The sequence below is a fragment of the Delphinus delphis genome, chromosome 3, assembly GCF_949987515.2.
Source record: "Delphinus delphis chromosome 3, mDelDel1.2, whole genome shotgun sequence".
Classification (NCBI taxonomy): Eukaryota; Metazoa; Chordata; class Mammalia; order Artiodactyla; family Delphinidae; genus Delphinus; species Delphinus delphis.
The window spans coordinates 26,216,658-26,771,071 of NC_082685.1; the positions used below are offsets into that span (position 1 = coordinate 26,216,658).

The 554,414-nt window shown below is 40.5% G+C and overlaps 5 protein-coding genes across 10 annotated transcripts; all 5 read right to left on the minus strand.

The window, feature by feature from the left end:
- Positions 1 to 15,838: 15,838 nt before the first annotated feature.
- On the minus strand, positions 15,839 to 50,035 carry FGF18 (fibroblast growth factor 18). Its single transcript, XM_060006795.2, has 5 exons — positions 49,854 to 50,035; positions 49,642 to 49,678; positions 35,051 to 35,231; positions 23,131 to 23,237; positions 15,839 to 16,347 (listed from the first exon to the last, which is right to left on the minus strand). Exons 1-5 carry the CDS (start codon positions 49,883 to 49,885, stop codon positions 16,081 to 16,083), a joined length of 624 nt encoding a protein of 207 aa, XP_059862778.1. The 5' UTR covers positions 49,886 to 50,035; the 3' UTR covers positions 15,839 to 16,080.
- Positions 50,036 to 57,409: 7,374 nt separating this feature from the next.
- Positions 57,410 to 73,512, minus strand: NPM1 (nucleophosmin 1). Of its 3 annotated transcripts, none has more exons than XM_060008402.2 (11): positions 73,494 to 73,512; positions 70,956 to 71,035; positions 70,344 to 70,463; positions 69,920 to 70,013; positions 69,256 to 69,362; positions 69,089 to 69,156; positions 64,604 to 64,661; positions 64,166 to 64,249; positions 63,215 to 63,316; positions 61,014 to 61,088; positions 57,410 to 57,760 (listed from the first exon to the last, which is right to left on the minus strand). In XM_060008402.2, exons 3-11 carry the CDS (start codon positions 70,407 to 70,409, stop codon positions 57,722 to 57,724), a joined length of 693 nt encoding a protein of 230 aa, XP_059864385.1. In that variant the 5' UTR covers positions 70,410 to 70,463; positions 70,956 to 71,035; positions 73,494 to 73,512; the 3' UTR covers positions 57,410 to 57,721. The 3 variants fall into 3 exon arrangements, with proteins under 3 accessions (XP_059864385.1, XP_059864383.1, XP_059864384.1); XM_060008400.1 differs by lacking the exon at positions 73,494 to 73,512 and adding an exon at positions 73,080 to 73,306; XM_060008401.1 differs by lacking the exons at positions 57,410 to 57,760; positions 61,014 to 61,088; positions 73,494 to 73,512 and adding exons at positions 61,100 to 62,181; positions 73,080 to 73,311.
- A 41,146-nt stretch (positions 73,513 to 114,658) lies between these two features.
- Positions 114,659 to 116,957, minus strand: TLX3 (T cell leukemia homeobox 3). The gene is made up of 3 exons (XM_060006796.1): positions 116,396 to 116,957; positions 115,797 to 116,040; positions 114,659 to 114,869 (listed from the first exon to the last, which is right to left on the minus strand). Exons 1-3 carry the CDS (start codon positions 116,955 to 116,957, stop codon positions 114,659 to 114,661), a joined length of 1,017 nt encoding a protein of 338 aa, XP_059862779.1.
- Positions 116,958 to 125,575: 8,618 nt separating this feature from the next.
- RANBP17 (RAN binding protein 17) lies at positions 125,576 to 441,300 on the minus strand. 3 transcript variants are annotated; one of them, XM_060008404.1, is made up of 28 exons: positions 441,185 to 441,300; positions 431,036 to 431,182; positions 426,579 to 426,669; positions 418,505 to 418,671; positions 415,000 to 415,065; positions 409,999 to 410,103; positions 408,442 to 408,607; positions 405,366 to 405,439; positions 403,025 to 403,144; positions 401,098 to 401,244; positions 400,392 to 400,564; positions 398,173 to 398,366; positions 369,567 to 369,672; positions 360,243 to 360,378; positions 221,715 to 221,788; positions 220,613 to 220,693; positions 211,675 to 211,738; positions 211,475 to 211,583; positions 198,151 to 198,254; positions 192,339 to 192,427; positions 184,915 to 185,022; positions 182,280 to 182,362; positions 168,321 to 168,535; positions 166,755 to 166,893; positions 154,780 to 154,946; positions 131,479 to 131,577; positions 129,454 to 129,581; positions 125,576 to 127,443 (listed from the first exon to the last, which is right to left on the minus strand). In XM_060008404.1, the coding sequence occupies exons 1-28, from the start codon at positions 441,200 to 441,202 to the stop codon at positions 127,347 to 127,349; spliced, it is 3,267 nt and encodes a 1,088-aa protein (XP_059864387.1). In that variant the 5' UTR covers positions 441,203 to 441,300; the 3' UTR covers positions 125,576 to 127,346. The 3 variants fall into 3 exon arrangements, with proteins under 3 accessions (XP_059864387.1, XP_059864386.1, XP_059864389.1); XM_060008403.1 differs by lacking the exon at positions 441,185 to 441,300 and having other exon boundaries at positions 431,036 to 432,531; XM_060008406.1 differs by lacking the exons at positions 405,366 to 405,439; positions 408,442 to 408,607; positions 409,999 to 410,103; positions 441,185 to 441,300 and having other exon boundaries at positions 431,036 to 432,536.
- Positions 441,301 to 483,096: 41,796 nt separating this feature from the next.
- GABRP (gamma-aminobutyric acid type A receptor subunit pi) lies at positions 483,097 to 505,293 on the minus strand. 2 transcript variants are annotated; one of them, XM_060006797.1, is made up of 9 exons: positions 505,241 to 505,293; positions 504,650 to 504,768; positions 500,147 to 500,214; positions 499,163 to 499,380; positions 497,451 to 497,533; positions 493,913 to 494,050; positions 493,284 to 493,436; positions 492,600 to 492,787; positions 483,097 to 483,399 (listed from the first exon to the last, which is right to left on the minus strand). In XM_060006797.1, exons 1-9 carry the CDS (start codon positions 505,291 to 505,293, stop codon positions 483,097 to 483,099), a joined length of 1,323 nt encoding a protein of 440 aa, XP_059862780.1. The 2 variants fall into 2 exon arrangements, with proteins under 2 accessions (XP_059862780.1, XP_059862781.1); XM_060006798.1 differs by lacking the exon at positions 492,600 to 492,787 and having other exon boundaries at positions 483,362 to 483,399.
- Between the last annotated feature and the right edge of the window lie 49,121 nt (positions 505,294 to 554,414).

Here is a 554,414-nt window from a genome sequence, read left to right on the forward strand (position 1 = left end):
TTCTGTTTACATTGTAGAAAACTCCCTGTGGCTGCAGGAAAGATGGAAGGAGGAGACGGGAATAAAGGAGGCCAGAGATGAGGCTGTTGCTGTGGCCCAGGTGAGAGGCGATGGAGGCCCGGATGGAATCGTGGTGAAGTAGCGCTGAAGTCCAAGGACCTGAGAAGCGGTAATAAAGGGGAATGAATAGGATGTGGGGGGAGACTGGATATGGTAAAAGAGTCAAGAATTATCTGCAAGTTCCGAGCAGGGCAGCTAGCGTTCACTGAAATGGGGGATGTGGAGAGAGAATGCCTTCGCCCCACCGCGCCTTGAGTGGGGATGGTACGGCCGGCGCCATTTGTCCTGCAGAAGGCCTAGCCCAGGCAGCCTGCCCAGAGAACTGGCCAAAGAGAGATGGGCTAGTGGAGGGTGCCCAGTTTGGTACCGGACGTCAGGGTAATTCCAAGCTCTTTTTGGGTACAGAGATGGGCCCCCAGAGCCAAGTTCTGGGATGCTCTCTGCCTCTGGCTTCCCGCCACAGGCATCATCTGCAGAGAATATTCAAAGATGTAAACATGATGATTTCATCAAGGTCCGCGTGTCAGGGGACACATGTGCAGGCGATGGCAGCCCATCAAACCGTGGAAATTCTGACCCGGGAGGTTCAGACAAAACAATGTGGAGGCTTCCCTCCCCCGCATCCCCTCTGGCCTGTGCCCAGTTCTCAAACATGGTTAATTAATGTAATGAATTATGACAAACGTGTATGGTGCCTCTGATTTGCTGACAGCTGATACAAACAGAGGCCGTGGCCAAGAATCTCAATGCATACATTGCGCGTGCGCACGCACGCACACACACGCACACACACACACACACACACACACACACACACACCACAATTCCACCAAAAATAGCTTGCAACTGGGTTTGTAATTCAGTGACTTTTCCATCTGTACTGGAACATGGCAAGAAGTGACTGCTGCTGCTAAGGGTAAAAGGAAGAGTTGGAAATATGCTGCTACCTATTTTTTTTATTATAAAGCCCTTTTTTCTTAACCACTGTCTCTCCCTAGGACACACGTTCATTGGTTACCTTTAGCCAACCCTGCATTCTATGAGGGAAGGGACCCACATTCACTGAGGGCCTACTATGTGCCAAGGGCTTTATATACTAAGTCTGAACTCTTGGTTGCAAGCAACGGAACACCAACTGAATCAGCTTAGGGTAAAACAAAAAGGGGTGGGGTGTAGAAAGGACCTTGAAATATCTCATACAATCAAACAAAATTGAACATTCAAGGCATAAGAAGGGCAGGGAATGGGACTTCCCTGGTGGCTCAGTGGTTAAGAATCCACCTACCAATGCAGGGGACACAGGTTTGATTCCTGGTCTGGGAAGATCCCATGTGCCACGGAGCAACAAAGCCTGTGCACCGCAGCTACTGAGCCTGCGCTCTGGAGCCCATGAGCCACAACTACTGAACCCACATGCTGCAACTACCGAGCCCGAGCGCTGCAACTACTGAAGCCCACCTCATGCCTAGAGCCCGTGCTCCGCAACAAGAGAAGCCACTGCAATGAGAAGCCTGTGCACCGCAACGAAGAGTAGCCCCTGCTCACTGCAACTAGAGAAAGCCTGTGCACAGCAATGAAGACCCAACACAGCCAAAAAATAAATTTAAAAAAAAATTCAAAAAAAAAAAAAAGGGCAGGGAAGTAGCTAGAGCCAGTGACTCAAATTCCAGCAGAGCTGAGCAAGCACTCTCTCCTTCTCTCTCTCATAATCAATTCTCATTTTTCATGGATTCTGTATTTGTAAATTTGTCTACTTGCTAAAATTTATTTGCAAACCCTAGATCAATATTTGTGGCATTTTCACAGTCATTTGTGGACATTCACAGAGTGGAGAAAAACTTGAGTCATCCGACACACATGTTCCCAGCTAAGGTCAAACTAGGAGACACTCTGTTTTCTGGTCTCAGCTCCCATGTTATGAAAAAGTGTCCTTTTTGTAAGTCTATTTAATGCCATATTTTTTCTCATTTTAGTGCTTTTTGTTGGTGATTTCACTGTTGAAAACGACCCCCCAAGCATAGCGCTGAGGTGCTGTCTCGTGCTCCTAAGTGCAAGAAGGCTGTGATGTGACTTATGGAGAAAACATGTGCGTTAGATAAGGTTCGTTCAGGAGTGAGTTACAGCGCTGCTGGCTGTGAGTTTAATGGTAATGAATCAACAATGTATGTTAAATAAGGTGTCTTTAAACAGGAACACAAGTAAAACAAAGTTATACACTGATCAGTTGATGAAAATGTTGTGACCAGGGGCTCACAGGAACCTACCCTGTATTTCCGCTAGGAGCAATGGTTGGATATTCACTAGTTCAGTTTGTGGTCACTTTATAGAACATAACTACCATGAATAACAAGAATGAATTGTATCTTCTGTTTCTCCTTCTCTTTTCCTTCCTTCCTCCCTCACTCCAGGTCAGGGTCCTTGGTAGGGCAAGGAACAGGCCAACAGTTCCTAAGTCTCATGTCTCGTAGCTTCTGCCACTAGAAAGAGAATTTTCATGGTTTGACAAATCCTGAGAGAAAATCCTGGGCCAATTGAATATGGTGGGAGTAGGAATAGTCATATATGTACATGGCATCTCCCAGTGAAACCACATAAAACACAGAAGTTCCTGAAAGAACAGAAGTCTATTCTCAAATGACTAGAAAAAACAAAACTGAGCAGACTAACACACACGCACATGCACACGTGTGCATGTACATGTTATTCAATTCTCATTGCACAAGTTTTACCACATTCCCATACTGCCTGTAACATTACCAACTAGTTTTCCTTAAATTGACCCTTTTTTTCCTTTGTTTTAACATATCTGAAAGGAAAATGTATATTTCTGCCATGTATAGAAATTGATCATTAAAATAAATTCATAACTGTTCAAATAAAAAAAAATATTAGCCCATGAACCAATCTAAAACTGATCACATGTTTAGAAACATAGGTTTACGTTTTTGTCTCTGTCCCTGGACTAGGCAATCTGTTCAGAGGGACCATTTCAGCCCAGCACAAGGCCTAGCACAGAGTGAATACTCAGTAAACACTTTATATCTAGGCTAAGATTGCTGCTACCTGCATCTCCCTCCCGTGTATCTTTGGAGAGGAGACTGGCTGAAGAGGAGGAACCACTCAGGAGGAATGGAGGAAAAGAGGGAGGCAGAGAGAGGGGGAATGGGACGCTGCCTAACCTGGCTGAAGCCTATCTGACCTCACCTCTCAGAACTAAGGCTCCATGCACTTAAAATGTACATTTCCTATTGTCTCAGCACCTTTGTCTGGGCTGTATCCCCTTCCCGAAATGCTCTTTTCTTTCTCATGACTCATTCTTCAAATTCTATCTCCTTTTCTGTATTATTAGTTGGGAAGCTTTCAGCAACACGTAACAGAAAACCCGACTGAAACAGACTTACATACAAGAACATTTTGTTATCTCAGACAGTGAGAAGTCTCAAGGCAGGAAGGACCCATGTTGCTTTATTCAGTAGCTGAACAATGGCATCAAGGACCCAGGTTCCTGCCTTCTCTTTTCTCTACCACCCTCAGTATAACAGCTGGTTCTCCTCATGGTTGCAAGAAGGCTACAACAGCTCCAGCCATCACATCCTCACCAAAATCCAGACTCAGAGAAGTGATCATAATTTCCTTGTGTCTGTTTTTAAGGGTTAAGAAACTTCCACAGAAACATGCCCCCACCACCACCACCCCAGACTTCCCCTCATAGCTCATTGGCCAGAATAGAGTCATATGCACCTGTCTTAAGCCAATCACTGGCAAGAGAAGTGCAGTTAGCATGACGGGCTTTGATGAATCAAGACTCACCCCGAGGATGAGATTGGCACAAGCCTTCTCTAAAGTACATGACACCATAGAGAAGCAGGGAACCCGAACAAAATCTGTGTTCTGTACTGCCACATTCTTTTAAATAACTACCCTCAAGTCACTTGGATAAAATCCCTCTTTGGTCCATGGAAGCCTCACGTCTAATGGTTCAAATGTCTCCAGTCTTGTCTCCCTTCTAGATTCTGCACAAAGACTCCTCCACACCATCTATCAAATTCTTTGTCTAGACTTGTTGAATTACTTTGCACTTATCACACCACAGTATAATTTATAATTTATCTGTTTATGTGTCTGTCTTTGTCACTAGGCTGTGAGATCCTTCTGGGGTGGCCCAGAATTGTACTGGGATCTAAGGGCCTGGCCTGCCTAATGCCTAAACCTAACAGGGGAGGCTCAGTGTGAATGCTAGTTACATTGAATTGTGAGGGCAAAGGGGAGGGGTAGGAGAGAGAAGCAAGGAAAAAGGAGAAAAGAGGACAAAGCAGTCAGTGAAATACAGGCTTTGGTTGCAGACAAAACATAGGATGCCTGGAAGAGCCAATTCGCTAACTGGGATGGAGGTTCTATTGTGGGAAATAATCATTTGTTAGCTTAAATAAACCCTTTTGCCTCAATTACATGTAATAGAATACAAAGGTATTGACTTAGCCCGGGAGGAAGGCAGAAGTTCAAACCCACCACTACTTCACTTGCAGGTACTAATTGCCCCAAGGCTTAGGTCAAAGGTTATTGCAGGATTAAAACTGACAGTGAAGACAAAAGCAAGGCCTTGACTCCTGAATTAGCTAATTTGCCCCTCTCTTCTGCTGGCTTACCCTGGCTTCTAATAGACGTGCACTCTTGGCTGGCAGGTCCCTCTGTCCAACAGAGCCACTGTTTGCAGCCCTCTCTGGCTAACCTGAACCTTCATTACTCTCAGGACCTGCCCCAGACCGTCTGGAGGTACAGAAAGCAAGTGTCAGAATGCCCTGGGGGTTGAGGGAAAGCAACTTGGAGGAGCTGATTTCTGGCCTCACAATAATCACAGCATTAGATGAGCACTCATTATGTCCCAGGCACTGTGCCAAGAGCTTTAAAACGTACAAGATGAACCAGGGACAACTTGTCACACCAGGAAGCAAAGAAGCTATCAGAACACTAGGGCAGTGACAAAAGGACGCAAGGGCCAACCTAAGGAGTCCTCACTGGCCAAAGATGGAGGAATCTGACCTTCACAAAGATTAATCACGTCTATGGATTGCAAGACATTAAGTTCCTTAAAATTCTCATGGAGATACTAAAAAAGTGCATTGGTCATCTTTGGAGAATGCTAGTTGATGAATTATTCTGAAAACTGGTAAATAAAGAATCAAGTACTTGTCTTTCCTGTGTGAATTACCTCTTGGGGTAACTGAATAGTTGATGGGGAAGAGTTCTTGTTTACAGAAGAATCCCAGTCAATCACTGCAGAAGAAATGATAGAAGTAGAGAATCACCATTTTGCCGCTCTCCTGAAAAATGGATCTGGGCCAAGGTTTTCCAGCCTCAGCACAATTGACACTTTGGACCAAATAATTCTTTGTGATAGGGCCTGTTCTGTACATGGTATGATGTTTAGCAGCATCCCCAGACTCTACCTACTAGACGCCAGTAGCTGCCCCCCAGTTGTGACAACCAAAACATCCCCACACACCGCCGAGTGTCCTGAAGTCACCCCGGTTGGGAACCACTGATGCAGGCCATGACCCTCTGAGGAACGGAGCCACATCTGACTCGAAAGCAGTCCCCAGAGGTGCCTGAGGAAGGTGTGGTACCCACGAACATCATTCTTGTCCATCAGCCCAAGCCCCAGCCTCCCCAACAAAACAGAAACCCGAGGAGAGTCCTCTAGTAACATCCCCTCCCCCATTTTTGCCAACCAAGTTGCCACTCTTGTGTTGAAATCATAAATCCTCCCCTGGCCTCCTTTCTGTGTTTTCCTGGAGGCTGTGCTCTCTTAGCCAGGTCTTTGCAAATGCTGCTTCTTCTACCTAGAATGTTTCACCCCTCCCACCCACTTCTATTCTTGCCAATGCTTCCTCATTCTTTCAGCTCTCAGCTTCCAGGACCCTTCCTCCAGGAAGTCCTCACTGACTCCCCCTTTGTACTATCCTGGCCCACTGTGTCACTAATCACAGTGTGTGGTCATTTTTAACTGTCTGTCACCTCAGTAAGCCTCTGGGAGGCAGAGATTGCAGAGATTTACTGCTTTATCTCCAAGGAATCCAGCATAGAGTGGGCACTCAGAAAATGTTACAGGCAGGAAAGAAGGGGAAAAGAGGGCAGGAGGGAGGCATGACCCTGCGCTATCTTAGTGCTGGTGTGTACACTTGACTGAGCGTCAGAGTGTGACTGACTGTTCCTGTGTGTGCAGAGCAGGGTGCGTGTGAACTTGGACATATGTGCACCATGCAGGAGTGGCGTGCAAAAATAGGGGCTATGAAAGCCACAGCCTTGACTGTCTCTCTCTCTCTCCCATCCCAGCTGCATCTCCCATCGCTCCACCTTGCGCTTCCTAGCTCCTGCCCTGCCATATTCTGTAAATCTTCATATATTTTTGCTTCTTTCCACCTTCTCCTTGCTGTTCCTTCTGCCTGGACTGCCCTTCCCCGATTTCTCCTTGCAGTTAAATTTCATTCAGCCTTCCTAAGTCTCCTGACCCCTCACCTTTTTCCCAGTTAGTCCTCTGTGCATCCAGAGTTTTGGGGCTCCTATCTACATGCTCTTCTCTTACTGTCTTATAGTCCATCTGTTCACAACGTTCAACTTTGTGCGAGCTCCCCAAGGGCTGCCTCTTGGGGTCTCCCCATGAGACCAAGTTGAGGTACCTCTGTGGTCCCAGCTGCGGAAGGCAGGCAAGCAGCCAGTGCCCTGGGGAATGTTTTCTGATTGTGTAGCTGTGCCTGACTGTAGAGTGTACGGATGCCCGAATTGAACCAGACTGGGGTCTTCACACTTTTTTCTCATGAACCGCCTTAAATAATTTTGAAGAGAATATCTTTTCAGTAGAAACCATGCCATTCACAATTAAGTTCATCTAATTCTAATAAATACACAATAAGAATGAATAAATGAGCAGTGATAAGTGACAGCATATAAGAGATTTCCACCCAAGTGAAAAATGAATGTGAATTTAGGGTAGCCAGTCATCTTTTGGCAAAAGTTAAATGAAAGTATTTCCCCTGCAAGTCTTAATAAATGTTCAAGAAAAGATAAAACACTAACTTTCCTCTGCTACAAGATCTTTTACTCAAATATGACCTGTAGGAAGTAATTTTGGAAGGTTTCATCTCCTCCTTCTTGAAACTGGGCAAAATATTCCACAGAGACATGGACCAAGGAATGGATGGATGAGAAACACACCAGGCTCTTTCTCATCTCAGAGGATGGTGACAGTGCAGCAGGACCCAGACTGGTATTTCAAAGAATGCATTTTCAAAATCTTGAATATCGTCATTCCAAGATGGTTTGATAGGTAGGTAGGTAGGTAGACAGATGGATAGGTAAAGCATGGAATTTAGCCATGTTTGTGTCCCCCAAATAAAATAAATTACTCCCACCATTGATACTTCTTTTGTTTTCATAAGACCATCCCTTAGTAGTGAATGCATTCCAGGTAACATTGGGGGAATGAATCAAAGAGACGAGGTAATTAAAGAAAAATTGCCAATACTCCCACAGCACCTGAATTCAGAATAACCCCACCTGGACCAAAACAGGATCCACATTTTGCCCTTACAGAACAGATCGATATCAAGACAAGGGAAAGCCTGAGGCCTTACGGTAGATTCATGGCGCCATGATTAAAGGGAGCTCCCCACACTGATATCATCCCTTCATTCCATGAGCTAGAGTTTTCTACATCCCAGGCAATGCCTGCAGTGAGATGCAGGGAGGGCAAGAGGCGTACCTCTCTGCTGTACATTGGAGGAGGAACTGTGGAATGTGCGGCAGGAAAGGAGCCAGGGACCATAGGGAAGTTCTCTAGCAGATCAGTTTAGGAAAGAGTACTCAGGAAAGCTGAGGATCTGTCCATCGATTCCTGATTCCTATAAGATTATTGTACCCATGGGCCTCTCAGAAAGACCTCACATAGCACAAGGTATATATATCCCCAGTCTGAAGGTCCTGGATGGGTACAGATGCCCTTACACGGTAGGACAAGATGAGGGAGAAAAGAATGAGGGTAAGAGAAAGGTACAGATCAGTGGTTCTCTAAGTGTGGCCCCCAGAGCAGCAGCAGCAGTATCCACTGGGAACTTGCACATTCTTGGGCCCTCCCCAGACCTATCGAAGCAGAACGTGTAGGGCTGAAGCCTGGCAGTCTGTGTGTTAACAAGCCCTTCTGGAGCTTCTGATGCACACCCAAGTGGAGAACACTGGAGCAGACTTCTATTGCTTTTGCCCCTTTATTCTGGTAATAACACTTCCATATTCCTTTGGGAAACCACCCCTGTGCCCCTTTCAGACCTTACAGTTGGTGGAACTGGCCAATGGTCGCCCCCCAACTCCAGCTCCAAGGAGGACTTGCCCATGACGTAGGTCTTGTCACTGAAAGATTCTGTCTCCCTGATCACAGTGATTGGCTCAAGAATAGAAAGAACTGATCCAATCAGAATCAGCCCTGGGACTTTTACTGAAGCCTCTGAAAAAGGTATGTTCCGTTTTCTCTGAAGTTATTAAGTCAGTAAGATGTAAGGAACTACAGGGAAAATCTTCCTGAGAATGAAGCCAATGTAGCAGAAACTGGGAGAGGAGCCTGGGCAGCTGGATCCAGCTTTGCCTGAAGCCAGTGCCTATGTACTTTTCTGTTCTACAAGCCAATACATTTCCTTATAAGCTTAAGTCAGATTTCATGTGTTTCTGTCCATTGTAGCCAAAGAACCCAGAAACAGAGACAGAAGTGGAGATTTGGCGGGAGTAGAGAGGTAAGATTCTCAAACCCGATGGACCTAGTTTCAAATCCTGGCTTCACTGCTTACTAACTGAGTGATTTTGAGCATATCACTTTGCCTCTTTGATCCTCTGTCCTTGGCTAGAACAGGTTAAGACCAACTCCCTGGGGGGCTGCTTTGTGGTAATAAGAGTCATGTGCAAGATTCCAGGAGTCTGATGGATGACTTTAACCAAGCCTTGACCTACTTGACCTTGACCTTTTCAGAGCCTCAGTTTCCTCAGTTGGTAGGAAGCAGATAAAAATAACTACCTCAGAGGATTATGGTGAGACTTAAAAAAGAGAACTGGATAAAATGCCCACACAGAGCTGGTGCTCGGTAGGTGACAGTTAGCCCTGCCTGGCTTAGGTAAATGAAATTTCAGTCTGACAGTCTTTCAAAATGAGTCAGCACCTCTGACCCACCCTAGGGGCCACAACAGGTCCTGCAGCTGCAGTGGTCAGTCCGGCAGACCGGAACATTCAAAGACTTTCTCCTTCCACAAGTGGAGGAGCTGGGCAGAAATTCTAGCAAGTGCTAAATAGGTCCGTGAAGCCGCCCAAGGGACGGGAGGAATGCCTGGTTCATTAACGGCCTGCTCTGCAGGGGTCCACGCACCGGGGCTTCCCGCCGTCTTCTCTCCTTGCCAGAGCTGGAAACCTCAGCCAGGGGGCCAGGCAGTTCCAGACAGGATAGCAAGGGTGAGCCTCGCCACCATCTGGTCCCCAACTCCCCACCTAATGTTTGTAACAGACCCGCTACCTAATTGCATGGTTGGGGGGCAGCCTTCACATCTTTAGCACTTCATTCACTACTGTTTCTTTGGAAGCCCCAATCCTGGGGCTGTGGAGGGAGGCCTCTGCCCATTTATGAGGCTTTCAAGCCCCAAGCATCCCAGCCCAGTCTTGTTAGGCTCCAGCTGGGCAGGCAGCCAGGAGAGCATTTCATTCCCACACTCAGCCTGGGGCTATACCCGCTGCCCCGCCCCTCAGTTTACCTGGTTGGTAGGAAAACCCCCAGACCCAGCCTCTCCTTGTTGTCATGTCCTCCCCACCCACCCAGTAGGGACACTCTACTTCTCTTGCCCCAGACTTTGGTGCTTTATTCCCCTCTCCAACCCCAACAAAAGCAGGGACGAGGAGGAATGGTGGGGAAGTGGAAAGGAGAAACAGGGAAGCCTGGATTCAAATCCGGCTCTGTCACTTTCTATCATGAAACCTACGGCCAGTTGCATCCTTCTGTGGGTCTCAGTTTCCCTATCTACAAAATGGGCCTTCTAACACCTATCTTGCAATGTCCTTGTGCCAATCAAATGTTATGATAGTAATAGCTAAGGTACCACCAAGAGCTTACTCTGCACCAGGAACCATCCTGAACAAGGTGTGTGTCCATCACTGTCATCATAAGGATCAGTCTAGAATAGGTGCCTGATAGATGTCACTTCCCTCTCCTACGCCAGTGGCCAGGGGAGGGGTGGCCATAGAGGGAGGAGACTAAATCCAAACAATGCCCAAGGGTGGGGTGGGTAGGTAGAAAGCTCGCTCTCGTCTCCAAACCCACTTCTCTCCCGATGTGGGGACAGATCCTACTCTTCTTGCTTACTAGCCCCTTGAAATGCTAGGCAAGGGTCCATCTCTATTCACTTCTGGCACAGAGCACAGAGTAGGGGTGAGGGGCAAGAGGGTGAGGGTCTGGGATAAAGAGACCTCAACCATCTCCTTCCGCCCTCTACTTTTTTGGGTCAGAGAAGCAAATTTTGGAAGGATGCTAAGAGGGACCTGGCTGGCCACTGAAGGGGCCCTCTGACCCTTGACCTCCCTGGAAGAGCACCGACTCACCTCCCTTTGCTATATACCCTGCTGTTTTATTATCAGCATCATCTCTATTCATTGGTCATCTAATGGGCTCTGTCATTAACTTGCTGGGTGCCCTGGAGCGAGTAACTTCCCCTGTCTGAGTCGTGGTTCCTTCCTCTCTAAAGTGATGAGGTTGGGACTTCCCTGGTGGTCCAGTGGTTAAGACTCTGCGCTTCCACTGCAGGGGCCATGGGTTTGATCCCTGGTCAGGGAACTAAGGTCCCGCATGCTGCTGGGGCCACGGACAAAAAAAAAAAAAAAAAAAAAAAAAGTTGAAGGGAGGTGGAGAGAAAAGACTGAGGATAAAATACTTGCATGGGTGCCTTCCAGCTCTTACTAGGCAGGAATAATCCCCAATAATTTGCTCTCCTATCTCTTTTGAACATTACATGTGCCCTGCAACGTAAAAACAGTTGGATTAATGAAGGATATTGCCTCACAGAAAAGACACGATGTGCCCAGTGTCATACAGCTGGCCAAGTGGCCAAGAGGAAAACAAACTCAGGTACCTTAGGTCCCAGATATCTGTGACCTCTGGGACACTGATATCTTGGGGAGGATCCAGAGGGTCAGGGATGGGCCAAAATTAGGCACCTGAAAATGTGGTTTATATCTGCCTCCTTCCTCCGGGGAGCGGGGGGGGGGATGGGAGATGATGGACATAGAGGCAGGATCAGGGGGCTAGGGGGAAAGACTGAAACTCTGGACAGATGCTGAGTGCTCCAAGCATCCAGGCTGGCGTCAAGCCATAGCTCTAGGAACAGACGGACTTGGGTTCAAATCCCAGCTCCTCTACTGACTATCTATGTGACCTCAGGCAAGTGACTTCACCTCTCTGAGCCTGCTCTATAAAGTGAAGCTAAAAATGCCCACCCCAGGGAATTCCCTCGCTGTTCATTGGTTAGGACTCCACAATTTCATTGCCAAGGGCTGGGGTTCCATCCCCGGTTGGGGAACTAAGATCCCACACCCTGCAAGCCACGCAGCGTGGCAAAAATAAATAAACAATAATTTTAAAAAATTAAAATGCCCACCCCAAAGGCTGCTTGGGTGGATTCAATAAGATCATGCTTGGTACATAGTAGGTGTTTCAAAAGCGATGGCTGTTATTACTGGGGCTCTACTCAGTTGGACTGTGGAAACACTCATTCAGTTCTTCCCTTAAGCAAGCATCCTAAGACATCATCCTTGGCTGAGAAATCTTCTTGCCAGTCCACTGCACTTATCATTAACATATTTCTCATAGCTCAGGAAATATCCAGAAAGCTCTGTCCCCATCTTCCAAAGTCAGACCCCGAGAGGGGAGGTGACTCGCTCCAGGGCACGCAGCAAGTCTCTACGTCAGGGCTCTCCAAACCCCAGGCCATGGACCAGTAGCGATCCATGGAGTGTTAGGAACTGGGCCTCAGAGCACGAGGTGAGCAGAGGGCAGGCGAGTGAGTGAAGCTTCCTCTGTATTTACAGCCGCTCCCCATCGCTCACATTACCGCCTGAGCTCTGCCTCCCGTCAGATCAGCGGCTCATAGGAGCGCGAACCCTACTCTGAACTGCACACGCGAGGGATTTAGGTTGCACACTCCTTGTGAGAATCTAATGCCTGATGATCTGAGGTGGAGCCAAGGCGGTGACGCAAGTGCTGGGGAGCGGCTGCAAATACACATTATCATCAGCAGAGAGGTTTGACTGCACAGAGACCATAATCAATCAATTGCTTGCAGGCATATCAAAACCCTATCAGTGAGTGGCAAGTGACAGTTAAGCTGCATCTTACGGAGTAGACTGGACGTAAGCAACACACTTCGGGTGTCACTGTCTCCCATCACCCCCAGAAGGGCCCATCTAGTTGTACAAGCTCAGGGCTCCCACCGATCCTGCATTATGGTGAGTTGTATAATTATTTCAATATATATTATAATGTAATAATAATAGAAATATAGTGCACAATAAATGTAATGCACTTGAATCATCCCAAAACCATACCCCCTCCCCCATCACTGGTCCATGAGAACAATCGTCTTCCATGAAACCGGTCCCTGGTGCCAGAAAGGGTGGGGACCACTGCTCTAGAGGGCCAAGGAAAGGAAATCATCAGGGGCCCCATGGCCCCTGAGAGGGAGCAAAGGCAAGGCGTTGGGTGTGGGAGGTACCAGCAGCCTGTGGGATGAGGATGGAGGCCTGAGGATGTGCTGGGGGGAAGAGGCAGGCATAGCCAGCAGCGGGAGGTAGGGCAGGGTCCTTATGGCCTCAGGCAGCCCCAGGCTGGAGTCTGCCCGCCCTTCTCCATGCAGTAGCCAGAGGAGTCCCTTTCAAGTGTAAGGCACATCACATGTGGCTCCCCATCTCGCTCCAAATAAAAAAGTTCAAGTCTGGCCCCCTCCAAAACTCAGCCTCCCTCGTCCATTCTGCAGTAGCCCCACCGGGCCCTCCTTATTCCGTTGACAGGCCTCCAGGCCTTAGCACTCTCTCTTCCCTCTGCCCGGAATGCTCTTCCCCTCAGTGTTTGCATGGGTACCCCCTCCAGAGCCTTCCCTGACCGTTCTGTCTAAAATAGTAGCCCCATCGCCTCCAACCCCTCACCCTATTTTCTTTTTCCTTACGATTTACCACTACCTGACATATTTTATATTTATTTGGCTTACTGTATCTTCCCCAATGGAATGTAAGCTCCATGAGGGCAAGGGCTCTGCTCAGCTCACTGCGGTATCTCCAGCATCTGGCACAGAGTAAACAGTACATATTTAACAGATGAATGAATGACTGGTTGATTGAACTCCGGTGCCACGATTTTCTAGCTTGGATTGCTTTGGGCAGGTCATTTCACTTCTCTGAAACCTCCAATGCAAAAGATAGTACATATCCATCTCATAGGGTTATTGTTTCAATAAGATAATAGAGGGTGAAAGGGACTGGCACATAATAGGTGCCCAATAAATAACAACCACAATCATTATCACCAAGGATCTCAAACTCAGTCACCCGCTCCCTGAGGTCTTGGGCATGTCAGTGATCTCTCCGAGCCCCAGTCTGTTCACCTGTCAAACTCTGTCCCACACAAGGGATGTTTGCTGGATGCCTGGGCGGTGGACATGAAGCACATAGCGGGGGTCTGACACCCAGTAAGCACTCACCAAGTGGCAGGTACTTCAGTCCTAGAGGGTCTAGGATTTGGATACCGGCCCCACCACTTTTTCCATGACCTCGGGGAAGCAGACAAACTTTTCCTCATCTATAAAATGGGGATAATGATAGTACCTTCTTCGCAAGTGATGAGGAGGTCACAGTGAGATTGTGCACCTGAAAGGGCTTCACGAAGCCCTCAGGAGATGTGATGTGACAGGCAGGAGGGCGAGCCACAGACACACAGGACGCAGGATGCGGCCCAGGGATAAAGAAAGATAGAACCAAGCATTGTGCTTGGCCTGAGCTCAGAGGCGGGTCATAGAGGGAGCTTGGAAGAAGCCAAGCTCCATCCCTGTCCCGGAGCTCTCCGCAGAGAAGGTGCTACTGTCCCCCACGCCACCCCCCAGGCCTGCCCCTTCCTTCTCCGTAGGGCCTCACGGGGGACCTCTTCTGGCCATTCTTGGCAAGCGGCGTTTTCAAGGGAGGCAGGTGACAACAGCAGGACCCTTATAAGAGGCACCTTTGCCTCAATCAACCTCAAGCCCGATCTGCTTTCCACCTCCACATCCTGGGGCAGGCCCTAGGAAAGAAGACGTAGGAGAAAAGGCCCCTGGAAGTTCACGATGCCAAACACACTTCTCGTGCTCCAGCCCGCGAAAGCCTGAGGAGAGAAACACCAGGTCCCCTCCTGACCTGGGCCCTCTGACCCCCTCCACCACCCGAAGGAGAGTGGGGACCACCACTGCCTTTTTCAGCCTGTGCCTGGCAAAACCCAGGTGTCAACTCCACAAATGACTCAGTCAGTAATCCCTAGACTGCAAATTCCATGAAGCATGATTTTTTTTTTGTCTGTTTTGTTCTTTGATGAATTTTCAATACCTAAAAGAGTGCCTGGCATTTAGTAAGGGCTAAATAAATATATGTTGAATAAGTGATTCCACTAATAAGTCAGTGAATGAAGCAGAGAATCATTGCTAGCAAGAGAATTACTATAAGTGAAGTTCCCTGCGGGCTGGGATTTTTTTTTCTTGTGTTCTTTGATAAGTCCCCAGGGCCTTGAAAGGCCTTGGAACATAGGAGGTGCAGAGTAAATGTATGTGAGAGCATATGCATGTGAACATATGACTGAGTAAACCACTGAATCATGACTCGCTAGAATTTAATCTTTCTGGAGGCAAGGGTTTCCATCTGCTTTGTTTAAGGCTGCATTCTCAGCGCCTACAACAGTGCCTGGAGCATAGCCCGTGTCGAATGAATGAGTGAATGAATGAATGAGTAAGCAAGGCCCCAGCTCTCAGCCCAATGACCTCAGACTGAGAAGAATGAAACACAAAGGGCACCTGAGCCCTGCCCCCGGCCACCACTCGCCTCATGGTTTTTTAAATAATTTGTCGATTGTTTTTAATTGTTGAGGCAGTAATACTTGGTTCATGAAACTGCAATATACAGAGAGGTGAAATAAATAGCTTATATATATATAATATATATAATATAGCTGGTTTTAAAATATTCCCTTATTCATTGGTGTACTAGGTCACGTGAGTCATGGAAGGTTGATAGCAGCATCCTCCAGAACTGTGAGCAATGCAGGGTCACCATGATTGGACGAGGCCGTCTGTCGTCGGAAGTCGAGGCGCCGAGAATTCCGAGGGGCACACCTTCCCTGCGCGGTGTCTCAGGGCAGCTTGCAGCAGACAATAAATAAATGACTGCAAACCAGAGAGCGATTTTTGTTGGGAGTCTGGGGCAGGGACAGGGGATTGGGAAAGAGGGGGGAGTATGTTGGGGGTGAGGGGATACTACTTTCTCTTTGTTTTTCTCTCTCTCTTTTTTGTTGTTTTTTTTTTTGCTTTTTTTGTCTTTTTTTTGTCTTTCTTTCTTTTTTTTTTTTTTTTTTTTTTTGCTTTCAGAACCTTTGGGAAAAAGGACTTTGGTTTCTCAGAGTGTCGTTTTCCTCATTCAAGTCCTCCTCTGGGGACAAGTTTAGAGTTGTCTGTTCCTAGAGAGACACAAGCACCTGTGTGTTGACAACAGTCCCTTGGTGTGAGTCTTTTGTCATAGGGAGTTTCAAGTCAACAATAAAATCCTTATCGCTCCCCTCCCCCAAGAATTTTGGTTCAGTTTTTTGTCTTCTTTTAAACACAATATACAAAAATAGAAATTCTTCCTTATTTTTCATGTAAAAATATTCCTCTGATTGCAGTTCTCTGTGAGTGTGAGTGTGGGCTGGGGAAGCCTGGCGGGGCCACAGCGGGGCCAGCCTAGCCGGGGTGTGTGGGGCGGATCCGCCGGGACCGCTTGGTCACTGTGGTGTACTTGAAGGGCTTCTGCAGCTCTGCCTGTCCCTTGGGGTAGCGCTTCATGAAGTGGACGTCCTGCTGGTTCTCCCGGGTCTTGGGGCCCTTCCGTGGCCGCCCCTTCTTGGTGAAGCCCACGTACCAGCCAGAGTACTTGGCCGACATCAGGGCTGTGTAGTTGTTCTCCAGGACCTTCTCGATGAACACACACTCTTTGCTGGTGCCATCGGGCTGCGGGAAGAGAGAGGAGGAGGTGAGAAGGGGGAGGGCGGGCACAAGGGACAGGGCTATGTAGAGAGGGCATGAGCAGGTGGCCAAGGCTTGGGGTCGTGGAGTAGAGAGGGCCTGACCCAAGCTTTGGCCTCAGCAATTTCACTCCCTGGATCTATGGAGTGGATTTGTCATACTAGCCCCTGCATCCTTCCCTGCTCACCAGTTAGGTAACATCCTCCCATTACCACTCAGGGATCCATCTCTTCCACTCTCCGCACTGTAACCAGGGGCTTCCGCCTCAGCTCTACTAGAACAAGAGGCCTAGACCTGACCACTCAAAACGTTATTTCCCATGACCAGTGCAGAGCACAGCACGTGGCCTGAGCCATCCAATCAGCGTTCCTCGAGACCCTTGTGTACGTAATCCCCAAAAATCACAGGCCGATTTACACTTGGGAAACACGTAATGCTGAAGCTAAGGCAGCCATTGTACCACGATGAGGGGAAATTCTGTCTGACGACAAAGCCAGCTTGGAGCAAGGAAAGCCGAGAGGAAGAGAATGACAGAAACCGCGTCCTCCTCACATCTTTTAGCTTCTGGACCGAGCTGCATCTGGGGTTCAAGTTACCTCACTGTTATGTGGGCTAACAATATCTCATGTCCTTTAAAAACAGTTGAGAGTGTCCTACCACATGCAACAGAAAGGAGTCCCAAGTGATGTGCGCTAAACCTGAGATGAAGCCAACTACTCAACTGCCAATCAACTCCACTGTTATATAGTTAAATATAAATTCCATTACATGTGGGATGCGGGACATCTTACTGTTTGGTGTGAAGAGTGGTGGGAGCCTCTAAAAATAAGAGTTTGGGCATGGCCAAACTTCAAAGCCTGTAGCCGTGGTTCTGAGATTTCAGGGTCCCAGGTGAGCTCCCTGGGAGACTATGCTAGGCAAGGAGCACTAGATTCAGAGTCAGAAGTTGAATCCACTCTAGCACTTCCTTATGTGACCTCAGGCTAGTTAATTCCACTCTAAACTTTGGATTCCTCGCCTGGATCAAAGAGGGAAAACGACTCCTGCGCCATAGAGATGTTATGAGGAATGACGCTTATAAACGAGCCTGGCACACAGTAGGAACATGTTAAATTATTCCTGAAGAGCAGGTGGTTCGGACAGTCTGGCCTCCCTCCTTGGATCTGGACAAAGAGTGGTGCGAAGCAGGCTTTCAATCTCCTCCTTGAGAAAGTCGAGTTGCTCTGTGTGGAAGAGTGGGAAACACACAAAGTTGGAAGGCCTGAATTAGCAGCACTTGAGTTTCCAGCTAACATCTCCAAATTTAGGCCGGGCCCACTCCTCGTTACAGACGGATGCCAGGCCAAGTTGGAAGCCCAGCGGTCTGGCTGTGCGTGGAGACTGAGGTGCGAGTTCCAGCCTTTTGTTTGAAGTGGAAAACGGGCCGGAGCTTCCAGGAACGTTCACCTTTGAGCAGAGGGCAAGCTTGGGCCCTGCAGACAAAGTGCTGAACTTCGCAGAACGGGACAGGCAGGGTAAGAAAACATTCTCTGGAGGAGAGATCTTTTGAGGAGGCTGCAGAGTGGGCAGGGGGGTAGGGCCTGGGAGACACACACAGGACCCAGAGGACATTAGGGACTGGGTGAGGAGTGAGGGACTATTGTGAGGGAAGCCGGGCATATGTGCAAGGCTGATAGGAAGGAGTGGTCTCTGGGCTCTGGGCCCCCCATGAATAATTCTGGAAGCTGCCTATCCAACCTGAGTCCAGGTCCCTTGGCTGGTTTCCATGGAACAGTCAGAGAAAACTGAATAAAGGCTACACCGTGGCTGTTTTCCCACCCTAGAACATCTGCCTGGAAAACTGCTTTCAACCTTCAAGGCTCAGTTCAGTAACCACCTCCCCTGGGAAGCCTTCCCTGACTGCCATCTAGCTCCCTGGGTATTTCCTCCTCTTCCTTCAAGGCTCCATTTAAGCACCAGCCTTTACTGAGCTCACATACTCCATCTTCCGAAACCCCTCGACACCCATTCCTTCTCCCGCCGCCCCCCAAGAGAGCAATTCTGTATCTGCCTGCCTCTTCATCAGCCCAAGAGCTTCAGGAGGTCAGGACTGCTTCTCAGTTGCTCTCCTGGCTCAGCACAAATCTTAGCCCAAGACAGGGGTGCCCAGAGCATCTGTGGTTAAATGGATGAGAGCTCTGCTGGGATAGAAATGGTGGGGTTGACACATGAATGGGTTTTCCTCCAAAAGAAAACGGACTCTGCCTCCTGGATCTCTTACGAATGTTCCAGAGACAGTCATGAGCTATGAGAGGCCCCTCCTCTGCGGGATGTGCCGAGAAGAGTGAGCAGAGGGCTGGAGCTCTCTGCCTGCCAGCCTTGGTCTCCCTCCTCGTCCATTCACTCAATCATTCAGAATTTATTGATCGCCAACTACAGGCCAGACATTTCCACATGCATTGTCTCACTTAATCCTCATAACTTGCTAAGGTAGACTCTACCCGGTAGAAGAAAACAGTTCAAAGAGGCAAAAATGGCTTTCCCGAGGTCACGGAGCTTGTTAAGTAGCAGAGCCAGGATTTGAACCTGCGTTTGCCACACGTAGCTCGCGTCTCTGCTGTCTAGCGCCAGACAGGCCCATGAGGAGAAAGGGTATGGAAGAGTGGGCGCTGCCCATCAAAACACCTGCCCTCCCCCAGGCCCACAGAGCCACCGCGGGCATGAAGCAAGAACTCGGAGTTTCAAGGGCCAGCACACTGCCTGGCACACGTGCTCATTCACGTCTGGGTTGAGGATCTGGGCTTCAGGCTGAGATTCCCGACACTCCAGAGGTCAGCAGCCCCTTGGGAGGAGCCATGGGGCCTATGATGGTCACAAGTTCCCCACCACGAACTCAGACCCAGTGGATAAGAAACTAACAGTAGGCTGTCCCGGGGCTTGACCCTCACCTCTGCTGAGTACCTCTATAACCCTGCTTACGGCCTGCAGAGATTTTAAAAAACACATATGCATGGGCCTCACCTCTGAAAATGCTGACTCAATCAGTCCAGGCAAGGCAGATCATCAATATTTAGAGAGTAAGTGAAGAGCCCATCCCAGAACCTTGGTGATTTAGTAGAATTTGATCATCTCTCCTCCTCTGCCACCTCCAACCTCCTTCTTTCCAAACTGGAGTCCTATTCCTTCTATTTGACCTGAAGACTGAATCCTGATCACATCATTTGGCCCCTAGATCTAGTCTTCCTTGAAACTAGAACTACCCCCTGGACGTTTTTAGTTACATAGGCAAAAAAGTCCTTTTATGCTTAAAGGCATTTTGAATTGGGTTTCAGTCACTTCCAACCAAAGCAGTCTTCACAAAGATACAGTGGTAGGCAGGGTACCCTCTGCCCTGAAAGGGTCTGGGGCCCTATGTTGCCCCAAAGAGGACACACCAGTAATCACACAGGAGGGGGCAGATGAGAAAAATCCGTCTGGGTTGAATCTCCACAAATGGGGAAAAACTGCCTAGTACATAGTGTTTGACACTCAACAACTCTTTATGGAATGAAAGGAAGTACTATCTCCTAGGTCAGGTGGACGTGGGGTCCAGAGAGGTGGCAAGGAGAAGCGGGGGAGAAGAGCTCTGGTATATGATGGGTACAATGCAGCAGAGTGAGTAGCACAGCCAAGGGTCTGGAACATTGGCAAAGGCTCTGCTGGGGGCTCAGCAGATGCATCCAGCTGTGGCCAGATATGTAGAAGATTGACACCCAGGGTCAAGACCATCCAAGGAAGCTATCCTCTTGAGCCAAAGGAGCCAGAGCCTAAGCTGAGGTCAAGGAGTCCCACAGGTGAAGGACCCGGCTTCAAAGAGGAAGGTAACTCATGTTCAACAAGTAAGTGCCTACTAAGTGCCAGTGGTATCTTCCCATTTTACAGGTGAGGACACTGAGGCTCAGGGAGGTCAGGGCACTTGGATTCCTGGGCCTCAGGTGGCTAATTCTGGCCGTAGGTTAAGAGTCCATCCTCAGAAAGCAAGCACCCGCATTTCTATTTCTTTGGTGCCCCTGCAGCCCTTCGGGCAGGTCCAAGAAGCATGATGGATGGACCCACAATTGGATGCAGTGGGGGGTGCAGGCACGAAGACAGACAGTGACAACCCAGGTTAGCAGAACGGAGAGACAGCTGTGTGACGGGCTCTGGGCTTCAGGGCGGGTGCGCTGACTGAGCAGTCAGTGAAGCCAGAGGCTACGGCAGGATGAGCCAGAACTCGGGCGGACGGTCAAGGGAAGGGCAGTCCTGGCAGAGGGTACGGCACGCACAAAGCCTGAAGGCCCCCTCAGGGAGTAGAGGCGGGCAGTGCCGTGAGTCCGTGACATGAGGACCATGAGGGCGGGGAAGCTCTCCCCGAGGAGTGTAGCCTTTCTCGGGTAGGTGGTGAGGACCCAGGGGCTGGTTCTGAGCTGAGCTGGGGGCAGAGGGTGGGGAAGACCTGATCCCTTTTGTGCTTTAGAAAGCTGAGGGTGGGCACCGGGGAAAGGCCTGGAGGTGGAGCCTGAGGCCGCTGAGGGACATTATTCCCCAGAAGGTATGAGGCCAGAACAGAGGCAGGAGTTAGGGAAGCAGCAGACACACCAGCTATCAAGAGTAATTCCAGGACCGGGGTCTGACTGGCTGGGGCGTCTGTGATGAAACAGCAACCCAAGGGCCTGGGGTTCCAGCTGCAGGAGCCAGAGAGTGAGGGGCGCTAGGCTAGGCAGAGGCCAACAGGGGGACCTGCCCAGGGCAAAGTCAGGACTAGGGTGCGGTGGGTTGGTGGGGCGCCCTTGGAGCCTCCCAGGTCAGCCCAGAAGACCGGAAAGGGATGATGGGGGGAAATGCAGCAAGCGGGGCGGAGCGAGGGGAGGGGAGAGGAGGGGGCGGGCGGGGGCGAGCCTCCCTGGGCTACGCGGAGCCTCGCCGCCAGCTGAACCATCCCCAATATTAATGACGGGAGAGAGGGCGAGGGGGCAGGAAATCGGAGCCGGCTCCTGTGGAAGCGGTGACTCAGCGGCCAGCCGGCGGGCGGGCGGAGGGCGGCCGGCGGCGGGGAGCAGCCCGAAGGGACGGGGCTGTTCTTTTGACCCCAAGACGGCCCTCCTGGGGTCAAGATGCCGGGAACCGCGTAGACGGGGAGGGAGGGGCGCGCAGGCACTGGGCACGGCGGGCTGCAGCGCGGCCCCTCCTTTAAACAGAAAAAAAAAAAAGGTTGGGGGGAGAAAGCCGGGCCCACAACTGCAAGCAGGTTGGGCCTGGGAGGCGGCCCAGGCGGGCAGGAGAACAAAGCGCCTGACGCGGTGCTTGCCGCGCCGCCACAGGAAACGCACGGCCAGGCCAGGGCACCCGGCGCCCGGCCTGCCCGCCGCCCCTGCCCCGGACCCCCTCGCTGGCCGGCGGGCCGGCCTCGGGACGCGGAAAGTGAATCACTAATTAAAACCACTCCTTGGCATCCCGGGGCGGCGCTACATGGATTACTATTATTTTGCTCTTTGAGAAGCTCCAGTCGGTGTGGGCAGTGCTGCTGGATTCCTTTGCCTTCCAAACCGGGCTTTGAAGCCCGCCTACCTCTAGCGTGGGACCTGGGACAAGTGCCCGGATGTGGCCAAGCCTCAGCTTTCTCATCTGGGAAATGGGGATGGTGGCGGTACCAACCCCTTGGGATTATTTTGGAGCATTTTTGCTCAGTGCCCGGCAGAAAGCAGGTGCTCAATTAACAGAGGCTATTGGTACCGTTGTTATTAACAAATAATAAGCAACAATACCCTGGCTCTGTCCAGCCAGGTAACAGGTCCCTGGCCTGTTACCTCCTCTACAGGCACTTGGGAATGGGGGAGGGGAGACGGATAAGAATTGAGGGATTCAGGAAGTCAAAACCATGGCTTAAACAGGAGTTGAGGTTATGCTTCCTTCCCCCCAACAAGGTGTAATAAATGCAAGTAGAAGAAGCCATCCTCCTTGGAATCTGGGTCTACCCTCCACCCCGCACTCCACCTGTCCAGCAGAAGCCACAGCCCCCTCCAATATACAAACTGGATAGGGGGTGAGTCGGGTCCCTGCAGAGCGAAGGGAACATGGAGCGTGCCACTATAGAGCTACCACCAGTAATGCTTTCCACTGGAACATCCAAAGGAAGCAAGTGTATGAACTTCACAAACAGACACTAGGAAAAAGGGGGGCAGCATCAAAACGCAGCATCAGTGGAGGCTCAGAACCCCTGGCACGTGGGTCCACACCCCACCCCTGCCCTAATTTGTTACATGCAGCTCTCTTGCCTATTCCAAAGTAATAAAATCTTCCTGAAATGCTAGAATCATGAGGCGAGCTGACGACGCTGCTGGGTTCCAGAGGCGCTGCTTTGAGGAGTCGTAAAACCCCTGGTGATTGTTAAAACAGTGCTGCAGCCCCTGCCCTTGGCCTAATGGTTCCCTGTTCCCAGACATCAGGTACATTCAGGCAGGGAGCCTCAGAACCCCTCGAGGATTCTCCCGCTACCAAGCAAGCCAGAGCTCCACATCCACCAGGAGAGATCAGGGCCCTGCGTGCTCACCAAAGTCACAGCCACAGATACCTCGGCCTGGCAGGCTGCAGGTGCGGGGACAGAGAAGTCCCTGGGACTTCTCTCACACACACACACACACACACGCGCGCGCACACACACACACACATTCATGGGGCCTGTTTTCCACTTGGGAATGATAGGGCCCTGGACGCACTGTTCCAGCTACCCAGAGCTGCCGGGGGACCCACCCAATCTAGACCATCACTTACCTTCCCCACAAGCTTGCCTTTCCGGTTCATACACAGGTAGAATTCCGTCTCCTTGCCCTTGATCCGGACTTGACTACCGAAGGTATCTGTCTCCACTAGGAGCTGGGCTTCGAAAGGCAGAAGGAGAACAAGACACATTTTTTTACCAGGGGCAATGGCTGGCCTAAAGACTCAGTGACATGATCCCTGACCCTGTCCCTGGACCTCCCACTGCCCCAAAATCAGGCATGGGGGATGCCTCTGACAGGTCTCTCGGGAGCACCCTGCCCCTTAGGCAGGGAGAGAAGCTGTCTGACACCTGTTCCCCGACTCCCAGCCTCTCTTGACTCCACTTGGGACCCAGATCGCCCCTTGTGGCTGAAGACCAGTGTGCCTTCTCCTCCCCTCATCATCCACTTCCCCTCCTCCGCCAATACCCTTCCCCAAGGCAGGACAGACAGCCACACAAATAACCCCAGAAAAGCAGCAGTCTCTGGACTAAGGGGTCAGACATTCAGAGGCACGTGAGCTCACACAGGCATGCACACCACACACACACACGCACACACACATGCACACAAAACACACACACACACACCTTGCCTTGTGGAATGCCAAGCTGCTTCCTCCAAAATTTAGGTCACAGGCCCCTTCCTCCAGGGAAAACAACAGCTGGAGAGTCCCCTCCCCTCTGGGGATATGGGTGAGGGAGTGCCCTGGCCACTTGAAGTGGGGAAGGGTCAGGGAGGGGTATTTTGAGTCCCTGGGGAAAGGAGGCTATCTGCATAATATTTCACCTTCCTCAATCAAGGCCACCAAGGCTGAAGAATAACTACCTCCCAGGAGCCCGGAAGTCCCAACCAGGACCCAGTACCCCCTGGTGAGGAGTGGGAGGCCCCATGCTAAACCATCTATGCTCCACAGAGCCTCCCTCAGGATGGGGGTGTCCAGAGCTGATCCCCAAAGGCCTGACTAAACAAGGACCTCAAGTGGCCAAAGGGTGACTGCCTCTTGATTAGGCATACTGTGAGACCCCTCCCTGTCCCTCTGCCAGTCCACATTTTCTCCCCAGTAAGGTGCTGTGTGACTTTGGCAGGTCATGTGCCCTCTCTGAACCTGAATCCCTGCGCCTGGATTTCCCACCGCTACCACCCACTTCTTTGCCTATGAGGCACTCCCCATTCTCACCCTCCCTCCCCTGACTCTTTGCTTCCCAGCACCTGCCCCTCCCTCACCCACAAAATTTTTATTTCAGTGACAAGGGACTTGCTTCTCAATAACAAAAATCATAGCCCTAAACACAGTATCCTTGGAGCCACAAAGAGTGTACCTCAGTGCCCCTAAAATACACTAGGTATGATTTTAATAAAAAAAAAAGTTTAAATATATACCCTGGTGCCCTGCTGTGAAAATTAAAACCACCTGGAACTCAGGATTTCCAATAATTAATCTAGCCTTCCTTTGACACCACTACTAATTAAAATATGATACCCACCTTTCCAAGGAAAAAAAGAAGAATTTACATAAAATTTAAAGATCTAACAAGAATTTAGTAATTCTAGGAACAAGGGTGGGGGGCACATTCTTCTCTCCACCTTCCCCCATCCCTAGTAAACCACTGAGTTGAGAATATTAACCAACACTGAGATAGGGGGTTACAAGCCCTTCATGTTCCCTGTTCCCCTTAACTCAAATTCCCCATTAACTCTCCTCTTAGCTTGGTCCCTGGGAACCAAGGGCCAAACATCACAGCAGCTCTGGGACATGCTTTCTGTATCTCCTCACAAAGCTCAGGCCCCACACGGGATGGGGGTTGTTGGGGGGTCAGGAGGGTCCCCAACTCTAGGAGCTTCTGACGAAGGTAGCATGTATAAGGGGATAGGTGAGAGCTTTGAAATGCACAGACATGGATAGGAATCCCTGGCCCCACTGGTCACTGTATGACCTTGGGCCTCAGTTTCTTCATCTGTGAAATGGGAATAGTCATCTCCAATCTTCAACAGTTATGGTGACGATTATATAAAATGATGCTGTAAAGGGCCTAGCACCCTGTTCTCAGAGGCTGGGGAGGGGAAGCTCAGTAATTATTGTTTAAGTTTCCTAATAACTGCAAAACAAAACTGTTTTCCCAGACAAAAAAAAAAAAAAAAAGTAGTGGAAAAAAAATCAGACGTGTGTAAAAGGGCAGAGGTGGAACAAAACTTGCCTCCCCAAAGTGTGCCCTCTGTCCTGAACTTCCTCAGCATCCTCCAGGGGCGCAGGCACCCCACACTGTGAGTGCATCAGAAAATGCCTTAGACTGGGATTCATGGGGTCTGATTCCATTTCTGGAATTGCCATCCTGGGGGTGTGACCTTGAGTAAGCCACACACCCCTCTGAGCCCCAGTTTCCTTACCCACGCCGTGGGAATGGGGCTTGACCCTATCCTGAATGTCTCTGGCATTGGAGAGGGGCAGGCATGGGAAACCCTAAGAAGAGGGTGAGGCCACAGGGCTGGGGCCCAGGCAACTCCAAGTGAGTCCAAGGAGAAAACTGCTCTGTCTGCCCTCCCCCAGCACATGGCTGGGCCTCTGTCCTCAGAAGAGCTCCTACTACACGCTGGATCTGGCTCCCATGTGAGCCTGCTAACGTCACATATGCCCACGAGCTTGGGTACCTTTGTCCCCTTTTTACAGTGTAGGAAACTGAGGTTCAGAGAAGCAACCCAGCAGGAAGGGCTGACGTCAGGTCTGCCTGGCTCCCCCTGCTGGGGCCTGGGTCCCAGAGGAGGGCCCCCAGCTCTGGGGAGACTTGGCTCAAAGCACAACCCCCAGCTCTCATTAACCACAGCCCATCTCAGGAAGCCCTGGCCTCTGCCTAAGCCATCCAAAGGGCCTGGGGCTGGGGCTGGACCGCACCTCCACCCCTGCGAGCCAGTCTCCCTCACCCCAGCGAGGGCAGGGTCTGCACCAGCCTCTGTGCCCAGGGAGCCAGAAGTCTGTTCTTCCCCGACTGCAACAAGCCATGGAGTGACCTAGACTCCACTCAGCACATGACATAATGAGGAGCAAGCCGGGCCAGGATTATGTAAAGTCTTTGGGGAGTAATAGCAGCAGCATTTCTCAGAAAGACAGAAAGAGAGGCTCCGCCCGCTCAGACCAGGTTTGCCCCAGAGCCTGCCTGGTCCTCAGCATCACGCTCCCCCTTCTCTTGACTCAAGCCCCAAGCCCCCAGGATGCAGCTCTCAGGAGCTAGCGACCTCATCTCCGGTCAGTTCCGTGCTCGTGTCTGTCCCAGGCCAGGCAGAAGGGGTTGAGGATGGTATCTCGTCCCTCACCACCCTGGCATGCCCCCATCCTCTCTCTGCCACTCTTGTCCCCAGCAGTCTCTTCTCTACACAGCAGCCAGAAGGATCCTTTTAAAATATAAAATTAATTGTGCCTCGTCCCTGCTAAAGCCTCCTGTGGATCTCCAACCCACTAAAAATCCAGACTCTTTACGGGGACCGGAAGGGGCACGTGGTCTGGCCCCTGCTGCCTGCTCCCACCTCCCTCCCTCCCTCACCGCCCTCCAGCCACACAAGCCTCCTTACTGTTCCTGCTCTAAGACACTAAGCACACTCCCACCTCAGGGCCTTTGCACTTTTCCTCTGCCTGGAGATTGCTTTGCCCAGAGCTTCCCATAGTGGCTTCTCACTTCCTAGGTTGACATCTCAGCTCAGATGCCACCTCCTCAGAGAGGCCTTCCCTGGCCATGCTGTCCCATGTTGTACTATCCTCCCAGCTCAGCTCTAGCCACCCCCTGCTCCATTTTCTTTCTTTTTTTTTTTTTTTTTTTTTTTTTTTTGCGGCACGCGGGCCTCTCACTGTTGTGGCCTCTCCCGCTGAGGAGCACAGGCTCCGGACGCGCAGGCTCAGCGGCCACAGCTCACGGGCCCAGCCGCTCCGCGGCATGTGGGATCCTCCCGGACCAGGTCACGAACCCGCGTCCCTTGCATCGGCAGGCAAACTCCCAACCACTGCACCACCAGGGAAGCCCCCAGCCCCGCTCCATTTTCCTCAGAGCTCTTCCCCAAGTTGTTTTATTTGCTACCTTTTCTATTGTCTGTCTCTATCCACTGGAAGGTAAGCTCCATGAAGGCAGGCCCTTAACTGTCTCATTCACCACTGTGGTTTCTAGCACCTAGCCCATACCTGGCTCACAGCAAATGAACAATAAGTAAATTTTAGTAAGTGCATAAAGGGCTTGGTGAGGTAGGTATGAATAAAGCTACTTAAAAGTTAAAGCAAATGAGATTCAGGGAGGTAAAGGGACTTGCCTAATGGTACACAGGTAGTAAAAGCAGGGTAGAAGTTCAAACCAAGTCTCTGATTCCAGGTCAATGCCCTTAGCAACTCTTCCCTCTACCCACCCACCCCACCATGTTACTCCTGCCACTCACTAGAACTCTGAGCTCCTACCCACCCATCCTTACAACAATTCCAGGAGATTAGAACTATTTTTTTATTATCCCCATTTTACAGGTGAGAAAATTAAGTCCCAAGGTCAGACAGGGATGAAGTTAAAACGCAGGCAGGATTCAAACCCAGGCAGGCTAACACGGAAGTCTGGGTCTTAGCCTGTCTCCCCCACCGGTCACTTCTCCTCCACGCCAGTCCCTTTCCTGGGGGAGTTAGTGAGTGAACGAACACCAAAGGCAGGCAGAGAAGGTCTTCACTTGACCTCACCTTCTTGAGGCAGAGGTCTGTGGGTTGGGGTGCCCAAAGAGCCAAAGGTTGGGGCCCATCCCTCCTCAGCTCCGCTTCCAAATGACCTTGAGGGAGGAAGGGGTGCCAACGGTCACCCTGAGGAAAATACCTTCGAGCTGATTCTGGGAGGTGGGGGTGCCCATAGGAGCACCCAAGTCTGGGTTCAAACCGCAGCCAGAGAGGCATGAAATGACTTCAGATCTGGTTTTGACTAGAAGGAAAGGCTGCACGCACCAGAGGGTGAGTGAGTGCAGGATGCGGGGGCGGGGGTTCCACAACCCAGCTCCCCTGAAGGCAAAGTCCACAGAGCCAGTCTTACCAGGGCCCAGCACAGAGCAGAAGCCCAGCGCCTGCCCATGGCTGGGGGCCAGGAGCTCGAAGGACCCAATCCCTTCTCCAGCATTGAGAGAGGAAAGCAGAAAAGGAAAAAGAGAAAGTGGAAGAAAAAGGAGCCGGAAAGAAAGCCCTTTCAATAAGAACTCATGCTGTCTTTTTTTCCCTGTTTCTTTTAAATGCATGGAGTAACAATGACAATTAAAAAAACAAAACAAAACAAAAACTGTTAATACTTATTTGAGCATTTACCATCTGTCAGGCACTGTGCTTGGAGTCTGAATGTGGAATGTCTCATTAGATCCTCACAACAACCCCATGAGGTAGGCACGATTACACCCATTTTACAGATGAAGAAACTGAGGCCCTGAGCAGTCAAGTTACTTGCCAGAGTCACGCAGTAGGACCAGGATTTGAACACAGGCAGAGTAACTCTGGAGCTAGCCTGAGACAGAGAGATTCAGACAGAGGTGAGCAGAGCAGGACAGACATCAGGCAGGTCAGCCATGGCAGAGAAAAAAGAAATGACTTTGATGGATGGATTGATTGACTGATTCCAGTGTGATTCCCTAGCTGGGCTTCCCTGCGGGCAATCCATAGCGTCACTTTAAGGACTTTTGGTTTGAAGGGTAGGAAACGACAGGGAAAGACCAAGAGGCAGACAGAGAGCCAGACAGACACATACAAAGAGGGACACAGAAGACCCAGAGAAAGGGAACTGGAAAAAGCTAAGCAGGAGAATTGGTTTCTTTTCCCCCCAAGCCTCGGGGTTAAATCCCCAAGACCTGAGAGAGCAGTGGGGGAGCTGGGAGCCAGCGAGAGGCTGGGCAGAGCTGGCCGTACCCAGACCCTGCACGGGGTGGCCAGAAGCCGGCCAGCCGGCCGCTACAATTCCAGCGCTGACAAGGCTGCTGGCCACTCTCCAGGCATCATCCTGCGGCGAGGAAACGTCCTTGCCACAAAAGGCACTGGGAGGTCACACCAAACCATACTCCCTTCCTCCCCTCTGAAGGTGGACCAGGTCGAGGGGAGGGGAAGGGAAAGGAGTGGGGGTGGGGGGAAGGAGCCCTTTCTGGAGATGTTTCAGCATCGCTATCCTCCCACACCCACACACACCCACTGTGGCCTTTCCCCAAAGATGCCCACGGTTCCCCTTCTCCTAAAGTCCCCCAAGGAGGTTCGCAGGCCACGTGGGCGAGCTGGAAAGGAAGAGAGAAAGAATCAATAGGATCGATCGGGAGCTATATTTAATCCTAGCTGTATCTCTCATGTGGCCACTTGAGCTGCAGAGTCAGCGACGTGTGGGTGGCCACTCCTCACTGGGGACAGAAGTCGTGGAACATGAGCTCAGAGGGCAGGGGGTTCAGACAGAGATATTAATGCCCCTTCCCAGCTGGGAGCGCCCCTCGGGGAAGCTGGTCCTGTCGCTCACTGTATCCTTGTTGCAAGATGCAAGGCTGGCTGGAAGGAAGGATGGGAGAGGAGGACAGGAGAAGAGGAAGGGAGCACGGATTGCCCAAGTACCTACTGTGTGCTGGGCTCTGTGCCAGGCACTTGCCCCCGCCCCGGGGAAGTGGTCCCATCTACATTCCCGGACGCACACATGGGTCAGCCATGTATTCACTGGCCCAAGCATGTACTGAACCGTTGTTTGTGGCTGGCTCTGTGCAGGGGATACGGCAGTGAACACAATAGACTGAAGCGGCCTAGCCTTAGAGTTTACACTATAACAGGAGACACAGAGAGCGAATAACTAAATACTTACCAGAACCTCAGGTAGCAATAAGTGCTAGGAAGAGAAACATACCCACGAGAGGACAGAGACAGGAATTCCCTGATAAGGGGACAACTGAACGGCGAGGGAGCAAAAGCCATGGGGACATCTGGGAGAAGGGCGTCCCCAGGCTGAGGACACAGCAAAGGCCCTTAGCTGGGGACATGCTTGGCGTGTTCCAAGGGCAGCAGGAAGCTCGCTGGGGCTGGAGCAGAGCGGGCAAGGACGGGGCAGTAGAGCCCAAGGTTAGTGTGCGAGTCAGGAGCCAGGCTACACCAGGCCTTGCTGCCGAGCCAGGGACTTGGACTGCATTCTAAATGAGCTGAGAGCCTTTGACTAACAGAGTGACACAGTCTCACGTTTTGGACTGTGGTACGGAGAAGGGACTATGGGCCGTCAGACTCAGAGAAGAGAGTCTCTGCTGCCTCAGCCACACCAGCCAGCCCAAAGGACCTGGCTCCTTGCTCCAGCACAGCCCTGCAGCAGGTACCAGAATGAGAGACATGGGGACCAGAGGGCCCCCTCCCACTTCCAGCAAAAGCCCTGGAAGACCCCACATACTTTCCTAGGTGAGTCACGCAAGTCAGCCCCTGATCGTGCTTTGCGTGGCCCCGTAATTATTTTATTCATTTATCCAGTAACCTTTAAGGGGGGCCTGCTCTCAGGACATGTACTGGACATGCAGACAGGCAGAAAGGTCACTGCTTTCAAGGAGCTCACGTTCTCAGAGGGGCAAGGGTGAACGGGGGAGCTGCCTCGAGGGGCAGAGCCCATGCTGGGGCAGGCTGACTCCCTGTGACCCTGAGCAGTGGTGACACAGCTGGAATCACAGACTAATCCATGCCTAACTGGAACAAGCCCACACAGTACACACTCGGTGCCCTGCCCATGCCTTCCCACAATTGTGAGGAAACTCACTGATGCAGGGACGGGATGGAAAGTGCCCAAGGGGACACCGAGAGTGAGGGACCCAGGCTCTTCCTACTCAGAGTCAGCCCCTAGAAAGGAGAAGGGGCTCTCGCCTGGGAGCTCCTTGAGGGTTGGGCCTGGGTGGTCTCACTCACCGCTGTACCGCCCAGTGAGGGAGGGATCCAGGTGTGAACTGAGAGACCGGACCGCACGCAACAGAAGGGTCGAGATACCCTTCCGCATCCAGCCTGAGACGGCAGCCAGAGCGTGGCCAGTCCGCCCTGCTGCTTGGAATCATGCTGAAGAAGCCTCTTCTAAACCGCAGCTGACATGCCAGGGCCCCACTAAGGGGAGGGAAGCAGTATCCCTTCTGGAAGCCGCATGAATCCGTTCTCGAGAGGGGAAACCTTCACCTGAGCCTATGACGGTACCCCCCTGCCGCCATACAACAGCACGGAGTTCAGGTGGTTATTATGAATATTCTTGCTTTAATAATCATATACTCTTTGAGAATAAGATATTCTCTCATTTCAATTACCCCATTTTACAAAAGAGTAAACAGGACCAGAAAGGCTAACACACACCTAAGGTCTCCAGCTCGTAAGTGGTGGAACTGAGATTCCAATTCCATTCGACTCCAGAGTCCACATGCCCACCCTCTCAAAAGACCACCTCCCTGGCTATCACAGCCCCTCCGGAGGCCTGCTCGGGGATGTTCTGGGCACTGTCAGTCCTGGGAGGCTGGCCTACTGCAAAACCTTGGGTGTTCTGGCCTTTTTTTCTTAATCAGGTAGAGAAGCCCTTTTCTGCAAATGAAAATAGGCAGGAATATCCAACCATGTGGCTTATAAAAGCAGAGTTGCTCCCACACCACCATCCCTGGTGCTGGGGCCCCTCCCACTCCCTGAGGGCTGGCTCAGCTGACCCCAGGTGCTCCTCTGCTGAGACTCAAGTCCCACCACCCAGCAGCCCTGCTTCCTGTAGCCAGGGGGTGCTGACACCTCCACATCCCAGCTGAAGGGCATCAACCTTGGAGGCAGGTAGAGTGGGGCCTTCTCATCCTTGCTTGGCAGGTGAAGAAACCAGGCCCAGAGCCAGACATGCTTGTCCCCCGCACTGGGGGCTGCTCAGCGACCGAGCTGCCACTGGAACCCAGGGGTCCTGCCTCCTGGCCCAGTGCTGTTTCTTCAAGGTGGCAACTACCTGCAGGCCAAAGGTGACCAGGACCAAGGGCAGGAAGGGGAGGGGCTGATGTAATAATCCCGGGTGGGCAGGGTGGCCCTCCCCCAGTTCCTGGCCTGCCAGGTGTCCCACTACCTAAGCCTTTAGCCCCCTGGGCAGCATACCTCTCCCTCCAGAGCCGAACCTAAAGCTAAGAAAGTCCTGCATTCCTGGAACAGCCAACCTCAGGGCCCTCAGAGTGCTCCGGGAAAGCTTCAGGGAGCCATGGGGAGAAACTCTTGCAGAAGAGCCTGGTGTAGAAGCCTGGCTGACATCTATGCAGGTTTCACCGAAGACTGCCCACTCTGCAAAGTCGGCCAAGAGCTCCCGGGCGGGGCACCCAGACAAAGGTGGGCCTGCATCTTGCACCTACCTGCCTATGGGGTCTAGCGCCTCGGGACGCTGTCAAATCTGAGATTCTGAGTGTTGTACAGACTCAGATCTGAGACTCCGGGCGTTTCTGGGGATTCCAGATTCCAGGCATTTATAGGCATTGTTTATACTTGGTGTTTGCTGAAATTCCCAGACTGCATTCTAACTGTGTATGAATGCAAGTCTCAGAAGACACCATTCTTTCAGCTGGATGGAGCCCTGAGAAGGAGGGAGCAGGTTCTCAGACCATCCTGGGCCCCCTGGCCTGACTGAGGACTACTGGCTGCCCCTCCCCCACAGGCAGGGCAAGCCTCTAACACAGCCCCATCCTCCTGCCCGGCTTGGCCACATAAATCACCCTCCCAATAATATTTGTATTGATTATCTAGATTGGAAGCCTCAATTGGCTCCATTGTCTCACTTCCTCTCCCAGGGCTCGCAGATGGGATCCCTTCGCCTCATCTGCGTTTCTAATGCGACATTTAAATAGAGCAGCCTCAGCGGCCAGCAAGGCCCCTGGCTGCCCTGGGTGTTGGGGGATTGGAGGAATGATAAACATATTCCCTGACAGAGAATCATTAAATCTAGAGTTTGTGGAGCTGGAGGAGAAGCCAAGGCGGGCGAGTCCCTGGATACTCCAGGGGTGGTCCCCCAGCACCACCAGGGCGCTTGTTAGACATGCAGAGCTCAAGGCCCCAACCCAGACTCTCTGAATCAACATCAGCATTGTAATAAGAACCCTCAGTGATTCCGATGCACGTTAGTGTTTAAGAAGCACTGCTCTGGTACAGCCCTTGTAATGTACAGAGGGAAACTGAGGCTCAGAGAAGGCAAGGTTACACAGCAGGTGAGATCCCCCCAGTCTCCAGTCCAGGCAGAGGAAATGAGAGGACAAGTGGCTTCTGGAGGGAGGGGCCGGCCATTTCCGGCCTCCTCTCCCTCCCAAGCTCTTGACTCCTATCTCAGAGCCTGGACAGATGGTTCAGACCAGAGTCTGACCCCCCTGTACTCTCCCAGCCTGGAGGGGCCAGCCAGAGCTCCGGGGACTCCCCAGGAGGGCACCTCCCTCCCGCCCCAGCCAGCCAGCTGCCCCTTCCCTGGCAGCAACTGGACAGCAGATCCCAGGGAAAACCAGCACCTGGGTCTGCCCAGCACAGCCAGGCGTCCACGGAGGGGGGGCACAGAGAGACGAGGCCCCAGAGAGGCGGCCAGCAGAGGGCCTGGGAGAGGTGGGGAGGAGGGATGGAAAGCTGTGGTCGGAGAGAGGGAAGCAGGGAGAAAGACAGAGATGGTGAGGAGGGGGGAGCCAGAGAAATGGACAGAAACAGCCAGAAGGAAGGGAGAAGGACTCAGAGAGAGAGTTGCCCAGATAAAAGGAGAAGCAGCCAGACTGAGAAAGGAAGAAGGGGGACGAGGGAGGGAGGGATGGAGGCAGTAAAGAGTGATGGGGCAGGAGAAGGGAGGGGAGGCAGCTGGCCTGGAGAAGCAGGAGCCCAGCGTGGCCCAGCCCTGCCCAGCCCGGCCTGGCCCAGCCCCCAGTGACGGTGCAGCTGCCACACTTGGGCCCTACCATGAGGTCAGTCCTGCCCCGGGGCTGAGGGAAAATAAATGGTGTCCAAGATAAAAGATCCAAGAAATTATTTGTCTTGTTGTCATGTCTTGACTGCAATGGGCAGGGGCTGGCGGGCAGACGGAGCATCATCTCGGAGAAACCCAGGCCGGCAGGCTCGGCCGCAGGCACGCACGTACCGTGGCCACCTACAGCCCCGGCTCCCCCCCACCCAAGGCTGGGGCCTGGGACACCTCCCAGAACCTGGGCCTGAGAAGGTAGGAAGCGATGGAGGTGTGGTCAGTATTTGCTCAGTGTCTGGCCCCTAAATCCCCTCCAGGCTCTGGGAGGGAGGAGTCCTGCCTGCTTCACTCACTGCGGAGGGTCTTTGTGGGTTGGGGGCTTAGGGAGGGAAGGGAGTCAGGGTTATTTCACTCCTCCCAGCCCCTCTGCAGAGGCAGCTTGGGGCAGGTGATGCTTCCTAAACACCCCAGAAGAGAGCTGGGCAGTTCCAGGGTCAAGGGCAGGTCATGGGGACCATGGCCCAAGGTGCTGTGAGTGCCCACGCCTCACAGGTGCACAAGCTCAGGCCCGCAGAGCACACACACACAGGCCTGTGCACATGCACACACACTGTCACACACATATGCACATATGCGCACACACACTCACGCCGGGCCAATTTCCACCACCACCACCAGCATCCAAAAAGCGTGCCCCAGAGGCTCCCACCCCTCCGAGCATCTGAACCTGGGGAAGCAATGCCGTGGGGAGCAGGTTGCCACGGATACCCATGACGACTGGCATTTATGGGGCATTTACCAGCAAGAGCATGCTTTATTCATGTCTTCAGTTACTACTCCCAATAAGGCTCTCAGGGATGCACTACTGCATCCCCATTTTATAGATGAGGAAACTGAGGCCCAGAAAGGCTCAGCGCCAGGCGCAAGATCACACAGCCAGGACACGGCAGAGCTGGGATTTGAACCTGAGGTCTCAGAGGCCGGGAAGAATGTGTACACGGTCGAGGGGGGGGGGAGGGGGTTGACACTTACCATACTTGTCCCCGTCCTCGCCGCGGGCGCTGATCCTACGGCCCAGGACCTGAATGTGCTTCCCGCTGGTCCGGCTGTAGAGCTGGTACAGCCGCAGCTGCTTACGGCTCACATCGTCCCGAGCCCGCGTCTGGTTCTCCACGTGGATGCGGAAGTCCACGTTCTCCTCGGCCACCAGCACCTGAGCAGGGAAAGGGGAGATGGTGAGCTACTCTGGAAGTCCAGAGTCCCTGTGTGCAGGAACCACATTCACAACAAAGAGCCAGGGTCTCCTCTATGTCAGCTCTGGGTCAGGCATCAGCACACGCTCGTAATTGCCCTGTTACCACCCCCATTTCACAGATGAGGCAACTGAGGCTCAGAGAGATGAGGTAAGTTGCCCAAGGTGGCCCAGCCAGGAAGCAGCAAAGCTAAGAATCAGGTTTAGGTCTATTTGACAGCAACATTTGCTATCTTTCCAACACACCCCCAAATTAAAGCAAGAAGGATGGAGTGGAGTTTCCCATGTGACCTTGGGCCCATGGTTTGTTCCGCCTCAGGTTCTTCCCCAGTAAAACAGGGGAGCAGAGCCTCCAGCCTGACTACACCCCAGGGTGGCTGTTAGGATACAGTGAGCAAATGGGAAGAAAAGTACCAAAATCAATATGGAGATGGGAAATGGATGGGGGCAGTTAATTCCTGTTTAGGTCCTCAGCAGGGAAGGAAGGAGACCTGGCAAATTTCTTCCTGGGAACGAATGAACCAGAGCCCAATGTCATTTCTCCCCCTGGAGCTGATGCTGGGGGCGGTCTCCTCTCCACATCCCAAGTGTCCTATGCTCGCCTCCACCACCAAGCATTTGACCACATCCCTAGCCCCTCGTGGAGAAGCCTTTGCTTAGCATCTCTCATCAAAATTCCCTGTATCCCTGGAGGTTTAGCTCATGTCCGACCACACTCTCCAGGAAGCCACCTCTGGCTACGCCAGCACGTATCTCTCCCGTCTTCTTTCCCTGAACACGGCCTCTCACGTAGACAATTTGCACCCACCTCCTCACCAGCCTCCTGCTTCTACTCTTTCCCCCTGGTAGTCCATCTTCCCAAACCCAATCACCTTGTGCAACCCTCCCCTCCAAACTCTCCGGGGCTTCCCATCGCATTTAGATAAATGTCCCCACCAGGGCCTCAGGGCCCTGCAAGATGAGCCCCCAGACTTCCCTGGTGGTGCAGTGGTTAAGAGTCCGCCTGCCGATGCAGGGGACACGGGTTCGTGCCCCGGTCCGGGAAGATCCCACATGCCGCGGAGCGGCTGGGCCCGTGAGCCATGGCCACTGAGCCTGCGCGTCCGGAGCCTGTGCTCCGCAACGGGAGAGGCCACAACAGTGAGAGGCCCGCGTACCGCAAAAAAAAAAAAAAAAGATGAGCCCCCAACTGCTTTCCACCTTCATCTTTTACCACTCCTTCCCCACCAGTTACACTGGCTGTCTTATTAGGGCTCTGAGCATTCCAAACACAAAATACACACATGCCTCAGGGCCTTTGCACTTGCTCTTCCCTCTGCTTCAGTGCTCTTTCCCAGATTTTTGCACTCTGGCTCCTCTAATTCATTCTGCTCACATGTCACGTCCTGAGACAGGACTTCCTTGACTGCTTCTCTGAGGCAGCCCCCACTTCTGTCACTCCTCATCTCTCTACCATGCTTTGATTTTCTTTCTAGCATTGATCAACCTCACATAACATCTATTTATCTAGTTTTTGTCTGTCTCCCCCACTTGTTTTCTGCTCTATCTCCAGCACACAGCATAGTAGGAACTCAAACATTTGTCAAATGTATGAATGAACAAGTGAACATTGAAAAGATGTGGAGTCTGTCATCCCATTCAGCATTGAATTAGGTTTTCCTACGCCCTGATAATTGTATGCCTGTCCCAGCCCATCTTAACCAGAAAGCTGAACAATTCTTGAAGTCCAGACAGCGTTCTGCGTTTGTTCTAGGCACGCTAGGCTTGCAGGACCCCGTTCCCACAAGAGCGTGACCCCACTCAGCCCATGATGGGGCTCTTGGAATTGGGGCTGCCCAAGCATCTGTCTCAGCTCTCAGTTGTGAGCTCTCCAGGGTAGGGACCATGTTTTCCTCATTGCAGGGTCTCTGTTCCCCTGCTGACCTGCACATGTCCTCCAATCCCAGCCTAGGCTCCACAGACACTTCACCTGGACGACATTATTGAACTTTCACTATCATCCTCAGGGTGGAAACATTAGGTCACATTACAGATGAGGAAACTGAGGCTCCGAAGCTGAACCAACAAGGTCACAGAGCAAGCAATGGCAGAGTTAGCCCCAGGCCATGTGGCCCCAAAGTGTTGCTTTCAGCTCCACCTCAGTGGGCCCCACCAGTACAGTGGTGAGCAGGATCCGGGTTCAAAATCCAGTCCTGAGCATACATCCAGAGAAGGCCATAATTCGAAGTGACATTTGCACCCCAGCATTCACTGCAGCACTATCTACAACAGCCAGGACATGGAAGCAACCTAAATGTCCATCAACAGAGGAATGAATAAAGAAGATGTGGTTCATATATATACAATGGACTATTACTCAGCCATAAAAAAGAATGAAATAATACCATTTGCAGCAACATGGATGGACCTGGAGACTGTCATACTGAGTGAAATAAGTCAGACAGAGAAAGACAAATATCATATGATATCACTTATACGTGGAATCTAAAAAAACGGTACAGAGGGACTTGTTTACAAAGGATAAATAGAGTCACAGGTATAGAAAACAAACTTATGGTTACCGGGGGGAAAGGGGTGGGGGGATAAATTGGGAGACCAGGATGACATATACACACCACTATATATAAAATAGATAACTAATAAGGACCTACTGTATAGCACAGGGAACTCTTCTCAATACTCTGTAATGACCTATATGGGAAAAGAATCTAAAAAAGGGTGGATATATGTGTATGTATAACTGATACACTTTGTTGTACAGCAGAAATTAATGCAACATTGTAAATCAACTATACTCTTAAAAAACACAAAAAACCCCAGGGTTAGCCACTCCCTAGCTAAGGGTCCCCAGGCAACTTACTGAGAGTGGTGACAATGGCATCCACCTTGTGGGTTGCTCTGAATATTAAACATACAGTCTTAGAACAGTTGCCTGGTACAGATTTAAGCGCTCAGCAGACACAAATAACTGCTGAGAGGATACAAGGGAGCCCTTTAAGAGGCTCTTGGTGAAGCCCTGCTAACAGAAGCCTCCCCAGGACACAAGGGGATCACACTCTCACGTCCTTTGAGACGAGGAACTTCTGCCGCTCAGATTACGGTTTGGGAAGATGTTATTGCTTTTGATCATCCCGACAACCCCAGGACGTGGGAATGCTTATCACCCCCATTTAACAGATGTAGAAACTAAGGCTCAGGAGAGTTAAGTCAGTTGCTTTGAGCTGCACAGCCCGGTGGTGCAGGGCCTGGCCGCTGGTGCACCCAGAGTGCACACTCTTCACTTCCACTACCCTAAACGGCCAGCCCGTTCACAGCCCAATCTCACACCTGGGACTTGCCTCATTTCACATCCTAATGCTTAGGGAGGATAGAGCTCCAGTGCCCCCTGAGGCCCACACCTGGTGGGCATGTGTCCTGAAGAACCCCCGCCCGTGGCCCTCAACCTTCCTGGAAGGACTTCCCGAGGTGGCCTGGCCCTGTCCCCTCCCCCAAGGCCAGGCCTCCGGCCTCCCTCCCTGTCCTCCAGATCTCCTCCTGCTCACAGGAGACCTTATTGACCAGAGGTCAAACCAATCTCCTCACCCCAGGTCCCCTAGGGGAACTGCCCTGCCCCAGAAGCCAGCCTCCCATTAATGATTTTCTCCCTGGCCCACTGGACAGAGGCAGCATGGGTGACCCAGGGTCAGCAGGGGCTCTCCAGCGGCCCTTCCCCAGGATGCGGGGGAACAATCCATCTTGCCCAGCTTCCACCATTTAAGCCGTACTCTGTGGCCACATCAATCCCGAGGGCGGTAACAGGGGCGGCATCGGACATGGAAACAGAGTCCGTCCTTTTGAAAAGGCAGGAAGACCCCTGGGCTTCCTGCGCAAGGCCTCTGGGGGGCTCCAGGTCTTTGCACAGCCCTTCTGCCCGGATGACACCTGCCCTCAGGTACCTCCTCTGGAAGTATTTCCTGCCCTCCGGCCTCAGGCTGGCTTACAGCCTCTGGACACTACTGTAATGGCTTACTGTCCCCAGAGTCCAGTTTCCCTGGTTCATCCCTGAACCTCCAGGTCTGCCCCCAGAAGGCACCTGGCAAATGTCTGCTAAATCACTGTGGCCAGGAAGAGGAAAACCTGGCAGCCAAAATCAGCCCCATCACTTACTACCCAGATGAGCAAGTGTCCCAGAGAGGGTTTTTAAAGCCATCAATTGCTAAGCTTTCCTCTGTTCCAGGCACTCTGCTAAGAAGCCCTCAAGACATGGTACCTCGTCAAATTCCTTAAGCACCCGTGGAGGTAGGCACCAGTTAGAGTCCATCTCACAGACTGGACCTCTGAGGCACCTCTCCGGGGCCACAGAGCTCCAGGGCCTGCCTGCAGAGCGCATGCAGAGCGGGGCCACTCAGGAACATCCTCTCGCTCCTCCTTTCCTGCTACTCGGCCTCGCCGCCCAAGAGGGGGCCTGTCTTCCAGGACTTCCTAGAACAGTCAGAGCTGCTCTCTAAACCCATCCAGGTGCATAATCATCAGGGGCACTGAAAAGCTGCAGTGTGACAAAAATCAAAATGCTGCGGCTCTCGCAAGGCGAGCACGGCTGGCACAGACAGGGTGTCTCCTGGGGCAGAGCAAGGTGCCTTACCAAAGGCTCTCCTTCCCCCACCCCATACTCACGGATTATCTTTGAGGTCGAGATAGCTTTTCCCGCAGCAGGGTAGCCTACCGTGGGGTCCCCCTGCAGCCTGGCTGAGACCCTTGTTACCCCCCAGGGCGACCCACCCCTTCTCTGAGGGGCTTGCGCTCTGGTGGAAATATTCACTCCCCGATCCGGGAATTGCACAGGGGCTGCAACCCGAGATCCCAGCACGGACGCGGTGCTTAGTGGGACAGAGCCCGCCACCTTCCGCCTGCAGTCTCAGGCTCTAGTGCACGAGGTGAGGGGTTTTCCTGCTCCCAAATCTGCCTGGCTCCCCACTACCCATTGCACAGCGCTCGCATGTAGTCCTTTACCATCCAGCCCCCGCCTAGCTTCCAAGCCTCCTCTCTTAGGCACCTCGGGGGGAAACTACCATGGGGTGAAAAGAGGTTGGGGTGAGCCCCACTCCAACCCCAGGGCCAGCTTACAGACGTCAACCCAGGTTCCCCCTCCCGCCAGGGAATCCGATAACCACAGTTGCTCCCTCTGACCGAAGGTTTCAACCTCACCCATCCACTCCTGGCTCTGAAGTCATGTCTGAAGCGGCTTCCTATTTCTTCCTGGGCTCGCCTCACACCAACATCTGCCACATCACACATCAGCTAATACACACGTTACATCAGCACACCCACATCACACACGTTCAACAATAGCACTCACTGACCTCGGGTGTGACCTGGCTCCACCCCAAAATCACCAACTTACTTGATCTCTTTAACCCTCAGTTTTCTCATCAGCAGAATGAGATTGCTTACAATTATTTACCTCAGAAAAACATAAGTAAGGAGAGTCACCTTTTTTTTTCTTTTTTCTTATTTTCTAAACAGTCACTACTTATGGAGCATGTTCTCCATACTAAGAAGTACTTTAACTAACTTATCTTACGTCATCCCCAGAGCAGCCCTATGAGTTGGTACGGTTATCATCCCCATTTTACAGATGAGGAAACTGAGGCTCAGAGAGGTTACATTGCTTGTCCAAAGGCACAAAATTGGTGCAAAAAAGAATCAAGATTTGAATCCAGTCCAGCCTAGAACCTCCGCTCCCCGTCTCTTCACCCTCTCCTGCTCTATTCTCCTTTCTCTCTGTCACCCACCTCCTTTCTCCCATTCAGGAAAGCAATTGGCTCCAGCCACAAGCCATATGTGGGGCAGGGACTGAGGTGGAGGATTAAACATGAAAGGACTGAGGCCTTGAGCTCACCCCCTACCCGAGAGAGAAGGAAGGGGTCAGACTGCCCCTCCCGCCCAGGTACCCATCCTCCAGGCCTCAGAGAATCCGCGCCCCTGTCTCCAGGCAGCCTGCCCAGAAAGGGAGGGTCTCCCTGGTCCCAGGAGAGGCAGCCCACAGACTTGCGGCCACATTCCACCACTGCCTGCCTCCCCCTCCAGAAGCAGCCCTGGGGCCAGCCATGCCAAGGGCTTTCGGAGCTTCTCCAAATTCTGGATTCAAACCTGAGACCTGCACCCCATTCCAGGAGTGGCCCCTTGTAGAGTCAGCACCCCCTCCACCCTGAGATGCAGCTCCCAAACTCTTCCTCAAGAGCAAGCCTGGACTCAGGCCCAGGAGTTGATGCCAGTCATAGCGCTCCGGGGGTTATCATCGTCGTTGAGCACGAAACTAACGCCGGCTCCCACTTAGTGGGCGTTCGCTCAGTGCCAGGGTCCAAGCTAAGCACTTTCCAGGCACGGTCTCCTCGCTCCTCGCAGGACCTGGGCAGGTCAGAACGATTACCATCCCCATGATAAAGGGAGAAACAGAGAGGCTAAGGGATTTGCCTCAGTTGTACAGAAACTGATGCAGCCAAAACTGAACCCACCTCTGGCTCTGGAGTCCATCAGTTTCCCCTCGCTGACACCCCTGGACAGAAAGCGGAGGAGGGAGGCTGGGCCCACCCCTGAATTGGAGCTTGGTTCACTCAGACTGATGCCTGCAGTCACCCCTTAGCCCCAGGTTTCTCCCCTCTCTCCTGTCACACTCCCCACATCCATCCCAGCCAGGACACAGGGATGTTCCAAAGGGCCCTTCCCTACCCCCAACCTGTCCATTAAGCTCCTGGGGCTGTCAATGTATTGATTGGCAGGGCTGAGCCGCCAGCACGGGAGGGGGGTGCTGCCACCCAAGGTGCTGACCGGGAGCTCCTCTTCCCCATACATCAGCCTGCTCTGTACAGATTGTCAATATGGGTGCCGCGGCCCGTCAACCCTGCAGCCAGCCTGAGGCGGCGGCGGGGGGGGGGGGGGGGGGGCCGGGGGACTCCTAAAGACCCATGCTCCCTTCTTTCCTCCTTTTCTCCTTCCTTCCAGTCTCTCTCCCTTGAAGCCCCTGGGTGGGGAGAGGGGTCATGCATGTCAAAGAGGTAATAAACAAGCCCTTTATTCTGGCATTCGATGCCCACCACGGCCTTTTATATCACCTCCATTCCTGAACTTGATGCGACAGCCATTCCAAACAGCTTGGAGTCCCCTGAGCAAGGTATTCCCTGCTCCGTGTAGAAATGGGCCATGTGCCTGCAAAGGCTTTTTCGCACACACGCACGCACGCACGCACGCACGCACACAGAGAGAGACACTCAAAGAATCTTCTTCACCCAGCTTGTTCCTATTTCAAGATTCAAATGGCGCACCTTCCCAGGCGAGATCCTCCTGCCCTGAGTCTGGTTTCAGGGCCCTTCGTCAGAACACCCTCTGCACCCTTGGGCCCCTGCCCCCTGCACAGATCCCTCAGATTTCTCTCAAATCCCTGCGGGCTGGGACAGGTCCTGAGCACCCCGTGCCCCACACCTGGTACAGGGTTGGGGGGCTCCATACAGATGCCTGGCCCTCAGAGAAGCTGTTCTCCCCACCCCTCCACTTGCTGACATTCATGCTGCATGCCAGGTCCGTGCCAGGTGCCACAGGGCCCACGGGATGGGCCAGGCCTCCTGTGACTTCCAGGAACCAGGAGCTGGTGGACAAGCAGGCCTCTAGGCACCCCAGAGTCAAATGTATAACTGCAGCTCACATTTACTCAGCACTTATAATGAGCCATGTGCTGGGCCAAGTGCTTCCCCCAAGTGACCACCGTTCACCCGCTATAGCAACCCCAGGAGGGAGGGTCCACCCTGATGCCTATATTAAAGATGAACCACAGAGAAGCTGAGAATTCACTCAATCATGCAGCTACCAAGTGGCCGAGGTGGGGTATGACCCAGGTGGGTTGTGTCCAGAGCCTGAGCCCCTCTACATCCCTGTGAGCCCCAGCAGAGAACGCACTGGGTCACAGAGCAATGACAAAGGGCTAAGAGGTTCCAAGGCAGAGGTGGGATGGGGAGCTGCCAAAGCACCTGCCATCTCTTCACAGGGATCACGGAGGAAAAAAGCTGAAGCCTTAGATGTCTTCTTCACCCCGCTCAAAACCCAGTCCGGGGCCAGCCATGTTTGCTGATTGGTAATGAGGAGCAGCGCCATAATTGAATGACTACCGCATACCAGGTCCGAGACATGGTTTCAATTAATCCTCCCCACAGGCCCTAGGAATGGTATTATTATTCCTATTTCTCAACTGACGAGGAGGTAGAGACTCAGAGAGGTTAAGGATCTTTCCCACGGGCACACAGCCTGTGAGTGGTGCAATGAGGATAAAATTCAGACCTAAATCCAAGACCTATGCTCAGACTAGAGGGGGCCTGATGTCACCGATGCAAGCAGCACAGCCTTCCTAGCTTTCTTCAGCACGCTGCAGCATGTTAACACACACACAGGGCATACAATTGATCGAGCAATTACTATTACTCAATTATTTACTGAGGGTCAGCCACAGTGCTAGCTACTCTGTGTACATTATCCTATTCAGTCCTCACCATAACCCTTGAGAAGTAGGTACCTTTCGTTACCCCATTATACGGATGGGGAAAACCAAGGTGCAGAGGGTGCAAGGTTAAGAAATTTGCTGAACAGTGGCTCAGCAGCACAGATAGGATTCAAACCAAGGTCTTTCCTATGCCAAAGCCCACACATTCAAGCAACACAGAAGCCGCCTAGCTCACTTCACTGATCCCCAGGTGGAGAAACTGAGGCACACAATGAGCCAGCGACAGAGCCAGGACTCCATCCCAGGCATCCTGAGAGTCCTTCCGCCCTGTGGCCTATGGGGGGCTTGTCTTTGGCCCCATCCTGGGCACAGCAGCATTTCAAATGGGCCTGAGGCCTTATGCGGTTTAGATGTCGGAACAAACAAAACCCAGTCATCTTCCAGGCCCTACCAGCAAGACTGACTAAAGCCCGAGGGGCCCGCTTACGCACTGCTGTTCCAGAACAAATCCCTACTGTCAGACCCAAGGTGCCAACAGCAGGCCTCAGCCCTTCCGGAGGCCCAGTGGCTCTCCTCCAGCCTGGGCCACACTGACAGGGCCCTTGGCGTTGCCCTTCCCTAAGTGCTCAGACATGGGTCCTTGTGAGTAGGGGGGAGACCCAACCCAGCACAAAATATGGGGCACACAGATGTTCATCAGACGATCCCGGCCCTCAGAAAGGAAACAACACCTTCCCTCTCCCCAGTCACCAGGAGGTGGCAGTGCCATGGGCGAGGGGAGCTTAATCCACTGACAGAGGGGTGGAAACAAGGGAGTCCTCCCAGAACAAGAGACGCAGGGACTAGGTCTTGAAAGGCAGACAAGATTTCAGAGCCCTGGGTTCTGCACTCTCCCCTGCTCCACACCCTTAGTAAGTAGGAGTTGTCTTGTTGGTTGTTTTCTTCCCATTTTATGCGTGCAGAAGCTGAGACCCAGGGAGGTTAAGTAACTTGTCCAGGGTCACACAGCAAAGACAAGGCAGAGCAACTCTTTGAACCAGCCTGGCAGATTCCAGAGCCTTTAAAGTGCTGTTTAATAAGCCTGGGTCCTAGAGTGGGCAAGCTAGAGTTGAATCCCACTCTGCCTCTCTCTCCTGCTGTGCAAACAAAGGCAGATTATTTTATGTCTCTGAGCCTCACTTTCTTCATCTGTAGAATTCCCTAATTCCAGGCTGGTTGTGAGGCACAGCCTAGATGCTGTGAGAAAGCGTCAGCCACGGAACGAGCCCGCAATACCCAGCGGCATCTACCAGTATAGTTGTTACCCTGATGGGCCTACACCCTGATTTCCCACACCAACAACTTTCCTGCTCCAGGACGAGGTCAGAACCAAAAGATCCTACTGAGGACAGAAACTCTTCTTCCTGTCCCCAGCCATCTCCCTTTGGGGGTCCAATGTGCCCTCCCAGCCACCCAGGGCTACGAGGAGGCAACGCTGTGGCCCTGACACGCTGCCCAGAGCCTGCTGGACACTGGCTGCACCAACCACAAGAAATATTCCAAATCCACCTCCTTGCCTCAGAGCAGGTGACACTCCTGGGCTGCAGGAAGGCTGGCAGGGTGCCCCCATCTCCCTCCATGCTGGGAAAGAAGCTGGAAGGAGACTGCTGAATCCCCCAGGCCCTGCTACCCCCAAAAACCAAACCCACCTCTGGCTCTGAAACCCTCTTAGACCAGAACATTCCAGGAAGATCAGGGCTTGCAGACACCAAGTCAGATGCCCTCAACCACAGAGACGCCCACCTGGCCTCTGATCATCCCCTGATAAGGGATCCTATCAGGGGGATCCAACCGGATCTCTCACTAAGGGCCCCTAGCATGCCTCTTGAGACTCCATTTCCCTATCAGTATTCCTTCCGAACAACTGCAGTGTTTCTGAAAAAGTCTGCCTGGTGTGCTGGAAGGGATACAAGGTCTCGATTTCACAGTCTTGGGTCTTAGCCATGGCCTTGAAAAATCCTTTCCCCACCCTGTGCCTCAGTTTCTCCATCTGTGAGGTAGGAATATGATAATATTCCTCCTACTCCAGTCTCCCTTGCAGAATGGTAGAAAGGATGAAAGGAACTTCCTGATGCAAGAGCCACTTGGAAATTCATACAAGTAGCACCTTCTCACCAAACGCAGGTCACTTCTCCCAGGCCTTGGTTTCCCCCCTCCCGCCCCACCCCCTCCCCTGCCCCCACCCCCATCAGGCTGGAGGATGCTCTCTACCTCTCAACACTTCACAGCGTGGGACAGGAGGGGTGGGGTTGAAGGAACTCCTGTTTATCCGGCACTCTCCCTCTCTAGACTGGGAGCTCCTTGAGGCCAGGAACGGATTAGTCATGTTCCAGGGGCAGCAAGAAGCAGGCTGCCAGCAAGTATTTGATGAAGAGATACCTGACTGGATGGACGAATGGACGGATGAGGCTGCTTCTTCAAGAAATTAAAAGTACAATCCAATAGGACAGCGTCCCATCCTCTTCGAGTCCCAGAGGACTCTGTCTCTGGCTTCCCCATCCTAGCAAGCTTGAAGAGAGGTTCTACACCCCACTGAAGAGGCCATGCATGGGGGTGGTTATCCTTAGAGAAGGCATGGAAGGAAACTTCCAAACTTGAGCAAGTGCGGTGAGAGAGGAAGCAGCGCTGTGGGAGGGAGGGACCGAGGGGCCAGTGGAAGGCCCCCCTGCCCTGGCCCGCCTCACGCCCGGCCTGTCTGGGGAAGGCCAGGACCTAGCCGAGCCTGGCGGCAGGAACAATGTCAGGCAGGTGCCGGCCGAGCTGCGTGAAAGGCCCAGCCCGGTGTCATTGTCAGCGCTCAGCCAAGTGCAGAAAAGCAATTTACTGGTCACGCCGCTTGCTCCCCTTGGAAATTTTTAAAATTCTTCCGATTTGAGCTATCCACGGTGTCCCAAGTCGTGTGGAGAAGGGATTTTATTAAATTCCCAGCTTCCCGCTCCCAGGGTTGCTGGCAGGGGAGGGCGGGGCTCACCACATTGTCAGGGGGGTGAGGGGGGGGCAGTGCGGGCAGTGTCTGGCATTGCCTGTGTTCACAGAGATGTGGCTGGGGGCAAGGGGCCCATTTGGGGTTTGGTGGCTGATGATGGATGGAAAGAGAGGAGGAGCCCAGAAACTCTGTTGCTAGGACTGGACCAGTTCCCCAAAACATGGAGGCGGGGGAAGGAAGGGCATAGGTGTATAGAGTTCCCAGCAGAGCAACGTGCTCCTGGGGGATGAGAATTCGCAAAACCTCTTCCACGCCTATCATATACCATTCATCCTCGGGGCCACCCATGTCACAAAGGATGAAGCTAAGTCTCGCAGAGGTCTACATATAGGGAAAGATGGAGCTGGGGTTCAGGTGCAGTCCACAGGATGGCAAAGCCCTGAGCCCTTCCCACGGTGCAGGGAGCCTCCCCTGGGCCCTGCTCACCAAGGGTGCTCTCATTACCACCCTCCAAATGCACCCTGTCCAGGAAGCAGCTGCTCTCCCGGTGTCGGCCCATCACCTCAGTGGGGAGCAGACTCCAGACTCCCGCAACTAGCACAAGGGTCCCACCTCTCATCTTTACCTCTAACTAACACTCCACCTTGTCCCTCGAGCATAAAGGAGGATGTGAGCCTGCCAACTTTGTCTATAACTCCCTAGGGTAGTGTTGCTTTATCTTTCAGCAATCATGGGTGCTTTCAAAAATCTGTGGGGAGCTGAGAACCGTCTCCCATACGCTGCGTATATGGGCACCGTTTTGCACAGTGTTTCAGGGACCACCCCTCCCCCATAATCCCATCCTTAGATATCCTAAGGGTACATGCATCATGGGTTAAAAACATCAGTCAGTCCTAAGGCAGTTTGCAACGGGAAAGGCTGCAAAGGAAGGGGGAGGTGGGGCGGGGGGGAGAGGAGGCTCCCTCACCTGCTTGAAGGCGTAACCCCAATGGACCTAACCCAGACGGCCCACCCAGCTTTCCCCTCCCCGCCCCTCCCTGCCACAGGCTGGCTCTAGCTCTGGCCAGGACTCGGAGGTGGGACGCAGAGTCCAGGTTCCCTCCCTCACATTCCCCCCCACCCAGAACACAAAGACCACACAGCAGCCCCTCCTGGGCCCCACTTCAAGGACCAAGAGGCAGCAGGCAATAAGACGCCTGGGCCACAAAGTCTGAAACAGTCTCTCTACTTTATGCCCATTTCATCGTCCCCGGCCCCAAGCTCAGCGCTCAGGAAAAGAGCTGTCCCCCAGGTCAGACAGGCAGTCCCCCGGGGTGACCCTGGGGCCTGCCCTCTGCTTGGGGACTCAGATGCAAACCAAGCAGGCTACGCCTGGCACTGGCCTCTCTCTCTGACACCAGCCATTCCCCACCCTGCCCCCTGCAACCACACAGGGTCACATCTGCTTTGGCAAACGGCCAGCCTTAAGTTACTGACTCCAGTTGTATTGATTCAAGGAGTCACCAGGGACCCCAGCCTGGCCAACAGAAGGAAAGAACCCATCAGTCTGTCCATCCATCCTTCCAGCCCCCAGTCCCAACTAGTTGCCCTCACCTCAATGTCCATCCCGATGGTAACAGCTCTCTCTTAGGAGTGGGAGGGGAGATAAGCAGTCCCACCACCACCGCAGCTGCCCTCCGCAAGAGACCCGTGAGTCTCAACAGCGCTCAGCACACACACCTGGGAGAACCCCCACTTTGCCTGCTCGGTGCTCTCCCTGGGCACCTCGGGAATCCAGAAAGCTAAGGCCCAATCATCCTCTGGAACCCTGTGAGGACACCTGCCTTCAACCCAGAGGGGGAAGGGGCTCTTTTGGCCCATAATCTCTTTGGGCCCCAGCCCAGCTCCTCCTAGGGCGCCTCCGTCAGAGCACTAGGTGGCGGAGGGCTAGGGCAGCTGGTACTTCCTATTCCCTTTCCCTTTGCGCCCCCCCTCCAAGCTGAGGCAGCCTGGTCTGGTTCTAATCGGGGCTGAAGTCAGCTCCCTCAGTCCCTCTTCTCTTTCCCTCCCCCCGCCCCCCAACCCTTTTCCTTCATTTCCACGGCTTTGGAAGCCCCAGTGTTCCAACTGTCTGCGTGCCAAGACCTTCCCGAGTCTGAAAGCTGCTGAAGTAACAGATCAGATTTTAGCAAGTGCTTTCCAGGCTGAGCGCCAAGCCCTCTTCTGATTCAGGAGAGCGAGCGAGCGGGAAGCTAGGCGGGGAACCAGCTGAGGGCTGCACTACCTTGGGCAAGGGTGTGCGTTGCGGAGCGCGGCCCGTTCCGGAGCCGCCTCGCAGGCAGTGGTCCCTCGGCCCAGGCGCCCCGCTCTGCTCGCTCTCACCCCAGTCTCCCCTCCTAGCACAACATCTCTCTCTCTCCCTCTCTGTCTTTCTCTCAATGCTGCAAACGCCTTTGAAACCACAGAGTAATTTACAACTGAAGCTTTCTCCCTGGACTCCAAATCCACTCGGTTGAAAGGAGCCTTTTTGTTTGGAAGAGCGAACGGAGATGTTAAGGGACGGTTGGCAGAGAAAATCCCTACGTCCTGACTCCTCACCGGCTACGGGCCGGGCGGGGAAGCGGGGCGGGGGGGGAAGGGGGGGGGGCTTGGAGCCGGGCACATTGTAGCGGCTGAGGCCGCCGGCTCCGAGCATCTTCTCCCAGCCGAAGCCGACAGGGGCCGTGGCAGCCCGCGCCAGCCTGAGTCCCGCAACAGAGCCCCTTGCCCTTGGCCGGTCCCCCGCCCGCGCTGGGCGCATTTGGAGCCACCCTTCCGCGCCCTGGGAACAGGTGCACTGGGCTCGGCGCCCAGGAGGGGTGGGGCACAGGGAGGGGGCGCGGCCCGGGGGAGGGGGGGTAGACACGTACCGGGAGACAGGGGCTGGTGGGGGGGGAGGTCAGAGTCAGAAGCCCACGTACCTGTACCTGGAAGCACAGCAGCAGGAAGTGTAAACACCTGCGGGAGAGAGAGATGGAGAGGCAGTCAGTGGGACTGGAGGGAGGGGAACCCGCGTATAGACAGACAGATACGCAGTCGGAAAGTCAGAAGAACGGCCGGGCGGGTAGACAGAGCCACAGGCACACGGACAGACGTCCAGGCAGGGTGGGCAGCCCCGCACGCGGGCGCTTACAGGCAAGTGCAGGCGGAGGGCGCTGAATACATCGCTGGGCGGGGGGGGAGGCGGCGGCTCCTAGCCCAGCCTGCACATGTCCCCTTCGCGCGGCCGGGACCGGGCGCCTCCGCCGCCGCCGCCGCCGCCGCCGCCGCTGCTGCTGCTCCCTCCTCGCCGGCTGCTGCTGCTGCAGACTCTGCTGCTCCGGGGCGCTCCGCGGCGCGCCCTGCGGCATCAGCGCCCCGCGCGGCTCCTCCCGAGCGCTGCGCCCTCCGGGCTGGAGCGGGGGCTGCGGGGCGGCCGCCGCTGTGCAGGAGGCACCGGCCGGTGCGAGAAAGCTTGCTCACTGTCGGCCGGCCGTCCGGCCGTCCGGGCGTCTGCGGGCGGCTGGCTGCCCTGCTTACTCCGGGGGCAGCATGCGTGGCGGGGCTGGAACCTGGGGCGCGCTCTCCAGGCGAGGCGCGGGGCTGCGCGGGGCCAGGGGTCAGCGCTCCGGGGCCGGGGCGCGCGGCTGCAGCACGAACGCGTCACGGCCGCTCCGTCTGAGCGCCCGCCGGCTCATGTCTCCTCCTCCGCGTCTCTCCGGCCGTGCGCATCGCCACCTCCCACCACTGGCGGCGGCCGGGGCGTTTTCTACGCGCGGGCGGCGAGGGGGCGGGGGGCCGGGGGCGGGCCCGGGCCCGAGCCGGCACAATGAGGATGCGGGGCCCGGGGGCTCCCCCCTCGGGGCGCGGCCGGACGGGCGCTCAGCTAGCCTGGGTGCGCCGCGCCCACATCAAAGGCGGCCCTGCCTGCTTGCCTGCCTGCCGCAGCCTCTCCACTGCCTCCTCCTCCTTCTCCTGGCGGCTCCGGGCTGGAGGGAGGCGCTCAGACTCTCGGCGACGGGACCGGCAGCTCCGAAGGGGCAGAGCCAGCTAGGCTGGAGCTGGTGAGCGCTCGAAGCCGTCGGAATTCTGCGCCTGGGCGCAATGACCCCGCGCCACGGCGCAAACGCTGCCAGAACTGGACAGGCTGCGGTCCCCAAGAACGCAGTTAGGTGCGGAACGTCCTTGCTCGCCCACATTCGCTACTCGCACTCACACCCACCAGCGCTTGAGTGGGGAGCAGGGAAGGGGCGGGTCAGGCCCAGCCCTCGGGGCGGCTCCACTTAAGGGGGTCGCTTTTACCCGCTCTGTGAGTTCACGCAGGATCGTGGCATGTCCCAGGCGCCCTCTCGGACGGCTGGCCACCCTATGTGAGCCCCCTTTCAATCTCCGTCCCTGCCGTTGAGGGGAGGGGATCTCGAGGGCGTCTCTTAAGCCCCCCACCCACCCCCACCGCCCCCCTTCCAGGGCTCCCGGGTCGGTTCCCGAGATCCCAGCTGGGCTCTCCGGTAGGTGAGCCAGCTTTGGAAACGCACGGCTGCCACCTAGCGTCCCCAAGGCTTCACTGCAGCCCAGCCCGGTCAGGCTATACAGGCCCGGGAGGAGCCAGCAGGACTATGGTCAGCGACCACTCTAGGCCCTTTGCCGGCCTCCAGGCTGAGATTTGCCACTCTTTGCACACTAAGCAGTTTGACTCTTTTAACCAGGTCCCTTCTAAGGGCATCTCTTCTAACCCCCTCCGCCCCTTCAGAGGAATCACTCCTGTCCTTGCCACCAACCTCAAAATGTAGGTGTTCTTGTCACACGTTAACTGTCTCACACTGTCCAGACCTCCAGACAGCTAGGCTCTGCTTTGGCCTGATGCTAAGGGTTTGTCATAGAGGGAAAGAAACTGAACAAGCTCAAAAAGCAAAACTCAGGAATCCGGACTATTTGGTTAAAAACTTCCTGTGTCACTGGCTATGGCTGATATCCCCATTTCACGTATAGTGAAACTGAGGTAGACACTGTCAAACAGTGCTACTTCCTAGTCATGGAATATGAACTATCAGCAATTGTTCCGATTATCAGGCTTCCCTGCAAGCTATTTTATTTAAGTTCCCTTTCAAAGCTGAGGCCATCTTAAACAGCCTCTGTTTCAGCACTGGACACAAGTGCAGAAAACCTTTACAAAGCTAGGTGCTGAGCAATGGAGAAAGTTCTTGTGTGAAGAGCTAGGCTGAATTTACTTAGCCATTCTCATTGCCAGAACCAGCAAATCCCAAGACAGTATGCAATGCCCAACCACAAAACATATGCTTCCCTTGGGTCCTGTGACATCACCATGCTTGATCTTGCTTTATAAAGACCTCTGACAGCCCAGTCAAGAGGTGGGTTTGGCCTACTACCTGCTAAAGTGGGGTGTTTGAAGTTATCTCCTGGCCAATAATCAGACTTACAATTTTCTGTACTGTTTTTCCTATTACTTTTGAATGAAATGGGTCCATAATGATATTCTAAAATGCCTGCAATTGTTTTCAAGGCTCAGATAGTGTTTGTTGATTTCACAAATAAAGCTATCACCCAAGTAAGATTCACCCAGAAGTCCCGTCAAGTGAAGTCCTTATTAAGAGCATAAACTCAACTTAGAGGTCCTGGATTTGAATATTGCCTCCAACATTTACTTATAAATTGCAGCAAGTGTTAAGATGCTGCGAGACAGCAAATGAGATCAGTCTGGCTCACAAGGAAGGCTCCAAAGATTTTAGCTATTATTAATAATCCTAATTATGGTTTTCAGGTTATCACATTATATTTTTCTTCACCCATTTCATGAAGTAGGGAAGCAGGATCATCCTTTATTATTTTTTTTTTTTTGTGGTGCGCGGGCCTCTCACTGTTGCGGCCTCTCCCGTTGTGGAGCACAGGCTCCGGACGCGCAGGCTCAGCGGCCATGGCTCACACGCTCCGCGGCATGTGGGATCTTCCTGGACCGGGGCATGAACCCGTGTCCCCTGCATCGGCAGGCGGACTCTCAACCACTGCGCCACCAGGGAAGCCCCCTACGTACAACTTTTAAATGCCTGGAGCTTGACAAATGTTTATACTTCTGTAAACACCTTTCTCAGGCAACCTCCCACCACACCCATCACTAGTCTCAAGTTACCATTAGTCTGCTGGCACTAGGTTCTAGTTTCACAGAAATGGAACCATCTATGTGCTCTTTTGTGTCTGGCTTCTTTTGCTCAGCATGTTTGAAATTCAGCCTCATCCCTTGTTGCTTTTATCATTGTTCCTTTTTATTGTCAAGTAGCACTCAGTGTGGATATACCCATTTGTTTGGCAATTTATCAAAGGCTTTGAAACTAAGGGTCAAAATCCAGTTTGTTTTTAAAGTTTACTGCAGCTGGTAAGAATACATTGGAATGGTGCGACAGTGGCAGTAAGGAGGCCAGCAAAAAAGCTGTTACCAGTCCAGGCTCAAGTATGGTAGTTGGGGCCAGGTGGCTATGTGCCAGTTTGGTGTTGGGAGTCGGACACACAACTACATTCGATTCCTAGCTCTCGGCTGGCAAATTCACAATTTTTTGAGCAAATTCTCATCTGTAAAATTCCTGGTTGTCTGAAGGGTAGCTGAGAATGTATGTTGACTGCTTCCCCAATGGAATGCAAGCCCTGAAGGGCAGTTACCTGTTTTGCTTGCTGATTAATCCTAAGCCTTAAATACATACTTTGGGACACAGTACTTACATGTTTAGATTCTTCCTACCTCATTTTCAAGTGAAAGTACACTAACAGCACTGCAATCTGACACTCGTTTTCCACCTCTCTCCAATCTTAAGAATCACAAAATTCAGGGAGTCTATAGAATACAAATATTTTGGAGAAGGATGAGAGAACCTCCAGCCTAAGAACATAGGAAAATGCAGCCTCAAGTCTTCAATCGGATGAAGTAGCTTAATCAGAAAAGTAGACACAAAGTAGCACAAAATCAGCTCTTGGAACTTTCAGATTAAAAAGGGATGTCTACTGCCAAGTTCAGGAGTCAAGGAGCAACTGGCTCTTCGTTAAGATCCGGCTGGAAGGTGGCCTTACACTTTCTGAAATAACTTTAACCCTGCATCTCCACAGTGCAGACTACTAACCCTTAATAGGGTATTTTCTGTGACCCTCAACCTTTTTCCTCGGATAATTTCAAAGAAAAACACCCCCGCAGGCAATGTAAACATAACCTCCCCACCCCACCCCCATCATCCAGTTAATAGCTTCCGGCAAGCTTTAGGACACACCACTATAAACCTCATTTTAACATCATGTGCATGAGCCCGTAATTTCAGCCTGATCTGCTCTCCCCAAATGGCCTTACTTTATTAACCTATTTTGTCCTCTGGTTCAGGTTGAAGGTAACTCTGTTAAGTTCTCACCCACAACCTAACCATATGTGATAAAGATACTAAGATACCAAATGAAAAGAAGCTTCCTGCAGACAGCCAGCAAGTGTGTCTCTGCCCTCCTAGTGTTCAAAATGTTCCCCTTGCTTTCCCAAAGGGTCTGATATGATCATCCAGGTTAAGTCTTCGAAACAATACTGGGTTCAGTATTAATGAGTATCACTCCCACCAAGGCTGCGGTCTCTAAACGCCATTCTTTTTAAATAAGGAACCAGAGCTCCTTGGAAAAATGGATCATTCCAGGTCTAGAAAGAAAAGCTGTTTATCTTGTTCAAGATAAGCCTGGAACATTCTGTCACACTAGAAAGCGAAAAAGAAGTCGTATCAAAGACTACTTACTGGAGTCAGTGATGGTAGGAACAAGCTTGAAAAGGATTCCGTTGGCCAAAAAGATACAACACAGTGGATTGAAATACAAATATATAAAAATATGACTTCAGTGGCCATCATTAAAAAAAGTCTACAAATAACAAATGCTGCAGAGGGTGGAGAAAAGGGAACCCTCCTACACTGTTGATGGGAATGTAAATTGGTGCAGCGACTATGGAAAAGTGGAGGTTCTGAAGAAAACTAAAAAGTTACCTGACAAAACTATAATTCAAAAAGATACATGCACCCCTATGTTCACAGCAGCACTATTCACATGGAAGCAACCTAAACATTCATGAACAGATGAATGGATAAAGATGTGGTTCATGTATACAATGAAATAGTACTCAGCCATAAAAAGAATGAAATAATGCCATTTGCAGCAACATGGATGGACCTAGAGATTATCATACTAAGTGAAGTCAGAGAAAGACAAATACCATATGATATCACTTACATGTGGAACCTAAAATATGGCACAAATGAACTTATTTACAAAACAGAAACAGGCTCACATAGAGAACAGACTTGCGGCTGCTGAGGGGGAGGGGGGAGAGAAGGACAGAGAGTTTGGGATTAGCAGAGGTCAACTATTATATATAGGATGGATAAACAACAAGGTCCTACTGTATAGCACAGCAAACTATATTCAATATCCTGTGATAAACCAAATGGAAAATAAAAAAGAATGTCTATATGTGTATAACTGAGTCACTCTTATGTACAGCAGAGATTAACACTGTAAATCAACTATACTTCAATTAAAAAAAATTTTTTTAAATACTGTAAAAAAAACTGAATTCAGGACACTCACTTTTTACTTTCAGGAAGTCAGCTTCTTTAGAAGAGGAATTCCCTAAGTCACAAACCTAGAGTAGTAGTTCAACTTTCAGATTACTACCATGTTTAGTTAGCTGATGTCTAATAACTAGTACTATTGGTGACTTCTGAGGCACAGGGAAATCTTTAATTCCTGCGCTTCCAAAACAGAAGCCCTATCTGGATCTGATGAGCTCTATTTAATGAGCTGGGAACAGGACAACCAGTAAGGCCGACTGCTTTCCCTCAGAATGGTGAGAAGTCCTTTTGGGTTTCCTGCCACATAAAAGTGCCCATCAGGTAAACCAAAGTTAAGGTTTAACTTCTACACAAAGCAACTCAAATATTAAAAATTTCAGACTTACTATTTGTTTAAGACAGTATTATGCAGCAAGTATATTTCTACTTCTGAACATGTTAAGGGACTAATACTAATAATTACCACACTCCTACATCACACAGTATAATAAAAAACACTATCTAGGGAATGAATGACTCAACTTTAATGTACTTGCATTATTTGAACACCAATAACTTTTCAAATTAATGTATAGGATGGTTAAGTGATTTGGGATTGTTCTATCAATTTAAAGCAGATGATCTTCTATATCTGAAGTACATAAAAACAAAGAACACTGAGTATTTACCATCTCCTACTGTGCCTCCATTAAAATAAAGACATTAAGAGATAAGCTACAAGGACAGACATGGCCTGGAGAAAAGAAACTGAATAATCAATGAAGAAAACCACAATGTAAATGAGTAGAAGAACCCAACACCTGGAAACTTGAGATTAGACCAGACAGTACTGCACCAGTATTTTCCCCCACCCTCCAAAACTAGTTTACTCTGGAAAACCACCCCAGAAATAGAAAGGCTTAAAATCTGCAGACCCCCATCAAAATATCTGAAACTAGAGCCCAGTCAACAAGTACCACCCTCCTAATCAATATAAAAGATAAAATAAACAGGCTGGTGCGGGAGGGAAACAAGCAAACAATGCAAGGAATGAGAAAAAGTTTCTTCAGACTCTACATACCGCATCCCAAGAACCAAGCAAGAGCATTTGGAAGTTAAAAAAAATAAAAGCAACACAAATTTGAAGACAGAAAATAAAGTCTCTCTCCTAAAGTTTAAACAAAAAGGAATGAAGAAAAACATCCAAGAGAATCAAACAGAAGGCCTAAGAATGGATGGGAGTTAAGTAGAAGGGTAAAATCTCCCCAGTAAAAGGCCCAGACCAGAGAACTTTATCTCTGGAGAACAGACCCACAGTCCACCAGGGCCCAAGAACAAGTCTACAAGACACATAAAATTCCAGAACACCAGCAATAAAGCAATCTTAATTAGCTCTCAGAAAAACCGGTCATATACAAAGAATACCCAAAAATGGAATAGACTAGGCCAACAAAGGCAGCTCACACCCAAAATTCAGAGAAAAAGATTCGGCTTACAAGGCAGCATGTAATTTGATGTCAAAAATCAAGATGTTTTCAGGTATGCAAAAAAAAATCAGAATACTTCCCCCATCTATTGGGTAACTACTGGAGGATATACCACAGCAAAACAAGCAGAACAGGAATCTAGCCCTGACCATCATGCAATTGAATCTTGGTCTAACAGATGAAGGGGTCCCAAGGTTTAGTCCCTGAATGTCCTCACATAACCACCACATGCAATAAATTAACTTCCCCTATGGATCTCAAATATGTACTATTTTGGATAAATTAAGAAAATAGTCACAGAAATAATTTTGTGTTCTGGTTCAGATAAAGAACCCAGGTTGAGAAAGGCTGCTGCAGGCTATTTAACATGCCAGATTTTCTTTGGGAGTGAAAAGGCTAGGACAGGTGGATAAGAAGGTCTGATGAACATTTGATTATAATTAACTATTAAGAGGTGGTAAGGTAAAAGCACTAAGCCCTCTTGATGAAAAATAGATTGGTTAACTCTGAGAAGCAGAACTATTTGGAGGGGTAGGGCAGGATACTATTTTAGAGATTTTGGAATACTATTTGACACTTTTACTATGTACACGTATTTCTTTGACAAAGTACAAAGAGGATAACAGAAAGAGAAACAGTGCTACTGTATTAAAATACTGAGTTTATTTCACATGTATATTTTTGTCTCCCCACCATTTCCATTTGTCTGACCACCACTACTACTATGTCCTATCATAACATTCCATACATACTTAAAACCAAGCAAAGGGTGGAGTTCCATCTTTAAAAACTAAACAGGCATTTTGGACAACACATTCTTGGCAATGGAACCTGGACAACATTTATCAGACACGGTAGGGAAAGTTCTCACTCTGCATTATAAAAAGGACAGCCAGATATCAACTGTTACAGAAATGAAATAAGACGGAAAATTTTAACAAACTGTTTAAACTATTTTCTTAAAGAGACTTCCTCCACTGCCAGAGATCTTGAATAGCCTGGAAAAAAAAAAGAGAAAAGAAATGTGGTTAAAAAACCACAACACTTCATACACACCAATAAATTAAACCACGTCTCTGTACAATTCAACATATCTATTTTTCATTCTACCACCAAAAAGGTTCACTCTAGATAATTAAGAACTGATTTCAAGGAAATTTATACTTAGGCATAATTTAATTTCAAATACTTCGATTCAGGCATAAAATCATGTGATTTTTGTACGCAAAGTCACTTTTATACTAATATACATTTAACAACTTAGATATCTAGTTAAGGAAACAAAGACCAGTTAGGCCAATGTTGCCTCCATGTTATCTGCTTTCAGGCTGCCAGATTTAGAGAAAAACATGCACCTGTACACGGCACACATAAAAGTAAGTACACTTATCTGAAATAAACTATATAAATATACCAAAGTTACATCTTTTTTTTACCTCTAGTTATATTTCCCTGATGATGTGGGATCTCAACAGTTCCTTATTTTGCATAATAAAATTCCTTAATTACAGTCTTATATTTTGTTTACATTTTAAGTTTATACAGTGGTCACATCCAAATTATTTCATTAATGAGAACACATACTAGCATTAGCATTATGAGACACTATATATATTTAACATGTTCTGCCATATTAGCTACTCAGACAAGCTCTTCTGGTTTGCTGAAACACAGAACACCATCTTCCATGACTAACTTGCTTTTCCATTCTTCAAGTCTAATGATTTAAAATATTATCCAGGTCTTCCCTGGTGGCACAGTGGTTGAGTCGCCTGCGGACGCAGGGGACACGGGTCCGGGAAGATCCCACATGCTGTGGAGTGGCTGGGCCCATGAGCCATGGCCGCTGAGCCTGCATGTCCGGAGCCTGTGCTCCGCAACGGGAGAGACCACAGCAGTGAGAGGCCCGCGTACCGCAAAAAAAATAATAATAAAAAATAAAAATTAAAATAAAAAAATATTGTCCAATGACCAAAAAGAAGAGATCCCTCATCAATTTCTACATCCCTCTTCAACATATAATTCATTCTACTTGTTCTCATGCTGGTATTTAGTAACATCCATGTAAAAGAGCCAAAATCTTCAAGTGATAAAAAACATTTCAAATGACAATCATGTAAGTGCAGTATTAATTATCTACTTCAAGTTGGTGTTTCTTTTCCTATTCATGAATAATGCCTCTTAAAAAAAAAACAGTCTTGATGTTTTTGTCAACCGTTCAAAGGATTCAACAAGTTCTTTTAAAGCAATGGAGAACTTCAATGACTTTTCTCTTCTTTTAATTTACGTGGTCCTACTGCTGAAGAGACATTTAAATAAGCAGGTTTCACTCAATGGATTATTTAAAAGAACTTTGGGGGCCTTTTCTTCAAAGTGTTTCAGTGCTTCAAATAAATAGGATTTTCTTAAATACTGTTTTTAAACACAGCCATTGGATTTCAAATGCAAGAGAACTGAATACCATGTCAACAAATATCAGTCATTCACTAATCATTACGTTGAATACAAATACTGAAGAACATTTTCATGACACTCTAATGTAAAAAAAAAAAAAAAAGCCAGATGCTACTTGACTTACGTATTATATAGAATATTGAATGGGACAGAAAACACCTTCGAATACATCATGTTTTGCTTCAACTTCGAGTAAATACTGCTTGCACCTTTATATAAACATTCAGCAAGGTTTTTATCTGTAGTCTTTCCACAAAAGGCAGTACAGTTTTTTTCATTAACTCTTTAAATTCAAGAGTTTCTGCAAAAATTTGCTATTATTTCTCAGGTTCCATCTGGATTTTATTAGCCAAATCCTCATAAACAACTCTTTTGCAGAAGATAAACTGCACAAGTAATGGGAAGGTATTTTACACATTGTGATTACTTACATCTGCAGCTATGCCATAAAAATGTGACATATTCAGTGTTTTGATAATTTCATAATAGTAAACTGAGATATATTTTTTATTATTGCAGAAATTTCATCCTGGCACTTGAAAACAGCTTTCAGTTTTTAAGTCAGAAAATATTTCTGATAGCAGTGAATTCAGTCATTTTCAGCTGCAAGACTGACGTTACGCTGTTTGGAAGGCCCTTGCAACTTTAGTTACTTTATCTTCACCTGAATTTTTCTTAATCAAAAATTTTATTTTACCACTTCCTTTGGTATTAGCTGAAAAAATTATATAGCTCTTATGCTTACCTGTTATAGATGATGGTTTATATATCTCACTTTCTACCATTTTCAATACTGAATTGACAATTACACACTGCATAGTTTTAAAAGGACTTTTATGTTTACTAAATGTCCGCAGAAAATTCACATAATTTACACTGGCTTTTTGGGATTCAAATATACACAAAAACAGAATAGCAACGAAAAGAATCGAAAAGATTGAAACTGGTCATCTCGTGACCACAACAAGGCAGGCTGAATTCACAATAAACAAGTAAAGAGTATTAAACCACTGAAAGGGTTTCAAACTGAGAAAAATAGCGCTGCCATTTTAAGTCATTTAAGTACTAAATACTGTGGTAGAAAAAGATCTCTAAATAACAAATTTAATTTATTGAAGAAAGCTGAATACAGGAGACTTAGGGAGCGCTGACAAAAACCATTAAACACAGAATATGTCCTGTATGTACATGATGCCTAGCAACCCTGTGTAACTGCTTTTACATTTTCCTTTACAATCTGCGAGTCAGCAACTATAAATAAGACAGTAAAAATAAAATTTATTTTTAGAATAAATAGAATATTTATTTAGAAAATAAAAATTTTCTTCTATTGACAAAATACCTTCTTCACATTAAGAAATACAAGATCTAACTCAACTGATTTTACACTTCGGTTGATTTCAGCAAAATGTGCTTCTCATAACATCTATGGAGAAAATCATCTCTGCCAACTCACAAGAAAGCAAAGAACAGACTGACCCAAGTAGCCAAATGGAGCAGCAAGGAAAACCGCAGCTCATTTCCTTAGCCAACATAGTACCAAAAGCAAAACTGAGTTCAGTAACCAAGAGATAATTTACCAACTGTATAAAAGCTGGGAAAAATGTACTAAAAAAGTTATCTCCTCAGTCTCTGCCAACTAAATTCTTAAGAGTTTCCATGTATTTAATCTGAAGTATTGTCTGTGGTTAGGAACATTTTAAAAGAAGCCAACACCTAAAGAGACTAAACAAATAGCCATAATAAGTCACAATAAAAATTCTGGATTTGATCATGTCTCCAACAAAGTTCAGTTACCTCCTGGTCAGTCATCCGGAAACAATTCTTCACATAATTGATGAATTTGGCTTCCACTTTGGGAAGGGAACCACCCTATTGAGACAAAAGCATTATTAAGGGTAAGTATAGAAACATTGTTTTTGAGGGAGATTGTGAGAAATTCCTCAAAGATTTGAGTGCTGTTTATTATATGGATCATTGTGATTCATTCCTTGTCTCTTCAACTCCTTCATTTTAATACTGAATAAATCCTTTTTTAGGCCTAGAAAGACATGTTTGTATAACATATTAGGACCTAGGTCTTCCACAAGTACTCTCGTACTGAATAAGGTTTGTCCAAGTTTCAAATTCCCTGCCCCCACCCAGCCACTCTAAAAACACGAAGTATAAGCTGTGCTTGTGATTCTTCAGGAACTCAACCATCAACTTGACTACCTACTGTATTTATCTAACAAGTCGGCTTTATCACCATCCTCTACCACCCAGGACCAAATACATTTCACTAAACTCTAAACTTCGCCATTCCTTTCAATTATGGACACAGGGAAGAAAGCACAATAGTAGTAACACCAAATTATTTTCAAAGTATATGTCACCAAATATTTTCAAAAATCTTGAAATGTTTATACTTATCTCTGCTCTGGAATTACCTTAACGCACTAATTTTTTCACTTTTGTTTCCTATTTTGATAACTAAATTTTGATTTTCCTTGTAACCTGAATCTTCTGTGCATTTTAAAAGGATCAAGAAGGCTTCAGGTATGGTGTAAGATACTTAACTGCCTCATCACCTAGAAAATAAACCTCACTATAATTTACACTTTTAAATTATTGTCACATACATTCTTATTTGATTCAAATATTTATTGAGCAGCTAGGGAGATACAAAGGTGATTAAAATATGGTCAAAGAGGTGAGGCAAATGCACAAGTAATAGAAAGCAAAGTATAAGGTTCACTGGATCACAGCAGTCAAAAGAAAGTGTTTTAGGAGATCAAGAGATTGCTTCCAGCCTGGAAGGGGGGCATGGGTGGGTGGCAAATCAGGAAAGGGGATTGAGTTAAAATAGAAGACTTCAGTCTGGATTGTTGATGATACTCAGTTTGGACTATATTTGTCTCTCCTTTTCCTCTCTCCCCATCTTTGGGCTTAATTTACCAGTAGTGCCCAGGATTGTTCAATGCGCCTGCAATTAAACCAAGGAGATAGGACCACATTAAAATTAGGGGGAGGGGTATCTAAAATGTCATTTTAGAACGGTACGCAAGGGATAAAAATAAAGCAGCGATACCAGGAAGGCTAAAAGGTTTACAGTTGTACTAAAGCAAAATCAAGAAATACATTCTGGTTCTAAAATGTTAGTTTTCCAACTGACTCATAACTGCACAATGAAAGGAAATCTACGAAGCCATGTAGAACCTAGTGAGCACAGAAAAAACATAGGGAAAGGGAGTCAGTAACTTTTCCTCACCATCCCGCATTTATTCTCAATAATTGGGGTCTGAGAATATTCACAGAATTTTAAAGTTTCTCTCAAATGTGTTTCAAGGCATTAAAACCAATTACTCCATACTCCAGAGTTCACTAAAGTTTACTAAGTACATCCCCCCCACCCCAAATCAAGCAAGGCAAGTAGGACAAAAGCTAATCCTCTTTTCACACATTTCCACTAAGACAAAAGGAGACTAAATGTAAACACGTTAGTCACTCAAAAATTCAAGATATTATCACACGTATTGCCTGGTGACATCTTGGTGCAAATGGCAAATAGAAATGACTCAATTTGTTGGAGAATGTTTCTGACTACAGTCAAACACGAGTAATTTTTTAAAAAACTACAACACCAAGCGGCCAAAGACTACTTTTCCAGCTGTTTGCAATTTTAGAAGACTCAAACGCCCTCTGCTGGTACTGTGGCATCTCATGACCAGAACAGGTGAGGGAAATGCTCTCATTTTAACATCTAAGGTAAGAATATATCTTACAATCAACTTACTTGTATTCCTTTTATAATGGAAAATAAAGCATATGTCACTTCAAATATGCAAAAAAATCAACAGAGACTATAAATTAATGTAAGTAACCAGTAATTCATTTTTGAGATAATTTCACACAAGGGCAAGTATATTAACTATAAAAAATGAGGAAGAGTCCTGTTCTAAACCCCAGAAAGGTAAAATTACCAATTTAGTTCCTTCAAGGAAGACAATTTTACTCACTTTTTCTATACTTGCTTGCATTTTTGCTTTAATGTCTTCTACAGAGCTAGGTCCTTTCGGTGTTTTAGGAGTTTTTTCCTGTTTTTTGAAAGATTCTTGACCCTGGGAAAAAAGGCGAATTTTAACATCATAAGAACTCTTAAGACCCACACTCTACCTGGATTTTCTCAACAAAATTCTTACAGTCCTTTGTAAAAACAAGTATACACCAGAATTGAGTTAAATGAATTCGTGTCTCAACAATTATTTTTAAATTATTGCTTAAGAAAGGAATAGGAAATAGTTTGAGCCTGCATTTATATTCAACACAAGGTCAGTTCTACACTTAAAGTATATTATCAAAAAAAGAAACCAGAAGGTCCCCAAGAATGAAGCAACAAAGTTAACGCAGCTTGATGCCTGGGGCCCATTCCATAGCATTTAAATGATAATCTCCCAACATGCGGCCAGCACCAGAAACTGCACTATGCGATAAACATACCTTTCAACAAGCAAGAACCCTTATATGACACAACTGTTTGTACCACAATAAAAATCTTTCTGTCGGCTTTCTCCCCCATTAGAAAGCCACGGCAATATACAGTTGACCCTTGAATGTCAACAGGTGACGCCAGCCCTCCACGTGGCCAAAAATCTGTGTATAACTTGTCGGCCCTCCACATCTGTGGTTCCTCTGCATCCAGATTCAACCAAACGTGGATATGCAGTACTGTAGCATTTACAAAAAAAAAAAAAACCGTGATAAATGGACCCATGCAGTTTAAACCTATGTTGTTCAAGGGTCAACTGTCTAACTATACGACAGTGATTACCAATAAAATAATCACATCTTAGCTCTTCGACACCAGCTACAGGCGTTCTCCAAAGACCTACCAAATTTTTAAAAGTAGATTCTTCCACAGAAGAACCTAACTACTTCAATGGACCTTGTATTTGTATGCTACCACTTACTTTTGATCTTGGTGTTGATGGTTTTGAGTCTTTTCCATTCTGGTTTGATTTTTGTGCATTTTTGGCTGGAGTATCTCGTACAGACTGCAATTACAAATTAATCTTAGTCAGTGCCCCTCCCTACATAACAGACATATTAGTACAAATAAAACTGCCCCAAACCATGGCAAAAGCAGCAGTCACGCTAAGAGAAACAATCATTTCGACAAAAGATTACAAAAGGGTTAACAAACAGACAGAAGGCTATATAAAGAAAATAAGTAATTCCCCACTATTAGAAAAGTTTCCAGGATAGCCCTACTCAAGAAAAATTTAAAGTATGAGATCATCTTCTCCTAAGACAATTTTCAATAACCACAAAACAAGCCAATGGCAAAAATTCCCATCATTTTGTTATTAGCTATTTCTGATAATCTTATACTACTGTATCTTACTTACTTTCTTTACTGGAGCTTTTTCTTCAGCTTCCTCATCATCAAAGTCATCATCATCATCACTACAAATGAAATAAGTACTTATTACTGATTCAATGCACTCAACAAATCTAGAAAGCTTATCCAGAAAGTGGATGAACCTACAAGTTTAGTCATTCAAAGCATGAAGAGCTTTCAAACTTTTGTGGGTTGACAAAAGAACTGACAGCACAATCTTGAACACAAATTCATTTTCACTGCAACATTATTCACAATTACCAAGTGGTAGAAGCAACCCAGGGAATTCCCTGGCAGTCCAGTGGTCAGGACTCCGCACTTCCACTGCAGCGGGGCACAGGTTCAATCCCTGGTTGGGGAACTAAGAGATCCCGCATGCAGCTCTGTGTGAGCCAACCCGCCCCCCGTCCCCAAAAAAGCAGCAACCCAAATGTTCATAAACAAATTGTAGGGAAAATGTCATATACGTATATATATCAGGGAATATGCAGTCTTAGGGAAATCCTCAAATGTAGCACATGGATGAACCTTAAGGACATTATGCTAAGTGAAAGAACAGTCACAAAAAGACAAATACTGTATGATTCCACTTATATGAGGTATCTAAAGGAATCAGTCTTTATAGAAACCAAAAGTAGACTGGTGGCTGGCAGGGGAGAGGTGGAAATGGGGACTTTTTGTTCAATGGTTATGGTTTTCAGTGTAACTAGATGAGCTTGAGATGTTACACAACAATGTGATTATGATTAACGCTACCGAACTGCACACTTAAAAAACAGTTAAGATGGGAAATATGGTGTTATGTTTTTTACAACTGAAAATAAATTTTTGAAAATGAAGTTATTTAAAGAAATTAAAATAAATAGAAACATTCCAAATTCATGGACCAGTAAATATTAAGGTGGCAACTCTCCAAATTAATCTACAGATTTAACACAACCCCTAAAAGAATCCTAGCTGGTATCTCCATAGAAACTGATCCTAAAACTCACACTGAAACTCTAGGAACCCAAAGTAGCCAAAATCAATCTTGAAAAAGAACAAAGGTGAAGCATTCACATTAAGTAATTACAAACTAAAATCTATAAAAAGTACAAAGCAACAGAAATCAGAATAATGTTTCACCGGCGGAAGGATAGACATGGAACTGAAGAGTCCAAAAGTAAATATACATTTATGGTAACTATTTTCAAAAAGGGGGCAAAGACCATTCAATGGGGAAAAGTCTTTTACAAATGGTGCTGGGACTACTGGATATCCACAATCAAAAAAAAAAATAAAACTGCCTCCTACCTCACAATAGATACAAAAATCAATTCAAAACGGATAAAAGGTAAGAGCTGAAACTATAAAACTTTCTGAAGATTTGGCAATGGTTTCTTAGGTCTGACACCGAAAACAATAAAAGAAATAAACCAAACTTTATGAAATTTAAGTTTTTCTGTAAAGGACCACCAACAGAGTATAAAGACAACCCATGGAATGGGAGAAAATGTTTGTAAATTCTACCTGATAAGGGATTTGTTTCCAAAATATATAAAAAGTTCTTACAGTTCAATAATACAAAACGAGTAAAAGTACTGCTACATGCTACAAGGATGAATCTTAAACACTGTAATAGGGCTTCCCTGGTGGCACAGCGGTTGAGAGTCCGCCTGCCGATGCAGGGGACACGGGTTCGTGCCCCAGTCCGGGAAGATCCCACATGCCGCGGAGCGGCTGGGCCCGTGAGCCATGGCCACTGAGCCTGCACATCCGGAGCCTGCGCTCTGCAACGGGAGAGGCCACAACAGTGAGAGGCCCTCGTACCGCAAAAAAAAAAAAAAAAAAAAATTGTGATAAGTTAAACAAACCAGCCACAAAAGAGCACATATTGTATGATTCCATTTACATGAAATATCCAAAACAGGCAAATCTATAAAATACAAAAAGTACATTAGTGGTTGACTAGAGCTGGGGAAGATGAGGGGTTATAGCATAGTTTCTTTCTGAGGTGATGAAATGTTCTGAAATTGGCTGCACAACTGTGCATATACACTATAAAGCACCAAACTGTACACTCTAAATGGAGGAACTGGGGGGAAAAAATCCAATCACTGGAGAAGTCCACGAATAAGTACGAGTCAGCAAATGGTGGAATTGGTTTAAATTGTAATTACTTCACAAACCAAACATTATATACTGGCCAAAATGGTTTCTCTTCCACACTACATAGTCTAAATAAAAAACAAGAGTAACTTCACCCATGTGCAACCAAAGAAACACTTCTTTCCAATACAGGGGTAAAAATCTGCTATGTTAACTGGATAAAATACCATGTAGTATACATTTAAAGGCATATAACGTCTTCTAAGTAATTTTTAACAGTGATTTGTCAATTTTGGCCCTAGCACCCAATACCTGCATGGGCTACCCCACACTAAAAAAAAGATGACAATGGTTTCTATAAAACCACTACTGTAAGCAGTTTTATTAGGATATTCCCTAATAAAATAGGGGAAAAGGGTGTTTATGGAGAACCACCCTTTGTTTTATTTTTTAAGTAACAGATATTTTCCTGGGTGGCACCTAGGCAAATCCCATTGCCACCTCAATGAAAAACGTGGAACACTCTCCACCACCCCCTCACCTGATCTGGCCCCTGTGGAAACAACACTGAATTTGTAAGAAAGCACAGCCCATGCTGCCCCAGGACCCAGCCATAACCATGAGCCACTTGGGGAATGGCCACTCTGGCCCCACGGGGGCCCCATGCCAGCCATGCTTGAACGCCTAACATTTTCAGGGCCCCTAAAAACTGTCCTCCTAAGTCACCCCTCATAGCTCCCTGGCCACCCAGAATAATCCACCCAGGATGTATCTGTAAGCCATGCTAACTTTTTTTTTTAACTTTTTATTTTATATTGGAGTATAGTTGATTAACAATGTTGTGTTGGTCATACTAACTTTTAATGTACTACATGGTCTTCAGCTTTTCTTGCTTACATCAACAGCAGTCAACCAACCCCATACCATACCCCTTCCATCCCCAGAACAGAACCAACTGATCTGCCTTTTATTTTGTGGGTTCCAAGCCTTCTTGGATTATGGCTTACAATTTCCACATAATAACTACTTTTAACTAACAAACCTTGGGGCTCCTCTTAACGTTTTCATTGCCCCCTAACCAATGGAATCTTCTAAGACTTGTTATCCTCAAGGGATCCATTAACTGCCTCTACTTATACATGTATCTGACTACCCTTTTTTCCCTTTTATGAAAACTTACCGATTTGGACCTTGTCACCATCTACATTTTTCATTCCTCCCTCACCACCTAACTTAAAAGACAGCTTAGAGAAGACATGGAAGACAAGAACGTAAACTATTTACACTGTAGCTACATCAGGAATTATCCCCATTTTAAAGACAGAAAATCTTCCAAAGCTCAGGCATACTCAAGTAGTAACAAACACCAACTATACTGAGTTTGTTTATAAGTTTAACATGCAGGTAATTTTGAATTTTGTGTGTGTGTGTGTGTGGTATGCGGGCCTCTCACTGTTGTGGCCTCTCCCTTTGCGGAGCATAGGCTCTAGACGCACAGGCTCAGTGGCCATGGCTCACGGGCCCAGCCACTCCGCGGCATGTGGGATCCTCCCAGACGGGGGCACGAACCCGTGTCCCCTGCATTGGCAGGTGGACTCCCAACCACTGTGCCACCAGGGAAGCCCCCTGAATTTTTTAAGCATTCAACTCTTTCCTATTTTCTGCTTCCACTGTCATGCTCAAAGGCCTTTTTAAAGGGCTACCAGCTTGGCTAGTTGAGGTCACTGAAAACCTACTTTGCAGATCTGATCTTCAAATTAGTGCATGTTCTCTCAGAGTCTTAAGATTCCATTTCAATTGTTTTCAGTAAATATATATTGGACCAACCTGAGAACTCAAGAACAAAGCTGACAAGCAATTAAAAATTCAATATTAATAAATTTCTGATATGGCTGCATATAGGAAAGACTAATTATGAGGAGCATTTTATTCCATAGCGTGTTTGTAACTTTACCATAGCCTGACCTAGTTTAACAAACATATCAAATCTTGTTTACAACCAAATTTTAAGTTCTCCAGCAAAATCCTATTCTCTTTTAGAATCTAATTTTCTCATAAGGACCAGGACAACCATATGCCAAAATCCTTTGTGGGGAAAAAAAATCCTCAAGTGACAACTTACAAAATGAATATAGCTGGAACTATTCAGATTCTCTTTATGCCCAACCCATTTATTATAAACTGTTCAGCGTAAAATACACCAGACTTAGCATACAGTAATGTGTCCACTAAACCTTCCTCAGAAAAAAGGCACCTAGTCAAATACACCTGGGAAGTGCTGCATATTCCATCCTTTAACTCAGCTCATTTAACACAAACTGACAACCACTAATCATGATTTTGGTAAATCATTTTCATAACCCCCCATACAACAATGTCAGGTTTCTAAGGGCACACTACTTACTCTTCATCATCATCATCGTCGTCATCATCATCATCTTCATCTTCATCAGCAGCAAGTTTTACTTTTTTCTTAAAAAAATAATTGGACACACACTCGTAAGTAAGTACTAATCCAAACTACCAAACTAAAGGCCAGAATAAATTATGTATAGTAAATTGCATCTGTACCTGTGGAACCTTGCTACCACTTCCAGGGGCAGAACGCTTTCCAGATATACTTAGGAGCTTCACATCCTCCTCCTCTTCATCTTCTGACTCTGCATCTTCCTCCACAGCTAAAATAAAATTCTTTATTAGCCACTATTAAAATTCAACCAACAGCAAGAACTCAGAAAAAAGGGCACTGATAAGACACAGTAATGAGTATTTTAAAACTCAGATTCTATTAGAAAAACAGTAAAAATAAAAAAAAAAACAAAATTTTTTAAAAGGAATTTGGTGGACTAATACTCATTACTAGGTTTTACATGCAAAACACCAGGCTTTTCTAGTTATAAATTACTAGATTCTCTCTTTTTTTTTTTTTTTTTTGGTGGTATGCGGGCCTCTCACTGTTGTGGCCTCCCCCATTGCGGAGCACAGGCTCCGGACACGCAGGCTCGTGGGCCTAGCCGCTACACAGCATGTGGGATCTTCCCTGACCGGGGCACGAACCCGTGTCTCCTGCATCGGCAGGCGGACTCTCAACCACTGCGCCACCAGGGAAGCCCCTAGATTCCCACTTGAACCTATTACAGACAGCCGTACTAGAACTAAGCATACTTTATAAAGTCCAAATTGGGAACAAAGTAACTGCATTAAAAATAAGCATCATAACATAAAAATAACATACCTACTAAGTGCTGTCCGCTAATATGCACAGGCCCTGAACCACACTTCAACCGTAAGACCACAGGTGGTGTTATTTCAAAGCCCCCAAGGGAAACCTAAAAAGAAGAAATTATAAATCACTAAATATTGTGGGGGAAAAAAATGGTTACATGTTAGGTATAAAATCTGTTCATAACTTAAAAATGTTTCTGAACAAGCAAACCCATAAGCCAAATGAACAAATCAGTGAACCTGTTTTTTCCACCTGATAAACAAGCAGCTACCACCGCGATGATCAGTCAACACCAGTGACAGAATATGCAGCTGTGACTACTAGGAAAAAACCAAACCAAATTCCCCAATCTCCCTGTAACCTAAATGACGCTCACCTTAGGGCAACAGAATTAGAATTTGACATAAAATCCAAAGTGTAAATGTGCCCTTACCGTTGGCTGCACAGACATTTTCAAAGTTGCCAGTGTTACTTTAATTGGACTGCCTTCATAATTCATTGCCTCTGCTTCGACAATGTGCAATTCATCCTTTGCACCAGCCCCTAAACTGACCTGTGAATAGAAGAACAGTACTTCAACTTAAGTTTCCACCATTTTACAACCCCCCCAACCAGTTGTTTTAAAAAATCAGAACAATTATAAACCTTTCATTATTACCACTGATGGGAAACTGACTTGAGCACAATGTTGTTTTCAAGTTTTATGTGACTTTGACAATTTCTCATATTTGGTAAATCTTAACAATTACATAAAAATGCATTTGATGACAAAGATGTTTACGTCATCACCCACGCCTAAGTACAAACCACCTTTTACTGGCCACCTAGAAGTTAAGTAGTAGGCTATAGGCTAGTGTCTGTGGAGAACAAATAAGATTTATATTTATCACTACCCTGAAGGGCATTTTAATACAACTGTAGAAGCGAAGAACATAAATAAGGAAAGAAAAATACTGCTGTAAAATAAGTATTAATCCACACGAATAGGAACTAAGAGACTGAAATCAAGAAATGTTAAGTAGTTTATTTTGAAAAGTTTAAGTACCGTTCTTAAAGATAACTGGTGCTCATTTTCATCATTATCCACCTTAAAGTGATAATCTTTGTCGGCCTTTAGTTCACAACCTGTAAATGAAGAAAAAATTCAACTATAACAAGGAGAAAAATAACACTAAAAATTCAGTGTGTGTAACCAAAAAGTTAACTTGTGAACTAATTTTTACTATTCTAGCTACCAAAAGGCAAGGCAGAAGTACCTCTTCCTGGATTTCTTGAACACAAAATATGAACAGCAAATAACATCCATACAGAGCTTTATAAATTCCACTACATTATTTTATGCTCAACTACACTACTATTCTCATGTAGAAACAGAATGAAAAATTTAGTAAACCTAGAACTGAAACCAACCCTAACATACAATGTTGATAAAATCCCATATATATTTTATATATATATATTATATATATATATATTATTTTAAAGTTGAATTACCTACCAAAACTCCCAGGTGCCAAATTTAGAAAATGACAATGGTTACACAAACACCTACATCAACAGCTTGCATTTACAACAGAAAAACTACAAATGTAAAAGAACTAAAACTCATTACAGGGGTCAACATTCCATCTTCGAAGTAACAGAAATGATGTACATTAAATTCTGTTCAGAAATTATGTTTAAGACAATAGAAATATCCTAGGGATACTTACAATAGCAAGAGTTAACGCAAAAATTTTGATATAAATTTTGATGTAAACTGATCAGAAACGCCAGCTTTTCAAAATGCTAGAAATAAAAGCCTTAATGCATAGTGCATGTTACTACTACCATTCATGAAAAAGCAAATTGTCTTAAATACCATGAGAATTAAACTTTATTTAATTTAAATAGTCCCATTTAGTTGTCACCTAATAGTTACTGGAATAGATGCTTAACTGTTATTGCTCAATTAACAAATCTCAGCATAGTATATAAGGAAACAAAATTAATTTGGGGCAGGATTTGCACTTACTTTAAATTAAAGCCTGACACAAAGGCTTCAACAATTCAGTTTAGTGAGACTGAAAAACCAACGAAGGCCCCTTAGTATGGTACTTGGTGTGCTCGAGGGGGGAAATTCCAAAACCCTGGCATAGAATTACAAGTTTAATTGTAATTCTGGCCTCCGCCAGTCTCCCTCCCTAGCCAGCCCCCACCCCAAATCATTTGTAATGCATCAGATCTGGAGGCAAGGGTCATGGGGTTAGATGTAGTCTCTTCCTACAAGTGCAACCTTCGTTAAGCCACTTCGGTTCTCTGAGCGGCAGTACCTCCTCTGCGAGGTGGACGCGGTGAAACAGAAAGAGGATTCTCTAAATGAGAACTACCAGCATAGATGTTAAGCACCGAACAAAAGACTTCCAAGAGTCCTGGAGCTACCAACCACTTCACCTAACATTTCCGGCTCACCAGCCTCAATGAAGCCCCAGGACCCCAGGCTCGGGGGTGACAAGACACCAGTGAGCCCCGGATGCAGCGCCCACACCCCCCTCCTTCCCCCAACCACGTGGCAACCACGTGCTCCCCAGCGGTCGCGGCCTCCTCACGCCGGGCCGGGCCGGGTCGCACCTCCCTTGCCCCCAGCAACCAGCCGAGGCACTGGGGCCGAAGCTCGGTCGAGAGCTCCTGACCCTGAGGCCTGAGGACAACGCCATGCTCAATTGTTCCTCTCGTCCAGAAAGGAGGCCCAAGCCTCCTCACACCACGAACCCACAAAACCTCCTACACCACCAACGCGGAGCTCAGCCTCAGGCACCCGCCCGGAATGAGAAGCCTACCAACTCACAAAACCCCAGAAAATAATTGTGCCCGGAGCTCCATCATGGGCCCCGCGTAACGGCCGAACCCTCAGCCGGTCGGTTCCACGTTACCTCAGGCCCTGGGCCTCGGACCGCTGACGCCTCAGCCTTCAGGCCGCCCCTCCTTCCCACCCCCCCTCCGTGCTTCCGGCTCGCCCCTCCTGGGTCCCCATCCTGTAGGCGGCAGGACCCCGTCTGCTCGCTTCCCACTCCCTCAGGCCTCCAGCCTGCTTAGCTTTCCTCGCTAACCCAGGCCTCAGTGGGATCCCGCCCCCCCCACCAAAGCCTGCAGGCCCTGCTCGGCCTCGCTCCAACCCCCCAGCAGTTACCGAAAAGATAGTTCTGGGGCCTCAGGGGGCTCATGTCCATGTCCATCGAATCTTCCATGGGTTGGTGGCACGCACTTCGGTGGGAGAGAAAGTGGACGGAGATAAAAGACTACCGTTCGAAGGAACAGTCACGCAGGACGGAATCAGACCAGGGAAAGGACGCGGGCTCCCTGCGCACATATATAGCAACCTGGAGATCTCGCGAGACCTCCTTAAGTCCCGTCTCCGCGCCTGTGCTCCGGAGCCCCCCTCCCCGCACGGTCGCCCTCTCGCGCAAGCGCTCTTCAACCTCACTCCTTTCTACCTCGTCCCCCACCTCCTCCAGGTACTTCGCGGGCTCCCACCGAGCACGCGCACTCGTACCCCGGCCCCACCCCTCCGCCGCAGCCGCCGCCTGTGCGCACGCGTGCTTACCCCCGGTAGCGCGCGTTCCCCGCCTTCTAGCCTTCCACGTCCTCTCTGGCTCAGGCGCGCGGGCCTTGCTAGAGGAGACTGCGCAGCCCACCCTGCAAAATGGCGACGGTAACAGTTAGCTGTGTTAGGTACGGAGGGCGAGCCGGTTGTGAGTCAGAGAGCAGCTCGATTCACTTTTCTCCGTCTCCTCGTGCCTCGCAGGCCTCCAAACAAGCATAACCACTTCGGGTTTTTTGACTCGCCTGAAGGCCTGGGCGCAGAATTCATTGTTTCCCCAAAGTTAAAGCTTGAGGTGCCAGAGACAGTGGACCGTACGCAGTATTATCTGTTGGAGAGAAAAGATGTAGCTGCTGGCCAGACTTATTCAACTCTGTTTTTATCGTTCTGTCGTTTCTGAGCAAACATCTTCGAAGTTGAAATCCTTCCTCATTATGTCATTTGGGGACAAAAGGGGACTAAGTCGGCCTCTTCCACATGAGCAGGGCAGGAACCAAGCCTGGGTGATTTCTCCAGACAGAAGGTTTTAACAGGGCTATATAGCCACAACATGTCCCCACATAACGTCCTGTGAGGCACACACGACTATCCCCGCTTTGCAGACAAGGAAACGGACCGCTAGGAAGGTGCCCAAACAGATGAAGTGATTATAGACAGGGTTCTCTAGTTCGAAGTCGAATACTAACATCCAACTGAAAGAGCTCAGAGGATTATATGAGGGTCCAGTGTCTAAGGCAGTGCAGTTCTGAATCCTCAGGATTTCTAAGAATGTTCTGACCTGTAAAGAAGGCATATGACTTGTAAGAAATGCATAGACCTTAATTAGACTATTTGGAAGTGAGCCTGGAAATGAGCAACTTAAGCTACACTTTGACAAACTGAGGACCATCCCTCCCCCAACCGCAGCCCCGGGGCCCTGGTGCCCAGGATTCCCCTAGGTATCTTTTTTACATCAATGGCCCAAACAATAAATTAAAGAAGTACTGTAAGGAATAAAAATAGTGACAGTAATTCCCTACCCGAATACAATCTACCTGAGATAAATCATAATACACATGACCCAATTATTAGTTAACAGAATGACAGTTCTGAATTTGGAGAAATCAATGCTTGCAATATGTGAATAGACTAAGCTGTTCCTCACCTTTTCCCTTCCCCCAATTGAAGAAAAGTCTTCACCAGCCTGGTTCTTGGATCTTTTAAAACGCAGAGTGTGACCGATTGCTAGAGAAAAATTGAGTCTTGCAAGGATATCTATTTAAAGGAACTGAGGAAGGCTGATAAAAAAAAGAGGACAGGACTGTGGCTGAGGAGGATTTAGACGTTTAGAATGAGAAAGTCTCAAGAGAGGAGCTACAGGATAGTGGAGAAGGGGCTAATGTTCTTTGAGCCCATGCAAGTAAAAGTTGGGACTACTTTGTAATATGTTTCTGGATTCTGGACCGTGATTATTCGATGCAGCTCTGCACAGTGCCGCAATCATTTGAGAGGCATAGCTCATGTTATATAAACACGTTTGCTGTTTTAATATTTCAGGCACTTAGATATCTCATGGAATCAAGTGGTTTAAAAAACCACTTTTTGCATTTTTCAGATTTACAAATGTAATGAATGCCCATTATCTTTTAAATAAATTAGAAGTATTTAGGCTTATACAAGTGAAAAAGTTAAATGCCCCTCTTTTCATATCCCCATTCCTATTCCCTAAGGTTAATCACTGTTAGTAGTTGAATGACTATACTTCCAGACTATATATAACGGGGGTGGGGGGGGATGGATTATATAGTTAGGGGGTTTTTTGGGTATTTTTTTAATGTGTGTGATTCATATATTGTTCAACTTGCTTTTTATACTCAAAAATATATTTTGGACATTTGTCCAAACTAGTCATAATATGGATATGTTATAATTTAACTATCCATTTCTCCATAGATGGACACAAAAATTGTCTCCATAATTTTGCTATAAGAAATAATGCTTTCGTAAATGTTATGGACTGAATATTTGTGTTCCCCCCAAAATCATAGTTGAAAACCTAATCTTCAATGTGACTGTTTGGAGATAGAACATGGAAAAGGTGATAAAGGTTAAATGAGGTCACAAGGATGGGCCTTAATCTATAAGCTAGGGCCCTTATAAGAAGAGGAAGAGACACACCAGAGCTTTCTCTGTCTCCACTGTGTGAAGACATAGTGAGAAGGAGGCCATCTGCAAGCCAGAAGAAAGCCCTCACCAGGAGTCGAATCCACTGACTTTCATCTTGGACTTCCCAGCCTCCAAAACTGTGAGAAATTTTGGTTGTTTAAGCCACCCAGTCTGTGGTATTTCGTTATGGCAGCCCAAGCAGACCACTACAGTTAAGTATCTGTACATATATCCTTTTGGATGTCTAAAAATAATTTTGTAAATATGTTCTAAGAAATGGACTTCTACGTTAAAGGGCAGGTATTTACTTACAAATATATGTACATATAAATGCATCTTTTTACTGTTTATATAAATAGGATCATACTTTCTATATTGCTGTCTTAGTCCATTCAGACTGCTATCAAAAAACACTGGGTAGCTTATACACAACAGAAATTTATTTCTCACAATTCTGGAGGCTGGTAGTCCAAGATCAGACTGCCAGAATGGTCAAGTGAAGACTCTCTTCCAGGTTGCAAACCTCTTACTGTATCCTCACATCGTTGGAAAGGGCTAGGGGGAGCTCTGCAGAATCTCATAGAAGCACTAATCCCATTCACAAGGGCTCCACCTTCATGACCTAATCACTTCCCAAAGGCCCCACCTACTAATATTACTACTATTGGGGCTTAAGATTTCAACATGAATTTGGGGTAGGGGATACAAACTTTCAGACCATAGTAATTGTTATGCAACTTCCCTTCATCTCATGTGGTTTAGCCTTCTTTCCATGGTATAATATATAGAGGCCCATTAAATTCTTTTTAGGAGTTGTATAATATTCCATAGGATAAAATACATACTATTCTTTTAATTCTAGGTTTTATTTATCTCTTCATTTGTTAACACATTCTGCGATGGAAATTTTCAAACATGCACAGAAATAGAAAGAATATGATGATGAACACCATATACCCAACACCAAGCTTCAACAGTTATCAACATATAGCTAATCTTGTTTCATGTATACCCTCCCACCACCCTTCCCCCTCCACCTCCGCTGGATTCTTTTTTTTAAAAATAAATTTACTTATTTATTTATTTATGTATTTATATTTTTGGCTGCGTTGGGTCTTCGTTACTGCGCGTGGGCTTTCCCTAGTTGCAGCGAGCAGGGGCTACTCTTCATTGCAGTGTGCGGGCTTCTCATTGTGGTGGCTTCGCTTGTTGCAGAGCACGGGCTCTAGGGCTTCAGTAGTTGTGGCTCGCGGGCTCTAGAGCGCAGGCACAGTAGTTGTGGCACACGGCCTTAGTTGCTCCGTGGCATGTGGGATCTTCCCAGACCAGGGCTCAAACCCATGCCCCCTGCATTGGCAGATGGATTCTTAACCACTGTGCCACCAGGGGAGTCCCTCTGATGGATTCTTTAAAGAAAATCCCAGACATATACATTTTCATCTTATATACTAAAGTATGAATCTTGGAGAAAGAACAATTTTTTAAAGCTTAAACATAATATCATTGATACAAGTAAAAATTTTAAATAATTCCTAATATTATGAATTATCCAGTTCAGATTTCCCCAGTTGTCTCTTATGTTTGGTTTGTTTGAATAAGGATCCAAACAAGGTCTACACGTTATACACTGAGATGTGTTATCATTTAACGTGTCCCTTTATCCCCTATCCTTTCTATAAATTAGTAGACCTACAGCTGCTCTGTCAAGTGTGGTTGCCACTAACTACATGTGGCTACTTAAATTTAAATTTCAGTAAGTCCCCTACATATGAACCTTCAAGTTGCAAACTTTCAAAGATGCGAACTGTGTTCACATGTCCAGTCACGTTAGTTCATGTGTTTCACGTACATTGTCATGTGTGTGCATCCTCTACAAGTGGTTGTGCTTTTGTGTACTTTACTGTATAGAGTACAGTAGTACAGTATCTTTATTTCAAGCCCAGGATGTCCAGAAACAAGCGTAAAAGCAGAGGTGATGTAGCTGGTACAGCTAAGAGGCGCCAGCTGTTGTACTCTACTACTGTACTTTTCAAGGTACTGTAAGATTAAAAATGCTTTCTTGGGCTTCCCTGGTGGCGCAGTGGTTGAGAGTCCGCCTGCCGATGCAGGGGACGCGGGTTTGTGCCCCGGTCCGGGAAGATCCCACATGCCACGGAGCGGCTGGGCCCGTGAGCCACGGCCGCTGAGCCTGCGCGTCCGGAGCCTGTGCTCCGCAACGGGAGAGGCCACAACACTCAGAGGCCCGCGTACCACAAAAAAAAAAAAAAAAAAAAAATGCTTTCTTTATGTTTTGTGATTTTTAATGTATCATTTGTGTGAAAAGTATTATAAACCTATTACACTACAGTACTATATAGCCGATTGTGTTAGTTGGGTACCTAGGCTAACATTGTTGGACTTACAAACAAATTGGACTTACAAACATGCTCTCAGAAGGGAATTTGTTTGTAGGGGACTTACTGTAATTAAAATTAACTAAAATTTAAAAGTCAATTTCTCAGTCTCACAGGTTAAGTGCTTAATAGCTAAGTGGCTATTGGCTAATGGCTATGGTATTAGATGTAGTATTGGATAGCACACAAAAACATTTCCATCATTGCAGAAATTTGTGTTGGACAGTTCTGATGTAGCGGCTTCACCAAGGTCATGTTCACTTTCTTGACAAGAACACTTCATACATAGGTGCGTAGAATACCTCATGTTGTGTCAGGGTGCGCATAATGTCTGGTTGTCTCTCTTTTTGTGATGTCAAGTTCAGGTATTATCAGCTGGATTCTTCCTTTATAAAGTCTTCCATTCACCTAAGAGTTTTAACTGACCATTGCTTCCTTCCATTTTTCTAAGCTGCTTCCTTCCTTCTAATTTATCATTCCCTCTACAATTATTGGCTGAAGTTCTTCTGTAAAGGAGACTTCTCCCTTATCAACTATTTGGTTACCCTGAAAACTAGAAAAATAGTTCATAAATGATTGCACCTCTCCTTTTATTTACTTGTTTTCAGAATAATAGGTGGTACCCTGTATTTTTTCTTTTTTTAGTATCTTTATGTGCACATGAATTTAAACATAACCAGTGTTTCAATCTTCCTTCCCTTTTTTGGGGGGGAAGGGATGCTCATAATGGCCCAGTTTGGGCAGTGAGAGTCCCTTCAAGTTGGCTTTGATTCTTCGTGAAATGACTCCAATAGTCTTTGATAGCTTTCCTACTTTCTGGTATGATAGTGATCTTGGGTGGCCTTGGCCTGCAGTGGCTTGAAGCAGGATTTCGAATTCCGGCCAGAGATTGAGTTCGGGCAGTGGCAGTGAGAGCGCTGAATCCTAGCCACCAGACCACCAGGAACCAGTGACCAGTGACAAGGCCCTGGCCCGTCAGCTGTGTAGAAATGAATTTCCACGTAGAGACAGAAAGTAGTGAAGCAAGTAAAGCGTTTGTTAGGAGGAAAAAGAGTACAGTACGTGTGGATAGACACACGGGTGGGCTCAGAGAGAGAGTTGCACCCTCATGGTAGTTTGAATTACTTTTATGGGGTATTTCTTCCAGGTTTCCTTTGACCAGTCATCTTGCTTTGCCTGGTTCTGAGCCCGTATTTAGTATATCTCAAGGTCCTCCCCTGTGTGTGTGCACATCGCTTAGCTAAGATGGATTCTAGCAAAGAGGCCTATGGGTAGTTGACATCACTTACTATGGGGTGGCGCCCCCTCCATTTTGACCTCCAAGGAGCCTTTCTGCGCATGTGTAATCGGGAAGGTCTCCTTGACTTCGAGAATGAGGAATATGTGGTCTTTTATCTCTTATCTGGGCAGAGACCAGCCTCTTCCATCATCCTGCTTTTATGGAGTGTCTGCTATTATGGAGTTTCTGGCCACAGGGGACGAACTATGAACTTCAGCTGTTTGACCTGGGCCCATCTATCTCCCGCCTCAATAGAATATCCCAGGCTAACATTATACATTTCCTGTCCTGGAGATAGATTCAGCCATTTCTTTAAGGACCCACTGAATCCTTTAGTGGGAAGTGTTAGATGCAGCATTCTGCTTGTGAAAGGTGCTCATTGCTATTTAGTTAGTTGTTTTTCTAGGACTTTTTAATAGACAGAGCTAGGAAATACTCCCTTAGATGAAAGATAATATACTATGCTCATTGTTTTGCATCTTCCTTCTTCTTTTTCCCTCACTTAGCAATATATCTTAGACATCACTCCATGGCAGCATATAAAAACTTTTTTTTCACATCCGATTTTACAGCTGCACAGTGTAGATGTACCCTAGTTTATTTATCTAGTTCCCTATTAATGGACATCTGGGTTGTTTCCAGTCTTGTGCTATTACAATCAGTACAGCAATGAACAGCCCCGTGCATGCATCACTTTGTGTTTTTACTAGCTTTGGGTAGTATTATAAGGGGTCAACTTGGCTAGGCTGAACTTTCCTCTGCGTTTATTTTGGTTAGGTTGGTTGACAAGAGATATTTTCACATGAAATTTGGTAGGCAGAAGAGAAGAAGCAGGCATTTTGGGTTTTATGCCTAGAAGATTGGGGCCAGTACTCTTGTGGCTCACGCTCACGGTGGCTTATTTGCTGGCTCACCAGTTTGCCATGGGGCAAAGTCCAGGCCTGCAACTGCTCCACCTGTGATTTATGTATCACATTTTCTTTATGCATTTATCTGTTGATAGATACTTACGTTGCTTCCATGTCTTGGCTATTCCTGGAATGAACATGGGGGTGCAGATATCTTTTCGACTTAGTGTTTTCATTTTCTTCAGATAAATACCCAGAAGTAGAAGTGCTGAATCATATGGTAGTTCTATTTTTAATTTTTTGAGGAACCTCCATAAATAGCTATAGCAATTTACATCCCCACCAATAGTGCACAAGTGCTCCCTTTTCTCCATAACCTCTCCTAAACTTGTTATTTCTTGTCTTTTTGATGTTAGCCATTCTAACAGGTGTGAAATGATATCTCATTGTGGTTTTGATTTCCATTCCCCTGATGATTCGTGATGTTGAGCATCTTTTCATGTGTCTGTTGGCCATCTGTCTGTGTTCTTTGGAAAAATATCTATTCAGACCCTCTGCCCATTTTTTAATCGGATTGTTTGTGTTTGTGTTTGTGTTTTGCTGTTGAGTCATATGAGTTCTTTATGTATTTTGGGTATTAACCCCTTATAAGATATATGATTTGCAAATATTTTCTCCCATTTCATACAGTCTGTTGCTTTTTAACCTAAGGTTTGAAGCTGCAGTTTCCACTAAAATTTTTCAGTGGAGCAAAAACACCCGTTTATTGTATTGTTATTATTTTAAAAGCCACTTTTCATTGGCCATTATAATATGGATAATTCTTTACACATTTGTTCTATGTACATAATTTTATTAAATGACAAGTATATGCAAAGCACCCATGTCAGACACTGTAATTTTACTTACTCAGCACCCAGTCCTGACCCCCTTGCCCTTCTCCTCTACAGAATGGAAAGCTAATACTCTAAATCCCAGCCTCCCTCATGGTTAGCAGTAGCTCTGTGATATATTCTGGGTAAGACAAGTAATTAGGAATCTGATGAGGAGAGAGACGTACAAAATCCCCTCACCCTATCTCTTTTTTTCCTACCTGGAATAAGATTTCTGGACTTGGAGTAGATATTTTATGTCCAGAAGACAAAAATGATAAGGATGAAAGCTAATATGTTAAAGATGACAGAGTTAAAAATAGAAAGAGCTGGTTCTCCATGGTGTTGTAGAGCCGCTGAACCAATGTAAGCAATGCCTCCTCTGAACTTATTATATGAGAAAGAAGAAGACCCCATCTGCTCCTTGGCCACTTTCAGTAAGCTTAACACATTCCTAAATGATACAGAACTGTATTAAGTAGTACAATGATACAGTGATGTTTAATATCTTATATAGAACCTCTTCTTTTAGGTAAATTATTTGATTGCAAAATGCTTTCTTAAGTAAGATGCTGTTTCTTGTCTACCTTGCTGAAATTCACTGTCTAGTGTTTCTAATCAAGAGGCAGCTGGTAGGCAGCTCAGCAGCTCCATTTACTTTCAGGGGTATTTGCACTAATCTCTTACAAGGGTGCCATTGAGTCTCTTCAAACAAAACAAAAGAAAGGTTTGGTAGGGAATGTCACCATTTCTTTTTCATTTGAAAATGTTTGGGAATGTTTTTAGTTGCAGGTGTTACAAGATGTTAAATGGGATTTTAATCATTTGCTCAGGCTTTGGGTTCAGCCTCCAGTCAGATGAAAAAGTGTATTATTGTCCATGTCAAACTTACTAGGAGGTAGCTAAACCAGTCCTATGGACTACAGCCCATCAGACATCTCCAGACTAGAGAAAAGCAACCAAGAAAGTCCTCGAGGAGAGGGGAGAGAGGATTTCTTTGAAAGGAGCTGTTGGCCTAGAGTGAGGGTTATTCTCTGCCTTTACCTCAAGCCAAGTCAGGAAGTTCCACTAGCCCCATGGATTGGAGCAAAGTGTGGTGGAGAGTTCTGAAAAACTTGACCTATGTCCCCCAGACGTTAGGTGACTCCAGAGACTGCTGCCTGACTCTTGCCTGGAAAAGTATGACGGCTAGAACCTGGCTTGAGCTGCCTATGATGGCAAAGCAAAGAGACTTGTGGTGGGCTTGGCTTACCCTTCTAGAAGTTGGCACATCCAGAAGTAGCCAAGCTAGAGAAGTCTTTTCTTTTTTTCTTTTTTTTCTTTATCTATTTTCTTATTAGTCATCCATTTTATACACATCAGTGTATACATGTCAATCCCAATCTCCCAGTTCATCCCACCCCCACCCGCCCACCGCTTTCCCCCCTTGGTGTCCATACGTTTGTCTTCTACATCTGTGTCTCTATTTCTGCCTTGCAAACCGGTTCATCTGTACCATTTTTCTAGGTTCCACATATATGCGTTAATATACGATATTTGTTTTTCTCTTTCTAACTTACTTCACTCTGTATGACAGTCTCTAGATCCATCCACATCTCTACAAATGACCCAATTTCATTCCTTTTTATGGCTGAGTAATATTCCATTGTATATATGTACCACATCTTCTTTATCCATTCATCTGTCGATGGGCATAGAGAAGTCTTTAAAGGACTTTTCCAAGAGGACTTTGCCTGCTGTGGTGAGGCAACCCCAGACTACAAAGGCTGATATTTTTTCCAGATTCAAATACATGGCAAAACTAGTACAAAGAATTTTTGCATACCTTTCATCTAGCTTCCTCAAATGTTAACATCTTACATAACTGCACTATAATTGTCAAAGCCAGGAGATTAGCAGGGGTACAATACTATTATCTAATCTAGAGGCCTTATACACATTTCACCAATTGTCCTGCTAATATCACTTTTCTGGTCCAGGGTTCAATGCAGAATCACACTGCATATTTAGATGTCATATCTCCTCATTCTCCTTCAATGTGAAACAGTTCCTCAGACCAGCTATCTTGTAGAATATTCTTTGTCTGGAGTGGGGCTGAGATTTCCTCATGATTAAATTTAAGTTATGCATTCTTGTTAAGAATATCACAGAAGCAATGCTGTGTCCTTCTCAGTGCATCATATCAGAAGCCACATGATGTTTTTCCCATTTCTGATGATGTTCACTTTGATCACTTGATGAGAGTGATGTTTGCCAGGTCCTTCCACTAAAGTTACTCTTTTTTCCTTTGTAATTAATAAATATCCTGTGGGGAGATCTTTGAGACTAAGTAAACATACCGTTTTTCTAATTTCACCTACTCATTCTAGCTTCCATTCATGAATTTTACCTAAAAAGTTACTACCAAAGTGTTTGCCAAATAATGTTTATCTATTTCCATTTACTAGTTGGAATTCTGTAAAAAAAAGAGCTTTTCCTTTTCATCTACGTATTTATTTATTCAATTATTTATATCAGTATGGACTCATGATTCTTATTTTATGCTATGGGTTATAATCCATTACTCTTAATATTTATTTTCTTACTCAGATTGTACCACATTTGGACATTGGAGCCTCTTCAAATGAACTCCTGTGTCCTTTTGTTTATCCCATCATTTTTTATGTGTGCAGTTCCTATTTTACATTCATCTTGTACTTTCCTGCCCCACCTCTGGAGTCACCCATACCATTAGTTCGTATCTCCAATTCCAAACCAACAGCATAGATTTCATTCAGCCTTTCCCTTTATTTTAACTGCTTTCTCTGACAGTGAAAACCCTGGGTCTCATTATCCACAGTATATTTACTTATTGGCTCCAATACACATAAAGTAGTTTCAGAAGTGCTAATCCATATCTGTGAGAAAAACAAACTAGTAAGTAAAGTGCAATATTTGTGCTCATTTTTTTCTTTGCCCTTTCAGTATATAGTCAAAGTACTATTTTCCAAAGTTGCTTGGGCTGGTTCTTTTCTGCTCCCACTCCAGTATGGTTATGTTGTTCATTTGTGAAGCAGTCCAGTTCATCTGTTTTAGTGTATATTCAATTTGGGGCTCTATCCCATCCCTGTTGATTATATTTTGTTCATTTTTTTAGTATGTGAAACATTTGCATGACTCTAAAAGTCAAAAATATATGAAAAGGATTGCTCAGAAAGGTGTCAGTCCCCTTTATCCTTTCTACCCTCATTTCATCCACTGCCTGTAGATAATCAATCGTATTAGTTCTGGTTTGTCATTTTTATGTTTCTTTTTGCACAGTTAAGCTGCAAGGACCAGATTAGCATGAGTGTGAGGAGTTCACCCTGGGCACAAAAAAGGGAGGAAGGTGCACAAAAAAATCAGTAGTTAATATTTTAATGCAATATTTTAAAAATAAAAATTAATACAAAAATCTGTAATGACAAAATATCAAATTTTTAAATAACCATGATTGTAAGGCTGAGCCATATTGGAACCTGAGGCAATAAAAATGAGCACCCTATGTACCTGTTTTGTTTTTGTTTTGTTTTGTTTTTGCGGTACGCGGGCCTCTCACTGCTGTGGCCTCTCCCGCTGTGGAACACAGGCTCCGGACGCGCAGGCTCAGCGGCCATGGCTCACAGGCCCAGCCGCTCCGCGGCATGTGGGATCCTCCCAGACCGGGGCACGAACCCATGTCCCCTGCATCGGCAGGCGGACTCTCAGCCACTGCGCCACCAGGGAAGCCCAATGTACCTGTTTTTAAGTAGTTTTTAATGGCAAATTTTCTCCTAGGACTGTAAGGCAGTTGGAAAAAATTGAAAAGTAGGTAGGTTAATACTCTTGACATTATTTTAAATTTAAATATTTTATTTATCCTAAAACAGACTACTATAATTTTCCTTCAGCTTAATTAAAAATTATTTAAGATCGCCTCTTGGTCAAAAGAAATGAACAAACATGGTAATTGTCTCAACTGAAAACAATATAAGCAAAGAAGTAGATATTGAAAATATTATTCATGACTTTGCTTCCATTAGAGCCAAGGGTGTCTATGGCTCACAGAGCACTGTTGAGCAGATACCACACGTGTAGTTTCTTATTTCCTCTTCTTTATTATACAAAAGGTAGCATACTATGGGCACGCTTTTCACACTATGCATTTTTCATCCTGGAAATTACTCCATGTCAGTTCATAGAGAAGTTCAGAGATGCTGAAGGTAATGATCTCTGAAAGGTCAGCCATAGGGCACAATGCCCAACCTAGCAATTGTGCCCTGTCAGAGGCATGTTTGTGAAGAGGTCATGGAAATATCCCATGAGACTGAAGGCCAGCATTTGGACATCAGCCACAGGAGAGCACTGATGCTGGATTAAACCATCACCATCAAGTTAGACCCTATATTTTTCCTCCCATTTCTCCTTTCCATCCTGACCCTGGGGCACCAAAAAGCAGCAGGATGCATAAAGGAGGAGGTGAAAACAAGGTAAAGGAATAGAAGCTTTCAACTACGCCAGAAATGGAAGCTCTTACTTAAATCAACCTGGACTTTTGGCACCTGAAAACAGGACTATTCGAATACCTTGAAAATGACAGAAAAGCTAAGTTGTCTGCTCAATATACTGCGATGGATAGAGAAGGGAGAATTGACCAGGTAAATTTAAAGAGCAGTAGTGAAAAAGTGTTTCCCGCTTTTCTCCTACGAAGTCCTGCCTGCTAAATATGCCACATTCACAACTCAAACTCAAACTAGCTGGAAAAAGGTAAGGCTGATGGGATTTGCTATACAGTGGTTGTAGGGTGTCACCAGGGCCACGGTGACTCTGAAATTCTCTCACCTCTACCCTCATCAGCTCTGTTCCCAGTTTGAATTCCCTCAAAGGACCAATATTTACATTCTTTCTGTTCATTTCCAAGCCTGAAGGGTAGGAGGGGTGGGAGACCTATCTTTCTTCAAACTGTCAAAGTAAAATCTAGAGATTCTCCCTGATTGAATTATCTTCTGTCATAGGTTACCTCAGGGCCCCCCATCTATGATTTTACTGTTGTCTTTATTTTGAAGATAAATATGGTTAATAGACATGGGGTGAACTGTGGTAGTTTTTAATATGACTCAGCTTATCTTTAAACATTTCAAACACACATATTGAAAGTCTATTGTTTCTGAAACTTAAATTTAACTGGATGTCTGTATTTTTATTTGCTAAATCTGGCAGTTTTAATTGAGGAATAACAAGCAGTGATGTCTCCTATATTATATTACATAGGATTATATATATAAGTACCTGGTCATTCATCCTGCCTAGAAAAAGAGGTGACCTGGGGTACAGACCTACAATGATTCATGGATATCTAGTTGTTCGGTAGAATTAGAAAAATTATCAATTTTTGATCCCTAATGAAGTAAGAGATCCAGGTCATAATCTCAAAGGACACTCATATCATTAGGTGAAAAGTTAGTGAGAATCTTTATAACAGAGGGACCAGGGCCACACCACCTGAACCCACTGATCAATCTTAGATTCTCTGAAAGTAGATAACAGACATTGTATGCATCACAATGTGATGCAATAGTACACAAAGATGCCCATGAGCTCCCATCGCCAACACACAAACAGAGCCTGAATCTAATCAGGTCTTTAGAATAGCTACCAGTTTTCAGGAAACATAGGGAATAGTGGAACAAGTTAGATGATATCAAGAGAAAGCAACCAACCAAATCCATTCTACACTTAAAAAGTAATTTGGTTTCTCCAACAAATCAAAGCATGAAAACGAAAGGTGGGGAACGTGTTGAATCAGAGACTCTTACGAGACAAAAACAACCCAATATGTGGGCCTTGTTTGGATTCTGAATCAAATAAACCAGCTGTAAAACAGCATCTTTGACTATTGGCTGGTATTGGATACCTTATGACTAACTGAAGAAATGAGATCCATGATCACAAGTTTTATACATAATGCTATTTCTTTTTTTCTCCTTCTCTCTTTCACCTACTATACTATATAGAGTAAGTTAAGATATCTGATACAGAGTTGTGGTAAACTTTATAATTTAGCACCTAGATTGCAGGGTATCAATATGTGGTTACACTAGAAGAAGAATGAACATCACTTAGAGATGAATGCAGTGAGATCTGGGTCTCCTTTTTAGGATAAGCTCATTTTTCTTTGTACGAGGTATGAGTCCATTAGGAGAGTATGTTGGTTTTGGCTATTATTTTTGTTTGCAAGACTTATTGACAGAAGACTCTATATGGATGCTGCATTACCAAAGGGGTAGATTGTAGTAGGTATTACAGATTGGCTCATTCAGCTCCATTCCAACCACTTTGTATTATGTCTTGCTGCCTGCTAAAAGCTGGAAAGCAAAACATTACATTTCCCAGGCTCCCTTGCAGCTGGAATTTTTCAGATGATCTATCTAGCAATGTGCCCATATGAAATTTGGACGGTGGAAATATTATGAGGCACAAGTCGTAATTCTGCTGTTTGTGCTAGCAAGCAAGGTCATAAGAGGTATTTGGAGTGGGGTCCAGTTCCAGTTTCATGGGGTTGCAAGGCATCCACTTTGACAGTGTAAGTCATGACAAAGGCACTGTGAGCTTAGAGCCTGCAATTGTGATGACAACTTTCTTATTCCCAGCTTCCCCACTGTGCCAGAGGCTGCTCCCTTGGTGAGCCAGCTCTGCAGTGTGGCTCAGAATTCATTCCTGGGAGCTCAATCAGCTCTTCCAAATCTTCTAATGATTTCATAATAACTGGTAATAACTCTTCTGCTTCCAGCTAGAGTGGATTCTGCTATCTTCAATGAAACATTGACCCATACGATTGGTAATACCCAGAGTCAGTAGGGGTTCAAAGAAACAGACCTTTTCACATTCCACTGATTGGAGTATAAATTGATTAATCATTTCTGATGTTTTTTGTATCTTTAAAATTCTTACCCTTTGATCCTGTAATTTACTTCTAGAGATGTTTCCTAAAGAAATAATCAGAGATGCACTCAAAGGTTTGTAATACGTATAAACAATGACAATATTTGGCAGTTGTTAAAAACAATGTTTCAAACCATAGTGAATGATGTGGGAAATATTCATGATGTCATGTTAAGTGAAAAAGGCAGTCTATGTAATATTTCTGTATTATGGATGAAATGACATGATACCTTGAATTTGTTGAAGATACTTCAGCAAAAAAAGAAATAAAAGCAGTTGGGGGAGACAGATGAAACACAACAGGCAAAAATATTGATAATCACTGAAGCCTGGTGCTGGGCACACGGAGATTCATGACAGTTTTTACTCTACTTCTTATGTACACTTGAGAATTTCCATAACATGAAGTGTTTAAACTTTAAAATGAAAAAAAAAAACAGAAAATAAAATGATATGCATAGTATGTGCCCAGTTTTATAATATTAATATACACGTACATATAGAAAAGAGACATCTATATGAAAAGATCAGTGGTTGCTAGGCATTAAGGGGGGAGGAAGGGATGACTAGGCCTAGCGCATAAGATTTTTAGGGTAGTGAAACCATTCTGTGTGTGATACTGTTATGATAGATACTTGGCTTTATACATTTGTCCAAACTTATAGAATGTACAACACCAAGAATAAATCATAATGTAAACCATGGACTGTGGGTGATGGTGTGCCAGTGTAGGTTCATTGATTATAAGAAATGTCCCACTCTCGATGTGTATGATGCACGTGTGAGGGCAGGGTGTACATGGGAAATCTCTGTATTTCTTATTCAATTTTGCTGTGAACCTAAAACTTCTCTAAAAAATAAACTCTATTTTTTTAAAAAAATACATCAAAATGTTAATAGAAGTTACCTCTGGGTTGTGGGATTAGCCTGATGTTAATTTTTTGAATTATATATGTGTTATCAAATTGTGTATTATATTTATTAAAGCAAAGGGTCTCGGTTTAAATCAAACTAACCAATTTAGAAAATACTTTGATTTGCAAGAATGCCAAATTCTGTTTATCAAGTTTGACTGATAAAGATCAATGGCCAAAGGGGACACATAAGGGTCTCCCAGAACAAGGAAAAAGTTATTCTCAGCAGTTGACAAGAGTAAGACTCCACACATGATGGTGCAGCTATCTGAGGGAGAGAAACACGAGATGGCTTGTTAACAGACTGGCGGGTTTAGCAGCAATCCAGTTCCACTCCAAGGAACTAGGACCAGTGCACAGTTTCAGAGAGTAAGGAAGGAATGTGATTATAACCTAGAAACCTAAAGTCAGATCCTTTATTCCCTGCCCTGCCTGATGGCAGCTGTGGGAATCAAAAGGCATTCTATATCCTGCCTAGGTAGGGATGGCCCGGGAAATATAAACTGGTGGTAGCCTCTCTCCGTGGAGGGAGATCTGGAAGTAACGTGTTGATCTTATTGATGTTTTCATAGATGCTTTTCTATAAATTAATACCTTGATGTTCTGTTTCCTTGTTCAATTAATTCAGCAGATATTTATGAAGGCCTTACTACGTGCCGGGTGTGAGAGAAACCACAGACAACTCCTAGGTTTGAGGGCGATTGAGTGAGTGGTGGTCCACGGACAGAGATGAGACCTGGGGGTAAGTCCTGTTCGGACTGGGAGTGCTGAAACAAGAGCTCTGTTTGGAGATGCAAAATGTGCAATGCCCATTGGATGTCGGGAGGCGGCCAGATGTAGGAGCTTTGGAGCTTGGGGGAGAGGACGGGGATGGAAAGAGAATACCTGGGGGCTCAGTCAGGGCACATTGGTTGCCTGAGCTTGCTCGGATTTGGGTTCACCATCAGTATGCAAGTTCTGAAACCCGAAGACTGACGCTTTGACTCCAACCTGCGATGAGCCTTCCCGGAGGAGTGAGTGGTGCTCTCTCAGTGAGTTAGAAGAGTGATAAACTTACAGAGCAACAACAGAGGGCGCTGTGAAACTAAACTGCTCCTAAAGCCCAGTAAACGTTTATGATCTACCGGATCCATTTCAGCTTACGACATATTAAAATAATTGAGAAAGGGTCTCTACCATTTCTTGGCTTGCAACCTAAAAGAAATCAGAATCTGTAATAGTTTACCTTGAAATAGCACGAACTTTGTCCTGAAATGCAAATAATACAATTAACAAATATTAAAGAACAAATTTATTTACATGATGTAGTTTATCTTAGAAGTTTTCTTTAAAATTGGCCATGATTAGCAAAGAGCAGGTATTTCAGGGTGGATCTATTTTATGCCTAACTATACACAGAGTAAAATTCTGATCAAGTATTCTCTAAGCAAGAGCTGAGAATAAAATATGGACACTAATTGTGGTAAACATGTTCATTGACAAGTGATATTAGTAATCTTTCCCTCCCAATGTGGTGTGAAGTAGTTCTGATGATACAAACTATTTGTAGGACTTAAATGACATTAAACCAAAGGACAACAAAGGACAAAATAGTAAATATGTGTGCAATTCAGAATTTAAAAATAAACTTATTTCTTCATTTGTTTTGCAGTTTTCTGTAGGATTAAATGAGATAGCCTGCTAGTATTTGTGAAATACATAACACAGAGCCTGGCTCACAGCAGGCGCTCAATAAATGCTAGTTCCTTCTTCCTTTGCTCCCTTTATTGATTTCCTTCTCAATTTACTCCTTATAAAAATATTGCTTCCCACATAGATTAGTAACGTTAAATATTCTCTGCTATTGACTTGGGATGTTAGGAATGCATAAGATAAGATGCAGGAGCTCATGGCAGAGAGAAAGTAAATTTACAATTGAGAAATCATCCTGCGGGTTTGTTGTTGCTGTTTGTTTTTGATAACGTGTAATTATAGAAATTTACCAAGATCCTTTTAAGTGGGCCATGTCCTGCTTTCAGAGTCAGTTTGCTCAGGCATAGATCAACTCAGAGACTGACTGTCGCCTTGTTATTGAATTAGAGCTATATTTCTGACAAGTATGGCAGCCACATCATCACTCTAATCACCCAATAATCCACTGTGTCTCTTTATGCTAATAAATAAAACATCCTTCGTTAAATATTTCCTAGTAAGCAATAGCAGATCTGTAATCTCCACCCCTGTATGTTACAAAGTAAAATGATGTAACAGTAATCAAATCAAATCATGTCTAGGAGTTTTATAGACAACTAATAGCTGCGATTGCAAAGAGCACATCAGATACCCATTGCAGGGTGCTTTTCTCTTTAATATAATGGACTATGCATATTTCAGTAACTGTCTCATGATATCAAATAAATTTAACAAGATGATTTTGTAGGTCAAATTACTTAGTAAGTTCTTTCAAGAATGGCTTTTAGACCTATTATGACTTTTAATGGTGCAATTTGTTAAATGATTGGAATTTCTAGAATCCTGCCTTCAAGTGCCTGTCAGAGACACTTGCTCTGCCCTGGTGATCTATTTTTAAAACCTACTTCTCGCTTGTGGCAATTGAAACAAAAACGACCACCGAAGAGTGACTTCTCCCAGCTCAATTCCTCATTTTCAATTATTTAAACTACTTCCTTATTGCCAAATTATAATTTGAATATTCTACTTTTTCAAATAGCCTTCTGACAAAATTTCTTTCAACTTGTTATGAAGATGTCCTGAGAGTTCTTTTTCCCCTCCCAAATATTAAATGTGACCCTGCTTAATTTATGTCAGGAACTATAGACAAAATATTGCCAAAGTTTAAACTTTTAAAAATGGTGGGTTAGTTCTTTTATTGTACATCTGTGATGGTAAATTTAAAGGGAAAACTAATGAAATATGATAGAAATATTCAGTCCTTGCCCTGGGAGTATTGTCTTTGTCTAGACTGTATCTGTAGATATTTCGATTTTACTCAGTTTAAGAAAACCTACTATTCAAGCTAAGTTTTTAAAAATTGCCGACCAAAAATCATGTGGTATTCTTTTTATTTCCTGTCTTTAAAAATTATTTTATAAAGTAACTTGAAAATGCCTCTGTGTAATAATTAGTCTTAGAAGTCAACATCCTTTTAAAACTAATCTTCCACGTCTGGCTCCTTCACACCTTACATTGAAATTCCCCTAAAAACTTCAAGTAGCCTTAAAATCTTGGTGCTTCCTGGAACTTCTGCTCGGTAACAGAAGGCTTCACATCCCAAAGTGTGACATTCTTCTTACTGTAGAGCAGAGAGCGTTCTGGGGCAGAAGAACTTCCAGATGCAGTTGGAAGATGGTGGTTCTGTTCCTTCTCCACCCCTGGACTCAAGAGATGATCCTCTGAGAGTGCCCTGGCCCCTCGGAGCCTCTGGTCGCAGCTTGGAAATGAGGCTGACAACTCCTGATTCCTGCGCTTCGGGGTCATTCCAAGGCTTAACGAGGTCATCGTGCTCATTCTCCTTTTCTCTCTCATGTCATCAGTGAGTCTTAGGTAGGGGGCAGAGTAAAAGCAAGATATGTAAGACTGCTTGTATGTCTGGGGGAAAGTCACTATAGAACAGTGTTATTTAATTTTTCTACTTCTTTCAGCTCAGTGGATGCAACATTCGCAATCCTCTCTAAGCCCATCAACTACAAAAACTTAATTAGATATTAGATCTCCTTGGTTTAAAATAGTATTTAATTTTACATAATGTGTTCGGCCAAAATATTAGGATTCCCTAAACAGAAATGTTCTCTCTATTTTTTTCCCCTCGTGCTTTTATTTCAATTTTTTTTGCAGCTTAAAAAAAAATTATTCTCCTTAAAGTATGATTTCGGCAATTTCCCTCTGTGAAATATCACAAACTCCCCCGCTACCACTACTTAATTGAAGATGTAATCCCCACTTAGTGACTGTGCAGCCTCGCAGACACCAAGTGCACCAATGGGTAAATATTAACATTCTGGTTAAATGTGCGCTGCCTCTTATTCCTTTCCCCCCACAAATTGTCTTCCTGCTCCTTCGAGTGTCATCTAAAGTGAGATGATATTAACTGAGACTTACATGCAGCCTGGAACACTGGAGTTGAAATTAATGGGCAAATATCCTTCTTGCTCACAGAGTAAATGAGCATTCGATCTTTGGGCCATACCCAGGTGTTCCAGAGAGGCTCAGACAGAGCGGGCACATCCAGTGAAGAATGCCACACTCCAGACCAAATTCAAGCCCTTTCCTTGCTTGATGGACATAAAATAAAATGAAAGGAAAATTTTAAATGAATAAACAACCCTCAGAACACAGCGGCTTGGGGCTGCATCAGATCCGGCACATATGAGCCTCTTACTGATCTCTCCAAAACACTTTGGTGCTCTGTTTTAGTCCCTGGGAATCCTTGAGTTCGGGTTCGGTCAGTTTGCTTTTCTGTCCCAAGACATCCGAGTTCCATCTTTGGGATGAACACTGAGGCTGATGTAACAGGACACCCCAGGCTCTGTGGGGGACACCTAGCCTCCAACCCAAATAGCTCAGAACAGAGCCAAATTCAAGTGGAAACTTCTGAGCAGGTGAGAGTAGCCGGTTTCCTTCCTTGCGGTAGACATTGAAGGCTCCCCGAAGAAACGTTTATTTCCCAAATGACAGCAAGAGGGCACCAGAGTCTACCGCAAGGCCGAGTCAGGCCGTCTCTTAACTGCCCTCGCCCTCTCACCACAGATGGGTGGCATCCAAAGGTCAGGAACATCTCGATTCTTTTTTTTTAATTTTGAAAAGATTTTTATCCCGCAGTCATTTTGTTTGTGCAAACTGGTGCTGTGAGGGAGTCTGGCTGGGGGACACCCTCCTTGCATTCTGATCTCTGTGGAGCGGATTCTGGTGCGCATGTCCCGTCAGCATTGACACATTTGTTGTACATAGATGGACATATATCATTTTTAATCAAAACTAGAAGGAAAGATTATTACATAACAACAACCTCAGTCCCACTGAGGGCCCTGTGCCGGTGATCCTAAGGGCATTTGTGAACACCTGGTCAGCATCAGTCCCCCACGAAGAAATTATTCTTATGCTCATTTGAAAGACAGGTAAACTAACGGTCAGACTGCCAAGATGACTTGCTCCAGATGACAAGAGCAGTCTCCATCAGTGAAATAATAAAGCATGGGAGTGCGGTGAGCAAAGGCTCTCAGAGTCAGACAAGCATTCATTTGTTATTCTGAACAGCATTTAAAGCTGACATTAGTTGTGAAGGCCAAAAACCATGGTTAAAAGGCCGCTTCTTTCCTGAAGCACCTGGGAAGCTTCCAGGCCATTAACTGTGCTCAGTGGCAGCTCCAGTTTATTCCAAAAGCATTTGTTACAGAGGAAGATGTAAGAAGTGAGTCAGGTCCCTTCCCGGTCCATCAAAATGTGCGAGACGGATCTAGTTGTGTCCCGAGCACGGAAATACTATCTTTATCAGAGGGGCCATCCCAGGACTCATAGGGGGCAGTCTGTCCTGAGGATCCTCTTATAGAAGGGTCTGGAAAGAATTAGTTTTAGGATAGGGCTCTTTACTGCTTACTTCATTTGTTTCTCCTTTGCATTCCACTGAGGGGCTCAGGGGATGGACATTTTGCTAGCTCAGGTTTATAAGATATATAACCGTTTCTTTTATGAGCACCATTTTGCCATATGGCAGAAAGTTCATCGCAGTCACATCATGGTTTCTGTGGGTTGCTCTCAATTTGGGGAGGCTACAGAGCACCAAGGCAAGGTGGGCACTTGTCCTCATCCCCTGTCCATGCATTCTGGCACCTGGGGTGATGACTTTGGTCCTGGGTCCACGAAGGATGTTGCCACAGTGTCATTCTCAACCACGAGGCCCCTCCGGATATGTCTCTGAGCTCTCCCAGACATCCCACTCCTGTGGCATATGGGAGTCATCTTACATAGCTCCTGTGCCCTCTGGGGTGCAGGACACTCTGGGAGGTGGTCTCAGGCCCATCTGTCTACTACACAGCTGTTTGTGCCACAGGGCTTGTACTTTCTCTATACTTTAAATGGGAAGCAGGGCACAGGTTTCCCTGGGACAGATTTCTCCCAGCACTCTGGGTTTTGTGCTGTTCCCTTATTCTTAATTTCCTTTTGCTCCATTCTTCCCCAGCCTGTGAAGTTTCAGCCAGCTTTGTTCTATGTGGCTCTTCACCTCCTCTCCCAAATTACTGCTCAGGTCCCTAGTCCCTCAGAGCTTGGGCTTTGCAACTCAAAAGATTTTTCTCATCCTTCTATTGTGACATCCCTTCCCTGAGGCAAGGATGCCACCTGGTCTTGTTGACTGAATGAAGGAGGGAGGAAGACAGGGTACAAGGAAATACAGGGAGGAAAAAACCTCAGTTGAAAATTCAAATTATTATCTTAGTTCACATACAATAAAATCATTAAAATATAAAGAATCAGGGACAAAGAAAATGTAATTCAAGTAGAAAATCAAGGCCAGAGGAAAGAAAAGAATTTAACCTACAGCTCACGTGGATAACATATAATTGAGCTTAGAATTTGCCTCTGAGATTCCTGGCAGCCAAAGTGAAAAAAAAAAGAGACACAGTTACTTTATTTCAAAACAGAGAAAATATACAAATTCATCAAGAAAATAAAGAGGATTTCTTTTGCTCCAGATTTTAAAAGAATTGTCACTCAGGACGTTGCAAAGGCAGCCCCAGGGGAAAGATGGTGTGGAATTGATTTTTTAAAAAATATACTGGGGGGCTTCCCTGGTGGCGCAGCAGTTGAGAGTCCGCCTGCCAATGCAGGGGACACGGGTTCGTGCCCTGGTCCGGGAAGATCCCACGTGCCGCAGAGTGGCTGGGCCTGTGAGCCATGGCCACTGAGCCTGCGCGTCCGGAGCCTGTGCTCCGCAACGGGAGAGGCCACAACAGTGAAAGCCCCGCGTACTGCAAAAAGTAAATAAATAAATAAATAAAAAATAAAAAATATACTGGGGAAGAAAAACAAGAAAATTCAAACACCAAAAGAGCACAGTGGTGAAAAATCTGTCGCCCTCCATCCTTGTCTCCCAACCTCCAACTCTCCTCCCTACAGCAGTCTTGAAGCCGGTTCCTCCACCCTCCCTTCCAGAGTTGATCTGTGCGTGAGTTAAGAGTCTTTAGCCCACCTCATGTGTTTTTTTATACAAATGTAAGTTACTATGCACACCATTCTGTGCCTTGCTTTTTCACTTTGCAATCGATCTGGACACTGTTACATGTCAGTCTATTTTTTTAATGGTTGCATAGTATTCCACGACATAGTTGTTCTCTGTGTTATTGGAAGTCCCCTATTGATATTCATTTAGGTTATTTTAAATGGATTGCTTTTTTAAGAGGTACTGCAATGAATTACCTTGATGGCAACAACAGAGCATTAAACCAAGTGCAGGACTTTTCAGAATGTGAGGCCCTGTGCAGCTATACAAGTGACACACCCACAAATCTGGTCCTGCGTATGGGTAGAACGGAACAATGGAATATCAGGTAATCATTAAAAAATGACAAGCCTGAGACATCCATCAGGACAGGAAAGCTTATGTGAACAAGAAAATATCAGACTGTTCTTACACGTAGCCTGTAGCTTCACAGACACGGATGTGCCTGAGTTTACAGAGACCAGACGTGTTGTTTTGGCATCTCAGGAAACACAGCTGAGGCACCAAGAATTGTTAGTTAAACCACACGAACTCGCTCTGTTTAGAGGTGGCAATTTCATAGGGTTCTATGTAGCTAACCCACCTTGCTCTGTTCAGGTTCCCCCAAAAGCAGACACTGAGACAGGGATTCGGGTGGAAGTAGTTATTTGGCAGTCATCCCAGGAGGCAACGGCATGAGAGTGGGTAAGGGAGACAGAAGAGAGGGCGGCCAATAAAAAGTGTGTTTTCAAGCTGGCTCCCACTGTGGGCAACTGGAATTCATTGTCTAGGAGCTGTGAGAATACACCTCTCCACCCAGGACCAGGCAGCTGGAGGACTAATTCGCCAGCTCCCTGCCCATCACGGGTTGAGGGCAATAAGCAATACCTCTCTGCTTGGAAGGCAACAGAGCATGTGCTCCCATGGCCGGGGGAAAAGCCCACAGGCGAAGAGGCACAGGTGTGGACCCCAAGGAGAAGGATGCTACAGCGCAGCTGTTGGTGTCCCCACGCCAAGTGCAGTCTCCTGGGTACTCACCTCCTTGTGCCCACAACCATAGTCACTTGAAAGGTCCAGCCAACGTGGGTACACATAAGCTCACAAAGGCGGCAGCTTCCACATTAGCACTGACTCAAGGAACAGAAGCACAGTGTCGTAAGTCATCAGAGTAAGCATCCTTTGGGTTGACTGCCCCCGAAGCTAAGTTTACGGTAAACACAGTTGGTGCTGCCTTAGGAAAGGGAGACTCAGAATGTGCCTGCTGCTGCTGGCCAAGGCAGGGGGTGCCGTGCCGGGGGAGCCTGTACACAGGACCAAGGAAGGAAGGAGCAGCCTGGGGACCAGGGAATCCGGGAGTCTCTGCCAGAATTCTTGTGCGGTATTTTGCAAGTAGGCCACGTATTACACAGAGCTTGGTCGGTGCAGACACGAGGATTTACCCCTTTCTAACTGTTAAGTTAAAACAAGATGCTGTCGTCTCCCACTCACACAAAGCCCCTGTTTCTCAGAGTGTTAGTCAACTGACCTCTCGGTGAGTAATCCGCCCATAATAATGGCCCTTGCATCCTCTCCACGGTGCCTGCAGGCTCATTCATTCGGAGGTAGTGTGTCATCCCTCCGCAAGCCCCCACTATTCCCCACTTCTGGTGGAAAGCAAGAAATTCTTTGGCTTTTTCCTCAAAGGAAGTATTTGGATGCTAGAATTCGTTTTAAATGTATTTTTTTTTAATTGGCAAAAATCTTTCTAAGGATATTTGAGCACTGAGCGCGTTTTTAAATGAATCAAACAGATATACGTCTTTAACGTGTCAGCAAGGCTGCTTTTAAAAAGATTTTTTTTCTTTAGGTTGGATCAGCGTTAGCCCTGTTCGTCCTTGGGAGCTGAAAACTTGCTACCTTTCAAGAATGGGTCCCCTTTTCCAAAGTTATCCACCGGCTCCTTCCCTGATGGCGATCTCCTCCCGGTAGCCTGTCGCCTCTCTGGAGTCAGCTGGCAGTATCAAAGCCAAGACGGAATGAAAGAGGCCAGAGGGAGACAGACAGAGAGAACAGCGGGGGCGGGCGGGCAAATGCATCTGTGGTCTCGGGTATTTCTGCCAGAACCGACACTCTGCCGCCTTTTTTTTTTTTTTTTTTCCTTGACAAGAGTCTGCTTGGAAATGAATGCACCCACACCGGTCTGTGGCTCTCTCTTCCCCTTGTTCAAAGGTGTCCTCATTCAGGAAGGCTCCATGCTGAACTCCCCGGGGCCCCAGCCCACACTCAGTTTCTTGCGCCCAGGGCTGTGAGTCAGTGCGCCTCTGGGTGTGCTCCCTCTTGCAAGGACACTTGTGGTTGGCCCATTCCACTCCTAGCTAATAATCGGCCCTGCTATTATCGAGCAGCTAGGATGTGGTGGGTAGATACAAGTGAAGCAGATACCATTATGCCCAAATAATAGGGAAGGAATCTGCTTCAGAGAGGTTGAGTAACTTACCCCAGGTCACAGAGCTACCAGGCAGAGGCACTGGGATTGGAACTTGCCAGGTCTCATTCTCACCCCTGCCTCCCTGTCAGGGGTGACTTAAGCATTCTGGGAGGCATATTGCCCTCTTCAGTCCCCTGGTCCCTGTCACCCAGGCCACCACCCCTCCCTTCTTCTACAGCCCAGCACCATCCCCCCTCACCCTTCTGGGAACCCCTCTCTTACACCCTGAATCTTTAGTCCTGCTTCTCGTCTCCCTTCGGGACCCTCCTCCTCCGTGTGGGACTTCCCTAAAATTCAGCATCAACCCCCCCCACCACAGGCTTGCATAAAGCCTTTCAGTGCCCCAGCATCACCACAGGATGACAGCTGAGCTCCTCGAAAAGGAATTCAACCCCCAAGGAGTGGGCCCTCATCCATGAGGCTGCTCTGCCATCTATCTAAACCTCTCACATGCTGTCCTCCCGCCCCAGCGTCTGTCCCTCTCCCCATTCTTGGTGTGACTTCTCCATTGGGAAGCCTTTCCTCCTCCCGCCCCTGACCCCAGCCTCACCTGCACAGTCAGCACAGGCCCCTGAGATGGACTGTCCCTCCTCCCCTGGCCCCTCTGCGCCCGATTCCTGCACCTGCCTCCCTGTAGGTAGACAACCATCTGCTCAGTGCCCTGTGTGAGTTCCTCCAGCACAGGCAGCCTTTTACTGCAGTGTCCCCGGCACCAGCCATGGAGTAGGGCCCATGATAGGCGATGAGAGAGAGTCTGTTGGACCCAAAGGTGAGTGAACTGACTTTGATGTTTGTAAGAAGGTAACCACACCTGGAAGGCTTCCAACGACCCCTCTCTCCTTGGCAGGGAAGGGTTTGATAGGTTTTCATCAAGGAAAGGGGCAGCCAGGAGATGTCACTAAGAAGGTGAGAGACGGAGAGGACATTAGGGTTGGCAGAAAAGACAAAGAAAACTCAGCAGATTCCAAACGGGACTAAGCACGTCTCCAGACTTCCTGCCCTATGTTGCCTTTCTGTGCCTGGCTCACCTGCTTGTCCAAGGTGCACCTTGGGGCCAGGCAGGGTCTTTTGCCCAGGTAATCTCCCAGGCTCCCATCCTTCCTGCTCTCTTGTCATCTCCACTGAGACCGGCTTGTGTCCCCCACCAGCCCCCATTCCCCACCCACACACTCTGCACTGCAACCCATCAGGGGAGTAAATATAGCCTGTACTTAGCGTGTATCTAAATTCACTCATTACTGGAAAAGCTATCGGTGTTGACGTGTCCAGACATCCATTTTAATTACGGAAAGGGACCTCCTTATCAATTATTTAGAACCCACAGAAAATAATCCACTGAAAATAAGAGAGAAAAATTAGTTCTGTCTTCTGCCTTGAAAATTTGACTCAGGCCCTGTCACAGAATATGTACACTCACACACTCACACAAAATCACACACACACACACACACACACACACACACACACACACAGAAACACACAAATACTTAGGTCCACTCATCACTTTGATTCCGTTCTTCCAGCTTCTAAGAATGCTCCCTTTTGAAAAGGGATAAAACAGCAGAAATTAAAATGTTGGTTATGGGACTTCCCTGGTGGCTCAGTGGTTAAGAATCTGCCTGCCAATGCAGGGGACATGGGTTCGAGTCCTGGCCCGGGAAGATCCCACATGCTGCAGAGCAACGAAGCCCATGCACCACAACTACTGAGCCTGTGCTCTAGAGCCTGCGAGCCACAACTACTGAGCCCACGTGCCACAACTACTGAAGCCCATTTGCCTAGAGCCCGTGCTCCGCAACGAGAGAAGCCACCGCAACGAGAAGCCCATGCACCGCAACTTAGACCCAACGGAACCAAAAATAAATAAATTAAATTAAAAAAAAAATGTTGGCTGTGTTTGAGAAAAGCCATTGAAAAACAAAAAAACTCATGGGTTGGCATCATGAATTTGAAAGAATATTTAGTTGAAGAAACTGATACCCTTCCTGAATTCAAACCAGTCTGCAGAGCTAGTCAAAACAAAGTGAAATATTGAGATAATTATCCAAATCATTCAGGGTAAAAATACCTCTGAAGCGTCCCAATAATTGAGATCAAAAGGTTTCCCTTGGCGTTCGTCCTCTAGAGTTGCTTAGCTAAAAAATGCCCTTGCGTTTTGCACACATAACAGCCATTTTGTCTTATAAACCTATTAGGTTCAACGTCTCCATGCTGGATACGGAGAACTGTAGGAAAATGCAGTACGTTTTACAATCCTTAAGAAAGCGGGTGTTGAGAACTTAGTTCCTATCCTTTCCAAGGTATGGTGCTGGGCAGCGGAAGAAACACAAAGCAGTCGAAGTAAGGACCTGCTTAGTCTACAGTTTCATCTTTCAATGTCTTAACAGAATTTTTTAGCGCTGTTGTTTCTTTTTAATGTTGGTGTCCTATGTGTTAAAAAAAATTTTTTTTTGAGTCGTGTACACTACATTGGTGGCAGGACTATGGACCACTTTCTTTTTCCCTTCACTCCTCTACCACATCTTAAACGTTATTATAACTTTTGCCTTAATTCAAAACATATTCATTTATTTAAAAAAATGTTTAATTTTGCAAATGACACAGTAAAAAGTGAAGGCCTCCACTCACTGCAGCATTCTTTTCTCAGCAGTAACCTGAGCAAATCATTTGGTTGCTGTCTATGCTTTCTGTGTCTTGTCCTATGACAGAACAAGGCACACGTGTGTGTGTGTGGGATATGAGATTTATATGTGTGTGTGTGTGTGTGTGTGTGTGTGTGTGTATCTTTGCAAGTAAATTGTTTTACTCAATAATGCATCGAGGACATCGTTCCACGGACTGAACCCTGGCCCCAGCAGTGAAAGCGCCGAGGCCTAGCCACTGGACTGCCAGGGAATTCCCACCCCCATTCTTTTTTTTTTTTTTTTCATTCAAAATTATTTAATTACAAGGCTGGATAACTGAAAAGGAATTTTCCATTTAAAACAGTTTCAGAGCTAGAAAGTATCAATAATATACTGGCTAACAGGTTATGACTCTAGGGCAGTGACGTGATTAAACAGAAATGGCTGGAACCATAAGGATGCATTCATCTAGATTCGATGTTGGCTCAGAAATCTATTCACAAATGCAATTTCAAAATTAAAAAAACATAATCTGTCTTGAGTTTTGTTTTCTTTCTGTGTCCGTAAAATGAAGAGCTTTTCCTGATCACCAGTTTTTCAGACAACAGACAAGTAAATCTCATGGCACTAGCCAGAATGTTTACATCTTAGGAACTTCATAGCAAACTGGCCTCTTTCAATAGGCAGACAGTGACTCCTCATTTAAAATGAAGCTGTTCATCAGTCAGTGACATTCATAGCTTCATTAGTATTCATCAGCCTGCAGGATGCTGGTTAAGATTGTCAGGTTTTAACCAAGTCATTTTCCAGCAAACATTTTCCCATATGTTTTGGAACTTTTCTTTGCATCTAAAAAAAAGAAGCTTGGGGCTTCCCTGGTGGCGCAGTGGTTGAGAGTCCACCTGCCGATGCAGGGGACACGGGTTCGTGCCCCGGTCCGGGAAGATCCCACATGCCGCGGAGCGGCTGAGCCCGTGAGCCATGGCTGCTGAGCCTGCGCGTCCAGAGCCTGTGCTCTGCAACGGGAGAGGCCACAACACTGAGAGGCCCGCGTACTGAAAAACATAAAAAATAAATAAAATAAAATAAAAATAAAAAAAGAAGCTTAGCCTCTCCACATAACAGCTCCGTTACACTGAAAGCCATTGTTCCTAGCACCGCAGAGCAGCTCCCAAGTCCTGACGTCCCACTCCCATTCTTTTGGATGGTTACTTTTCACTCCATTGTATGAATGGTTTTATTTCATGAGACCAATCTCTAAATGTTGGACAGACTGTTATCTCCAATTTTTCCTTCTTATAGCCACTGCTGCGATGAACACCCAGGTGTATGTAGCTTTGGACACTTATGCTAGTATTCCTAAAATGCCTTTTTAAAAAATTGAGGTGAAATTCACATAACATATAATTAACTGTCTTAATATGTACAATTCAGTGGCATTTAGTGTATCCACCATGTTGTGCAACCACCAGATCTTAGTTTCGAAACCTTTTCATCACCCCAGAAAAACACCCCAAATTCCTCCCTTACCTTGTCCCCTAGGACTATTCATCTCTCTTCTGTCTCTGCGGGTTTACCTTTTCTGGACATTTCATGTAAATGGAATCATACAATATGTGGCCTTTTGTGCCTGGCTTCTTTCACTTAGCATCATGTCTTTGAGGCTCATCCCAGTTGTATGTAGGTATGGGTACTTCCTTACTTTTTACGGCTGAATAATATTCCATTGTATGTACAGACCACAATTTGTTTATCCATTCATCCCCTGAAGGACTAAAGTTCCTTCTCGGAGGGCACAGTCAGGAAGAGCAAGGTGTTCAGAGAGCAGCAAAGGTGGCCCTGGTCACAGGCACTACTTTTGTTCTTCAAGAAGCAGCCCGGCCATTTTGCCGCATATCCTGGAGATCTTCAGTCCAAGAACTTTTGTTAGTTTTGCTTTTTTCTTTTACCTTTTAATCAAGAGTAGGATAAAAGAGTCATCAGCCCTCAAGTGCCTCACGATATGGAGTTTCTCAAATTGGAGAGAAATTGAGAAAGTAACTGGCTTGGTCAGTTTTTATTACACATGTCAGGAAAAAATCAGCTCACGGTACAAAGGATTCCTGCTGCTCCTAAGACCTGGCCCTTGGGGGCTAGAAAAGATGGCAATAATAATAACCTTATACTTCAGCCAGGGTTGTGTGGGCTTGGTGGCGGGGAGGGGGATGACTTCCTACAAACAAAATGTATCTATGTAGGGTCAGTTTTTCTCCGGAACACTGCAAACAGAAGCTGTATTTGTCTTTCCTTTTCACTTCCTTGTTCCTTGGTCTTTTAAATCTTTTAAAAAGGGCCTACTCTGTGCCAGGCACCAAGGATCTAAAGAAGGTAAGAAATGACCCTGCCCTTGTGAGTTCATGTCACAGAAGGAAGATGGACACATAAAGAAAGAACGTTACGCCTTTGGGACAAGCAGGACAGTGGAAGGATGGGAATGCACCAACCCAACCAGAGGAGAATGGAAGCATCAAAATGCTTGTCTGAGTGCCTACTTGGCCTGACATCATGGACAAGGGTCAGGTCAATAATGGGGTTGCTTGTTTTCTCTTCACATCGGTACTGCCTTGCAGGAGACAATGCTCTGAGGTTTCCACAGACTTGGGTTCAAATTCTGCTCCACTCACTAGCTGCATAAGCTCAGGCAAGGGCCTTACCCTTCCAAGGGCTTCACTTCCTGACCTGCAGAATGAGGACAGTGCTAGCTCTCCGCTGTGCAGATTAAAATAGATGTGTGTAAGCAAATGGCGCATAATAAATACTCAGTGAATATGCATTCTTTCCCCAGTTCCATGTCGATCCATTGTCCCCATGGCTTCTGAGTTAACAGCAGTCCAGACTCTCAAAGTCCAGTTCTCATCTGGGACTGAAGACCAGTGGTGCCTCTGGAAATGTCTCAGCGGGGCCTCAGACTGGCCTGTGTTCCTCTCCTACCTTGCAGAAACCTTGGTATCTTTTGAGTTAGAATTGGCAGTCTACATCTATGTCCCCAATTTTCCTTCCTTGGTGTGAACTCTCTATTCAGCACCCAGCAAACCCCTTCTAGAGGCAGAGCCTCTCACCTCCAGCCCGTGCTCCCAGGAGCCCCAGAAGCTCTTGAGAATCACCCAAACTGGCCTCCCACAAAAGGTCGCACCACGGTCGCCCTCTCCTGATAAATTGAGCCCCAAGCTGTTAAGATCTCTTCCGTTAGAATTTTTCAACGGTGTCATAAATCTTTTATTAATATTTGGTATTATACTAATTAAAACTGTTCTCTGTATGTATTATTAATTTCCCTAGCACTTCTTGCTGGGGTGATGTTTTCAGCCAGCTAAGCAGAATGTAGCACAGTAAATAAGAAGAAACTCATTTCCAGACAATTAGCCTTGCAGAAAAATAAGTTGGTTAATGGAAGGCATGATGATTACAAATTTTACCTAAATAAACAGGGTATCTTAATGGTAACTCTTCAAGCTAAGTAAACAGATTGGGGTGGTAATGTCCTAAGCAATACTTAAATGTAACTGTTTAATAAATTGGTAAATTACTCATTTCATCTTAGAACAAAATGGTAATACTGTAGTAATAACCTAGTATATATTCCGTAAATATGAAGCATTATCACTTTAGCTCTGTAGAAATCACCACAGTGATATGTCAGCATTGATCTAAAACTGCAGCATTTTATCTCAAGTTTATTACCCATTTTTGAGAATCGCTGAGATTTTCAGAGCATAATGGCAATAAAAGAAGAATTTAAAAAGCGCTTTAATGTGCATAAGTTAATCAGAGGTATCCTCAGGGGGAAAAGGAAATTTGGTAAAACATGAATTATAAGCATCATTTAAACTTACTTTGGACACTAGAGATAATAAATGGCACATAATTTAGAAATAGCTTTTAACATCAATGACGGTAAGTACCACTTTACTGTTCATAAGAATTGCAGAGCAATGGTGCTGAGGCCAATTTTATTAACCATTTTTTTCTTTATAAAAGCAATCCAGCCCTTTCCACAACTGAGGAGACAGGAACAAGAGTTACGTGCTAATATGCGAAATGCATTTAAGTTTTTTGAAATAGAGAATAATAAATTGTGCCAAAAGATAGAGTCTGGAGACAAATGAATGATCATTTAAAAAGAATAAGGTGCTCTCGGAGTTTACATATTTGGGGAAACTTGATAAAAAAAAAAAAAGGCCAACAAATTGTTCATACATTTTCTCATTTGCCAGAGCGTGCGGGTGTGCTTTCAAATCCGAGAGATGAAGCCATAAATCCCAGCGATTGGAAGATGCCGCAACAGAAATATATTTTTGTAAATTGTCGCCATTGACAAATCATTTTTAAACTATACAGAGTGCAGGTTCAGTCTTCTCTTCAGGGAGCCCAAGCAACCCGCCTGCAGAGAAGCCTCAGACCCTGACCTCTACTTACCAAGCACAGCCCGACAGGGTAGCGTGGCTGGCAGCTGCAGAGCTCAAGCCTGTAGGTCGGACAGTCACCAGGACTCACTGAACCACCTACTAAGCGCTCAGCGCGCTAAGCATCATGGGGCCCAGCAGAAGCTCGTCTGCTGCAGCGCATGGCCAGGCTGGCAAAACCTGGCTTCTGTCGGGGAACAAATCCAAGACGTCACCCCACACCCTGCCCTTCAGGATTCAGTAACTCCAGGTTCAAGGTCTGCTTTTCATCTGATGGATTTGAGGACAAACAAAACAATCCACCTTACTTCATCTTCAAGTCTTAGATGCAACTGAGTAACACAGATGTCCACCCTCTCCTCCTTTGGAACATGAATGTATAACAGGCATGCGGTCTTCATCAAAAGCAGCTCCTTCTGGAGGTAGGTGGGGACGGACTTCAGTAGTGCAGCAGGGAAGGAGGCAAGGAGAGGAGTTACTTCCTGGGCTCTCTCTGAGGGAGGGAGGCCAGGCTCTTTCCTGCGTGCTTGCAGGCAGAGAGCAGGCTTGCACGCCTTCTGACCATCTCAACGCTGGTTTATCTCTTTGTGTTCATCTTACCTGCAGACACATCATTGTCCTCTCACTAAATATCACTGATGTTCCCCTCCCTCAGAGAGACCAGGAGATATCAAGTATGTCTGGCCTCCTCATGGGAGAAGTCACATTTTGTGTGCAAACTCACCTCCCATAACCACGTCTGCCCCGTCTCTGCAGAGCTACCCCAACCTTGGTTGAAGAGCTCAGCTTTGGAAGCAGATTGGAGCACCCTGGGCTGGTAGATGGAGAACTGTTGTCTTCATACATCTATGGAAACTTGGGCAAATTACACTTTAAAGTTGCCGAGGCTTAGTGTTTTCTTTCAAAACTGTTTTATGGGCTTCCCTGTGGTGCAGTGGTTAAGAATCCGCCTGCCAATGCAGGGGACACGGGTTCGAGCCCTGGTCTGGGAAGATCCCACAAGCCGCGGAGCAACTAAGCCCAGATGCCACAAGTACAGAGCCTGCATTCTAGAGCCCACGCTTTAGAGGCCACAAGCCATAACTACTGAACCCGCGTGCCACAACTACTGAAGCCCGCGCGCCTAGAGCCCGTGCTCTGCAATAAGAGAAGCCACTGCCTACGCACCTCAACGAAGAGTAGCCCCCGCTCACTGCAACTAGAGAAAGCCCGCGCGCAGCAACGAAGACCCAGCGCAGCCCAAAATAAATAAATTAAATAAATAAATTTTTTAAAAATTAAAAAAAAACTGTTTTATAAGATTAAGAGGACTGAGCGAGAAAATATACATAATGTCCCAAGTACAGTGCTCAGCTCATATTAGGTTTTCCCCTCTCTGGAGTCAGAACATCTAGATTCCAATTCATACCCTGTGTTGCTATGTTATTTAAAGTCCCCAAACCTCAAATTTCTCATCTTCAAAATGAGATCTACTTCCTAGGATTGTTTTAAGGGTTAAATGCGATCACTTGGGTAAAACCTCTGGTCCACCGTCACTGTCTAGCCCACAGCAGATGTTCTAGAAATGCTACTTAGTATTATTTTTATTTAATAAACAGGTTCTTAGCAGTGGCAGTGTGCCACACATCAGCAACCAAAGTAAATGGAAGCCCCAGAAGGCAACAGAGCACCTGGTTCCACTGACTTAGAATAATCTAGATTTTCCACGCCTAGTCAACAGCCATTTCTAGAAGATTCTCTACGGCGGAGACAGTGCAGACGGAGGTAAATCGGGACTCTAAACTCTGACATAACTGGGTTTGAATTTCTGCTCTACCACTTACTGTCTGACTGTGAGCAAGTTACTCATCTTCTCTGGGTTTGCTTCCTTCTCTCTATGAGGAGAACCAGAACAATTTATCTTGTGAAAATTAATCTACCACTAATAAGAGCAGTAAATGTATCATAGTGCTTATCGTGTGTCAGGCTCCTGGTGAAGTGCACAAAGGATTATGTCATTTAATCCTCCGACAACCCTGTGAGGAAGATCTGTCCTTACAGAGTACAGATGAGGACACAAAGCCTCAGAGAGGCAAAGTGACTTTTCCAAGGCTACACAGCTGGTGAGTGGTGAAGCTGGATTTTAACCCAGGCCTCTTTACACTCCATTCATGTTGCGGGCATTCTGGCCTCGAGGCAAGCAGCGTTTAAGTACTATCTTCCTGCCCTGAACTGAAAATCCTAAGGGTCTGGAGGTTGAGGGCTCCACCATGGCTCATCAGTACCCACAGGGGCTCACTAGAGCCTGTTCGTTAGCTTGGGTGCTCTGCAATAAGAGCAGAGCATCATGGGGCCCAGCAGAAGCTGGGCTTGGGCTGGGGGAGAGGGCAGGAGAAGACCCCTGAATCCCTTAGATAGAGCGCAAGGCCAAGCACCTTCCAACCACCTTCAGGGGTCTCAGAAGAGAAATAACAGGGGACAGTAATGGTAGCAGCAGCAACAACAATAATGTTGTAGATACAACCCAAGATGTTCTGGTTTGTGTCTGAAGTTGTTTGGGGATGATAATCTCCAAACCATTCAGAATTCCCTCTGGCAGTCACAGAAGGACACTGGCTTTACTAATAAGTAGGTCTGAGGAGCCTCGATGGGTAAAAACCCATGAGGCAGAGTCAGTGCACTTGGGTTGAAGTCCTGGCCTTTCAAGTCAGATGGCCTTGGGGATATTGTGTCACATCTCAGAGCCTCAGTCTCCTCATCTGTAAAATGGGGATTGCAATAGTACCTACCTCTGAGATAGCCCTCGTGAGGATTACATAAGATTGTGCAGATGCTCTCAACACATGGTAACTGCTTTGCTGCCAGAGCCTGGGCTCTGGGCTACAGATCCACTGGGAGCTGGGGACTGGGTGCACAAACCCATCCCTGCCCATAGGGGCTCCTCCAACAAACGAACTTGAAACTGCAGGTGATTGATAATAAGCAGGACCCCCTCCCAGGGCCCTCTCACTCTGATTTCTCGGGGTTGAGTTTCCTCTCTGCTCTCCGCAACCCCCTCCTCCTTAGTCCCACTACTTCCGAAGAACAAAAGTGTCCCAGCTGTGGCGGCCCAGACAGCAGATGCGAGTGCGTACTGTTTAGCATACTGGCTATTCACTGGCGCCCCTCTGAGCCCAGCACCACCTTCTCTAGCCCCAGGGTCTCAGCAGGCCTTGCCCACTATTACCCCTGAGGGCAGACCTTCCTGAGAGGGTTGGTCTTTTCCTTGAGCACTGCTCCTTCTCACTCCCGCTGGCTGAGTTTCTGCTGGCTGGTCTACGCCGGCAGGAGGGAGTGGCTTTTTCCTGGATGGGGGATGAAGCGGCAAAGGATGTGCTGCCGACCCAGGTTGCAAGTTTTCGAGAGTTTCAGTGCGTCCCAGATAAATCCATCCATCAATAGGGCTTGATAGCAAAGCCAGTACATTCCAGGGAGCGGGCCACCACGGGAGCTGCTCAGGGGCTGGAGACTTTTAAAGCCAGTCTAAGACTCTGCTCCATTTGAAGATTTGGTTTCTTTAAAATCGGGGGAGTCTGGGTCAGCACAAATTTCTCTAATGATCCCGCGGCCGGCGGAGCTTTTGCTGTCTGCGATCTGTGGTTGGGTGGGGACACACAGGGAGCCCAGCCGGCAGACTAGGAGTTTGAGTCGGAGCTCAGTTAAGGCGCGGGTTGAACCTGTGCAGGTCAGCTGCCTTTTCTGCTCCCCAGTTTCCTTATTTAGAATGGGAACACGAGACTCTTTGGGGATTCAATGGGATGGTGGAGGCTGTGAAAACCTCTGAACAAATATTCTGTTCAAATAATGGCTTTTCTTCTTCCTCTCCACACCAGTTGGGAGCATATTTAAAGCGTTGAATAAGTAACTCATTAATTGGCAGCCCATCTGACACTTACAAGAACAACTTTGTCCAGTCATTTCAACTAAAGTGAGAGGCAGATATGGCCACGGATCTCAGGGTAACACCAGGATACTGCAACCTCTAACCAGATCAACCCAGGCCGTTTCCCAGATGACTTCTCCACCAACTCTCTACCTTCAGTGACTGCAGGAGAAGTGACCTCAATGGGGTCCTGCCCCATTCCTGCCCTTTCGTCCAAAATAGCAACAACTATGAATAAACCCCTACGCAGTTAGGTGTTTAATTAGATTCCTCATCCATAAGTATATTTTAAATGCTTCTATTCTCATAATAAGCGGAAGATCAGCTGTACCATAAGCCATGGGTTTTTTTCATTTTCCCTGGAAGACTCCTTAATGACTATGTAGCCCTAATTTTACAGATGCAGAAACCAAAGCCACGTTCGCAGGGCCACACAGCAAGGGAGTGACAAAACTGAGCAGAGAAATCCGTGCCACCACCGGCTGGGTGGCACGAGGGACGGCACGGATCACTGTGGCAATTCCGGGAGGATTTTGCGAGTGTCTGAACCAAGAAAGTGCGCTACTGAGTCGGGGCTTCGCTGAGAGGAACCGCTCATAACCGAGCAGATGCTTGGAAACGTGGGGGACCTCGCCGCCGCGAGTCGGAAGATTTCGTAAAAGGAAAGTCGCCTTCGGTGTTAAGAAACCTTCGCTCTCCAGAATGCGGGCCCCTGCACCACGCCTGCCCTTCTCCGGCCTTGTTCTGCTTGCGTTTGCGCTGAGGCTGAGACTGGGATTTTGGCGGAGGTGCCCTTCAGCGCTCTCGCAACCTAGGCCCGGTCCTTGGCCTGGAGGTCTCGGCGGGCAGTCCGAGGCCACATCCCGAGGTCCCTAACCGGAGCGCCTAGCTGCGCGGCGAACAGATGCGCACCGCCTGCTGCTGCCCAGGGCCGGCCGCTGAAACGGCGCAGTTGGTGGCCGGACCCTCCTGGGCCAGGCTGCGCGTCCTTAGGCCTCAAGTCCGAGACGAGGGCCGCAAGGCCCCAACTGCTCGAGGAACTGCCGAGGCAGGCAGGCGGGCGGGCGGGCGGGCAGAGGTTGCCCGGCTCAAGGGCGCAGTGTGGACTCCGGTCTTACCGATGAGCGGAGGCGACCTCATCTCGTCTCGCCGCTCCTGCTTGGACGGCAAACGCGGGGAAGCTCGCAAGCCTGGGAGGCGATAGGCGCTGGCGCCCTTGGAACTCAGAGCCCGAGTCCACCACCCAAGACGGAGCAGGAAGGCCCTTCTGCCGCACTGTGACCGCTGGGCCTGGTGTCAGGGTGGCTGCAGGTGTCCCCTAGGCCGCCTCCCTATCCCTTTGCTAAGCAAAGTCCTCCCAAAAGTCTTCCCAAGTATAAGAGCGCTGTGTTTGGGAGGGAGCGCCAGTCCGCCGGCGATGCGCGACCCAGAACTAATTTCTGACTTCTTTGAGCCTTAGTTTTTTCAACTGCAAAATGGGGAGGGGCATCCAAACCTCTTAGAGACTGGGTGCGGGTCATCGTCAACCACACACTGCGTGCAAAGCTCGCGGTCCGCGGTCGGTGTTGTACAGGGAGCTGCTGAAGGGGAATCACTCCCTCTTTCGGGAAGCGAGCGGCCAGCCCCAGAGTTTCTCTCTCTCTCTCTCTCCCTTTCTCTCTTTCCCTCCCTCCCTCCCCTTCCCACCCCCCTCCCTCCCTGGCTCTGACCCGCCCGGGTCCCCACTGCATCGCCTAACCCCAGACTCCACCGTCTGCGGAGCATCCCAGAGAGCTGAGCTCGGGCCTAACTCCGCGTGCCTGGGCGGGGCAGCCTCGCCGGTCTTTGCGGACGCCTGGGGCCCAACCCCCCGCCCCCACCCTGCCCGCGGGTGGAGCCCAGCAACCGGCGCTCGGGGAGAGCTCCCGCGACCAGTCCGCCTGGGTCGCGAAGCTGCCTCGTGCCTCCTTGTCCGGCATCTGTAAAATGGGTGCAACTTCAGACACTCTCCAAACGAGACTACGGAAGGCCGCGGGGAAGGGCCACGAGGCGAAGTCTCCAGCCCTTGCCCAGAGGCCGGCTGCTTCTTGTCCTCAATCCCCTCCGGGGACGTTGGCCTGGCTGAACGTCCACACTCACCCGCCTACCTCCAGAGCCTCAGGCGCTTCCTCCGGCCGAGGTGGGGCCTCATGTTGGGAGACGATCCAGAAGGAGACGCCCATGTGGGCCTCCCAGCCTACTCCAGATTCCCGTTCTCCTAAACTCAGCTTCAGGGGCGCGTGCCTGGTCCGGGTATTTCCGCGCCGCGACTGTGCCTCACAGTCCTCCCGGTGTGGGGACTGGGAGCTGTGTCCCTTAGCTGGGCGTCCTCGGGCTCTCATCCGGCGCAGCCGCAGTGGAAATGGCGGCGACCTCCAGGCTTTGCACAGCGGGAGGAGGGCGTTAGGCGCTAAAAGCCCTGGCTTGGCTCAGCAATTCCTCCCACCTGTTGGGGGCGCCCACACTGCCCTGGGTGCGCGTGGTTGGGTGACGGTCGCCACCCGGCCCCACACAAGTGGGCTGAGCCCCCCTAGCTTGAAGAGACCCCCTAGCCGTTCTCTGGCTGGGCAAGGCTTCGCTGGGACAAAGCGCTCAGGGAGAGCAAACGCCCGCGAAGTCACTGGTTGGGGAAAAACTGCCCCCTCTCCCCTAGGGCCGCAGCGGCACTGGGTCCCTGTCCCCGGGCCTGCCTGAAAGCCCAGCCCGGCTGGCCTCTCGTTCAGAGACCTTTTGCGCAAAGTCAGGCACCGGAGAGGGAAAAAGATGTGTGTGCGTTCCCCAAAAAGGCCCGAGAATCGAGGGTCCCTCTGGTAGAACAACAAACATAATTTAGAAAAAAAACAAAAACCACTAAGCCCTGTTATGGAGGAATAGAATAAAAGCGAGGAAAAATAGAAAGCGATGCCAGTGCCCGACGGGGGGCCTGCTTGTTCAGCAAAGGCAAAGACGGTCGCTCTGGTTTTTAGATATTCAAGTCCCCAGCCGAAGGGCCAACCTTTCCCATCCTGATGACGGCGTTTACTACGATTTTTTTTTTTTTTAAGCGGAGAAAATAGAAGCATTTCAGGAAAACACCCAAGGAAGAGACCCGAAGCTCTGAGTCACCCTAGTTCTTCTCTGAGGTGTCTGGGAGTCCCCAGGGCTTGGAGGTGGGGATGAGGGCAGAAACGCTGCAGCTCCAGCTCTTTCTTAGACTCCCTCCCCTTCCTAGAGGCCTGCAGTGCAGACAATACCGCTGCCCGCCTGCAACGAAGGCGCCCAATATACCCGAGCCTGCAGGGTGCCGCGACGCCCCGAGGGAGGCTGGGCGATGAGGCTGGCGGGGCTGCTACAGGGCCTCTGGGACCGCACCCAGAAGGGTTTAGCCTTAAGGAGACCCGGGGAGCCCGGGCTGGAGGAGGGAAGGAGAGAGACAGAGACCGGGACTGAGAGAGGTAGAGGCAAAGAGATTTTGGAAGACAAGAAGGGGAAAACAAGGACAAAAAGAGAGGAGGGAAGTAAGGAGACAGAACGCGAGAGTTGGAAATGGGAGAAAGGATAGGACAAAGAAAGATGAAAAACTGAAAGCAATAGAGAACGAACTATACAGAGGAACATAAAACTGTAGAGAAAAGTTAAAAAGATATAGTAACAGAGACCAAGAGTAACAGAGGAGGAAACACAATATTGTGGAGAAAGAAATGGAGAGGCCAGAAAATAAGAAAAGTTTTTAAAAGACCGAAAGGGAGAATGATAAAAGGAGAAAAAATCAACGAGCAAGATGAAATGTTCACGGACGCTGCGAGTGTGTGTTTGTCGTTGTTATAAGGGGCCACCTGCTCCAGATCTCGTGATCCCGAAACTTCTAGCTTTTGAGCCGAGGTAAAGCGGGTGGACTGGGCCATGCCGCTTTCACACCTGGGCTTGGGGTCCTGGACGTTCCGGGCGCCCCGCCCCCTCCTGTCTAGTGACGCCACCACGGCTTCAGTGAAGTCACGTGACATCACGCTCCACCGGCAGTCCCACGCAACCCAGAAGGGCGAGGGTGTCCCGGGGTTGTGCGCTACACTTGCTCCCCAGACGCCGAGCGTTTGGAGAGCCAGGCAGCGCGCCTGCTCTGCGCAGTGCGCCCAGATCCTCTCAAACCTGTCGGAGGGGCCCGCCCAGGGCCTCTCTAGAGAAAGAGAGAGGACAGTGGCTTGTGGGTTGTGGGAGGGAGGGGGCGTGGGCTTCGCGTCCCCGGAAGTTCGAGGTCACCGTGCCTCCCACCCCTTAGGTGGGTTTGACTTGGGACGGCCTAAGTACCTGTCCAGGCGGGGCCTTTCACTCCCCAACTCTGCCTGGCGCTGCTCTGCGACCTCTGAGCCTAGAGTGCCCTTCCCACGTCCACCCCATCCCGCGGGCACCCGGACTGCGGGCGGCCGGCACGCACTGACCTGCACCGCGGATCCTCCGCGGGGCCCCGAGCCGGGGTTCGAGGTGAGGCGAATACCGACGAGGCTCGGAGAAGTGGACGCTCGCCCGCACACCGCCGCTCGGCCTCTACCGCCGCAGGGGGTGGGGCGCAGGGTCGGGGGCCGCCGAGCATTATTGGAACGAAAACGAAATAAAAGCGGCGTTAAGTGAAATAGCTAACTTTTTTATTAAATAAAACGACTTAAATAAAAGGAACGGAAAAGGAGAAGGGTGGACCCAGCCTCAACGCAGGGTGCCCCAGCCCCTGGCGCTTCCCCCAGTCGCCTGATCGGCCGCCCCTCCTCCAGTGGCCCCCGCGGGGGAAGCAGGTGGCCGGTTTCTAAAGAAAAAAGCCAAAACTTTTATTATTTACACGTTTGGGCAAAAGTACAAAGTATAATACAGGCGCCCGGCCCGGGGGCTGCGGGCGAGGGGCGGAGAAACGTAAGGCGCTTTCTTTGTCAGGCCCGGGCCTCGGGCGGGACTGGGCGCGGGGCGGGGGCTCGGATTGTGCAGTCGCGCGGAGCCCGGGCCCAGCCCCCCTCCGCAGGCGGCGGGGATGCGGCCGCGCCCCGGGGCCTACTTGAGCTTGGCTGGCCCTTCCCGTCTCGGCCTCGATTCCCCCCCCAGACCGGCTGGGGGGCCGGGGCGCCCCGCCGGGTCGGGGCGGCGATACTTGGTGACGGTGCGCGCTGGCGGCTCACACCAGAGAGGTGACGGCGGGGACCTTGGAGCTATCCTCCTCCCAGGGCTGCAGATTCTGCAGAGCAAACAGCGAAGAGTTGTGCAGACAGAGCGGGTCGGGCTGGATAGAGTCGTTGAGGCTCTTTTGGAAGGCGTCGTGTTGCAGCTGCAGCATGAGCCGACTCGCCTGCTGCCGCTCCGCCTCCCGCTCCTCCGCCGTCTGCCGCCTGCACCGGGGGAGGGAGAGGGACAGCACCGTCAGGCACCCGGCACCGCGGGGCCGCCGGCGGGGCCCCCACCCGCCCGGGAGCCAAGGCCAGCCGGGAGCCTCGAGGCGCAGAGTCAGTCTGCTTCCCCGCCGGCCTTGTGCGCCGGGGACCCGCGGGTCCGCGGAGTGGGTTGGGATCGTTTGTTTTTGTTGTGCGCGGGGAGATCGCCGGGAGGAAACTCCGCCCGCCGCCCACTTGCACACCCGGGTATTGTGGCTTCGCCAACAACAAAGATTGTTTCTTTGCGGGGTAACAAGGGCAGGGCGTGTGTGTAACTGACTAGGCCCTACAGGCAGCCGGGTCACTGGGGTCCGCGGGTGGGCGGGCAGGCTCTGCACCTCGCGGTGTCCCCGGGTCCGGTCTGCCTCATCCGGTTCTCCCAGGCTGTCTCAAACCCCTCTTGCAGGACGCGATCGCTTCGCCGTTCACGGGTTGGATCGAAAGAGCGATTGGATAAAAACAGGGCTGGAGTCGGGATGGGGAGCTAGAGCGGGAACCCGGAGCCCCGCGCGGATTGTCGGGAATCGGAAGGGCAGGGGGCAAGCGGGAGGGTTTAGCGGAGCGCGAGAGGCCCGGGATGGGGTAGGGTGTTGGGGGGGGGGCAGGTGAGAGGAAACCGAGCGAGCGCAGGAGACCGAATAAAACATCGAGACAGCTGGAGAGGCTCAAGAAAGCGACACAGGGATGGGAATGGAGGAGAATTCCAGACACGGATGAGGACAGGCGCGCGGGAGGGCGAGCTGGGAGATAAAACCTGGGAAGGAGCGGGGAGGTGCAGCCCTAGGAGGGCGAGTAGGGGGTAGCGCAGGGTGGGGAGAACGCGAGGCTCGGGCACGGAGCGGGCGAAGGGCCGGTGCAAGGTGGGCCGGGCCAGGCCTCTCTCACCGCCACTTGGTCCTCCGGTTTTGGAACCAGGTCTTGACCTGCGCGTCCGTCATTTTGAGGGACTTAGCGAGCGCCGCCCTCTCGGCCGAAGCCAGATACTTCTGGCGGTGGAAGCGCTTTTCCAGCTCGCAGATCTGCACCCGAGAAAAGGACGTGCGCGGCTTCTTACGCTTGGGCGGCGTCCTGTTCTGGTAAGGGTGTCCGATGCGCCGGGTCACGGTGAAGGGCGTGAGCGCCGCCGCCGCTGCGGAGACACACGAGGCCCCCTGAAGCCCGGCCCAGCTCGACTGCCGTTCAGGCACCATGCGGACCCGGTGCCGCCCGGTGGGGCGCAGAGTACTACGCTATTTCGTTGGTCCCGAGTGTCCCCAGCGGCACCAAGCCGGTTGGGAGATGTCCCCCTCTTTCCCCGGGCACAGGCTTATTTCCCCCAAACTCTCTGATTTTTCTCCCCTCTATGGTTGCCCGGGGCCCTGAGCGCTGAGGCCTCCACCGCACTTGGGCCTCCGGAACCGTTTCCCCGAGTGAAGCACGTAGGGCGCGGCGCCTCTGGCCCCGGGAGGGCCGAGGCCCGGCGTCTTTTTGGACACCCTGCTCACCTGTGAAACGGTCTTTTACGAAGCGGCGGCTGCTCTCCATCCAGGGGAAATTGAGGCCGCCCAGGCTGGAGACCGTGGGCACGGAGGGCATGGCAGGCAGCGCGCTAGGCAGAGGCGGCGGCACGGCCCCGGGCAGCGGCCTGTGCGCTGGCACTCGGATCACGCCGGCGGGCGCCAGGCTCAGGTTGACACTGTAAGATCCCGCGTCCTCGAAGGGCGCGCCGAGGCCGGCAAAGGAGGTGGGCAGAGACGGGTATGTGGCGCCCGGACGGCCCCCGGGGGGCCCTCCCAGGTAGTTGGCGCCGTCGGGGCCCCGCGGGGCTGGTGCGCTGTCCTGGTCCGGGCTGTTGAGGATCTGGTCGATGCCGAAGCTGATGGGCTCGTGCGGGTGCGGGGTCTGCGCGCTGGCTGGCGCCTCCATCCTGGGCGGGCGGAAGGGCTGGGCTGGGCTGGGCGGGGAGGCGGCTGGGTCCCCGTTACGGCGCGGCCATGGAGCGCCCGGCGCCTCTCGTCGCACTGAAACTTTGCCAAGAGTGCGCGGGCCCGACAGGCTCTGTGTCATCTTTCTTGAACCGAACCTGGAGTTTCCGCTGCTAATTCCTCTCCCGCCGCAACCATTGGCTGCGATCAACAAGCCTCTCTCCTCCCATTGGCTCCTGGCTTTCAATAAAGGCCTAATTCATGGAAATAGGAGCTTAGGGACTGTTCCAAGGTGACATCATTTTAACAAACGAACAATAGGTCAAATTTATTAGCCGGGATAATGGGCGGCGGATATTAACGCCCGAACCACAGCCTCCCAAACCCGAAATCTAACGAAGCTGCAATTAGGAGACGTTCCCCGCTCCTCCCGGCTGGGGCAGCTTCCCCGCCGCCGAGCGGGGCGGGCAGGGCGCTCTGCTGGTGAAATTGTCATTTGCTGAGGGGGGTTTTGTTTTCTTCCAAATTTTTTTTTTTCATCCGAGCAAAACCCAAACAATATGAATCCTTTCAATTACAATGGAGTTGCAACTCCGGAACGACCCTGCGGAATCCGCGGCAGCGTCCTGGACACCCCACCGCCTCGGGAGCAACGAAAGGGGCGCACCGTGGGGCGCAAGCTGTGCGCTGCCTGCGCGCGGGGTAAGGACAGCACCGGAGCATGCCCCGCGCTCCCGAGGACACCGACCCGCGTGGGGAGAATTCACCCCCGCCCGGGCTTCGGCCGCGGCGTCGCGGCCACTTTAGAGACGCTCCCTGGCACCCACCCGGCAAGCAGACCGAGGCGAGACTCTCAGGTGCCCACGCGTGCCAGGCCCGGCTGAACGGGACCCGGGGTCGCCCGGTAGGGAGCGAGATCCGGTCCCTCGAAATTCGTTGCAGGATGGACGGGACTGTGGACCCGCGGGGAGACCTGCCCGAGGCGCGGCAGGTGTCGAGACCTGGGGTTACCGAGGGGCAAGGGCGGGGGAGGGTCATATTTAGAGCAAATAGCGGGGTTTCTTTGGGTAACCCTGGGCGCTGAGACCACTCCTTGCTTTGCCCGCGCCCTCGGAGGCTGTGCGGCGGGCCAAGGGGCACCGGTGACAGGAAGGCGTGCAGGGCGGTCAACCCCCCTTGCCCCCCCCCCCCCAGTCTCATCTGTCTCCCCAGGGGAGGTTTACAGAATCGTTTTCTACCTGCTAATTCTAAAATCGTTAGGTGCAAACTGACTGCTGACCGCTTGGCAGGGCCTCCCTTGCGCTCCCCATCTTGCCGACGCGGTGAGAGCTGGGATGCTCCATTCGCCAGAAGGGGGTTTGTATTTGGGCCAGGTCACATCCTAGCCGAGTGACCTTGAGCAAGGGACTCATAGCTTTAGGCTTTGGTTTCCTCGTTTGTAAAACGGAATGCGTGAATTGCGAGATGGTCTCGAGCAGCGAGTGAGATGTGGAGAGCGCACGGGGTTAGGGCCTGGCAGGTAGCAGGAAACAGGAAGCTGCGGCTGCCCTCCCCACCCGCCCAGCGTGACAGTTGATGTGTTATTCTGAAGATTCCTGTTTATTTGTTTGGGGTTTTATTTTATTTGCGGAGGCTCAGTATCTTGGAGAGAGAGGTGTATTTGTCTACGGTGGGGTCAGTCTCAGGGGGCCAGGAAGGGCAGGGGGCAGCAGAATTACTAGATTCTTCCTAGTAATCTGCCCCCAACAAGGAGAGGCCTCAGGACTTACAATCTTAAGGCCTGGAAGCCTGAGTCAACACCCCCTCTGTGACCTTGGGCAAGTCTCTGGCCCTGGCAGAACCTCAGTGTTGGGTGGGGAGAATGAGGCGTCTGGGCAGGGAGGGGTGAGGAGAGCAGGGCTCCTGGGCCCTGGGCAAGCCCTCCTCCACTGCCCTCTGCAGACCAGGACCTTCAGATGGAGTCTCGCTGTTGCTCTGGGCTGGGGGCCTCCTGCTTCTAACTCAGGCTCTGCCACTGGGGGGCCTGGGGGTTGTGGGGTCCCTCTTGCATCTCCTGGAGCCTCATTTTCCTTATTTGTAAAACAGAAAGGGTAATAGCTACCCCCAGGGTGGCTGTGAGAAGTAAATGAGAGAAGGTCTGTGGAATTGCCTGGGAGACACTCTGGAGGTTATGTAATAATAACTTTAATGGCAACAGTAGAGCAACTGTGAGTTGAGAACTTAGCACGTGCCAGGCAAGGGCTGGGGCACTTATTTATTCCTCACGACAACCCTGTGTGGAAAGGGCTGCTCTCAACCCCATCTTGTACCTGATGAGCGGACTGAGGCTGAGTTCTGAGACTCACGCTGACTCAGAGGCCAGTGAAGGCTCTCCACCAGCAGCTCCACTTCCTTCCTGGCTTCCAGATCCCTGGATCCCAGGCCTGTCTTTGCTGCTTCCTGGCTCTGTTACACGGAATAGCAAGGCCCACGCTGCACATGTAGGTGGGCAGGCACAGAGATAGGGAGAAGATGTGGGTGGTGTGGCCAACATTGCTCCCAGGGCACGGTGAGTGGCCCAGTGCTTAAGAGTTGGATTCCTACCTCTGTTTATCAGCTGTGGGCTAGGGAATTCTCTTTGTGCCTCAGTTTCCCCATCTGGTAAAGCACCAGTACCAACATCGTGGGATTGAATGAGCTCATTCAAGTAAGCATTCGGCACAGCGCCTGGGGTAGGGAAGGGCTCCACCTCACTGTGCCCCGCTGCCTGGGACCCTGGGCTTCTCAGGCATCCAGCAGTAGGCGCTTTGGACCACTGGGCACAAACCCCCCTTCTTTCCCAACCCAGACAGAACAGAGCTGTTAGGCAGCTCAGGAAAAGGAGTAAATGGCGCGGGTAGCAGTTTCTGGGACAGCGTTTTCCATGTGTGTTCCGACGAGCGGCATCAGCCTCACCTGGGAATTCGTTAGGAATGCGCATTCTTGGACCCTAGCCCAGACCTACTGAATCAGAAACCCTGGGGTTGGGTTCAGCACTCTGTGTTTAACAAGCCCCCCAGGTGATTGAGACGCCTGCTCAAATTCAGAAGCCGGTGCCCAGAATATTGCCCATTTCATCCAAGTTTTCAAATTCATTGTTGTAACACTGTGGGAAGATTCTCTCCTATTTTGAAACTCCCATGTTGAATCTGTGTTGACATCCTCTGCATTTCGTTCTCACTGTTACTCAGTTGTGCCTTTTGATCATATTTGCCAAAGGTTTGTCTGTTTTACTGGTCTTAAAGAAAAGACTTTTATTTCATTATCCTCTTTTAAAATATCATCTCCTTCAGGAATGGTTTGTTTTATTTTTATTTGTTAATTTCTTCTTTGTTTGTTGAGGTGAAATTTTAGTTCCTTTTGGTCATTCTTCCTTGTTTTTTATTAAATACATTTAAGGCCAGACATTCTCCTGTGAGCACTGTTTTGGCCAAATATTGTTTGATATGTATTTAGTGTTCCTGAAATTGTAATTTTTTGCTGTCCATTCTTACCTGCTATCAACTGAACAATGACAGAGATGGAGATACACACACACGCGCGCGCGCGCGCACACACACACACACACACACACACACACACAGAGATGAGAAAATCTCTAAGAACTGGGAGCTGGTGGCCCAGACTCATGAGGCCAGAAAGACTTCCAGGATGCAGTGCATCCTGTCCTCCTCCCGATGGAGAAGATGGGAGAAGGGATAGCACTGCTGGAGGTCTTGCTGGGTGTCATATAGGAGACAGAGGGGGGATTTAGGGATGAGAGTCAGGATGTCGGCATTTCCAGTTGTCCACATGCAGGAGGACCCATTTCGGGCTCACTCTACCGCCGACTTCCTGTGTAAACTGGGAATCAATTTCCCTGTCTGTAAAATGGGGTAGGGTTTGAATCAGGGCTCTTAAACATATTTGGGTCAGCAACCGAATTTGCAAGATAGATGGAAATATTATGGACCACTTCCATAGACAAAGACACAAACACATCAATTTGGCACACACGCCATGTCCCAGGTTGCTTACCTGCCCACCCTCCATCCTTAGTTCACACCCCCTAGTTTGGAGTCTCTAGGGGCCCTTCTATTTCTCATGATGGAAGGCTCTAAAGACACCTGCCCAAACTTATTCACTCATCCATTCATTTATTCAAGTATTTACTGAGCACATACTCCAATTTTCTGGACCATGTCCCAACTTTGGGTCTCCATTTCCCCATCTGATAGTGGGAGTAATACAGTCTGAGCGCTTCATCGCTGCCTCCCCCGATGGGGAGGACTAGAGGGCGTGCGGTGGGGAAGGGCTGGAGCTGGGATTGGAACCCAGGACTGTCTTGACTCCAAAGCCCGTGCTTTTCCCTTTACCTCATACCCCCATTTTTGCTGTGGGAGCAGGTAGTAAGGATTCGAAGTCATAGGAAATCAGTGGGTGGTCTAGGGGAAGGATCCCAGGAGCGGCGTGAGGGCGGCCACAGTGGGCTCACTTCTGTGTCCCCCACTGTTCCAGGAGTACCTCCAGGGCAGAATGGTGTCGGTGGCGTTCAAGTTCATGTCCTGGGGCTGGCCCAGGGCCCACTGGATGGTCATTAAGAGTTTGCGGTATTAAACTGAATAGCACACAGCAAGGTCAGACGAGGGATAGGGAAGAAGGGGTCAGAAGTGTGTCCAGTAATTCGCCTGTACTCAGTTCAGCACTCGCCTCCCCCAGCTCCGCCCACGGCTGGTGCCTTTCCACCTTTTTTGTTTGTTTTTGTTTTTGTTCTTGCGGTATGCGGGCCTCTCACTGTTGTGGCCTCTCCCATTGCGGAGCACAGGCTCCGGACGCGCAGGCTCAGCGGCCATGGCTCACGGGCCCAGCCGCTTCGCGGCACGTGGGATCTTCCCAGACCGGGGCACGAACCCGTGTCCCCTGCATCGGCAGGCGGACCCTCAACCACTGCGTCACCAGGGAAGCCCTGCCTTTCCACCTTTTAGGGCCCAGGCCACCTCTTGCCTCTCTGCCCATCCTCTAAAGCAGCCCTCCTCTCCCCCAGCCACTGTCTATCCCTGTTTATTTTCATCATTGCCTCGTTGCCTTTGGAACCCATCTTATTTCCCCTGCTCACCAGCTCTCTGAAGGCAGAGACTCTGCCTCGTTCACTGCTTTATCTGTGGTAGGTGAATGAATGAGAGAACGAATGATCTCCAGGATCCTTGTGCTGAGTCAGACCCAGGCCCTGGCCTTGAGGATGGCCCAGCCTGGCAGGGAGGCTGGCAGCAGCCTGAGGGAGCTGCCAAAGGGCTGGGGGTTAGGAGAGAGGGTATAAGACAGGAAGCGGGAGGGGAGGGGAGATTCCTTCCCTTGTGTGGGCTGGTGACATATGCGCCTGTGGGTAGCAGGGCTTGCTGGGAGCACGCGGGCTCAGGGGGCGAGGGCAGGCACAGCCGTGGCCTTCTGAGGTGCCTTCACACCCGATCTCATGCCCTTGTTTGTTCCCACCCCATCAGCCATTGTCCCCATTTTGTGTTTTACAACTTTCCTTTCTTCCTGACAGATTTCTCTACTAAATTCGACTTCGTTTCAACACTTTTCTTGGGCAAATTACATTAAGATGGATGTTGCAGGTACCCTTATGGTTTATTTATCGTGATACTGTTTGTATCTCACGCTTATAAATAACTTATGTTATAGCTTTTGTTTGTGGGAATGTAACTTACATATTTTATTACGCTTTCTGTAAACCTCAAAAAGAATCTTGTCAAGGAAGCACTCTTAGCAGCAATCCAACCTATGGGATGTAAAAACCCACACTAACATTATTTTTTAATACGCCAAGGAGGCAGGTTACTCTTGCTGTAGTTTGAAAGGTTTGCTGTCATTGTAAACTTACACCTCAATAAAACATTAAAAAGTCTCAAGAATGATTTTATAAAGTTCAGGGAGGAGGATGAATCCGTGGCAGAAGCCACAGACACAGCACACAAGGGGCCCTGTGGGACTGGCCTTTCTTGGGGAGTGATCAGCCCCATCTGGGGGTCCCGGCGGGTCCATAGGCACCTCCCTACCCAACTGTCTCCAAAGCCCAGTGGTGAAGTACCTAGCTTAAGGGATGTTAGTGGAAAAGAAACAGGAGTTTTGGAGTCAGGCTGACCTGACTTTGAATCCTGGCTCGTCCACTTTTTAGCTGTGTGGCTCGGGTCAGTCTTTTAGTCTGTTTCTTCATCTCTAAAATGAGGATAATATCAATACTTACTTGACTTTCTTATTGGTAAGCATTACATTTAAATGAGATCATGATTTGCAGTGCCTCGTGGGTGCTCATTAAATGATGGTGGTTCCAGTTGTTTAATGCTCATCTTGGGACTTTCACTGTCTCCCTCTGTACTCTGCCCCGCCCTGCTCTCCAGGCGCTCTTTGCCTCCTCGCCATAAGGTGCTGGGTTCTCTCAAAGGCTGCCTCGCCTACACTGCTGGACTGGCCTCCATTTGGACAAGGCTCCCGTGTGCCAGCTCTTCCACTTTCCCCAGTTTCTCTCACCAGACCTACCCTGTTCTTTGTTCTCACGCTCAGCTCTGTTGGTAGTTAACTCAGTCACTGAGCTCAGCTCACAGCCAGTGCCAGGTCAGTTGCGCACGTCGACAGGGGCTTCCAGTACCATAACCCAAAGGCACTTCTAGGTTGGCAGGGCCGGTGGAAGGGAGGCCAGGGGCCAACAGGGCTTTTCTGGCTGCTCCGATCATCACACGGTGCAGCACCCCCATCCCCTGTTCTAGAGAAGCCTGATTGGAAAGCACAGAAAACACAGAAACATCTAGACCACAAGCAGGATACAGCTCTCAGGCGTCAGGTTCTCAAGCCAGTGGAGAAGGCAAAAGTCGTGCGGTCATAATACCTTCAAACTGTTTCTTGCTTGACTATCAGCTGAAGCTGTTGGCTTGACCTAGAGCCCCGCACAGTGTGGACCAGACCTGTTCGCCTGCTAGAAGCTCATCAGAAGGGCGAGGTGCGCCGGCAGCGGCCCGCGCGTTCCTCTCCTCCTCACTCTGGGCCAGAGGCTGCGGGTAGGTGGTAGACCCCGAGGAACTGCCAGGATCATTTTTTCCTGTTGCTGTGTGTAAGTCACATTCACCTGCGATCTGATTGGAGCATGTAACACAGGGGTCCCCATCCCCCAGGCCACGGACCAATACCGGTCCGGGCCACAGCCTGTTAGGAACCGGGCCGCACAGCAGGAGGTGAGCGGCGGGGGAGCGAGCGAAGCTTCCTCTGCCGCCCCGCATCGCTCGTGTTACCTCCTGAAACATCCTCCCGCGCCCCCCACACCCCCCCAGCCCGCAACCGCCGACGGTGGAAAAACCGTCTTCCATGAAACCAGTCCCTGGTGCCAAAAAGGTTGGGGACCACTCTGTAACAGATCCAACTAGCTCTCTTTTGTGCAGGCTCCGCAAGATTGGGTGTGCCCTGGAATGCCTGTTTTACCCTTGGGATAGGATGGCCCTGCAGAGAACTCCCACGGGGGACCCCAGCTTCCCCTGGAGCCCCCGCAATCCCTCACCAAGGCCGGCTCTGGCGAGGCTGGCCTGAGCGGTGGGGCGCAGTTCCAAACCAGGACCCACTGGGTCAGGCGGTGAGTGTGCAGTGTGATGTGCTCTGCAAACACCCCAGCTTCCCCACTCCCTCCTCCTCCCTCAGAAAGGGCACAGATCGGAACTTAGCTCTCCAAGGAGAATCAGGATTCCTTTCCAGGTCTCAGGGGAGAAACCTGTAGCCAAACTCAACCTCTCCAGCAAAGGCCAGGTAAGAGTCCTGGCAGGTGGCTTTGAACATGGCTCCCGAAGACCCCTGCCTCCCGCCTTTGTGTAACCCCTCCCCTTGGGTGTGGGCTGGTCCAGTGATTTACTTCCAATGAAGAGAACACAGGAAAAATGATGCGTGGCCCCTCTGCGATTAGGTTATGAGAGGCTGAGACTTCCAGACTGCTGTGCTTCTCTCTCTCTCTTGCTCTGGTAAAGCGAGATGCCAAGTTGTGAGCCGCCCCGTGCAAAGGCCACTTGGCGAGGAGCTGGGGCTCGGTCCACCAACCCGCGAGGAGCCGACTCCTGCCAACAGCCACGAGGGGGCTGGAAGCAGGTCCTTTCCGGGCAAGCCTGGTGACGATCAGGGCCCTGGCCCACCATGCTGGCTGCAGCCTGGGACACCCTCACAGGAACTGTGAGATGAGCAGCGTTGCTCTAAGCCACTACATGTTGGGGTCGTTTGTTACACAGCAACAGAGTTCTGAAAAACACATGGAAATGGATGTAAACAGTAACTGGTTTCAACTCACCATTCTCAAATACAGGTCTTGGAGAGGCCAGGAATTCCTTTGAGGTGACACAGACCTGGGGTCAAATCCTGCCCGTGTGACCAGTGTAAGCTGTGTACCACCTTTGCGCCTCAGCTTCCTCATCTGAAAAGTGGGAGTATGCTGTCCACCTTCACAGGGCTATTGTGAGGACTAAGTGAGAGGTCAGATGAGGAGGGCACGGCAGACGTTCCATCGTTTTGCTGAGTCTGCTCCCTGCTGCGCGCGCTGCCTCTCCGTATGCTCTGCACACCCCGGCGCCATGAGCAGGCCCTGCTCAAGTGGGGCTGGGGCAGGCCTGACAAGTCCTCCTCCCCAGCAGCTCTCCAAGGCCAAGACAGAGCCTTTCCTGGCTGGGGAGAAACCACCAGGCGACCTTTGGCGATGTGGTCAAGAAAAGCAAGTACACATGGTGATTTTCTTGTGAGCATTTTAATGCAAATAATACGGTGCTTTTAGGCCTTGGACCTTTTTATTTATTTATTTATTTTGGCCACGCCACGCGGCTTGCGGGATCTTAGTTCCCCGACCAGGGGTTGAAGCCGGGCCATGGCAGTGAGAGCCCGGAATCCTGACCACTAGGCCACTAGGGAACTCCCAGGTCTTGGACCCTTTTCAAAAACAAAAACAAAAAACAAACAAACCAAAAAACAGTGTCAGAAGGGCATAGGTCTTCTATGAAGGATTTTTTTGGGGATGAGTAGTGTACAGTAATAAGCCCATGAGAAAGAGAAATTCTCAAGTCAGACTTCTCTAAACAGTTGAGGTTTTATGAAGTTCAGAATTTGCCTTCTTGTGGAAATTCATCCCACTGCTAATGAAACATAGTGTAAGGCTGAGGCTTCCTCCTCCATCAGATACCAGAAGTAACCCTACCTAGAACACACTTTTCCCTGATTTCCTGGGTTCACACACGGAAGACAAACATTTTGAGATAAACTTGGGTGACTTTGCTTTTCTGGGACAAGCCTGTTGTAAAACTCAGCTATCAAGAAAGTTTTCAAGAAATACTAGTCTGAGAAACAAGATTATAACAGGAGCTTGTAGATTTACTTCTTCTTCAACAGTAAGGCCAACCTTTCGTGTCTTATCAGAAATAAAGGGAACAATATTTACTACAAGCCTGAGCCATGAAGACGGAGCAGTGAGACACCAAAGCCATCTGACAGTGGCAATCTCAAATTAATAGCTTAGCTCCAGTCCCTCACAAACTGTAAAGGCTTCCTCCTTGTCCTGGGTTTGGGCCGAGCTGCAATCCCCACAGTAGTAAGAGTTTTTGTGGAAGGATGAAAACCAGCTGATCCTCATCCTCTGAAAATCTGTACTTTAGCACCTGGAACTGTTTTGGGTGGCCCAAGAAGGCAGAGCTGCTTTGAATCTGTATTTTGACTGGACACCCTCAGCTTCTCCTAAAAATTAAATGGAGGCAGGCCTGGGAGCTGGTAGCACCCAGGGCTACATGCTGGGGCCACCTACTCCTTCTGCAGAAATATCTCTGCAGGCAGAAATATCTCTGCAGGCAATTAATCTCTGCAGCTTCATTCTTCTAGACTAAACCACTTCAGATTTATGCCAGTGAAGAGCAAACGTTGTTTGTAAGTCATTTAATTGTGTTACCGTCTCTCAACTTTATCAGTCGCTGCTGAGGCGGAGAGGGCTGTGTGCAGTCCTGTGGGGCGCTCTGGAGGGCTCCCAGGCTCGTTCTAAGTGCCCACAGCTCAGAGCCCCCAGTGCTGCTTTTTCCAGACTCATAACAAACTACTAATTTAACAGGTTCAAATGGTATATTTGTCTCAATCCGGGATCTATGTTGAAGGTTGCATCTCTCACAAATTCACAACCTTGACTGCAGAACCATTAACTAGTACACACTTAGGCGTAAACCTGGTTTATTATATTCTTTGGTTAAATATTGTCTCTACACCCTTTCAGAGCATTATAAGAACAAAGATAAATGATATTTTATAGAAAGACTGAAAACACATCTTTTGCTTTTTCAGTGCAAAGACTGAATTTACATTGTTTGTGCGCTATTATAAATTCTTACAATTAGGCCAGGCTTATAAAAAGGTAGGACTCTTGTTGTTGTTTGTTTGTTTTGAAAAATAGATTCCCCTGGGCTAGCCAACATCACTGTCCTGGGATCCAGACCCACAAGTCTCTTGATAAAAGCTGCTCGGCACACGGTCAGAAGTCGGGTCAGCTCATCATGTCCAGACTGCACGGTTCGGTGCTGCCATCACTGCGCAGGGCCTCTGCCACATCTCTTCTGAAGACCGAGAGGTTCTGGGTGAACCTGTGGAAGGAGTAAGAAAGGGCTGAGGGCAGTGGCAAGGCTGAGGCTGTGTGAAGCTCTGGTGGCGGAGTTCAGGACCCTGGAGACGGCCTAGGTGCTGGCTGAGCTCCTTCCTCCTATTTCACCGACTACTACTGCTCTGCCAGCAGCATGCCCTCCTCCTTCCCCTCCCGGAAGACAAGGGTTACCAGCAAATACACTCTGACCATTTCGAGGGGTGCATTCTGTGGTTATACTATTTAAAAAAGTCAAATTACATTATAGATGGTAAGGAATATAAAGAAAAGAACAAAAGCTTATGTGCCTGGCACTGGTTGAGTTTACATATAAATTCGTTTCATCATCACAAGTCTTCTCCAAAGTAGGCGTCAGTATCCTCATTTGCAGATAAGGAAACCAAACTAAGTGCTTCACAAAGAGGGGGCACTGGGTACGACTACCTGGGCTCGCATCCTGGCCCCATCACTTCTCAGCTGGGTGATCTCTTGTCTTGATGCCCCACATGAGTGGCTAGCTTACGGGATTGCGGGAAGGGAGAGTTTACTGAGTCAAGTGAGATGATGCCTGTAAGCGCGCGACATCCTGCCCGGCACATGGAAAACACGCAGTCCTTGCTAGCTAGTACTCACTAAACGAGGAGCTTGTCTGACACCATTTCACAGAGCCGCTCAGGAGGCAATACTCAAATTCCCAAGCCTCAGGTGAAGCAATTTCCCCCCGAGGCATGTAGGGAAGGGTCCCCTCTTCCTTCACGCAGTCTCTTCTCCTGCTAGCCCTGGAGGCTGCCCCTTTTTGCCTGATAGAGGATCTTGGCTCAGAACAAGCAGTCAAGGGAACACGTCCACAGAGCCCATCCGACTTGGCCTTGTATTACCAGAGCCCAGGTTTTGGCTTGTGGCTATCGGGATGATTAATAATATACATTTCAAATGGTGCAGTGTTTGAATGCTACCGCTTTGATAAAAGGATGAGGCAAGTATTACTATTTTTTTTTTTTCTGAAAACATTTTCTCTCTCCATCATTCATTATGCCTGTCTCTTCCACTAGAAGCTCCGTGAGGGCAAAAACCCGGAACAATTAGTTCCTCAGTGGTATCCCCAGTGCCTGGCACATAGCAGATTCTTGATAAAATTTTATGAACTAAATGAATGAATGAATGAGTGAATTCAGGCATAGGTGGTAAGTTTGGCTTCCTCATCAGGATCTCACTGGCAACTTACCTGTCTCTGTTCTTGCAAAACCAACCACTTTTAAAGGTCAGAAAGAGGAAAGAACTACTTACTGTGCATCATATGTCCTGGGTACCATGTTTACTATATTCTGTCATTTAAAGGTCACAATCAATTATCATCATCTCTGTTTTACTGGTGAGAAAACTGAGGATCAGAGAACTTGACTGCCTTACTCACTGCCACACAGCCTATAAAGGGCAGGGATAAAATTTAAATTGGAGTCTGTCTGACCTCAAAGCCTATGCTTGTTCAAATGCCAGGAGGCCTTTCTTTGTCCTTCATAGCAGATCTAAACTTTCCTTCTTTTAACCTTTTCAATTAGTTACTTTTTCTCTCTCTCTCCTGTTGGATTATAAACTGCTTAAGGGCAAAGGCTGCATTTTATTCATCTCTGCATCCTCTATAGCAGGGGTCCCCAACCCCTGGGCCGCGCGGGCAACTGAAGCTTCATCCGCCGATTCCCATCGCTCATCCCCATTATCCCCATTGCTCGCATTACCGCCTGAACCACGCCCCCCGCCCCGCCCCACCGGAAAAATTGTCTTCCACGAAACTGGTCCCTGGTGCCAAAAAGGTTGGGGACCGCTGCTCTACAGTGCCTAGTGTGATGCTTGGAAGAAAGCAACTACCCAGTCATATTTACTGCATGGAACTAAATTGAGTCTAGGATTACAAGGCGTGATAAAAAAGCCATATCAGTATGTCGTGAGCTGTGTTAAGCGCAATCCCGGAACGTCCACCTACCCCAGAGATGCTAAACTATGGGGCGCTGCTTACCTGTCTCTGTTCTTGACAGACAGGTTCTGCTCCACTCCTTCCATTAGGTTCCTGAAGCACTGGGCAAGGACCTCCTGCTTGGGGAGAGGCTGGCTGTTTATCAGACTTGCCCTCAGTTCACTGAAATACTGTTGGGAGACAGAACAAGTGTCAGAATTCTGGCTCCACACTGGGGCCTGAGAAGAGCTGTAGGGGAGGGCTAGACCACCTCCAAAGTGCTCAGGGCTCCTAACTCTCAAAGGCGCTTTGGTCCAGGTCCCCTCTGAACTTTAAGCCTTTAGAGAAAACCAAAGCAACAGGGACATTCCTGAGTATAAACTGTATTATCCCTTCTCATAAAAATCTCTTCCTATAGCTGCTTTATTGTCATGGAACAATTTAGGCTGATGGAGTTCTCGCCTCCTCTGTGGGGGACCAAGCACATAAAGGTCTTCCTGAGTCTTCATCAACAATAATCACAGAAAGGCTGAAAGAGGAAGGACCTCTTAGGCTGAGGGGAAGAAATGAACTAAAAATGCCCAAGGAGCACTTTGGGCGACCAAGTCCAGGGTCCCTCCTCAGGCCTCTTGGTCTTCGGTGGCTTCAGTGAACTACCCCTCAAACGACCCCAGGCTTTGTTCCAAGTCCTTGTCCTCCTGAGTTAGGATGGGTCTGTTCTGCTGAGGTGGGGTACTACAGGGACTTGCTTAGTCCTGGGAGAGCTTCCTGGCACTAAGAAGAACACCTGTCACACCTGGTCACAAAGAACTGCACAGCCCTTTCTTCTCTGCTGATGTCTGTCGGCTTTTATACACACAAACTCTTATGCTAAAAGCAGCTCCTAATCATTGGAAACAGCCTAATTTCAGCACAAAGACAACATTTTGCCAGTCGTGTTTATCCTTCCAAGCCCAAACAGCATGATATTTAATTTCCATCATACATTAAAACAGCTCACATCAAAAACACACATAATTAATATGTAGTCAGACTAATACTTAAATACTATATATCAGAGGCATTACACTTAAACCACAATGTCTTCCCGAACAAGACTGGGAATGCACAAAACTACTTATTTTTCCCTTTTATAATGATGCAGTGACTCACACCAAATAGAAAATTATTAGTTTTTCATCCCAAACCATGAAATATTACCTCCATCAGTAAAGTATAATATTGTGATGTCATAAGCTTTTTCTAAACACTGAATTTGCCCTTATTCCCTCTCAATCATTTTAAAAGAACTGCTCTCTTTTATAGAGCTTGGATTTAAATCACAATAACACTGAGGGAAGATGAATGACAGTGCTATTGAATGTGGCTAAAATTGGATACTTCAGCACAGGTGAATGATGAGACAGCTCTTCTCTTTTTGATATATTTTCTTCTTCTATTAGTTTCCTTCCAAGGCTGGGATTTCAGTTTGAATTTTAATGTATGCGGCTGCCTCTAAACTCACTGTCTTTTTCCCCAGTACTCTCTTATTGTATAGACAATTCATTCTCCCGAGCAGTAATGTACTGTTCCTACTGACTGCTGGGGAGACAGGGGTGGGTTCAAGGGGAAGCTGGAGAACTTGGGAGGCAGCCCAGAGTGCTGCGTGCACTTAAGGACTGGAGACTTGTGCTCCGGATGAAGGGTGCTGCCTCTGTGTTTGGCCCTGAGGGGCTACTGCTACCACTGAGGGCAGTGGGGATCCAACAAAGGAAGGGAGGCCTAGGAAGGGGCAAGAGGCGTGGTTGCCCACAGTCTGCCGGAACAGGGAGGGGAGTGAGGGTGTGCTGGAAGCAATGCTGAGCAAACCACCTGTCCAGTGCAGGGCTCCGGATGCCAGAAAAGCTAGTGTGAGGCCTCTACTTAACTGAAGGAGATCTGAGGCCTCTGGGGAAGGGCCTTCTGGGGGAATATGGCCTTGTCCCGCGTGCTCAAGGTCCCAGCTCAAGCTCGGTTGGTTTCCCTGTCTTTGTCACAGCTTGGCCTGGTGTACAGTGCTCCCTCTTCCCAGTGGTCGCCTCCTGCGGACCTTCCTGCAACCGCACTCACCTTCTCGTTGAGCAGGATGAGCCCCAGGAGAGGCCTGGATACCGACCACTGGTTCCGACAGTCTTCGAAGACAATGGTATTCATGAGGACAGACATCATCTAGAAGACAGAGTCACATGAAGACACTGATGCGCTGGCTCAGAGTCCCCCCCCAGTCCCAGGCCTTCTATGTGCTCACCTTCTATCCCCACATCTTGCCACCAGACATGAAGGTGCTTCCTGGACAAACAAACAGCTTTGACTCTGGAAGCCTATGATGCTGCTGTAGGAACTCCTGGCAAAGACTCTCAGCTCCCTGAGGAAGAGTTCCCACCACTGAAACCTTTGGTGAGAACCTTCTGGGTGGGCAGAAGTCAGGGGCCACAGAGCCAAGAGGATCAGTCCCTGCCTCTCAACCCTGATGTGTTTTCCTCTATACTAGGTCACCAGGCAAAAGCCCAGCTCACCTTTCTTTCTGCCTCTCATTTCACCAAAGACGCCAAGCTGTGGAGGGGTAATCTCTCTCCATGACTCCTCTCAGACAAGAGGGAGAAATGGGGCACATGCCCGGTAATGCTGGAAGTCACGTTTCCTGCTGGCTCAGGCTGTTAAAAGTCTTCTCATTCACTCCTCATACACTAATTCACTCATTTACTCACTTCACTCCTACATTTCACACTCATTCGTTTTCTTAAGTTCCAATTCTTCAAGACACCTGGGAGGCGGTAAGAGAACACAGGCATCTACCACAACCTCCATCCTTGAGGAGCTAAAAACTCCCTGGGGCAGACTACTCAGCACAGAGATAACAGGCACTAGGCTGGGCTAAGTTGCTGTGGGCATGCAGTGGAAAGAGGGATGCTTCTGGGTCCCTGAGAATCAGGGAAGGCTCCACAGAGAAGGTCATGTTTATGGAGTTCACCATAAATGTGTTCTAAGCAGAGACGGTGGCAAAAAAAGGAGTCTGGGAAAGAACACAGTGGGTTCTACAGTGGTGAGGAATGCAGTGTGGCAGGAGAGAGGCAGGCCAGAAGCAAGACCCCAGTGTAGGCTGGAAGACCGCGATGAAGAATCTGGCAGTGGGAGCCAATGATGGGTTTGCAGCAAAGGAGAGACATGCTCAGATTTGTACTTAAGAAATCTCTCTCTGGGGACATTTGGAACGTGTACTGTGCAGGTGACAGTCGAGGAGGGAGGCCGGAGATGAGGCTGCTGCAACAGTCCAGGCAAAGAGCAGTGAAGCCAGTTGTGGCCATCCATATGGAGCTGACGCTACAGTTTCTGCTTCTTGCACTCTTTACCTCCCATCTCTAGCCCTTCCTGTTTTCACCACTTCAGAGCTCCTTTCCTCAAAGGAGGGCAGGGGAAGATGGCAATTATGTGGCAAAGTCTACTACACACACCACCCTGACTAGGCTCTGGTGACATCTGGCTTTGTCCTCTAGCATCTTTGCAATCCAATTTACCCTGTTCTCAGGCAAGTCACTGAACCTTTCTCTCTGTGTCTCAGTTTCATTAGCTATAAAGAGGGAGATGATAACCCAGTACAAGGAAGCTCAGAGAATCAAATGAGACGGTGGATATAAAAACTGCTCCAAAAAGTGTTATAAACATTTAAGGTATATAAGAGCAACAGTAATGCGCTTAAACATCTGCCGTTTCACACATCATCATCATCCTAACAGTTAGGCTGGTTGCAAATGAAATCTGCCAACACACATTTACTGCATGTCCAGTGTCTCTGGGGAGAAACTAGGTCTTAAGCCTGGCATGTTGAACATCATTTGCAGATCACATGTTTCCATGTACAATTTAACAAGCCACCCAAAGTCACAGAGCCACAAATTAAATTAGTCTGACAAGCAAAACTAACAGATCCACGGAGACAGCCTAAAATATTATGGGTTTCACAATCTGAAGGCAGAATGGATATTTTAATGGAAAAGATTAAAGTCAGAGGCACCAAAGTCCTCCACTAACTGACAAAGCATGCTGAAGTGATGTGCCAATTACTTTATACGGTTCTCTCGTGGATTCATTTGTCTGAATGCATGTATTTATGTCTGTAATAAGTAAGGGGATGTTTGAATAAAATACTTTTCTAAAAATAAAGTTGGCTAAAATGGATGATTTTTTTTTTTCTCTTTTACTCTTCCGGAAAAATGGAAATTAGTGAGCAAATCCGTTCAAAGGGTATTGACGTGTCAACTCATTTCCAGAGTTCTTGTTTCTAACACTCCTAGAGGATATGGGGAAACAGTTCAATCAGTATGGCAAGTCCCTTTGGAGAAAGTCCCCCCCCATATGGAAGAATACTGGGTGAAAGGCCTGAGTACAGAATCCTGTTGCAGGTAATGTGAAATCTCTGGCGGTTATCGATGCGAACAAGTCAAAACTGAAAGGAGAGCGCCCTTGGCAACTCTGCAGTGGCCCGCCCCAGCCTGCACTGAGTCACAAAGCACCATCAGCGTTCAGTATAAGGAACTCCTCCAACCTCTGCTCACTTCCTGCACTGTTACAGGCATGGCTGGAATGGCCGTTTCAGATTTGCCCAACCCAGGCTACAGTTTCCAGAGCCTATGTCCAAAAAAACACACACATTACCCACTGTATTATCCTAAGCAGTTATTCTGCCCAACCAGGGAATGGACCACTTGGGAAGGGGAGTCATGAGGCTTAGTCCGCTTAGGAAAACCAGACACCACACTGTCTCAGGTGGTGCTTCCTTGTTCTCCTTCCTCCTTCCCAAAGGGCTTTGGCATGAGTTTGTAGAAAATTTCTCTCAGTGAAGCAAAACCAACATGGTTTGACAAGAACAGACTTTGGAGCCAGTCAGAACTAAGGCCAAATCTGGCCCTGCCACTTACGTAACCTGGGACGCTGGGCAAGTTGTTTCACTTCTCTGAGCCTTTATTTCTTTACATATAAAATGAAGGATTATGGCAACTATTTTGAAGGGCTGCTGTGAGGACTGACTTCTTCCCCAGGCACTCAAATCCTTACTAGCGTTCCTTTACTCCAACTATGGTTACCCTGCCTGATCTGGCCCAGTGGAATCTCATGGCTCCAGGAAGCACCCCATTTCATGTCTTGCTTATGGACAGATAAACGAGATTATATTCTCACTATCAGTTACCCTCACTGGGAGTTGCAATACGCAAACAAACAAACAAGCAAAAAAACCCTAAAATAGAAAACAGTCCAAAAATCAGTCCTATGTGGTCTGGCACATGTATTAGTATGGATTTTGAATGACAGTGTTTCTGTTGTTCTGAAATCTTGTAATCTTCTAAATAAAACATGAAGCTATGCTACAAATATCTGATCTGGAAAAATAAGACAAAGCAATGCTGTGCTACACGGATCTCTGTTCACTCCTCAGCTCCGCTCCTGTTTCTACCCTAAAATGGCATGTAAAGCACAAGCACAAAGCACAGTGGACCTTCCCACTCCAATGTGCTGGGTCACTCTTCCCCTACAGCAAGGTGGTAACTACATGCTCTCACTTCAGGTGCTTCCTGTTCTATCTTCTACCTGTGCAGAATAAGCAAAGATGTGGTTGGTGGCTGGGTGCTTTACTGCTACACGGTGAGTATGTACTCTTTCTAAGGAGGCTGGAGGCTCAATGGGTCTAGAAGCTGAGTGGAGAAGGATGGCTGGAGAGGTGTGGCTTGAGTGCGTACAGGGTGGTGACTGCAATGGGGTGGGGTCGGGAGACTGGTCTGCAAACTTCTGCGGGGCTGGGACCATGGGGGACTTTTCTCTGTATCCCTAGTGCTTAGTATGGCATCTGGCACCTATCAGAGGCTCAGGAAATAGCTACTGGATGACAGAATGAATACATAAATGAATAAATGAATGAATGGGAAAGGATGAGTGAAATATCAACTAAAGCATAACGAGCTAAAGAGCCGAAAGGGGACTGTACAGAAAACAGAGGAGTTCTGGCCTCAGTCTACGGCTAAAACCTGAAATGGGTAAATATGTAAATTAATACATTGTTCATTTCCAAGGATCCTGCTTTTGTGTGCAGAGCCTGAGAACTCTTCTAAGCCACTGTTGCCTCTCTAGCCAGCAGCTGCCGGGAAGAGCTCTCTAGGTCCTTTCAGGTCACCAAGGCCAAAGGCTGAGGCACCATCTTTTCTAATGACAAGCACTTCCACCTAAGCATAAGCTGTGCCTGATGAGTTTTCTCACTGCCCAGCAGGGAATGACACGTTTACGGAGAGCCCTTGGGTGCTCAGCACTCTGTTAGGCACACACTGTCTGGAACTCTCAGCTAACCCTGAGGTAGGTATTATCCCCATTTCATAGACTAAGGATCTGAAGTGCTGAGCAAGTCAGTCACTTGCTCAAGGCATCACAGCCACCAGCTACCACGAGGTGAAGTGGAACCAGGACATGTGCACAGGCCCGCCTGAGTCCGGAGGCTGCTGCCTGAGGGTGAGGACCAGGACTGCCGCAGTGGTGGTTGCGGCACAGTGTGTCTGGCCCTCACTGTAGACTGCTAGCGGATTCATGGTGTGAAAGGAAAGGCTCGCTTCTGGGCGTGGCTCACTCTTCCACCTGCAGTGAGCCTCCCAGCTATGCTGCCCATGTGTATCTCCTCTGTTTGGCCACTCTGCCACCTGATCAAGAGCCGGGCAGCTCCTGAAATCCCTGTGATTGGAATCCAGGGCAGAGGTTCCTGGTGAGTTTGCAGCAGACCTTCTTGCCTCCCACCTACAGCTTTTATAAATTTGGTTAACATATTTTCAGCCTCCCAAGGTGAACAGCAGTAGACATAATTAATAGATTGTCTCTGGAACACGGTCCACTGAACCACTGGTTTCCCTCCCACCAAAAGTATACGGCAATTTAAATTAACATCATAGAAAACATTAGTAAATTAAGCTAATTTTCTTCGAGTTACAATACTCCCAATAAAGTGAGCACTTTTCATTGTTCATGTTCTTCGAACATATTGATTAATAAAACTAAAAAATATTCCACAAAGTCTAAGAAATAGGTGAAAAAAAATTCAAACTCCTCCCTTCTGCTCCCCCTCTGATTCAGAAAGACAAAACTGAATCTGAAGTGATGATATGAACTCTGATCTATGGGGATCAAATCCTTAACATATTTAGGGAACTTCAGCTCTTCTCTCTCTATCCTGGCCTCTTTGCTCAGGGCTGAATGACCTTTTAGTTACACTGCAACTTTGCTCCCTGTTGACCAGGGAAATGGAAAATGGGAATGGGGCAAGAGTAATCTGTCTTCTCCAAAAGGTGGTGCAAGGAGGGGCTGAGAAGGAGGCTTTGGTTTATATAAAAGAAGGATGGACCAAAGAAGAGATGAGAGACCAAAGACAAAGCGTCCCTGTACCTAGATCCAGACAGAGGTGGGGAGAGGAGGACAAAGCAAGGATGATCAGGGCTGTGCCCAAGAGGGTGTGTCTGCGGAATGGGGTGCCTTAATCTGCTTGGGCCCTCAATGAGAAGAGGGGGTAGGATACACAATTATATGTACTGCTGACCAAGCTAGATTGCCTTTGATTTTGATGCAGTGAGTTGCTGATGTTTTGAGAACAACCGATAAATGCACCAAACACTTGAGAGATGCTTCTGAGTCTCAAGAAGCCTCTGGCACCTGTAACTGGCTTTTCAGAAGGCCAGTTAGGAGAGGAGGAGGAAGGCTGGCCCTAGCAACAGCAATAAAAACAACAAAACAAAAACGATAGTGTAGTAGAGCCTGAAAAAGCAGAGAGACCTTCTACCCATCTCCACGGCAATTTCTCCAGAGCCCCATGCCCTGGTTGAAGATCTATGACCTGGAAGAACCTGAATGCTGCCAAAGGAGGAAAAGCTTCCAGATTTTCAGTGCTTGTGGAGGTTAGCGAGTTGCTGTCATTACCAAGCGCTGTTCTTAGGCCACGTGCATAGCAAATATTGAAATGTGATCCTCCTCAAATTAGATACTGGTCATCTTTGGGGAAAAGGAATCAACTGTTTCTTTGTCTGCTGTCTAGCAATGTGGTATTAGTGGAATGTTATGAAAAATGAAAGTAATGGACAAATAAGCAAGTACTTTTCTGCCTGGACTAAGCCCCACCACCTAAGTTATATTAAATCTTTTAATATCTGTACATATTAAGCACATTCCTAAGTTCTCATAGTGTCTTTGCAGTCTCATAACAGAAGCAACTATTTAGCACTTTAAATCAAAAAAAAAATCAAATGAAATGCATGAGGTGAGCCTCTTTTTAGAAGAAACAAGATTGCAATCAATTACAGGTGACCCATTCGCCTCTGAAAAATCATTTGGGAGTCCTGCCTCTTGGCCTTTGTACAATGCTAAGTTTGCTTTAAAAAAAAAAAAAAAAGGCAAAAAACTTCTTACCAATAAAGGTACTGCAGGACTGGTTAACTCAGCTGGCTTTGGCCATATATTAGCATTGCACGGTTCCACATCTAAACTAAGAGTACCCTCCTCTTCCACCCACTCCTTACAAAAAGTTAAGGGAGAAAAAGTTTTCCTCCAAGTGATAAATTGCCTAGAATATCTAAAAACCCTTCCAATCCACTGTAAAATCTAAGGAAATACACAACCTAGTGTTGCTGCTGTTTCAATTTTCTCCATTACCAACATTACCCCTAGTTCTCAAAACATTCATTTTAATCATAGTTTATTGGGGAAAGAATTACCTGCCAGTCTCATAGCTTATAATAAAGAAGATAAAGTTGGAATGAAACTTCAGAATTAATTAATTGAGAGTACTGCATGTGATGTGTCTTTTCTGAATGTTACAGTGCACATCACAATGAAAACAGTTTTATTTTCCATGGTTGAAATAAATTACAATAAATAATTCATTTCAATGGCAGAGATGTACTGGAAAGCAGCAGCAACAAAATTGACTGCACTACACTGTGAGTCTCATTCTTGAATCTTCATTATCCACTTGAAACTTTTTACGAGTAGTAACTCATATTTCAAGTGGCTGCAGATCTCATAAAGCGGCTCGCTGCATTAAAAGAAAACCAGAAAACCTGGGGTACTGGGAGGCTGAAGGATTTGCCACTCAGCACTGTTTGGGAAACCCTTTCTCACTCTTCTCTGGCCAACATCAAACGGAACAGTATTCGATTTGATGTAAAAATTAAGCATCCCTTGTCAAAAACATTATCTAAGTTTCCTCTAGGCAGGAATGTTGGGAAAACTTGTATGTAAAGGAATGGCTTTCAAGGCCAAAGCCATTTTCCTCTCATTTTTTTCAAGTGACACTGTAATTTCTAGTTCATGGTATACTGCCCAAATGACTGCCATACAATCAGGTTCTAGAACCTCAAATGTCCTACACTAGCCTCTGGGGGCCCCAAGTTAGAAAATGTGTGTAAGCTCAAGAGAGACTAACAAAGGCATATGCGCTACGTTTTCTGTCTAAAAAAATCAGCCTATCCACAGGACAGCTAATATTTAATGTGAATCTTAAAAGACACATATAGCATCACTGGGAAAGGATACATTAGGAAGAGACAATAAAATGAGAAAAGGCACAGGGGACAGGGCTTGGCATATATGAGGAATAATCAGCCTCTGTATAGGAGGCTTTTAAGAGAGACCTTCTTTTGAGTGGAAAGGAGTAGAGCTGAGGGTGAGGAGAAGACTGGGCTGAGTCCAGGCTATAAAAGGTCTTTCATGTCAGGCTGAATGCAGAAATGAGTTCGGGCCAGTACACAAAGGGTAGCCTTCAAAGGACTTCTGAATAATGATGAGATCGGTGATTTAGAACAAAACTTATGGGAAACTGCAGAATGGCAATGACGGGTAGGTACTGGAGGCAAGGCAACATGTTTAGGTACTACTGCACGAGTCCAGAGGAGAAATGACGAGGGCCTCCGCAAGTCTGTGGTAGCAGAGACAGAGAGAAATGGTCAGAATCCTTGACTGCGTATCCCATTTTCTTCCCAGTTAAAGAAATCTTTTGAAGAACAACAACCTGATACTGAAGCTACAGGTAAATTCAGAGCTTTAAGAACATGGCCTCAACTTCAAGACTGCCAATGAGAGAAGGGGCTGGATGCTAGGCGGCCCCAGCAGCGCTGCACGTGGTGGAGGGCGGCTGCTGTCTAGCAGGCCCACAGTCCCAGTGAGCTCGGGGGATAAGGAGCAGTGAAATGAACCCCACCCAGTGTACATATACATGCATGACAGAGGCGACTACAAGCACATGTTTATATTAAATATTCAGTGATAAAGTAAACTCTTAACTGAGGCCATTCAAAATCAAGGAAGGGAGTGGGAAACAGCATGCTACTTTATTGAACAGTCATCACAACATTTTGCAATGAATATCATATTTCACAACAGAACAACATAAGGCATAATGGCATGGGGGCATCTCACGCGGTCCTCAGAGCAGAGTGCAATGAATATTGTATTTCATAATAAACATATTATCCTTACAGTAGGAGGTTCAAAGTTTCATTGCCTATCATCTGTCACTATATTCTCCCTGACTTCCCGAAGGGATTTGGTTAGACGGACCTAAAAATCTTCATAACCAACAGAGGAGGATTATTTTACTTATCATGTTCGAATGATTTTGTGTGAGGAGAAAAAAATATTTTTTGGAAAATTCACTCGGCCCTCAGAAGCACTTTCCATTAAAGAGCAGTCTCGAGTTTAACCACAGAGGATGGCATGCTGCCTTTCAGATTTGAGCGTTTTTATTTATAGCTATCTAAATGGCATAGAGAGTGCTGGCCAAGCGGTTGGGGAGATGATTCAAAGATGTTACTGAGATTTGGAAGCTCTTTCACCCTGATATTTACATAGGGAGCCTAAGGAATGATAGTGACTGAAAGTGCTGGGAATAGAACCTCGTTCCTTGACTTATTCAGACTTTACTGCCACCTACTTTGTGCCAGGCTCTGTGTTAGACCCTGAGGACATACCAATGAATGAGGCACAGTCCCAGCCCTCCAAGAACTCAGGTAGGGGAGGCAGTACACTGTTTACATGACCACACACTCTAGCAAGCGCCACAAACAGAAGCCTGCACGGGAGGCTCTGAGAGACCACAGGAGGCTGACTAACGCTGTCGAGGGGCGGGGGGCAGGCAGGGAAGGCTTCACAGGTGACACCCGGATCTGTTGTAGAGAACAAGCAAAGTCTGACAGGGAGTAAGGCAGGAAAAGGAGCAAGCAGGTGCCAAGGTTTGGAGAAGTGTCTGGGGAATGACGGGCAGCTCTGTGGGACCTGAGAGGGTGCGCGGGCAGTGGTGGTGGCGGAGGAGGCTGATTAGGTAGGCAGAGGCCCCGTCTTGTGAAGGGCCTACTACTGCGTGCTAGAGAATGTGGGCTTTACCTTGGAGGAAATGGGGTACCATTTTAGGTGGATGACTTCTTTTGGGCAGTGGCGTGGGAGGGCGAACGATTGGCATAACCATTCTCCACAGGGTCTGACCCTTTAGGAGGCTGAGCCGTCTGAGTTCTCCCAAGAAGATGCAGCCTTTTTCCTGTTTCTAGGATTCGGAGGCCGCAGACACAGGTTACTTGCTTGGCTCCTGTGCCTCAGTCAGGACATATCTCGGGCCCCGTCCTGCTGGCTCTGTTGCCAGTACCCTGAGAAATGGCACTGCCATTACTTCCCTTGGCGCACAGCGCGTAACTTAATAGTGTCCTCTGTCAGGAATGGTTCTCTTTGTCAGGAAGCTTTTTATTGATGCTCAACCTTCATTTTCCCTTTCTTAATATTATCCCATTACGCCAATACTCCACTGTGCCATGCTAAGTAATTCCCTTTCCTCCTTGGCGTTTACATCTTCCACGTATTTATAGACTTATCAAACGCCCCATTTAGTTGTCACTTAGGCAGGCTATACATATTTAGCTTCTTTAATCTGGCCCCATAAGCCAGCCCTTCCATTCTCCTAAATCACTTGAGTTACTTTTCTCCAGGTTTCTGTCAGTTTGTTTCCAGCCTCTCAGTAATGCAAGGGGCTCAGGAGAAAGATGGGGTTGGGGAGGGAGGGCTTGCTCCTTCTGTGGGATAAGAAGAGGCCATCGTGTGCTGAGGGTGGAACTTCTCCCTTCAAGTACAGATTCCAAAACAGGCCAGGCCCCTAGAGAAGCTCTAAAGCCCTCTTGTTATCTACTTGTTTCACCTGCACACATTTCAAGTCAATAATATTCTATTATCAACTCTTACGTGCTAGGGGCACACACGCAACACATCCGTGATGAGTGCCTGCGATGTGTCAGGTACTGTGCTAGGGACTTCTCCTTCCTTCCTTTCTCCCTCCCTCTTCATTTCTTAGACTTATTCTTTGCTCAAAGAATTACTGAACTCCTACTATGTGTCAGGCACTGTGGTACAGAATTGAATAAAATGTGGTCCCTGTGGCCTAAAAGAGCCCATGCAGCCTAAGTATTTACTAATCTCTTATTGCGCACCCATCAAGTTGTTTCCTTCCAATCTTAAGGGTCTCAGAGAAATCATCCCTAAATGCACTTAACTCTAATTGACGCTTTTAGTTCCCTGAGTGGAACTTCTTTGTCTCATCTAAAACGAGACGCCACATTAAGTATGGGGATTAACACAGAGCTCTTGCTTAGTGTTTTCTTTCTGGTGGGTCTCTTTGGGGCCTAAGAGATTTCTCTTCAGGCCTTGAGCTTCCCATCGCTCCTTCTTAGCATTCTATGTTCACATGACCTCAACTAAACATGCACTTGAATGTTTTTCTTTTCCATGATACCAATGTTCCAAGTTATGGGGTAACCGGCTGAGGGAGTGATGGAATGGGAGACATCTAGGTCTTGGTTAGTCTTGGGGAGTCTGGGCATGAGACCACAGGAGGGAGCAGTTCAGCCACCTGATCCCAGGCGCCAGTTCAAGTAATGTAAAGAACTCCCCCTGTTGAAGGGCTGCTAACCTCAAAGAGGTGAGGTAAGTATTCCAAGGACACAGGAAGTAGCATAACTGGTATGTCAAAACCAGGTATGTTGACTGTAAAATCTGTCAGCTCTGATTGTTGTAAGTAGAAAGTCCTCCACAAATAGAGAATTTGCAATTAAACAACTATGAAAGGAGGATAGAATTTCATCAGTCTGAAAGCACTTACGTCTGTATTTTCCTAAGCATGACAAGGGATACAGAATTAGCACGCAAGAGTTCTTCTGGGTTGCAAAGCATACAAAGCAGCATCAACTCATGAAAGGTCAGAGGATGAGGGAACCTTTACCTTGTTCCTCAAGTAGTGATTAGACTGCAACCAAATAAGAAGTCTTCCTCAACACACTATATGAGCTCACAGCTGCACGAATGGCTACTGCTAGTTAAAATTTCCAAGGGTCAAGACAAATGAATATGAAGGTGGAAGTCACATCTCCAGACCTTAATATACTTTGGGAAAATTTCACATAATTTACCCTTCAAGTACTACGTGAAAAATCAGTAATAACTGCGAAATGAATAAATCATGCCATCATGAAACCAACCCTCACTTTATCCTGTGCCATTCTTTCAAGAAACTCAAAGAGCTTCTTATACCATCCACAGTGCCACTAAGAGAAATGAAGGCAGGGGAACCCTGTCATTTATCTTGCTGTCTCCCTTGAACAGGGATGAACGGAGAAGAAGAAATGCCAGGAAGGAAGGGCAGGGTAAGGCCCTGGGGAGCCTTGGTATGTTAAAATCTAGAGACAAGAAAACTGTAAAATCTAGGGACAAGGAAGCCTTCGTTATATTCTAGGCACTGCTACTTAGTGGCTCTGTGTCTCTGGGCAAGTTATTTCACCCCTCTGAACCTCTGCGTACTTTACCCATACAGGTACTGTGGGATTAAACGTGTTGATGTACCCATACTCTCAAGTTAAAAAAATATTCACATTGGCCCTGTCTACCCATCAGGGTTGTTGTGAGAGTCAGAAGAGACAGAAGGTATGAAGACATTATACAAATGGAAAGAGTTATGGCGTTTACTTTCATTCTTGCCATTGCAAGGTAATGCCTGGAGTATGCAGGAAGAATAAGTGAGAAAAAGTCAGTTTGGGCCCCAGAATAAAATCACACCATGCCCCATCCAGTCCAGTGAGTGAGTGTGATATTAAGAATGCTTGTCACAGAAGGAACTCTAAGAAAGGCAGAACACATGGATGGGACCAGGTAGACATAAGTAATCCGGCTGAAGTCACGGCAAAAGCAAATCATCTTGTGAAATGAAGTCTTGGGCCTGGGATTTCCTGGACAGGATACTTTTCTCACATTTATACTTATGAACAGCAGGGATATGGACAAGGACAGGGACATCGAAAAGTGGTAGCTGCATATTGTTTTTCAAAGTGAAGGCTACTTTTACACATTGATTGAATACCTTCTCTGGGCTAGGTGAGTCTATACTCATTGGCTCACTGGGTCCTCACAGCTTCCCTGAGTCAAGAATCCTTTGGCTAGGAGGACGGCAACTATCGCAGGCAAAACTTAGGCCTAAAAGGGGTGGCTTCAGGACCCCTACACTAGGCAGCACGGTCAGGCCTCTCAAGGGCTTAGAACCAGCGGCAAGAACGCTGGTGGGATCCTTCTCAGTCTCCCTCTGTGGGCCTGCCTGGTCTCTCGAGATCCTTTTAGCACGTCTGCTGCTCTTTTCTCTCGCTGCAGACTGGCTACTTCTCTGAGCATGTGGCAGGGAATGGCTGCCCCATGGCTCTTGATTTTTCAAGTCTTCAATTCAGATGAGGCTGACCAGTATCTTTTAAATGCTCGTTTCTAAATCTAGGGAAGAAAAGCCAGCTTAGGTCAAGCGTTTCCTCTTGTCCAATCAGTTCTCAAAGAAAGGGGCCCCTGGCTCAGTCGAGGATTTATGAGTGAATGAATGGCATGTGTCTCCCCTTGCTTAGCCTCCATCTAGCCCATTTAAAAGTTGCACTGTATTTTGGTGAAGAGCATGGGTTCTGCTACTTACTAGCTGTACGGTATTGGGTGAGTTACTATCTTACTAGAGCTGCAATTACAGTATTTTGATCATAAAATGGAGATAAAAATATCTGCCCCACAGAGTACTGAGACTTAAACAGAAATATATATATATATGTACACACACACACACACACACACACACACACACACACACACTGGAATATATGTCTGTGTACATATATATAAAGCACTTAGCACACAAGCCTAGCATATAATAATTATTTCTACTTCTTTTTCATCATTATCATTCATCATAAAAATTCTGTTTGAACCTGAGATCGCCCTTTTATAGTGACTTCTTAGGTCCTAGCAACCCTACAGTAAATAAGGCTTCTGTTACAGGATGGAGGAAAAGTCTAGATCTTTAAGAAGGAGGTGTAAAGGCTCTTCCAGTTCGGAGTGTAAGGATGTGGAAATACTCCTAACCCAATCTTTTCTGGTCAAGGTAGTCTGCTCCTTTGTGACACCCATGCAAGTTTAGGATCCTTCTGGTGAGCCCTGGGCTGGCTTGGATGTGACACAGGGAGGTGATCTCAGGTGTCATCTTCACATGTCACAGAAACACTGCTCAGAGTAGAAAGACTGAACTTGTGTTAAAACTTGGGAGTGCAAATGAAATCCCAGACGCCTTCCCTTTGTGAAATATGGATAAATGCTACTACCTGTGCTGTGTTAGCATGAAAAAGGCAGATGTCATCTGCTATGCTTTTTCTGAGAATTCTTAAAAGAACAAAAACAAAAAATCACTGAGAGTCAGCAGAAAAGAGTTGTCCTTTTAGAAGGCAGATTGCTAAACACGTTCCCAGAGTTGGTGTCAGTATTTTGTCTATGGATTAGAAATTTTCCTTGCAGAGGCTTTAAAAAAGAACGCATGAAAGGGAACTCTTTTTACCCCTAATTTATAATGATAAATTAAGCTAACTGCGCCAATCACTATTAATGAAGAGGCTAAAAACCATCTTGTTTGCCACTTGCCATACCGGGTGAGAGACTGTTATAAAGCATGCCTAATTATCATTGGGCTAAACCTGTGTAAAACCGTGCGTTTTCTTCCTCATGAAGCGCTCTTTATCTGCCCTACATGAGTGCGAAGGAAAAGGTACGGCTGTTGTTTTTTACTACTCCTTTGCTATTCTGAGAACATTTGCTGCAGAGTGATAGCAAAACTGACTGTCCTAAACTGTAGATAAAAGAACAATGACGGATTGCGGTCACTTTAATTCATAAAGAAAACACTTGGAGCCCCTGGGAATGCCAAATCAAGCCACTGGCACCCAATGACTCTACGTTAAGTCGCAAACTACATCATACTTTTTAGTCTAAACACAAAGGCTAATGGACACCTAACTTATTTATTTCAAATTCTTCTTTATGAAGCCGGCTCTTTTTTTTTTTAGCTCCTTGGAAAACATTATAATTCCCCTATTCTATAAACACACAAATATAATTGTAAAATGACATCATTCTGTTTTCATTTAATTACCCCTGAAATGCTTTCTATTTAATATTCATTACTCAAAAGCTAATTTAAAAGAGAAAGAGATGCGACTTATTCAAAAAGATGTACTGTCATTCATAGCAATAGTTATCTAATATACAGAAGTTAATAAAGCAGATTAATCTACAAGTCCCTTTAAGCCATTCTTGAGTTTTGAACAACTGCCTCTTTGCCCTTTCACCTTCACGCTGTGCACCAGCAGCAGGTGCCAGCTGTACAGAAATCATGGCTGTGCATTTGAACGCAAAATCTTTTCTTATTTTGCTTCTGACCAGCAGCTGACCCTGTAGGAGTGATTGTTTCTGCTGCCGGCCTAAAGGCTACATAAACCAGTAGCAGATAAACAAAAGGCTACATATACCAGCTGCCTCGCCTAAGGGTACCATCCTAGGCTGACACCTCCACTCCTTCTCCAGCGTCCCAAATTGCTCCTTGTTTGTTTCCACACATGCGTTTCGTCCTTGTTATTTTGTGCGAGGGGTGGGTATAGGAGAAAACCCCCAAAACAACAACAACAACAAAACCCATCCCTTCCCTCGAACTTGACTTTTGAGTATTCCATGTCAAACTGTGCCATTATGATGTTAATCCAGGCCTGGTTTAGCAACTTTAATAAGAGGCTAAACCCTCTTATAATTAGATAATAAAATTTTATTATGTATTTTAATATTAAAAGTCTTAAAATCAAACTCTTGAAATCATATACTGGTACAGAACTAAGGTACTTAAATATCACAGCCCCAGAAAATGGGAGCCTGAAAAAGCAAACTGTGGCTAATTTTTCATTCTCAGAAATGTAAACATGGAATTCCTATGTGGTAGCAGTGAAAGCTCCAACACTCTTAATTATGTGCAGGGAAGAATGAATCTATTCAAGTATGAAGCACACTGTACCATTTCCAGCAACAGCATGAGATGGTTTTGACAGTTATTTCTTGGATACAAATTACACAAGTATAAAAACAATCCCCATAATGATTAAATGCAGTTATGTACATAGGAGAATACCAGTGCAAATGGTAACATATTTAAATGGTTTTCCTTCATTAAAAAAATTATATATGATATTAAACCATCAATCACTGCTGAGGCACAGGAGTTTAAATGTATTGTCACCGGTTGAAATAAATGACTTGGAGACCGAAATCTGGCTCACTCAATATGGTGTCTTTGCTGTTGCTTAGTCACCTAACTCTCTGCTGGTTTGGGCTACATCTGGTGGATTCCATCCCTTTCAATTAATAAGGCAAGTTACACTATCAATGGATTACATCTTTAAACTGTGCTTAGAGGTAGAAAAACACATGTCCCAGTGGAAAAAACAAACAAACAAACAGACAAAAAAAAAAAAAAAACCCCACCACAAACCTTCTCTGTTCTGTTAACCATTTGAAACAGTATTTGCAGTACTTATTTCTTTCTTCATCCATGTTTAGAATAAAATTTTCTTATGGAATTTCAGCAGGGTTATTATATAGTATATGACGATATAATCTTATCTTGGCATTATCATTTATTTTATCATGTATTAGTCTATGACCATGTTAGATTTGATACCTAAAGTCACTGCCTGTAGATTGCACTTTTAAAAATTAATTTTTTTGGTTTGTTTCGCAGACATTCATTGACCATCACAAGGTTTCAGGCTCTGCTAGGTGCTGGGACAAGTATCAAGATGGAGGTGATCTTTGGGGAAAAAAAGGTACTGTGTAAAGATAGGTGATAGGGTTATAACACTAATTTGATGATTTATAAACCAAGAATAGGTTTCTTTTTAAAAGGGTTTTGTTTTAAAATACCATTTTTTGTTACAGCTGAAACAGTCATTCAACAAATATCTCTATAACAAAAATGAAATCAAAATGGCAAAGATATGGAATATAACAAAGGATTTGGACAAGAATCATCCTTCTAAAGATGGATAAATGATTTTATTATATCACAGATAAAAGCCATTTTAATTAAAAATTAGTGTTTTTCCATTTTTAAAATTATATATTTTAACTTTCTAAGCTGATCTTTAGGGGTGGTGGTCACACACTGATCGTTCTTAAGAGTTTTACTCCCTTTTGGACTTTTGTTACCTGGCTATTAACTAGATACTTTTGTGCAGCCCTGGTCCTCTTAGATACTCTGATATGATCCTTAGTAATTAGATCTCTCTCACACACACACACACACACACTTGACCAAAGTGAGCTTTATTTCTGCCTCAAACAAACCTTATTATTTTGAAAATTAAAAAAAAAAATGTTTGGGAGATGTTAACTGAGTTTCATTGCCTGTTTACTGCACCCCTTCTGTATGCAAAGACACAACCCAAATGTGATAAAACGCCCTCTTTAAGTTTCATTAAAGACCTAAGTATAGAGTCATATGTAAAAGCAAAATATTGGCATCTTCTTAAAACAGCAAATTAAAAAAGTGTGCTTTAAGAATTATCAAAACATCAGAGACAAATAAAAATATCACTGTTGCAAGGCCACATGGGATGGCTATGAGAAATGCAAGGGATCATGCATTAAGAGATCTGAGTTCTGAAATTCTCTAAGAGTACAGAATACAGAGGTGGGAAACTGATAACCAGACATACAGTGCTGACCTGCAGAGTATTTTTATTTTAATTTTTCAATCAGTTGCCAACATTTACAAAACTGTATTTCTGGCTTCTCTCCGTGGGGAAATCTCAATATATCTGGCAACACTGGGTCTTACCACTTTACAGGGCAACAATTAGCTGGAGCCCTTTGGAGGCTGCCCCCTTTAGATAGGGATGTATACTGAACACAGTTTGTCGTTCCTGTCTACCTCAGTCAAGTTCCCTACTTGGCTCTATAGGCACCTTAGTCTGTGGTACCTTACAGAATGAAAAGGAGGAGGAGAGGGATGCTCAAAGGAGCCAGTTTCAGACTTGCCCATGTGAGAGGCCCTTAAGAAGGACCTTCAGTAGAGCTAATGGTACTCAGTAGTAGAAGCCTCTTAAAAAACAGAAGCTGTTTACAATCAGAAAGAGGTGAAAAATGACATTCAACACTGATGAATCAGTAGTGAGAGTCAGGACAAAGCCTAGAGACGTGCAGGGTATGGGGGATGGATGCAAAGCACTTGTTGCTTCCCCAACTTCATTTCACAGCTTCTATATTGATTCTATCCTAGAAAAGTCAGGTTAGAGTAAACCTCAAGAGCTACCTCAGAGGAACTGAAGGATAGTCACAAAGGAACATCATGAGACAGTTACACTATTAGACTCTGACCTTCTCAAGGATACATGTCCTGCTAAATTTTATACCTTCAACGTCTGGCTACAGAATTAATGATTGGGTATGGGTGTAGAATAAGAGAGAGGAAGCTCTGTTAGCTCTGTCAGTGATGGTGGGAGCCACAGGGCTTTTCTATACCAGCTGGCAAAGCAACCTCCCTCTCCCTTGCCCATTGCCTCTTTGGGTCACTGCCCATCTGTTTCATTCCGGCTGCAGCACAAAGTTGGGGTATAGGATGACTGCTCTAAATCATTCTACCTTAAGGATGGCCCCAGTGGGACTTACTGGAAGCTCAACTTGCCTCATTGTAAGTGCTCAAAACATACATACTACTTCAAATTAGCAGCCGCCAACAAATTATAGCTTTGTGGTTAAGCATGTGAACGCTGGAGCTAAACACATCAAGGTAGAATTTTAGTCTTTCCGCTTATGGACTACATGATCTTATTGACCACTAGTAACTTGGGAAAGTTACTTAATCTTTTTTTTTTCTTTTTTTTTTTTTGCGGTATGCGGGCCTCTCACTGTTGTGGCCTCTCCCATTGCGGAGCACAGGCTCCGGACGCGCAGGCTCAGCGGCCATGGCTCACGGGCCCAGCCGCTCCGCGGCATGTGGGGTCTTCCCGGACCCGGGCACGAACCTGTGTCCCCTGCATCGGCAGGTGGACTCTCAACCACTGCGCCACCAGGGAAGCCCCTACTTAATCTTTTTATGCCTTGGTTTCTATATCTGTAAAATGGTGCTCATAATACTACAGCTTCACAGAGATACTGTGGTGATTAAATCAGATTAAATGCATATGAAAAAGCTTAAGCTACTGTCTGCAATATTTTTCCAGTATTATTTTTTTCCTAGAAATAAATACAAAGTACATACACATGTTGCTGTGAAGAAGACCAAGACTGCAGCAGCATGTGCAAAAACCAATTCTATTATTCTTATTTTTTACTTGCCATGTCTGATGACCTATCCCTGGCTTCCCTTTAAATCCATGTTATCCTCTGATCCAGTTGTGAATGTTCCTTCAGCATGTGTTTTTGACATCAATCTACTGCCATACTTTTGATAACAGCTGCAAATTAACCAGACTGAGCTAGTGGGTCATGAGCATACTTTCTATTTAGGGTTCACTAGAAATGTCTACAATAACATTAGAAAGTCTGGTTAATTTTTTTAAGAGCATAAGAGACATGAATATATTTCATCTGCTAAAGTGTTTCCCACTGTGAGAGTCTTGCTGAGGTTCTATAGGCCAAAATCTCAACATCAGTTAAATATGTGACTGCACTTTCTCCTACGTAGTACTATAGGATGGTATCTTAAGTAAGAAAGATGTCTTGTATAGTATGTCAAAATGTTGAGCAATATCCTTTCAATCTAAACACAGAAATGAAAAAAGAGCAGATGATTTCCCTTTTGCTGTAATTCACTTTGGGATGCATGTCACGAAGAGCACTGTACAAAAGCAATTTTCATTGATTGACTGACTGATTGAGGAAAAGGGTGAATGTTCTTTCCAGCTTACGTCCCTACTGAAGTATGATTCTTATAACTCCTGACAGCTCTTTACAATTTGTAGTTAAATGTCAGGTTAGCACAAAGTGGGAGGGAGGGGGAGAGAGAGCGAGGGAGAAAGAATTATAATTAGAACTTTTTCTGGTTTTTAGTACAGCTCACTTGAGCCAAATAGTTAAATAGAAGAGGTTAAGATAAATTAAAACCTAAATGTTCTAATTCCTCCATTCAGTGTATTTAAATTTTAGAGAACATAATTGCTAAAAATACCTTGTTAATAAGTTAATTGCATAATCTAATCAGTAATACTGACCATCACATAATTCTTGTTCTACTTCTATGGAAGTTGCTACTCTTTCGAGAGCAGGTAGTTTTAATAGAAGTTATGATTTAGAGAAGCATTCAGCCTCAGTGTCCTATTCTTATAATCTGAAAGAGAATGAGTCTCATCTTTGAAATGCCCTTCTACTCTTATAAAACACACTCTTTCATGTACCTAATTTAGGTAGATCCTTCTTTCATTCTGTGATATAACTAAATGTATGCTGACCTTTGAGTTATAGATACAAACACTTAACATGACCAGGGATAAAACTGAAAACGTTTCCCGTAGAAATTTTATCTTCCAAATTACTGTAGCAGATCCATGCCTAATCACTGTTACTACTGGCCTGTTCTTAAAACTTTAGTTTATCTCTCTAATGACATAAAAACATGGGAACTTTTTTTTTTTTTGCTTAATATACGTAAACTGGGTTTTTCTCAGTTAAGTTAAAGCAGTGCTGGTTAGACAATAATTCTTACTTAAAATAGATTTACTTAATTATAACAGATCTTCAAATGGATTAAATGTAATGCTTTGCAAATTTAGGTTTGTTTGCAAAATATGGAAGATGGCTTATTTGGAGAATGTTTTTAAAAACACTGAAGATCTAAAGCCACATAGCAGGTCATAATAAACACATTTTCAGGTGAGAGGCACTTAAAATGTCTTATAGGAAAGGCCTATAAGAATGTCAGAAGACCCTTTATGTGGGTTCATGCTTCATTTGCTGTGGAAGCTTGAGGAGATAACTTTTGCAATTTAGAATTGACACTCTTCATGCAACTATGCTTCCAGGTTGGTGGTGCAGGGGGAGAACAGTTCAAACTAGTAAATAATTGCAGTATCATTGCATCAGTTTAGTTTAAAGAGCTGACAAACCCTCTCTAAACTCCAAGCACAATTAGTCATTAGGGTCTAGTTTTTCAGCACTGTTAAGCAATTTGTAACCCATTCCTTTTAATAGGGTTAGGCATTACTTAACTGACACAGATGCCTTGAAAACTGAAACCTTGAGTTATGAAGCAGCAACCTTGTTCATTATCTTCTCTGATAGGTAAATCATCTATAAAAACAGCATTTGATGGGCAACCAATGAATAATCAATGGCTCACTTTTCATCTGAGTGTGAAAATGAGAATAATCTAATATAAATTCCCTCTGGAAAGAGGCTGAAATCTTGGATTCTGCTGCTCTTCAGGGTTGATTTATAAGGTCTTGGAAAGCTGATGCAAACAGATGATCAATGGGACCCATCCTTGCTCATAATAACCCCCAACTGGCCCACTCCCTCTTTTCCAAGTCTATCCCTTCAGGCTATTAGCTGTGTCCAGCTAATTCTTCCCACTACTCCTGCCTGCTGCTTTTACTCTGGCCATCCGTTCAGTCCAGCCGACTCAGAAGTAATTTTATACGCGGCAGAGAGCGGGTGGAATTGATTTTTCACTCAGTGCTCAGTTCCCATCTGAATAATTATCAATTTTACTGCCTCATAAAGGGAAGAGTCAAAATTTCAAATCAATTCAAAAGAGCTTTTGAGACGACAGAAACTGTGCATAAGAATAGAGGTCAAAGTTGTCAGTGACCTAAGGAGATGATGTCAGATACTACTATACCCAATCATTGACATCAGAGGCACTCAAGATGATATAACCCAGTGCTAATGCAAATCATATTTATGCTGACTACCAGAGACCGGTCATTAATATTTAAAATGCTATCTGAAAGCCTACCTTCCAAATAAATAGAATGTATTCCACTGTTAATAAAGATATATCACTACTTAGTCATATGCTATAAAGTAAAGGATTACCAAGTACTATTAACATATAGAAATTACTTAAACCAACAAACACATGGTAATTCTGAGTAAAGACAAACTTGAATGCCTTCTGCACAACCACATTACTTGTTCTGCACAGTCGGATGGTATTTGTCTAGGACCATAGCCTATTGATTTTTGCTAAAATTTTCTACCCACTTAAAAGTTCCTGCCGAAGTTTACGGGACAATATTGTGATCATGGTTGAGCAATGGCAGGTGGCAGACCTGTCACTTGCCACGGTGGGGTGAGCGCTGGGTCTGATTGCTGGCCAATCCATGGTTATTTATTTTCTCCACTGCCTACATGCTCTAATTCTGTGGTTCTCAGCCTTCTTGTTGCAAAACACCTGAGGGCTACGCCACACTCCCAGCAGTACCAGTGGCTACTGCAGAAGGATGGGTGAGGAGCAGTGCATCCAAATCTTGATAGAATGTGTTATTCTGAAAAGGCATTCCAGGTGAATCTGAGATCTTATCCAGCAACTAGTCTCCTGAGAATCAATGGTGTAAGTAAGTGGTAAGGACTTGGGCTTTTAAGCCAAACAGACCTTGGTTCACATTCCACTTTCCAGTTTCCCTCTGTGCTTCAATTTATTCATTTGAAAAATGGGGATGGTTATATCCACATTGCAGGGTTGTTGTGGGGTCTAAATGAGGAGATGTCTCTGCAAGTCCTCTCCTCCTGTCATCACTATGTTAATCCAATTATCACATAATTAGTTAGTTACTTGTCTCTCCTTCCCACCTGGCAGGACACACTTATTTAAGGAGAGAAATTATGTCTCATGGGTCTTAGTGGCTCTCGCACCTTGTACATACTCAATAAATGTGAGTTACCTTCCTCCTGTTTAATCACCAACATGTTGTAACAATTCCAGGGTCATACCAAATAGTTACAGGCCCAGAACCCTTTGCTTATTTACACAAAATCTTAATCACACACCTCCCTGCCAGGAAAATAACTGGTTAACTGAAACATCACCACAAATAAAGTTTACATAATGTCATTTAAATATCAGCAAAAAAATGACAGCTAGGAAGAAAACCTCTTCCATGGCTGTCTTATTCATTTTCATCATTTATTTACTCAGACTGACACTTTTTTGCTGATTGCAGGTGACTTATTTGCTGGCTAATGACCAGGTTAAAGTGTTTATATTTGCAAACCACAGACTATTATGGAGATAGATAATTTGGCAAAAGAAGACAACTGGAAGCAGTACAAAGATATCACTTTCCAAATGTAGTAGAACTGGAATATATCATAGTGATGCTATCTCCACAGTAAAATGGTATTATTCTCTTTGAAACATTTCTGGCATATATTATTTAATTTTATGCATGCTGTTACTGTGATTTGCAGAAGTTTTTAAAAAATATTAAACTTGGACCTAATTCATATTAGCTAGTCAGAAAACATTTGAAAATAAACAAATCGTAGCTTTATTACTTATTATTTAAATGTTCGTGGGAATATGACCTATGTGAACCTTGATTTCTCATCTTAAAATGGGGAAAATGATATGATGAAGGGAAAGTTCCCAGCAAGCTGCCTGGCACAGACTAGGAGCCCAGAAAATGGTAGTTTCTCAACATACCAGAGTATTCACAAGGCAAACCTAAGACAACGTTATTAGAGGCTCTGGGAAAGAAATCAGAGGTTGACTGTTTCTAGTTCCAGCTTTGACTTTTATTTCTCTTGTCGCTGGAAGAGCTATCCTCTTTTTGAATTCTAGCTTCACTGAGGTGAGATGAATGACTTAGAGATTTCTGGAGGGTGGGTAATCCTGAGGCCAGTGTACTATCCTCCCTACAGGGAAAATACTCCTAGAGAAGACCCAGTAAAGAGTCTCGGCAAGACCAGTTGCTCTAAGGGATATTCAGAGACCAGATCGGCTTTTGGGAAACTCTTCTCTCTTAAGCTAGATAAGCAACCACCAGTTACCTGCTGCAGGACCTCTGGATTTTGCTGCATAAAATGTAATAGTCTCTGACCAGCCTGGGCAGCCTCTCTGCATCGAAGTGGCTTCCTGCCCTCTTTTGCTATGTGCTTGAAGAGGTAGGTGACGATGTAGTCTAAACTGGTACAGCAGCTGGAGGAGACAACTGTATCTGTGTGAACAACAAATGAGAATTCATTTGTATTACTAAAGTGTTTGTTTCATCTCACTATAATGCCTAAATTAAAAAGAAAACCATCTTTCTGGTTTCAAAGCACTTTAATCAAACTGTAAACTCCTTGAGGGCAGGGATTTTTGCTTTGCTTTTATCTCTTTAAACCCAATGTCTACTACAGGACCTGGAATAGAGACATGTTAGTAAGTAAATGATTCCTGGATTGCACTGGACAGAATTTTCCATATGTGACCTTAATGACCCTCTGTTCAATTGAAGTGACTTTATTAAATATCTACTTGGTGCAAACTGCTCTGCTTCAGGGGAAACAGGGTGTAAACTTGCTGCAAAGTACTTTGTTTCAGGGGAAACACTCACCCTGGCGTCATGATTTGGTACGTAAGTCACTAGCACAGTGCTGCGCAAAAATGAGTGACACACTGCTGTGAGAAATTTGAGGGTGATATTGTATTTGGATGAGGATTAAGGACAGTTTGGTGAAGGAGGTAGCACCTGAGATGGGCTTGGAAAACTAATTCCAGTTAAACATAAGGAAGGACATTTTTCACATTTTGCACAATGTACATAGTAGGGTGAAAAGGTATGGATTTTGAAGCCAGACAGCTCTGGTTTCAAATTCCATCTTTTCCAGTTATTTGCTGTGTTGTTACTGCGAAGGAGCCAATTAACCTTTCTCATCACTTATAAAATATGCTGCAGAGTTGAATGAGGAGAAAAATAACTAGAAATTCTCACAGTAAAAATAACTGACCTAGAGGGTATTATGCTAAGTGAAATAAGTCAGACAGAGAAAGCCAAACACCATATGATTTCACTTATACGTGAAATCTAAAACAAAAAACAAATGAACAAACGTAACAAGAGAGAAACAGTCATAGATACAGAGAACAAACAGGTGGTTGCCAGAGGAGAGGAGTTGGGGGCGGGGGCGAAGATGAGAGAAATAGGTGAGGGAGATGAAGAGGTACAAACTTCCAGTTACAAAATAAATGAGTCATGGGGACAAACTGTACAGTGTGGGGAATATAGCCAATAATAATATCTTAGTATGGTGACAGATGGTAACTAGACTTACCACAGTATTTTATCATTATCTAACGTACAGAAATATTGAATGACTATGTTGGGCACCAGGGACTAACTTAGTGTTGTAGGTCAATTATACTTTAAAAACAAACAAACAAACAAACAAACGAACAAACTCACAGAAGAAGAGATCATATTTGTGGTTATCAGAGGCAGGGGTTAGCAGGAGGGGGAACTGGATGAAGGTGGTCAAAAGGTATAAAGCTCTCATTATAAGATAAATAAGTACTAGGAGTGTAATGTACAACATGATTATTATACTAACACTGCTGTATATTATGTATGAAAGTTAAGAGAGTAAATTCTAAGAATACTCATCACAAGGAAAATATTTTTTTTCTTTTTCTTTTATTTTGTACCTATATGCAGTGATGGATGTTCACTAAACTTTACTACGGTAATCATTTCGGGATGTACGTAAGCCAAATCATTATGTTGTACACCTTAAATTTGTATAGTGTCGATTGTGTCTCAATAAAACTGGAAGGAAAAAAATATGGTAGTTACTACTAATTTTCCCTCATAGTGAAAAAAGGGGAGCAGGACCTTTTGGTGTGAGTGAAAGAGTGTGTAGAGGAATCATAAGAGAGAAGGCTGACAAAATAGTTGGGATCTTGAGGGCATCCAGTAGTAGGTCGAGACATTTACATGTAATTTGAGAGGCAACAGAGGTGTTATTGAAGGTTTTTTTTTTAGCAAGTAAGTGACATGATTCCTTTGTACACTAAATATCATTTCATATACCTCTAATGACCACTTCTGTATACAGTAGGTACTGCTGTTTGCATTTTTCAAATGAGAAAAATGAAGCTCAGAGATAATTAGTTTATCCAAAGCTCATGGTTTTGATTCAGAGCATGACAGTGCCCAGATTTTTTGGCTAATGGTAACATACGGACACAATTCTGGGGAGTTTATGATTAATAACAGAAACAACAAGACAAACAAAAACGTGATGGGCACTCAAAAACCGGCAAATTCAGTAGATTCAGAAAAGAAGTAGATTGGGAGAGTAGGGCTGGGAAGCAGATTATAAACTTCCTAGGGGAATAGTTACTTTCTTATTCATTTTACTCATCTCTAAGGTTCTGAGACATATGTGTGCTTGTCATAGATTAGAGGTGAAATATTAGTTGATTTAATTAAAGAATGGGTAGGCAAAGCTAATCGGAGAAAGTTTTTTTAAAAAAGTCTTGAGTTTTGTTTAGTAATAATACTAGAATTGATATAACACTACAATTTAAAAACTCTCACATACGTTGTTTTAGAGAGGAATGACATAGTAAATAGAGGTAGGTTTGGGGACAGGTTTTGAAATATAGAAGTATGCATTTAAAATAGATGATAATGGTAGCTGACACAGGGGTTGAATGAAGGTCTAAAAGATGGGCATGGACAATAGTTTTGGGAAACTGTGGAGCTATAGGCTTTTGAGAAAGGAGCTTTTATTTCCTTCTAAAGCTATGGCAGTTGATTGATTGACTGATTGATTGATTACCTCTCCCCACTAACTGGGTTGCTTTGCAGAAAAGGAAGCTTTGGTTTTATAACCCCGGGAGGTAGTATATAATGTAGTAGAAAACATTTAGGCCTAAGAATCAGGCACAGACTGTTGAACCTGTTTGCTTTTCTCTTTTCCTTCACATTTCTACCTCTGAAGTCCCAATCATGAAAGTAAATGGATTAAGTAACTTAACATGTACAAAGGAAGCAAGCGGGAAATAGATATGGTTCCCCTCACCAGTGAAGAGCAATATGCTATCAATCATACAAAAATGATAAAGACTTCACATAGATTTGGTGACCACATGCCATGAAGGTTGCGTTAAAAGGTTCCAATCTACTGAGTCAGCTATGAAAAAGCCAGGTAAACACTTTAGACATGAAGGTTGGAGCATATATCCTTGCAGTAAAAGCAAGAAGAAGAGCTTTCATTATGGCTGATTTATTGTTGGGGGCTTTGAAAAGGATAAATGTTATTTCAGGGTAGACTGAAAAGTGTGGAATCATAAGGATCATGGGCCATTTGATCAAAAACAGAATGAATAGTGATGAGGACTACGTATTATTTTTAGTTTTCTCTATTTGCAGTTCAAGCTATTGTGTGAGATTCAAACAATGAAACTCTCCTGAAATAAAAGAATGAGCAGAAGTCATGAATTTTCATATTTTCCTAGCTCTTGGTGTTTATCATCCATGATTTAGACAATTTTGGACAGATTTTTTAAGCCCAACAGGCACTTTGTCCTCTCTAGCAACTTACTGTTTGGGACTGCAACAACCAAATGCCCCTTTTCTTCTGCAACTAGTCTCTATGGGAAGCATATGCATCATTAATAGCCCTCTTGTTCACTAAGACCCATCGTAGAAAGCTGTTCTGTAAAGTTAACTGTACAGGAAAGAGTTGCTTAACTGAGAGTCAGAAGAATGATAATGGGGTTGAAATTACATTTGGCTTTGACTCAAAATTTCTCACCATAGCAGAGGGGAGGATGAAGGTCTTGGAAAAATATAGTGTGAAAGGCAATTTCAGAAACAAAGGCCTATTTGGATGGTGCAGCAGTTTAGGGTTGAATCTGTATCTTCTAGATGTTTGACTATAGGAAGATTCAACTCCCACCTCTGTAAAATGCGTTTAATACCACCTACTTTGAGAAATTAAAGATTAAAGACAGAAAGTGTGTAAAGACTGTAACATAGCGCCCAACGCTTGTAGGTTTCCCCCTTTTCACTTCCCATTTGTTTTTCTGGCTATTTCAATTCCTGAAACACCAAGCCTGTCATTCTATTTAGCCAATCCATAGCTTTCTTCTCTCTTTAGCATGTTTCTGGTGGGAGAAACTAATGAACAAGGTCTCTAAGTTTCTACGTATTTCCTGAATGTTTTATTTCCATATTACATTTATAATATTTACTCCATCCAATTCAAGAATGTGTTTCATGACAATAACATACACCCTTTATTAATAATGAAAATTTTATTAATAATGACCTTGATGGGGAAATTTCTGGTGGTTTCCAGTTGGTTCAACTTTTAGCTTGCCCCCACCTTCCCTTGCCTTGTCTTCTGTGCCATCCTTTGCTTTCCTGGAAGGCACCCCCATTCCTGCCAGGGCTCATCTTCAGAGGCCTTCCCTGATCACTTCTAAAAAAGCCATACAATCATTCCTTCTTCATGATCCTATTTTAAGTCTTTGTTTAGCGCTTATCATGACTTGACATTTTCTTGTGTATGTGTGTGTGTGTGTGTGTGTGTGTGTGTGTGTGTGTGTGTGTGTTTACTGTTATATCTCCTCACTAGAATATAAACTGCACATGAGCAGAGACCTTATCTATCTTGTTCTCTACAGCACTCTCAAGGTCTAGAATGGAACCTGGTACACAGCATGTGCACAGCTGATGTTTACTAAATGAATGAGTTGAGAGTCATTATTAGAAGCAGCTTTTTGTAAGCCCCGTGCTTGGTCTCTGTATGTAAGAGTATGGGGGGTAGGCGGTGGTGGTGGTGGTGGGTGATTAAAAACATGGAAAATATAATATATAAATACAATCACTTTTCCTTTTCACAAATTATAGCTGGCCTGAAACTAAAAATGCTAGTAAATGATTAACTAAAAAAATTTAATATCGTGTTAAGCATATTATCTATCATTGGTTCAACTTTTCTGTACCTCCCTCTCATTTTTCCCACTGAGGCGATAGTAGAACTGAAGGCTGCCTGTAACCCAATTAATGCCTCTTTGCAAATTTTTCATTGTTGGAAAAGGAGAAACCCAAGTGGTTACGTTCAACAGTCTAAATAATCCTCTTTCTTGAAGACACAGGGCACAATTCACCTGCCAAATTGTGACCTTTTGGATCACAGCAGGATCCAGCAGGGTGGTGAGGTGAAGAGGAATGGGTTTTAGAGTTAGAAAGACTCCTAGATGACGCACTCATTAGTTGTATGACCTTAGGCAAGTTGTTTCACCTCTCTGGGCAGCAGCTTACTCATCTGTATAGTGAAAATAATATTACCTAATTAATTCATTCAACATATACTTATTGAGCACTTACCACATGGTAGGCACTGGGAAAAAATTCGTGATTAAGACACACTGTTCCTATCAAGTAGGAAGCCTACAATCAAGCAGGAAATAAGGACAAACAGTGCTATTAGCATATTTAACCCAGTTTTGGTATGCAGAGTGGTTCTGAGAATGAAATGAGTGAAGTACACATATGAAAACACCTATGGCAGCGTCAGGCACAGAGTCCATGTCCATGGTCATACATTCGTAAGTGGCAGCACTGGGACTTAAATTCAAGTTCAGTATTCCCTGCATTATGCCACTTTGTCAAGATTCCTTTGGAGACTTGTTAAAATGCTGATTTCGGGCCTAAGATCACATGTTGAGAACAACACAGCCATCCGCAACTAATTTAAAATCTTCAAGTATTACTATAATATGAGATAAAAGAATGTCAAGACAAACTGTAATAATAAAAGACTTCGGTTTCTATCCATGAAGGATTGACCGCTATGAGAATTTTTCCTTCTGCCATAAACAACTAGAAAACAGGACAAAATATATGAAACAACGGTTTTCAATCGCACAAGAAGCAGTATAGGACTATGAAACCAGAGAGGAGGGAAACAAATGAGGTAATACCTACCCAACTGCTCAAGCTTACTGCACAAAGCAGTTTCCAGGCTACTGGCCAGGAAAGGGGAACCCAAACAAAGCCAAGTGGTCTCACTGAGTTGAATTTGGGGAGGCTGAGGCAGCTAGAACTTGTGGGACAGAGTGTCAGAGAGTGGGAACTATATAAGAAGAGAGCTCTGGAGATCTGCAGAGGAGTTCTCTCCAGTCTTTGAACAATATAACAGATATACATAACATATGTATAACTGGAGTTCCAGAAGGAATGGAGATGGAGAGAGGCAGACTGTAATTATTTGAATGCAAACTATGATTATATTATTTGATGGTGTAGATGGTAAACCTTAGAGTACCACTAAAAATTAAAAAGTATGACTAATAAACCCACAGGGGATATAAAATGAACTCATTAGAAAAACATTTAATTAATCCAAACCAAAAGAAGGCAGGAAAAAGAAACAAAGCCCAGATAGGATAAAGAAAAAACAAACAGCAATATTATAAATTTAAACTCAAATATACTGGTAGTTATATTAAATGTAAATGGCTGAAACACTATTTAGAAGGTAGAGACAGTCAGATTTGATATAAAAATATGACTCAATTATATGCTGTATGTTAGGCAAATATGTCCATATCCTAATCCCCAGAACCTATTAATGTGTTAGGTTACACAGAAAAGAATAACTATGGTTGCAGATGGATTAAGGTTGCTAATCAGTTGAACCAAAAATAGGAAGATCATCCTTGATTATCTGGGTAGGTCCAAGGTAATTCCAAGGGTCCTTAAAAGTGAAAGAGAGAGGCAGAAGACATCAGAATCAATGGGACATGTATCTATGGAAGAATGGTCAGAGATATTCAATGTTGCTAGCTTTGAAGATGGAGGACAGAAGCCATGAGCCAAGGGATGTAGGTGATCTCTAGAGGCTGGAGGAGGAAAGGAAATAGATTTGCTCCTAGAAAGAAAAATTGTTCCACTGACACCTTGATTTTAGTCTGGTGAGACCCATGTCAGATTTATGACCTAAAGAACTATATGACAGTAAATTTACATTGTTTTAAGTCACCAAGTTTGTAAGAATTTGTTAAAACAGCAATAGAAAATACCTGCTGTCTTCAAGAAACCAACTTTAAATATAAAGACACAGAAAGAATAAAAGTGAAATGATGGAAAAAGAGGCTAATTCTAATCAAAAGAATGCTGGAGAGGCAAGTAATATCAGACAAAGTAGATTTCAGAGGAAAGAATATTACCAGAAATAAAGAGCATCACTTCACAAGGATAAAGGGGTAAATTAATCAAGGGGACATAACAATCCTAAATATATATTTACTTGATAACAGAGCTTCAAAATAATTTATGCACAGACGGATAGAAGGAGAAACGGACAAATCTATAATTATAGTTAGAGGCTTCAGCACTTCTCTCTTGATAATTCATAGGGCAAGCAGAAAACAAACAGACAAAAAACCAGTAAAAATATATAAAATGCGAACATTATCAAGCAATTAGACCTGACACTTAAGAGAACATTCTTCCCAACAACCATGGAATATACATTCATTTCAAGTGCCCATGGAACATTCACCATATTTTGGACCAAAAAAAGATTCAACAAATACAAAAGTTATAACAACCACTAATATGATTACGATGGAATTAAACTAGACTCAATAACAGAAAGATCAGAAATTAAACAATGTGCTTCTAAGTAATAACTCACTGGTAAAAGAAGAAATCACTAAGGCAATAAGAAAATATTTTAAAACTGAATAGAAAAAGTCCCCAGGACTTCCCTGGTGGCACAGTGGATAAGAATCCGCCTGCCAATGCAGGGGACACAGGTTTGATCCCTGGTGGAAGATCCCACTTGCCGTGGAGCAACTAAACCCATGCGCCAGAACTACTGAGCCTGTGCTCTAGAGCCCGCAAGCCACAACTACTGAAGCCCGCATGCCTAGAGCCCATGCTCCACAACAAAAGAAGCCACCGCAATGAGAAGCCTGTGCACCGCAACTAAGAGTAGCCCCCGCTCGCCTCAAAGAGAAAGCCCGCGCGCAGCAACAAAGACCCAACGCAGCCAAAAATAAATAAAATTAAATCTTTTAAAAAAAAAGCCCCCAATATATAAAAATTTTATCAGTTATAGCCACAGTAGTGCTTAGATAAAAGCATTAAATGTGTACATTAGAAAAGAAGAAAGGTCTAAGATCCACAACCTAAGCTTCTGCCTGAAAAAACTAGAAGAGGAAAAGCAAATAAACTGAAGGAAGGAAGCTATGAAGATCATACCTTAAGTCAATGAAATAAAAATATGGAAAAACAATAGAGAAATCAATGAAAACTGAAAGCTGGTTCTCTGCATAAAATTGATAAACCAAAAAAAAAAAAGGATAAACCTGGACCCAGAATAATAAAGAAAAAAAAAACAACACAAATTGCCAATGTCAGGGATGAAAGAGGGAACACTACTAGAGATCCTACAGAAATCAAAGTTGTATAACAAGAGGATATTATGAACAATTTTATGTCAGTAATGTCAGATGAACTTCAGATGAAATGGACAATTTCCTTTAAAGACACAAACTATCAAATGCTACTTAAGATGTAATAGGAGGGACTTCCCTGGTGGTGCAGTGGTTAAGACTCCGCACTCCCAATGCAGGGGGCCTGGGTTCGATCCCTGGTCAGGGAACTAGATCTCACATGCATGCCGCAAGTAAGAGTACACATGCCCACAACTAAGGAGCTGGCGAGCCACAACTAAGGAGCCCGTGAGCCACAACTAAGGAGCACATAAGCCGCAACTAAGGAGCAGGCGAGCCACAACTAAGGAGCCCGCCTGCCGCGACTAAGACCCAGCGCAACCAAATTAATTAATTAATTAATTAAAGAAAGAAAGATGTAATAGGAGGCTGGAATAGTCCTATATCCACTAAAGAAATTTAATTTATAGTTAAAAACCTTCTAACAAAGAAAAAATCTAGGCCTAGTGGTTTCACTAGGGAATTCTATCAAACATTTCACGAAGAACTGATAACAATTCTACACAAACTCTTTAAGAAAATAAGAGAGGAGGGAACATTTCCCAACTCATTTCATGAGGGCCCTAGACCAACACTAAAACAAGGCAAAGATATGAGAAGAACAGAAAACTATAAAAGAAGAACCATAGAAGAATACATCGATAGCTGTCATGAACATAGATGTAAAAATCTGTATCAAAATTACAGCAAGTTGAATCTAGTAATATATAAGAAGGACAATACATCGTAACCAAGTGTGGAATGCAAAGTTGTTTTAACATTCAAATATCCACCAATGTGGTGATTAATATCATGTAATGCATTAACAGACCAAAAAAGAAAAACCATATGATTATCTCAGTATATGTAGAAAAAGAATTTGATAAAATTCAACACCCATTCATGATAATACTCTCAGAAAACTACAAAAGAAGAGAATTTCCTTAACAAGATAAAGAGCCTCTACAGAAAACCTAGAGCTAATATACTGAATGGTGAAAAAGAATGAATGTTTGCTCCATAACACTGGAGACAAGGAAAGAATGCTCGCTACCATCACTTCCATTCAACGTTGTACTGTAGGTTCTAGCCAGTGTGATAGGGTGAGAAAAATAAAAAAAGCCATATAGGGACTTCCCTCGTGGTCCAGTGGTTAAGACTCCACACTTCGAATGCAGGAAGCATGGGTTCGATCCCTGGTTGGGAAGTTCTGCATGCCGTGCGGCCAAAAAAAGGCCATACAGATTGGAAAGAAAGAGGTAAAACTACCTTTATTTGCAGACACATCTATGCAGAATATCTTAAGAAATCTACAAAAGGCTACCAGAATTAATAAGTCAGTTTAGCAAAGTTACAGGATACATGGTCAGCATACAAAGAAATCAACTGCAATTATACATGGTAGCAAAAACAATAGAAATTGAACTAAATATCATTTACAACAGCATAAAAACAGAAAATAGTTATAAATACAACAACATATGGATAAGACTTATATATTCAAAACTTCAAAAATGCTGTTGAGAAAAGGTAAAGAAGATCTAAATAAATGGAAAGATATGCCATTGCCAGGAATTGAACACTCAATATTGCTAAGATGTCAGTTTTCCCCAAACTGGGCTAGAGATTCAATGTAACCCAATAATAATTCCCCTGCTCATTTTTTTTCTAACATGAGAAACTGACAAGTTGACGCTACATTTATAAAAAAGGCAAAGGACCCAGAATAGCCAAGACAATTTAAAAAGGGAAAAACAAAATCAGAGGGCTATACTATCTGATTTTAAGACTTACTATAAAATTAGGACAGTATAGAAATGGCACAAAGTAGTCTAACAAATAAAGGATATTCTTCAACAAAAGATGCTAGAACAACTGAATATCTACATGTTAAAAAAGGAATCCCAGCTTTTACCTCATAATACTACGTACAAAAATTAAATTGAAATGGATCATAGACCTAACCATAAGAGCTAAAACTATAAAACTTTTAGAAGAAAACACAGAAAAAGCCTTTATGGCCTTGGGTTAATAAGCAAAGATTTCTTAGGATAGGACCAAAAAGACATGAACTGTAAGAGAAAAAAATAATTGGACTTCCTCAAAACTGAAAACTTTTATTCTTCAGAAGATACTGTTAAGAAAATAAAAAAGACAAGCCAAGGCTGAAAAAATACGTGCAAAACATAGATCTGATAAAAGATTTGTATCCAGAATATATAACAACTCTTCCAAGACAAAACAACCCAATTAAAGAAATTGGGTTGAAGATTTGAACAAATATTTTACCAAGAAGACAGATGAATGGCAAATAAGCAAGAAAAGATGCTGAAATCATCAGTCATTAGTGAAATGCAAATTAAAAACTCAAGGAGATTCCACTTCACACCCACGAGGATGGCTAAGATTAAAAAGACTGATAACAGCAAGTGTTAGGGAAGATACAGGACAACTGGAGTCCTCATACATTGCTTGGGGGAGTAAAATGGTACAATCACTTTGGGAAACAGTTCGGCAGTTTTTTGTTTTAACATCTTTATTGGAGTATAATTGCTTTACAATGGTGCGCTAGTTTCTGCTTTATAACAAAGTGAATCAGCTATATGTATACATATATCCCCATATCTCCTCCCCCTTGCGTCTCCCTCCCACCCTCCCAATCCCACCCCTCTAGGTGGTCACAAAGCACCGAGCTGATCTCCCTGTGCTATGTGGCTGCTTCCCACTAGCTATCTATTTTACATTTGGTAGTGTATGTATCCATGAGTTTGGCAGTTTTTAATAATGTTAAATATACACTTAGCATACAACCCAGAAATTCCATTCTGGTATTTACTCAAGAGAAATACCTGTCCACAGAAAGACTTGTACATGAATGTTCATAGTAGCATTATTCAAAACAACCAAATAATGGAAACAACCCAAATGTTACTGGTTGGTGAACATATTAACAAACGTGGTAATCCATACCATAGAAAAATACTCAGCAATAGAAAGATAAAAGCTGTTCCGCAAAACGTGGATAAATCTCAAAGGCATTATGCTAAACGAAAGAAGTCAGACACAAAGGACTACAGGTTATATGATTTCACTTATATGAAATTCTGGAAAAGGCAAACTACAGTGAGAGAAAGTAGATAGTGGTTCCTTGGGGCTGGGACTAGGGGAAAGGGATTGATTAGAAGGGGTCAGGAGGGAGCTTTTTGCGGTGATGAAGATGTTCTGTATCTTGGCTGTGGTGGTTCATGACTGTGTATATGTTTGTAAGGACTCATTGAAATGTTCACTTAAAATCAGTAATTTTTACTGTGTGTAAATTATACTTTAATTAAGCTGATTAAAAAATAAACTATATCAAAATACGAAAAAGGGCATTTTCTCTCTCGCAGGCAATAGTTATAAAATAATCTTTCAGTTTGGGTAAATAATCTTTCCCCCTTTGTAGGATGATCATCTCAAAAGCACATACATTAAGAGACCACAATCAAGTCTTTCCTCTGAAAACAATGTTCTCCATGATACTTACCAAGAGTACTGAGTCCCTCTGAGATAGATGTGAGAACATATAGGAGTACAGGAGTCTCTAAGTTGGTGACGAAGCTCATGTGGTCCTGGGTGAGACATTCCAGGAGTGGATAATAAGACTGGCTCAGCTTCCGATATTGCTATAACAGAAATACTAAATGTCAAGCCACAGGGAAGCAAAAGACGTGTCACAGTTCAGTGAAAATTGCCATTTATAGTATTAGAAATTGTGACCTTACACATAAATACATAAAATAAACATAAATATAAATACATGGAACAAATGACATAATGATTCTCAATTCAGTATTTAAAGGGGTTCTAATACAAATCTCTTGATCTCTAGAAATCCTAATTTGAAGCTACAGCATACCCTAGTAAGTAATTTCAATTTTGCCTTATGTGGTTAACACTTAAGTGCAATTAAAATCGCTGCAGTATAGAAGACTGAATGATTTTTCTGGGCTGGAATATTGTAACACTGAACAGTGCTTAATAGTGGCTAGGGAACCTTCTTTTTTAACACAAAGAAATTTGTGTTATAATAGCATTCGGCGTCATAGTCTGCTATATTTACACAATGCCAACCCATCTAATTAAATCATAACTTGGTAAATGGCTTAATATTTACCATATACAACAGGCAAAGGATAAGTGCATGAGAAAGATACCTGGAAAGCCTCAAATGAAACCCAAACCAGTATCAAAGAAGCGCAACACTTATAAGAGAAATAAACCATATCAATATTTATTATAAAGTAAAATTGACTATCTCCATAAGAATCACATGGGGTGCTTGTTAGTAATCAGGCTGAGATATTTAAAAAAAAGTCTGATAACGACTCAGACTCAGCTCAGTGGAGGAGTCTGGAAATCTGAATTCCAACAAGCACCCCAGGTGATTCTGAGGGGCAAAGTTTGAAAACAACTGACATAAATCACAGAGACTAGATGGTAGAGTAGAAGAGGGACCTAGAGATCACTTTGTTTAATTTACTGATTTTAAAGGTGAGGAAATTGAAGCCTGGAGAAATAGAGAAGGTGATTTATTCAAGGTAAATGACCAGCAAGTGGCAGAGTTGAGACTACATACCAGGCTGCTCAACTTCCAGTTTAGCACTCTGTCCACCACACCTGAATTTTAATGGAAAGCAAGGCCAAACAGCAAGGGGAGTACACAGAGTAGAAATGAAGGAAGGAGAAGATCCTATAGTCATTCTGCATTTTCTGCTCCAGGAAACACAGATCTTCTCTGAATTATGAGTACAGTTGTAAGCAATTAGTTGAAATTGCTAATTACATTTTCTCTAGACACAGAACCTGGAATGCCTGAGATGACCAATTTATCAGAAGATGGTAGCTGCAGTTCTCAAAACTGCACATTTAATTATATAAATACAGCCACTATAGTTATTCAAATCCTGTAAGTTAAATCAAGAAGTTGTCCTAAAACATAAAATGATCTGGTGCTATTCTAACTCCTTGGGCTTCATTATAACAATTCCAACCCTGTGGTGGTGTTACTTCACGTTTCATACAAAGACTCCCATGACGCATGATTGCTTACTAGCAAGTCACTGTGGGACACTGACAGCAGCATTTTGACAAAGGCCTGGAGTACATTGTCAAAATGGTTGTCCCCATACAACTTGAAGACGCCAAAGCTGACATAATTTCCACACAAGGCAGACTTGAGAGCTGAATAGCAGATGGAGATGCCCTTGAGTTTCATTGGATAAATCTGATCTTTTGAGAGGCTCCCAAGGGACAGGATCTGATTACCTGTTTTAGGGTAAAAGCAGAATGAGAAAGTGACATAAGTAGATGTAATTCAAAGCAGTTATGAGGCACATTATTCAACATTTTCACTTTACTGCTACTGTTCACTTCCCCCTACCATTGTTCCAAGAATTACATCATCCATATAATGAAAAATATAAATACATAAGGCAGTTTACCTGGGAAGTGCAAATGGCCCGAGGAAAATCAATCACGGGGTACCGGAAAAGTTTGATATTTTTATCTGGATGGTGATTACATGAATATATATGTGGATGCACAAAAATTCATTGAGTTGTACTCCTAAGATTATTTCACTTTATGTACTTTAATATATATGTTATCTCTTCTTCAATAAGAAGTTAAAAAAAAGTAGGAGTAAATAACAAACTAAGTCAAGAGAAAAAGATAACTTAGACATATAAATTACTCTGAATTGTGGGATGAATTTTCAACCTTTTCACATGCACTTGATATTGAGTTACTTCACTCTTAGGAGCCTCACAGGTTTGATACATGAGTTAAATGAAATAAAGACACAAGAAATTCTTGGCACAGTGCACAATAAATGTTACTTCCTTTTTCTTCTTAGACATTTTTTCAGAAGATCTAAAGAGACGATTGTTTAAAAACCGTACTTATATTCTATGTCTGACCATCGAAAGATGAAGAAATGTTTATATGATCACCTTACAGTTTTTTATAGTTAGCATTTACAACTAATAGTTTCTCTTTCTGAAATGTGTGCTAGTAAGGTTTGTTACCAGGCAATATCTAAGAATGCTTTGTAAAGAATTATAAAGTCATACATGTTTCTTAGCTCTGCTTTTTCCTGTTCAAGTGAGTACTGCTTCTAAAATTGAAACTAAATTCAATTTACAAAATTTAGAGGCATTACTGTTGTGGTTTTGTACTGTGTCTATTGGGCTAAATAAGAATTAAGTTTCCCAGAACTCATTTCCCTGTACTGTTGTGGGCTAGAATTGAGCAAAACAGAAATCTATATGAGATTTAGAAGGTGGAAGTGAAGTAGCAGCCATGACTTTCTGAAGGTTGTTGTGATTAGAGGTGTGAGAAAAAGATGTAGAAATACCGCTGGGTTTTAGTTTCTCCTTGTTCTTTCCTGCTCTGTGTCTAGAACTACAAGCCCTGTTGACCAATGACTCCAAGCCTACCACCAAGTGCTTGGCAGCACAGGTACAGAGCAGGAGCTGTGCAGAGGCAACAGTCTTCCATTGCTTCTTTACCACTACTCAAGTCCCCCCTCTCACCCCACATCCTTTCAGGGTCCCACCCCAGCAGCTGGATGTCTCTAGCTTTTAGCTTTCCCTGCAAGCTCCAACTTGTCCATCCATGCCATTATCTCAGGAGGGCCTATTAATGATTTTTCTCCTGAACTTCCAACTCTCCCCCTTGGACCTATTTTCCCATCTTCACCCAAGATTGTACAAGGTCTAATTCCTAAAATAAATTCCCTATTCCATCAATGTCACAGTGTTTGTTTTTCCTTGTTTGAATCCTGACTGATAGGTATATTATGAAAACCACATGTTTACTAAAGAGGTTAAGAAGGACCAATAATTCTAGCAGAGCATGAAACAGGACTCGCCCAGGGTGAAGGTTCCCTCCCCTTTCTCTGCCTTACTGAAACATTTCCACACACAGATTTTCTTCTGTGCATCCTTTGAAGCCCATGTGGCTTTGCTTATAATTTGTACATTAGAATGACAACACCACTGTGTCGGCTGAAGCATATCTTGGAATTTACTCCGTACCACATTCTGTACTCTCTCTCATGATCTCATCCTAACTTACCTTAGAAAGATATTGTAAGTTTCATAAAGATTCAACTCAGTACGACAGCGTTCACTTAATAGCTACCCTGTGTGAGGTGCTAGGATAAACAAATGAAACAAAATCTTTGCTCTGAAGGAGTTCAGTCTGCTGGGAGAAGTAGATTTGTAAATAAATAATTCCGTACAATGTGACAAACACTATCAGAGAAGTCTGTCAAGATTTTATGGGAATAGAAGAGACTGACTTTGCTTGGGCAGGAGAGCAGTGTGGGAAAGGCTTCACAGAGCAGGCTACTTCTCAAGGATCAATCACAGTTTCTCAGGTGGACTTGAAGGGAGAGAAGAGTATTCCAGAAAGGTTATGTGCACAGGCATGAAGGTCTGAAAAAGCAGGGTACTGCAGGAGAGGGTAGTTTTCAACCACTGCTTTTCTACCTTTGCCTCCAATTCAATATAAATCAAGGTAGACATTTCCCCCCACTTCCCTTTCCCAGGAAAGAAAAGCACTGCTTACATGTGATGGAAAAAGCTAGGGTAATTTGGTGGTAGTGGTGGTGGTTTACACATTTTGGGTCTGTTAAGGAGGCCAGGGGCAAACGGAGAAAACTGGGTCATCTTTCAGGGACTTCTTACGCTGATGTCCTTATGGGGGAAGTAAAGATCCTGTATTCTTCAGCACAAGATTGACTAGGAAGACGAAGAATTGTGATGGGGAAAATTTTTGATTCTAAAGGACTGGATAACCTATCATCAAGAAGGATTAATTATTTAGAATCACAACTTTTATCGCTGTGTTAAAGCTGCAATCTGGCACACTTGTTTTTTTGGACTGCTTCAGACACATCTGTGTTAATTAAAACAGTAATTAGTATACCATTATGACCTTGAAAAAGTAATACTTTTGAAAGAGGAAACTATATTTAATTGTGCTCAAGTGGCTCCGCATTCCGTGGTGGCTGTAAGACTATGGAAGAGAAGACGTGGCCGCATCGTTATTCACTCCAATCAGCTTTATTCAATCTATGTTATTCAACAACATTTACTAAAATTGGAGGCCCTGCCCTCCAAAAGCTTAAAATCTAGCAGTTAGACTCACATTGCTGTAAACAAAAGTGACTGAGCTGAGGTTTGGTTTTGATGTTCCTCTATAGGTATGACAACCCTCCTTGCCTTCCTTATTCCACCCCACACCCATAAAGTCCCATCTCCTTCCTTCCCAGAATTTCCTTCCTAAGAGGGAGATCTTTATTACACTGATGGACCGCTGGGAGATGAAGGCATTGCCAGGCTGGCAGCCACTGAAGCCAGTAGCAGTTGCCACTTGTACAAAAGGAAATGATACTTTCTTTAATGAAATAAGAGACTTCCAAAGTTTAGAATCAAAAGGAAAATCTCTGATTGTTTCCCACTGATTATATCTGCCATAACTGGGAGCAGGGGAATGAGATGCTGTTACAACCTTAACATCAGACCTGGGTAAGACAGATGTTGAGGCTATGCTGGGGCTCCGGAAAAGGATGCTGTGAATTGAGTGGTTTACCTGGCTAAGGGCAATGACTGAGGAAGGGAAGCACAAGTGTCATGGAACTGCCAGTCTTACTGTTGTATATGCTATAACAGGAAAAGAATCGCACTCAATAATAAGGGGAAAAAACCTGGGAAATAAGCATAGAAGACTCCTGCTATCATTTTGCTTATTACATATATTTCCCTCATTATTAGCTTACATTAACTGCTTGGGTTCCTCTTTCTTAACCTCTATTCTATCTTTTTTGGAGAAGCCCCCCTTTTGTGTGTGTGTGTGTGTGTGTGTGTGTGTTTGGTTAGCTTCCAGCATTCAGAAGTACCCTTCTAGACCACTCTCAATAACTAGATTTAGAGAAGGATATATAAGAAGATGCAAAATCTCCTTTTCTGTTTATCTGATATCTACTTTCAGACCTACTTTTTAAACAACTTTTTCCCCTTCTGAGACCCTATCTCTTCCCTGATGACTGCCTCCATGATGTCCTCTACAGAAGAGGCTCCCTACACCCAAAAAGAAGTAGCCTTCCTTCAAAGGCCTCAGCTGGAGAACTGTATAACAAGATAGCAGTCTAACAGAAAACAAACATACAGTGCGTAAGGTAGTGATGAACCAGGTGGGCTTCTGAGTCATACCGACCTGGGGTTTGAATCCTACTTCTTTGCTCACTACCTGGGTGTCTGAACAGATTATTAATCTCTGTAAGTCAGTTTCCTCATCTGTAAAATGAGGACAATAACAGTACTTATAACTCACAAGGCTCTTATGTGGAGTAAAAGAGACAGCATACGTAATGTGCTTACCACAGTAACTGGTACAGTGCTCATGTAATCTATAACAATACACAGCACTAGGTGTTCCTTTCTTTCTCCAGTCTACTAGCCTGTAAATTCATACATGGGGAGCTATGGCCTGAAAAAGAGGAGGAGGTAAGGCTGGGTGTGTTTGGTGTAGAATAATGTCCCTTCCTTCTAACACATAATTCAAAGTAAGGTCAATACTAGATCTTTGACCACTCTCCCTTTATTCCTTCAAAAGAGAACTGGCTGCAGGGGGTCTTTGGCCCACAATCTACCAGTTCTCTGTGCCCTCAAAAGAATACTTTTTAAAAAAGGTACAAGGGATAAGATATACTATAGCTGTATTTTATACCAGGAAGAACTAACAGTATGAACAATGTCACTTCCCGGTTTATAAAGCAATCCATTACATTGATTTACCTTTTCTTTTTCCCTTTTAATCTCTAAAATTTTAAAGTGAATTTGATATTTAGCTGACAGCTCTACAGGTGGAATGTCTTCATTCGTCATCAGAACAATTATGGGAAGAGAAGTGCAAGCTTCCTGACATTCCTTTACTTCAGGTCACTCAACCTACTCTGTCTCTGTGCAAACCAGCTGAGGCCCCTGGACGTAAATGGTCTGGGACAGAAATGAAGCTGTGGAGACTGGAAAGGAATATAACATTTCCCTTTCAGGTTGAAAAAGATTAAAACAATGCAGCACTGACAAGCATGTGGGAAATTAAGGAAATTGTTGGGAATGTGAATTAGTATAACGATTCTAGAGGGTAATTTGGTAAATTTTATTAAAAATATTAAAAATGCGTAAATCCACTTTTGGGAATATATTCTAATTCCAAATGTTCACTACCATATCTACCTATCTCCTAGCATTTGCACTTACACACTGTCTTCTAAAAAGCCAGCCCCTCAGTATGTTGAACTAGCTCCCATCTCCTCTTATGTGCTTGAGAAGAAAGCACAGCAATTTCCCCCTTTCTCTCCTATGCAATCTTTTTTATTTTAAAAAAGACTTTCTCTTGGCCCTACTTCCCTGCCTGATATTACTCCCCTTTGTAACAAAACTCCTTAAAAGAACTGTGACCTTCACTGTCTTCATTTTTTCTCCTCTGATTCTCTTTTACACCCACTCCACTGAAAGTGCTCTTTTCAAAGTTCCCAATGACCTCCTTGTCCCTAAACGTAATGGTCGACTCTTAGTCCACGTCTTATTTGATTCATTGGCAGCTTTTGACACAGCTGACTACCTCTTCTTCCTTGCCTTCCAAGACACACACTCTCCTGATTTTCCCTTACTTCAGTGTTTGCTCATTCTCTCCTTTGCTGGTTCCTCCTCTTCTCCCTTTCCTCCTAACACAGAATACCCCTGAACTCAAAGCTAAATCTTTTATATTTAAATTCATACCCCACCCCGGTGATCTTATCTAGTTTTGCAGCTTTAAATGCCATCTTAGAGTTAATGACTCCCATATTTGTTTCTCTAGGCCAGACCTCTTCCAATCCTCAGACTTGTATATCCAACTCCCTATTCAACACCTCCACTTGAATGTCTAATCAACACCTCAAGCTCAACACAACCAAAATGGAACTTTTGAGTCCCTCTCACACCCATTCTCAGCCTTTTCCATCTCAGTTAATGGTAACTTCATCCTTCCAGTTGTTTATGCCAAAATCCCTTGATTACATTTTCTCTCTCATACCATATATCCAATCCATCAAGAAATTGGATTTACCTTCAAGATATATCCAGGATCTAACCACTTCTCACTACTCCCACTGCTATCACCTTGGTCAAAGCCAAAGGCAAATCATGTCAGCCCTCCGCTCAAAAGTCCTTCTCCTTCACTCGGAGTTAAAGTCAAAGTCCTGATAATCTTTACAGGATATGACGTTACATGACATTGCTTTTGTTATTACTCTCTTTTGTTCACTCTGTTCCAGCAAACAATGTCCTTGCTGTTCTTCAGACATGCCAGATACACTCTTGCCTTAGGACCCTAAAACTTGGTGTTCCTTCAGCCTGGAATACTTTTCCCCAAGATATCTGCATAATTAACTCCCTTATTTACTGCAAGTCTTTGCTCAAATGTCATTTTCTCAATGAGGCCTACCTCGATCACTTTACTTAAAAATGCAACATGTTTCCCAATCCCTGGTACTTCTAATGCTCCCATCTTTTTTTTTTTTTTTTGCGGTATGCAGGCCTCTCACTGTTGTGGCCTCTCGCGTTGCGGAGCATAGGCTCCGGACACGCAGGCTCAGCGGCCATGGCTCACGGGCCCAGCCGCTCCGCGGCATGTGGGATCTTCCCGGACCGGGCACGAACCCGTGTCCCCTGCATCGGCAGGCGGACTCTCAACCACTGCACCACCAGGGAAGCCCCTAATGCTCCCATCTTGATTTGCTTTCTTTCTTTTTTTTTTCCCCATAGCACTTATTACCTTCTGACATACAAAATAATTTCTTTTTCAGTTTTGCTAACTGAGTTTCCAAAGTAATAACATTTATTACACTGCATGCAACATTTTAACCAAAAGTCTAGAACATTTTAACCAGAGTCTAGAACAGCACCTGCTGCTCTCAATATATATACTTGTTGACTGAGTGAAGCTCATGAAGCTGAATGTACAGTGTATGTACTTGCTGCAACAGTGTATTACAGTGAAAATTACATGTTTATAAAAATTACATTTATCAAAAGGTGAAAAATTAAATTATAGTATGACGATAAAATGGAATGCTTTACCTCTATTTTAAAAGATATGGTAGAAAAAATTATGAAAAACCAAAGGAAAAAAAGAGATATGGTAGATTTAGATATGTATTAATATAAAGTGATGGCCATGATATAAGTAAAAAATAGCAAATTGCAGATTAGCAAGTATATTATAATACCACTTTTGGAATAATATATGTATATGCACACATAAAAAAGTATGAATGAGCACACACTAAACTGTTAATGATGGTTATCTTTGAGTGATGAGATAATCAGGAATTTTCACTTTCTACTTTCTCCAGCAATTCTGAAATCCTTCAGTTTACTGATAGACCATGCTAACGTTTTATATTTATATGATTTTGTAAAAGCTATTGCCTGCTTGAAATGCCCTCCTCAAATTTCCAGGCCCTATTCTTATTTCCTTCTCTGGCTCCTCAGTTTTGAGTTAGAAACTTCTGGGCTCCCATAGCACTCTGTATGCTTCTTAAGCATAAAAGTGAGCACAACACATTATAATTCTTTATTTACTTGTCTGAATACACTGCTGGACTCCACTAAGAGAAGAATCAGTAAGATTATTTTTGTGTGTCTTATTTCTCTTCCTATCCCTTGTAACTCTCAAACACATAGTAAATGCTCAATAAACGTTAGCTGCATGGATGAAAGACTCTACTGAACTCTAAGCCACTTGTTTGGAGATCACGCTTACTTATTTAACAGCTTGTTTAGCAGTTTTTGCTTGTGTGCAGAAGTGGCCAAGTCCAACACGTGTGGATTCACTGTGAAATGTATTCCTCAAGGCCTGGGATCCTCAAGGTGCTGATCATTCCATCGCCTTAAGAAGATTTTTGTGAGCTTACTCTACTACTTTGTTGTCCTATGTCCCCGACCACGTTTCTGATACAACTCTCTGTCCCTGACCACGTTTCTGATACAATCTAAGGTTATGTCCATGGTTCTTGGATGATCTGTTTTCCAGAAGTGTTATTTCCTGATTACATTTTTTTTTTAAATTTATTTATTTATTTATTTATGGCAGTGTTGGGTCTTCGTTTCTGTGCGAGGGCTTTCTCCAGTTGCGGCAAGTGGGGGCCACTCCTCATCGCGGTGCGCGGGCCTCTCACTATCGTGGCCTCTCTTGTTGCAGAGCACAGGCTCCAGACGTGCAGGCTCAGTAATTATGGCTCACGGGGCTAGTTGCTCCACGGTATGTGGGATCTTCCCAGACCAGGGCTCGAACCCGTGTCCCCTGCATTGGCAGGCAGACTCTCAACCACTGCGCCACCAGGGAAGCCCCTGATTACATTTTAAGTCTCTAATTATTTCAAGTCCAACACATTGTTCAGCTATCTTTTTTTTTTTTTTTTTTTTTTTTTTGCGGTACGCGGGTCTCTCACTGCTGTGGCCTCTCCCTTTGCGGAGCACAGGCTCCTGACGCACAGGCTCAGTGGCCATGGCTCACGGGCCTAGCCGCTCCACGGCATGTGGGATCTTCCCGGACCGGGGCACGAACCCGTGTCCCCTGCATCAGCAGGCGGACTCTCAACCACTGTGCCACCAGAGAAGCCCTGTCCAGCTATCTTTCTGTAATCATTTAAACATAAATAGAAATCATAATCCTTCATTCTTACAATGCTTCTAATAGTATCAATACATACCAGTAATTTTCAAGCTCTTTTATTAAAAAAAAATCTTTAAGCAGGTGACCCCTATTACAAATAAATCTAGTGCAACTATATATAGCTGGGTGGTTCTGGTCAAAGTGGCAGTAGGGTCCCCTTCTCCCCCCTCTCTGGAGAGGCTCTGTGGTACTTTCACAGATCTCTAGGGCTCTGAAAAACCCAGTTGGAAAACCACTGGTTTGTTTTCTAGGTCACAGTAAATAACAGCGGCTTGTGTATCAGTTTACAAATTCAATTTAAGCATATTATTAGATCGTACCTTAAATGCACCTGGAGCATATATTGCTCAAAAGAACCCTGATGTAAATTCTTATGTACAGTGAATAATTATAGTTGTTCTATCCACTATTAAAGTTTAGATTTTTCACACACCGAGCTTTCTTTAAATCAGGTACCTAAGGAAGGAATAAAAAAGCAGCTCCATTTTTGCCAGTCGTATAAAAACAACCACTATTTCTCCCTTCTGCGCACTCTTTAACCAACAGATGTCACTAAAGATACCATTACCCAGAGGCAAAGGGAAGAAAAGATTAGACAAATGGAAATTGAGCATAAAAACCACCCAGTTCTTAAAACTGAGAAGTAGGTTTCCAAAGTAATGACATTTATTACACTGCATGCAACATTTTAACCAAAAATTTAAGAAAGAAATTTCTTTTATTAAGTTGCTCAGGCTGAACGGATCATAGCACTAAATTTTGAAATACATGTTCTTGAAGCAATTTAAAACTCATTAGAAATAATAGGCTTGGGCTAGTAGAAAATGCGGTAAAATCTAATCCTCATCCAAATGTTACCTGGGCTGCACAAACAGGAAATTGTTTTGTGCTACTGTGGCTAACCTCATTGCTGACCCTGAGCTGTAACGGCGAGAGCAGCTGAGAGCTGAGGCAAAATTAAAAACTTACATCAAAGTATATCATGACAGAATGTAGATAAATAAAACAGCATATCGAAAGTATTATTTTTCTGCCAGTCTCATTGAGTAGCGAGGTGGAGGTATTCCATAAAATATATAACGAATCAGGTGCTTGTGGAAATGAGTTCTTCCCCCCTCTGAACTGCCCCAATCATCGATTACACAAATACTGCCCATGACAGGTGAGCAGAGAAGGAACCCAGCGAGGATGGGAACAGAAGGGATCAGAGAATGTTCTGGCCCCTTTCTTCTATGGGCTCTCCCTTCCTTCACCTTGGCTTACCACAGAAATAAATAATGTTGGCTCTTCTGTACCCTCCTAGTCATTCTTTTCCTCATCTTCTAGACTCCTGGATGGCAACCATAGGATCTCCCTTCAGTGAGCATATTAGAATCTCCAGAGGTAAAAGCATGGGTAATAAAACATTACACAGGTAAAGACAGACAAAATCAGCTCGGCTGATTGAGGCCAGCATGTGGAATCAGTGAAGGCTGAGAAAGAGTTTTCTATCATTCTATGTAAAGCGATGTGTCAAAGTCACTGGTGACAAAGTTGAAGGACATTTTTCCATTGAGCCTTCATTTTCCTTAAGTTTTAGGATAGAAATCACCATACTTAAAGAACAGTACTTCATCAAAAGTACCCAACTTTGTGTGGCAACTCTCAAGTGGCAGAAAGGAACATGGAAAGACTACTGTCTGAAGTTATACAGACTTTGAATGAAATTCCAATTTGACTATTTGCTAACTATGTAATATTGGGCAACTCTTTAACTTCTATGAGCTTCAATTTCTTCATAACAGTAATCACAGTAGCTAAGTGATCTAAGGGCTTTCCATGCACTATGTAATTGAATCCTCACAACCACCCTATGAAGTAGGTATTATTTTCTCTGTTTAACAAGAAAGTGAAGCAAGAGAGGCTTAGCAACTTAACCAAGGCCAAGTGACTAGTGAGTGGCAGATAATAATACTTACCTTAAGGATTCAATGGGCTAAAGTATGATTAATGGTCTAGTATAGGAGCAGGCACATAATAGTTGATTAAAAAGTGGAAGCAACCATTATTATTAGTCCCAACTAAGGAGAAGAACCTTACCCTAATCTCCTAGTCTTTCTTCAGAGTAAGAAAACTCCTTATTGGCTTTTCTTCTCAAGAATGCTTTGAAGGTTTTCTCTTTTCTTTTTTCTGCTTTTCTTTCTCTTTTCTTCCTCTCTCTCCTTCTGCCTCCTCCTCTTCTTCTTCCTCCAATATAATCCTCACAGTTTTCTTTCTCAACTTTTGCTGCAATGCTTTTGTCTATGTCAAACAACCTGACAGAGGACTGAATAGCTTTTGAAGCCCATAGACTTGGCGATGTTCTGAGATTCCTTTTGGTATCAATTGCTGGACAAACATTCTGTCCTATACTAGAGATTCAGTGATCCTGGACGAGGAGGAAGTTGCTGCTCTTGTCAGCCCTACTGTAAGAGTGAGTAAGCCTCAGTAAAAGAAACTGGATCCAGAAAAGGGGGAAGGAAAGATACAACTGTGGTTGGTAACAGGAAACAAACATTTGTATAGTTAAAGGTCTATTGACTACTAAGAAATTCTTATACGTGCATTGTTTCATAATGGGGAAGTATTTCTTTTTAAAAAGTGAGGAAATAGACGCTTAGCACTTGTTACAGGCAGAAGGAAGCAGGACAGCATGGTCCAAACAGAAGGCATTCCTGAATAAAAAAGTGATGAGGTCAGTGAACCCCTATCCAAAGGAGGCTGGTTCTGTGAGTGTAAGAGAATGGCTTTGGATCAAGGAAAGGCATTTTCACTGAGTACCTAAGCCATGTTACAACCTGTGCCAAGCCCTTTACCCAGAGTAGCTCAATTAACCACCTCTAATCCTAACTAGACAGGTAGGTCAGTAGGTATTCATTATTTCTAATTTTACATATGAGAAAAGTAGGCCAAAGAGGTGTAGTGTCTTAGCTGAATGTCACGGAGTTGACATGGGTTGGTACTAGAATTGGTACTCAGATCTTTTAATTGCCAAAATCTATGTTTTTTTAAAGATATCATTCTTTTGGAAAAAGCTCCAGTCATATGTCTTTTATGATAAGACACTGAAAGGAATTAGATATACCCTGGAAACACAACAAACTGTACTGAGAATATTCAAAAAGGGGTCCATTTTTACCTTTGGGAGGCAAAGCATTTCTACTTTATATGATTCTAATGTGTCCATTTTCAACAGATGCAAAAGTTGTGGCAATATAGTTGCTGGTACAGATGAAAATAGGAGAGTTTAAGTTTACGGTCTTAAATAGGTGCTTTCTGTAGTTTCTATACACTTATGACCTCAAACTCTAAAAATCAAATGTACAATTAAAACTAAGCATTTTTAACAGAGGCCTACAGTGCATACAGAACTGAGTCCCAGAATATTTTGAGTTCAAGTAAAAACAATTTAAAAGAACTTTTTCTACTTTTTAAAATAAGTTTTACTTTTTAAAAAGTAATATGTTTTAATTTTTTTAAATTGGAGTACAGTTGCTTTACAATGTTGTGTTAGTTTCTGCTGTAGAAAATACCTAGGAATAAACCTACCTAAGGAGACAAAAGACCTGTATGCAGAAAACTATCAGAAAACTATAAGACACTGATGAAAGAAATTAAAGATGATACAAACAGATGGAGAGATATACCATGTTCTTGGATTGGAAGAATCAACACTGTGAAAATGACTATACTACCCAAAGCAATCTACAGATTCAATGCAATCCCTATCAAACTACCAATGGCATTTTTCACAGAACTAGAACAAAAAAATTTCACAATTTATATGGAAACACAAAAGACCCTGAATGGCCAAAGCAATCTTGAGAAGGAAAAACGGAACTGGAGGAATCAGGCTCCCTGACTTCAGACTATACTACAAAGCTACAGTAATCAAGACAGTATGGTACTGGCACAAAAACAGAAATACAGATCAATGGAACAGGATAGAAAGCCCAGAGATAAACCCATGCACCTACGGTCACCTTATCTTTGATAAAGGAGGCAAGAATATACAATGGAGAAAAGACAGCCTCTTCAATAAGTGGTGCTGGGAAAACTGGACAGCTACATGTAAAAGAATGAAATTAGAACACTCCCTAACACCATACACAAAATAAACGAATACACTTTTAATGGCTGTTCCTACATACACACACTCACTTAAAGAAGCTTTACAAAATTCTGTAAAATCTGTTTCTAGGTACTCCAAAAGAAGTATGAGAATCACAGGCAATTTTTGAGGCCAAACATAGAGTTGGCTGTTGATTTGGGAAAGTAAGACCAGACAGGCAAAAAAGAAGAGGACAAAGGAACGGAGGACACAGAGAGACATCTCTCAAGAAGAACCATGCAAAGTGTCCAGCCTGTAGTTAGTATTCAGTCAGTTTGTGGCGAACTAACAGAGGATTCTTATCTGTTGTATCGTATCCTCATTCCCTGGCTACATAAAGGTCTCAGAGAGTTGAGAATTTCATTGACGAAGCTGTCAGAAGTGGCAAATATTAGGGTTTATGGTAGTTCTAACGCTCATTTCTAACTACTAACCACATTTTTTTTTTTTTTTCGGTACGCGGGCCTCTCACTGTTGTGGCCTCCCCCGTTGCGGAGCACAGGCTCCGGACGTGCAGGCTCAGTGGCCATGGCTCACGGGCCTAGCTGCTGCACGGCATGTGGGATCTTCCCAGACCGGGGCACGAACCCATGTCCCCTGCATCGGCAGGCGGACTCTCAACCACTGCGCCACCAGGGAAGCCCCTAACCACATTTTTTTGTACTGTAATTGAATAGAACAATCATTACTGTAGAACTCTGATTCTTAGGATGCAGTGCCCCCAAATTTCCTACAATAAAATATTTACTGCTCTTTACCAGGATATTTTTCCAAAATTCAGTGCCGGTGACATACTGATTTAAGCATCCTTTGACGCAACACACTAAACTCCCTGATGTAACTTTTAGCAATTTTCAATATGCTATAACTTTTCAATATTCTATCTATAGTGTATTCCCTTTGCCTACTGACACTGCAATTTCATCTAAAAGAAATTCATCAAGCTGGTCAGGCATGATCTGTAGTCAAAGGCATGTTGCTTATTTCTCTTGATGTCAATATGATAGCTACCTGGCTTTTTGCACCCCTATTACCCACTTCACAAATTCATACAGATATGAAGGTTCAAAAGAACAAAATAACTAACATCATTCTTTCCTCCAAAGAGATAAAAGTTATATTGCAGAGACAAATATGGAAAAGGATACTCACCATAAGTGCAAATCATTTTACTAGCTTCTCTGAAGAGAAGAATTCCATTAGGAGATGATACATCAAAGTTCAAACGCTGGGATCTAAGAAATACAGCAAAAATTTAGACTATATGTGCAGATAAAAAAAACAAATATAGGTTTAAAATACCCAGAATTTTCATTTATTAGAAGTAGCAACAGTACAATTATCCCTTTTTTAAAGTGTCATTCCATTAAACAAGTATTGATAAAATGTGTGTGCTAATTCTCTCACTATAAAGATACTAGAACGATAAAATTATTTTCATTTATTTGCTGATTCAAAGAATTCACTTTTTATCTGTCAAAACAATATCCTGACATCCTATATCACCGACCTCTTACACCCCTCTCCTTTCATGCAAAGTGGTTGACAGATAATAATAAAGGAAACCCCAAGTATGTATAAGTTTATATAGTTACTTGGATAGAGATTTACACTTGAGATCTCCTGTAGTGCCTAGTACACATCTTTAAAACAAATTATAAAATAACAGGAAATCTAAGTACCTTTAATACTGCTCATATGCATAATGAATCACTTGATACTTCAAGCATATTTCAAATACATTAAATTACATACAGACTATAGTTTCCATTGAACATAGCTCAAGTAAAGAGAAACAAATCCCAGAAGTTCTAAATAAGAACAGTTCTACTTTCCTAGTTCCTAACAGGTTGGGGAACAGTCTGAAAAGTGTAAAGGACTGACATGCCATCCTGACATAATATTTGCTTTTTTAACATCACTTTGGCTTTAGTTGGCTCCAATATACCTTTTTGCTCTGCTTTTAAGAAATAATGGTATATTTTTAAAAGGATCAGCAAAAATATGAAATAGGTCATAGCAAAGAAACACCAAAAAGCAAAGATATTTGCCAAGGAACAGAATAAACTGCTCGGAATAGAATAAATTGCTGCTTCTCTAGGCTTTTTCAAAATGCTTCGGAATTAAGTGCAATTATAACTTATTAGAAATACTACTGGAAACATTTGATTGTTGGCATAGAATTCCGATTAAAGAAATGTATATACATAGTACACATTAGGTTCCAGAGAAATATAGACAAGATAACATTTTCTGGGATTACAAATTTTTACCAGGTAGTTCTTTGGACAACTGTGCGAGATATGAATTATCCACCTATGGCAGATATAAAATACTTTACAATATACAACGTAATGAGTTTTTCCTTTAGCATTAAATGTTATATCAGTAATATGAACTATTAATTACCTAGCTGAAAAAACTGTAATTTAATAAAAACTAAATTTCTAATATAAAGTATATAGCCACCCTTCGTTTAGTATTTAAGGCACCTAGAGAACAGTTTTAAAAAAACTAACAGCTTTCAAAAGAATACTCACATTTATTTATTTGCCAGGTCTTTTCCCACCTCTTGTTTTAAAAATTTTAAATTACTGCTGTGAAAAACTCAGCACCATAGATCAAATTAGAGTTGCAACCCATACTCCTTCCCTGTCTGGATATCTCCCTTCCAACACGCAATTTACAAAGAGGAACTGATGAAACAGTATGACTAAGTGACAGGTAATTTGGTGCTAAGCCATATTCATAATGACATATCTTAAAGAGGTAAAACTAATTATCTTATTGCAGTTTTTCTCTTTTAGCTACACCTCTGTTAATATTTATATACAAAGAACCTGAACCTCTGCTTGTCTATGCAAATTATAAGGTCACCTAGGCAATTTCTGAGAAGTGTGGTAGTTGCTATTTAAATAAAAATTGTGAGTGCATAAATCATCCACATATGTGCATCTTGGCACAGAGGAAGAAGGATAACTTAGAAGTCAAGGCAGGAACAATCCCCAGGGCTTGAGACAAACTATGTGTCCACGAATTGCTCTGGGACTCAGTTCCCTTATCCATAAAATAAAGCATCTCAACTCAGAGACCTCTAAACTCCTTTCCTCCTCTACGGAACTGCAGTTAAGCAATGAGACAGTTAAAACTGCCCTGGGACTTTCCTGGTGGCACAGTGGTTAAGAATCCGCCTGCCAATGCAGGAGACACGCGTTCGAGCCCTGGTCCAGGAAGATCCCACATGCTGCGGAGCAACTAAGCCCGTGTGCCACAACTACTGAGCCTGCGATCTAGAGCCCGCAAGCCACAACTACTGAAGCCCACATACCTAGAGCCCGTGGTCTGCAACAACAGAAGCTACCGCAATGAGAAGCCCGTGCACCGCACTGAAGGGTAGCCCCCACTCGCTGCAACTAGAGAAAGCCTGCGCGCAGCAACGAAGACCCAACACAGCCAAAAATAAATAAATTTATAAACAAAACAAAACAAAAACCTACCTTCCTCCATCTTGTGCTTTTGAATCTTTTAAATAATGGTGGCTGTAGTCTTCCAATTTTTTTCCCAGTTCCCATAGTCCCCGTATACACCTAAGTATACTAAATTCTTTCTCGCCCAAAGTCTCAACCTTATATCTCTAATTCTACTGCCTTCAACTGATCATCTTAAGCTTTGGTTCCCGGGTTCTTGCTAAGTCTTAAATATACAGGCACGAGGCAGGAAAGTCTGACCTCTGAAGAGTGCTACCAAATAGTAAATGACCTTTTCACTTGCCTATGCTACCTCTTACCTGTTTTGCATCAGTTCTGCCATAAGTTTTAAGATGGGAGTTGTACACGCTGGCTCTCCATACCACTGCTCAACAGCCCTCTGAAGGATGGGAATATAGGTTGGGTACCTTTTATAAAGCCTGTTAAAGAATTTAAGGGTCAAAAGAAATATTGTTTCTGAAAATTGGTGCCACTTAAAAAGAAAACAAAGGAATCCACATTTGTTCTATGTTTAGCATACTTATGAAGTATCATGTAACATAGTTAAAGAATTATGCTTAATATTGCAGGAAAGGAAAATAAGTTAATGAGGGGTAAAAAATGTGAACTGCTATTATCAGAGTTTGTTGGGCATCAAACTACTTAAGAAAAAAATGTTGTTTATTATGTAACTTTTAAAATACATAAAAGTAGAGGGAAAGAGTAAAGCCTATGCATTTATCTCCCAGCTTAGAAATTATCTACATTCTTTTATTTTAAGTTGTTGACTTAACTCTGCTTAGTTCCACTATAGCCCCAAGGAACGCTAGGGATGACAGCTTGAAGAAAAGCTTTGGGTAATTTTTAATCTCAACTCAAGGTCAGTTTGCTAAAAGGTAGTCCCTTGTACGCTCAAGGAGAAATTCTCAAACACCCTCATCAATACTAAGGACTGCATGTCTCTGTTAAGTCAATGGCTGAGACCACCAGAACCTGGAAAACTCTGACTCAGCTCCACTGACCCTTTAACCCGTAACTGGCCTCCTCCTAACAAATGGACACAGAAATATAAAATTAAGGCCTAAAACTGCAGCAGAAAAACCCCTTCCTATAGCACTACCTTCATTTCCTTTTTCTTTTCCTAATCCCTAAATCTGTCTCTTTCTGATGTTTTTCAATGTACTTGTCTTTTTGTTTCAGATGGAAGTGCTGAACGGAATCACCTCATGTTGTTCCTTTCCTGTGTGGTATGGGTAGTGACCTCCATGGTGAGAAAAGATCACAATTTTCTTCCCTGCTCTTAGAATAAATTTCAAGTTCCTTAGCATGGCAAACAAGGTCCTTAATATCTGGTCCCTGCCTACCTCCAGTCTCGTCTCTTAGTGCTCCTGCCCTTATCTATGGTTTGGCCATTCTTAATTCTCTGCAAACCCACTGATGCCGACTCTCTCTTGTCTCTATTCCTCTATATGCTGCTTTGTCTGCCTAACACATTCCAAACTGTATTTCAACATCTAGCTCAAGTTTTACTTCCCCTGGAACGGTGAAATTTTCCCTTTTTTGTCAAAAGGAATCAATCTCCTCCTCATCTAAGTTCAATGAGCACTTTGACCACGTCTCTCTTATAACAAACTGTATTACGGTTCGTTGCTTGTGTTACCCATCTGCCCCATTAGATAGTGAGTTTCTCAAGGGCAAAGACCTGTGCTTCCCTACTATGACCTTGTTAATTCCTATTTGTCCCTCATATTTCGATATACATGTCAATTATTCCAAGAAGCCTCCGTGACACCTCCCCTAATCCCCCATGACTAAGTGTGTCTCCTATGTAAGGCTCTGGTACCCTGTGTTCGTGCTATCATAGCACCTTATCTCTCCTATTATATGCTTTTTGAGAGCACAGCATAGGTACTTATTGTATGCATGGACCTGGCACAAAATAGATTTCAATAAACATTTGTTGTGGTAAACCTGCCAACCTAAAAATGAGGTGTAGCATACTTAATTAGACCTACCTATTTGATTCTTTTAAGCTGTGCATTTCACTTTGAAGCTTCAGGAAATAATTCACATAACATTTAGTGAAAATAAGCCCTTAAATACCTTAAGAGTGTCAGGCTCCCTAAAAGTGCAAAAAGCAATACTTTTGTCCCCCTAGATATACATGTTAAGGCTGTATTTGAATATATACGAACAATTTACTTAAGTACTTATTGAAGGCCTATTCTATAAATGTCTTCTCACTGTTACAGACTCTCTGGAGCCATCAGTGAATCAAACATTAAAAAAATCCCTGCCCTCGTGGAATTTATATTCTAATAAGACAGAAAATAAAATAGATATATGATCCTTTAGAAAGTGCTACAAAGGAAATAAGGCAGAGAGAGGAGATGAGAAGTGAGTGTATATGTGTGAATGAGGTTTCAGTTGGATGAAAATGAGAAATATAAAATCAATAAACTTGATTATTAACTCTATTTTGTCAGATAACTTACTGTTTTATTTTTTTCTATGGACTAGAAAATCTGTTATTTTTGATAGACGGTAGATACTCTGTGCTATGTACTGTGCCAGGGATCCAGTGGTAAGTAAGACATGGCTTTTGTTCTTGGTGAATTCATGCTTGAGTCTGGGTGCTGCACACAGAACAGTAATGCTCTGAGTACCAAAATCCTGAAACAGTGCCACAGGAGTACAGGTGAGAAAATATTCCACCCAGAGATCTGAGTACAAACTCAGCGATCACGAGTGGGAAAGCATCTGGAAGACTCATCAGGAGACTGAAAAGACACAAATCTCAGAATCTAAGGATATCATAAGCACACAGATGCCCCTTTGCAAGGCATTCTAAAGACATCAGGACCATTATACTTTTCAGAGCACACTGTATTCACTATGGGATAAGGCCCGGGATATGAGGGGATGCTCCCTTTTCTGTGTGGAATGAGAGTGGTGCCAACTCTAATATGCTTCTGACAGAGGTGACTGCCACGGAGAAAATGAGTGATTACTGGAAAGCAGAGTAAAGGTCTACCAAGCAGGAGGTTAAAAGGGTTTCAGAGTGAGAGTGCCAGACTCAGATTACACGGTGAGAATCAGAACCTACCCTAGGAGTTTAATTTTCCAGTGGCCTTGTGAGAACTATGTATACATGGATAGGAGGAAGACAGTGGGAGACCTTAGGTAGAAGTGGCACAGATCTAACTGCTTTCACCTAGATCTCCCCAATGGATTCCTAAGGTCAGCACCAGATAAATAAAAAATAAAAAAATTAATGATATGCTATTGCCTTATAAGATGCTAAATATGAAAAACTGAAAAGAATGAGGTTTGCTTCTTGATGACATCCATCCATCCATCCATCCATCCATCCAATAGTTACTTACTATGGGCTGGACCCCAAGAAAGCATAAATGAGTAAAAAAGTAATCCTTTTCCTCTGAGATTTCACAGTAGAGAAAGCATTCTAATACACCAGAAGGCAACAAAAGAGGTTTTTGTTAAAAATTTTAGGAGGTAAGAGTGTGAGCATGTGGTTCCAGAACAGAAATAGCCTGCTAGTTCAGAGCTTAACTGAAAGGTATTCCTTGAACGTGAAACATCTATACCTTTGTTCATGGAGGCAAACGCTGCTGGGAAGCCGTCTCTCTTTCGGTCTGGCAAATGCCTATCCATCTTTCAACACCTATAGCTCAACTTTGACTTCCCTGGGAAGCCTACTTTTTGCCCCAAATACCAAGCTCTTCCTCTTAAATGTTCATATGGTCTTTTGCATGCATCTTTGTTACAATACATTGATGGTTTATTAGTTATTTGTTATGGCCACTAGATTATGAGCTTCTAAGGAACGATCCATTTTATTCATTCTTATAAAAAGCAATCATTTTATTCATTTCTCATGCCTGGCACAATGCACTCAACATATGCTTGTTGAACAGCAATTTTTCAGGTTTACTTTCTTCCCTATTTCAGTTTGTCTAACATACTGCTGACTATTCTCTTCTTGAAATACAATTCTCGTTCTGTTAGTCAGTCAAAATCATCAATTGCTTTATACCAGCTATGGAATAAGGGTCTCAGTTCCTTAGCCTGATATTCAAGGGTCCCAGACAACCTGCGTGTCCAACCATAAAATAAGTGTATCTTTAACAAAATATCTTCTCTACTACTCTCCTTCCTAAACCTGTGCTTAGACCAACTGAAAACCTCTTACTTCACAGTTCCAATAGTCCAATCCTACTTATGTGATATGACCCAAAGAAATACCTTCACCTTTACAGAGCCTTTCCTGATGCGCCAGCTAAATGCAATCACTTTATTTCTATCTTTGTTATGGCACTTATCACCTTCTGTATTTTATTACAGTTGTTTAGGTAGATACCTAACTGACTCTATTAAACTGTAACATCATTTTGGGGTGGGATTTGAGGGTAAGAAATCTACATCCCTCATGAATCCTCGGACAGTCCTTAGCCAAATCTGCTGAATAAGTGAGCAAATCGGATTCCTTTGTCTCATTCCATATTAGGGAAAGGAACTAACAACAGTGGAGGGGTATATTTACTTTGTGCCAGACACTGTACTAGGCCCTTTATATATGTCAGTTCACTCACTTCTTACAACATACCTGTGATACAAGTATTATTAGCCCTGTTTCATGGAGGAGAAAACTGTGATTCTGAGACATTAAGTAATTTACCCAAAACCCCACAGGTTGTTAAGTGGTGAACCCAGGACTGGAACCTGAGACTGTCCTATTCCAAAGTTCTTTTTTTCTCCCTACAAATCTCATTGTCTTGCCTTGTCTTTGTAAAATGTGTTTATTCATATTAAACGACAGCACTGACTGCGTGACTGAAAAACAGTGTACTCAAAGATCAGGATTATGACAATTAAAAGAATGAGTGTGAGGAAATAGCATCCTACACATTCTTTTATTTTTTTCAATTTCCCGCTGGGTTTTTGATACTTAAGTTTAAGTATGATCTGGAAAAAGTTTAAACAAGGGGACTAAATACAGTGCAAGGTAAGGTGCTTTTATATTGTTGCATTCTCACTACAGGGGCAAAGAAATAGCAGTGATTCTTCTCCTGTTCTCCAGTAGTGGGACAATTTATCAACATGGTTGCTGTGTAGTTTCAGGCAATTTAGGTTTGGAAGGACAGAGTGATAAGTAATGTAGTCCGTGTACCAGTTAATGCAGTCAGTGTTTATAGAAATGTTTTTAAATTAAATAGCTAACCACTAAAATAGCATTTTATCAAATAATCACGATAAATAAAATGCATTTTGACTTTAAGATGACATGTGCTCTTATAGGATGTTTCTTCCGTATGCCAAGGACTATACAGCAAATTAAAGCACACACCTTTATGTGGATAAAAGGCAAATAAACTTTCTCCAGCAGTAATATTAGAATCATCACTGACGGTTTGACATATCAATATTTTAGGAAGAATAAATGACTTTCATATCCATGTTCTTTTTTTAATCATACACTTGCTCATTTTTACATTACTAGAATACTTTGGAAAGAATCTGTACTCTATCACCTGAAACTGCTTAAAGTATTTTGAAATATTTTAATAAAGCTCTTTGAATTATCAAATAATATAACTTTTAAACAAATTTTACTATTATTATAAATATTTGCTCTTTTATCCCTTGCTCAAAGGAAAACTATAAATCTTGCCTCAACTGAATGAACACCATTTATCATATTCATTTTGTTGTCAATACAATTATGAAAAGCCTTTGGCCTTTTCCCAAGGAAGCTGATTTGCTACTGAAACTCAATTATTATAAGCAAGGCCGGTACCAAGCCATCCCGTTTGGCAATCTAACATAACTTCCTGCATAACTGACACTTGGCCCTCTGTCCCTGACCCTAATAACATCAACGTCTACAGTCAGATGGAGGAGACAGTGGTTTCTAGTCCAAAACAAAAGTTAAGTCCCAAGGTTTTCCGTTTGCTATTTTCTGCCATCTGCTGGACAAAAGTTTCATTTCAGATAGGTGCCCAAAAGAAGGAGCAAACTGAGGAAATGGAAAACAGACTTAATTAAAAACTTAAATTACAATATGTTCTATAAATTTTAGGCAGTATCAATTACGACAGATATTTCTATTCTTTGATGCTAAGGGGAAAGTTCTTATCTGAACTCTTAGTTAAGACTGTTGCTGAGGAAAACGTGAAGCATTAATTGCTGGACCTCCTAGAGTTGTAGGTTGGCTTCAAGATCACCGTCAATTTTAAAGCGCTAAAATTAGGTTTTTACAATATTTCAAATAAATGAAAGTTTTTGCTTTGTGAGCTTGTATTTACGTTTAGAGAAATGAAAGGGTCATATGTAATTCCAGTTTGTTCTGCACAGTTAAAAGAGTTGTATGACTTTGCAGGTTAAAATCTACAATCTCTGTACATGTACTTTGTATGCTGATATAAAGACATACATGATTTCTAAACGGCATGGAAAATTCTTATCTCTAACCCTTCTATGGGCACATAAATCTGATGAGGTAGGTTTTAATAGTAAGTAAAAATGTAAGTAAGTATTCAAAATTAATGCTAAACGATTTCTTTAATGTGTAGCGTTCTCCCTGAAACATGCCCAGATCCTGTTCGTTATGTTTTCGGTCATAACTGTGTCATCAGTACTTGAAGACTGCCTTTAAGAAGTTTCTTTTGTAATTTAATTTATGAGGGAAGTTTCTTTTGTAATTCAATTCATGAGGGAAGTTCTTATTTATGATAAAAAGGGTCTGAAAAGAGCAACAGACAAATAATGTAACTTAAAAAATAACTTTAAGGTTACAGAATTTTCTTACGTGCTCTGATGGTTTCATGTATAAAGGCATGAAAACATATGTTACACTTACATGACTTGCATAAACTATCACTTTCTGTTAGGATCAAAGAGGATTCGTACAATATTGCTAAAACAATATGAATAGTAACCATTTACGACTACCTATTATGTTCTAGACATTATACAAAGTGCGTTACCTATTTCAATGGTTACAATAGGCCATGACACTGGATGTCTCCTTTTATAGATGAGGAAACTCAGAGAGGTGAAAAGACTTGCCAAAGTTTACACAGCAAATGGAGAGTTAGGAATTCAAGCCAGGTCTGCCTAACACCAAATCTTTTTACTATTAATGATGAGGCATTTCTGTGGGGGGATGTTTGTTTCCTTGCCTATTTATTTTGCTGTCTGTACTAAGCCTTGGCAAAGGTAAGTTCAAATTTTATATCAAATGAAAATCCTAACGATTTATTTCCCCCTTTTCATGTCCATTAATATTTTCATGATGATGAAAAACTACAGCATGATAAACTGAGCCTCAAAGAGATAAAGTGACCTCAGCTCTGCTGTTTGAGATAGAGTGGGAATCCAAATCTCCTCGAAAATGACAAATGGTAGGATCCATTGATCTTGAGTTAGAGACGTCAGCCCAATTACCCCTGCAACCCCAACATAAACCATCATTTGGGGATGTGATTTTTTAAGGTGTCGATATTTAATGGCACCAAAGAAGTGACCTCTCTGAGCTGGGTCTCCAAATGCTGTGCTCAGTTATCTGTACTGCTGCCACTGTGCTGTAATTTTTAGCTGATTACACATTAGTTCATTTAGCTTTGTTTCCTCTTCCCTACTGTGCCATACTATTAAACGAAAGCCAGGGGCCTGGCATCCCTCTGTGCACAGAGCTGGTATTGTCACAGTGTAATAAGGATACATCCAGTCAAACAGCATGGTGTAGCTGGTCTTTGTGTTCAGTGCAAAGGCAATCCCTCGAAGATCTCTTGCCAGCCCGATCAACAGACGCTGTCAGTGGGAAAGAGACACAGTAATTGATTTTCACGTTAGCACAGAGCAGATGGAGTAATAATCAGGCAATAATGACCACATATCTGATTTTGATTCATTAGCTAAAATGTCTCGCTCAGATCTCTTTCTATAGAAAGTCATAGACTTTTTAAGCAAACAGACCATCAAATCTGCTGACCAACTCTGCTTCTTATAAATTGAGCTGAGTCATAATTCCAATAGCTTAGAAACATTTAGATTCCTAACATACTTTGTTTCTGAATAACGCCAAATTAGAAAAAAAAAAGAGTATTGATAATTCCACGAAACAGAAATGTACAGGGTATAGACATTATTTAATAACAACAAATCTTAACCACACTGGCTTGCAAGAAATCAGTCCTACTATGCAATTTGGAGTCTAACCTGAAAGCACACTGGCATTTAAAGATCCCTAAGGAATATCTTTAGTAACTTAGGAAAAAATGAAACTGGCCAGATGACCTATTGGTACTGTGGCATACCCAGAATGGCATTCACATTCCCCAAGCAAGGAAAAGATATAAGGAAAAGAGTTCTTCTACACTCAATATCAGAAGACTTGAATTTAAACCCAGCTTTACTTCTTAACTGTAAGACTTAAGGCAAGGCAAATTATCAGTCTCAGTTTTCTCATCTCTGAAAGGGGCTAATAATGCCTCTCTCACAGAGGCACTGTCAGGAATAAATTTAATAAATTTATATAAAAATGCCTAACAAGAGCCTGATACATACATAAGTGTTCCATAAATACTTAGTTTTAGAGAAAACAAAACAAAACAAAATGAAAACTTGACTCTTAAATAGAAGAGATCTGACTCGTACTCTGGACCCTTAATTAAGCTGTCCTTAGGAAGATGCTTGGGAAGTGAAAAAGAAAACCCATGAACAGATGCTAGAATGTCAGAACAAAGACTACAAATAAACATAATTGCAGAACAAGGGGGTGGGATAATTGAGATATGCAACTGTGATTTCTGAAGATACTGTTTTCAGTGGAAATATTCTGCCAGAAAATGGTCTCTGAACTATTTCATCAGATTTTCTTTTCCGCACACTTTGGTAATAAATGAAAGTCTCTTTAGCAAGGCGTTTAAATTATCATTAAGGACTTGGAAGTGAATGCTGACCCTCATCTTAATGACTACAAAAATTTCAAAGTAGGAAACAGTTTATGTCACAAGTATCTGTAATTTTTGATCCCCCTTCCCCAATGCCCCATACCTAAAAGGTGACTCAATATAACTGGAAGCTGTTTATAAGAATATTCAGTTTCTATACTGTGTAACAGCTTATAGAATGATGGTAATCTGAATTTCTGAATGTGAACCCTGAACTTTTGTTTCTGCTTCTTTAAATAACTTATTCTTTTTCCTTTCATAATCTCACCGGTCCTTGTTTTTCTATAATCGGCCAGTCTCTCTGTGTAGTTCTCTTCTGTGACTGCTATTTTTCTTTAAACCATTTTGCCTTTTATGTAACCTGTTTTCATCACCTGGAACCTATTCTCCTCTTTCTCAGCTTTCCACGTTTCTTGCAGTTTCCAGAACAGAATATGTCTTCTAAGAAGTCTTTGAACAATTCTATTCTGACTAATTCTCTTTGTAGTCTTTCTATTAAAGTGGCCTTTTTTGATGCTATTTTTGTTATGTACACTTACAAATTACAGGCTACTCTTCAAATAATCTTCAGTTTTCACATATACATAAGGTACTCATCACCATTCAACTCTAAATCGGTCAACAGGAGCAATAAGTTTTACTTTGTGTCTAGTGCAAAAGGCTCTTAAAATATTTTAGACTATCCTTATTACGCAAAAAGGTTAATATTTATTTCATCACAAATTTTTTTCTTAAGAGACACCAAGTTAACAGAAGGGCTCTAACTGACTCAAATCTATGAAATTATATCCATTTTAGAAAATGTTACTCCAAAGCAGAGGAAGCATATGACAATATAATAACTAAATATGTTTTCAAAAGATTCGACTGAGCAGGAAAATGCAGTGTTAATGTGAGAAACAGATCTCTCATGCTCAAACAATCTTTTATCTCAAAGCAGCAAGAGTACTGTCATAATCCATACAGACACTCAAACAACACTAAGTAAGCACTTTCTTGACAGTCAAAAGATACCCAGTTCTGGTACGAGACCAGGAAAACTGTTAACAAGGAGCTCAACCAGGCTATCAAACAATCTCAGAGATCAAGGGATGATCTGAAATTTAGGGGAGGAAGAGCCACAATTTACCATCTCACTTAAAACAGTACAAAGAGGTTTATTTAAAAAGTTGCCTTTCTCCTACAGTTAGTCAACACTTGACTGACCTGACAAATGAGAGGTCCTTATAAAGTGAGGCTGTCTGGGGGAGTGGGCAGGTCTGGCGTATCTAATCCTAAGGATTCCTTTTTTGGATAGTTCAAGGAGAAACTGCTCGGTGCTGCAGTCTCCTGCATGGTGAACGGCCGTCTGTGTGCCAAGTGTGAGACGGATGGGCTGGGAAACAGTTGAAATGCGGCTCCTTCCACCCTGACCTCCAAAACAGGGTTTCTAATGGAAAGTCTGACAGACCCTTTACTGTAGTGGCACTACTGGGGGCAGCTATAATATTATCCTCATAATTCTACTATATAATAACAACAAAGAAAAAGAAGGTGAAGGGTCATTGTGCTTTGTCTTTAGAATTAAGATGGCTGTCTTCATCCTTACAGCATACTCTTAATTCTGAAGACACATCTTAATAACCTCTAAATAGTTCCAACAAAAGAGCCGTGTCAGAGGAATGAGCAGGCCCCAAGGTGTTTCAACTGGAGTGTTTTCATCTGCCTTTATTGCTCTATCCCTCTCCAGAATTAAGGCAATAACCTGTGATAAATTATTCAGGAACTGCTACAGGGATCAAAGCAAAATCATTCTGTTAAAGTGCTGTTTGCAACATTTGGCACTTAGTGCGAAAACTTTTAATGTGCGCATGCTGAAAATCTAGGATTTTAAATAATTTAACATTGTGGAGTTTTTACGAAGGGACTAAAGATAGCAGGTTCCTATTTAACTGCTCCTCTTCCTCCTAGAAGTTTTCATTCATTTCCCTTAAAACTGATGACGTCATGGCCAAAACAAAAATGATGCATGGGGAGTCAGAGTACTGGACTATATTTTACTGTGGGTACAATCACAGGGGGGAAACACGTACTGTGAACTAACGTTTTAGAGCCAGGGTTTGTCAGAGCAATTTCTTTCCTTTTCCCTTTCCTTTGAAAAGAGAAACCCAAGACAAAAATTCAATGTTCTCTTCAATTTTATTAGGACTAAGTAAGAAAACAAAGCTATAAATTTAAGAGTTTTACAGCATTTCCTTCTCTCACAACCATATTTCAGTTTGGCAGTGTAGGTCCTTAATGCTTATGTTTATCCTGAAACCCGCATTTGAAAAATATCTATCAATAAATAGGCAGTTAGAAAATCCTGGTAAGGGTTGCAAATTAAATGAATTTGGCAGTCCTGCAGCATTTTCATAGAGATCTTTTAACGGCATCACCTCCTGTGGATTGGAATACTGAATACTTTATTGAAGAACAAAACAGAACTGTTTTTATCTCTAGTATTTGCAAAATGAAGTACCTGAAAGCACTTCTGCATGTATTATTTATTCATCATGATAGAAAAATAGGCTTAACCTAATAAATTACATTTAAAAGCATTTACTGCAAAAGTTTTGTTTATGATAAAGCAACAGATTTAGTTCTTTATCGGTAGCTTAAAGCACCAAGTTTTCTTTATACAAATTAGACAGATGGTGCTTACAGTAGAATTTACTAAAGGTCTGTCACAACAAATGCAGCCAAGCTGCATATTTAATCACTGCAGAATCTTGTCTACCTGCAGCTGCCAACTGCTAATCCAATTTCCCTGATAAATGTGGCAAGAGACACGATCAGCAATAAAGAGCATCTAACTCCATTTTCCTGCAGGGCGTCTTTTGATGAACATTTAGGACGGAAGCACGGAGTGCACTGTGTGGCCTTGGTTCGTGGCAGCTGCATGCATTCTGAGGCACAGTTCTCAGGTTACTCACTTAATTCTGCCACTATCATTACGTTGCTATTGATCTCAGTAGCTGTTGCCTACACAGCATTACTCTAGATGAAGCTGAATCAGGCAGTTATCATGCATCAAACTTGCTCAAAAGCCTGGAGATTTCCCCTTAATTACTTGTGATTTTATTTGCAAATACCGTTAAAGTGTAATCAAGCAGTCACTTTCCAGGGTCGTTAAGAACTTGCTGGTTTAGGGATATATCACAGGAACTCCATTAAAAATGACTCTAGGAAGATGGTTTCTATCAAACTAGACGGGATTACATCAAAACGGGTTTGGAGTATAATGAAATCTTCAAATGAGACAAATGTAATTTTTATAAAGATAGTGTTTTTCAACCTCATGGCTTCTTTCTGATATAAAGGGCAGCAATAACCACCTTAAAGTTGCAAAGATTTTTCTGGTCATTAAAAATATTTGGGAGACATCTAAAAAATATAGCTAACCTGAGTAGAAACTCTGGTGAAGAATTTCAGCAACACTATAAACACAAAGACAATCTCTAAGATCCTTTTTTGGTTTTAAAAATTCTATGACTATTGCATGTTGATAAACATGCATTTCAAAAACTCTATGTCAAAATAGAAGGTACAGTATTTGGTTAATTATTTTTTAGTACAAGAATTACACTGAATAATCACCAAAGGCCATCATTCTTCTATTTGGCTTCTTACTGCTAATTTTTTTTTTTTTTTTTTTGGTAGAGAGAAGAGGAGCCATGCAAAATGACTGTCAATATTTTCAACACATTTCAAATAACAATAAAACATGACTCAAGTATCACCAACAAAGGTGCCTACATTTTCGGTATATATTTATTAGTCTTTTAAGAATAATAACCAGTGTCAATCAATTTAACACAGCCCTGATACATCAGAATTTCAGAAGATGTTATTCCTATTTAGCAGATCTTGTGCTCCCCATCCCCCGTATTAAAATACGGGGCTGTTTTGTCACAAACAGCTTGCTACACTTAAGGATTTTACTAATAAAACATAATGTTGTCTTAGATATTATGACTGTTGCCACAGCTGAACTGACTTGTCAAATCAATCCTAATATGGCTCCCACAGGCACATAAAAACCTTATTTAGCTATCAGTTACCCTAATCACTTTGTTCAGTTTAAGAATGCAATACTTCAAGACCAGCTCCTATTTATACATATATGCCTAGCCATTTAATAAAGTCTTGATTTATACAAATTCTTGTTTAAAAATATTTAGAGATGTAGTATTTTAGCATGTGTACATTTGTGCATTCCTCCATATAAATATGTTGAAACATAGAGTGTGGGGTAGATGAGGGAATAGGGACGTTTAAAGTGGTGTACCCACGAGAAATGTTCTTTTAAAAGATATTGCCACGAGAGACAAATGCATCATCTAATCATAAGCTCTCTGAAATCATTCGATAACCTCAAAGTCCATTTGTATAAGAAACTAGAAAAGTACTTGTATGAAAAGTACAACTCAAAGACACATGCAATTGGGAAATTAAGATTGATGAAGCACAAAGCACACACAAATATGCAGACCTTTTTCTGAATCTATACATCCTAGAATGAACAAAATCATCTTTCCTCATGTTCGGAAACAAACCCACCTTTACATCTTCTTGTTTAAAGTTGTTATTGAATATCTGTAACACTGTTTCAAAAGAGACTGTAAGAGGCAGCATGAAATTCTCAAATTCGTCCTCATCTTCGCCTATCAGAAAAACAAAAGGGTCATTGCGCTTTAAGATGCATGCTATTGTCCATTAGCCTCCACAGTGAGTGCTTCATTCAGGCTTAGAAATGTTCTTGAGAAGGGGTCAGCCTGCATTCACCTCCGTACCACATTTTGTGCTTTGGCTCATTGAATATTCTGGTGTTTTGCCTTCTCTTTTGCACCAAATGAAATAGCAAACTTACTTACCAGCCATTTTTTTTCCTGGCTCTTTATTGGATCAAATAGACTCATGCCCCAGGCTTCTCAGCCCTTCAGCTCTTAGGGCCCCCAGAGCTTCCCTAATGCCTCAAGGAAAGGCACTTTCAAAGCCTCAGAGAACTGGATCTTTTTTCCCTTTCTCTTTAGGTGCCAAGGCCCTAAAGGGCTCACAGACTCAGGTGCCCAGATAGCCCTAAGTTATTATTCTCTTTTATTTATGTTCTTTTTTATTAATTTGTTAAATGGATGTCAGGGAAACTTTTATCTCCAAACGGGATGGGGTCCCTCATGGGTCATTTGGATTTTAAGTACATTCTCCATTGAGTATACTTCCTTTTGCAATAAGCTTCTTTTTCTTTATATAAAAAAGGGAAAAGAGACATTTTCTATTGTTTTTTCACTTTGAAGGTAGAATCTTCATTTAACAAATGGATATGTTACACAATTGGTAATTTATCCTTTTCAAAAGGGGTTTCCTTCAAATGAGAAAGTTTTCTCATTCATCCTGTGCCACAGGGAATTGTGAGTCCCACTTTACTGATGAAGAAACAGGCAGAGAAACGTTAAGCGACTGCTCAAGGTAGCATACTTAGTTGGAGGTGTAACTATACTGTCCAGACCTCCTGATTTCTATGCTAGCAGTTTTTAAGTAGAGAATTAGAGAGGAAATAAGATCTCAGAGCAGAGATCAGTGGTTCTCAAAGTTTGGTCCTTGACCTAGCGGCATCAGCATTACCTGGGAACATGTTAGATATAAAAACCCAGGTTTCATCCCAGATCCAGCAATTTTTGTTTTAAGAAGTCTTCCAGGTAACTCAGATGCATGCAAATGTTTGAGAAACACTGGCCTATATATTATTCTACAGATAAGGAGAGCGAGGTCCAAGGCCACATACACAGAAAATCAATGGCAGATTCAGGATCTTTTGACTCTTAAGGAGTGGCTGATCTGGCTGACCCTGATCTTTTGTGACTTCTCTTTTCCCTTTAACCTTACATACTTTGTTTCTGGAGTCCAACAGATTCAGGGACTCAGCTTTCTTCAGAAAGAGATGTCAAAAGGCCAATGAGTCTTTCCTAGTATGCTGTTCGACACAAGGATCAGGGTGCTAGGTGAAGGGGAAGGTAAACCAAATTATAGTGACCTCGTGGTGCAATGGTAGTACGTCTGACTCCAAGTTATAAGCCCTGCCCTGTCAACTAGCTATGCGACCAAGTTACTCCTCTTAGATACACCCTCTGTCAACTGGGGATAACATGAGACCTTTATAGGAGCCAGTTTTATTTTTCAAAGCCCAGGTCAAATGATAGCTTTCTTAATGTCTGAGCTAAGCTCCCCTTCAAGTACTAAGATCCTACTGCAAGTATTCCCCTTCCCCCTTTGGGTTCTCACAGCATTCTGTCTGATTCTTCCCCTTTGTCTGATCCTTTAGACAGCATGTATCAGTCTGCTGTGAATGGCAGATATTTTAGCAGATAGCTAATACTAACACTTAATAATACCACCTATATCATTCTACTACTACCACCATTTGATGAAGGTTACTGTGGAGATTAAATGAGATAAAATTTGTAACATGTATATGTAAATTATTAGATTTATCAGCCTACACTGATAGTATCTTTGGCTTTGCTTCTGGAGAACCAAGACTGCACCTTTTCATTTCTCTGTGAAGGAGAATGATGTAGGTTAAGCCCCTGCAATAAACAGACCCAGTGTCTGGCTCCATCATGTACTGTTTAACTTTGGATACTCAGCTGATCACTTTGTGTCTCAGTTTTCTCATCTATAAAATAAGGATAAATACTTATCTTTTGAGGATTATTGTGTATATTAAATGTATATACAGGAAAAATAGATGATGCACCTAGAACAGTGCCTGGTACATATTAGGGAAATACTGTATTTGAATGAAAAGTAGATGTTCAATTAAAGGTAAATTTTAAAATTACCTTATTTTCTTAATACCTAATATAGAAAAATTACTAACTGAAGCAAACGTCAAATCCTCAAATATATAATACATTATATTTTAAACCATGTAATCTTACTCTTCTAGTATGGAATTAATGAGAACAGTGATAATGATCACTGCAGGCAGGTAAGGGTGCTAGAGAGAGTGGATGCTTTGAAAGTTCTATGCTTGAATCCTGGTTCTGCTACTATTAGCTGTCTGCTTTTGGATAAAGTCTCTTCACTCATCTGTAATTAAGAGACATAATATTTACTTCATAAAGTCAGCTGTGAGGATTAAATGACAAAACACTTGTAAGCCCCCTTGCTCGGTGTCTGGCACTTAATAAATGATAGCCAGGAGCATTTTTGTTGTTTTGAGTTTAACATGAACTTAACAGAGGTGATTATGGTGGTCAAATAAAATGTGACCACGAGGTTGCCAGCCCAATACCCTTCCTCTGGGAGCAAGGTAAGGATATTTACTCAGAACAAAGACAAACTCAGAACCTGAACATTTAAACCCTTCCTTAGTATACTGAGCTACAGATCAAAAAAACTTCCTGATTCCATCTCTTTCCTCAATCAAATTTTGAGGCAAATAGGGACATCAGGAGCACAAGAGAAAGCCACCAAAATGTGAAATGTGAAGGGAGAAGTCAAGGAGCAAATACTAAAGAAAGCAAGGTGAGCGGCAATGCTACTTAAATGTCACTTCCTCAGAAAGGACTTCACTGACCACTCTAAAACAGTACCACAGTGTGTGCCCTCCCCCCTCACCTAATTTCCCACCCCATAAACACTTCACTGTTCTTATGGGACTTACTATGACTGGCTATTAATTTACATATTTATGCATTGTCTTTCCTACTAGAATGTAAGCTCCTTGGAGAAGGAACTTCGTCTGTCTTGATCATGACTGTATCCCCAGTGCCTAGAGGAGGGTCTGGTGGTCAAGTAATATTTGTGTAGTGACTGAATAACAGTAGTTATTTCTTGAGTACTTGCTATGTGCGGTCAATGAATGTGGTACTTAGTTTACTTAACAAACACCTATGTAGCTCTTACTACCTTCAAAGCACTGTTGTAAGTCATTACCAGTCACAACAATCCTGTAAACTAGTATGATGATTTCCTTCATTTTACATGTGAACTGAGAGGTTGAAGGAGTTAAGCAGTTTGTCCAACATCCTCTGCCTGGTAAATGTCAGTGAACCAGGGTCTCCAATTAGTTCTGCTTTACCCCCCAACTTCATGTTCCTCCCCCCATGTCTCTGATGAGGTGGAAGGTGTCAGAGGTAGGGACGGAAGTCAGGGTCACAAAATCTCGACTTTGCAGTTGCATGAAGTCAGAAGAGGGTGAAGAACAATTAGCTTGGTTCTGGTGAGGAGAAAGGAATTCCTCAGCAATCACTTGAGTTTAAGGTAGGCAAACGAAGAGACACTGGTGCATTATTCCTATAGAAACGTTTATGTTTCAGTTAGCACTGTTCCTATTATTGCAATGTGATATGTTGTATCATCTAGGCTAGAAAACTGGTCATTTTTTTTTACCTCATGCAACTTTATACAACATCTATGAAGGATTTTTTCCTCATTTGTATTACCCATGGAGGTATCACTTACTGTTTCTGATACGAAAAGAGAAAACATGCGCTCTTACGACTTTACATTCAAGTATGCAGTCATATATTATGTTTAGTATGCCAAATCTACATGTGATCTTTTTATGAATAATAATGGACGCTGCCAGTTTTTTTTTCTAACAAGACAAGGGCCCAGACACCAGTATAATTTGAGGGTGAAGTGCCAATTTATAGGCTACTATTTTCATTGGCATCAGAAAGTAAATACTAACGTAACATCCTAAGTTCTCAGTCATGCATAGATAAAAATAATATTCCTCGGTGTCGACTTAAAAAAATGCACAACATGAGAATTGCGAGTTATGTTTTATTTGGGGCAAAATGAGGACTGTAGTCTGGGGGACAGCATTTCAGACAGCTCTGAGAAACTGCCCTGAAGAGGTGGGGGAGAAGGTCAGTATACATGTGATTCTGGTGAAGGGGGAGTACATGCAATCAAGCGCATTTTTTTAAATGTTTGTTTATTTGGCTGCACCGAGTCTCCGTTGCGGCACGCGGGGTCTTTAGTTGGGCCATGCAGGCTCTTAGTTGCGGCATGTGGGATCTAGTTTCCTGACCAGGGATCGAACCCGGGCCCCCTGCATTGGGAACACAGAGTCTTAACCGCTGGACCACCAGGGAAGTCCCAAGTGCATATTTTTTGCAGAAGGTTTCTGCTAGTCTTGTGAAGGTTACTGCTAGTCACAAGGAGCAGACGTCACCACGAAGGATCTTACTGCTTTTCTAGATATGAGGAGATACAAGAATTGGGCTCATAAAGTCGGCTCCTGAAAATATCTAACGATCTGAAGATCTGTTCTGCCAGTTTTTCCCAGAGCGCCTCATCTCTGCTCTCCACCCTGAACTCCTTTCAGGGACTGCTGAAAGTCAGCAGCTGCAGCAGCTCATGATTTGATCCTTGTAGAGGTAGATGGCAAGTGGCAAGGGCAAGTGCCAATCTGTAAGTGACATCAGCTTTTAGGGAAAACCCAAAGCTAAATCCCCTCTACTGGATTTCTGAGGATCTGATTCAACAGAAAAGTTACTCATTTTATGAATTTCAATTTTTTTTCCTTCAGAGAAGTCACATTAAAATACAAATAGTAACTATTTTAGTATGTTGGCTCTCAGATATTTTATTTGTAGGCCACTTCATTTGTTATTTTGTATAACTTAAAATCTAGATTGGTGGGAATGTATAATGGTGAAGCCAATATAATATGATGCAGCCACTGTGGAAAACAGCTTGGTAGTTAGTCAAAAAGTTAAACACAGAGTTGTCACATGACCCAGCAATTTTATTCCTAGGTATATGCCCAAGAGAACTGAAAGCATATGTCCATACAAAAACTTAGCATACGAACGCTCAGAGCACCATTATCATAATAGCCAAAAGGTGGAAACAACCCAACTGTTCATCAACTGATAAATGGATAAACAAAATGTGGTATATCCGTACAATGGAATATTAGTCAGCCAAAAAACGGAATGAAGTTCTGATGCATGCTAAAATATGGATAAGCCTCAAAAACATTATGGTACATGAAAGAAGCCAGATACAAAGGTCACATATTGTATGATTCCACTCACACTAAATGTCTAGAATGGGCAAATCCATAGAGAAGATAGTAGATTAGTGGCTGCCAGGAGCTGGGGGTAGGGGTAATGAGCGACTACTTTAAGGTACAGGCTTTCTTTCCAGGGTGATGAACATATTATGGAATCAGATAATGGTGACGGTTGCACACCCTGTGAATATTCTAAATATCACTGAATTATACACTTTCACAGGATGAATTTTATGGTATGAGAATGTCACCACCCCCACAAAACCACCACCACCAAAAATCTGGGTTTGCTTCCCACCTCCCCCCCTTAAATGTAAACAGTGCAATTTCTCATTTCTTCAAATTCAAATGCAAATTGCAGCTGGGTTACTGGGGGGTTTGGGGAGTGGCCAAGGAGAAGCAAGTAGTAATAAATGATGGTAGCCAACAGTTACTGAGGAATTATTGTATGATATATATTGTGTGAAATAGTTTGGTATTAGTGATAGGTAGTAGTAGGCTGAATAATGTAGTAGGCTGAATAACGTAGTAGGCCGAATAATGGCCCCCCAAAGATGTCTACATCCTAATCCTTGGAATCTGTGAGTATGCTAGGTTATATGACAAAGGAGAATTAAGGTTGCAATCAACTGACTTAAAAATAGAAGATTATTCTGGGTTATCAAGGTGGGGCCAATGTAATCTCAAGGTCTGTGAAAGTGTTAGAGAGAAGCAGAAGGGGAAACTCAGAGATGGCAGCATGAGAAGAATTTGACCAATCTTGGAAAAGGGGGCCATGAGCCAAGGAAAGCAGGTAAGCTCTAAGTTGCAAAAGGCAAGCGAACAGATTCTTCCTCAGAGCCTCCAGAAAGGAACACTGCCCTGCTAATACCTTGATTTTAGCCCAATGAGACCCATTTGGGACTTCTGACCTCCAGAATTACAAAATAATAAATCTGTAATACTTAAGCCATTAAGTTTGTGGTAATTTGTTAAAATAGTAATAGGAAACTAATACATCAATAAAGATCAGGTCTACTGCCATGAAGCTCTTAATGAGAATTAAGAGGAGAGGCAAACAAGGAGATACACAGACAGTGAGTGAAGAAAATACAGCTGACCCTCCATATCCATAAGTTCCACATCCTCAGATTCAACCTACCAGAGACCAGAAATATTTAGGAAAAAAAATTCTAGGAAGTTCCAAAAAGCAAAACTTGAATCTGCCATGGCTGGCAACTATTTACCTAGCATTTACATGGTATTAGGTATTATAATTAATCTAGAGATGACTGAAAGTATACGGGAGGGATGTGTGTAGGTTATTTGCAAAACTATGACATTTTACATAAGGACTTGAGCAAGTGCAACTTTTGGTATGGGGGGGTGGGGTGTCCTGGAACTAAGCCCCTGTGTATACTGAGGGACAACTGTAACCCGTTTAAAACCAAGTACCAGTGGGTAATCTCGTAAGAGCCAGTGACTTCTGCAGGTCTAGGCCCATATCATCTGCTGTTCCCCAGCACTTTATTAGGATAGCACTTCTAAAGTTCTATTAGAGGGGCTTCCCTGGTGGTGCAGTGGTTAAGAATCCACCTGCTAATGCAGGGGACACGGGTTCGAGCCCTGGTCCGGGAAGATCCCACATGCCGTGGTGTGGCTGGGCCCGTGAGCCATGGCCGCTGAGCCTGCGCATCCGGAGCCTGTGCTCTGCAACAAGAGAAGCCACCACAATGAGAAACCTGCGCACCGCAACAAAGAGTAGCCCCCGCTCGCCGCAAGTAGAGAAAGCCCAAGCTCAGCAACAAAGACCCAACGCAGCCAAAAATAAAAATAAATAAAGTTCTATTAGAAAAAGGCTTGATAAGTGTGCATAGCTAGATTTAACTTGGGCCCAAATTTGGTTTTCATTTCAGTTTCCCTCTAAACTGCCTAGGAGTTTTAGCTGGCTTTGAAATAACTTATGGTTTTGGGCAGGGCAAGATGTTTTAGTATCAGTCAGGAAGTGTCATCAGCTCTTGCTTCTATAGGAAAATAATAGCCCAAGTTCTAAAGGTAGAGTAGCTGCATAAAGGGTATTGGATTTGCCTCATTTTGAGGACCCAGTGTCAGCCAGTGCCCCTAACAGTGCATTTAATAAAATATCTGTCATGATTAACACATACTGAGTACTTGTTTTGTGAAAGGAATTGTTCCAGGCCCTTTCACATATGTTTATCGTATTTAAGCCACATGACAGCTCTTCAAAGTAGATATCTCCATTTAACAGATGAGAAAACTGAGGCACCCTTTAATTCCTCTCCCTAGGGAACCAGAATGTTTATTTTAGTTCCCAAAAGAAAAATACACTGCCTACTGCAGACTACTCACTCTTTTTCTAGCAAACCTATCCTCAAAGTTTCATCCCTGAAGCATCTCATTCCTGGGGGTGCTCTGGACTCTCTACCCTCAAAACCAGGTGAGTTATTAACACTGGATCTGGACTTAATGGGCTGCTTTCTGCCTACAGGGCCAGCTAATTAGTCTTAATTATCTCATTATAGATTCTAAGTATTTCCAGCTGCTTTTTAACCCCTATTGCCCACTTCCCCTCCTCCCACCAAATGTCTATTTTCCAGATAGTCTGTGCCAAGTCATGGACACAGGTGATACATTGATGTATTCTTCCTATTTATCAGAACATCAGCTATTTCTGAGCAAGCTTCTCACTTTCTAAATCCTCCTGGGATATCTACCTCTGTGTTATTTTTTCCATGAGAAGAAATATGCTTTAGCCAATTATTAGACATAAGAACAAATTTCAAAAACTACATTTGACTTTCACTGACCACAGAAATGTAATATACAAATAATAAACATGAATCTTATCTGTTTGATAGAAGTTTGGAAAGTAATCCCTTCTCCCTTCTTCTCACTGCCCCCGAACCTCAAATCAATCATTCAGTCCAAATAGTTCAAATAAAAATGAAGAAGAAAAAGTTACACTGCCTAATTGACTGAGAATGTGAAAGGCAAAGTAACAGTTTAGCAAAAGTGAATGAGAATATGTGGTCAGAGGGCTACAAGTTATATGACTGACCTTGGGCAAGTCATTTAATCTCTCTGTACCTCACTTTTCTAACAGATAAACAATGCAATAATACCTATTTCATGTGGGCTGTCCTGAAGATCAAATAGGAAAATGTATGTCAAAGTGGTCTGCAAACTATAACTTTGTAAACAAACGTTATTATTAATAAAGAAAAGGAAAAGTTTCTTTCCTCAGTACATTTTTACTTCTATCTTTAGTAGCTATTTCTAGAATACTCTTCCCTTTCTATTCAAGTCATTTACTTGCTATTTAAGATTTTTCAAATTTAAGCTAGATATCTTCAGGTGCCAATTACCAATTATAAGCCACAAAGGTAGATGGATACTATGCTACCTTCATCCCTAACGAGAGAACTCTCTCTTAATGTCTATAAACACCATTTTAATATTAGTATCCCCGTGATCATTAAAAGTATGACTGCTTGTTAGAGTTTGAATATCTGAGGAAGGTACTACTCAGATCCCATCAACATGCTTCTCATCTGAGTAGTTCAAGATAAGGTGCAATCATAAAATGTCCAAGGAAAATAAACTATGACACCGAGCAATTCTAAATCTGTGGTTGCTAAAAACTTAATTTGCAACTAACAATATTTAGTTCTCTACAAAACAAAATCCTTTGTTGTATCTCTTTCCCACACTTCCCCTCTGCAATATTTGTCAGCTGAATTCACCTCCATTCAAATTAAACAAAATAGAAGGTTTTTATTTATTCAAGTATTTTACACTGAGCAGCTCCCTGGAGGTTCGCCATTTACTGACTTGGGTAATATTATCTTTCCTTTAGTTTATTAGATTGACAAAGTTAACTTAAAAATAACCTTGGGAACTTTAAGTGATTCTTGGTCAGTTACTATTTTCTACTGTACGTATGCTGCTATCTCATGAAGGGAGTTTTTTGCATTAATTTTTTTTCTTTCACTCTCTCTCTTTTTTAAAAAATTTATTTATTTATTTTTATTTTTGGCTGCGTTGGGTCTTTGTTTCTGCGTGCAGGCTCTTCTCTAGTTGCGGTGAGCGGGGGCTGCTCTTCGTTGCGGTGCGCGGGCTTCTCATTGCGGTGGCTTCTCTTGCTGCAGAGCATGGGCTCTAGGCACGTGGGCTTCAGTAGTTGTGGCTCGCGGGCTCTACAGCGCAGGCTCAGTAGTTGTCGCGCACGGCCTTAGCTGCTCCGCGGCATGTGGGATCTCCCCGGACCAGGGCTCGAACCCGTGGCCCCTGCATTGGCAGGTGGATTCTTAACTACTGCGCCACCAGGGAAGCCCTGCATTAATTTTTATAATTTCTTAAAATACATGGCCAACATGAAACATCACCATTCTGACGATGAAATGCTTTCAATTCTGTTCTTTATACAAGTGAACATTTTGTCTAGTTTAGCCAAGGAGCAATTTGATAAAGTGGTACAACTGTTTATTGTCAACACCCTCCCCCCCATTTTAATCTGAAATACAACCTGGGGCACATAGCCCCTAATTAAATTCATACAAAGTACAAATTATTGAATAGAAACCAAAATGCATTTCAAAGTAAATATCAATTAATGTGACACCCAATTTCTTCACCTTTTTTAATCACTCCAATTGCAAGGGCTTATACACAAAGCATATCAATTTCTTTTGTAGGATTCAATTAGAATATGCTTTATATTTCAATCTAAGAATCACATCCAATGCTTTGCAAGCAGGTTGGTTAGGCGTTTTTTCTATGTGATTCTTACCCCCCCCCAAAAATCACTGATATAAAAAGTTCCTCTTCAAATTTTTCTGTTTAATTTGAAAAGAATTCTCATGATCTAGTATTTCTCTCACTTAATACATGGATCTGTGCTTCTTTTGACAACATCACTACCTCTTCTTTCCTTGTTTCCATGACAGTCAACACCCAATAGAAAAGTACAGAGCCATCTATATAGGAATTCTGACAGCAACATCCAGTCAATCTAGTTTGTGAGACAAGGCTTCAAATAATAAAACTGTGTTCAGCAGCACTCAACAAATGATTGTCTGTAAAGTAATAACTTGAACAGAGAGCAACAAGTGACTAATCGAGCACAAGAGTGTCCAAGTGTAGCTAATCACTTGCGAAAGTAATCAGCCACTTGGTTTGTTTTGTCTTGGAGAGCCCAATGATCAAACTACTCCCAGAGACAACACAGCAGGCTGAGCTGATTTCAGGAGCCATGATTATGGCATTCCGGTTACAGTATACTTGTGTGTCATTCATTCGCCAAATACTAACTGAGCACGAACAATGTAGAGATACTGAGATTGGTACTAGAAAATATGAAGAAGGCAAAGTCTATACCCTAAAGGAGCTCAACATATTTTGGGAAGAAGAGCAACTCTGGTTTGTAACAGGGGAAGGAAGCTCTCTGATAATATATACCACAAATCATCACTTGATGCTTGTCATACACGTTTAATTATTTTTAAAAGTGAAAAACACTAATAAATAAAAAAGTTTCTTTTCAAACTATGTACAAGTTCCATGAGTGTAGCTGCTATTGTTTTTCATTTTATCTATTCCCAGATTCGATTTACTTACATTGAGCATCTACCATGTACCAGGTACTCCCACACAGCCTGTCTTTCCTTTTCCCCAAGGTATCTAAAAACTGCTTTCAGTGTAAACAGATGTTTACCTTTAAAAAAACCCTCTGAACCAAAAAATTTCAATTTATACTTTATATGTCCTTGGGTTAAATATTTCAAAGGAATCCAATCGTGTGAAACCTAATAAGACCCTATTATTCAAGTATATATTTGTACTTCAGTTTTCTCATACCTCACAGTTTGCATTAAGCAATACTAAATAAATGTAGTCTTCAAAAAGGCAGCGTGCAATGCAGGGTCTTTCTGGGCATCATCATGACTATCAATTATCAATGCAAAGATAAGCGCAGTAGTGCTGTGAATACTGACAGTGCTATCCTGTTGTTTAAGCTACCACAGATTTATGAGGGGTTCTTTTGTCCATAACGGCCGTACAAAAAAGGATCTTGACTCATTCCATTTCCAGGTCCTGAAGATGTGCGTGACATGAACCTCCTTCTAGGAAATTTCCTTTAGCTAGTTCTGTTTAACTTTGGTCTCCCTGCTTCTTTCATTCTGTTTGACAGGTCATTAAAAGAGCATTTTTAAGGCTTAGGAAACAAATTAAGTCTAGACAAGGGTGTTACTATCTCCTTTAATGCTTGGACAACAGGGAAAGCAAGAAGGCTAGCTCCTTGAGGGCAGGGGCCAGTATGCCTGACTGGTCTTTGTCTTGCCCTCAGACCTCAGCACAGGGTGCTCTCTAAATGATTATGGAGGACGATGACAAAGAGTCTGGGCTGCTCTTCTGCTCTTCTGCTCAAGGCAGCAGCTGAGAGGTAATACAGGCCAGTGTGCAGCATGCAAAGCTGTCACTCAGATCCTCCATTTGCCTAAGGTAGCAGATGATTGGGTTTTGCATGCCTGGTTTACACTCTTCAAATATTTATAGACAGTTTTCTTTGCCTCAAGCCCTACTTGTCACTTGGCCAAGTTTTACATACATGGTTCTTTTAATCTTTCTTTAGAAATCAATCCCACTAAGCTCCTTAGTCATTCTTGTTGTATTTTTCAGAACTTTTGGCTGTTTGTCTTTCTGGTAATTTATTCTGTTGAAATGCATGAAAATAACATACATATGGAGCAGAGAAGGGTTTAGTCACCTTTCCATTACAAGGGTCAATGCCTTTTACATACAAAATGAAATTATTTATCCCTTTTCCTTATGTATGATCATGTTTAAAAAAAATTCATGTTTAAGTTGATAGATCAGTTAATACATTGCAAGAGAAAGGAAGAAAAAGTATCATCAGTCTTACATTTTCTAAGGATGATATCATATCGTCATTGATTGAATTCTCTCATATGTCTATAAACCGATTAATTTAACCTGCAGTATCCAAACATGGGGGAAAATGGGAATTCAGAATAACGTGCTCAACACAGAGAGGCCTAAGTGCCCATCTTAAGGTAGCTCGCTATCTACCTGTGGACACTTCTGGCTAACTTCAGCTTTTCAATGAAACAAAAACAAGTTAATTTTTCCCATTAGAAAAGTAATACAGTCAGGAAAATTTCAAATAACCAGAAATGAGGAAAAGTCACCTATAGTGCACTACTCAAAGACAACATTTAACATTTTTGAAGAATTTCATTTGAGCTTTTTTTTTGACGCACTGTTTTTTCCCTCCCAATGGGCATGCTCATAATCATTTGCACAGTTCAATACCTTACGTTTTTGCTTAATATTATATCATAAAACTTCATGTATTACTTTGTCTTCAAGCCATAATTTTTAATGACTACAGACTATTCCATCAAGTAAGTAGATATGCCATAATTTTATAATTCCCTGTTGTTGGACATTTACATCATTGCCATTTTTTTTTCTAGATTAAACGCCATGACAAAGAAAATCCTTGTTTATAAAGGTTTTCTGTATTTACGATTATTCTTTGATTTTGTAGCAGTAAAATTAATGGATCAAAGGATACCCAGAAAATCAGTTTTGAAGTAAAGAGTTAATACAAGTACTATTTGAAGTGAAAAATACCACCTTATATACAAAAATTTGCCTTTTGGCTCTGATGCTAACAAGTGAATGCTCAAATCTCGGAAAGTTGTAGAAAACTGTCAAAGATGGCAAATTCCAATAAGTTAAATGTGGTACTCACAAATACGACACTTCTTTATTCACACAAGTATACTGTTGACCCCTTATTAATTAAGCTTAAATTCTTAACCTTACCTAGATCTACCATCAGAAGACGAGTGAGGGCTGTGTAGAAGGTTGTTCGGCACCTGAAGTCACTGAGACTGTAACTGTCACTGATGCCAAGAAAGGGGAAGTGTTCACTCTGATGAAAGCAAGAGAGCATCCAAAGTTACTAAGCTTTACCTAAACTACCCGGAAAACTCTAGTCATTAATTAAAGGAAATAAGACTCACCGTGTGATTTTTTAACATGAATTTCACGGCATCTATCTTCACAAGTTTTTTTAAAAGGATATAGGTAATAGAAGTTAAGGAATCTGGGGAAATACAATTGTCTCATCAATAAGTAATAGATCACAAAATAACACTGAACTATAATGGCATCAGTTTCTATTTATGAAGAATAAATATTTTTTTCTAAAGAGTATTATTCCTATAGAAATGCCTTCCATTCTGTTAAGAATGATAATCCATTATTAACCAGTGCAATTACTTTTCCTATCTTATACATTTTCTAGTTATGGAAAGGGAGAATGACTTTTATAATTAAGACAAAAAGTTTTTTACTATTAAAGCCTTGAGAGTGGAAAATTAAAACTGACCCTTTTTACATTTTGGGTGTAACATGGAACTTCTTTTCACTTAATATTATTTCATAAAAAATAATTATGAAAGACCCATAATAGGCTATCAAGAAAGAGAAAATTATTCAATTCTAAGAAACATGAGCTCAGTTAGTAGAAATCTAAGGAAGTTCTGCTTTAGATGAAGAAAATCAGAATACAATTAGGAGGATGTAGCAGATTGTATGTCCTCAAGTATTGAAGGCCAGGTTTAAAGGACCTCATATTTCTCAAGTGCCTACTAGGTGTAAGGCATTTTATATTTGTTAACCCACCAAATCTTCATAATTACATTGTTAAATATTACTTATTATGTCTAATCTGTGGATAAGAAAACAGAAGCTCAGAGAAATTAAGTTACTTGCCCAAGATTATACATCTGTGGACTGAGAGTGCTGACATTTGACCTGAGGTTTGATTACAAAGGCTGTGTTCTTTCTACTGTACCACATTATCACCTGAACAGTTCAACTCAGAATGAGAAGAGAGTTGAAAAGTCACAAACATGATCACAAAGCCTAAATAATTTCTGTTTAATGCCATCATCAAAGAAGGGCTGAAGTGGGTTCTAAGAACATCTATTCAGGACACAGACACCCTCTCCTCTTACTTAGGGTTTACCCTAAGTGTTTTCTAGTCATGTGTCTCCTACTCTAGCTAGGGCACCTCTTGGGCATTCCCTACATACTTACTCACACCTTTCTTCAAGCCGTAATAATCTTACATGGTTCCATTTATGTCCCAATGAAAACACTGGCTCTTTTCCTTCACATCATTCCCAAATGCAGATGTATATTAACTCTGTACAGTGGGGCTGATTAGCCTAATTTAAAATTTTAGGCACTCAGGTGTGGGTGTAAAAGAGTAGAAAATGCACTGGAACGAAAGTTAGGAAACCTGGGCTTTCAGCCTGACTACACCATTCAATCAGCAGGATGACAGTCTGAGTACTATACTCAGCGATTCTTAGCCTTAGTTTTCCTCTTCAACAAATGAGGATATACCCAAGCTATCTTGGGTTGTGAGGGCTGTTGTAAGGATCAGATGATGCAAATGTCTTTGCTAAATGTAAATTAGAGAGAAAATACAAAGAAGCAGAGAATGAACCTTTACAGAATGCTTACTACTTGCAAGGTTAATTCTCACAATCCCATGAGATAGATTCTATTTTTCAAATGAGGAAACAAACTCAAACAATGAAATAAAACTTACCAAAAGACAGGCAATTAGGATGATTTACACTCAAGCCCCTCTGACTCTAAGGCAACCCATTCCAGTTGCATATTAAGCAACTGTATAGTTTGCTTATCTGTATATTATACTGTAAACTTTCTAAGGGCAGTGGCCGCATGTATGCATTTTCCTCAGCACATCGCTCTCAGCGGGTGCTCCATGCACTATGTGTTTCTGGAAGGTTGAAACAAGATCAGGGCTGATAGGTAGCAAGTCTTTCCCTGCTTACAAAGATGCAGATTTGATGATTTTTTCCAGTGTAAATCACTGAGTAGAAGAACTGCCACTCAAACTTCACTCGGTTAAACAGGGGTGGGGATCAATAAGCTAAGAAATATCTTAAGTAATTACCAAATACAATTCTCTTACAATTGCGAAGTTGAAAGTGACAGGGTCTATGGGTAATAAGAATGCTGCCATTAATAGGAATCTTCCTGTCAGTGCTGCTAATAAACAGCAAGTCATGTTTTGACAACAGAATATTTATGGTAGCAATAAACAGAACATTCACAGGAAGAATCTCATATGCCAAAGACACACTTTCTGCAGAACTGCATCTGTGCACTTTGTACCAAGGCCAGCCTCACGGCCTTTTAATTACCTTCTAAAGAAAAAAAAAAAAGGTTAAGAGTGAATTTTTAAACTTTTTCAATAAAGAAAAAAATGAGCGTTCATCTGAATATTTATATTCCCCTATAGGAATTCAATTCAAAGCTAGTTATGGTCCTTAAGAGGATCTGTAATTTTTTTTAAAAAGGTAAATAGATACATCATCATTATAATCTTCATTCTTCTCTAAGAGACTAGGGTTCTTGTAAGTTGCACCATTTTAGTCGGGTGGCAGTACTAGGTTAGATTTCAGAGGCCTGCTGACAACAGTTTATAACAGTACACGTGGTAATGGTGGTTAACAGTAACAACGGTAGTAGAAGTCCAGTAGAGTTAGAGAACTTAATAAAGGTCTCACATGGAACTTATAAATGGTAGAGCCAAGATTCAAATCCAAAGTTCAAAGGTCTGTGTGACTTGAAAGTATAAGCTCTTTTCACTAGGCTATCTCATATCCATTTAATTTTAAAGATGCCACATGATTCTACAGAGATCACTAGCTTCTTGAGATACAACTGAAACTGGAACTAGGTCCTAGAAGCGACAGGGAAACTGTTCTTTTAGGAGGCATCAACTCATTAGTGAGCCTTCATCACATCCAGGACTGAGCAAACTCCATAACCTGGCTGATACTAACTTACAAACAAAATGCTCATAAAATTTCTGTCTATAACCATGTTGTTATGAAACCACTGACAAAGGTGAAGATGGCCTTACTGATAGTTAGCATGACAAATGGAGAAAGGCAAGAAAAAGTTGAAAGAATGGTGTATCTTAGAGATGGTCAAAATTTTGAAAATCTGCATCCTTTGTAAAGAAGGATAACCAAATTGAGAATGCCCTGGTTTCTTAAGTTACAGGTACCACACACTTCAGCAGCTAAGGGGCACAGGAGCACCAAGTATGACTTCAATTCATGCTATCAAGTCTTTACTGAGCAACACCATACTTCATCAATCCTAAAACACCACTGATTATAAAAAAACATTCGTATTATATGAGCTACTATGAAAGAAAAGGTATTTTAAAGTATCATCAACTATAGAACATTTTATTTACAGAAGTGTTAAAATGTGACAAAATTTGTTTTAGAATCAAAGAAGTAGTATATTAGATGCATGATATTCACTAAGCACAAGAGGGTGGATAATGGTATTGACCTCGGCAATTATGTAAAAGCCATACATATTTACAAATATTACAGATAGAATTAGATCCTGATGATAGAAGAAAGTTCACAGATAAGAAAATTACCTGTTGGAAATTACTGTAGGTAATATAGTATAAATATACTGTAGGTATATAGTATAATTACTGAAATATTAGTTTAGTTATTTCAAAAGTAGAATTATGCTCATGAACCCTACTAGACTAAAAAAATCCAAACAGGTATAACCAAAATGAAACATCTTAAGGGATACTAATAACTACTTATAAGGACTAAGAGTTAAGGTTTAGTATCTCAGTAGGAGAGGTAACAGTATGTTCAAAAGGCCTGCTATGTGATGAAGTTTTGAAACTATAGAGAAAGGAAACAAGAGTCCTAATCCCTAATAATTTACAACTTAATAGGAGAGAGGACTAGCCAATACTAGGCTATATTATATTCATCACCAGAAATATAGATAAGAACTAGGTGTCCAAGAACATTAAGAAAAAGAAAAGGAATGAAAATGAAGTATTTAGTAGCACCTACTATGTGACTGGATCAGTAGAACCAGGTGCTTTATTATTGTAAGATGACATAGATATATTGTTATGTATTTACTATCTTATCTAATCCTTACAAAATCCTACGAGATAGGTAATATTCCCTTTCTACAGATGAAGAAACTGAGTCTCAGAGAAATTAAATGACTCATTCATGTTCTTTCAGTTAACATAGTGACTAAGGATTATAACTACTTCAGGATGGCTCTACCAAGTTTTTAGCTAAACCTGAAAATTAAAAGAGACCTAAGTGAGTTACAATGGATCAAATGAAGAGAACAGCACACGTGGTAATTCAGTGAAAGATAATGAAGGGTGTCAAGGGGAAGGCAAAAATAAATTTCCTTGGCCCAAGTATAAAGTACAAATTGTGGTTGAGTGGTAGATCAGGAAATTAGTTATGGGAACTCAATAAGTCAAGTACCATTAAAGAACTCAAGCTTAAATCGATAATTTTACTTTGACCCAAGAAGCAAGTGGAAGTGACTCTGGGCTTTTGGGAAGAAAAATGATCAGATCAAAACAATGCTCGAGGAAGGTAATCCTGTGAAGCAAGAATATATAAAGAACTGAGAGAAGGCCTGCATAAGTGGGCTACAGAAGAGGAGTAGCAGATTCTCATCCTTGATGCCAGCACAAAAACAAACAAATAGAGCAGATAAATTACGAGATGACTTTTCCAAAGATGATAGAGACAGCAAACAAAGAAATAAATCAACATTTCTTTTGATGAGAAATGTTAATAGAAGTATGCCTGAGGGATGTTGCTGAAACTAGTTTTATTTAACATTCTGAAAACCATCTGGAGATGGTGATATTCGCTGAAATAAAGCAATACATTTTAATACTGTTTCACAAAAGCAGAATTACTATGGTTTATTACTAAATATTTCCTGTAACAGACATACCCAATTTTACTTCCATCCTTCACCCTTATTTCATTCTAGACCCTTGTTTCATCTTTCATCCTTTAGTCTTTCCTGACCCTCCACCTCATTCAGGATTCACCAAATCCTGGTGTACAGGAACTATGGGAGATAGTCCCAGTCTTAGAGAGTTAGTCTGAAGCCAAATGGAAGCAATTCTTTCTTTAACAGATAACCTGAGCCAGCTTCATGGGCGTCCAGACTATGCACTTGTACAGGGGCCTGTGCTTATAAAGGCCTCTGCTTGGTTCAATGCTCTGCTGATGAGGACTTGAAATTCTTAATCATTTATGAACAAGGCACCCCACATTTTCACTTCGTACTGGGACCCGTGAATTATGTATGTGGTCTTGCAGTAACATGATGAAGTTATTAATTCTAAGAATTGTTTAAGTTAACATTATCAATAGGGTAAAGTGAGTTTGGATAAATTCATGAATTTATGTAGAACCCTTTAATGGGGTCTGTTTTTTAAAAGCTAAAGATATTGTGGGTTTTCTCAGACCTTTGAGGATGATGTAATAAGGGCAGCTACCAACAGAGGGCCTAACAGAAAATGAAATTTCCTTTCTCATTATTATCTATCTGAAACCCAGAGACATGTAAATGCTATAAATTTTAGTAAACAATGAATTGCAGTAGAAATGTTGATCAATTATTTTTCAAAGGAAGAAAAATTTAAAATAATGATTAATAAACAAACAGAATTTTGGATGAAATGTGACACTTCCCTCCCTCTTTCTCAGCATGTAAAATAAGTAAGTTTATTTGATAGCTCCGTATGACCCTTATTCTTGCTCCAGTTTTCCTGGCAGCTTCCTTGTCCTAATCACTTAAACAATCTTACTCCTTTCCCAATTAGATAGAAACTAGAATTTATGACTGGAAATCATTTCAAAGCAGGAAAAAGATCCCCAGGTATTAAACCTAACTGTGGAGGGCTGCCCCAGGACAGAGTCATTTCAACTCTGTGCCTGTTAGAGAAAGCTATTTAGAATCTGGAATTCTTGAAATTTAGTCTTGGAAATTTAAAAAGTACATTAAAAAGTTACTAGATATGCTTGCTAAGTGTATCATATATGCCACATGTAATGAATCTGTCGGGAAAACAAACTTTCTCTCAAAAAGGCCACTAGATTTTAAAATTACAATAATCTTGCCAGTTTAGAAAGCTTCAAATTTACCAACAGAAACCTTGGGGTGAATGCAACAAGGGCTTTCCAGTTAAAATCTGAGGACTTAACATAATGGTATCCTCCTCACACACATTATTCTTTGGAAAACTAGACTATTTCTAAAAACATCAAGTCCGCCTTTTCCAAGTGAAGACAAATTCCCTTAGAGAAGAGCTTGTAGGAGAAATACCCGACTTTTCTGTTTAGGACATTCAGTTCTATTTTCTGATTAACTTAAGGCACAAGTCCTCAAACTATGGTCCTTGAGCCACCAGCATCACCTGGAGTTGATGAAAATGCAAATTCTCAGGCCTCAGTCTGACCCCTCCTAAAACAGAAACTCTGGGGGTGGGGGTGGGGTCCAGGAATTTGTATCTTAACAAGAACTCCAGTGATTCTGATTATCACTAAGGTTTGAGACAGTAACCATCAGGGCCAGGTTACCATTCCAGGTTACTCTGCCTTAGGCAAGTAAACACAAGGCTTTTTAGCACTTCTCATAAATGAGGATCTTTTGTGATTTCAATTTCCAAACAACCAGTCAGATACAAGACGACCAAAGTTCAGAGAAGGGCTGTGAGGACCATAAATAATGAGTAAGATTCACTCTGAAGAAGATAAAAATAGAAAAAACAAAAAAATAAGTATTTGAAGACATGCATTATAAAAGTAATAAGGAACATTTAAAAATTTTATAGTAAGATAACATGCTTTTCATTTATTTGTTACTAGTATTTTAAATATAAATATTTTGAATATTACTATATAAACAGACTTCCATTTCTAGAGGCCAAAAGGTGATGATTTTTATCTTGAATAACTGTTTCTATTGCTGAAGAGTGTCACCTTATTTTTAACACAGAAATAATGTATTGCTTTAAAATCAGGATTTAAAAACACATTACAATAAAGAAATCGATTAGAAACAACAAAACATGCATTAAGTAACCAGCAACTGCACTGAAATAGATACACCACTCACATATTCCATTATGTAAATGAATTCAAAGATATTTCATGACTGATCAGCTAGAAGGGACATAATGATTTATAATTCAAATAACTGAGCAGTGAAATCAAATTGAGTTAATATATATTTCTAAATATGCAAACCTGAAATAATTGTTTAAAAATATAAATCAATGTACCCAAGTTGAAATTATGCCTATCCCTTGGTTTAAAACGCAAGCTATTAAACTTTTATCTAATAAGCTTTCTGAAAATACGATTCTTTTATTAACTTCAAAAAAGGAGTGCTCAAAAGCAGTAAGTGACTTGTAAGATAAATGGTTATAATCTCAGGATTAAAGAATATATAAAAGGTATAAGTGATAGGAAAGGATCTTTAATAGCAGATACAAATAAATTAGGCATTATGTAAATCATACAAAAAACAATACAAATCAAATTAATTTTATATTAGATTTCAATTTCAACCTAAAAAATAGGGGAAATCTAAACATAGATATGTGCTATAAAATAATATAGGCTTCTTTCCAGATAATATGTTCTCAAAGTAATACATCGTGAAAAGGCCAGAGTTTGCAATACTAAGAAGTACTTATAAACCACTTCATATGTTAGAAATAAAGAGTATTTCAGCATTATTATTAAAAAAAAATACAGGTTGAGTTTTTTTTTTAATAAGAAAAAATACATATCTTAAAAAGCCAAAATGACCACTGGAATTGGGTTGTACATCACTTTCCAGTAAAAAGGAAAAACAGCCTGGACAGGTGTAATTTATCATTTTTCTGATTTAATATCAAAGAAATATATTAAAATAATAAAAAGAATCCTGAAATCCTCAAAATTTGTAGTGATAAATAGCCCTCCCTGTCTTTATTGCATTATACCTACTAACAGAAATATTGCATGGTGGATTTTGCCAGACAAGGACGATTATTTTCCAATAAAAAGTTGCATATTAAATTCCAGCACAAAAGTGGGTGTCTAATACTTTGGAAATCTTTTATGGTTTGCCAAGGAACACAATTTTAAACTTAACTAATATAAACATATTCCTGGAGTGAACCTACATTAAAGATTTCCATCCAATGCCACCCATTTTCAGAATGCTGTCCTCATGCTAAAATATCAGCTAATCTTAGTGGTTAACTAAACCAACACTTATTTTTCACAACTCCTACATATTTGATAGCTAACATATAAAAGACAATCGACATACTTCTCTCGCATTGGTAGAAACATTATAATAGTATCAACTATAATCTAATAAGAAAGGATGATTCTGGTTTTAGATTTTAAAAATCTGCTAAAGAGAAATCTAAACATTTAATGTGTAATGGGAAATCTTATTTTAGAGCAAATAAGACGTTGATTTGGTAGAGGAAATAATCAAAGAAGAGGTCAAAAATCTTGTAATTCCCTTTCTATTACTCCTTTGTGCCTCTTAACTAGTGAAAATAATATTTGTTTCAACTGAAGAACACTGAAGAAATACCGATTCTCAGGAATTCAGTTTTTATAAAATAATGTTTTTGGAACATTTTGACTTTCTTAAAATTAGTTACATGTTTTTTTAAAACAAGAACGTCCTGACAATTATGAAAAATTACGGATTAAAACATATGTGGTTTGCATACTTTCTTATATATCCATTTATAAGCCTGGATGGGTACAAACATTAACTTTAACTAGTTAGAAATCTATATATCCATATAAATTCAATTGTGACTCTGAATAAAATTTTCACATTATATAGCTAATATAAATCTTTCAAAATTATGCATTTACAGATAAGGCTAAATGAAAGACTTTTTATTAAAAAAATTTAAAAAACACTTGAAAAATTATAAATAAGGAAAATACCTGGCCAACAGAATGCACTTGTTAGGTTGTTTATGTACATTATCAGATATAGTAAAAAGGATATCCAACAGAAAGGTCATTTAGGAACTGAAGAGTCCTTGAAATGACAGGCTCACATCTTCCCCAGTATTTAAGGTTTGTAACACTAAATATGAAAAAAAAGTTTTTAATTATAATGAAGGTATTTGTTTGTGTAGGGAGAACATGGAAATACACATACACTCATGTCAGTTAAATGACCTAAATCACAAATATCTCATAAAGTAGGTTTAAATATCAATGGAACATTTTCTATTCTTTTCATAGTATATTCAAAATTATATACAAGCAATGAACACTGCTCTCCAAATGGTGTATTATTCTATAAATTTAGTTTTGTAAATTAAAAAGTTGCCTAAATGTTTCAGAGAAGAAACATTAAGTTTGTATCCAAAATAAACATAGTAGGGAGTGACAACAGGAGTTACAAAGGAAGTCAAATAGAGACTCACAGTTACTGCGAAGAAGTGAACCATCAAACTTGTGGTTCCAAAACTCACTTCCTATGATCATGATTGTTTATCTAGCTTTGTTCTCTGCAAGTAAGGCAGTGCTACCTATCTGTTACACAGATGAAGAAAGATGTCAAGTGGAGGCATAGAAGTTTAGGCTAAGTGTACAAAGTTATGTCTATGACCAGAAACTAGTTAATTTTGCTAATATTGTAAGGATAATTTAAGGACAGTTTCCATGAATATGTCTCTGATAGCCATAGGTTTCTACTGGAATCAATGAATGCCCTGTCTGAAGGCAACCAAATCTCTCTCAATGATTCCAATTTGCAATAATCTCTTGAGTTGGTCTTTAAAATTGAGTATTTTCTTTTTAATTAAAAAAGGCGGTCCAATTGAACTGAAGAGTCAAAGTCTGCAAACTTTTCAAAACCATGTTTTGATACTGCATACTGCAGTAGTACGGATACCTTGACAAAGAACATATTTTGGATGGTGAATTTTAAATACTTGAAATTAAGTTTCAGATAAGAACAATGCTACCGTTCTAAGAATTAAAGCATAATTTAAAAAGTCTCTTATTAAAAATTAATATTTCTGGAGAGATTTAAGCACAGTAAAAAGGTCAAAGCAATACAACAACAGAAAAATCAAAGAACCAAAGCAGGAACTCACATTTTCGTCATGAATGTTTCTAGAACATGGTTGTCATCTGTTATTCCTAAGACTTCTGACATACGGGCATATACCTGCATGAAAACATTTAATTGTTAAAAACTTTATCATTAACATATATTTTCAAAAGACTATTCAAATTGAACAAATGTAAAGATTTAATGCATTGTTGCATCCACAGTGATGTAGGGAACGAGTGGGGAGAACAAATTAAGAATTTTAAAAAATTTTTATAATTTAAAAATTTACCCTCCTCTTTCTCTTCCAGGAAGCACCTCCCTTATTTTGAAATACATACATACCCACATAAACCCACATTCACATACTCATTTTATTCCCAGCATACCCCATAACTTTTTTTTTTCTCAAAGTGGTAATAAGGCACCCCTTTCTCAAAGGCAGGTATATGTACGTAAAGGGCTGGAAAGTGGAGTGCCTCAATAAAAGATTCCAACATTTAAAAAATTTCCATCTCTTCCAGATTTTAGCAAGCCATCAAATAATTCAGGATTATGTTAGGCAGCTATAAAAATAAGGATTTCAAAAATAAGAGGAAGTTAAAGAATTTATAGAAATTCTCCTCAAGTATCTCAATAAGCTCCCCCAAATATACAGATAGGTCTTACTTTCCATGCTGAAACTGAAATCCCAGGCTCAGGGATTCTCTGCTGAATACATCAGGGTCTGGGAATCCACTAAGCTTCCCATTAGGGAGTGATGGTTGCAGAGTTTGGGGTGTAACATTTCAGTTCCAACCTAAGCCGCATTGAGCTTATAAACACATATCCCACTACAAGTGGGAAAATGCCACTGGCAGCCAATTGAATATTCCCTCTAATAGCCTGGCAAAGCTGAGAGGTGGGTTGACACCTTCATACTCCCTGATGCTCTGGTATGATTCCAGGTTATCTCTGCCAGACACCAGCTGTATGGGATTTCTCTTCTCTGATTTGATTCCTTGTGATTGTGTTCTCTTACTCTCTCCTGATCTGACTATTTCCTATGGTATGGCAACTTAGCTTTCACTCCCTCTGCCTTTTGTTCTTCATACGTAAACACTACCTTGATATAATGTCATAGGTTGTGAAGGTGAGATAAAAATCACAGGACACCACAAATCATCCAGAGTTACATGGTGATACAGGGGAGGAAAGCTGTTCATTGCAGAGATCTCATGTTTGGATTTTAAACACTATTCAACCAGAATCTTGTGTTCCAGGCTTTTGACTTAAGTCCTACGACCAGGAGCTCCTCAGGCCAGTAGAGTGAATCAGAGAGAGGCAGAAAGAGAGGGAAAGGAAGGGGCAGGCGAAAGAAGGGGCAGAAGGGTAGAGGGGAGAAGCTGGGGGAGAGAGAAAGAAAGGAAGATTGAGATTCAAATTCCCGTTGCTTCTCCTGCTAACTTCTGAGCCCTAATAGAAAAGCATTTCAATTCCAGTATCTGTGACTTGGCTCATGAGAGTAGGCCTTCATCTCTTGTAAGATCAAAGCTATCACTGTTTTTGGAAGATGTCTGCTGAGAAGAGGGAGCTAGGGAGAAAGAACCTAGGGAAGTTAGTTAACACCAAATCCTCAATCATCAGAAACCTTTAAGCCCATAGAAGGCTCAAAAGAAGAATGGTTGTAAAAAGGGAAGTTTCCCTTATCTCAACATGATCCAAAAGCTCTCTCATGAATGGGAGTAAGTCGGGCCCCTTTGAAAATCTGATATTGATATGACAATGGCACACAAGGCCCTCCACAACTTGGCCCCAACCTACCTCCTCATCTATCATTTCCCTCAACCTGAAGCCACAATGAAATACTCATGAAATACTGAGGCTTCTCATGCAATTACAGATCTCTATGAGTTCATGTGCTGTTCATTTTTCCTGAATCAGCCTTCTTCCTCCTCTTCCCCTGATTCTCGTTCAAAAGTCATCTCTGAAGCCTTCCTTCCATTACCAGGTAGGGTAAGTTGCGCTCTCCTTTACGTTCCTATAGCGTCTGGTCCATTCCTCTAGCATGGTGCTTTTCACATTGTAATTGTTTGGGTGTCCATCTCCCCTCCTACACTGTATTTTTGTAAAATAAAATTTTACACTTTCAAGACTTTTCAAATGCTATTTTTTATGGCAAAGATCAAATTAGTCTAATTTTGATTTTGCCCATGCCACACTGAATAGAAATGTAACAAAAATGTGATTTTAAACATTAAGACATTTAAACATATTAAAAATATTTTTTAAATTGATAGTCCCTGCAAGGAAGTTTTCTGTTGTGTCTCTGGCATTCAAGAAAGAGGGAAGCTAAGCAGGCAGATCTGTTGTGCTCTGCTGTCAAAACAGCTTCTCAAAGCATCACATTTGACCCAATACGATACTGGAAAAAACAGTCAACATTGACACATGGCAGTGCTTTAATCCACAATTATCCTTGTAACTTGCACCATTCCTTTTATCATCCATTAGCTTTGATTCCCATTATCCCATCTAGAACTGTGTCAACGCTTTTGTCCCTAGGGATTTCTCTCCACTACTAGGATCTGACAGCCAAGCTTGAGTACTAAACAGGATCATTACCTCTTAAATCCACTTATCTGATCTACTGAATAGTAAATTGAAAAGCTCATTAAGAGCAACAATCTGATTTGTTTTCACGTGTGACAGGGTCATTTAAAATCAAGGTATGATTACTGCATTTCTTTTAAAAGACCATCTCACGTTTTCCAAGGCACCTTATCATTCAGAGAGCATGCAGATAATATGAAAATGTCTTCGAACATTTGAAATGTAGTTATACCATAGATACACATAATTTGGGGGTGAGGACTAATCCGTCCAGTGAGGAAACATCTATAAGATTATTTATCATAAAGCACAAGTCAATGAAAGTTTTCTACAGAAAAAATTCGTACACAATATTTACGGGTTTTCAACATTTTCTAAAAATTCTATCACTTCACCAAAAATAATTTTTATGACAGCAAGAAACTACATCACAATACATACTCATTTTAGGGAAAGACATAGGAGTTGGCATAGGAATGCAAGAAAAGGAAAAAAGCTCACTTTCAGTTCATAGATTTCTAATCTTTTATTTCATAATCAAGATAATTTGATCATAGTGAAAAATAAGCAAAAATCTAAGAAATAAGAGACTAATAAGAGCATTTGTGTTATCCTTCTCTGAAGGATACAATGAAGTTGAATAAATCGTTATGCTTTTGGTTATGTGTTTCACATAACCTAGTTTTTGCCTGTCAGCCTGTGCCTTCCTCCCTTTCTTCTTCTTCTTTTCTTTTTTTTTAAATATGCCTGCCCTTCTCTGTTAGACTACAAACTCCCTGAGGGTGGAGATGATGCTCTGTCTTTTATCTCCCATGCCTAATACTCAATAAATGTTTGTTAAATGAATAACAAGAATGTAATGTTCAAATGTGTATTTTCGCTGATTCCATTTCATTCATAATTTTGTAACAAAAGGAAAACGACCAGTAAGACGTGTGTTTGTTTTACGAAGAATTTTTTTTCCTGTAAAGATAATATATTCCAAATTCTACTCACTCCGGTGACCACTGGTAAAGTTTTGTTATTTAAAAAGATACAGTTCTTTAAAATTATTATTATTTTTTAATTGAAGTACAGTTGATTTACAATGTTGTGTTAGTTTCAGGTATACAGCAAAGTGATTCAGTTATACATATCTATCTATCTATCTATATATATATCTATTCTTTTTCAGATTCTTTTCCATTATAGGTTATTACAAGATATTGAATATAGTTCCCTGTGCTGTACAGTAGGTCCTTGTTGTTTATCTATTTTATATATAAAACTATGTAGTTTCAATGCTTAAATATTTCTGGAAGAAGCTCTCCCTGTAGATTCAGTAAGAGGAGCTCTCTCTCCTCCTTCGGATACTCAGAGCATCCACTGTTGCTGGCCTATTAGTGGCACTTCTCATGTAACAGAATATTATCTTGTTGTAGTACTAATTTTCTATGTTTATACGTGTTTCCTCCATTACTTCAAGCACGTGCTGCCTGAGGGCAGGGAAATGTCTATTTCTCTTTACATCTCCAGAAGTACTCAGAAGCTATCTCGATAAACTTAGCAACATACAAAAAGCACAGGTTTTGGTCCCAAAGATAACTGGATTTGAATTCTGCCACTAACTAGGTGTTACTTAAAGTCTCTGAATCTTGGTTTCCTATCTGAAAAACAGGAATAATAATAAAGCCTACCTTATGGGCCTTTGGGAACATTAAATGATGATACCTAACACAGAACCTGACATTCAGCAGCTACTCAACAAATGCTGCTTCCCTTCCTACCCCCTTTTATGGACCCTTTCTAATAGTAGGTGCTAGTAATGTCAGCTACTACCTTTCCAAGAGAAAGCTCATTACATAAAAAATAACAGAAGGGTAAGAAAGGGCTTACCTTGAAGACTTTCACACAGAAAAAAGGTTAAAACAAACAAAACCCTAAATTTGTATTAACTTTGAAATCTTGCTAATCATGGTCAGAAATGGCATTTGTTAAAGGCATAAAGCTTCAAAATTTCATGATACAAAACCAAATTCTTTCTACTTCTCAATAGTTACTGTCTTAGAAGGCAGAAAAAGTACCCATTTTAGCCAGTCATCCATCTCTCTGGCTCTTGAAATACAGGAAGTCATTAGAAATGTAAGAAATTATCATCAGTACAGACATAAGAAGGCATGCTCCTAAAAAACTGTCTTAATATGTTTTCTTATCTCTAGTCGTTCTACTGCGCAGCTTCTTTTAAACTTCAGAAAAGAGTATTTGGATATGTATATAACACTTCAGTGACCCACTTATGTTCTTTAACTTCTAAACTAATCAAGTGACAAATAATGTCTGAGCATATGCAGGTAGTTGAAATGATCTTATATCTGGTTTTTTAAAAAAGAAGCCAGACAAGATAAGAAAACCAGACAAGGGAATACACGTACAAACAGCAATAAGGTTTTGAGCTGTAAATTTAATTTAATAAAGAATAAAAGCATGTGCTGTGATAATTTTTTAAATTGCTTTCTTTTTCCAATCCTAATCCTTGGTCTTGGGTATCCGCAGTGTTGTCTCTAACATTCTGGTTATAACTTTGAAGAAACTAATTATGTCAATCCTTAAATTTGAAGTAGATTACAGAACTGGGAAACCCAGAATATTAGTTCCTAAAGGTTGTATGGATATATAATGACAGTCACAGAAATTCAATAACAGCCCTCTATGAAATGTACTCAAAAGCACCGCATGAAACAAATTAAAAAGAACAATGAATCTCTCATTGTGTGCAAATAAGAAAATAAGAGAAAACACTGGTTCTATAGGTTTTCATAAGAGTTGTTATAATGAATTAAGATTTTGGATAATGAATCTTCAGAAAATTACAGTAAAATACCCTTAGGCCTTCTATAGATGTTTAGGATGTTATAACTTCTCAAAGAGCTTTTATAAGCAGGCTCAGCGCAGAAAATTAGCAGTGCTGTGGAAATCAACAACAAAGTATTTTGCCATCAGACGATACACTTTCCTGAACCAATTTAGTGTAAAAAAATTCACATCCAATAATACAAAATTGATACCATAAAAATTTTAAAAACTCAACAATTATGAATTTTTAAGTATTGTTTTAATCTATTGAAAGGACTTAAAAATCAAGATTTTTATTTTAATTTTTTGAATTTTATTTTTTTATACAGCAGGTTCTCATTAGTGATCCATTTTATACATATTAGTGTATACATGTCAAGCCCAATCTCCCAATTCATCCCATCACCACCATGACCCGCCCCCCACCACTTTCCCCCCTTGGTGTCAAGATTTTTAACTGAATGTAATTTAGTAAAACAAGACCTGTCACTGGAAAGCATTCAATATAATAAAAGCATTAATGTTCCTTAGGAAAAGAATTTTGGAACGGAGTGTGAACTCACTTATTATGAGTAAGAAATCAATTTCCATATTTTTGTCTTAGGCTTCAAGTGCCCTTGAAGCCAATGCAGTGCTCTCTACATGAGATCCATTAAAGAGAAAGGGAGGGGAGGGAGGAAGAGGAAAGGTGTAAGAGGAAACTAACAGAGCATTTAATGACTGGGATCTAAACAGTTTGGAGCTAAAGATATTGAGCTCTCTCATTAACGTCTGAAGCAGAATAAAAAAAAAATAAAATGATCGTCACAATTAACTTGTGACCACATCAAGAGAATTAATAGTACAGACATCATTGCTGCATATTAAATACATAAACTTTGTGATAATGAATAGATCCACATTAATCTTGGCTGACTACTTTTTCCATATCATTTAAAATAACATCACAAAATACAGGATCAAAATTAGGTAAAAAAATCTTTTGCTAAAATTTAATTTTAAGACCATAATTTACTTTGGAAACCAAGCAGTAAAAGGTTAGGAATCTGCCTGCCTCATTCAGTGGAATACAGAATGACATCTGATAAAGAAACCTGGCTATGGAGATATAAAATAAATATGAATGTTAAGTATTTATTTCAATTAGAATATCTGAACCTACCATCTGTGGTGGCCATCTTGCTAAGGGGACATGTACCTAACAAATCTCTTAAGAGGCGTTCCCAATCTGCTTGAATGAGCTATTGTATAAGAAAACTTGGAGCGACCACTTTGGCCTCACATTTCCTTCGCTCCACATCCTGTGGCACAAAGCATGAACTCAGCAGGCTGGGGTACAGGGCTGCCTGCTGCCTTGTGATAATCCCCTCTCCCAGTAGGGGCCTCCACTGATGCATGGCTAAGAACATGCTTCCTCTTTTGCTTGCACCCCAGTGGGGTTTCCATTCCTCACTTGGGCCCAAATCCAGACTGCTAAGGAAGGGCTCCAGATGCCGCCAGAGATATTTTGGGATTAGTTTCTAAACAATCATTTATTAGAAAGAGGAGTACAGGTACAGTGTGAAAACCAGCAATACTGGTAATTTTGGAGAGATTCTTTCCCTCCTGCCCCGACCAGATCTAAGGTCTAACTACCACCTGTTCAACAGAAGCTGGCTGTTTGCCCCATTTTCCTTCAGGGAGCCACTGACTAAGGATCTCCACCAGCATGAACCTAATGTCTCCCGACAGGCCTTCACTAGCCAAGAGGGACCTGGGTCGAGAGCACCAGTTATTGGTCACAGGATACACAGTCCATAGAAAGACTCCTGTGGTGCAACCAGCTGAAAGCCAACTAGAGAAGACGGGGAGTGTACATTTGTCCTGACACAGCTTTGTTCCCGCTGGCTGCCAATTCACTCCATCTCTGGGGCCAAGCTTCTGTTAAACTAGTCTTCTGGGGCTAAAGCCATGGTAAAGTCTTGGGTAAATATATTATCTTTCCAAGCTCATACAATAAGAAGCGAACCATGGCTACGGCACAGGACCACTGGAAGAAGGTGTGATTAATTTTGGTAGGTTTTGAGATCATGGTTTGAAGGGGCATTTCAGGCATTTGATTCATAATTCTTTGCAATAGCAAATTTATAAGATGACATTACATTTTGGAGCAAAGAATTGATGCTGGATGAAGTTTGTGAGAGAGTGATGGTAGAGGTGGGGAACTGGGAAGTAAAAGATTTTGTTTAATCCTTTACACCTCTCAAAGGTGTCTGCCAGAAACGTATTCTGGCACAAGAGATACATGTGCTCTAGATACTGTTCAATAACAGATGCTATTCATTGTAGCCAAATACAACTTTCTGCTTTCAGGTATGAATAACTGGTTAGAATTGGCCACTTCAGAAACGTTATAATCAAGAAACCTAGGCTGCTTTCATACTATGCAATCACACTGAACAGAGGCTTTGCCGTTAATACCATCGAACATTAGCTGACTATAGAACATTTCGTTATAAAACATGCACACTGTAGGATTCCACAGTGCATAAAAAAGGGAATCAAGAAAAATGCACCCCTACACTTATCACTGTGCACGCGCCTATTTTAATAATAAGAATCTCGGGCTGTGGTGAGACAAGCATAAAGACTGGTGATCCACCACAATAACCAGCAGCTCAACTCACCTGAACTATTTTCCAAGCCTTCTTTGGAACTCTGGACACATCACTCCTCAGGCGTACAACCTACGAAGCACAGAGTTTAGGGACCTGCCACCTGGTGTCGGGGATAAGGGAAGAGCAGAAGTCCTTCCCAACTTCCGATACAGGGAGAAGGTGGCTCAGGATCTTTGTGGTTGTCACTTAAAATATTCATGGGACTTTGATCTTATTCTGGAGGCTAGGATCAGAGGCAGAGTGAAGTGCTGTTCAAAGCCTGGATGTGGTTATATGGATTACAATGGGTTTGCTTCCATGAAATAATTCAAGAAACCAATTACTAAAGGTAGCCCTGAAAAAGAACAAATTATAAATAACACCTAACAGAACTATTTTTAAGAATCTCTTAATACTGCTGTTTCCCATGAGGCACTCTAATTATGCAAATGTGGCAACTGGGGCTAATGATATAAGTAGGCCAAGTCAACTTCTGAAGGGTAAAAGTATATGTTCAATAAATGAAACGCATTTCTGTAGTCACTCAGAAAGTTAAGCAAATCACATTGAGTCTTCCACCACTTACTAACTCTTGCACACACACTCTGCCTCCACTCTGCCTCTCTGAAACACTTCCCATTTCCTACACCCAAAACAACTGCTGTACCTTCCTCCTATGAGCCACTCAACTCTCTATCCCTTTAGGAAGAACAACCTGACAAAAAGAGTAAAGGAATAATGGCCCATGGAATGAAAAAAGGGCTGCCAATGACATTGTGCATATTTTTACTATTCTGTCAAATCTGCTATTTTCATTATATTCTCAAACTTTACTCAAAAACGTTAATCCTATAGTCCTTCGTAGCTTTTACTTTCTGTCTCTCACACTAGCCTAGTTAGTGAAAACTTTAACTTGCCCTAAATGCAAAGGATCAGAGTTCACCTTCTGACGGCCTACTGACGTCTTTCAAACACTAGTATCTTCAAACACTAATAAACACTTCAAACCTTCTCTGAGGAGGCAATATACGCAGCAATAGGCTAGGTACCGCTTCCATCCTAGTCTTCCTACTGAATACTTTTATGTTGAAAATTAGCTACAACGTATGCAAAAGTCTAACTGGTGAACAAAGACAACATGCAGTTGCCCAGGAAGCATAGTCTTCTTTCAATAAGAGACAGAAATGAGCAAGTTGAGTATATATTTTAGATAACTTCAACTAGGAGGAAACACAGAATGCATGTCTAGTGCAATGCACTTGGGATACTGAGTGAGACCACTACTTGCTAGCCTAGCACAGTGCTTGGCAGATAACAGACATTTAATAAATATTTTATTTAATAAATTAACTCTATAATTCTAGTAAAATTAGTTAGCCTCTAAGAGTCTCAGTTTCTTCATCTGGAAAATGGAAAGAATAATATCACAAAATAGAAGGCAGTCTAGTGAAGTGGTTAAAGATAGATTCTGAAGCCCAAGACTAGTTGGATTCCACCACTTACTAAGTGATTTTGAGCAAACTGCTTACCCTCTACACCTTAGTTTTCTCAAATATAAAATGAGGATGATAGTTGGCCCTAATTTACAGAATCTTGGAGAGGATTAAAGCAGTTAACATATGTAAAGCACTTACAACAGTCCTGGTACATGGTAAAATTTCCATAAAGTACTGGCTATTATGGGTTGGCAAAAAAGCTTGTTCAGTTTTTTTCTGTTAAGATGGCTCTAGTAGCACTTAGTTGTCTTTAACTTCATTCGAAACAAGTTTGTTAGATTGTATGTGGCAGCTGTCATATGAGTGTGCATTTAAACAAAAACATCAAAATTGGTGAATTTTTGTGTAGCCACTTTAATATTGAAGATGGAAGAAAAAAAGCAACATTTTCAGCATATTATGCTTTATTATTTCAAGAAAGGTAAAAACACAACTGGAATGCAAAAAAAAGATTTGTGCAGTGTATGCAGAAGGTGCTGTGACTGTTCGAACGTGTCAAAAGTGGCTTGCGAAGTTTCGTGCTGGAGATTTCTTGCTGGATAATGCTCCACGGTCGGGTAGACCAGTTGAAGTTGACAGCGATCAAATCAAGACATTAACTGAGAACAATCAGCACATGGGAGATAGGTGACATACTCAAAGTATCCAAATCAAGCATTGAAAATCATTTGCACCAGCCTGGTTATGTTCATCGCTTTGATGTTTGGGTTCTACGTAAGTTAAGCGAAAAAAACCTTCCTGACCGTATTTCCTCATGTGATTCTCTACATAAACGCAATGAAAATGTTCCATTTTTAAAACAAATTGTGATGGCAATGAAAAGTGGATACTGTACAATAATGTGGAACGGAAGAGATCGTGGGGCAAGCGAAATGAACCACCACCAACCACACCAAAGGCTGGTCTTCATCCAAAGAAGGTGATGTGTATATGGTGGTGGGATTGGAAAGGAGTCCTCTACTAATGAGCTCCTTCTGGAAAACCAAACGGTTAATTCCAACAAGTACTGCTCCCAGTTAGACCACTTGAAAGCAGCACTCATCGAAAAGCGTCCAGAATTAGTGAACAGAAAACGCATAATCTTCCATCAGGATAACATAAGACCGCATGTTTCTTTGATGACCAGGCAAAAACTGTTACAGCTTGTCTGCGAAGTTCCGATTCATCCGCCACATTCACCAGACACTGCACCTTCAGATTTCCATTTATTTAGGTCTTTACAAAATTCTCTTAATGTAAAATATTTCCATTGCCTGGAAGACTGTCAAAGGCACCTGGAACAGTTCTTTGCTCAAAAAGACCAAAGGTTTTCGGAAGATGGAATTATGAAGTTGCCTGAAAAACGGCAGAAGGTAGTGGAACAAAACAATGAATAGGTTGTTCAATAAAGTTCTTGGTGAAAATGAAAAATGTGTCTTTTATTTTTACTTAAAAACCAAAGGAACCTTTTGGCCAACCCAATATTATTGTCATCAAATGCTGTATTATACACAGCACTGCCAGCACAGTGTCAGGAACACTTGGAAAGTTTTTAGCACACAGTATGCACCAAATAAACATCAGCTATTAGCCATTAGAATACGTGGTCACTAAATGGCCACTATTATTATTAAGTAAGATAGTCAAACATTAGTCTGGCATTAAGATTATGAGGCATGCACCAAGATGACGGTCCCTTTTATTTGTGCTTTATCTGGACTAGATGGTGGAAAGTAAATATTTCTTCTAAGCTGGCATGTGAGTAACTTTAATAGTGGTTAAAGAAGAGTGATTAGAGGGAAGAGAGCCCCAGTGAAAGACTAACTCCTAATCTTCCGTCTTCTACCTATAACTTCTATTTTACAGAGGCGGAACAGTAAATGTGATGGGAAAGGAGACAGGAGGAAAACAGAACGCTATGTGGTAGCAGGTGATGTTTTAGCCCAAGGGCTCTGTACAACCTAAGTTCCTGATTTCAAAGCCCTCATCTTCCTTTTTACAGTCATCACAAGTTCCTGTTTCCTGTCTGCAGGATAAGTTCTCACCTCTGGGTTAAGTAGATGATTTACATCCCTGTGTCCAATAAATTATCAAAGTCTTCCCAATTCAGGTAAACAAGTCCATCCGATTCTCTGAGTTTTCTTTGCTAAATTAAATGCACACAGACAAGGGGTTCCAGAACATCATCATTAGAGTTTTAAGTTATCAAAAAAGTTTTTGTGTGATAGGCCCAGTAAGAACAGAAAGGGACTGCCTTTCATATATGAATATAATATTTATCTCTGACACTAGACCATGGGTTGAGTTGCTTCTCCTACAGTAGGGTGGATTTTAGCAGATAATCTAGGATGTAGCTCGATTCTCTTGTGACTGCTGGATAGCCAGAACTAGAGGTCCAATCTGTGGTTGTAGTGATGAGATTTTTCCTCGGGAAGTAAAATAGCAAATACGGGGATGAAGCTGTGATGATGGTCTTATCAATCATTACACTTAAAACTGATCATGTCTGGACTCATGTCTAAATACCTACATAGGTAATGTGATACACTGGAAAGCACACTTGGGTTTAGGGTATGATGATTTGGTCGAAAACCCAGGACACTAAACAAGTTTTTAACCTTCCTGAAATCTTTTTTCATGTTCTGCAAAATGAAGATACTCCTACCTACTAAAGAGAATATTGCTGAGAAGACTAAATGAGAAAATGTATAAATAATGCCACAAAGTGGAGTGAAGCACAAAGTAGAAACCCAATACAGGTTAGATTAAGGTTGGAAAGAAACATGACCTCAAGTGCTATTTCCTAGGCATTTCTCAGTCTACATTACCTGGAAATACAGAATTTGTCACTTACAGCATGGATAATGTTTTAATACTCAGTGCCCTGAACTTTAGGAACTTCAGGAATGTTAAGGTTGGAGAGTATTGTGTAAGTAAGGCAGATGCATCTGCTCGGGAGAGTGGTATTACAGCCCATGTCTCAGAAATGCAAATAACCAGAAAAAAAGGACAGTTGAGAACTGGGACCAACAAGCATGAAAGCATTTCTAATGAGTCACTAAAGCGGGCTAAGAGGCAATATGGAAGGAAGTGGTCATGTACACTTGGAGATAGGAAAGGACAATAAGTGGCTGAAGGCTTAAAATAAAGGGTTAAAACAAAAGTTGAAAACTGCAATTTCTCAGTAAATGTAAAGGCACCAGTGCACTAAGGTATTTCGCACATTTCAGCACTGTCTATCCTTTTACAATTTTCCTCGTCAAAAGGTGTGGGAGGTTGTCCATGGAAATGCATTTCCAATTTTGTAATGGGAGTCAATCAGAGAATGTAATCCACGTTGGAGAAAGTCATTTCAAAGCCAACTTTGCTTAAACACATCTATTCAGTAGAGCAAGGGATACTGGCGCTGGGGAGACACACAGGCTTAAGGGAAAACAAAATCCCAATAAGTAGCCAAATGTGCTTCTATTATTTCAAGATTCCTTCAACAGAAACATTATGGGAAGATAAAAATTAGGAAAACACTGAACTGAACTAATTCAAAGTGTTAAAAAAATATTTTGCATTTATGTTTTATAACCAAGTGCTTTTCCCACATTTGTCCCAAGGCAGCAGATGAAGCGCTATATTCACCACTGCTAATACTAGCAATTGGAACACGCTCTTTGGCAAGGCAGAAATAAGATAATTGTTCAACATAGGCTGGCTTTTCAGAAATACTGGAAGCATTGCCTGTAATTATAGACATCTGTCACTGCTAGCCACTCAGTACTAACCCTGACATCAATATACAACCACAGCACTAAACTGCCTGCAGGCATAGCAATGCAGACCAGATACGCTAGGCAGGCAATCATCTGCTTCATCCAAACTATCTGTCAAGGGCTCCCAACCACAAATAGCTCTTACATTTTGTATCCTTAGGATAATATGTTGATTTATTTTAGATTCTCTAATATTTACAGCCTAGGCCATCTACTAAAATAAAGAAACAAAACTTATGGCTAATGGAGGCAGTTACTGTTCACAGTCATCATAAAAGGTCATAGCTCAACCCTCAAATGTTAAAAATTGATGGCAGCTTTAACCATGTGCTATCATACAGATGTTTCCTTTTGTAGAGGCAATTATTTTCAATAGCAATTCAAAATGGTAACTACAATCTTTCATCAGCAAGTATGTTGCCACATTGATCTAATAGAAATGCTCATATTTTAAAAGCTTTCTTGAGAAGTAAAGGTAAGTTTCAGTGATGAGTACTGCAGAATCCAGATTGTCAGTTTGGGTTTAGCTGTACATATAATACTGTATCTGGAAACATTTTTTTTTTTTTAACGTACACAGATGATGTAATGTCTAAAAACTAGGAAATGATATTGAAGGATAAAATACTTGGTTAATGAATGAGTCAACTGACATATAATCTTGCTGGGTGTAAAGCTTATTGAAATATACATGTACATCTACGTTCATATTTTTAAAAGCCCGAAGACACACTGTAGCTTTAAATGTCACTCTCTTTTTTTTCTTTTTAAGCAGCCAGGGAAGCAAGCTGACAATTATTAGACATTTAGACTAATTAGGAATAAACACTCACAATTATCACAATGTGTTACTGAAAACCCAGATATTTCTTGGTTTGATCACAACAGCTTACGCTGAAGAAAAACTATTAATTACTGACAGACAGTGAGCTTACAAGTGAGCTGCATCTTAAAAACCTCTTTTAAAATACAATTGCTAAATGCCTTACAGTGCTGTAATGTGAGACAGGTTCAAATCTTATTACTTCACTGAAATTAAAACCTAAGTTTTAATACTGTTCAAGTCGAACAATGATTCCACACTTTATTGCTTTTGAAATCCCTTGATGATCATAGGAAAAAATGCCCCCGAGAAAAAAGACTGTTTTCGATAAACAGAAAATACAGTTTGCACTCTTAGCCTCTTTGTCATCACAAAAAAAGGATTTAATGCCAATTCTTTAAAAAAAGGCTTTTTCCCCCCACAAAATGTGCACCTTGTGTGCCATTTGTAAAATCAGTTCACTTTTTTTTATTTATTACTGCAGCGCGGCAAGGCAATAAAGAAGCTACCGATAGCTAATAAATTACGTGCCTTTTAAAACAATTCTCTTGCTACAAAAACATGTAACTACAAAGGTTTACATTTACATGGTACATCACATGAAATGTCTGTATTTGTGTTCTATTAACCATTTTGGCAAATTGTGGACTTTTAACCAAATAAGTGATAGAAAAAACATAGTGATTCACAAATGTCGACGTGATATAAAATAAAAGCCTTTCTAGTAAACTACTCTTTTGCTGTTTGCACTTCTAAAAATCCTCCAAAATTTATTTTAAAATTGTTTTGATAAACTATTTTATGCATCAAAAAGGTATTCAAAGATGCTCTAGTCAAGGTTAATTTAAACTTTACTCAGTGAATACAGAGACCTACGAAAATACCCTTTTCCTGCCTAATTTATGTTCCTAGTATCAATCAGTCTTAAAAATCATAGCTCCTAGGAGTTACTTGAGGACAAGTTATAAAAGGCAAGATCACTGGATGTAAGGCAAAAATGCCCTCAATCTGTTCCTTAATATATTTTCTTAAAAAAAGATACAGAAACTTGGTTATTTTTTTAAGAAATACATCAAACAAACATGTCTTGCTAAGTAATAATCTTTCTTTTAAGAGAATATTATCTTCACGTATCCAAAAGAACTGCCGAAAAACCTTACTTTATGAAAGTAAGCTGTTTGTTTTTCTGGTTGGTTTATGTACAAATGAATTTTGAACCGTCTGTACTCTAATTTCAGGGTTAAACTGTTAAATTAATCAGGGTATTTGCTTAATGCTCTCACCCTCTAATCACATGATGAGCATGTATTTATGAGGTAGTGTATTGTCTTTTATTATTAATTTCCTCCATTTCCTGTAATAGCTATTATAGCTGTGGCTTTTTTTGTTTGTTTTATACCTACAAAATTTCAACTTTGTTCAATTATGTATGATGAACACTGCTTCAATTTTCAAAGCACAAACAACTTTGATCCATTTCATATTTACTTCAAGATGACGGTCCACCATACAAATGAATAAAAATTCTATATTCTCTAGCATTCCATTTCTCCATTCAGATCTACTTTTTCTCCCTTTCTTTTGAAATCAGCTTGATTATGATGATTAACAATTAGGAATTCATGGAAGATATGTTTTTTGAAAAGTTCAACGAAATAATTTTATTTCATTTTCACAGACTTTTTAGAGGGGAATCATTACCACCATAAATAACTAATGTTCTATAAACCACACATCTTTACATGCAGAGAACCCAGGTATATTTCCTTATCTTCTGTTTCTTTTTAATAGTATCACTCATGTTTATTGAAATCATGACCTTTCCCCACACTGCAGCTGATTTAAAATATAAATTCTTAATTAGCAACCAAGAAAAATAGCTGACAAAACATGAACTTTCTCTACGGCCCTCTTCTCTCCCTCCTATATCTCACTGACAAAATTTTAGTTTAAACCTTTAGTTACTTGAATTATCCCTTTTGGCTGGGAAAGAGCTCATTCAATGTACTGTCTCCCTTAGATCACTAAGACTGTGCATTCAAAGCAGGTAGGGCAGGTATCATGAACTCCATTTTTTTTTAGATGGGGTTTAGAAGACGGCTCAAGAAGGCTACACAGTGAAATGGCTTGTTCTCCAACTTCCTACTCAACAGTTTCCACTAACTGATAACACTGCTTCCTAGCTACTAGGAAAAAATATGTTTTCATGGATATTTACCATAGAAAATCCAAATTAAACTTTCTACTGGGCGCTATGTTATTCAATGCACAGAAAACAACCTTGCCTTATATCTGGCACCTATCTGACAGAGCAGGAGTGGTGGGTGGTTCTTGGTGCCAACTGAGAGGGGTAGAGGAATTCATTTGCTTTACTAATTACCATCCCATCAGGGATGGAACATTTACACTGTCACCAATTTGTTAAACAGTCTGAAGTGTACGGATACTTAGATTTCTTGGTCTTGTTTTGCAATCTTGAATAGGAAAGTGGAAAACACAGAGCTGGACTCTTCTGGTCCGGGAATCCTTCCTGGACTTTCCCAAGATTACATTAGGTGTTCTCCTATACGTTCCCACTGTTGTTCTGCATATCAAATATGGGCCTTACCATATCAAACAATGATGCCTGTCAGCTCTGTGTTCTCCACCTGTCTATGATGGCAGGACTATCTCTCTTTATAATAATAGTCAATATTATGGCCCATTGTTTAGTACATAGTAGGCAATTACATGTATTTGTAATGTCTACATGTTTTTTCCAACACCACCAAGCAGTTCTCAGGGGACACTACTTGGATGTCTCACATCCAATTAAGGGCTCTGTCACACAAGACTGCTCCTAATTTTCAAACACCAGTTGAAAGTCCAATAAAAAAGGAAGTAAGAAAGTCCAGGTTGTCACCTGTGCTTCTGACCAACTAGCTACAGATCGAAGATCCAGGGACTTCTTCCTTGGGTTTGATTAATTTGCTAGAGTGGCTCATAGAACTCAAAGAAACACTTTATTTACTACATTACTGGTATATTATGAAAGGATGTAACTCAGGAACATCCAGATGGAAGAGATGCTTAGAGCAAGGTATGTGGGAAGGGGTGCAGATCCTTTTCTAATTTACAATCCTTAAAAACGGAACATTAGCTGGTTCCAATCCACTGTCTCCTAATAAAACACTGCTCTAATTAACAACACCTACTTCAAAAAAATGACTAGAATCAGAATAAAATTTCTGTTTTTGTCACCATGAAATCTGACCATCTCACCCTACCTAACCCATATTCAATCAACAGCGACAGATATACGATACGTATCTTATACCTAGGATATTGCCTCTGTCCTCAAGAAACTCAAACTGTGTTAAGGAAACAAGGACATAGAGCAGAACACTTAAGGAGCAAGACTGGGAATCAGTTAGTCATTTAGTGAATTTAGAGTTAGATTTAAAGGCCAAATCTTGTGCATGCCCCTTCCTACCACTGTGTTCTTAGTCAAGTTACGTTATGGCGGAACTGGGGTTAAGAACACCTTTATCACAAGATTATTTTGAGGCCTACAAGATACAATGTATGTAAACGCTTATTATTATAGTGCATCATGGCATATAATAAACAATAAACGAGTGCCAGCATTGCCATTATCATTATTATTTAACTAAGTTTTAATGAATATGATCCAGGTATTAAGAACTGTAAGAGCGCCTACTGGGATAGAACACTGAAGGATGGAGATTGCTGTGGGGTAAGCGGGGGGAATGGGGAGAAGAAAAAAGAGAACAATGTAATCCAAGATAAAGATGGTGGGAGTCAGCTTGATAGAGGGGGGTCTGTGAAAACTAAAATTGGCCAGTAGGTGGAGCTAGATTCTGGAGGACCTTAGAAGCTGAGGACTGTTGGCTAGATGAAGGCAAGAGAGAGGTCTCTGAAGTGGGAAGGGCCCTATGATAAAAGTGGTGTTTCAGATTTGTCTGACTACAGTGTGTGTGATGGACCACAGCCAGAGAGGTCAAGTTTTTATTTTTCTTGAACCCTTTGTTGTCTCTGACATCATGTGTTTCCTCTTCTTGATATTTTTACCTTCATGGACACAGTATTCTTGGGCTTCTCACTTTTCAATTCTTTATTTTCCATTAGAAATGTTTATTTTCCACATCTTTGAGCTGAGAGTGCCCTTCATCCTTATATACCCAGTTCCTTAGGGGAGGTTCATCTGCTCACAAGGTATCAATTAAATATGTACCCCCCAAAACTCTAAATCCATAGTTCCAAAAGTAAGTACTGAATGTGGAAAAGAAATTCCTCTCTACCTCATCTGTATTACTAAAGAAAAGTAGTTAGGGTTGGGAATTGAAAAGAAAGGCCAAGGTGGCAAAATTGTGACAATTTTGGCCCTATTTCCTTGAACAAGAGGAAAGTCTGAGGTAGGTCAGAAAGGAGATTACTGCCTCTGTTAATTATATAAGAACACAGCATATCAGCTGAAGGCTCATTTGGTTCTTTACTGTCTCTGATTATGACTCCAGTGACTTAGCCTCCAGCGATGACCATTAACCTCAGAAGGTTAGAGATGGAGCCCAGAAATTTCTATCTTTCCTTAAGTAGTTGAGAATCTTTCATTCATGGACTTATCGACCTATTTGTATTTTCATTTTGTGGCACTCCCTGGAAAAATAAGCCCCATAAAATTTCATTATCCACCAAAGAAAGCAGAACTTCTTCTTATTTACCCTGAACTTAATGTAAGGCTAAGGGTACTCTTGAATTTAAATATTTACAAAATTTTCAAGTTCTACCAATATTGATTAAAAAAGCCAAAAACCTGATCTTTTCTCTTAAGTGTTTAACTTTCTAGGCTGAAGAGGCCTAATACTTTCATACTGTTGATTTCTACAGTGTATATGTGAGCTGCGCTCTACAAAAAGTGAAGTATAAATAGAGGTTATGTCTACTGATTGTGCTTTTAAATCATTTGAATTATTGCATCTCTGGGGTCTGTTTTGTACAGACCACATTTTTGGGTAGTGATAAAGGTCAAAAAACATGTAACAACATCGCCATTCAATTCTGATTACCATCTTAAAAGGCTACTAGAGGGCTTAATGTTGACAGGCGGAAAGCTCAAGGAAAAAACAAATTAGCTGTTGTAAGTTTTTAGAAACAGGCTACAAGTGTTCCTTTTCTTTCTTTTTAAGTAAAGGCATTTTTTAAAAAACTTTAAAAAAGCAGAAGCAGAGGACCAAGTGCCAACAGTACTTCTCAATGACTAGAGATGAAGAGTACTCACCTGCAGCTAAATAAATTGTACCATCCCTGATTCCTTATGCTGAGGCCCTCTATCACATATTGTATCATCTCTTTGACATGACATTTTTTTTTTTTTTGCGGTACGTGGGCCTCTCACTCTTGTGGCCTCTCCAGTTGCGGAGCACAGGCTCCGGATGCGCAAGCTCAGCGGCCATGGCTCATGGGCCTAGCCCCTCAGCGGCACGTGGGATTCTCCCAGACCGGGGCACGAACCCGTGTCCCCTGCATCGGCAGGCGGACTCTCAACCACTGCGCCACCAGGGAAGCCCACATGACAACATTTTTGAAGAACAGTGTAGAAGAGCTAGAGAAACTAGAGCTCAAATCCCCAGTCTCAAGTGTGACCCTAAACAACTTTCTCAACTTCTTTAAGAATCAATTTCTTCATTCACAAAATGAAGGTAATAATACTTACCTTGTAAGGCTGTAGAGAGAGAGGATTAGCAATAATTTGGACAAAATGCCTAGCACAGTATCTGGTGCACAATAGGTACTCTATAAATACTATTTCTAGTGAGGACATCAGTTGCATATTAGAAAACAGTTAAGCTTATAAAGAATTAGGAATTTTCATTAAAAGGTACAATGTTTTTCTTTTTTTTTAATGAGAAGGGGTAAGTAAACAATCATTTACATTCAATCATTATGTATCTTGTTAATGTATCATATGACGGCCAACTATCTGTTTAGGCAATTCAAATACTGATGTCTGAGAGTAAGTAATTGGGAAGGGAGAAAAACATTTTAATTATACAACACATAACACACTGTACCTAAATTAAAAAGCAACTATGTCTTGAGAATTAAATAGGAATATCCTAAAAGCACAAGTTTTTAAAAGAGTGGTATGGATTCCTGGCTTACTGTGAAAAATTCCCAGTCACTTTTGAAGCTTTTTAAAAACTCCAAAATGGCTGACAGTAAGTAAAGAGAATATAAAAGCAGATGGTTTGGATAGTCTGAATACAAAAAAGCAGGTGCTTAGCAAAACAGAAGCATTTGCCAGTCTGCCAGCGCTGCTGGCTCCTGCTTCCACATCCTGCTTGCGTCCTCCCCACATCTGCTCACTGGTGCCCATGTGATACATTCAATTGGCTCAGAGGATGAAGAGCAACAACCTGCAAATCCAGAGACTACTGAGATCTGTTGTTTAAAAATGCAATTTCCTTTTCTTTGTAGGTTCCTCTATTTTAAACTCAGAGAGGTGGAAAAATTATCTTTCTTCAAGATAAAGACACATTCCTTAGATTTAAGAAAATTCTTTTAACAACAGCACAATAAAAGGATATTAAAACTTGGCTTATGGAACACATTAATACAGATGTATGCAATCTAACCCAAATCTTAAACCATGTTTGCAGACTATACTCTCTACTGCCCAAGTACAGTAAAAGAAGAAACTTAAATTAGCTTCTAAACAAGTTAATTAATAATAAATTAGCTTCTAAGCAATCACAGTGTCTCTTTATCACATGCAGAACCAAAATACACATTCTTTTTCACAAAATATCACTTTTGTTTTGCCTTGAACAAACTAAGCTAGGAACTTCAAAGGATAATATAACTTAGAAGAAGGCTAAAAATACAGTAAGTTAAAAAAAACAAAATGAACTGTCATATGGTGAGAGGAGCCAGACAGGAAATAGAGTTCAGATTCCCTTAATGGTGTGATGTGGGGTTTTGAAAAAAACAGAACAAAACAAAAACCAAAACTATGTAATTACTTGGCACTTCAATGGACACCTGTGAAAAATATCACAACTTAGACCATCAATAAAGAGGAGTAAAATATCCAGGGTATCTCCAAAAGGGGTCAGGGATGCTGGAAATGGATGTCGGTAGGTATCAAACTAGGAAAGAGCCCTTGTAGAGTGGCGAGGGAAGTTGAGGGTGATTTTATGGAATTGGTAAAGGCAGCATGTCAAGTCAGATGGCTTGCACATGCTAGTTACAGAACCCATGGTCAGGTTTACTTTGCTAACAGCCTCCTAGTTGGTCACTCTAGTTTTTATCCCACCACTGGTGGGTACTAAAGTTCCAGGGACAGAGATGATGACAATGATGATGAAGATAATATGAGCAACTATCACTTACTGAGTGCTTAATATTTGCTAGGGACTCTGCCAAGTACTTTATATGCTTTATCTCATTTAATCAATATGATAACTCAATGAAGCTGGTAGGCATTAATATCATAATTTTACCACTAAAGAAACTGAGGCTCAAAGAAGTGATGTGTCTATGGAGTCAGACAGTTTGTATGTGACAGAGGTGGGATCTGAACCCAAGTAAGAATAATGCCAAAGACCACACTCTTAACCAATTATTTTTTATATATGATCATGAAATGCTCTAAAAATATATAGTTACATCAATACCAAATAGTATTAAACTATAGAACTCTTTACAAAGCACACATGAGAGCCTCAAACATGGCTTCATATTCATTTATGTTATCATAAAATCACATTCTTTAAGTGGGTTTTTCCATATAATATTGAATTTATGACTATTGGGTAGAGTAGTTTATTACCTGATACTAACTTTTTTTACTTTTCTTTAGCTGCTCAGAAAAGATGAATGAATCGTAATTTCGCTTGCTCTTCCCTATTTTTCTTAATCATTAACACAAAATAATAGCAAATATTTACTGAAATATATATGTCAGTCATTGTGTTAAAACAGGGTTCTCGACCTCAGCACTACTGATGTTTTTGTTGTGTGGGGCTGTCCTGTGCATTGTAAAATGTTGAGCCGCACCTCTGGCCTCTATTCACTAGATGCCAGTAGCACCCCTCCCCCAAATCGTGACAACCAAAAATGTCTTTAACATTGTCAAATGTCCTCTGGAAGATAAACTCACCCCTGGAAAGAACCACTGTGCTAATAAGCACTTTACATACATTTACTAATTTAACGCTTCCATCTACCATGAGGTAGGTACTTCTACAACTATTCTAGTTTTATAATGAGGAAATTGAGATGGAGGGATTAGGTGTATTTGAGGCAAAAGAACAAATAAGTGGTAGAGTTAGGGTTTAAATGTAAGCAATGTGACTCTAGAACCTGTTCCCCTACCCCAGTACACTATGCTACTTCTCTAGCAAAATAAATTAGCTTTCTCAGGCCTAAAGAATTGTAAGAATTTTTTTTCCTGGTTTAACTTACTACTATTACCTGGGAAAACGTCTAAATAGGGAACATAAAATAAGGCTCGCACAGCTCCAATTTCCTCAGCTGGCTCTTCTTCTTTTTTTTTTTTTTTTTTGTTTTTTTTTGTTTTTTGTTTTGCGGTACGCAGGCCTCTCACTGTTGTGGCCTCTCCCGTTGAGGAGCACAGGCTCTGGATGCACAGGCTCAGCGGCCATGGTTCACGGGCCCAGCCGCTCTGCGGCATGCGGGATCTTCCTGGACCAGGGCACGAACCAATGTCCCCTGCATCGGCAGGCGGACTTTCAACCACTGCGCCACCAGGGAAGCCCATGGCTCTTCTTAAAGTGGCATAATTTAGAAGAAGTTCTTAACTTTGGGGCAGGGGATGAACTCCTTTATGAATCTATTAAAGATACCGACCATCTCCCAGGAAAATGTACATGTATAAAATTTTACATACTTTTTCTTTTTAGTGTTAGAGGATTTTACACGTAGAACCTGAGTTTAATCCCTGTCCCCAAACTCACTAGCTGTACGACCTGGTTGAAGTTATTTAACCATGCTGCTCCCCAGATTTCCCCTGTAAAATGAGGAAAAGCTCACTCACCCTACATGATTGTTGTGAGGCTTAAATCGATTACATGCGTGAAGCGCCTAGCAGCATACTGGCACCCAGGAGCTACACAATAAATGGCATTCCTCCTCTTGATGATTCTATTTTCTTGTTCTGCTCTCTCTGTCAAAGAAAGCCTCATCTACTTTTCAATATGCTCTAGACTTTTGGGGGCATAGTGCTCATCATCTATGTCTTCCTTCGATTATTTTATGCGCGTCATACAAATCTGGTCTTCAGCCTTATTTGTTATTACTACTTTTTCACCTCACCCTAATGCCCAAGGTAAAAGGGAAGAAAGAGAAGGAAATCTCCTTGGATGCATTTCCTTTCCAATGTTAGAGGTAGAATTGTTGCAAGGAATAAGGGAAATCTTTGTGAAATGTTTGGCATTGCATATTATAGGTGACTGATAAATGTTTATTCTTCCTCATGGGGCTATTAGACACAATATGGGGGCTTCTCTGAAATGTCCTTTGAGTACTTAAAAATCCACCTTAGTAATTAAAGTAATGCTTTCTCCTACTTTTTTTGTGTTAGTTTTTTAAGGAAAGGTAAGGCATTATGCAGCCTAGAAACACTATTTCTAGGGAATGAAGTATAGAGCCCACCATGCGGCTTTCAGAAGAATAAATATGACATGTACTCGGAGCCCATCCCATTTACAATTGCATTACTGTCATGGGCAACTTCTGGTGTGAGACTTCCTAAAGTTGTATAATTGGTTCTTTCATGTTATTTTATCCAATCTTTCTCCATCACTCTGATAAAAAAGGCCATTTCTTTATTTTTGGTAGTATCAAAGCATATAGAAATCCCCAAAAGGGCTGCTGAAAAAGTTTGGAGGGCCAGGGAACAGAGGAATCCTGGACAGAAATAAGGGCAAGTCAACTCCTGAGGCTTTCAGGATATGAGTTTGTCCCTAGGAATTTATACCAAAGAAAAGTTTCAGCTCCTCTTCTGCTTTTCATTAGAGAGAGACAAAGGACTCTGGCTTAGGACAAAGTAAAAAGAAATACAGATTTTATTTTAAAGCACAGATGGCCTCAGAGAGGATTATAGGCTTGGAGACAGAGGATGGTAAGATGCTAGCTCACCCAGCCCAAGATGCTGGCTGAATCCAGAATATAATGCCAGGAAAAATGACCCCCAAAGGAAACCTGTTTGAGGCTTCTGATGAGAAAGAAAGCCTCAGGTTTCTTAAGAGCCATTGCTAAGGTTACTAAGAAATCTGGCTTGACTTTTCTTCACATGCTATAGAAGCCCTGGCATTTAATGTCCAGTCTTCACAGTATATGCTAAAGCACCTCTTGATAAAACAACAGCCCTTCTGATTCAATATCATGCAAGCACCACGCAAATCATTTAATAGTGTATTTAATCACAGAAAAAGTCAAGTGAAACATGAAATGTTCTCCCAACGGGCCACTTCTCCATCTAAGCCTGGAGCCAAAATCCATCACAGGTGAGAATACTCAAGAGAAGTAATAATATAAAAATCATGTGTCCTTCCCATTCTCAGTTTCTATGAACCAACGCAGAGCACTCCATGGTCTGTGACATCCAAAAAAGATGATGACAAAGGAAACTACAAATTATCCTCACAGTAAGTGATAACATCATTTCAAAGTGAAGCAAAACACAGAAAGGGATTTCACAGAGAGTCAAACACTCAGAAAAGGTCCTCCAAATCTGATCTATGCTGTGTTGTGGCAGGCAGATACTCTAAAGGACAAAACGCCGTTAACAAAACATATAATGAACTCTTATGGCCGTTGAGGGAGAGGCTGAGGGCACCATCTGCAGGTACCAGTAAGTGAAAGAGGCTGAGATGGCTAAAAGGCAACACACAGTTTGTATCTTTTCCCCTCTCGGATTAAGAAACAGCCCCCAGAATAACTTTTTTGCAATACATGATCAATCACTCCTCTTACCTAATTAAAAGCCTTCAAAGGCACACTTCCCTACAGGATAAAACCTTCTTTCCTTAACTTGCTGTGGAGCACTCTTCCTAACATGGCCCTTCGCAACTATGGTAATAACCTTTCCCCTAACTTCGATTACTTAGTGTGGAATTTTACCCCACCAAGCCCCGTGACATGGGCTGATCATGTCGTGCTTTCATACCTCCATGGCTTTGTATACACTGTTGCCTCGGTCGGGAACAGTCATCCTTCCCTTTTCAACCTGGCAAAATCATCTCCATCTTTAAGAGCCAGTTCAAATGTAATTTCTCATGGGATGCTTCTCTTGACTTCTTTCACATGGCACTTCATAAACTTCCTTTGTTACACTGTGTTGTCAATTATTTGTTTGTCCATCTCTTTTTGCCACTAGTCTGTGAGCTCTAAGCATAGTGACTGGAACATAGCAGATATTCAATAAATGTTTACTGAAGGAATGAAGAAACTAGTCCAGCAAGGGACATTACCTTGGAAAGGTAATTTGCTTCTCCGGGCCTTAAACTGCTGTTTGTAAAATTAGGAAATGGCAAAAAAATGTTTTAAAGATATGAAACCATTTCCTCAAATAAGAGCTTACCTGGAAGACTAACATGAGAGACAGATTAAAGCAGAGTGCTATTTCATGGAAGCCAAGCTCCTTGACTTGCCAAGCTCCTCTTCCCATTGCTGGAAACTTTGCACAAAGCAAGATGGAAAACTTGTGGACTACACGTTTTATGTTTTCTTCCAGTTTTAATACTCTATGATTCTATGATGTTATTCAGTTTTTCAAAGCAGCACATACAAAGATTATTAAGTAGAAAAATTCCATTGTTCTACTGTCCTTTAGGAACAAAAAACTCAATTTGGAACCGTATTTTTCCATAGTGAATTATCTGGACTCACTGACTGTGCTACAAAACTCAGTGATTATGGAGCCATTTACCCTACTAGCTTACTAGATAAAATCAGGTTGTTTGCGACGATCATTCAGTTTAAACACAAAATGTTGCAATTGATCAAATAAATTTAAAAAATAAACTGTTTAATAGTCTTTTAAGAAACCAGGCCTTTATTACTCACGCCTGGAAAGAAAAGGTAAACATCTATAAAAATTTGTCATGTGCCTTTGTAGTTAAGAGCTCTAGGTCTGAAACACTGCTGTATGATTCATTAGCTATCAGTGACGGTCATTTATTGAGCCTTAATTTCCTCATCTCTAAAACTGGTATAATACTTGCTTCACATAGTTGTTAGAAGGACCAAAGTAAATAAAGTATCTAGCATACTGACTGGCACATGGCAGGCCTCTAAAAACAGTCTACATTTCATTCCCTAATGAATACTAATAAACTAAAGAAGGTAAGCTTTTCTAGAGTTCTAAGAAACAAAGTCACTCATTTGGTCACAGGTAACACTCAGTACCACCCATCTTACCACTGGCAATTTATTAATATGGAAAGACTACGACTGAATCTACCCAAAATTTGCATTATAACTGAAAAAGCAAATTCAAAGTAATTCCACATTCATGATGGGCATAAAACATTATCCTTTCTATAAAGGGCAGGTAAAACATTTGGTTCAGACTCCACCAACAGCGATCATGGTCTGGATTCCAAGCTCACCACACAACAAAAGTATACATTTACTAGACATTCACTTAGTGACATAGTGCTGTATAGCTGGCCTCTAACAATATTTTTTCCTCAATTACAGTCTGAACAATTGAAACTACTTTTTAACAGAAAATTATATGAAAAAAGAGATCAGTCTCGCTTTCAAGAATCACCTATTACCTTAAAAGAGAGTCTCTACAAACATTCTAATGGAGATACAGAGCACAGAAACCAAAACGAGCAGCTCTATTATCATTAAAAACCAGAAGCAAACTAATGGCCATATCATGGAGGAATTTAACACCTCTATTTCCAATATCAATATATAAGGAAGAATCTGCACTAATGATGACCTTGTATATTTGAAACAATTTACAACCTTTTGATATTTCACCAATAAATTTGAATTTTTTAGTCTTGATTTTATTCCAAAGCAATATATATTATACATTTTTACACAATATATACTAAATAGAAAAGAAACTAAAGAGTTAGCAATAAATGGAAGTATATAAAATGCAGGATGAATATGCCAACTATTTATGATGCAGGTATTATTCAGCATTAGGTCTTCATTCATAATTTTTAAAATGAATTCTTGAATTAAGCGCACAACCTTTAAAAAATTGGGTGACTGGATTCAGGGTTGGCAGTAGCAAAAGTTAAAATAGATATTCCTGCAAATTAGTCCTACAAAATAATTATTTTGATTTTAGTCTTCTCTAAATTAATTTAACCAATTCTCCAGTTTAGGCTTTTTGTTAGATCAAAGTATATATCTTTGCACTTTTTGGCTTCATCCTTGATAAACCACCTTTAAACACAGCCTTCCTTAGTGGAACTCCTATGTCTGAATATTTCTTTTCACTGGGAAGGGATCTTGTCTTGGGCTTCATTTAGGGAACCATCAATAAAAGGGCCTCTCTGATACATTCATTTTCAGTAAGTGGGTGCTCCAGTAGAGGAAACAGGAGGGAAAGCAAAGAAACACTTTTGGGGAACTTTGCCAATATTTCTTAAATGAATGATAGGAGGAAGAATCAGGTGGAGATGAGCAAGGACAGCCTGTCATGGGAAGAGAATGGCATGAGAGCTGTCCTAATACAATCAAGTAGCCAACAATAATTTCTGCTTTTCATTCATTCATTCAATTTTATGAAACGAGACTGGGAGAGAAGGCAGGGGGAAGACACAGGTTGTGAGGAATATTCTGAACTTGGAATTGGTTTTCATATCTTCATGATACATGAATGCAACTTCCACAGTAAGGTAAGGGCATAATGAAGAGGTTCTTGGGTACAGAGCAAATGCCTGCCTCAAAATATTCAGGAATTTTTTTTAATTGGGTATAATTTACATACTATAAAATATACCCTTTTCAAAAACATACAGTTTTATGAGTTTTGACAAATGCAATAGTTGTGTAACTGGCACCACAATCAAGAGATATATATATATATCAGTATATCTATATCAATCACTTCCATCACTCCAAAAAATTCCTCTGGGCCTCACTGTAGTCAACCAAACTCTAGTACCTCTACTTAGGGGTCCTTGAGTCCAACAGGACTTGTATCAAACAGACAAACAGAAGACTGACCATCGAAAGGTATTTGGATTAGGGTTTCTTAAACTAGGACATAAGATGACATCTGTTGTTTATAGCCCAAACTCTGCTCAGAGAAGAAATGACTAATCTAATGTTGGGCACATGTATTCAGCTACAGTTCCAGTTCCACCACTTAGCACAGTATATATAGCTTATTCTTTTATTCATTTAATAAATGTTCAACTGAATTTTATACATGTGAGCTTGATGAATATTCCAGCATGTGTCAGGCACTGTGCTAGATGCTGGCATGAACAAAATCAAACACATCCCCATCCTCACTGAGGTTATAGTTCTAGTGAAAGAGTCAGATAGTAATCAGATAATCACACATATAAACATTATTACAAACGGTGAGAGCTGCTATAATGGAAATGTCAAATGTTCTGACAGTATACAAAAAGGTAACCACCTGGTCTGGGAGATGAGGGAGGACTTCGATGATGAAGAGATAGTTAAGCTGAGAGCTGAGGGGTGAGTAGGCATTAACTGGGTGAAAATGAGGTTGAGAGAAACAGAAAAGGGTATTTCAGACAAGAGAAGTGACATGTGCAAAGGCCTGGAGTTATATGAGTATGGTACTTCTGAGGGTCTTAAAGAAGGCCATTGGGCTGGCTAGGAAAGTAGGGATTACATGAAGTTAAAAAGGTAGGTTGGGGCTAGATTAATAAGGGCATGTAGCATTGTGAAGTTGGTTTTTATCCCCCAAACAACGTAAAGCTATTTAAATAGGTGGAAAGATAGAATCAGATTAATTTTTTGGAAAAGACTACTCTGGGTACAATGTATAAAATAGGCTGAAAGCATGGCGTGGGAGAACAAGAATAGAGTGAGGATTCAAGTTAGGAGGGTAATGTAAGTGCCCAAGTAAACAGATAGATAGTAACTTGGACTAGGGCTGTAGAGGAGATAGAAATGGACAGACTGGTGAGAGATTTACGACGTAAAACAGTATCAGAATTTGGTGAGAATGAGCGAGAAAGAAATGAAATAAAAATAATTCCTAAGTTTCTGACTTATGACAGAATGGTGCCATTCACCAAAAGGAGTAACAGTGGAAGAAATCAGGTTTATGTCAATAAATATTATTGGATGTCTACTTTGGACCAGGCACTGAGGCTCCCAATTCGAGATAAGTATATAGATGAGTCTCATACAATGGGATAAAAACCACGACACGGGTAAGCAGAGAGAGAAAGGATGCCCAAGTCAACAGTGGGGGAGTCAACAGTGGGAGTCAAGAGATGACTGGAGACTTTCTGGAGTTAGTAACAACACAAAATTCTTTTAATAAAAATTTTAACTTTCATGCTTTAGAGCCCCAATACTGCAGTGTTTTATATATCTGAGTTTCAAGACTTCTTTATATATTTTAGATATAAATCATTAGTCAGAAATGTAATTTGCAAATATTTTTCCCCAATCTGTTACTGGCCTTTTATTTCATTTTGAGTTGACTTTTGTTTAAGGTGTGAGATACGGAGAGAGAGAAACTGACATTTGACCCAGAACCATTTGTTGAAAAAGACAAAAATTCTTTCTCCAGTAATTTTCCTTTGCATCTTTGTAAGAATCAGTGATATATATGATGTATATTTGTGTGGGTCTATTTCTGATTTTCCATTATGTTCCATTGATCTACAGGTCTACATTTTTGCCAGTACCACACTCTCCTGATTATTGTAGCTTTTGGTAAGTCTTGAAATTGGCTGTGTGCATCCTCCAATTGTTCTTCTCCCAAATTGTTCTGACTATTCCTTTTCCTGCGCATTCCCAGATAAATTTTAGAATCACTTTGTTGATATCTAGCACAAATCCTGCTAGGATTCTGATTGGAAATGTAATAAATCTATAGTTTAACCTGGGAGAGAATTAACATCTTAACAATACTGAATCTTCTGATCATGAATCCTGTGCATATCTCTCTTTATTTAGGTCTTTGATTTCTTTTATCAGTGCTTTATAGTTTTAGCATACAGATCCTGCATATATTTTGCTAGTTTTACACAAAGTATTTCATTTTGGGAGGCATTATTTTATATAGCACTTAAAAAAAATCTAATTTAAATTGTTCATTGCTAGTATATAGAAATGCAATTGAGTTTTGTATACTAACCTTGCATCCTGCAACCTTGTTAAACTCAGTTTTTAGTTTCAGGATTTTTTTTCATAGCTTTCTGGCCATTTTCTCTATAACCATGTCATCTGGGAATAGGGGCAGTTATATTTCTTCCTTTCCAATATGTGCATTTAAAATTTCTCTGTTTCACTGAATTGGACAGGACTTCTGGTATGATGTTGATTAGGAGTGGTGAGAAGGATATCCTTGCTTGTTACTGATCTTAGAGGGAAAGCATTCAGTCTTTCAGTATTAAGTATGATGTTGGTTTTCACTGGCTGCCTTGATCAGAATAAGGAAGGTCCCTTCTATTCCTGGATGACTGCATTTTCACTAAGAATGGGTGTTAAAAACTTTTTCTGCATCTGCTGAGATGATCATATGGTCTTTCTTCTTTAGCTTAAGAAGGTGAATTACTTTGACTGATTTTTAAATGTTGAACCGACCATGAACTCCTGGGATGATTCCATTTAGTTGTGTTGTTATTAACCTTTTAATACACTGTTGTATTGGTTTACAAATGTTTTGTTGAGAATTTTTGAGTCTGTGATCATGACGGATATTGATCGTTGGTTTTCTTTTTTTGTAGTATCTTTGTCTGGTTTTGGAATTGGGCCTTATAAAATAAGTTGGGAAGTATTCCTTTCTCTTCTATTTTCTGGAAGAGATTGTGTAAAATTAGGATTATTGTTTTCCTTACATGTTGCTTAGAATTCTCCAGTAAAATAATCTGGGTCTGGAGTTTTCTTTATTGAAAGGTTTTAAACTATAAATTTAGTTTCTTTAATAGATATAAAACTATTCTGGTTATCTATTTCTTCTTGAATAAATTTTGGTAGCTTATGTCTTTCACAGAAATGGCTCATTTAAAATAAGTTGTCAAACTGTTTTACTTTATTACCCTTTAAATGTCTTTGGAATCTGTATTGATACCCATACTTTCTTTCGTTCATTTTCTTTTTCTTTTTTCTTTTTTCTTTTGGCCATGCTGCGTGGCTTGTGGGATCTTAGTTCCCCGACCAGGGATTGAACCCGGGCCACAGCAGTGAAAGCACAAAGTCCTAATCACTGGACCACCAGGGAGTTCCTTCGTGCTTTCATTCTTGATACTAATTTGCCTTATTTTCCCCCTTGGACAGTTTAGAATGATATTTATTAGTTTTGTCTTTTCAACTAGATTTTGGTGTCAATGATTTTCTCCATTGTTTTTGTTTTCAATTTAATTGATTCGTGCTCTTAGCTTTATTATTTTCTCCCTTCTCCTTGCTTTGAATTTAATTTACTCATTTTCTAAATCAGAGGTATGCAACCTATGGTCTAAGTACCAAACCTGGCCTGTGACCTTTCTTTTTTAATAACCTTCAAACTAAGAATGGTTTTCTCATTTTTAAAAAGTTGTAAAAACAAAACAAGAACGAAAAAAAAGAAAAATATGTGTCAGAGACCATATATGGCCTTCAAAGCCTAAAATATTTACCATCTGGATTTTTGTTTTATTTATTTATTTATTTTTGCAGTACGCGGGCCTCTCACTGTTGTGGCCTCTCCCGCTGTGGAGCACACGCTCCGGACGCGCAGGCTCAGTGGCCATGGCTCACAGGCCCAGCCGCTCCACGGCATGTGGGATCCTGCCGGACCGGGGCACGAACCAGTGTCCCCTGCATTGGAAGGTGGACTCTCAACCACTGCGCCACCAGGGAAGTCCTAGTATCTGGTTTTTGACAGAAAAAGTGCTAACCCCTGTTCTAGATTACTGATTTGAATCCTTTCTTCTTTTTCTAATATGATCATTTCATGCTATAAATTTCACTCTAAGTACTTCTTTAGCAGTATCCCACAAATTACAGTATTTTAGAATATATTTTCATTTTCATTCCATCCAAAATATTTTTTACATTGAGAGTTCTTCTTTGATCCATGGACTACTTAGAAATAGTTGTTTTATTTCTAAACATTTGGTAATTTTCCAGATAGCCTTCTGTTATTAACTTCAAGTTTAATTTTTTTTCTGGTCTGAAAACATACTTTACAGAATTCCTATTCCTTTCAATGTGTTAACATTTGCTTTAAGGCCCAAAATACAATCTATCTTGGTGAATATATCATGTGCATGTGAGAGAATGTATATTCTTCTGTTGTTAGATGAAGTGGTCTATCAAAGTCAATTAGGTCAACTTGGCTGACAGTATTATTCATGAAAAAAATTAAAAGAACAACCATTCAAAAGCTATGGCTTGTTCTTCTTTTTTTTTTTTTTTTGTGGTACATGGGCCTCTCACTGTTGTGGCCTCTCCCGTTGCGGAGCACAGGCTCCAGACATGCAGGCTCAGTGGCCATGGCTCACGGGCCTAGCCGCTCCGCGACATGTGGGATCTTCCCGGACCGGGGCACGAACCCGTGTCCCCTGCATTGGCAGGCGGACTCTCAACCACTGCGCCACCAGGGAAGCCCTGGCTTATTCTTTTAATTCGTTGTTGTTGGGTAATCTCTCATGACCAATCTTCAAGTTCACTGATTCTTTCCTCAATTGTGTCAAGTGTGCTGATAGGCCTTTGAAGGCACTTTTCATCTCTGTTAAAGAGTTTTCCATTTTTAGCATTTATACTTAATTCTTCCTTAAAATTTTCAGTTCTGCTGAAATTACCCATCTGATCTTGCATGTTGTCCACCTTTATCAGTAGAATCTTTAACATATTAATCATAGTTACCTTAGATTCCTTGTTATAGAGTTTTAATGTCTGCATCATAGCTGAGTCTCGCTTTGTTCTTTGCTTTGTCTCTTGGCTGTAGGCTGCTTCTTTTTTCTCCTTTCTTGTAACTTTTTGTTGAAAGTCAGACTTTTTGTGGGTTTTTTTTGCTTCTGGAAATGCGTGTGTCTTTCTGCTAGGCCTTTTGTGTGGAGCTTTAACAGTTAGAATCTGGGTTAAGTCTGAGTTTTTTGTTGTATAATTACCCACAGTGTATCATAGGCTTCAAATTACTCTAGTGATACCTTTTATTTAGAGTGGGAGCCGGCTCTCAAAGAGGGATTTTCTCAATGTCTGCTCCACTCCTATTAGGTTTCTCCTTTGTGCTGTGCCTCAGGTATTATCTGTCTTAATGTTCTTGTAACTCTCCTAGCAATATTCCATTATTACCTGTTAACTGACACTTGTTAGTCTGCTGATAGGGAATGGGTGAGAGTGTTCCGTGTTGTTTTGATTAGGTGTTAGTCTTGGGCAGGCACTGTGTCTCTGGGTCATGGGGATATGACCTTCACAGTGCTCCTGCCTCTCCTGCAGCTGTGGTTCTGGGTCCAGCACATATTCCTGTCCCTGCTCCCTGACTGGGCAGAGTTGTCCCCCACCACCAAAAGTTTTCACTGGTTGCCTTTCTTACTTTGTAAATTAACACCTTTTTTTTGGTAGGGGAGATGGGGAAGAAGGGTTCAGGTTAAGTTTTGGGCCCCTCCTACTGTTATTCCCCTCATCTAGCGCTGCACTTTGAAGGATGCTTTCTCCGGACTCTTGCCAATATCTTTTTGGGGTAGGAGGGATTGTCTGGTGGAGTGTGTGAAGAGAGAACCTGCAAGAGGCTACAAAGTCTACATATATCTAAGGCTGTTGGGGGCTCTACTTTCTCTTGCCAGTCCATACTGGGCCTTCACCAATTCTTTTTTTAAAAATTTAATTTAATTTTTTAAAATTAATTTTTATTGGAGTATAGTTGATTTACAATATTGTGTTGCTTTCTGCTGTACAGCAAAGTGAATCAGCTATACATATATCCACTCTTTTAAAGATTCTTTTCCCATATAGGTCCTTACAGAGTACTGAGCAGAGTTTCCTGTGCTATACAGTAGGTCCTTATCAGTTAACTATTTTATGTATAATAGTGTGTACCTCCATCAATTCTTTGAACTATTCTATCCCAATCATCCTTAATGGTGTCCGTTGTATGTGCCTCAGGTAAGAGTACTTGTGTTCTTTCTCTCCTAGTAGGCACCTATCTCTTCTTAGATTTTAGGTTGTTTGGTTGCTCTGCAACCTCAGCTCTCTGATAGGTTCAAGAAAAGTCATAAACCTGCAGTTTGTCCATCTTTTTTGTTGTTGTCAGGGTGGGAGTGATGCATCTTTCTGCTTTCTATAGTCCCAAACAGAAACTAAAAGACTATTGCTTTTACTCCTAGAATTTGAGTCAAAATGGCCTCAGAGGCAACCTGATGCATTAATTTATTTTACAAATGAGAATACTGAAACTCTAAAAGAAAAGAAATGACCTCTTCGGATATTTAGTGACAGAGTCAGGGCAGCTTTACTTATTTACACAGTAACTCATTATATATAGTATTTGGAGTGATATATAGGAAAACCAAACATTAAAAAAGTAAAAGAGGAATTAGAATAAAACATGAGGGCTTGGTATAATATAAAGTTGTATTAGAGTGTAGATGGGGGGGTGAGGGAGGAGAATTATCAAAATTCATAAAAGCAGATTATAAGGTTTCACATAATGGTATATTGAGCCATAAGTTGGGGCCAAATTTCCAGACGTCCAAAGTGAAAAAGTAAATATTATTTTATAGTCTTTGTTATCCATTATAGGAATATATATGCATTTCCTAAGCACAGAGTCATATCTTAGTGCGAAATTTTAAAAGAAACTTCTCTCATGTGGTTTCATATAGGGACCACTGAGAAATATGATTGTTAGTCTCAACAGCACCCCTAAAGCAACTACAATTATCAGGTTTCATACAAATGCTGAAGTTAGACCTTAGCTAGAAGTGTTCAGTCTTCAAATCTAACCCTATTTTTACTCTGCTATGCAGTTCATTCTATAGCAATTTGCTAGCATAGAGTGCTGTTATACAAACTATTAATGATCGCTGATGACTCAGTTAACACCAAAATAGGTATGTCCTAGGTTACAAAATTCTTTCATATTAGAAGGGTCCTCATTACCTTGTCCCATTCTCATTTTAGATATAAATTAGATCATGATAAATACTTTCTTATGAAAAATATAAGTATAGGCAAGTTAAATGCCTACTCAGTTTAAAAAGAAGGTTTAAAAAACCCAGCTAAGGGCTTCCCTGGTGGCGCAGTGGTTGAGGGTCCGCCTGCCGATGCAGGGAACACGGGTTCGTGCCCCGGTCCGGGAAGATCCCACGTGCCGCGGAGCGGCTAGGCCCGTGAGCTATGGCTGCTGAGCCTGCGGGTCCAGAGCCTGTGCTCTGCAACGGGAGAGGCCACAACAGTGAGAGGCCCACGTACAGAAGAAAAAACAAAAAAAAACAAAAAAAAAACAACCCAGCTAAGCTGACAAGATATTTTCTCTTTAGGATACTATTGATGCTAAAAAAGGAACTTTATAAATATTTTAAAATAATTCCTAGGAATCAGAAACCAAAGAAAAGAAAAACAAAAGCCATAAGTCCACCTGCACTGCCAAGAATTTATTGGAGTGAAAAAGGGTCAAAATCTAGAAAGACTGGGAGAAACCATGAGGAAAAAGACAATGAAGAGTCACGTCAGGAATAAGATTTCCTACAACTGCTCAAACTATATAACTTCACAGCCCCAAGTTTCAAGCCTACGATACATTTCTATTTTATATACATCAAATGCAAAATTAATAATTTCTCAATTTCTAATTAGTCACTGAAGGTAGAGGGAGTAGAAACGACCTAGGGTAGGAATACATATCTACATACTCCAAAACATTTAAAGAGACTCTAGTTGAACGTGACTATAGCTAGAAATAAAAAACTCTTCTAAAATGATGCTCTGAGTCTCACTTTAAGAAGAGTCCTGACAGCCTCTGAACAAACACAAGATTGGTTTTGGATACTGTTCAAAATGCATGTGTTACAAGTGCTGGGAAGACCACCTCTTTATAATACAATCTTACCTAAAATGGATCCTACATTATGGACCCAGGGGACAGAATTAAAGAGAGACTCCAGCTCTCTCTCTCTCTCTCTCTAAAAAAAAGAAAAAGAAAAGAAAAGGGTGTGGGGATTTGGGTAAAATGAAAATTTTATATAAATATGTAGGTATGTTATATACAGATATCTATTACAAATATGAACACTCAGTTAATATTCTTGGCCATCTTGACAAGGAGAAAACAATTTCACTACTCATTTGGCGTCAGCTAACTCATGTTTGAAAAAAGTAAACATTTATTAATAATCCTCACATAAGAAAATATTTATACAAATTAAAGGGAAAGAATGTTATTTTGGATCCATAATCCGATAGCCTTCCAGTTGGAATGCTAGTTGATCTTAATGAGAGAAATTATTTGATTCAAGAATCAACTAAATAGAAACTAAAATGAACATAAATGCACAAGAACAAAATTAACTGTACACGGCAAATGCCTGCCTCATAGCACCTGTCCTCACATGTAGAAAAGAACATCAGCCTTTGACTGATTATTTCTTTTTGACATGATTTATCACCCAGTATTCTTTAAACTTGATAAAGCAAATTAATCTTTGATTGCAGGCGGCACTGGAGGTTGCCATTAGTCATGTAGTTTGGTGAGGTTCCTTGTGTTTCATTTACCAGGCACACAGAAAGAGAGCCCAGAAGCAATTGCCTCAGCTTTGACTTCTTTCCCTATCCACCCAGGAGAAATGATCAAAGAATTCAATACACCGTATTTTAAATTACTTCTACAGAACTGACCAACAAGGGGAAAAAGGGAATTTTCTCTTTACCCTATTTTTATAATTATTTTTTAACCAAGGAGAAAGGGACAGTTACAACTTGTGATTTCAACATTAACAACTCAAATAGACTTTTTCTTTGTTTGTTGTGGGGACAAGGGGTGGGGGTGGGGACTGATTAAGAATTATAATTTTAAAAACCAGAATATTAAAGAAAGGGCATTTAGGAATCCACTGTCAGGAATACAGAAAGAGCAAACAGATATTTAATTTATATTAGTGAACTGAATATATACAAGTCAATGAAAAGATTCTTACATCAAAACTATCATTCCCATCCTTTACTGAAAAAGAAATACCTTCTAAAGTAATTAACAATCCTTCCTAAATATTATTCAAATTGTGCTTTTTTTAAAAAAATCAGTATACAGTGATAGGAAACCTATTATGACATTTAAAGCTTATTCTTTTGGGGCTTATTATTTTATAATTTAACATTCAAAGAGCATTTCATTGGCCTAATACTTACCATTATTCATCCTAATATCTCAGTGTGCAGAAGAAAGAGAGATTTATCCGATGAAATAACTACTAGGGAACATTGTCTGAGTTAGAAAGAACTTTGGACTTTCTGCTTTTGGTCCTTTACTTAACTGACAATGCCTATCAGAGACATTTTCCACAATTTCAAAAACACAGATTCTTCTATTATACTAACATTAACAAATTATCTAGCCTTAAGTATAGAATTAAAAATGTAATCCCTAAAAGGTGACCATCTCTATGAGGCTAAATATTAAATCTTCTAAAAATGAGGGAAAACCAATTTGAATAGACTGCTAGAGAACTTAATGCCCAATATTTATGATAGTCTCAATTTCCAATTAGTCTGCATGGAAGCCATTTCTATACCTAAAGGGGAGGAAAGTTTCTCTGTTTAGCCTAAACCCACCTTTTAAAAATCATTTCTTCTTTTAGAAAGGAATCCAAAGAATACATGAATAATCATTAAAAATATCAAATTCCATTTAAGAATTATACAATGTCTTTATTTTCAAAAAATAATATTCTATTAAAACTAAATCACTGAAGTAGGCCTAACACCAATGTTTCAGAAATTTAATTTTAGGTGATACCATTTGTTCACACGAAATTCCGCAAATGATCTAAGTGTGTAGGCATTATGTGTATGGATGCCGAAAAGACCTCTTTCTTAAGTGAATTATAAGAGTGTTGTTAAAGCACTACAGTGCCTGGGAACATGCTGAAAGCTCAAGGACAACAATGCTCGTTTTTTAAAAAGAGAACTGTTAATGTTCTTATTCCAATGTATGATAAATCACAGTCTAACCAGATTCCGGTCATACACTTAAGCACAAACTGTTAAATACCACAACTAGGTTCCTGTCAATTTTCCTACCGTCCATATATGAACTGAAGATTAAGGGTAGCCTATGCACACAAATATTCACAGATTAAGTGAGTCTATGATCTTTTAAAGCATTTATGAAAACAGTGTCACAAAAATCTAATTTCCTAAAAACAATACTGTTTTCTCTTAGTACATCTGAAACTTCGTTGGAACTGTCATTTTGTAAATAAATTGTAAAGAGTTAGGAATACATTTTTGCAAATAATTACATTAAAATGCATGAATTTGGCATATACTGTCTCAATTACAAACAAAATATCAGTTGGTTTGGCATTGTTTACAAAAACTTTAAAAAGCTAGTAGGATTAATTAACTATAATATTCATAATATTTCAGAGTTATGAAAACTGTATAGCTCCTTACAGCAAATACTGTCAGATACAAATAAATAATATGTAACTGTGTATTATCTTTCAAAAAATATATATGTAACTCCACATTTTAGCTTAATTTATTGAAAGGCAAAAACTTATTAATCCCATGAGTTCAAATACACTACATTAAAACAAATTTTAGTTTTGCCCCTGCATATAACTCAAAGAAAGGAAAAGTTAGAGACAACTTGCTCTGTAACAAAGATTTAAGCCTGCTTTCTTTCTCTCTCTCTCTTTTTTGTTTTTTTGGAATAAAGAAAGACATTTCAGGAAAAAGTAAATTCAGTGTGACAAAAAGTATCTTTCCCTTTTTATTAATTCTAGTTGTAACTTGTATGCTGATTAAAAGCAAGTTCACATGTAACAACTTATCATTTATATATGAATATACACATACTGCTTGGCTCCATTGAGAAACTATAAATTTCATCTATTGAACATTAGCAAAAAATTACATGTGTTTATCATCTGGATTATTCTCAGATTAATAGAGATAAATGACAAAACATAATCAGTAGCAGCTCTGCAACTTAATCATTGCATCTGAGCTATAGGAAGCACTTAATTACTCTCATTTACTAGGTTCAATCTAATGAGAAAGCATTAGCCAAATGAAAAGAATGCAGTACAAACAAACAAAATAGTTATACCATCATTAAAAAGAAACTCTGACAGTGCAGGTGACAGCATAGGCAGGATAAATTACCATAATGTTCTAAATGCTGAGCTGTCAGCATGCTAATGCCACAATCAGATACCCTGGGAATCTCAGCACTATAGTTGTCAGAAACAGGTATCATAAATCACCTCTCTCTACTGTACTGCTCATTATCACAGCTATAGTATACATGTTTTTCAGCATACTTCAGTATGAATTTGAAGGCAACACTTATTCTTGTGAGTGGTTCTGTTTACTCTTGCAGACACCGTAGACAATCCTTGCCTAATAAATGGATACTTTATTTTGCAATAATTACAGGATCTTAGAACATGATAGGCCTCTGTTTTTTGATTCATAAACCATTTGAATGAACAGAAAATGTGCAAAAACAGCACATTTTCCCAAGCTGCACATGTACAATATAGCAGCAGTGAGCTAGACAAATTAACGCTATTCCACGTAAAGGAATATTAATTGGAAGCTATTCCTGGATCTAGAAAACAGTAGTACTAGATACAAATTAGAATCACTTCAAATGCCTAGCAACACTTAAGGAAGCCACCTACAAAATGAAAATGCAACCTACAGAATGGGAGAAAATATTTCCAAATCGTATATCTGATATCCAATATATATAAAGAACTCATACACAAATCAGTAGAAAATAAAACCAAACAATGCAATTAAAAAACGGCAGAGGATCCAAATAGACATTTTTCCAAAGAAAACACACATATGTCCAACAGGTACATGAAAAGGTGCTCAATATCACTAACCAACAGGCAAATGCAAATCAAAACTACACCAAGGTATCAGTTCACACCTGTAAGAATTACTATTATCAAAAAGACAAGAAATAACAAGTATTGGTGAGGATGTGGAAAAAAGGTGCACTGTTGTGTTTGTTGTGCACTGTTGCTGGGAATATAAATTGGTGCGGCCACTATGGAAAACAGTATGGAGGTTCCTCAAAAAATCAAAAATAGAACTACCATATGACCCAGCAATTCTACTTCCAGATATCTACCTGAAGGAAAAAAAACCCCTAACTTGAAAGAAAAAAAATATGCACCCCAATGTTCACTGCAGCATTATTTACAATACCTAAGACATGGAAACAAGCCAAGTGTTCATAAATGGATGAATGGAAAAATAAAATGTGGTATATACACACAGTGGAATATTATTCAGCCATAAAAAAGAATGAAATGTTGCCATTTGCAGCAACATGAGTGGGCCTTGAGGGCACTACACTAAGTGAAGTAAGTCAGGCAGAAAAAGACAAGTACTGTATGATCAATTTCACATATATGTAGAATCTAAAACAAAAAAACCTCAAAGATATAGAGAACAAATTGGTGGTTGCCAGAGGTGGGGGATAGGATGGGGGAAGGCAAAATCGGTGAAGGTAGTCAAGAAAAAAAAGGGACATAATAGTTTTTAGGGGAATGTTTTATTTTATAGGGAAAGAGACCTAATATTTTTTGAGAACTTATCATATGTAATCTCCTTTAATCCTTACAACAGTCTTATGAATTAACTATTATTATTCTAACTTTAGAAACAAGAAAGCTGAGGGAGGGTCTGAGAGTTTGAGACATCTGCCTAAAGGCCACTAAATGGTAGAACCCAAGACTGTATAGCTGAAAACTGCATGCCCTTATAACTAGCAGAGTTAGCAAGAGGATTTTGGAGATAGAAGTCCAAGAACATATGCAACATTATAGACTTCTCAAAAAAGTTGTATGAGTAAAAACATGCATACTGTATCTCCAGTATCAATAAAATGGTATCACACTGCTAATTTACATTCACCAAAAGAAACGGATAGTAGGGAAACTAGCTTTTCAACTTCACAACATAATTTGTAATACAGTTGTGCCAAGGTACAGTTGCTTACGATGATGCATCTGCGTCCCCCAACTGGTTCTTACTAAAAAGCACAAGATATGTTTAAGAGACAGAAGGGTGTTTTTCCACAAACAAAACAGTATTTTAAAGTATTTTGGTTGAGCATAAAAAGGAAAAGAAAAAAATTATGGTATATTTAGAAGAGAAGCACAATTTCCAAAGAAAATGAAAATGATGAATGACATTTTCTTATCATCTGTTTGCAGGTTATCTTGTTGCTTTTTCCAAGAAGGGAATGATGTTTCTTACTGGCTTCTTGTGTTTTGATAGGAGAAAAGTGACGGAGGAGGAGAGTGTTACAAGAATTGTTTTAATGCTCTTGTGCAAAGTGCAATTTAATTACACGTTGAAGCCTCAGTCAGCTTTACTTTGACGATGACATAGTTCTCTGTTGTAACCAGAATACTTATTAATGTGATTTTAACACCTTTCGTGATTTAGATCTAGACCACAGCCTATGATTCTTCTTTTGTTTTTGATCTTTTAACTTTTTATTTTATATTGGAGTGCAGTTGATTAACAATGTTGTGATAGTTTTAGGTGTACAGCAAAGTGATTCAGTTATACATATGATTCTTCTTTTAAAAAGAAGAATCACCAAATACACCAAATACACCAAATACATTTGCTTAATGTTCATTTTCTTTCCTTATGTTGAATAAAATAGTTTCATTATTTTTGTAGAATTTGACCTTTCTTTTTTTTGGCTCCATCTAACTCCATTCATATGATTCTGAAACATAATAATATGACTCACTTCTAGGGGCCTACTATGTCCAAACCACTTTACACATTATAATAGAAAAACCCTTACAAGCCCAGATGGTGGATCTGAACCCAAGTCGATTTGGAATAAAGCTTGTATGGTATTATTCATTGTGTCATACTGTCTTCTGACATGTGTGTAAACTTTCTTTCTTAGATTGCCATGAGGAGAAAACTCTACAAACCTCATGTTCATCTATTTCTGACATAATTTTACAGAATTGGAAACTGGGAGAAGAGTTCTGAAAGTACTAAAGCTGTAAGCTCTTGGGAATGCCTAGGCACAGAAATACTACTCTCCATCACCTCCCCTGACCCCTAGATGGTGCTATGGGTTCAACAGCAGTGCCAGACTGAAGTAACTGGCGGAGATAGGTTTGGGGCAAGAGGAGGTTGAAGTAGAAGGAAGGGAAACTCTCCTCTAGGTTTTAAGCCCACACAGGTTTCCTTAATTATGACCCAGCTATGTAAGCCAGGCACAAGCAGAGCTATATCTCATTTCTGCAAGAAATGTGTGGCAAGAGAATTATGCATTGATTTCTACTGACTTACATTGTAATTTCAGAGGTGAGGTTGATAAATTGAATTTTCGCTTTACTTTTCAGAAACAAGGACTGCTAGGCTTTTTCGCTTTATGTTTCTGTACCAATTCCTCCCTCTTCCCCCTTTCCATCACCATATGGTGAGTGATTTAAACAACAAAAGAAACACCTCTATGACACAGGATAGTCTCTGTGCTAGAGAAGAGGGATAGAGAAGCAGAGACATCTGTTTTTGAGACTTTATCCACTAGTGTAAAAATCTAATCTCTTCAAACTAGATTATAAACTCACTGAAGGCAGGGCCAGGGCTAATTAAAGAATCAAAAAACATCTGTTGAAACAACAAATCGGCAAATATGATATTCACTGTTACATTTATGAGTTTAGAAGACAGAGTTCTCATCATTGCGATTCACTTTCAAAGTTTTTCTTAAAATTCACCGGCCAGTTAGTGACAGTGCTCAGGACTGGAATCCATTCTGGCCATTACACTAGTGTTACCTTATCATTCTCATGCTTGTCACACTTCTCCCCCTCCTTCCACCTTCCATTACCATTTTGATAAACGTAAGTTCTCAAGTCACTCCAGACCTCTCTGTTTAGTAGAAGGGGGTGGGGGAGAACTTGCCATTCTTCCAAGGTCAGGGTTGGGGTGGGGGGATAACACTATTTTTATGAGTCAAGATTTTATTGAGCTTTCTTTCAGTAGTAGATGGCATTATAGAAAACAAATGTTCTTTTCTTAAAAAAAATTTCTACCCAAATAGCAATATGATATGGAATACTTTTCTAACTGTATCTCCTCCTCCTGTAACAAACAGTGAAACCAAGGCAAGAAATTTTAAGTTTACTTGCCTTTAATACTCTCTGTAAGAAGTTAAACTATAAATCCACATGGCATTAAAAAATTCACATTAAAGCCATGATTTCATTAAAAGGTACCTCTGTTCATTTTTACTGGGCTCTAGAAACTCTATATATCCTGGATGATAATGCCAGGGTTCAGAGGCTGTCCTAGGTTAGCTTGACTCTGTGTACCTCAAAAGATGTTAGCTAGTCTTAGCTCTCATTCCATTAGAATAAAATTTGTAATAGTAAAAACTAGCAGGTTTGAAAAGATTTTGAATTTTGTTCCTAGGCAAACTGTCACCTATGTTTAGGCGAATGGTATTTGCCATACAGGAGTCCCACGTCCCTCTGACCATGAAACACTAGTAATGCTTGTTGGCATACCGTTAGGTTGAACAGTAAGTATGTACGTAAGGTAGACCTATAAAACATTCCTAGCTGCAAAAATGAAAACTGAAACCACTTCTCCCAGCATAAATGGGGTACTCACTGTAATACATGGATATGTAAAATCTATAACTGTTTTTCAACTTTCTGGGATATTTAGGGTATTGTTATTGTTCTCTTTTGATGATCATATGTACAGCTCAACTTGGCAATCAATTTTGTCTTCTGGCAAACATTTTCCGGCTCCACTATATAAATAAAGTAAGCAATATTACCTCTTTGTAACTTGAGGGAGATTAAAGAACATTTAATCATTGTTTTAAAAACTTTAATATTGTATTAGATTTCAAATTCTATTTCATAGTGGAAGTAAGATTTTATTACTGATTAAGTTATACTCATAAAATAGGCTACAACCTTTAATTTACATAAAATCAATGACAATCATCATTCATCAAGAATAAAAAAAGATGTTATTTTTGAGAAGTTTTACACTAGTTTGGCAAAAATATCTTTCATTTGTTCTCTTTTCTACCTCCCCCATCTAACTTAAGAACCAAGACTACAACTAGTCTTTCCCCTAGTATTTAAACACAGAGTTGATACATGCTTAATAACTGTTAAATGAAAAAATAAACAGTTCTTTTAGAAACCATTTAGTGTGTCTGTACTCTATCACGCTTCTAAAATACTGGAAAATACACAATAGATAAATCCTATTTAAAACATTCAGCAATTTCATTATATAAGGTAAAAAAGAGGATATTTGCTTTTTGTGGTTGCATAAACTTCTGGAAGTGGTAACATTCTAGTTGCAATACCAGTCATATACTAAAATGTAATGGTTAACATTAAAACACAATCTGCTTTAATTATAATGTAATTATTCTCCATATTTCATAAAAGTTAACTTTGGAAATCTGATTCAAGTACACCAGAATCATGATATCCTGGTATTTTGTTCTGTAAGCTGTTTGAGAAGGCAAACAGGGTCAAAGAATAAACAAAGGTCTCAAGTATTACTGCTAACAATTTTGACAACTTATAAGAAAGTATTGTTCTTATACAGAATTGTAGGATTCTCTGAAATTGGGAGGTCAATTTAAAAGGCCCCAAATGTATACTAAAAGGAAGGTTCTTCTGAAATATGAGGATAACAGTGTAGGATAATAGTTCTCAAACTTTTCGATCTCTAGACTCTTTTACACTTTTAAAAACTACGGCAGAGAAATCCAATTCAGTTTTAGGCATATACATATTCTTCTTCATATTCTTTTCCATTATGGCTTATTACAGGATACTGAATATGGTTCCTTGTATTGTACAAGTAGGACCCTGTTGTTCATCTATTTTATAGATAGTATCTGCTATTTCCAAACTCCTAATTTTTACCTCTCCTACCCACTTTCCCATTTGGAAACCGTTAAGTTTGTTTTCTATGTCTGTGAGTCTGTTTCCCTTTTATAAGTAAGTTCATTTGTATCATATTTTAGATTCCACATACAAATGATATCAATATGGTATTTGTCTTTCTCTGTCTGACTTACTTCACTTAGTATGATCATCTCTAGGTCCACGCATATTAAAAAGAAGACATATAGAATAAGGCTTGGTCCCTAAATGTAAGAGGCTCACAATGTAAAGGGTATCAGAGAAAAGGACACAGACAATTAACATAAAGTATGATAAATGCTTTTACTGCTTTGTGCCATGTGCTAAGTCCATTTGGAGAAATATCTAATCCAGAGTTATTATAGAAGGTTGGAGAGCATTCCATAGAAAGGGAAGTGCATGCATGAGGACACAGAAGTACTGAAGGAGCAAAGCATGTTCAAAGAATTGCAAATAATTCAGGAAAGCCAGTGTGAGGTGAAATGAGTATAGTCCTGAGGAGAGGTTAGGTCCCTGGGGCTCTAGATTTCACCTTGAAAGCTTGGGGAATTACGGAAGACTGACACATCAGAAAGAATGCCCTAGCAGTGTTGTCTAGGATGTTTGGGGATAGGAAAGTCAAGACTGGATTAGCAGATGAGAAGTAAAGATGGTCTGAATGTGGTAGAAGGGAAAGAAAAAAAGCAGAAATATTCAAGAAAATTTAGGAAGAGAGAAGAAGAATCCAAATGACTTTCACATCTCTCATATTGTGACTGAGGTGACAATGATTCACTAGGAGGAGTGAGAGATGTTTGGGGAGAAGGTGAATGGTGAGTTTGAAAGAGCCCATGGGACATAAATAAGTAGAGATTTACAGAAGGAAGATAGACATGAAAGCTAAAGAGCTAGTGATCAGCTATTAGTAAAGCAGCAGGCTGCGTGTATAGCACTAGAGGGTCAGTGCCCAGAAGACTGTGTTTACTTATTTTAACTTCACGTACAGTAACTAATTTAATCTTATAGAAACCCTACAAGAGAGGTACTTTATTAGCCTCATATTATAGAGGAGGACACGGAAGCATAAATAGGTACTAAAAATTTATCCAAAGTCCCGCAGCTTGAAAGTAAGAGTTGGAATTTGAACCAGGCAGTCAGGCCTTACATACTATCTTGTGCTACTGATGAACAGATTACAAAAACATTAATTTTAGAGACCTGTAATTAATTTTTAAACTATTGTTTTCCTGATAGATAAGAGTAATAATACTCAGAAACAGTTCTACTTATAAAAATATAATTTACTTTAAATATAATTTATATATATACTATAATAAATATTTTATATAATAAAATATATAAATAAGAAAAAAGGCGTGTAATACTACCACTTCAAGGCAACTACTCTTCACATTTTAGTATATTTCTTTCCAGTATAAAAAAACCCTCCTATTACCCTTAGGTATACAATTTTTTTAGCCTACTTTTAAAAATTTAAGATAACTATTTCCTCAGAATATTAAAATTTCTACCCTATGATTATGTTAATTCTTCAAACAGATGTACACAATGTACTCAACCAATGTCTTAGTATTGGACATTTATGTTTTTCTCAATTTCTCACTATTATAAAAATATTGCAAAAAACACCTTTGCACACAATGTTCTTTCTGCCCATAATTAATTTTAAAATAAATTGTCTCGTAGAGAATGGAATTGAGGACACGGGGAGGGGGAAGGGTAAACTGGGACGAAGTGAGAAAGTGGCATAGGCTTATATATGTAGTATATATAAGTAGTATATATGTAGTATATATAAGTAGTATATATGTAGTATATATAAGTAGTATATATGTAGTATATATAAGTAGTATATATAAGTATATATGTAGTATATATAAGTGGTATATATGTAGTATGTACAAGTAGTATATATGTAGTGTATATATAGTATATATAAGTAGTATATATGTAGTATATATAAGTCCATGCCACTCTCTCACTTCGTCCCAGTTTACCCTTCCCCCTCCCCGTATCCTCAATTCCATTCTCTACGAGACAATTTATTTAAAATTAATTATGGGCAGAAGCAGCATTGTGTGCAACAGATAGCTAGTGGGAAGCAGACATGTAGCACAGGGAGATCAGCTAGGTGCTTTGTGACCACCTAGAGGGGTGGGATAGGGAGGGTGGGAGGGAGACGCAAGAGGGAGGAGACATGGGGATATATGTATATGTATAGCTGATTCACTTTGTTATAAAGCAGAAACTAACACACGATTGTAAAGCAATTATAGTCCAATAGAGATGTTAATAAATAAATAAATAAATAAAAATAAATTGTCTCAAGACAGATTCATAGATGACAATTTCAAAGCAATATGCACAGACAGCAGCAACTATAAGTAAAACCTAAGTGTAACTTTTTTCTAGAAATAACTTCTCAAACATATTAGCACTGCATAACTTTAATAGAAAATTATTTTGAAAACTTATACAATAAAAATAACATAATAAATGGAAATATCGCTAAAAAGCACATAGCTTTTAAATTTGAGTAGTTATATTTAAACTGTAATAGGCAATTTGAAATACATTAAAATAGCAACATTCCCTTGATTTGGATTGGCAAATATTATTTTCAGTTTTATTTGATTAACAAATATTCTGTTAAGTGTTTCCAAAATAAGTGAAACTCGGTCAGCCATTTTTCTGATAATACTATTTGATTTGAGTGAAATATTGAAAAAGAAGTACAAGACGCAAAAAACTTAGTAACATGATTGCACCTGAACTTTAATCTTTTAAAACTTATGTTTAAAGTATGATGAAATGCTATCTGAGTCTTTTCTATTATAATTTGACAGATCAGGTATTTAAAAAGTCCTCCTTAGCAGTTACACTGCTTCATATTTAAGAAACTGAAAACAATACTGAAAATTGAGACCGAAAATCAAATCGAAACCAAGAAAATCCAAACTGTTACTAATATAACTGTTTGTTTGGCAAAGTATCTGGCTTACAAAAATTGGTCTCTCCAAAAGTAAAAAATGGAATATTCTGTCATGTCAATTTTATTTTTTAATCAAACAATGGAAAATGAGTAGATTATAATATCCATCACCAATAAGCCTTCTTTGAGTAAGTATCAACTGACTCTGACCATAATTGATAACCCAAGCCAATAGTACATTCTGTTACAATTCCAGGTTCAAAAGGTTAATTATGGCCTGGCCACAGGCTCATCCGGAAACCTGAAACTGATTGCTATATGCCTTCCTAATGAAGATGTACTGCATGTATTATAGCAGCATACTGACAAGCGACTGATCCTCCAACATCAATGTAGCAAGCAAGCATTAACCTTCATGTCAATTTAACTGTCATTCTCACAGTTTATATCCCGCCAGGTCCTTTTATTCTCTGAGAAAAAAGTGTCTGATAACTGTATTTCCCTTGCAACGGCAAGATTTCTCTTTTCATTCTAATGAATACAGAAATCAATAGTAGTAAGTCAATTCAAACTACGTTATGAATTAACAATACCCAGGAAAGTTAAGAAGAGATTAGAGTGATGATGAGAGTTATCATTTGTCACCAAAATCTTTAATTTGCATGTAGATTTACTGCCCCAGTGCACAGGGCGTTAGAAAAATATCAGCATCTTTTCTTTCCAAGAGGTACTTACACTGTCCCCATATTCGCAGGAAAAGAAAAGAAAATGGCAGGCTGAATTATGAGCACCTACTCACAAATAAAACCAATTTAGCAACCGTCACTGCTTGCACCCAATACTTACTGCCAGTGTGAGGAAGAGGAACTAGTGTGTTCTAAAACAGAGTCGTTAGGACTAAGGTATCTTCAATACAGCATAGGTTTTGAACAGACCATATGACAACTACTGGCAATGAAATCATTCCTTCGATGGGCAATGTAGAAGCAGAGTGGTATAATAAAATGAGCACTAGAATATATGAGGCTGACAATGCAATTGCTGTGTTCTTTACTATCTATGTGGCCTTGTAACAAAACATTTAGCCTTTCTCGGTCTCAGTTTTTCTACCTGTAAAATAAGAACAATAATTCCTGCTTAGTTTATCTCATAAAGCAGAGGTTTTTCAACCACAGCTACACACGAGGATCATGTTGAACTTAAAAAAACAAAAGAATGAAATAATGCCATTTGCAGCAACATGGATGGACCGAGAGATTATCATATTAAGTGAAGTAAGTCAGACAGAGAAAGACAAACATATGATATCACTCATATGTGGAATCTAAAAGAAATAGTATAAATGAACTTATTTACAAAACAGAAACAGACTCACAGACTCACAGACATAGAAAACAAACTTATGGTTACCAAAGGGGAAGGGGGGGAAGGGATAAATTAGGAGTATGGGATTAACAGATACACACTACTTTATGTAAAATAGATAAATAACAAGAAGTTACTGTATAGCACAGGGAACTATATTCAGTATTCTGTAATAACCTACAATGGAAAAGAATTGAAAAAAAGAATATATATATATATATATATATATATATATATATAGTATAACCGAAGCACTTTGCTGTACACCTGAAACTAACACAATACTGTAAATCAACTATACTTCAATAAAAAAGAAAAAAGATTCCTTAGTCCTATCTCAAGAAATTCTTATTTAATGGGTTTAGGGAGCATCCCAGGCACGAGTATTTTTTTGGTGGTGGTTGTTGAGAAAAACTTCTTCTAAATTTACTTCAAAAAATTTTTAGTATGGAAATATTCAAACATACACAAATATAATGAATACTTTAATGAACCTCAGGTATCCATTACCAAGCTTCAATGATTATCAATATTTTGCTAGTCTTGTATAATCTATTTCCCCATCCCCCAACATTTAAAAATTTCTGTTGGAATCATTACAACAAATCTACGCTGGCATTTAAAAAAATAATCCCCATGTGATTATATTGTACAACCACTATCGAGAACCACATGAGAATTTTGAAAGTATCTTCCACATTATAAAAGAGTAACAAAAACAAATCCATGCCCAAATGGATTATGAGGCGCAAGCATTTTTACTGAAACTGACTGATCAAGTCAACAGAATAAAATAGTTTAGTGAATTCCATTTTAATCATTTCCTCCTTTGAACTGACTAGTTCTTGCACAAAAGAGACCCTCCAAGGCCACAGCAGAAAAATCTCATTTCTCCCTTCATGGCCTATATTTTCATCTTTACTCCGCCATCTAATAGTTCCCCAAATGGAAAATTTATCCCCTCCTGGTCCCTTACCACCTCTCTACCCAGCCACTGCCCATTTGGCCTCAAAGCCCAGATATTACCATCATTAAGTCCTCTGGTTCCTCTCTCCCGAGTCCTGCTCTCCTCAAGCCCAAGGCTGCTACAGGCCTGTCTTTACCTCGGTCACACGTTTATCTCCCTGCACCATTTCTTACCAGTCTCATCATTAAATACAAGATTCTAAGGGTAATGATGATTTCACAACAGATTTGGTCCTCGACAGGCATTCAATATGTGAATTCTTGAGCATTCAAAACCGTTGGTCAGCCATTTTCTCTAGGAGCCCAATTAGATATGCTCAGCAGTTTGCTCACCCAGCTTACTAATGCACCCCAACTGACTGCCTAAAGGGCAACAAGCAGGGGTGACTTCTTAATAGATAAAATACTGAGAAATGTAAGAATTTATGGTGAATCCTAATTACGTTTTTTTCCAACGATACCTCCAACCTCAGAATGGCCTGCTGTAAAGAACCCTGGTTTCTGTATCGGGCTATCATTTAGAGACTGATTCTAAAAAGTACATACAGGTTTTTGCTATTCTAAGATGTAAAACAGAAGGATGTTTTCAAATAAAGAAAATCTTTCTTTCCTCTCCAAACGTTTTAGTTCAAAGATATTCATAACATGCTAAGAAGCAAAGTTTACTAACCTGTAAAATATAATACGTGGCCACCACTTATATAAACACATCCCCTGTGATTATTTCCCAATGATTTTTCTTTGATTTAGTAGACCACTAGGGAAAAAATAACTGTATTCAACGATGATAAGAACAGTTGTAATAATTATAGCAATAACACCACCAACAACAGTAGAAGCATCTACTTCTTAATGAGTACTTTCTATGTGTCAGTTATCATGCTAAGAATATTATCTCAATCCTCGCTTCAACGCTATAAAAAGTAGGTATTATTATCCACATTTTACGACAAAACTAAAGCTCAGAGAGCTCAGGAACTTGCCTAAAAAAAAAGAGCTAGGAAGTAGTGGTGTAGGTACTCTGTTTAACGTAGTTTGGGAGGAAAGAACTAACGAGAGAGAAACTATTGATAAAAAAGGAGTTAACATGATTCAGTAGCAACTTGAAGCAGAAAGTAATATAGTCTTTTATAAAACATCAGTTTACAAAATAAGATATGAGGTCAAGAATCATAAACTTTAATTACATGGTCACAATTAATGTTTCAAAACATTATCTAAGACCATCATAATTCCTTTTGTGCTACGGTATGAATCTCAGAAAGTTCTACCACATACTTAGAATTTTCACTAGATTCAGAAATAATTCATAAATATCCCTCTTCTCTCTCCTCCACCCGTAACTTTTTTTTGTTGGTAAACTAGCGTTTTAAGGTAGACACTGACCTTTAAAAAAGTTAATAAGAACTTAGCCTCTTCCTTACACATTCAAAATTCAGGCCCTATCCTGGTCACATTATTATTTTCCTAAAATTACTCTTTCCCTGTAAGTTGAAGCATTTCCTCCAAGTACTCAAATAGAAATTAACTAACAATTTCTCATTATATCTAATCCTTACCTCTTCTTTTTAAGATCTTACCATTTTATAGAAAATATCTCTCCAGATCTACAATATATTACTACTCTTTTAAAAACCACTCCTATCTGCCAACAATAACAATCCAATTTGTACTTTAATTCTATCTCTGAGGATGTGCCTCCTAAATATTTATTGCCTATGCAGCAAACTAATTCAACACCTTTACAAAATATTTTCCTCCTCAGATTTCCTTTCACTTCATTCCTCTTGCCAATAATATCTTCAGTTCAGTGACTTCATTAGTGACCTCTGCTTCAAATCTTTTTTGGAAGAAGAGAGGCAAAAACAAGTTAATAAATATACCAATACTTATTCTCTTTCCTCAAAGTATTCAAGGCAACAACACTGTATAATCATAAAGAGTTTAACACTTTTCATGAATGACAAAGTCCTTTTACATGCATTTCACATTTCATCTGATCTTTACACAATCCACTGAAATAGAAAAGGCAGTTAACATGTCCATTTTGGACTGGAGAAAACTAAGGCCCAGAAAGCTTATGACTTGTCAAAGGTAACTGGACTACCAAAACCCTTCTCAATTTCTATGTATTTCCTTACCAGTATCCACAATGGATTTCCTTTGGTGGACTATACACCTACCAGATGAAAAGAACTGTGCTCTTTATTTATAGCTAGCAATGTTTTAAATAAGTTCAGCTTCAAGATCATAAAATAGAAAAGACTTACACAAGCATATAAATAAACTCTACGGCTCATGTCAGTTCCAGTCACAACCTTCTCTTTTCCATGAACCATTCTAAACATGATTAAGGTCATCACAACAAGTACATCAAGAGGATAGAGAGTAAAGAAAACAAGATGGAGTAAATAACACACCTCCACAGCATTATGAACAACTTAGTGAGAATCCGTAATTCACATAACTGACCTTATTAGGGGTTAATGAATTTTGAAAAAATAATAAAAGAATGTGAAATTATCATGAGGAAAAGAAAAGTAGGGACAGAATACAAAAAAAATCGCCAATATGAGTAAAGTAGGATTGACAATCAGATAAAGACTGCCCAAAGTGAATGTATTTCTCTTGGGTAAATTGCTGATAGTACCATATACCAAGATCAGCCAGATAGTAAACTTCCGTAATTCCTCTACGTCAAGAGAGCATAGTTCTGAAAGATCAGAAGAATCAGTGTTAGAAGGCAGGCTTGGGTAGAATGGTATAAAGTTAAGAGCCTACAGAATCTGATGAAGTAGTTTTGCTCTCAGATGCCTAGAGAGTTTCTGTGATTATTTAAAGGATCTGTTTCTAAGGAACAGAGAAATATTGGGAGGATCCACAAAGGCAGAAACCCACCTTAAACACATAGATCATTACATAAAGATGATGATGATGGCAACAGCAATGTCAGCAATAATGAGAATAAAAATAAAACGTTCAATTTATAGAAAAATTTACAAAATGCTAGGCACTTGTAGTTATTTTTTAGATATAATCACTAATCCTCATAATAACTTTGCAGCATAGTCATTATTTGGCCTTATTTTCACTAGAGAAAATTTAACAGAAGTTGAATTCATCTAGTACTCAGTGACTTGCCTAAGGCAGAAATCTCTAATCACCTAACACACACAATTAGAAATCACACACAATGCTGGCTGCCACCATCTAGATTGGCATCTGATGACTATCATTTCCCATTAAATAAAAAAGCACACAGCCTTGCAACAAAGTTAGTTGGTTCTTTCATTCCTTGGTCTGTTTCAGAACCTACTATGGAGCTAACATATGCCAAGATATATTATATGCTGGTAATCTGTACTTGGAAGGCAGTGAACTTCATGTCTTTCAAATACTTTTCACACCTAATGACTATTTTTAGCAATATACTTTTTAAACTAAAATAACATTAGCTACGTTTTACAGAGCAACTTACCAGAATCAATACCATGTTTAGTGTTTTATGTATGTTATACCTCAATCAGTGGAGATTCAGGTCTGTATAATTACAAAACCAGGAATCTTTCCAACTCATCATCTTGGCTCAAGCTCAGCTTTGATTTAGTCTGCATTACTTCATTGCCCAAAGCACTGAATTAGACTGATGCAGATAGCGGATTATTGCTACAAGTGAAAAAATGCAGGACACATACACACTTAATCTGATTACATTGCTAGACTGCATAAAAACTAAACTGAAAATAACCAATACATTTCTACAGTCATTTAAAAAATATAGAACTGTTTAGGGTTCATGAAAATTATAGCAGCAATTACGACTACATTTGTCCTTTAGCCCTGAAATAACATAACAGACAATGACAATCATCAGGTGCTTCTCCAGAAGTTCCCCTCTTACAAAAGCTATCACACAAAACTGAGTTGTGGATGTTCCTTCTTGTAGAGAGGGATCATTACAAAGGCAGTGATCTTTTTTCAGTAATAATTCTGAAAATTCTGTATAATTCTGCAATTCTGTATAATCATCAAATTAGTAAACAAAATTGACCAATAGGTACTAAATAGTAATAAACACTAGAAGGAGATAAAAAAATTAATTAAGCAGAGTTTCTGACCTCAAGTAGCTTATAGTCCTTCAGGGACAAGGCCATATATAAACACACATTGGCTGTCTATGATATATTAAACAAGTGTTTATACCTTCTATAACAAATTTTGGGGACTAAACCACAGTGGCAGGGACTTAGATGTTGGTTGAGAGTAGGGATGGCAGGAAGCTGACTTTACAATACACGTGCCTTCCCACAAATTCAAAGACAGAAATCTATACATTACATACAGATGAGTACTTTCCATTATATGGAACCAAACCAAACTAAGCATTAGTAGGCATTCCCTAAATGCCAAGCACTGAGTTTAAGGACTAGAGATCAAAAGTGAATAACAATTTTTCTCAGGATGTAAAAAGCACCTGGTAGTATGCAGTTCAGGTTCCTCAAGCACTCCTACTGTGGAGCTAAGCACAAGCTGGGCTTCCTAGGTTTTTTCAGAAGCTACATGAGTTTCAGAATAACTGTGTCAATATGATGGAAAAAAGCCTCTTAGCAAAAATAAATGTAGGTGACAGATACTGTTAAGCTCTTCTGGTTGAGAATTTCTTTAGCTAGACAGACCTTAGCAATAATCCAGTATAAGCCGTCACTTTATAAATAAAACCTTAACAGGATAAGGTCACGTAGCTAACTGGAGGTAGAACCTTATACCTGGTTTATCCTAATGTCTGGGAGAGAAGGCTCAGAAAATCCTTTCAATCTTAGTTTATTATGGTGACACTATTATGAAAGGTGACTATTTATTATGGAAGTAAATATGACATTATAGACCATCAGTCACAAACTGGGAACACTTTTGTTTTAAGAATCATGGAAACAGAACTTGTCTATATAGTCATAGATCAATTTGGCTAAGCATTTTTGGATCTTCAACAGAATTTTAAGTATCATTCAATATATTACTGAGAGTTCACTAAATGCCCAACACAGAGCTTGTAAGGACTAGACATCAAAGGTAAATACGATTTCACAATGTAAGAAACTCCTGATGGTGTGTAGGTCGGACATATAAATGTGCAATATAATTGTTGCAATAAAAGAAGGTACAAAGAGTTATGAAAAGAGAAAAAATGTGATAATAATTCTGGGGAAAATAACTTCTGTTTTGATAGGAATTGATGACTGTTATTAAGTCATTTAATAAGGGATGAAAACTATTTTACATAACTTAAGAATGAAGTATTCGAAAAGAGGAAACGTGTTCTTTAAAAGGAACAAATGTATGTAGGTAGGACCAACACTGGCATAATCATGGTTGACCATTACTTAACATTCAGTAAGATTTTGGAGCAAAAAAAATTGGTTTTGCTTTACTTTTTTAGGTATCAAATCATATTTTCCTTCAATAAATTTAAAGCACGTTCTTTGGTAAAATTTCTGGTCCCCAAAACAGATGTTAATAAAATGAATGATTAAAGATGACTTCATCAAAATCAAATATTTAAACATAAAAACCTATAGTAACCAATGCAAAATTTAAATGCAAAGTAACTAGGAAATGACTTTATATTTAATGAGAGGATTAAAAGTTCAAAGACAAACAAGAAAAGGAACTTGATAAACAGAACACCCTATACTGAAAAGCCCTCTCTTCATTTGTTTAATCTGTAGTCCCTGTCATGTTGAGGAAGCTATAGCCTTTTAAAAAATGGACATGTTTACTTAACAACAGGGGCAAGGATAAAAACCATGAAAGTTTATTTAAGTGAATAAATAAACTCAGCAGTACTTTTTTTTTTTAGAAGTTACATCTGGTCATACCCAAAAAACTGCAGTACAAGAATTTGAGGTTATATATCAAACCCAGGTAACAAGAACTTGTACTAGCAAAACACCTACATTGTTGTCTGACAAAGCAGCTTATTTAGGAGTTCAAATGCTTCCATATATGTTAATTCAAATAATTTTCACAATAATCCGGTATAGTAGGTCCTATTATCCCCATTTTGTAGACAAGAAAACTAGGGCCTCAAGAGGTTGTATGACCAAAAAATTAGGGATAAGGGTCAGACTGGAACGAAGCATTCTTGATTTCTACTAACACTCTTTTTTGAGGTCCCAAGTCAGTGTAAAGAGAACATAAGAAAATGGTTGATCAGTTTTATTCCTTGATCAGCACCTTTAGAAGGCCTGGAGTAACAATATTTTATCTTTTTTTCATATGAGAAACAAAGGTTTCAAGTCACTCTTCTTGAGGTAAGAACAAGTCAGGGGAGCAACACAGTATACCAATTCAGAGAAGATCATTAGATATTAGAAAAAGATCAGCTTTTAAGGGGTGAGGGTGGAACATTTTAAAATGCTACAGCAAAAATTACTTTGAACATTGTGAAAAATCGAACATTACGTAAAAGTATGTGATAGAAAAAAAATGACTTCAAACCAATATTCTAAACCTAAGGAGTTATAGAACTTTAGAGTTAGAAGGATCCTCAAAAATTTTAGTTTATTTCAGCTTCTAAATAAGGAAATGGAGGATTCCAAAAGTTAACAGACTGTTGCACCTTTCATAAGACGGTATTTGCATTCAACATATCTAACATGTATTACAATGAACTGGTAAAGAGCTATCTCATCTTTTCTTCTTAAAATTCCAATTAAATAAAGTAATGTGTCTTTAAAGCTAAATTCACATCAAATCAGGAAATGTTATGTGAAAATTTTTATCTACCAATATATATTTCATGATTACTTATTATTAAAAAACTGAGTTGGTATTCTTAGTTTGAATTAGAAAGAATATTTCCAAATTACAAAATAAATATCTTAGTTTCTCGAATACCTGGAAAGTCAGCTGTTCTATAATGGCAAGTTTTCCATGTTTTAAAGTATTTAGAATAAAAATGTTTAAAAAATGAAATATATAATTCTATACCTTCAAAAAAAGGACACTGCATGACATGTTTTGTTAAAATTTGAACACTTTCATCAGATTCTGTTTATTGTGAATATACTGCTAAATGCTATATCAATCTAATATCTTGTAAATCATTCATGAAAAACAGATCTGCACAGTATACTGGGAAGCAGTTCTCAACCCGTATCTCTTTATTCAATGACCATGGTATAGCTCTTATCCTCTTATTAAATGATGTGGAGATCTGTCACTTAAGTCAGTTTTACTGACTAAGGGAAAAGATGAAAGAAAGAAATAAGAGATACCACTGCTAAAGAAATAGAGTCAAAGGTGAGACTACCTACTGAGTGTCTTCAGAGATGCAGTTGAAAGAGTGGTAAAAGCATACGCTTCAAATACTATGGACCACGATTTTAAAAACCAGTTATATCACTAGTTGGATGACCTTAGGCAGAGCCTCTGGGCCTCAATTTCATCATCTATAAAATGGAATCATATCATCTACCTTAACATCACATAGCTAAAAGGTACTCAATAAATAAAAACTGCTATTATTGTGTTGAGGGAAGAAGTTTGGAGCATGAATTACACATAAGACAAAAAACAAAACGGTGAGAAACGGCCCTCTTTTTTCATACAAAAATGCCCCAAAAGGCTCTATGTTACCATGGGCAGGCATATACAGTTTCTTCCATATAATAATGATGAAGAGTGTGCTATGCAGAATGCTCTATTTGCAGCAGTGATTCATTGTGTACAGGGGAAAAAAACTGCTGACACGTTGAGAAGATATCTTCCCGTAAAAGGTTGAAGTCCTTAAGCAGCAAAAAACACCAACGTCCATCACCTTTAAACCCTATTGATTTCTGGTGAAGATTTAAAAGTCTGTTTACTTATTTCCCATCATTTCTGTCAGGGCTGTAACAGTTCTCTTCCCACTGAATAAACCTCTCATGATCCTCCTGGTGATTAAGGTCAGACAAAATGTCAAACTCCTAATGCTAAGTGCTTTTACATTAAAAATTCATATCAAATCACCAAGTAAAATCCAAACAAGAAGTCAGACATGTAAACAGTTTTTAAAAAAGGGTTGCAGTGACCATTACAGAATATAGGTGCAGTGCAGAGGTGGGAAAAAAAAGCTTTGGCAACAGGTCAGAACACTCCCCCTTCCCCCTGGCATATTCATTGTCATTTCCTATTTTAGAATTAGTGGTCAAGCTGGACATAAGTCTGTGTGTGTGTGTGTGTGTGTGTGTGTGTGTGTGTGAGTGAGAGAGAGAGAGACAGAGAGACAGAGAGACAGAGAGAAGGCAGGAAGGAGGGAGGAAGGGAAGGAGGGGAAAAAGGAGGGGAAATGGAAGAGAGGAGAAAAGAGAAGGGGGGGGAAGGAGGGAGGGAAAGAGGGGGAGGGGGGAGAGAGAGAAAAAGGGAGGAGGAATAGGGGAGAGAGAGACAGTGACAGAGACAGAATATTACCAATATCACCTCAATCTTTAGGAGCCAATTGGTTCTACAACTTCAGCATGGTCTTTGGTTTTAAAGCAGGGAGCATGGAGGGAGGGAGTATTTGCTCAGTGTCTGAAACAAACATTGCTAGATCTTCTTGTAAGCATATTTGAATCCTTGGATCCAGGAGCTAAAGAAATAGTGCCAGAATCTGGTCTCTCTCCATAACTCAGTGTTTCTTTTCACTCCTTTCATTCACTCTCAAACTGGCTTTTTGAACATAGTTGCCCTTAACATCTTAAGACTTAAATTTTCCTAGCTACAAATTCAGTGGAAAGAGAGCTTCTCTTTCCAAATAGTTTCAAAAGGTCTCAGATATTAAACCTCACTGACCTTGGACTTGGCTTGTTTCATATGCTCATATTAAACCAATAATCGTGGCCAGGGGAATACAGTGATCTGACTGACCAGGGCTATGTCAAGTCTGCATTCCTGAGGCCAGGAAATGGGGTCAGTTCCCCATGGACTAAGAGTAGTAGACACAGCATGGAATTTACTTGATAAAAGAAGCCAGCGCATAACTCTAAGGTTTCTGATGGGACCAACAGGAGGTTTTAGTTATCATTTAGCGGTTACTTTGGCAAGATATTTTACTTCCTGGAGCCTCAGATTCTTCAACTTTAAAATAGGGATGATAGGACCTACTTTCAGAGATTTAAATGCATAGGTAAAGCACTTAGTTTTGTGTCTAACTCATAGAAAGTCTTCACCTTCTATGTAGAACTGGACCAACTAGAAGATGTGGTAATATTAGCAACTCAGTGTCATGCCTGTTACACGATGAGTATCCATTAAGCAGGTCTTTCAGGTTTTTTATTTTCACATTCCTTCGGACAAGATCTTAGCCAGAGTCTCAATAAATATTCAAGAGAAGAAAATAAAGCATTGACAATACTTGCGTTTATTCTACTTATGAATTAAGCAAAAGTCTCTATTTATGTGCCTTGATGGGTGAATGCAGACAACTTCTTAGTTGTCCTGAAATTTATGAGAATCCTTCCAATGCTACAGTTCTAGGATATTAAAATTCTCTGAAGTCATTACCCAAATGAAGAATAAACTCAGTACAAGTGAGTGATGGATCTGCAGTATCACAAATGACAAAATAACCAATTGCATCATTACAGAAAAAAATGTATATATACTGACATTTATATATAACATATTGTTATATATTTAGAACTAAAGTGAAGACAAACTTTATCCTCACAGCATAAAAACTGATGGTATATCAAATATTCCTCTATTGTAGAGACAGGTCTTTGAAGGAAGAGTTCATTTAGAGAGATGAAATTCCCAGATTTCTTGGTATCCCTTCTGCCAACCCAAATAATTTTCTCACTCAACTGCTAGGATCCCACTAATTCTTTAGAATTATTCTTTTGGGTTAAACAACACTTTAAAAATATAAACACCATCAAGGAACAGAGGATATTTTCTTTTTTAAAAAAACCACCATAGGGCTTCCCTGGTGGCGCAGTGGTTGAGAATCTGCCTGCCAATGCAGGGGACACGGGTTCAAGCCCTAGTCTGGGAGGACCCCACATGCCGCCGAGCAGCTGGGCCCTTGAGCCACAACTACTGAGCCTGCGTGTCTGGAGCCTGTGCTCCGCAACAAGAGAGGCTGCGACAGTGAGAGGTCCGCGCACCGCGATGAAGAGTGGCCCCCGCTCGCCGCAACTAGAGAAAGCCCTCGCACAGAAACGAAGACCCAACACAGCCAAAAATAAGTATATAAATTTATTAAATATATATATATGATATTTATTTAAGAAAAAACCGCCATAAACAAATTCAAGACGCAAACAAGAAACTAGGAAAAACTATAACACATGACAAAGAGCTCTTATAAATCAGCATGAAAAAGGACAAAAATGAGATAGAAAAACGGGCAAACAATACAAACTAGGTAGTTTACAGATAAAAGAAAACTACATGAAGAATAAAGATATGAAAGAATATTCGTAAGTATAGAAATGCAATTCAAGTATGTGTAAGATAATATTTTTCATCGGTAAGATTGGCAAGATAAACATGACCTGATATTTACAAGTTGTGTGGGAACAAAAACTGTCAGACACTGTTGGTGGTCTTCAATAATTGTTAAATAAATAAACTGTAGACAGATGAAAGTCTCCATAATCACATATGAAGAATAGTCCTTAAGTGTTGTATAGAAAGGGCAATGTTGCTGAGATTTAATACAACACTTTTGGAGAGCAATTTGGCAATTTCTATCAAAATTTTAAATGTACATATTGTTTGACATAGCAACTCCTCTTATGTAATAGTTATCTTACAGCATTTATGTACTGAGCAAATAGCACAAATATATAAATATAAGGATGTTCAACACAGGAATATTTGTAAGAGCAAAAAAAGAAACAACTTGATTATCCATTAGTTAAATATGACTGGTTAAAGAATTTATTGTATATCTGTACAATGAGAAAGAAGTATATTACGTATATGCTCTTTGACAATTAAGAATATGAAGTAATACACGTATTAATACAGAATGATGTTTAAGAAATATCACATGGGAAAAAAATTGAGGTTCAGGACTATATACACAGATGATTCCATTTGTATGAAAATAAGTACAAAGACATATAAAAATACTTGGATATACATATGACTGTCTGAAAGAAAATATGGAACTGTATGTTGAGGTTACCTCTGCGGGGAGGGAGCTGAGCTTTTACTTTTCGATATTTTTCCTTTGTCTTTTTAAAAACAAATTTTAAAACATTACTATTATTTTAAAAAACAAAACCAGTGAAAACAACTCAAGTGTCCATCAGCAGGATAATGAATAAACAAATTGTGTTATATTCATATAACAGAATACTACTCAGTAATTAAAAGGAAGGAACGAACTACTACATGCATGTCAACATGGATGAATCCTTATTGAGTGAAAAAACATCAGATTTGAAAGAGCACATACTGTACGTTTCTATTCATATATAAAAATCTAAAAACAGGTAACATTCATCTATGGTGATAAAAATTAGAAAGTGTTCCTCTCATGGGCTGGGGGAAGAGGGACATTAACTAGAAAGAGAAATGAGGATATTTCCTTGGTGTTAAAACCATGTAAACACTGATGTATACATTTGTTAAAACTCACCAAATTGAACGCTTAAAATCTATTTGTTTTATTGTAAGTAACATGTATCTCAATAAAGCTAAAAATAGCTGCTACAACTACTTCTATAAGAAAATAACTCTGATAAACATAGTCTTGACCTCAGAAATAACTCCAATCACCTGAGAGAACAGTGCCAATGTCCATCAGGCAGGCAATAAAGATAGACACTAGAGAGAAAGAAAGTGCAAGAAAAAGAGGTTAAGTAGAGGAGGAGAGGAAAAGCCATAAGGATAAAGATTCCAGCAGAGAGAACACAAAGGAGGAAAGAAGAGGTGAATTCGGATTATTAGAGAAAAGCCCAAATGCAGAAAGGAAATGGACTAAGAATGAGCTACAAAGAAAGAAGGCAGACAGTATTGTAAGGAGAAAAAAGAACTAGAAAAGAAAACATGAAGGAGAAGGGGCTTAAGGGAATGAAACTGTCCTTGACTATTACTGACAGACACTGTTAACACAAAGATTAAATTGCTTCATGCTGATGACAAGATCTTGTATATAGAAAAGGAATCCACTGAAAGCTATTAGAACTAATAAATGACCTAAATAAATGAAAAGACATCCCATGTTCACAGACTAGAAGACAATATTGTTAAGATGGCAGTGATCCCCTAATTAATCTACAGATTCAGTGCAGTCGCTGTCAAAATCCCAGCTGACTTTTTTGCAGAAATTTGACAAGTTGTCCAAAAATCACATGAAAATCCAAGGGATCTAGAATAGTCAAAATAATCTTGAAAAAGGATAACAATTCCTTCCTGATTTCAAAGCTTATGACAAAGCTACAGTAGTCAAGACAGTGTGGTACTGGTATAAGGACAGACATATAGGTCAGTGGAACAGAATTTAGATTCTAGAAGTAAGTCCTCAGATTTACTATCAATTGATTGTCAACAAGAGTGCCAAGACCATCCAGTGGGCAAAAAATACTCTTTTCAACAAGTGGTATTAGGTCAAGTGAATGAATGAAAGTGGACCCTTACACCTCATACTATACACAAAAATTAAGTCAAAATGAATCAAAGACCTAAATGTAAGAGTTAAAACTACAAAAATCTTTGAAGAAAACACAGGAGTAAATCTTCAATACCTTGGATTAGGCAGTGACTTCTTAGTTACAGCATCAAAAGATCAGGCAACAAAAGAAAAATTAAAACTGGTCATCATCAAAATTAAAAACTATTATGCTTCAAAGGACACCACCAAGAAAGTGAAACGACAACTCAAAGAATGAAAGAAAATATCTACACAGTTACATATCTGAAAAGAGACCTGTACCTGGTTATATAAAGAACACTTAACACCCAATAATAAAAAAGCAAATAACCCAATTTTAAAATGGGCAAAGGACCTGAAAACATATTTCTCTGACGATATAAAAGCAGACAATGAGCATATGAAAAGATGCTCAATACCATCAGCCATCAGGAAAATGTAAGTCAAAACCACAATGAGATACCTCTCCAAATCCACTAGGATGAACAGAATAAAAAAGGCAGGTAACAACACATGTTGGCAAGGTTTTGGACAAACAGGAGCCCTCATACACCTCTGGTGGGAGCGTAAAATGGTGCAGCTACTTTGGAAAATAGTTTGGCAGTTCCTTAAAATGTTAAAGATAGAGTTACAATCTGATTGAGCAATTCTACTCCTAGGTATGTACCCAAGAGAAATTAAAATATATATCCACACAAAAACTTGTACATGAATGTTCATAGCATTATTCCTAATAGCCAAAATTAGGAACAATCCTAAAGTCCCTCCATGAATGAACGAAAAAATAAAATGTGGTATATTCATACAAAGGAGTATTATTCAACAATAAAGAGAGACGAAGTATTGATACATGCTATAACACAGATGAACCTTGAAAATATACTAAATGAAACAGGTCAGTTACAAAGGATTACATATTGTGTAGACTCCATTTATATGAAATATCCAGAATAGGCAAAGTAAGTATAGTAAGTATACAACCTAACTTATGAAGCAGTCTTGACCCAAAACAAAACCAAACAAAGAAAAAATCAAGCCTGAGGTCTCTATATCTTACTACTTATACAAGAAATACAGGGACAGAAGAATATACCAAAATATAATCAGCAATATCTAGACTTTGAGAAATTTTACAGGACAAACCACCTGGCTTGTTGATTACATATATATTTGAAACACCTTTAAAAGAAGACGTTACAAATTAAGTTAGAAGACATACAATATGAATATGTATAGAATAGCTCCATAAAAATACACAAGAAACTGATAAGTATGGTTTCTAGGAGCCAGAATTCGATGGCTGAAGGATGGAGGGAAAAGGGAAGTTACTTGTCACAGTACATTCCTCTCTGTATTTTGCATTTTTGTACCAAATGACTATATTACTTTTTCTATAAACAAATATTTTTAAAAAGACACCTGAAAACACTATAATGACGTATTTAAAATATAGAAGCAAACTTTTATTTTGTACTAGAATGTCAATCAGATCCTCACCCTTCCACCATCGCCTTGATACCCGGGGGCTCAAGGCAGTATGTAGACATAGGTTCCCTGAAGGAAAAAAAAAGCGGGAGGAAAAACTTAGAGATGCTAGAGTGATAGAGGTGGGCAAGAAAAACTACAGATAAACTTGTCTCATTGTATCATTTTGTTTAATGCTAATATGACTTTTAATTATATTTACTCATTTAACAAATATATATTCATTGCCTACTTGGCAATGACAGTATTCTGGGAAATAAACGGTGGTAGGAAAAACACAATTTCTGCTCTCCATTAGTTTACAAGCTTTTAGGGACACAGATGAAAAGGGCAATTATTAGTAAAAATGATAACTGCCCAAATCCGTTGCACAGGTTTCTAAGAAGGCACATTAAAGGAAGCTGAACCGCTCTGGGCACAGGAAGGAGTAGTCAAGGAAGGCTTAATGTAAAATGTCAGTCTACAGAAAACCTACTTAGGTCAAAAGCAGAATGGAAAGCAATGCTCTGTGATCCTGTATTAGAGGCATATTGCACAAGGAACTCATATACACAATTGGCCTTCATAATAAATGGTGTTTAAACCTCTGCCTTCTGAGAGAAACCTTATGATCATGTAGTAGTGGTATATATACCATAGAGGTGCCATACCTGCTTATCAAGTAATTACAGATGCATCAATAAGCTCCCTCCCATCTAAAGCATGATGGGTGACACAGGAAGAATAGGGAGAGGGGAAGTGAATTTATAGTTTGAACATTTTTGTTCAATTGTTCAGTCCTTGTTTTGATTTATTTTAGCTATATTTCATTTGAGTTGAAATTTCAAAATAATGTGGAAGACAGACATGAACTTTTTTTTTTTTATCAAAGGAGGAGGGTCATGGATTTAAAAAGGTTGAGAAATACTAGTATGTAATCCCTTCTCTCCCAGGTTCCCCTGGTAAACTAGGCTTTGAAGATGCAAATTAAGTATCATTTGTTACAGCTTTCCCCACCTACTCCAAGTTGTCCAGTAGCACCTCCTGAACTCCTTGGTATTCCAGCATTAGAAATTCAGTGCCTTGGGTTACCCATCACATGCTTTTAAAATAAAATACTACCTGAAGGCACTCCTTAGATAACATTGTAACTGTTTATATATTTTCTCTTCCTCACTAGACTGTCATTTCTGGAGGTTTAGCATTGTGTGACTAAGGCAGTGCCAGACACATAGTGTCTAGGTCTTACATGCTGAGTGAATGAACCCTAAATCACACTAAAGGCTCCATAGTCATGAAGCAGAAAATAATCCATAGGTGAGCTTTATGGACCACATGGGTAATGTTGCTTAGATATGATCTCATCAGTCATACCTTCACAGAGATAGCATAACTACCAGTAGGATTACTTTCAAGGAAAGAAGACAGCAACTTATAAAAATAATAAAAAATATAATTTTAAATAAAATTAATATAATTTATAAAATATGAAATATTATGTTGGATAGTAAAAGACACAGAATCTCCTGAGGTACAGCAATAATAGTTATTCTAATATTATTCTCACATTATTATTTAGACACTCAGCTCTAAAATGGGCTTGAGTGTTTCATCAGTGCTCTCACCTCAGCTGGGTCCTTACAGCTACCTGCAATTTATTTATTTTTTAAACCATAATTTACTTTCTGTTCTAACCTTTCTCCACTTTCTTCAATGTCCTCACTCCAGTCTGGTGTCCTTTATTTTCAGTGGAGGACTGCCTGCCTCCCACTTGGCTGAGATAATCAAGGCCCTATGACTTTTCTCCATCTCTCCCTTCCCCCTCTCAATATCCTGTCACCTACTATAAAAACAAATAAAGAGACAAAAATCTTTGTGATGACCTTAGTTCCCCACAAGCTACTATCCGTTTTCTTTCCTTCCTCTCTTGTGAAATAACAGAAAATATATACATATTGGTCTCTGCCCCAAGTTCCTGGAACTGAGCTCCTAAAACCCTTGAATTTTCCTAGATGATAAGAGCACTAGGGGCATCTTTTGTTCTAATATTTGGCCTTTGACCCTGGTTCCTGACACAGAGCTCCTAAATCCCTTGGAATTTCCTGGGTGATAGGAATGTCTTTTGTTTTAATTGGGCAAATCTTGCTAGGTTTCCAGGATAGCTTCAGAATGGCTGCCGGTCACCAGAAAGATGAAGATGTGATTAGAAGCTTGGAACTTTCAGCCCTGCTCCCCATCCTCCAGGAATGAGAGGGTGGATATTGAGTTACTGAGTTAATGATTAGTCATGTCTAAGTGATGAAGCCTCCATAAAAGTACCAAAAGCATGGGGTTTGGAGAGCTTCTAGGATGCCAAACACATGGAGGTTCTGGGAGGGTGGCATAGCCAAAGAGGGCATGGTAGCTCCACCCTGCTTTCCGATACCCTGCCGTATGGTGTCTCTTCATCTGTATTCTTTCTTATATCCTTTATAATAAACTGGTAAACCTAAGTGCTTCTCTGAATTCTGTAAGCCATTCTGGCAAATTATCAAACCCAAAGAAGGGGTCATGGGAACCTCCATTTCAGTCAGAAGTACAGGTGATTACATGGGACTTGCCATTGGCATCTGAAGGGAGGGGGCAGTCTTGTGGGACTGAGCCCTTAACTTGGGGAATCTGATGCTACCTCCAAGCAGATAGTGTCAGAACTGAATTGAACTTTAAGGATGAAGTGAAGTGTAATGTAAGAGTAAAGAAAAAAATGGAGCTTTTCCAAGACACTTTGCCTTCTCAAAAATTAATGTTACACTTAAGCTTAGGCCCAATATTAGGTGCTGCCAATAAAGATTTAAAAGAAACAGGCCATTCTATAATAGAACTCAGTCTGTAAGGGTAGATAGATGTGTACAAACAATAACAATGTAATATGTCATTTGTTGTCTGCACCATCACTTCAAAGAACCCCTCACAGGCAGATTTAACAACCTTAATCTCAGGTTTCATCTTATTTTGATATTCAAGGCTACCTGACACCCCATCTTTAACACTCTTCTTGCAATTTCCTTTGGCATCTAGGACACCAGGTTATCCTGATTATTTGAAGCTGACACTTAAGTCAGTCCTTAATAATTAATAGAAGGAAAAAGTTATTTAGTGTATCCCAGGGAAGGCAGTGCTATACTTTCTCCATAGGAAGATATTTAGGATCCAAGACAGTTAAGTGAAGTTTTGCAGGTGCCAAAATAAGAAAATACTATTGAACCAGTAATCTCTATGTTAGATACTCTGATGTTTATTTAACTTTTAAAAATGTGATCTATATTTAGCTGACATTATTGTATGAGCATATGAAGCTCCTCTCTTAGACTATGGGTTTTCAACAGTAAAGACTGTCTTTTATCAGTGGGAACAGAATCTAGGTATCAAGGAGAGATTCTTAGAGATTATTTCATTATATTACAACCTGTTGAGATTGAAAGTCTTTTTTTTTTCCTTTGGAGTCCCAGACAAAGGATTAAAGTATATAAAGGCATTTATGTTATCAGATTTTCAACATGGTAGTTTATGCAGATATACTAACATAACTTATAAGGATGAGATACATAATATGCTATATACATGGAGATTAAAATAACACAATTAGGGCTTCCCTGGTGGCGCAGTGGTTGAGAGTCCGCCTGCCGATGCAGCGGACACGGGTTCGTGCCCCGGTCCGGGAAGATCCCACATGCCGCGGAGCGGCTAGGCCCGTGAGCCATGGCCGCTGAGCCTGTGCGTCCGGAGCCTGTGCTCCACAATGGGAGAGGTCACAAAAGTGAGAGGCCCGTGTACCGCAAAAAAAAAAAACCCAAAAAACACACAATTAAATAAAAAGCAGAGCTGATACTCAAACCAAATGGCTGGTTCTGAAGCCTACCCAAACTGCCTTTTAGCAAAGAAAGTATCTTAAACTCAAGGGTGGCTTTACTTGAACTGATAAAATAAGTATAATCACAGTCTTAAAAGTCTATGTTCAAACTTAGAAGCAGTATTACGGTCTTCCTGAAATTCAACAAGCAATGAATGATCATGCTGTTCAAACTCCTCAAAACCCAGGGGTATATTATTTTACTGATATTTTGCTTCCTAATGAAATGTAAAGACTACAGTGGATTTTCTGATACATGAACAATTTGTTCATCTGGCCAATCTAGTTTGTAATTTTCTCTAATATACCTTCTTTAACAAAACTGGCATATTTACAAGTAGAATAGAAGATATGGGTTTTGGTTTTACATTTTGTAATGTATGTTATTTGATTTTAAAAAGTCAAAACATTTTTTCCTGAAGTTTTCCTACTATACTGCAGAAAAGGCAATTTATCATATGGGAAAGAAAGGGAACTAGAGCAAGATCTAAATTTAAATCTTCACCTCGCTTTTGATTTTTGACCAGTTATTAACCTCCAAGCCTTGGTTTTCTTACCTGAAAAGTAGGTATTCTTTTTTAACAAAGTTATTATTTAACAAGGATTAAGTGACAGTGTATGAAAAAGTTTCCAGCATCTAAGGCAGAGAAGACAACAAAAGGAAACATTTACAATCAGCCTTCCTATTAGAACACAGTCTCAAAAATAGTGTGAAAATGAATAAAAACACAAGCTTTTTTAGTTACTGATAAAATTTATACAGAGCCTAAAACAAGTCGATGTAGCAGTTGCAATCACATATAAAAAGTGTACCTAAACAAAACATTGGCAAAGATTATAATAGGCAACTCACAAAAAAATGATCAACAAACAAAGAGATGTTCACCTGCATAAATATATATTTTGAAAGAATGTATACTCTGTAAACAAACATCTTTATCTCAGAATAATTTTAAGATTATAGGAAAATTGCAAATACAATACAGAGTTCTCAGATATCCTTCATCCAGCTTCAAATGGTAGCATCTGATATAATCAAGGTACACTTGTCAAAATTTAAAAATTAACATTGTTACACTAACACTATCAACTAAACTAAAGACTTGATTTGTATTTCACGAGTTTTCCCACTAATGAATTCTATCTGCTGTAGGAAGGAATCAGTCGCCTCCACTTGTACTGAGTCACCATATTTCCTTGGTCTCTTCGGTATGTGACAGTTTCTCAGACTTCCTTTGCTTTTCATGTCCTTGATACTTTTGAAGAGCACTACTCAGGTATTTTGCAGAATTTCCTTCATTTTGGGTTTATCTGATGTTTTCTTATGATCAGATAGGGGTTATGGGTTATGGGAAGAATACTATAGATGTAATACCACTTGACTTATCACTGTTGATTTTAACCTTGATTATTTGAGTAAGGTAGAGTTTGACCCAGTGTCTTCACTGTAAAGTTCACTAGAAAGTCTCAGTTCTATCCTGGGATCCCCTGACATCTTGGCTGATTTTTTAATCTATATCAGTTGAAGTTCAGTGGCTTTTAACAAATGCATAGAGTCACACATCCAACATCTTAGTACCATATACAACAGTTCCATCGCTTTAAAAATTCCTCTGTGTGCCCCTTTTGTGGTCAACCATTCCTCCTTTTCCCTGCCCCCTGGGTAACCCACTGATCTGTTTTCCATCTTATTAGCTTTGCATTTTCCAGAAGTCATATGAATGGACTTATACAATACATAGCCTTTAAGTTCTGGCTTTGTTTTTAGCAAAATGCATCCAATATTCATCCATGTTGTTGTAAGAATAAGCAGTTCCCTCCATTTTATTGTTGAGTACTATTCCATTGTATGATGTACGACTCACCTGTTGCTTATCCATTCACGTACTGAAGGACATCTTGTTCGTTCCTGGATTATGGTGATTATGAATAAAGCTGCTATAAATACTAGCATACTGGTTTCTATGTGAACACAAGTTTTCAATTCATTTGGATAAATACCTAGGAGTGATATATAAGAAACTGTCAAACTATCTTCCAAAGTGGCATATCATTTTGCAATCCCACTGGCAATGAATGAGTCTCTGTTGCTCCAGATTCTTGTGAGTATTTAGTACTGTCAAATTTTTTGTTTGTTTTTAACAATTCTAACAAGTTTGTAGTGGTACCTCATTAGTTTTAATTTGCATTCTCTAATGATAAATGATGTTGAGTATATTTTCATATCATTATCTGCCATCCATATATCTTTTCTGGTGAATTATCTATTCAGATCTACTGCCCATTTTTTTGTTATTATTTTTTTACTGTGTTAGATTTTTACTGCTGTATCAAAATATCACAAAAGTCATGGCTTAAAATAACATAAATTTACTATCTTACATTTCTGTAGGTTAGAAGTCCAACACAGGTCTCACTGGGTCAAAGTCAAGGAATCAGCAGGCCTACATTTCTTTCTGGAGATTCTAGGGAAAAATTTATTTCCTTGCCTTCTGTAGATTTCGAGGACTGCAAGTGGGCCTTGGCTCAGAGCCCTCACCCCTCATTTTCAAAACTAGCAGCAGTGGATTGAGTCCTTTCCATATCACATCACTCTGACTGCTTCTTCTGCATCATCATTCCATTTTTAAGAGCCTAAGAACCCTTGTGATTATATTGGGCCCAGTCAGATAACCCAGGGTCTTCTCCCTATCTTACAGTCAGATGATCAAACTTATTTCCATCTGCAACCATAATTCTTTGCCATATAAAGCAACATATTCACAAGTTTCAGGAATTAGGAACGTAGATCATGGTTGGGGTGGCCATTATTCTGCCTACTACACTTAACTGTTGAAATTTTAGAGTTCTATGTATATTCTGAATACAAGTTCTTTGTCTGACATTCAATTTCCAAATATTTTCTCCCATTCTGTGGCTCTCTCTTTATTGTTAGAACAGTGTCTTTCACAGAGCAAACATTTTAAAGTACAACTTATCAATTCTCTTATTTTATGATTGTGTTTTTGGTGTCAGTTTTAAGCATTCATCACCTAATTCAAAGTTACACAAATTTTCTCCTATGTTTTCTTCTAGAAGTTTTATAGTTTTACATTTTACATTTAGGTCTATGATCCATGCTGAACTGATTTTTGTATAAGGTGTGAGGTACGTGTCAAGGTTCTTTTTGCGTATGGATGTCCAACTGTTCCAGCACCATTTATTGAAAAGACTATCCTTTTGCTATTAAATTTCTCTTTAACCTCTACCAAAAATCAGTTGACATATCAGTGGATCAATTTCTGGGCTCTTTATCCCACTGAACTACATGTCTATCCTTTAGCCAGTATACACTGGCTTGCCATCTGTAGCTTTACATTAAGTCTTAAAATTGGGTAGTATCAGTTTTCAACCTTTTCTTTTTCAATTTTTTCTGAAACTGAAAGGGTTCATTTGCCTTTCTACAAAATTTTAGAATGAGCTTGTCAATAATGACAAGAAAACCTTGCTAAGATTTGGACCATGACTGCATTGAATCTAAATGTCACACTGAGCTGTTTGACATATATTGAGTTCAAGTGCATTAATAATAAAATATAAGTTAAATAAAAGTAAAATCTTTTCAATTACTAGATTGGCAAAGATTACAAAGAAGTATAAAAATTGTGAAGTTACAGAAAAACAACAACTGTATTTTTTTGGTGAGGTACAAATTGGTTATATCTTTTTGGAAGGCAAATTGCAGTCCATAAAAATTTTTTCATGTTTATTCTTTCATCCAGCAATTTAATTTTTAGAAATTGTTGGAGATATAGAACAGATAAGCACAAGAATGTTTATTGCAGCACTGAATATAATATTTTTAAAAATCTAAGAATCTATATCAGAGACACATTAAACTGTATGATGCATCCGTAAACTGGAATAAAATGTAGCCATTAAAAAGGCAAAAATACATGTGTGAATAAGAGTGAAAATCAAGTTCTAATTATGTTGGCGATATTCTGAAGAAGAAACTAACTCTCCAGATAGGTATACTAGTATTTCTACATTCAGTTTGTGGGGGAGGGGAGAGGTGAGACAAACAGGAAAGAAACTACTATTTTATCAATTTATTACAATTTGAAGAAGTTAACTGTTAGGGGTAATCTATAAGTAGACCATTCTAATTTTGTCTGCTACTGGCCACTTTGGGATTTTGAAAAAAAATCATTCTCTCTGTTTCTGAATCTTGGGTTTCTCCATCTATGTCAGGAATTATTTACTCACCTAAGTCTGGGGGGAATGAATGGGGCACAGGGAATGAATTTTATCCAATCTTCAAAATGATTTTTGCTCCTCAAAAGTTTAAGAACAGCTGATCTCCATGACTTTTTCCAGCTTTAACATTATATTTATTCAGATTACAGATACAAGCAAACAGTAGAGGTAATTCCAAAAAAGAGAATGTATTTGCCCTAACAGTCCCTTTTGAAATACCTAAGAGAGAGGGATGCTGAGTATACTGACAAAAGAACAAAAATGGCAAACAGATTTGTTTTCTTTAATTAATCTTGTTGGATCTTGGTTTCTTCAACCGTAAAATGATAGGACTGAACTAACCAAATTTCATTTAAAGTCCCCTACAAATATGAACATTCTAAGATAATCTATCTTATTGAAATTTGGTTTTCTAATAAATAGAATTTGCTTGCTTTGGCATACAGAAGGGCTATTTTTTTTTTTTTTTTTGGTAAAGACAGAAAGGAGAAATACCAATATGCTTCAGCTTTTCAAGTCGTCTTTTAGAAATTTTGTCTATCTACTAAGTTGCAAGATTTTTCCTCTCTTTTATTTTATATCCCTGACAAAAATATTGTTACTTATCTCTTATAAGGAGGGGCAGAGCAGGTTTGGTAGGCCCTTCTGCAAAGCTTAAGCTTCAACAGCATCATGGTAAATCTGCCTATTCTTATCTCCTTTTCTATCTAATCACTCTATCACCATGACGCTTTTTCAAAATTACTTTATATTTGGCTTTATTTCCATTTTCTTCTGTGGCCTCTCAGAATTTAGATCACGAACCCATCCCCCATTCCTGACCCAGACAGAATAAACCATCTCCTCTGTACAACATCCAATCTTGATGCCACTGTATGTGTTGCATGGAATGTTTATAATTATTTGTGTGTATGTCTCACTTATTAACCAGAATTTCTCAGGATCTGGTATGAAATCGTATTTCCTATTTCACTGGTATCTAGAACATAGGGCTTGACACAGTATTAGTGCCCAATAAACAATGAATTAAACCAAACTGAATATTGGAATACAGTGGTTTGAACTGCATGTTTAATGGTGTGCTAAGAAACTGCAACAGCTCAACAGTAATTCTAGAGCCAGAGGAGAAAGAAAAAAGGCTAAATAAATTTGTTTTCTAAATAGTCAAGAGTTGATTTACTAGGGAAAGCTAGATGCCAGGAAAATATATTAAGTTATGAGAAATCATCTGGGGAAGTTGAAGAAATGCCATCACTTAGAACATCAAAATGATAAATTCAAACATTAATGGAATTGCAGACTAAGGGAAGACCCCTGGCTTGGTATCATATCCTAGGGGTTTTTTAAGGAAGATTCCACCTTAAGTTTCTATGACCATCTGAACCATTTCTGCATGACTATACATCCAACATAATCAAACTAATTTTAAGATTAGAGATAGTATTGAAATTTGTAAAGCCTTTTAGAATATCAGACTGTATAGGGACTTCCCTGGCGGCGAAGTGGTTAAGAATTCGCCTTCCAATGCAGGGAACATGGGTTTGATCCCTGGCCCGGGAAGATCCCACAAGCCACAGATTTTACTTTATAAATTTCTCTGATATTTTTGAAATGTAAATGTTTATGATGATTTTGTCTTCTTTGTGGATCATACCTTTCATCACTATTAAATATTCATCTTTATATATAAAAAAAGAATGGTTTAAAGAGGTTCTGGATCCTGGCAAGATGAAATAAGCAAACTATAACCTGTCTCTCCCACTGAGTACAAATATAAATCCTGCACAGAAAGCATGGAGAAGCTATCTGAAGACTTTGCAAAGTAAAGGATAGTGGGCAGATTAGAGAAGGAGACCAGAATTCAAAGTACTAGCAAACCAAAACCACAAAACACACAAAGAAACAGGAAAGTATGACCCATTCACCGGAAAAAGATAAACTGACAGAAACAATCCATGAGGAAAGCCCATTCATTGGTCTTATTTGATGAAGACTTAAATTAACTGTCTTAAATATGCTCAAAGCGCTAAAAGAAAGCATGGATAAAAAACTAAAAGAAATCAGGAGAACACTATATAAACACTTAGGTGGGGACTGTTAATTTTAAAAAGGGAGATTGTAAAATTGAACCAAATAGAAATTCTGGAGCTGAGAAGTACAATACTGAAATGAAAAAATTCAGTAGAGGTTCAATAGCAGATCTGAGCAGGCAGAAGAAAGACTCAGTAAACTTGAGAATAGGGCAATTGGAAAGTACTCAGTCTAAGGAGCAGAAAGAAAAAGAACAAAGAAAGATGAACAACACCTAAGGGACCTATGAGAAACCATTAAGCATATCAACATACACATTATAGAAGTCTCCGAAGGAAGAGAGAAAGAGAAAAGGGCAGAAAAAATACTGGAAAAAATAATGGCCCCAAACTTCCAACATTTGATGAAACACACAAATCTATATATCCAAGAAGCTCAATGAACTTGAAGCAGGATAAACTAACAGAGATTCACCATGAGACACATTATTATGTCAAACTGTCAAAAGACAATGACAAAGAAAAAAATATTGAAAGCAATAAGAGAAAATAACTTGTCAAGTATGAGACATCCTCAGTAAGATTAACATCTGATCTCTCATCAGAAACCATGGAGGCCAGAAGACACTGGGATTTTGTATTTAAAATGTTGAAAGAAAAAAGCTGTCAAACAGGGACTTCCCTGGTGGCACAGTGATTAAGAATCTGCCTGCCAATGCAGGGGACTCGGGTTCAATCCCTGGTCCAGGAAGATCTCGCATGCCACGGACCAACTAAGCCTGTGTACCACAACTACTGAGCCTGCGCTCTAGAGCCTGTGAGCTGCAACTACTGAGCCCCCATGCTGCAACTACTGAAGCCTGAACGCTCTAGGGCCCGTGTGCCGCAACGACTGAGCCTGAGTGCTGCAACTACTGAAGCCAGCATGCCTAGAGCCTGTGCTCCACAACAAAAGAAGCCACCGCAATGAGAAGCCCATGCTCTGCAATGAAGAGTAGCCCCCGCTCGCTGCAACTAGAGAAAGCCCAAGCACAGCAATGAAGACCCAATGCAGCCAAAAAAGAAAAAAAAAAAAAAGCTGTCAACCAAGAATTCTATATCTAGCAAAACTGTCCTCCAAAAATTCAGGGGGAATTAAGACATTCCCAGATTTAAAAAAAATAAAAAGCCATCACTAGCAGACCTGCCCTACAAGAAATACTAAAGAAATTCCTCCAGGCTTAACTGAAAGGATACTAGACCACAACTCAAAGCTATATAAAGAAATAGAGATCCCCGGTAAAGCTAATCATATAGGTATATACATAAAAGTTAATATTATTTTATTTTCAGTTTGTAACTCTGCTTTTTTATTGTCTATATGATTTAAAAGAAACAAGTCTAAAAAATAATTATAAATCTGTGTGAATGGGCATATTCTATACGGATTTTGTGTATTTTGTGACAACAGCAACATAAAAGGCAGGAGCTGCTGAATAAGAGAAGAGTTCATGTATAGTATTGAAGTTAACTTGGTATCAATTCAAACTAGATTGTTATAAATTCAGGATGTTAACTGTAATCCTCATGACAATCACTAAGAAAATAAAAAATTTACAGAAAAAGAATTGAAGAGGGAGTCAAAACTGACACTAGAAAAAATCAATAAAATGCACAAGAAGGCAGTATGGAAGGAATCGAGGAACAAAAAAGATACAAGATATATAGAAAACAAACAGCAAAGTAGCAGAACTAAGTCTTTCATTATTAGTAACAACTTTAAATGTAAATAGATTAAACTCACCTATTAAAAGACAGAGATTGCCAGAATGAATTTAAATAAAATGATCCAACTACACGCTGCCTACAGGCAATTCACTTTAGACCCAAAGACACAAACAGATTGAAAGTGAAAGGATGGAAAAAGATATTCCATACAAACAATAATCAAAAGATAGTTGGAGTGGCTATACTAGTATCAGATAAAATAGATTTTAAATCAAAATATTTCTATAAGAGACAAAGACAGACATTATATATTGATTAAAGGGTCAAATCAACAAGAAGATATAAAAACTATAAACACATATGCACCATACAACACCTTCAAAATATATGAAGCAAACACTGACAGAATCAAAGGGGAAAATAGTTAACATCATACTCAATGGTGAAAGGCTAAAAGCTTTCCCCCTAAGATCAGGAATGAGACAAGGATCCCACTTTTACTACTACTATTCAACATTGTACTGAAAGTTTTACCTAGAGAAATTAGGTAAGAAATTGCAAAGAAAAAAATAAAACTATCTCTATTTTTAGATGATATGATTCTATAAAGAGAACATACCAAAACGTTCAGAAAACATATACTAGCTATTAAACAAATTCGGCAAAGTTGCAGGGTTCACAATCAATACACAAAAATCAGTTAGGTTTCTATACACCAGCAATGAACAATGCAAAGAGGAAATAAAGATAATAATTCCACTTACAATAGCATCCAAAAGAATAAAATATCTTGGAATAGATTTAACCAAGGAGGTGAGAGATGTGTACACTGAAAATTACAAGACAATGCTGAAAGAGATTACATACCTAATTAAATGGAAAGCTATTCCATGCTAATGTATTAAAAGACTTAATATTGTTAAGAAGGCAATACTCCCCCCAAATGATCTACAGATTCAATACAATTTCCAATTGCCTTCATTTGCAGAAATGGAAAAGATGATCTTTAAATTCATATAAGATTGCAAAGGCCTCTGAATAGCGAAAACAATACTGAAAAACAAAGTTGGAGGACTCACACTTCCCAATCTCAAAACTTACCCCAAAGCTACGATAATCAAAACAGTACAGTACTGGCACAAGGAGAGACGTATAGACTGTCTTAGTCCGTCTGGGCTTTTATCACAGGCTGGGTAGCTTATGAGCAACAGAAATTTATTTCTCACCGTTCTGGAGGCTTCCAGGGAGGAGTCCAAGATCAGTGTGCAAGCATGGGTTGATGAGGGCTCTCTTCCAGATCCTCATATGGCAGAAGTGGCTATGGATCTCTGTGGACGCTGTTTTAGAATGCACTAATCCCATGCATGATGGCTCTGTCTTCAGAACTTAAGTACTTTCTAAAAGTCCCACCTGCCAATACTATCACCTTTGGAGATGAGGATTTCAACATATGAATTTTGAGGGGACACAAACATTCAGACCATAGCATAGACCAAGGGAATAGAATTTAGAGTTAGAAATAAACCCAAAAATCTATGGATAGATGATTTTTGACAAGGGTGCTAAGGTCATTCAAAGATGAAAAAATAATATCTGCAACAAATAGTGCTGGGATAAATGGTTAACCACATGCAAAAGAATGAAGTTGGATCCCCTACCTTACACCATTAAGTCAAAATGGAGCAACAAGCTAAATATAAGAGCTAAAACTATAAAATTATTAGAAGAAAACACAGAATATTAATGACCTCAGAATTTGGCAATGAATTGTTAGATTTCACACAAAAGCAAGAGCAACAAAAGAAGAAAGAGATAAACTGAACATCAACAAAATTAAGAACTTGTGCTTCAAAGGACATTATCAAGAAAATGAAAAGACAACTTACAGAAAAGAAGAAAATATTTGCAAATCATGTACCTGATAAGGGTTTAGTATCAAGATTATTTAAAGAATTCTTGCAACTCAACAGGAAAAAGACAACCCAATTTAAAAATGGGCAAAGACTTGAATGTACTTTTCCAAGGAAGATATACAAGCACAAGAAACTATGTCCAACATGATTTGTCACTAAGAAAATGAAAATCAAAACCACAATGAGATCACTTCACACACACTAGATGGTTATAATTATATACATAATATATAATCCAAATATACATGTATACATTAAAAAACCAGAAAATTAAAAGTGTTAATGAGGATATGGAGAAAAAGAAACCCTCGTACATTGCTGGTGGAAATGTAAAATGGTGCAGCCATTGTGCAAAACAAGTTGGTGGTAACTCAAAAAGTTAAACATAAAATTACCATATGACTTAGCAACTCCATATACATATATACATATATATATTTAATTTTATTTTATATTTTATATATACGTTTTATTTCTCTCTGAGATATCCACAAACTTGTACATAAATGTTTATAGCAGCACTATTCATAACAGCCAAAAGAAGGAAACAACATAAATGTCTGTCAACTGATAAAGAGATAAATAAAATGTGGTGTACATACATATCCATAAAACAGAATATTATTCAGTCATAAAAAGAAACAAAGTACTGACACATCTTACAACTTGGATGATCCTTGAAAACATTATGCTAAGGGAAAGAAGCTGGTCATAAAAGGTCACATATTGCATGGTTCTTTTCTTATGAAATAACCAGAATAGTCAAATCCAGAGACAGAAACCAGATTAGAGTTATTGCCACAGGATGGGAGAGGGGAGAATGGAGAGTGAGTTAATGGGTACAGAATATTCTTCTGAGGCAATGAAAAATATTTGAAACTACAGAGAGGTAGTATTTGCACATTTTGAATGCACTAAATGCCACTGAATTGTACACTTTAAAATGCTCAATTGTACGTCATGTGAATATTACCTCAATGAAAAAAGAAAAAAATGAAAGTAATGGTTGACAACTTCCCAAATTTGGCAAAAAACACAGACCTACACATTCATGAAGAATAAACATAAAGAAATTCATGCCTATACAATTATAACCAAACTTCAAAAACTGAAGGCCAAGAAAAAAATCCTGAAAGCAGCCAGAGAAAAATAGCACATAAAATGATGGGGAATAGCAATTTAAATGACTGTGGAATTTTCATCAGAAACCATGCAGTCTGATGAAAGTGAAACATTTTTAAAGTGCTAAAACTGTCAACCTAGAATTCTATGTCCAGAAAAAAAATTTCTTCATGAAAAAAGGTGAAAATGACATTCTCAGATGATAGGAAACTAAGAGAATTCATTGTCAGTAGAACTGCTCTGTAAGAAAAGTTAAAGAAAGTTTTTCAGATAGAAGGGAAATGATATGAGAGAAACCTGGAACATCACGAATGAAAGAAAAGAGAGTTAATATCGAGATAAACAGAATTTTCCTCTTATATTCTATAAAATATGTTTAATGGTTCAAAGCAAAAATTATAACATTATCTTGGGGTTTTCAATGTATGTAGATGTAATACGTAATGCAACTCCAACACAAACAGTGGAGGATAAAAGGACCTATGTTCCACTTTAAGTGGTAAAATATTAATTCTAAATAGATTGTGAAAAGTTAAATATGCATATTATAATCCTTAGAGTAATCATGAAAAAAAATTTGAAAAACTACAGTAAAAAACTCAATAGATAGGGCTTCCCTGGTGGCGCAGTGGTTGAGAGTCCGCCTGCTGATGCAGGGGACACGGGTTCGTGCCCTGGTCCGGGAGGGTCCCGCATGCCGTGGAGCGGCTGGGCCCGTGAGCCATGGCCGCTGAGCCTGCGCATCCAGAGCCTGTGCTCTGCAGCGGGAGAGGCCACAGCAGTGAGAGGCCCACGTACCGAAAAAAAAAAAAAAAAAAACCTCAATAGATAAAATAAAATGGAATACTATAAATATTTAAATAATCTGAAAGGAGGCAGGAAAGAAGAAACAATTAAAAGTAGAGGAAACAAACATAAAACAAGAAAAGGGTAGACCTAAATCCAAATATCAATAATAAGTGTAAATGGTTTAAATATACCTATTAAAAGACAGAGCTTCTGAAAATGGACAAAAAAATCAGGACTCAATGATATGCTGTCTACCAGAAACCCATATTAAGGTAAAATGCATTTACATTTAAATATAGGTTAAAGCAAAAGATGGAAAAAAGATATCCCAAAAGTTTCATATCCCAAAACTATACAACTTTTAGGAGACTATTTTCGTGTCCTGGGATTAGGCAAAGAATTCTTTCACATTGCTCATTTAACTATGCATGACACTAAAAACATAATCTATTAAAAAAAAAAAAGGTAAATTAGCTCAATTTCGTTTCTTTTTATGGCTGAGTAATATTCCATTGTATGTATGTGCCACATCTTCTTTACCCATTCATCCGATGATGGACACTTAGGTTGTTTCCATCTCCGGGCTATTGTAAATAGAGCTGCAATGAACATTTTGGTACATGACTTTTTGAATTATGGTTTTCTCAGGGTATATGCCCAGTAGTGGGATTGCTGGGTCATATGGTAGTTCTATTTGTAGTTTTTTAAGGAACCTCCATACTGTTCTCCATAGTGGCTGTACCAATACACATTCCCACCAGCAGTGCAAGAGTGTTCCCTTTTCTCCACACCCTCTCCAGCATTTATTGTTTCTAGACTTTTTGATGATGGCCATTCTGACTGGTGTGAGATGATATCTCATTGTAGTTTTGATTTGCATTTCTCTAATGATTAATGATGTTGAGCATTCTTTCATGTGTTTGTTGGAAGTCTGTATATCTTCTTTGGAGAAATGTCTATTTAGGTCTTCTGCCCATTTTTGGATTGGGTTGTTTGTTTTCTTGTTATTGAGCTGCATGAGCTGAACCCAGGGGTAAGACAGGAATAAAGACACAGACCTACTAGAGAATGGACTTGAGGATATGGGGAGGGGGAAGGGTAGGCTGTGACAAAGCGAGAGAGAGGCATGGACATATATACACTACCAAACGTAAAATAGATAGCTAGTGGGAAGCAGCCGCATAGCACAGGGAGGTCAGCTCGGTGCTTTGTGACCACCTAGAGGGGTGGGATAGGGAGGGTGGGAGGGAGGGAGACGCAAGAGGGAAGACATATGGGAACATATGTATATGTATAACTGATTCACTTTGTTATAAAGCAGAAACAAAAAAAATTATATTTAGATAGAACTTTTTAGATTATACCCTGCTTTCATGCACATTACCTAATGTAATTCTCATAGTATATATTTTTATCTTTCATTGCATTCTTAGAAGTTTTCCAATATCTTAAATTTATTTAAATGATTCACTTTCCTAATTCATTGCCAGGAGAGTCTCATCATATCTTTTATGTTACTGTATATACAATATATGCACAAAAAGTGCCTTCTTGAATCAAAGAATCATGAATAGGAAATAAGCTAATGTCATATAAAAGCGCGCACACACACACACACACACACACACACGCACACACATACACAAAACCAGATTTTCACATTTTTAAAAACATGCTTTCTGGAATATAGATCATATGATCACTAAATACCAGTAAATGCAAAAGTCCATATGATACAACCAATTTGCAACATATTACAGTTTTAAAGCTTACAAGTTATGTGTATATGGCTTAAAATCAAATCAAAATAAAACCAAAACACTCTCTAAAGCAAAAAACAAAAAAGGTAAATTAGATTTCACCAAAATTAAAATCAGTTGCTCTTTAATGGACTCTTAAAAAATGAAAAGACAAGCTATACACTGAAAGAAAACATTTGTTAATCACATATCCAGCAAAGAACTTGTAACCAAAATCTATAAAGTACCCTCAAAATTTAACAGTATGAAAACAAATGACCTGATTTTAAAATGGGCAAAAGATTTGAACAGACATTTTTCCAAAGAGGACAAATGGAAGACAATTAAGTACAAGAAATAATGTTCAGCATCATTACCCATTAAGAAAACACAAATTAAAACTAAAATGAGATACACTATAATCCTATTAAAATGGCAAACAACAACAACAAACCCTAAAAACACCCCACAAAACCATCCAAAACAAAAAAACTACCAAACAAAAAAAACCTTGCTGGGATTTTTTTTTTTTTTTATTAGGATTGGACTGAATATATAGATCAAATTGGAGACAACTGACATTTAAACAATATTGAGTTCAAATGCACTAATATTTAATGAAATACAGTTTAAAATAAAAGTGAGATATTTTCAATTACTAGACTTGCAAAGATTACAAAGAAGGATAATGACAGAGCAAAATAAGAGCGTGTACAAATAGGTTCACCATTGTTGGGAAGGCAAACTGTAATCCATACAAATTTTTGTGTTCATTCTTTTACCCAGAAATTTCATTTCTAGGAATTACTGGAAGATATACATGCAGAAAAGACATGCACAAGAATGCCTACTGTAGCCTTGAATATAATATCTTAAAACATCTATGCATCTATGTTGGAGACAGGTTAAACAAATATAATGCATCCATAAAATTTATAATGCATTTATAATGCATCCATAAAAAATTACAATACAGACATTAAAAAGACAGAACTATATGCATGAATAAGGGCAAAAATCAAGTTCTAGTTATGATGGGGATATGCTGAAGGAGAAACTAAGTTTCCATATGGGTAGATCATTTATATTAACCTGACAACTTGATATTAGTGTTGCTAATTTGGGGAAAGGCAGAAAGGAAACAAATTACTGATACTACAAAAACATGCATGAATCTCAAAGGCATTATGCTGAGAGAAAGAAGCCAGTTTCAAAAGGTCAAACACTATATGATTCCATTTATATGACATTCTGGAAAAAGGTAAAACTATAGTGAGTGAGAACACATCAGTGGTTGCCAGGGGTTAGGGATGGGAGAGGGTAGGGCAGCATGAGGAAGGTTTTTCTTAGGTGATGGAATTATTCTGTGTCCTGATTATGGTAGTTGCCTTTTTCCCAGAAAAACTAAATAAAAATGCTATATTTTTCACTACTAAGGCCTTTTTAAAACTCCTGATTCACTTCTGATTCAAAGACAATTAGAATTAGCTTGCTAAATGGGAGTGATTACGAAGTATATTGTTTTTTCGAAAACAAGCTTATGGTTACCAAAGGGGAAAGGTGGGGACAGGGATAAATTAGGAGTTTGGGACTAACATATACACACTACTATATATAAAATAGATAATCGACAAGGACCTAATGTATAGCACAGGGAACTCTACTCAATATTCTGTAATAACCTATATGGGAAAAGAATCTGAAAAAGAATGGATATATGTAATATGTATAACTGAATCACTTTGCTGTACACCTGAAACTAACACCACATTGTAAATCAACTGTACTCCAATATAAAATAAAAATTAAATTAAAAAAAGAAGTATATTGTTTTTAACATTCATAATGAGTTGTGAGTATAAATCTTTCTGAGAATGTGGATAGAGCTCTTCTTTCTGTCTATGGTAAAGTCATGAAGAAAATGCTTCTACGTTGTAAAATAATAATCAAATCTCTTATGCTATATCATATCTTCAAGTGCCAAACTAATACCATCTTAAGATAAACCGAGTCACTGGTTTCACTGGTTTTACCTTCTCCTGAATGAAATATGTTCATTCTTCTCATACATATAATGATGTCAGTCACTATACTGGATACTGAGGGTTTTAAAAAATTCTCTATTTAAACACAAACAGCCATTCTTTTGGTCTAAATTTGTGTCAAACCTTTATCTTCATGCAAACTAGAAATAATGTTTTCTCTTGCACAAGAGAACATTATAAGCATTACAAAACTGTTCAAATTGTTAAGTTAAATATTATAATTAGTTTGGCAGAGCTAATACAAATCACATTTACAGACTAACAATAATAAAATTGAAGTACCAGTTAAATATCCAAAATAATTAAAGGAATCATTTTTAGCCTGGCATAATTAGCTAATTCACTTTACAAGCATTTATTAAAATGAATTCACATGTTATTATTCCATAGGTAGTTACACAATAGTGTTTATACAGGAAAAAATAATGAACCAAACTCTTTGTATCCAGCCCTCCACAATTAAAACGAAGACTCCCCAAGTAATATCAATCTAGGATAGACTAATTAAGTTTGGTTTGATAACCATTCATTTCTTCTATTGCCTCTGAGCAAATTGTTTATTAGAGAAAGTTATTTTACACAAATCAAATCAAACTGGGTAAACCATTATATTTGAGGGAAACTTTAGCCATCAGTCAATTAATCCATCATTTTCTCCAGACACTATTGTTTAACGAGCAGATCATATTATCAACAATTTAGATATCATATGATTCAATTATAGCAGTAAATTTATTGACAGTTTCTCTAATACTTTTATTATGAGTAAATTTGGATTTCTCTCTATCTTTGTGAGCAAAGCAAAGCAAAAGTATTACAGTCAAATATTAAATATAAGATTCTCTACAAATTTTATAATGGTTTGGAAATACATTATTATTGCAAGGAAAAATAAGAGTTAATGAATTAAAACTGCTAGTAAAGTAAAATAAAATTTCAACATAAAAATTACTAAAATATTTCTTTAATATGCTGAAATATATCTATATGACCTTATAGCTATATTAAAAATACATTTTAAGAATGGACTTAAGAAAATACTTATTTGTACTCACAAACAATTAGGAAAAATTTGTCACTCTATAATCTTGATGTTCAAGCCATATGCCAATTGAATTTATATGAGCTATTAAAGCTATAGTTTGGCTCATTAGATGTGTAAGAATACAGGTTTCACAGGAGGCATTAAAGTAAAAATGTCATAATATTAATATTCATAGACAGCATGAGAAAAAATAACACCTTCCTACACCTGCTTAGAAGACCATATTTAAGATCAAAACAGAGCAACAGCACTGATTTCTAATTCTTAGTAGGAAATACGTTAAGTGCATAATTTGCTGGTTTATCTAGTTAGATGAAATCTCAATCAAACAGGATTTTCTTTTAATCTAAGTATTTAAAAATAGATCCTTTCTACATACATTTGTCTCTTTATAATTTTGGCTCTTAAAGTCCAAAACAATTTATTAACATTTTGTTAATAGATTGTCTCTGTTCATTTTATGTCAGATAGTTTTATCTCGTCAATGTGAGTTTAAATCCCTCAGAGTTATGGTCTATGGCTAAGACTTATTCTCTAACTCATGTAAGGGAAGTTCTAGACTCTCTATCGAATGACAGAATGGTACGTGCTTGGAAAGAGCTTCTGATTTGTCCTAACCCAATTCTCTCTCACTACATACAATAAAGAAATTGAGAATCAGAAGTGTCTGAGCCCATATGACATACCTAATTACTAGTACTGATTAGACAAACATGCTGACTAACAATAACTTGTTTATGCAATATACATATTCCTGTTGAACAACTATAGCTGCTAGTGGCTAGCCTATGTAATCTAACAGTGACAGCAAGACAGAGTTGTTCAATAGCCAAAGGAATGGCATATGGCCTAAGAATTACAAATTCCTACATTTTCCACAGTTCTCAAAATGCACTCCTCAGAGGCTTAGGATGCCAGAGAGACAAGTCAGGGTCACCACAGAGACAGTAAGAACTGAGCCACTGGAACATCTGGCTCCCTGCAATCACTGTATCCTCATTTCTGTCAGAACCATTTGCTTCTGTGTAAGATTTATTTAAGAAACAGTTAATTATAAACCAGTTTGAAACCATTATCTTATCCTATGTATATTCCTGAAATTCAGAATAAAATGTTTTAAGAAAAGAGTGAACTTAGGTTTTTTGTTTTTTAAGAATACTTCATTTTATGTATTTGCCTCAAAAAGATTTACTTATTACAAAGTAATTATAGGAACATCTATATGAAAATACTGTAGTCACTTATTTGATAGAGTTCGATATTTGCATGGTACAAACTGTTTAATGCTAAGTACAGGAAAGCAGTCACCAGTCAATATATAACATCAATTGTATCTCTTTTTTGAAGTCATCCCATATTCATCCACTTTTGTGTCCATTAACTACAGTCTTATTATTAGTTTAAGCAAAGTACTATATCCTCTTTTAAAATATTGCAGAAAAGACTTTATGTAACTATTTCTCCAAACATCTTAATATATACTCCCTTCAGACAAAGCAAAAATTTGAGAGTAGGGGTCTTTCTGTGACTATGGTTTCCCTGACAAAAAGATGATGCCTCCCTCTAGACTGGTTATTACAGTCATTAAATGGTTCTTACAAAACATTTAGCTCTCTGTAATTTTATATGGTTTTGATTTATAGTTATAATTAAGAAAAGCAATGCAAAAAAGACTCTAGTTAGAACCTTTTAATCCAAAGATGATTCAAATGTGAGTGCTACTGTACTAAAATCATTCTTGATGTTCCTGCTCATCCTCAAAATATTAGCTAAGGGAGAACTCTTTGATCCAAACAACTCACCAGCATTAATTAATCATCTCTTTCACCACAAATATTTCAATAATACTGAAAACAACAAATGTATTTAAGTATAGTATCTGTATATGATGATGTACTTCAGAAGTGATTTCAATTGGGATATATAAGACTTCCTTCAACAAATAAAAATATGTTCTCATATTTTATCACAAGTTAGATTGTGAAAGGTGGGGTGGTAGTTTGGCTTCTTTATTTGTTTCTGGGAGATGCTGCTTTGTGCCCAATGATTAAAAAAACTGAGAAATCACAGTACATAAATGAAGCAAATGGGTGACAACAATTACTGAAACGGTTCGCTGCTTAGTAAATATTATGTAATACATTACCCTAAATTTTTACAGTAGCTTTCTAGGGGATAGCTTGAATGCCTTTAGATATTGAATATTTTCCACTATTTCATACCATTGTAGGAAGAACTGAGGAATGACAGGACTGAGTCAATTGCTCAATGTCGTCCAGTGAGAGAATTAATATCCGAATCTAGTTAGCTGGCTCTCCAACACTGAGGATATTCTTACAAGATCATATTGCCGCTCTCAATGAACATGCGTTGTGCATTTAACTATGTGTGAAGATTACTGAATACCTACAATAGGGCTGAAAATTGTGTGAGCTATCTGCATCTGCATTCACACTTTAGGCTCTCTTTAGGTTCCTCTGGTATTATTAGGTACAGGTCTTCCTACTTTCAAAAATAGTATACTAAGGCTTAGAGGAGTGACAAAGCTATTTATTTTCGGTTTTATCTACAAATAATCTCAGATTTACAGAATACCTGCAAAAATAGTTAAAAAGAATTTGTATATATTCTTCACTCACATTCCCTATATGGTCACAAAGCTTTTAAGAGATGTGGCTGGGACCTAAAACATAGCTTTCTGATTCCGAATTATATGGCTCTTTCAACTACACATGAGTCATGGGAGGTTCAAGAAAATATAAGACCCTATGAAAGATCACTGCAAAATGGCCTTTGCAAATGGTCTAAGCAAAAATGACAGGCATTTTTCATAGACTATACTAATTAATGATGATAATACACCAGAATCCAAAACTATATATACTGATTTTCAATGCTAAACAGACTTTTACAAGGACCACCACTAAGAAGCAAAAATATTACAGCATAGTTTCCTCATCCGTAATTTCCTGCAGTTTTGGATTTTTATGTGGATTAAAGTGAGAACAGAAGTAACTAGCACAGTACCTGAAACACTGCAGACACTAAGTAACTGGTAGCTGCTGTTACATAACAAATATTTTGTTTAAATGTGTTTTGTGATTCAGGCTCTTGTCATATACATATGCCAGAGGTATAATCATTGCTTCCCTATAAAAGGAAGCATATTATACGGACAGAAAGAGCTAGATGCTATTAGGCTTGCTAAGATGCTAACTACTAACAATAACTTGTGCATGTTGTTTAGGCTGGGGAGAAAAAGTTACCAATTCTTTGCCACTACAAAATGTCACTTTGCATTTGGAAAAGCAGTAGCTAGGAGTAGTAGTATAAGGCTAACATTTTATTATGAGAATTTTTAACATACAGAAGAGCTGAAAGAACTGTACAATAAACAGCCATATATCCACATTCTAGATTTTATAATTAAAGAGTTCCTGTATTTTGCATTATTACATACCTTGCCATCCTTCTATCCATCCATTAATCCATCAGTTAGAAGGGGTTTTTAAGTCCTTAGATTCATAAAAGTTTTAGTAATTACATGCTGTGTAATCTGTTACACAGCAACACATAACTAATGCAGGATACAACTAGAAAAATTCTTAGCAGCTTCCTCTTCTCTGTGTCAAAACTTAACTTACATATATTTTTAGCTTCTTCTCTCTCTTGGAACCTTAGACTTCTCTTAGTGTCTTCTTGTTACCTCAGTTTCCCCATGTTTGGTTCCTTTTCTTCCTCACCTTCTGCCTTAGAAGAAGGCAAATGATTCTCAAAACTTTTTGCAATTCAAGGACCCCTTTTACAGGATTAAAGATCCCCCAAACTCTACATCTCATCTACTTCAATTTGTCTGTAAGTCAAATAAATAAAATAGCAAGACTTCACAAGCTTTAATGGAGCTCTGGACTACTTTGGAAGGGCCACTAAATAATGTTTGTTTTTACTGAGTGCTAGAAATAAATTGGAAACCTATCTATACCAGCACAAAAAGTACAAATATTCCCCAATTATAAGCTCTTAAATATATAGGGTAGTCCATGGCTCACACTCTGAGAATTTGACGTAACTTATCAAAAATATCTCGATCCCCACAGAAGATATACGTGATAGACTGAATATGTTAAAAGTATATTTAAACAGTTAAAAAGTAAATCATTTACAATATATTAAGAAAGCTATTGAAAACATCATCTGAGTCTGAACTACCTCTCTAAGAGCAAAAACCTAGCCAAAGAAAAAATCTTTAATGGTATTAAATTCATTATTATAAATCTTAAAAATTACTAAGGCATTGTTTTTAATTTCTCATTATTTGTCCCTTACTTACTTCACTGAGCTACACTGGCCTTGCTGTTGTGCAAACACACCAAACATGCTTCTGTCTTAGAAATTTGTATTCACCGTTCTGGGTTATTTTATCACAGATACCATTATGGTAGTTCTGCACTTTATTGAGATTTTTGCTAAAATGTCACTTCATTAGAAAGGCCTTCTGGGGACCTCCCTGGTGGCACAGTGGTTAAGAATCTGCCTGCCAATGCAGGGGACACGGGCTCGAGCCCTGGTCCAGGAAGATCCCACATGCTGCTGAGCAACTAATCCCAAGCACCACAACTACTGAGCCTGTGCTCTAGAGCCCGCGAGCCACAACTACTGAGCCCGTGCCGCCTAGAGCCCGTGCTCTGCAACAAAGAGAAGCCACTGCAATGAGAAGCCCATGCACTGCGACGAAGGGTAGCCCCTGCTCTCCACAACTAGAGGAAGCCCGCGCACAGCAACAAAGACCCAACACAGCCAAAAAAATTAATTTAAAAAAAGGCCTTCTATAAATATCCTATATTAAAACAACCCCACCTAGCACTCCCTATCACCCATATCTCACTTTTTCTTCTTAGCTCTTAATGCTTATTTTTATTGTTTACTATTATTTTTGTAATTTTTTATTTATTAGTATCTCTCCAAGTAGACTATTAAAAACAACAAAAGTTATTTTATTCATGTTCTCCCTTGTTCCCCAAAAGATCTGGAAGCAGGTAACAAATTTAATACAACTTCAAATCCTGCTTGAAATTATGTTAAGTGAGTCACAGATAGATGGTTTCAAAGATTTAAAATACATCTTTCTAACATCTCCTCTCTCTTATTCCTGGCATTTTGCTTTTGTATTGCTTCTTCGCTTTGTTTTTAACACGGAAAGTGCTCCCAAGAAGTGATGACGTGAATCAAGAGAAAGTCACAAAAATATTCATATAGTTCAAAATGGCTGTGTAATCTGGCAAGCAGGGAATGAAGTCAGTTATTTAGGAGGCTTTTCAGTTTCTTACATTTTAAGAATATACTAGAGTTAGGTGAGGCATAGTTTAGGCCTATGTCCCCTCAGCCAATTCTGAACTCTCGTTTCACAGAGTATGTCTCGCTGCAGTTAAGACATACTTTGACAAGCGTTCAGTTTTTATACCACCACAACCACTATATGTGTTATAAATAAAAACTATGACTTACAAAGAGGGTGGTAATTACATCATGATAGGCATTAGAGTAATGCCTAAGTGGCTTGTGAGAACATTATAACCTAAGAACAGAATTGTCTCTCTTGGAAGAATATGTTGTCATTTCTAACTTTGCAGGTGGTTATTATTGCTTTAGCTAAGAATTTATAGGTATAGTACTTTATAATCATGAATATATTTATGCCAGCTTCTGGTTTTTGTTTTATACTGTTATTTGTTATTTAAATTGTCATGGTGCCAAATCACAATGAAGCTGAGATCAGAAAGCCACTCTGCACTGAGCAGAACTTTCAATCCAAGCAATGATCTTAGCCCAAAAGTCAACACACTAGCCTTTTTACTGTTCTAAATAATGGTCTCAATGTTATAAACAAGACTCAACAGAGAGAGGATGAACATATGCACAATTTAACTAACAAGTTTTAGTGTCGTGGGATTTTCTTCTTTAATATAGAGGCAATATATTTCTTCCATTTCCCTCTTTGAGACATCAAAAGTCTTTTACAATCAGGCCCCAGGCAATTGTTCCATATTCTACCTCTCTTCATTGCTTAGAATATTGTTGCATTCATACATTTATTATTTCAACTGAAGAGTCAGAAGACTACTGACCTATTCACACTATTAATAAAATATATAGAGTACTGAAAAATAGCCTGAAGTTTAAATGGTATTACCCACCCACGTCAAGCTTAGCAGCAGTAAAATGTCTAATCTCGCAAGTGACAAAAGGCAGATTCCAAGTCCAGCCCTGAGCACTGGAAGTGCGTTAGACTACAGACTTCGAAAAGATACGTTTGGGAAAAAAAATCTTTACAAAATATTTAATGGCTACGATTCGTGTAATATATAAACAATAACGTGAGCGTAACAAATACATATGACCTTTTAAGTAATAAGAAAAGCAAAAAGAGTCTCCAGTTTTCTATTACTACTGTTTATTTTCCTCATAAGTTTCACCCATTTATTGTACAATAATCCCTCATTACTGTAGCACAATAATGCATAGTCTATACCCACCTATAGTTGTCTTGTGTCTATTTAGTTTTAGAGCAAGCAAGCAATTTGAGAATATGGTAATAAAGCCTCAATCACAGTAATGATGTACGATGGGCTGTAATTTCTCTGTGCTAATGGGTTACAAACAATATTACAGTGATGACGGGAATCTCATTGATTCATTATATGACTGCAATAATATCAAAATGACTTAATATAGATCACTATTAAGTCATGCACATGCTACTAACAACCTCTATATTTCACTATATAGATATATAGGGAAATAAAAGTAATACTAGTCTTTCTACATAAAAGTTCACACAGCACAAAACATTTTGTGTTGAGTACCCTAAATCAATGTTTAAAGTTGGAATTACTGCATTGAACTGGTTCTTTGAAAAGAAAACCATTGGTTTTAATCTGCTTGAAGCAATCAATTACTCCCTGTCCTCTTTATTCCAAACTGTAATGAAAACTAAACTGCGTTGTCTTGAAAACTAAATGTGAAGATGATCATAAACAGAATTTAAACTCCATGGATTATTCATATCTACCCATTTAGATTTGCCATTTCCATTATGAGTACATTTGCCACGAGCATTTAATGGACATCTAAAAGGGAATTCATTAAAGCAGGAGCTGTTGGCAGCACTTATGGGCTTCAGACTGCTTTATGCTTGCCTTTAATAGCTCACTATTACAAAAGTGATATATTGTGTTCATCCCATTAGTAGTTTGCAGAAAGGTCTGCAAGAGATAACAAACCCTTCTGAATATTTTCAGAACTGAAAGTAAATCATAGTTTTTTGAAGTATCATGTTCTAACAATATACAATTTTAGAGTCTACTAAATTTAGTCGTTTCAAGCCAAATAAGATTTTAGCAACCACAGATACATTTTATGAAGCAGGAACCACCTTTCTGAAATATTCTCTGGTTATTAATGTAAGACATTAGTAGCCAACAGGCAATCCAATAAATTACTTGAAGGTACAATAGGGATAATAGTACAATACATATTTCTATGAGTTAATGGCAAGACATCACCAAAAGAAAAGCTAGGTAGAATATTCCTATACAGTTTCATGCTGCCACTCTTCAGGAGGCATGAAAGGACTGTTTCTGACATCCTGGATGCATTAAAAGGGTTTCTTAGAAGAATGACATTCATTGTTTTTTGTTTGTTTTGTTTTTGTTTTTTGGTCCTACAGAGGACACAGAAAATGGAAACAAAGAAACACAAAACATGATTTTACTGTTAAAACTTATTTGAGTAATGCAATCAAATCTTAACTGGGAAGGGAGAATAAGGAAAGGAACCCCCAATTTCAGTATGTAATCTCTATAATGCCTATGTCTAAGCTATGTTTTATTCCAAACTTAACATACTTTACTTAAAAGGTAACTTGAAGCTTATAGTGGGGTCAGTAGCATGCCTTTTTCTTAGAAAGGGCAGAACAATCCTATCAATGCACAGAAGAGTCTAAAAGTCACATCATGTGGTTCTAGAATTAATCAATTACTTATTTTTCATAGCACATTTGCCTTTCTAATTTTGTTTTGCTTATAGTAAGGGAAATGAGCTAGCATGTCCCTTATTACACTTACCAGGTGTCTGAAATATGTTAACTGGTGTAGAATGGAAATGTTATCATGGGTAATCTAAATCTATACATTTAATTCTTTAAATCTCTGTGTAGATAATTAAGAGCTGACACCATCATGATATTTTAAAGACTAAAAACTGGTCTTTTAAATCTCAGTTCATTTGTTTATTAAAACAGATGTTGCAATGATTTCACTGATATAAATATGGAAATATCTAAAATTCACATATACATCTACATAAAAAACTACTGGCTACATAAGTAAAAGAGTAAGAGAAGGGTAAATATAAGGCATTATTTTAAAACTTATACTCTTTAGATATACACATACTTCTAAAGGCAGTCAAATACTCAAGTTTCATTCATAGTTTGCTATTTCTTCAAAATTACAATTCCTCAACAATGTAGTTGATTATCCCAGCCCAAGAGCAGCATGGGAAATCTGTGTTACTCCCTAAGCTTTTGAAACATGGCCACTGACTTCATTACAATGCAGATTCTAATATGTAATAAACATTTTAATGTGTATGACATTCCTGGTTAAGTAATGTAATTCAGATTTCTAAATATTTAAGTTACTTTATAGATTTATAGGATTGGGTTAGGATATGTTCATGTACTCACATAGTGCACATATAGGAACCTAAACAGTTACAGTCTAGTGGGAAATAACTTTTTGTTAGCATCTGAAGCAGAGTTAAATAAATAACTTTCCTGTTCAAGACAGATTATCTTGGAAATATTTTTTAACACCAGTGAATATTTTCAGTTCTTCTGCACGTTACACTAAACATAAGGGGATTACAAAACAGAGGATCTGTATTCAACAAATTCTGTGTGTAAGCCCATACTAATTTAATTGTACTGATATAGAATCAAGTAAACAACTACTTTATTTAGGTTCCAGTCGTAAAACATCAGGTGGTTCCGAATAATAAATGCTTGAAAAAGTTGCTTTCCCAGCCAAAGAAAAGTTCTCTTGCTCAAAACTAGTACTGACATTTTTGAGTAATAAACACCAAAAAATGCATCTCAAAAAGCCAATATTAAAGGGTAATACAACCATTTAGCTTCTTGGCTGACAAAATTTCAGAGAGGAAGACAACTGCTTTTTCCCACTAAGTAGGAGTCATTCTTTACTGTAGCAAACTGAAGTGTATTAACTTCACTGAAGTATATTAACTTCAGTTCATAACTTAGGAGTCACCTGGAGAGTTAGCCAATGGAAGGAAATAAAAGCCCAATTTATTCCTATCTTTGTGTTGGCAAACGGCAGAGACAAGGTATATCAGAGTAGTACTACTTCTGTTTTCCTCACAATTAAATGCATAGTGTCATTATCAAGATGCAACAAATTAATGTTTTATAAGATTGACAAGTAATTTATTATAGTATATAAAGGGTCACCTATAAAACAAATTATATATAACGTACAAGTGCATTTTGTTTTTCAGATTTTTATTTTAACTGTATTTTTTTAAAGATTTTTTTGATGTGGACCACTTTTAAAGTCTTTATGAATTTGTTACAATATTGCTTCTATTTTATGTTTTGGGGGATTTTTTGGCCATGAGGCATGTGGGATCTTAGCTCCCCAAGCAGGGATCAAACCCACGCCCCCTGCACTGGAAGGCGAAGTCTTAACCACTGGACTACCAGGGAAGTCCCTACAAGTGCATTGTGAAGGATAGATTATCAATGTCAGAATACAAGGAAGATTTTTCCCCCCAATTAAAAAAAGCTTTTGAAACTGAGTTGTCTTGAAAATAGCCTCATAGCCACAGACCTAATTCACCTCCCAGCTTAAAATATAGCATCAAGGTGCAAAGTCAGACTTCAATTAGCTAAGATCACTTGCCTGAGGAGCAATCATAAATTTCTGCTTATAACTAGCTTATGGAAATTGGATACAGAACAGGGAAATTCTTGTCTTTGCCCTTAATCGTTATGACATTAAGTGAAAGAATCCATGACAAACCAACGAAGACTTTCATGATGACCATGCGTGTAAATGTTAGCTCTAATATTCTGAATCCGCCGCTGGATTCAAGACATCTACAAACACAGTTAAAAGCTATTAAAATTACAAAGGTACAAGATTATATCTGCTAGATTGACTTTAAGTTGCTCTCAACTCTTACAAGTTCAATAAAAATGGAAACAAGGATCAGCACTAAAACTGCAACTAGAAATACCTGTTTCAATATGTCTTTCTCTCTCACCATACACACATACTCCTTTTAAGATTTCTGGAACTTAAAATGAGTAAGTATTCTGAAATGATTACATTATTCAGCAAAGAGAATTTTTAATTGATGTGATTAATCATTAATAGTTTAGGTGGGTCGTAGAATTAATGGATAGATGAATTGTATATCTCTCTGGGGTCTAGGAAGCTTTAAAAAACTAAGGCTGACTGATGCTGAGTGAGATAATGCCTGAGTGTGACTTACCTGACCAGAAAAGAAATTGGCTTAACATACAGACTGACTTGCCCTCACCTGGACCCTTAGAGTGTGATCCCTGGTTCAGATGATGATGGGTCAGATCGTTCTCAAGGAGGAAGAAACCCGACTTGGATAGGTTTGCCACAAGCCCTTCACAGGAAGATGTCAGTCTTCTGTGCAAGACAAAAAAGAAAAGAAAAAAAAGGTACAGTGGCAGTGGATGAATTCTCCTTTCTTAGGAGAGGAAAAAAAATCAGGTATGCATATTCTCCACTTAGCTACCTCTTTTCTGTACACAAGGCAAAGAACGTCTCTGCAAAAGTGGGAGAGACAAAGGTATCAAAAGTCTAAATCATTTTGGAATAGATATTATAATAATAAAGATGCTAATTACAACTGATTATTTTCATGGCCCCGCTGAATTTGATTTGGGGAAGATCAATGATCAAAAGTTTGTTTTCACGGGCAAAGTAGTTAGTCCTAGAATATTTCTAAAAATGCTTTAGAGTAGATAAGGAGGATGTCAACAATGCAGTGTCAATCCAAATCATGAAATTATTTTCAGATATTATAGCTACTCTAATGGTGATTTAAAAGAATATATCTTTCCGGAGTCCAAATTATCTGGCATTCCAAAGACCAGTATTTGATACGTCTCTAACATGTTCCAATCAAGTTTTCCATAGGTATAAAATATCTTTACTGATATTTTCAAAAAAGAATTCTAAAAATACTATTTTTCTCCAAGACTGATGATTTAGTTCTTTTAAGAATCTATACTCAAAAATATCATGTTAGTCTTTTTTATAGATACACAAAGTTTTATTTTAGATAATTAGCAAACTTCAGGATTTCATGATGTCTATTTTGCCCTACTAAACACAGTAAATTTCTGTTTTTTATTTATAAAAATTTGTTTAGCTTTATTTGCAGTGCCATATATGTCTAATATTAATTTAACTGTTTTTCTTCATGGGCAAGACTAGAATTTCAATGTTCTGTATGTATGGGTACCACTTAGTTTTTACTTTTAAAAAAGCAATAAGCAAAAAACTCCATTTCACATGAATGAGATGACAGGGTGAGATGATATAGAAGCTAATAAATGCTACCTTAAAAATACACTCAAAATAAGACTGGCTGCAAAAGTTCAATAGCTACTATAAAAATCTAATAGGATAACTAATTAATAGCTGATATATTTATATGAAATCAAAATCCCTTCCTCAATTCTAGTTCTCACCTCCCATTCTACAAAATAAACAGGAATTACTAGGTCTAGTAGTCTATAGCTCAAATGGCAAATAATAAAATTGACCTCTGTAATGAAAATCACTATATGAAGCTACAGACTTTAGCACTTAAACTTAAGTGTGAAAGAAATTATTATGAAGCAAGGTTTGATGACCAAAATATTATTATTATTAATTATAATATGATCTTACTGGGGTTAGTTCAAATGCTTTACAGACTTTTTTTTTCAGATACTAGGGGTGTTTTTTTTGCTGTTTTTCTTATTTATTTTATTTTTTATTGTTTTTGCGGTATGCAGGCCTCTCACTGCTGTGGTGTCTCCCATTGCGGAGCACAGGCTCTGGACGTGCAGGCCCAGTGGCCATGGCCCACGGGCCCAGCCGCTTCGCGGCATGCAGGATCCTCCCGGACCAGGGCACGAACCCGTGTCCCCTGCATCGGCAGGCGGACTCTCAATCACTGCACCACCAGGGAAGCCCTCTTATTTATTTTTAAAAAACATTATTGAAGTGTAGTTGATTTACAATGTCATGTTAGTTCCAGGTGTACAGCACAGTGATTCAGTAATACATGTATATATATGAACATATATATATTCTTTTCCTTTATAGGTTATTACAAAATATTGAGTATAGTTCCCTGTGCTATACAGTAAGTCCTTGTTGGGTATCTATTTTATATATAGTAGTGTGTATGTGTTAATCCCAACCTCTTAATTTATCCCTCCCCCCTTTTCCCTTTGGTAACCATAAGTTTGTTTTCCTTGTCTGTGGGTCTATTTCTGTTTTGTAAACAAGTTCATTTGTATCTTTTTTTTTGACCCCACATATAAGTGATATAATGTGACATTTGTCTTTCTCTTATAGATTTATATTGTATGTACAAGTAGATGAGTTCTTTATTAAGGGGATTTTTAAAACATAGAAAATTCCAAAGAAGAGCTATAATACTCTCTGCAAAGCTCACAAATAGGAGAAGGGGAAGTGTTTAGCTCTACCAAGATATCAAGGGTAATTCCCTTGAAGAGCATTACAAGGAGATAAGATGCTTCATGGCAGAAATGAGTTTACCAATGCTGAAAGAAAAGACAAAAATGAATTCTTCATGATACTGATTTATCATAGAAATATCAGAATCTTTAAGACTTCTAAACCATGCAGTAATAACAGAATGAAGCTAAGCTGCAGTTTCTCAAAGCAGAGCCTTGCCCTATATGATAAACTCTTTAAGGAACAGACTCTTAAAGATCCATCCAAATTTTACTACATGTTCTAAGGCAGAGAAAATGTGAAACATTCCATAATTTAATTCGAATATGTGAGTAATTTCTCAACTTAGGATCAAAACTATGACAACTAAGAAAAATACTGAATGTCAAATGGAGTAAGTTCATCTGTAGCCTTGGTGTAATTTTTGCATAACTATTCTAGAGCATGCCTGCAAAGATCCAAACCAAATTACTAAATTTCAGCATTCAGTATTTTACAGATGTTTGTTAATCCAAGAAGTACATGTATTTTCACAATCATTATGTAAATATTAACAAATAATGAATATATGAGCTAGTATGTATAGATACTAACTTTAATCTCTTTGGAGTAAAAAGGAAAAATTAGTTGGAAGCCTGTGGTAAAGTTACAAATTGCAGTTTTCCCAATAATAATCTGGTTAGGAGGCTGTAACACAAAGTGTAAGAACATAAGAGCCTCTAGAGAAAGATCAATTGGGTCTGAATCATGGCTCTCCCATGTACTAGCTGTATGACTCTTGGCAAGTGAAATAACCCTTGTGAGCCTCAGTTTCCCCACATAAAAATTAGGATAAGTCTATCTCTACACTGTAGGGTAGCACAGTGAATAGGAAGCACATGACAGTTGCTCAACAAATGGCAACTATTGTCATTATTCTTTACTAAATTTTTCCTAAGGAATTTAACAGCCTCTCAAAGAGAAATTATAAATTTCAGGGGTTTTGTGATAATTGAAACACATGATATACTCATTTATTATTTCATTTCACAAATATTTACTGACTGTCAGAAAATATGCTGAGAACACAATGGTGAACAAAACAGACACATAATTACATTAATTATAGTTGTGAATACTCACAGTGTGATAAGTGCTTAGAAGACTAAAGACTAAGTAATATGACTTCATATAACTGAAGGCCCTAAGATAGGAAGGAAGGATGAGGGAAGGCCGACCAGAGAAAACAGTGTAGGAATTAGCAAGGCAAAGAACAGAGAAAGATCATTCCAGGGAGAAGAAACAATATATGCAAAGGCCCTGGTAAAGTATTTGGAGAATTTTGGAACTGAAAAAATGCCAGAGTACCTAGAGAAAAGAAACAAAAAAAGAAAAGGAAACTGGTATAGGATAGGACTGGAGAGGGAGACAGAGAGTTTCTTCAGCAGATGCTATAAGCCATGGAAAAGATTTGGTCTTTATCCTACTAACAAAGGGAGACACTAATTTTCATTGTAAAACAACCACTTTGGCTATCGTATACGATGAACAATTTTGGGGGTTGCAAGAATAGATATGGGCAGACCATTAGAAAATTGCCACGGAGGTCATGGAGAGGTGGCCTCGACTAGTAACATGCTGATACATATAAAATTATATAAAATCAAATACTTAGGACAGAGACCTGAAAGGTTTAAATGGCTACAGCGAGTTCTAGGTTATAGACGTGAGCATCAGATGCCATTTACTGAATAGAGAAATCTAAAAGTAAAGCAGCGTTTTCAGGGGATGTCATGAATTCTGTTTAGAGGCTCCTGAATTTAAGATGCTAAACAGATGTCAGGTAGACGGCTGGATGCGTAAGTCTAAAGTTCAGAGGACAGGCCCAACTAGAGATACGTATTTGGGCTCTTCAGTAAATAAATGGTAATTAAAGACACAGAAGATGAGACTAAGGAGAAAACGGAGAAGACAGATATGAAGACCTAAGCCCAGCCCTAAGAAACAATGTTTAAAGGTCAAATTTAGGAAAGTTAGTATACAAAGAAGCTGAGAAGGAATTATGAGAGAGATTAAAACAAGAAAGCATGGTGTCAGAGAAGCTAAGGAAAAGGAAAAATTGTTTCAAGGAGAAAGTGGTCACTTATGTTGAATGCTCGTTCATTTAAAGTTCATTAAGATAAGGGTAAAAAAGTATTCACCAGCTTTATAAATACTACTGTCATTGGTGATCTCAGCTCAAGCAATAAATGGGTAGTTCTTTTATGTCAGGTGTGGCAAACTTTTTCTTAAAAGATCAGATAATAAATATTTTAGGCTTATGGGCCAACTACTACCTTTGCCATTGTTGCTCAAAAGCAACCACAGACAATACATAAAGGAATAGGTGTGGCTGTTTTCCAATAAAACTTTATTTACAAAACAGGCACTGGCCCTCAGACCATAGTCTGACAATTCTTATATCAATCAAGCCTCACGTCAAACATTAACTACTTCAGCAAGGCCTTTCATGTTCTTCCCATCTAAAGCAGACTCTTCTTTCCATCTTTCTATCATACCATCCTGCATTACTGTCTTCACAGCACTTATCTAGTATCTTAAATTACCTTTCGGATTTGCTTAGTTATTAAATATTTCTCTCTGCTTCCTCTGAAATGTAAGTTTCATGAGACTAGAGATCAAGCCTGTACAGTTCACATTTTTAAATCTCTAGTATCTAAAGTAGAGATGTTGTTCCCAGTTCAATGTTTTTTTTTTTCCTCCCAAAAGAATGAACTTGCTCTTCTAGCCATGATGCAGTAACAGGCACCCGGCTCACCCTTCTACCTTAAGCAGCAAGAGAAGTAGATTAAATATAATAAGGAACAGTTTTGAGAAAATGGAAAACAGGCAGTACAGGACTTGGATTCCTATAAGAAGGAAACAAACAAGCATTCTGGACTGTAGAGAAGGAGGGGGTATTCTAAGTATAGTACAACAGTCTCACTGAGTTGAGGAGGCAAATATAAGAGTTCAGAATCTGAAGTAACTTGAACCTTCAGGGCAGAGTTCCAGAAGAAGTTTCAGAATGTTCACAGACTGCATGTCAGAGACCACAACAGCCAGAAGGCAATGAAACACATTTTTAAATAGCAGAAGGAAAGAAAATGTCAAACCAGAATTCTATACCCAGTAAAAATATCTTTCAAAGGTAAAGGCAAAGGATTTTTCAGGCAAAAGAAAAGAAGCTGAGGGAATTAGTTTCCAACAGACCTGAACTACAAGAAATGTTAAAAAAAAAAAAAAGTTTTTCACATGGAAAATAAAGAAGATACCATAAAGAAATCTACAACTACAGAAAAAAAGTGTCTAATAGCACATATGTAGGTATATATAAAAACTTTCACCTTCATTCTTCTATTTCTCTGAAAGACAACAACTAAAAAATAATAACAATGTATTGAGAGGTTTATAAATGTAGAAGTTAAAGAACAGAAGGGTTTAAATGTAAGTATATTCTTGTAAAGTTCTTATATTATATATGAAGTGCTATAATATCATTTCAGGGTAGGTAAATTAGAAATGCATTTTATAAACCACAGAAAAACTGTTAAATAAAACAAAGAGGTATAGCTAACACACCAATAGTAAAGATAAAGTGGAATAATTTAAAAATACTGAATTAATCCAAAACTGGCAGGAAAGGGGGAAAAAAGGGACAAAAAAACTGATGGAACAAACAGAAAACAAACAGCAAGATGACAGCAATATTGATAATTATATTAAAGAGAAATAGTCTAAACCAGGGTCAGTGATCTACAGATCACAGGCCAAATCCAGCTTGCCACCTAGTTTTTTATGGACTATGAGCTAGAAATGGCATTTACACTTATGGTTGAAAAAAAGTTTAATAATAGTATTTCATGACACATGACAATTTTTGAAATTCAAATTTCAATATCCATTAAGTATAGCTTTATTGGAACACAACCATGTCAAATCATTTACATATTGTCTATGGCTGCTTTGTACTAAATAACATAGTGGAGCAGTTGTGACACAAACTGCCTGTAAGGCCTAAAATATTTACTATCTGGCCCTTTACAGAAAAGGTTTACTGATATCTAGTCTAAACATATTAATTATAATGCAGTGACTGTCAGATAGGATACTGCCTGTGAGAAAACTACTTTAAATATAAAGAAACAGGTAGATTAAAAGAAAAAAAAATACAGAAAAAATAAAATCCATGACTTCTGCCAACATGGAGTAATGGGGATTATATTTACCCCCCTGCCTGAAATAACTAAAAATGCAGACAATTTAAATATATGGAACAATAATTTTCAAGACATTAGAGTCAGGAAGCAAAAAACAGGGATCCCTGGGATTGGCCCAGGGAGGTGGAAGCTTGGTGCAGCCCAGAAGGCTCCCCAGGTTGAGGGACAAAATGACAGTCCAAAAGGCCAGAGCAGCTAGAGTTTTGAGTTTGCAGGAAAGAGTACTGGAAAAGAGAGAGCTATAAAGAGAAAGAACTTCAGAGATGTGTAGAGGACTGAATCTTCAACTGAGTACTTATCAATCCATACATGTATTTGAGGAAACTATCCGATGTCAAAGAAAAAAAAACACAACACCAAAAGGACTAGAGAGAATAGTACCTGGGGTTCACAGAGGGCCCCAAAATAGGTCCCATACCCAACAGCCACAATTGAAAACCTTATAATTCATGGTACATTGAGTAGAATACTCAGAAAGATGTTGTTTTAGCATTGAGGCAAAATTAGTCCTAGACAACATGCTTTTCTGGCTCTGCATAACAAAGCTTAAAAGCAAGATCTGAAAGAATCACACTGTTTCCAAGTACTTTAATTGCTTCCCAGACCAAATTCAACAGTATTTATACAAAAATGTCTGCCATCCAATAAAAAAAATTATTAGGAATGAAAAGAAAAAAATTCTATAAATGCAGAATCAGTAGACAAAGACAAAAAAGAGTTACGATAACATATATAACATGTTCAACAAGAGAGAGAAAAGGGAGAGACAGAAAAATATACCTGAAGAAATAAAAGCCTAAAGTTTTCCCAATTCTAAGAAACTAAAATTTCACAGATTTAAGAAGCTCAACAAATCCCAAACACAAGAAACATGAAGAAAGCAACAGCAAGGCCCATGATAATCAAATTGCTTAAAACCAGTGATAAAGATAAAATCTTAAAAGAAGGCAAGAAAAAGGACAAACTGCATACACAGGAAGAGAAAAGAATTACAGCAGATTCTTCATTATAAACATGACAAGTGAGATGGCAGTGGCACAACTTCTTCAATGTATTAAAAAGAAAAAAACTGTCAACCTAGAATGATATTTCCAGTGGAAATATCTTTCAAAACAGAAAACAAAATACATGCTTTTTCAGACATACAAAAGCTGAAAGAATCTTTAATCAGGATTTCTGTGCTACATAAAATTTTATGAGAAATCTTTCAGACAGAAAGAAAATGATGTCACATGGAAATGTGGATTTACACAAAGGAATCAAAAGCATTGGAAGTGGTAACTACATGGATAAATATAAAAGACTTTTTTTCTTATTATTTAAATCTCTTGAAAAGATAACCGACTGCTTAAAGCAAAAATAATATCAAGGTATTGTGGGGCTTATAATATAAGTAGAAGTAAAATGTATGACAACAATAGCATAAGGCCAAAGGGGGAAAATGGAAGTACACTGTTGTGTGATATAACTTGAAAGGGAACTATGATGAACTAAAGATGTATTCTCTTTGTTCTATAAAACCCTGATGAATGACTACTAAACAGAAGTTATAGCTAATAAGTCAAAACAGGAGATAACCTGGAATAATAAAAAGTAATCCAAAAGAAGGCCAAAAAAGTAAAACAAAGAAAAAAGAAAAGGGGAACAAAATCAGTTGAAGCAAACAGGAAAAAAAGCAAGATAATGCATTCAATCCAACCATATCAATAATTATATTAAATGTAAATGGTCTAAACAGCTCAATTAAGTGGTAGAGATTACCATCTAGGATTAAAAAAAAATTGAACCATATGCTGCCTACAAACTTATTTATATATAAAATAAAAACATAGTAAGGTTAAAAGTAAAAGAATGGTATCAGTAATCAAAAGAAAGTGAAAGTAGCCATATCAATACCAAACTAAGTAGATTTCAAAGCAAAGAATATTGCCATGAATAAGGAGGGTCATTTTATAATGATAAAGGGGTCAATTCATCAAGAGAGCATAACAATGTTGTGTTAATTTCTGTTTCTGTAGTACAGAAAAGTGATTCGGTTATACATATACATATATATACACATTCTTTTTAAACAACATTGTAAATCAACTATACTTCAACGACAACAACAAAAATAAATAGAAGAGTCAAAAAAAAAAAAGAGGACATAACAATCCTAAAAGTTTATGGACCTAATAACAGAATTTCAAAATACATGAAGCCATGGGGCTTCCCTGGTGGCGCAGTGGTTGAGAGTCCCCCTGCCGATGCAGGGGACACGGGTTCGTGCCCCGGTCCGGGAAGATCCCACATGCCGCAGAGCGGCTGGGCCCATGAGCCATGGCCGCTGAGCCTGCGTGTCCGGAGCCTGTGCTCCGCAACGGGAGAGGCCACAATAGTGAGAGGCCCGCGTACCGCACACACACACAAAAATACACGAAGCCAGAAAAGCTAGAACTGCAAGAGGAAATAAATATATGTCAGTGATTTCAACAGTTCTCTCTCAATAACCAATAAAACCAAGGAGCCAGAAAATCAGGAATAATATAGAAAATCTCAATACTATTAAAATGTCAGTTCTCCTTGAATAGATCTATATATTTAATACAATTCCAAAAAAGTGTTATTTTTTATAGTGATGTTTAAGCCGATTGTGAAATTTGTAAAGAGAGACAAAAACCAGAATAGCCAAGGCAATTTTTTAAAACAATATCAAATTTAGAGGACTTACACTATGTGATTTTAAGACAGTAAAAGCTACAGTAATCAAAACACTATAATACTGGCATAGAATAGTCTTATAGATCACCATAGGACAGAATAGAGATTTCAGAAATAGATGTAAAGATATATAACCAATTAATTTTCTAAGGGCTCAAGATAATTCAATGGAAGAAAGGACAGTCTTTTCAGAAACTGGTGCTGAAACAACCTGATATCCATATGGGAAAAAAAAATGAACCTCTACTCTATCTCACACCACAGACAAAAATTAACTTGAAATGGATCATAGATACAAATGTACAAACTAAAAATATAATACTTCTAGAAGAAAACATAGGAGAGAAGAGTTGTGACCTTGCAAAGGTAAAGATTTCTTAGGACACAAAAAGTAAGAAACAAAAAAGAAAAAAAAAGATAAACTGGACTTCATCAAAATTAAAAATATTTATTCTTCAAAGAACATCATTAAGAAAGCAAATAGTAAATCGCAAACACAAATCACAGAGGGGGAGAAAATGCAATAAATATGTCTGACAAAGGACTGGAACACAGAATTTATAAACAACACTCTATAATAAGAAATAAATATCTCAATAAGAAATACGCAAAAGAGGTGAAGAGACACTTCACAAAGTGAGATATATGAAAGGCCAACAAGTCCATGAAAAGATGCTCCATATCATTAGTCATTAGGAAAATACAAATTAGTACTATAGTAAAATCCCACCATACACTATAATGGTTAAAATTTAAAATGCTGACAATACCAGATTGACAATGTTGGCAAAGATGTGGAGTAACTGGAACATTCATAAGGTAAGTGAAGGCAGGCAAGAACACTGTAATGCAGAATTGGTACCTGCAGTATAATCTTGTAAACTTTGCCGTTTGTCATTTTATCTATTTGTTCCATGGTTCACTGTTGGTCTAAAGTGCTCTTTTTGCAAATATTCTACTAAGAATTTTATTTCTTCAGCTATGTAGTATTCTTGGCAATATTGTTTAAACAAATCTAACACTAAGGCGATAACCAGAAAAATACAAACTGCAGGAATTTTTACAAAACAGCTGGCTTGAAGTTCTCAAAAATGTCAATATCATGAAAAAAGAAAGGTGGCAAAAAGATTTTATATTAAAGAGAAAAAAGTAAATTTAACACATGATCATTGTTTCTAGCATTAGAATAAAGCTATACAGGACATTATTGAGACAAGTAAAAACTTAAATACGGACCATATATTAAATGTTCTTATATCATTATTATATTTGAGTGTGATAATGGTATTTTCATATATGAGAATATCCCTCTTCTCAGGAGATACGTGAAAAGTATTCTTAAGGGTTCACTGTCCTGATGTGTGTAACATATTCAAATGGTTCAGAAAGAAGTTTATATGTAATGTGTACATGTAAATGTATCATACATAGAACGAGAGATAAAACAAATGTGGCAAAATGTATGGTATAAAGGCATTTGTTATAACATTCTTTAAACTTTTCTGTAGATTTGAAATTTTAAGTGTGTAATTAAAAAATAATTTCCCATAATTATAATGAAAAACTTTTTAATTCCTTTTTTAAATTAAAAAAAAATTTTTTAACGTTTTTATCGGAGTATAATTGCTTTCCAATGGGATGTTAGTTTGTTTATAACGAAGTGAATCAGTTATACATATACATATATCCCTATATCTCCTCCTCTGTGTCTCCCCACCCCCCATCCCACCCTGCCAGCTGGTCACAAAGCACCGAGCTGATCTCCCTGTGCTATGCGACTGCTTCCCACTAGCTATCTATTCAATTCCTTTTTGATGAATAATATAAAAAGAAACAGAAGTAGTTGCCTATTAGAACAGTACTAAGGGAGACAACAGAGGCCATAAACTATACTAAGTAACTATCCTCATATAACACCCTGGTCATTTCTGATTACCAACTGGGTAATAACATCAATAGTTATTCACATTCCTATGTAATGGCAAATTAAATAAACAAATATATGAAATATATTACCTACTATTAATTGAATTAACCTTAAATTGATTAAACTCTTTTTAGGTACAGTAACTGGTATAAAGTTAGAAATTACTGGGGGCTTTTGTGTCCATATTCATGAGGTATGTTGGTCTGCAATCTTCTTTTTCTGAAATTTCCTTGTTGGATTTTTATATTAAGGCTATATGAAACTCATAAAAGAAATGGGGAATTTATTCTCCTCCTCTCTTTCCTGAAAGTTTGTGTTAGAGTGGTTTTAATTCCTTCCCCAGTGTTTCATGGAGATCACCATCTGTGCCTGGAATTTCCCCTGTGTATAGATTTTTAATTATAAATTTAATTCACTTTATTAGATATTAAGCTATTTAGATTTCACGTTTCTTCTTTTGTTAGTTTTGGTAAGTTCTGTTTTTAAAAGAATTTGTCATTGCCTCTCAGTTGTCAAATTTATTGGTGTAAACTTACTTGTAAGGTTCCATAATTATCCTTTTAATGTGTGTAGTATCTATAATGGTGCCCGTTTTCATTCCTGATATTGGTACTTTGTGTGTGTGTGTGGCGGGGGGGGTTCTCATTTTTTGCTCCTTAATCTGTCTTGCAGAATTTAATATATTTTATTAGTCTTTTCAAATAACCATCTTGTCATGTCATTGGTGCTCCCCATTGATTGCCTGTTTTATATTTCATTGATTTCTACTCTTATTTTAATGATTTCCTTTTCTTTACTTACTTTGGGTATAATTTGCTAATCTAAGGTAAACTACAATGATTACCTCTGACAACAAAGGGCTTGAGTAAAAAATATTTTTAGAAAGAATTTCCCTAACTCTGGCCACACTGAGGTGGACTGTGTAGCATATAATCAAAATTTTATCACTAGAAGATAATTTGGAGATCACCTCCTTTAATATTTATCCTTTTGGGAGATTCATAAACTGTTCTAATAATCTGATGAACACTACAAATCTTTTCACAGAAGTATACAAAATGAAAATATTAGCATATTATTTCAAGGATCTTCGGACTCATTTCTCTTAGTCCAGTTCAATTATTTCATTTCACATGGGCTAAATTTGAGATTTAGACTATAACTTACCCAACTAAACCAATGTTAATAGGTATGATTTAGGGAACACCAATTCTGTGTGAATCTCTATACTTACTATCTCTAACCCTCAAAACAACCCTGCAGAGTGCTTTATAGTGTTTTATTTAGGAAAACTGGTATCTAAAGAAGTTAGGTAAATTGCCTAAGGCCACATACCTACTAAATGATAAAGACACGCACTAAAACCAAGTTAACCAGATTTTAAAACTACAATATTTTTCACCACAAAATGTGGCATTAATGGTAGAGACAAAACTAGATAGCAAGTCTCTTGACTCTGTCCTCCTCATCGTATGGTTTAGATATGTATGTCTAAGCCAAGATGCTGACATGAGAATTTAGTAGGGTCAAATAAATTAAGTAATGTCATACTGCAACATACAAATTACACAAATTGTAAAGGTACATTGTAGGATACTGTGAAGCATCTATATGCAACAGTTGTCAAAACACCCTTCTAAATGTTGTAACAGTAAAGAAAAGTGGTACTTATTGTTGGAAATACAAGTTCAGATAGATTTCAATAGTAAATATAAATATTCAGATTTAAAAGCAATTTTGAAATGATAAGCCCCCAAAAGACCTTCTGAGTTAAAAAGCTTGATTACACAGCCACTTCAGTTTTACTGTGAATAGAATATACATATATTTTACTTTATATGGACAAAAGACTTCAATTTAAAAAAATAACAAATGTTGGCAAGGATATGGAGAAACTGAAAGCCTTGTCCACTGATGCTGGGACTGTAAAACGGCAGAGTCAGTCTACAGCCACGCCACCCTGAAAGTGCCCGATCTTGTCTAAAATGGTAGAGCCACTGTGGAAAACAGTATGGCAGTTCCTCGAAAAATTAAAAATAACCATATGATCCAGCCATTGCACTTCTGAGTATACACTCAAAAGAACTGAAAGCAGGGTCTAGAAGAGATATTAGTATACCCATGGTCATAGCAGTATTATTCACAATAGCTAAAATGTGGAAGCAATCCAAGTGTCCATCAACAGATGAATGGATAAGCAAAATGTGGTTCACACTCACAATGGAATATTATTCATCTTTAAAAAGGAAGGAAATTCTGACACACGCTACAACATTGATGAACCTTGAGGACATTAACTAAGTGAAATAAGCCAGTCACAGAAAAACAAATGTATGACTCCACTTATATGAAGTACTTAGAATAGTCAAAATCACACGGACAGAAAATGGAACAGATGTTGCCAGGGCTAGGGGTAGGGGAGAATGAAGAGTTACTGTTTAATGGGTATAGAATTTCAGTTCTGCAAGCTGAAAAAAGTTCTGGAGACAGACTGTGGTGATGTATGCACAACAATATGAATGTATCTAATACCACTGTACACTTAAAATGGTTAAGATAGTAAATTTTATGTTATGTATATTTTACCACAATAAAAAAACTTGGGAAACAGATGATGTCAGTAACATTACTATGTATTAGGTTATCGCAACTGTATTAAAATTCATCTACCTCAAGTCACATATTTCAATCACCTTTAAGAATTCCCATCATATTTTTCTAAGCACATGAGAAACCAAATTGAATATACAGTTTTCATTTTTATGTTTGAAAAAGATGGTATCAATTCTGAATCATTTAAATATTAGTTTACAAATATTGCTTATAGCTTAATAGCATTGTGTAGATGCAGCTTCAAAGATATTGGCTCTGGACAGTAATTATATACTCAGCCTAATGTTTCAGTTAATGGGTGCGCATTTCAGTGATAATTGCAATGCTTGAACGTAATGTGCCTTTATCAGCAGTATAAAATAAAGCCAGCTTATCCAACTGACAAAACAGGCTATTTTTATAATTACTTAATTTTATTGAAAAATATTATCAAATGGTAAAAAGTTAAACCTACAATAAATACTAGCATTTTATTTACAATTACAGAAATATCTTTAAAAACTTAGTGATGGTGAACATTGACATAAGCTGAAGTTGTGAAAATGTATTAATGTAATGATCCAAGAAAATAATTAGATAAAATCATTACATTAGAAAAATAAAAGCCTAGATGCTAGTTTTCTCTCTAACACTTGCCAGCTATGAGACCTTGGGCAAGTCATTTACTCTCACGGGGCCTCACTATTAAAATAGGGTTAAAAAAAAATTTAACTGCCTCAAGGTAGCAGATGACTTATCAAGAGCCTTTCCAGTTCTAAACTTTACAATGCCATTACAGTATATAAATATTAAATAAAAACCTGAAAGTATTCTAATATGTTATATTCTATCTAGGTTCATGAACATTTCTATATCTAAAAAAATACAAATGAAAAATTAAAAAAAAAACTTGGAATTTCCAATCCAAAATAAAAAAATATTTTATACAAATTAAAAACCACAGCTCCAAGACCTGTGCCCCACTGACATTTTTTTTTCATTGAAAACTGTAATAGATTATTTAATTTCCCATCAGCAAAAGCATCTGGATAGACATCCAAGATACAAGTAAAAGCACAATAAAACAGACCAGTCAGTAGGTCCATTTTTAATTAGTAGTAGTTAATATGCCTCAAGAACCTCAAGAAGACTATTAAACTGTTGAACGAGAAGGGCTTAAAACTAAATTAATATTGCTATCGAAGACCTATACTACTTTTAGTACTGATGCTATTTTTATGTGAATATACACTTTTCACATTATATGAACACACAACAACATTTAAATACCATGACAACGTAAAGTCTAATCGTAATCATTTTGGTAATTTTACATGGATATGCCTAAGAATGAAATAGTTTTTTAAAAAGCCATAAGCCCAAGGTTTATAAATGGGCTCCACCCCAAAATGGCCTGAGTGCTCCTAATTATTTGAAATGGCAGCTCCTCCAACCTGACAATTATGTTCAAAATGCTATATTCAAAAATGTATGCACACAGCAATAAAATTCTCCAAAGTCAATGAGGAACTAAGAAATGATAAACAGTATAAGATTTAATACAGCAAATTTATGTGCATTTGGCAGACTTCATGGCATACTGCAAATAAGAAAGTAATGTGAAAACCCTCAACTTTCATCTGTATTAATCAAGTTAATTGTAAAGACATAAAAAGTATATCCAGTGTAAGGACTAGGAGGTAGAACTTCTGAACGAGAGTTGTTTAAAGTGTAGTTCATGGATCACCTATATCAAAATTAGTAGGAGTACTTATTAAAATAGAGATTTCTGGATCCTGCCCCAAATCTACTTTATCAGAATCTTTGAGAGGTAGAGGAATCTGCATTTAACAACTCACGCAACAGGATTCTTATGTACACCACAGTTTGAGGAACTACCTTTCCAGAAACATCATACTGAGGATTTTTGGACTTAAATTTTTTTCTCTTTTGCCTAGCAACTAACTTTTCCATTTTTTAGAAGCCACTGCATAATAAATAGTAACACAGAGAAATCTTATTCTCTTTAGTAAAGCTAGCAAAAGATAAAGTATCCCTTTCCAATCAGAAGAGTAGTAATAATGACAATGTAACTTGAGATACATCTTTTATTTTTTCTCTTTTTTTCTTTTTGGCTGCACCTCATGGCATGCCGAAGGAACTTCCCTGACCAGGGATCAAACCCATACCCCTGCAGTGGAAGCGCAGAGCCTTAACCACTGCCCAACCAGGGAAGCCTGGATACGTATCTTTAGTTCCACAATCAGACAGTATGTCCTAGGTGGAAATTAGAATCCTAAACATGATGCATCTACATATAGAGCAAGTAATTTGGGGGTTGACCAACCTAGGTCTAAATTCTGGCTTCACCACTTTCTATTTGTGAAAACCTTTGGCATGTTATTGGGTTAGCCAAAAAGTTTGTTCGGTTTTAAGTAAAAATAAAAGACATTTTTCATTTTCACGAAGAACTTTATTGAACAACGTAGTCACTAACTGAACGAACTTTTTGGCCAACCCAATATAATTATGACTTCAAAATCCTCCAGAAAAGAAACTTTTCTTCATATTCACTTAGTATAGTGGTTGAAAGCTGTTTAGCAGAGCATGAATGAAATAAATTCCTGATTTCAAATGACCAAACTAACCAATCTCATGAAGATCACTTTTGCTTTCTCTGAAGTCAAGTTCAGGTATTACTACAACCACTCTATGAATTCACATTTCCATAAACGATTTTTCCACTCCTCTTTTCTTTCACTGTCATCATGTCTACCAGTAGTGCCCTTATCTTTTCACACATTGCCTTGCTTTTTAGGAGAAAATAACTTCAACTATCATTTTAATTTAGTAAGAATGAGAAAGAAGACGATCCTTCAAGCATCCTATCTTTCAGACTTTTAGATTTCCAGCCCTTTTGACACAGAAAGATCATCTTTATCCATAAGCTTTTTTAAATTACTTGAGGGGCTGTGGAGGGTAACTGAAAGTATACAGGGGCTTCCCTGGTGGTGCAGTGGCTGAGAATCCGCCTGCCAATGCAGGGGACACAGGTTCGAGCCCTGGTCTGGGAAGATTCCACATGCCATGGAGCAACTAAGCCCGTGCGCCACAGCTACTGAGTCTGAGCTCTAGCTGTGACCTGAGAGCCACAACTACTGAGCCCGTGTGCCACAACTACTGAAGCCTGTGTGCCTACAGCCCGTGCTCTGCAACAAGAGAAGCCACCGCAATGAGAAGCCTACGCACCACAATGAAAAGTAGCCCCCGCTCGTCTCAACTAGAGAAAGCCTGCATGCAGCAACAGAAACCCAATGCAGCCATAAATAAATAAATAAATAAATAAATTTATTTTAAAAAAAAGAAAGTATACAGACCCAGAGACAAGCATTATTAATTACATTTTAATATATTTTCTTCTACTCTTTTTGGATGAATTTTTAAAATATTTATGTATTTATAATTTGTTGTCCTACAAAAATTGTAATATTTTAACAAAAGCATCATATCATGTCAATAAAATTTTTCAGAAAAGAAAAAAGTATGGAACGATACAGTGGTTATGCCTAGAAAGAGGGAGTACAGGGGTCTACAAAAACTTTTAACTTTCAGTCTAAACGAATTCCATTGTCTGATCAATATTTTATCAAATGCTGTATCATAACTTATTTAATCAATCTTCTCTTTTAAACATTACTGGGATGAATACCTTGCTACACAAAGTTTTGCCTGCATTTCAGATTATTTCCTCAGGCTACACTTCTGTACATAAAACACTGGGTCAACAGATGTGAACATTTTTAAGGACCTTGATATTATAATTATATTTTATTTGGTTTCTCTGAAGCAAAACATGAAGGAAAAGTAGGTTGCAAAATAAGCTGGAGAACAACAGGTAACAGCATCATTACTCTGAAAGTCAAATTTCACAAACATACCTTCACTTTAATACCTCGAGAATCTATTCTAATTGACAACTTGTATTGATAATAAAAATGCTAAATGCAAACGTGTTTACGTAACTTGGTCATAAGCTTCAAGGTCTTAAAGAAAAGGTTATGCATATAACAAATTTCAGAAACATTTCACCTGTAATACATAAAATCCCCAAAGAAGATCATAAAAGTCTTTGTTTATGACAATATACAGTTTATATATATTTATTTCTCCAAATAATGTCTGACTTCCTGAAATTGGCTGATTTAACTATGAATATTTATTGGAAAGCAGACATTTTAACACATACCAGAACTAATTCTTATTTCACTGAGAATTCTTAGTGTCTTTATAGGACATGTCTAGGCATCAGCTATAAAGGCTGTGCTATTACTCCAAATATTATCCGTATTTTCCCAAAATTTTCCATGTAGAAATTTTTAGATGTTTTCTGACATAAGAAGGCCTAGGTTTAACCTTAAATTATAGTCTGTCCCTTGGAGGTGAATCCAACAGGGTTGTGGTCAAAAAGTAAATAAATTTAATGAATCACTAATTTATTATAGAGAACTTAATATAGCTTACTGATAATCTGTTAGGCTCTGAATGACTCCACAGCTACCTTAAGAAACAGATTTCCATAACTCCTTAATGAAATGACTACTAGAGAGTATTTAAGGGGAAAGCAATAAATAAACCAGTAACATTCTTCCCAAACATACATGACTTTAAGATGTAAGTGGACAGGAAGTGAGGTTTATGTGCCTTTCTTGTCACAGAATCTGGTCTATTTTTAATCATCTTTCTGCCAATATAGAAAGATAACACTTACCAATCTGGAAATTTTCATGCCTGGAAATCCTAAATCTATTAACATATGACCTAGCAATGATAACCTACCTCATACCTATAAATCAAAATGACCGGGAGTATAAGAATTTATATTTTTAACAAGTATCCTGAATTCTCTTAAAATCAGACACATGAGAGGCACTATATTAGAATTATCTCCCATTCCTCTTTCCTTGCCATCCCATATAATAGAATCATTTCCAATTTTCTACTCAAAACATTTTCCTTTCTACATCCAAACCAGATTAGAAAAACAAGTGAACATGACTAGAAAGAGTTTTGGGTTCCAAACTCAGTTTATAGCTGTGTGACCTTAGGTAAGTCATCAATTTCTACAGAATGGGGTCGAGGAGATGCTTCTTTATCTATAAAAGTGGTTGGTCTAGAAAGCATTTCCCAGAATGTATTCTGTAAAACCTAAGTAGGTATTCCCCATAGAAAAAGTTTCTATGGTTAAGTAATTCTAATAAATGCTAAGGATCATTTAAGGCAAGGCCTTCTTAGAACCTTTAATATGCTAACATGTATTATCAATTTCTAAGAGAGAAATATATAGTACATGGGCTTTTCCAAATTTCTATGGCAAAAAATCCTTTCAAGTGCTATTAACTTGTTAAATTCTGTTATCAAGAGCCTTGTGATCTGTAGAAAACATCTTAGAAAGTGCTCATTTAAATTATATCTGTAGTCTCTTCCAGACTTTTAACATTTTGTTAACTCTAAAAACACTGTGTACCGTTTAAATTGAAGTAGAAAAGTGAGAGTCACATTGCTGTTGTAGTTGCCATCATCATCATTATCATAGCAGTTAATATTTACTGGGCACTATGTATCAGGCACTGTGCCAACTATTTTATATGCACTCTCATTTAATCTCAAAACTTTCCTAAGAGGGAGGTACTATTATTATCATTTTCCAGATGAAGAAAGACTGGCTTAGAGAGATTATATATTCATCAAAAATTACAAGGCTATTAAGAGACAGGACTGTGAATTAAATCCAAACTATCTGATTCTAGAAGCAGAAAAGAGTGTGACTTCTGACCTAATCTTGCTAGTGTCTGAAGGACTTTTCTTAAAACATATTAATTTTAAAAAGTTAATGAGCCCATAGATCACCAGCAATATAATATACATAAAAGGCCAAGAGGGAAGAGTCACAACATTTGAGAACTATGTTCAAGGCATTAGTTCAGATTGTAGTTTTCTTTAAAAAAAAAAAATCAATATACTAAGAGAAATTTTATTTAAAAATAATTTTATCTTCAAAAATATATTTAAGAAAAAAATGTTCATTTTAGCATTAATTATAATATTAAAAGAAATGTTGAAAATAGGGATAAGATTAGGAATACTCATGGTTTATTACATATGTATCTTGTATAACTTAATGTATAAGTATACATTTTAGTTCTTGGGAGAGGAGAACATAGATCCTATTGACTTATACATTCCCCTAGATTATTTTAGCACAACGTTTAACAGATAATGGACTAGTGGTCATTTTTCTCTTACCCTTCTTTAGAGCTTAGGTTAAAATAAAAGTAAGAAAAGAGCACATATTCAGGTTAAAAGAGGCAGGGGTGGGGATGAGTTACAAACAAACCTAGGTCCTTATGATGATTAAAAATAGAAATTAATAGAGCATCTGTCTTCAAGCAAATAATTCAGTGGTTCTCAAACTAGTGAACATCAGAGTCACCTGAAGAGCTTGTTACAACGAAGATTGCTTGAGCCCATGCTCAGAGCTTCAGATTCATTAGGTCAGGTACAGTAGGGCCCAAGAATTTGCATGTCTAACATGTTTTCAGGTGGACTATCGCTCCTGATTTGGGGTCTCAGTTTGAGACCACTGCTGTAATTCTCTATTTCTAACCTTTAAAATCCTTTCCTCTTCTGATGAACATAAAAATCTCACCTCCTTTCTTCCATTCTGGCATTTTCTCTCACTCCCCTAACCCTCCATGAAAACAAACCCATTCATTTTCCTTCTCATCACAATCACACTTGAATTGTTCTTTTTGGTTAGTTTGAGAGGAGGTAAGCAGGTGAAAGGTAGTATTGTCATTTTTCATGTAATATGGAGATATACAGAATGCTTCATAGTTTACAACTTACTTTCATATATATTAATTTAGTTAGCGCTCATAATTCTAAAATGTTGGCTGACAGTGCTTATGTTTTAAGGCAGTACTAGAATCCATATCTTGATAAATTGTAAAATGCTCTTCCGGCTCTCTTCTCTTCTGGTGATCCATTCTTTTATGTCTATTTGAATTGTTTATTTGATTTTTCTGACAAAAGATACAATGTAATTGATATTGGCATAACATATTGATATAATTCATTACCAAAAAAACCAATGAATACTATTATTCTTATTTTACTAACAAGGAAAACAAAGTTGGAGAAGCTCAGTGTCACAGACCTAGTTAATGGTCAGTGTATTGAATGACTATGACCCAAAAAGGATAGTGGAGGAAAAGCAAAAGAGGGAGGAAGAAACACAAATCCAACACAAGTATCAAAGGCAAAAGAGGATAGAAAAATAGAGATTTTGAACAAATTATAGATTTGATTTAGGCCAGAAGTCACACTTTTGTCTCTTTCTAGAGGGATTTCAGAATCAGACTGGTTTTAGTTCCCAGTTCTGCCTGGTATTAGGAAAAAAACATGAACTTAGATTATCTACCAATATTACAATGACTGTAACTATGTGCCCTAAAGCCAAACTATTTCCAAATTCTCCACACACAAAAAAATCAATCTGTGATACGTCAGTCAAATTCTGAAAAAGGTCAGAAATTATATTATATATTCTAAAGATTTGATTACATTAAATTCTTTCATGGAGAATTTCCCCATTACATGAATTTGTAGAGATAATTTTTTAAAATTTAGCCCTACCTTCTTATCAATAACAGATTTTTTTCTTTCAAGTATCTGCATTGTATTAAATTCTATGCTAAATACTTCTCACATATCTTACTTCATCTTCACAATTCTCTGTAAAAGGTATCTCTCCTGCTGATAGATGAGGAAACTGATACGTAGAAAAGTCAATGGATTTTCCAAGGGTAGTTAAGAGATAGCAGGAGGAGCACAGATCAGGCTTGAGGTCTATTTGACTAAAAGCCCAAGCTGCTTCCCACTCCGGCACTGCATCTTTATTCTAAATAGATAAATCCTTTCTCAACTGGATTGTTTGATAGCTACCTTATTTGGGGAAGAAAAAAAAAATCACAAAAGTGTCTAAAATACATAGCTCTATTTCTCTAACACTGCCTACCAGAAATAAATAAGGTGACTACCTTGATAATTTCTAATTAGGACACTTCTTAAAAATTCAAAATAAATAATCATCTTTATCTTATTATAACGCATGACAGAGGATATATGCAGTTCTCATTATGATGCTTTCTTAAACTCTAACTGCTAAACTTAAATGAGAGGCATTCGGTATAATCTGAAAAATATTCAGTTCAATTAAAAGTAATTGATGCATAGTGAAATAATTTTTCCCAAAGCTGCTGTAAAATCTTCAAAAAAATCAAGCTACTTAATAATTTTCATCTCCTACAGGCTAGAGAGAAGCATTATTGCATATTAAAAATTGGAGTGTAGTTTTCCCAGAGGTAAAAGAAAGTTATTAAAACAACCTATTTATTGTTGATATAACTATCCATTTGTGCCACACAAAAAGTAACAAATTTCAGTACATTAAAAGAAAAGCTAATTAAGGTATAATTAGTATTTTCTGTATTTTGATAATTAGGGGTTAGTTGGTTATTCCTTTTCAAATTTCTACTTGATGCACCCCGACAATGCCTTTAATGAGCAACTAACGCTATTGAATCCCTCATGGCAGAGGAGTTTAGTGACCACTACTACATTACTTTCATTTATCACTGCCTCTTTACCTATAAATTAATCTAGCCCTGTAGCTATGTTGATCTACTTTATATCAATTTCTTCATCCATATCAGCTGAATATGTATGGCATTAACCTCATTTGCTAGTTGAGAAAAGCAGAATTAAAATGAGATCTAATTTCTCGTGCACAGCACAATTTCAAAACTGCCTGCTAATTTCCACCACCTGTCAGTGTGAAGAGCCTTTACTTTCTTGTAATTAAATAAAACAGTATTTTTTTTAGCAGCTCTAAAAAAATGCTAATCTTTCAAAAGTGTTCAGTGATCATTAATCATGAGGACAGTAAAGGAGCCTTATTCAGAATGCTCATTTATCCTTTGTTTAAGCTAAAATTTTTTTGGCCTTTCCACAGAGAGAAAAAAATAAATGTACCAGATGGAATATAAACAGTAGCTATTATAATCCATGCTATTGACATTTCTATTTATCTCGTTTACAGCCACATGGTGGTAAGAGGCTTAACATTACATAACTTGGAGATAGCTAGTTTGATAGAACTAAGCGGGAACATAATAAGCACACAACATTCTCTAAAATCAGTAGGAATCTAATAAATGCACACTGCAGCCATCTATATATAGTAGAAACTGAATTTATACGATTTAGAATATAGTCTAAATGGATAAGTTTTGACAACACATTTAAACAAATTCATCCAATAAACTGCCTACTATGCTCTGCATTAAATTGTTGCCTAAAAGTATCATTTGAACAAAGAGAGTGTCATTCAGACTTAGACAAACATAGTTAAGCATGTTTAATTGGACTTTACTAGACTTTCCAAATATATATAACATAACCAGTAGGAAAAATCTAAAACTATCAAAAAAAACAAAAAGAAAACACTGCTTGTCATTTAAATATTAAGAAACAGCAATTTTTAATTACATTTCTTCTGTCTTTTCTAATACTTATTTTTTGTTTGTTTTACATCATTGTAATCACACTATTAAGTTAATAAATAGCCTGTAATTCTGGACTGTCATTCATGTACATATTTCAATAAGCCTACCTTGTTAATTTTTCTTCCTAGTTATCAGATAAGAACATGAATTAGCAATGAACAATATATATTTGAGGAAGAAAAATATAAACACACACACGAATATATTATTAAAATGTTTAACTACTTAATATCAGGCTCGCTCTCAGGCTAAACATACCTATTCTTCAAATACTAACATGCCTTGGAAATAATACGATTACTTTCTTATACTACCAAAAAAGAATAACATATCAGTAAATAATTGATTAAATAATTAATATAGAGAACTTTTAAAGAATTATTAAATAAACGATTAAAGAATGATCCACGATATTCCTCATTCAGATTTGTAGAAAACATTTGATGAGATAGAATCACCATCTTAAAGCCTAAAACTCTTCTGGAAATATTTTAACCATATTTATTTACAAACTTGTAGTTAAAATAACTTTTCTTATCATTCCAGTTGATCATCCAGTCATTATAATATATAATAGGTGTTAAGCATTCCTTGAAGCTAAAAGAAACAAAGATGTGGGATGGATTATTTACAAATTTTACGTAGCTTCAGGGTTTCTGCAGCAGAAGTAGGATGGATCCTCTCTCATCTGGATTCCCTTCAAGCAAGCCACTTAAAGCAATTATTAACAGAAGAAAAGAAAATACTTTCTGGAATGAAGTAGGAGATTCTCACTGATAACTACTTTGACACTAAATAATAAAGAAGATAACCAATTTTAGCAACACCATCACAGGTGAACACATTTCTAGTGTAAATTCAGTAGACTTGCATGCCTCACCTTTTGATTTGTAGGGAAAGATCACCTTGTGTGTGATTTCCACAAGACCCAATACCTATTCAGAAAAACTACAGACCAATGTGGGGAGAAAAATGTTTCAGTTGTAAAATTTAAAAACTAAAACCTCTTTAAACTGAGTGTTTTTTAGTGCTGAAAATGCTTCAAAGACACATCTTAGTCACATCCACATACTATTTCATTTATTATTTTTGTCACAACAATTTCTTAGAATCATTAGGAAAATTTCAAACATCAAAAGATGTTCAGATAAATGTATCTGAGGCAAAAAAATCACCACCAAAAGAAAGTATTATCTTCTGCCTTTTAAAAAATTAATGAAGAGAACAATCCAAAATATGTCATTCATAATCCAAATGCACATGTAGTTTTACTTTGTTCATTTTGTCCACAAATGTCAAATTCTATAAATGCTTCAGAATTTATAATCATTTAAAATAAATGGAAAAAATAAGAAAATACAGATTTAAAATACTCTGTGTATAAGCATATATACTTTATCAAGTTTTTACAAATAATCATTGTTTTGGAATATCCAGGATTTGGCATAGTGCTAAGCACAAGGAAGACCATAAGTGTTTAAGGAATACATGTATAAAGAATTACATGATTACATATGCCAAATAATGGTATATTTGATTTGGTATGATAAATAATACATAGGAGTCAGTTTAAAAATAATAAATTAAGCCCATTATTTTTCCAATTTAAATCCTGTATTTCTCCAAATTACATCATAATTTCAATTATTAACAGCTGCTAAGATTTTAACTTTAGATTTTTCTGCTGCAAACCTCCCTGTCTAGTACTTAATGCTGTTGAATCAACACTTAAATGCACTTAGGGAGTGGAGTGCCAAGCATAACTTGGCAAATCCATTTATAAAGCAAAAACATTAAAAAAAAAAATTAGGCCTTAGGCTGCTTTGCTCAACTTTCTATTAAGCAGAGACATAGAATGTGTTTTTTCAATAGTTAATAAATATTATCAAGTAAGCTGAATTACATGGGAATGGGGGTAGAGAAATCATATTTTTAAAAAAGGGTCTGTCTGAACTCTGATGTATTATATATGTATTAGATGTATATATATATGATGTATATGTATTCAATATGACAATTGAAAGAAAAAATCCTTGCGCAATAAAACAATCCAGCACTATAAGCATTAGCTAGGACTATAAGCACTAACCATTATCCAAGAAGGAAAACGTAGCTAGCTCTGAAAACACTCTATCACACAGACAAATTATGATACATTTACACAGGAAATGTGAAAGCAGCTCAAAATGAAAGTTCGAAAACTTTTTTAAAAGTTTTAAAACACTTAATAGAAAAAAAAAAATCCCAAGTCAATGATCATTATTCTCTAAAAATCCCAAAGTCAGTGATCATTATTCTCTCTACTCAAACTTCAAAAAAAACAATCAACTTTTGAAGGTACTTTCTTCCCCCTACAACCTGCATGATATACTTGTTACACTAGAATATTTTTTTTACTGTTATATGTTTACTGCTTAAATGTTTTAAAGTTGCTACGTATTTTTCACCAAAGTGAAAATCCTATGCACAAAACAATTTTCATGTGATTTCTTAAATACTTTCTCCTAAAACTGTTATTAAATACATATACAAAAATTGTTTTGCCCAAAATTGAAATATATCCAAGTTACCTGGAAAAGCAGCAAGTACATTATTTCAACACTGGATTGCCAATTATAGTTACAGCAGTCTACTTAAGTTACCGTTACGATTATGTTTTTCTTTTTCATTATTCACGTGCTTCCCTACTCGATTTACCAGTAACTGTTACTAATATTCTACACAGGAGGATCTAACAGTTGTAGAGAGAGAATGCCATCTGCTGCTTCATGTGGTACTCAACAGGAGAAAAGCTTGATAACAGGTAAAGTAATTACAAAACACAATTTAGAAATCCATATACAAAGATGATACTTGAAAGTTGAAATATTCCCATTTCTATTTTGGATAACTTGAAAATACATCAACAGTCACTTACTGTCTTAGTACAAATTCCAAGTTATTCCACAGAATTACAAGGATACAATGTGCTTATATATCACTAGTTCATGATGATTATAAATAAGGCTTTTACTCAGGTATGGAGAGCCAGAGAAGCAAAAGAAAAGGATCACTTTGCCTGACCTTAATAAAGTTATTTCCCATTTATGAATTACTACAATATCCTATTTATGAACATATGGCTTGTACATAAAGGGACCATATAACTTATTATCCAGGGACACTTTTGAGAACAAAAGATGGAGCAATTAATTATCAATTATGCTAGCACAACAAGTGTGAACTGGGACAATCCTAGGCAAATCTGAATGCATGGTCACCTATTTATAAATTAGTATGTTGCCTTTATTCCCTTTGGCTTCCTAACAATGCCCTGAGAACCTTCCTGAAAAGCAATTTGCAAATTTTTAGAAAATAGCTAATTCAGGAGGATGAAGGCAAAAAAGGGGGAGGTGGAAGTAGAAATAACATGAGAGTGCATTCCCAGACCACGTAATGCCTCAATCTAAGTAACTACCTCAAACAGAGTGATTTTTTTACTTACTTCACTTTGTTATACTATTTGAAATTCTTTGGCACTAATAAATATCTTCTTTAGAAAAGGTAAATCCTTCCTAGGATAATTCATTCATCCATTAATTGGGAGTCTTCCCTTTTGACACCTAGCAGATGCCAAGTGTTTAGAAAAAAAGCAAATTTGTGAGGTGTGTGTTTGTGTGTTGCTGTGTGCATGTGTGTTGCTGTGCGTAGTGTGGTGATGGAGAAAAGAGAGTTACAGATCATTTCAAAGAATGAAATCCCTCTGGTGGTGACTGACTGTATAGGATGTCAAAACTGGGAGTGAAGAAAAGGAGAGAAAACCTCTAAGACTAACTTGTCTACTTGAAAATTTAAATCCTAAGAGGGAAAGGGAACTTGCTTCCTCCTCAATTTCTGGTATCCTAGTTTAGGAGGCCAAAATTCAGGAAACTTCTATTAATACTATGGCTTATCAGTGTCACTGATTAAATAGTTCTTTGTAGATCTATTTTTAAAGGAAAGTACATTCCAAGATCTAAACGACCACAATTTAACTAACTTTTGCAATTCAACTTACTGGTGAGATTTCTGTAACCAACAAAAGCAAAACTGATGTTTATGGGTAGGGTTGGCTTGAATAAATAAAGGGAATTAAAAACAAAGTTCAAAATTTCCACCTACTGATAAATATTCAGAAGCCAAGATCTGTGTGTGTGTGTGTCTATAAAAAAGGTGTTTCCATATCCCACTTTAAAATTTACAATTCAATTTTAACTGGATTAAAAATTACAATGGGGGATTCAGATCAAGATCGTGGAGCAGGAGGACATGGGACTTATGAACACATCAAAAATACATCTACATTCGAGAAATTCCCACTGAAAACTAAAATAACTGGAGAGTTGCTAACTCTTGTACAACCAAGGCTGTAAGAAAGATCCACACGGAATCCAGTAGGAAGGAAAGAGAAACGATCAGGTCAGGACCTGGGTCCCTGGGAGGGGACCAAGAATAGGAGGGGGATCCTCTCTAGGGAGTGAGAGGTTCAAGTCACATATTGGGTGCTCCAGCCCTGCAGTCTGACACCACCAATACAAGTTCCCTTAGCTGGTCAGAAAACCAGTGGGAAAAACAGGAAGGCTGTAAGAAACCTAGATTCTGCTGGTGAAGGGCATACACACACTTGTTTACTCTTGAAATAAAGTGGAGAAAGCAGAGTGAAACTGCCCTAGACTCCTACAAGTTTCCTGTGATTGTCCCAACGCAAGGCCCAACCTCAGTTAAGCGCCCACGTTGGCCCTGCTTGCTTTGCAACATGGTTCCACACTGGGGCTAGGGCTGCAGTGGCTCAGGGGAGTGCTCAGTTGTGAGGGACAAAGGTGGCTTGAACCCTGAACAAAACCCGAATGGGATATGGGCGGTCATTACTGGCATTTATGGAAGCAGTTTGACATAAGTGGTCTAGGACTCTGACTCCAGCTGGGACTGCCACAATCCTGTGCCCAGATCCACACCAAGGGCCTGCTCCAGCCCCTGTTGCTCCAGTACTGCTCCCCTCTAGGGCAAGGGTGCCAGTGCTGGGAGGAGGAAGAGCACACACATAGAGGGAACAGAGCCAGCTCAGACCTGATCCTCAGGGCTTCTATTTCAGCAACTTGAAACCTGCCCCTGCCCCCAGTAGGATGGTGACAGCCACTGAGCAGAGGAGAAAAACAACCCTAAAGGACCCGATCACCATCAATACTAAACCTTCCATAAAAGAAATGTAAAGGGTCTTCTCTAAAGTGCAAAAGAAAAGGATATAACAAGAATTAAGTATCTATAGGATAGGAAAAAAAAAACTCACTAGTAAAGGCAAATATACAGTAAAGGCTGGAGATCAACAACTTAAATAAGCTAGTACAAAGATTAAAGGACAAAATATTGTAAAGTCAACTATAACTACAAAAAACATTAAAGGGATAAACATGAAGCTGTAAAATACAACATCACAAGCACAAAATGTGGGAGAGGAGAGTAAAGATATAGATCTTTTGTTTTCTTTTTTTAATTTATTTATTTATAGCTGTGTTGGGTCTTCGTTTCTGTGCGAGGGCTTTCTCTAGTTGTGGCAAGTGGGGGCCACTCTTCATTGCGGTGCGCGGGCCTCTCACTATCGTGGCCTCTCTTGTTGCGGAGCACAGGCTCCAGACCTGCAGGCTCAGTAATTGTGGCTCACGGGCCCAGTTGCTCCACAGCATGTGGGATCTTCCCAGACCAGGGCTCAAACCCGTGTCCCCTGCATTGGCAGGCAGATTCTCAACCACTGTGCCACCAGGGAAGCCCAGAAATATAGATCTTTTAGAATGATTTGAACTTAATTGAATACCAGTTTAAAACAAGTAGATATAGTTATAGGCCAACACATATGAACCCACAATGACCACGAGTCAAAAACCTACAATAGATAAACAAAAACTAGAGAGAAAGGGATACAGGCATACCACTAAAACAAACAAACAAATCATCAAACCAGAACAGAAAAAAAGAAAAGAGAACTACAAAAACAACCAGAAAACAAGTAACAAACTGGCAATAAGTACATACCTATCAATAATCACTTCAAGTGTCAAAGAACTAAATGCTCCAATCAAAAGACACAGGGTAGCTGACTACATAAAAAAATAAGACCCATCTCTATGCTGCTTATAAGAGACTCACTTCAGAGCTACAGACACACAGACTGAGCATGAGGGGATGGAAAAAAAGATATTTCACGCAAATAAAAGCAAGAATGCCAGGGTAGCAATACTCATAGCAGACAAAATACACTTTAAAACAAAGACTATACCAAAAGACAAAGAAGGGCATTATAAAATGATAAAGAGATCAATATAAGAAGCAGATATAACACTCGTTAACATATATGCAACTAAGACAGGAGCTCCTAAATATATAAAGTGAATATTAATAGACATACAAGGAGAAGGTGACAATAACACAATAATTGTAGGAAATTTTAATGCCCCATTACATCAATACACAATGATCCTGACAGAAAATCAATAAGGCAACAGTGGTCTTAAATGACACATTAGATCAGTCGGACTTATTTAGCAGATATCTACAGGACATTCCATCCCAAAACAGAAGAAAATACGTTCTTTTCAAGTGTGCATGGAATGTCCTCCAGGATAGATCACATGCTGGCCACAAAACAAGTTTCTACAAATTTAAGAAAACAGAAATTATATCAAGCACTTTTTCTGACCAAAACAGTATGAAACTAGAAACCAATTATGGGAATAAAATTGGGAAAAACAAACACATGGAGACTAAACAACATGCTACTAAAAAACCAATGGGTCAATAAAGAAATAAAAGAGGAAATCAGAAAATACATCAAGACAAATGAAAGTGGAAACACAACTTTCCAAAATCTATAAGATACCAACAAAAGCAGTTCTAATTGGGAAGTTTATAGCAATACAGGGCTTCCTCAAGAAACAAGAAAAATCTAAAATAAACAACCTAACCTACCACCTACAGGAATTAGAAAATGAAGAACAAACGAAGCCCAAAGTCAGCAGAAGAAAGAAAATAATAAAAATCAGAGAGGAAAAATATAAAATAGAGACAAAAATAACAATAGAAAAAAAATCAATGAAACAAAGGGCTGGTTTTTGAAAAGATAAACAAAATTGATAAGCCTTTAGATAGGCTCCTCAAGAAAAAAAAAAGAGGACACAAACAAACAAAATAAGAAATGAAAGAGGAGAAATAACCAACACCACAGAGATACAAAAAATTTTTTTTTTTTTTTTTTTTTTGGTGGTACGCGGGCCTCTCTGGTACTGTTGTGGCCTCTCCCGTTGCGGAGCACAGGCTCCGGACGCGCAGGCTCAGCGGCCATGGTTCACGGGCCCCGCCGCTCTGCAGCATGTGGGTTCTTCCCGGACCGGGGCACGAACCTGTGTCCCCTGCATCGGCAGGCGGACTCTCAACCACTGTGCTACCAGGGAAGCCCAAGAGATAGAAAAATTGTAAGAGAATTCTATAGTTATATGTCAACAAACTGGACAACCTAGAAGAAATGGACAAATTTCTAGAAACATACAACCTTCCTTGACTGAATCAGAAACAGATAATCTGAACAGACTAATCACTAGAAGTAAAATTGAATTTGTAATAAAAAAAAAATCCCAGCAAACAAAAGTCCAAGACCGAATGGCTTCACAGGGGAATTCTACCAAAGAGCTAATACTGATCCTTCATAAACTACTCCAAACAATTGAACCGGACAGAACACTCCCAAATTCATTCTATAAAGCCACCATTACTCTAATACTAAAACCAGTCAAAGACACTACAAAAAAATTTTTTTACAGGCCAATATCTCTGATGAATACAGATGTAAAAATCCTCAACAAAATTTTAGCAAACTGAATCCAACAATATATAAAAAGGATCATACACCATGATCAAGTGGGATTTATTCCATGGACTTAAGGATGGATTGATAGTCACAAATCAATCAAAATAGCACATTAAATTGTTAAACAGAATCATAAAGCATGTATACTTTGTGTCTAATTTTTCATTCATCATCATGGCTAAATTGATTATCATCAATTTACCCACATTTCTGCATGTATCATAATATTTTTCTTTTCTTTTACTGCCATGTGGTACACATTAATTTATCTATCCATTAGACTGTTGGTGAAATAGGTTTCCAGTTTGGGGACATTATAAATGAAGCTACTATGAACATTCCTATATAAGTCACTTGGATATATAAACTTATTTCTTCTGGGTAAATACCTAAGAGTGAAACTGATGAACTATAGGGTAAGCTCTGTTCAGCTTTAGTAGACTCATCAAATAGTTTCCCAAAATGGATACATCAGTTTACACTGCCATCAGCAACACATCGTAGTTTCATATATTCCACACCATCGTCAAGGCTTGGGTTTATCAGTCTTTTCAGTTTTAGCCATTTTGGCAGGCATGAAATGATACTTCTTTCATATTTCTCTGATGATTAACAATGTTGAGCATTTTTTTATGTGATTATTGGCCATTTAGATATCTTCTTTAGTTGTCCTTGTTTAAATCTTTTCCCCATTTTAAAAGTGAGCTTTAGTCCTTTTTTGGTAGTAGTTGAGACATTCATACAACCACACATTTAAAGTGTACAATTAATTGGTTTTAGTATATTAACAGATACTTGCAACCATCATCACTATCAATTTTTGAATATTTTCAACACAACATAAAGAAACCTTTACTAGACAATAATCTACATTCTGTTTCTATAGATATGTCTATTCTGGAAATTTCCTATAAGTAGAATCACACAACATTTGTTCTTCTGTGAATGGCTTCTTTCACTTAGCGTAATGTTTTCAAGGATGATCCATGGTGTAGCATGTATCAATACTTCACTCCTTTTTATGACTGAATAATATTCCATTTAGGGATATACCACATTTTATTTATCCTCTCTTCAGTTGATGGATATTTGGATTTTTTTGACTTAATGACTACAAGGAATGCTTCTACGAATAGTGTATAAAGTTTTTATGTGGATGTGTGCTTTCATTTCTCTTGGGTATATACAGAGGACTGGAATTACTGGATCATATGGCAACTCTATGTTCAACTTTTTGAAGAACTTCCAATCTGTTTTCCAAACTAGCTGCACCATTTTACATTGCAACAGTGTATGAAGGTCCAACTTCTCCACATCTTTACCGATATGTTATTATCTGTCTTTATGATTATATCCATCCTAGGGGTGAGTGAAGTGGTATGTCATTATAGTATTGAAATGAATTCTCCTGAATTATGGTGATTTAATTTCCCATGAATTATAATTTCTATTACATTAATTTCTACTCTTACTTTATTATATCCTTCCTTCTGCTTACTTTAGGTTTAGTTTCTTATTTTTCCAGTGTTAAGGTAGAAGGTTAGGCTATTAAAGATGTTTCTTCTTTTTTAATGTAGGAGTTTATAGCTATAAAGTTAGACCTAAGTACTGTTTTAAATGAATCTTATAAGTTAGGGTATATTGTGTCTTCATTTTCCTTCACCTAGAAGTATTTCCTAATTTCGCTTCTTATTTCTTCTTTGACTCATTGGTTATTTAGAAGTGTGTTGTTTAATTTCCACATATATGTGAGTTCCCCAAATTTCTTTTTTACTGAGTTCTATTCATTCCATTGTGGTTGGAGAACATATTTTGTATTATTTCAATCCTCTTAAGTTTACTGAGTTTTGTTCTATGGTAAAGCACGTAGTCCATCCTGGACAATGTTCTGTGTGTACATGGGAAAAAAGTATATTCTGTTGTTGTTGGGTGGAGTGTTCTGTAGTTGTCTGTGGTCCAGTTAGTTTATAGTGCTGTTCAAGTCTACTACTTCCTTATAGATCTTCTGTCTAGTTGTTCCATTCATTATTGAAGCTAGGGCATTAAATTCTTCAATTAACATTGTTATTTCTGTCAGTTTTTGCTTCATGTAAAAAACAGAGGCTTTAGTTTTTGCCTCTGTTCTTAGGTAGTAATATGTTTGTAACTGTTATATCTTCCTCATGGGTTGATTATTTTATCATTATAAAATGTCCCTCTTCATCCTTAGTGACATTTTTTGTTTTAAAGTCTATTTTGTTTGATATTAGTATAGTCACTCCAACTTTTTTTTTTTGTTTTGGCGGTACGTGGGCCTCTCACTGTTGTGGCCTCTCCCATTGCAGAGCACAGGCTCCAGACACGCAGGCTCAGGGGCCATGGCTCACGGGCCCAGCCGCTCCGCGGCATGTGGGATCTTCCCGGACTGGGGCACGAACCCGTGTCCCCTGCATCGGCAGGCGGACTCTCAACCACTGTGCCACCAGGGAAGCCCAACTCCAACTTTTTTATGGTTGCTGTCTGTATATCTTTTGCCATCCCTTTACTTTCAATCTACTTGTATCTTTGAATTTAAAAAGTGTGTTCTGTAGATAGCATGTTGGACATTTTTTTTTAATCTGACAATCTCTGCCTATTGGTTAGATTATATAATCTATTCTAAATGTAATGTTGTTATTGATATTGTTAGATTTATGTCAGCCATTTTACTTTTTAAAAAATGTCTACCGTCTTTTTTGTTCCTCTAGCTTTCCTGTACTGCTTTCTTTTGCATTAAGCAAATATTTTCTAATGTAACATTTTAAAAACTTTAATGACTTTTTTCACTATACATTTTTTTGGTAACTTTCTGGGTGGTTGCTTTGGGGCTCAGTATATACATCTTAATAGAATCTACCTCAGATTTACACTAACTTAGTTCCAATGAGATAAAGAAATGTTGCTCCTACATAGCTCTAGTCTTTTTGCTCCCCTTTTGTAATACTGTTATTGTATGTTATAACATATTACAACTACACATTACAAACCCAACAATAAACTATGGTAATTATTTCTTTACGTAATTTTGTCTTTTAAAGTTGAGAGAAAACAAGAAAGAATATGTTTAAAGTGTTTGCTAGATAAACATTCTTATTTACCATTTCTAGTTCTCTTTATTGATTCTTATATTTGAGTTACCATCTTGTGTCATTTCCACAACTCCACTTCCACCCACCTTTTTTTTTCCCCACCCACCTTCTGTGTGCTGCTATTGATATCTCTACATGTTATATGCTATCGATACAGTGTATATGTATATAAAATATGTAACTGTTATATACAATTGCTTTTCAATCAGTTAAGAGAAGTACCGTATTTTATAATTGCTTAATTAGCTTCACTAGTGCTCTTGGTTTTTTCCGTGGATCCATATGAATTTGTCTGAGATCACCTGCTTTCAGCCTGCAGTACCTCATTTAGCATTTCTTATAAGGCAGCTCTGATAGCAATGCATTCTCTCAGTTTTTGTTTATCTGAAAATGTCTTTAATTCTCCTTTCATTTCTAAAGATAGTTTTGCTGGATATAGAATTCTTGGTTACCAGTTTCTTTCAGCATTTTGAATATGACATCCAAATGTCTTCTGGCCTTCACTGTTTCTAAAAATAAATCAGCTATTAATCTTATTGGAGTTCCCTTGTATGTGAGGAGCAGTTTTTCTCTCGTTGCTTTCAAATTTTTCTCTTTGTCTGTCTTTCAGCATTTTTACTATGGTGTGATTTTAGTATGGACCTTTCTCATTACACTTCTTTGATGGGTAATATTTTTCAACAAATGTGGTAATTTTTAAGCCATTATTGCTTTAAATATATTTTTCTGCTTTCTTTCCTTTTCTTTTTTTTTTCCTTGCCGTATGCGGGCCTCTCACTGCCGTGGCCTCTCCCACTGCAGAGCACAGGCTCTGGACGCACAAGGCCCAGCGGCCATGGCTCACGGGCCCAGCCGCTCCACAGCACGTGGGATCTTCCCAGACCAGGGCATGAACCCGTGTCCCCTGCATCGATAGGCGGACTCCCAACCACTGTGGCATCAGGGAAGCCCTCTGCTCCTTGCTGTCCTCTTTGTTACTCCTCCTACCAGGTACTCCATATGCTTGTTGGTGTACTTAATGGGGATCTACAGTTCTCTCAGGCTCTGTTCATTTTCCTTCATTCATTTTTTTTTTCTTTTGTGGTATGCGGGCCTCTCACTGTGTGGCCTCTCCCGTTGCGGAGCACAGGCTCCAGATGCGCAGGCTCAGTGGCCATGGCCCATGGGCCCAGCCGCTCTGCAGCATGTGGGATCTTCCCGGACCGGGGCACGAACCTGTGTCCCCTGCATCGGCAGGCGGACTCTCAACCACTGCGCCACCAGGGAAGCCCTCCTTCATTCTTTTTTGTCTGTTTTTTGAATTCTATAATCTCTAGCCATCTGTTATGGGCTACATGTTTGTGTCCCCCAAAATTCATATGTTAAATCTTTAACTTCCAAAGGAATGGTATTAGTAAGTGGGGTTTGGGGGAAGTAACGAAGGTTAGGTGAGGTCATGAGGGTGGGGCCCTCATGATGAGATTAATGCCCTTATAAAAAGAGGAGCAGACAAAGAACCACTCTCTCATTTTTGGCATGGAGCAAGGAAGGACATGTGAGGACACTATCAGGAAGAGGGCCCTCACCAAGAACCTAACCACACTGGCACCCTAATCTCGGCTACCAGCCCCCAAAACTGTGAGAAATAATTTTTTGTTGTTTAAGCCACCCAGTCAATGGTATGTATTATAGCAGCCCAAACTAAGACATAGTCAATCTTCAAGTTTGCTAATTCTTTCTTCTGCGAGTTAAAATATATTGTTGAGCCCCTCTAGTATACTTTTCATACCAATTATTGTACTTTTCAACTACAGAATTTCTATTCGTTTCTTTTTTTAAAAATTTCCCTTTATCGATATTCTCTATTTCATGACACATTGTTACCACTTACTTTACTTAAGTGATCTTAATGATACTGAGTCTCCAATTCATAAACATAGTATATATATGTCCATTTATTTGGGGCTCATTTAATTTTTTACAACAATGTTTTAGAGTTTACACTGTACACGTCTTGTACATCTTTCATTAGATTTATTCCTATTTTATGAAGGGCTTTTGGGGTATTAGAGTAGATGGTATTTTTAAAATTAAGTTTTCCAATTGTTTGTATACCTGAAATATTTTTTTTTAATTTTATTGAAGTATAGTTGATTTACAATGTTGTATCCAAAATACTCTTAAATAAGTCATCCGTACACGTGAGCATCTTTAAAGTATGTTCTTAGAATTTATGTTCCCTGATCCAAGAGTATATGCATTTTTAACCTTCTTAAATATTGCTAAACTGTTTTCCAAAGCAATTTTACCAATTTGGATTCCACCAGCAGTGTAGAGTGTTTGCTATTTTACTTCCTGACAAATACTTAACACTTGTCAGACTTTGTAACTGTTTCCAGCTAACAGGTATAATATGGTATCTCACTGTAGCTTTAATTTGCATTCTCGAGTCCACAAAAGGATGAACATTTCTTCATGTTTATCGGCAACTGTGATTTCCTCTTCTGTGAATTGTTTATTCACATCTTTTGCCCTTTTTTCTACTGAGTTGTTTTTCTCTTATTGATTCATAGAAATTGTTTATATAACTGAATATTGATTCTCTTTAAGTTACATGTATTACAAATATCTTACAACCTGTCTACAGGTTGTCTTTTTACTTTGTTTACTGTACCTTTTTTATCCACAGAAGTTTTTACTTTTAAAATGGGTAGAATTTATCAACCTTTGTATCTACACTTTGGGCTTTTTATGTCTTAAAAAAATCCTTCCCTACCCCTAAATCATAATCTTCTACTTTGCACACTAAGAGTCCTCTAACTTAGTTGGATTTGATATTTGTGTGCTGTGAATAATATAATTTTTACATAGATATAACAAAATATATTTGTAGCATTTATTTAACAGTCTGTCTTTTCCTTATTTATATACTGTTTAAATATAGACATGGATAAATATTCTATTTTTTTTCTTTATTTGCTATCTTCCCTCTTTAATTTATAAACTTACTGGGGAGATGGACCATCCTATTTGCCTTTGTATCCCTGGCCTTAATATAAAGTAGTTACTTATTAATATTCATTGGATAATTGAAATATGCAAGCAGGAAATAAATACACAGCAGCACATATACATCACGTCATAGAATAGAATGCAGTATCAAAAGAAAAAGTTGCAAAGGTAGGGGAAGTTTGACCATAAGAAGAAATTTATTTTGTAAATAATGGGAAATCAATAATAATTTTAAGCAGAGAAATGACACAGTAAGAAATGTGTTCCCTGAAGAACGGCAAAATTTAAAGACTGACAAAAGCAAGTATTATGACAATATACAGCAACACACACCTACTCTGCTGGGGGAGGAAGAATAAACTGTTACAACACTTAGGAGGGCAACTTGATAATATCCTGTAAAGCTGAAGATATGAACATTCCACAACCTAGCAATTCCACTCCTAGTATTTACCTTCAAGAAAATCATACAGGGCTTCCCTGGTGGCACAGTGGTTGAGAGTCCGCCTGCCGATGCAGGGGACACGGGTTTGTGCCCAGGTCCGGGAAGATCCCACATGCCGTGGAGTGGCTGGGCCCGTGGGCCACGACCGCTGAGCCTGCGCATCCGGAGCCTGTGCTCCGCAACGGGAGAGGCCACAACAGTGAGAGGCCCACGTACCGCAAAAAAAAAAAAAAAAAAAAAATAGATACTCATACATATGCATGAGGAAATAGGTATTAGTATACATACTGCAGTATTTTTTGTAAACGTTAAAACTGGAAACACCTAATGTATATTTAAAAAAAAGTATAATGGCACAGTAATATATTGTAATACCATTAAATAATTAAAATACTTAAAACTATACGTATCAGGGCTTCCCTAGTGGCGCAGTGGTTAAGAATCTGCCTGCCAACGCAGGGCACACGGGTTCAAGCCCTGGTCCCAGAAGATGCCACATGCCACGGAGCAACTAAGCCTGTGCACCACAACTACTGAGCCTGCGCTCTAGAGCCTGCGAGCCACAATTACTGAGCCCATGTGCTGCAACTACTGAAGCCCATGCACCTAGAGCCTCTGCTCTGCAACAAGAGAAGCCACCGCAATGAGAAGTCCATGCACCACAACGAAGAGCAGCCCCCACTCACCGCAACTAGAGAAAGCCTGTGCACAGCAACGAAGAACCAACATAGCCAAAAATAAATAAAACAAATAAATTAAAAAAAAAAGAATGACACCTGTTCTTTGAAACAAACAAACAAACAAAAACTACATGTATCACATGGATAAATCTCAAAAACAATGTTGATCAAAAAAGGCAAGTTTCTGCCTAATAATTTTCTATAAAGTTAATAATACTATGTTTTGTTAATAAATACACAGAAATGTGGGAAAGAATGATATCGTGCATGAAAATCACACTAAATTTAGGGTAGTGGTTACTTTTGGGCAAGAAGTGAGGTAAACAGAATCAGAGCAATATGTTTTCAATATTTAATTTTAAAATATACAGATCTGAAGTAAATATGGCAAAGCATTCAGATTTGACAAAGCTGGAAGATGGATGTGTGACTATTCATTACACTATTCTCTCTGGTTTTCTACTGAAGAAAAGATTACTCTGGTGGCAGTATGGAAACTGGACTGGAAGAAGGCAAAAAGGAAACAAAGAGTACAACCAGAAGACTTCTGAAATCTAGTGAGAAATGTAAGCAGTAACAAGAATAAAAAGGCAAGTTCCACTCCTGAGAAAGGAGTGGAACTGAGAGATATTTAGGCAATAAAATCAGCAAGAATAGGTGACATATTAGACATAAGAAATAAGAACAAAGTGGAAATTTTGGGTTAAAAGTCATTCTTCCTCAAAAAAGAAAAGTAGGTAGAAAGCATTTTAGAAGACAATGTTTCTTTTTAGAACCTGTTGAGCTTGAAAGGCCCATTCAATATCCCTGTCAAAGATCCAACAGGAGGCAATACAGCAAAGTGGTTAGCAGCAAAGGCTCTATCAAGTGTCCTGGGTTCAAATCCAGGTTCAACCACTTAATCAAATTAACTATTCCAAGCCTCAGTTTCCATATCTGTAAAAAGTGGTGGGGATGTTAATAAAGATAACTATTTCCATGGAGTTTCTGTGAGATGAAATTAGATGCCTGTCAAGTGCTGAGCAAAGTCTTTGGCACAGACTAATTGCTCAATTAATACCTACAGCTACTATTTATGATTTTTCTTTCTCACTTATAGGACATACTTCTATACAATCACTTCAATGATTCCCACCTTGGTTCCTGGAGCATTTATTTCTCTAAATTATATTATTTTGCACATGAAGGCTTTTATAGAATTTTTAAGATGCTTATTAATGGTATACCTTACTTAAAATTGTCAAACAGGGCTTCCCTGGTGGCACAGTGGTTAAGAATCCGCCTGCCAATGCAGGGGACATGGGTTCGAGCCCTGGTCCGGGAAGATCCCACATGCCGCGGAGCAACTAAGCCCATGAGCCACAACTACTGAGCCTGTGCTCTAGAGCCCATGAGCCACAACTACTGAAGCCCGCATGCCACAACTACTGAGCCCGCACGCCTAGAGCCCGTGCCTAGAGAAGCCACTGTAATGAGAAGGCCGCGCACCACAACAAAGAGTAGCCCCGACTCGCCGCAACTAGAGAAAGCCCGTGTGCAGCAACAAAGACCCAGTGCAGCCAAAAATAAATTAATTAAATAAATCAATTAAAAATAAATCAATTATTATGTCTTTTTAAAAAAACTGTCAAACAACTTCACTAAAGTCAGCATCATTTTCCAACTCAAGAACATACCCTTTATTACCTGAAAGTATTATACATGATATCTAGACCCTATTCCTATGAAATTCTACTAAATATATACATTCAACCATTATCTAGTAGAAAGCATATAAGGAATATGCCAAGCATGTGGAGGTGATAACAATAAAGAAGACAGAACAGTCCTAACCCAGATTATAGTCTCTATATGTTTTGCTAAGAAATAATTACAATGCAGGATAATAATCCTAAAATAGGAGACAGAAACTCTCCCAGAATTTAAGTTAAGAAGAGCATCCTAAAGGATGGGGTATCTGACGTGAAAGAAAAGTAGAAGTTAGCTAAGTAAGGCAGGGAAGTGGAAGATGAATTAAAAAAAATAGTGTCCTAGGCAAAGGAAACAATTTTTTTCAAAGGTCCAGAATTGAAAGAGAATGTAGACTGTTAAAGGAGCTGAAAAAAATTTAGTACACATAAAGTATGTAATACAAGTATGGAGTAGTGAAGCATGAAACTGATGACATACATAGAAAAGAGACGGAAGAACTTTAAGTCATACTCTATATGATCCAATTAAATGACATAATGCTTAAGAGAGCTTTGGAAAGTTCCTGGTACAAAATAAGTACACACTGAACATTATTCGCTTACTTTAACCTAATGCTCTCCCTTTTTTTGCCATAATCCGGAATGCTCTCACCAAAAAATATCTTCCATCTGGTCCTCCTTAGTGTGGTTGACAGAAAAACAGTATGTAGAGGACTTATTTTAAATGTCTTAGACAGTCTTTTCTTTCATTTGTAAAATGGGAACAATAATACCAAACTTGCAGGCTTGTTATAAGACCTAGAGAGAATGTGAAGAGTTCCTAGAAGAGTGCCAGGGCACACAATAAGGACCCCCAAAACAGTTCCTACTAAGGCAGATCAGCAGACAAGCCAAAAAAAAGAAAAGTGGAAAGCTTTGGCCTCACTTCAAGGTTATGCAGTAGGAATGCCTCAGAAATAAAATCACCTTATTCTCTTTGAAAATAGGATAAGATGCATCAAAAATGTTAGAGTAAAATTAAAATAAAAGAATCAACACCAGTCTGATGATGTGTTTATTTTTTCCTAATATGTAAGCAATTTCAAAAAAGAAAAACTTATCTTTTATAATTCACTTTTTTCACAATTACCTTATATTAAAAGTTATATACATATAAGAATCTTCAGGAAAAAAACTTCTCAAACCCATTGCCCTAAAACAATCGATTTCATTTTACGTAATTATTTCCAAGTGCTTTAACCACAATAATTTTAAGGCTTTTCCACTCCATATTACACTGTTCTGATTTAGGACCCAGACCAAATGGATATTAGATAAGCAATGTTTCAAGAGTATTCACTTTTGCAAAAGCAAAATAAACTCTCTGGGTACATTTAAAACAAGACAGTTTATCATAATTCAATGTGTACCCTGTATAAATTTTATACCATGTAATTTTTGTCTGATTCTAATTTGCCTTACTGTCAACCTAAAACAGTTATATCTAGCTACTCCTTTTTCTCCCTAGTTGTCTCATTCAATGTCAGCTTAACTCTAAGAAAATTTTTTTGATATTAATCCTGAATGAAAACAAATCCTAAATGGCAATAAAATATCACAATGTATTTCACAAAGAAAGCATCAAACTACATCACCTTCTTAAAAAGCAAAGAAAATTTTACCTGAAGTAAACTAAAGGATGATCTTAACAAAATCAAATACTTTTCATACTACTATACAACTACTATTAACAGAAAACCATAAATGAACTGAAGGTTAAGCTAAATTTCCCAGGGAAAACAAAGCTCAGTTCAATATAAAAAGCTTATTCTAGAACTTAATCTCTTAACATTACTAATACAAACTATAAATCCAAACGAGAGAAGAATATCCTTAGGACTTCCAACAGAGAAGGTTTTGGAAAGTTATTACTCTAGGAAGAAAAGAAAAGAAAAAAAAAAACCTCATAGATCTTACTCAGTGTCCAAGTGCTACTAAATATCTGGTTAGGGTTCACATAAATGCCCTCAATAATACCTTAATGCCTTAAGATCAATTCATCTGAACTTGCTAATGCTAAACTTTCAATCACCATAGTAGAAATGTTCCCTTCACTAAGTTAACTGCAGCCTCTCAAAGGCATGTCTTACTCTTCTTGTCCTCATCATTTATTATGTAAAAATGCCAAGAAATGAGTGGAAAATACACTGGAAACCACAAAAATAAGTATCAAAAAAAAACCCCACCAAAACCCTCAGAACTACTAAAAGAGTAAATCGTATGTTTTAAACCTTGAAATACAATAAGGCAAAATTCATTAAGGTGTTTAAAATAATCTTAACTAATGACTAACCACATAAAAAATATTCTCTAACTCTGCCAATCAATCTTCAAAGACAATGGTAAATCTAGGCATAAAACAAGCAATCTCACATTGCCTTCAATACCAATTAATCAACTGACTTCAATTGATCAACTAAATTTCTTATGTAGAAATTGCCCAAATATATCATTCAGCTTAAAGCTGTTACATGTGAACACCTTTCTTCATCTTCAGTAACATTAATTTTAATCTCTAGTAAAAACGTACCTTTGAGGTTCGCTGAAGTTGATCACCAACATATGTTTTACGAAACTGATCCAAGAACCACAGAATTGCAAGTTCTATTTTCTCATTAGAACACTGAGGCAATCCGGTATCCATTAAAGATATAAGCTGAAAAACTCTTTTCATGAAGGAAAAAAGAAGCTTCAGTAAAAATTCTTAGAGAAATACCATTAAAACATTTATCATCAATTTTACATAATATAAGAAGTGGAAAAATACAAATGCTTATAACGAAAATATTTTTAAAAATCATCTGAAATCCTACCATGAAGAGATACTACAATTTGGTCTAATTCCTTCTAGCCCTTTTTCCTAACACATGCACTTCATATACATGCATACAAACCTACATGGACATGCATTTATTATTTTACTAAACATTTATATATAGATACATATGACATATACATATATAGTAAATATCTACAATTATAACTATTATATAAACGCAGGTATTAACTTATATATTTATGTATATATATAATATTTTAGTAAAAGAAAAGTGATATTGAATGTGTAGTTTTGTATTTTACTTTTTCATTACAACATATTTTCATATAACTATATATTTTGGGGTCATATGGTTCAAAATACAAAAAAAAGAGGTACAGCCATCAAGCTGTATCACTTTCTTAATGAGTAATAAAAATTTTACCTGAAATAAATTACAAGATGATCTTAACAAAATCAAATATTTTTATTACAGGTATGCAACTATTATTATCAAAAAATCATAAATGAACTAAAGGTTAAATTAAATTTCCTAGAGAAAAAGCTTAATAGAATAAAAAGCTTAGTCTAGAATTTCCCCCCACCCCCAAATCCTTCTGTTATCTATCTATTTTCATTAAAATTTTCCAGTGAATGGCTGCCAACTGCCTGGTGCTAACAAAATTAGCATATCATAATAAAATTTTTAAGAAACAGAAGTAGAAGTTCTGGAGGAGACAGCACCTATTTCTCTTTTTTCTCATTATGCAAAGGCGGATATGCCTAGCCCTAACCCACTCACTTCCTTCCATGTATGCACACGAGAAGATACACACACACGCTGTTAACAGTTTGTGTCATTCCAGAGACTTTTAAAATGTATGTATGACTATACATTCTCCTCCCAACTCTTTTACACATATGGAGCATACTACACCGTTATATTGTTAAACCTAGCTTTTTTCATTTAATAATATATCTTAGAGATCTTTTCATGTCAGATATAAAGAGCTTCCTTATTCTCTTTTTACAGCTGCTGAACATCATTATATGAACATACCACATTATTTTCATACTTTCCCCCACTGAGGGACACTAAGGTTGTTTACAATTTTTTGCTATTACAAAAATGCTGCAATTAACAATCTTGTACACATCACTGCACACATGTTCAGTTATAATATACACAGTAAAAGTCAAATTACTAGCTTAGAGAAAATGAATTTACAATTTTGATAGCTATTACAAAATTGCCTTCCAATGAAACTGAAACAATTTATACTCCCATCATCAGTAAATGAGAGTGTCTATATACATATAAATAATTCAGGGTGATATTAAACTCTACAATTTACTGGAATCTGAAAAATGGTATCTCAGTGAAGTTTTAATTTGTATTTCTCTCATGAATGTAAAGTCAAAATTTTCCATATTTTTAAGTAATACATATGTCCTTTTGTGTGCCCTTTTTGCTCATATCCTTTTTTGATTTTTCTGTTGGGTTATTTTTTTATTGCTAATTTCTACAAATTCTTTATATATTAGAAAACTGAGCCCTTTGCCTGTGATTGAGATGTAAATATTTTTCCCCACTTTTTCATTTGTCTTTTGACTTTATGGTGTTTGTTTTGTTTTGTTTTGTTTTTTGCAGTACACGGGCCTCTCATTGTTGTAGCCTCTCCCGTTGCGGAGCACAGGCTCTGAACGCACAGGCTCAGCGGCCATGGCTCACGGGCCCAGCTGCTCCGCGGCATGTGGGATCTTCCCGGACCGGGGCACGAACCCGTGTCCCCTGCATCGGCAGGCGGACTCTCAACCACTGTGCCACCAGGGAAGCCCTATGGTGTTTTTTTAATACCATGCATGTTTTTCTTCTTTTTCTTATGCAGAAAACCTTACCAATTTTTCTCTTATGGATTTTATATAATAACAAGGTCTTACCCAAATCTGAGGTGTTTTTGTTCCATCTTTTTACATTCAACTGTATGATACACTGAAATTAACCTTGAACCTATCTGGTGAGATATGGATCAACGTTTTTTCGCAGATAGCTACCCAGCTGCTTCAACGCCATTTCTTTCTTGTATAGTCTGTCTTTTGCCCACTAATTTGAATTACCCCCTTATCACATACATTAGGTCTATTTATGCATTCATATTACTTCCTGGACCGTTTATTTTATTCCATTGAACTGTCTCACTAAACATATCTAGCCCAATTATTTTTTTCATATTATTAAATAACTTTCCAAAACATTGTATAAAATTAAAGCTACACCAAATTTTAATAATCTCATTTTGAATACAAACTTACATTTCAGTGAAATATAATTATTCTCCTGTTCCCTACCAGCAAAGAGTTCTAGGAACAAAATGTGTAGGTTACAGCAAATGAACTTCTTTAAAAAACTTGGTATTTATTGCCAAAGTGTTATGAAATAATATTTTGGTAACCATTTTTATAGTTATTAATTCCTAAATTAAGCTACTTATTTAAAAGTACCTTCACTTACTAAATATCTTTAATGCTATTAAAATTCATAAAGGAAAGCTTATAAAGATCAAATTTAAGAATGAGTCAACCAGGTTTGTTTGTTTTTCCTAAAAAGATGTGTTTATTCTCTGATTTTGAAAGGAGGGACATACCTCACTTTTAAAGTCTGTGTATTTGTGAATGCACAGATTCCTGAAGTAATTTTTAGTTAAATAAATAGATACACACACCAAACTTCATCTCTGGATCCAGGTGATTTCTTAAGTGACTTAAAGCATATCCTGCTGTTAAATTCTTTATAAGTAGGACCTCCTTTTTCTTACCCTGGTTCTTTGTTGATTCTATGCAATGGCTTGTTTACTTTTATTTCCTTTTAATAACATACATTCCAAAACTCTGAGGAAGACATGAAACCAATAGCCAAGTTTGTTGGGGTGCCTTTACAACTCATATCAAGCTGGTGATTCACATTTGCTTAAGAGGCAATGCAAATCACCAGCTTGATATGAATTGCAAAGGCACCCCAACAATCCCCAACAGGAGAGTAGGAAAGAGTTCCCAGAAGGGTACATGATCCATCTGTCAAATAAGCTTTGATAGTCGTACAAGAATTTCAGTTGCAAGTGACTGGAATCCAAAAACAATGGCTTAAACAATATAGATGTTTATTTTTCTCTCAAGCAAAAAAAAATTCAAGGCAATGCTCTAGGACTAGTTGGTGCTCCACGGTGTATCAGGGACTCAGGTTCCTTCCATCTTGTTGTTACACTTGCCTCCACTCACCCAATCACTTTATGGTCTAAGATGGCTTCTTCAGCTCCACTCATGTGCATATATGTTACACGTACCACATTCACTTACATTCAATTGCCCAGAACATAATCACTTAACCATACCTAGCTGCAAGAGATTCTAGTAAATCTAGTCTTATTCAGGTGGCCAATGCCCAGCAAAACATTTCAGGTATTCTATTACTGCAGAAGAAGGAAAGAAGAGATACAAGACAACTAGTAGTCTCTGCCACAGTGTCCTTCAAAGATCGGTGGCCACCTCTAATAAGTGCATAAGACCAAAGCTTGTATTGTATATACAATATTCACTTGTGTTTCAGTTTATTGTCCTACATTTATTTTTACCTTTATCTTAAATTATCTTTGGAGCATAGAGGGAATAAAAAGATAAATATTAAATAATTTTGATCCAAGTATATGTACACCATTTCAAGTATAAAGAAATGAATGTTTCGATAATCAGTTCTTTTATATTCCCCTTAATATCCAATTCCGTAAGTATTTATTCAGTCAACAAATATTTGAAGGCCTACAGTATGGCAGGTATGTATTAGGAGTTCAGAATACAATACTGAGCAAAACATATATATTCCCAGTCCTCCAGAAATCTACAGCCTATGCAGGGAAAGACAGTAAAACAAGCAATTAGAATAAGGAATGACAAGTGCTATAATAAACACTACAAAGAAATTAGCGAGAGTTCCTAACATTCTAGGATGGAACAGAGCAGAGAGTGTCAAGAGAAAGGGGAACGCATGTGCAGCTTTCTAGACGGAAGGGGCGGGGGGGGGGGCAGGGAGGAAAGCATGGCTCATTTAAGAGCTGAAAAAAAGTTCTATACAGCTATAAGACAGCCAGTGGTACGAGATGCAGCTACTGAGACAGGCAGGACCCAGAATATGAAGAGCCTGATAAATCACATTGATTTTAATCCCAGTAGCAATGAAAGTCACTGCAGACTTTAAGCAAAGCACAGACATAATTAAATCTTTATTTTAGAAAGCCAGAGAGGAAACAAGGTGCCCGCATAAAACTGTAGCATGAATCCGGGCAAATGATGACAGGAGTTAAAACAGCAAGGGTAACAGAAAAACTGGACTAATCGGGATAAGCAGAAAAGGTAGAAGTGACAGAATTTGATGACTATAAGGATGCTGGTGAGAGAAAAAAGAAAAAGTTAAGGAGAAGTCCCAGGATTCAAGCCTAGGCAATTGAGTGGACAGTGATGAGACACACAAAGAGTCAGGGTCGGGAGTGGATGGAAGAGATGAGTTTAAGTTTAGTCACTGAATTAGAGGTACATGTGGGACAACACATGCAAGGAAAACAGTTCAGTAAGTGTTTGGAAGTCAGAAGATAAGAATTACTAAAATAACACAAATCACTGAGCCATGCTGAGGGCTCAGTTAAGGTTAAAAAAAAAGATATCTTAGTTGGCAATGATACCTATCTAAAGTGTGCAATTTCTTTTATCACTCGACAAATTAAGAGAAAACTCTGAATTCCTTCAGAATTTAGGTTTTGCCAGGCAGATGAGATAAAGATACAGCAGTGAACAAAGCAGATAAAGCTTATTCCTTCCCTATTCTAGTGGAATAAACATCAAGTGGAATAAACTTCCCTATTCTAGTGGAATAAACGTAAGTGCTGTGAAGAAAAATAAAGTAGGATAAGGATGTTATTTTGGATAGGGAGGTCAAAAGAGGTAGAGACATCTGGGTACAGACCTGATTGAAGTGACGGAGTACTACATAAACATCTGGGAGAAAGCATTCCTAGCAGAAGAGAAGCGCAAAGGCCCTAAAGTGAAAACATATTGGTAATAATAGCAAGGAGGTCAGTGTATGTAGCTGAGCTGAATGAAAAGGGATAGGAAATAAGGTCAGAGAAGTAGCACAGTACACTCTGGGCTATGGCAAGAATTTGGAATTTGTTTCACGTGTGACAGGAAGCCACTGGAAGTGTCTTGTGTAGAGAAGAGGAAGCAACACTACCGGATGGGAAAGAAGTTGAAGTCATCTATATCACAGCAGGGTTTGGGGCAGAGAGCAAAACACTGAGCTAGCTGCAAAAGTCTTCAATGAATAATGAGGAATGATTGCGAGATGAACAGGTGAGAGCAACATGAAGAAACAGAAACAGAGGGTGGCCTAACTGAGAGGAATGAACCGAAAAGAAGCGGCCACCAGCAAATTAGAGAGGATACAGGACAAGACAAAATCCCTGGGAAATCTCTCAAGAGGTTTACATTCTGGTCATGATGAATGACACTGAAGTGATTATAAAGTTATCTTTATTTAATCAGAATTGTGTGGCCTGAGCACAAATATACTTATTTGCTAAGTTAAAGCAGCATATTTAAAAATGTTAAAGTAACATGTTTTAAATATCATTATCACAATATTGAAAGTTTTTATGAATATCAACCTTTTTCTGATAAAATAACACATAGATTTTTGGCAGGAGCTCCTCAACGTCTAATTTGGTAGTGTCCTCCCAGGAGTTAAAAAGGTTATCATATAACAACACCAAAAGGCAACAGTATGACAGTTCTAGTTACCTGGAATTTCTCCATGTGAAATTGATATTTTAAAATTTTACATATAACATCATTCTTATTTAATTTAAAATCTCAGTATGTTAAAACACATATATTTATGTTTTTTCTAGGCAAATTATGTAAGTCCTGGTACATACCCCACCTTGAATCTGCTCGGCCCTGTTTAACCCCCACCAACCCCACCACCACCTCTCCTCCTGTCCCCTGGGCTCAACCACTTGCCTTGTAGCCCCAGTAAAGACTCGCACAGCTACTGCAGTTATAAATCCTCACTCAGGGGGAGGAAAGGCCTACCATAGCTCCAGCCAGCCCCTACCTCCAACCAACAGGACCAATAGTAGCTCTGGCTTCCCCAGCAGCTCCTCAAAGAGGCCAGGGAACACAACTAAGAAGTATGGAAAAGTTATACACTCCAGGAGTAGATTTCAACCACTAAAAATGGGATGCAGAAATAAGTGAACATATAAACCACTTGCCCTCAGTCCCCGTCCCCCCCCCCGCCCCCCACCAAGATGGACTGCTTTGAAGCACAGCTGTTCCATGTGGTCTCTGGGGAAACCTGTAAAAGTGAGCAACCAGGTGTGTAATGCACCACCTTCTATAGTTGATTCTCATTATTTATGGTAGTTATGTGCTGTAAAATGGCCGTAAAAACTGAATTAGCAAATACTGAACCACTGCTCCTAGAGGTAATACAGGAATAGGTTCCCGAGGAACTCTGGTCACAATATTTTCATCAACTAATCAACACATAACCTGTTTTATCTTTTACTCACTTTTCCTTCACTCTTTCTTCCCTGAAAATGTATCCTTTTCCCCACCCCACAAAAAAATCTCAGCCCATAAACTTCAACTAAGACTTTGTTTCCTAGGGAAAACAGGCTAAACACAAAACAAATCTTACTTAGAGCTAAATATGTTTGCTGCTTAAAGAAAAAATTAAAATTTTCTACTTGGCAGATACTTTTGTTTATTTCCTATTATATATATTTTTCAGGAAAATAGTGCCAGTGGGAAATTCTCTACTTGATGATGAAAACATTAAAAAAAAAATCGAACTAACTATAGCAAAAACTTTACTGAATATGTAATATTAAAAGATGTTACAGAAGTAAATTGTTCACTTGGTTTAAAATTAATCAAAGCAGGGCTTCCCTGGTGGCGCAGTGGTTGAGAGTCCACCTGCCGATGCAGGGGACACAGGTTTGTGCCCCGGTCCGGGAGGATCCCACATGCCGCGGAGTGGCTGGGCCCGTAAGCCATGGCCACTGGGCCTGCGCATCCGGAGCCTGTGCTCCGCAACGGGAGAGGCCACAACAGTGAGAGGCCCGCGTGCCGCAAAAAAAAAAAAAAAAAAAAAAAAAAAAAAAAAAAAATTAATCAAAGCATTTTGAGAATGCCCCAGTCATATTTTAAAGTGGTTTGATATTGGAAATAATAAATCTTAAGAAAAACTAAAAATATTTATGTTCCATTCAGATTCAAATTTCATTGAAATGAGGTAGTTTAAAGGTTAAAAAGGGTATGAAATGAGAGAGAAATCTCTATTCAAAATGGCAACAAATTTATTAAACAGTTAGGAATATATTTAAGAATAATAATGAGGGAGAATATCATACTAAAGACTTCAGGAGGGTGATAGTGGTGTACTAATAGACTTCCAAGATCAGTGGAGAAGAATGAAAGGCCTAGAAAAAGACATGAGAATTTTGTGTAAGATACATGCAGCATTTCAAATCAGTAGAGGGTGGGGTTTGACATTAACTGGTTAACACTTGGAAATTTTCAAAAAAGTACATAACAAAATAAATGTTGGATATATTAAAAATTAAATATAAGCTGAAACCATAAAAGATCCAGGAGAAAATATAGCAGAATATTTTTATTATCCAGGTGTGGAACAACCTTCCTAAACATGAGCACTGAAAAAAGTATGAGAGAAAAAATTCATAGATCTTAATATATAAATGTTTAAAGCCAGAAAAAAAGCAATTTCTAAAACATATGGAGAAAATGAATAGCAAAATGAATAGCAAAATATTACAATCTTTGATATATACTGATATATACTGAGTTCTTACGGATAGATTAGGAAATATAATCATAAAAGAAAACCAGGTGAATGATGCAATCTACATATAATAAAAAATCACAAAGAGAAAATAGAAATGGCAAGAAAAGGAATGGAAAAGAATGTTTGACACCACTTGTAAACAAAGAAATACAAATTAAAATGAGACATCAGTTACCTATGAACTGGCAAAGATAAGAATCCTACCACCTAGTGTTCAACTGCAAAAAAAAAAAAAACCAATCGCCTCTCATGGCCTTTGGGCTCAGAGGATAAAACTGGTACTTTTCCAGAAGGCCATTTGGTAATGTGTATTGAAAGTCTTTAAAGTGCTATATACTATTCAACCAGCTATTTAGCTTTTAGGACCTAACTCTAATAAAATTATTTTGATCTACATAAAGATATAGCTAAAAGAATATTCACATTTATAATAAGGAAAAATTGAGAAACAACCTACAATTCCCAAAGCAAGGATCTATTTAAATTATGGTATAGCTTAGAATATGTCATGTCTAGATAAAATGTTTATAAATAATTATTATGTTTGAGTTTTTAAAAAAGAATTATTTTGGAGGGTTTTTTTGGTAATATAGTGCTTACTATTTGCCAGGCATTGATTGTCCTAAGCACTTTAAAATTATTTTTAAATTATTAACTTATTTAATCCTTATAACAGCCCAAAATGAATTAGATATAGTACTAGTATCCCCATTTTAGTTTACAAAACAATATTATAGTATAATTATTTTTGAAAAAAAGTTGAGAAATACACATGTAATGTACATATACTCTCAAACATTAATTAAAGACTCAAAGATCTTTACCAAATGACAGTAGTTATTTCCAAATTAATATATAACTTTCTTTTCATTTAAATCTTTAGTGTTCAACAAAAACATGTATTACTTTGTTATAAAGAAAGATGTTATTAAAAGTGAATTAAAATATATGGAAAACCAGCTTACTCATATTATTCATATGAATATATTTGACTATACTACTTATTAGAGATATGACTTTTACAAATCACTTAAGCCTTGGTTTTCTCATTAGTAAAAAGGAAAATAATACCTTCTCCAAAAGGCCAAGTACAAAATGCTTTAGCTCATAATAGCAGCCCAGTAACTAAATTTCTAAGTACTTAGTAAATTTCTGTAAATTACATGGCTACTACTTACCGACAGGATAATTCTCCATCCATAGCATCATGTTCATCTGTACTGGTATATGTTAATCTTCCTCCAACAACTGTCCCAACCAAGTATACCAGCCAGGCAAGACGTCCTAATATATAACAAGGAAAAAATCGTTTAGAAAGTATTGACAGAAATAAAGCTTATTTTTCCCGATATTCTAAAATTAGCAAAAGTTCTTCCAAACAAGTGATAAACTACTGTGAACTCAGTTCTTGACAGAGCGAAGAGTTGGATTTTAAGTTCACCAAGGTAGTATAATAGTGAAAATGACACGTTTTAGAGCCAGATACAACTATGAATCCCAGCTCTACCAATCTGCTATGTGATCTGGCATAAGTATGTCTTCTTTGGAGAAATGTCTATTTAAATCCTTGGCTCAGTTTAAAATTGGGCTATCTTTTTTATTATTGAGTTGTAAAAGTTCTTTATATATTCTAGATACAAGTCTCTTGTCAGACATATGATTAGCAAATATTTTCTCCCATTCTGTGGGTTGTTTTCATTTTCTTCATTGTGTCCTCTGACGCACAGAAATGTTAAATTCTCATGTGGTACATAATGCTAATTTTTCCTTTGTTATTTCAGCTTTTGCTGTCAAATCTAAGAAACCATTGCCCAACCCAAAGTCAGGAAGATTTAGTCCTATGTTTTCTTCTAAGAGTTTCATAGCTTTAACTCTTACATTTAGGTCTATGATTCATTTTAATTTTTTGTGTATGGTAGGATATAGGGTTCCAACTTCATTCTTTTGCATGCAGACATCCAGCTGTCCCAGCACCATTTGTTGAAAAGACAATCCTTCTGTCATTGAACTGTCTTCCTACCAGAGTCAAAAATCAACTGATTACAAATTGGAGGGTTTATACCTGAACTCTCAACTACATCTCATTGATCTAGTGTCTACCTTTACATCAATACCACACTGTCTTGATTACTATTGCTCTGTCGTATATTTTGAAATCAGGAAGTGAGTCTTTCAACTTTGTTTTTTTTTTTTCAAGATTACTTTGGATATCCTGGGTCTTCTGGATTTCCACATTAATTTAAGGATCAGCTTGCCAATTCCTGAAAAGAAGCCAGTTGGGATTTTGACAGAGATTACACTGAATCCATTAAGTCAATTTGAGGAATACTGCCTTCTTAACAATATTAAGTCTTCTGAACCATGACCATGATGTCTTCCAATTTATTTAGATATTTGATTTAATAACGTTTTACAGTGTCAGTGTACAAGACTTAACACTTCTTTTGTAAAGTTTTTACCTAAGTAGTTTATTCTTTTAAATGCTATTGTAAGTGGACCTGTTATCTTCATTTTTGATTGTTCATTGAAAATATATAAACCCACTGTTGATTTCTGTCTATTGATCTTGTATCCTGCAACTTTGTTACTCTTTTGTTAGTTCTAATAGTTTTTTGGGATCTGCCGTTTTTTTCACTTTCTTACACCCTTCATGTCTTCTCTACCATGCTTACCTACCTCCAGTTCTACTGTCTATCATTATAATCTCTGTCTTGCATACAATGTCAACTTCTCTCCTCCTCTGACATATGCATCTTACAAAACCGTAATTGTTTAAATCCAATTCTCCACCTACCCTTTGCCTATCCTCACACAGCATAATGTACCTGCAAAAAGATACAACCATGTTGACTAGTCTCACTTTGAATGCACCTTCTCAGTCAGGTCTTACATAGCTATCCTATCAATTTTCAATACCTAGACTACGGTAGTGTGTCTTCAAGATACCCATCAATTCCTTCCCTCCATGTATGCAATTGCCATCAGGAAGTGAAGTCTATTTTTCCAATCCTTCGTAAGTCTGGGCTGGACTGTGACTGCTTTGACTAAAAGAATATGGTAGAAGTGACACTTATTCCAGCACTGGGCTTAGCCTTTAAGAGAACTGGCAGCTTCCTCCAGTCTCTCAGGGAATGTTCACTTAGGGGAAGCCATTCACCATGTAAGAAGACCACATACCCTGAGACCTAAAGGCTAGCCATATAGAGAGACTACATGGAGAGAGAAATGCCCAACTATAGCCCATTCATCAAATATTCCAGCAAAGAGAACAGACTTGTGAGTAAAGAATCATTCAGGTGATGTCAGCTGCAGCTGTCACCTGATTACAGCGCCTGAAAGACACCAAAGGAGAACCATCCAGTTGAAACTTATCAATCCCAGAGAACAATGAGAGGTAAGAATAAAATTGTTATTTGATGAACCACTAAGTTTTGGGCAAAAGATAACCAGAATACAATCTGCCAACATTTCATATCCACCTTTCCTGATTCATTATTTTTTTAAATTTTACTTATCACTTTCTAACATAATATATATTTTATTATTTATCTTGCTTTGTTACTTGTCTATTCCAATAGAATGTACACTGCATGACAGCTGTTATTTTTTCTGTTTGGTTGTCTATTGCATATCCAGAGCCTGAAACAGTGCCTGGCATACATAAGTCATCAAACAGACATGGGTTATTGAATTAAGAAATCATTACATAGAAAATACAGCATGAACCAGGCAAGAAGAAGTTAACAGCTTATTATCAATTTAGTAAACATTAAAATGTGGAGTTGTTATTAAAAATGAATGTTAACGGTACTTACATTTCTATTGCTTAAATAAAAGCAGCTTCTTAAAGCACATTCAATGCAAGGTATGATCTAGTCTAGCCTGCTATTTGCAAATTCATCCACTTAGTAAAATTTATTTGTAATCCCCCAAATCAATACTTGTGATCATTCATGGACAGATGCAGAACAGCAAATAATTTAAGTTGCCCAATGTTCACATTCCAAGATCAGGTAAAACAAAGCAACAATCTGCTTTCTTGTTTCATCTCTCATACTATAAACAGCTAAGTATCCCTTTTTGGTATCCTTTTGGTATCACATTGTTTTTTCACTTTTGTGCTCCTTGTTTATAATTTTACTGTTTAAAATAGTCAACAAGAGTAGTGCTAATGTGTTGCCTAGTGTTCCTAAGTGAAAAAAAAAGCTATTATGTACCTTGTAGAGAAAATAACACGTGTTAAGCTTCGTCCAGGCATGGGTTGTAGTGCTGTTGGCTGTGAGTTCAATGTTAACAAATCAATGATATATATTAATGTAAAGTATCTTTAAGCAAGAATACATAACACAAGGTTATATGTTGATCAGTTGATGAAAATGTGACCAGAAGCCTGCAGGAACCCAACCTGTATTTCCCCTAAGAGCAATGGTTTAATATTTGCTAATTCAGTGTTCACAGAAACTTTATAGAACATTAAATACCAAATAAGGAGAATTGACTGTATTTCTCAGAATCTTACAAAGGTTATCATCAATAGATTGTGCTCCAATGTGTGTGGGGCATACACATTTTATATAATTGATACGAATCTAAAACATTGTGACCATAATCTTTGGTGAATGTAGTATAATAACTTACCTGCCTATGAGAGTCATGATTTTAAAAATATGTTACTGCAAATTATTTCTCAAAATGAAAAATATTATTTAAATCTAAATAATAACCTTCTTTATATATTTTATCTATTTAAATTCTTAGATACTAATTTTGCTTAAAGTAAGCTTCACTATTACTAAAAATAGTAAACATTTAAATAGTACTTAACATGCACTAAGTACTATTTTAAACATTATATGTACTATCTGTACCTATATTTATTTAGTGTCACAAATCCCTATTAAGAAGTATATGATTCAAATATAGGCAATGGATTTCCAAGAGTCCATTCTCATACCATTATGAGATATGCACCACTTCCTCTCAAGACTGATTAAAGGAAGTACTTGAACACCACAGTGGTCAATCAGCTAGACAGACCTTGATGATCCAACAACCTCTTAAGTGTTTATTTAATACATTTTAATTCCTAATCCTGACTGTTCTCCACCTGTCTCCCACATTTTTACTACAGATGAGACTGCATCTCCCTTTGGCATCATTTCTAGGGCATTCACACTTCTTTTGATTCCCAAACCAGCCACCCTAAAACCAAGTATATGTGACACATGAAACTAACATTTGTTGAATAGCTGAATTTAAAATAAGCAAACTTACTTTTGGAGTTTGTAACTAATGTAAATGTAGAAACATCTGCCTACTAGCTCTTCATAAAACAAGCCATCTTGAAAACAGACGCTGATTATACATGTAACTTTTATATTTCTCTGTTGGAAGATCAATATTTAAAAATGGAGGCAATACAATTTAGCCACCCAGAGCACAACTTGGATTCAAATTCTGCCTCTACTATTTATTATGCTTGTTATTCAATCTTTTTGGTTTTAATTTCCTCATTTATAAATATGAAATGCTAATAATAATTGGCTCATAGGCTTCTGACAGCACTGAATGGTATTCTGCATGTAAAGTACTCGTAATAATTCCTGCTACAAGGGCTGACTAAATGTTGGCTATTATTATTAAATAGCTATACTGTTTTTAGTTCTTCTATATCATAGCTACAAAAGCCATAAAACATATCAATATGGAATATTTATATGTCCATTCTAAGTTTTACTTTCAAGCTGCTCAAGAAAATGAAGTCACACAATATTTAAGAATTTTTAAGTTCTTCCCTCTCTACCAAAGAGGCTTTTCGCAATTAAAGCTACTTACAGTTAGCTGTGTCTACAAACAAAAACCCTGAACTGAAAAAAACCCTCAAGATTCATTTGCTGAATATCTACTATGTGCCATGTTCTGTCCACTGGGATATAACTAAATATGTATAAGGCAGGGTGAGAAGGGAGAAAGAGACCCTATGCCCAACAGGTTGAACCTGGTGAGAGAGAGAAAATTGAAAAGATGATTTTTCAATGCAGTGTGATGAGTATCACTGTCTAATAATAAATACTAAATACAGGACAAGAATTTCTCAAATTTTAATTTTTTATTCTTTAATTCATTTTATTTTGTGACCTTGAAATTAAGGCTTTGATATCAAAGAATGCTATGCAAAGATAGCATGTGATCAATTGTGAGCATTTTTTCTAAAATTATGGTAAATTTTGAATGGAAGTTTATTCAGAGAGAAGTAGGATGTATATTGACTCTTTCCCTGTTTTAGAAAGCAGTGATTTCTATTGTACGAGACAAAAAAGCAGGAATTTTTAACCCTAAAAATTAACAACTACTAACTGAATAAATTAGGATTAGTGTTAGAAATGAACAATGCAATGAAATATAAAGGCATTTTAATTAATCTATCAAATACAATTTTCCTATTTCACTGAATGAGTGATATTTCTCATACACATTAAACCTTACCCTAAAACTCTAGAATATTAGAGTTACAGCATTTAGAATAATAGATGTTAAAAAGTTACATTGGTTACGGAATTATATCCACAAAGTTTAAAGAACCATGTAAAGCCATAAATCTAAATTGCATTTAGAAATTTAAATATCCTATACATGAGTTTCATATCTATAATTTTATTTAAAAAATCTCATCTTAGATTACATTTCCATTATAGTTTTTCATTTTTCGATTTATTCTGAAATGTTCAGGGCACTTGTTCAGCAGCTGTTCAAGGACAGAACATTTTTTCCTTTAACAAAATAATTATTGCTGTAATAATCTGTAATTATGGTTTATAACTGCAATAATCCCAAAGAAATCAGTCATTACCCTAGATCACAAGTAATCGTTAACTACTGTTAACGATCTATTTCTTAGGGATTATTCTTTTCGTAAACCATGACCATATCACCACGAATATGGAAGAGCAAGACAATATAATACAAGTGAGATCATAATATAATAATAAACTTATTTTGTAACATTAAAAGCCATTAAGCATTAAATTAAAGCACACATAACGAGAGCATATAATTTTCTTTGTTCAACACTAACTGAAGTCTTTACACAAAAGAAATTGAACACTACCATATACAGCAGTACAAACTAGAACCACACTAGGCACTTTTCATAATATAAAACAATTATTTTTGAATAGACCACAGATATTTTTATAGGGCAGACAGACTCCTTCTCACTAACCTTTTGACTAGAAGAAAGGAAAAAAAATATCTATTAAACATTTCCATGTATCAGGCATTATATTAGAAACTTTGAAATGATGTTTTATTAAAACTACAACTACAAAAACTCCCTGAATTTGTATTAGTCAAGAATCAGGTCTGGGGCTTCCCTGGTGGCGCAGTGGTTAAGAATCCGCCTGCAAATGCAGGGTACGTGGGTTCGAGCCCTGGTCCAGGAAGATCTCACATGCCGCAGAGCAACTGAGCCTGTGCGCCACAATTGCTGAACCTGCGCTCTAGAGCCCGTGAGCCACAGCTGCTGGGCCTACGCGCCACGACTACTGAAGCCCGCACGCCTAGAGCCCATGCTCCACAACAAGAGAGGCCACTCCAATGAGAAGCCCGCGCACCGCAACAAAGAGTAGCCCCCGCTTGCCACAACTAGAGAAAGCCTGCACGCAGCAATGAAGACCCAACGCAGTCCAAAAAAACCAAAAAAAAACAAAAAAGAATCAGGTCTGACATTTTATTCAATAGATAGGCCTATTTAATACCAATAAATGATTACATTTCAATTAATTCCATTCATGTATCTTAGAACAGCTATACTTTCTTCCAATACCCTTTTGTAGGAAAACAAGTCTTTGATTTTACAACTGAATCTTTTTACACTGTAACTAATATTTGATACATATGAACGAATATATGTAATGTATGTAAAGTACAGTCTTCCCTCAGTATCCACAGGGGATTATTTCCAGGATCCCTATGGATACAAAAATCTGCAGATGCTCAAGTCCCTTATATAAAATGGCACGGTATTTGCATATAACCTATTCGTAACCTCCATATGCTTTAAATCATCTCTAGATTACTTATAAACCTAATACAATGTAAAGTCTAGGTAAAGAGTTGTAAATACAATGTAAATGCTAAGTAAACAGTTGCTGGCACATGGCAAATTCAAGTTTGGCTTTTTGGAACTTTCTGGAATTTTATTTTGGGGGGAATATTTTTTGTGGTTGGTTGAATTAGCAAGTGCAGAAACCTTAGATACAGAGGGATGACTGTATGATAAAACAAACTCCTGTGAACCCCCTATCCAATTTAACAACCAAGGCATTACCAATACTGTCACACCTATCTCCATACCCCGAACCTAGCATCCCCCCTTACCTTGCACCCTAGAAGTAACCATGACTGTATTTGATGCTTACTATTTTCTTGACATCTTTTTGTTTTATCACTTACAGATACATTCTTATACAATATATTTTTAGTCTCACTTGTTTTGGGGCTTTACTAAGCATTTCATACTATATATAGCTTTCTGAAAAATTTTTTTTTCCCCCACTAATTATTTCTGAAATTCATCTTTAAGTATATCTGTAGTTCATTTTTCAATGTTATATAATACTCCATTGTATAACTATATTATGATCTGTTTATCCATTTTCATGTTGATGGACATTTGAGCTTTTTCCATTTTTTTGCCTTTAATAACATTAAGGCTATGAACATTCTCATGCCATGTCCTCTTGTTTAGAAGAGCTTTTCTAAAGGACATATCTAAGAGTGGAAATGCCAGGTCAGAAGGTATTCAAATGTTCCACGTTTCAAGATAACACCAAAGTGATTTCCAGTCTACTTCCAAGTGACTATACTTTATATTCCTACCAGAAGGATGTAAAAATTCCCTTTGATCTACATTCTCCTGTAAGATTTACTTTTGCCAATCTACTGGAAGTAAAATGGTATCTCATGTGCCTTGATTTCCCTTTCTCTTATGAGTAGTGACATGCTTATTTGTATCTATTGATCATTTCCCTAAAGAATTGCTTGTTTTATTGATTTCTAGGATTTATTTCCAGGTTCTTCTAGATCCTTACTTGGGTTAGTGTGTGTGTATGTGTTGAAAATATCTTCTTCGACTTCTGGTATTTTTAAAAAAAATCTTGTGTTGATTTTAAGTTATTTTTCTAGAAATTTACTAATTTCGAGTTTTCTAATTTGTTGACTTCAAAAAATACTATGTATAATTTTATCTTTTAAACCTCTGCTGTATCTGTAATTGTATTTCCCCTCTTGATCCTAATGTTATTTGTGAATTCTCTTTTCTTCTTATCTCATGAGAGGTTTGTCAATTTTATTAGTGCTTTTAAAGAATTAACTCTTGATTTTTTTGATATTACTGAATCTTTGTTGTTTAGTTCCTTAATTTCTGCTCTTTGTTCCCTTCTTTCTCCTTTCTTTGGGTTTGATCTGCTCCTCTCATTCTAACCTCTCAACTTGGATGCTTAAGTCACATTTCAGCCTTTCTTGTTTTTGTGAAATAAATTTCCTACTGAATTCCAAACATGTTGTATTTCCACTTTTCTTTGTTTTTTAATTTCCTTAAGACTTCTTCTTTTACTCCATAATTACTCAGAAGTATGTTTATAAAATTACCAACTTTATGGAATTTGTAATTTTTACAGGTTGGTTTTAATTTAATTGCAAATTGGTAAGAAAATCTGGACTCTATGATACTGTCATTGAAATTTGTTGAGACTTGCTTTATGTACTAATACTTGTTTAATTTTTTAAAACTGAGATATAATTGAAATATATTAGTTTCAGGTATACAACAAAATGATTTGATATTTGCATGTATTGGGAAATGATCACCACAATAAGTCTAGTTAACATCCATCACCACACAGTCACAAATTTTATTTTCTTGTGGTGAGAACTTTCAAAATCTACTCTCAGCAACTTTCAAATATGCAATACAGTATTATTAACTATAGTTTCCATGCTGTATATTACATCTTCATGATTTATTTATTTTATAACTGGAAGTTTATACCTTTTGACCATCTTTACCCATTTCACCCACTCTCCAACACTACCACAGCAACCACCAATCTGTTCTCTGTATCTACGAGTTTGTTTTGTTTTGTTTTTCAGATTCCACATACAATGAAATCATACAGTATTTGTCTTTCTCTTAGTTCACTTAAAATGCTCTCAAGGTCAATCCGTATTGTCATAAATGGCAAGATGTTCATGATTGAATAATATTCCTTATATACTATATATATATATAATGTATAATAATTTTACATACATATGTTTATGTGTACACACACACACACACCCCACATTTTCTTTATCCACTCCTCCAGCAATGGATACTTAGGTTGCTTCAATGTCTTGACTATTGTAAACAAGGCTGCAATGAACATGGGAGTGTAGATATCCTTTTGAGTTAGTATTTTCATTTTCTTCAACTACTTAGAAGTGGAATTGCTAGATCATATGGTAGTTCTGTTTTTAACTTTCTGAGGACCCTCCATATTGTTTTCAATATTGGCTATACCAATTTACATTCCCACCAGCAGTGCACAGGGTTCCCTTTTCTCCACATTCTTGCAAACAGTTGTTATATCTTGTCTTTAAGATAACAGCTATTCTAATAGGTGTGAGGTGATATCTCATGGTCGTTTTGATTTGCATTTCCCTGAGAATCAGTGATGTTCAGCACCTTTTCACGTACCTGAAAGCCATTCATATGTCTTCTTTGGAAACATAGCTATTCAGATCCCCCGCTCGTGTTTTAATTGGGCTGTTTATCTTTTTGCTATTGAGCTCTGTGAGTTCTTTACATATTTTAGATATTTGCCCTTTATCAGATATGTGACTTACAAATATTTTCTCATATTTGGTAGGTTGCCGTTTCATTTTGCTGATGGTTTCCTTTGCTGTGCAGAAACTTTTTAGTTTGATGTAGTCCCACTTACCACTTATTTTTGTTTTTGTTGCCTTTGCGTTTGGTGTCAAGTCCAAAATATCACAGCGAAGACCAATGTCTAGAAGCTTACTACCTATGTTTTCTTCTAGGTGTTTTATGGTTTCAGGTCTTATGTTCAAGTCTTTTCGATTTGAGTTATTTTTGTGTAGAGTGTTATTTTTGTGTATGGTGTAAGATAGGGGTCCAGTTTCATTCTTTTGCATGTGTCTATATAGTTTTCCCAACACCATTTATTGAAGAGACTGTCCTTTCCCCATTGTATATTCTTAGCTCTATGTCATATGTTAACTGACCATGTGGACATGGGTTTATTTCTGGGCTCTCTATACTGTTCCACTGATTTATGTATCTCTTTCTATGCCAATGCCATACTGTTTTGATCACTATAGCTTTGTAATATAGTTTAGAGTCAAGAAGCATGATGACTCTAGCTTTGTTCTTCTTGGTCAATTCCTTTAAAAACATGCCACATGTCCTATTAATATTTTCTAATTGTTGGTTCCAGCATTTTATATACATCAATTCAATAAAGTCTGTTAATTATATTGTTCAAATCCTTTTGATTTCCATATCTATCAACAATAATTTGCAGAAATGTACTGCAACTCCTCATTATAATGGTACATATGTCAATTTCTCCCACAGGATCACCATTCTTCGCTTGACGTTTTCAGACTATTTCAAGGTACTAGATATTTGAAATTGTTATACCTCCTTAGTATACAAACGATTATCTCCAGTTCTAGTAATGCTTTTTATCTTACAGTCTTGTTTGATATTAATATAACCACCCCAACTTCCTTTAGGATCGTATTTACACAGCACATTTTTTTTTATCCTTTTACTTTCAACTTTCTATGTTTTAAAGGTTTGAGTATGTCTTTTTTTTTTTTTTTTTTTGTGGTACGCGGGCCTCTCACTGTTGCGGCCTCTCCTGTTGCGGAGCACAGGCTCCGGATGCGCAGGCTCAGCAGCCATGGCTCACGGGCCCAGACGCTCCGCGACATGTGGGATCCTCCCAGACCGGGGCACGAACCCGTGTCCCCTGCATCGGCAGGCAGACTCTCAACCACTGTGCCACCAGGGAAGCCCCGAGTATGTCTCTTATAATGGGCATTTGGCTCACTGGAATATTTTTTTAAATATTCAACTTTATAATCTGGCTTAATTGTAAATTTAATTCATTTATGTTTATTAGATTAATAATGTATGTGGAATGCTCCTACTATTTTGTTTTCTATTACTGTCTTTTTGTCTCTCTTTTCTTGGCTTTTTAAAACACTGAGTTTGCTTGTTTACCTATTTCATTATTTTTCCTCTACTGTGTGATGGAAGTTAATCACATATCTTACACTTTTGTTACTCTTGAAATTTTACCATCTTAATTCTCTTCCAAAATAAAACAAGGCATTAAGACAATTTTAATTCTTATCACATCCCTCTCTCGTGTACTACTGTTTATGGTAGTTTCTTTTTTAATTTCACAAGTTAAAAACAATAACTTTTTTAAAAATATAAGGCTATGTTTGTTAAGATTTGTGTGTTTACCAATTTCTGTGTGTTCCTTTCCTTCCTCCTGGAATCACGTCCCTTCTTCCTGAAAAATAATCTTTAGAAAGTTTAATGAAAACTTTTAATAAAGAACCTCAGTAAAGATCTACTGGTAGTAAAAATTCTGTTTTCCCTTGTCCAGAAGTGGTTTCAGTATCTTTGTTCATGAAAGATACTTTTTCTGACATACAGTTATACGATGGCCATTACTTTGACTCAATTTTTTGAGAATAATATTCCACAATCTTCTGGCTTACATTTTTACTGTTGAGAAGTGAGTTTTTCGGTCTGTTTTACACTCTTTAAGTTGCTTTTGAGATTTTCTGTCTTCAGAGCTACACAGTTTGACTAAACTGCTGGTTTTTTTGACTGGTACATTTTGGATTTGCTGTATTGACAGATGCATGTCTTTCATTAATTCTAAAAATTTCTCAGAAAGAATGTTTTCCATTATTGCTTCTGTTCCATTCTCTCTATTCTGTCTTCTGGGATCCAACCTGACATATCTGACCTCTTCATTCCATCTTTTAACTTGTCTTGTAATAGTTACTTTTGACTTGCCTGGTGGTTCAGTGGTTAAGATTCCATGCTTACACTTCCAGAGGGCACAGGTTTGATGCCTGGTCGGGGAACAAAGATTCCCACGTGCCGTGAGGTGCGGCCAAAAAAATTAAAAAAACAAATCCTTCACCAGTTTTTTTAAAAAAAAACAAAAAACAGTTACTTTCCTTGTTTCCTCACATTCTTAAAAATTTCTTCAAATCTAACTGCCAATTTTCTAATTCTTTCCTCAGCAGGCTCTAATTTACTGTTTAACAAATACATTAAATTTTAGATCACAAAAAATATTTTTTTCAATAATAAGTTTCATTTGAGTCTTCTTCAATCTGCCTGGTCATTTTTCATTCTCTTGTTTGCTCACCTGTAGTTCTAACTTTTTCCTTTAAACATTTCATACATAATTATTTTATATTCCTATAAAATTCCAATATCTTAAGTCCTTGAGGAGATCTAAATCAAATAAACCATTCACTGTTTTTGTTAGTGCTCAGTCATGGTATCTTGTTTTGTTGTTTGTGTGCTGGTTATTTTTTAAGTCATGAAGAGTTAATTGACTGCTCTTAATCTGCAGGATTCTTAAGGCACTAAAGTATGGTTGCTATTCTTTAAAGAAGATTTTATTTACTTTTTTGCTGGAAGGCAAGGGGATCTACCAGTTTCAGACCACTATATCCCCTCTCAAGGGCCCAACTTAATATAAGAATCCCAAGTTCAGTACACTGACTTTGCTACTAGCCTAAGGCTTTGCCACCAATTTAATCATTGATAATTTGCCTTTAAAGGCAACACTGCCTTTTTTGCCCTTGTTTGCTACCCACCAGTTCATTCTGGTTGAAGTTCATTTTTTGAGGGGGAAGTAGTCAGAAGAGAGAGGGACAGAGAAGTGGAGGAGAGCAGACTGGAGGAGTAGGAACCTCAGAAATTTCATATACTTATTTCAAGCCAAGCAATGCAGGATCTGACTGTTTGCAGCTCAAACGCCTTTCAGAGCATGTAGTTGACCACACTGAAGTGAAAGTTACTATTAATTCTTTACTTTTAAAGAAGCAAACACTAATTGTGATATAAAACCAAAAACAAAAAATGTGATTTTTATACGTAGTTGGTAAAACATGAAGTAAATTATAACATAATCTGAATTAATATAAAAAATGAATCAGAAAAGATATTATATAAGGCTGCCATTGTGTCATCAGGCAAAAAAACCCAAAACACTATAAGACAGGCTTACAGGGCAACCACATATCTACAAAAAGAACTGAAGGGACAAGCGGGGACTGAAATCCAGCCTGTACTCTACTCACCATACTAGCATACTATACTTGCCTGGGTGTTTTTTCTAATTTGCACAAAGGTACCTAATATATTACTGAGTTGGTAAGAAAGTAAAATAAATCCACAAAGGCAAAAATAGATGTTTGGGCTGAAACTGAGATATAGGCATAGAAACAACTAGAGAACTTGAGCTTCTTGTTTGAAGGACAAAGGACAAAGCCTTGGGCATGCCCAGTAAGAGGACTCCAACAAGAAACTCTTAACACCCTTAGCAAGGAAGTGAACTGTCTGCCCTAGACAAAGAAAGACAAAACAGAAAACCGTCTAACTTGACTAACTTAAACCATGTTAGTCACAGGAAAGAAGGAAAAATCCCTCAATTCAGACCTCACACAGCGAGTGGCCTAAATACAGACTACCAGTGTGATAAGAAAAACCTTATTCTAAGGAAGCAGTTTAAATGGTATTGAGTTGATAGTCTTCCTCCACCCCATTTAGTAGATGGACCAAACATTTCAATTAAAGGACAGAGATGGTCAGCAGTGATTTTTTTTTTAAAGGAAGAACTATACACTGTCTACAAGAGACACACTTTAAAAATAAAGACACAGACAGACTGGAAGTAAATGGATGGTGAAGGATATCCCATGTAAACAGAAAGCATAAGATGGCACTGGCTACAGTAATATCAAATGCGGTAGATTTTAAGATAAAAGGACCAATTAACAAGGAAGACAAAAAATTATAAATGTCTAAATGAAGCAAAAATTGAAAATTAAAAGTAGTATATGGGACTTCCCTGGTGGTGCAGTGGTTAAGAATCCACCTGCCAGTGCAGGGGACACGGGCTCGAGGCCTGGTCCAGGAAGATCCCACAAGCCGCGGAGCAACTAAGCCTGTGTGCCACAACTACCGAGCCTGTGCTCTAGAGCCTGTGAGCCACAACTATTGAGCCCGCAAGCCACAACTACTGAAACCCGTGCGCTCTAGGGCCCACATGCCGCAACTACTGAGCCCGCGTGCTGCAACTACTGAAGCCCTGTGCCTAGAGCCTGTGCTCTGCAACAAAAGAAGCCACCACAACTAGAGAAAGCTCACGCACAGCAACGAAGACCCAACACAGCCAAAAATAAAAAAAAATTTTTTTAATTAAAAAAATAAAAAGTAGTATAGACTATTCCACAATCATATTTGGAGATTTAATACCTCTTTCTCTGTAAATAATAGAAATAGGCCCCAAAAATAACAGAAAAAAATCAGTAAAAACAAAGAATATCTGTACAATACTATTAATCATCTTGACTTAACTTCTATTTACATACTACTATACCCAACTATGGCTATGGTAAAATACATATTCTTTTCAAGTGTACATGGTCTGTGTGTCAGGAGAGACCATATGCTGGGTCATAAAACAAGTCTCAATAAACTTAAAGTCTGAAATCATACAAAATGATATTTGCCCAAGGTAGAATTAAATTAGAAATCAGAAACAATAAGACAACTAGGAAAGCCCCAAATATTTGGAAATAAAAGCATACTTCGAATAATCCATAAACTACCAAAGAAATAACAGATTAGAAAATAATTTTAACTAAATGATAATGAAAATAAAAGATCAAAATTCATGATATGCAGCTAAAGCAATGCTCAAAGCAGAATTTATAACTTTAAATGTTTTTATTAGAATACAAAAAAATCTAAAAATTAAAGATGTGATGCCTCCATCCAAAATTAGAAAAAAAGACCAAATAAAATCAAGTATAAGGCAGAAAATAATAAAGCCCCCCCAAAAAACTTATGAAATAAAAAATGAACAAAAAAAAAAAGGAAAGAAAATCAGTGAAACTAAAAGTTGATTTCTTGAAAAGATTAACGAAGTTGATAAATACCTAGTTAGTCTATCGGGGGAAAAAAGAAAAAGGGCAAAAATTATCAAAGGGATGAAGGGGGGTCAAAAGGTACAAACTTCCAGTTATAAAATAAATGTCATGGGGATGTAATGTACAGCATGGTGACTATAGTTAATAATGCTGTACTGCATATTTGAAAGTTGCTAAAATAGTAGATCTCAAAAGTCCTCATCACAAGAAAAATAATCTGTAACTATGTGTAGTGATGGATGTTAACTAGACTTTTTGTGGTGATCATTTCCTAATATATACAAATACCAAATTACTGTTGTACATCTGAAAATAATATATTATGTGGCAAGTATACTTCAATTTTTAAAATAGGAAGAATGAAAGAAAAGACATCACTTCAGATCCTACAGACATTAAAAGAATAATAATGAAAAATTAGAAATAACTTTATTCCAGTAAATTTAAAAATAGGACCAATTCCTTGAAACACACAAATGACTAAATTTGACCCCAGGTGAAAGAGAACATTTGAATAGTCCTATACCAATTAACAAAATTTCATTCATAACAATAAACCCTCCAGGCCCACTGGCTTCACTGATGAATCCTATCAAATGCTTAAGAAAGAAATAATACCAATACAACACAAACTCTTTCAGAAAGTAAAGAAGGAGGAAGAAACACTTCTTGACTCATTTTATGAGGCCAGTATTATCCTGTTACCAAAACCAAAGTCATCACAAAAAAGAAAACTACAGACAAATATCCTTCACGAACATCAATGTAAAATAAAATTTTTGCAAACTGAATCTAACACTATATAAAGGAACAGTATCGTAACCAAGCAGGATTTATCCTAGCAATGGAAAGCTGGTTTAACAGAAAAATCAACCAATATAATTCATTATATTAGTAAAATAAAACAGAAAACAAAGGTCATTTGAGTAGGTACATAAAAAAGCATTCAAAGAAATCAATGCCCCACTCATTATAAATCGCCTGAGAAACAGAAGGGAACTTCATCAAATTTATTACCAATGGTAAAAGGCTCACTGCTTTCTATGTATAAACAGAAACAAGGCCAGAATATCCATTCTTATCGCTTTTGTTCAACATTGTACTAAAGGTCCTACCAGTGGAATAAGGAAAGAAAAAGAAATAAAAGGCATGAAGACAAGACATAAAACTGTCTTTATTTTAGGTGACATGATCATATAAAACAATCCTAAAGAAACTACAAAAAAAGCTATTAGAACTAATAAGTAAATTCAGCAAAATCACAGGACACAAAGACAAAAATCAATTCTGGTCTTATATAAAATAGCAAAGAATAATCAAAATTTACAATAGCACCAAAATATATAGGCATATATTTTGTGAAAGATTTTTAATACCTATGAACTGAAAACAATAAAACATTGCAAAGAAAATTTTAAAACACCTACATAAGTGGAGCAATATATCATGTCCATCAACTGGATATTAAGATGGACCAAACTGATATATAGATTGAGGCAACCTCAATCAAAACTCTAATGAGGTTTTTTTTTTTAAGAAACTGACAAGTTGATGCTAAAATTAATACAGAAAACCAAAAGATGTAGAACACAAAACTATTTTGAGAAAGAAGAACAAGACTGAAAGACTTAAATTACCTGATTTCAAGACTTATAAAGTTATAGTAACCAAGACAGTATAATATTGGCATAAGGATAGAAATTTAGATCAATGGTACAGAATAGAGTCTAGTAACAGACCCTAGCCTTTTACGGCCAACTGATTTTTGACAAAGGTACATGATAATTCAATAGGAAAAAAGACAGTCTTTTCAGCAAACGGTGCTAGAACAACTTGATAACTGTACAGGTTGGGGAGGAGACCCTATCCTTACCTCACATCATTCACAAAAATTAACCCAAAGTGGATCACAGACTTAAACATAATAGCTAAAACTATTAAACTTCTAGAAGAAAAATATAGAACATATTCGTGGACTTCAGTTACAGAAGATTTCTTAAATATAAAAAGCATAAGCCATGAAGAAAAAATTGAAAAGGCAGATCATCAAAATTTAAAACTCTGCCCTTTGACAGTTGCAAAGACAAACGACAGACAGGAAGAAAATATTTGCAACATGTATGTGAAAAAGGGACTGTATACAGAATATATTAAACACTTATAATTTCAATAATAAGACTATGTACAAAAGAACAAACAGCCCAATATAAAAATGGGCAAAAATTGTGAACAGACATTTCACAAAGGAAGATATAAGAATGGCCAAAAAAGCACAACTTCATTAATTATCAAGGAAATTCAAAGTATAACCACAATGAGATACTACTACTAGATACCCAGTAGAATGGCTAAAGTTAACAAGACAATATCAAATGATGATGAAGATGTGGAGCATTCTTAATGGGAATGAAAAATGGTACACTTCGTAAAATAGCATAGTAGTATCTTATAATATTATACACACATTTCTCATATGACCCAGCAAACTGTCACAGGTATTTACCCAAGAGAAATGACAATTTAAGTACATACAGAGATTTGTCTGCAAAAGTTCACAACATCTTTATTCATAACAGCCAAAAACTGTAAGTATGACTCAAATATCCATTAAGTGGTAAACAGCTAGACAAACTAAAGAAAAAGCCATACTATGGAATACTACACAGCAATAAAAAGGAACAAAATATTTATATATAAAATATGTTTGAATCTCAAAACCATTATCCTAAGCAAACAAAGTCAAACACAAAAGACTAGTTATTGTATGATTTCATTTACACAAAAACCCAAAAGAGATGCACCATAGTGACAAAAACCAGTGGTTACCTGGATATAGAGTTAGGAAAACGGATCAAAGGGCATGAGAAAATTATTTCTAAGGTTCTCTATCTTGAATGTGGTGGTAGTTACATGGCTATGTATCTACTAAATTCAAACTGTATACTCAAAAAAAAGAAAAAGATATTTGCAACTCAACACAGACAAGGGGCTCATTTTTCTAAAATATAAAGAGCTCTTAAAAGTCAATGAGGAAAAAAAAAATCAATGAGAAAAAAAGAACCAATAACCCAACAACAAAAAACTGAGCCAAAAAAATGAGTAATTCTTTTACAGAAAAAGAAGACCAGGGCTTCCCTGGTGGCACAGTGGTTGGGGGTCCGCCTGCCGATGCAGGGGATGCGGGTTCGTGCCCCGGTCCGGGAGGATCCCGCGTGCCGCGGAGCGGCCCGTGAACCATGGCCGCTGGGCCTGTGCGTCCGGAGCCTGTGCTCCGCAACAGGAGAGGCCACAGCAGCGAGAGGTCCACGTACTGCCAAAAAAAAAAAAAACAAAAAAAAAACCAGACCAAATAGCTCTTAAATAAACAATGCTTAACCTCACTGATATGAGAATGTTAAATTATACTGAGAAATCATTTTTCACCTATAGGATTACCAAAAATTCAAAAGCTTGTTAATACTGTCCTGTGAAGGCAGTAACATGGAGCTCTCATAGACTGCTGGTGGACAAGTAAATTGGTGTCATCCTTACAGACAGTAATTTGGAAATATTTATAAAAATTACAAATACATTAACCCTTCTACCCAACAGTAATTCTGCTTCTGGAAATGTATCCTACAGATATACTCGCATAAATATAAAATGACAAGTACAAGGTTAATCTGTACAGCATTAGTTTTAATAGCAGAAGATGGCAAATAACTCAAATGATTCTCAACAATGGAGAGAATAGTTAAATAAATTATGACACATTCAAAAAATAAAATATTATTCATCTATAAAAATTAAGTATTCTTTGTATACTGATTTGAGAATAACTATAAAATACATTGTTAAATGAGAAAAAGCAAGGAGTAAAATGTGAGTGTGGTATGCCACATTCCATGTAAATAAAAGGGGATAAGAACTTATATATTCCTAATTGTACATGCATACAGAAACTTCAGAAAGATGCAAAACCAATAAGAATCGTTATTTGGGCTTCCCTGGTGGCGCAGTGGTTGAGAGTCTGCCTGCCAATGCAGGGGACACGGGTTCAGGCCCTGGTCCAGGAAGATCCCACATGCAGTGGAGCGACTGGGCCTGTGTGCCACGGCTACTGAGCCTGTGCTCTGGAGCCCGTGTGCTACAACTACTGAAGAGCCCATGCTCCACAACAAGAGAAGCCACCGCAACGAGAAGCCTGCGCACCACGACACAGAGTAGCCCCCACTCACGACAACTAGAGAAAGCCCGCGCGCAGCAACGAAGACCCAATACAGCCAAAAATAAATAAATAAATAAATTTATTAAAAAAAAAAGAAAAAAAAGAATCGTTATTTGTTAGAGTGAAGAACAGTAGGACAGATTATAGGACTGGAACAGAACCCATTTTAATTTCTTTTTTCTGGACAACGTAAATATAATACCTCTTCAAAAGACTGGGTGAATTAATTAAAATAAAATTAGATATGAAAACTAAGAGAACAGACACATTAAAGTTACACGTAAAAACAGGTAACAAACTTGAGGGCGATATTTACAATTCAAACAACTAAAGGATTACTGTTAAAATATTATAAAGAGCTCCATTAGTATAAAAAAAACAAAGACCAAAATAATCCAAATGGTGAGGAGGAAATGAACACAAGTGATGAACATATATATCACTGATGATGACAGAACATAAACATAAACACTAAACTTCATTAATAATCATGAGAGTGAAAAGTAAAATATGCATGAGGTATATTACCTCAACTAGCCTGACAAAAAGTCTAACATTATGAGCCATTGGTGAGGATCTAGATAAGAGTGGGTGGGATATAAAGTAGTACAATCACTTTGTAAAATATAGTTTGGCATTGCCTACTGAAGCTGACTGTGTAATTAATATATATAACAATCTTTAGAGCAGCATTCATTGCATTAGCAGAAAACAGAAAACACAAATACCCACTGACAAGAAAATGCATCAATAAATTGCAGTATATTCAAACAACAGCACTGCAGCAGTACAAATGAAGGAACTATAGCTACAGCATCCACACAAACTCTCATGAATGCAACACTGAGAAAAAATAATGAAGCAAGTTGTAAAAGAATAAATAATTTTGATTCTATTTGTATAAAGTTCAAAAATATGCAAAACCATGCATTATTTTCAGAGTACATACATATGCAGTAAAACTATGAAAAAGAGGCATCAATTAATGAACAAACATCAAGTATTTTTTGCTGGTAGGAAAAAGGAAACAGCAAAGATACTGGTATTGACCTGTTCTTTAAGCTATGTGATGGTGCTTGTTACTGCTAGTTACTATGGCTCAAAATATATAAATACCCTTTTGTATGTACTGGATATTTAATAATTTTCAGAACTCTGCTAAAGAAAGAATTCAGTCATGAAGACAAGATGCTACAAAGTAAAATGTTAGTTCTCCTCCATCTAATTTATGATGAGATACTAATAAAAGAGAACATTTCAAGAAGGTTAACTATTCCTCTCTCTGCTGCTGAGCAGTACTGTGTGACTCAGAAAACAAACAAAAACCAAAAAAACAGATAATGAATAAAAGTCATTTTTAGAAGACAATACGTAAATGTATAGGATAATTTTTAAAGAACATTTTTTAAAAGAGTTTAAATGGAAAATCACTCAAAGTTTGACTATCATCCCTTACCACTCACTTTCCAAACAAATATAAAAGAAAACAAAAACATCCTGGAACTTTAATTAAACTGCCTCCTATTAGAAATGTATATAGCCACCTGGCCTCTTTGGTGAGGCTAATGGCAGACTCTGGGAGGGCTCATGCCAAAGAGTGCTTCCCAGAACTTCTGCTGCCATTGTCCTTGTCCTCACGGTGAGACACAGCCACCACCTGCCTCTGCAGGAGACTCTCCAACACCAGCAGATACATCAGAAATACATCTACACGTGAAACAACTCCTACAGAACACCCACTGAGCGCTGGCAGAAGACCACAGACCTCCCAAAAGGCAAGAAGCTCCCCAAGTACCTGGGTAGGGCAAAAGAAAAAAGAATAAACAGACAAAAGAATAGGGACGGGACCTGCACCAGTGGGAGGGAACTGTGAAGGAGGAAAGGTTTCCACACACTAGAAGCCCCTTCGCGGGCGGAGACTGCGGGTGGCGGAGGGGGAAGCTTCGGAGCCGCGGAGGAGAGCACAACAACAGGGGTGCGGAGGGCAAAGCGGAGAGATTCCCGCAAAGAGGATCGGTGCCAACCGGCACTCACCAGCCCGAGGATTGTCTGCTCACTCGCTGGGACGGGCAGGGGCTGGGAGCTGAGGCTTGGGCTTCCAGTCGGAGCGCAGGGAGAGGACTGGCAGCGTGAACACAGCCTGAAGAGGTTAGTGCACCACGGCTAGCCGGGAGGGAGTCTGGGAAAAAGTCTGGACCTGCCAAAGAGGCAAGAGACTTTTTCTTCCCTCTTTGTTTCCTGGTGCGCGAGGAGAGGGGATTAAGAGCAAGGCCTAAAGGAGCTCCAGAGACGGGCGCGAGCCACGGCTATCAGCGTGGACCACAGAGACGGGCATGAGATGCTAAGGCTGCTGCTGCCACCACCAAGAAGGCTGTGTGCGAGCACAGGTCACTATCCACACCTCCCCTCCCAGGAGCCTGTGCAGCCTGCCACTGCCAGGGTCCTGTGATCCAGGGACAACTTCCCCAGGAGAACGCACGACGCGTCTCAGGCTGGTGCAATGTCGTGCCGACCTCTGCCGCCGCAGGCTCACCCCGCACTCCGTACCCCTCCCTCCCCCCGGCCTGAGTGAGCCAGAGGCCCCGAATCAGCTGCTCCTTTAACCCTGTCCTGTCTGGGCAGGAAGGGACACCCTCAGGCGACCTACACGCAGAGGTGGGGCCACATCCAAAGTTGAACCCGGGGAGCTGTGCGAACAAAGAAGAGAAAGGGAAATCTCTCCCAGCAGACTCAGAAGCAGTGGATAAAAACTCCACAATCAACTTGATGTACCTGCATCTGTGGAATACCTGAATAGACAACGAATCATCCCAAAATGAGGAGGTGGACTTAGAGAGCAAGATATAATATTTTTACCCCTTTTCCTCTTTTTGTGAGTGTGTACGCTTCTGTGTGAGATTTTGTCTGTATAGCTTTGCTCTCACCATTTGTCCTAGGGTTCTGTCCATCCGTTTTTCTTTTCTTTAAAAAAATTTTTTTTCTTAAAAATTATTTTTTATTTTAATGACTTTATTTTATTTTATCTTACTTTATTTTATTTTATCCTCTTTCTTTATTTCTTTCTACTTTTTCTCCCTCTTATTCTGAGCCGTGTGAATGAAAGGCTCTTGGTGCTGCAGCCAGGAGTCAGTGCTGTGCCTCTGACGTGGGACAGCCAACTTCAGGACACTGGTCCACAAGAGACCTCCCAGCTCCACATAATATCAAACGGCGAAAATCTCCCAGAGATCTCCATCTCAACACCAACACCCAGCTTACCTCAACGACCAGCAAGCTACAGTGCTGGACACCCTATGCCAAACAACTAGCAAGACAGGAACACAACACCACCCATTAGCAGAGACGCTGCCTAAAATCATAATAAGGCCAGAGACACCCCAAAACACACCACCAGACGTGGACCTGCCCACCAGAAAGACAAGATCCAGCCTCATCCACCAGAACACAGGCACCAGTCCCCTCCAACAGGAAGCCTACACAACCCACTGAACCAACATTAGCCACTGGGGACAGACACCAAAAACAACGGGAACTACGAACCTGCAGCCTGCAAAAAGGAGACCCCAAACACACTAAGATAAGCAAAATGAGAAAACAGAAAAACACACAGCAGATGAAAGAGCAAGATAAAAACCAACCAGACCTAACAAATGAAGAGGAAATGGGCAGTCTACCTGAAAAAGAATTCAGAATAATGATAGTAAAGATGATCCAAAATCTTGGAAACAGAATAGAGAAAATGCAAGAAACATTTAACAAGGACCTAGAAGAACTAAAGAGGAAACAAGCAATGATGAACAACACAATAAATGAAATTAAAAATAATCTAGAAGGGATCGATAGAAGAATAACTGAGGCAGAAAAACAGATAAGTGACCTGGAAGATAAAATAGTGGAAATAACTACTGCAGAGCAGAATAAAGAAAAAAGAATGAAAAGAACTGAGGACAGTCTCAGAGACTTCTGGGACAGCATTAAACGTACCAACATTAGAATTATAGGGATCCCAGAAGAAGAAGAGAAAAAGAAAGGGACTGAGAAAATATTTGAAGAGATTATAGTTGAAAACTTCCCTAGTATGGGAAAGGAAACAGTTAATCAAGACCAGGAAGCACAGAGAGTCCCATACAGGATAAATCCAAGGAGAAACATGCCAAGACACATATTAATCAAACTGTCAAAAATTAAATACAAAGAAAACATATTAAAAGCAGCAAGGAAAAAATAACACAAGGGAATCCCCATAAGGTTAACAGCTGATCTTTCAGCAGAAACTCTGCAAGCCAGAAGGGAGTGGCAGGACATATTTAAAGTGATGAAGGAGAAAAACCTACAACCAAGATTACTCTACCCAGCAAGGATCTCATTCAGATTTGATGGAGAAATTAAAACCTTTACCGACAAGCAAAAGCTGAGAGAGTTCAGCACCACCAAACCAGCTTTACAACAAATGCTAAAGGAACTTCTCTAGGCAAGAAACACAAGAGAAGGAAAAGACCTACAATAACAAACCCAAAACAATTTCGAAAATGGGAACAGGAACATACATATCGATAATTACCTTAAATGTAAATGGATTAAATGCTCCCACCAAAAGACACAGATTGGCTGAATGGATACAAAAACAAGACCCATATATATGCTGTCCACAAGAGACCCACTTCAGACCTAAGGACACATACAGACTGAAAGTGAGGGGATGGAAAAAGATATTCCATGCAAATGGAAATCAAAAGAAAGCTGGAGTAGCAATTTTCATATCACAAAAAATAGACTTTAAAATAAAGACTATTACAGGAGACAAAGAAGGACAATACATAATGATCAAGGGATCGATTCAAGAAGAAGATATAACAATTGTATATATTTATGCACCCAACATAGGAGCACCTCAATACATAAGGCAAATACTAACAGCCATAAAAGGGGAAATCGACAGTAACACATTCATAGTAGGGGACTTTAACACCCCACTTTCACCAATGGACAGATCATCCAAAATGAAAATAATAATGAAACACAAGCTTTAAATGATATATTAAAAAAGATGGACTTAATTGATATTTATAGGACATTCCATCCAAAAACAACAGAATACACAGTTTTCTCAAGTGCTCATGGAATATTCTCCAGGATAGATCATATCTTGGGTCACAAATCAAGCCTTGGTAAATTTAAGAAAATTGAAATTGTATCAAGTATCTTTTCCGACCACAATGCTATGAGACTAGATATCAATTACAGGAAAAGATCTGTAAAACATACAAACACATGGAGGCTAAACGATACACTACTTAATAACGAAGTGATCAATGAAGAAATCAGAGAAGTAATCAAAAAATACCTAGAAACAAATGACAATGGAGACACGATGACCCAAAACCTATGGAATGCAGCAAAAGCAGTTCCAAGAGGGAAGTTTATAGCAATACAATCCTACCTTAAGAAACAGGAAACATCTCGAATAAACCACCTAACCTTGCATCTAATGTAATTAGAGAAAGAAGAACAAAAAAACCCCAAAGTTAGCAGAAGGAAAGAAATCATAAAGATAAGATCAGAAATAAATGAAAAAGAAATAAAGGAAACGATAGCAAAGATCAATAAAACTAAAAGCTGGTTCTTTGAGAAGATAAACAAAATCGATAAACCATTAGCCAGACTCATCAAGAAAAAAAGGGAGAAGACTTAAATCTACAGAATTAGAAATGAAAAAGGAGAAGTAACAACTGACACTGCAGAAATACAAAAGATCATGAGATTACTACAAGCAACTCTATGCCAATAAAATGGACAACCTGGAAGAAATGGACAAATTCTTAGAAATGCACAACCTGCCAAGACTGAATCAGGAAGAAATAGAAAATATGAACAGACCAATCACAAGCACTGAGATTGAAACTGTAACTAAATATCTTCCAACAAACAAAAGCCCAAGACCAGATGGCTTCACAGGCAAATTCTATCAAACATTTAGAGAAGAGCTAACACCTATCCTTCTCAAACTCTTCCAAAATACAGCAGAGGGAGGAACACTCCCAAACTCATTCTACGAGCCCACCATCACCCTGATACCAAAACCAGACAAGGATGTCACAAAGAAAGAAAACTATAGGCCAGTATCACTGATGAACGTAGATGCAAAAGTCCTCAACAAAATACTAGCAAACAGAATCCAACAGCACATTAAAAGGATCATACACCATGATCAAGTGGGGTTTATTCCAGGAATGCAAGGATTCTTCAATATACGCATATCAATAAACATGATGCACCATATTAACAAACTGAAGGAGAAAAACCATATGATCATCAATAGATGCAGAGAAAGCTTTCAACAAAATTCAACACCCATTTATGATAAAAACCCTGCAGAAAGTAGGCATAGATGGAACTTTCCTCAACATAATAAAGGCCATATATGACAAACCCACAGCCAACATCGTCCTCAATGGTGAAAAACTGAAACCATTTCCACTAAGATCAGGAACACGACAAGGTTGCCCACTCTCACCACTATTATTCAACACAGTTTTGGAAGTTTCAGCTACAGCAATCAGAGAAGAAAAGGAAATAAAAGGAATCCAAATCAGAAAAGAAGTAAAGCTGTCACTGTTTGCAGATGACATGATACTATACATAGAGAATCCTGAAGATGCTACCAGAAAACTACTAGAGCTAATCAATGAATTTGGTAAAGTAGCAGGATACAAAATTAATGCACAGAAATCTCTTGCATTCCTATACACTAATGATGAAAATTATGAAAGTGAAATTAAGAAAACACTCCCATTTACCACTGCAACAAAAAGAATAAAATATCTAGGAATAAACCTACCTAAGGAGACAAAAGACCTGTATGCAGAAAATTATAAGACACTGATGAAAGAAATTAAAGATGATACAAACAGATGGAGAGATATACCAAGTTCTTGGATTGGAAGAATCAACACTGTGAAAATGACTCTACTGCCCAAAGCAATCTACAGATTCAATGCAATCCCTATCAAACTACCACTGGGATTTTTCACAGAACTAGAACAAAAAATTTCACAATTTGTAATGGAAACACAAAAGACCCCGAATAGCCAAAGCAATCTTGAGAGAGAAAAATGGAGCTGGAGGAATCAGGCTCCCTGCCTTCAGACTATACTACAAAGCTACAGTAATCAAGACAGTATGGTACTGGCACAAAAACAGAAATATACATCAATGGAACAGGATAGAAAGCCCAGAGATAAGCCCATGCACATATGGTCCTCTTATCTTTGATAAAGGAGGCAGGAATGTACAGTGGAGAAAGGACAGCCTCTTCAATAAGTGATGCTGGGAAAACTGGACAGGTACATATAAAAGTATGAGATTAGAACACTCCCTAACACCATACACAAAAATAAGCTCAAAATGGATTAAAGAGCTAAATGTAAGGCCAGAAACTATCAAACTCTTAGAGGAAAACATAGGCAGAACACTCTATGACATAAATCACGGCAAGATCCTTTTTGACCCACCTCGTAGAGAAATGGAAATAAAAACAAAAATAAACAAATGGGACCTAATGAAAATTAAAAGCTTTTGCACAGCAAAGGAAACCATAAACAAGACGAAAAGACAACCCTCAGAATGGGAGAAAATATTTGCAAATGAAGCAACTGACAAAGGATTAATATCCAAAATTTATAAGCATCTCATGCAGCTCAATAAAAACAAACAACCCAATCCAAAAATGGGCAGAAGACCTAAATAGACATTTCTCCAAAGACGATATACAGATTGCCAACAAAGACATGAAAGAATGCTCAACATCATTAATCATTAGAGAAATGCAAATCAAAACTACAATGAGATATCATCTCACACCAGTCAGAATGGCCATCATCAAAATATCTACAAACAATAAATGCTGGAGAGGGTGTGGAGAAAAGGGAACACTCTTGCACTGCTGGTGGGAATGTGTATTGGTACAGCCACTATGGAGAACAGTATGGAGGTTCCTTAAAAAACTACAAATAGAACTACCATATGACCCAGCAATCCCACTACTGGGTATATACCCTGGGAAAACCATAATTCAAAACGAGTCATGTACCAAAATGTTCATTGCAGCTCTATTTACAATAGCCAGGAGATGGAAGCAACATAAGTGTCCATCATCACATGAATGGATACAGAAGATGTGGCACATATATACAGTAGAATATTACTCAGCCATAAAAAGAAACGAAATTGAGTTATTTGTAGTGAGGTGGATGGATCTAGAGTCTGTCATACAGAGTGAAGTAAGTCAGAAAGAGAAAGACAAATACTGCATGCTAACATATATATATAGAATCTAAGGGAAAGAAAAAGTCATGAAGAACCTAGGGGTAAGACAGGAATAAAGACACAGACCTACTAGAAAATGGATTTGAGGATATGGGGAGGGGGAAGCGTAAGCTGTGACAAAGTGAGAGAGTGGCATGGACATATATACACTACCAAACGTAAAACAGATAGCTTAGTGGGAAGCAGCCACATAGCACAGGGAGATCAGCTCTGTGCTTTGTGACCACCTAGAGGGGTGGGACAGGGAGGGTGGGAGGGAGGGAGACGCAAGAGGGAGCAGATATGGGAACATACGTATAACTGATTCACTTTGTTATAAAGCAGAAACTAACACACCATTGTAAAGCAATTATACTCCAATAAAGATGTTAAAAAAAAAAAGAAATGTATATAGCCAGTTCCATTCTCATAAATTATCCCACTTAAAATCTGAAAAGTGTATTTAATTCCCTATGTTCCTGAAAATCCTTTCATATTAAGGAAATATACAGAAATAAATAAATTCTCCTTCAGTAAAGAATGAAAAATAAAGAGGAAATTGAGAAATTGAAATATAATAATAAAATAAAGCCATGGTGAAGGCAAATAAACAAATGCAAAACCATGATGAGGTCTTCGGTAAATTTTTACTGGCTAAAACTGGGCTCTGAATTTGCAGTCAGATATAGCAAAGAGGGAAACATGGTTAGTTAAAAGATAGTTGTAAGTTAATAAACTCTACTCAAAGATCATTATCAGCTTTTTTTGATAGTGAATCCAGAGAGAAATATTCCCTGTGAATCTTATAAAGAACTAAAACTATCAAGTCAACAAAATACCCAGAAGGTTATTAAAATTAATGGATTATTAGAGGAATAGAATTGCGGGAAATAAACAAAAATACGTTGCAGTAAAATTATTAAATAAATTGATTAATGAAGCTACTTAAAATTCAACATAATACCATATTATTATATTATTTATATGGTCATATAAAATTTACTGACCTTCCTGAATTGCCATGTCCACAGTTATTCCAGAAGCTGAATGCAGAAGCTTTTGGTAATTCTGTGCATTTTGATCAAACAACTGTACAAGAAGAGTACATGTCTTCTCATATTCACATCTGCTAACAGTGCACAACTGCTCCAACTGCTGAAACACAGTGGCGGTATCATCCAGTGGATCATCTAAATTATCTCTGCAAATATATAAGAAAAGGATTGCAGACGACGTTAGAATGAGATGTACTTTTATTCACCACAAATAAGCTTTATTTATGTTAAATAAAAATTCTATCATGGATAAAGAAATAAAAGACATAGACTGTACGGTTAAGAAATAAAATGTCTATATTTGAAAATGTGAACCACAAGATAGCTACTAGGACTAACAGGTGAGTGTATTTCCAAGGTGCTAGCAATACAGATCAATATATAGAATTCATTACTATATACTAACATGAACAATTGGAAATTTAAGTTTAAAAAACAGTATCTCCAAAGGCACCAGAAAACATAAAACACTAATTAAATCTTAAATATATGTAAGATCTAAAGACTGAATAATACAAAACAGTGATGAAAGGAATCACAGAAGAGCTCTAAATAAAAGATAAACATGCTCATTGGCTAAAAGACTCAATATTGCTGAGATGTCAATTCTTCCTCCAAATTAATCTACAAATTCAATGCAATTCTAGTCAAAATTCCAGCAGGACTTTTTTTTTGTAGATACTGACAAGATGATTCTAACATTTATACAGAAAACCAAAGGAAGTAAAAGAGCCAAAACGATTTTAAAAAGGGAAAACCAAGGTGAAAATTCACACTACCTGATTTCAAAGCTTATTATAAGGCTACAGTACTCAAGGCAGGGGCTACTGGCAGAAGGAGAAAAACAGAGACTAAAGAGAATAGAGTCCAAAAATAGAACCATACATATGTGGTCAATTAATTTTTGAAAACAGAGTAAAGACAATTCAATGGAGAAAGGATAGTCTTTTCCACAAATGGTGTTGGGGATAACTGGTCTTCCCTATGCAAAAAGGAAAAAAGGAAAGAAAAATAACATTGAGTCTAAACCTCATATCATATACAAAAATTAACTCAAAATGGATTATGGACCTAAATTTAAATTACAAAACTTCTAGAAGAAAAAAATAAAGGATAAATTGGACTTCATTAAAATTTAAAACTCCTGCTCTTTGCAAGACTCTGTTAAGGAAATGAAGAGGCAAGCAATGGACTGGGAAAATATATTTGCAAAACACATACGATAAAAAGACTTGTGACTAGAATATACAGACCTCTCTAATCACAAGATAAGAAAATAAACGACCCAATAAGAAAAAGGGAACATATTTGACAGGCATTTTACCAAAGAGTATATACAAATGGTAAATAAGCACATAAAAAGATCCTCAACATTGTTAGTTATTAAGGGAATGCAATTTGAAACCACAATGAGGCACCACACTTATCAGAATGACTAAAATTTTTTAAAACTGACAATATCAAGTGCTGGTGAGGATGCAGAGCAACTGGATTTTTCATACACTGCTGGTGGGAATGTGAAATGATACAGCAACTTTGGAAAATAGTTTGGCAATTTCTTATAAAGTAAAATATACACTTACCAGGCAACCCAGAAATCTCACACCTAGGAATTTATCCAAGAGAAATAAAAACTTAAATTCATACAAAAATCTGTACAGGAACACTTACAGCTATTTTACTCATAAAGGCAAAAACAGAAAGAACCCAAATGTCCATCAATAGGTGAGTGGACTAATAACTGTGATATATCCATACAATGGTATACTATTCAGCAATAAAAAGTAAAGAACTACTGACACAAAATGGAAGAATCTCAAATGCATTATGCTAAGTGACAGAAGCCAGACTAAAGGGATACATACTATATGATTTCATTTATGTAATAACATCCAAAGACAAAAATCTTAGGGAACAAAACATCAATAATTGCCAGATGCTGAGGATGGGGAAAGGTCTGACTACAAAGGAACCTAAAAAAACTTTTTGGGGTGATGGAACTATTTTATATCTTGATTGTGCTGTTAAACACAACGGCATACACTTGTCAGAACTCATAGAACTGTACACTAAAAAAGGTGAATTTTACCATAGGTAAATTATACCTCCATTTTAAAAAATTCCAAGATGCAGAAGATGAAAATACAACAAAAACATTTAGTTTTCAATACCTCACAACTATGGCAACAGATTCCAACCGAGAAGTGATAAAGGCCTTCGTGATTTCTGGTGCATAAGTGTCTAATAAGTGGGGTTCAGTTGATTTCACAAAAGGAACTGATGCTACCATCCTTTGCCAGAGAGTTAATAAATAATGAACACTGTTGGGAGCAAATTCCCAATGCTACAAAAAAATAAAGCAAACGTTATTTAAAATGACATTATGTCTTCCTAGAATAAGAAATGGAGAGGCAAAATTAGTAAACATACAGTTTAAAATAAACTTTTATTCTGATTATAACCAATGAACATTTAAAATAGCAAATTCTGTTAAATGTTTGTGAACTTCCTTCTAATCTTTCCAGGAATATTTTTTCACAGAGTTGATATCATGTGGAAAATATGGTTTTAAAACTTCCCCCCAAACTTATAAAAAGAATTTTTCCAAAAACTAATCTGTAAAACTTTATTTTATTTCTCCACATAGATTTTACTACAGCATCTCAATTTGGTCTTTAATTATTAGATATTTAGATGGCCTCTAAATTTTTATTATTATAAAATTTGTTACAGAGAAGTTTTTTACCTAAAATCTTGCAATGAACATTTTTAGCAAAGTGCTCTAATAAATGTTTTTTTAAAATCCCTACCAAATCTTACCAAGAAAGTGTTTTAAAACTATCTACAGTTTAACATCAACTATATATTTTTATTTACCTGTAGGCTAGTAATGGTAAAATTAGCAATCAATCTGATAACTTCAGGATACTCCTTCACCATAACTAATTCTCCCAGCTGGTAATTTGTCTTTAAACGAGCCAAAAATCGACAAAATTCATGATAATTACCTGGATTGGACAAACCCTAAATTATGAGACAAAAAGAAAGGCTTTTTAAAAAACTTAACAACAAAAAACCAAATGATTCCTACTGGACTTAATGTTGTCATAAATGATTAATAATAAGGAATCCAAACTAGAGGCTTTGGAGGAAGCTTTGACCATGATGACTAAATCATAATGTTTGGGAACCACTACATTACCCCAAAAAAACTTGCATGAGAGACAGAAAAGAGACAGAAAAGGGTGGAGAGAGAGGGAGAGAGAGTGTGTACCTTGTGACTTAAATAGAAGTCAATACAAAACCTGAAAAATATTTAAGATGGAAAATAAGAATGGGCTCTTGAAATCCTGGAAAAGAGCAATACCACTAGACTTACATTAAATGTGTACCCACAAATAACAGAAACATCTTTTAATTCAACAAATATTTATTGAGTACCTAGAGGCATTATGTCCTCAAGCAAATTCTTGTCTCTTAAGACATTCAAATAAACTGCTGCAATGTAGAGCAGAAAGTTTAACAAAAGTACTACAAGAAACAGAGGTAACTTCGTGAGGACAGCTTAAAAGGAAAGACCAAGAAAGGTGCCCCCAGTGAGCTCCTCGAAGACAGGACATGTATGTTATTATCTTTATAGTTTGAGAACTCTGTACTATAGCTGGCATGAAACAGAATTCAAGTATCTTTCAGTATCTGCTTAATAGTGAAAGAGTTTGTAAAAAATTTCAACCCATGAAAAAATATAACATAGTTTCTAATTATTAAGGACTAATTTAAAAATATATTTTGTATTCATGGGTCTTTTAATACATATCTATAATTCTAAAAATACATATAATATTCAAAATAACTTTTAGAGCCATAAACATCAACATGAGGATACTGGAAAATCAATTAAGAGAATTATCTGATATTAGCATATTATCTTCCACATATTGACTGATGATAGTGAGCTGAACAACTAAAAATTTTGAAGTATCGATATATTGGTAAAAATCCCATTTATCAGCAAAACACATAAATTTCACAGTTATGCCAACAGTGAAAAGATAAAACGAATGCACAACACATAAAATACCTCTTAATCTGCAAAAACAACTGTTCTTTATAGAGTAAGCATGTTTTCTTTATGTATAGATATTATATGTCCCCCCTAAGTTATTAATAACCAAGAGACTTAGATAAACCTCCTTAAATCATCATTTAACCTTTTAATATTTGTACTTTCATTACAGATATTTTAAACCAAAAGTGAAACAAATTTTATCTAGGCATCCAAAATCACTAATTTATAATGGCTGTGCAATTCTCTGAAATGAACACTGCCACTGAAGATTTGCAGTTAACATAGAGAGTAGATTTAAAAATCTACAAATTTTTATTGTCCACAAGAGGGCAAAAAAGATATTCATAATTTAAAGCCACTTATTCCAATATTAACATCCAGATTTATACTGTCTTCTAGCTTAGAAGGTAGATATGATTGAATTAATCACTTCAGTAATTTAAGAAGTGCAAGGAAAGTACAATGGTAGAAAGCAGAAGCATAATAAGGTATACAACCTCTATTCATATTTACCTAAAAGAACGGGAAAAATAAAAAGAACAACACAGCAGTCAGTCACGAAAACATTCACTTTTAAAAGCTGCCCATTTATACTACAAATGAGATCCAAGAAAGTAGAATATGATACTTATTTTCTTCCAGAATCGTAATAAAGTCATAAGTTTATTATGCACCTTTCAGCAGAAAAACTGTATTTAAATATGGTAAATATTAATTAAATTACTTCAAAAATACCTGAGGGTTTTCAAGTATCCTTTTTACTCCCTTGATTAAATTACCAAGGTACTTGGCACGTTCAGGACTGCTAAATAAGGACCTTCTTGTAGAAGCAAACTGAACTAAACATGAAAGTGCCTAAAAACAGGAACAACAAAATTCATTTCAACTTTAAAATTAATGTAAGGCCACATGTAAGGAACACTATTCTTTACATTTAAATTTTTTTAATTTTAATGATAAAATAGTGTTATAGATTCCAAAAACAATGAAAGCTAAACATCATCAATAATTACCACCACCCAAAACCCGTCAATCCCACCACTAGAATTCCTATTTCTGTGTAAAATTCCTCTAATATTTTTGTATATATTAAATACACCAGAGTAGAGCCGGGACCTGCATACACTCAAAGGCTCCCAATTGCTTTTGATGCCTAATCTGTTTGTAAACCAACGAACCAGGTGTTTCACCAAAAAGAAAATATGGTTTTGCTGTAGAATACATTTGGGAACTACTGTACAATATGCACTGTGGTATCCTGCAAGTGGGAAAAAATCCTTTAACTTTACTTAATCCAGCATGTCCCAAATTTATTTGGTGATAAAACATCTTGCCCACACCATTTATTAATATCTTGAGGAACAATTTGGAAAATGCTGCTGAAAAAGTTAGATGCCCTATAAAAATTCCTGCAAAGTGTCTGTGGCCTAGTTATCTTTCTGAAGTTAATACTTTATCAGTCAATTTCACTTCTCGGGTTCTTAATTCTACTACTGGAACCCACTGAAGCCTGTTTGTTCATTAACTGAGAGGCCCAAAACTGGCAACTTTCAGGCCAAACTGGCCCACATATGTAAACTTGCCCACTTTAAAAAAAAAAAAAAAAAAAAAAGAATTATTTGTCAATATTTAAATATTCCAGTTAGGAGATTTCACACAAAATGTCTGGCTCTCTTGGCAAGGGTGAGAATAGGGACAAAAATCAGAGGATAGCCTTTTTAGATGTTACTCAGTTTGCCACAGTCCTTAATGTTAAAAACAAAACCCAAGCAAACAACCCAAAAAACAAAACTCTCTTCTGATGTGTAGAAGGTTCAGGAACCACTAGCGTAATAAAAATATCCAGGGGTTTGGGGCCAAAACCACCTGGGTTTGAATCTCAACTCCAAAATTTAGTTCACTGCCCTGAAGGAAGTCACTTAGGCCATTCTGGATCTGTTTCCTTGTCTACATAGTGAAGGTAACAATACTTACCTTGCAGGGCCACTGTGAGGATGAAGTGAGATAAGCATCATAGGATAGGGCATGCCCAATAAATGTCAGTTACATTCTCTTAAAGCAGTTGCTTTCCAATCTACTTTTAAGCACCAGTAGCTTGTGTGTTTTATCCCAAAACATAACTGTACATGAAACCATGGTTTTTAAACAACTAAAAACAAGACTATTCTGGTTAAAAGACAGAAGGCTGAAGTTCTGTGGCACCACCTGGAAACATGAGTGTCCTGTGAAACCCAGTTTAAAAACCACCACCTTAAAACCCTCGATTTGAGAGCAAACATGTTTTCTAAGAAAGGGAGGGAGTATCTTTGTGAACCTATTCCTCCCTTCTAGGTGATAACATATCTAAACAAACATACTGCTGACATGTACTTTAAATATGGAACATCTTTTTTCAGGAAATGACAATATAAAAATTCCCCAACTTCACTTCTACAAGCTTAGATATTAAGCTAACAACTTTCTTTTTTTTTTCAATCTTGCCTGGTCTCTGTTTTAGATTCCACAAAGATGGGATAGAGAGTCTCAAAGTTCCATACTATAACCAAAGAGTTTCAAGAATCTTTTAGCACACAACAGAATCTGATTCAAAAAATAAATGAACAGCTGGAGTGATGAGCACAAAATCAAGTGAGCAGATCCCCTTTGTTTCTCATTTGGAGATATCTGATGGGGGCCACATGGCAAGCCTGACATGGAGCCAAGCAAAGTGGAGAAAGAGTTAGAGAGGTTAAGAAAAGGGAAGGTAACAGGTGGGGTGCCAAACTACTGGACTGAGGCCCAGAAGAAGAGCTGGGGGGGAACTGAGTAGGAAAAAAGATACTTAGAGGTTGATAGGTTGTCTTGGCTACGGGCAGGAACGAAATCACCAGTTATGGGTTTTGGGCTCACCAGTGAAATGACGGGAACTATGGACTATAAATAGAAACTGACAAATAGCTTACGTAATATAAATCCCAGATGATGTAAGAATCTCTTATGAGAGGTAAACCTAATCAAGAATATAAATAAATATGTACCACCCTTAGATAAATATCACAGGTACTTTTTAATGAAATAATGAATGAGTTTTACTTACTAACTGAGATAGGAGTGGTGGAAGTGAATGATACAAATTAAAGAAAAGATCCAATGTTTCTGGTTCCAGGAAAACTGGAAAAAAAAAAAAATTCTAACACCATTACTTTCAATTCAGTGATCTTCACATAGTAAGACATTATCATACAAACCAAGAACTCCAAGACCTCTGCATGTGGCCAATCTTTCCTTGCAGTTAGGCTTAATTCCTTTTTAATTCCTAGCTATTTTCCTTTGAAATATGAAATAATACAAAGATAAAAATTAATTAGCTAAGATGTTCCTTATTTCCATGTAGCACCTACAGTTCCTATCGAGAGAACCTTCTCACTATTTTCATTTATATTAAGGTAATAAAAATATTTAAAAATTCAAATAGTATAAAAAAGTAAATAGTACTAAAAAGTATATAGTAAAAAACAGCTGTACCCTACTCCATTCCCACTGCCTTTCAACTCTTAGCTATATTTAAATACATGTTTCCAAATTACGTGCTGTATTACATGTCTTTGACTACTTTATTTTAGGTCTCAAATGACCTTGTTACGGTACACTCTCCCCTCTACTCCCACCACTCTTTCTACAATCCATCCTCTCTCAAAAATCCATCCACTGTTATAACAATTAGGAATTAAATCAATTCTAAGTGTTTACTTTATTATGACTAGGTAAATAACGTTAACAGCTAAGCCAAGTATACTATGATTATATCACATTTCCAACACTCCCTGGATTTAATCACAGCATCTTTTCTGTGCTTAGTTGTGTAGATCGATATCTGTCATTAATTCTTTCCAAATGTTCTGACAGATTTGCAAAATGTTCTTCATGCCATTTTCCACCTGGTCAATAGCATCAAATAACCTATCACTTCCATTTTCCCACTCTTTCCTCCTGGAGCCTTCTTCAACTTAGACTGGCTGTTCCAAAATGTGTTACATAATTATCTCCTTTTTATGTCTGTTGATTGTCATCTTGTGTTAAAGTTTTCTTGAACTCCATATCCTCCATTTTCTTGCCTGTATATCAAGTAGCTTCATAACAGCAAGTACATAAGGGCTAAATTTCAGAACGATTTACATGTCTGAAAATATCTTTATTCTCTTATACTTGGCAATCTCAGTCTAGTTTGAAAATTATTTTCACTCAGAAGTCTGAGGATATTACTCCATTGTCCTCTAGCTTCCAGTACTACTGTTGAGAAATCTAATACCATTCTTTTTTTTTTTTTTTTTGCGGTACGCGGCCTCTCACTGTTGTGGCCTCTCCCGTTGAGGAGCACAGGCTCCAGACGCGCAGGCTCAGCGGCCATGGCTCATGGGACCAGCCGCTCCGCGGCATGTGGGATCCTCCCGGACTGGGGCACGAACCCGTGTCCCCTGCATCAGCAGGCAGACTCTCAACCACCGCGCCACCAGGGAAGCCCTCTAATACCATTCTTGATCCCAATCCTTTGTAGGTGACTTTCTTTCCGGTAGATTTTAGGTTCTCTTTGTCCTTGTTATTCTGAAATGTCATGATTACGAAGCTTAGTGTATTTTTTTTCATTCATTATGTTGGGTACTTATGGGATCTTTCAATGTGAAAATTTATGTATCTCATTGCTGAGAATTTTTTTTTTGGTATTGTTTGCAAATTGCCTTCTGTTTTTTCCTGTCCTTTCTTGAACTCCTAATAGTCAGATGTCAAGCTTCCTAGTTTCATGCTTTAATATTCTTGCATTTTTTTCTATCAAATCTATTCTTGCTTTTTTTGTTCTACTTTCTGGGATATTTCCTTAGCTTTATCTTCCAATTCTTTTACTGAATGTTTTATTTGGGCAATTTGTATATCTGGAACACTGTCTTAACTTCCGTTTTTGAAACAATATCCTATTCATGTTTCAGGAATGCATTACCTTTTCTTATCTCTCTGAGGATAGTAATTAAACCTTTTTGAAATTTACTTCGACTCTTCACTTTGTCTCTGTTTCTACTAACTCTCCCTTTTTAAAAAAAGATTTCTTGAGATAATTAGATTTATATGCAGTTGCAAGAAATAATACAGAGAGATCCCATGTATTGTTTACCCCATTTCCCCAAATGGTTAAGTTCTTGCAAAACTAAAGCACAATATCACAATCAAGAAGGCACACTGATAAAATCCAATCCACCAGTCTTATTTGGCTTTCCCAGTTTTACATGTACTCGTGTGTGTGTGTGTGTGTGTGTGTGTGTGTGTGTGTGTGTGTGTATTTAGTCTGTGCAATTTTTACTACATGTGCTGGTTCATGCATTCATCACTACTATCAAGATACAAAGTCCCTTTTAATTGTTTCTTTTAGTCTCTGACTTCCCTATTAGAAGTTTTCACCAAATGTATGGTGTTTCTCTACTATATCTGATACCCTTGAATGAGAAACCTCTCCAGTTTAATTTCTCAAGAGAAAAAAGCTCTGGTCTTGGGAATCTAGAGGGAAGTACACATAGGGAAGGAAGGGAAAAGGGCAGTCACAGAGCTGCACAGAGGTGGTAGAGAAGATCCCGAGGATGTTTGTGCAGAACATAGACTTTTTACCAAGTCCTTTCAGCCCAATTCCCTACCTCTGACTTCAATAGGAAAGCCCTATTGCCATCATCTTTCTGGGATGTGTGAAAGCAAGTGAGTTTGCTCTTTTTTGGTGTCCTTCTCTGTAACAAAGTAAATTGCAATTCTGCTCTGCTAAGTTAGCTACTCTAATTCATTCTCTTTATAACTTTGAAAAATATGTTGATATCTCCTGCCAAGTGTTATATCCTCTCCTACTGTTTATCTGAAAATTTCAAAACAGAGCTCTTCATTTCCCCACCTAAACTTGTCATCCTCCAACTCTAGAGTTGTCTTTTCTTTTTTCCAAAATCAAAATACAGAGGTTACTATGATATGAACTGAGCAAAACAGATTTCAACATTGGGTATCAGCAGCTACCTTAGGTTACAAATTTTTTTGAACTTTTTGATTGCCAAGTAAAAAACAGAGATAATTGCACATAAAGCAACTATACTGCTAATCCTGTGTATTTTATGTTGACCATTCCTTACACTAAACTTTTTTCTTACTTGTTCTCCAAGTTGTTGGAATCTGTACTGTGCAAAGATCATCTGCAGATTCATCTGCTGAACTGCCAATGAAGTCAAAGTTAAGGCAATTGAGGACCAGTTTCAAGACTTGCATTACTAGGTTTTGTTGACCTTGATCCTGAAGGTTTAAAGGCTTGGCCAACACCTGAAAGAGGTTCAGAGTCAAATGAAACATTATGACATATGTCAATTAAAAGAATTTTAGTCAACTAATTTAAATAATTCTTCAGTTCCAAATTAAAATTAGTTAAAAAAAAAGAATTTGCATAGTTATGTTGTATATATCAGAAAAAAACTGTAATATCACTATCAACAAAAATCTACAATAATAGATTAAATTTTCAAATTTAATCTTGTAAAATGGGGTTAAAACCTTTCATATTTAACTGCATACTGGAGATCACCTTCTAAAGTTGTAGGAAGTAACTTTAGGACAAATACTTTACACAGCACAAATGTATAAATGTACAGGATTTGTTAGCTCAAAGGAGCAATTGGAACAAGCTGAAAATATAATATTCTTCAAGAAAAAGTAGGGGAGCTTCATGCATAAACGATACACATTCAGCTAACAAAGGTTCTCAGAGCTGTTTGAATGTGGGAGGACACTCACAAGCTCCTGGAGAACAATCCCGACCCCCTCAAAATGTTCATTCTGACACAACCAGAACAGATTATATCTCCTAGAGATACAGTGTGAAATATTTGTGGAGGAAATGATAAGAAGCTTGGGATTCTGCTTCATGAAAAACACAGAAAGAAATAAAGTGGTTAGTTAGTTCATAGAGATGAAACAAGATTGGTCACGAGTTGTTAATGCTTATCTGGTTGCTGGGTCTAAGGGAGTTTATTATACTATTCGATCTTCTTGTATATATGTTAAAATTTTTCATACTAAAAGAAAAATTTTTAAATAGAGGAACTTTCAGTCTGGCCTAGTGTGGCAGTTACCATGTTACTATATCACAGAATTTAAATAAGTAGAAACTAGTGATTAGTGGAACATACTTTGGGAAATGCTCTACTACACCAATTAACAAGCTTGAGTAAAATGAGGGAGTCCCTATATTACAAGAGAACACAATAGAATTATGAATCATACTATGAACATACTAATGTTCAATAGGGCACTAAGTAGCAAACGGGAAAATATTATTTCCTAAAGAAATTATTAAAGTCAACTATCTTGGCTCAACTCTGAAAAAATATTGAGAAATGATGAATTAGGAAAACTTGCCATCATTTCATTGTTCATCTGCACCCCATTAAAATATGGGCAGGGCAATACAGAAACTAAGTCTCAAATAGCTTCTGTAATAAGTAATCTACGGTGGGAAGATAATGAAACTACTGTCTAAAGACAAGTTACTAAATTCCCTTTGGATCTTACTTTATTATATCCCGACTAAATAAAAGTGAATTTTTTGGAACCGCTTATAGATTTGTGCAAATTAATTTGTACTTAAATTAAACGGGCACAGGGGAATTCATCTGAAATTCTTCTGAAACAGGATGCTGAATTATTAAGTAACTTACCTCTTTTAGAAGAGAGCATGCTAGCACTAAAATGTCTTTAAGAGAAGTGTCACGAAATGAGGTAGCTATTTTCCTGTGTTTTGCTGAAGGTCTAGAATAATCAACCTAAAAAGTTCAAGATGAATTTATTTAACCAGACTTGCCAAACAGCAAAGCAAAAATTTACTATGTAAGAAAAGGAATGAAAATAATGATTAAAGAATCATAAAGTATAGAGCTAAAAGAGCTTTTAAAAATCTACTAGTATAAGTGATTTGTTTAAGGTTACTCAGAGCTAATAATGGCAGAGCCACGACTAGAACCCAAGTTTCTGTACTGTTTTAATTCAGTGCTCTCTCTACAAACTATACTGATGCCAAAATTGAAAAGCAGAATTGATCATACTTTCAGAGGCAATATAAACACAGATTAGAAAATAATAGATAGATACTATCAACTCCTGAGTCATGTATCATATTTCACATTAGGCAAGTAACAGCTTCCCTGTTCCTCAGGCTCCACCTATAAAATGGGAAATCTCTGAGATAATCCTCAAATTCTAACATTCTGTGAATCAGCAAACGGAATCAGTTACAGAAGATTCTTCTATATGAAAGTGATATTTCTATATATATCAGATATGTCACTGATTCATGTAATTTGATATTCTAAAAGAAAAAACCAAGGCAGAAATTATAAATAATCATAAATTTGATTTACTACGTAACAGTATATTCCCCCTGAATATTTTATTAGTTAATAAAAAATAATTTTTAAGAATAAGTTTACTAAGACTAGTTCTTGAGCCTCTAATCTAAAATATAATATGGCAAAAACTATACTATTAGTACCATTAATATTTCCATTTATCACTAGGAAACAGCAAACAAAGCTGAAATCTGATACCCAAACAATTATTAATACCACAGGCTACAGTGGCTATAGCATTCCTTTTGGTATCTGGAAGATGAAAATAAACCATTTTCCTTCCTGATATTTATAGATTTAAAAAAAGTAGTGAGATCAAAATTGATTATCTGACACTTCCTAAGCTCCATCATATTATACTTAAATACCACATTTACTTATAGAAACATGAAACATAACAGAAGCCCAAAGTGATTACAGAAAGCAGTTACTGGAATCTCTACCCACTATGTAAGATTCGAGTTAGCATTTCCAGCATTTCCCCCTTCTTTTAAATCAAACGTCCATCTCTCTCTCCTTCAATTGGTCTGTCTCTTCAGTTTCCCTCAATATATAAAAATTTCTCCTTAATACAAATTAATAATAGCATACAGCATTATAATCTCAACTTATGTACTCTTCACATATTATTTCACTAAATCCTCAAAACGAACCTGTGAGATATATATTATTCTCTTTTCACATACAAGAAAATTAAAGCTCACAGGCACACCATATCTATAACACTGAGGGAAGAACCTTGGGTTTACTGAGTACTTGTATGCACTAGGACCTGTGCTAGTAACTTATCTAATCTTAATAAGACCCAAGGAAAGTGTCATGATTGCTTTACAGATAGTGATATGTAAGTTTAAAGACATTAAGAAGTTTGGACAAAGCAGTAGGCAATAGAGCTAAAACACAAATCCAGGTGTTATTTCAGAGTTATCTTCAAGGCATACATGCTTATTCTACTTGGGTTATTTATTTAGATATCCAATTTTTTTGATAAGAGGGATTATCATCCATTTTCTACTGCATAACTATGTCTCTACCATGTAGGCAAAGGATATTTTACTTCTTGATGATTATATTTTGAATATACTGCAGGAATACTAGACTTAGCTTCTACAAAAGCATGGTAACATATAATTCTAAATTTTTAAGAAACCTCAAGTTTAGATCTTTTTCTTAGAAGATACATCCTGTTATTGACCCTACATGAATTTACCTGGCTCACATTTGACAATTATATTTGATTTTCATTATGCATTGTAGATCTCCCTATTGCCTGGTTCAGAAGTACTTAAGAAATGCTAGTTGAAGTTGTTAATGCTCTAAAATTAGGCTAAGTAAAATGTCTCCACAGAAGCCATGTATTTTTTACCATACAAAGTCAAAATCACACTTCAGAGCTTGAAGCTTTCTTCAAAAGGTACCTAGTTCTACACAAGATAAGCATGGAACATCTTGTGACAGAAAGTAAGAAAATGTTCAAAGGATGGTGAATAAATGTCAAATGAACAGAGATGCTAGCCTGAAAGGGTTCCTAATGGCCAAATTTGGGAAAATTTGGGCACCAAAATATAATGTAAGTAACAAACTATAACCTATTAAACAAAGTTAGAAACCAGGAATCCAAACTGATAGAAATAATAAATGAATAAATTAAAAGTTTAATGAGGAATAAGGTATTTTCAGAGTCTTAAACTACCTGCCCACAAAATACTCATTATTTACAAAGGGGAAAAGAATAAATGTACAATTAGAGAAGCCTGGTAGAGACCATCTTAGTCAAGTGACCAAAGTGAACATCATTAGTGATGTAACAAATCAAATCATGTGCTTCCTGAGATGAGACAACGAGAAAACCACAGATCAGCACATCAGCCCACCTGCAGCACTCAGAGCCAGACCTCTCAGCCAGGTGGGCCGGGACCAGCCCCGACAACCAGTACGCCTGCAGCAATCTTGGCCCAACCACAACAGGAGGGCACATACAGCCCACACAAAGGAGGAGGAGCACCTGGAGCACCCGGCTCTGGTGACCACGGAGAGGGTACCACCGGGCCCCACAGAACCCCTTTTACGTTAAGACCACTGTTTGAAGACCAGAAGATGTAGCTGATACACCTACTACATAGAAACAAACACAGAGAGTCAGACAAAATGAGGAGGCAAAGGAATACCTTCCAATTGAAAGAATCAGACAAAACCCCAGGAAAGGAACTAAACAAAATGGAGATAAGCAACTTACCAGATAAAGAGTTCAAAGTAAGTGATAAAGATGCTCACCAAAATCGGGAAACAAATGGATGAACTCAGTGAGAACTTCAACAAAGAAATAGAAAACATAAAAAAGAACCAATAAGAACTGAAGAATACAATAACTGAAATGAAAAATATACTAGAGGGAATCAACAGCAGACTAGAGGAAGCAAAGGAATGGATCAGCAATCTGGAAGACAAGGTAGTCAAAATAACCCAATTGGAACTGCAAAAAGAAAAAAGAGTTTTAAAGAAATGAGGATAGCTTAAGGGACCTCTAAGACAACAAGCATACTAACATTTGCATTATTATAGGGGTCCCAGAAGGAGAAGAGAGAAAGAAAAGAGCACAGAATGTATTTGAAGCCATAATTGCTGAAAACTTCCCTACCCTCAGTATCAAAAAAAAATCTGAATAAAAAATAGGCAGAGGACCTGAATAGACATTGTTCTAAGGAAAACACACGGAAGGCCAACAGACATATGAAAAAATGTTCAATATCACTAATCCTCAGGGAAATTCAAATCAAAACCACAGTGAGATATCACCTCACGTCTTTCAGAATGGCTATTATTAAATAGACAACAAATAAGTATTGGCAAGGACCTGGCAAAAAGGGCACCCTTGCACACTGTTGGTGGGAATGTAAATTAGTATGGCTGCTATGGAAAATAGTCTGGAAGGTCCTCAAAAAATTAAAAAGATTGGGTTGGGCAAAAAGTTTGTTTGGGTTTTTCCATAAGATATTTTTTTTTTTTGGAGAACCCAATAGCACTACCATATGATCCAGCAATTCCACTTCTGGGTATTTATCCAAAGAAAACAAAAACACTAATTCAAAAAGATATATGCACCCCTATGTTCACTGCAACATCAATTACAATAGCCAAGATATGGAAGCTACCTAAGTGTCTATCAATAGATCAATGAATAGAGTATGTAGTACAAATACACACAATGGAATTACTCAGTCATTAAAAAAGAATGAAATCATGCTGTCTGCAATAACATGGGTGGACCTAGAAGGTATTATGCTAAGTGAAATAAGTCAGATAGAGAAAGACAAATACCATCTGATTTCACTTATATGTGGAATCTAGAAAACAAAACAGGAAGACTCACAGATACAGAGAACAAACTGGTGGTTGCCAGAGAGGAGGGGGCTGGGGGCTGGATGAAATAGAAGATTAATAGGTACAAACTTCCAGTTATAAAATAAATAAGTCTCGGGGATATAATGTACAGCATGAGGAATATAGTCTATAATATTTTAATAACTTTGGTGACACGTGGTTACTAGACTTATGTGATCAATTCACATATATATATATATGTATAAATGTCAAATCATTATGTTATACACCTGAAACTAATATTGTACGCCAACTGTACTTCAATTTAAAAAAAAGATGATAAAAGTTCTTAAATATAAACAATACATTCCCCTTTATTGTAACATTATTCCATGTAAAACCCAACTTCTGCTTTTGTTCTGTCTAGAACCATGTTAAATACAAAAATGAACAGGAGCAGGTGAGGATGTGCTCAGCTGCTGAGTTCATAAAGGCGTTGGTGGGGGGTAAGCATAGCTTCTGCAAACTCTCCTTGTATGGGTGAAACCCATGCTAACAAGTAGCAAAGTGCCAAGTATCCTGTTCTTTGTTGAGTCATGCTGTGTATCCATTATCGAGAATCAATTTACCAAACTGCTAAACTGCTTGTCTTTAATGTGTAAGCAAATAAAGGCTTGTTCCACTTTTGCGTATAATTTATTTTTACGATTAGTATACTACTATATATACAGAGGATAAAAGGACGATCCTCCAATTGCTATGGAGAGAGGACCATGTCTAATTTCCTGTTCTTTGTAGTACTTTATATTGTTACTGTCATTTTTAGTAACAATAAAAGTGTTCCAATACTTGATTATCCCACCAATAAAATAGACACCCCCCCCCCAAAAAAAAGACTTGCTTATTCAGAGTTTTAAGCCACACAAAGATTTTACATCAAAGAAATGACATTACCTAGCAAACTTCACGTCACCATTAGATGGAAAGGCTTACCAGGTTCATTTCCTGAGTCAATTCTGAGAGGATTATTACTCCTATTATGCAGTGCTCCACAGTACCCTTTGGAGAAAAAAACAAGTTTAGCCTAAATGGAGACAAATGATTGGTTCTTAATGTGTAAACCAGGTAACATTTACAAGTAATTAAATACTGAAACATCACATTTTCTTAAAATAGATCTATTAAAATATATAGAAAAATCACTATGAGGTCCACAAATAAAAATAATGTCATGCTCATTTTTTTGAAGGATAAATTTAGGTATAGAGTTGAATGGGAAAAAAGCTCACCTACCTTAGAACTGCATGATACTCTATAAAATGTTTTCAGCATGTAGGACTTACAATAAACTAAACCTCAAAATACAGGAGTGTAGTTTAATCCTTTTCATAAGACCACAAATAAGAAAGAACAAAAAACAATTTTTAGCTCTGTAAATTTGCTTGAAGATAGATGCATTCAGTAAATAATTAATAACTTAGGAACTAATTTAAATCCCTCAACCTAATACCAGATAAGATCACTTACGCCCTTTTAATATTATTTAATAGTGCATGTATATGCATTTACTAAGGATCTATAATGAAGGCTTGTGAACTGCCCAATGCACTGAGTAAATACATGACTATCAATACAGTATGATGTTTTAATGTAATCAGCTTCCAATTTAATCTCAATAATTTCCTTCAAATCAAAATTCAGATTTTATATGCACATTACTAACAAATTACTCAACTGCAAAATCACATTGGAAGTATGAAAATAAAAAAATCTAACATCCAATTACAGTATAATAATTTTAAGAAAGCAATACAGATGATACACTTTTCAAGTCTTAATTTTATAGCTGGTCATTCCTTCTAACTATCACAGAATTTCACTAACACTGGGTCACTAGGTGTAACTAAATTCAAATTATCTCAGAATAAAAAAATAAAAGAAACATCCATAATTTTTGCTTTTTTTTTTTTTTGACTGCACTGGGTCTTTGTTGCTGTGCACGGGCTTTCTCTAGCTGCACCGAGCAGGGGCTACTCTTTGTTGTGGTGCGCAGGCTTTTCATTGCGGTGGCTTCTCTCGTTGTGGAGCATGGGCCCTAGGCGCGCGGGCTTCAGTAGTTGCGGCACGTGGGCTCAGTAGTTGCAGCACATGGACTCTAGAGCACAGGCTCAGTAGTTGTGGTGCACGGGCTTAGTTGCTCCGTGGCATGTGGGATCTTCCTGGACCAGGGATCGAACCCGTATCCCCTGCATTGGCAGGTGGATTCTTAACCACTGCCCAACCAGGGAAGTCCAATTTTTGCATTTTAATTCTTTATGGCCCTTTAGGACAATTGGAACTCTATGATAAACTACAGATTTCACATTACTGAAGCATCCATCTTCTGTGTAAACCAGGCCAATGCTCCTTAACATGTCGTTCCCTGACCAACTGTTAGTCCATGAATCTGCTGGTAGTCTGCAAATTGGATTCTAATCTGAGAATGGTTTGATACTGGTCCATGACAAAAGAGTTTGCACCAAAATATAAAACAGATAAGTCACTAAGTACACTGTTTAGTTCAGCTGGCATATTTTTCATAGCAAGTCTCTCTTGATGACGGAAGCACCACGTTGATTTACATTCTGACATAAACCCCTTATCTTGCTGTGAACCAGCAATCTGAATAGCACTGTCCTAGATGACAGTAGTATCTCCTGGGTATGTATGTAGAAAGGAGGCATATAAATGTTAGAAGTATGGCAGCAATAAGGTTACAATAACAGAGAAAAGAAGATATACAAAATTTCAGGCCATTAAAAATTTAACAAACTTAAAATAATTTTTAGTACAAAATTCACAGAAGCTGTTATTACCCAAAGGAACTATGCAGTACTATTTTAGAGTACTAAAACACTAAGTCAGTTGTCTTTCTCATGACTGAAGGTTAGGTTAAGTCATATGCCCAGAAAGCAAGTGCTTTTTTCGTGATACTGTAATAAACTTTGAAGAGAAAACATTTTCTGTTTCTTCTGGTCTTCCAAAACTGACAAAAGCACACTGAAGCCCAACTTAAGCTCAACTTATCAGCCATTGAAAAGGGAGCTTGAGAAATGTTAGCCAACAAGAATGATTTCATTTCATTCAGTTTTCAACCTTGATTTTATTTTAAAAGAACTCTGAAGTCTATTCTTGTTTACAGTGAGTGTGTGTGTGGATTCTTGATGAGCTGTGTACAATCTTAGTAAAGGACAAGAGAGGGGTGCTATTGTGTTAGTCAAAATTATATGCACAACTATAAAGTGAGAAACTCATGTGTCACTGAATAAACTATCCCTCTGTCCCACAGCAGATCTCCTCAGGGCTAAAAATACACTTATTCTTGTGATATTTTAGATAATCAAATATTTGTTAAACAGGATTTTAACAATACGAATAAAAGAGAAGCAGAATAGTCTAGTGTTTCATATTCTGAGGTTTCTAGCATTACAATGTATGACGGAGTTACATCTTACATAGGGATTAAATCTGACAGTTACTGTATAAGCAATAACATCTCAGAAAGTCCAAACAGCCCCCTAATTGCCAATAAACCAACACTGAACATCTATTAATCCAAACTGCCAGTTTTTCCTTGAGAACTGTAACAGATCACTGCTTCTTCAGCAGAGCACCAACTAAGGTACTTTTCTTGCGATTAGGGATAACATTTGCATGAAAAAGTATGTATCTTTAAATATCTGAATCATACTGAGCAGGGCATGATGGTCATCCTAAGAGGCATACAGGAACAGAAAAGAGCAGATTTAAGTTTCCCATATCACACCCCACAACATAAAATACTATGTGGAATGGCAAGTGGAATCACTGGCACAGTTTAAATTAGTGTCTTCTTGCTTTTCTTTTTTCTTTTCTTTCTTTCTTTTTTTTTTTTCAGTCCAAATACCTGAATTTGTGTAAGTTAAATGTGAGTATGTTATAACTTTAATCATTTACGTTAAAAACATTCTTGAGAATTTAGTATGACTCAATGTATAATGTAAAAAATTTTTAAATATATATATCTTTAGAAAACCTGTTGAAGTACGAGTGCTATGCTTTACTAGATCACTATGCAATCCTATACAAATTACCTAACTTTTCTAAGCCTCAGTCTTCTCATTTACAAAATGTAATTCCCTTCACAGAGATGCAATTAGCATTAAATTAGATAATACATGAAAAACATTATATACATGTTTTGCATATATGCAATACAAAGACACACGTGGTTATAAATGACAACATATATTTTTGAAATTATAAAACATTATAATTTGCATTCTTCTGGTTTGGAAGTTATATGACATGATCCTCTTTTCCTGGCAATAAAAAATACAGGCTCTAGAGGATAAATAATAAACCATAATTAATATGGTTCTGGTAGCCACAAAACAAACCATTTAACTTTAAGAAAAGCAGTTTTCTAAACCAAAAAAACAACTACTGATGCTCTTATAATGTAATAATGCCTTCTTACCTGAAGAAACTTCTTCACATCAGCAATAATTTCTCTGAAGACAAACTGGTCTTTCTGAATCTCAAACCACCCCAATTTAGTAATTTTAGCAATGACTTGAATTAGAGCTTGGATGACAAAGGGAGCCAGCTTGGGTTGTGATGCCACATAATTAAGAATGTAGTTTCCTGTAAAAAAATATTGTGATCATTTGGACTATTCAGTAACTTAATGCGAATAATGTAAAATCAGGTAGTGATGACAACACATTCTTTGACAAAAAGTTAATCCCTTTCTCCAAGATATGTACTTATTTATATAGTCAGTTCTCCTATAAGGGTTATTTGGAAAAAGCAAATTTGTTCCAATTCAATTGATATATTAGGGGATAATATGAGTATAATGCGAATGTCACTTTCATTTTTGCATAATTTCATTCAGAAAGAAACACTAGGTGAATAACGAAAACGGCAACCAAGCCAAACGAACCAAGCCATACTCAAAATGCATGTATCTACCAGCTATCTCAGTTCATCTCGTGTTATCAGACTCATCCCTTTTGGTGTTACAATTTCCATCCTATTTCAGATCACCTTCCTTCTACCTTCATAGTAACTCACAAATTTCAACACTTCAATGAGTTATTTGTTGAAGTGGGCCCCCTTCCACAAACTTCAGGTCTTCTTCAAATAAAATGCTGTATTTATTCCACTATTTAGTATTTCTTAACCACTTAACATGTGTAAAACTCTACTATGTCTTTTATTAGATTTCTATCCTTTTTCAATTTTATGTCCATAACCCCATTTCTCTAATAAGCCCTGTGGTTTTACTACATATCACTGCACAGCACAGTCACTTTTAGGAATACATATGTCATGTTATAGCAAAACTGACTACACACTATCTGGCTGTTTACACATGATCTTAGCCAAAAGGCCGAGAAGCGATATCTGGCTGTTTAAGTGGCAGAAAAAAATACAAATAATATAATGTGATAAAATAAGTACATAAGTCAAAGAAAGTACAAACAGAAGAGTAAAGCCTGGAATAAAGTTAATATACCCAAATCATAAAAAGTGGGTAGCAAATTCAGCTATGAGCTTCCCAATGGAGGAGTGGTTGAGGTTACAAATGGGCCACAAAAGTCTATCAGAAAGACAGAAGAAAAAAATTTTTTAAAGGGAGAAGATTCCATTTCTACTTTGGCCCCGAAGGCCAGCATACCATTTGGGAAAAGAGTGAAGAAAAAGTAAATATTAATACTTCACTATTTAACTAAAAATAGCTTTAATGGAAACAACCCCAAAATCCAAGAACACTTTCAACAGCTGTTCTTGACAACTGTAATGAGAACCTTGATATAAAAAAGAAAAGTTCTCACGACTAGCACATTTCAACCTTAATTTTTATTAACATTAAAAATACACAGTTATACAAATAAAAATACTATTAAAAAGCACAGATTTTCCTAGCATTAAGATAAATCTGAAAGAGGTTTCTGCTATGGATTAAAGTAATATGGTTCTCTTAAGCTTCATTACATGTAATCTTTTATTTCAATAACAAAACTTATGAAAATGACACTGCCTCCTGAACATAAAAGAAAATCTGGTTTATCTACTTCTATTATTTTTATTTTTAGTATCTTGAAAAATTTTAACCCGGAGGGAATGTGAGAAATCTATATGTAGGTAGTGGTAACCACTGGGAGGGTAATCTCAAAAATAATAAAACAACAAAACAGGAGACAAACCAAGTTTCACATTTAAGCTAGGTACCTTAAGCACACCTTCCCAAACTCCCTGAGCGAAGATACTAGCTAATAAGTTTATTATCTAAGGCAAAAAAATTTAATAGACTGTATTTCTGTTACTTTAGTTGAATGTTTTACATAAAATATTCTCACGTTATGCTTATTACATGACCTATAATAGTGTTCCAGTTTAATAAGCAAGAGCCAATGATAACAATCAAGTAAAACAACAGCAGTCTAATCATCACCAGCCCAAGATAATAGGGAAAAGCCATAACAAGAAGAAAATGAAATGTTCAGAAAGACACATGGGAGAACGAAATAAACAGCTGGAAAAATTCCCCAACAAAAGTTAACAGAAACTTGGAAAGCCATGCACTAGAGGCTCTTTGAGTGTCAAATACCTATATGATAACAACAGTATTTAGCATTTATGAAACAAGTTAGAAATTACAAGTGCTTCCCAGAAAAAAAGCTTTATGTAGCTCTCACAGCAATGTGAAGATATTGCTTTTATATTACTATTACTATTATTCTGTTTCCTAGGCAAAAAAATATGAAGGTCAAAGAGGTGAAACAACTTGTCACAGTGGCCAAATTGGGACTCTGAGTCAGGTTGTTTTGGTTTGAGTTTGTTTCCTGCTTTCAAATACCGGTCAAACCATATATTTTAGTAATAATTAGTAATTCAAAAACTCTACTAAGTCCAAACTTGTAGATAGTCTTTTGGAGTTTACTGTCATTAGACTGAAACTTTAGGTATTACACATTATAGAAATTTAATATGAAATAGTTTTGACTGATTAATTGAAGTCAAGTAAAAAAATATGCCACAAAGTCTATCAGAAAACATACAAAAAGAATATAAAAGAAAGGGGAAAGACTCAATCTCTACTTTGGCCCCAAAGACTAGTATGTTATTCAGGAAAAAAATGAAAAGAAGGTAAATACCTCAACATTTAACTACAAATGCTTTGATGGAAACAATTCCAAATGCTGTGAACACAAAAATTTGAGCTATAATCTATGCCTTGAGAGCCTTATAAAATATTTGGAGAGACAGACAAAAAGAAACTACCACAAGAAGATCAATGTAAGACTTATGAGGTGAAGATGTGGAGAAACTGCAATGTTCACACACTGCTGCTGAGAACGCAAAATGGTATAGGCACTTTGACACATAGTTGGACAGGTTTTTTTTAAAGTTAAGCATAAACTTACCTATGACCCAGCAATTTCACTCCTAGGTATCTACTCAAGAGAAATGAAAACGTATATCCACACAAAGACTTGTATAGCAATGTTCATGGTAGCATTATTCACAGTGGCCAAAAAGCAAAAACAACCCATATGTTCATCAGGTGGTGAATAGATAACAAAATGTCACACATCTATACAAGGGAATATTATTCTATGATAAAAAAAATGAAATACTGACACATGCTACAACATGGATGAACCTCAAAAACATTTTTCGAAGTGAAAGAAGATAGATGTAAAAAAACTACACATGATAAGATTTTATTTATATGAAAATATCCTCAGAAGGTCAATCTCTATAGGCAGAAAACATCTTAGAGGTTGGTGGTATGGGAGCAGGACTAACTGTAAATGAGCATGGGGAGTTTGGAAGGGATGATGGAAATGTTCACACAACTCTGTAAGTTTACTAAAAATCAAAAATTGTACACTTAAAACAAGTTAACTTTATGGTATATAAATTATACCTCAATAAAGCTGTTTGAAGAGGGGAGTCAGCAAGGAAGGAAAGAGGGAGGGAGGGATGGAGTGAAGGACAGAGAAAGGGAAGGAGAATTGACTGATTTATATAGGCAATTAAACTTAAGCTACACTTTTATTTGAATAGAAGATTAAAAGGACAGCATTCCAGGCTAGAGAAACAACATAAGAAAAGGCACCAAGGCAGAAATAACATGGCATGAGGAAAATACCTTCTGGTACAAATAGGCTAGTACCAACGAGATATAAGGCTACAAGGACGGGACGATCCATCAATTACAAGCTCATGAAAGGACTTGAACACCAGGCTGAGGAAATGGTATTTAATTGATGAGCGATGGTAAGCCATCGTTAATTATACTAATATAGGTAGAAAACAGTGTGCTGGACACAGAGAACATGCAACAGAGTTAATGTTGAGAAATAATGAAATATGTAGTCTGGGACTGTATCATGAAAGAATGAGAATTTTAGAGTTGATGTAATAAAGGCAATGTGACTTTGAGGCAATCTTCACATTTTCCATTTTAACTGACATACCAATTATTCTATTGACACATGTCAGACATTTCATAACATTCTAATCTACTTGCAGAAGCAAGAGTAGTAACTCAAACGCAAGAAACTCATAAAGGAAACACATCATTTGTTGCTTGAAATTGTGCGGTAGGTTTCTACTTTTCTCTTTTTTCCGTATTTCCTTTAATGAGTGTACCTTTTTTTTTTTTTTAAGTATCCATTTTAAAAAGATAAGTGCAAGAGACGATCTGAATAGGCCCATATCTATTAAATTAACTGAGTCAATAATTAATAACCTTCCAAAACAGCAAGCACCAGGCCCAGATGGGTTCACTGATGAATTCTACCACACATTTAAGAAAGAAATTCTACCAATTCTCTACAATCTCTTCCAGGAAAAAGAAGGAGAGGGAATTCCTCCTAACTCATTCTATGAGGTTGGCATTACCTTAACACCAAAACCAGACAAAAACATTACAAGAAAACTTGTAGTTGAGCCAATATCTCTCATCAATATAGAAACAAAAATCCTCAACAAATTATTAGCAAAGCAAATCCAACAATGTATAAAAAGAGTTATATACCACAACCAAGTGGCATTTATCCCAGGTATGCAAGCATTGTTCAACATTTTAAAACCAATTAATGCAGCCCATCACATCAATAGGCTAAAGAAGAAAAATCACATGATCAAAATAGATACAAAAAAAGGATTTCAAAAATTCCAACTGCCATTCATGATAAAAACTCTCAACAAACCAGGAACAGAGGGGAACTTCCTCAACTTCATAAAGAACATCTACAAAAAACCACAGCTGATGAATAAAATCAAAGAAATTAATAAATGGAGAGATAGTCCATGTTCGTGGACAGGAAGACTCAATGTTGTCGAGATGTCAGTTCTTCCAGAACTGATCTATAGATTCAATGCAATCCCAATCAAAATCCCAGAAAGTTATTTTTTTTGGATATTGACAAATTGATTCTAAAGTTTATATAGAAAGGCAAAAGACCCAGAATAGCCTACACAATACTAAAGGAGAAGGACAAAGTTGGAGGTCTGACACTACCTAACTTTAATTTTTATAAAACTATAATAATCAAGACAGTGTGGTACTGGTGAAGGACAAATAGATCAATGGAACAGAATAGAGAACCCAGAAAGAGACTCCCATAAATACAGTCAACTGATCTTTGACAAAGGAGCAAAGCTAATAAAACGGAGTAAAGATAGTCTTTTCAACAAATGGTGGCAGAACTGGACCTCCACATGCAAAAAAATGAATCTAAACACAGAACTTACACACTTCACAAAAATTAATTCAAAATGATCACAGCTCTAAATGTAAAATGTGAAACTATAAAAACTCCTAAAAGATAACAGGAATAAAATCTAGATGACCTTGGGTTTGGTGATGATTTTTTACAAACAACAACAAAGGCACAATCCATGAAAGAAATACTTGATAAGGTGGACTTCATTACAATTAAAAGCTTCTGCCCAAGAGAATGAGAAGACAAGCCACAAACAGGGAGAAAATCTTTGCAAAAGACCTATCTGATAAAGGACCATTTACTAAAATATACAGAGAATAAGAAAACAACAACCTGATTTAAAAATAAGCAAAAGACCTAAACAGTCACCTCATTAAAGAAAATATACAGACAACAAATAAGCATATGAAAAGATGTTCAACATCATATGTCATTAGGAAACTGTAAATTAAAAACAGTAGGATTCTACTACACACCTATAAGAATGGTCAAAATCCAAAACACTGAAAACACCAAATATTAGCAAGGATGTGGAAGAACAGGAATTCTCATTCATTGCTGATGGGAATGCAAAACTGGTACAGCCCCTTTGGAAGGCAGTTTGGTGATTTCTTACAAATCTAAACATACTCTTACCATACAATCCAGCAATCACTCTCCTTGGTATTTACCCAAATGAGGTGAAAACTTATGTCCACACAAAAAACCTGCTTTATAGCAGCTTTATTCGTAATTGCCAAAACTTGGAAGCAATGAAGGTGTACTTCAAAAGGTGAACAGATAAACTGTGGTACATCCAGACAATGGCACGTCAGTCAGCATTAAAAAGAAATGATCGGGCTTCCCTGGTGGCGCAGTGGTTAAGAATCTGCCTGCCAATGCAGGGGACACTGGTTCGAGCCCTAGCCCAGGAAGATCCCACATGCAGCGAACAACTAAGTCTGTGGGCCACAACTACTGAGCCTGTGCTCCGCAATAAGAGGAGCCACCACGATGAGAAGCCTGTGCACTGCAGCAAAGAGTAGCCGCCGCTCACCGCAAAGTAGAGAAAAGCCCGGGTGCAGCAACAAAGACCCAGTGCAGCCAAAAATAAAATAAATAAAATAAATAAATTTAAAAAAAAAAAGAAAGAAAAGAAATGATCTACCAAGCCATGATAAAACATGGAGAACCTTAAATGCATATTACTAAGTAAAAGAAGCCAATCTGAAAAGGCGACACACTGTATAATTTCAACTACATGCATTCTGGAAAAGGCAAAACTATGGAAACAGTAAAAAAGATCAGTGGTCGCCAGGAGTTAGAGGGGAGGGAGGGATGCATAGTTGGAACACAGTGGCTTTTTAGGGCAGTGAAACTATTCTGTATAATACTATAACGGGGGATATGTGTCATTTATACATTTATCCAAACCCACGGAATGCACAACACCACAAGTGAACTCTAATATAGACTATGGGCTTTGGGTGATGATGATGTATCAATGTAGGTTAATCAACTGTTACAAATGTACCCACTCTGGTGCAGTATGCTAATACTGGGGAAGGCTATTCATGTGTGGGGCCAGGGGGTATATGGGAATTCTCTGTACTTTTTGCTCAATTTTGCTGTGAACCTAAAAGTGCTCTAAAAAAATAAAGTCTACCTAAAATATGTGTGTTTATGTGTATAAAAGTCAAACAAACAAAATCACAATGTTTTATGACAGGTTTTTAATGTCTGAACCCTTATTTTTTAAACTGTAAATTTCTCTTTTGCTTTCTTAAGCACACAAGTCCATGAGAACATGGATAAATTCTCCTCTAGGTTTTCTTCAGCCTGGTAGGTTTTTTTTTTTGGTAGATGTTCTTTATCAAGTTGAAGGAGTTCCCCTCGGTTATTAGGTACTTAAGAGAAATATCAGTCAAACATATGAGGCAAATGACAAATCATTGTGGGATTTGACCATTCAAAAACTGAGCTTAAAGAACCATCATATATAATACTACACTTTAACTTTTCTGTTACACAAATATGAATCATGTAAACCTTGAGGCTGGAGAGCAGAAATGAGTCAACAGTCTATCATGAACAAAGATAACAAAAAAATTCCCATATCTCAACTATCAGAGTTTTGTCCATATGAAAAACAAACTCACACACTTAAAATATGAAAATACATTACTTCTGAAAGCATATTGGTACTTTACAGAATCAATTTTCCAACTACACTAAGTTTCAAGCACTGTTCCTCCATATACACATTATTTTCCTAATAAGTAGGAATCTGCTTTTGATTTTATATGCATCCCATATGATTTTGATATAGGATTCTGAGAAATGCTGGAGGGTACACTTCTTTCCCATCATTTAGTTGTATATGATGTTAAGATAATCGCTAAGAGCATGGACTCCACAAAAATTGTGTAAGTTTGAATCACAGCTCTACTTCTTGCTAGATGTGTGATGATCTTGGGCACATTATAGAGCCTATCAAATCTAATTTCCTCATTTATAAAATGAGGATAACAATAGTGCCCATCTCAGAAGTTTGGTAGATAAAATGAGATAGTGCAAATCTTAGCAAATACTATAGACAATAAAATGCTAGTTATTATTTATTATCAAACTAAACAAATGCTTTTCTGACAACACATTTTTGTATAACACATTGTTATTTATCACTACATGTGTAAAGGAGACTTGACTACTCATCTTTAAAAATGACAATAAAATAACTTGCAAGCCTGTTAACAGTTTAGCATATTTAAAAGCAAAAATTATTTTTAAAGTGCAATTTGATAAAAAGCATAATAAACCACTTACTGATATCTATTCTTTGTTCAATCGGCAAAGGACTGACTCGGCTAATAAGTTTTGAAAGACATGTTGCTGCAAGGAGTTGAGCATAGGATGTCTGTAAAGAAATATAAATTTTAATAGATTAATCAAAATACTATGATAAGGGAACTTCCCTGGTGGAAGAGTGGTTAAGAATCCGCCTGCTAATGCAGGGGACATGGGTTCGATCCCTGGTATGGGAAGATCCCACATGCCGCAGCGCAACTAAGTCCATGCGCCACAACTACTGAAGCCCGCGCACCTAGAGTCCAAGCTCCGCAACATGAGAAGCCACCCAGCTCGCTGCAACTAGAGAAAGCCCGCGCGCAACAACGAAGACCCAATGCAGCCAAAAAACAATACTATGATAGGAACTTTTGCTAAGCAATATTGGGAATTTTTCTGGTTTTCCAAACTGGCAGATTTACAAGGGATAAAATACACACACACACACACACACACACACACACACAATCCCTCATAAGGGTGGGGTAGTTGAGGAAGGTATAGGTAGTCTTTTCAAATGGCAAGCAGTTGTTGGGCCACTGAAGCCCGTGCACCTAGAGCCCATCCTCCACAAGAGGAAAAAAATGATTATGAGCAAGTTCAAATAAAATACACTTACCATGTCTACAGAGTCCTACATGTTCTGCCCTCTGATTATCTCTTCAAATTCATCTGGTTCCACTCTTTGCTATCCTCTGACCAAAACAGCCCTCTTTCAGTTCCTTTCAATGCCTTTCCCACCCTGACCTCCCCCCTCCTTCAGATCCATGCTGGTTGTATTCACTCTGACCACCAACTGCCTTAACTTAATAGCATACTCAACCCTTCAAAATCTGATTCAGTTATTCACTCTACCCCTAGCAATCTCTTGTAAAGATAGCCCTATTTTTTTTCTCTAGACCAGAGGTCAGCAAACTAAGGCCTGTGGACCAAATCCCGCCTGTTTTTGCAAGGCCCATGAGCTATGTATGGATTTTACTATTTTAAACAGTTGGGAAAAAAATAAAAACAATAATATTTTGTGACATGTGAAAAGTACATGAAATCCAAATTTCAGTGTCCATAAATAAAGTTTATTAGAACACAGCCACACGCATATAGTTTGCTTTCAGACTATGACAGCAGAGTCAAATACTTAAAACAGTATATGGCACTCACTGCCTCCTCCCCACTGCTGCTCAGTGCACTATAAACCGCAATGATGTACTTATTAACTTCACAGCACAGAGTGCCATGAGTATCACCATGACATGACATGCACCTTTTATTATTACCAGTGCATATCTGTTATGTCAAAACAAGAAAAGATAGAAAAGCACTTCAAATGTCTAACTTTTAAGGCACAGTGGAATGTGGATCATTTTGTTATTGAATCAGATAGCAAAGCAATGTGCTTTTTATGCAATTGTACTATAGCTGTCCTAAAAGAATACAACATATGTTGACCATATCATACCAAGCACTCATGTCAGTATTCCTAACTCACAGGTAATCAATAGTCAGAAAAAAGGAGAAAATTTAAGACAGAATATCTATAACAGTGAAATTTCTCCACAAAAAAATAAAGTGAGGCTGCAACCAAAGTTAGGTTTTGAAATGGCTCATTTGTCAGCCAAGTAAGGAAAGCCACTTACCAAGAGTTAATTAAATCACCATTATTTTATTGCAGTAGCCAAAGTTACACATGCAGAGAACATAAACTTCAGACTACTAGACTTTCAGTGAGAAGAAGGCCCAGATAGTTGAAGATATTGTTAGAGCAACATCAAAATTCAATTTCAAACCAGGCGAATGATTTGGAGGTTCTCCCTAGTTCTTGATGAGTTACCGATGTTACCAACATGCACTGCTCATACTGTTACCGACATTATCTGTTTATTCCAGAAGTCAATGCTAAGTTTGAAGTGACTAAAGAATTAATCGCTATGAAGAGTCTGCATGCAATTATTGGTCAGAATATCTTGAAAAAAGCTGAGAAAATGCTAATTCTGTACAACCTGAAGTAGTTGCTAAAATGTGCCAACAAGGGTGGTAAAAAGAAAAGACTTAAGTGGACAAATTTACAAAGCTTGTAAAAATGTAAGAGACTAAAGCCTGTGGTATTCATTTTATTATTCATCAGTAGGTACTTTGTTGTCAATATTTGAATCTATCATGTGTTAATGAATCAGTAGTGTTAACAGTGGACTTCAGGGACTTCCCTGGCAGTCTAGTACTTAAGACTTTGCCTTCCAGGGACTTCCCTGGTGGTGCAGTGGTTATGAATCCACCTGCCAATGCAGGGGACAGGGTTCAAGCCCTGGTCCGGGAAGATCCCACATGCCACGGAGCAACTAAGCCCGTGCACCACAACTATTGAACCTGTGCTCTAGAGCCCGCAATCCACAACTACCGAGCCCACGTGCCACAACTACTGAAGCCCGTGCACCTAGAGCCCATGCTCTGCAAGAAGAAGCCACCGCAATGAGAAGTCCACACACTGCAATGAAGAATAGCCCCCACTCGCCACAACTAGAGAAAGCCTGTGCGCAGCAACGAAGACCCAATGCAGCCAAAACTAAATTAATTAATTAATTAATTTTTTAAAAAAAAGACTTTGCCTTCCAATGCAGGGGGTGCGGGTTTGATCCCTGGTGGGGGAGCTAAGATCCCACATGCCTTGCGGCCAAAAAACCAGAACATAAAACAGAAACAATATTGTAACAAATTCAATAAAGACTTTAAAAATGGTCCACATCAAAAAAAAAATCTAAAAACAAAACGAAACAAAAAAACAGTGGACTTTAGTTCATTTTCATGAATTCATCTTCAGTTCTGGAAATTTCTGTCAGAAATAGAAGCTGAAAATTCTGACTTGCCCTACTGCACAGTAGTTCTATAGCTTGGCAGTGGTAAAGTTTTACTGCAATTTTTTCTTGCTCAGGACTGAGACTGAAATTTTTCTGAATGAGAAGAACCAATTTTATCCACTATTGTTGAACATTAAATAGCTTTTGAAGTTAGTTTTTGCTTCAAACTTGATAATGTCTCTTAATAAATTCAACCTAAAGTTACAAAATTGTCTAAAAGGCAAACAGTGCTTAGTACTAATGTGAAACTTATAATGCAATAAAGTTACTCTAATCACAACTAACATTGATTGAATCACAAGTAATATCAAGCTGCTTTATATACTTTCCACACATCAAATATTAAAACAAGTAGCAAGATCTCTATTGCTGAGTATATTTTCTGAGCTCAAACTATGTTCCAGCAGCACTTTTTTTCAGACCTTGTTGCAAATGCAACGGAAATTTCCATATTTCAAAATCCATTTAACTGAGCAATTGAGGAGCCTCCACCTAACCTTCAATTGGAAGTGATTAATCTAGAATGTAATGACATCCTAGAAGACAAATATCAAGAGAAGTTTTAATAAAACACTATACATGCCTTCTAAGTGATGAATATGCTTAATTAAAATCATATGCTTATCAGTTGATATCAATATTTGGTAGTACCTATCTGTGTGAAGAGACATTTCCAAAGATGAAATTTGTAAAATCTCATTACAGGTCAGTATTAACATATGAACATTTGTAATCAATGCTAATGATAGGAAATACTAACTCTGAACCCCAGTTAAGCAAAATGTCATCCCCAAAAGAATAATTCCATTCTTTTCATCAGTAGACTTATACTACAAAAAAACTGTACTCAATTATTGTATTTCAAAATTCATAAACAAAACTTTGTGGAAATTTGTTTTCTCTCTTCTAATAGGCATATTTATAAAACATCCTTGATTTTGCCTCTTGGCCCACAAAGTCTAAAATATTTACACTCTGGCCCTTTACAGAAAAAGTTTGCTAACCTCTGCTCTATAGATCCTACAGTCTCCTACTATAGTGCTTACCATATCATTCCACAGCTCTTTATTTATAGTGATACATCTATGCCTTCCCAACTAAATTATGAGTTACTTTAATGCTTGTAAATAAAGCAGGTAGGTAGTACAGTGCCTGGTTTTACATTTAAATACTTGCTAAATGATGTTGAATGAATGGCTATGAATCTCTAGGAGAGAGGCAGGCAAGAAGTAATCAGCATTCCTCTGAATCATTCCTTCACATTTCAAAGTTAATTACAATCTGCCTCTCCCACCTAGATTTTTAATTCCAACTTTCAAAAAATGTAACTTTTGCCACTGGTAGAAGACATAAAAAGGGGCCAAGAGGAATCAAGAATGTATTTTGATTCATGCCTATTTCCACCTCCTGGGCTCTTCCCTAAGTTTTCTTTCCAGGATTTCCAATTCTTCAACAGTGAAATAAACTACAGTAAAAAGACATGGTAATACCTATCAGTTAACCTACATTGCTAACCTACATGCATTCATCAACAGTGACATATACCTACCGATCTTTCATTGTTAATTGCTGTTATCAAATACTTACTGTTCCTTGTTCTAATAAAAGTTGACACTTGCTGAGACATTCTGGGCTGTCAATAAGTTCCAGGAGTGCTTTCTCAGCCTCTATTCTTTGTGTAAGATCAGTCCCTATGTAGAGATGAGTACATAATACTTCCAATTCAGCCAAACTCTTAAGAAGAAAAAAAAAAAAAATTAACATTTTACTTGAGTGAAAAAAAATAAGGTAAATATATTAATCATAGGAAACAAGAAATGCAAATACCATGTGTGTATTTGTCAAATCAATAAATGCTTATTGAGCTACAACTACTTACTAGGGGTCACAGTGGTGAACAAAAAAAAGGCAAACCTCCTACCTCTAAATTATTTAAATTGATAGTTCTGTGATGGAAAAGTAAGAGTACAGAAAGAGGAGGACTTGTCTAATCCAAGGGGTTTAAAAAGGCTGGCCTAAAGTATATAGTAACATTTATGCTGACCTGAAAGGGTAAGCCATATGAAAAAGACTAGACAGCAGTTCAGGCAAAGACACAGCATTTACCAGAGGTCAGAATAGAGCTTAATCGTTTCAAGGCATTAAAAGGTCAGTATGACTGGTAGACAGACAGCCAGGAGGAGTTGCCAAAAGAAGCTAAAGAGATGGGTAAGGGGAATTATCATGTGCAAGTTGCAGACATTATGCCAATTTACATTCTTTTTCAGATTATAAGAACTTCAATGGTTCCATCTATATAAAAGAAAAGATATAAATATACGCTGATGTGGGTCTTCAGAACTAATGGCTCATAGTGCTGCAGGTAAACTACGGCATGATTCTCAGGAACTATGACTTGACCCCATGTTACTTATAGCAGTGTAATAACTAGCTATCATCTTGTAGGCTCCTATTTTACAGACATAAAGAATAATTCATTCTGGCTATCATCAGAAAGAACACAAATAACAAATGTTGGCAAGGATGTGGAGAAAAGGGAACTCTCATACACTGTTGGTGGGAATGTAAAGTGGTGCAGCCACTGTGGAAAACAGTATGGAGGTTCCTCAAAAAACTGAAAGAACTACCATATGACCCAGCAATTCCACTCCTGGGTATATATCAAAAAAAAAAAACAATAACACACCAAAAACACTAATTCAAAAAGATACATGTGCCCCAATGTTCACAGCAGCATTATTTACAATTGCCAAGATATGGAAGAAACCTAAGTGTCCATCAACAGATGAATGGATCAAGAAGATGTGGTATATATATATACAATGGAACATCCCTCAACCATAAAAAAGAATGAAATTTTGCCACTTGAAGTAATATGGATGGACTTGGAGGGCATTATGCTAAGTGAAATAAGTCATACAGAGAAAGACAAATACTGTATGATATCACTTATATGTGGAATCTAAAAATTACAACATACTAGTGAATATAACAAAAAAGAAACAGACTCACAGAAACAGAGAACAAACCAGTGGTTACCTGTGAGAGGTAATATAGGGGTGGGGGAGTGGGAGGTACAAATTACTGGGTGTAAGATAGGCTGCAATGATATGTTGTACAACACAGGGAATATAGTCAATATTTTATAGTAACTGTAAGTGAAGGGTAATCTTTAAAAATTGTATTAAAAATATATAAGGAGGACAAACAAGCCAATTTAAAAAATAAAAATAAAAAAGAATAATTCATTCTGTTTATAAATATAATCTAATCTGAAGATATATGACATGTGGATAAAATCTGAAAGAAAAAATTCTAAATGAGTTCAGTATTCCTCTCAGCTTTAGAGAATTTTTGTTAAAGGTGTCTTACTAAAACTACTTCAGTTTGAACTTAGAGAATTATTCTTTGGAGGACAAAAAAAAACTGGCACAGATTTCAACGTCAGGTGGGCATATGAAGGTAATGGGATATTCATAAAGAAATACTATTTTTTATCCTTTCTGACCTGAATTTTTATGTGGCAGCCTTACAGCTACACTAATCTAAACATTCCATCAAATGCATGTACCTTTGTCTAACAGGAATACGTAAGAAACACTGAAATGAAACCTCCTCTAGCTCCCATTATTCTTTTTACTTGTCTCTCCTTAGTTTCTTTATGGTATTTTCCACTTCTCTATCCAGCTCAGAGCCCAACATCTCAGACTAGGGAATTTTTTGCTAGAGTGAAAATAAAAGTACAAAAGAAAGGTTTCAAAAGGATAAATTAGGATAAAGGACAGCAAAAATGAACCACATTTTAAACATTTCCTCTACCTAGATTGGCCCAAGAAGCCCTCGGAGTGCTACTACATACTGTTCATCATACTAAAATGCATAGAAAATTTATGGTTCATGAATACATATGAATTCCCATATTTCCTCCAAGGGTAAGAAACACAAAAATGAAAAGAGCTACTTTTTCCCTCTCATGACTCACGATCAACCTCAGAAACCTTTTCCTTCATCTAATAAATTTGAAGGGCTGGGCTTCCCTGGTGGCGCAGTGGTTGAGAGTCCGCCTGCCGATGCAGGGGACGCGGGTTCGTGCCCCGGTCCGGGAAGATCCCACATGCCGCGGAGCGGCTGGGCCCGTGAGCCATGGCCGCTGAGCCTGTGCATCCGGAGCCTGTGCTCCGGCAACGGGAGAGGCCACAACAGTGAAAGAACCGCGCACCGCAAAAAAAAAAAAAAAAAAAAAAAAAAAATTTGAAGGGCTAAATTTTAGAGCTGATAATACCCAGAATAATTTAAAGATAAACTGATCCTGCTGTCACGCATTCATCTAGGTCTACGAGTCTCTGAAGAAGTAGACTTTTTGAGTATAAAAAAGAACGAAGCCAGAAATACTGAGAAAACCTAACTGATGAAAAACAAAAGGTCGGCTGGGAGGATTAAATGAGTTAGGGCCACATAACTTCTGGCACACATTACACACTACAAACGTTAGCTGTGTATTATTAGTATCACCTAATAAGAATATTGTAATAGGTGGAATTGTATCCTCCTAAAAGATATATCCAAGTCCTAACCACCAGTCCCTTCGAATTATTTTGAAACAGGGTCTTTGCAAATCCTGATCTAGGGATGAGATCATCCTGGATTTAGGGCAGGCCCTAAATCCAATGATTCACAAGAGAGAGAGACATTTGAGATGCAGAAACAAGAGAAAAAGTCATAAAAAGGAGGCAAAGATTGGGGTGATGCATCTACAAGCCAATGGACCATGGGCTGCAAGCAGCTATCAGAAACTAGGGACAAAGCACAGAACAGTTTCTCCCTCAAGCCCTCTAAGAAGAGACCAACCCTGTCAGCACATTAATTTCAGACTCTGGCCTCTGTAAGTATAAAAGAATAAATTTTCTGGGACCTCCCTGGTGGTCCAGTAGTAAAGAATCCGCCTTCCAATGGAGGGGACGTGGGTTTGATCCCTGGTCGGGGAACTAAGATCCCACAGGCTATGGGTCAACTAAGCCCAAGAACCACAACTACAGAGCCCACGCACCCTGGAGCCTGCAAACCACAACTAGAGAGAGAAAACCTGCACGCCACAACTAGAAAGAAGCCTGCACGCTGCAATGAGATCCCACATGCTGCAACTAAGGCCCGACGCAGCCCCAAAAAATAAAGAAAATAAATAATAAATAAAATAAAATAAAAATATAAAGCTAAAATAGCTTCTAAAAAAAAAGAATAAATTTTCGTTGTTTTAACCCACCCAGTTTGTGGTAATTTGTCACAACAGCCCCAAGAAACTAACACAAACATTAACATTAATCAATTCAGGGGCACCTGAGTAAATCTATTTGGAAATATTCTGAAAAAGTTCTGGAATTTTGTCTTTTTTGCTATACTGATTTAGTGAACTCCAACAGAGAACAAGTCTGAAGTGTATTTAAAAAGTATTTGTTTACAACTATGTCCCAAATGCCTTTCAAATTATTAACCACCGAAAGGCAGTGAAAGGTAAAAAGGTAAAGGTTTGAACTTTCTCTTAAGAAAGACGGAAACAAAGTGGAAAAAATTAAGTTATTCTTTCACTGTAATGATAACAATTAAATAAATGCCTGGCATACTATTGATAAATCTTTTTAGAGAAAAGGATACATACACAAAGATCCTTACCCTGTGGAAAAGCATTATCTAAACATTTCAAGTAGTTAAACTTGTGATGACTGCTGAGTGACCAAGCAATATTCTGATTAGCATTTGATTTTCCAGAAAATCTGTCTATAAAGAGAGACTATTTTTCATAGTGAACTGATAAACTGCATCTTAGTTTTATAAACTGATGTCTGAGAATATGGTTAACATAAGAATGCCTCAGAGAAATGGATCCCTTCTCAACTTGTTGACAAACCGGGTTTGAGTTATTAAAGCTTCTACATGGCTTCATATCACCATAAGAAGCCCATATAAATAAATAACAGGTAACACAAGTAGAATTGGATATCACCTAACTCCCATCGATAAACTATCAAACATGAACAGACAGCACCCAACTTCCATAGCCTAGGAGACAATGACATAATCCTGCCTACAGTCTAAATATCTTCCAAGTTATTCTGGACTCATTTCTGCACTTTGCACTTGACATACAATTAACCAGTAAATGATGTGACTTCTTTCTATACAGTAATTCCCATCATGTATCCATCGACAGGTAAATGCCTAGTAAAAGAAGCAAGACAAAAAGAGTATATATTGTATGGTTCTATAGTGAAAGAAAGCAGATCAGCGGTTTCAGGCTGGGGAGGGAGGAGAGAGTGGGAGAACAGGATAGGGAAGCAGCAAGGGGGGATTACAAAGGAGCATCAGGAAACTTTGGGGGGGTGATAGAGATGGTCATTATCTTGATTTCCGAGATGGTTTCACAGTTAATATACTTACGTCAAAATTCATCCAAAAGGACATTTTAAGTATGTGCAGTTTATTATTTGTCAATTATACCTCAAGAAAGCTGGAAAAAAATGAAGGTTTTTTGTCCTAGGGAAAAATGTCCCCTAATAATAAAACAATAAATCGATGAACCACAAAAAAATCCCTGCTCAATTAAATTTAAACTCCTTTCAATTACTCTTCCCTGTATCTTTCCTGCCTTCTGGAATTAAGCTTCTTGACTACCATTAATACAAAGTGCCTTTATCTTAAAGCTGCTCATTTCCCATAAACTCTTTGTTTTTTCCTCCCTTTACTACCTTTTCCCGAGCATACCTGGGGACTTATTTTTGGGCCTCTTAGAACTCCTTCTTCTACAATGAATTGGATCATATTTGTTTTAGTGCTTTAAACGTTTACAAAAGTATTTCCATCTTCTATTTTTTAAACCAATTCTAAAAAGTAGACTCCTATAAAGTACATATTTTTAGCACACCCATTTTACAGACAGAAAAAAGAACTGAGGCTGAGAGATCAAATACATACATATACACACATATATATATCTACACACACACACACACACACACACACACACACGTTGCTCAAGATAAGAGTAAATGGTCAATTCTGAGCCACATACAAATCTGTGGGCCCCAAGCACATGTTGTCTCCTCAGCACCTTGCCATCTTACCACCCTTGACTTTAGTCATCATGTACCTGCAGGTGATGTCCTAGTCCACACTTTCAACTGTCTATTCACCACCTTTATATTATCTACAAACTTCTTCTTGGAAATCAAGAAAGATGGTGAAAACAGCCCCAAAATGTCAGGAACTGAATTGAACATATTTCCCACAGATTTTCACATCAACTGTCCCTTTGTTTTCAGTGGTTTTGGAGGTGGCCTTGCGGTCTTTGCCCTCAGATTCTGGGAGGTAATCTACGTCTAAGATAGGAATGTTTTTGTTCAGGGCGCGTGTGTGTGTGTGTGTGTGTGTGTGTGTGTGTGTGTGTGTGTGTGTGTGTGTGTGTGTGTGTGTGTGTGTGTGTAGCAGACCACACCCCATAGTCGTAAATTGGCGGCTGGCCATCCCAAAGACCAACCCTGTGTTTTAGGGTGGGGACTTTAGATTGCTCAGTATCATCTGACCTAAAGACTGAGCTCAATCATGTGGCCACCAACCAGTCAATCAATGACTACATAAAGAAGCTCCAATAAAAACTCCAGAATTCAAAGCTCAGGTGCACTTCCCTGGTTTGCAATACTTGGTGCTTACTGCCACACATATATGCTGGGAGAGTAACATGTCCTGAGGACAACAAAAGCTTTGTTTGAGAACCTTCCCAGATTCTGCCTTATGTATCTCTTCTTTAATCAATTTTAATCTGCATACTTTCCTGATAATAAACTGAGTATGATAGCTTTCAGTGAATTCTGTGAGTTCTTCTGTTAAACTATCAAACCTGAGAGTGGTACTGGGAAACCCCCAAATATGCAGGTGGTGTCAGAAGTGAGAACAGTCTTGCAAACTGTGCCCTCAAACCTCGCAGTTTGGCTAATTCCAGGTACCTACCTAATTTATCACAAAATCCTACCAATTCTTTTAAAATAAAGACTCAGACTCAACACCTCTACATGATATTCATAGACAGTAGATCAATAGAAGAGTATTTTCCAACTGTGGCCTACAGTGCCCAGGATTTCTTTAGGGGCTTCTTTGGGAATCAGAGTGGAAGCTTTGGAATCTGTCCAATTACTTATTAAGTGACCTCAAGCAAATTATTTAAATTTTCTAAACCTCACTTTTGAAACTGCAGGTAGTAATATCCACCATCTAAAATAATTGTGAAGATTCCATCTAAAGTAATTGTGAAGATTAAGACAGAAAAGATGAGAGAAAGCTTAATCCACCTCCTGGCACACAGCAGATCTACACAAATTGTAAATAATCTCTTCAGTTAATTATAAAACACCACATTGGTCTTTTGTCTATAGTTTCTCCCATTCAACTCCATACAGGATGATCTTTTCCAAACCCCTTTCTCATCATGTTACCATAATATTCAACTATAATAGTTCACAATCACATCTAGATCATATCAGGTATGCCTGATCATATCAGAATGCCTGGCTGGCTATTAAGCATGACTATAGTCCCAGGTTCTGGAATAATCCTGAAAGCTAAAAAGATCGACCAACTGCATCTCCTAAATTTTTCCTAATGTTATCCCTTGATTCTCATCAAGGTCCTTCTGTTAAATCTTAAGTGCCTACCTCCTACTTGGTCCCAGAAATATCTTGCCTCACTCTGTCCCCTACCCTCTAATCTGGACTGTCTCCTCTCAGATAATCCACATCCATTTCTTCCTTTGGGACAGAGTACCCTAACCCACAGCTTCCTAACCAGAATGCATGTGCCTTGAATGGTTATAGTATGTCAGGGACATTGATCCCCTTGTCCTCCAGTCAGGCTTTTGGTTATGAGCAGTTTATGTCAATGAACCACACAATTACCATTTTTTATGTATGCTATGATGTGAAAAAGACTGTGAAGCAGTGACCTAACTTCCCCTTACATAAATTCACTTATTTACTTATCAAAATGGCATAATTTTTCACTAACTTCCCTGCTGGGTAGATGACAGTAAGTTATTTGTAGGAAAGAATGTGGAAACATGAGTTATTAAGACTACTCTAATTCTGTAGCCTTGGGCAAGTCACAATTGTTCTAAGACTCAGTGTCTTCAGGGATAAAATGTATATATGCACATAAGTAGGGGGATTGGCTCCAGGACACCCTGCAGATACCAAAACCCAAAGATGTTCATGTACCTTATATAAAATGGCATAGTATTTGCCTATAACCTCTATACATCTTCTCAAGTACTTTAAATCACCTCTAGATTACTTATAATACCTAATACAATGTAAATGCTATGTAAATAATTGTAAATTCAATGCAAGTGCTATGCAAATAGTTGTCACGTGTGCAGCAAATGGAAGTTTTTTGGAGCTTTCTGGAATTTTGAGAGTATTTTCAATCTACAGTTGGTTGAACCCACAGATGCAAAACTCAGGGATACAGCAAGCCGACTGTATATGCACACCTCTCAAGCTAGTTGTGGGGCTGAACATCTACAACAAGCATGTGAAAATTCAAAATGCTAGGTACCAGTTATCATTAGTAATAAAGGCTCCTTGAGTTAACTGGGTAACAGTATGATCCATATGCTGAAAACAATTCAAACTGAGAAGGTTCAGAGCTTAATTCTGGCCCCCCAAATCATCAGGTCTTTTATTTGTTCAACTCCACTTTTAAGCTTCCCAGAACTGCTGTGAAATACATTCCTAGGAAACCAATTTGGGTAATTTTGGCATTAGCAGCTAATTTTTCCACCACTACCTAAGTATGAAGAAATCTTCCAGACTGGGTAATTTACTATTATGCTTCATCTTTCCAAGTCTGAAACTGTTCCAAACTTCCACCATAGTTTTTTTTTTTTTGGCTGCGCTGGGTCTTTGATGCGGTGCGTGGGCTTAGTTGCATGTGGGATCTTCGTTCCCTAACCAGGGATCAAACCCATATCCCCTACATTGGTAGGCAGATTCTTAACCACTGAACCGCCAGGGAAGTCCCCAAAACTTCCATCACAGTTTTTAATTGCCCTCAAGATTTACACCTGAATTATGAACATCTGTTTACCTATTTACAATCCCAAAGTCCTCCCTGTGAAATTCCTCCTGTGAAGATTTCCAAAGGGCATATTTACTAAAGTGGTAATAAATAACATTATTTTGACCTGGAGACGCTTAGAAATGGCAAGGAGTCAAAAGGTAATGTGTCAGGCTTACTGCCTCCTGAGCTGTCAATTACCTGATAGGAGAGTGGCTGATTGAAAAGAAAAGACCCTTTGGAAGAATCAATAATTAAGTAATGAGGCACTGTAGTCACAGGGGATCCAAAGAAATCTACAAAGGGTTGGGACACTTAGATATACTGTCAGCATATTATGAGACTGCCTACCTCTCCAAGGTCATCTCCTGCCTCCACAGGCTTCCCTGCTCCCTTCCCTTTTATATGAACCTTAAGCTCCAGCCAAACCGAACTTCCTGCAGTGTGCCATGTTCTTCCACAATTCTTTGACTTGGCTCACACTATCCTTTTGCCTCTATACCCTTCGCTTCCTCTTCGTCTGGCCAACTCCTACAATTCTTTCAGTATCCACTAGACTGCAAGTTTCCTGAGTGTACAAATCATAAAGTTTTGCTAGAGCTATATCTTAAGGGCCTAGCAAAGTAGGAACTACAATACATTAGTAGATGAACAGAAGCTCAAAAAAGCTTGCCTGAGAAGCACAGCAGCTCTGCCTCACTCCTTCCCAACACACACACACACACACACACACACACACACACACACACACACACGGTTGACTGCCCCTTTTCAATGTCCCATGATATCCCGTGATTAATTCTATCATACCATTTTTCACATGTACTATATAATTATCCGTGAATTCCATGAGGGCAAGTATGGTAAGATGATGTAATCCTTTATCCCAGAACTTTGCACCGTGCTTGAGACACGTGGGGGGCGGGGGAAGGCTCTATAAATGTTTGTTGTATGAATAACTACATGCATATGCTAGAGTGCCCGAGAATACGTGAGCCTTCCTCCAGCCCGCGTCCCATCCAGACCATCTCTGCGCTCCTAGCGCGCGTCCTGCCCCCGTTTCCTCCTCCAATGAAGCTGCTGCAGAGCCCTCCTTCGCAACTCCCCATATACACAGCCCCTGCCCGCTCTGGCCAATTAAAGTCCAACTGCTGCGCCCTCCATCGGCGGACCCAGGCCCCCTTCTCGAGCTCCGTACGAACTGTGTGGAGGCAGACGATGGAACCGCGGCCCACGACGCGGCGGGAAGGCTGGTCCGGCCGGGCTCCCACCTGCTAGGGCGCCGCCGAAGCCTCCGTGCGCGCCGTGCGGCAGCACCGGGGAGAGCGGGCTCCCACGCGGCCGGTCCTCAGCATCCGTACCTCCCCCGAGGTGCGAGCTCCAGGCTGGCCCCTGCCCCTCCACCGTCAACCCCAAGCTCTGGCCGCCCCTTCTTCGGGCCCGGGCCCGGGGTGTGCAGCCCAAGCCAGTGCGTGGGTCCCTGGCCGGGGACGGGGGCTGGGGCTCCGAGGCACCGGCCCGCGACCCCGCGGCCTCCGCCACTGGCCTCGGCCCTCAGTCTCCAGACCCCAGCGTCCCGCCGGGTTCCCGGGGCGGCTGACCGGCGGAGCGAGAACCCGCGGCGCAAAGCGCACTGACCTGAAAGTGCAGCGCCATCTTCCCGGGGGGCGGCGCCAGTCGGCGCCCCGAGCGCCCGAGGGGAGGGAGCGTAGGCGGGCGCCGCAGAAGCCCCAGTAGCCCGCTGGGTCCCTGCGCCACTCGCTACCTCGCTTGTCGCCTCGGCCGAGCTGCCTTCGCGTTCGAAGCTCCGGACTGGGCGGGGTTGACGGGGAAGGACGGGGTGACGGAGGCGGCGCGCTCGGGGCCAGCGGAGAGGGGCGGGGCCGGGGGCCAGGAATCTCAACCGCCACCACCCCCATCACCCCTCCCCGTTCTCATGCTTCAACTTCCTCAGGTGAGTCGTGACTTCAGACCTCCGGCCCTTGAGGCAACCACCACCACCCAACTGTCAGCCATGACCCCTGACCTTACATCTCCCACAGACTCTCTTGACCTCTAACCCCTAGAGCATAGTTATTGCCCACGCCTTCTAACTCCCCCATCTCCACATCTTTTCTTGTCCCCTAACACCCACTTGCCAATGACAGATCAGCCATAACCTTTGACTCCTACATGCCAGCTGCTGTCCTTGATCCCTGACTCCCAGAACCCAGCTTTCATTTTTTTAAAAAACTTTATTTTGGTTAAAATTAAACTGACAGTATCTTCTACATATTGCTAAGTTATAAAATTCTAGTTCACTTCTTGTCTAGATCTCATTTAACATGAACTTATATTTTACACTGAATGATTCCATTGGAATGAGAATTTATTTGAGGAGAAGTAGGCCAAAGTCACTCCTTTCTGAAAGGAGTTCCTCTTGAAGTTTGACACTTCCAGTTGGGGTCATTGTACTTTAGTGTGAAAAATTCCTTTAATACCTCTTATAGTTCATGTTTACTACTGGCAGATTCTCTCAGCTTTTGTTAACATGAAAACGTCTTTATTTCACTTACATTTTTAAAGGATAGTTTTGTTGGGTATAGAATTCTATTTTGGCTTTTTAAAATTTTTTTGAGCATTTAAAAAATGCCTTTCTTGGGCTTCCCTGGTGGTGCAGTGGTTGGGAGTCCGCTTGCCGATGCAGGGGACACGGGTTCGTGCCCCGGTCCGGGAAGATCCCACGTGCCGCGGAGCGGCTGGGCCCGTGAGCCTTGGCCGCTGAGCCTGCGCATCCGGAGCCTGTGCTCCGCAACGGGAGAGGCCACAACAGTGAGAGGCCCGTGTACCGCAAAAAAAAAAAAAAAAAAAAAATGCCTTTCTCTTGATTTCTGGTTACCATTGTTTCTGTTCAGAAATTAGCCATCAGTCTGATTGCTGCTCCTCTGAAGGTAATATGTCTCCTTCTCCCACCCCTGGCTGCTTTAAAATTTTTCTCTTTCTTTTGGTCTTTAGCAGTTTGAGTGTGATATAACTCTGTGTGTGTGTGTGCTCCTGCTTGGGGTTCATAAAGCTTCTTAAATATGAGATCTGATGGGTTTTTTTTATCAATGTCTGAAAATTCCCAGTCAGTATTTCTTTAAATACTGTTTCTGTCCCTTTCTCTCTCTCTTCTCCTTCTGAAACCCCAAGTACGTGTGTGTTAAACCTTTTAGAGTTTTCCATATGTCTCTTATACTTTTTTCTGTATATTTTGTCTTTTTTCCTTGTCATGCTTTAATCCACATATTTTTTACTGACCTTTCACCCAAGTCAGTAGAAACTCTATTCTGCTGTGTCTGAGCTGGTATACAACCCCTCTGTTGAATTCTTAATTTTAGTTATAATATTTTCAGTTCCAGAATTTTCATTTGACTCCTCCCTTTCCATTCTTTGAATAGATTCCAAGGCTCTGGTGAAATTCTTTATCATTCCTCTATTTTCTTGAATATTTTAATTATATTATGTAAAGCCTGTGACACATAACTCCGATATCTGAATCAGCTGTGGGTCCTCCTGGCTTTTAGTATTTGGTCCTATTTTTTTCAAGTGTGCCTCAATAATTTCTTATTGAATGTCAGACAGTGTGGAAGAAAAACTGTAGAGGTTCTGGACGATATCAGCTTTCTCCAAAGAAGGTTTTTAAAAAAATTTTATTGTAGTAGGCAGATAGAATACCAGAGGATCACTCCAATCCTATAAGACTTGGCTTTAGGCTTTTAAATTCAGGTTTATTTCCATTTTACCCTTATTCCTAGGTCATGGTCCTCAATAGATCTTACAACTAAAAGCCTGGGATGTTTACTAAGACACCTTCACCCTGTTGGCTTGAACTCTTAATCCCTGTCTCCCCATCACTGTGCAGCTGCTAAAATCTCTGTTTGACTCTTTAGATGCTGCCCTTCTGCTGAGTTTCTTAAAGTCTCTCCCTACAGGTATACATCTTAAGAATTGACTGATGATTTGAGGGAAATCTGTACACAGATGTTGGGGCTTACATCTCTGCGGTTTGCTCCTCTCTAGAATTTTGTCCCTAGAATCTCAGCTGCTTTTGTTCCCAGACTCCCTTGTCTGCTCCTGGCCTATTGAGATCGCTGCTATCTATTTAGCTCTGTTACTCCTTGTGCCAACTGGAAAATGCTTTTGGGGTGGGAGGGGAAGGGAAGGGAAAAACTGAAGTCAATGTGGATCTTGCCCTTAGTGCTTTCATGCTCTCACATGCTCTCAAGGATTGAAGCCAATTAAGTCCTGCCTTTGTTGGTTGTTCTCTAGTACCTTCAAGCAGTTGTTAAATATATATATATATATATATATATATATATATATAGTGTGATATGGTTGTTAATATGTTAAATTATTGTTAAATACATATTTATTTCTTTATAGTTGTTATATATGTAATATAGTTGTTAAATATGTATGTATATTTATTTGTCCCGTTTTTATAATTGTTTTCAGTGGGAGGTCTAATCCAGCATAAGCTAATTCATTATGGCCGGGCTATTTGCATCTTCCATTCTTCACCCTTGATTTTCATAGCTCATCCACAGCCCATGAATCCTCATCCCCACAGCTCAACTCCTAAACTTCAAAATCTTTGATACCTTCATCCTGCCATTTTGTGCTCCTAATTCCTAAAGATTTTGATTCCTATATTTTAACTTTCATTTCCATGCCCCAAGACTTTTGATATCCAATCTTGTTTGTGATTCTCACATTCCAACATTTCCGACTCTCACATCCAAAGCACCAGTGTTCACTTCTGACCTCCCTATTGCACCTGCCACATAATAAATACCCCATTATTTTAACTGACTATTGCCTTTGCCTAACTTCTAGATCCCAACCACATTTTAAAGCTATAGTTTTAAAGTAGCACTTCTGTTACCTCAATTTTTAGGTCATTAAGAGAGGAACAATTACTTGAACTTTGACCGTTTGGCATTTTTTTCCCACTCCAGAATATCCTTGGGGCAAATATGAGATTGTGACAGGAACAGCGGCTGACTGTTCTGTGGAGTCACCAGGTAATTCTGGAAATGAGAAGCCAATTATTTTTTCCTTTTAAATTTGAGTGACCACATAAGATTTCTCTTTAATTAACACTCCCTTCCGTGATTTTCTGTCAGCAAAATATGCACACAACTCCATATCTTTTTTTGTCAATTAACAAAATTTAAGATAGAATTGTGTCACTACAGCTATTAAAATTAGCACAGAAGATGCTCCAGGATGTCAAATAATTCATTTCTGTCACAAAACTCAATTAATGGAGGGACATTTAGAGCCCTTAGGAATTACAATATTATCTTCCTTTATGGCAACTAGCCTTCTAAAAAACACAGATGGGTCTTTAATCTTTGTATCTTTTTAGGGGATTCAATTAGCATTTGTAATTCTGGTGCTTTAGGAAATTCACCTAACAACTCTGAGCTTTGATTTGTCATTTCTAAGGTCAGGATAACAGTAAGTCTATAATTCAAAAATTTTACAAGAAGTAATATTGAGATGAGACAGCCAAGCACGGCGGTTAGGAAAAGAACATGGAGCCAAACAGCCTGGGTTAGGATACCAGTTACCTCACTTACTAGCTGGTAAACTTGGTGAAGTTACTTAACCTCGCCATGCCTTCATTTCCTCAACTGTAAAATGGAGACTAATAGTATATATCTCATAGGTTGCTGTGATGACTATATGAGTTAATATATATAAAGTACTTAGCATGTGGTAAATAATAAGTGCTACATAAACACTAATTTTATTATCAAGTAAATTCATATTCTCTGAATATCATATTTATTTTATTTTATTATTAATTTTTTCTTTGCGGTACGCGGGCCTCTCACTGTTGTGGCCTCTCCCGTTGCGGAGCACAGGCTCCAGACGCGCAGGCTCAGCGGCCATGGCTCACGGGCCCAGCCACTCCGCTGCATGTGGGATCTTCCCGGACCAGGGCACGAACCAGCGTCCCCTGAATCGGCAGGAAGACTCTCAACCACTGCGCCACCAGGGAAGCCCCTGAATATCATATTTAAATCAATATTTTTAATGGAGTAGCATTATAATTTTAATCAAACAGTAAATTATTCTACACTTTTTTACTTTGTGAATTTACTATCAAATTGGATATTTCCTCATTGTCCCTCCTGCCCCACCCAGCTTCTCAATCCTGAAAAATTTTGAAAGGCTCTGACATTTCCTGCATTAACAGCATTTCTATCTCATGTTTTCATAAATGGTGGGACTGAAAATTCCAAATATCCAACTAAAATTCTCACTTTATGAATACTTAAAATGTAAAACCTATGATCAATCATTTACTTTAGTAACATTATAAACAAAATATAGGAAGCATTAGTACACATTTCCCTTCACTTATTCTACAAATGTAATTTTATTAAATACACTGAGTAAGATTGCTTAATACGTCAATAAGTTTGGGGAATCCAGCAGAGGGCAGGCAGGTAAGAGAAATAGGAGGAGAATGAACCCAATAAATTCAAATTTACGTAAAACCCCTTCAAACGCAACAGTTATATAAAATATTTACCTGTGTATATTTCTTTCACGTTGGTTGATTTCAACTATATTTTTGTTTTGTTAAGTCATTAACTTTAAACTCCATTTATTTAAATAGCCAGTGTGAAACCAGAGTAAGAAAAAAAATTTGTTTCTTCACTAATGATATGGATATGAGTTACTTCACAATCTTGACTATTACATATATATTAAAAACTATACATACTTTTTCTTTAAATGATTTTTACTTTTAATGCACTGCCAATAAGGGTATGCTGCTGTGTATTAATAATGCCATTATTTTGACAAATAAAAATTAATGTTTCTCATTCTGTACATTGCCTTATATTACTTGCATATTAATTCCTCTACATAATAGTAAAGAGTTTAAGGCATTGATTATGTAAGCAAGATAGTAGCATTACTTAATATGCATCTTAAAGTTACTGCTAAGCAGGATCATGATAAAATGTGACCTGATATGCAGTGCTACTGGATAAATAAAGCAGTATAACCTTTCTGAAAAGCAATTTTGCAATATGTATCAAGAACCTTGAACATGTTCATCTTCATCCAACTTCTAGAAAGTGATTCTAACAAAAAAGCCTAAATTTTTTTAAAGTTTTGTATGCAAAGATATTTATTATAGCATGATTTACAATAGGAAAAAGCAGAAAAGCTTAAGTAAACTATGGTACATCGTATGGCAGAATCCTATACAGTCATGAAGAATTATATTTATGGAGAGTTTTTTAAAAATATATGGAAAATGCTGTCTTACAAGGTTAAGTGTAAAAGGAAAAATGGAACAATTTATCATTTCAATCAAATGAAAAAAGGCATAGAAAAAAATGAATGGAACAGAATACAAACAAATATTAACAGTGCTGTCTTATAAATGGTGGAATTAACAGGTGATTTTTTTTCTTTATCACGTTTCTGTGTTTTCAAGATTTTCTAAAAGGTACATTATTCATTTTTATATTGAGAGGAAAACTGATGGTATAACAAAAAGTGACACCAAAATAGATTACTGTTAATCTCATTAAGGAAGTACTTACCAAAGAAGTGTTGATGGCAGGTGTATATATTTGGAAGAAAGACCAATCAGAAAATCTGAACTTGACCAGGCAGGCACTACTGCCATAAATCTTTTCTGGAGTAAGGCAAAGTGTGGATGTCGTATGTGTGTGCATGTAACTTTTTTTAAAATAATGCAATCTTAAATTGAAATGGAAAATATAAAATGTGTAAATCCTAGGGGAATAGGGCAGGAAAAAAGAGCTATCACCAGTCATAGCCCATTTTATGCACATAGCTACTTCCCATAAATAGGCATGTCCCCATTTCAAGTGATTTTTTCTAAAAGATATCCATAAAATATGTTTAAGCCTGTATCAATGAGAACAATACTGTTTAATTGTTTTTAGAGTAAAATTAATTTGGACTAAAATATAAAATTATGTCCTTCACATACTAATATTACTTTGAGCAGGCAAAAGCTATACCATTTCTTACAACCCAAGCCCCTTCCTTAAGGGTCAACATTTTCCGTTTGCTAAGAGTTATGTTTTAAATTCACTGTGAGGATACCAAGCTGAGCAGGCAAGTCTCTTACTGTAAGGAAAAACAAAAGCACCTAAGAATATCTCAAGGAAAACCAAGTTGTGAACTTTCTTCTTTCTCCTTTCTTTTTCTGCCTCCCATCTCCTCTGCCCCAACACACATTAACACCTTCCCCACGAGTAGCATATTGTCATACTGAGGAGCTTAGGAGAGATGATACCCATATTAAATCCTTTCAAATTACTGAAATTTATTTTAAAAGAGTATTTCTATCATTTTCTCCTGACTATAGAAGAAATCCGTGATTTTTATATAAAATGTTATGGTACAGAATTGTGTAAAAATTACCAAGAATAGCAGCCTCTCAGAAATAACCTATCTTAATATAGCAGCATATGTCCTTCCATGCCTCTGTCTCTACACATACATATGTGGGCAAAAAAAATTTCTGAGATCATGCTATAAAACTGGTTTGTACCTTGATTTTTCTGCTTAACAATATATGCATTTTAGGTATTTTTCAATGTCAGTATTATAGATCAACCTCATTTCTTTTGTAACAGTACCATATTCCTCCATATGTATATACTATGATTTATTTAATCAGTCCTCTACTGAGAGAAATTTAGGTTTGTATGATTCTTTTTACTATCATAACTAAAGCATGTAGTAGCAATGTTAAGTGAACTATCAATATTCTTTATAACTAGGAGAGGCAGAAAAGACAAAATTTTGCCCTCAGGACATCTAAAAACACTGCTCCAAAAAAGCTTTCCCAGGTTGACTTGTACATAAGTTGATTATACTTAGAGTCTTATGTTGTATGTTGACTTATACATATAGTTCATTGTTCACCAAGAACACTTCTGAGAGTAAAAGGGGGAACTATTAATGCATACTCTGTGCTAGTCCTGAAGCCATCCAGTAGGTAGAGCAAGGTTTATACCAGCTGTGGCAAAAGAAGGTTGGGGGAGCCACTGTGGGCCAAGCAGAGTGAAGAGGACTTCTGTGTAGAGGGCTGGTTGACAAGCCTGTCAGAGCCTGAATGGGATGAGGAGAGCATCCCGTCATGAGAGTGGTCCTTCTTGGAGTGTCAGAGACCAGCAGGGGAGGAGAGTATCCATACAGAGTTTTGGCCTCTTGTGGGGGTTTGGAGCCCAGATACCAAGGGTATCTGTGCATTGGGGGCATGGGTTGGGGGCACAGTGCAGGATTTTGAAGTTCAACAGGCCCGAGAAAGGAATCTATACAGGGGTGGGTTAGGGGCTAGCTGGGCATGGGGAGTCAGAACCTGAGTAGGGTGAGGAGAGTGTTCATATGGAGTGGTGTTCTATAAGGGGTGTCAGAGCACAAGTAGGGAAGGAGGATATCAGTACAGGGGAGGAGTTGGCAGTGGAGTTGGGAAACTGATTGCATACTGGGAAATTGAGGAAATAAATACATTAATACTACTGGAAGCCAGATTTTTCACTGTGGGAAAAGGAAGTTACAAATATGGAAAGGGGGAAAACTAGAATGAACCCTGTGGTGTTGGATTGGAATTAGAAGTATCAATGAAAATTCATGGTTTTCAGAATGTAGAGATAAATACAGAAATAAGTTTAGGTGTGTTTGTATACCTACATATATGCCCTACTGAGAGTTCCTGAGGTCAGCAACGCCCCAATAATAATGAGAACACCTAACATCCAGAACTTGGCCTCTAAATATTATTTTCCACTTGTAGGAACCAGCCACTTGGAGAAACAGCTGATTCCAAGTTGGGGTATGTAAGTACAGAATATGTTTGGAACATTTTGGGTGCCAGAAAGTAAGGAAATCTTCGAAGAATGAAGGGGGCCAGTCAAAAGGACATAAGAGCCAGCTTGAAGGGACTCCCACCTGCCAAATCTAGGAAGAGTCGGGCATCAAAATAAATAATGATAGTAATAGATTATAACTCATTGAATAAAATAAGAAACCTTAATAATATACTAATATTAGTCCATGCTAATATAAGTAAATAAATGAATAAATTGAAAATTTGGTGAAGAATGGAATATTTACATAGTCTCATTGTAGTTCCTCATAAAATACTACTTAAAGAAAGCAAAAAAGAGTAACTTTTCAGTGCAGAAATCTGTCATTCACCACCTTGATTATGTGATTAATGTAGATAATATTAGTAATGGGACAAATCTAAACCATGTGCCACTTGACAGAATGCAGTAATAACACAGCATCATCTCTGTGATAGTCTCACAGAAGATGCATATGCTGAATCTAACCTTGAAACATGATTAACATCATGCAAACTCACATTGAGAGACATTCTACAAATACCAGGGTAGTGAAAGTCAAGGAGAGGCTGATCCACTAAGAAAACTAAAAGAGAAACAATAATTTAAACGCAATGCATGATTTGAACTGGATAATTTTACAGTAAAGGACATTTTGGGGATACTTGGCAAAACTTGAATGAGATCTAAGAATTAGAAGGTAATAATGTATCAATGTTAATTTCCCGATTTCATGGTTGTATTGCAGTTATGCAAGAGAATGCCCTTGGTTACAGAAAATCAACACGATGTATCAGGGGATAAGATAATTGTGCTTCTTACAATTGATATGTGTCTTAGGTTTGAAGAAGTTCAGTCAATGACAATTTTTATTATCCTTGAGACAACATCACTTAAATAGTTGCATGTCCTATCCATACAGACAATAATCTGTAAAATATTCCAAGACCCCTAGGACTGGTTCCTTGTAATGGCAGAAATCATTCTGAGAAAATAAATCCTCTGAGAGACTGTCTTTACCTAGAAGGCCTAAAGCAGAGCCCACCATGTCTACATCCCTAGGAACATACTTGGATTCCTGTTTTACTGTGGAAAAAATGAAGATACATTCTAGGCACATGCCAGTAACACTTGCCATGAATTCACTAGTAAGATCTCATTGGGTGGTAATCTGAGAAGTCAATATGTTGGCCTCAGGAGTCCAGGGGAATCTGTCTGAATGATGGATGTACAACCAAATTTTAGAGTGTTGAAAGGAGACAATGGCTGGGTAAAGCATCAGTCACCCTACCTAAGAAGAGAGGTCACGTAATCATAGTGCTAAAAACAACATTGAACCACTTTCTGGACCAAAGTATAGTGGGCCACCACTCTATAGAGTGATACTAAAAACCTCTGGAGAAGCCCACTTACAAAATGATCAGAGTATATATTTGGCTGGTGGTTTCTATTTCAGGATACAACTAGCATATCTGAAACTGGAAAAGAACATACGGCATTTCCAAAGGCCCACCTTGAAACCAGATAATTTGAACATGGACTATATCAGAGACACTTCACAAAGGGACTGCCACAGGCTTAGCACCTTCAGCAATGGCCCAGAATTGGCCATTTTGTAAATGAGCCCTTTGTGTGTTCGTAGCATTGGACATTTCATACACAGGCCCTCTTGGACTACCTCACCTACAAACAGCCTGGTGATGACCATTTTCAAGAGACACCAGAATTCTGAAAATGCGCCAAGGCAAGGCATATCTTAAATGAGCTATCCTAATCAAGCTTTCTTCCTCCATCTTTCTCCTGCTCTACATTCATCCTCAAACACATACTTAAGACAATCTGTTTTAAACTGGGATGGTGTATGCCATTTTACAGCTCTCTGCTGCAATGCAATCAGAGATGGAAAAGCCTTAGTCATTTCTCATACCGGTTCACCAACTCCCGATCTTCGGCTGATGGTTACCTGTAGGCAATTTTTGTTGCAAATAATATCCAATTGCGAATGATTTTATTGATTCTTAGAATATGTAAGGAATGTTATGCTAAGTTCTCTCTTTGTGAAATAAAAGGTTAAATTCATTTAAAATTTTAATCTTCTTCAGTTCATGAATCATGCATTTTCAGCCTCTTTCACTTCCTCCATGATGCCTATCAGAAAGTTTAGTACAGAGAAATGCTTACAGTATCATTTGATTATTCTTGTCAACTGAGATGATATTTGGTCGTTATATGAATAAGGCAAGCTCTTAAGGTAGGAGAATACTGTTAAAAAAAAAACAAACTAGATCCTAGTTTGTCTGGAAAGAGTGATTCATTATACCTGAAATTTTGCCAGAAAATTTGACTTTCAAAATGCTTTGTAATTATAAAAGTAAATATAGGTGACATTTTATGTGAAACGTCTACATTCCTATATAAATGTTTCCTTTCTCATAGTCACTGGATTCATATTCTTCATCTTCTTCAGTGTAGTCTCCATAATTCGTATTATTTTTTGTGATTTGGTTCCTTGCAGGAATTTGATATGTAAATGAAGAACCTATAGAGGCAACAAGTTAGAGTTTACATAAGTGAAAAATGCAATGTATTTAATAACTGTTGGCCTGCAAGTAGACCGTTCAGTGCGGGTAGACCTTTCAGTGCTATACTTACCCACACCCCACCCCCGTCTCTTTACCCCTAGTTATAGACTCTTTGTGTTCTGTGAAAATTCATATGTTGAAACCCTCTCCCCAACATAACTGTATTTGGAACAGGGCCTGTGAGGAGGCGATAAAGGTTAAATGAAGTCATAAGAGTAGTGCTCTAATCTGGTAGGGCAGGTGCCGTTATGAGAAAAGGAAGAGACACCAGAGCTCTCTCTCCTTTCAACCGGGTGAGGACACAGAGGAGGGCCATCTGCAAACTGCAAAGAGAGCCCTAATACAGAAACTGAACCCTGCCAGACCTTGATCTTGGACTTTAAAGCCTCCAGATCTATAAGAAAACAAATTTCTGTTATTTAAACCACACTGTCCATGGTATTTTATTATGACAGCCTGAGCAGACTTAGACACCCCTGTTCCGCCCTCCCTCCCAATGCACACTCTTCTCCATATATACTGGTACTCATCAAGCCCAGAATTCAACTACATGCAAGCTTCGATTACTTTATATTATCACTAGATCTCTCAAAGTATTTGAATTAAATATGCACCACACATAATAATATTATTTATTTTTATTTGATGTACAAAGAACTGTGTTCCTAAGTGGCCAAGTTCTACTCTGCCTTTTCAGTTTTAGAATCTGTTAAGGGCATTATTCACCTTATAGCTGAAGGTTTGTATCCTTTTCCCAACTACTTCCTACTTCCTCCACCCCACAAGCCCCTGGCAACCACTGTTCCACTCTCTATTTCTGTGAGTTTGGCTTTTTTTAAAAGATTCCACAGATAAGTAATACCACGTGGTATTTGTCTCTGTCTGGCTTATGTCACTTAGCATAATGCCCTCAAGGTCCATCCATGCTGTCACAAACGACAGGATTTTCTTCTTTCTCATGGTTGAATAATATTCGTTTGTATTATATTCATATATGTATCTTATTTATCCATTCATCCATTGATGGATACTTAGGTTGTTTCCATATCTTGGCTATTGTAAATAATGCTGCAGTGAACATGGGAGTGCAGATATATCTTCAAGATAGTGATTTTCTTTCCTTTGGGTATATATCCAGAAGTGAGATTGCTGGATCACATAATAGCTCTGTTTTTATTTTTTTAAGGAACCTCCATACTGTTTTCCAAGGTGGCTGCACCAATTTACATTCCCACCAACAGTGCCTTTTTCTCCACATCCTCCCAACACTTACCTCTTGTCTTTTTGATGACAGCCATTATACCAGGTGTAAGGTAATATCTCATCGTGGTTTTGATTTGCATTTACCTGATAATTAGTGGTATTGAACACCTTTAATGTACTTGTTGTCCATCTGTATGCCTTTTTTGGAAAAATGTCTATTCAGTTCTTCTCCCCATTTATTAGTTGGATTGTTTGGGGGTTTTTGCTGTTGAGTTGTATGAGTTCCTTATATATTTTGGATATTAACCCCCTTATCAGATATGTGATTTGCGAATATTTTCTCTGATTCTGTAGGTCGTGTTTTTATTTTGTTGATGGTTTCCTTTGCTGTGTAGAAGCTTTTTAGCTTGATGTAGTCGCACTTGTTTATTTTTGCTTTTGTTGCCTTTGCTTTTGGTGTCAGATCCAAAACATCATCGCCAAGACTGAAGTCAGTGAACTTACCACCTATTTTTCTTGTAGGAATTTTACCATTTCAGGTCTTAAATTTGAGTCTTTAATCCATTTTGAATTGATTTTTGTGTATGGTGGACGATAGGGGTCCAGTTTCATTCTTTTGTTTGTGGATATCCATTTTCCCAGAATCATTTACTGAAGAAACTATCCTTTCCCCACTGAATATTCTTGGTTTGTCAAAAATTAATTGACCATACATGTGTGGCTTTATTTCTGGGCGCTCTATTCTGGTCCATTGATCTATGTGTCTCTTTTTGTGCCAATACCATACCATTTTGATTACTATAGTTTTGTAATATAGCTTGAATCAGGATGTGTGATGCTTCCAGCTTTGTTTTTCTTTTTCAATAATGCTTTGGTTAATTTGGGATCTTTTGTGGCTTGACACAAATTTTAGGATTTTTTTTTTCTATTTCTGTGAAAAATTCCATTGGAATTTTGATAGGAATTGTATTGAATCTATAGATTGCTTTGGGTAGTTTGGACATTTAAACAATATTAATTCTTCCAACCCATGAACATGGAATATTAGAATATTTTCCCACTTATTTGTGTCTTCTTCAGTTTCTTTCATCAGTGTTTTGTAGTTGTCAGTGTACAGATCTTTCACCTCCTTGGTTAAATTTACTCCTAAGTATTTTATTCTTTTTGATGCTACTGTAAGTGGGATTGTTTTTGCAACTTCTTTTTCTTATAGTTTCTTGTTAATATTTAGAAATACAACTGATTTTTTATATAGATTTTGAATCCTGCAGTTTTACTGAATTTGTTGATTAGTTCTACCTGTTTTTTGGTAGAGTCTTTAAGGTTTTCTATATATAGTATCATGTTATCTGCAAATAGTGACAGTTTTACTTCTTCCTTTCCAATTTGGATGCCTTTTATTTCTTTTTCTTACCTAATTGTTCTGACTTAGGACTTTCAGTACTATGTTGAATAAAAGGGATGAGAGTGAGCATCTTTGTTTTGTTCCTAATCTTAGAGGAAAAGCTTTCAGCTTTTCACCATTGAGTACGATGTTAACTGTGGGTTTGACATATATGACCTTTATTATGTGGAGGTACGTTCCTTCTGTATCTAGTATGTTTAGATCTTTTATCATGAAAGGATGTTGAATTTTGTCAGAGGCTTTTCCTGCATCTATTAAGGTGATCATATGATTTTTATCCTTCATTTTGTTAATTTGGTGTATCACATTTATTGTTTTACATATGTCAAACTATCCTTGCATCCCTGGAATAACTGTCACTTGATCATGGTGTATGATCCTTTTAATGTACTGTTGAATTCAGTTTCCAAACATTTGGTTGAGGACTTTTGCATCTATGTTTATCAGGGATATTGGCCTGTAACTTTCTTTTCTTATAGTGTCCTTATCTGACTTTGGTATCAGGGTAATGCTGACCTCATAATATGAGTTTGGAAGTGTTCCCGCCTCTTCTATTTTTTATAAGAATTTGAGAAGGATTGGTATTAATTTTTCTGATCACAGATCATAACAAATATAATAATAATGAAAATGTGAAATACTCTGAGAATTACCAAAATGTGATACAGAGACACAAAGTGAGCAAATGCTGTCGGAAAAATGGTGCTGATAAGATGTTGGACACAGGCTTGCCACAAACCTTCAATTTGTAAACAACACAATATGTGTGAAGTGCACTGAAGCAAAGCTCAACAGAATGAGGTGTGCTTGTATTTACTGGGTGCCTACACTGAGCAAGGCAGTGTGCTGGGTGATTGACATATATTCATTATTAAACTATGCTGTGATATTCCTGAGAAGGTAAGGCAACAGGACCAAAGAAGTGAAATAATTTGCTCACACTCTTTTTCATTCTGAAGCGTATTATGCTAGTTATCTATTTATTTAACTATACTAGTGATTGTCAAACTTTAGAATGAATTGAGGTCATCTGGAACAATTATTTTTAAAAAGTGCAGAGTCATGAGGCACACCCCCTGTATCCTGATCATTTTTGGCTACATTTGGGTCCTGCAGTTGGTTGTTTTGCCAGGGTGTTAAGATGATTCTATAACTTGTGGTCTTCGAGTCACACTTTGAGAAACACTGCACCACCATCCTTTTTCTCTATCACTGTGTTCAGACCTCTAAGTCATATTGATGAGATCATACACATGAAACGGTTTTGTAAATCTTCTAACACATTAAATATCTAAGGTATTATTGTTTTGCTTGACATGATTACAATGAAAATGTTTTAATATTTCAAACCTTCATTTTAAAATGTAATCTGAAGGAGAGAATTCATTAACATTATCAACAAATATACTGACTGTGTGAACTGTGCAAATAATTCACATACTTGCATTGAAATTATCACCATGAAGGATCATTTTGTCTGCCTTTTTCCTCCACTCCAGATGTGGTATTGGATAGGCTGAAACTTCGCAAGCAAAAGTGACATCATTTTGAGTGACGTTCTCTGTATTTTTAGGAGGCAAAGAAATAATAGGACCTGCAAGAAAAAAATAATTAAGTGAGAAATTTGTGTTAAAAAATGGCTCTAGTATCTAAAGAAATGTGTTTGGAAATAATTTGTGCATGTATAAATTCAATTGGCACAAAATAATTGAGGGCTTTTAAAAATCATATAGTCAGTAGACTTTCAGCCAAAATTGCTACAAAAATACATGTGGTGCACTTATGGTCAATTAATCTATGACAAAGGAGGCAAGAATATTCAATGGAGAAAAGACAGTCTCTTCAATAAGTGGTGCTGGGAAAGCTGGATAGCTACATGTAAAAGAGTGAAATTAGAACATTCTCTAACACCATATACAAAAATAAATTCAAAATGCATTAAAGACCTAAATGTAAGACCAGATACGCTAAAAGTCCTAGAGGAAATCATAGGCAGAACACTCTTTGACATAAATCGCAGCAATATTTTTTTTGGATCTGTCTCCTAGAGTAATGGAAATAGAAACAAAAATAAACAAATGGGACCTAAGGAAACTTAAAAGGGTTTGCACAGCAAAGGAAACCATAAACAAGACGAAAAGACAGCCTATGGAATGGGAGAAAATATTTGCAAACGATGCGACTGACATGGGCTTAATTTCCAAAATATACAAACAGCTCATACAGCTCAGTATCAAAAAACAAACAACCTGGGCTTCCCTGGCGGCGCAGTGGTTGAGAGGCCGCCTGCCAATGCAGGGGCCACGTGTTCGTGCCCTGGTCCAGGAGGATCCCACATGCCGTGGAGCGGCTGGGCCCGTGAGCCATGGCCACTGAGCCTGCGCGTCAGGAGCCTGTGCTCCGCAACGGGAGAGGCCACGACAGTGAGAGGCCCGTGTATCACACCACACACAAAAAAACGACTATGAGATACCATTTTCAAATACACTAGGAGGGCTATAATTTAAAAAATTAAAAGATAATAACAAGTGTTGGTGAGGATGTTGAGAAACTGGAACCCTTTTAACCTTATGGTAGGAATGTAAAATGTTGCAGGTCCTTTGGAGAACACTCTAGAAATTCCTCAAGTCGTTAAACAAAGAGTTGCCATATGATGCAGGATTTCTACCTGTAGGCACATACCCAAGAGGAATGAAAGCACGTCCCTACAAAAACTTGTACACTAGTGTTCATAGTAGCATTATTCCTAATAACCAAAAAGTGGAAACAGCCCAAACGCCCATCAACTGAAGAATGATTTTTAAAATGCAGTATATATGTACAATGGAATAATAGTCAGCAATAGAAAGGAATGAAGTACTAACACATGCCCCAACATGGATGAACCTTGAAAACATCATGTTAAGGAAAGAAGTCAGTCACAAAGGACCACATATTGCATGATTCCATTTACATAAAATGTCTAGAATAAGAAAGCCTATAGAGACTGAAAGGACGTTAGCGATTGTCTAGTTCTGGACAGGATGAGATGATTGGAGGGTGATGACTAAGAGGAGGGGGGCTTCTTTTTTGGGGCAATGAAAATATAAAATTGATTGTGGTGAATAAAATTGATTGTGATGAATGCGCAGCTCTGTGACTATACTAAAAGCCATTACGTTGTATACTTTAGATGGGTGAATTGTAGGGTATGGGAATTATATCTCAATTAAAACTGTTTAAAAAAAAAGTACCATGTCAAAAAATACAAAAGCCATTTTTTATAATATAAGGGATTAAAAATAGTCATTACTCCAGTATTTCATTTTCACTTTGTGGTTGGGAAAAGGAAAAAAGAATATTTGAACACTTACGTACCAAGCTTTGAACAGTTCTTATTTAACACTACCAGTTGGCAACGTAGGTATTTTCTTAGTTTATAGGCGACTTCAAAGATTTTAAGCACCTTGCCCAAGGTCAGTCACATAGTTAAGTGGCAGAGCCCAGAATTAAATAAGGTTTGTCTATCTGCAAAGTAACTGTTTTTCCCGTTACACCATTTGCCCCATTATACCATAACTAGCTTTATAATTTTATTTCAACAATGGAACTAAATCTAAAACAGACTCTTTATTCAGAAAAGAAGTAAAACAATTAAGAATATGGTAAATTCTATTGTGGTGTTATTTTTTTTTAAAAAAATCACATAAAAATACCCTAAACTTGTACAAGTTGCCTCAGAGGACATTTTTATCCATTTAGAGGATAAAATTTAAAATATATGTATTAATATTTGTATTATTAAATTATGTATGCTAAAAATTCTTTCTGAAACATAATGAAATATCATCGTTGCATAAGTGATACAGCATCTTGGAAATTGACTTTTATGGCCCAGGGTACAAAAATTGAGTCATCTTTAGTCCAGCTGTGTGAATTTTCTTGCCCCCTTATTTAACTATTTGTTGTAGTATCTATAGCAGTTGATACAAGCCAACATTGTATGGTTATTTAATGGCTGATATGGTCCTATAAAGTCAGATAGCTTTTATAAATTTTATATTCTATAGCTTCTATTTCTTAATTTGAAGTAGTTTTTCATGAGAGTAATCTCAGGGAATCAGAATGGGCTATCAGTCAATTTAACATTAGTTTTTCTTTTTTGTTCTGAGAAAGCAGGAATGTCAATGCCAAGAGCACCAAATAAAAAACCAGAAATCACATAAATCCCCCTTTACACAGGCAAAACTACTCTATGTGGCCCTTGGAAGTATTAGTTTGTGAACATCCAATCAAAAATAAATAGGATAAGAAATAAAACAAAAAATGAACTAGTGTTAAATTGTTGCTTCTCAACATTAGGGAGTACATTTTATATCAAGGAACTCATAAAGAATAGATGATTTAGTTCAGCTCTCCTAACCACCAAATTTTCTGTCCTAGCTTGTGCTGAAAGCTTCCAATATTTGGTAATACTTTTCATTTTTGTTTTTTCTCTTTTGGGAGTACTTTATGATTGCTAACAATAGTAACCTTTTCTTGGACTTAAATCAATCAAACATATTTAGTTTTAATCTTTGAATTGTCCACAAATCAATTACTCCATTCTTGGCTAAAAGAAACTCTAATATGACTTCACTGTTCCAGCGAATGCCACATGTTAATCAGCGAAGTTGGCCCTTTAATTTTCCTGTGTATTACAAACTTAATCTACTCACAATAACCTGTGCTAATATCACTCATGATAAATCTACCTGTCTTGTCCGCAAAAGGTCTCATAGACTTTCCATAGCCCAAGCACGATCAAAGTTCAAACTCAATCTATCATATTATCTGCCAGAACCCCAAAGAAAATCGTACCCAATGGACTGTTAAACCACATTAGGTTTGTATTATTTAGCTCAAGAGCATTGAGTCAGAGTTAAGTAAAATACAGCTTTGAAAATATTTTAAAGGATTGGCTTGTTGTTTCTGGTAAGTGTATATATCAGTATGTTAAAATAAGTGCAAATTGTTTCTTATTGATGTAGGAAAATCGTAATTATGTTGGCAAATTGGTCATTTTGCAAAGCATGTGAATTCAGACCATTACAGGAAGGTATTAACATAAATTAACAGAGTAATGGTTAACTCTGTTTTTGTAAATGTGGTGAATTTTTAAAGGCTTGTCACAAGATTCTGAAAGAATCCTACTTGCTGAATTAATTTTCTTATACTTTACCTTAAAATAGTGCTATTATTCTTGTAGAAATTAGAATGTGGAGGAAGTAACCAAATCAAGAATGGAAGATTTTGTATGCCCAAATCACTGACATTACCGGTCCTTTTAGACTCATATTCTCAGCCTCAGGAACTCACAAATTACCCTGAAAAGTTGTGAATCAGTGATTAGAAATGATGTAGAAAATTCCTGAAAACTAGCTTTGATGACCTGGAAAATGATACTAAAAGAGATACCCTAAGTAAAAAAAAAAAAAAAATTTAAGTGGACTCTGGAAAGCTTAGTCTTATGAATACCCATTAATAATAAATACGATAATGATATCAGGATCACTACACTTCACGTGTCGCTGTGGTTCTAGTACTCTGGAGAAAACAACTATTGTTTCTCATTTACAACAGAATACTTTCACAATAATAGGTTAGAGCTGATTGGAGATATTATTTTGAACACATGGATTTGAGGCAAAAATATTCTCTTTGCTAAGCTATGTAATTCTCAGGAGTTTTGAGTTTCAGCACATCCAGTACTGCAGCACTCCGCAAACTGCATCTGTATCTGCAATTCTAATACTGTGTTAGAGTGGGTTGACATTATTACAGTAGGGGCATTGCTGGTTAAGCTTTATTTCTTTCTAGGAATCTGCTTCTTGAGATCTCAAGGTTTTACCTGTCAGAAACAAATGTAGTAAGGAAAACTGTACCTATGGACTTTTGAAAACTAAGTGGAATATTATGAAATGCAAGTGTTTATAGTGTGAGCATGTGATAACACGGTGGATTCTAGGTACTGAGATAACTGTTGAACTTGCCCTATTTCATTAATAGCTATTAATATTTTGAAGTGTTTAGTGAGCAATTTAGAGCTCTGGAGAGCATGCATTAGGACATTTGAAAATCTATAAGAAATTGCAATGACTCATTTCTGAAGAATGAATTATATTAATATGGGGCTGCAAAACTATCTCTGTGAAAGTTACTGTTGTAATTGCTTTATTTTTCTTCATCTTTCCCAATGAGTATAGTAGTTGTATGTTTACATTGGTTTCTTTCTCCTAGCAAGGAAAATGCAGCCTTATAAGAACTTTGTCTTAGTATGGCTCTTAAGAGCACTGAAATAAAAGCAAATGATTTCGCATTGACATAGGAAGTCTTTTCTACTTACTTATCAAGTAATGTAGATTTATAGTCTATTTACATGTAGTTCTTTCAAATGATGTAAGTTTTGACTCTCACACTAAAATGAAATTTCATCCAACTGATTATGTGCCATGTCCTTACTTTTAAAATGTATTGAATCCAGCACAGATATAATTCATAATTATCAAGGCATTTACCTTTTTGCATTCATCTTATTTTAACTCCATGTAGATATCACTAAATTAAAATTTAGTTAATTTTGCATGATAACTATAGAAGAGACAAAGAAAATACTGTTATTGTTGTTAATGAAATATATAAACAGAAACATTTGCTATTACTTGGTGAAGTCACATAGTGGAATTCTATTATAGTTAATTTTTTGATTCTTGTATTATTTTATCTACGGAGCACCACTAAATCAAGTCCTGGACAACTAACTCCACATGCCTGGAGGTCACATTACCCAGAAATTAAGTCAGATTATGACCGCAAATGGATACCAGGCTCTTATATCATTTGTCAATGTTAGAAATAGAAAAACATATGCAGAGTCCTATATCCTTTATTCTTTAAAAATTCTACTGAATGGTATGGGGATTCTGCGTTACCTGATTCACAAGGTCCTTTGTGTTTTGTGCTAATATTGGTGCTCTGCTGAGAGTTTAGCTTCCTGAACTAGCAAACATTCTCATAGGTCTTTCCTTTCAGCCCACCAATGCTTCCCTAGGTCACACAGATGCATCATGGCTTGGAGATTTGTCCATCCATCAGCACCTCTTCATCCAGGACACATGCCAGGTAGTGCCTACACTGACCATAGAGATGACTATTTCTGTCCAAGTCACAGAGCTGACCTTCTACATTCCCACTTTCTAAGCAGCAGCCACATTGATCCCATACAGTCCCAGACAAGCAGTTTGCAGGCTGGGAGCAGAGTTCTAAATCATATTTTCCTCAGTCACCACCTCCCGTGAATAATCTCAGTCAGCTCTCATGATGCAAAGTGGGGGGACTTTGCAAAACATGTAGTTGGGCTGCAAACATCACTATGCTTACCAGAGGCTTCATTCCAGGCAATGAACATGAGCCTTGAATGTTTAGTTTTAAGCCAAGAGGGGGAAAAAGGTACCCATTTCTTCTTTTTCTTTTTCCTCTTTCCCCTCCAAAAAAGCAAAAAATCACAAATCTGCCACAGATGGTTTCAAGCCAATATTGACATCAGATTCCAAGTCTAGAGAAGATAAATAGGGTATTTAAACATCCACAAATGCTCTTCTGGGATGCAGTTTTTATAAGAGCAGTTTTTGGGTTTAAAACAAACTACACTCTTGGCAATAGAAGTGTGGTTTTGCTTCCTGTTGGCTCTGGAAGCCAAATCCTGAGACAGTTATTGTATGAGAATAGAATCGTTTTATACCACTTAATGGTAAAGCCCAAGAAGTATTAATGAAGAAAAATTATGTAAAGTATAAAGATTATTATCATGTATGATTTTTTTTAAAAAATTAGAGAATTTCTTTCTTTTTTCTCTCCTTACTTTTCTTCCTTCTCTTCTCTCTCCCTCCCTCCCTTTTTCCCTCCCTCCCTCCCTGCCTTCCTCCTTTCTTTTCTTCCTTCTGTTCTAGTCATAAGAGTTAGACTAACATTCAATACACCTAGGCTACTATTTTATAAAATACTAGAGAATATCCGTGGCCCAACCTAATTGGTCTCTGTTTATTTGAGGGTCAAGTGAGGTTTTAGGCCATTATTTAACACACTCTGATTCTAAAATAACTGCTAAACAAGAATAAAGCATGTGCATTCTAGTTAACATGGTAAATTAGTTCTCACATGTTCCCTCCTCCAATCCCACTAAAATGACAGTGAAGAAATTTGGAAAACACACAGTAACAAGGACCAAGAAAAACAGGAGAGGGCTCCATAGCAAATGAGAAAATCAACACAATGTTGGAAGCTGGGAAGCAAATGAACAGGTGGTAACTGATTTAGCACATCAGAGGGAATAGAACCCGAGATATCTGTAGTGGGAGAAGGTGACAAGAAGCCAGCCATGTTGTACTGCAGAACTCCAGAATGTCAAGACTTGAAAGCAGTAGGAACCTCTGGAGACCAAGTTGTAGAGTGGGGCTGAAAACAGGGGATGTTTTGAAAATGAGTCTATAGCAGGGGTCCCCAACCCCCAGGCCTGTTAGGAACCGGGCCACACAGCAGGAGGTGAGTGGCAGGCGAGTGAAGCTTCATCTGCCGCTCCCCATAGCTCGCATTACCTCCTGGACCTTTCCCCTCCCCCCCCCCCCCCCCCCCAGTCTGTGGAAAAATTTTCTTCCTTGGAACGGGTCCCTAGTGCCAAAAAGATTGGGGACTGCTGGTCTATAGGACAGTAAGATCCCTTCCAGGGTAGCTGGTTAAAAAAATCCAGGAGTTAAATCTTGTAAGCCTTGCTCAGCTGTGGCCACGAGGTTTACTGAAAGTCAGTTTACTGAACAGCAACACCTCATGCCCATTTTCCCTCTGGGCTCCCAGGATGCTGGCAGCCAGGTTTATACCTTCCAAGGAAGAAATGGGAGGGTCCTTCTATGGGGAAGCTTATCTATGGGAAATATAACCCTTGGGTGATGTCTTTGGATATTAACCAATGAAAAAGCTGACCCACCATCTCATCACCCTTTTATCACTCTCTTTAAAAGCTTACCCGTTGGGTGTTCTGTCCACATACAGAACTTCCTGTGTCATATTTAAGAGTGCTTCACAGTGATGCAGGCAAGAGGAAAAGCCTCTGATAAGAAAGATGAGAATCAAATAAGCAAATAGAAGAATACTACTTGTAGGAAATAGACAATTTAGGGCGTAGAAGAAAACTTTTTTTTTTTTAAACTATCTTTAGAGAGAGAAAAGGAAATTTTGCATCCCTGGAACAAGCGCAAGATGCCATAATAAACAAACATTCAGAGAAGAAGAAATAGACCCCAGAAATGAAAAATAAAATGCCAAAAATAAAAAACCCACTAGTTTGAAGGAAAAGTTGAAGAAATCATCCAAAATAAACATTAAAAAGGCAAAAAAGAAATAGGCAAGAAAAGATGAGATAGAGGACCTTAATTCTTTTTGTTTTTTACTTCTTTATTGGAGTATAATTGCTTTACAATGGTGTGTTAGTTTCTGCTCTATAACAAAGTGAATCAGCCATATGTATACACATATCCCCATATCCCCTGCCTCTTGAGCCTGCCTGCGACCCTCCGTATCCTACCCCTCTAGGTGGTCACAAAGCACGGAGCTGTTCTCCCTGTGCTATGCAGCCGCTTCCCACTAGCTATTTTACATTTCGTAGTGTGTATATGTCAATGCTACTCTCTCACTTTGTCCCAGCTTCCCCAAGGATCTTAATTCTTGAGTTCCAATATCTAGTAAGAGTTACAGAAACAGAGAATTATCACAGGGAAGGAAATTATGTAAGAAACCACACAGGAGAACTTTTCAGAACTGAATGCCATGCATCTCTAGGTCAAATGGCCTACTAAGATCCCAGCACAACCAATGAGGCCCGCTTCAAGAGTGATCAGTGTGGTTTGGGACAGTTTGTGGCTCCAGGATGAATGTTGGGGAAAAACAAAACAAAGCATGCACTCACAGAAAAATGTTAAATCACTTGATGCATTTGACTGACCATACTGAGAGTTTTATGGTTCTGGAAGAGAGCTAAGGATGGATTAGTAATAGAAACATAAAATACTAAAGAAATGGAAAGGTAATGCAATTATTAATTCCAGGGAAAACTGTTATACGAGAAAAGAAACATTATCAAGATATGCTATTACCGTTGCTCATCTGTGAATAATATTTCTATGTCTAAATCAATGTAAATATTGACTATTGGTTTAGCCAAAAATTCTTATATTTTTATATTAGAAGGAAGAAGAGGGGAGGACATGGTGGTTGAGAGTTAATCCTCATCTTTCATAGTAGTCAATTATAATTCGAAAATTTTAAAATCAAGAAAGAGCAATTAAGCATATTTTAAAAGAAAAGATGGTAGGAGGTAAATAGCAGAAAAAGCAGTCGAAAGAGGTTTGCTCTGGGGAATGAGAATTAGAGGTGGGGAGGGATGGTGCAAGGAACTGTTGCTGTTTGTTTGAAGTCATGTGGAACTCTTCAATGTTCTTGGCTAAACGTGAATTTTAAATTAAAGGTAATAGTAACGGAACACAGTCAGATAATCGCTTATGGCTTTGAATCTTGGCTCTGCCCATCACCAGCTCATGACCCTGGGCAAGTAATTTCACCAACTTGGTCCTAAAATTTTCTTAAAATTGGAAAACATTTTGCAGAGTTGTGTTGAAGAGAAAATAAGATACATATGTAAAAGCTTCTAGGGGATACAGAGGCACTTAATAAATAGCGGCTTTTCTTTTTTCATTAGTTCACGGCAATCAATAATTATAGTAAAAGTAAGTCTTCTTAGAATAATTAACCTACTCTGGCACAGTAACCTCTGGCCGAATATCACTCTGGGCAGAATATTGTATTGGCTTGCTTTAGACTCTTGCTAAGTGGCCTGGCTGTTGCCTGAGAAACAGTCATTTAAACTAGACATATGGATTTCTGTCTAAGTATGATAGATGAGGCAAGATAGCAGCTGGAAAAGGGGGAATCTCAAGGAATGGGGGTGGGAAGGGAATTGATTTTGGTTTTGTTCGAAGGGCTGGTGTCATTTTTCTTAGATTTGTCATCATGTCTTGTTTGATCACTTGAAATCTAGGTGTCAAATACCAGCTGCATGCTTTACAAAAGCAGCGGGTTTTATAGAAGAATCGGAAAGGTTTGGGAAGTAAAGAGGAAAGGAGGAGATAGTGTCTGATGCCAGTTGCCATCCTAGAGAAGGACAACTATCACAGGACAGGGGGCATTGAGAGATCCCTAAACAACGAAGTAGGATTAGAGGGGCAGCTGGATGTGAGTCTGGAGGGGACACATATGAAGTGTCCTTTGTGTTCCCAGTCTTGGCTAGTCAGCTTCCTTTGAAATCTCATAACCCCAACCTTAACCCAAATAACTAGCTCATGATATGTGGCTATTTATACTCCCCTCCCCCACTTTGACAAATGAGAAAACTTAAGCAAAGAGGTTAAATAATTTGCCCAACACTGAATATTTAGCAGAGCCAGGATCTGTACCCAGGTGAATCTCACTTCAAAGTCCGTCTACTTTTTTCATTCTGTTATTCTCGCTCTCTCTAGATATGAACTTATTTTTATGAAATAAGTGCATGCGAGCCTTTTGTAAGGCATAAAGTATTATATAAATCCAATATATTTTAACTATTATTTAACATACGAAAGGCAAAAGACACCTGAAAATCAGAGAAGCAGTTTATACTTGTGTAGCACTCGGTGTATTTTAGTTTGTGGAGCAGGTTGGAAAAAGAGATGGGAATATGAGGCCAAAATGGAGATGAAGTGGAGACAGAGATGAAAGGTGGTACATTTTAGTATTTCAAGAGAAAAAGAGTAATACAATTATTTCTGAGTAGTAGAAATTGCTCAATTTAAACATTTGTTTCTTGCATAAAAAATTATATAGTACGAATTTTCTGGGTATAAAATTAAAAAGGTTGTTTTTTCAAGGCTGATGCACAAAAATGTTAGATCCTTGCTACTTAAAGTGTATCTCGGGACTGGCAGCTCACCTACCTCACCTGGGAGTTTGTTAGAAATGCAGAATCTGGGCCCACCTGATCACCGAGAACCCCAGGTGATACGTATGCACATTTCAGTCTCAGAAGCAGTGCTTTAGGTCAAAAGCCAAAGATTGTGGATGAAGAGAAAAGGGTATGAATTTGGGCAAGGAGTTTGTAGGGTTACATATTTTTTTATGAGAAAAATGAATTTCAGGGAGTATCTTGAGTATTTTTTATGACTAATCAGTATAAACAAATCACTCCAATTGCCACAAAAATGACTGTGGCTGGGGAGTGGCAGTATGGAGGGAAGTTAAGTGTAAATAAAATTCATTAAACAAACAAACAAAATGTTTGGGTATGAAAAGGGATTGGAACATTTAATTCCGCCTACCATTTGCCAGCTACGTTTTAATGAGCTGAGAAGAACTTAAATGAAATCTTGAAAATTTAGCTTAAAAATTTCCCTCTAATAATGTTATATATGTTATGAGTAAAATAAAAGCGAAACTTCCTGGATTTCTTGCTCGTCAAAGCAATTCAGTATTTCATAAAGTTTAGTTTACTCCCATAGTGTGCTAAGGAGGAGGGAACAGGTACCTGGCACTTTGTGAAGAACCCAGGAATGGAGCAGGAAGTGGTACCCTTAGATCTCCTGAGTCCCCACTAGGGGATAGGTCACATTTCCTGGAAGCCTGTCATCACCATTTATGACTCTGCACTCTCAGCAGAGCATTATTCTGGAAGAGATTGGTAGAGACGTGAGGCAGGGGGACAGAGATTCAAGGATTCACCGTTATAGCTTCAGGTATCTGACCTAAAGGAAATTACAATCCCTCAAGTCCTCAGGGAGCAAATTAAGAATTTACACTCCTTCAATCAATTCACTAACAGGTATTTAGTAAGTACATACTTTGTGAACAGCTCTGCGCAGTATATCAAAGTATAAGCCATAGTTCTCTTCTTCCAGAATATTCAAATTTCCATGACAGAATTGGCAAAGTAATTCACGGAGGGGTGGGTGATGTGCATTTGGTTAGGAGGGAGCACCGTATTTTGGCCTGTATTTAGGACTTGACAGTAGACAAAGCGCATTCAGAGTCAGTAGTAGCCAGTTTTCACATTTTAGAGCTATGCAAACACGTTTGAAGAGGTTTAGTGACCCATCCAAGGTCATCTCCAAGCTGACAGAGCTGGAAATAAAATCCAGATCTTCCATTGCTAATTCCATGAGGAAGAATAACCCAGAGGATGATGGTAATGATGGTGATTGTGATGACGGTGATGGTGGTGTCACCGAGTCCAAGCTCGTACTGCTTGCGGCTCTACAAGCCAGTAGGTCTAGAGACAAGGTGTTGCGACAAGGAATAGTGGCTTTATTCGGAAAGCCAGCAAATCGGGAAGATGGCACACTAATGTCTTAAAGAACCGTTTTATCTCAACGTAGAATTCAGGCTTCTTTTATGCTAAGGGAAAAGGGGAAGCAGGAGCATTCAAGGTTAAAGAGTAAAGGTGGATTGCAGACTTCTTGGAGCCACCTGGCCTTCAAGGAAACCATAACATTTCTTCGTTTTTCTGCTTGCTCACGTAGGCTGGATCACAAGGCTCCTGCAAAACCTCAAGTCATTGGCAGTTATTTTTACTTTACCATTCTTATCTCTGCTTATTTGCAAGGTTTTAGGCTGAAAGTGAACTTATCTACCACCCCGGGAAGTGGGATGGGAACTTTCTTCAGGGAGCCTAGTGAGCTATTTGGGCACAAGCAACATTTCTCTAATGTTTAACTCTTGACGTGCAGGGCTAAAATAATAGAATACATAAGCTAAAGAACTAGGGAGGCAGTTTCAACATGGTGTTAGTTCTGTTCTTAGTGGTAAGGAAGGATATAAAAGTTGAGAAAAGCATTGCTAAAGACTCTCCTTATGAAACAAAAGGCATTCCTGTTACTTTTTCCACCAATGTTGTTTGTTCTGGCTGAAGGAGAAAAACGAGTGGCTTCAAGGGACTAAAACTGAGGACGAAAAGAGGGACTTGGGCATCCCAATGTGATCTCAGCATATATGGGGCTTCCCAGAGCTCTGTGAAGTGGCTGTAAGTGAATAATCCTTATTGTAACCCACGACCGAGGTTAAAAAAATCAGGAGCTCCACTAAATGCATCTGGCAAGCATTTCGTCTTCCCTTAAATAAAATAAATTCCCTTAATAAAGCCAATGGAGGCAGGGTTGGTGGCAGGGGTGGGGGGCGGAGAGGGTGTGTATGATTTATTATGGAGCAAGGAGAGGGCCTTGATGGCTCTGAACCATCTATTAGAACTGCTGTTTCTAAAACCAAGTTGTACATTGGTTTCTCTTTTTGTGCCAATCTTACAGTTTTTAGAAAATATAACTTTTATGAATATCATCATTAGTGCTATAAGCACAGGGAAGTATAAGTTAATTCTACAGTAAAGTGATTATTAAATCCATTAGTCATATACAGGGAATCCATAATTAACTTATTCTCCAGCATCAAGTAAATGATTCTACTGTGTGCTTTAAGAAAGCAATTGTTCACTAATATGCAAAATACAGCAGAACTATTAGATCATAAAGCTTTGCAATCTTATAATTAAATTATAAATTTTACATATTTTAATAATGCGCTTTATATACTTTAATTGTTTTCTACGCAAGATTAAAAGGAGGTGCCACGGTTTTTCTCAGACATATTGTATCTAGACCTGAACCGTGCAATGCTTAATAATAATTGATGAGTATCTACCAGGGATGACAGTAGTCTTTCAGAAGCATCAGATATTTCTTTGGATTATTGCTGAGGACGAAAATGAAGATGTGCATTAGCCTTAAGTGGAGTTGCAGCTATACCCTTGGGCTTTCTTTTGTTTTCCCCCCTTTTGCTGTTATAACAACCACAGGCATCTATGTTCTCTCTTCCCAGAATGGGCTGGCTTCCATTCTCACTGCCTTGGCTGTATGCGTGGGTAAGGCAACATGCACATTAAATTCTCTGCAGGGGACTTATGCGCCTACTTGAGCAATCTATTGTTATTATATTTTAGATTAAATAATGATGCTATTCTTTTCCATGTGCACAATTAAATGTGTTTGAAAGACCTGGGAAATACCACAGATCTGTGCCTCGGGGGGGTGCCTCTGTAACCTTCTGTTTTTCCAAATCCTGATTGTTGCAGTGGGAACTGTAGCGCTGCTTTCCTTTATTCTCCCTCAGAGGGAACCAACCTTTCTCAGATGGTTTCCCTGTTCCAGCCGGCTTTCCAGTTTTTAGAAGTAACATTGCGTTGAAGATGCCCTCCACACAAGACGAATGAGAAGTTCATTCATTCAGCAAACGCTTATTGAGTTTACCACATTCCCAGCCCTGAGCTTAACACTCGGGGCATAACAATTTAAAAAGATGAGATTTCTTGACTTAGGCCTGTGAATCAAGCGTATCACTAAGGCTTACACAGTGTATTAGTTTGTTAGGGCTATCATAAGGTGCCACAGACTGGGTTACTTAATCAACAGAAATTTATTTTCTGGAATTCTGAAGCTGGAAGTCCAAAATCAAGGTGACCGCAGGGTTGATTTCTTCTGAGACCTTACTCAGGTGGTCAGCAAGGTGGCTTGCTAATGGCCACCTTCTCGCTGTTTCTTCGCATAGTCTTTCCTCTGTGTGTGTCTGTGTCCTAATCTCTTCTTATAAGAACTCCAGTCATACTGGATAGAGCCCACCAGAATGACTTCATTTTAACTTAATTACCTCTTTAAAGACTCCTGTCCCCAAATATCATCCCAATCTGATGTACTGCGAGTTAAGACTTCAACATATGAATTTGGGGGAGGGGCACAATTCAGTCAGTAACACTAAGAGATCACCATTACCAAGCCCAGCCTAGAGTGGGGAAGGCTTCTTGAAGTCTGAGTGTTGAAAGATAAATAGGGGCCACTCAGATGACGTGTGGGGAAGGAGGATAGGTAATCTAGATGGATAGGGCAACGTGTGATGATTAGTCTTGAGTATGGCCAGAGCTGAGTGCATAATGGGTCGGGGAATGGATTGACACAATGTTGAATCTGGAAGGTGAGCAGGAGGCCAATGTTGGAGGGCCATGTGAGTCATGCTAAGGGATTTGGACTTTATCCTAAAGGCTCAAAGGAACCACTGAAGGATTCTAGGCTGGGGAATGATAAGATCCATTTTATTTTTTACAAACAAGGTGGTATATTTAGGGGCCCAATAGAAAGGTCACCAATGTCCCAAAATATCTTCCCTGTGTGATTTGCCACAGTACCTGAAATTCTCAATACCAAAGAAGCACTCCTGTGGGTCATTGTCCTGTAGATGCAGTCCTATTTATTTCCTTGATGGCATTAATCAGGATCTATAATTATTGAATTTTGTACATGTAGTTATTTGTTTGATGGTCTGTTCACTGTATTTCCTCTGCATCTAGCACAGAGCCTGGCATATGGTGGTTGCTCAATACATATTTGCTGAAAGAGTGAATGAGTCATCCTGGCATGAACAACACATTAAGCTATTAAAGCCAGTAAATTGACCCAGAGCCCCTGGAATAAGACACAGATCAGATAAGTTTTGGTGGCTGTAAGCAGAGAAGTATAAGCCAGACCTAGGTGAAGTTAGGTAGGACAGGCCAGTGGGAGTGCACTGGCCACTACCCCACTTAGGTCTGTCACTGGCAGGCTGGGTAGGTGGGAGATGAGGACTAATTGAGATAATGCACATGGAAGTGATTTGCACACTGGACTGGGAAGCTAGATGGCCAGTTGGAATCACATCTCTGCCGGTCACTGTCCATGTGACCTTGGGAAAGTGGCTTACCCTCTCTGGATCTCCATTTCCTCATCTTGAAATGAGGATAATGATAGTTCCTACCTTTTAGGTTGTAGTGAGGATTAAATGAGTTAATATAAGGAAAACTTTTATAACAGGGTCTGGTACATCATAAGTGTTATGTCAATCTTGGCTATTATTATTATAATGTTTTAAAATTTTAATTAGAGGAAGCACAATTAGTCCCCTTGATTCTGATCTCTATTCCTTTTTCTTCAGCTTCTAAGCTACTCTTACTCAGTTTCTAAAACCTAAATTATATTACTTCCCTGCTTAAAAATCTTAGGCTTCCGGCTTCCCTGGTGGCGCAGTGGTTGAGAGTCCGCCTGCCGATGCAGGGGACACGGGTTCGTGCCCTGGTCCGGGAAGATCCCACATGCCGCGGAGCGGCTGGGCCCGTGAGCCATGGCCGCTGAGCCTGTGTGTCCGGAGCCTGCGCGTCCGGCCCCTGTGCTCCACAGCGGGAGAGGCCACAGCAGTGAGAGGCCCGCGTACTGCAAAAAAAAAATCTTAGGCTTCAAAAAAATTCTTGGCTTGAGTTCAGATTATCACACGTATATCATGTGACTGTCATGTTCCAGGCTCTGGAACAGAAGTTGTGAAAAGGTAAATGCAGCAGCGCCTTATATTGATGGCTTCACATTGTTTCTAGCAGTGTTTCTCAGAACTTGGTCCACAGACTTCCCATTAGCGTTTCTGGTGCCGAACAAAACTACAGTGAACCAGGTATGTAAGTGTTCAGAATAGAGTGAGGGCAGAAGTCTAGGGCTCGACGATATCACAAGGGTATGGAGAAAGGTATAGAAAAGAGCGGTAGTAAGTGGGACGCTGGGAACTGCAGTATTCTTTCTAAAGAATTGGTCACATCTTTTAACCACCCAGAAGAGAGCAACTGGGGCTGAGGGTGGTCCAAGCTCTTGGAAAAAAGGAAATGCGTGAAGAATTCAGACACTTTCAGGCCATCCTACACTGTGGCTACCTAAACCAAAACTGGCTTCCTCGAATTGGGTGACAGAGCAAGAGCCTGTTTCATATGTGAGTTCTGGACACAAAATCATTCTCTGTGGCAGCTCTGATATTGGCAGATGGGGGATTTGGCTCTTCCCTGTTTATATAACAGCAGTTGATAGATAGTGACTTCATAGTTGGATATTTATGAGAGGTTTCATTTCAAATAATACAGTTTTGGCCCGTGGCAATGCGAAGGCTGTTACCCATTATTACTGAGAAGCTAAATCTTTAGGATATTGTAACTATAACTGCAGGGTCTGTTTGTTCTACCCGGAAGGACTGGAAAAGTTAATATTTTTCAAAGCAATGAAAGCTTTATTATAAAAAGTCTCATTAGGAAGTTATCTGTCCCTAAAACATATAGGCTATCAGAAAGTCAGGTATAAAAAAAGCAACTTTTCATACTTTTCTTTTACCTTATGACCTGTATCACATAACAAGGTAATTAAAAAGAAAAAAAGGTTTTCTGCTTTCCATTACAGAAACCAAACACCTTGCCATGCCCTCCATCCAGATCCCAGCTCTGAGGTGAGCTGGTGAAGTCCATTCTGCACCCTTTCAAGACAATGGTCTTTGCTGTGTTAGGAACTGAGGCTTCTGCTGACATAGTGCTGTTCTCAGACCTAGAAACTGTCATCGAATCATGAGTGTCCTCTGTTTCCTCAGTTGTAAAAGAATACTACCCCATTTTAACACCACCTGGGCATATCTTCCAGAGTCTAAGGGTTTTAAATCCTTGCAGTGTGATGGGAGATCCTCGGCAGTTGGGTCTGGAAAAGATGAGTGGGTAGGGTGGTACAAAAACTCTTTAAGGATGCGTGCTGGGAATCATCAGGGAAACATCATATCACTGCAGCTCTTCTCAAAGGGACACTGGATGGCACACAAGGGCCCGATTCACAGGGGCTCTCTTGGTTTGGGGGAAGCGGACTAATAGCTAGATGGTTGGAGAAAAACTGGGCCGTTAATGAGGGTGATAGATTTAGCAGAGTGGTTACATTTTTTCCTTTTTGTATTTGTAATACAGGAAATTGAACAGGGCACACATAGTAACCCCTGACATTTTTGGAAGGCCTGTGAAGGGAGTTACGCCGGTGTTATGGGATGCATTGGGTCATCTCCCCAATCCCAACCCAAAATTCATTAGTTGAAGTCCTAACCCCTACTGCCTCAGAGTAGGACTGTCTTTGGAGATAGGGTCTTTAGAGAGGTGATTTAGTTAAAATGAGGTCATTTGGGTGGTCCCTAATCCAATATGATGGGTATCCTTATAAGAAGAGGAAATCACAACACAGACATGTGCAGAGGGAAGACCATGTGCAGACGTAGGGAGAAGACAGCCACCTGTAAGCCAAGCAGAGAGGCCTCAGAAGAAACCAACCCTGTGGTCCCCTTGATCTTGGACTTTATTATCCCCAATTGACAGATGAGGCACAGAGAGAGGGATTAATCTGACTAAGATCACACACAGCTAATAAACCTCAGGCAAGTCTCAAAACCAGGCATTCTGACTCCGGGGAGGGATGCCTGGGGAAACTGCCCTATTCTCCCGGGACAGAGTTTGTTTCAGTATTCTTGGATTCAATGAATGTATTCATTCACTCAACAAGTGTTCACAGGACACTTTTTATGTGGGAGTCACTCTGCTAGGCACTGTGGATGCCCAGTGAATAAAAGCAGACAGAGTTCTTGCCTGTAGGAAGTTTATATCTCATGGAATGACAGTAACCAACGGATGTTTCAAATAGGTGTAAAATTACAGTTGTGATCAAGTTATGGGGCTTTTTAATGAAAGGCATATACTGCTACAAAATATGGAGACTTGAGCTGTTCAGAGAGAGAGGGAGGTGAAAGTTAAGCCTAAAAGTAATTCTATAAGGACCCAGCCCTGTGGGTGATATTTGGTGAAAACTCCCATAAAGACTAGTTTTACTTTTGCTTATCTGAAACTATGGGTTTTAACCTTAAAATGAAACTTTATGTGGTACCAGCCCTTGGTCAAATTGTCACTTCCAAATCCCAAGGTTCCCAGCAGCCTCATGCTCCTTCCCACTTCCCTGTTTAAGTGTCTCCCATTCTTCATTCATCCTGAGTTAAATGTTTTAAGAGTTATCTTTCCAAGGGGACAGGCACATTTTCTCTTGGATTAAGTCATAAGCGAAAAGACTGCAGGTCTAGTAGAGAGAGCTTCCTTGGGCAGGAGCCCTATTGAGAGGTGGTCTCCGTTTCAGCTTGGCATATAGCCAGGCTGCTACTTCATTTTCAGTACATAATCCTATTTAGGCCAATTTTTTTTTTAACTGTGGGAATGGTGCAAATAAGAGCTAAAACTTTATTATGTAGAAATAAGAAAGGATGGGATGTGCATTTTAGGGTCTGACATATTAATCAGAAATTCTAGAGACTCTATCTTCACACTCTTAGGAGCACCAGTTTCCTACTTAAACTGGCAGGAGAAATCAAGTGGGTTCTATTTTGAGCTGTCCAACTAAACTTCAGTGTTAGCTGAGCCTAAACAAGAGCATCTGTTCCTGAAAGTAGAAACCCAGTGCTTGATACCCACTCTTTGTTTTTAAGTCTCTCTTAAATCAATAAGTGTACAACCGTTAGGTGCCAACAAAAACCAGTTAAACCGGAGACTGTAATTTTTTTAACCAATAATGTGTCTTTTATTTTTATACAGCAACCTAACAGCTAAAAGTTCTAATAAAATATAGATGGCGTTTACTGAGCATGCAACAATATATGCCAGTTATGGTGTTAAGTATACTGTACACTCTGTGTCATTCAAGCCTACAAGGATGTTTTCCTGTTTTACAGAGAAGGAAATAGGTTCAAAGAGGTTAAGTGGGTGGGGTCACACAAGTAGCTAGAAACAGGCAGAGCTAGGGCTCAAACCCAAGTTAACTCAGTAAAAAGCTACAGTTCCTGACCTCTCCAGTGCACTGCTTGGATTTCTCACAGGGTCAGTTTGCTTTTTCTCACCCTTGTGAGTTACTGGCTTTGGAGATGGAAATTTCAGTGGATATTCAGTGGATGAAGGAGACATGTTCTCACTGTTTGCATTTGTTTCATTCCACAGTATCATCTAACTTAGATCCAGATTCTCTATACCTCTAATAGCTCATTGTAAGAGGGAGGCAGTATGGTGTAATGGATAAAGCATGGTCCTGCGACCAAACAGACCTTGGATTCAGACCTCAGCTCTGCCACTTACCAACTGTGTAACATTGAGCCAGGCAGACAATCTCATTGAATCATTGTTTTTCTTATCTGCAAAATGGGTTAACAGCATTTACCTCATAGGACTATTGTCAGGATGAGAGACAGGGTAGGTCAGGTGCTTAGTATATGACTGACACTTAATAAATTGTAGCTATGGACTCTCATTTACACACCATGAGCTCCTGTCCTTTTATGTGACTCATAACATCAAGTCTATCTAAAATATCTGTGAAGAAGAGAAATGACAAATATGAGAAATGAGAAAACCACTGATGGACTGCATTGTGGTAATTATTCTTAATTTTTCCAAGAAGATTGAATAAGAGTTATTTTATGCCTCTGTCCTATTTGGAAAACATTATAAAACTTTGAGTAGACAACAGTGGTTATAGCACAGTGCTTACCAAAGCACTGTATGCTTTTTCGATAAAGATATAACTTTATTGCCCTGTATGTACTCTCTTGGTTAATAAAGTAAGCAAATGAGAGATAATTTGAAATAATTCTACCATTTATAGTGTCAGAACATACCACTTACCGTTAAAATGCAAAAGATTCATTGCAATGAAAGGTATGGCTTATACACACAAATACATTTTTAAAACAATTCACCTGTGTAGTGCTGAGAGGATTCATGATCTGAGATCTTTCACCTTTGCAGAAATGAAATAGGGTTTTCTTGCTAACTGCATTTGGGGAGCAGCTAGCCAGGTCAGATATGTTGTGTGGGCAGGATGCCAGCTTTTGTGATCTTCCCTGCAGGGGCTTTGAGATGGAATTGGTGAAAAGCCGGGTCCTATGTGCTAAAAAATGGCTTCAAAAAGTCCTTTCTGGGGAAGAATGATCTTATTGGGCAGCAAAGATTCCAGAGATACTCTGCCTGAAATTTCTGGGGGTGGAACAGTCCTGGCAGTTTGAGAGAGACCTTCAAAACATAGGCCACAGATAATGACTTTAAATCTGAACAGGGTTGTGGCTTTTTATAACAATACTGTAGATGTTGTAATCTTGCCGTGCTGCTTCTGCACAAGCAGAGCATGAAGCTGCGTGCACAGAACCATTTGAGGAGGTAACAGAATCAGCAAAGAGAACACTGGGCTTAGAAGACATGGCTCCTAGTCCTGGCTGTGTACTGTGTTTGATCTCGGAGGCATTCTCTGATGCCTTTGATCCTTATCTACTAAAATGGCATATAAGCTGGTCGAATGTCTTGATGTCCCAGCTACATCCCAGTTCTGATTTTCTAGGGGTATGTAATGCATGCATAATCATATGTCAAATTAATTAGGACCCACTTCTATTACACATTTCCAAAACACTTTCATATTTATAATCTCATTTTTAACCCTATCACAAACCTGTGAAATAGGAAGGGCAAATATTTTTGTTCCACTTGACATATTAGTGAATTTAGGCAAATAGAGATTAAGGTAATGGCAGAGCCCAGATCTCTTGAATTTCATTCCTGGACTCCTACACCAAATGAAACTGGATTAATCTTTTATGATATGTATAAAAGAGTATGCAATTGGATTCTTTGTGGAAAAAAAATAACTGGATAAGTTATGTTAAATTACTACAGGAGTAGATAAAACAAAGTTCTATTTCCCTTGTTGAGAATTTGCCTTTGATTCCCTCTGTGAAATGGATTAGAATGTTCTGTTAGGATGTAAGAAATATACAAACCCAGGAAAGGAACATCTCATATTCTTTTAAACGGATAGTTTCTCCTGGGACTTCTTTACGTTCTGAAAATTCACTTTATTATTACATTCTAAGGTTCGTGCCTTTAAATGCCACGGCATCTGAGTCTAACTTTTATTGGTGATATTTGTGTTTATCACTTTCCACTGTCATCCTCTCCCATTTCCTTTGTTTTGTTCCATAGATACGATTTGATATATGAATGAGAGCTTTAGATGCTTCAAGATATATTTTGGCGAATTGGTTCAATAACTTGTTATTGAAAAGCAAAACCCATCAGGGACATATTTGCCTACTTCCCCTAAAGAGAAATCTCTCATCAAAATCAACTGTTATTCATCAGTCATGCCACATTTCTGTATGTTATGAGAACATACCCACATTTTTTGTTTGTTGAATATGTCCATAGAAGTTTCAACCTAAAAAGCCAGCTTTCAAGACTACTTCAAAAATTTGGAAATTAAACAAGTGTCTTACTCCATAAGATAATAAGTACAGCTGTAATTTGGATTCTGGCTAAACTTGCAAGGCCTGCTTTTTGTGCAGTTGCAGAATAAGTTGGTGAGCCAGACTGAAAGAGGCCCTAAGAATGAGAAAGAAATTTGAATTTGGAGATGCCCTTTTATGTCACAACTTTGATAATCTCATACTTCTCAACTGAGTCTTCTCCTTTTGTCATTCTGAGAGTTCTTAATGAAACTTTGGGGGCATACCCCTAGCCTCCTTGAGAGCTACCTTCAAGCCTCATTCAAGCCAACTGCCCCTCCTACCCACTGCAGAAGCCAAAGTCTTTGGTTGCATAGAGTCTAACTTTTTGCTTTCCTGTGAAGGTTTTTAGTTCATTTCAATGCCTGTTAAGGTTTAGTGTTTCACAAACCAGGAATTGCAATGAAGAACTGCTGCATCCCCATACACCTTCCTAACTCTTCAACCACATGTTTTTTATTAGATGCCTTTTTGTCATGTTGCGGCCATATCAGAAAGAATAGCTGTCCTTTTCCTCCTTGGCACCAACGTAGCAGGTTCAATGAGACAAAAGAAAATTTTGCTTTCCGTCAGCTGTATACATTATTCATATTCAGTAATCATATTGAGTTGGACTTTTCCTTTCCATGTGGCAAACACACTGTATTATTTTTTTTCCTAGAAAATATAGCTTTAATGCAGCTGTTGTCTTTTCCACCAAGGGATTTGCGATCTGTCTTCCCTTCTGACTTGACATTGAAAACATCTGGAGAGCTTTGAAAAATATAGATCTTGTGTCCATAGGTCTAGGGTGAGACTCTGGAATCTTTTGTTCATAAAGCTCTACCAGTGAATCTTATGATCAGCCAGACTTGGGAACCACTGTTCCAAAACATGTGTGTTGGGAGTCCCTAAAACCACTCACAGGTTCAGTGATTCTCTAGGAGAACTCACAGGACTCAGCATACAGTGGTACACATGGCTATAATATAGTGAAAGGATATAAAGAACAATCAGCTAAGGGAAAAGAAAAACACATGGCGTGAAGTCTGGAGGAAACCAGGCATGGACTTCCAAGAGTATTCTCCCTGTGTCCTCCCTAGGCCATGCTTAATTTTTCCTAGCATGGAATTGAGACAAGTGCAGAATGCTGTCTACCAAGAAGCTCACCAGAGACTCAGTGTCCAAGATTTTTACTGGGGGCTGGTCACATAGGCACCCCCTGCTTAGCATGATCCAAAATTACAGACTCCCAGAAGAGAAGCAGGTGTTCAGCATAAACCACATTGTTTGTGCAAATAGGTTAGGCCCAGTGAGCCACTCTTACCAATTAGGGAATAATAGGAACTCTCCCCAAATTCAAATTCGCAGATGCTGGCTAAGGCCCAGCCTTGCAAAGAGACCATTCCTAAGGAAAGCAGTCTCGGGCCTGTTATGTTAATGCTTTTCTACACAGTAAGTGAACCAAGTTTCTGTATTGGGTAGGAGGAAAAACGTCCAGATGAAAATGGAGATTTTCATGGTGATGAAGTGTGATATCCTATTCCTTAAGGATTTTAGTAAAATTCATGCCCTGACTTGAATAGGAAGCAGGCCATCATGAATGCAGGGTATGGACCACTTGACTCTCCAAGACCAGTTAGGCCATGGCTCTAGTCTGGGCTTATTAAAGAAGAGATAGCTGGCTTGTAGGTGCAGATGTCCTCAAAGATCACAGAGACATTGGATCAACATGCAGCTATTCACTCACTTTTTATGTTCTATTCCCCTTTCCAGTTTTCCAAATGGGATTGCTTCTTCTCTAATTTCTGGAAAGGCACAATTTTAAGTAATGAGATTGGGTGATCAAAGCCTATTTCACATCCAAGTCACTGAAAGCTGTGGGTCACATGACTCCCCTTCAAATGCCCCCAAAGAAACCATAATTTTGGAACTCAACCTTGTGGGCCACCAGGAATATTCTTAGGCATACATTCTTCGTTAGCAATACTCGGTATGACACTTTAGTTTTGTGCAGCCAGAGGCATCTCCCGGTATCTGCAACCTCCCAAGATTACCTATCAGAACCTTCTGCTTTCAGGTAGGTGGATGGCAAAATCAAAGGGGAGGCAAGGTTATTTATTCTCATGGGCAATTTCCAGATGGAGACTAGATGTTCATCCGAGCATTTCATTATTCAACGGTATTTCATTATTCAATTTGCACGTTTTCTTTCTTCAAAACAATTAGCCTTTCTTTTAAGTTCGTTTCTATTTACTTTTATTCAGTTCACTTATTCAGGTGAATAGTGGCACAGCATGTCTCGTGTACAAAACCTTCTTGAACCTACTGACAGTCATCATTCAGCCTTGCTTTTCAAGGTGCAAAAGCTCCTTCTTATTGGACCTGTTTTCCATGATTTTAATCACTTCCATGACTTTAACCACTTTTCTCTGACTCTTTTTCCATTTCTGTACATCCTTCTTAAAAGTGTTGTAGCCAAAATTGGACTCAATGTTTTTCAACACAAATATACTACAGTCTGATATATATAAATTCTCTACAAAAACTTGAAAAAGATGTATATTATATATTTTAAAAATTATTTTAAAAACATGAAACATGTATTCATATGTTCTTTCCTTCTTTAAATTCATTGGTAAAACACATAAATTATATTGACCATATATTGGGGCATAATCCCCTGTCTGTTAGGATTCAATTTTTAAAATGTCTATTAAAAAGCAAGGGTCTTTGGCAGTAAATACATTACTAACTGGTCAAAATTAAGTATAAGCAAGTAGCTGAGAAGAACAGCTCTGTATGTGTAAGAGTAATGCACAGCACTGAGGAAAGACCACACCTCAATCCCGGTTGTCAAACTTTTCCTAACTACAGATTGTCACTATACTTTCCTGTCACTGAAAGCCCATACTGTGTTTTTTCTCTAATAGTACTCCTTTGTGTTGCCGACTTATTTTCAGCTTGTGGTGCACTGTAATCTCTAGCTCTTTTTTGCTATGCTCATTTCTCCATTTCTCCCTGTCTTTCATTTGAAAACCCTCTGTCATCAGCTTGTTATTGAATATATCTATATCTATATATCTTCCTTCCTATATTGAGAATATTGATATTAAATATTGATATTCTCAAAATCAAAATAATTTAAAATTGTATTTCCATAACTAAGGGTATTCTCAACTTTACCTAGTTTCATGACTTTGAGAAATTTGATGAGGTAGGTCTTGATATTTTCACCCAAGAAATAAATATTTTGAATAAAGCGAGTCAGGGACTGATCTGGGTAGGTAGGATACATGGGACAGATCTAGAGTATTAGGAGTTTCTACTGAGAAGTCTAGTGTTGTAGCCTACATAAATTTCAGAGTGATACAAACATCCAAGAATTTTTTTCCCCAAAGTATATTCTCAAACTATAAAAATATCATTCAACAAAAACAAAAGAGAATTCCAAAACAATGAAGAAGGCTTGGAAGGGAATCCGGGACATTTTTTGAAAAGTGGATCTTTCAATACCACCAGGCCTAGCTGTTTAATTGCAAGGCAAGTATTGTGGTACAGTGGTGTCAAAGAATGACATTAACTGTATCACCAGTGTTTATCTTCCTCAGTAGGAAATAGTAGGGGTACGTGTGTGTGTGTATCTGTGAATATATATGTATACTGTCTGGGGTGAGTGGAACATGAGGATGGAAGAGTGTGAGCCCACTGAGTTTGTGTTATGATGTATACCTTTTCCAAATGGGATCTTAAAACACATATCCTATAGATGACCCTGCTGCTGGCAAAGTATTGCACAGTGTCAGAGTAGCAGATAGAATTGGACTTGATTCTGCAAGGCTTCATGACAATAGTCAGTATAAAGACTCAGAATAATTTTTTAAAAAGTTCCTCCATTTCTTCCCATGTTATGGCGAAAGGGCTTCAGCATTGTTTAGGAATGGCTTGCATATAATAGTAAAATGATAAGACATGTCAAATGGCGGAATAAAGCCCCAGAGCTCTCCCAGTTTGAGGAATCCATTATATCTTAGAAACAAGAGATTTATGTTTGAGATTACTGATCCACTAAATTTTTCTTCAAAGGTTGGGAAATGGGGACAGTTCTGCTATGACATTAAATACTGTATTAAAAACTCACCTTGGTATTTAGTGCACTGACTTCCAGGGAATTTACTTAAGCCCACATTTTATTTTATTTTTTTAAACATCTTTATTGGAGTATAATTGCTTCACAATGGTGTGTTAGTTTCTGCTTTATAACAAAGTGAATCAGCAATACTTATACATATATCCCCATATCCCCTCCCTCTTGCATCTCCCTCCCACCCTCCCTATCCCACCCCTCTAGATGGTCACAAAGCACGGAGGTGATCTCCCTGTGCTATGTGGCTGCTTCCCACTAGCTATCTGTTTTACATTTGGTAGTGTATATATGTCCATGCCACTCTCTCACTTTGTCCCAGCTTACCCTTCCCCCTCTCCGTGTCCTCAAGTCCATTTTCTACGTCTACGTCTTTATTCCTGTCCTGTCCCTAGGTTCATCAGAACCATTTTTTTCTTTTTTTAGATTCCATATATATGTGTTAACATGCAGTATTTGTTTTTCTCTTTCTGACTTACTTCACTCTGTATGACAGACTCTAGGTCCATCCACCTCACTACAAATAACTCAATTTTGTTTCTTTTTATAAGCCCACATTTCATTGTAATCAAAACCAAAAACTAGAATATGTTATTCCCTAAATAGGCAGCAATGTATTTTATTTTATAAGCACTGTAGAGATTTAGTAAATAGCATGTGTGATTAATTTAGAAACAACCTCTGACACTTGACTCAACACACGTAATAGCTTCCTTTTCATTTTTTATATGAGTTAAATGCAGACCAGGGAGCCACTGGGCAGTCAGTCCTGAGTAGGTTTGTAATCTTGGGCTCCATGGGAATATCTTTCATAAAAATAAAAAAGGAATGGGTTGATGTTTCTATTAAAAGATTCTGTAATGCTAGGACTTCTACACAGCTTAAATAATGGTTGGAGGGGGGTTCATTGTTTGAGGAGAAATGCTCAAATGTTATTTTAGTCACTTGTGGCGCCACTGGATTAGGATGCACACTTGGCTTAGAATATCGTTTACATCATTACTTTGTTCTGTTGAAGACCTATGACATGCAAACAATTCAGCATACTCTCAAAAATACATGTAGTATGCCCAGTAAAATACATTGGCTAGCATAAAAATCAAAGGAAATAGGAGTTTGGAATATCGATCAACATTACTGGGGTTTTGAATTGTGAAATAATCAACAATCCTGCCCATCTTATCTCGGAAGATAAACTTGAACTTGTCACTAGTTTTCATTGTCAGGTCACTGTAGTCAACGTTATCGCTGGAAATTTCAATGCTGGCCAAGCTGATCTTCCGTTTAAAGGTGGAGATGGAGCTGTTGATGATGTTAGTGATGTTGACTTCTTCCACTTCCTTTGCCTTCCCCTAGTTCATAAACAGGGCAGTTAGATTGATAGACTTGACTCAGCAAAATAAGTAAGTGGGTATTTATATACTTAGAGGCCTTAGTATTGAATAATTAGGTTTAGGAGAGACCAGTACTGAGTGCCTCATAAATTGGCTGGTAAGCAAGATTTGGCAGTCCTATTATCCTGTTTATAGGCACCTGTCCCTAGGTCATCAGCTTGTCTAACGGGAAGAATAACCATTGCCCATTCTAGGTGTGCAGGGCCGTGTGGTAAATGTTAATTGCTCAGACCTTGAAGCTAGCTGACCTAGGTTCAAATCCCATTCTGCCTCTCACTATTGTGAAATTTTAGTCACCTTAATCCCTTTAGAACTCAATTTCCTTGCCTGCAAAATGTTGATGACATTAATACTACCTCTTGAGACTGATGGGAAGATTAAATGGCGTAAATTATGTAGAGCATTTAGTAGGTGTTTGATGAATTCCGTTCTATTCCTGGGAGGAGGGAATAATTGACTATGAGAGTTAATAGAAATCAGCAGTGTCTTAAGGACTTTGCCACACAAACAGAAATAGTGATGCTCCTTGCAGTCCCATGGAATTGCCATTCTCCACCATGGCTGGGACAACATAGACTTGGAAGAAAACTCCACGGTACGCAGAGACAACCTGGTCTGGGAAGAAAACTCCATGGGACACAGAGGCAACCTGGTACCAGGGCAGAGTCTGGGTGGGGTGGCGGCAGCCATTGTTGACTCTTACTCAGGCAGCACATCAGAAGCAGCCCAGGACTCTGACAGTGGCTGATCCACCATAGCTCACCACCATACCCCATACACACAGAGCATCCACACAAGTCCTGCTTGCCCTGTTGTTTGGCTCCCCGACAGGGCAGGGGTGGCAGAGGCTGGGGGAATGATCAGCTACGAAGGACAAAGGGGACTTGGACTCAAGGCTTCATCTGAGCAGAGCAAGGGCAACAATTGCTGGTGCCTGCACAGGCAGTACATCGGAGGGCAGTACACTCAGCCCTCTCTCTGCAGCCTACCCAAGCCGAGAGCCCCCACAGGCCTCCCTTGCTTCAGCACTTCCCCAGTGCTGGGAGAGGGGAAAACGTACATTTAAAGGGGACAGAGCCAGCATGGGCCCAACCCTCAGGGCTTCTGCTCCAGCAACTTGGGATCAGATCCCACCACCAATAGGGTGGTGATGGCCACTGAGCAGAAGGGAAGTCACACTTCACAACAGGCTCTAGCTCTAGCCCCTCCATTTCCAGTCCCACCTTCTTCCAGCAGAAGGTGGCAGAAGGTGATAGCTGCCAGCACACCCTGAGGAAAGACATGACATGCGTCAACACCAAATCCAGCAAAAGCAATGGGCACATGCGCTCTGTATAGGGACACATCCACATAAGGATGCCCATGCAAGACTGCAACCTCTTTCACCTAAACTCATAGAGGCAGAGACATTTAAGCAAAATGAAAAGGCAAAGGAACTGGTCTCAGTTGAAAGAGTAAGAGAAACCCCCAAAAAAAATAAATAATGAAACAGAAATAAACAATACCAGATAAACAATTCATAACATTGGTAATACGAATGTTAACTGAATTAGGGAAAAGAATAGATGAACGTGGTGAGAATTTTAACAAGGAACTAAAAAAATATAAAGAAAGACCCAATCTTGGGAATTTCCTGGTGGTCCAGTGGTTAAGACTCCATGCTCCCACTGCTGGAGGCCCAGATTCAATCCCTGGTCAGGGAACTAAGATACCACAGGCCACATGGCGTGGCCAAAGAAAAAAAAAGACCCAATCAGAAATGAAGAATTCAATACTGAAATAAAACTCACACTAGGGCGCAGTGGTTGAGAGTCCGCCTGCCGATGCAGGGGATGCGGGTTCATGCCCTGGTCTGGGAAGATCCCACATGCCGCAGAGCAGCTGGACCCGTGAGCCATGGCCGCTGAGCCTGTGCGTCTGGAGCCTGTGCTCCGCAACGTGAGAGGCCACAACAGTGAGAGGCCCGCATACCGCAAAAAAAAAAAAAAACTCACACTAGAAGGAATGAAGCAGACTAAATGATACAGAAAAATGCAGAAGTGGTCTAGAAGATAGAAAATGGAAATTACCCAATCAGAACAGCAAAAAGAAAAACAAATTTTAAAAAATTAGAATAGTTTGAGAGATATCTGGGATAACATCAAGTGTATCAGTGTTCACATTATAGGGGTCCCAGAAGGAGAAGAGAAAAAGAGAAGGGGGTGGAAAATGTATTTGGTGAAATTATGACTAAAAACTTCCCAAACCCAAAGAAGGACCAAATATCCACGTACAGGGAACACAGAGGGTCCCAAGCAAACTGAACTCAAACAAACTCACACCAAGACATAATTAAAATTCCAAATGTTAAAGAGAGAATTCTAAAGGCAACAAGAGAAAAACAAAGAATCATATACAAGGGAACCCACATAAGGCTATCAGCTGATTTCTCTGCAGAAACTTTGCAGGCCAGAAGGGTGTGGTATAATATATTCAATGTGCTGAAAGGGAAAAACCAGCAACTTAGGTTATATTACCCAGCAGGATTATTATTTAGAATTGAAGAAGAGATAAAGAACTTCTAAGACAAGCAAAAACTAAAACAATTAATCAATAATAAGCCTACCCTAGAAGAAATGTTAAAGGGTCTTCTCTAAGTGGAAAAGAAGAATCTAGAGGAAAGGGAAAATCCCACTAGGAAAGGCAAATATATAGTAAGAATTGAGGACCAAGCACTTAAGCCAGTGCGAAGATTAAAAGACAAAAAATTGTAAAAGCAACTATAACTGCAAAAAACAGTTGAAGGATAAACATGAGATGTAAAATATGACATCAGAAACACAAAATGTGGGGGAGGGGAGTAAAAAAATGTAGATCTTTTACAGTGTGTATGAACTTAAGTGACTACAAGTTTAAAACAAGTAGGTATAGTTATAGGTCAATATATATGAACTCCATGGTTGCTACAAGTCAAAAACCTACAATAGATACACAAAAACTAAAAAGAAAGGAACATAAGCATATTATTAAAGGAAATCATCAAACCACAAGGCAAGAAACAAAAAGAGAAGAACTGAGAAGAACCAGAAAAACAACTGGAAAAGAAGTAATAAAATGGTAATAACTACATACCTATCAGTAGTTACTTTAAATGTCAGTGGACTAAATGCTTCAATCAAAAGACATAAGGTGGCTGATTGGATTAAAAAACAAGACCCACCTATATGCTGCCTACAAACGAGGTAAATACAGACAGACTGAAAGTGAAGGAATGGAAAAAGATATTTCATACACACAGAAATGACAAGAAAGCCAGGGTAGCAATACTCATATCAAACAAAATAGGCTTTAAAACAAAGTCCATAACGAAAGACAAAGAAGGGCATTATATAATGATAAAGGGATCAATACAAGAAGAGGATATTACACTCGTTAGCATAAATGCACCTAATACAGGAGTACCAAAATATATAAAGCAAATACTAACAGACATAAAGGGAGAAATTGACAGTAATACAATAATAATGGGGGGCTTTAACACCCCATTTACACCAATGGACAAATCATCCAGACAGAAAATCAGTAAGGAAACAGTGGTCTTAAATGACACATTAGAACAGTTAAACTTAATAGATATCTATGGGACATTCCATCCCAAAACAGGAGAATAAACCTTTTTTTCATGTGCACATGGAACTTCTCCAGGATAGATCATATGGTAGGTCACAAAACAAGTCTCAGTAAATTTAAGAGGACAGAAATTATATCAAGCAGTTTTTCCAACCGCAACAGTATGAAACTAGAAACTAATTACAGGAAGAAAATTGGAAAAAAACAAAAACATTTGAAGACTAAACAAAATGCCACTAGAAAACCAATAGGTCAATGGATACATCTAAGAGGAAGTCAGAAAATACCTCAAGGCAAATGAAAATGGAAACAAAACTTTCCAAAATCTATGGGATGCAGCAAAAGCAGTTCTAAGAATGAAGTTTATAGCAATACAGGCCTTTCTCAAGAAACAAGAAAAATCTCAAATAAACAATCTAATCTACCATCTAAAGGAATTAGAAAAAGATGAACAAGCAAAGCCTAAAGTTAGCAGAAGGAAGGAGATAATAAAGATCAGAGAGGAAATAAATAAAATAGAGGCCAAAAAAATAATAGGAAAGATCAATGAAACCAAGAGCTGGGTTTTTTAAAAAGATAAACAAAATTGATATAAACCTTTTAGCCAAGCTCACCAAGAAGAAAAGAGAGAGAACCCAAATAAAATAAATGAAAGAGGAGAAATAACAACTGATACCACAGAGATACAAAAAATCATAAGAGAATACTACAAACAGTTATATGCCAACAAATTGGACAACCTAGAAGAAATGGACAAATTTCTAGAAACATCCAGCCTGCCAAGACTGAATCAAGAAGAAACAGACAATTTGAACAGACCAATCACTAGTAGTGAAATTGAATTTGTAAAAAACAAACAAACAAAACTAAACTAAAAAACCTCCCAGCAAACAACAGTCCAGGATCAGACTGCTTCACAGGGGAATTCTACCAAACATATAAAGAAGAGCTAATACCTATCCTTCACAAACTATTCCAAAAAAACTGAAGAGGACAGAACAGCCCCAAATTCATTTTATGAAGCCACCATTACCCTGATACCAAAACCAGGCAAAGACACTACAAAAAAAATTACAGTCCAATATCTCTGATGAATATAGATGCAAAAATCCTCAAGAAAATATTAGCAAACCAAATCCAACAATATATAAAAAGGATCATATACCATGATCAAGTGGGATTTATTCCAGGGATGCAATGATGGTTCAGTGTTTGCAAATCAATCAATGTAATACACCACATTAACAAAAGGAATGATAAATATCACATGATCATCTCAATAGATGCAGAAAAAGCATGTGATAAAACATCCATTCATGATAAAACTCTCATCAAAGTTGGTATAGAAGGAACATATTTCAAAATAATAAGGGTCAATTTTTACAAACCTACAGCTAACATCATACTCAATGATGAAAAGCTGAAAGACTTTCCTCTAAATTTAGGAACAAGATAAGGATGCCCACTCTTACCACTTCTATTTAACATAAATAAAAGACATCCAAATTGGAAGAGAAGAAGTAAAACTGTCACTACTTGCAGATGTCATGATACTTTACATAGAAAACCCTAAAATCTCCACCCCAAAATTATTAGAACTAATGAATTTAGTAAAGTTGCAGGATACAAGATTAATATACAGAAATGTGTTGCTTTTCTATACACTAATAATGAACTATCAGAAAGAGAAAGCAAGAAAGCCATCCCATTTAAAATGGCATCAAAAAGAGTAAAATACCTAGGAATAAACTTAACCAAGGAGGTGAAAGACCTATACTCTGAAAACTATAAAACACTGATGAAGAAAACTAAAGATGATACAAAGAAATGGGAAGATATCCCATGTTCATGAATTGGAAGACATAATATTGCTAAAATGTCCATATTACCTAAAGCAATCTATGTATTTAATGCAATCACTATCAAAATACCCATGACATTTTTCCCAGAACTAGAACAAATAATCCTAAAATTCATATGGAACAAAAAAAGACCCCAAATTGCCAAAGCAATCTTGAGAAAAATGAACAAAGCTTGGGGTATCACCCTCTCTGACTTTAGACTATGCTATTATAAAGCTACAGTAATCAAAATAGCACTGGCACAAAAACAGACACACAGATCAATAGGACAGAACAGAATTGCCTATGGTTAATTAATCTATGACAAAGGAGAAAAGAATATATAATGGAGAAAAGACAGTTACTTCAATAAGTGGTGCTGGGAAAACTGTACAGCTTTAAAAGAATGAAATTAGAACATTTTGTCACACCATACACAAAAATAAACTCAAAATGGACTAAAGACCTAAATGTAAGACCTGAAACCATAAAACTCCTAGAAGAGAACATAGGCAGAACACTCTTTGACATAAATCATAGCAATATTTTTTGGATCACTTTCCTAAGACAAAAAGAAACAAAAGCAAAAATTAAACAAGTGGGACCTAAAATTAAAAGCTTTTGCACAGCAAAGGAAGCTATCAATAAAATGAAAAGATAACTTACTGAATGGGAGATAATATTTGCTAATGATATGAACAACAAGGGGTTAGTATCCAAAATACATAAACAGGGACTTCCCTGGTGGCACAGTGGTTAAGAATCCGCCTGCCAATGCAGGGGACACAGGTTCAAACCCTGGTCCGGGAAGATCCCACATGCTGCAGAGCAACTAAGCCCGTGCGCCACAACTACTGAGCCTGCGCTCTAGAGTCTGCGAGCCACAGCTACTGCAGCCCACACACCTATAGCCCATGTTCTGCAACAAGAGAAGCCACGGCAATGAGAAGCCCGCGCACCGCAATGAAGAATAGCCCCTGCTCGCCACAGCTAGAGAAAGCCTGCACGCAGCAACGAAGACCCAATGCAGCCTAAAATAAATTAATTAATTTTTTTAAAAAGTAAGCTAAAAAAACAAAATAAAACAACAACAAAAAAAACCCAAAATATATAAACAGCTCATACAACTCAATATCAAAAAAAACAACCCAATCAAAAAAATGAGCAGAGGACCTGAACAGACATTTTTCCAAAGAAGACAAAAAGATGACTAACGGGAAAATGAAAAGATACTCAACGTATCTAATTATTAGAACAATGCAAATCAAAACAACAATAAGATATCACCTCACATCTGTCAAAACGGCTATCAGCAAAAAGTCTACAAATAACAAATATTGGCTAGGATATGGAGAAAAGGGAATCCTTGTACACTGTTGGTGGGAATGTAAGTTGGTGCAGCCACTGTGGAAAACAGTATGGAGGTTCCTCAAAAAACTGAAAATAGAACTACCATATGATCTAGCAATTGCACTCCTGGGTATATATCCAGGTAAAAATGAAAGCACTAATTCAAAAAGATACATGTATTCCAATGTTCACAGATGCACTATTTACAATAGCCAAGATATGGAAGCAACCCAAGTGTCCCTCGACAGACAAATGGATAAAGAATATGTGAGATAGATATATATATATATATATGAAGTATTAGCTAGCCATAAAAATGAATGAAATTTTGTCATTTGCAGTAATGTGGATGGATCTAGAGATTATGCTTAGTGGAATAAGTCAGACAGAGAGACAAATACTGTGTGATATCACTTATATGTGGAATCTAAAAAATAAAACAAATGAATGTAAATAGCAAAACAAACAGATTCACAGATATAGAAAACAAACTAGTGGCTATGAGAGGGGAGAAAGAAAGGGGAAGGGGCGGGCTTCCCTGGTGGTGCAGTGGTTGAGAGTCCGCCTGCCGATGCAGGGGACACGGGTGCCCCGGTCCGGGAAGATCCCACATGCCACAGAGCGGCTGGGCCCATGAGCCACGGCCACTGAACCTGCGCGTCTGGAGCCTGTGCTATGCAACGGGAGAGACCACAACAGTGAGAGGCCCATGTACCGCAAAAAAAAAAAAAAAAAAAAAAAGGGGAAGGGGCAAGATAGGGGTATGGGATAAGGTGATATAAACTACTGTGTATAAAATAGATAAGCAGCAAGGATATATTGTACAGAACAGGGAATATTAGCTATTATTTTGTAATAACTTTTAATGGAGTATAATGTATAAAAATACCGAGCCATGGGGCTTCCCTGGTGGCGCAGTGGTTGGGAGCCCGCCTGCCGATGCAGGGGACGCGGCTTCGTGCCCCGGTCTGGGAGGATCCCACGTGCCGCGGAGCGGCTGGGCCCGTGAGCCACGGCCGCTGAGCCTGCGCGTCCGGAGCCTGTGCTCCGCAACGGGAGAGGCCGCAGCAGTGAGAGGCCCGCGTACCGTAAAAAAAAAAAAAAAAAAAAAAATACCGAGCCATTATGCATTATGCTGTACACCTGAAACTAATATAATATTGTAAATCAACTCTACTTCAATTAAAAAATAAATTTAATTTAAAAAATAAATAATTTTTTTAAAAAAGAAAGCCTACAGGGAGTAAAATAAATGAAATACCTATTCTTTGGCTGGCACATATGATCATTTGCCTTTGGTACTTGAGTAATATAATTGTGAAACCTTGTTCACAATAGTTAAACACAAGAGAAAAGGCAACTGGATCTTTGGGCTATTCTGAATCCTCATTTCCTCACCATTGGACCCTGTGCAGTCCTGGCACCTTGCTGAAGTAGGGCAGCTCTTCTGCCCTGGATCCCTATCATTTTTTTGCCTGTTAACAGGAGCTTTAGTATGCTAACGTCTATCAAATTGGGCTTCCAAAGAATCCCAGGGTTCCGTAGGCCTGCAGAGAATAATAGTTAAGGGCATGGCCCGTTGCCCACTTCAAGTGGGAATAACAGGTAAGTGTCAGGCTTTGGAGCCAAGCAGATTTGGCTGGTGCGAATCCCAGCTCTGCCTCTTACTGTCTGTGTCCCCTTGGATAAGTCACTTATCTTTCCATACTCGGATCCCACAACTATAGAAATGGAGATAGCCTTACTGGGTTGTTACGAGCATTTTAAATGACATAATATTTTCAAAGAGCTTGTGACTGTGTCTGGCACATACATGCTCAATTGATAATAATCATTATTATTATTCTGAGAGCTGGACCATGGTGTTTCACAGCTAAGTCAGATAATAAGTCTTTCCCTGTTAGCAGAAAAATATGCTAATTACGAAATTTGCCACAATTTAATTTTTCCATACATTTTTCAGTAAACCATTACTTGTATAATTTAGGAAAACAAAAATGCGACAAATGAATAAATATTAAATACATATTAATCTGAAACATAAGCAGCGATCATGTTAGGTTTGATACTGGGTTTTTCATGGATGCTTGTTCTTGTGGTTGTGATTTTATGTTGCATACAGATAACACCGTTATTTTCTGCTGGAAATTTAAACATATTAATATCTCACTGTATTTGGTGAAAAGAGCAGTCTTTTTTAAAAGGTGTCATGACTTCCAGATTCCCCCAACTGAACAAGGATGAGAATCACTGGTGCAAACTGAATCACTGGGGGTTGGGAACCAGGTGCAGGTCACCTCTACAGACCAGTATATGGCACAGGTGATGAATCATATATAGGGCCCTCAAAATTCTTACCCTATCTTTGGCTGCCATCTGCTGTAGGGAGCTGTAGTGGGCAACTGCATATTCCAGGAGGGCCCCAAACACGAAGCTAAAGCAGATCCCCAGGTACACGTCAATGGCCTTTATGAAGCAGTTGGTGTTCGGAAGAGAAGTGCGGGACCCAATCATCAGTGTGGTCATTGACAATACAGTGGTCACTCCTGGGGAAAAAAGTAAGCAATGTACCCACGTCAGTGGGCAGTGACCCTTCCATCACCCCGTGGCAGACTGTCTCCCTTCAAGACTTGGCAAGGTGAGGATAGGACTCAGAAATGGAGCATAGCTCATTCTGAAAAGTCTGTGGCCTTCTGGAAAAGGGTTGATTTGTCTATTTTATACAGATATGAGTGATATGATTTTCTAAATGTTTCACCTTCTGTCTTCTCACTGGAGGGAGGAGTTCAGTAAACAAAATAACAGACAATAGGCCATCGAATCACAATTCTCCCTTATCTGTCACTGTCAAACACAAGTTTAAAAATGCATTATTCCTAAAGTAGTCTCTCTGTCTCTCTTTCTCTCTCTGTAAAAGAGTCTCTCAAGAAACCAGCTCCTGGAACTGCCCTGGGAATATCAATGAAAACAATGGTAGAAGGTAAAAAAAAAATAAGGACCTAATAACCCAGTTCTTAGAAATCTCCCGTTGGAGCTACTTACCAATGCAGGTTCTTGCAGGAACTGAATCAAGGGAGATCCAAAACGAAACCCAGGATAACACCACCAGGAAAGTGGAAGGAAGATAAGTTTCCAAAATGAAATACAGGACATTCCTCTGAAGCTCAAATTGCAAGACCAGTCGTGTATAATTTCCTGATAGGGTGAACAAGGGATAGGAAATCATCCCTGCTCACCTAGCAGAGTGGTTTCCCTGTGGGATGTTTAACTTCACTATATTCACATGAAGCCATCTGTTGTTCACCAAAACATAGTTAATCATGAACTGTCATCATAGTTTCAATGAAAGAAATTGAGGTTGTAGAGAAGGGGATTTGTGGGAATGCCCTCACCCAGGATCCTCTTCTTGTGCCTTTCTCTGTCATAGTATTCCTGCAGCATCATAACTGCTGGTTTCCTTGACATCTACTTCACTAGACTGTGAGCCCCTTGGGGACCTTTTCAGTAGTAGGTGTGGAGCAGGTAAAAGTGCCGAGCCCAAACCCTCCTGCCCCACCGCACCTCAGAGGGGTTCCTGGGCCCCAAAGGGACCAAGTGGAAAAAAGATGATACTTCTGACTCAGAATACAGCTCAGCTATTTTGCTTTTGTGCAGTTTGTCCCACGAGTTACCTGTTTCCTGCTGCGATCTGGTAGCTAACGTGAAATATTGTTGTACGGTGTACTGAGCAAGCCGCAGGTTCTCCAGCCCGCGCACAGAGTCATTCCCTCTTAGCCAGCTGAACTCCACGTCATTCCCATCATAGCCCCCTGGCAAGTGAAACAGTGCCCTGATCAGCAGAAGGTAGCAGATTGAACTGGTCTGGAAAATGCTGTGATATGGAGGAAACAGAAGCTCTGTCTTGATGGTGCTAAGTCCAAGGATGATCCCATGCAAAATTGGGCATGATTTCTCAAGTGTAATTGCAGTGTCTACTCAGAATGAGATGACCTGCTAGGGCTTTTCACCATCAGCTGAGAACCGTTTCTATGCTAAGCATCGTATAGACCTGGTAGATGATAAGCAACTAGAAATGGCCTCTATCATTATTTAAATGATATTTTTGAACATGTATCTGTGAACCCACAAAGGCCTGTGCTAGACATTGCTTTTCAGGACAGTCTAACCCCTCGGAGGGGGTTCTCAGGGACTTTACAGTTGGTCTATTCATATTTTCATATTGGCATAAATGCAAAAACAAAAACAAAAAACCTTCAGCCAGCCACTTTATTGATGTGTGTCAACATAGGTGTTCGATAAATCCCAAAGCAGTTTTACCAATATAGCTGATGATGGTAATAATAGCTACCTTTTATTAAACATTTATGTCCTTTACACATTATGTCTCTAAGGTTCTCATGAGCTTGCAAGGTAGACCTGCATATTTCTTCATTATTTAAAGCTTTTTAAAAAAATAAAATAGAAATGGATCTTATACTTGATATATATAAAGTAGAGCTTACATTTTTCCTCAAATGTTATTATTCAATAAATGCTGTGCCTTAGAATTGAGGAACTATAATGTTTTGCCCATTTTATACATGAAAATTATCAGATTCTGAGAGGTTGCATAAGTTTCTCAGGATACCAGTGCAAATGGAAAACAAACCAGGATTGTACCTCAAGAAAGTTGAATACCAAAGCCCATGGATGATGATAATAATAATATCTATCATTTAGTAAGCAATTACCTTTCTAAGTGCTTTACAACATTATCATCTCATTTAATCCTCAAATGATACCTTTGAGAAGATAGATGAATGGTTAATACGCACATGAAAAGATGCTCAAATCATTAGTCATTAGGGAAATGCAAATCAAAACCACAGTAAGATACCACTTCACATCCACTAGAAGAATGGCTGTAATTAAAAAGGCAGACAGCAACAGATGGTGAGAATGTGGAGAAGCTGGAACATTGCTGGTGGAAATGTAAAATGGTGCAACCACTTTGGAAAACAGTTTGACAGTTTCTTGAAGACTTAAACATAAATTTAACCCAGCATTTCAGTCCTAAGTATCTGTCCAACAGAATCAAATCATGTCCACAAAAGGACCTGTACACAAATGTTACAGCAGTGTTATTCATAACAGGTGAAAGGCGGAAACACGCCAAAGAGACTTGTACTACTTGTATTCTTTTGTCTGGAATAAAAAGGAATAAAGCAGTAAAAAGGAATAAAGTACTGATATATGCTTCATCATATATGAACTAAAAAACATTATGCTAAGTGAAAGAAGCCGGATGCAAAAGACCACATGTGGTATGAGTCCATTTATATGGAATATCTAGAAAAGACACATTCATAGAGACAAAAGGTGTATTAGTGGTGGTCTGGGAGCTGGTGGTGGCCATGGAGAGTGACTGTAAATGGGCACTAGGAGTCTCTTTGGGGTAATGGAAATGTTCTAACAATGGAATGTGGCAACGGCTGCACAACTCAGAAAATTTACTAAAAACCTTTGAATTGTACACTTAAAATGGTTGGATTTTATGGTATGTAATTTATACCTCAATAAAGCTGTTAAAAATAACTCTTTGAGTCAAATACTATTATTTTTCCTACTTCACTGATGAGGAAACTGAGGTTAATTCTACTGACCCAAAGTCACCCAGCTAGTGAATGGAAAAGCCCAGTGATTCTGGTACCTGTGATCTTAAACCTGGAACTTCATTCTCCAAGGCTACTGAGAAGTGGGATACCAGTGTTAGGACTAACATTTTGTTAAGTCTTAACCTATGGTATCCACTGTCTGTCAGTGGTTATCTCCGCCTCCATAGTGGGGAGAAGTAGTCATGAGCTCTTAGAGGATTTGCAGGTAAAAATTGTCTGTGCACTTTCCCTTGGAAACACGCCCTCATTTACTGAAGCCAGCTGTCCAAATAGGCCTAGAATCCCAAAGAAAGAACATATCTAAAAAAGTAAGTTGTACAAGCCTCTACTTAGATACTTTGCTATTACAACTGGTAAATGTTCACAGTCATTACATTCTCACTGCTCTGTCCCTGAGTGGATATGGGCAATTGTGGGAGGTATCAATTCTTGTCTAGGGATGGTGTTCAGGAAAAATGCCCTTGGTGAGGTTTCTGTACCCAAATAACTGCTGATAAACGTTCAGTGAAAGCTTCCTCTGCTCACTGGGGACGGTATTTGTGCAAGCAGAGTGCTGAAGTTTCCAGGAGAATCTCACTCCTGGGTTTTGAGATGAGCACAGCCATCCATGGAGGGCAATTGCTTTTTCTATGTGGGGCTGAAAATGAGTTCTCTTGATAACCTCAAGTTTTAGTCTGCCCCCAAACAGCTGTATTGCTTCAAGAAGGTTTTGCATGCATTTAATCAATAAGGTAATTAATCTGCCTGCCTGAGTCTTTAATTAAATGTCTACCTCTGAAAAACGCTGCCTCATAATGGTTGTGTTTCTTGGATGTTGGCCACTTGTGTCCTTATGTAAGAAGTGCCCAGTGGTTTCCAGCACTTGACTCTAGTTTTTCCTTCTTGCACGAGCCATGCCTTGATACCTTGATAACTCCTATATGCGGCATTTTCTTCCCAGAACACGTATCACTGGTGCCACCTCCCCATGGTGGGCATTTCAGAGTGGTTTACTAAGGAATCATGGAGATCACTCACGGTGCCAGGAGTTCATTTGACACACATCAACTTAGAGTAGAACTTCCTTCCTCATCACAAGAAAATCCCCAGATTGCAGTTTAGATGCCCACTTGCTGACATTACTAGATTAAGCTTTATATATGTATCAAAACAATTTATTTTAGAAGGTGGAAGCAGTCTTGCAATAAATGTCAGTGATTGTTTTGTATACTTGCCATTTCTAACTTCTGCTGTGTTCTTTCTGGCTTCCATGAGTTAGCAGATTCTGAGGCCCCCTCCTAGTCCTATTGACCCCTGTTTGCTTGGCTGTCTTATCCACTTTTAGGTGGAAATATTTGGTGCCAATGCACAGCGGTCCTCTCCCAAAGATGTAACACTGTAAGGTTTGGTTTTGAGCGGTCTCCAGATCTCTCTGGATGTACACCCAGAAGGTCTGAACCCATTGTAATCAACATCAAGGAGAGAAAGGCCACTATGTATAGGACACTCTTCATGAAAGCACAGATCTGAGTCATCCCAGAAAATCATCTAAGGGGCCCACACGATGTATACTCACAGCTTTCTAGTTGCAACTTGCATGTCTGTGTGTCCATGGGGTATTTAGACAGGTCCATGTTACATGCAACGGTTGTTGTGATTCTAAGAAAGGAAAAATGATGGATTCATAGAGAGTGTTATGAGGATGCTGTAGAAAGTATACACTCCCTCTTAAGAGCCACTCCAAGATAACTTTCACCTTGACTCTTACAGTGAATGTGTGACTTGGTGCCTACATTCAAAGCAGTCCTGAGTTTTTCTGTGCTAAGTGACACCTGTGAGACTCAGTTAAAGCTTGGGGTCCAGAGTGGAGGAAGTTGGAATGTTGGCAATTCAGAGGCAAACTTGCAACAACATTGCAGAACAGAATCATTCACTGGCTTGTTTGAGATGCTTTTTCCTTCAGTTTTGAAACTTATTCTTCAGGAGAGACCCATGAGGAGTCCGTGCCTATGCAAAATGCTTCACGTGAATTATCCCTTTGAATTTTTAAAGTAGCTTTACTAGGTAGGAAATATTATTATTCTCCTTTTGCTGCTGAGGAAACTGGAGCTCAGAGAGTCAAGTAACTTGCCTAAGGTCACAGAGCAAGAACTTGCCCCCACATCTGTCTGACTCTAGAGCCAGGCTATTAATCATCATCCATCACTTGTAATCCTTGTACAGGATACTGTGTTATGTGCCATAATACAGACAGACGCACACGCACACGCACACACACACACACGTGCTGTGGGAATACGAGGAGGGGCACCTTAACATTGACTGGAGTTGGGGTCAAGGGAGAGGTCTATTGGACTTCTTGAAAGAGGTGCTGGCGTTCTGGCTGACCTTTGCAAAACTCAGTGCAGCTGAGGAGTGTCAGATAAACGGTCCGAAAATTCAGCTCATTGCTTAGCTCAGTCCTTGTCTTATAACTTCAGCCTCTCACTTGGGATTTAAGATCCGCCTCATGAATATCTGGTTCCTGGCCTTCTGCTGAAGGCCTCTAGCAGTGTTTGCAGTCCTCGTCCAGCCCTGGCACAGGCAGCGATGAGTCCTCCGCCTGTGGGCTGCCTTACATAGCACTTTGGGGGCATCTTCCCTGTTCCTGCCAACCAGCGGCTCGATGAACGATTGGGTGGGAGGAAGTTTTGGCCTCAGGGATTTGTAGAAGGGGCAAAGGGGAGCCTGTGACTACGGGTGGTGAGGCTTGGAGGACTATGCTTTGCTTCTCTGTCTGTACAAGAATGACTCAGCTAAGTAAAGATGTATTCTTAAGCCACCGCCACCCCGCTGAGCCCCATGAAAGGAAAGTTCTTTGTATCACCTCTCTGTTTGCTCTTGCTGTTCCCCTTACCTCTTCTTGGCGAACTTCCTTTAACTCTTTAAGATTCAGCTCAGAGTCCTGTGAAAGCATCCTCTATCATCACCCCAAATCACTAACCTACTCTCCACCTTGGGGCCCCAGCGCCCTGCCTTCCTTTCCTTATGTGTCTGTGTCAGGACAGTGTCTTATTCAGCTCCATATCCGCAGTGTCCAGCACGGGCCTGGCACAGAGCACACATTCTCAGTAGATTCTTGTTGAGCCAAACTGGACTGAGAAAGGGCCCTGCTGCTCTGGGGACAGGGATCTAAGAAGGCAGGCACATGAGAAGGGTAGGTGGTTATTCGAGCGCTGTTCAGAATTCCTTTGCCTTTTCTCCCCGCTCTTTCCCCCTCCAACCCTGAGGTCGCAGGTATCCAATTACCTGAGAGCATACAGGACTGTGCCATTGGAGAAGAGGCGGATGAGCCTGTTTCCCACAGTGACTTCATGGAGGAAGGACTTTTTGGACTCCACGATGTAAGTGTCTGGCACCCAGAGGAACTCCACTAGGCGTGCATCCAGAGTGAAGCTCTTGTCGCCTTCGAACACCAGCCGCTGGTCCGTCCAGCGCTGTCTGAGGTATATGGTGGCTGTGTAGTCCTGAGGGGGCAGCCGGTGGGGAGGAAATGGATGGAGGGAGAAAGCTCAGAAAAGGGAAGGAAAAGGGTCAAGTCTTACTCCCCTACCCACCTCCACTGAGGTCAAGAGCACGTACTACAGTAGACATGGGTAAATAAAGTTTGTCTTGAGGTGGTGGCCTGTAGCAATAAGAGAAAAAAGCACCTTATTGATTCTGGATAGTAACGCCCACTGCCAAAAGGGGGCGCCACAGGAGCATGTTCAGGGTCTTAACTTACTTGCCCTCGATCACAGAGGCCACACCAAATTGTTGAAGCTTTTGGTGAGCAAGGTGCTTAGGTTGTCCAGGATTTACCCAGAGTCCACAGTGGACCCTCTAAACTGCCTTTAGTGTCACCTTATCTATAATGTGTTGTCTTAAGTGAGAGGACGGTTGAAAGCAGTTATGTGATTGTTGGTTTTCATCAGCTTGTCTCCCACTCTGTGAGGGACCATGTGACATTCAGGCTTCCCCCCTGCACTTTTATTCTTGTCCCCCACTTTTATCCCTCACCAAGTACACCCACTCCACTCCCTCATTTCTCCCCTCCTAGCCTTTGAATCCACTTTCCTTCTGATACTCAGATCTGTTTTACAAGCATCTTCCACTGTCTGGAGTTTCAGGATAGGTCTCCAGCTTCTGCCATTCCAAGTAAGTCTCTGTTCTGCTTTGAGTAGCTAGAACATGTGTCCTCATAAGACACAGGAGAGGGGCTCCTTGGGTGGAAGATGAGGGGGGCACACTTACCATGTTACTCTCTGAAATACTGGAAATACTTGCAATGTCCAGAGTCAGTGCTATCTGAACAGGTTCTCCTAAGAATGAAGAAAAACCAGAAAGACTTCCATAGAAACACAAACAGATTTCCTAACCCTACATTAGCACAGTTAAAAAATATGCATATATTAGAAAATTATGCCTATTGGAAACTTTTAAACAATTTAGAAGTATATAAAATACTTCTAAATAAAAGGTTAATTTCTATCCTCCCCATCTCAGGAGGAACCACTATGTAGAGTGTGCCTCCCTTTTGTATGAAAAAAATACACAAATATGTAGTTAGCTAAATACATAAGAGAGAGACCACACGATTAATTAGTGTATATTTTAAAGAATGTAGCGGTATTTGCTACTTCTTACTTGGAGATTTTTTCCTATGATGCTTGCAAGGGACTCATTAGAATAGAGATTTGGTAATAGAGATTTGGTAATAGAGATTGGTAATAGAGAGATTGGTAATAGAGATTGGTAATTTGTACACAAATATATTTCCCCCCCCCAACCAAGTAAATTTACCACAAGACGGCATTCAAAACTGCTCATGGTTGAGCTCCCGCTCACCTCCTGACACTATCCTCCACCTTCTTTATTCTCCAAGAACCCTAAACTATTTAGAATTGCAGAGCTGTCCACGTTTCATCTGGTGTGCAGATGTTGGGCCTCAATCCTGGAGTCCCAGCAGATGGGCCAAACTCCTGAGAGGGCATGTCTTAGCTCTCAGGACTGAGGTTTGGGAGCCACGATACTCGGCGGCCAGGCCAGGCCAGGGACGTTTACTCCTCCTTAGGCTGGACATGTGGAACAAAAGCCCAGGAGTCAGAAAGACGTGAGTTTCGATGTGGGAAGAGTTACCAGATCCTTCAGAACTGCAGTTTTCTCACCTGCAGGTTTGAATATAATGCTAATGACATCAGAGGGTCATGGACAGGGTTAAATGAGACTAGGTGTGTGACAGCTTCTTTGCAGGGTGGTGGCAAGAGAGAATGGACATGAAGTGCCCGCCTGGCTGGACATCTAGAAGGTGCTCAGAAATAATTATCTGTACAAAGTCCCCAGCATTGTTCCTGTCACATCCTACCAGGCACTTAGTAAACAGCATTTCCCTTCCCTTCCCCTCTCCTCCGGTGATCTTAGCTAATTCTGGAAAAGCAAAAACTTTCCTCACCAGGTTAACAGATAGAGTAGCATTCACTTGCAAGATAACTGGGGACGCCTCTGGAAACTGACAACGCGTTAACCAGGAAAAGGAGAGGCCAAATTCAAAGGACGCTTAGAAACAGCAAACTGGGGGGAATCAGACAGAGCAGCCTAATGATCGATTGAAGGAAACCAAGCCACAGGATATAGGTAAGAATTTGGAAGTGGAGTTTTAAAGCCAAAGCAATTAACAATAATTAACTTAATACTTAGTGTTAATACTTGGTGGGAAAGGGGGAGATCTTTGAGGGCAGACCCTGGAGGGTGCTGAAGGAGTTATACGGTGCTAAGTGGCTTTCTGCCCCTCAAGGCAGCAAGGTGCAGTGTTAAGAAGAGGAGCTTAGAGTCAGAGTGTTTGAAACCTCTGCTGGCCACATCATAGCAGTGTGACCTTGAACAAATTGCTAAACTTCTCTGTTCTACAGTTTCTTACCTGTAAAATAGAGCTACTAATGCTAGCCATCAAGGGTTGGGTTGGGAAGTTTACAGGATCTATCTTATGTGCCTGGAACACAGTGGGCAGTGGGTCAGTGCTGGTTGCCCCCCTCCCCGCCCCTTGAGAAACATGGAGAATGGAAAACACACAAGAGCTCCAGCCTCAGTGTGGGTTTTTGTTTGTTTGTTTCTAGGTAGTCTAGTCTAGGTCTTCCTTCAGTTGGCTTTTTTATAGACCGGAGTTTGCTCCTTCTTCCCCTTGAGTTATAAAAGTTAGCTGTGCCACCAGAGGGCAGCTTTCTCCTAGGAAAGAGGTCAAAACCAGGTTCTGGGCAGAGTTCAGGAGGGCCTGCTTGCAAACCTGTGCTGTCCAGCTCAGTCCCTGAAAAACCCTGTAGAGGTCTTGTCGCTCAAGGACATCAGGGTCCGAGAACTGGGTGGACAGACATTACGGAGAGCAACGCTCCCTCCGTGGGCCTCGAGGCTGCCTTGTAAATGTAGGTTCTGTAGAAGGCAGCGTGCCACAGGCTCGTGACGAGGGGTGGGGGTTGTGCCTTCCCCTCGTTTTGACTGATGACCCCTTGCCCCATTTTTGCCCCAGGTGGATCTGGGCCTCACGTCCCCTTAGGTCCACTCCAGGCTCAGAATGGGCACCTTGCCCTAGGACTCTGTACCTTGTTGGCCCGTGAGCAAGCAACAAAAAGGGCAGTGTTGGGCTTCCCTGGTGGCGCAGTGGTTGAGAGTCCGCCTGCCGAGGCAGGGGACACGGGTTCGTGCCCCAGTCTGGGAAGATCCCACACGCTGGGAGCGGCTGGGCCCGTGAGCCATGGCCGCTGAGCCTGTGCGTCCGGAGCCTGTGCTCCGCAACGGGAGAGGCCACAGCAGGGAGAGGCCCGCGTACCGCAAAAAAAAAAAAAAAAAGGCAGTGTCCTGGCCTAATTGTTTGGGAAATTGTTGAGTGGACCCAACCAGATGTGGAGACTCATGTGCTTGTCATTAGTGTTCAGTTGCTCCTGGGAAAACCAGAGGCGGTTGAAGCCCCCCAAGGTCCCTTAACATAAGGACCTAAAATCCTAATTGTGTGGCCAAGAAGCTGCGTCTCTCAGATCTCCAACCCAAGGGGGTGTGATTGGCCCCAGCTGCTGTGCTCTGAAATCTTCCACCACACTTGCTTGGAGGCCATGCTTCCCATGGGCTGCATCCCACCAGGGACTGAGCATGGCAGGAATACTAAGGCAGGTCTGTTCCTGGGAGGCACAGAGATGGGAGGCTCCTCTGATGGGAACTTTAGCTCAAGAACTCCCTGGTGGCCTTTCCAAACACACTTAAAATCGCACTGTAGTCTAAGACTCCTCCACCAGCCTTCCTTCCCTCCCTCCCTCCTTCCACTGGGATCAGACCTGCATTGTGGTCTGACAGTTCTCCAGCTTCCTCCTTTTTCTGCCCCATATTTTGTCATAGATATGGCCCCAATAAATATCTTGCACGGATAATCCCCTCCCAGTGTCTGTTCCTCAGAGGACCTGGACTGACTCACTAATGCTAGATCTGACCAGATAATTTTATCATCTGAAGGGAGGAGCAAGAAGGAAAGGGATGAAAATAGACTGCATCCTGATGCTGTATTTACACACTTCATTTCATTCAGTCCTCCCTGTGAGGCAGATAATGTGACCCCCAATTACAGAAAGGGAAACTGAGGCTCAGAAAGCTAAGATGCTTGCCCAGCAGTAGAGCCAAGGAGCCAAACTCGGGTTTGTTCCACTCCAAGGCTCTTTCTACTAGTTTCTGCTCGAGGTAACAAGACATTAGTGACCACATTGGTTCAGTCTTGCATTTTACAAACAGAGAGGCTGAGACCCTGTGAGGAGGTATGTGGTGGCCTCATTCTTTCCCTCCTTGCCTCATTCTTCCAACAAATATTAATTGATAATTTGCTATCTGTTAAGTACTGAGATGCTGCTGGGTTTGGTGAGGTAAATAAAGCAAGACTCCCCCAGGGGACTGCAGCCTAGAGCTGAGACAGACATAAAGCCAGTGACAGTATCACCCGGTAATGGCTATGACTTGGAGATATGTTCAAAACAAAGTGTGAAGAAAGGGGATGGGGCCTGGAGGAATCTGGGTGGGCTGCTCAGAGGAGGAAGCCTTTGATCTAAGACATGAAGGAAAACTGACATTTCACCAGGGAGTCAAATTGGAACAAGCCATTCTTGACAGGTAAACAGTCTCAGCAAAAAGCACGGAGACCAGGGAGGCCAAGGAGGTCAGGGGGCACATTTGTAGCAGGGCATAGTCGGGAGAAGTTGGGGAGATGAGACTGACAGACAGAGGCTGGGCTGGGGAGCGCCTGGTGTGCCATGCAAAGGGCTCTGGACTGTACGCTGAGGATGCTGGGAAGCAGGCAGGTATTCTGAGCAGCAAAGGACCCAGGGGGGTCATCCAGTTGACAGAGTAGAGGGTTAGCCTTGAGGAAGCAGGCTGAGGCAGGAGGACCAGGTGGAGTAGTCCTGGTGAGACATGGTGGGTTCCTTGAATAATGACACTGGAAGTGTGGGCAGAAGGCGGACAGCGTGTGTGAGGTTGTGAGGGGGCTCTAGGAACCTCCTCAGTGGGGAGGAGTATTTCTGTATCCTGCAGGTGAAGAGACCAGAGAAAGTGCTTTCTCCAAGGTAGCGTGAAAAATCATTGGCAGCTGTCTGTATCCATCACTGCCACTCCTTAACCAGTGGCAGGTCAGAAAACGCAGTCGACTAAAACCTCCTGAAACCCTTGTCTGCATATTGTCTCTGTTCCTATCTTTTTGAATTGATGTCCTAGGCAAAAAGAATGACCTACCACCAAAATTGGGCCTGAGAAACTTGTTATATCCTGCTGTGAGATTCTCAAAGCCAGGCAGGGACAGCTTGTCACTTCTGCTGGCCTTGATGTTAAACTGATTCCCCTGGATACACATCCTGGAAAAGAAAATGGGTTTTGGTGCACAAGCTTGCTTACGTGTGGATAAACATGCATACACACAGACTTGAGCTTGTGTTTGCATGTCTGTGTGTGGTTGTGCTCAGATACGAGCAGTAACTTCCCCAAAGAGAAATCTCTGATTTTCAGCTGCTGAATTAATACATGTCCCGATCCCACTCCATTTTATTACCCATTTGCTATATATCACAGTGTCATGCTAATTTGGGAACACTCCAAGCACCTTCCCCCCCAAACCCAAGGGGTTCATCCATCTATGACCCTTTTGGAAGCTTGACTTCTCCAGATAGAATAACTGGCAAGAAGTTGCATTTGTCCTGGTGCATCAGGGAGGTGAAGGCCTGACGTTCTGTCTCACCGTTGCTAAGTAGAAAGCGCTGCTGCCCCTCCCACCACATGCAAAACCCAAAGCAGTTCAGCTCAAAGCCACCGTGGGGTGGCAAAGCTCACCTTCCAGTGAGGAGACTCAGACACATGAAGGTCAAGTGGAGACTGTGCCTCATGTTGAGGAGCTGCTTATGCAGAGAGGGGCTGAAGTAGAAATACCTGGGGAAACAGATGGGGTAGGTGAGAGGCAGACAACCCAAAAGGCTCACCTCCTCCCAGCCCAGCTTTTCTGTCCTGTGGGGCGTCAGTTACAGCATTTTCTCCACGTCTGTGGGGAGCAGCCTCTTCCCACACCTTTCCGTTTCAGCTCCTGCCCCCTGAATGTCATCCAGGAGTGACTTCATTTTGAAGGATCACATTTTAAATCCAGCCCAAATAAAGGCTGAGGACTTGTTTAGAGGGCAGAAATATAGCTGGTCCACCCTGAGCTGCATATCTGGGGAGCCCCAGGACTGTCCTCACCCTGTCCTTGTCCTGACTTGGCCAGGAAGGACATCCTCGACGACACACTCCCCCTGACCACGCCATGTATCTGAGGGTCTAGGCCTGTTAAGCAGGTCACGTAGCCAGGAAATGAAAACTTCCCGAGGACCTCCATGTGCCAAGGAATGTGTTAGGTACTTTCGCACAGATCTTCTTGCTCTATCCTCACGGTGGCCTTGTGAGATGGGCAGGTTAACCCCTGCATTGTGTTGAGGAAACAGAACTCACGGAAAGGTCACTGTGCTAGTGAATGTCAGAGGAGACTGTGAAGCCAGGGCTGGCTGCTTCAAGACCCAGTCCCACTGGCTGCTCTCCCAACCTCCTGGACCTGCTCCCTGGGTGCTTTGAAGCAGTTCAGATGCTGTGGGTGAGCACTGTATGCGTGCAGACTGTCAGGGTAGGCATGGCCCAGGGGCATGGCCTCCTCAGGTTTGGGAGCTGCTGTCAGATGTCTCTGAGAGAGCAACAGACAGTCAGGCAGGTGAGCCTGTGACCCGTCACGCTGGTGACAGCAGAGTGGAGGTTCTTGGGGCGGGGGTGAGGGCTCAGGTTGCATTCCCAGGCAGATCCAGGCTGGGTCATACCCTCTGCTTTGGTAGCTTCTGTGAACCAGGCCACTTTCTAGAGTCTTGCCGTGCTGGGGCTTAGGGTGCCATTCAGCCATTAATTAACATTATTTTACTTACAAAACAAACACATGCTTATTGTAGAAATGGAAATGAGATAGAGATGTATACAGTCAGAAGTGTAAATCTCAGTGATGTGTCATTGTAGGGTTATCAATTTAACAAACGTACACTCTGGTGGGGCGCATTGATGGTGCAGGAGGCCGCGCACGTGTATGGGGCTCAGTTTTGCTGTGAACTTAAAACTTCTCTGAAAAGTAAACTCTCTTAAGAAAACAGTGTAAATCCCTCCCTCACTCCTCTCTAGTCTCATACCTCCGAGATGACCACCGTTAACAGTTGTTTTATCCAGACATCTACTATGTGTATATATACACATATATCTTTGCAGGAAGAAAAATATTTAACAGCAAAATTGGGATGATAGCGTGCATATATTTTTGCTATTTACATTTTCACTTAATAATAAAGCAAATCTTTATTGAATATTGAATGCACGCTTGTGCTGTGCCAAGAACCTCTCCAGTCCTCACGACAACTTTTTGAAGTAGTAACTACCATTCTCATTTTACAGATGAAGAAACTGAGGCTTAGAGAGGATAAGAAAAGTCCCAAGGTTACGCAGCACGTGAGGGGCAGAAGTGAATCCAGGTAAGCTGAGCCAAGAGCTTTTTTTTTTTTTTTTAGCATTTTTAAGGTTCTGTTTATTTCACTTGCACCTTTTTTTAAAAAAATTGAAGTATACTTGACTTACAAGTGCTTTTAATCACAGCACCTGACACATGCTCTTTCCCAATGTCAGTGGGACCTTTCCATGTCAGTTCCTATAGATCTGCCTCATTCTTTCTGATGGCAGCAAGGTATTTCATAAGGTCAATGTATTAACATTTATATAACACATGTCCTATATAGATACTAAGTTATTTCCAAATTTTTTACTGTTACAAAATCAGTAATGAACATCTTTGCACATATGTAAGCTCCTATAATTCTGCATTCTGTCATGTTTCTCTCCTCAGTCTTTTCCTTCTCACACATCAACAATACCATTATCAATCCACCAATGGTCACAATCCAACTTTCTCCCTTTAGTTCATTTCCTCAACCCTTGTCCTTCCCCTTATCCTCAGCATCGAGTTTAAGAAGCAGAGGTAGTTCCGACATGTGCAGGTTTCCACTCTCATTCCCAGAATCGCTATCACATAAATACCGTGAGCTCCAAACTTGTCATATTAGCCTCCTTCCTACACAGGCACTGCTCCCCTGTCATCAGTCTCTTCAGTATAGACAGAAACACTTGTTGGGAAGCAGGAGTGGATCCTGAATTAGGTTGAGGTGAGGAAAGGCATTATTACCATGGGTCCACCTTGAGCAAATCACAGAAGGTAAAGGTGTGTGGTGTGTGTCCTGGGTGGCAACACAGACAGGAACACCTGTGGCTCAAGTATCAGACAGAAGGTGCTTTACTCTTACTCTGCGCTTGCTCTGAGATTGTATTACTTCTCCCTGAGGTTCAGTTCCCTCCACTGTAAAAGGGATGGGAATCAATAGTTCTTCAGATGATGGTGAAACCTGATACAAAGTAGGTGCTCAGCAAATTCCAGACCCGGCCCCCTTCCCTCAGTCCCAGCAGGGCTTGTATTTGGATCCCCTTCCCTTTCCTCCCTTCAGGCACTGGGAGGGGCCAGCAGTTCCCTTACCAGACAGCTGACAAGGCTCCGTTAGGACAGGTCCTTCAGGGCTTCACGCTGGGCTTTCAGGTAGGGCATGGTCTTCTGGGTCCCCGAGATTTGCCCCATCATCAGCCCTGACCCCCTTGGATGCAGGCACACAGTCACTCTCTGATGGAGTGGATCTCTCTGCGGGAAAGACAGAGCTTCAAGCCAGGCAGACAGGTGGGTGGAGCCTCTCCCAGCTCCTCCTCTGGGTGGAGCTCTGACCGGGTTCTGGATGTCTGTGGGAATCCTCAGCTCCGGCTAGGGCTGCTGGCTGCCAGGCCTTTGATTCTGAGTTGCATCTCAGCTATGCTCCTGGACCACAGCCAGAAAAGACTCAAGATCAAAGACCCATGAAAGTCAAATAAAATGGGTAACGCCACCCATCATGTCTGGAAGATGAGTCTCTGGTTCTGAATATGGAGGACACCCCTCTGTCCTGGTATAATGGAATGGGGTTTTGCAGTGCGTATGACCTTGGACAAGCCATTCCACCTCTCTAGTCCTCAGCTTCCCATGCATAAAATAGAACTTGACCATTTCTAAAATTCTGATCCCTGGTTACGTATTTGAAAAGCTTCTTTGGGATCAATAGAGAGCCTTGTCTATGTAAAAGGAGACTTGCAAATGCCAGGACCTCGTGCTTTCCACTCTGGGAAGTTTCAAAAAGAGACATGGGGGTTAAGAGAATGGGGGATAGAGGCTGAGCAGGCCAACCCAGGAAGAGATAGGAGAGACTCTGGGAGAAATTTGGCTAGGTTTCTAGGTTGCTCCCCCTTCCCCATCCCTACCCCTCACACAGAGGATTTTCCATTCCCCACAAAGTCCATTTTAGGAGCATCCTTCTTCTATGGCCAGTTGAACCTCCTAACAGAAGTGCTTCACCGTGTTCTCTGAGCCCTCAGTCCTCCCTGTCACTATAGCCAGTGGCCTCGAAACTCACTCTTGGCTCCAGCCCTGTGGGAAGGCACAAGGAATTCCCTGGAGGCTTGGCCTTGCACCCTGAGAGAGCTGGGAGCCAGGAAGGGAGTCAAATGGAGAGGCCCAGGAGAGAGCTGAGTCTATGGCAAAAGGCCCTGCAGCACCTCCTACCCTCTTTTTTTTATTTTTTTTTTGCGGTACGCGGGTCTCTCACTGTTGTGGCCTCTCCCATTGTGCAGCACAGGCTCCGGACGCGCAGGCTCAGCAGCCATGGCTCACGAGCCCAGCCGCTCCGCGGCATGTGGGATCTTCCTGGACCGGAGCACGAACTCGTGTCCCCTGCATCGGCAGGTGGACTCTCAACCACTGCGCCACCAGGGAAGCCTCCTCCTACCCTCTTGACATCATTACTGAGCTCCTGCCCAGACCCCTACCTGTCTTGGAGGTGGGAAGGTGGGGAGATAGGGAGACAGTAGAAGAGGGAGCAAATGGAGCTTCAGGAAGTGAAAGGAGGTAGGAAGGATGGAGTGGGCCTCCATGTACAATGCCGCATAGATGCCTTTGGCTCCAAACTAGTTTCCTTAGAGTGCCCCTGCAGCCCGGCCAGCCTCGCAAATATTTCTGTGCTGGCTGGTGGGGAGTAGGAAGGCGTCTGGAAGTAGTTTGGGGCTTTTCTCAGAATTTCCAAGATGTTCTTACATAAAACAAAGGCTCAAAAGTAACAAAGACAGTTTGGAGCTGGGAGATGGGGATGGGAGGAGTGGGTATCCTCTGGCTCAGGAACAGTAAAACGAAAGAACATTGGGCAGCTAGCTGGGTGGCTTTGCCAAGTTACTTAACCTCTCTGTACCTCACTTTCCTTATCTGACAAATGGGGATGGTATCATTGCCTATCATTCAGCAGTGATAGGTTTGATATCATATCCGAGATCACCTGGCATTTTGTACCCGGCACATTGTAGATGCTCAATAAGTTGTTCTTTTTATCTGATGTTGTTAGTATCTTCTCATGTTTGTACTTAACCTATTTACTCCTCCATCCATCTAAGTATCTATCTATCTATCTATCACTTGCCCAACCATCCAGTATTTAATCTTCCCAATCAGATTGTTAATGCTTTCATTGCATGGGCTTATATTGTACTTCTATGTAAGCATTCAGTAAGTATTTTAATAGACTGATTATATCAGAGTCAGGGCAAGCCAGACCTCAAGTTAATAAAGTAGGTATGATAAGGCTTCTTATCTCCCAGCTTCACACAATGCTTCAATCTAGTGCCAGCTTCTTTCTTTGATTTCTTTCAGATCAACTGAAGAAATGCTTAGAGCGGGCCGTTTCCAGGAAAGCCAAGTTCTGGGGTCTTCTGCTGGGTCTGCAGAAGACCCAGCATCCTCTTCACCATCCAGGCCTCCTAGTTTCCAAGTGTGACCTCTAGTCTCTGGATGCCTGAGGTCAGTGGTATTTCAATATGTCCAGCTATGCAGGCACATCGCCCATGGGTTACTCAACCTGGTGTCCACCTCTTACATCACCTGGCTATACACCCTCCTAGAACGTGTCCCAGAAAAACAAAGGCCAGAGCGCCTTGCCTGGGACCTTGATCACTATGCACATAGGATACTAAAAAGTCATAATAATGCTGTGCGTTTATATAGTGCTTTGCAGTTTTCAGAGCCTTTTCATATGCCTGCGCCTTATCTTATTCCAGCCACGTTATAATTCGGTGAAGCGAACAGGATATGTTCCCTTATTCTCAATTTGCAGATGAGGAATCTGTGCCCAAGAGTCACGCAGCTACTAAGCAGTAGGCCAACTTGGACTAGAGCCCAGGTCTTAGGATTCTGCGTCAGCTGCGTACCTCACACATCTGTTCAATGATGATGGGGAGTACAGAGGGACAGAGTTCAAGTGAAGCTTGGGATGGAGACAGCCTTTGGATCTTCCCCTGGCCTAGGAGGCCATGGTGGGGCAAGGCTACCTGGTACCTGCTTGTCAGATTGAATACCCCACTGACCTGCAGCCCCAGCTGGAAACTCTAGGCAACCTTCACCCCTTTAGTTTCCCTCTCGCCTCCCCCTCGTCAACACATGATTGATCCCTACCCCAGGCACCTTTTCGTTTTGAAAATGTCTCATCTGCTAGTGCCTGGCTCAGGATTGCCTTATCCTGGAGACTGTGGTCTCCAAAATGAGGCCTCCATGTACCAGGTCCTGTGCCAAACGAGCCTCTGAGGTGTGGGGAGAAAATTTTAGAACTTCTATGGCTTCAAACAATGGGAAAAACATTGCACTTTAGTAATGTTTACTATGTAGATGGATACTGGCCTCTCACTGCTCTGTTGGTCACACTGTCTGAGGTCACATAGCAAGGTCACACAAGCCTGAGGAGGGGGCAGGGTCTCTAAATGTGGAGTGCTTATGCATCACTCCTTTTCTTTCAGTATAACTTGACCTTCTGCCGTGTATATCGGCCAGGTTAAATGGATTTACGATTTGTTTTCGCTAAATTAACCGTAACGAAATGGACACGTGGCTTAAAAATGAGTCCTGCAAAAAGAAACTACTGAGAGAAGATAGCATTAATAAGGCAAACAGAAGCAAATAGCAAGAAAATGGTAGTGTTGACACTTCGCCTACCTAATGCCTACCCTAGTTAAACATCTTGCAAATGAAGTTTTATGAGTTTCAAGAAATACCTGTTTCTATAAGTAAAGTTTTGTTCGCGTACAGCTTGCACGTTTGTTTACATGTTGTCTGTGGCTGCTTTTGCGCAAGGACAGAGTGAGTAGTTGTGAGACCAGGTGGCCTGCAATTCTTTTCACTGTCTGGCCCTTAAAGGACTTTGCTGACCCCTGTCCTAGGTCACAGTCAGCAGGTCCACACCAAGCTGTCTGACTCCAGGACCCATACTCTTACATTCACAATAGACCCACCTCCTCACACATGGTCCAAGGTTCATATTCCTGAAAGTTCTTGCTTTGAGGGTAAAAAGCTGCAAGGTGCTTACCGCCTCATTTTACATGTGTGAATTTTATATGTGTGAATAATAAGCACCCAATTTTATTTGTGCATCCAGGGTGGCTCCTGGACACCCAAGGCCGCCCTTGTATGGACAAGGGGATGTCCTATGTACTCCTGAACACTTTAAGTGTTTATTGTGCCCTTGGGTGTGGGAATGAAGAACAAGCTAATTGCACAGAGAACGGTATTCAGTACTCTGTAATGACCTATATGGGAAAAGAATCTAAAGCAGAGTGGATATATGTATATGTATAACTGATTCACTGTGCTGTATACCTGAAACTAACACAACACGGTAAATCAACTGTACTCCCATAAAAATTAAAAAAAAAAAAAAAAACAAATGAAGAGTTTTAGTGGTTTTGAAGACTTTTGGTTAAAAATATAAAAAATGCGGGCTTCCCTGGTGGCGCAGTGGTTAAGAGTCCGCCTGCCGATGCAGGGGACACAGGTTCGTGCCCTGGTCTGGGAAGATCCCACATGCCGCGGAGCAGCTAGGCCCGTGAGCCATGGGCGCTGAGCCTGCGCGTCCGGAGCCTGTGCTCCGCAACGGGAGAGGCCGCAACAGTGAGAGGCCCGCGTACCACAAAAAAAAAAAAAAAAAAAAAAAAATATATATATATATATATATATATATATATATATAAAATGCAATAATCAGTTTGCAAGAACAATTGATCGACCTCAGAGAAGATAGGAAGTTACCAGCTGAATTTAAACAGAAGCCTTTGCATAGTTGGTAAGACTGAAAATTTTGTATGTTAGTAAGCACAGCCATTACTGTGATACGTTATCACATTTCCATTTGTGATACCTCTCTGAACCTTAGTGAGATATCTTTTTTCAATTCTGAAAACTATGAGAGCCAAATATCAAAATAATTTGAGCTTAGGGCTTCCCTGGTGGCACAGTGGTTAAGAATCCGCCTGCCAATGCAGGGGACACGGGTTCGAACCCTGGTCCGGGAAGATCCCACATGCCACAGAGCAACTAAGCCCGTGCGCCACAACTACTGAGCCTGCACTCTAGAGCCCGTGCTCTGCAACAAGAGAAGCCCCCGCAATGAGAAGCCCGCGCACCTCAACAAAGAGTAGCCCCCGCTTGCCGCAACTAGAGCAGCAACGAAGACCCAACGCAGCCAAAAATAAATAAATAAATAAATATTTAAAATAATTTGAGCTTAAAACCAGATGGTCTAAATATCAAATGGCAGAATGTTAATATGAAGATAAAACAAACATAATAAAACATATCAACCATGTTGCACTCGCTGCAAATATTAGTATTCATAATAATTCCTTTCAGTGAAAAGTTTTTTTGTATGGTTAACAAAATCGGAGTTTAAAAAGTAGTGTAATTTCATCTCTAGCACATCCATTTAAATACCTTTCTATGTCTTACTGTGATATTGTGATTTACAATAAGAAATATGTATTTGGTCTTCATCCCGTTCCTGGCACGGAGCTCCTAAAATGGTTGGAATTCATTAAGTGATAAGAGCTATAAATGGTATCTTTTGTTATGAGGTGACTTTTGGACTGACCCTAGGTCACCAAGGGATGAGGGCTGGTTGCCAGAGGAGACAACTATGTGATTAGAGATTTGGAACTTTCAGTCCCACCCTGGACTTCCAGGGAGGGAAAAGAGGCTGGAGGTTGAATCAGTCACCAGTAGCTAAAGATTTAGTCAATCATATTTAAGTAATGAAGCCTCCATAAAACCTCCGTGGGACAGGGTTCAGAAAGCTGGGTTGGTGAACACTTGGAGACTGGGGAGAGTGGCATGCTAGGAGAGGAGAGGGAAGCTTCCCATCCTTTCCCCATGCCTTGCCCTATGCATCTCTTCTATCTGGCTGTTACTGAGTTATATCCTCTTATAATAAACCAGTAATCTAGTAAGTAAAATATTTCTCTGAGTTCTGTGAGCTGTTCTAGCAAATTAACTGAATGGGAGGGAGCCCATTGGAACCTCTGGTCTATAGCTGGTTGGTCAGAAGCACAGGTGACAATCTGGACTTGAGATTGGCATCTGAAGGCAGGGGAGGGTGAGCAGTCTTGTGGGACTGAGTCCGTAACCTGTGGGATGTGATGCTATCTCCAGGCAGATAATACCAAATTGAGTTGAATTGTAGGATACCTAGCTGGTGTCAGAAATGTGCTTGTTGGTGTGGGGGAAAAAACCCACTCACAGGAATCGGGTGCAATCATTACTTAAACATATGTAACGTATATTAGTATATTAGGAAGCGAGATGTGTATATGGTTTCTAAGTAACTAAGTGTATGTATATGGAGGGTATAGGATCAAGAAGGTATGGAGACAGTTGGGCCAGGCTATTCTTTCAGCTTCCAGTTGTGTTTTGTCTACCACGTATCACCAGACTAGTCTTCATAAAAACCCAGAAGAGATCAAATTACTACTCTGATTTCTGCTCTCTGTTGAGCCTCCCTCTCCTAGAAAGAGTGGCAGCCCTGCATACCTTCTTGATGTAAGAAGACAGGCTGAGTGTAAGGCATGGTGGGAACCATGGTGAACAGGAGAGTTCTTTGCCTAACAACATTTCAACTTAAAGAATTGGACAGACAAGAGAATTGTGACCCCCTGAACAGGTGAAGGCTGACCTTGGGAACTGCTGTCCGTCTCTTGCTGCATCCTCCCAGATGCTTTCTACATTGTGCTCATTGCTAATTCGTGCTGATCTTTGCCCTGTGCTACTCCCTCCTCCTGGCCAAGTAAGCTTTAGTTAAATAAGCCTGATGCCATCTCCTCTGTGGAGCTCCTTGACTTTTCCTCCCTGGAGCTGCCCTCACAGGTTACTTTTGTTGGGTTTTATTGTTCTCAGCATGTCGCTAACCTGCCTGTCTCCATCACTAAGTTGGTGCTCCCTAAGGTCAGGTTCTTTGTCTTCCTAACTGGTGCATCCCCAATATCAAGGCCAAGTGCCTTGGTCACGTAGTGGGTTCTCGAAAAGTCTGCTGAGTCAATGAATGAATGCAAACAATGGCACCTGGATACTGGGTAACAGCAATGTATTATCAGCTTTAGTGTCTACTTCTAATTTCTAATAATAATAAGTACATACCTTCTTCTTTCACCCTTTCACCCTCTCCCTGCAACACCCCTCATCTCCAAGGCATAAGCTTTCAGACTTTATATGCTTAAAGGACTAGAAAAAAGCAAAAAGGCAAGTGGTGAAAGTTCCTTTCTCGGCATTGTCTCTGCAGTGGAGACAAAGCTTGAATCCGAGACAGTGGTTCCTGTATCAGTGGTTCCTGTGTCAGAATCACCAGGGGTGATTACAACACGTTTTAACGGGGGTTAAAAACACACCTTCCCGGGGCCTCTCCCCAGATCTGCTGAATTGGAATCTCAAGAAATAAGGCCAAGGAATCTGAATTTTTATAAGCTCCCCAGGTAATTCTTATTCATTCTAAAATTTGAAGACTACTGCTGCCAGGTAGAGCTCCCATCTCATTCACTCATTGATTTGGTGTTACTCAATACCTGCTAAGCCTGTGCCAGGCACTGTGCTAAGTGCAGGTGGAATATTGCTTGCTGACTCAATCACACCTGCTCCTTCCTCTCTTAAAGCTCACAGCTTAGAGATGGAGACAGACAATAAAGAAGTAAAGGAACATATTCACTACAGCTTGTGATAAAAGCTGTGAAGGAAATAAACAGGCTGGAATAATAGGGATTAAGGAGGAAATGTCCCTTTGAGAGTTTGACATTTAAGCTGATCCCCAGAGGATGGGAAGGAGTTGGGAGGGCACAGGAGGCAGTGTGGGGGCTGGGAGGATACCTGTGGGAGCGCCTGGTCCAGGGAAATGAGTTCGGACTGGAGAAGCTGAGGGCTGGCCTCACGCCTCCTCAGTCACCTCCCCATCTCAACTCTTGGAAACTGTAATATCTGCAGTAACATACACACTAGCTTTGACTTTGATCCTTCACATCTCCTGGGGTTCAGCCAGACTCCCATTGTCCAATAATCCCAGAAGCCGGGGGGATGTTCCACTCCCTCTCTCCGCCCCTGGCTTCTTTGTTCTTGTTCCCTCAATCAGCCTTTTCTTCTGAGTGGCTAGGTCACCGACACCTTTAGAAGACTGTGCCAGAAGTTGAGAGCATTAAAGACCTTAGAAATCACTCCCAAGCCACAAACACAATCACTGGCACTGTTGGCTATAGGGCAGGTGGAGAGAGGTGGACTGGACTGACCAGGAAGCAGTCCCAGTGCGGGTAGACCATCCACGCCCGTTACTGTGCGCCCTGGGAAGCTGCTCCCCCTGGGAAAGTGGCTGGAGGAAAGATCTGTTGCAGACAGTGTGTGCCATAGCAATGGAGCTTCAGAGCCAGAAGAGGGCAAGCTGTCTCACCAAGCCTCTGCCATCACTTTATGGTAAAGAGCTCATGCCCAGTGCCCCCAGCCTTACCATATTCCCTCCACGCAAAAAATGAAACCAGGAAAACGAAAACAAAACCTTAATGTCATTGCCAGAGGCTCAGGCTATATATATAGTACATTATCTTTGTTTGTCAAAATGATTCCCTGGTCAGTTTCTGGGGGTCCTTGAACCCAAATATTCATCTGCATTCCCTGCAACGTTGCCCATGTTCCAGAGCCCAGTGGGGCCTCTCATTGCTGTAAAGGGGCCCAGAATATGGCACAGTGGCATAAAAGTTATTTTCAGCAGAAGGCATTTGGGCTCCTGACAAAAAATGTCTTATCTGCCTAAAAGCATTCCTTCCCAAAGCAATTCAAAAAACGTAATTATCCTAAAACTCTTCCCTCAGAACAACCAGGGAGATTAATTCTTTTCGCCAGAGATAAGAAGTTTCCACATCATACCTAAACAGGCATTGTTATAAAAACTATTATGTCTCCCATCTATTCTCATAAGGGCCATTTATCTTTCCTAAAAGTCATGTTTTCCCATAAGTGCCTCTTCTCCCTGTCCTACACACTTCTAAGAAGTCACTCTTTTTCTGTAAATGCCCTTCTCCCCCTCCCCTTCCCCATTAAGATGTTATATAAACCCCCAGTTCTAACTGCCTCTTTGAGTCCTACTTCTTTGTGAACTCCCATCTGTATGTGAATTAAAAAAATCTGTCTTTTCTCTTGTTAATCTGTCTTTCGTCAGTTTAATTCACAGGCCCCCAAACACTAACATAAGAGGATAGAGGAAAAGTTTTTTTCTATCCGGCAACTCTATTTCATTTACCAACTTGCCCCTGCCCACCCTGGATCCCTGGCATCTTCCCTGGAAGTCATGAGGAGTTCCTCTGGTTGAGAAAGGTTTGAGGGTCCGTTTATCACAAGGGGATGAAAAGTCTCTGGGGTGAGGCCAGCAGAGTTTGGGGCACTGGGTCTGGTTTGGGATTAGAAGTTTCAGTTTACATGGCTTTGTAGAAGAGAACCCAGGTATTGGAGTCAAACCTGGATTCCTATATCTTGGCTCCTACACTTCCTACTCTGTGATCTTGGTCAATCATCTAATCATTTTGAGCTTTAGTTTTTCATCTGTAAAATGGGGATAACAGTCCCTACTTTGTGGCATTAGCCTATGTAGAATACCTTGCCCTATGCCTGGCACACAGGTGGTGCTTAATAAACATTTTTAAGCTGTCATTTCAGACCCAAGACCCTGAGTGGCCAGTGGCACCCTCCCTGCCTAGTGCCAGAAGCCTCCCAGCCTGAAGCACTAGGATCAGCATACCTGGAAGGGATCTTTGCAGGACCTGGTTCTCAGAGTTCTGCCAGAGCAAGTCTGAGGCCTTGGGATACAGATCTCACATGCTTGTGATTTACTTCAGTGACCTGTAGAGCAGCCCATTACTACCCTCAAGGCCAGCCCAGGTCTAGTCAGCTCACTGCTTCAGATAAAAACAGGCCCACAGCTAAGTTTCCTAATTCTTAGAAAGATAGGACTTTTATTACTTTCCCTTCATCCTTCCAACAGAATTTGAGAGCCCACAATGTGTCAGATGCTCTTCTAGGTGTTGGGAATGCAGCTGTGAACAAACAGGCAAAGTCCTTGCTTTCATGGAACTTCTGTTCTAATGAGGGGGGCACAAACAGAAAATAAATAAACCCATATGTAGATGCTAAAGGGGATGGGGGTGGTAAGGGTTCTATTTTATATGGGGTGATCAAGGAAGGCCTCTCTGAGGAGGTGATGTTAGAGGGAGCCCCTAAAGGAAGGGATGCTGCCCCATTCCGGCTTCCCTCCTCCAGCCTCCTGTCAATTCCCTCTTGTCAATACGCTTTCTGAAATTCTATTACGATCAGATGTCTTCCCTGCTTAAAAATCCTTCAGTGGATTTTTTTCTAGATAAAGCTGTGCACCTGAAACTATCACAGCATTGTTAATCAGTTACACTCCAATATAAAATAAAAAGTTAAAACAAAAACAAAAAGCCCTTTTGGCATAACATTCAAATGCCTTCAGGGTCCGGCCTCCGAGATACTCACCCTCCATCACTCCCTTATTCTGCAATTGTCCTTCCACACTGACTGGCTTACAGACATCCAGATGCCCCCAGGAGGTCTCTTGCACTCTTTCTCTCTCCTCTTCCTTCCCTCATCCATCTTTGCACATACTGTTCCCCTGCCTGGAGCATCCTTTGTCTTCTCCCTCCTACCCATCAGGCCAACCCCAACAGGTCCCTCAGAGTCCCTCCTGTTCTACCTGGTTTTCTCCCCACCCTCTGTGCTGACCTCTCTCATAGCAGGTACCACACCATAAACCAAAGAATTCATCGCTTGTATTCTTGCCTGGCCCCCACACCAGACTATGAGCTTCTAGAGAAACTCTTAACCTTTAATGCCCAGCATAGAACCAGATACTCAGTAGGTGCTGAATGAATTAATGAAGGGAGAAAAGAATTTGTTCTCTGTCACCTTACTGAGCCCGTCCAGCATGGCTTATTTTATTCAGCAGGAAAACTAGATCCAGCCTTTTTCTCCCAAGCAATGTCTTTCTCTCCACTGTCTCCTTAGGTTTTCTTTCCTCTGTTTTCTCCTTGTTCTCCTGTCTCATGCTGTCTGTCTCCCTTCCTGAGTCTCCTCTGCAGACCTATGTCTCCAGGTGTAGGTCTGGGGCCTGGGCCTGCACATCTGCAGCTCTGCTCAAACCCCTCCCAGCTGACCGAGACCTTTTTCCTGATGACCCAGACTTCCTCTGGGGACCAAATTTGAGATGTGCTGTGGGTCCTGGTTGGCTAGAACTGAGACCACTTTAAGTTAGAGGGCATTTGCCAAGCCAGGTGGAGCCAACCTGGAGGCCACCCAGATCCGAGGACAAAGGAAGGCATCAGAGCTGTCCATGTTGCTGCTACCTAGATCCTAAAGGGTCATCTATGTGGACCACATTGACTGGAGACCAGACTCGGCCTTGGGGGTTCCCTGGCCACCACCTTAAATACATGGCCCCGCTCTGTTTTCCACTGGTATCCATTTTGGTCTTGAACTTCAGGAACATTCTGACCTGATATTTGCTTAATTCATTCTTTTGCCTTGAACATGGTGACCAGACTGTCTGACCTCTGGTCATTCTCTCAATGACCACATCTTCCTGCTTGCTTTCAATTATTTCACATTCCTTGATTGGGTTGGGCCCCTTGCTAGGTTCCAGGTCAGAAGTCAGCAAATGTTTTCTGTGAAGGGTCAGGTTTTGCGTTATTTAAGGCTTTGAGCCCTGCTGTGACTACTCAACCCTGATGTTGTAGCACAGAAACAGTCACAGGTATTAGGGAAATGAATGGGTGAGGTGACGTTCCAATGAAACCTTATTTACAAAAACAGGCGCTGGGCAGGATTTGACCCAGGGCCTGCAATTTGCTGACCTCATCTCTAGACTGGTGATGAGTCATGAACCCAAGCATGTGCCTGGAGCTCTGCCCACTTGCAGTGATTGGGTTCCTTTGAAATTAAGCGTTTGAAAACTGAATTCATTTCTGCGACTCTCCCCACCAAATCAACAACTGTTCCCTCTTTCTTTAATATAAATTCCCATTAGATTTGTTCCCCAAGGCCTGCCAATCAACTTTCCTGATTTCTTTTCTTAACCCCTTCCCCGCCTCCCTGAGGATACAGTCTCAGGGTTGTCACTTCTCCCCTGTATTCCATGGATGACGCCTTGCTTGGGCCCTCAGGACTGCTTGCTGGAGTTGTTACAGTAGTGCGGTCCTAGCCGGGGGCAGCTGGCCTTCACCCCGAGGCTCTCAAAGCTGTCCCACCCAAGGTCATTACAAACCCAAACCAGCCTGGGTGGGAGGAGGTGTTCCTCCCTTCACTGGACGTAGATCTCCTTTTTGAGGCTAAGCAACATTCTTCTCTCATCAGAGAGGAAAAACATAATGCTGGGCTGATCCACAGTCCCTCCTTTCATAGCACCCCCCTCCAAACCCTCCAGCTCCTTCCCCAAAACCCACACCCAGTGCTCTGCCTTAGCTTCCACCATCATCCTGGAGTGTGGGTATCATTCACTCACTCAAAAGTATTTGTCAGGTGCCTCTTATATTCCAGGTGCAGACCAGACACGGTCCTTGCCCTTATGAGCATCCAGGTCAGCAAACGTTTTCTGAAAAGGGACAGATAGTAAATATTTTCAGCTTTGTGGACCTTGTGGTCTCTCTTAACTCTGCTGTTGTGATGCAAAATAAGTCACAGACAATACATACACAAATGCTCATGGCTGTGTTCCAATAAAACTTTATTTATAAAAAACAAGCAGTGGGCAAGATTTGGCCCACAAGTTGCAGTTTGCCAGTTACCATTGTTGTACCTTTTACAACAGCTTCATCCTGATGCTGTCTAAAAACTATGATTCTGTGAAACACCAACACCTGAGAACTGAGAAGTGCATGATTTCTTAAGAAAATGCAGTAGAACAAAAACCTTAGGACAGTATATTTGATGACTGAAAACTAAAATGGTACCCAGCTCAACTCAGATAGGGGTTCAGAAGTTTGAGTGATAGAAGTGAAGGTAACAATGGGGCGTGAGTCAAGAAGTGTTGCTTGATCCTATCTGGAATGAGAGATGAGATTCGGGGAAGTTTATAGAAGAGGTAATCTTGAAAGGTGAGAAGGTGTCAGAGGGAAGAAGGGCATTCCCAGTGGAGGGAACAGTGTGAGTAGAGGCAAGGGGACTTGACACTAGTGTGGCGTGGGCAAGGTTGGAGAGTAGGCGGGGTGCCTCATGGTCACCTCTGAATGCCATGCCCAGGAGTTGGGACTTTATTTTATGGGAACTAGAGAGTGAAAACAGGGAAGTGACATGATCAAATTTATGTTGTAGAAAGATCACTCTGGCAGCTGCTTTGTGGAAAGACCGAGCTGGAGAAACTAATGGTAGGGATCTCAGCTAGGAACCCAGGGCAGTGGTCCAGGCAGGCACTGATGTGGGCCTGAATGAAGGAGTTTGACCTGGGCCAGTCACTTCCCTGTCTGCCCCTCAGATGTAAATCAGATGATCTCTGAGGCTTGTTTGCTTTGGCCAGGGGCCTCGAGATACTGGGGAGGACACAACATAAAGTTGGGGCCACGTTAGTTGGGCACTTTGTCCCTGGTGGGTAATGCAGGGAAAAGACTGGGACAACAGTCTCCAGGAGGGTTACGGGGTGGCTGGAGACACTGAACAGGTCCCAGTGGGCAGAGCGAGCCCTGGGAGATCTGGATCCTGTCCCTGAGACACTGAGTCAGGCTGGGAGCCTGTCCAACCAGTTAGAATGGTGAACACTATGCTGAACTATTCAGAATGTTCTGAGGGCCAGACACAGCCATTCCCGTGGAATCATCAGATACCCACTTCTGGTCTCAACTGCACTGTCCCCTGCCTGGTTTATGTCAGTGTCTTCCCAACTGCTTCTGCCCAGTCAGCCATATTTCATATTCACCTTCCTAGCCTTTCCAGCCCCCTACCCTGCTCTTTCCTTTCTCTTCATATCTTATCCCCTTCTACCACCTTCCGTAATTCAGTCATTTACTGTGTTTATTGTTTATCATCCCTTGGGCTCCTCCCTATAGAATGCACGCTCCACATAGGCAAGGCCCTTCGTCTGTTTTGTTCCCTGATATATTCCAGTACCTGGCACAGAGGAGGTATACAAATTTGTTCAATGAACCACAGCTACTGAATGCTGTTGGCATTCTAGGATCTCTGTTCTAGGAAACACAGAACTGTGGTCCTTGCCCAAGGACACACAGCCAGAGAGAGACTGACTGCCAAGTCCATGTCCCCTCCGCCAGGCCTGGCTGAGGCTGAGCTGAAGTGGGCCACATGAGGTGGTCTCAGCCTCCGGACTCCCACTGGGCATTCCCTTGACTGAACTCCCTTCCCAGTGTCCTGCTCAGCATCCCCCCTTTCATATTGAAAAGGGGGAATTCCTAGGCTAAGGAGGTCTGCCCTAGTTGGAACCTGGAGCAAGAGGCTGTACTGTAAGGGCCGAGGTGGTGGGGTCGTGTTGAATTTCCTCAAGCTTAAGAATAGAGGCTAGAGATGCGTGGCTGGGGGTGGGGGAGGGCAGGTGGGTAGCAGGCAGGGAGGTGATCTGGCAGAGAGGCAGGGCTTGCACAGAAGAGCTAATCCTAGTGGTGCCTTGAAGACCAGTCCTCCGAGGTTAGAGAAATCAACCCAGCCCATTTTTGCCACAGGTTCCTGGCTTGCTTCCAGCCCGTCTTCCACCCCTGAATATTATAGACGTGTCACTCCAAGCTCAGCCTTAGAACACGGCTTTCTAATCCCTGTAGTATGCATGTACTTTGTAAACATTTGTGCAGGCAGTTCAGGTGTGACCATGCATGTGGCCTTGCCAGACCTTCTTCTGGGCCTTCCCAGAGGTGCCAGCCTGTTGCTGATGGCATCTCTCCAAAAGGCTGGGGCACCTGCCTAGAACTTAACGAGATGCTGAGATCTCCAGGAAGGTCATTCTGATGTGACCCCGACCTTCTCCCCTTCTCCCCCTCTCTGTTCTGCTGCCACTGCACCCCAAACATGCCACGTTCAGTCACGCCTCTGGGCTTTGCACACCCTGTTCCCTCTTCCTGGAACGCCCACCCCGCTCTCCCCACTGAATTGCTCCTCATTCTTCAGGAGCCAGACCCAGTGCTGGTCTTTCCAGGAGGTCTTCCCTCTCCCTGACCCCTTACATGTGCGCACACACACACACACACACACACACACACACGGATACTCTGTACACAGACATATACATTTATTTTCCATACACACACACAACATACACACACAAAGACACACACGCACATACACCACAAACACTATTCACATATACACACACACACATATACACTAAGTATATATATAAAATACATATGTATCCATAATCCCTTCCCCTACACATGTACACACACCTATAGTTCCTTCCAGATACCCCCACTCGCACATATACATATTCCACCGTCCCTACACACATTCACACACCCTCCTGCTCTCCTGCCCCCGGCCACGACGCACGCAGCACCCAGCCACCCCCTTCTTTATGCTCCATAGCTCCCTAGGCAAAGCTGTCTTTTAGCAGGTTCTGCGCTGGACCGTGGTGTGTCGTCCCCTGTTCCTCAACCTGGGCCAGAAGCCCTGTCTGAACCCCAGTCCCTAACAGAGCATCCGGCACACAGGAGGGACTGAAAAGTGATTGGGAGGTGGGGACTGAATCAAAGTGAACTCATGAATGAAGGGTGGGGTTGAGATGAGCCCTAGGAAGGATTCAGGCCTGGTGTTCTTACCAGGAGCATGCAGCCCTGGGCCCCAGTAGAGTTGAGGTAGGACAAGGGTATCTTTACTTTGAAAACCAAAAATAAACACAAAAGAAACAAAGCAATACACCAACTTCCCAGGTGAGTCTCATGTACACCCTTGGTCAAGGCCGCCAGCCCTGTTGTTTTCAGAGAAGGGAAGTGCCCTGGCGTGATGGTGTTGACTGAGCCGGCCTGACGGAGCTGGCTCGATGTGCAGACATGGTGGAGCTGAGGAAGTGTGCAGGCTTGGGAGTGGAGGGTCATTCGCTCTGTACACGGTGTGGATGGGGACCATGAAAGCCTTAGCTGGGGGAGGCGGCACGGTGTGGAGCAGTTTTGTCCACAGTTGGACAAGTGGCAAAATCAATGTCTGGAGACACTGTCACAGCTTGGGTGGGGAGGGGCAGGTGATGCTGGTGCCTACCAGGAAGAGGCCAGGGACGTTCCTATACACCCTACGATGCCTAGGCAGCCCCACCCCAACGAAAGAACCGCCCAACCTAAAATGTCAACAGTGCCCTCTTGAGAAACACAGGTGGAAAGAAAAGAACATGAGTTTTTGGAAGTGGTGTGAATCCCAACTCTGCCCCTTCCTGCCCATGTGACCTGGGACAAGTCACTTCCCTGCGGCCTCTGAACCTCGTTTTTCTCACTTGCAAAAGGGGATACTTATGTCTGTGTCAGGGGGTTATTTTGAGGATCACAAATACACACAGCGGGAATTCCCTGGCGGTCCAGTGGTTAGGACTCTGCACCTCCACTGCAGAGGACCTGGGTCTGATCCCTGGTTCGGGGAACTAAGATCCTGCAAGCTGCGCGGCTTGGCCAAAAAACAAACAAAACAGAAATACACAAAGCATCTACCTAGCTGAGTCACGGGGTGAATGGAAGGTGTGTGATTAACGACGGCCTCTCTCCAGCCCCAGAGCCTTCCAGAGCCAGACTCCCGAACCCAGGGTAAGCGACCTCCACCTTTTCCTCTGCCATGCCGTTTTCAGATCTTCCTCCTAGTGTCTCCCTGATCTCTTGGCTTCGGAAGGCTCCCTGTTCTATTACTGGCCTTCCTCTCTCCTCTCTTCGAACTCTGTGTCCATGTGGGATGGGTTTCTGAGCCCTTCATCTTCAATCCTGCACCGTGAATATACATACATCTCTCCTTGAGTGGCTGTGTTAGCTCTAGACGTGTAAACCATTCCTTGGACGTGGGGCATGGGGTATGCCTGTGTGTATGCGCTTGCATGTTCATGCTCACATGCCTCTGTACACTTTCCTAGCTTCTCCTCTGGTGTGATTTTTTCAGAAACGAGGTGGTAGGGGAATCCCTGATTTGGAGGTGCAGCATTTTCATTTCTAAACATGTGTGACTTCACATCCTCAAGTATACTCATAATCTAAAAATAAGAGGTTATAATAATAATAAATGCCCACAACTGAAAGTGAAACTTCCCCGTCTTCTCCCAGTTTTGCTGTAACTCTAGCTTTTAGAGAAAACTGTCATCCTTGTTTAGACAGAAAACTGTCAAAGAACACCCAGAAGGGAACTGTGAGTGCCCCTTACTCTTCCTGAGCTTCTCTGGGCATTGACACGTTGTTCCCCCACCCCGACACAAATAGTTTGTCTGTAGCATGTGTGTTATTTAAAAACAATAAACTTGCCTTTTGACGTTGTAGGGGAGCAGAATTTGCCACCCTAAAATATGTCTCTTAGGCATATTAATTGTTTTAAGCTGGTTATTTTCTGAGAAACAGCAGATGTGAAGGACCTGGAAGACCAAGTAGGCCCTTTTGCAAGAAACATTTACCTTTGCAAGGGAAATCTCCATTTGTAAGGGTGTCTCCCTCTCTTAACCTCAAAAGTCACCTTGACAAGGTTGCCAACACACTAACTCAAATCCCTACTTGTTCCTATTGGAGTCTCTCAGGAGCTTCCACCTTGATGCCTTTGCCTCCATTTGCTCCCGTCTGCTATACGCTACCCCAGGCCTCTTTCCAAAATGCAGATCAGATTATGTCACTCCCTTCCTCAAAAGTTATCAATGGCTCCCCATTGCCTCTAGCAGAAAGTTTGAAATTCCATAATATGCCATTTCAGGCCCTCCATGGTCTCTCCCAGCTGACTTCCCTGGCCTTTACTCCCAATGCAAGCTCTCAACTCTCAACGTGCTGCGCCCTAAGTCCCAGCCATTCCGATGTGTTCCGTCTTTTCCTCCCTCCAAAGTTTTGCTTTTGCTGCTTCCATCACCTGGAATACCCTTTCTTTCCTATTCCCCCCTCTCTAAAGGTTACTCATCCTTTAAGACACACCTCAAACGCTTCTCCCTTCCCAGAACCTCCTAGTTGGAGTGAATCTCCCTGTCCATAGTGCTGGAGTTGATTGGATACACATTCTTCTTCCCCAGTATTGAAAGCTCCTGAAATTCAGGGACTGTGTTACTTATCATTGTGGCTGATTTCCCTCCCCCTTCCCTGCATCTAAGTGCTTGGCACAGATTAGGATTAAATAAATTGTGGAATTGAAGGGTTTTCTACAAGCTCTTTTAGGAACCACTGATACTGACAGGTGGGGATGGGGGCTTGATGACCTCCGGAAGTCCCCCCCAGCCAGGAAAATAGCTTGGAGAAAAACCAGGAGAGACTGTAAACATTTTTGCAAAGCGTATTCCAGTGGTTGGGAACCCACTCCAGCTGATGCCGTATTATTTTCCCATTTGTAAGAGCCAGGCAGCCTCTTTCTTTTCCCAGCCTCTTCCCCTTTTCCCTAGCTCCCATCTCTGGCCGTTCTCCAGGGGAAATTTATGTCTGTAATGGTGGAATAATTAGCTCCCAACCCTGGCATGCATTAACCTCGAATTGATGGTGTCAGCTAGTGAGGGAGAGGTAGCAGGAGGGCTCAGGCATTATGGCGCCTCTGACTGCATTTCTTTCTCTAGGGCCTGGCTTCAACTGAGCCATGGCTTATCAGCTCCCAAGCCCTTGCCCAATTTTTCACTCCCAAGTAAGAAAGATCATTATAGGTTTTCCCATACTCTATGACATCAGTAATCTCCATTTTAGTCACATCTTCCCCCTCCACCTCAAATAAATGAAACAATATATATCTTCCCACAAAGATTTCTTTACCCGTGGACTTCTGGTTGCCTTGGCAACAGGGAGTTGCAAGTCTTAACCCTCACTTACTAACTGTGACCTGGACAAGCTGCTTGGCTTGAGTTCGTTTTCTTATCTGTAAAATGGAGATAATTATAGTATCTACCTCATAGGATTGCTCTGTGGATCCAATGACCTGATATATGTAGGTGCTCCATCATAGGGCTGTACTCAATAATGTGAGCTGTCATGATTATTACTCGGTCCAGGTGAACACCGGGACCCTGTACCCTCTCTGGGCCTCGGTATCCTTTTCTCTAAAATAGGGGCCGAGACTTGGCCATCAGTAACTCTCAAGTGGAATGCTGAGATAGGATAGTTCTTTTGTCTCCCCACCACCCTGACTGTTTATATACCCAATCCTGTTACTGTTTCTTATCACTTAAAGTCTTTCTCAATTTGTTCCACTCACCCATGTAAAAGATTTCTCTAATAGTAGTCATAATGGTCTGGAGAGAAGGGACTTCCTTAATTAGAGCTGCTCCCTTGCCAGCCGGAGAAGTCGCTGTACTTCACCAATTGCTTCCTCAGATGGTTTTTGTCTCTGGAAACCGACAAGATCAGTTCACTTAATAATTCTTATATTGGGATCGTGTTTTACTGTTTAGAGGGTTTTCCATCTCACTGGCCTCAATTCACCCTCCCACATAATCCTATGGGATAGTTGGAGTACATATTATCAATCCCATTTTATAGATGGGAATGCTCATTCAATGAACGTTTGTGGAACACATTTTGTACGAGCTGCCCCAGCTCAGATGATTGGTGTAAGTGGCTGAGGCGTCGTCATGGCTCTAAGTTGTGGCTCTGGGTCAGGGTTCCAGGCCTTCCTGTGCTGGGTCCAGTGTGCCTGCACCCCACCATATCTGTCTTCTGGAGTCGGCCCCAGTCACTAACCCCTGATTCCTGGTACTGATGCCCTCACCTGATAATCACGTCCAAGAGAGTGTTTCAGCCCAGGCAGCCCCCTTGGTGTTGTTTGCTGAGCCCGCAGCTCCCTGGTGAATTGCTACTCACCCTCTAAGCTCCAGCTCCTCTCCTGTGGAGCCTTCCCTTACTTTGCCTTTCTTCGCTTCTCCCAGCACGTACTTTGGATTCATCTCCATAACCACATTTATCACATTGTCGTGTGATGGCTTATGCACACTCCTGCATGTCTGTACCTGCACCCCACCCCCTCCACATACATCCCCATCCATATACCAAGCTACTAGCTGGAAAATTCAGGCGGTCAGGGGCCCCTTCTATCTTCCCTGAATCCCCAGAGTCAAGCCCAGCGTCAGCACAGGCTCAGTAACTGTTTGTTGAATGGAGGGAGTAATTCTGAATGGGTCATTCCATCTCTGAGTAAGGTTGATATCTTGTATCCTCTGGGTGTAGTTGAGTGAGGAAGGGGAGAGGATGGGGAGATGGAGAGGGGAGAGAGTTATTAGAGATGGAAGCAGGATACCAGGCCTGGCACCTCTGTGCTTCTTGGGGTAGATCATTTTAATATGGGATGTGTCTTGTTTATAGATATCCAGTAGCCATTAAAGACATGTGTGTAAGTATCCCTCCCAATCTGCTGCCCATGTTATTTCCTCCCAAAAGATTGTGGGTCAGGAAATTAGAAAGACAAAAAGCAGCCAGGCAACTTGCTTAGCGGAAATGAAAGGGAATTTATTTATTTTTTATTTTTTTGCGGTACGTGGGCCTCTCACTGTTGTGGCCTCTCCCATTGCGGAGCACAGGCTCCGGACGCGCAGGTTCAGCAGCCATGGCTCACGGGCCCAGCCGCTCCGCGGCATGTGGTATCTTCCCAGATTGGGGCACGAACCCATATCCCCTGCATCAGCAGGCAGACTCTCAACCACCGCGCCACCAGGGAAGCCCTGAAAGGGAATTTCTGATGAAGGTCTCTCAAGTGCCAGGCTTCCTTGTTACCAAGTAGTATTATCCGCATTTTACAAGTGAGTCAACAGTCCTAAAGCTCAAGTAATTTATCCAAGTTCACACAGTAGGTACTGGGCCAAGGTGAGATTTGACTTGAGAACCCCCAGCCCCAGGAACACTAATGTCTCCAGGCTCTTGTTGGGGACCAGGCAGAAGGGTCTTAGATAAAAACTAGACAGGTCAGGAGATGTGAAAGGGGAAGATCTCGAGAAGGTTATGTCGACCCTGGGAAACGGTTGATGTCTTCACAGGTGGACTCTGCTTCGTATCTATCTGGTATTATCTTACCTTGTAAATAGTTACTGAGCTCAAGAAAATGGCAAGGAGGGGGGGACAGCCAGGGTCACTTTTCTATCCTGAAGGGACCACCACAGAGGGGCAGATGGGAACTGGTGGCAGTCATCTGAAGGGACCCTGAAGTGAGAGCTCCAAAGCTCCTGTGAGGGAGAGGGCTGTGTGTGTGTGTGTACACGCTCGCGTGTGTGAACTCTGTGTGTGTGTGCATGCCATGTGTGTGGACTCTCAGGAACAGGAACAGTCCTGTTCAGTGTGGTTCTCTAGGCTGCTGTTCCTGGCATCACCAACCATGTGATCTGCAGGAAATCTTCCTCTACCTCAGTTGGCTTCTGCTCCAAAGGACCATTTAGGCCACATGCCCCCACCCTGCAGGGGCCCCTCTTTGACCAGCTCTAGAGCAAGATGATTAATTCCATTTTCTCAAGAGTCACGTTGTCTGGAGAATCATCTCTGGTTTTCGGGAAACTGACTGAACTGGGGGCTGGCAAAAGGCTATGAGGGGTGGGGGGACAGTCACCTGAGCACACAGAGTGCCAGCTCCCTCCTTTGTCTTCTTTGTGCTCAGCACCCAGGTGGGGTTCAGGCTGAGCTTTAGGGCACTCAAGTGATCTACCTGGTCTACCCCAACCTCCAGCAGGATGACCCCAGCACCATGGATCCTGGACCTAGGACTCTGAGGGTGGGACTCCGGTACTGAGCCTGGAATTGAAGTAGTTTCCCTGCCTGTTTCTTGCCCCCAGTGAGGAAGTCTTGACACCGTCCTGTACTTGCACTCTACCATGACTTTTTGTCTTTTATTTTTTAAGTGGTTTACATGCTAAATTTTATTTATCATTTGACCCATTGTAAATATCTGGTAGAATTATAATCAGGCTATATATATGTATATATATATATTTTTTTTTTAAGTAGATTTATTTATTTTTGGCTGTGTTGGGTCTTCGTTGCTGCACGCGGGCTTTCTCCAGTTGTGGCCAGCGGGTGCTACTCTTCGTTGTGGTGCACAGGCTTCTCATTGCGGTGGCTTCTCTTGTTGTGGAGCATGGGCTCTAGGCCTGCGGGCTTCAGTAGTTGTGGCTCGTGGGCTCTAGAGCGCAGGCTCAGTAGTTGTGGCGCATGGGCTTAGTTGCTCTGTGGCATGTGGGATCTTCCGGACCAGGGCTCAAACCCGTGTCCCCTGCATTGGCAGGAGGATTCTTAACCACTGAGCCGCCAGGGAAGTCCCACCATAACTTTCTTGTCCCTTCTAGCTAATAAAATAATGGTGTGTACAGGAATCTTCATAGATTATGAACCTCATAGACTTTGAACTCTTCATAGATTATAAACTTCATAGATTATGAACTGACTCATCCAACGGCTAATTTACAGGCCAGGGAAGATGCTATTTGAATTATCTGTGGTTTCTGTATTCACTGATTCAGTCAACATTTATTATACCTATTCTGGTCCAAGTGCTGGGGAAATAAAGATGTTTAAGACATGGTCTGTTCCTTGAGGGGTTCATGGTAAGCTGGAGGAGAGAAAGTTGTCAACAAGCAATCCATTATGCAATGGAGGGGGCGGGGAGTGGCATTATAGAGAAAGGAGCCAATGAGGTGAGAGAAGAGAAGAGAGAGGGTGGGACCATCTGTGGGCTGTAGGAAAACTTCACCAGGGAGGTGACAACCAAACTGGTTCTTGAAGGATGGGTATCATTTAGCCAGATGAAAAAGAAAGGCAGGGTCCTTCTGGGCAGAAGGAAGAATGTGTACAAAAGGCCAGAGGTTGTGATGGGGAGAGTGTGTCCCAGGAAGACACCAGGATAGGGGACATGAAGGCGAGTGTCACCTGATGGGCCTGGGACCCATTTGGAGAAGCCAAGAAGTTTGGATATTACTTGACAACTAGGGAGCCAGCAGAGGATTAGTCAGGGAGCTGCCTGCTTTCCATACATGGCGTGAGAATATGGTTCATGGGTTAGAGAAGAGCTCCAGCTCCGAGATCACGTGGTTGGTGCCCAAAGAGGCGGTAAGATTTAGGTGGGGAAAACCTCTTCCCTGGGACTACAGACTAACTGTGGCTTCCCATCTCATTAACTCTGCAGATCTGGCAAGAAAGTGTAGATGACCCAACAAACTTCAGTCCCTACAGCTGGAACATACAGCAGCACTGAGAATACATCTTGTGCCATGAAGGACAACATATAATAATTTTATAATAGGAATAAATTCTTCATTCTCCAGCCAGTATGAAAATGCAGACATTTACATATACAAGTTTAGAGCAAGAAGGTCCTAATATCTTTTCATTAGATTTTGTTTTTCCAGTGGGTTTCGGGACTAAAGATCCGCCTCCTCTTCCTCCTACTTTTCTAATGAACAAAAACCTTTCTTTGTATTAAAGGTTGGAAAACCACTACCCTGAAAATGTAAGTGAATTGCTCCAGATCCTACTGTGTTCAATGGCAGAGAGAGTGTTGGAACTCATGAGGACGGCGGTGGCTGTGGAGGTGGTGATTCCTGAGTATGAAATGACATATCGATGAAGTACTTAAAGGTGGGGATGCACTGATGCAATTGCCTAGGGATTTTTGGAAACGAACAAACAAACAAGCAACCACCCTCTATCTTCTACTTGAATTATCTGGACCCCAAGACCAGAGGCCATTGATTTGCCACCCATGTTTTCCCTAGCTTCTGCAAGTATGGTCTTCACATCCCAGGAAGAGATAACTAGACAGAGGGAGGAGTGAAGAAAACATCTCCCTTCTTGCACTGCTGTCTGCACATCCAAGGAGCCAGGTGGGGCAGGCTTTTTGCTCAGAGCATCTTAGCAGGGCTTTCAGTGGAGGGCAGCATAATAAATAAGGTAGCCCCCTCTCTGCTGCCCTTCATGCCTGAGAAGTTTGCAAAGCAGGGAAGCAGCCACTCTTACCCCTCGTTCCTGGGATTCCCTACTTTGGTTTGAGGCTGATGCCTCAGTGTGAAGCTTTTGCTACTGTCATGGAGGAATCTCTGCAGCTGTGTTTTTTTGTTGTTGTTGCGGTACGCGGGCCTCTCACTGTTGCGGCCTCACCCGCTGCGGATCACAGGCTCCGGACGCGCAGGCTCAGCGGCCATGGCTCACAGGCCCAGCCGCTCCGCGGCATGTGGGATCTTCCCGGACCAGGGCACGAACCCGTGTCCCCTGCATCGGCAGGCGGACTCTCAACCACTGCGCCACCAGGGAAGCCCTGCAGCTGTGTTTTATATGTAACTTATTAAGAAGTGTGAATTAAAAATTTTCTCTTTCACTCCTATATAGGGTAGTCAGATTTGGCAAATAAAAATATAGGGCATCCAGTTAACTTTGAATTCCAGATAAAGAAAACTTTTTAAAATATGAATATGTCCCCAATATTACATTATTTGGTGCTTATCTGAAATTTAAATTTAACTGGGCATCCTATATTTTATGGGGCAGCTCTACTCTCTCCACAAGGAAAATGGCCCAATATCTGTTTTCTCTGACCAGAGAGCAGTTGTTTACATGTTTTTGCCATGATGGTCTGCTTTGAGCTTGTTAAAATAATTGGTCAAAATATACACGTGCCCTGGGGAGTTCAGATGTCTGCATTTCCAGAAGAGTGTAGGAAATTCAATCCAAATATTGATATTTCTGATGATTAATCATTAGCAGTGTTTGTGTCTGATGCCAGCGCCTTGTTTTGACTGAACTGATAGATCAGATTAGTGAAAAACAATAGCCCGTCACTTGCTTCTACCCGACCCCGTATCATTAAGCATCTGCACTTTTCAATGGGTTGCTTTGGTGTTTGTAACCATTACAGTTAGTGTGTAATTAAGACATGGAAAATACCTCCTTGTGGCTAGAGCCTGTCTGGCTCTGTAAATAGTACCTTTACTGACTGAACCAATAAACTGTTCACACCTGAGAGAGAGGCTGTCCCCCCCCAACCCCAATAATTGGAACTAAGGTAGTCCTTTAAGAGTTACAGAGTAAAATTCACACAATATGAATGAAAGAAATCATCTGTAGATGTTATTCCAGAGGATGACAGAGGTGTTTTTGGAAAGCCTGAATTCCAATTAAGGTGACTTGGCAGTATGTTCGGGGGAAGTCCTACCATGGAGGAGGTGACAGGTCTGCAGTAGAATCATGTGGTCTCTGGAAGAACATCAGTTATCCAGAAGGGAGGGTGGGCCTGGAGGCTTGAAAAAGGTAACTCACAGGACAAGGACTTGGCAGTGTTTATCGGGGACCTTCCAAGGGAGAGAGGCTGGAATCTGCCAGGGTGTTTTCAGGTCCTGGAAAGGTGTTGTCTCTTGTGGGGGAAGGATATTTCATGAGGCCTCAGCACAGTTCTGGGTGACAGCCTCCCCCATACCCTCCCAATTTCTCTTGGCTTTGACTTCAACCCAGGAAGTGATGTTCTGTTTCTAATTGGGTCTCCCTATTGGATTTGCTTACAGGGATACCAGCACCGACCATGGAGCATAACTGCTCTGGCTCCCTCCCTCCCTCCATTTCTTCCTTCCTTTCCTTCTCTCTCTCTTTTTTCCCTCTTGCTCTCCTTCCTCCTCCCCTCTCCATCTTTTTCTCTTTCTGCTCTTGTTTTTTCTTGTATATCTAGTTCTCAGAATTCATTAGTGGAGTGAATTTTGGTTTGTACATAAACCTCCTGTGAGCCTGGGTAGTCTGAGTCAGTTCCTCCAAAGTCTGGTCAACTTTCAGAGCATTGCCAAAATCAGGTTGCTGGACTTGTAATGCTGGGGGGTCAGGCACTAGAATCCGGCACCCTGAGGTGCCAAGTCCTTCTGCCTGAGGGCTCAACTCAACAGCTCTCCTGGCAAAGTCTCTGAGCTCTACTGAACTGCCACATCCTTGGGTGAATATGCAGTTTTGTGGTTTATAACCAATCCGGTTTTGTTTTACTTCCATAAATACTGCCTGTATTTTTCCAGAGCCTTTTAATCTTATCGTATAAATTCCCATAGATGGGCAGGCATAGATCTCTTCTAGAGTGAAGGGAGTCAAAAACAAACAAATGCTTCATTGACTGCTGGGCATCTAATGATAGGTAATATCCAGTAAAATTCTACTCTTTTTATTTATTTATTTTTATTCATTTGTTTGCACCGGGTCTTGGGTGCGGCAGGCATGCTCCTTAGTTGTGGCATGAGAACTCTTAGTTGCAGCATGCATGTGGGATCTAGTTCCCTAACCAGAGAACGAACCCAGGCCCCCTGCATTGGGAGCGTGGAGTCTTAACCACTGCACCACCAGGGAAGTCCCTAAATCCTACCCTTTAAAGAATAAAAGACAAGTCTTCCTCGGGTGAACTGAGGCCAGGGGAAACTGGTGCAGTAGAGAATGCAGTGTTCTTGTGACCCCGGAGCCATGGATTTAGCACTTCAGTTTGTCTGCCGACCATGTGAGAAACAGGCGCCAAAGCCTTTACATTAAGTAGCTGCTCACTGCTGGCTTCCCTTGGCAAAATGCCGACTGGCTAACCTTTCTGCATCACTATAGAAAAGGTGAGTAGCCGTTTGCAATTGCAAGTGCATATAGAGCAGATACACTTTTGTCATCATGTTCTACATCGTATATAGTGTGTGATGAAGCTGTACACAGAGGCAGGGGTTCTTATGGCAGGTGAAGGCTGCTGTCGCATCAGATTCCATCACTTTCTGTTCTGGAGACTGTGTTTGCCATGCGGACATTGAGGCAAAAGAAATGACCAGAGCGACATTTCAGGTTCCTCTCCTTTTTGGTTATATTTTGTGTCCCATTGCTCAGGATATTGACTTAATATAAGAAGGAGACAATTAATTTAATTTAAAGGAAAGCTTATTCATTCATTAAATAAATATTAGCAGAGCACCTGCTCTGTGCCCAGCACTGTGATGCCCTTTCAGCCTAACAGGAACAAACATGAGAAACAAACATTTGTTGCTGGTTCAATGGTGACCAGCAATGTGTGGTTTGGTGGCCTGGACCTATGTCCTTTTGTGCACATTAGAACTACAGGTCACCACTAGGTCATGACAATGGGAATGGGGCTGAATACTATAGGTATAGGACAAAGCTGGGAGGGCAGGGCAGGGATGATCTGAGAGATGTCCAGACCTGGGCAAAGATACAAGATCCCCCCAACATTCCAATCCAAAGCCTTTAGACAGAGTATTTGGGTCTAATTATCTACATCCAGTGGCTTTAGCTGGGCAAATATCTGGCAAGGTAAGTGGTTAAAATATTGGATATGATGTCAGGAGCTAGGAAAACCATAGAAATGGGAGGGGCAGGGTCAAATAAAACTGCCAGTTTAACAGAAGAGAAACATCTCTCCATCCTTCCATTCATCCATTCATTCACTTATTAATTCATTCAGGAAACATTTATTAGTATCTGTTCTGTGAAATTCAAAGATAAATAAAACATGCTGCCTACCCTCAAGGAGTTTAGCACCTTGTGGGAAAGAAAGGCAAGTGATAATGATTTGAAATACTAACTAAGCCTTGCTCAGTACAATTTTTTGTGCCAACCCCTGATTTCCTCAGGGTGTTGAAAGAGGGCCAGGTGTCAGTTGTACATGTTGTGGATTGCATTACAGGCGAGGAACCCTGAGCTTAGGGAACCCATATCTTTTATAGTGGATAGTAAACCTACCTGCCCTTTGCTTTGAAGGGGGACATTATCTACCTTCTGATGCCATTTGCTATATAAACATTCTTGAAAAGATAATCTATAACCAAGACAGTGTGTCCATTCACAAGATGTGCAGAAACATGAGAGACTCCTGGAAAACTGCTTTCCCAAGATGATCTTTTATTTCTTTAGGATGACAGCTTTTGTGGAAACAGTGAGGAGATACTGAGGGAAGTCCTTGACCTTGGTATCAAAGTGGATTTTGCCCTCCTCCTGTAGGACTCAATGCTGCTGGGGTATGGCCATGGTGAAACACGTAAATGAGGTCACCAGCGGGAGTGGGAAGGGGGCGTGGTGTAATCAGACACTCTCTCCTATGGGCCAATGGTAAAGGCTTTGCTTTATAAAAAACATGTGGCTCCATCTATTAGCATCTCAGAGCAGATAGCTAAAGAGGAAGGCAGTCTGCCCAGGGTGGGCATGGAGGAGCGTGTCCCGTACAATTCAGTGTGATGATCTGAAGGAAGGAAGGAAATTAAAATCTGTTGAGGACCTCTTATATCCCAGGCTCTGCAATCGATATTTCTACAACTTCCATTTCACTTAGTCTCATAATCAACTTTTTTCTTTTCTATGGTGGTAAAATACACCTCACATAAAATTTACCATTGTGACCATTTAAAAGTGTCCAATTCAGTGTCATTAAGTTCATTCACAAGGTTGTGCAACCATTACCATTATGTAATTCCAGACATTTTCATCACCCCTCTATAGATTTGCCTATTCTGTGTATTCCTAACAACCTTTAGCTATAAGTATTGTTATTCCCATTTTACAGATGAGGAAGCCATAGCTCAGAGAAGTTCACATCCTGCCCAAGGTCACAGAGCTGGTAGGTGATGAATGTGATGGGTTCTGTACTGAGCTCTCCAGGTAGAGGAGGAAGGTCAGTCATTTACGTGGCCCTTGAACGAGCTGGGCTTAGAAAGGCTCTCAGGAGCATGCCCCCTGTTAGTGTGTCCAGGGCGTGGAGCAGGGCAGAGGGAGGGGAGCAGGAATCCTGGGCGCCGGGCCTGAATCAGAAGGCAGGCAGGCAGGAGAGGCGCTCCAGGTAGAGGAAGGATCCGACATGTTGTCAGGGGGTGGCCAGTCGGCCGGTAGAGCCAGGACCCCTGCAGGTCTCTCTTGCTAAGGCGGCACCTGGGGCAGAGGCAGCACCCCGATGCTGGAGGTGCTTCCAGTGCCGCAGGCCGTGGCCCCTGTACTACAGATCTAACAGCTCTGTTTAGTCGGGTGAGCCTGCCAAGAGAATGCCCCAGGAAGTCAGGTTTCTTTTTCTCCAGGGAAACCCAGACCTGTCTTTGGGTGAAAGTCTCTCTCCTCAGCTGCCAACACCCCCAGGCTGCCTGGGGGGCTGAGTGACTGAGCGGGACTTCATGAATGGCCCCTGGTCAGAGGCAGCTGCCACCTGACGCCTCAGATGGCTGTGTGAGCCTTTTGTTCATCTCCTGGGAACCCATGAGAAGCTGGGTCAGGGCGCTGCACACCCACAGCAGCCTCTCCCTTCGGCCTCAGGGAGGTCTTCACCCAAGCCACTGGGACTCAGGGAGGCCCTTTTCTTGCTTGGGGGCATATGGTAGGTGTGTGGGTGTGTTCATTCTTAGATTCCTAAAACTCAGTAGGCTCATGGCCTCTCCCTCTGGGGAATGTTGTTCTCCTACCTTCCCAGCGCCGGGAAGCAGAAGCGAGTGGGGGAAAGCGGGGTTTCTCTGGGGTGCCCTGGCTCACCCTCTCCTCTCGAGTATCTCTCTCAGTAGGGTATGACATCCATCAGCCCCAAGGGTCCTCAGAAGGGATGGGCTGCACTGTAGCAGCTGTCGTGAAGGGCCTCCACCAGCCCCCGAGGGCCTTTGGGACACAATGGTGGCTGCATCTGGCTGTGTCTGCCTTGGGAGGTGAGGCATGTGCCTTCCTCCCGGCAGTGACCTGGGCGAGCCTGCTCTCTGGGTTAGGATGATGACCCTGCAGTGCCTCGTGGGGGTGAGTGGGAAGGAAGCGGGCAGGGAGGGCACGGGAGCTGTCTGACTGCCCACAGAGATGGATCCTGGGGCGAGTACCCTATTCTCACTTGGCAGAGCGGACACAGAGGCAGGACTGACCTGGGTTCACCCAACTCTGCCACATTGGCCGGGTGGACTTGGGTAAATCCCTTGGCCTCAGCGAGCCTTCACTACCTCTTTTTACAAAGGGTGTAATACCCACCTCAGTGAGTTGTTGTTAGGCTTAAATGAGAGAATGCGTGTGAAGTACCCAGTAGGTGGGCAATAAATGTAAATTTATTAAAGTCAAGTTATTGGAGACTTTGACCTTCCATGTAGCATTAATGTATCCTAAGAGAGTTAGTGGATTTGCTCACGGCCCCATATCTCTGGGCCTCAAAGCCTGCCTTAGTCTTTTGTGGGACATTTTTCTGATTAGTCACCCTGGTCCCGGCAAGCTGCGTTTCTGTTCTTTGAGTGAGGAAAGCCCCTTGAGACTCCCGCCCTCTCTGCTTACCTACTTTGTTTAGAGCGATTGAGCCTGCATGTGTCATCCCTACTGTCCTGTGGCTTGGGGGGCAGCGAGACGGATGGTTGTGTATGCTTTGCAGCTAGATGGCTTGGGCTGACATGCTGGCTCTACCACTAATTGTCTAGGTGACCTTGGGCAAGTACCTTCACCTCTCTCTGCCTTACTTTCACCCTTTCTAAGATATAGATATGATCATCTTGCATATATACGTCAGGGCTATTGGGCAGATGAGATGAACTAATACACACATAGACACTTAGCACAAAGCCTGGAAGAGGGAAGGGGTTCCATAGCTTTTTGTTGTTATCAAGACCTTAAATTCGGTGGGTTTGCCTAGAAACCCCGTGGGCTGTGAGCAAAGCATGGATGAGGGGGACAGCAGCACGTTCTGTTTTCTAGATATGAGAGATGGGGGGATGGGAGGGAGGGAGGAAGAAAATGAACGTTTCCTGGTGCCTGCTGTGTGTCAGCCTCCGTTGCAGGTATCTGTCCTACGTTGATGCATTTACCCTGGTGAGAATCCTGTGAGGCAGGTGTCTGTTTTTAACCTTACAGAGGAGGCAGCACGTTAAGGGAGGTTAAACACCTTGCCCAGATGTTAGAGATGAGTCAGGGTTCGACTCCAGGTCTATCTGAAAAGCACATTATTCTCCCATTCCCCCCTCACCCTTTCCTGTTGACTGAAACAGGCAGTTCCTAAACAGAGAGGGGACTGTTATTTAAGACCTATTCATTGCATTGTGTCCTGGTTGGATATATTTTAAGAGCTACCAGAAGTGACTGTGAGGCAATCTATAAAGATTAAAGACAAGTTCCTCATCCCAAACTGTCCTGGAAGGTTTCAGGTCAAATCGTTAACATGCCAATGGTGGTTCTACCGTCAATCTGTCCCTCTGTTGACCTGGAGATTTGATTGTGTGTGGTCATCATTTATGGCCACAAGAAAGTCAGAAAGGTTCATGGCTGGCTCTATGACATTTGTCACTTAATGGTAACTTCCTTTCATTAAAAAGTGTGACTTTTACCAGAGTAAAAGGAGGCTGCTTTCTTTCACGTTACAAGCCATCTAGAACCTTCTTATGTTTTCTGGATCCTAAAACCTTTAGAAACAGTTAACACTGTGGTTTTCACGAATGGCAGCTGCACCGGCTTGGGCAGACAGAGCCTACAGGGGTTAAGGATGTAGAAATGGGAGCTTGGGAGGCAGAGAGGTGGTGCAGGTTATAAATGGGAGGTGCTGTTGCGGCGGGCACCTCTGGCTCTGGTGACGGGAGGACGTCTGGGAGGATGTGCGCACAGTCCGGGAGAGGGGTCTGGCGGCTGGGGGGGGGGGTCCCTCAGTGGGACAGTGCAGGAGAGTATTTCAAGTCGGGGGTCCGAGTCAGGAGTCCTTCAGTTTTGAAGAGAGGAGTGTTGGGTGATGAACACTCAGCATAGCTGTCTAGAGCAAGCTTCTCCTGCGAATGGGGAATCCACATTTTGGGAGCAGAGCGATTCAGAGGAAGGCTCCCCTCTCTTGGGGAGCCCCTGGGGGAAGTACTGACGTCAGAGACTGCCACTGGAAAGGGAACTCCTGTGCTTGTTCCCACCCTGATATCCCCTAGGTCGGGGATGATTATTCTGGACGAGAGGAGAGGAAGAGGAAGGATAACCTTCTATCAAAATGGGGACGCTTTCCCAGTGCCCGTCATATAAATCACAAGGCCAAAGCAGGTGGAAATGGCTTACCTTAGCTTCCCTCTACAAACCAGCATTCCAGCCCTTCTCAGTCTGTGGACCGTCCACCCCAGACGATAGAAAGGGTGACTGGGTCAAGCCTGACTGGCCTTTGTGGCCTTTACATACCCAGGAGCCACCTCTCCCAGAACTGAGTGGGTGGCAAGGAAAGACATAGCTGGGGATTGGGGAGCTGTGTCTGAGGCAAACAGATGTCCTCACACCAGAATGCTACAGCGTGAGGGACCAAAGAGAGCCGCTACACCAGCCCCCACTACCCAAAACCCAGAGAGGGAGATGGGATCACACTTAGGTTGGGTTGTCCAGTTTGTAGATTTAGCAGTGGAGCCAATGTCTCTTTGATTGAAGGTGTGAACTAATCCTTGAAAAAATTCTTCCTGACTTACTGCAAATAAATATTTGCATCAGAGGGAGGTGGTTTTTGTGGCCCAGCAGAAATGGGCTTAAGAGGAATGAGAAATACCATCTTTAGCTAAGGTTACATTTTCTTCAGGTCTGTAAGGGAACACCACAGAAATCTCTGCCATCAGACAAATCTGTGAGTGGAGTGGATGTCATTTGTAGCAAAGGTGAGAGCTGACACCTATGCTGTGCTGTCCTGAGCAGTTACAAAGAGTAATGCATTAACCCCTGACCACAACTCTATGAAGGAAGTACTGTTGTTACTTATTATTATTAGTTATTACTAGTTAGGGTCCTTCAAGAAGCAGAGGCCAAAATGGGATTAGATGTGCCAGAGATTTATGGGGCCAAATGGCTGTGAAGGAGAAAGGGGGAAGATCAGTGTAGGGCTGACAGCTGTAAAAACGAGAGAGGGCAGGAAAGATTGGGTAGGAAGAGCCTCAGATAGCAGTGCAGTTCTGAGAAACCCTCAGCCAGGCTGATGGCAGTCTCCATGCAAAAGTCACCTCTTAGAAAGATCAGGTGTCCTGCAGGAATGGGCTGAAACTAACACCCCCTCCACGCTCAGTCACTGGCTGGGCACAGCCTGAAGGATCATGTGGCCCCGGGCCCAGAAGCAGTCATCCCTAGGCTCCTTCTTTCCTGGGGTGGAGAGGGATGGTCACATTGACATCGTTGCCCCTACTCTGAAGCCATATGCATAAGGTGGTCAGGTAGGTTCTTTTGAAGGAATTCTGAGCAGCACATCTCCATGGCTGCCACACCCCCATTTTACAGATGAGGAAACTGAGACACAGAGAAGTTAAGTCACTTGTCCACTGTCTCATGGCTAATAAGTGGAAGAGCTGGCACCCAAACTGGCCTGGTGTCAAAGTCCACCCTCTTAACCACCAGGTCATACTATGGGCTGTAAGAGTATTTGTTGGTTTTTAGGGGAAAGTACTATTGCATTAGCTTTGGAATCAGGCAGACCTGTGTGTTCCTTCTCCCTCTGGCACGCACTAGCTGGGGCAGATGGAGATTGGAGTATGTAAAGTGCCTGGAACTGTGGCTAGCACAGAGTAGGTGCTCAGTAAATACTAGCTCCTGATCTCATTCCGCCTCCTAGGGGAGGCCACCAAAAGTCACACAACACAGAAAGGGACAGAAGAAACAAGTTCCAAAAGAGGGTGGTGTTCTCAGTAGCATTGTTTCTTGGAACTCTCCAGAGAATCTGAGAAACAACTCCCCAGCCTGCCCCCTCCTTTTGACCAACACCTTCAGGCCAGACTCATGCATAAGGCTTGGTTATAACTCGAGCCCCTCCTCCCCTCCTCCCTTGTCTGGTCTCAGCCTAGGGCTCTGTCTCCATGTAGGGGGTGGGAGCGTTAAGATCCAGCTTTCTGAATTGTTGCCAGGAGTCCCATAAAGAACCCAGCTTGGGACCCGGGACCACGACCAGCAGGAAATGGAAGATTTTCTGTATGGTTTCAAAGACCTGCTTCCTGCCATCCCCCATGTGCAGGGACCGAAGCCTGCAGGCAGCCTGGCTCTAGGAAAGGCCCAACCATCAACCTGGAGAAAGGAAAGGTGCCAGCTACTGGCTCTTCAGGTCAACTCTGTAGTAATGTCCATGTTGTTATATGTTCATGTTGTTAAAAACCTCAGTGATGCTGGCGAGGGATGTGTTCATTCAGCAAAGAATTCCCGAGTGCCTGATGTGTGCAGGTGCTGTGTGAGGTGCTGGTACACGTGGGGAGGAAAATGTGATGTGGGCCTTCCCCTTAAGAAGCTTGCCATCCTGGGGGACATGGACACAGCAACAGTGGAGCAGGTACTCGGCTGCGAAATGTGCAGTGAAGGGGAGGCCAGCCACACTTGAGGTGGGGAAGTCATCTCAGAAGTGGCTACAATTATATGAGGTCTTGAAGGGTGAGTTGAGATTTTCCCAGGGGCTAGGTGGAGAGAGCATTCTAGGAGGAGGGACAGTGTGTACAATGGCATGGATGCAGGAAACACTGCAAGGGGAGCTGCCTATAGTTTGGTTTAGCTACATACAGACTCCTGCGAAAGAAGTGTCGGTGGATAGAGGTGGGCAGGAAGTGGGGAGCAGGCCATGAATGGCCTTGTAGGCCTTGCTGAGTAGATGAGATTTTATTATACACATCACGTGGGAGTCTTCTTATGGAATACAACAGAATAGAATCAACAATGACAGTAATTGCTATTATACAGATATAATAATTATTATAATTATTATTCTATTTTTTTATAAGTGAGTGCTTACTACGTACCAGATCTTTTTCCAAGGGCTTTACCTGAGTTAATGTGTTAATCCTTAAACTTAACACTTAACACTGTAAAAGGTGTTATTATTAGCTCCACTTTACGGATGAGGAGACTGAGGCACAGGAAGAGAGTAAGTGGTTGGGCTTGAACCCAGGCTGCCGAACTCCAGGGTACGCATCTGCCACTGCTCTTTGCCTAGTGAAGAAAAGCAATCGTGCAGAGCCCAGAAATGTGATAGAAACACTACTCCTTTCAGTGATTTGTAATTCCTGTCCTAGCCTTGCCTCTGAGATTCGGTTTTTACTTAGTGTTTCGGTGTCAGACTGCTGCGAAGAGGAATAGATGAGCATTTCAAAGGTTCGGAGATCTTTTTTTTTTTCGCCATTTTTTTTTCTTTTAACATCTTTATTGGAGTATAATTGCTTTACAATGGTGTGTTAGTTTCTGCTGTATAACAAAGTGAATCAGCTATATGCATACATTTATCCCCATATCCCCTCCCTCTTGCGTCTCCCTCCTACACTCCCTATCCCACCCCTCTAGGTGGTCACAAAGCACTGACCTGATCTCCTTGTGCTATGTGGCTGCTTCCCACTAGCTCTCTGTTTTACATTTGGTAGTGTATATATGTCCATGCCACTCTCTCACTTCGTCCCAGCTTGCCCTTCTCCCTCCCCGTGTCTTCAAGTCCATTCTCTACGTCTGTGTCTTTATTCCTGTCCTGCCCCTAGGTTCTTCAGAACCTTTTTTTTTTTTACATCCCATATATATGTGTTAGCATATGGTATTTGTTTTTCCCTTTCTGACTTATTTCACTCTGTATGACAGTCTGTAGGTCCATCCACCTTACTACAAATAACTCAATTTCGTTTCTCTTTCGGGCTCATATTCCACGTATACATGTGCCTCATCTTCTTTATCCATTCATCTGTTGGTGGACACTTAAGTTGCTTCCATGTTCTGGCTATTGTAAATAGAACTGCAATGAACATTGGGGTACACGACTCTTTTTGAGTTATGGTTTTCTTAGGGTATGTGCCCAGTAGTGGGATTGCTGGGTTGCATGGTAGTTCTATATTTAGTTTTTTAAGGAACCTCCATACTGTTCTCCATAGTGGCTGTAACAATTTAAATTCCTACCAACAGTGGAAGAGGGTTCCCTTTTCTCCACACCCTCTCCAGCATTTATTGTTTGTAGATTTTTTGATGAGACTGGTGTGAGGTGATACCTCATTGTAGTTTTGATTTGCATTTCTCTAATGATTAGTGATGTTGAGCATCCTTTCATGTGTTTGTTGGCAATCTGTATATCTTCTTTGGAATAATGTCTATTTAGGTCTTGTGCCCATTTTTGGATTGGGTTGTTTGTTTTTTTGATATTGAGCTACATGAGCTACTTGTAAATGTTGGAGATTAATCCTTTGTCAGTTGCTTCATTTGCAAATATTTTCTCCCATTCTGAGGGTTCTGAGCGTTTTCATCTTGTTTATGTTTTCCTTTGCTGTGCAAAAGCTTTTAACTTTCATTAGGTCCCATTTGTTTATTTTTGTTTTTATTTCCATTTCTCTAGGAGGTGGGTCAAAAAGGATCTTGCTGTGATTTATGTCATAGAGTGTTCTGCCTATGTTTTCTTCTAAGAGTTTTAACAGAGTCTGGCCTTACATTTAGATCTTTAAACCATTTTGAGTTTATTTTTGTGTGTGGTGTTAGGGAGTGTTCCAATTTCATTCTTTTACATGTAGCTGTCCAGTTTTCCCAGCACCACTTATTGAAGAGGCCGTCTTTTCTCCATTTATATTCTTGCCTCCTTTATCAAAAATAAGGTGACCATATGTGCGTGGGTTTATCTCTGGGCTTTCTATCCTGTTCCATTGATCTATATTTCTGTTTTTGTGCCAGTACAATACTGTCTTGATTACTGTAGCTTTGTAGCATAGTCTGAAGTCCAGAAGCCTGATTCCTCCAGCTCCGTTTTTCTTTCTCACGATTGCTTTGGCTATTCGTGGTCTTTTGTGTTTCCATACAAATTGTGAAATTTTTTGTTCTAGTTCTGTGAAAAATCCCAGTGGTAGTTTGATAGGGATTGCATTGAATCTGTAGATTGCTTTGGGTAGTAGAGTCATTTTCACAATGTTGATTCTTCCAATCCAAGAACATGGTATATCTCTCCATCTGTTTGTATCATCTTTAATTTCTTTCATCAGTGTCTTATAGTTTTCTGCATACACGTCTTTTGTCTCCTTAGGTAGGCTTATTCCTAGGTATTTTGTTCTTTTTGTTGCAATGGTAAATGGGAGTGTTTCCTTAATTTCTCTTTCATATTTTTCATCATTAGTGTATAGGAATGCAAGAGATTTCTGTGCATTAATTTTGTATCCTGCTACTTTACAGATTCATTGATTAGCGCTAGTATTTTTCTGGTAGCATTTTTAGGATTCTCTATGTATAGTATCATGTCATCTGCAAACAGTGACAGCTTTACTTCTTCTTTTCCAATTTGGATTCCTTTTATTTCTTTTTGTTCTCTGATTGCTGTGGCTAAGACTTCCAACACTATGTTGAATAATAGTGGTGAGAGTGGACAACCTTGTCTTGTTCCTGATCTTAGAGGAAATGGCTTCAGTTTTTCACCATTGAGAACGATGTTGGCTGTGGTTTGTCATATATGGCCTTTATTATGTTGAGGTAAGTCCCCTCTGTGCCTACTTTCTGGAGGGTTTTTATCATAAATGGGTGTTGAATTTTGTCAAAAGCTTTCCTGCATCTATTGAGATGATCATATGGTTTTTCTCCTTCAGTTTGTTAATATGGTGTATCACATTGATTGATCTGCGTATACTGAAGAATCCTTGCATTCCTGGGATAAACCCCACTTGATCATGGTGTATGATCCTTTAATTGCTGTTGGACTCTGTTTGTTAGTATTTTGTTGAGGATTTTTGCATCTATGTTCATCAGTGATATTGGCCTGTAGTTTTCTTTCTTTGTGACATTTTTGTCTGGTTTTGGTATCAGGGTGATCATGGCCTCATCGAATGAGTTTGGGAGTGTTCCTCCCTCTGTTATATTTTGCAAGAGTTTGAGAAGGATAGGTGTTAGCTCTTCTCTAAATGTTTCATAGAATTCGCCTGTGAAGCCATCTGGTCCTGGGCTATTGTTTGTTGGAAGATTTTTAATCACAGTTTCAATTTCAGTGCTTGTGATTGGTCTGTTTATATTGTCTATTTCTTCCTGGTTCAGTCTCAGAAGGTTGTGCTTTTCTAAGAATTTGTCCATTTCTTCCTGGTTGTCCATTTTATCAGCATGTAGTTGCTTGGAGTAATCTCTCATGATCCTCTGTATTTCTGCAGTGTCAGTTGTTACTTCCCCTTTTTCATTTCTAATTCTGTTGATTTGAGTCTTCTCCCTTTTTTTCTTAGTCTGGCTAATGGCTTATCAATTTTGTTTATCTTCTCAAAGAACCAGCTTTTAGTTTTATTGATCTTTGCTATTGTTTCCTTCATTTCTTTTTCATTTATTTCTGATCTGATCTTTATGATTTCTTTCCTTCTGCTAACTTCGGGGGGATTTTTGTTCTTCTTCTTTCTCTAATTGATTTAGGTGTAAAGTTAGGTTGTTTATTTGAGATTTTTCTTGTTTCGTGATGTAGGATTATATTGCTACAAACTTCCCTCTTAGAACTGCTGTTGCTGCATCCCATAGGTTTTGGGTCATCGTGTGTTCATTGTCATTTGTTTCTAGGTTGTTTTTGATTTCCTCTTTGATTTCTTCAGTGATCTCTTGGTTATTTAGTAGCATATTGTTTAGCCTCCATGTGTTTGTATTTTTTATAGATTTTTTCCTGTAATTGATATCTAGTCTCATAGTGCTGTGGTCAGAAAAGATACTTGATATGATTTCAATTTTCTTAAATTTACCAAGGCTTGATTTGTGACCCAAGATATGATCTATCCTGGAGAATATTCCATGAGCACTTGAGAAGAAAGTGTATTCTGTTGTTTTTAGATGGAATGTCCTATAAATATCAATTAAGTCCATCTTGTTTAATATATCATTTAAAGCTTGTGTTTCCTTATTTATTTTCATTTTGGATGATCTGTCCATTGGTGAAAGTGGGGTGTTAAAGTCCCCTACTATGAATGTGTTACTGTCGATTTCCCCTTTTATGGCTGTTAGCATTTGCCTTATGTATTGAGGTGCTCCTATGTTGAGTGCATAAGTATTTACAATTGTTATATCTTCTTCTTGGATTGATCCCTTGATCATTATGTAGTGTCTGTCCTTCCTTGTCTCTTGTAATAGTCTTTATTTTAAAGTCTATTTTATCTGATATGAGAATTGCTACTCCAGCTTTCTTTTGATTTCCATTTGCATGGAATATCTTTTTCCATCCCCTCACTTTCAGTCTGTATGTGTCCCTAGGTCTGAAGTGGGTCTCTTGTAGACAGCATATATATGGGTCTTATTTTTGTATCCATTCAGCCAGTCTGTGTTTTTCGTTTGGAAAATTTAATCCACTTACATTTAAGGTAGTTATAGTAATATATGTTCCTATTACAATTTTCTTAATTGTTTTGGGTTTGTTATTGTAGGTCTTTTCCTTCTCTTATGTTCCCTGCCTAGAGAAGTTCCTTTAGCATTTGTTGTAAAGCTGGTTTGGTGGTGCTGAATTCTCTTAGCTTTTGCTTGTCTGTAAAGGTTTTAATTTCTCCATCAAATCTGAATGAGATCCTTGCTGGGTAGAGTAATCTTGGTTGTAGGTTTTTCTCCTTCATCACTTTAAATATGTCCTGCCACTCCCTTCTGGCTTGCAGAGTTTCTGCTGAAAGATCAGCTGTTAACCTTATGGGGATTCCCTTGTATGTTATTTGTTGTTTTTCCTTTGCTGCTTTTAATATTTTTTCTTTGTATTTAATTTTTGATCATTTGATTAATATGTGTCTTGGCGTGTTTTTCCTTGGATTTATTCTGTATGGGGCTCTGTGTGCTTCCTGGACTTGATTGACTATTTCCTTTCCCATAGTAGGGAAGTTTTCAACTATAATCTGTTCAAATATTTTCTCAGTCCCTTTCTTTTTCTCTTCTTGTTCTGGGACCCCTATAATTTGAATGTTGGTGCATTTAATGTTGTCCCAGTGGTCTCTGAGGGTGTCCTCAATTCCTTTTATTCTTTTTTCTTTATTCTTCTCTGCAGTAGTTATTTCCACTATTTTATCTTGTAGGTCACATCTGTTCTTCTGCCTCAGTTATTCTGCTATTGATTCCTTCTAGAGAATTTTTAATTTCATTTATTGTGTTGTTCATCACTGTTTGCTCTTTCATTCTTCTAAGTCCTTGTTAAATGTGTCTTGTATTTTCTCCATTCTATCTCTAAGATTTTGGATCATCTTTACTATCATTACTCTGAATTCTTTTTCAGGCAGACTGCCCATTTCCTCTTCATTTGTTTGGTTTGGCGGGTTTTTGCCTTGTTCCTTCATCTGCTGTGTGTTTCTCTGTCTTCTCATTTTGCTTACCTTATGTGTTTGGGGTCTCCTTTTCTCAGGCTGCACGTTCGTAGTTCCCGTTGTTTTTGGTGTCTGCCCCCAGTGGCTAAAGTTGTTTCAGTGGGTTGTGTAGCCTTCCTGTTGGAGGGGACTGGTGCCTGTGTTCTGGTGGATGAGGCGGGATCTTGTCTTTCTGGTGGGCAGGACTTTGTCCGGTGGTGTGTATTATGATTTTAGGCAGCCTCTCTGCTAATGGGTGGGGTTGTGTTCCTGTCTTGCTAGTTGTTTGGCACAGGGTGTCTAGCACTGGAGCTTGCTGGTCGTTGAGTGGAGCTGGGTCTTAGCTTTGAGATGGAGATCTCTTGGAGAGCTTTTGCTGTTTGATATTACATGGAGCTGGGAGGTCTCTGGTGGACCAATGTCCTGAACTCGGCTCTCCCACCTCTGAGGCACAGGCCTGACACCTGGCCAGAGCACCAAGACCCTGTCAGCCACACGGCTTTTGGGAAGTCTGAGGTCTTCTGCCACTGTTCAGTAGGTGTTCTGTAGGAGTTGTTCCACAGTAGATGTATTTCTGATGTATTTGTGGGGAGGAAGGTGATTTCCACATCTTACTACTCTGCCATCTTGAAGGTCTCCTCATTCTGAGATCTTAGGATGAAAGGTTTCTGTCTTTAAGATCCATATTTCAAATAATTCACAGTCGTTCCATTGTTAATGTTGCCTGGTTAATGTCCTGCTCTCTGTGAATGTCAGCTCTTTCCCGAGAAGCTGCCTGCTGACAGCAGGAATGCTTCTGAGCTGACTGCTCTGCGAGCAGGCACCAGGCCTGGTCCTGGGGTGGCCTCTGGAGTGAAATGCAGCAGCGTTTCCCCGCCTTCTCACCAGGGGAGATTAACGTTATTGACCCCTACAATAGACCAGGCAAAGTGTCTAGTGGTCTATAGCTATTATCTCATTTCATCTTTACAACAACCTTAGGCAGGTGGTCTTAACATCCCCATTTTTCAGATGAGGAAACTGAGGCTTATGGAGGTGAAGACACTTGCTTAAGATCATACAGCTAATAAATGGCAGAGCTGGAATCTGAACCCAGTCTGACTGGCTATAAAACCCGCTTGCTTTCCCCCACAACATTCTAAGCTTGTGAGTTAAGTTTTATCCTCCCTGCTTTATAAATGAGGAAACAGAGGTTCAGAGAGGTATAATCACTTACCTGAGGTCACATAGCAAGTACATCGCAGCGGTGGGGTTGGAGCCCAAGCCTGTCTGTCTCCAAGGACTCCGGGACAACCTTTCATCCTGGTTCAGCCTGGACTCTAAGGAAGTCACAGTCCCTGGAATCAGGAGAATATTCTGTTCTTCAGTTCCCAATTCCCAAGCCCAGCACCCACTCCTAGCTTTGTGGGTCTGGCAGAGCAAAGAGGTTGTTCTGCCTTTTCTGCCTCTTCACCCCATGGCCTGGAGGGTCTGACTCTGCACTACTGGGGTGAACCCTGAATCAAAAATCAGAAGACTGGGTCAAGTCTTTGTGTCGCCCCCCTGACCTTGGGCAAGTCACTCATTTGTAAACTGGGGGCGGTGAGTGCCCTGTTGGCTTCTCAGGGGAGCTGGGGGGGAGAATCAGAGCAAGCAATGTGGACCAGAAAAGGTTTTGAAACCAGCCCAGGATGGTACACCCATGAGGGGGTAGTATGAGTATCATTATCATTTTGTTGTTTTCTTCCTTCCCTCTCCCCTCTTGCTTTCCTGCAGCCTCTACCAGCAGGAAGGCACTGTGCAGGCCTCTCTCCAAACCCACAGTTAGTGACTCCCTTCTGGTGTGGCTTGTTAGACCACATTTCTCACAGTTTTCGGGCCCTCAGCCCTTGGCCCTCCAACTATCTTGGAGACCTCTCTCTCCCACCCCTGAGAATACTTTATTCCCTAAGGGGAAGATTCCGGGGCAGATAACCCAGCTGCTTTCCTGACAAAACCCAAAAGTAAATAAAGGAAGATTTACTGAGTACCTGCAACTTGCCAGGCACCTGAAATGTTTAATAGTGACAGCAACCCTGAGAATTTTTTCTCATTTACTTTTGATGAAAGCAAGGTTCAGAGGGGCCAGATGCTTAGGGCATGCTGGAGAAAGGATTCCAGCTCTGGGCTGTCTCACTCACTGGGAAGCCAGACCTTCTACTCCATTCTGCACACCCTGCCAACGGGCAGGTCCTTCTGATGCCCAAGTCTGTGGCTGTCTGTCGTGGAGGCTGAAGCCAGGACTAACAAGTCCTGGGCTGGGAAGATTACCTTTTCCTTCAGGCTGCCTAGGATCTTTCAATCACCAGAAGAAATGGAGACTCTGGGGACATCGCTATTCCTGGCCCCTTCATCCCAGCCCCACTTCAGCCTCAGAGCACCAGATGGGCCTGAAGGAGGCAGTGGGCCGAGGCCTTTGTCTGCATCCGGTGCCTGCAGAGGGCAGTCTCTGATGTGGGCGGGAAAGGACGCTGTACTTGGAAGTCAAAGATGCCGCTTCCAGCGGGCACCACCACCAACCGGGTGTGATCTTGGACAGGTCTCATCACTTCTCTGAGCCTTGGCTTCTTGGTCTGTGAAGTGGGACCATATCCTTACCTCACTGCTGTGTGGGCGGGATAAATGAGTCACCCTGTGAAAGTGCTCTAAAGGGAAAGCAGGGTGGGACCTGCTGCCTGATGTGCAGGACTCAGAGCAATCATAAATGTGGGTTCCCTTTCAAGGCGGTGGCTGCGGAGCGGGACACTAAGCGCCGGGCCCTTGCAAGCACGGGGCCCCCTGCGTGCCCAGGCGCTGAGGTTAGGGGCGGTGGGGCGCATCCTCCCCCTCGCGGCAGCTGAGCACCGCCTCGGCTCCTGGACCTCATGGTGAGGCCCAGGCTGAGGGTCCCGCGGCTCGTTTGGAGGGGCGTCTGCTCCATCTAGCGGCGCATGGCGAGCAGCACCGCCGCGCGCACCCAGCTGGCCAAGGCCTCCCGTGTTCCACTCACCCTACGTGGGCTAGGGAGTGCTTCCGAGTCACACCGGCGGCCTCATCTTCGTTCCGCATCTCCCATCGCTCACCACGTCCTCTGCATTGTCCTCCAGGGGCTCACACTGGCCCTTCCCGGTCATTAGTTCCTTGGTCCACTCAGCCGCCACTCACTCCCCATGGTTTTGGTCAAATTCACTGAGGTCCCCACCATCCCTCCCAGAGCTGGTCCCTCTTCGGCCTCTGGAGACACCCTCTCTTCAGCTCCATTCCTGCCTGCATCTCCATCTTCCTCGGAGCCCTGTGGCTCTCTGCCACCTCCAGAGAAAGCCCCTTCCCCCAGCATGGCATCTGAGGCCATCCCCCTGGTAGCCCCAGCCTGACTCCTCACCGTCCCCATCTTGGCCTGTCCGTGATCCTTTAAACATCCCTGGCTTCCTGACACCCGTCCCTGACTTGGGGTCCCCTCCTCCTGCCTGTGGCCTCTCCAGGTCCCACCTCTGCTGGGAAGCCTTCCAGACTACTAGAATCCTCAGGGGTGCCATCCCCTTTGCGTGAACAGCAGTATGGGGGTGCTGCTGGAGTCAGAGGTGGCCAGGTCGGGGGCGAGCACAGAATGACTCTTTGTGAAATGACTTACATTAGGCGTTTAGAATGGCTAAACGTTGTTATGGCCATTATCATCATTATTAAATTCTGTATCCATTAATTACTAGCAGTGACCTTGGGCCCCTGATTTCACTTCGCTGAGCCCCTCCCATCTGGAAAATGGAGATATTATTTTTATTCCTATCGCAGAGGATTGTTATGATACTAAATGAGGCGCTGTACAGAGGTGCTCGGCATGGAGGAGGTGTGCAAGAGAGACTAGCCCTCTCCCTTTACTCCATGCTCTGGCCGCTCATCAAATAATCCCTTTTCATAGTTCCTTCTTAGTTAACCAAAATTATTCTGCCTCTCTGGAGGCAGAATGCCTTCTTCCCAGGGGACTTTAGTCTTTTCTCTTAAGGCTTTCAACAGATGGGAGGAGGCCCAGTAGTTATGGAGGATAGTCTGTTTTACTCAAATTTAAATGTTAATCACATCTACAAAATACCTTCACAGCGACATCTAGATGGGAGTTTGACCAGAAACTGGGTACAATGGCTTAGCCACGTTAACATATAAAATTAACCATCACAGTGGGCTAACACTTATCATGTAAGGAGTTTATAAGCTCATTCATCTTATTCTTCCTCTGCCTCCCCGTACACCTCTCTGCTTCCTTTTCTCCATCTTTTACTTATTTTCTAGCAGCCGGTTTAGTGCCTCTGTTGCTCTCTTCAATAGAATCCACAATGGTCCATCTTTCTCCATCTCTCCCCAAGCACTCCCCTATTCTGTGTCAGCATGGCAGTGAGGGCCTTTGGCTCCTTGGACTGGGCAGGGAGTGGGGGGCTAGGAGACAGGAGGATTGGGTACTCTTAGTTCCCAATCCTCTGCCACAAAATCCTGGCCACCCCTCGGGTGTTCTAGTATGGAGAAGGGGCCTGACTTGGGCTTTGGGAGGAGGGTGGAAGCGGTGGACTGCATTTGTCAGGCTTCCTGGTGGGGGTAGGGAGCGATGTAATATAGCTGGAGAAACTTGGCTGGAACAAAGTGGCCAGAAGACAGACCAGGGAAGGTAAGATGATGAAGCTTGTTCATGTAAAGTGCTTCTTGAGGAGTGGAGGTCCCAGAGTGGTAGGTAAACCATGAAAGCTGTTGGTGGTGTGGCCTGGGATCCCAGACCAATTTTTACATTTTTTTCTTTTTTTGGCCACACCGTGTGGCATGTGCAACTTCCCTGACCAGGGATTGGACCCGTGGCCCCTGCAGTGGAAGGATGGAGTCTTAACCCCTGGACCACCAGGGAAGTCCCCCCAGACCAATTTTTAAAAAAATCTGTAAAATATAATTGACATACAATAAACTACACATATTTAAAGTGTATAATTTAATATTTTTGATGTATGTATATACTCATGAAATCATCACACAATCAAAAAAATAAATACATCCATCACCCCCAAAAGTCTCCTCTCACCCCTTGGTGATCTCTCTCACTCCTTCTCTCCACACTGACCCTCCCCAGCCCCAGACGACCACTCATCTGCTTCTTGTCACTATAGATTAGTTTGTGTTTTCTAGAATTTTATATTAATGGATGTATACAGCATGTATTCTTTTTTGTCTGGCTTCTTTCATCAGTATAATTATTTGGAGAGTCATCCATGTTATGTCTATCAATAATTCATTTTTCTTTATTGCTGAGCTGTATTCCATTGTATGATGGATACACCGCAGTTGGTTTATCCACTCACCTTGTGATGGACATTTGGCATTAGCCTGGTATATTACCACCACTTTCTAGTGGGGAAAAATGGTCATAGAATTTAGGGCAGAGGTTGCAAATTGATGACCTCTGAGCCCAATCCAAGCTCAATCCCAATCTTACCCTTGTTTGGTTTGGTCTGCCTGGTGTTTTTAAAATACTGAACTACTTGCCAGAGTATAGAAATTCAGAATTTTAGGGACTTCCCTCGTGGTCCAGTGGTAAAGAATCCGCCTTATAATGCAGGGGACCAGGGTTCGATCCCTGGTCGGGGAATTAAGATCCCACATGCCGCAGGGCAGCCAAGTCCGTGCGCCACAACTACTGAGCTCGCAGGCCTCAACTAGAGAGCCTGCGTGCCACAAACTACATAGCCCATGTGCTCTGGAGCCCGGTGCCACAACTACAGAGCTCACGCGCCCTGGAGCCTGCATGCCACAACTAGACAGAAGCCCGTGTGTGCAACCAAAAGTCCTGCATGCCTCAACGAAGATCCCATGTGCTGCAACTAAGACCTGATGGAGCCAAAATAAATAAATAATAAAGGAAAAAAAAAGAAATTCGGATTTTCAACTTCACTTGAAAAAATTGTTAGGTCTAACACACAGGGCCCAAATTCCAAAAATATGGCAGCCGTCCCTAAAGCTGTGATATAGTTTCCTCCTTCACACTGGGTATATATTCTTTGGTTTTCAACTCATTTCTTTAGTCTGCTTTGCTCTGTATACACATTGAACCTAGCAGTTCCTGTCTTAGTGGTTAAGTGCAGCAGTCAGAAAGTCCTGGGTTCAAATCACTCTATGACTTATTAGGTATTTGATCATGGTCAGGTTATTTAATCTCTCAGTAACCTCATTAGTAAATGGGAATAATAACAGAACTAATTTCAGGGTAGTGAGGATTAAAT

Coding starts and splice junctions, on each gene's coding strand:
- RANBP17 (XM_060008403.1), bottom strand. CDS start 431,212: ATGTTAATTTTTTTTTTTTTTCTTCTTAAGAGTTTGGCTGAATTGGAA. Junction 418,672..426,578: donor TGAACAAAGAATAGATATCA/GTAAGTGGTTTA, acceptor ATTTTTTTACAG/GAAACTACATTCTTAATTAT. Junction 220,694..221,714: donor GAAACATTCATGACGAAAAT/GTGAGTTCCTGC, acceptor TTTCATATTTAG/TGTTACAAACCTTAAATACT.
- NPM1 (XM_060008400.1), bottom strand. CDS start 73,137: ATGGAAGATTCGATGGACATGGACATGAGCCCCCTGAGGCCCCAGAAC. Junction 69,363..69,919: donor TAGCGGACAGCACTTAGTAG/GTATGTTATTTT, acceptor ATTTTATTTTAG/CTGTGGAGGAAGATGCAGAG. Junction 63,317..64,165: donor CATCAACACCAAGATCAAAA/GTAAGTGGTAGC, acceptor CTTTTTTCCCAG/GGTCAAGAATCTTTCAAAAA.
- GABRP (XM_060006797.1), bottom strand. CDS start 505,293: ATGAGGCACAGTCTCCACTTGACCTTCATGTGTCTGAGTCTCCTCACT. Junction 493,437..493,912: donor CAGATCGCAGCAGGAAACAG/GTAACTCGTGGG, acceptor TCACCCTATCAG/GAAATTATACACGACTGGTC. Junction 483,400..492,599: donor AGATGGCAGCCAAAGATAGG/GTAAGAATTTTG, acceptor TTTATGAACTAG/GGGAAGGCAAAGGAAGTGGA.
- TLX3 (XM_060006796.1), bottom strand. CDS start 116,957: ATGACACAGAGCCTGTCGGGCCCGCGCACTCTTGGCAAAGTTTCAGTG. Junction 116,041..116,395: donor CGTAAAAGACCGTTTCACAG/GTGAGCAGGGTG, acceptor GTGTCTCCGCAG/CGGCGGCGGCGCTCACGCCC. Junction 114,870..115,796: donor AACCGGAGGACCAAGTGGCG/GTGAGAGAGGCC, acceptor CCCCCGGTGCAG/GCGGCAGACGGCGGAGGAGC.
- FGF18 (XM_060006795.2), bottom strand. CDS start 49,885: ATGTATTCAGCGCCCTCCGCCTGCACTTGCCT. Junction 35,232..49,641: donor TGCTGTGCTTCCAGGTACAG/GTACGTGGGCTT, acceptor TTCCCTGCTCAG/GTGCTGGTGGCCGAGGAGAA. Junction 16,348..23,130: donor AAGGCAAGCTTGTGGGGAAG/GTAAGTGATGGT, acceptor CTCTTCCCGCAG/CCCGATGGCACCAGCAAAGA.